The 462818-nt window shown below is 38.9% G+C and overlaps 5 protein-coding genes and 1 long non-coding RNA gene across 14 annotated transcripts; 3 read left to right on the top strand and 3 right to left on the bottom strand.

Moving 5' to 3' along the window:
• Positions 1-14710: 14710 nt before the first annotated feature.
• On the bottom strand, positions 14711-261204 carry LRP2 (LDL receptor related protein 2). Of its 2 annotated transcripts, XM_036995040.2 has the most exons (79): positions 260936-261204; positions 228843-228950; positions 226622-226741; positions 220001-220117; positions 200085-200195; positions 199648-199761; positions 198377-198493; positions 196856-197008; positions 195630-195749; positions 191147-191275; positions 189390-189559; positions 188159-188382; positions 186917-187123; positions 184526-184728; positions 182034-182174; positions 177813-178016; positions 168733-168925; positions 166241-166366; positions 165229-165359; positions 162341-162478; positions 161687-161968; positions 160296-160538; positions 159074-159193; positions 158854-158970; positions 156869-157246; positions 155475-155723; positions 154039-154250; positions 153057-153241; positions 145800-146028; positions 144672-144849; positions 140084-140212; positions 135131-135297; positions 134056-134199; positions 129690-129799; positions 127578-127755; positions 125275-125488; positions 123955-124194; positions 121509-121697; positions 118402-119322; positions 118059-118224; positions 117523-117681; positions 116080-116369; positions 114917-115120; positions 113751-113993; positions 109079-109204; positions 107608-107727; positions 104127-104258; positions 102509-102710; positions 84121-84416; positions 82552-83068; positions 79494-79646; positions 78812-78982; positions 75473-75696; positions 73951-74128; positions 66033-66229; positions 64630-64875; positions 63830-63958; positions 63456-63575; positions 62166-62282; positions 61315-61431; positions 60368-60505; positions 57960-58082; positions 55702-55830; positions 50147-50278; positions 48947-49078; positions 47054-47197; positions 45499-45664; positions 43445-43573; positions 41846-42066; positions 40904-41080; positions 32022-32141; positions 29725-29815; positions 28831-28898; positions 28527-28644; positions 27963-28092; positions 20626-20727; positions 19639-19746; positions 16461-16532; positions 14711-16278 (listed from the first exon to the last, which is right to left on the bottom strand). In XM_036995040.2, the coding sequence occupies exons 1-79, from the start codon at positions 261006-261008 to the stop codon at positions 16123-16125; spliced, it is 13947 nt and encodes a 4648-aa protein (XP_036850935.2). In that variant the 5' UTR covers positions 261009-261204; the 3' UTR covers positions 14711-16122. The 2 variants fall into 2 exon arrangements, with proteins under 2 accessions (XP_036850935.2, XP_073074833.1); XM_073218732.1 differs by lacking the exon at positions 16461-16532.
• A 44214-nt stretch (positions 261205-305418) lies between these two features.
• On the bottom strand, positions 305419-316713 carry LOC140845077 (uncharacterized). Its single transcript, XR_012123715.1, has 4 exons — positions 316288-316713; positions 311282-311472; positions 310686-310787; positions 305419-306644 (listed from the first exon to the last, which is right to left on the bottom strand). It is a non-coding gene; the product is annotated as an uncharacterized lncRNA (long non-coding RNA).
• BBS5 (Bardet-Biedl syndrome 5) lies at positions 316655-348958 on the top strand. Of its 4 annotated transcripts, none has more exons than XM_017660472.3 (12): positions 316670-316914; positions 319393-319475; positions 326118-326183; positions 326862-326911; positions 327043-327170; positions 330286-330421; positions 332777-332872; positions 334760-334822; positions 343771-343905; positions 347373-347456; positions 348385-348408; positions 348560-348958. In XM_017660472.3, exons 1-12 carry the CDS (start codon positions 316856-316858, stop codon positions 348659-348661), a joined length of 1026 nt encoding a protein of 341 aa, XP_017515961.1. In that variant the 5' UTR covers positions 316670-316855; the 3' UTR covers positions 348662-348958. The 4 variants fall into 4 exon arrangements, with proteins under 4 accessions (XP_073074831.1, XP_073074830.1, XP_017515961.1 ...); XM_073218731.1 differs by lacking the exon at positions 316670-316914 and adding an exon at positions 316953-317161; XM_073218730.1 differs by lacking the exon at positions 343771-343905 and having other exon boundaries at positions 316655-316914.
• A 16732-nt stretch (positions 348959-365690) lies between these two features.
• KLHL41 (kelch like family member 41) lies at positions 365691-387412 on the top strand. Its single transcript, XM_036995047.2, has 6 exons — positions 365691-366910; positions 370024-370181; positions 370305-370412; positions 381423-381608; positions 382441-382587; positions 387076-387412. Exons 1-6 carry the CDS (start codon positions 365801-365803, stop codon positions 387185-387187), a joined length of 1821 nt encoding a protein of 606 aa, XP_036850942.1. The 5' UTR covers positions 365691-365800; the 3' UTR covers positions 387188-387412.
• Positions 387413-388108: 696 nt separating this feature from the next.
• Positions 388109-453066, bottom strand: FASTKD1 (FAST kinase domains 1). Of its 5 annotated transcripts, XM_073218725.1 has the most exons (16): positions 452947-453050; positions 452433-452512; positions 449909-450422; positions 448359-448427; positions 421502-421627; positions 419222-419620; positions 417297-417407; positions 415807-415938; positions 413143-413629; positions 411963-412077; positions 406528-406656; positions 405838-405969; positions 405372-405485; positions 389657-389795; positions 388880-388994; positions 388109-388357 (listed from the first exon to the last, which is right to left on the bottom strand). In XM_073218725.1, the coding sequence occupies exons 3-16, from the start codon at positions 450241-450243 to the stop codon at positions 388262-388264; spliced, it is 2499 nt and encodes an 832-aa protein (XP_073074826.1). In that variant the 5' UTR covers positions 450244-450422; positions 452433-452512; positions 452947-453050; the 3' UTR covers positions 388109-388261. The 5 variants fall into 5 exon arrangements, with proteins under 5 accessions (XP_073074826.1, XP_036850922.1, XP_073074828.1 ...); XM_036995027.2 differs by lacking the exon at positions 452433-452512 and having other exon boundaries at positions 452947-453066; XM_073218727.1 differs by lacking the exons at positions 419222-419620; positions 452433-452512 and having other exon boundaries at positions 452947-453066.
• Positions 397867-400564, top strand: LOC118969654 (mitochondrial calcium uniporter regulator 1-like). Its single transcript, XM_037004152.2, has one exon. The coding sequence runs from the start codon at positions 399774-399776 to the stop codon at positions 400530-400532; it is 759 nt and encodes a 252-aa protein (XP_036860047.2). The 5' UTR covers positions 397867-399773; the 3' UTR covers positions 400533-400564.
• Positions 453067-462818: the final 9752 nt, after the last annotated feature.

Below are 462818 nucleotides of genomic sequence, written 5' to 3'. Positions count from 1 at the left end.
ACCACAGCAGCTCAGGAGACTGTCCCAGAGTCTGCTCCCAGGGTGCAGGTAATGGGCACAGGCCCTGGAGGAGGGCAAGGTGACCAACAAGCAGGAAGGGACTTTGATCTCCCAGCTGACACATGTGCAACCTGCCTGCAACCACTTCTATCACCATGAAAAGGCAGAATCTGGTCCAATCAAAAACCACTCAGACAACCACAGACAGAGGTCCTGATGAGATAGATATAACCAATCTTCCTGAAAAAGAATTCAAAATAAAAGTATGTTGATGGATGTGCAGAGAAATATTCAAGAGCTAAGGGATTAGTCAGGAGGGAGATAACAGAAATGAAACAATCGATAGAAGGGCTTAAGAGCAGAGTAGATGAGGTGCAAGAGACTGTTAATGGAATAGAAATCAGAGAGCAGGAACACAGAGAAGCTGAGGCAGAGAGAGATAAAAGGATCTCTGGGAATGAAAGAATATTAAGTGTGTGACCAATCCAAACAGAACAATATTTGCATTGTAGGGGTACCAGAAGAAGAAGAAGAGAGAGAGAAAGGGATAGAAAGTGCCTTTGAAGAAATAATTGCCGAAAACTTCCCCAAGCTAGGGAAGGAAGTAGTCTCTCTGACCATGGAAGCCCACAGATCTCCCAACACAAGACACTAAGGAGGTCAACACCAAGACATATAATAATTAAAATGGCAAAGATCTAAGACAAGGACAGAGTATTAAAGGCAGCAGAGACAGAAAAAAGAATACCTACAAAGGAAAACCCATCAGGCTATCATCAGACTTCTCAACAGAAACCTTACAGGCCAGAAAAAAATGGCATGATATATTTAATGCAATGAAACAAAAAGGCCTTAAACCAAGAATACTGTATCCAGCATGATTATCATTTAATTTGATGGAAGGACTGAACAATTTCCAGGCAAGCAAAAGTTGAGGGAATTTGCCTCCCACAAACCACCTCTACAGGGTGTTTTAAAGGGACTGTTCTAGATGGAAGCACTCCTAAGATTAAAAAGATGTCACTAGAGAAAATAAAATCACACCAAGAAAGCAGACCAGCCAAATACTAATTAAAGGCAAAAAATAAAATCAACTATCAGCAAAAACAGTCAAAGAAAAACAAAAGAGTACAGAATAAAACACCGAACATATAAAGAATGGAGGAGGAGGAATAAGAAGGGAGAGAAATCATCAGACTGTGTTTATAATAGCTTAATAAGAGAGGTTAGATGGTTAGATAGTAAAGAAGCTACCCTTGAACCTTTGGTAACTATGAATCCAAAGCCTGCAATTAAAATAAGTACATATCTATCAATAATCACCCTAAATGTAAATGGACTGAATGCACTGATCAAAAGACACCGAGTAATAGAATGGATAAAAAAGCAAGATCCATCTTTATGCTGCTAACAAGAGGCTCACCTCAAACCCAAAGACATACACAGACTAAAAGTGAAGGGAAAGAAAAGATATTTCATGCAAACAATGGGGAGAAAAAAGCAGGTGTTGCAGTACTTCTATCAGACCAAATAGACTTCAAATAAAGAAGGACATTACATAATGATAAAGGGGGCAGTCCAACAAGAGGATATAATCATTATAAATATATATGCACCAAACACAGGAGTACTGACATATGTGAAACAAATACTAACCGAATTAAAGGAGGAAATAGAATGCAATGCATTTATTTTAGGAGACTTCAACACACCACTCACTCCAAAGGACAGCTCAACCAGACAGAAAATAAGTAAGGACACAGAGGCACTGAAGAACCCACCACAACAGATAGACCTAACAGACATCTACAGAACTCTATACCCAGAAGCAACAGGATACAGATTCTTCTCAAGTGCACATGGAACATTTTCCATAATAGACCATATACTAGACCACAAAAAGAGCCTCAGTAAATTCAAAAAGATTAAAATTCTACCAACCAACTTCTCAGATAACAAAGGTATAAAACTATAAATAAATTGTACAAAGAAAACAAAAAGGCTCACAAACACATGGAGGCTTAACAACATGCTCCAAAATAATCAATGGATCAATGACCAAATTAAAATAGAGTTCAAGCAATGTATGGAGACAAATTACAACAATAGCAGAGAGCCCCAACTTCTGTGGGACATAGCGAAGGCAGTTCTAAGAGGAAAGTATATTGCAATCCAGGCATATTTAGAGAAGGAAGAACAATCTCAAATGAATAGACCAAAGCACAATTATTGATATTGGAAAAAGAAGAACAAGTGAGGCCAAAAGTCAGCAGAAAGAGGGACATAATAAAGATCAGAGAAGAAATAAATGACATTGAGAAGAATAAAACAATAGAAAAAAAATCAATGAAACCAAGAGCTGGTTCTTTGAGAAAATACACAAAATAGATAAACCCCTAGCCAGATGTATTAAGAGAAAAAGAGAATATACACACATCAACAGAATCAGAAATGAGAAAGGAAAATTCACGACAGACCCCACAGAAATACAAGGAGTTATGAGAAAATACAATGCAAATCTATATGCTAACAAACAGGAAAAACTAGCAGAAATGGACTTCCTAGAAAAATACAACCTTCCAAGACTGACCAAGGAAGAAGCACAAAATCTAAACAGACAAATTACCAGCAACAAAATTGAATCAGTAATGAAAAAACTACCCAAGAACAAAACTCCCAGGCCGGATGGATTCACCGCTGAATTTTAACAGACATATAGAGAAGACACAATACCCATTCTCCTTAAAGTTTTCCAAACAATAGAAGAGGAGGGAACACTTCCAAACTCATTCTATGAAGCCAGCATCACCCTAATACCAAAACCAGTCAAAGACACCACAAAAAAAGAAAACTACAGACCAATATCCCTGATGAACATAGATGCAAAAATACTCAACAAAATATTAACAAATGGAATTAAAAAATACATCAAGAGGATCATCCATCATGATCAAGCGGGATTCATCTCAGGGATGCAAGGATGGTACAACATTCGAAAATCCATCAACATCATCCATCACATCAACAAAAAGGACAAAATCCACATGATTATCACCACAGATGCTGAAAAAGCACTTGACAAAAGTCAACATCAGTTCATGATAAAAACTCAACAAAACGGGTATAGATGGCAAGTACCTCAACATAATAAGGGCCATATATGACAAACCCATAGCGAACATCATACTTAACAGTGAGAAGCTGAAAGCTTTTCCTCTGAGATCGGGAACAAGACAGGGATGCCCACTCTCCCCACTGTTATTCAACATAGTACTGGAGGTCCTAGCCATGGCAATCAAACTAAACAAAGAAATACAAGGCATTCAGATTGGTAAAGAAGAAGTCAAACTGTCACTGTTTGCAGATGACATGACATTGTGCATAAAATACCCTAAAGACTCCACTCCAAAACTACTAGAACTAATATCCGATTTCAGCAAAGTTGCAAGATACAAAATGAATATACAGAAATCTGTGGCTTTCCTATACACTAACAATGAACTAGCAGAAAGAGAAATCAGGGAAACAATTCCATTCATAATTGCATCAAAAAGGATAAAATGCCTAGGAATAAACCTAACCAGGGAAGTGAAAGACCTATACCCTGAAAAGTACAAGACATTCATGAGAGAAATTAAAGAGGACACTAAAAAATGAAAATTCATCCCATACTCATGGTTAGGAAGAATTGATGTTGTCAAAATGACCATCCTGTCTAAAGCAATCTACAGATTCAATGCAATCCCTATCAAAATACCAACAGCATTCTTCAATGAACTGGAACAAAGAGTTCTAAAATTCATATGGAAACAAAAATTACCCTGAATAGCCAAAGCAGTCCTGAGAAGGAAAAATAAAGCTGGGGGGATCTCACTTCCCATCTTTAAGCTCTACTACAAAGCCACAGAAATCAAGACAATTTGGTACTGGCACAAGAACAGACCCGCCGACCAGTGAAAGAGAATAGAGAATCTAGATATTAACCCAAACATATATGGCCAATTAATAGATGATAAAGGAGCCATGGATATACAATGGAGAAATGACAGCCCCTTCAACAGCTGGTGTTGGCAAAACTGGACAGCTACATGTAAGAGTATGAAACTGGATTGTTGTATAACCTCATACACAAAAGTAAACTCAAAATGGATCAAAGACCTGAATGTAAGTCATGAACCATAAAAGTCTTAGAAAAAAACATAGGCAAAAATCTCTTGGACATAAACATGACTGACTTCTTCATGAACATATCCCCCTGAGCAAGGGAAACAAAAGCAAAGATGAACAAGTGGGACTGTATCAAGCTGAAAAGCTTCTGTACAGCAAAGGACACCATCAATAGAACAAGAAGGCATCCTTCAGTATGGGAGAATATATTCATAAATGACAGATCCAATAAAGAATTGACATCTGAAATATATAAAGAGCTCACACACCTCAACAAACAAAAAGCAAATAATCCAGTTAAAAAATGGGCAGAGGATCTGAACAGACACTTCTCCAAAGAAGAAATTCAGATGGCCAACACTCACATGAAAAGATGCTCCACATCACTAGTCATCAGAGAAATGCAAATTAAAACCACAATAAGATATCACCTCACACCAGTAAGGATCGCCACCACCCAAAAGACAACCAACAACTAATGTTGGAGAGGATGTGGAGAAAGAGCCATCCTCCTACACTGCTGGTGGGAATGTAAATTAGCTCAACCATTGTGGAAAGCAGTATGGAGCTTCCTCAAAAAAACTCAAAATAGAAATACCATTTGACCCAGGAATTCCAGTCATAGAAATTTACCCTAAGAATGCAGCAGCCCAGTTAAAAAAAAACATATGCACCCCTATGTTTATCACAGCACTATTTACAATAGCCAAGAAATGGAAGCAACCTAAGTGTCCCTCAGTACATGAATGGATACAGAAGATGTGGTTCATATACACAATGGAATTATTATTCACCCATAAGAAGAAAACAAATCCTACCATTTAGAACAACATGGATGGAGCTAGAGGGTATTATGCTCAGTGAAATAAGCCAGGTGGTAAAAGTGTGAAAGTATGAAATGATCTCACTCATCTGTGGAGTATAAGAACAAAGAAAAATAACCGAAGGAACAAAACAGCAGCAGACTCACAGAACCCAAGAATGGACTAACAGTTACCAAAGTGAAAGGGACTGGTGAGGATGGTTGGGAAGGGAAGGATAAGGTGGGGGGAAAGGGCATTATGATTAGCAGACATAATGTAGTGGGTGGGGGGCATGGGGAGGGCTGTGCAACACAGAGAAGAAAAATAGTGACTCTACAGCATCTTACTACACTGATGGACAGTAACTGTAATGGGGTTTGTGGTGGGTCTTGATTGCTGGGAGCGAGCCTATGGACTTCTAAGCAATACTAGTTATGTAAGTCTTAAGACAACAGCAATCATTTCTGCAGTAAGGCAGAGTTGCTCTCCTAGCCAAATCAATATAGATCTTGCAGTCAGATTGCTAAGCAATGTTTCCTCCTCTGTTCTTTCCACTGGCCTTCTAACCCTGCCAAACTCCTGCTTCCCAAGAACACCCGCTGCCCGAGGGGAAAGCACCACCCTTAAACCTCCCTCCCAAGGGCCCCCACCCACAAGATGGCAAACTTCCTGCTTCTCTTCCGGGTCCTCGGTTCCCGCCCGCACCACCTGAAGCCCAATCACCTCTCTACACGTTCCCGCTGGCGCCAACTGAAGACCAATCACCTGTTTACATATATTTTCATCACAACCTATATAAATTGAGCCTGAAAAAAATAAAATTGGTCAGCTTGATCAGACATCCTGTCTTGCTGTCCGTTCTTTGTGTCTCTTGCCCCTTCATTCTCTCCTCCAGGTCGTCGACCCCCGTTGATAGTCCTGCAGATCGGGACACTTGATGATGAGGGGAGTCTAGTAACGATAATGATGCTCATGTAGTTGTAGATTAATGATACCAAAATTTTTTTAAAAGCTGAGGAACTTTTAAAAACACATTTCCTTTTTTTTTAAAAAAAACACCTTTTCTCTTCTCCTTAATCTAATATTAACAACCTTAATCAAAATCATGGCTGTGATGGATTGAAGGATCACTCTGGGCCAGGCAGTGGGCTGAGTTTGCACTGTGGACCCTCCCAACCAACCCTTCTATTTTAAAGAAGCAGCAGCTGAGGCAGAGACCAACAGCAGGAGGGTACCTGGCCCCTATGATGGAAGGGATTGTTGATAACTTGTCCTCCTGGCACGTGTGGATAAAGTGAAGGTTCCTGTGGCCAGGGATTGTCACTGGGCCCTGGCTGGCAAGCTCACTACACAGGTGTGGGCAATACATTGTTATTGACTCTATATAAAAAGTTCTGCCCAGAGCTCTGGGCAACATGGTGGCACGGCTGCAAGGCTGCAGGAAAGCAGAGCAGAAGCTGGAGTGGTGGCAACACCAAGAACAGAGACTGAGATGGCTGCAGGACTGAGAGGTCCAGAGGCAGAAACTGGATTGCTGCATGCAGACTCACTCTGAGTGGATGGCATTCTAGTGATTGACCTGCCACTATGGAGATAAAGTTGGGTACAAACCCTTTCACCCTAAGAACGTTCCATTGTCATTCTTTTGTCTCATTGAATCCATAGTGAACTTGCCCAGGGGTGAAACCCATTGGCAAGACAGCACGTGACTATCATTAAGGGATCTTAGTTATCAGAGGAACAAAATATGGGCCCTTCCTGGTCTGCATAAGCCAGGAACAGCATTCAGTGCTTGACGATAATGTTAGCTAAGTGGGACTTAATGATGTCTAATAAGAAAAAGCTCTGGATTCACTTCCAGGATGGAGAGCACAGAGCTGATGTGACTAAATATCCTCAGCACAGCTGGTAACTTTCAAGAGTTGTTTTTTAATCCCCACTTTATGGTGGCTGTGGCTAGGGTCATTGGTGATGTGAAGCAATGCTCTCCTTAGTTGACCTTCCTTTTTAGGGCAGTAGAGAGCTTTCATATTCAGACCAATCCAATCTCCTTTGAAGCTCCATTTGTGGCTACCATGTCCCCATCTCCATGCTCTTAAACCAAGCAGCATTTCATCTATCAACACTGTACTGCTTGCTATCCCCAAACACGGTATCCTTTCCTACCTACCTATTTTTGCTCATGCTCATGCTGTCTTTTCTGACATTCTTGAACTCCTTTGCTGGCAAAATTCAGCTTTCAAAGTCAAACCTGGAGATCCATGACAAGCACCAGTGGCTCCTCTGTGCTCCCACACTGCATTTCATCAGGTTTAGTTTCTTCTACTAGACTACAAGCTTCCTGGGAGGAGTGGCCGCAGCAGTGGGCTGAAGAGAACAAGCTCTAGAGACAAGCTGGGTCTAAATTCCAGCCCTTTCACTCACCATCTGTGTGGCTTTGGGAAAGGTGTTCAACCACTCTGTGTCTCATCTGTAAAATGGGGATAATATTACCTACCTCATAGGATTGTTATGAAGATGAAATGAGATAAAACACATAAAGCTCCAGAGCTGAACTTGGTATGTAAACATTCCAGGATCTATTATTATTTGTATCCCTGGTTCCTAGAACACAGGGGAGTATGAATATTGAAATGAATGCTATGGTAGTAATTTGAGATTATGTATTAATTGGAGAGGATGGCAAATACAATGAAGAATGTGGGCATCAAACAGGAAAGTTTCAAACAGATACAAGGATAGGACAGTACAATGAGCCCCGTGTACCCAATTCCTAGCTTCAACAACTTTTGGCTCACAGCCAGTCTTTTTGTACCTTTATCTTCTTGTCACCCTGTCCCCAATACACAACTGGATTACTTCAAAGCAAACTGTAGTTGTGAAGAAAGCCATTTTATGCTTTATGCTCTTAAAGCTTCCAAAAAGGAAACAAATAATTGCATATCATCCTCATTATGACTTGTACCTTGTGATGAATGCAGACAGGAAGGTTAAAGAGAGGCTGAGAGGTCAAGGGCAGCCAAGAGCTCTTTCTGGGACACTTAGGAAAGCTTGTGTGTCTCCATCTGGTTTCCTCAGAATACTCCCTCACCCCAGGACCTAACTAGTTCTTAGCCATCTTTGAGCCTGCCTGAGATATTCGGAATCAAAAATTGAAATTTGTAACACTTTCATTCACTATGGTGGCATGAGAGGTGTGACAGAGAACTCTTCCTAAAACCACATATAATACAAAAATATAGTGAATACAATTAATCCTAAAAGAGCAACAGGAAAGAAGGCTGCACCAGACTGCGTACACCTGGAGAAGAGAGCAGACCTCAAGAAACAGGGTAACATACCAAAGGCTTGATCCAGTGGGACCCAAGTCAATCCCCTACCAGACCTCACCAGTGGGAGGAAGAGAAATGGAGTGGGGAAGGGGTAAAAGTCTAGGACGGCTGAAGACCCAGCCCTGAAGATCTGCTTTGGGAACACAAACCTATACTGCATGGTGCTCTGGATATTGGTGGGGTTGGAAACCTAAGACAGGTGGAATACTTGGAGAGACTGAGATTGCAGCTATTTGTGGAGGACAGAGATCCATATCTGGCCAAACTGGGACAAAGGAAAGGTGAGCAGGCTGAGAGGCTTCCTAGCAGTGACAGGGCTGCTGAAGGTGCGGGGTTTGCACAGAGCTTGCTGTGTGGTGGAAGGGATAGGTGGACAAGGTTGTCAGGGTGTGCTCTGCCCAGCAGGTTGGGAACTTTTGCTCCATCCCCCTGGCAGGCTGCTCAGCTCCAAGGCCCCCCACTGTGATACACAGTGGATTTGCAAACTGGTAGTCTCTGCACTGGCGTCAGGCCAGCTGGAGGGAGACCCCACCTACCACAGCTGCAGATGCAAAACGCAAAGGCTTACACCTGTGTGCTTGGTCCACCATTTCTGACAGTGGAGACAGGCACTGCAGCAGGGAAGCAGTAAACAGCTCTTCCCTCCCAGGAACTAGCGCTGCTCCCCTACAATCCCCACATCACTCCAGGGGTTGAGCAGCACCAGAGACTAGAGCTTCTGGGCACTAGAGGGTGCCACATACAAATATGAAACATCAAAGGAACCTGGTTCATACAAAAATCTCAGAAACACTAGAAAAAGGGCCAAATGAAACTGAACACACCCATCTTCCTGAAAGAGAGTTCAAAATAAAAATAATAAACATGCCCGTGGAGGTACAGAAAAATATTCAAGAACTCAGGGAAGAATTTAGGATGGAGATTCAATCATTAAGAAATTCCATATCTGAAATGCAAAATACAATGGAGTGATTTAAAAGAAGATTAGATGTAGTAGAAGAGATGGTAAATGCAATAGAAATTATAGAAGAGAAATACAAAGAAGCTGAGGCACAGAGAGAAAAAAGGATCTCTAAGAATGAAAGAATATTGAGAGAACTGTGTGACCAATCCAAATGGAACAATATTCACTTTATAGGGGTACCAGAAGAAGAGAGAGGAAAACAGGATATAAAGTGTCATTGAGGAGGTAATTGCTGAAAGGCTCCCCAGCCTGGGGAAGGAGATAGTCTCTCAAGCCATGGAGGTACACAGATCTCCCAACACAAGGGACCCAAGGAAGACACCATGAAGATATATAATAATTAAAATGGCAAAGATCAAGGATAAGGACAGACTTTTAAAAGAAGCTAGAGAGAGAAAAAAGGTAACATACAAAGGAAAACCCATCAGGCTATCATCAGACTTCTCAGCAGAGACCTTACAGGCCAGAAGGGAGTGCATGATATATTTAATGCAATGAAACAGAAAGGTCTAGGACCAACAATACATTACCTGGCAAGATTATCATTTAAATTTGAAGGAGGGATTAAACAATTTTCAGATAAGCAAAAACCAAGAGAATTTACCTACCACAAACCACTTCTACAGTACATTTTGGAGGGACTCCTATAGTTGGAAGTATTCCAAGGTCAAACAGCTGTCACCAGGGGAAATAAAACTACTGCAAAGAAAGTAGAACAATTAATTATTAGGGAGATTCAAAATCAAATCAACTATCTCCAAAGTCAAATGAGGGATAGACAAAGAGTACAGAATATAATACTTAATATATAAACAACAGAGGAGGACGAAAATGGAGGAAAAAAAAGGGAAGCTTTAGGTTGTGTTTGTAACAGCATACTGAGTTAAAATAGACTGTTATATAGTAAGGAAGTTATCCTTGAACCTTTGGTAACCATGAATCTAAACCCTGAAATGGCAATAAGTACATACCTATTGATAATTACCCTAAATGTAAATGGTCTGAATGCACCAATAAAAGACACAGAGACACTGAATGGATAAAAAAACAAGACCCATCTATACACTGCCTACAAGAGACTCACTTGAAACCCAAAGACATACACAGACTAAAAGTAAAGGAATGGAAAAAGGTATTTCATGAAACTAAAAGGGAGCAAAAAGCAGCAGTTGCAGTATTTGGATCAGACAAAATAGACTTCAAAACAAAAAAGTAACAAGAGACAAAAAAGGACATTACATAATGATAAAGGGGTCAGTCCAACAAGAGGATATAACTATTATAAATATCTGCACCCAACACAGGATCACCTACATATGTGAAACAAATACTAACAGATTTAAAGGGGAAAATAGAATGCAATGCATTCATTTTTGGAGACTTCAACACACCACTCACACCAATGGACTGATCAACTAGACAGAAAATAAGTGAGGAGACAGAGCACTGAACAGCATATTAGAACAGATGGACCTAATGGACATCTACAGAACACTCCATCCAAAAGCAACAGGATACACATTCTTCTCAACTACACATGGAACATTTTCAAGAATAGATCATATACTAGGCCACAAAAAGAGCCTCAGTAAATTCAAACTGAAATTGTACCAACCAGCTTCTCAGACAACAAAGGTATGAAACTAGAAATAAATTACACACAAGAAAAACAAAAAAGTCCATAAACAAATGGAGGCTTAATAACATGCTCCTAAATAATGGATCAATGACAAAATAAAAACCAAGATAAAGCAATATATGGAGACAACTGACAACAATAATTTAACACTGCAAAATCTGTGAGATACAGGAAAGCCATGCAAAGAGGGAAGTGTATTGCAATACAGGCCTACCTCAGGAAAGAATAACAATTGCAAATGAACAGTCTAAAATCACAATTAACAAAACCAAAAAAAGAAGAACAACTGAGGCCCAAAGACAGTAGAAGGAGGGATATAATAAAGATTAGAGCAGAACTACATAAAATTGTGAAAAACAAAACAACAGAAAGAATCAATGAAAGCAGGAGCTGGTTCTTCAAGAAAATAAACAAAATAGATAAACCCCTAGACAGACTTATCAAGAAAAAAAGAGAGTCTACTCACATAAATAGAATGAGAAATGAGAAAGGAAAAATCACTACAGACACCACAGAAATACAAAGAATTATGAGAGAATACCATGAAAAATTATATGCTAACAAACTGGATAACCTAGAAGAAATGGACAACTTTCTAGAAAAATACAACCTTCCAAGGCTGACCCAGGAAGAAACAGAAAATTTGAATAGACCAATTACCAGCAAGGAAATTGAATTGGTAATCAAAAAAGTACCTAAGGACAAAACCCCTGGACCAGATGGTTTCAGTGCTGAATTTTATCAAACATTTAGTGAAGAACTAATACCCATTCTCCTTAAGTTTTCCAAAAAGTAGAAGAGAAGGGAATACTCCCAAACTCACTCTATGAGGCCAACATGACTCTAATACCAAAACTGGGCAAAGACACCACAAAAAGGAGAAAATTACAGACCAATATCCCTGATGAACATAGATGCAAAAATACTCCACAAAAAATTTGCATACCAAATTCAAAAATACGTAAAAAAGATAATCCATTTTTATCAAGTAGGATTTATTCCAGGGATGGAAAGATGGTACAACACTTGGAAATCCATCAACATCATCCACCACATAAACAAAAAGAAGGACAAAAACCACATGATCATCTCCAGAGTGCTGAAAAAGCATTCAGCAAAATTCAACATCAATTCATGATAAAAACTCTCAACAAAATGGGTATAGAGGTCAAGTACCTCAACATAATAAAGGCCGTATATGACACACCCACAGCCAACATTATACTTAACAGCAAGATGCTGAAAGCTTTTCCTTTAAGATCTGGAACAAGACAAGGGTGCGCACTCTCCCCATGTTTATTCAACATAGTTCTGGAGGTCCTAGCCACAGCAATCAGACAACACAAGAAATAAAAGGTATCCAGCCTGGCAAGGAAGAAGTTAAACTGTCCCTGTTTGCAGATGACATGATATTGTACATAAAAACCCTAAAAAATCTACTCCAAAACTACTAGATCTAATATCTCAATTCAGAAAAGTTGCAGGATACAAAATTAATACACAGAAATCTGTTGCTTTCCTATACACTAATGATGAAGTAGCAGAAAGAGAAATCAGGAAAACAATTCCATTGACAATTGCATCAAAAAGAATAAAATACCTAGGAACAAACCTAACCAAGGAAGTGAAAGACCTATACTCTGAAAACTACAAGACACTCATGAGAGAAATTAAAGAAGATACCAATAAATAGAAACACATCCCATGATCATGGATAGGAAGAATTGATATTGTCAAAAGAGCCACCCTACCAAAGCAATCTACAGATTCAGTGCAATCCCTATGAAAATACCAACAGCACTCTTCAATTAACTAGAGCAGATAGTTCTAAAATTCATATGGAACCACAAGAGACCCTGAATAGCCAAGGCATTTCTGAGAAGGATGAATAAAGCAGATGGAATTACTCTCCCTGACTTCAAGTTCTACTACAAAGCCACAGTAATCAAGAAATTTGGTACTGGCACAAGAACAGACCCACCAACCAGTGGAACAGAATAGAGAACCCACATATAAACCCAAGAATATATGGTCAATTAATATACAGTAAAGGAGCCATGGATATACAATGGGGAAATGACTATCTCTTCAACAACTGGTGTTGGCAAAACTGGACAGCTACATGCAAGAGAATGAAACTGGATTATTGTCTAACCCCATACACAAAAGTAAACTCAAAATGAATCAAAAACCTGAATGTAAGTCATGAAACCATAAAACTCTTAGAAGACAACATAGGCAAAAATCTCTTGAATATAAACATGAGCAACTTTTTCATGAATGCATCTCCTAAGGCAAGGGAAACAAAATAAAAAATTAACAAATGGGACTACATCATGCTGAAGAGCTTCTGTACAGCAAAGGACACCATCAGCAGAACAAAAAGGCATCCTACAGTATGGGAGAATATATTTATAGATGACAGATCCAACAAGGGGTTAATATCCAGAATATATTAAAAAAACTCACACACCTTAACACCCTAAAAGCAAATAACCCTATTAAAAAGTGGATGGAGGATATGAACAGACACTTCTCCAAAGAAGAAATTCAGATGGCCAACAGTCACATGAAAAGATGTTCCCCATTGCTAATTATCGGGAAATGCAAATTAAAACCACATTGTGGTATCATCTCACACCAGTTAGGATGGGCAACATAGAAGAGACTAGGAAGAACAAATGCTGTCGAGGATGCAGAGAAAGGGGAACCCTCCTATACTGCTGGTGGGAATGTAAACTAGTTCAACCATTGTGGAAAGCAGTATGGAGGTTCCTCAAAAAACTCAAAATAGAAATACCATTTGACCCAGGAATTCCACTCCTAGGAATTTACCCTAAGAATGTAGGATCCCAGTTTCAAAAAGACATATGCACCCCTATGTTTATTGCAGCACTTTTTACAATAGGCAAGAAATGGAAGCAACCTAATTGTCCATCAGTAGATGAATGGATACAGACGATGTGGTACATACACACAATGGAATATTATTCAGACATAAGAAAGAAAGAAATCCCATCATTTGCAACAACATGGATGGAGATAGAGGGTATTATGCTCAGTGAAATAAGCCAGGTGGAGAAAGACAAGTACCAAATAATTTCACTCTTCTGTCGAGCATAAAAATAAAGCAAAAACTGAAGGAATAAAACAGCAGCAGACTCACAGAATCCAAGAATGGACTAATAGTTCCCAAAGGGAAAAGGACTTGGGGGTGTGGGAAGGAAGGGAGACCAGGAATAAGGGACATTATGATTAGCATACATAATGTGGGGGCACACAGGGAAGGCAGTATAGCACAGAGAAGTAGTGACTCTATAGCATGTTACTACGCTGATGGACAATGACTGTAATGTGGTACATGGTGGGGACTTGATAATTGGGGGAATCTACTAACCACAATGTTGCCCATGTGATTTTATATTAATGATACCAAAATAGAAAAGAAATCCACAGTAAAATTAGTAGACCAATTAATTAACAAGCAAAAAAAATTGAAATTTGTCTTTTCTCAATTCAAGAAAAAACTAATCTAATGGATAGAATTCTTAATTGAAAGTTCTCCTCATACATATTTTCCTTAAACCCATGGTTCTGCCTCCATTTGTGTTCAGCTGAATGCTGGTAGAACACAGAGTAAGTGAATGAATGAATGAATGAATGAGGAAATAGTAAAAATAATAATAATAATAATAATAATTAATGGGAAATCCTGGAAACCGGTGACCAGTTTCTAACTCCAAGCTCTCTGCCCAGCAAAATACAACTGACTCAGGACACAGTTGTGCTAAGAGGCACACAGAAATCTGATAAAATATACATTTATTAGAAATTTCCAGCAGCATCATTTCCATTTGCTTTTCTAATCAAAGTACATTTGAAAGTAATTGTAATAAGCATTCAAAATATAAGCAACAAATATTTTGAGAACTCAGGAATAAAATAATCAGTAGTACATGTTTCATTCATCCATCCATCCATCCATCCATCCATCCATCTATCTATTCATTCATTGTTTAAAATGTGCCATATTAGCACAGAGAGCTGCGCATGCTACTTAGTATTGAAATTGTATATTCCTGCCCTGGCCTCCATTGTGGAAACTATACCTACTATGCAAGAGAAAAGCTAGGCTGTACAGTACATTCTGATACAAAGGTATGACTTAGCCAAAGGACCTTTAAAAAGGTTCAATAAGAACCATTTCCCTTTCTGCTCATGTTCAATTTAGGAAATAAATAGTTGTTATAATGATATTTTCACACACATCTAACCATTATCTGGTTAACCATTATTTGGTTTGCACCTTAATGAAGACACAGATTTGGTGTTAGGAACTGAGCTACTAAGCTCCAGTTTCCACTGTGGGTGGCCACCTGAGATGCCAAGCAATTGTGTAAAGTGCCCTATGGTGCATCATGTGAAAGAGTTCCTTCGATTAAATATGAACTCCTTGCAGGACATCTGCACTTAAGGACATGGGGTTTTCTCAGTGACATTACAAATAAAAATGTAGACTTGACAGCAAGTCAGATAACACATATGAAAGTGTTCTGGCTAGACAACACAAACATGCAGAAGGATAAAACTGAATTGCTTTTTCTACCCTCTGAATTACCTGAGGCATCTGCAGTCAAATCGAGATCCCTAAACAACACACAGTGTCCTCTAGCGATATGCCCATTAGTCAGGTCATTTTTATTATTGAACATTAATTAAGTGCAGATGTATTAAAAAATGGTCCCAAGAGTGGGCCCAGATTCCTTTCCTGGATAATTCTATAGGGAATATAAGTGGTGCCTCATCTGTAGACATGGCTAAAGGCCCCAGGTCACTTACTTTTCTCACTAGATCATTTACTGTAACAATCCCAACCAATTAAGCAGATATTTTTATTAGCAAAGTCACGATGTGATCATCTTTCTGAAACTTACAAATGCACAATATATTTAGTGTTATCTTCAGATAGCTTTGGTGCAAAGATATACATATAGTACATTGTGATAATTATTTGTAAAAATATGAGCCAGCAGAAGTAAAAAAAAAAAAAAAAAGACACAAGGCATAGTTTCCACAGACACTTTAAACTACAGGCAAACTGGGGACAAGTAGTTTTTTATAAAGTACTGAATGTTAACTTTTTTCCATCTGTTCGCAAAAAATTTATGTGCAAAAGTGTATTTCTAACTATTCCCTAAATAACTGGCATAGCTATACTTAAGGGTCTTCCCTAACAAGGTTTGCGGTGTCTTTGAAAGTATCCTCTGTTGCAGTATAGGATGGAGTTGGGTCTGCTTTTGTAGGAGTTTCAGCAGGAAGAGCAGGCAGTGAAGGAGGGGCCACAGCAGCACTTCCCTTTTGCTCACTCTCCGTCTAGGGCCACAAAGAAACATGAGTCAGCCATTTAATCTTGCAACATGATTGGGAACAGTTTCGTGTGAAGAAGATGAATCTCTGCGAGTTTGCTCAGAATAATCTGAGCATGTGCCCAATTTAGCCAAGCAAGTTACTGCTAAGAAAGAATGCCAGTGCTATGAAAAACTGTCAGAAATTACCCTTGCATAGATTGGATTTTCAAAGTTGGTAGTTTGTTTTGGTTTTCGTTTGAAGATATTCCATTTTGTTGCCTAAATGAAAAAGAGGAAAGAGGAAACTTTCAGCAATGGAATTTTTATGGCATTCTTCTCCTTGTCTAGGTTTTAAAATTTCTTCTTACTGGAAGAAAAAGTAATCTGGGCCCTGGGACCATGTGACCAGGCCCACGTGGCAAATTGAATTCCTCCTCCAACAGTCCCTGAACAGTAACTGAAACTCTGGGTTCTTCATCTAATAATCTCAAAACATTCCTTTGATTGACATTTATAGTTCACAGAATCTGTGCCCAGAGTATCTAGATGCTTTGACAGAGACAGGCAAGAGATTTCTTCAGAGGCTGCCTGAAAACTAAAAGAATAAGCCAGGTTGTAACTCTCACTTCCTAAAATGGTGTCCTGACCCTTGGTCAACTCAAGCATATCCCTGCTCTGGTCATCATTTCCTCCTGTAATCCTAATAACAATAGTGACAACAAAATAGCCAGTATTTGTGGAGAGTTACTATGTGTCAGGGACTAAGATTTTTACTAGTTCCTGATTTAATCTTCCCAAAATCAGAAGCACCAATGGTGCTCTAATCTCTACTTTACAGATAAAGAAATGGAGTCACAGTGTCATGATATAACTGAAGTGTAGGTAGAAGAGCAGGCCATGACTACAGACTCAGGGGCCCGCAAACCGAAGAACCCAAAGAGAAATCACCCTACACTGTGAGAGGCGGCCTCTGTCTTGCTGAAAAGTTGCCTGTGGTGGCTGTACCGGCCACAGCTCTGGCTGCCGGATGGAAGGAGACAGGGGACAGCCCACTCCAGGAGGAAGCCAAAGCAGCCTCTGTGTTTCATGGGTTGTCTCCTACTCTGTGCAAGTGGACGAGCGACATGTGAAGGAATGAGAGCACAGAACTAGAGGAGCAGCAGTAAAGGCCACTCACTTAACCTGCATTTAAGTGGGTAGCTTACTCTGTCTGTGGTCACCACCAAGGGGAAGGTGAAGACACTCAGGTCAGAGCCTGCCCAGGGGAGCTTATGTTTAAATGGAGAAGGCCAGGGCTCTTAAAATTGCTTTGGTATAGAATGGCTATTCTGAGTTATGCAGTTACTAACAAGAGAAATGGTGTTGATTTTCATTTTTATTACCTTGGGAAATCCAATGCATGTCAATGAGACTTTTGGGAAAACAGCAGAACTGAGTCTCAGGAGTTCATGTTCTTAACTTTGAGTACTTTGAGCAGATTAATTTAAGAAAAATAAATTTGTGAGCCTCTTTGGCATATTAATGTCAACTTAGGGTGACTCTAACCAAGTGCCTCTATTGCTTTATGCCACACTGGCTGTGATGTCAGTGCACCAGAAGATCCCTGGACACACCATGGAAGACAGACCTTAGAGGGGATCAGCCTCAACTGATTTTACAAAGCAAGACCCAGAAATAAAGTACTGCAAAGATGGAGATGAGAACAAGGGGGTCTGTCATTGGTGAAGATGTGCTCTCATTTGAAAGACTCAGGATCATTTTGTTTCTAACTTATGTGCAGGTCAGAAGTTGCAGCATCCCCATGACATGCACCATCCTGCTAGGGTTGGGAGAGAGTTCTGTCAGGGCAAGAGGATTGCTAGACTTTAAAGGAACTGATAATAAAATGTCAACAATATAAGAAATATGGCACTGCTTTGGGGTTGAGTCAGAATTGGGAACCAGAGAATTTAATATGTGACATTCAAGTGCTCTGGTGTCTGTAGACAATTAATCTTCAAAAATAATCCACTTTTTAATGTAGCTTAGAGAAAAAATATTCAGTCCCTTGAAAAATATGAAACTGAAAATTCCTAAGACAACGTGTTTGTTTGTGTTAGATGAAGGAATAGCAATGGAATATGAAAAAGTGTACATAGCAAAAGCTCTTCTCATTAGCATCAATTTAGTTCAACTTTTATTTTGACCCAAAGCAGAAGAGGAACCCAAGTTTGAGATGGTAAAAATCTAACATAACTTCAAGTTAACTTTGCAGACAGCAATTATGTTTATAATTATACAACTTGAGAAATAACAACTGGAGAAATTGTGAGATGTCTAAGTACCCTTATGAGACTTTTGTTTATATTATTTCACAGAAGAAGTCATATAACCTCAGAACTGAGACATTCTAGATCCTATTGTTCTCAACTGGTAATGGGGAAGGGAGAGGCGGTGGCAGCAGGAGAGGGAGAGATAGGAGGGGCGATTTCTGCGATCACAGTGTGTTAGGGGAGATGATACTGGCATTTCATGGACAAGGGCCAGGGATACTAAAATGTCCTGCAATGCAAAGGATAGTTTTGTATCACAAAGAACCATCCCATACAATATGACAATAATGCCCCACAATGAGAACATTAAGGACCCTGGGACCCAGAGATAAAATAATTCTGTTTGCCCAAAATCAAACAGCTAGATCTTAGCTGCATATGTGCTTATTAAAACTAGTACTATACTATCCATTAAAATAGAGTTTTATATCAAATTTGTTTTTTGAATTTCTCTCTGTAGACAAATAGTCTACAAATTTCAAAGGACATGAAGGCATAGTAGGGGAGCTCCATCTACTGATCTTTTTTTCTTTTAATGTATAGTATTAAAGAGCAAAAATTTTGGCTGGATGGTTAGATGGATGTGAACGGACAGATGAAGAGGGTATGAATCATTGCCATGTTGTGGTGATCATAGGTAACAGCAGGAGAGCTCAGAGCAACATCCATTACAAAGGGAACAAAGATGCACACCAGATGAACTGTCTCTCACATGGAAGGAGAGGGTTTTCTGTATGTGTCTTTGACACACTGAGCCCCTTATTCCTAGTAAGTCTTTCTCTGAGATTAAGTGCCTCTGGCCTGAAGAGGCTGGATCTACAAGTCTGTTGCCTTTCTCCTCCACATGTTTTCCCATGTCACAAGGAACATTATTCCCATCTCAATGTTAGAATGTGACTTTACTTGGTGGAATGTTTCTAAATTTACGGTTTTAAATTATACTTACTAACTGTCTACACATCTTGGGATCTGTGAGGATATGAGGACCTCCCTAGTTACCAAGGATTAATAAACCCAGAAATTCCAAAGTCCTTCCCGAATCCCATAGCTTCTCAGCCACCAGCCCCTTTTACCTGCATCCCATCAGCACTTGGGGAAGCCGGCTTTGTATCTGGAGCTAGCTCAGAAGGGTTTATGGGGCTTCCGTAGTTCTTGTTATCCACATTTCCCGATACAGTCACCTGTGCACATATTGATGGCCATTATTCAATTCTGAGAGAATTTTTGCTGTAAAGTTTATCAGCTCTTTCATTCTTTTTACCACCTTGCTCTCCCACAGACAAGGTCAAGCACAGTTTTTGTTGTATGTGACTAAGGCTGTGGTTCAGGACTAAACACCACTCCCATTGCCCCAAAATCAGAAGCACCAACCACAAAGTTATCTATCTTGTGCCTTAATTCTTAGAGGCAAATACACCCATCACTGGTCATACTCTTACTTAGTAGTAGCAGTTTTTATTGTGTTCTCTATGCCCCACTATTTCCACTGTTGACCATATTTTTAGATAAAAGATCTTCTGGTTGTATTTTGGCAGCCAAATCATAGAAGAACAGCATGAATTATTCCCAAACTCATTGATGAACTGAGAATCTCATCTTGGCAAATTTCAAATAAAATTAATAATTTCAGAGGACTGCTTAAAAGAGACTGGATTTTTGAAACAAGAGGAATAATGGAATTAATAATACCCATCTGGACATTCCTAGAACATTCATGTGATTCCAAGGTTCCCTCTTAAAGTGCAAATTACCATGAATATATAATTAATAAATTACAGAGTAGACATTCACTCCCTTTCCTATATTTTTATGTTTCCTGTTTCATTTCTCAAACTTGGATATGTGTTTATAAACATGACCTCATTTTATTTCAAGTGAATTGCCAGCAAAGCAGAGTTCTGACTGTTCTCAGGCCTCACACCCTGAGGTCAGTCCCATTGCGGCAAATGGTGAGGCTGAGGACTGGAGCCCCGTGCTTCCTTCCAGCTGAGGGGGGACGCACAGGGGCATCAGTCAGTCAGTCAGCAGCGCCTGGAAGAAAGGGCTGTGTGATCTCTCACCTGGGTTGGCTGAACTACTTTGACAGTACCATCCCCGGATGAATACATTGGGTTTTCAAATATTATGGGTTGCTTGCCCATCTCCATGGCAAAGTGTTCACTCTGATGGAGAAAAAAACAACAAAAGATCATACTATGCTGATCTCCTTCACACACAGAGGAAGGTGCCCCCCCACACCTGGAGGTATGCCTGCTGCTATACCACATTGATACAAAAGGAACCTGGGGGGTAGCCAGCTGAGACATAGGCCTCCATAACATACGGCATAAAGTCATCAACTCGAGACAATGGAAACATTCTTCCTATATCCGAGTTTTCTTTGGCTCCTTACTACAAACAACTTACTTGGGGGTTGAGTTTAGACCACAGAAAAAAGGATGGTGGAAGAAGAGCAAAGAAAAGAACAGGGAGAGGGAAATGAAGAAAGATTGGACAATACTGTCCTTCTAAGCAGGAGCAAAGGGGAAAGGTAGAATACTGAAAATGATTTTCCAATACTAATAGAGACTCATAACTAGGTAATAGATACTGTACTGGTCTGCTCATAAAGTATCTAATTGACTCTCACAGGAGATATTACTGTACCCATTTTATAGATGGTACAGTAGATCTAGCCTATTATCACACACTTAAAAGGTAACAGTTGTTAAGATTCAAGATAGCGGTATGAGAGGTGAGACAGAGAACTCCTTCCAAAAGCACAGATAGTGTGCAAATGTAGTTAATAGAACTCACCCTAAAACAGCAACAAGAAAGAAGGCTGAACTAGACTGCATACAGAACTCATGAACAGAGCAGACCTCAGGAAACAGGGTAACGTACCAAAGCCTTGCTCTGGAGGAATCCAGGCCCCACCCTCACCCCAGCTCACTGGCAGGAGGAAGAGAAATTGAGCGGGGAAGGAGGTGGAGGAAGCCCAGGACTGCTGAACACCTAGCCCTGGAGGTCTGCTTTGCGAGCAGAAACCTACATTGTGTGATGCTCTGGAGGATGGGGAGCTGGGACAGGCGGAGTGCTTGAGAGACAGATTGCAGCCATTTGTGGAGGAGGGCACCCACACCAGCCACTCTGGGACAAGGGAAAGGCAGGTGGTCTAAGAGGCTTCCTAGTGGTGAGAGGGTTGCTGAAGGGGTGGGATTTTCATGAAGGTTGCTGTGCTGGAGAAGGGATAGGGGGACAAGGTTGTCTGGGCACACTCTTCCCAGCTGGTTGGGAACTTTGAGGAGCTTCAGGCACTCCATCCCCATGGCTGGCTACTCAGCTCCGAGGCCCCCCGCTGTCATACACAGCCCGCCAAGCCTTTCTCCGGGCATGACAGCATGGCTTGCAAACCAGCAGTCACTTTGCAGGCATCAGGCAAGTCAGAGGGAGGCCCCACCTACAATAGCTGGAGACACAAAGCACAGAGGCATACACCTGTGTGCTCAGCCCACTGGCTCTGATAATGGAAACAGGCACCACACACAGGAATCAGGAAACAGATCTTTCCTCCTGCCAGACAACAGCTCCACTCCCCTAAGACCCCCAACCTCACTCTAGGGGATGAGCAGCTCCAGAGACTGGAGCTTCTGAGCAGTAGTGGGCACCACACAGAAATATAAAATGTCAAAAGAACATGGTTCACACCAAAATCTCACAAACCCCAGGAAAAGGGCCAGATGAAACTGAACTCACCCATGTTCCTGAAAGAGAGTTCAAAATAAAAATCATAAACAAGCTTATTGAGGTACAGAAAAATATTCAAGAACTCACAAATTTAAGATGGATATTCAATCATTAAGAAATTCCATACCTGAAATGAAACATATAATGGAGGGATTTAAAAGCAGATTAGATGTAGTAGAAGAGATGGTAAATGGAATAGAACTTATAGAAGAGGACTACAGAGTCATAGAGATAAAAAAGAATCTTTAAGAATGAAAGAATATTGAGAGAACTGTGTGACCAATCCACATGGAACAATATTCACATTATAGGGGTACCAGAAGAAGAAGAGAGAAGACAAGGGATAGAAAGTGTCATTGAGGAGGTAACTGCTGAAAAATTCCCCAATCTGGGGAAGAAGAAAGTCTCTCAAGCCGTGGAAGTGCACAGATCTCCCACCACAAGGGACCTAAGGAAGACAACATCAAGACATATAATAATTAAAATGGCAAACCTCAAGGATAAAGACAGACTTTTAAAAGCAGCTAGAGAGAGAAAAAAGATCACATACAAAGGAAAATCCATCAGGCTATCATCAGACTTCTCAACAGAAGCCTTACAGGCCAGAAGGGAGTGGCATGATATATTTAATGCAATGAAGCAGAAGGGCCTTGAACTAAGAATACTCTACCTGGCAATGTTATCATTTTAATTTGAAGGAGGGATTAAACAATTTTCAGATAAGCAAAAGCTGAGAGAATTTACCTCTCACAAAGCACCTCTACAGTGCATTTTGGAGGGACTGCTATAGATGGAAGTATTCCTAAGGCTAAATAGATGTCACCCAAGGGATAGACAAAGAGTACAGAATATGATTCATAACATATAAAGACTGGAGTAGGAAGAAAAAGGAGGAAAAGAAAAAGAATCTTTATGTTGTGTTTGTAATACCATAGGAAGTGAGTTAAATTAGACTGTTAGATAGTAAAGGAATTACCCTTGAACCTTTGGTAACCACGAATCTAAAGCCTGCAATGGCAATAAGTGCATACTTACATCGATAATCACCCTAAATATAAATGATCTGAATGAACCAATCAAAAGATATAGAGTCACTGAATGGATTAAAAAACAAGACCCATCCATATGCTGCCTACAAGAGACTTACTTGAAACCCAAGGACATACACAGACAGAAAGTAAAGGGATGGAAAAAGATATTTCATGCAAATAATAGGGAGAAAAGAGCAGGAGTTGCAGTACTTGTATCAGACAAAACAGATTTCAAAACAAAGAAAGTAACAAGAGACAAAGAAGGACATTACATAATAAAAAAGAGGTCAGTCCAACAAAAGCATATAACTATTGTAAATATCTATGCTCCCAACACACAATCACCTACATATGTGAAACAAATACTAACAGAATTAAAGGGGAAAATAGAATGCAATGCATTCATTTTAGGAGACTGCAACACACCACTCACTCTAAAAGATGGATCAATCAGACAGAAAATAAGTAAGGACACAGAGGCACTGAACAACATATTAGAACAGATGGACCTAATGGACATCTACAGAACACCCCATCCAAAAGCAACAGGATGCACATTCTTCTCAAATGCACATGAAACATTTTCAAGAATAGATCATATACTAGGCCACAAAAAGAACCTCAGTAAATTCAAGAAGATTGAAATTGTACCAACTAGCTTCTCAGATCACAAAGGTATGAAACTAGAAATGAATTACACAAAGAAAATGAAAAAGCTTACAAACACATTGAGGCTTAATAACATGCTCCTAAATAATCAATGGATCAATGAAAAAATAAAAACAGAGATCAAGCAATATACAGAGACAAATGACAACAATAATTCAACACCACAAAATCTGTGGGATGCAGTGCAGGTGGTGCTACAATGGAAAAATACTGCACTATAGGCCTACCTCAGGAAAGAAGAACAATCCCAAATGAGCAGTCTAAACTCACAATTAATGAAACTAGAAAAGGAAGGACAAATGAGGCCCAAAGTCAGTTGAAGGAGGGACATAATAAAGATTAAAGCAGAAATAAATAAAATGAGAAGAATAAAACAATAGAAAGAATCAATGAAAGCAGGAGCTGGTTCTTCAAGAAAATAAACAAAACAGATAAACCCCTAGACAGACTTATCAAGAAAAAAAGAGAGTCTACTCACATAAACAGAATCAGAAATGAGAAAGGAAAAAATCAGTATGGACACCAAAGAATTACAAAGAATTATGAGAGAATACTATGAAATATTACATGCTAACAAACTGGATAACCTAGAAGAAATGGACAACTTTCTAGAAAAATACAACCTTCCAAGGCTGACTCAGGAAGAAACAGAAAATCTGAATAGTCCAATTACCAGCAAGGAAATTGAATTGGTAATCAAAAAGTACCTGAGAACAAAACCCCTAGACCAGATGGTTTCACTGCTGAATTTTATCAAACATTTAGTGATGACCTAATACCCATCCTCCTTAAAGTTTTCCAAAAATTAGAAGAGAAGGGAATACTCCCAAACTCACTCTATGAGGCCAACAATATTCTAATACCAAAACCAGGCAAAGACACCACAAAAAGAGAAAATTACATACCATTATCCCGGATGAACATAGATGCAAAAATACTACACAAAATATTAGCAAACAGAATTCAAAAATACATCAAAAAGATCATTCATCACGATCAAGTGCGATTCATCACAGGGATGGTACAACATTCGAAAATCCATCAACATCACCAACTACATCAATAAAAAGAAAGACAAAAACCACATGATCATCTCCAGAGATGCTGAAAAAGCATTCAACAAAATTCAACATCCATTCATGATAAAAACTCCCAACAAAATGGGTATAGAGAGCAAGTACCTCAACATAACAAAGGCCATGACACACCCACAACCAATATCATACTTATCAGCGATAAGCTAAAAGCTTTTCCCTTAAGATCGGGAACAAGATAAGGATGCCCACTCTCCCCATTTTTATTCAACATAATTCTGGAGGTCCTAGCCATGGCAATCAGACAACACAAAGAAATAAAAGGCATCCAGATTGGTAAGGAAGAAGTCAAACTGTCACTGTTTGCAGATGACATGATATTGTACATAAAAATCCCTAAAGACTCCACTCCAAAACTACTAGATCTAATATCTCAGTTCAGTAAAGTAGCAGGATACAAAGTTAACACACAGAAATCTGTGGCATTCCTATACACTAATGATGAACTAGCAGAAAGAGAAATCAGGAAAACAATTCCATTCACAATTGCATCAAAAAGAATAAAATACCTAGGAATAAACCTAACCAAGGAAGTGAACGACTTTTACTCTGAAAATTACAAGACAGTCATGAGAGAAATTAAAGAAGATACCAATAAAAGGAAACACATCCCATGCTCATGGATAGGGAGAATTAATATTGTCAAAATGGCCATCCTGCCTAAAGCAATCTACAGATTCAATGCAATCCCTATCAAAATACCTACAGAATTCTTCAATGAACTAGAGCAAATAGTTCTAAAATTCATATGGAATGATAAAAGACCCCGGATTGCCAAAGCAATCCTGAGAAGGAAGAATAAAGTGGGGGAATTATGCTCCCTGACTTCAAGCTCTACTACAAAGCCACAGTAATCAAGACAATTTGGTACTTGCACAAGAACAGAGCTACAGACCAGTGGAACATACTAGAGAGCCCAGATATAAACCCAAACATATATAGTCAATTAATATGTGATAAAGGAGCCATGGACATACAATGGGGAAATGACAGCCTCTTCATCAGCTGGTGTTGGCAAAACTGGACAGCTACATGTAAGAGAATGGAACTGGATTATTGTCTAACCCCATGCACAAAAGTAAACTCAAAATGGATCAAAGACCTGAACAAAAGTAATGAAACCATAAAACTCTCAGAAAAAAACATAGGCAAAAATCTCCTGGACATAAACACAAGCAACTTCTTCATGAACATATCTCCCTGGGCAAGGGAATCAAAAGCAAAAATGAACAAGTGGGACTACATTAAACAAAACAGTTTCTGTACAGCAAAGGACACCATCAGTAGAACAAAAAGACATCCTACAGTATGGGAGAATATATCCATAAATAACATATCCAATAAGGGGTTGACATACAAATTATGTAAAGAGCTCACACACCTTAACAAAGAAAAAGCAAATAAGCCCATTAAAAAATGGGCAAAGGATCTGAACAGACACTTCTCCAAAGAAGAAATTCAGATAGCCAACAGTCACATGAAAAGATGCTCCACATCACTAATCATCAGAGAAATGCAAATTAAAACTACAGTGAGTTACCACTCCACACCAGTTAGGATGGCCACCATCCAAAAGACAAACAACAGCAAATGTTGGTGAGGATGTTGAGAAAGGGGAACCCTCCTACACTGCTGTTGGAAATGTAAATTAGTTCAACCACTGTGGAAGGCAGTATGGAGGTTCCTCAAAAAACTGAAAATAGAAATACCATTTGACCCAGGAATTCCACTCCTAGGAATTTATCCTAAGGATGCAGCAGCCCAGTTTGAAAAAGACAGATGCACCCCTATGTTTATTGCAGCACTATTCACAATAGCCAAGAAATGGAAGCAACCTAAATGTCCATCAGTACATGAATGGATATAGAGGATGTGGTACATATACACAATGGAATTATTATTCATCCATAAGAAGAAAACAAATCCTACAATTTGCAACACCATTGATGGAGCTAGAGGGTATTACACTCAGTGAAATAATCCAGGTGGAGAAAGACAAGTACCAAATGATTTCACTCATATGTGGAGTATAAGAACAAAGAAAAAACTCAAGGAACAAAACAGCAGCAGACTCACAGAACCCAAGAATGGACTAACAGTTACCAAAGGGAAAGGCACTTGGGAAGATGGGTGCGAAGGGAGGGATAAGGGGGAAAAAGGGGTATTACAATTAGCACACATAATGTGTGTGTGTGGGAGGGTGCACAGGGAAGGCAGTATAACACAGAGAAGACAAGTAATGATTGTATAGCATCTTACTACACTGATGGACAGTGACTGTAATGTGGTGTGTGGTGGGGTCTTGATAATAGGGGGAGTCTATTAACCATAAGGTTGCTCATGTAAATGTACATTAACAATACCAAAATAAAATAGATAAATAAAGAAAAATAAAGAAAAAGGTAACAGCTGTGATTTGAACTAACCACTGACTCTAAAATCCATGTTTATTCCATCATTATACATTGATGGGAAAATATGTGAGGCTAGGAAACATGTATTTCCTTATTCCTTACTTTAAACATACACAAAATCATCAAATAAAAACAGACTATCATGCTTTCTCTACCCCCTGTCCCAAAAATGTAATATTGTTTAATATTCCAATTAAGCTTAAGATATTTAGGATTATCATTCAACAATGCAGCTTCAAGCAGGGAAATACTTCAATTTTATTGAAATATTCTAGTGATATTTTTGGACACATCTGTGCAATAGAACTAATGTTTCCAAACTTTATACAGTGAAGACTTTATTATGAGAGGCATACTCTAATTCATTTCTCTCCAGATTAATTTTATTCTTTACAAAAGGTGTTTCTTTTATAAAACAGTAAAAATGACAAGCTTCAAATGGGCATTTGGAAAGCACACTCACCATTGCCATTGATCTGTCAAGAGTAGACTCAGGCCCAAACCCAGATACTCCAACATCCATGTTAACATCTGCCCCTGGTCTGAAGGTCACCCCATTTCCATTTTCTGAAGATTTGACAAGACTGCTTAAGCTGAAAAGAAGTAATTGAAACAGGGTCTTATTATTTTCTCAATAACCTTCAGCAATGGTACACTTTCCTCTGTATTGCTAAATACCACTTCACTGAAATGCTCAATTCCCATTCTGAATTTACCAACAAACATAGTAGTAAGTTCCCTGATCTACCTGGAAGTGTTAGAGCACATTCCTAAATGCCCACCAGTAGGCACAACCATCTGAACTATAAAATGTAATTTGCATTCAGGCTTCAAGGTAGCCCTCAGTTAAGAAGTTGTGCTTTGAAGTGACTGCTTTTCATTTGTGCACTACTTTATGCCTCTGCAGAATAGATAAACTACATATTGTACTTTTTTAAGTTAAAAAAAATAACCCAACTATGTTATTCATTCAATCACATCACACACACAGGCTTCTAAAATCAATATTCCACATATTGAAACTGACCTTGGTAGCTTGGGAAGAGAAGGCAAAACGGAGCCAGTTTTCCTGTAGTGGAAAAATCCTAATGCTGTCAAAGCTGCAGTTACGATGATCAGGATGGTTGTTAACAGCACAGCCACAGCTGTCACCAAGAGGGAAGAGGGAGCAGACTTATCAACACGTGGAGAAGGAATAGAGCCAAGAGACTTAGTGGCAGGAGCCTGGGGCAAGAACCACTAATTCTTCAAAGACTATTAAATAGAATATAAACAGCATCCAATTTAGGAGTATGAAGTATTTCCACGTTGCTCATATTCGTAAAACTTACTTGTTCCTGGAGGAATGCCTTCTGAAAGTCCTATTTCACAATAGTTTCCCATGTAGCCACCAGGGCACCTAAAAGTAAGAGAAGATTTTTTCACAAAATGTTGCCTTCTTAGGCTTCTGTTGCAATTTTATAAGCACAACTTGAGGTAGAAAGATGCTTGAGTAAATTACATGTTCAACAGAAAATGTATTCTGCATGACTTTTGTTTATTCTGTTGCTTATTTTAGGGGGCTTTATTTATTTTTATTTTGTTTATTTTGTTTATAACCACAAGATGATGAGCAGAAAGAATAGTAATCTGATTTTGGAAATTCACTTTCAACGGAGTAGCTGTTGCACCTACAGGGTCAGCCTTATTTAATAAAGCCTTTTGGTGTCTTCTCTAACCTATGGAATTCTTCCCTCAACAGTAAAAATGGAAACCAGATTGTGTTCTTTCCTTTGATATGCTTTAATTCAATACTTTTTGAAGACCTCTGTTTCTCTTGCTCTCTGTCAGAGCCTCTCTCTGCTCCTGAACACCTTGCACAGAAGCAGCTCTGCTGACTGCTGCTCTCCTGCAACCCAGTTGTGATTAACACCAGTAGGTGAGTAGGAAAACGTGGTTATCATTTCTCTAACTCCTCCCTCCTCAAAATATAGCCCACAGTCTTGTGGCATCTCCTAGGATCTTGATAGAAATATAGAATCCCTGTGAATTAGATGGACATTTGGTCCAGACTCCAGGTGATTCTTATGCACATGATAGTTGGTGAAGACTACTTTAGTTCTCTGTGGACTCCCCCACAGAGGGCATGCTGGTTAAGATGTGAAAATTAGTGAACTGGCAAGGTTCCTATACTTTTTCCCCATACAAGCAAGGTCTATAGCTCGGCCCTCAATATTCAGACTTACTTGCATTTGGGGAGGTCATTCTCATCAAAATAGCAAATTCCTCCGTACATACACCTGCATGGGGGGGGCATGATGACAGGACTTTCGATGGCTGCAGAAAGGGAGAACCATGCATGTGTTAGTCATACTCAGCAGAGCACACGTCCTGTGCAAACCTGCTTCCAGCCTAAGAGGATGGGGACAGGCAGGTGATCAGTCTCCCTATCAAAACACTACCCTCACCCTTAATCCAGATGAATTTCTTATCAATACTAAGGTCTTGGAGAGCAACATACACTTGGTGGAAAGAAAAGGGAAGTTTATAGTATTCCTCCACCCCAAAACAGTGGAGAGATACTAGACTCCAGAATGTACATTAATCGTTGAAAGAAACTAGTGGTAAAGGAAAGTCTCTTAGGATATTCATGTTCTCATTTGAAATTTTCAGAATTCCCCTCTGTGAGCCCAGCTAAAATTAAGAGTTCAACTTAGGCACAGCTTGAAACTTCAACTAAAAGTTCCAACTAAAAGATCAGCAACGCATCACTCAATAGACAGACACACAGATGCAGATACACAAATGCCTGGTAGACAGCTGGTCATCATGTTTCAGTCCTCCAGAACTGCCCTGGCTCTGGGTTCCTGCTCCAGCTTGGTCCCCAGGACGTCCCTGGATGTGCCTGCTGGGTCATTAGTGTTTCTATGTCTTATACCTAGAAGATGCTTGGTAAGTCTTTATTGCCTGTGTGTTTATTCACAGAGTTTGGTTACCCTTTTGGCTCGGTCCCTCACTTTGTGTCTCTACTCAAAGTTCACTCTATTAGAGAAGCCTTCCCTGAACTCTCTATCTAAAAAAAAAAAAATGTTTTAAGGCAACCCCACCCCCACCCATCTGCATCCCTCTTACCCGGCTTCAGTTTTCTCCTTTCACTTTTACCACCTGAAATTATACATTTATTGGGTTCCCTATTCATTGTCCTATTAGAATAAAAGCTCAACAAGAGCAGAGAAAGTCTATTTTGCTGACTTGTGTTACTGCCAGTAGTTGGTGTCCAGCATAGAATAGCTACTTTGGACACTATCAAATTAACTGACTAATGTACCAGACCAAGATCCCAATTGGAATGCCTACCATCATCCACATGCCTACTTTGGTTAAAGCTCTTTCAAACAAGAATCTTAATATAATCCACTTGACAAAAATGTAGTGAGGAAAGTGTTAGATGAGGTGACAACTTGGACAACACTTCTTCAATGCGAAATTGCAATACATGGCAGAATGATCCATCCACAGAATAAAGCAACTCTCAAAAGCTTGAAATCATAGTTTTGCTCAAAATATTCCTAAACATTGGAGTCTTTCCAATATTTCCCTGGTAGCATTGGGATAAGAATGGAAGTAGGGGAAGAGAGGCTGGGGAAGCAGTTTCTTTCTGCTTGAGTTCATTCTCTAAACAGGCCAACTTTTCAGCCTTGGTGGAAAAAAGAGCCCAAAATGTGGAGCCTTAGGTAACCACTTGCTCTCCCTGGTGGTAGTAGGTGGTTACACCTCTTCATTTCCCTTTCAGCTAAAGCTAGGGAGTAAGCGGTAAAACATGCTGCCAGTGAACTGCAGGATGATTCCTTAACGTTCTTATCACGCACCGGGTACTAGTTAGGGACACTAGTTAATCCCCACAAATAATTAAAAAGAGTCATTGAAGAAAGGGCTTGCCAAGCACAGATCATCCACCATACTTGGAACAAGAACTAAACCACCACTTACTTATTGTAGCCTCCATCTCTCAACAACATAAAGTACCTTTTAAAATGTGACTCTTTTCACTTGTCAAAACTTTGAAATTAGCACGTGAAGAATGCAGTGACCCTCCTCTGGCTCTCCCCTGTACATGGATAAGATGCCCCACTCAGGATCTGGGTTGTTCTTCTTGAGGAACTCCAGTTAAGGAACGGATTCTGGGGTGACAGTCACCCAGTATGATGTGGAGAAAGGGGGAGTAGGCTTACAGAAAACCTGCTCTGCAAAATGTCATTACAAAACAACACAACAGTAGGTATTGGGGAACTGGGTCTATATCTGCAGATCTTAGCAAATAATTCTCAGAAATGATTGGAATGCAAGTTCTGTTTGTTCCCTTAAGTCCCACTCAGGTCTGTTCTTATTCCCCACATTTCTCAGCCCTCCTTCTAGCCATCCCCACTCTATTCTACAAAGGACCAGCACACAGACCCCTGAAGAAGATGAAGCAAGCAGGGAGCCTGCTAATACAGGCGGAGGAGCTCTTCCAGCCCCATGGCTGCCCAGGCAGTGCTCCTACCTGCGTTACACTCAGTGCTGCTTCCCTCTATAAAGTTGGACCCTTGAGGACAGGCACAGGTGTATCCTCTCGGCCTCAGGAGGCAGAGATGGCTGCAGACATTCTTACAGCGGTTGGGCACTGGAAAGCAGATGATAACAGTGGTTAGGTTCTGGAAGGGAATGAATACCCAAACCAAGGATATGTCCATCCACTGAGGTGTGGCCCTGCTGGGTGACATTTGAACCCAGGAAGCATCCCAACACCCTTAAATGACGTGACACTTGGCCACTCACCCTCATTTACACAACCATCTCCTGGCACCCCACCATTCCGTCTGTGTGCTCTCCATTCCACTTCTGTACCACTCATGTGCTATAGGAGAAGTCTCTAGATTTTCCTCTGCCTGATTCCTAGGTGGCCTTCTCTACAGCGGCCAGATGGGGGTTACCATGTACACTGTACTCTCTACTACTGTCTTTAAAAACAATCAAGTATAAGAGCCTCAGAAGCATTTAGGACATAAGAGCTGAAGGGTCCCCACCAGTAAGATGGCAAACTTCCGGCTTCTCTTCGGGGTCCTCAGTTCCCGCCAGCACCACCTGAAGCCCAATCACCTCTCGCCCCCCTCCCAATCCCAGCACCTAGCCAACAGCCACCAGCCCCATAGAAGTGGCACCTCAATCAATTCATGCCCCCTCCTATATAACCCAGCACCTTTCCCTAATAAAACAGAACTCTCCGGTGAATTGCTGCTATGTGTCGCTCCTTTCCTTTCATTGGTGCCGAAACCCGGGAGACGGGACACCCCAACTGGGCCCCATCTTCCCCCCGACACCAGCAGCAGCTTGCCCTCGTCCTCTTTTTCCGGCGCTGGCTCATCACACTCACCACTCCTCTCTGGCCTTTAGGTAAGTTTTCCCCCCGGAGTGGGCCACTCTTCCCCGAGCTATCGCAGTGCCATTGACCGTGATCGTCTGGCAAGGCCCTAACGCTCGGGGATGAGGAGGGAACACTCCCCGCCTCAGGCCTTCATGGCTGCGTCGGACCCTCAGGCCCCTCCTCCAAAAGCCATAAATCCCCGCCTCAAGCCTTTACGGCTGCGGCGGACGCTCAGGCCCCTCCTCCGACAGTCAAACGCATTCACCATCCCTTCCATCAGTGCTGAAAGTTTTTAAGCAAAATTTCCCCGGGGTGGGCCACTCTTCCCTGAGCTATCGCAGTGCCATTGACCGTGATCGTCCGGCAAGGCCCTGACGCTCGGGGATGAGGAGGGAACGCTCCCCGCCTCAGGCCTTCATGGCTGCGGCGGACCCTCAGGCCCCTCCCCAAACAGCCATAAATCCCCGCCTCAAGCCTTTAGGGCTGCGGCGGACGCTCAGGCCCCTCCGACAGTCATAAATCCCTGCCTCAGGCCTTCACGGCTGTGGCAGACTCTCAGGCACCCCCCTCCAACAGCCACAAACAAGGTGACTCCTTTGTGGATGAGAACGCTCCCTTTTCCCCCCCTCCTCCTTCTGCTCCGTCCGCCGAAAACGCCTAGCGCTAGGTACCTCGTGACTCCGGCACTCTGCCTTCTTAGGGAAGTCTGGGTGACGACCCACACTTCCCAAGAAATTCCGACTCGTATACGAGTTTCCGCAGACCATCCAAGGATCATCAGGGACGCCCTTTGTCTCCTTGTGGTCTGCTTCCAGTCCGAGGATACCCGTTCGTCTTCCCCTGTTTGTCTCCTTCTCTGTCCTTTAGCCATGGGAGCCTCCTCATCCCTCCCTGAAAGTTCACCTCTTGAATGCCTGCTTAAGCATCTGGCTACCCTCTCCCTGATGCCTGATATAAAACCAAAACTTCTCTGTAAATATTGCTCCCAAGATTGGCCGACATACCCCCAAGACAATAAAAACCAATGGCCTGCAGGGGGAACTCTTGATCCTAACATCACTCGCAATCTTTTTAACTACTGCCAGCGCCTGAAAAAATGGAAGGAGATTCCCTATATCGAAGCTTTCTGCCTCCTCTCCCCGCCTCCTCCCAAGTTCTCTGAGCCTGCAAGCCACCGCCCCCGCAGAAGCCTCCTGTTCACTCCCTTCCCCTTCTTCTCCTACAACAGCCCTTCTCCCTTCCTCCCCAACCATCTCCTCCCCCATCTCACCTCCTCCACCTTCATTCCCTGCAGATTAAGCCTGAGCCTTTCAGCCCCTCTTTAACTAGGTCCCAGGGGCCTCCTCCGTCTTTGCCCTCATCACCTGTTTCTCCCCTGTTAGGGACCGCCTTTGTCTTCTCACATGTTTGTAGAGAGAATGGGAAAGCACCTCCCCCCATGTCTGAACGCAGCATGGGAAAGCACAAGCTAGAGAACAACCGGTGCAGTCCTTAGAAGTTATCTGTCCACAAAAACATATCTTGCCAAGACTCCTCACTCTGAAAATAGGGAGACCTTGAAGATGTGTAGAAACACCGCCCCTGCTTCTAGCTATGCCCTTCCCCCACTTGCCGATGTGGCAGGAATAGAAAACAATGCATTCCATAAGCAATTAACTGGAGCCCTGCTGTAGCTCAGTAGAGCATGGGACTCTTAACCTCAGAGTCATGAGTTCAAGCCCAACTAAAGCAGCAGAGGCAAGCAGCTGGGATGCTAGCTGGCGACATGTGGGTCCGATTCTATCTTTATTTTCTTTGCCCCCCTTCTGCACTTCAGGACCTGCTCGACTAGGCATGGCTAGACCGCGTCACTCCAGCACAGACTGAGCCAGAACCCTTCAGTCCCCCTCAGACTCAGTCCCGAGAGCCTCCCAAAATTATCGCCCCCCTCCGGGAGGTAGCAGGATCCGAAGGCATCGTGCGCGTTCACGTCCCTTTCTCCTTAAGAGATTTAGCCTAACTAGAGAAATGCCCAAGTTCCTTTTCCACTGATCCCATGACATACATCAGGGAGTTTCAATAGACCCTCCAGTCTTACAGCCTCACACATCATGACATTTTCATGCTCCTGGCCAATACCCTCCTCCCTGAAGAGCACAGACGAGTTTAGGACTTCGCCCAAATGCAGGCTACTGAAACCCACAGGACTGACCCCACCTATCCCCCTGGCCCCACTGCTGTCCCCGAACAAGACCCACACTGAAATTATAACACCGCCATGAGTCTCCGCTCTCGAGATATTTTTGCCTCCTGCTTAATAGCAGGTCTGAAAAAGGGCAGCTTGTAAAGTAGTCAATTTTCAAAAGCTCCAAGACATAATTCAAAAGAGAGATGAAATCCCCTCCGAGTTCTTAGACAGACTCACTCAAGCCCTATTACAGTATACCAGCCTGGACCCAGAAACACCTGAAGGAAGACATGTCCTTATGACATACTTCCTAGCTCAAGGTTACCCCGACATTAAAGCTAAACTCAAAAAGTTAGAACAGCGCCCCGCTACCCCACAGACTGAGATCCTAACAGTGGCCTTTAAAGTCTTCCATAAGCGGGAGGAGGAGAAAGAATGCCGTAAACAAAAGGCTGATCAGGCCAATTTCCAGATGTTGGCCCAGCTGATAAAACCACAACCTGGGCGCCCCTCTACAAACAAGCCCCCCCAAGAGCTTGTTTCAAGTGCAGAAAAGAGGGACATGGGTCAAGGGTGTGCCCCTCCCCCAGATCTCCTACCACCCCATGCCCCAGATGCCACAAAAAGGGCCACTGGGGGTCTGATTGCCCAACCACCCGAAGGGGAGGCTGGACGAACAACCCCCATCCTAAGCCCGCCGTAGTGGGGCTGGCAGAAGAAGATTGATGGGGCCCGGAGGCTTCTCGCCCGACCATTTCCATCACCAAACAGGAGCCCAGGGTTACTTTAACAGTAGACGGTCGCCCCATCTCCTTCCTCCTAGATACAGGAGCCACCTTCTCAGTCTTGTGAGAATACCGGGCCCCTACCACGCCAGCCATTACTCCTATATAGTCAGAGTAGGAGGTAAACGGATTTTCCCATTAAACCCCCCACCCACCCTTTTATGCACAATCCAAGACAATCCCATACCTTTCTCCCACTCCTTCCTGGTTATGCCCCAGTGTCCCATCCCTTTACTAGGACGAGACATCCTTTCCCTCCTCCACGTTTCCATAACTATATCCACTCCCACAGCCCCCAGTACTCCCTTTCTGATGGCCCTCATAGCCGACGACCCCCCTCTACCCAATGAAAGCTCCGGTTCTGCCCTCATACACCCTGTAAATCCCAAAGTTTGGGACATTACAAGCCCCTCCGTGGCCCTATGTCCCCCTGCCTCTATCAAATTATGTGACCCCTCTCAGTATATCTGTCAGGCCCAATACCCCCTAACCACTTCAGCCCTCATAGGCCTCCAACTCATCATTCAAGCAGACCCACTCACTCCCCATTTAATACCCCCATATTAGCTGTTAAAAAAACCAATGGATCTTTCCGCCTTGTCCAAGACCTTCGCCTCATCAACATAGCCATTGTCCCTATCCATCCCTTAGTTCCAAATCCATACAGCCTCAGCATCCCACTTCTCAGTCCTAGATCTCAAGGACTCATTTTTCTATCCCTCTAGACCCCTGCTCCCAAGATTTTTTCATCTTCACCTGGACGGACCCATACACAAGACATTCTGAACAACTCACCTGGACAGTTTTGCCACAAAGCTTCCGAGATAGTCCCCATATTTTTAGACAGGTCCTAGCTCAAGACCTCAAACAGTTTCATCATGATCACTCCAAGTCCACCTTATTATAATACATGGACAATCTTCTACTCTGCAGTCTCTCGTGGGAACAGTCTCAACTTGACACTGCCTCCCTACTTAACCTTCTAGCGTCCAGAAGTTACCGGGTATCCCCCATCAAAGCTCAAATCTCTTCCCCTCCTGTCACTTACCTCAGATTCCTTCTATCTCAACAAAGAAAGTCCATTACCTTAGACAGAAAATGGCTCCTCTCTGACCTGCCCATTCCCAAAACCAAGACAGAAATCCTTTCCTTTCTAGGCCCTTTCTAAGCCTGGCTAGATATTTTAAAACGTAGATCCCTAACTTCTCCCTGCTCCCTGTTGGCAAGACCCCTATATGACCTCAGCAAGAGCCCCCCCTAAAAAACCATTATCCTCCTCACCCCGACACTCCTTCATTAAGCTCCGTCAAGCCCTTGTAGAAGCCCCAGCTCTCTATCTTCCTGATTTGTCGAAGCCCTTCTCATTATACATTCATGAGAGGTCCAGTCACACTCTAAGAGTCCTAGGCCAATATTATGGCCCATCCTTTGCCCCAGTAGCTTCTCTCTTCAAGCAATTAGACCCCACAGTTCAGGGATGGGCCCCCTGCCTACGAGCATTAGCCGCTAGACAGCTCTTGCAGAAAGAAGCTCATAAACTGACATTCAGAGCGCCCCTTACCATTCTGTCCCCACATCACCTAAAAGATCTCTTAACCTACAAAAGTTTACAAAATCTCCCTCCCTCCAGACTCCTGACCTTACTGTCCTCTTTCCTCCAAAATCCTGTTCACCCCCTTTGCCATCCATACCCGAATCATGACTTTTTCCTCCTTTACTGCTCTCTTGCTTTTTTCCTCATTCCTATTGTCTTCCCCACCACCCCAGCCTCCTTTGTATGGCGATTCAAAGTCAGACAGAGTTACACGCAGCATCAAACAAAAGTTACTGCCCTCATTGCCACACCAGACTGCCCTCTGAAAAGCTGCTCTGAGCCTTTATACCTCCACTTTCCTCCCTCCACTGAAATGTTCACTAGCAGCTACCCTTATTCTCCCTACCTCTGCTTCCTCTATGACCAAAAACAAGCCTATTGCAGGTGATAGCCAGACACCTACAGGAGATGTCCCTACTGGTCTTGCGCCATTCACTACATGAGTAACTTCCAGTACCCACAGTATTACTCCTCCAACCGTTTCATGAAATATCCCAACGGCTCATTCTCCTTATCAATCCCAGATCCCTGGGACTCTCGATGGGCTGCCAGAGTCACAGCCTCAGTTTACTATGGGGGGGTCCTCAACCCCCCACGGTACCCTTCATATCTCTCAAAAGTATGTTCCCTCTCATTCCCAGATCTCTCAAGTTGCATTAGATATCAGACAATCCAAAAAAGTCATTATCCAAACTCTTGACGGCGCCTCTTCATCTTCTTATCCCCACCCCTCTTCCCATTTCTCCTACTCTTCATTACAGCTCATTCAGGACACCACCATCTTTCTCAACCACACCCTTAACACAGCCAATTGTTTCTTGTGCGCATCACTACAGCGCCCACTGCTGGCCGCCGTGCCCCTTAATATTTCCAACTACTCCTTCCATGCAGAAAGACAACCCCTCTGCCCCCTGGCAGACACACCCCTATGGGAACCAGAATACGCAGATAATCTCACCATCCACCACTGTGTAAGCCCAACTCTACCCCCTTCCAGCGCACTTCACTGCCTCTCTATCTACACCCCTACCTCCGGCTCTAAGACTTTTACGCAACCGGGACACTTCTTTTAGTGTAATAGCAGTCTTTTCAACTCACTGCCTCTCAACTCCGATACACCCTGCATTCTCATCACCCTAATCCCACAGTTAACACTTTACAGCATGGCAGAATTCCTTGAGCTCCAACCTCCCTTGCCCTCACGCATAAAAAGAGCTGCTTTCCTTCCCATCATGGTCAGTAGCTCTTTGATCACCTCAGCCATTGGGGCAGGGTTTTTGGGAGAAGCCTTGGGTCACTCTCTATAGGCAGTTAGAGATCTCAACGCCAAATTTGAGGGAGCCCTGACATCCACTGTTGATTCTCTAGCCTCTCTCCAAAGACAGGTCACTTTGCTAGCTAAAGTCACCCTTCAAAACCGGCGAGCCCTAGATCTGCTTACAGCCGAGAAGGGCGGCACCTGCGTCTTCCTCTGGGAAGAGTGCTGCTATTACATCAACGAATCTGGCATTGTAGAAACTGACATTACCAAACTCACCGACCTTGCCTCCAGTCTCCACTCTGCTTCCAATTCCAACCCATTCTCGTCAATACTAACAAACCCCCTCCTCACCTGGCTCTGGCCCATTGCAGGCCCCATAATAATCATTCTTCTTGCCTGTCTCTTCTTACCCTGTATAATAAAGTACATCAAATCCCAAGTCGGAAAAATCTCTAATCAAGCTTTCAACCAGCTTTTACTCAGGAACTACCAGCTTCTGGCCACAGAAGATCCCTCACCCTCACGTGACCTCCTCACTACATGCTGAGATGGACCCCTCTCTCCACTGGAAACTGTTCCTGGAAACAATAGCTGCAGACGCCTGGCTCCTGACACCCATATCCTCTTGGCCAACCTATGGTTACAGGGAACCTTCATTGATTTCCAAACCTGAAGAAGTCCACATCTACTCGTCCTTACTGTGGGGAGTCCTATCAACCCTTTCCTCCCAATCCTCAAGCCCTCACTCCCTTCTCCACCCCTGTTCAGCAGGAAGCAGCCAGAGAGAAAGCAACGTCCACAAACCCATGGAGGAGAAAGGGGGGAATGAAGGGTCCCCACCAGTAAGATGGCAAACTTCCGGCTTCTCTTCGGGGTCCTCAGTTCCCGCCAGCGCCACCTGAAGCCCAATCACCTCTCGCTCCCCTCCCAATCCCAGCACCTAGCCAACAGCCACCAGCCCCGTAGAAGTGACACCTCAATCAATTCATGCCCCCTCCTATATAACCCAGCACCTTTCCCTAATAAAGCAGAACTCTCCGGTGAATTGCTGCTATGTGTCGCTCCTTTCCTTTCAAGAGCTATTATATGACAGGGGTCTGGAATGTTCTGGAGAGGGCCTGGAGAATGACAATCATTACCAGCTACAAGGGAACTAGTCCCTAGAAAAGGCACTTGCTGCCAGTGTAATCTCCTGGGTGTTTCACTCTGAGTTCCAATTCACCAAGGCTGATTCAGGGTCTCAGAGAATCAGTGGGCTTGAGGGGACTCAGTGAACTCAGGCTCCACCTTTGCTCACATACAGGGATGGGAAGGGATGGAGTTTGTCAAAGGCCACTTAGCCACAGAATTCAACCTGGATCTAGGGATAGTGACCATTGGGCCAGAACAGAAAGACACTGAATGGAACTGAATTTAAAAATCACTTCTATGTTTAAAACTCACCTGCCAGTTATGTGACTTGGGCTAAATGAGTGGTTAAATCGCTCCTGCCCTCAGTTACCTTACATGTGAGATGAGAATAAAATTTCTTTCTACAGTTTTGAAGGTTAATTCAAGTAACAGATGTCTGGGTTAACACTGAAGAGAGAATCTGACAAATAGAACTTAATAAAAACCATTTCTTTTCCTCAGTTAAAATTTTCCCTTCCCTTTAACCTTATGTCACATGATGGGAAGGATGAATTAGAACATAGGTAACCTGATGAAGTAGGACCCAAAACTAAGAAAGTAAGAACGAGGGGAGGAGGTAGAAATACATATGACTGACAACTTTAAACCAAGGTTCATGTAGCTCAGCATAACTTGACTAGCCTGGCGTTGGAATTTAAAGAATGTAAGACTTAAGATGTCCACAAAGCCCATTTTGTGACTTGTTAAACCAACTCACACTTAGGGGTCTGATGCCTGCCAGATTCTGTGGCCTAGAAGTACATACTCACAACTCCAAACAGTGAAAACTGAACTATTTTTACTTCATATCTGTTAGTCCTGTGCATTTTATTTGACCTCCAATTTTATCTTTCTTTGGTCACAATGATTAAAACACACACACACACACACACACACACACACACACACACACACACAGACACCTTTCATACACTAAGAGATCAGCCTATTACAATCCACTACCATTTTCCAACAATATAGCCATTAATTTTAAATAAGGATTCCAAATAATAAGGATCATCTTATTCCAAGGTTGGTGATTACCTGATCGATCATATCTATGTTGATGAAAGATTCGAGCTTGAGTGAGCCAAGGATTCACTACCAGCATTTTCTCTTTCTCCTCTTGTCCAAATTTATCTTGCTTCCATATTTCTCCCTTATCTTTAGATATCCAGTATAACAAGCCTTCAAAGATGTCCAGACTATAAGGGCTCATTGCTGCTCACCCACAGGGAAAGAGCAAAACAAAACAAGGTTATTGAAAAGAAAATACCCCAACTGCACTTGTATGTTAGAGGTCATTCTGCTTGAATTAATCCCTAGTAAAATGCCTTGAAATTCCAGGAACATTCAGGCAGACTTTCTGTTCATGTGACCGTGAAAGTGTGCTATTCTGGTAAATCAAGATGACAGAAATTAAACTAGATTAATGCATACTGGCTACCACCAGTTACAGGGGACTTGCTTACTTTCAAGCTGCTGATTTTATTTCAGTTTTGGAAAACAATGTGAATGGCAGAGGTTTTATTTTTTTCCTTGAACATAAAACACCTCATATGTGCTGGATTGCTGGGGTTCTGCAGAATCTGGTTAAGACAATACAATGCTTCTCTCCTTCTAGATGTTTCCAACTGTGCATAATAAACAGTCTAGCACATTAAAAACTAATGTGCCTAGAAGTGGTTAGACATGGGTCATCATTGGTACACATGAATGTGCACCTCTATTAGGGCAACCTAACAGGAAACTTGGTTATTTCAGTATCTCCTCCTAAGAGTACTTTTTCTAAATTAAGTAGAAAGGACACACAGGACTTAACTATTGCTAATGGTTCATTTGCATTTAAATCAGCAGCTGCACTTGGGGGAGTGGTAACTAAAAAGCTATATAAACCATTTCCTGAGATCAGAGTTCCTTTTTCTGAAAATGGGCAAAAGGCTGGCAACGTATTATTTAATTATTAAATTCTAACTCATTTCTAACCTGCGTTTGCAACAATTCTCCTATCACTCCCATCATATTTTATGGTCTCAATAACGTTCTCCTTGTAGTCACTCCAGTACACTCGGTCATCGTTCAAATAATCAATAGAAAGGCTGGTTGGCCAACCAAGATCCTCATTAGCCAGGATGTTCCGATGCTGTCCATCCATCCAGGCAGACTCGATTTTAGGTTCTTTACCCCAGTCAGTCCAGTACATAAGCCTGTAACAGAAGGTTTCCTCATTATAAACATTAAATGTAGTGAGGCCTCTCCGCTAACATGGAGCACGGACTTCCAACAGGGAAATCAGCTGTTTCTCATAGGGGTCTGGATGCGGAGTGGTGCAGTTCTTACACTTCACTGCAGAAGACAGGGAGAGGAAAAGCAGAGCTGGTGCATCTGTGGTCTATCCTTCTGAAAACTGTACTTCCTCAGTAAAAATTGGCCAGCCCTAGTGGAGGATATATATTCAGACCCTTTAAAATATATAATTACAAAACTGTTCATTCTTCAAAAACTATTTATTGAATGTCTAATGTGTGAGCAGCACTACTCTGTTTACGATGTATCAGAAAAAACAAGGATTACTATTCTCTAGGAGCTTACATTGTAGCTCTTTTAAAATGGATTATTTTGCATCCAATTAAGTTGTAGAAAAATTGTGCAGACCTGGGATTGCACCACTTCAAATACCCAGAAAAGACCAAGCAGGCAAGATAAATGAGGGCGCAGAGCAACCAGAAACATCAGGTAATGGGGAAAGCAAGGCCCTATGTAAAATCTCCAGGGAATACTGAACCAAGGAAAGTGTATCTACCTAGTCAAACCAAAAATACAGATTTTGTTTTGAATGTTGTGGGTAAAACTGTAAGATTTCCAGAATATCTCGCCTGGCTTTAGTATATCTGCATATCAATAGGCGTTCAGAGGTGGAAAGCAGTACGGCTTTAGTGCATTTGCATCTTTCCTCAGGGGTGGAGAAGTTCATCTCCATATCAATGGGTGATTACCTGGGCAACAGAGGGCTATGTGTACCTGAGAGGTGAGGGGAGGGCCGGTGTGGTTGCTGCTTGAGCAGAGAAGAAAGATGGCCTGGGACTGCAGTTTGTGAGCAATAAACAGGTTTTAAATTTTATTTCTCCCTTTGACTGATTTTGGCTTTTAGAGGTATTTTGCCCCGGGATTACCTTTCCCTGGACTTACGAATGTGAAATATTAGCAACTAAGTAAAAATATCTTAACATTGTGTAATTCAAATCAAATATGTCTATGGGTCATATTCAGCCCATTAGCCATTATTTTGCAGCCTCCATTCTAAACTAATCAGGTATTGACCAAATATGAAATTCTATTGAGGAATGTGTAAATTTTAGACAAACTATGCTCTGGAAAAAAAATGTAGCCAGAGGCCTCCAGCCTGAAGCCTGTTTGGGCCTAAATGATCGGTGGGGTGTATTACATTTCTTGAAAAAAGTCATAGGTGCCCACCAAAAAGACCAAGGGCCTGGTCAGCACAATCAGGACAAATAACTAAAGGTGTAAGTTTTTGAAAATCCAGTGGAAAATATCTAGAATATTAAAGACTCTTTTAATACTTACCCTAGTTTGGGATTCACAACCACTGCAGCTGGTTGACCCAGTTGGGTGGAAATGAGCCACTTTCTGTACCTTCCATCAAGTTCAGCCACCTCTATCCGCTGACTCTTAGCGTCCGACCAGTAAATATGCCTGAATTTAGAGTTACAAAGTTAAACAACAGAAAAATCTATACTGGTCACTTCTTGGGAAGAGGTTTGAAGATGACTAGAAGTTCTGGCCAGTGAGACAGCTACACAGACATGGTGATTAAAGCAGTCTCCTCTCTTGAGGATGTCCCCATCTCTTCAGTCAACAAGACATCTTTGGAAGGTTACAAGTGGAAGAGTGAGGGATGGAGGGGACTCCTGCCTGATCTGCCAAAAAAGCTGAAGCAGCTAGGATCAGTAGTGATGGTGGGCCTGCCACTGACATTATCATGAGAATGTACTTCCAGGAAAAGTGGTGAGGTGCTGTGAGTCTGTGTCCTCCTCGGCCAGGAGCCCCACTGGCATCAGCTCCAAGGATGAGTGGAAATAGCCTTTTAAAACAAACTCAGCAAGGCCATCCTGCCTTTATTCCATTCCTAAGGCTGCAGGAGAAAGAGTTCTATCAGTTTCTAAGTTCACTCAATCATTAAGGCTGAAAAAGAGGCAAAACTTCAAGTAAGACAGATCTGTCACTGCACACTTATTTTAAGAAAGAAGTGCCAAAGTCTAAAGCTGCAAGTTTCTGACTTTTTGTGGCCTTGTTTCCTGACAGAAAATAGTGATATGAATTTCCTGTTAGCCTGCGGGCAAAGTGGGGACCTAATTATCTTCTTCAGAGATGCTCAAGTCTTCCAGGAGCATTAGGCAAATTTGTTAAAAGGTGGGCATTAATTTATACTGCAAATGACTCTCTGCTCTCCCAGAAGGCAGCAAGACCTTGAGCCTTCCCTCTCAAACATTTTCCCATTATTAGTTCATTTTCAAGGACATAAGGGATGCTAGGAATGCTTGAGCTCTGATTCTAATGTAATCACTTTCCCATAAATGTCACTCCAAAGCAAGGCTGTCCCTTGAAGGAGCTTACCAATTTTTCCACATCAGTTTGCATCTCATGCATCTATCTACCTGTTGCGACCCTTCAGGAACCAAAGCAACACATCCAAGGTCTTGATTCTTCTCTAGGCTTTATTGTTTAATCTCTCACGGCGGTTACAGCAGTTGTCGGGAAGCTCCTCTCTTTCCCGGCGGGCTCCCTTATATTCAGTCACTCAACCAATCCGGGACAGTATCATGTGTGACCTTTAAGTGGATAGGTGTCACGCGCCACTCTAAGCGGGCAGCACGAGCTGTGCACGGGTACGGAAGTCTGCTGGGCCAATCCCCAACAGGGAAGAGGGGAAAGGGTGGTGAGCAGGAAGCAGGCGCCATCTTTAGGGCATTGTCCAGCTAGAATGGGGCTCAGCCTCGGCCACAGGCCGGGCCCCCACATCTACCTAATGATAAAACTACTTAAGATTCATAGTTAGGGTTCATCCAAACTATCTGGCTCTGTTCCCTGGGATTCTAGAAGGTCTAAAAGAACAGAACAGAGCCAACACTTCAATTAACTTCAAACCCAAAGATTAAACGGGTTAGTCAAATTTCCTATCTGTTCAGACAACATAGCCTGCTAGAATCACAAGATGTGTATTTTTCATCCCCAAAATAATTATCACAGAGAAAAACATTTCACCTGAAGTGCTTCACTGGTAGAACTGTAAGTCTGTTTCAATTCTTCACAAAATAAACAATGCTGCCATACCAAAAGTTAATTTTGGAATGCACCACACTCTCCTAGGTAAAATGTAAAATCTTGACCTTGGTGCCTCCCCAAACCTTTTCATAGAACATAGCAAATGATATTTATATGACACACTGGGATAAGCAGGGTGATTGCTGGGGCTACAACAAGCCCAGGTGTCACCCAGCTAGCTGCACACCACTGAGTGTGCCCAGACGTAGACCAGCTGAGGTCATGTGCCACGGTGCGCAGCAGGGAGCTCTGGCCAAGGGACAAAACAAGCATGAGGGCCTTGTGGCTGGACTCACCTTCCGACCCAGTCAACTGCTAACCCATCTGGCTGAATTAGGTCTTTCAGGCCCAGGTTAACTTCTACCACGCGATTATTGCTGCCAGATTCAAAGTTGGGAATGTAGGCACGTTTGATAGCACCAAAATTAGAGCCATGCCCTAGCACAGAGTAATATATGACACCTACAGAGGAAAGAAGCACAAGTCAGTTTCACATGAATAACCAGTAAGGGAGGAACTAGGGACTAACAGCTGAAGTGCTGTTCATGAATTGACATCTCTATGCCCTCATTGTTCCTATAGTACTAATAATCCAGCTACACCAGTATGATCAAACTGTAAAACCTATCATATTTGAGCTATTAGCTACAAATGCTTCAATTGGTAAGATTCTATTAGAAGGCAACTAACTAAAATATATTTTAGCCGAGAGTCTATTTACTCTCATTAGGATCAAATTCTAGTTTCCAAAAACAGAATGTTGAGAATTTGAAATCATACTCAGTAACAGTGGAACTGAAGGAGCCATGTACATGAGAAGTTCTATTTTATGTACAAAATAAAGGATAGTAGAAGGCAAGCAATTTAAAAAGCATAGGAAGACTGTGAGTTTTAAGGCATACACTTTCCTAAGTTTATACTATAAAAAGCTTAACTAAGTGTGAAACACAATAATAAATCTTACACTGCATAGTTACTGATTTTTTGCAAAGCAAAGTTTGAAAGTTTGCAAAGCATTTTCATATTTATTATCTCATTTGACCTTGAGAACAACTCTCAGAAGTAGACAGATAGAATGAGATTACTGCACTTATCTTACAGATAAGAAATGGAGATACAGAGAATTGTTTGAATTATCTAAGGTCATTAAGCTAGTAGATGAGGGAGATAGGCATAGAAGAAAAGTTTCTGACTCTTGCCTCATTACCATTTCCCACACACCATGCAATGAGAGACTCAACAATAAGCGTTATTCACTTTTCATTCATTGAACTAAATGTCTTGAGCACCCACCATATACACTGTACTAGATGTTGGGTCAAGTGAAAGGCATATAAACATGAATTAGATTCAATCTCTGGTTCCCAAGGACACATGGTTAAGGGGTAGAGAGAAAATATGTGGATGACTAGCTATAACACAGAGAAACATGTGCTTTAACAAAAGCATATGTAAAATGCTACAGGCTCATGGGTGAGCAATCACAGAAACGTGCAGGTGGGTTATAGAAGGTGTCACAGAGGGGGTGACATTTGAACCAGGTCTTTGAAATTGGAGCAGAAAATTTCCAAGTGTACAATGGTAGCGAAAAACAGTCTCTGCACCAGCAAAGACAAGACAATATTAAACAACAGGATGTGAGGTGGTCCAGACAGGATAACCCGGAGACAGGAGTCAGGAGAGGTTGGGGGGTACCCAGGGCCACATGAAGGTGTCTAGAGCACACTGGCTAAAAGAAGCTTCCTCTTCCTCTCATGCAACAGTATTCACTCATTAAAAAATCAATTCCCCAAAATTCAACACCTTATAATTCAATTCATATCAATGACAGATGCCAAAGTTCATACTCACTGAGGCCTGTGCCCTCGGGATCCCAATCATAATCAACAGCCTGAATGTGTTCCTTGTTGTCAAGGTAATCTGAGAACTTCTCAGATGAGAGATTGTATTTTTGAATTCGCACATTTTCTGGCAGTAACAACACAGGAGGGTTACCTGTAAACAAATGAAGGGCTTCTTTATCTGTTTGACTTCTACTTGAAATTTTTTGTATATATAATAGGATATAAAATAGTAGGCATCCTCTCCCCTTTAAAAAAAAGATGAGTTTTTATAGAAATCTGACCATCTCTGCTAATCAATACAGCTGACTAGCCCACTGGGTTGTAAAATCTGTGACTGTGGACATTCTTGTCTCCATTGCAGGTAGAAGCTAACATTTCTCTTAGAGATATTATTAGTTCTTTATTCTTTGTCCTCAGTGTGTGATGGTTTAGAGCAAGGCAAGACTGAGGCCCCTAGGTAGCATCCTCTGTTCCACTGATTTTTTTTGCTTTCTTTACTGATAAGAAAGATTCTTTTCGTTATTCACAGACAAGATTGTAGACATTCAGTCAGTATCACAGAAGAAATACAATAGATACAGTCTTACTAAAAGTTTACCAGGGAGTCCTCATTCCTCACTCTTTACTGACAGACCTTACGATTTTTTTAAGCCGGTAATCAGTTCCATGACCCAATTTAGCTTGTAGCTAATGATAAAAAAGATGTTCTTGGTTTAAAAAAAATTTATTTTTTTTACCTAAAGCAGCCATTTCAATGGTGACTCATCCCAAGATGCACTGTCCAGATTTTTTAAAAATGTAATTGACTTGCATGTCAAATACAACTTCAGTAACTTCAGAAAATTCATCTCATACATTTCCTCTATCTTGACTTTGTTTTATATAACTATTCAAATTAATTTGTTACCTCCTTAGTTAAAAAATTTTATTATTTTTAGTTTGCTGCTTAATTACCAGACCAATTGTTCAAATGCCTTTGTCCTAGTTTTCATTCAGTGTCAAAAATGTTTAAAGGTTAAAATATTTAAGTATACTAGGCAAATGTATGACTTACAAGCCCAATTTGTATGAAGAAATTAAACAGCCATTTTTACCCTTAGTTTGCAAAATAAAATGACATTTTCTTATCAAGTTCCTTATCAATTCTCATGCAAACTTCAAATTCAAATCTGCAAGACTGTAAAGACCTAAATCCCTTACCTGGGATATGCTGATTAAGATCAGATCTCTGGAAATTTAGACTGTCATACTTTTGACTTACAGTCTCTCTCTTTTGTCATTTTTATCTAGTACTAACTATTGTTCTCTATCAAGCCTGATTTTCAGAATACTGAAACTTAACTTGAAGTGTAGAACTAATGACTGAAGTTCTGAATGAGCCAGATTCTTTCTGTGATCAGTAGTACATGATTAATAAAAAAAGGATTTTGTCAACAGTAGTATACTTGATTTTCCCCCAAGTGAATGTGACTGTTTTCTGTGACCCATCTTGGATTACAGAGCCTCAAACCTTAATCTCAGTGGAGTGGGAGCTGAAGAGCCTCCTTAATTTCCTTCAGTTGAACACCACCCTACAAGCAAGCTTTTTGTCTGAATCTTCTGGAAGGTGATTGATATCTTGCCCATTTTTTGAAGTTTTTATCAAGGAAGACAAGAAGCTAAATCCATAATAATAAGTAACACTCAACTCATGTTTTATTTCCTATGTATTTGTTGGAGGATTGTAGTTGTTTTAATCTGGCAGGGGAGGAAAGAGAAGACTGGATGGGTTTTGGAAGGCAAGTAGCTGGTGAATTTAAGTATAGGACTCCGAAAGTCTAATGTTTATTTTCTGGCACATTGTACTTCATCAGCATCTATTTCTCCAGGAGTCGATCAATCAGGACATGAGTCCATGTACCTTCAGCGGCACACCGTTCTCCATAGCGCTCACTCAAAGACCTGAAGCCTTCAGCACACAGACACTCATAACTTCCTTTGGTATTTAGGCAGTTTTGGGGACAAACCCCAAATTGTTCACATTCGTTGATGTCTGCAAACAAGACAAAACCAAATATGCATCATCTGCTCCCACCCATTCCTTAGAGACCCTGATTCTGTTTAAATCCATGTTCACAAGCAATGAGAACTGAGAAGAATGAAGATGAAAATAAGCAACACCATCAACGTTGGTGGGATGCTCACTAAGTTCCAAATGTGGTTTCACATGATTTTCATGCTTTTTCCCTCATTTAATCTTCCAAAATGACTCCATGAAATATGGACTATATAAACCTAAAGTCCCAAAGCTAGTAAGCAATGAAAACAAGGTCTGAACCAAAGCAGCTGGACTCTACACAAGAGCAGAACAACAGCACCTTTCCAGAAACAGCTGCTGTATTCCCTTCCACTAACTAGCTGCAGGGATGGGAGTCATTCATTTGGCTTTTCAATGGCTTCGTAAGCTTCAGTTTCCAAAAGAAACGGTTCAGATCATCTGAGTATGGCACATAATGAGTTAGAAATAGTAAATTCAAACAATAAAAGGCATTTAAAGTCGTACTCATCATTTACCATCTTGATAAGCTACCTTCCAACTCGATACCTAAGAACGCATTAATGTCCAGCATACGTAGTTGTGTAATAATAATAATAAATTTGACTCAAGATGCAAAAAGTAAGACTTGTGTTTGTTAAAAAAAAAAAAAATCTCACACACTGACGCAATAACCAGACATCATAAATTATATCAACTCCACAGACATTACTGAGGATGAGCTATCTGCCAGCAATCTGTTGGGTACTGGTAGGATAATATGAAAAAAAGGAACTGCCATCCTTGATTTTTTTTTCAAGACCCAAAAATTAATGAAGAAAATAGATCTTATCATACATCATCATTGGTTTTACATATCATGAATGTTCAGCTTACAACCTCATTCAGAGGTGATCACTACCCTCTAACAGTAAAATCATGTGTGCACCTCAGCATTCTAATGAGCTAGAACCATGACATTAATCCCACAAGGGGAACTGAACAGTGGTTTAGTAAAAGGGAATGAGTAGATAACCCAAAGGTTACAAGTTTTTCCTAGTAGGACATGGAGGAAATATACTCAACCATCACAGGAGTTTCTGTCATAAATATTGGCTTTGAACCCAGGTCTACAGGAGCAGATAAATCCTCCTTCACTTAATTGGGTACAGTTTTGTTCACAGAGATTCTCAGCACACGATCTTCCTTTTCCTGTATCTGAGAAACAAAATCTCAGCATTACAAATGAAACATATAAATGAGATAAACCACAAATGAACAAAGCTTGAAAAGGCTACCCATAACAACTATAGGACATCTTGAGATGGACCTTTTCCATAAATCTTGTAGAAGATCAGAGGCCTCTTTATTTGGGTATCTGGTAATAGCCTGAATGCCATTTACACAAATGTATGTAATGTTATGTTAGATCCTTGAGGCAATTTTCCCATCATACTCAGCACTGCCAGGTGCATCTTCAGAGCATCCAGTGATGGACTCCAGAGCTATGCAGTCAGGGGCTCTTTACTTTGTCACCATCTGCTCCACTATACTTAATCCTAATATATATATATATATATGATATATTATATATGTATATCATATATATTTGTAATATATATGAAATATATATATATAACTATTCACTACATGTAAGAATTAAAAATATATATAATATACAATCCTACTATATGTGTAATAAAGGACACTGATACAGATCAGAATGAAGTAAAAAATAGGAAGAAATTATGAAGTTATAAGAAGAATATAATTTGCCTAATATTGAGAAATATATACACAAATATGTCAAGTGTTGTCCAGGGTGCAGCAAAATGAATGCAGTTGTAAGTCATACAACTGCTTAGAACCAATAATTTTATCCTTCAGTTTTTGCTTTGTTCTTATACTCTACAGATGAGTGAAATCATTTGATACTTGTCTATCTCTGCCTGGCTTATTTCACTGAGCATAATAATACCCTCTAGCTCCATCCACGTTGTTGCAAATGGTAGGATTTGTTTTCTTCTTATGGCTGAATAATAGTTCCATTGTGTATATGTACCACATCTTCGGTATCCATTCATGTACTGATGGACACTTAGGTTGCTTCCATTTCTTGGCTATTGTAAATAGTACTGTGATAAACATAGGGGTGCATATATCTTTTTGAAACTCGGCTCCCGCATTCTTAGGGTAAATTCTTAGGAGTGGAATTCCTGGGTCAAATGGTATTTCTATTTTGAGTTTTTTGAGGAACCACCATACTGCTTTCCACAATAGTTGAACTAGTTTACATTCCCACCAGCAGTGTAGGAGGGTTCTTTCCCTTTCTCCACATCTTCGCCAGCATTTGTTGTTCCTATTCTTTTGGATGTTGGCCATCGTAACTGGTGTGAGGTGATATCTCATTGTGGTTTTAATTTGCATTTCTCTGATAATTGGCTAGGTGGACCATCTTTCATGTGCCTGTTAACCATATGAATTTCTTCTTTGAAGAACTGACTGGTCAGCTCCTCTGCCCATTTTTTAATTGGATTATTTGCGTTTTGCTTGTTGAGGTGCATGAGCTCTTTATATAATTTGGATGTCAACCCCTTATTGGATATGTCATTTATGAATATATTCTCCCATACTGTAGGATGTCTTTTTGTTCTACTGATGGTGTCCTTTGCTGTACAGAAGCTTTTAAGTTTGATATAGTCCCACTTGTTCATTTTTGCTTTTGTTTCCCTTGCCCGGGAGATATGTTCATGAAGAAGTTGCTTATGTTTATGTACAGGAGATTTCTGCCTATGTTTTTTTCCAAGAATTTTATGGTTTCATTACTTATGTTCAGGTCTTTGATCCATTTTGAGTTTACTTTTGTGTATGGGGTTAGACAATAATCCAGTTTCTTTCTCTTACATGTAGCTGTCCAGTTTTGCTAACACCAGCTGTTGAAGAGGCTGTCATTTCCCCATTGTATATCCATGGCTCCTTTATCATATATTAATTGACCACATATGCTTGCATTTATATCTGGCCTCTCTATTCTGTTCCACTGGTCTGTGGGTCTGTTCTTGTGCCAGTACCAAATTGTCTCGATTACTGTGGCTTTACAGGAGAGCTTGACGTCAAGGAACATAATTCCCCCCCACTTTATTCTTCCTTCTCAGGATTGCTTTGGCTATTCGGGGATTTTTTGTCATTCCATATGATTTTTAGAACTATTTGCTCTAGTTCACTGAAGAATGTTGGTATTTTCATAGGCATTGCATTGAATCTGTAGATTGCTTTATGCAGGATGGCCATTTTGACAATATTAATTCTTCCTAGCCAAGAGCATGGGATGAATTTCCATTTATTAGTGTCCTCTTTAATTTCTCTTAAGAGTATCTTGTAGTTTTCAGGGCATAGGTCTTTTCACTTCCTTGGTTAGGTTTATTCCTAGGTATTTTATTCTTTTTGATGCAACTGTGAATGGCATTGGTTTCCTGATTTCTCTTTCTGTTAGTTCATCATTAGTGTATAGGAATGCAACAGATTTCTGTGTATTCATTTTGTATCCTGCAATTTTGCTGAATTCAGATATTAGATCTAGTAGTTTAGGAGTGGATTTTTTAGGGTTTTTTATGTACAATATCATGTCATCTGCAAATAGGTACAGTTTAACTCTTTCCTTGCCAATCTGGATGCCTTTTATTTCTTTGTGTTGTCTCATTACCATGGCTCAGATCTCCAGAACTATGTTGAATAAAAGTGGGGAGAGTGGACATCCTTGTCTTGTTCCCGATATTAAGGGAAAAGCTTTCAACTTCTCGCTGTTCAGTATGATGTTGTCTGTGGGTTTATCATATATGGCCTTTACTAGCTTGAGGTACTTGCCCTCCATACCCATTTTGTTGAGAGTTTTTATCATGAATGGATGTTGAATTTTGTCGAATGCTTTTTCAGCATCTGTGGTGATGATCATGTGGTTTTTCCCCTTCCTTTTGTTGATATAGTGGATGATGTTGATGGATTTTCAAATGTTGTACTATCCTTGCATCCCTGGGATGAATCACACTTGATCATGATGGATGATCTTTTTGACTTTTTAAAAAAATTTGGTTTCCTAATATTTCATTGAGTATTTTTGCATCTATGTTCATCAGATATATTGGCCTATAATTTTCTTTTTTTTGTGGTGTCTTTGCCTGGTTTTGGTATTAGAGTGATGCCCGCCTCATAGAATGAGTTTGGGAGTATTCCCTCCTCTACTTTTAGAATACTTTAAGGAGAATGGGTATTAGGTCTTCACTAGATGTTTGATAAAATTCAGCAGTGAAACCATCTGGTCCAGGGATTTTGTTTTAGGTAATTTTTTTATTACCAATTCAATTTCATTGCTGGTAATTGGTCTATTTAGACTTTCTGTTTCTTCCTGGGTCAGCCTTGGAAAGTTGTATTTTTCTAGAAAGTTGTCCATTTCTTCTAGGTTATTCAGTTTGTTAGCATATAAATTTTCATAGTGTTCTCTCATAATTTTTTGTATTTCTGTGGTGTCCATAGTGATTTTTACCTTCTCATTTCTGATTCTGTTTATGTGTGTAGACTCTCTTATTTTCTTGATAAGTCTGGCTGGGGGTTTATCTGTTTTGCTTATTTTCTTGAAGAACCAGCTCCTGCTTTCATTGATTCTTTCTACTGTTTTATTCTTCTCAATTTTATTTATTTATGCTCTAATCTTTATTATGTCCCTCCTTCTGCTGACTTTGGGCCTCATTTGTTCTTCTTTTTCCAGTTTCAATAATTGTGAATTTAGACTATTCATTTAGGATTGTTCTTCCTTCCTGAGGTAGGCCTATATTGGAATATATTTGCCTCTTAGCATGGCCTTCGCTGTGTCCCACAGATTTTTGTGTTGTTGAATTATTGTTGTCATTTGTCTCTGTCTATTGCTTGATCTCTGTTTTTATTTTGTCATTGATCCATTGATTATTTAGGAGCATGTTATTAAGTGTCCATGTATTTGTGGGCTTTTTCATTTTCTTTGTGTAATTTAGTTCTAGTTTCATACTTTTGTGATCTGAGAAGCTGGTTAGTACAATTTCAATCTTTCTGAGGTTCTTTTTGTGGCCCAGTATATGATCTATTCTTGAAATGTTCCATGTGCACTTGAGAATAATGTTTATCCTGTTGCTTTTGGATGGAGTGTGTTCTGTAGATGTCTGTTAGGTCCATCTGTTCTCATCTGTTGTTCAGTGCTTCTGTCTCTTTACCTATTTTCTGTCTGGTTGATCTGTCCTTTGGAGTGAGTGGTGTGTTGAAGTCTCCTAAAATGAATGCATTGCATTCTATTTCCCCATTTAATTCTGTTACCATTTGTTTCACATATGTAGGTGATCCTGTGTTGGGTGCATAGATATTTATAATAGTTATATCCTCTGGTTGGACTGACCCTTTTATCATTATGTATGTGTTTTTCTTTTTAATATTTAATCAAGTCACTTCATTATGTAAAAAAAAAATTCAAGCCCCATGGGGAAATTATGTTAAATAAAGGCCAAATCAACTCATCATAGGTGGTTATTCATTCTCCTTTGTACCCCACAGAAGACAAAAGTTGCCAGGAAATCCTTGGATGACACAGAAAAAAATCAATTAAAGCCCTAGAACTTGAAGACACAGAGAGCTCACCAGGAAGACTAAGCCATAGACTCCTGGAGTTTGGAGAACTTTTTTTTCCTATGAAGAAACCAAGGCCCAGAGAGATCAGCACGTGCCCAAAAGTCAGAGAAACTAGAGGCCAGCTCTCCTGGTCAGCAGTCCCAGGACTGTTCACACTCTGGCTCTGCTATTCTGTGTGACCTCAAGCAAATCACTTAAGTGATCTGAGCTTTATTATACAGATGGATTTACTAACAACAATAACAGCAATAATGGGCTAACTTAGTGACAGATACTGTATGTAAAAGTATTTCAAAACAGCTATAAAGGACTACAAAGGTGTGAATTATTAATATTTCATTCCAACGTTTTCATTACAGTATAGAGCTAGAACCATGCCTTCATTGTGTTCATCATCCTGTTCCTACAAAAATCCCTCCAACTACTTTAAAAGTAAAAATAAAGGTTGCTTCCAAGATCCTCTGTGACATTCCCATCTTTATCAGCTACCCTTAGAAGCTTTTCCTCTAAATGCCAAGGATATCGCTTTTGGTTTATGCTGAAAAAAATGGGAAGACTAATAAACAAAGTATGTAGCTTTAAGGTGCTAACAAGCACCTAGTGAACTGGGAGCAGGATGTGCTCTGAAGTTAGGTAGATCCAGAGTTCAAATCCTAACTCAAACTCATAATGGCAGGAAGACGTGGCCAATTTACTTACCCTATAAGCCAATTTCCTCATTTTAAAAGAGAGGAGAGATTGAGAGAGGCAGAATAATACCTAACTCATAAGATTGTTACAAAGAGGATATGAGATAGAAGCCCCATGGGGTATTGAGCACAGTGTCTGGTTAGTGCTCAGTAACAGGTAGCTACAGGTTTGTCTGTAGTTCAGAGCAAGAACAAAGTAAGTTAAGGGGAAATATATGGTTATCATCTACTTTATGTTATTGTATATCTTCATTAGGTAAACCTGAGTTATTACAGTGAAGTATAAAATAAGCCTTTACTTACTGCAACCTGTTTCATCAAACTGGTTCCCACAGTCATCGACATCATCACATACAAGGTGCTGGGCAATGCAGTGTCCATTGCTACACTTAAATTCATCTTCTCTACAAGGTCTAGGGGTTGAAGGTGCACCTATAATTTAAGAACAAGTTGAAGTAAAAACTTTTTCTTGTGTGGAACAAGAGGAGAGTTTCCCTCTGTGGCAGAGACAGTATAGCTCACAAATTAGCCTATGCTTCCCAACATTTCCCAGTCTCTCTTGCAGTTAGGTTGAGACCATGTAATTAGTTCTGGCCAATGAACTATGAGATGGAGGTGTCACTTCTGGACTGAAGCAGTTTGAAGTCCAAGTGCCTGCTTTGGCAACCTCAGATGCCATATGTTCAGGTGGCCTACCTATGAGATAGGAAAGGGCCGTCCAACCTGCATCAGCCTTTACATGAGTGAGAAGTAGGTCTTTATAATGTCACACCACTGAGAGTTTGAAATTTGTTGATTGTAGCAGCTAGTATTAATGACCACAACAATATGTAAGTAGGGTACTTCCACTGACTTCATAGTCAGGAGACAAGCAGTGAGGAAAGTGACACGGGAGGCAGGAAAGATAGAGACCCATGTTGTGCTGATAAAGCGGTCACATTGGAAAAAGTGGAAGTCAAACACATGCCTACTGAACTTGTCAATCTAGGGCAAGAGGTTAGAAAACAGAATGTCACTCATGCACAGTGTTTGCCATTGCCTGAGCTTGGCAAGGTAGTGAAGGGGACAAGCTCAGGAAAGAACTGGCTGATTTATAAGTGGAAATGAAAGAAAATAAAGTCCATGAATTTGCAGTGTGGGAAACACTGACTGCATTTAGATCCCAAACACTAAGCTTAAACTTGTTTAAAAGGTTTTGAGACAGAAAGCCCTAGTAAGGCTTCCCAGCTGGATGAAATGGCAGCCCACCTGTGTTGCTAGTTTGCCTGAATGTGACTGACAGCTGAGACAGTGGCACGTGAAGGAGACACAGCAAGGAAATAAAGCTGATTCAAGAACTATGTCTCAAAAGGAACACTGTGAGGTTGTTATCTTTTAGAAATGACTGAAAACAAATAGATCAAAAGCCAGCTTGGTTTCTGAGAGAAATATATGATCAACTAAACCAAAATACTGTGAGTGAGATGCTAAATGACTCTTGGGCCTGAGACATTTTACAAGTAGGAAATGGCTGAGAAAGCTGTGCAGCCCCGAAGGAGAGCATATTCTCCTGTTCCATCCATTTGAGGAGGAAAACAGACATGGAAATACTCCCAAAGGGTGGAGGCAGAGACAGTGAGGAACAGTGGACAGAGGTGTTCTGCCTAAAGCAGAGTCACCACCTCATCAGTGAATCCCACTCCCCACCATAAGGCCTGCACAATGTAAAAGGGTATAGACCTGAACGCCACAATAGTTTCAAAGTCCTCCCTGACATACAGTCCCCTATGGGATGGGAGCTGGTGGTGAGCATTCTAAGCCTAGATCAATACAAATGGCGGAAAATAGAAAAATTAAGCATTTATCTAAATTTTCCCAGATAATATCCTTTTAGGAAAAACAGTAATTGGAATCAGGGGAAGTCATTTTCCTCACTTACTTTTTATCTCAGTAAATTAAACTGCCCAGAAAATTAATCAACTCTCCTCTTCAGTGGATAGATTTTAAAACATTCTCAAAATGGAAAAGCACAGATTTTTCTATATATGAAACATTATATCCAGACAGTTTGAAACTTCTGTCTTCAAATAATCCACCATTTTTCTCTTCTGGGAAATGAATGTTCATTTTAAAGGCAGTTATAGGTAAACTCCGTTAACACCAGCATATCTCACTTATGATCTTTTCAGCTGAGCAATGAGAAGTTCACACCCCTAGATTAATGATTAGTAACTCTAGGCTAAAAAGTGATCAAACCTCATAATTTGTGAAGTGTGGCTCAACTAGCATTTAGTGTTTATTTTCATTTTCATAAGAGAAAAGAGGAAAAAAAACCACATATTGAATATTTAAATAAAGATTAAAGAATTGAGGGGCTTGCCAAATATCCAGCTCAAATGGCATAGGAATGAGCACGGGACGGGTTGCATCTGAGGAAGGCATGTGTTTAAAGGGTGTTGTAAATAATCATGTCATCAGAGATCTGCAGTCGCAGGTACAGCTAGAGCTCAAGCCATAGTCACACAGGACATGCCGCACACAACTGGAGCCTAAGTTTCCCTTCTTCTCTGACTTTTGCTTACACAACTCTTCTTTCTCGTCAGTTCCGTCTCCACAGTCATCCACATGGTTACACAGCTCATGACTATAAATACAGCGATTGTTGTCACATCGGAAACGGTATGGTGAATCACAGCGAATGGTCACTGAGAGGAAAGATGGAAAAACAGAGTACAGACTAAGATAGACCATTAAATGTCAGTATCCAAAGGCCTCCCACGATAGTGCCAGGCTTGCTTCATTCATCCACTCATTTGTTCATTTAATTAACTAATCAACAAGTACATCATGAGTATCTAGGACAAAAATAGGCACTGTGCTAGTTACCAGAAACAATGCAGAACTAGAAAGACACAGTCTTTGTCCTTAAGGGACTTCCATTCCAGCAGAGAGACAGACTTCACAAATTAACTGTTCAGTCACAACTGTGATAACAGCCACAAGGGGAACAGTGTTGGGAAAGCATCTACTGGCGGGACCTGATATAGATCTGGGGGAGGCTGGTTCAGAAGAGGCTTCACAAGAGAAAATCCTGAGTCAGGAAGGAACACAGCAGGCATTTGGACCTGAATAATGGTCTCTGTGGCTGGAACACAGCACGAGGAGGGCAGTGATGGCCATGAGAGGGGGAGGCCAGCAAGACACAAACGGCCCCATCCTAACAGCCAGGAGGCCACTGCCTGCCTGAATCTCTGGAACATGAAGTTTTATACTGTGATGGACTTTCCTTCCTGAATTCTCTCACCTCTCATGTTTCACGTTCATATCTCACAATCAAACCCTGACTGATTTTGTTGTCCAGAGTCAGACCTCCAGCTGATGCTTGTGCGTTGTGAGGCACCCAAGCATAGAACCTGGGTCCCTTACTTGTTTGGTGCAAGGGCATAGTCTGCTATGCATGTACCAGCAACTCAGCTGACTCCACACATGTGTGCGTTCTTCTTCAGCACAGAGGACCTAGGTTTTCCTTCTGCCTTCACACCACACACAGGGAGCAAGAAGTTACAATGAGGTTGTTTGAGAGAAAAGTCAGATAGAAGAGCTGGTTCTTCCAAGTATTGTTAATAGAAATATTGCAGGCCAAGTGCAACGTCGTAAAACAACGTTGGTCACTTTAATGTGGCTGTGTCTCTGTCTCCCCAAAGTACAATTTTCTTAGTTATGGGCACTTTATGTTACAGATGGGAGCAGATTCCTAAGGATTTCTTTGAAAGAAACATAAGCTTAAGATAGATATTTTTCAAAATTTATTAAATTAAAAACAAAACATGATTAGTTACTAAAAAGAGGGGTCCAGAAAAATTGTTGGGATGCCACTGTGAAAAGATAATGCAGGCTAATTAAAGTTCTTTGAAGGGGAGGAAATACTCTGACATAGCATTCTCTAGAGACAAATCCCTAGACTAAAACTGAATAGCAATTAACCTAGGGAACAGAATGGAAGGAAAAATGTGAGCTTCCGAAGGGAACTGCAGCTGAGTTAGAGAGCGAGTTAATCAAGAACTCAGTGGGATTGTTTCTGGGACACCTTCTCCCATGTCACAGGCTTTCACCTACATGAAATTCTTACCCTTTGGCTGGTATCAGAATAACTTGGAGGGTTTGTTATTATCAATGAGAGATTGCTAGGTCCACTGCTAGAGATTCAGATCAGGTAGGTCTGGTCTGGGCCTATTGATTCGCACGTGCAGCAGCAATGGCCCTGAGAGCTACTACTAGAGGCTCCTCAGTAACTCAAAGCACATATCAAAATGATCAAAATAAACTCATTTTCATTCATTTTGTTTCAGTAGTTTTCAACCAGGGGACTAAGTTTAAGGTCAGGAGCTTATTAAACACACATTTCCCCAGGTCCCAACCTCAGATATTCTGTGCCACTAGTTCTAAGCCTGGGTGGGGCCAGGCGTGTGATTTTGAAACATCTCCCGCCAAGTGATTCTGATGTGTAGCAAGATTGTGATTCACTGGTTTAAAAAATACACGCCATACAACAATAGGGAATTAAATGGCCTTTAATTATGATGTAAAGCAAAGTGTTTTAAGGATGAACTAGTCTTGTGAAGCTCTGGGGGTTTGGAAGAGGTGCTTCAAGGGGCACCAAAAGGAAGATAGAACAGAAAATGTTAAATACCCACCACCCATACTCAGATCTGTCACTGTTTATGCACACTGTCTTTCCAGGGAAGATATCTTTTGAAGAAACTGTTTTCTAAGGCTGTAAGATGTTTAAAACAATGGATGCTTGCCCAACTTTTTCATGTTCCAAATAAAGAACAAGGCAGGAAGATCAAGTGAAATAACAGCAGGGCTGAGCATGTGTCCAGTCCTAAAAAGTTGTACAACTACCCTCCAGGATCACACGTTCCACATAAGAAGCATTGCTATTTTGCCAGACACCACCACTCCCAAGCACCCCATTTCTCTGCCTTACAGCACAGGTGACGTTCTTCATCAGATCCATCGCCACAGTCGTCATCACCATCACATATCCAAGATAACTGGATACAAATGTGATTTTTACATTCGAACATAGTAGCTGGGCAGTACGCACCATTGGGAAAGCGAGTGGCTGTTTGAGGGGAGGAAACATATTCAAATTATTAGAAAAAGTTACTAGTTTTGGAAAGCTAGCCTACATTCGTCCTGATGTCCTGTGACCATAACCAGCCTGCAATTCTGATGGAATGTTTCTTAAGGAGAGTTGTCAAGTTCCACTTTTCCATGACATGCATTATTCTGTGGATACCACTGGGCATTCTCTTTACAGGCAAGTGCAACTTATTAGTTTTGTGAGCATTGGCTCTACCCATCATCCATTTATGTAGTCTCTGAAACCAGATTTTAAGATGTGGCCACCACATTGTCAACAATATCCATAATGGATAATTAGCAACAATTAGTATTTATTCAAAGACTCATAAAGACTAAAATGTGAATGATCATATTGAATTTACAGTTTTGAATAACTTCTTCTGTCATCATGCAATTCAGAAAATGTTTAATGCTATAAATTCAGAATTTTCTAATACCCAATCCAGCTTCTCTATACTCATTTATTCATTGCTCAAACATTCTTTACCTGTAATGTTTTAATCCAATTAATGATTTATTTCAAAGCTGATAATGTATAAATATTTTTATTAGCATAGACACTTAATATATTCTCTATTTCAAATATTATTGAAATGCACTTGAATGCCTACTATGAACTATATGGATAAGGCGACTCAGAGCCCAGGTGAACTGATAATTATGCTGAACAGAAAATACCTACAGCCTTCTAATTTAAAAAGTGGTGGCTGATGGGAGTGGTGGGGTCTACACTGCCAAATCCCTGCAATTTCAGATAAGCAGTGCTACAGGTGTCTAGAAACTTACGACAAGTGGCTTCATCAGAGCTATCAAGGCAGTCGGCAGTCCCATCACAGGTCAGTTGCTCTGGCACACAGTGTCCACTCTCACACTGAAAATACCCAGGATGGCAGGTCTTCATCTCTGCAGAGAAAAGGCTCCTTGTCACTCTCAGACAGCGGTTAGGTCCACAGAGTGCAGAAGGTACTCCGTCACGTTCCTGTCCACACCATGGACTGGCTCACAAGAAACCCACACCTTGTGTTAGTGAGTGAATGAACTCTCAGAACTCACACCTTCCCCATGAAGGATATGGAGATGGAAGTACCTGTCTCTCTTCTATTAAAGAATCTCCAGCTTTGAAGCTTTTCCTCAGAAATCTGAATTCCCCAGCTTTTAATGTTTGCTGATTTTTCTCAGACCCAACCCTTATCAATAGAGAGCTATAAAAATTACTTGGGGTTTATGATTCCTATTCTAGTGCTTTGATCTCTACACCACAGAGCCCCAGCAGCAGACCCCTAAGGACTGCTGTTCTAGGGCATGGTAGAAAGACTCATGCTTTAATTTGCTTAGAAGGCCAGCACAGATTAAAGTCTGCTCCTAGGAAATGTTTAAATTAAAGTGAGATTTTTAAAAATCTCTTGCTATTTTCCCCTACTATTATTTATCTACATTTTCTGTATATTAAGTAGAAAGCGTAGAAAATATAAAACAGAAGGTACTGTATTATACTAAGGTTTATCTATTACATATATATTACACAAGAATTACTCTAAAAACCTTATTAATACACATTTGAAGTCTCTACTTCTGTCAGATGTGCTGCCCCTGCACTGTACGCTATGGTCAGCATCTCAAATAACTCTGACAGTTACCACAGTCCCGCTCATCTGAGTTGTCCCCACAGTCATTGGTTTGGTCACAGGTCCATTGAGAGGGAATGCAGCTCTGATCGTCACATCGAAACTCGCTCTCCGTGCACTCCCGGGGGGCTGAAAAGCAAAGCCCGTGGCCATCAGAGGGCACCAGAAATTGTACACAGGACAGGCTTATGAGTTGGCCAAAGTAACCTTGGTGTCCCAGGCTGTCCTGTGTCCCAAGTACTAGAGGTCAGCTTGAGCTGACTGTCCTTTCTCCAAAAATAGACCTCCCACCACTAGTTTAAGGATGTAAAGAGTAACCTCTACTAAGGGGTTTGTTCAAAGGTGATTTAATCTTAAAATGATTTTTGATTTCAAGAAATTCTAGATACTGTCCTATAAGATTCACATGAACATTCATATAAACAATAAAATGCCAGTTAGATCACCCTTTCTGTAAGAAGGTTTAGCCAGTTGATTTTTGCAGTTATAATCAGATTATCTCAATTATCTATGGCAAATGTGATCACTTCTTACTTACAGAAGGTGAATAAAGTTATAAGGTGTTTCATGTTTGTCCATCTGAAATTGACATATACCATGAGTCAATGATATATGTTCAGACCAGGGCCTCATTAAAGATGTTTTCAAAATTCATCCAGTTATTCAGGACTAACTCTCTAGTTTGATGTGATCCTGACCTTTGCCTTCCTTTCCTTGACCTCCCTGTCCAATTCCTTGTAGTCAGCCCCTTCACAGAAAGAAAAAGGAACTAAAAGCCTGACCTTAAAGCCATTTAGCCATGAACCCCCCTTAAAGAGTCAGCTGTACCAAGATACATGACAATCCAAACTACAAGTCCTCTCTCCTCTGTTATTAAGGCCATTGTGGGGCAAGAGCTTAAGATGCAGGGTCTTTGGGTTAGCACTTGTTCTTCTGGTACTTTGCTTAGTCCTGATTTTCTATTTCTATTCTATTTATCTTACTGTATTTGTCCTTTATCATAAGGACACCTCAAATTATTTTTGGAAAACAAGTTGGGTGTAAATAGATTAAACAGACAAAGGTATACTGGGGTAAACATCCTCCTCCCAAAGCTTGATTGATTATAAGCATCTCAGAAGGAAACATATGTATCTTTAGTCCAAGAAAAAGTAGAAATGTGCAAGTCAGCAGAAAGCAAGAGATGAGGTAGTTGTCTTCCTACCCTTTGAGGGTGAATGGCATAGACAGTTAAACTACGGACAAAGAGCAGATATCACAGGTCGGGTAGCACCTAAAGATGATGAAACTTCACACACTCACCACAGTTTTCCTCATCTGAGTGATCTCCACAATCATCATGCCCATCACACCTCCAGCGAAGAGGGATGCACAAGTGGTTATGACAGCGGAAGTGACCCACAGGTTTGCACGTCATCTCCTCTGCAAAGCACAGTCATTGCAAGGACTTCAGAAGCCAATGGTTAAGAAATGCCAGAGTAGTACTGGCTTCCTTATGAGAGTGGGAGAATGCAACAAAAGTGCTATGAAAATAGAACATGTTCTTGGAAGAATCAATAGGTTGTCCTTTTACAGAGGTAAACAAAAGATAACATGGGGAATCCACACTCATCTCCTAATAATGGCTCTTGGCACTTGAATTTCTTGTCCCTCCCCAACATCCCCGTGGCCCCTACCACAGCCTTGCTCATCACTGTTGTCCCTGCAGTCATCGCGGCGATTGCACACAGCCCACTGGGGGATGCAGCGGTAGTTAGTCCGGCAGCTAAACTCTGTGTGGTTGTCACAGCGATGGGCAGGGCTTGCTGCAGAGAGAGCAGGTAGCAAAGTCAGAACTAAAGTCACAGTCCTGCCAGGAAATAGCTCAAAAAGGCGCCTTTCCTTTCCATAGTTACATTTAGGACACAGTACTGGGATGAGTAACCATTACCATGTTACCAACTAAATTGACTCTGGCAACATGTGTCTGTTTTAGGTGTGAGCTGTTCACCAGGGGCAAAAATAGTCCAAACTTTTCTCACTATCTCAGTACTAGTTTGTGTCACACTATAATTTTGTGGAGCAGAAAGGACTGAGCTTGAAGTGAAAAATCCTGGTTGAAGTGCTGCCTCTGCTACTAATAGAAATTGTTATCATCCACTTAAGGTAAGCCTCAGTTTCCTCATCTGTAAGGAATTGTTAACACACACCTTCCCTACCTCACAATGTTTGTCTGAAGCTCAAAAGAGAAAGTGCTATATGCACAAATTGTAAGCAGAGTATAAAGAGGAGGAATCAGCCACTTCCCACCCAGGTTTGGCTCATTCCGCAAACCACACCACTTTTCTTTGCACCATGGTGCAGAGTGAGCATGGTGAGCCAGTAAGCAGTTTCTCATGGGGCTGCAGTAGGGAACCCTTGTCCTCTCTCAAGCCACACAGGTGTTCCTGTTGTTTCCTATTCCTGGTCAGGCCATGTCCCTCCCACAGGAACTCACTGCATTCATGGATGGGCTCATCCGAGTAGTCTCCACAGTCATTGTCCACATCACACTTCCAGTTCTGAGGGATGCAGTGGCCACTGGTGCACTTAAAATAACCTGGCTGGCAGACCCTGCTGGCACAGTGGGAACTGTCTTCATCTGAGTTATCCCCACAGTCATTCTCCGAGTCACACTGCCAGGCTTCTGGGATGCAGCGTTTATTGGCACATTGCCATTCATTGGACTCACATCGGTGATTCTCTGCAAGCAGGGGCATTGGGTTATCAGTTTGGAAGGCATCAGAAATGGAAGCTTCTAATTTAAGGTGATAGATCCTGGAAAACTAGATCATCATTTCTTTTTGGAAGACTTCCATCCTAATGCACATATTATCAAGCAGTAGTACTGTGTGGTCAGTTATTCCTATGGCCTGTACTGTCTCCTGAGTGTGACATATCTTGTCCTTGAATGCAGAATCAGGGAATAAATACTGAATCATTCACAGCCTATTCAATTTAAATTTAAATTGTCCTGTTCTGCTAATGGCCAATGTTTTTCAAATTCTGTGTTTGTTGCTGCGTTTAGTGTGATGGGTATTTTTTTTCTTTTTTGGCAGGGGAAGGCTTTTTAAAAAGTGAAATATAGATAGCACAACTGAGAAGAAAAAAACTAGTTGTTTAAAATGGGTCTGGTAAACCGTTATTTCACTCTCAATGTTAGTGAAACAGGCAAGGGACAGGGGGCAGCCCCTGTCCAGTAGGAGCAAGATAAGGGCCTGGGAAGGGCAAGCAGGGTGCTGACTAAGGACCTTGAGAATGTGAGAAATGGGAGACTTGCAGCTGAAACAGTGAGAATGGTAATAAAGAACCATTTTTACTAACTGTAAGTCCCATAGCTCACTAGGTAAAAACAGAAATGACCTTTAGTATGATTGGCTAAAATAGTTTCTCTCCCTAGTCAATGCAACAAGCATAAAACTCCTAGACCTGAGCTCAGAAATGGCAGCCTTGGTTCTCCCAGTGTATGCTTGGGAGTTCTGTGCCTTTACTTCTCTATGAATAAAAAAATAAAAAGCCTCTTTCTTGCTTGCCTACCTTGAGTGTTTGCGAAGTTCATTCTTCAACTCCATCAACAAGAACCCTGGCATCATTAGCTCTTAAAGAGGGTTCTATGCATGGCACATGGTAAAGAGCCACCAAAAGAGACAATTTACTGTCTACCTTAACCATGTACCTTGTACAAACCTTAAGGTTTCTTAAAAAAATCACAAAAAATAGATACAGGATGAACTCTGAGTTTTCTCCTAGGACTTTGGAGTTGTTTTTGGTTTATGACACTCAGAAAATCCCCACAGTATCAGGATTGTACACGATCAACTATACAAGTGTTCAAAGAAGACATAAAGCAATTCAACACACCACAAAGAACAGGGTCCTCATCAGACCCGTCAGGGCACTCTTGGTGAGCATCGCACAGGAAGTGTGGGCTGGTGCAGTTGCCATCCTTGCACTGGAACTGTCCTAAACGGCAGTAACGATATGGGCAAGTGTTGGGTTCATCAGAGCCATCTGAGCAGTCTCTCTGTCCATCACATTTCCACCAGATTGGAATACACCTGTGCAGAGTAAATACAGCACTTCTCTCAGCAAAGCACCAGGGATAAAACAGCAGGCAATGGCTCTCTGGAGAGAAGTTAAAATTGAATTCCAAGTAATAACATACATACTTGAGTTCCAGACCTAGGAAGTCATAGACCTAGAAGGTCAATTAAACCTGTTACTATGGTATATTTTCAGAGAAAAAACTACATGAGATAGAATAGGTTGGTTAAAATTCACATAGATGCTGAAAAAAAGTACTTTAGTACAATGATTAAATTCCTGCAACAACAAACAGTGGTGTGGGGGTTTAGAGCTGTGGTTCTGGTAGGAGGGATTGCTTGGGATTGACTAGCAGGAAAAAATCTAAGTACAAAAGACATTTGGGTATTAGGAAGCTAGAGGGCACTAACATTTGTTGAGAGAGGCTTTGTCATGATAGGCATATGCTAGATTCTTAATCTAAGATATTTTATTGAATCATCAAAATATCTGCCATTCACAAAAATCTCAATCATAATATAAGTTGGTCACAGGGATGGTAGTGCAGCATGGAGAACATCTTCCTATGTGGACAGATAGTAACTGCACTAGCTGGGGTGAGGATTTAAAAATGTGTATGACTGTTGAATCATTCTGTTGTATACTTGAAACCAATACTGTGTATCAACTATACTTCAATTCAAAAAATAATCTGCCATTGGATCTTCAATGCTATGATTGCATTAATACCTCCTCCCAATCTCACTCTCTGACTCAGTTCCCCTAACAGTCAATGACCTATGGCAACTGTTAGGGAAATGATCTGTGGCCATGTTCTCTTACAAATGCAAATGATCAAAAATGGATTAGATTGTGTAACCTGGTTCCTCTGACATAGTTAACTAAGGAGCTATGCCAGTATATGCACACACAAGACAAAGAAATTCTAGCACTCTTGAGGGCGATTTTACAGCATATGCTTACATACACTCTTGGCCCTGACACTTAGGACAATTTATTAGAAATAAAAAACACATAATTTTGGAGAGGATTAAAGATGGCAGCAAGAGAGGTGAGACAAAAACCTCCTTCCAAAACCACATATAATATGAAAATATAGCAGATACATCAAATCCTGAAAGAACAACAGAAAAGAAGGCTGTGGCAGACTGTCTACACCTGGGGAAACCAGCAGACCTAAAGGAAAAGGGTAAAGCACCAAAGCTATGATCCAGAGGGACCCAAGCCCTTCCCCCACCCCAGCTCACCGGAGAGAAGAAGAGAAGTGGAGCGGGAAGGGGGTGGAGGCCTAGGACTGCCAAACACCCAGCCCTGGAGATCTGCTCTGGGAGCACAAACCAACATTACACAGTGCTCTGGAGATTAGTGGGGTTGGAAAGCTAAAACAGAAGGAATACTTAGAGAGACTGAAATTCCAGCTGCTTATGGAAAATAAGGATCCACATCTGGCCACTCTGGGATAAAAGAAAGGCGGGGAGTCTGAAAGACTTCCTAATAGTGAGAGAGCTGCTAAAGGGGCAAGGTTAGCACAGAGCTTGCTGCTCAGGGACAAGGACAGGTGGACAAAATTGTCCAGGGGCATTCAGCCCCGCAGGTTGGGAAATTTCAGGAGCTTCAGGTTCTCCAACCACCTGGCTAGCAACACAGCTATGAGGCCCCCCACTGTGATACACAGCATGCTAAGCCTTCCTCCCAGTTGGGACCAGATCACAAACCAGCTGCCCCTGCCATTGTGCCAGGCTAGCCAGAGGTGTCCCTGCCTATGGCTGCTAAGTGCAAAAAATAGAGGCTTCTCCCTGCATGCTTGGCCCACTGGCCCTGGCAGTGGAGACAGGCACTGCAGTGGGGAAGCAGGAAAGAGCTTTTTCTTCCAAACAGGCACCAGGACCGCTCACCTGCAACCCCTGCCATCGTTCCAGGGGCAGAGCAGCTCCAGAAAGTAGAGCTTCTGGGCACTAGCAGGTGCCACATACAAATATGGAACATCAAAGGAACCTGATTCAAACAAAAATCCCACAAACACCAGAAACAGGACCAAGTGAAACTGAACTCATTAATCTTCTTGAATGAGATTTCAAAATAAAAATCATTAACATGCTCACAGAGATACAGAAAAATATTCAAGAACTATGAAGGAATTCAGGAATGAGATAAAAATGTTTAAGAATATAGTATCTGAAATGAAACATACAATGAGGGATTTAAAAGCAGATTAGTTGAAGTAGAGGAGACAGTAAATGAAATAGAAATTAGAAAACAAGCATACAAAGAAGCTGAGGTACAGAGAGAAAAATGGATATCTAGGAATAAAAGAACATTGAGAGAACTGTGTGATAAATCCAAATGGAACAATATTCACATTATAGGGGTACCAGAAGAAGAAGAGAGAAAAATGGATAGAAAGTGTCTTTGAAGAGATAATTGGTGAAAACGTCCCCAATCAGAGGAAGGACATATAGTCTCTCAGGCCATGGATATGCATGGATCTCCCAATACAAAGGACCCAAGGAAGACAACACCAACACATAAAATAATTAAAATTGCAAATATTAAGGATAAGGACAGACTATTAAAAGCAGCCAGAGAGAGAAATTAGATCACATACAAAGGAAAACCCATCAGTCTATCATCAGACTTCTCAACAGAAACCTTACAGGCCAGAAGGGAGTGGCATGATATATTTAATGCAATGAGGCAGAAGAGCCTTGAACCAAGAATACTCAACCTGGCAAGATTATTATTTAAATTTGAAGGAGGGATTAAACAATTTTCAGATAATCAAAAGCTGAGAGAATTTACCACCCACAAATCGTCTCTGCAGTGTATTTTGGAGGGACTGCTCTAGATGGAAGGGTTCCTAAGGCTTAATAGCTGTCACCAGAGGAAATAAAACCACAGTAAAGAAAGTAGAACAATTAATTACTAAGGAGATGCAAAATCAAATCAACTAACTCAAAGTTAGTCAAGGGATATACAGAGTATAGAACATGATACCTAATATATGAAGAATGGAGGAGGAAGTAAGGAGGGGGAAAAAAAGAACCTTTTGATTGTGTTTGTAACAGCATGCTGAGTTAAATTAGACTGTTACATAGTAAGGAAGCTACCCTTGAACCTTTGGTAACCACAAATATAAACCCTGCAATGGCGATAAGTACATACCTATTGAAAATCACCCTAAATGTAAATGGTCTAAATGCACCAATCAAAAGACATAGAGTCACTGAATGGATAAAAAAAACAAGACCCATATGTATGCTGCCTACAAGAGGGTCACTTCAAACCCAAAGACATACACAGACTAAAAGTGAAGGGATGGATATATTTCATGCAAATAATAGGGAGAGAAAAGCAGGAGTTATGTACATGTATCAGACAAAATAGACTTCAAAACAAAGAAAGTAACAAGAGATAAAGAAGATTATTATGTAATGATAAAGGGGTCAGTGCAACAAGAGGAAAGAACTGTTATAAATATCTATGCAACCAACACAGGAGCATCTACATATGTGAAACAAATACTACCAGAATTAAAGGGGGAAATCAAATGCAACACATTCATTTTAGGAGACATCAACACACCACTCACTCCAAAGGACAAATCATCCAGACAGAAAATAAGTAAGGAAACAGAGGCACTGAACAACACATTAGGACAAATGGACCTAACAGATACCTACAGAACACTCCACCCAAAAGCAACACATTCTTCTCAAGAGCACATGGAACATTTTGCAGAATGGATCACATACTAGGCCACAAAAAGAGCCTCAGTAATTTCAAAAACATTGAAATTGTACCAACCAATTTCTCAGATCACAAAGGTATGAAACCAGGGATAAATTAAACAAAGAAAACAAGAAAGCCCACAAACACATGGAGGCTTAACAACATGCTCCTAAATAATCAATGGATCAATGACCAAAGTAAAACAGATATCAAATAATGGAGAGAAATGACAAAAATAACTCAACAGTGCAAAATCTGTGGGATGCAGCAAAGGCTGTGCTAAGAGGGAACTATATTGCAATACAGGCCTACCTCAGGAAACAAGAACAATCCCATATGAAGAATCTAAACTCACAATTAACGAAACTAGGAAAAGAGAACAAATGAGGCCCAAAGTCAGTAGAAGGAGGGAAATAATAAAGATTAGAGCAGAAATATATAAATTGAGAAGAATAAAATAATAGAAAGAATCAATGAAAGCAAGAGCTGGTTCTTGGAGAAAATAAACAAAAAAGATAAACCCCTAGCCAGACTTATCAAGAAAAAAAGAGAGTCTACACACATAAACAGAATCATAACTGAGAAAGGAAAAATCACTATGGGCACCAGAGAAACACAAATTATTAGAGAATACTATGAAAAATTGTATGCTAACAAACTGAATAACCTAGAAGTCAACAACTTTCTAGAAAAATACAACCTTTCAAGGCTGAACCAGGAAGAAACAGAAAATCTGAACAGACCAATTACCAGCAATGAAATTGAATTGGTAATAAAAAAACTATCTGAACCAGATGGCTTTACTGTTGAATTTTATCAAACATTCAGAGAAGGCCTAATAGCCATCTTTCTTAAGGTTTTTCAAAAGTAGAAGAGGAGGCAATACTCCCAAACTCATTCTATGAGGTAGGCATCACTCTAATACCAAAACCAGGCAAAGACACCACAAAAAAAGAAAATTACAGACCAATATCCCTAATGGACATAAATGTAAAAATACCCAACAAAATATTAGCAAACGGAATTCAAAAATACTTCAAAAAGATCATCCATCATGATCAAGTAGGATTTATTCCAGGGATGCAAGGATGGTACAACACTAGAAAATCCATCAACATCATCCATGACATCAACAAAAAGAAGGACAAAAACCACATGATCATCTCCATAGATGCTGAAAAAGCATTCAACAAAATTCAACATCCATTCATGACAAAAAACTCTCAACAAAATATGAATAGCAGGCAAGTACCTCAACATAATAAAGGCCATTTATGACAAACCCACAGCGAGCATCATACTTAACAGAGAAGCTGAAAGCTTTTCCTTTAAGATCAGGAACAAGACGAGGATGCCCACTCTCCCACTTTTATTCAACATAGTTCTGGAGGTCCCAGCCACTGCAATCAAACATGTTTGAATTTTATCAAACATTTTTGTTTGGAATTGTACCAACCAGCTTCTCAGATCTCAAGGTATGAAACCAGAGATAAATTAAACAAAGAAAACAAGAAAGCCCACAAACACATGGAGGCTTAACAACAAGCTCCTAAATAATCAATGGATCAATGACCAAATTAAAACAGATATCAAATAATGGAGACAAATGACAACAATAACTCAACAGTGCAAACATCATAAAAGGCATCCAGATTGGTAATGAAGAAGTTAAACTGTTACTGTTTGCAGATGGCATGATATTGTACATAAAAATCCCTAAATAATCTACTCCAAAATTACTAGAACTAATAACTGAATTCAGCAAAGTTGCAGGATACAAAATTAATACACAGAAATTTGTTGCATTCTTATGTAATAAAGATGACCTAGTTAGTAGGAAGAGAAATCAGGAAAACAATTCCATTCACAATTGCATCAAAAAGATTAAAATACCTAGGAATAAACATAACCAAGGTAGTGAAAGACCTATATTCTGAAAACTAAAGACCCTCATGAGAGAAATTAAAGAAGATACCAATAAATGGAAACACATCCTGTGCTCATGGATAGGAAGAATTAATATTGTCAAAATGGTCATCCTGCCTAAAGCAATCTACAGATTCAATGCAATCCCTATCAAAATACCAAGGCATTCTTCAACGAACTAGAGCAAAAAGTTCTAAAATTCATATGGAACCACAAAAGATCCCGAGTAGCCAAAGCAATCCTGAGAAGGAAGAATAAAGCTGGGGGGATTACGCTCCCTGACTTCAAGCTCTCCTACAAAGCCACAGTAATCAAGACAATTTGGTACTGGCACAGGAACAGACCCATAGACCAATGGAACAGAATAGAGAGCCCAGATATAAACCCGAGCATATATGGTCAATTAATATATGATAAAAGAGCCATGGATATACAGTGGGGAAATGACAGCCTCTTTAATGACTGGTGTTGGCAAAACTGGACAGCTACATGTAAGAGAATGAAACTGGATTACTACCTAACTCCATATACAAAAGTTAACTCAAAATGGATAAAAGACCTGAATGTAAGTCATGAAACTGCAAAACTCTGAGATGAAAACTTAGACAAAAATCTCTTGAATATAAACATGAGCAACTTTTTTCCTGAATGCATCTCCTCAGGCAAGGGAAACAAAAGCAAAAATGAACAAATGGGACAACATCAAGCCAGAAAGCTTCTGTACAGCAAAGGACACCATCAGTAGGACAAAAAGGCATCCTACAGTACAGGAGAATATATTTGTAAATGACATATCTGACAAGGGGTTAACATCCAAAATATATAGAGAACTCATACACCTTAACACCCAAAAAGCAAATAACCCTATTAAAAAATGGGCAGATGATATGAACAGACAATTCCCCAAAGAAGAAATTCAGATGGCCAACAGGCAGATGAAAGATGCTCTACATTACTGATTATCAGGGAAATGCAAATTAAAACCACAGTGAGATATCACCTCACACCAGTTAGGATGGCCAACATCAAAAAGAACAGGAACAACAAATGCTGGCGAGGATGGAGAGAAAGGGGAACCCTCCTACACTGCTGGCACGAATGTAAATTAGTTCAACCTTTGTGGAAAGCCATATATAGATTCCTCAAAACACTAAAAATAGAAATACCATTTGACCCAGGAATTCTACTCCTAGGAATTTACCCAAAGGATACAGCAGCCCAGTTTGAAAAAGACAGATGCATCCTGTGTTTATTGCAGCACTATTTACAGTAACCAAGATATGGAAGCAACCTTAGTGTCCATCAGTAGATGAATGGATAAAGATGTGGTACATATACACGATGGAATATTATTCATCCATAAGAAGAAAACAAATCCTACCATTTGCAACAACATGGGTGGAGCTAGATGGTATTATGCTCAGAGAAATAAGCCAGGCAGAGAAAGACAAGTACCAAATGATTTCCCTCATTTGTAGAGTATAAAAATGAAGCAAAACTGAAGGAACAAACAGCATCAGACTCACACATTCCAAGAAGGGACTAATGGTTACCAAAGGGGACAGGTGGGGGAATGTAGGTGGGGAGGGAGGGAGAAAGGGATTGAGGGGTATTATGATTGGCACACATGGTGGGGTGTTACTGGGAAGACAGTGTAGCACAGAGAAGACAAATAGTGACTCTGTGGCATCTTACTGCACTGATGGCAGTAACTTCAATGGGATATGGGGGACTTGATAATACGGGTGAATGTAGTAACTATAATGTTTTTCATGTGAGACCTTGATAAGCATGTGTATCAATGATACCTTAATAAAAAAATTAAAATACATAGTTTGCTTCCTCACTACTGATATAAAAATGTGCATACACAGGCATAACCATGTGATTAACAAATTCCTTCTACTCATGGAAGAAATTATCTGAAGTTGGAGACCAAGAGTCTTCCTTACTTCCGAATGAACCACATTAATTAGCCAAAATTTTAGTTCATTAGAAAACTCCCAGCCCCTGGATCCTCAAAGTTCAATGAGTGTCCATGGGATGGAGAGGCAGTGCAGAGATGGGGAGAGGACCTTACTTTTCATTGTCAGCACACAGGAATTGGGTGCTGGAGCACATGGGCAGGCACTGGGTACTGTCACCCTGCTGGAGAGTAAAGAAGTTGTCTGGACACTCGCAGGTAAATCCATTTCCTCCTGCTTTGATGAGGCAGAGATGAGAACAGCCACCATTGTTGGCACCACAAGGATTGTTCACTAGTGAAAGAAGGAAGAAAATGTACGCTCATTCACCGAGAGTATCAAGCACAAATGAGCTCATTACCGACCTCATCAAACTCTCACCTCTCAGTAAGAAAAATCATTATCCTGGTTTCATGCTTTTTCCAAAAGGTCATAAATAGGACAGATAGTAGAACTGCATGAGCAACCCTGTGCTTTGAAATTGATTTATGTTCTGCCAGAAGCAAGGTGTAGCTGCTGGCGTTCTGAGCTAGGAAAGATGTGTTTCTCAAGGTCGAAGAGCAGGTGAGAAACAGCTTACATTCATGTGCCCAGAACCTAAGTTAAAGTTTTTTCCAGAAGACGCTATGCTCTCTTCACTCTAAGGATATAGACAACAGAAGTATGGCTAAGAATGAGGTGGATGGGTATCCTGAACAACATCTTTACTAATTTTCAGGGTCACCACCTGGAGGTGAAGATTAATTTACACATCTGTTAAAATAACTCAAAGAATATTAATTTCCAGAAAGAAATACCAAATATCTTCATTTTGCCAACCTCATTTTTCCTTTCTTCCAAGTTTATGTTTATCAAGGCACTGCAACAATGCAGGCCCACAAAATCCTTTCTCTCCCCAGTGTATATTCCAGACCTTTGCTAGATTTTCTATAAATCATACAATGGCTTTAAATGCATCAGGAATACAAGTTCATAAGCAAGTAAAACACACATTCCCTACTTATGAGGCACTGAAGTGTGTTGCTCTCAATATTACCTTATAGATGACAAGCATAACATGTATGTAATACTCAATACAATGTCATATGCAAATAGACATTTAAAAGGCGATGTTTTATAATTATTGTAATTTTCTTTTAAACATTTATTTCAAATCAATCATTTCTATAGATTGATCCTGTTATTAAGGAATGACTGTTAATCTCTTTGGTAATATAACTTACTATAGTTATATAAGGAAATATCCTTATTTTTTAAAGGTGTTTTCTTAAGTATTTGGGTCTGAAATGTCACAATAGTTTTATTATGTATTATCCAGTCCTCCCATCAATAAATGCAGTGAATGAGGCAACATAACAACTGTTACTCTTATAAAAAACAAAAACCCAGGCTGATCTTTAAGAATAGAGTAGGTGTTAAGAAAAAGAAGAGTTATAAGCAGCTTTTCCCAGGAATAAGGGAATAAATGTTTCCTCCAAAGATGTTCCATACCCTCAACTTTCAGCATCTGTCTAGGAGAAAAAATTAGCAAGCAACATCATTCCCTTTATAAATTATGATGCTTATTGCTTAAAGACACAAGAATGGCAGGCACAGAACCTAAAGTGACTGTGCCAAACTTCTGAACCACCTACTCACCGATTGGCTGCCGGTACGGATGATACACATGGATGTCAAATGGTTTATGTGTTATATTCACCAGAACAACCCTGTTTGATCCATCATATTTGTTTCCCTTTTCAACTGTCCTTGTATTCCAATCTGTCCAATAAATAGTGTCTTCAAAAATGGTGACAGCAAAGGGGTGAGGCAGTGTCCCATCATACACTGTGTGCCGGTGGTTGCCCTCCAAATCTGAGTACCTGGGGTAGAAGGAGACAGTCCCTCAATATAACTCTTCTCCTCTAATGCCTTTAAGGAGAGGTGAACTGACAAATTAATAAAATTCTACCTTGGGGAGGTAACTGAAGTTTAGAAAAGGCAATGCTTTAAACCATTACTAATTCTTGACCACAGCTGCTTTCCCGCACATACAGATGTTCTCCTGATGCAGCTGTTGCAGGCTTACAACCTATAACGTGGATGATCTCCATTCAGCATCCTTTTGATATCCTGGGGTAAACACCATTTTTTTCCCTAAGTCATTGAAAGAAATTTGAGGATAGCAAAATTAAGCTGGAATTTTGCCTTCTCACGAACATTTCAGTGGAGAAGCTACTCTAGGAGACAGCTGGTTTCTCAGTATAACCTGAGAGGAATATACTAGCTGAGTTAAATCTTAGGCCTGCAGGCTTAACTTTGCACACACTGGCAGCACACTTATTTACCATGCCTTGGTCACTATTAATGAACACTTTCCCAGATGAATAAAATTCCAGAGGAGGCTCTCTAATTTTAAAATGTTGAAGAACATCCACAGCCTAATTTCCAGGTCCTTCTAGTTCCAATATCTCACTCATTACTGAGTCTATGTCAAAATATTAACATTGCCATATTTTAAAATTTTAGAGCAGACCCTAAAACTGAAAAAGGAGGTAGAATAAGCTAGCAACTAAGAAACCTAATAATTCTAGCTATGCAATATTGAAAATATTTTCCAAAATAGCATGATTGGTGATAACTTATGGAAACCATAGGAAAACTTGAAGATGACCTTCTTAGTCTGGATGGGTAAGATTTCAGGTAAATGACCAGAATTTAGTCACCATCTGTTTCTTTAAAAAACTGTAGACCAGAAAGTAGTCTTGAGACCTTTTCTTTCAGTTCTTGCATGACCTCTGTAGAGATCTCAGATACTTCTATGAGTATTTTTTGTTGACTGCAGCACCATAGGCACAACTATAAGGATTTGTTGGCACATCCCAAGATGAACAAGAACTGGATTAGATGCTCTACAAAAATATATTGCTTTACATAGTCTATGAAATTTATTTCTGAACACAAACATTGCTACCCCTTGATCAAGAGTTGATCAAGTCAACAAGGACACATGAATATTAAAGGTTCATTCATTTCCAGATCATAGTGCCTTATTTGACTTTTAGAAAGTAACCCACTCTCTGAACTTTAGAATCTAGCTATACAAATAATCTACTATATTTTGACAGACAGTGAGCAGAATTTTAAGCAGCTAGGACATGCCTTTTTCTTCTACTACTCCTTAAAATACTACCTATGTGTATACTATTTCAGTTAAACTTACTAAGTATCAAGACCAAGAATAATCTGTAAAACCTAAAGGACAACAAAAAATAATGATAAAGTTGTGGAAGATTATTTGAACACCTTGATGTTTCTTCTAATTCAAAATGGGATTTTTATGGGAAGCTAACTAAGCTCTATGGTGTTCCTTCATGGTGTGAGAAGAGTCACAGGTGTCACCATCTGTATATTACATTAAAATGGCACAAATAAATCAGAATATTCTACTTACTCTGATGAAATTGATTTCTACCTTACAATGAATTAGTATCTGTTATGGTAAAGTCTACAAAAAGAACACTAAAGATTACCTTAATATATCAAATGAATTAGGGACAAGGAAGTATTCCCAAAGCTTCATATGTCAAAATCCTAATAATCAATTTTTCCAAAGTCTCCTTCCCTATGTACCCTAGACATATTTCCAAACTAAGATCACACAACATTGTGACTGTAGTTAATAATACTATATTATATATTTGAAAATTGCTAAGAGAGTAGGTCTTAAAAGTTAACACACAGAAAAATTTGTAACTGTGTAGTGATGTTAATTAGACATATTGTGGTGATAATTTTGCAATACATATGTATATCAAATCATTATGTTGTACTCTTGAAACTAACACAATGTTATATGTTAATTATGTCTCAACTTTTTTTTAGAGAGGAAAAAAGAAAAAAGCCCTAAGATCCTGAGGTAAGTCCAAGGTGCTGAGCTCATAACAGACATTGAGGAGTAGCAGAAGCTGATAGCATAGCCTGTAAGAACAATGTCGCATGCTCAGGCCAGGGGTGGCAAAGCTGGGGAGGATTCTTGGGAAATGTCCCAGTTCAATAAAAGTGAGTTCTAGGATTGATTAACTCCATCTGCAGTGAGCAGAGGAGGGGAGAGCATTAGCATGTGTCAGGTGTTTCTTCCTTCTGAGTGGCAGTTTCCCAAGGGAACAGGGGATTAGAGAACTTTGAAAATTTCTACACTGGCTTTGGGAGCAAAATTAATTTCACAGAATGAGAGAAAATTTAAAGGCTTTTAAAAGCTCTCTACTGAATTACTGACAATTCCATACTTCTGAAGGCAACAGGTGTGTACCTGGGTACTTATTCATAAATGTTTACCCATAAAGCATTACTATAGCTCAACTAGGCCCTAATTAGCAATGGCAAAAAATAAATACATACTGCCTGGTTAATAAAGTGTATTAGCTTCTTTACAATGAGTATTTCAACACACTTTTTAAAAATTATCCTATTAGGAAGATTTGAATGCATTATCATAATGAAAAAATGTTAATAGACTCTATTATTACTCAACACACTTCATTATACTCATCAATAAACACACAAAATTTTAGGGAAAGCCTTTTCAATACTTTTGCTCTATTTCTTTGTTCAAATGCTAAAATACATTATTCATATCTTTGGGAGGGGAGAGCAAAGTAAAGATATAGGGAAAATAAGAAGAGTTGAACAACAAACTGACAACCACAGGGGAGAGATTACTAGCTCCATTTTTCTGATGAAAAAAACAATAAGAAGTGAAAGCACCAGGACAAAAACCTGATCTGTATGGCTTCAAAGTTCATGCTCTTTCTACTGTGCCATACCACAGAGCACAGCGAATTGCCCAGAGGCAGTTTTAGTTACAGGTGACCTCAGAGTGACTTCTAACACAGAGGCAAGTTAGCAGCTGCCTGGGAATAATACACTGGCAATACAGGCCCTAGTGTTTGGAATAAACAGCCACCCAGTTTGTTTTATTATTTTCTATATACGTACTCAATGTAACCCAGGTGTGCATCTGTCCAGTAAAGTAGATCATTGGTGTAATCGATGGTGATGCCATTGGGCCACTCTAACTTGGTAGAGGTGACCACAGACTTATTAGTTCCATCCATGCCTACTCTTCCAATGTATGCTTTGTGAGTCCAATCTGTCCAGTAGACATAGCTGTGGGAACAAACACAGTGGGTCAGTCCCTGGAGCCAGAAGAAGTCAGTGACAAAAGGGCATAGCTCTTCTCCAGTTATAGAAGTAGAATACAGAGTCTCTCAAAAACAAAAGAGAACTAACAGAAAATAATCTAAAAGGTGACAATGTACAGCAAATACATAAGAATGAACATAATTATCTAGGGATGTCAGTGGATTTGACATGGAAAGGCCAGGAAAGGTGGAGTATTTTATTAACCATAATTTTCTTTGCATGCAGCCAAAAATGTGACTTGAAAAGTGAAATAATGTGTCATGGCAAAGAAAACAGAATAGCTGAGGAATATCATTGGAACAAGCCATGCTCTACCCATTATATTAACATTATACTAAACCATTTACCAGTTAGGAAAAGCAGAAGACAAGGCCCTGCAAGACATTGGCCTTGAGATGTCTACATGAGCAGCCTTTTGGGTAACAGGCAGAGGAAGGGCACGAAAGAAGAGCCTAAGATCACAGGAATACAATACCCATATTGAGGGTGAAGGGCAATTCCTCTGGGATTATCCAAGCAGAAAGTGTTGTTGGCATCCACACAGTGCTCGACCAACTTGCGGCGGTACCGACCATCGAGGTCAGAGACGGAGAGGCAGTTCAGAATGGCATCCACCCAATAGAGCTTCCTGGAATGGAAAGCCGGGAGTTACTGATACAACCATTTTGTGTGTGAAATGTGCATATTTAGTGACCCAATTTCTTATCCAAACTATCTTGGTGTCACACAGACAGCTGTTAGAAGGCACTTTTCCCCAGGCAAACAAAGGCAAGGGGGAACAAAACATTGACTTTTCTGCAGTGAGGCAACAGAAGATGCAAGAGTGTGAGCTACAATTCCCACTCTGAAGTGGTTGTCTCGTAGGGAATTCTGGGGCCACATCTCACACAGGAGTCTGGCTCTACTTTCTTCATGCAGCATGAGGCATCCCTCCCAGGCAATGCAAAGGCTTAGAGGAGCAGGAAAGTAGAAGTGAGAGCAATGAGTATCATGAACTATAGTTCAAATGGTAGAGTTGAGGAAGTAGACTTGTCTAAGTGTATCGTTGAGACTGCACAAAAGAACTCTGACTCATGACATCCTTAAGATCAAGAGAAACCTTAGCCCTCCATAGCCCTACAGGCTTGGCTGGCAAAATGCGCTTCTCATCTCTGTGCCATTTTCTGTAATAAAACCTAAGAAACTTCAGAAACTGATCAGAATCTGTTAGAAACTGCTATCTCAAGAATATTTCAGCTCTAAATATATTGCCATTCAATAGAATCCATGTATTTTCTATGAGGCAGGGGTTCTTAATGTGGAGTCCTTAATCTGACATGAGGGAAGCCTGGGTTTGGGAGTCTGGGAACCCTCTAAAATGGATGCAAAACTGTGCAAACATGTGTTGAGTACTTTTATCCAGCAAGAGGTTCACAGCTTTTACTAGACTTTTAAAGTACCTGTAGCTTTCCAAAGGATTCAATACCCCTAGAATTTCAATGTCTTTAGGATCTGAGTCAATTGAATTGGAAGGAGAATAATTCCTTTCAAAAAGCCCAAATGTCTCCTTGCAAGAAGGAAGCCCTGCTCCAACCACCCTGGGCATCAGAATACTTAACTGTTAGAACCATAGCATCCTTTTAGGCCTGAGGATGAGGGAATGGCCCTGCCAAAATGTACAAGCCCTACTGGCTAATTCAGTTGGATGAAGCCTGATGAATGAGTTAGCCACATGTTTGGATTCCATCACTGTAGAGGCTAAGAACAGTAATATATTATAATAGCAGCTATTTATGGAATCATTACTAAATGCCAGGCCAAGACTAAGGACATGTAAAACATTCTATCACTTAAGGTCACAACAACTCTAGAAGTAGATGCTATTTTCATGCCTGTTTTCCTACTATGGCTGCTGAAGCCTTGAGGTTGTAAAATTAGTAAATAGTAGAGTATGTGGAATTCAAGACTAGCTACACCTCAGGACACTTCACTGTTGAGCTTATGCCAACTGATTAATTTCTCTCCATTCCACATTCAAAAGATTTATCCTTTGAGCAGACTTTTCATGAGAATACAGAAGAGACATTCCATCACCACTACTGGAAAAATTAAGAGGCCTGACAGCTGGTGCAATATTCCAGTGTGCCTACAGATGCTGTTAAAAGCCAGTATATCAAGTTTAAGGCTTTGGAAACCAAACACTTGTGTTAGCAGTGGACATCTGTACTGATACTGGAAAATTGTTTCTGATTTCAATGCAGTTCATATCTTAGAAATGTCCCTTATAAACTTAAATACAGCTGGGCTCTATTCTTCCTCTGTGTTTAAAGCAACTTTTTACCTGGTTATGAACCTTCTTGAACATCTGAGAAAACACTTTGGCCCATGGGGTCATTTTACACCACCCTCACCCTAGACTTTCTGGCTCCATCTTCCTCACTACCACACATGTATGTAATTCTCTCTTCTGCTCATGAACATGCCTAGATGGAAAGAAAAGTAATGAAATTCAGAGGAAAATATCATCCTATCAGTTTTGGGAAGAGAGGGCTGAATGGCAATGTCTCAAAGTTAAAATAATATTTTGACCTGCATTGAAGTGAAGGAAGGGACAGGAGCAGAGTTGCGTTTAGTTCTGTTCTTGAAAATCACTAATTGTAGCTGAGGCACTATATATAAAATTCTTTTTCATATAGTCAATATTTTGTTGATTATTCAGAGGACATTAATTGAGCACTGATGGCAGGCCAGTTACTATTCAGGTAGAACTGAGAAGCAAACCCCAACCCCATTTTAGGATCTTTACCCTTAAAAAGGCCAAGATTTAAAGGAGGCTTCTGGAGGCCTGGGCTGACTGCAGCAATAATATTCACAGCTTAAGTGCCTGCACCTTTGTGTCTGTTAACCCCAAAGCCAACAACTTCACACTGCCAAGTATCTGACAGACCAATATTCAATACAGATGTTACAAAGGATGGTTGATCTGGTAAAGTTTAATTAAAATGTCATTGCCTAGCTTAAAGACCCTCAACTTCTGGAAGGAATTCCTCAAAAGAGTTTCAGGTTAGCCATCTTCTATTTCATGACCCACCCAGGCTGGGACTAACTAACGTAAGCAAGCCTGTGAGTTCCAGGAAAAGTAGGACTGTGTCTCACTTGTTTACCTCTAGACTCCTAGTGCCTGGCATAGCACCTGGCATGTGGGAGGTACTCAGTAGGCAGTTTTGAATGACTGACTGTACCACTGAATGCATGAACATTCATTCGCCCCTTAACATCCTCTCTAGTTAACTGAATGGTCAGCAGTAGCAAAGCTCCTTCCTCTCTTGTGGTGCCCCACCCCATAAAAATGTTTCCATAAAATCTTAAAATCACTAGATTTTAAGTTCTATGGTATCCCATTGGAGCAGGACAAAATGAGCAGAGGCATTAAATGTATCCACATATTAACCCAAGTTGAAAAGATCAATTCTCTATTAAAATGAAATCATGGTTAGGATACTGTTTTTTAAAAAACTTTTTAATTTTTAAAAAGCTCCTTAGTATTTTCTTACCTGGCAACCCAGTCTACAGCCAGACCTTCTGCAGCTGGTAGTTTGTGGTGTATGACTGTCTCCCTATTTGTGTTATTCAGAAACATTCTCTCAATGACTTTATTCTCTACATCAATCCAGTACAATCTCTTTTCTACTCGGTCAAAATCCAGTGCCACAGCATTGCCCAGTCCTTGCAAAATAAGGGAGTAAAAATGGCCATCTATAGTTAAGTTTCTCAAATAGTATCGGTTGCTAAAAATGAGGTAGGGCTCAATGTTACTGTTCTGCCGGCAGCTCTTTCCGTCTGGTTCTCGGATGTAGCCTCGGGCACACTTACAGATGTAGGAGCCTATTATGTTCTCACACTTCTGACTACAGACGAAAGGTGTCTCCTTGCATTCGTCAATATCATTACAAGTGCGCTTGTCAAACAGAAGCTTGAAACCAGGATAACAAGAACAATAGAAACTGGTGAGCGTGTCAGTGCAGTTTTGATCGCAGCCACTGAGGAAAGAGTCATTGCACTCATTAACACCTGTAGGTAAAAGACAGGTATTAGAGAACCTAAAATGTCAGCAATGGATCCACCATAATGGCCCAAAGTCAACCTTTTCACTGGACAGTCCCACTTCTTAATGGATCATACTAAAAGAAGACAGGCAGTAAGAAGTTCCTAAAAGCCATAGATTACTCAAAAGTCACTATTTTTCAGCTTCACCCCCAACATAATTCCTCAAGAGTGGTTTTAACAACTAATACAACTAACAAGCTTAAGTTTCACTTCTAATCCTATACCTACCAATCTTCCTTTAACCAATAATTCAAAAAGTAAAATGTCAGATGAGAAGAAAAACAACAGAAATAAAGATTCTGGCCAGCAGTATGCTGGGAATACAGGTATCTGTGGAAAAAAATGCTGCTCTGATTTGTGGCATCTTCCATTTCAGTGATGTGACTACCACTCACAACATGGCCAATTTCAGGGTTGCAGGGTGACATCACCGCACAGAGAGCTGGGTTGACATGATACATTTGGCTCTCTCAAGATGGGATGAGCACCCAGCACACCACTGGGTGTACCTCTGGCTGGTCCTGTGATGTAAGGCCACGCTCATCCAAAAATTGTCTATACAGGGGAAAAAAACATGCTCTTATTAATCTATCATTTTACAAATTCTTAATGGGTTTACTTGTGGGGTAGAGGTTAAAACTCTCCCCTTCAGCCACCTGAAGATGGAAATGAAGAAGAGGCCAGAAACCCTAGCAGAGGGGCATTTCAGGTGGATGCCGTGCCAGGGCTCAAAGGCCATCGACATCACCTGCTTCATTCAACAACGCTCTTATATGTGGTTAGCCTGAATTTGCTGATCTTCTGTTCTCTCTGATGACTGCCTGATGAATTAGTCTAAAAATATTTGTGTACTAGCCTTTTTTTTACTAAGAAACCCTTGCTTTTTGATAGACAAGCAATAGTAATATTCTGGTAATATTCTACTTAGAGGACAGACTAGAAAGTTCTGGTAAAGGGTTGCAAATCCACATTCAGTGTCTCCATTTTCCTTTTTCCAAGTCTTCTATTATACTCACCACATCCTTTTTCATCACTGTTGTCTGAACAGTCATCCAGGCGGTTGCAGACTTTCACCATCTCAGTGCAGTTACCATTGTCACACTTGAACTGATGAGGTGGGCACGTGGTTTCTGGGATGTGGCACAGGTGCTCCTGCTCATCTGAGTTATCTCTACAGTCATTTTCCCCATCACAGACATAGGCCTTATTAATGCAGAACCCATTCTGACAGGTAAACTGAGTCTCACTGCAGGTGGAGTATGAGCAGTTCCTCTCATCACTGTAGTCACCACAGTCATTGTACCGGTCACACCTGTGTTATGAGACCCAGACCACTCTTGGAGAAGTTGATAACAAGTCCCAGCTATCACCCATTTGGGGCTTTGCTTCTTCCTCTATCTACCTGAAATGCCAAGTTGACCAATAACAAGATCACCAATGTCCTTAGTCCACCCCCTGCAGAATCTTCATCTGCCCCACTAACCTGTAGTCGTAGAAGAACCTAATATTGAGCAATCTATACAACTTCTCAGGTTACTGCCATTTGGAAAAGTTGGTATAAAGCCATTAAAAATAATTGTATTCATTTTATCTGCAGTGGACAAGTAAATTAAATACAATTTTTATAATTTTGGTGCTCGTCAGCTCTATTCATCAGCTAATGAGAGAGCTTATGGACACAGGCAATATCCTAGTGTAGCCCACAAGATAGAAATGCCCATACCCAAATGAGAATTCATAGGGTGAGTGCTGTATATTATAAGTGATGAGATCATTAGGTGTGCCCTCCCAGAACACACATCTTCCAACTGGAGCAGCTTTTGTTCCTTCCATCTTTCATTATGATACTCCTGCCAACTACTAGGAGAATGAGTGGTTTTGGTGATGGGAAAGAGGGAAAACAGCATGGACTATTGGCAAAGGAAGAAGGCAGTACATAGCCCTACTTTGGGACCTAACATTTTCAGGCATCAAGAAGACAAATAATACAGTGTCCTGATTTCTGTGAGCCAGACTGGTCTTTCTTCTCTACATTATTCCCAGACCCCATTAAAGTTATGATTCCTGAAGGAGTTCCTGCTAAAAGGAACAAAACACATAATAAGTATAAAGGAATCTGGGATAAGGGTTGGCAAAGGTAATGTTTGACAAATGATGAAAGAAATTATGATGGAGGGCACAGGAGCTAGAGAGAGAGCTTTAGAAGATGTAAAGGTACCAAAGGTGAATGTCATCAGTTGTACATCTGATCTATAGGCAGTTCACTCATCAGCACTGCCGTCCACAGACCTGGGGCAATACCAATGTGGACTGTACCAAAATGTGTGCACATAACTGCAAAGAAAACTGGGATTGAGGCAACCTGGCTCAGGCCCACTTGGTCTCCTGGGAGCTATTTAACTCATTTCCAAATGACATGAGACATTAATACATTCCTTCCTCTAGTTCAGATTCAACCCTAGGGGGAGAAAAGTCAGTTAGGCAAGCAAATCACCAAGTTTCTTTATTATTTTGGTATCATTAATCTACAATTACATGAGGAACATTATGTTTACTAGACTCTCCCCATCAGCAAGTCACCCGCACATTTCATATCACAGTCACTGTTCATCAGTGTAGTAAGATGCTGCAGAATCACTACTTGTCTTCTCTGTGTTGCACAGCCCTTCCCATGCCCGCGCCCCCCAACATTATACATGCTAATCGCAATGCCCTTTATCTTTTCCCCCACCCTTATCCCTACCTTCCCACCCATCCTCCCCAGTCCCTTTCCCTTTGGTCACTGTTAGTCCATTCTTGGGTTCTGTGAGTCTGCTGCTGTTTTGTTCCTTCAGTTTTTCCTTTGTTCTTATATTCCACATATGAGTGAAATCATTTGGCACTTGTCTTTCTCCGCCTGGAACTACTTTCACTGAGCATAATACCCTCTAGCTCCATCCATGTTGTTGCAAATGGTATGATTTGTTTTCTTCTTATGGCTGAATAATATTCCATTGTGTATATGTACCACATCTTCCTTATCCATTCATCTACTGATGGACACTTAGGTTGCTTCCATTTCTTGGCTATTGTAAATAGTGCCATGATAAACATAGAGGTGCATATGTCTTTTTCAAACTGGGCTGCTGAGTTCTTAGGGTAAATTCCTAGAAGTGGGATTCCTGGGTCAAATGGTATTTCTATTTTGAGCTTTTTGAGGAACCTTCATACTGCTTTCCACAATGGTTGAACTAGTTTACATTCCCACCAGCCGTGTAGGAGGGGTCCCCTTTCTCCACAACCTCACCAACATTTGTTGTTGTTTGTCTTTTGGATGGTGGCGATCCTTACTGGTGTGAGGTGATATCTCATTGCGGTTTTAATTTGCATTTCTCTGATGACTAGTGATGTGGAGCATCTTTTCATGTGTCTGTTGGCCATCTGAATTTCTTCTTTAGAGAACTGTCTGTTCAGCTCCTCTGCCCAATTTTTAATTGGATTATTTGCTTTTTGTTTGTGGAAGTGCGTGAGTTCTTTATATATTTTGGATGTCAAGCCTTTATTGGATCTGTCATTTATGAATATATTCTCCCATACTGTAGGATGCCTTTTTGTTCTATTGGTGGTGTCCTTTGCTGTACAGAAGCTTTTCAACTTGATACAGTCCCACTTGATCATTTTTGATTTTGCTTTCCTTGCTTGGGGAGATATGTTCATGAAGAAGTCACTCGTGTTTATGTCCAAGAGATTTTTGCCTATGTTTTTTTCTAAGAGTTTTATGGTTTCATGACTTACATTCAGGTCTTTGATCCATTTTGAATTTACTTCTGTGTATGGGGTTAGACAATGATCCAGTTTCATTCTCTTACATGGAGCTGTCCAGTTTTGCCAACACCAGCTGTCGAAGAGGCTGTCATTTCCCCATTGTATGTCCATGGCTCCTTTATCATATATTAATTGACCATATATGCTTGGGTTAATATCTGGAATGTCTATTCTGTTCCACTGGTCTGTGGCTCTGTTCTTGTGCCAGTACCAAATTGTCTTGATTACTGTGGCTTTGTAGTAGAGCTCGAATTTGGGAAGCAAGATCCCCCCTGCTTTATTCTTCCTTCTCAGGATTGTTTTGGCCATTTGGGGTCTTTTGTGGTCCATTATGAATTTCAAAACTATTTGTTCCAGTTCATTGAAGAATGTTGTTGGTATTTTGATTGGAATTGCATTGAATCTGTAGATTGCTTTAGGCAGGATGGATATTTTGACAATATTAATTTTTCCTAACCAAGAGCATGGAATGAGTTTCCATTTTTTAGTGTCCTCTTTAATTTCTCTTAAGAGTGCCTGATAGTTTTCAGGGTATAGGTTTTTCACTTCCTTGATTAGGTTTATTCCTAGGTCTTTTATTCTTTTTGATGGAATTGTGAATGGAATTGTTTTCCTGATTTGTCTTTCTGTTAATTCATTGTTAGTGTATAGGAAAGCAAGAGATTTATGTGTATTAATTTTGTATCCTGCAACTTTGCTGAATTCAGATTTTAGTTCTAGTAGTTTTGGAATGGAGACTTCAGGGTATTTCATGTTCTTCTTTTTCCAGTTTCAATAATTGTGACTTTAGAATATTCGTTTGGGAATATTCTAACTTCTGTAGATAGGCCTGGGTTGCTATATACTTTCTTCTTAGAACTACTTTCACTGTGTCCCACAGAAATTGGGGCTTTGTACTGTTGGTATCATTTGTCTCCATATATTGCTTGATCTCTGTTTTAATTGCATCTCATCTGCAAATAGTGACAGTTTGACTTCCTCTTTACCAATCTTGATGCCTTGTATTTCTTTCTTTTGTCTGATTGCTGTGGCTAGGTCCTCCAGTACTATATTGAGTAATAGTGGGGTGAGTGGTCCCTGTCTCATTCCTGATCTTAGAGGAAAAGCTTTCAGCTTCTCGCTGTTAAGTATGATGTTGGCTGTGGGTTTGTCATATATGGCCTTTCTTATGTTGAGGTACTTGCCCTCTGTGCCCATTTTGTTTAGAGTTTTTATCATGAATGGATGTTGAATTTTGTCAAATGCTTTTTCAGTGTCTATGGAAATTATCATGTGGTTTCTGTCCTTCTTTTTGTTGATGTGGTGGATGATGTTGATGGATTTTCAAATGTTGTACGATCCTTGCATCCCTGAGATGAATCCCACCTGATCATGGTGCATGATCCTCTTGATGTATTTTTGAATTTGGTTTGCTAATATTTTGTTGAGCATTTTTGCATCTATGTTCATCAGGGATATTGGTCTGTAATTTTCTTTTTTGGTGGGGTCTTTGCCTGGTTTTAGTATTAGGATGATGCTGGCTTCATAGAATGAGTCTGGAAGTATTCCCTCTTCCTCTATTTTTTGGAAAACTTTAAGGAGAATTATGGTATTTAAGGGTATTATGTCTTCTCTATATGTCTGATAAAATTCAGCGGTAAATCCATCTGGCCCAGGGGTTTTGTTCTTGGGTAGTTTTATGATTACTGATTCAATTTCTTTGCTGGTAATTGGTCTGTTTAGATATTCTGTTTCTTCCTTGGTCAGTCTTGCAAGGTTGTATTTTTCTAGGACGTTGTCCATTTCTTCTAGGTTTTGCAGCTTGTTAGCATATATATTTTTTTTCATAGTATTCTCTAATAATTTTTTGTATTTCTGTGGGTTCCATCGTGATTTTTTCCTTTCTCATTTCTGATTCTGTTGATGTGTGTAGATTCGCTTTTTTTCATAATAAGTCTGGCTAGGTGCTTATCTATTTTGTGTATTTTCTCAAAGAACCAGCTCTTGATTTCATTAATTTTTTCTATTGTTTTATTGTTCTCAATTTTATTTATTTCTTCTCTGATCTTTATTATGTCCCTCCTTCTGCTGACTTTGGGCCTCTTTTGTTACTCTTTTTCCTATTTCAATAATTGTGACTTTAAACTATTCATTTGGAAAGTTCTTCCTTCTTTAGATAGGCCTGGATTACTATATACTTTCCTCTTAGAACTCCTTTCAGTGGATCCCACAGAAGTTGGGTCTTAATACTGTTGGTATCATTTGTCTCCATATATTGCTTGATCTCTGTTTTAATTTGGTCATTTATCCATTGATTATTCAGAAGCATGTTGTTAAGCCCCTCCATATGTTTGTGAGCCTTTTTTCTTTTCTTTGTACAATTTATATCTAGTTTCATGCCTTTGTGGTCTGAGAAGTTGGTTGGTAGAATTTCAATCTTTTTGAATTTACTGAGGCTCTTTTTGTGGCCTAGTATGTGGTCTATTATGGAATGTTCCATGTGCACTTGAGAAGAATGTGTATCCTGCTGCTTTTGGGTGTAGAGTTCTGTAGATGTCTGTTAAGTCCATCTGTTCTAGTGTGTTGTTCAGTGCCTCTGTGCCCTTACTTACTTTCTGTCTGGTGGATCTGTCCTTTGGAGTGAGTGGTGTGCTGACGTCTCCCAGAACGAATGCATTGCATTCTATTTCCTCCTTTAATTCTGTTAGTATTTGTTTCCCATATGTTGTTGCTCCTCTGTTGGGTGCTAATATTTTTATAATGGTTATATCCTCTTGTTGGACTGACCCCTTTATCATTATGTAATGTCGTTCTTTATCTCTTGTTACTTTCTTTGTTTTGAAGTCTATTTTGTTTGGTACCAGTACTGCTACACCTGCTTTTTTCTCCCTATTGTTTGCATGAAATATCTTTTTCCATCCCTTAACTTTTAGTCTTTGTATGTCTTTGGATTTGAGGTGATCTCTTGTAAGCAGCATATAGATGGATCTTGCTTTTTTATCCATCTGTTACTCTGTGCCTTTTGATTGGTGCATTCAGTCCATTTACATTTAGGGTGGTTATTGAAAGATATGGACTTTTTGCTATTGCAGGCTTTAGATTCATGGTTACCAAATGTTCAAGGGTATCTTCTTTACTATCTAACTGTCTAACTTAAGTCACTTATTAAGCTATTATAAGCACAATCTGATGTTTCTTTATTTATCTCCCTTCTTATTCCTCCTCTTCCATTCTTTATATGTTAGGTGTTTTATTCTGTGTTCTTTTGTGTTTCCTTTGACTGCTTTTGTGAGTACTTGATTTTATTATTTGCCTTTAGTTGGTATTTGTTAGGTCTGCTTTCTTTGCTGTGATTTTGCTTTCTCTGGTGACATCTATTTAGCCTTAGGAGTGCTTCCATCTAGAGCAGTCCCTCTAAAATACCCTGTAAAGGTGGTTTGTAGGAGGCAAATTCCCTCAATTTTTGCTTGTCTGGGAATTGTTTAATCCCTTCTTCATATTTAAATGATAATCATGCTGGAGACAATATTCTTTTTTCAAGGCCCTTTTGTTTCATTGCATTAAATAAATCATGCCATTCTCTTCTGGTCTGTAAGGTTCCTGTTGAGAAGTCTGATGATAGCCTGATGGGTTTTCCTTTGTACGTGACCTTTTTTCTCTCTCTGGCTGCTTTTAATACTCTGTCCTTATCTTTGATCTTTGCCATTTTAATTATTATGTGTCTTGGTGTTGTCCTCCTTGGGTCCCTTCTGTTGGGAGTTCTGTGGGCCTCCATGGTCTGAGAGATTATTTCCTCCCCCAGTTCGGGGAAGTTTTCAGCAATTATTTCTTTAAACACACTTCTGTCCCTTTTTCTCTCTCTTCTTCCTCTGGTACCCCTATAATGTGAATATTGTTCCATTTGGATTGGCCACACAGTTCCATTAATATTCTTTCATTCCTGGAGATCCTTTTATCTCTCTCTGTGTCAGCTTCTCTGTGTTCCTGTTCTCTGATTTCTATTCCATTAATGGCCTCTGACACCTCATCCAGTCTGCTCTAAAGTCCTTCCAGAGACTGTTTTATTTCTGTATTCTTCCTCCCAATTTTATCCCTTAACTCTTGCATATTTCTCTGCAGATCCATCAGCATGGTTATGACCTTTGTTTTGAATTCTTTTTAAGGGAGATGGGTTAAATCTAACTTCCCAGGCCCTCTCTCAGGGGTTTTCTGGGTAATTTTGGATTGGACCAAATTCTTCTGCCTTTTCATGGCAATAGCAGTGGCTGTAGGCAGGTAGTGCATGTGTCAGCTGGGAGAACAAAGCCCTTTCCTGCTTGCTGGTCACCTTGCCCTTCTCCGCTGCATGTGTCAGTGACCTGCACTCCTGGAGCAGCCTCCGCATTAATCCTCTAAGCTGCTGTGGGTGGGGTCGCCATCAGGGTAGCTCAGAGCCCTGTGGGGAGTGGCAGGTGTGCCAGGTGTGCTCTCCTGCAAGAGCGGTGCCCCTGGCAGGCAGCTGCGCACTGACAGCAGCCTTTGGGTCTTGCCCAGGCAGCTGTGCATGGGGAGGAGATTTGGGTGGCAGCTGGGGGCGTGGCTTCTCTGGGGCCGCTCATGCGGGTTGCTCCTGGGCTGCTCGGTTGGCCACCACCGCTGCCGGCTTGCACGGGCTGCTCCTGGGCCCCTCACTCAGCTGCTGCTGCCGCCGCAAGCTCACATGGGCCACTCCTGGGCCCTTCGCTTGGCCACCGCTGCTGCCACTGGCTCACGTGCTACTGGGCCTGTGTGTCGGGGTCCACGCTGGCTGGGGAAACAACTGCCTGGCTGGTTATCGCTGTGAGGGCCTGCAGAGCTGTGCTGCCACTGAAAGGGTTAGGTTGCCCGGAGTTCCCTGAGATTCCCAGCTGCTGGGATGAGTGTGCTGGGATGCTTCCATCCAGCTGTCAGGCCCCTGCCCCTTTAAAACTTTCAAAAAGCACTCGATTTTCTTTTGTCCCAGGGGAGCCAGTTGTAGGGACCTGCTTGCAGATTTTGCCCTTCTGTTTCTCTAATATCCAGCACACTATGCACTGTGTGTCTGTGCTCCTGGTGTGGATTACTAGAGCTGGTTGTTTAGCAGTCCTGGGCTCCCTCTCCCTCCCCACTCTGACTCATCTCTTCCTGCTGGGGAACTGGGGTGGGGGTGGTGCTCAGGTCCTGCCTGGCTGCAGCTTGTATCTTACCCCCTTCATGAGATGCTGAGTTCTTGCAGATGTAGATGTAGCCTGGCTATTGTCCTGTATCCACTGGTCTCTCTTTTAGGAATAGTTGCATATGTTGTATTTTCAAAAATATATATGTTTTGGGGAAGAGATTTCTGCTGCTTTACTCACGCCAACATCTTGGCTCCTCCTCTAGAAATCACCAGGTTTTTATAGACATAATTGCACATCAGTATTCCAGCAAGCTGCTCACAACTCAGTCTCACCCACGTTCTTCAGCAGCATCAGGGATGAGCAAAAAGAAAGAGCCCTTCAGGATACTGATCCCTGGACCACTGTGTGAGGACTGGGGGGCACATTCCGTGATACTGGCAAGAGGGCGCATAGGAGCCATGCCATAGCCTGGGGGCTGATGCCACTCCAGGCAAAGGGAACTGAAAGTTTTTCTGGACCTTATATAGCTCAGGTTTCCAGACAAAGAGTATTTTTTTTTCTGTTCTGCCATAGACTTCGGCAAAAACAATTCGGCAAGCTCAACAAAAATCAAAGAGGGAGAGAGAAAAGGAAAGGGAGTGGGTGGGAGGGAGGGAGGAGGGAGGAAGTAAGGAGGAAAGGAAGGAAGGGAAAGAGAAAAAGGTGAAGGAAATCAATAAAAGTCTGGTAGGGTAGGGGTGAGTCAGAGATGGGATCACTGCAAGAATGTAATTATGAAGGCAGAGCTCAGAAAGTTCAGAAAGAGAGTGATGAGATGACCTAGAGTCTGCTCAAATTGAAGATGAGATGTAATTCCATTCCCTATATGCCATGCCTAGGTTTTCAGAATATATCTAATGCTGATGGTATTTCCTGAACTCAGAAGAACCAACACAACATAATACAACTCCTGAGCAAGTAGGAAGAAAATAAAAGTTTTATTCTCTTCCACTCACAAATAATAAAAATCTACCAATCAAATCTGTATCAGTTAAATGCATGTCTAATGCAATTTGACTACAAATGGGGACAGTTCTGTCTCCTGAATGTCTTCAGAGTGTCCAACTACCACCCTCAGCAATGTCTTCTTGGGCTTCATTAGGAGATGAGTCATCCTACAAAAACACATTTTCTACATGACATTTATCTACCTTTTGAATCATGACCATTTTTGGTCATAATGCCAAGCACCTGCTCCTTTTGCAGCTTTAGAGACCATTAGTTAACTTTCTCTGGCTTCCTCAGGACCACACAGAGAGCAGAGCTCTGCACCACCCTGAACTCCAGCAGCACCTCAGGCCCTGTTGAGGGGCTGCTCAGCCCTATGCAAATGGTCCCAAGAGCTCTGATGCTCTGGTCTTGTGCTTGCATTGTCTATCTTTTTCATCTCCGTCCCTAGCAGGCTGTAAGCTGACAGTTCCTGTCATTCTCCATTTGCATGTTATGCCCTTTAACAATCCTTAGCACATGCAGTATCTCTTCTCAGCTCCACTTCTACATGTCCAAATCCTTAATACATATTTTCACTTCAGGAAGTCCCACTACATCAAACTCACCTCCCACCATGGGCAAACTGCTTTCTGGATTCCCCTGCTTTTGTTAATGCTCTTACTATTCTCCTAGTCCATCAGAATTGAAACCTGCATGTCCTTTTCATTTCCTATTTCCCTCTATATCCAAACTTTTTCTAAGTGGGGAAAATGAGAAGTTGGGGCTTTAAAAAAGTAGAAACCGGGGGGCGGAGCCAGGATGGCGGCGTGAGTAGAGCAGCGGAACTCTCCTCCCAAAACCACATAGAATTATGAAAATATAACAAAGACAACTCTTCCTAAAATAGAGACCAGAGGACACAGGACAACATACAGACCACATCCACACCTGTGAGAACCCAGCGCCTCGTGAAGGGGGTAAGATACAAGCCCCGGCTCAGAGGGACCTGAGCGCCCCTCCCCCCGGGTCCCGGCGGATGGAAAGAAACCGGAGCGGTTTTTTTTTCTTTTTTGGCAAGTGCTTTTTGGAAGCCTTAACGGGACAGGGACCCCAATACTAGGGAAACAGGGCAGCAAGACCGGTGAGCGGGTGCCTGAGACCGGAGCCTGAGGACAAAGAAAATCACACATTTTTTCCTTTTTTTTTCTTCCTCTTTCGTTGTTGCTGTTGTTGTCTTGGTTTGGAGAGTGCTTTTTGGAAGTCATAAAGGGGCAGGACAGGACACTTAGCCCAGAGGCAGAGAATCTGGGGATCTCTGGGCACTCTAACCCCCTGGGCAACAGGGAGCACAGAGGCCCATTATGGAGATAAATAGCCTCCCAGCCACTCCCCCTCCAACGGGGCTCCACTATTTTGGAGGAACAGCCCCAGCCAGGCCATGCCCACAGCAACAGCGGAGATAAACTTCAAACCAACCAGGCAGGTAGCCAAAGCCCTGTCTGCACACAGCTGCCAAGCATAAGCCACTAGAGGTCACTATTCTCCCAGGAGAGGAAAGCCACACACCAACAAGAAGGAAAGCTCTTCCAGCTGTCACTCGTACCAGCTCTGCAAAATATCTCTATCACAATGAAAAGGCAAAACTACAGGCCGACAAAGATCACAGAGACAACACCTGAGAACAAGACAGACCTAACCAGTCCTCCTGAAAAAGAATTCAAAATAAAAATCATGAACATGCTGACAGAGATGCAGAGAAAAATGCAAGAGCAATGGGATGAGATGCAGAGAAAAATGCAAGAGAAATGGGATGAAGTCCGGAGGGAGGAGATCACAGATGTCAGGAAGGAGATCACAGAAGTGAAATAATCCCTGGAAGGATTTATAAGCAGAATGGATAAGATGCAAGAGGCCATTGAAGGAATAGAAACCAGAGAACAGGAACATATAGATGCTGAAATAGAGAGAGATAAAAGGATCTCCAGGAACAAAACAACACTAAGAAAACTATGTGACCAATCCAAAAGGAATAATATTAGTATTATAGGGGTACCAGAAGAAGAAGAAAGAGGAAAAGGGACAGAAAGTCTCTTTGAAGAAATAATTGCTGAACACTTCCCCAAACTGGGGGAGGAAATAATTGAACAGACCACGGAAATACACAGAACCCCCAACAGAAAGGATACAAGGAGGACAACACCAAGACACATAATAATTAAAATGGCAAGGATCAAGGACAAGGAAAGAGTTTTAAAGGCAGCTAGAGAGAAAAAGGTCACCTATAAAGGAAAACCCATCAGGCTAACATCAGACTTCTCAACAGAAACCCTACAGGCCAGAAGAGAATGGCATGATATACTTAATGCAATGAAACAGAAGGGCCTTGAACCAAGGATACTGTATCCAGCACGACTATCATTTAAATATGATGGCGGGATTAAACAATTTCCAGACATGCAAAAGCTGAGGGAATTTGCTTCCCACAAACCACCTCTACAGGGCATCTTACAGGGACTGCTCTAGATGGGAGCACTCCTAAAAAGAGCACAGAACAAAACACACAACATATGAAGAATGGAGGAGGAGGAATAAGAAGGGAGAGAAGAAAAGAATCTCCAGACAGTGTATATAACAGCTCAATAAGCGAGCTAAGTTAGGCAGTAAGATACTAAAGAAGCTAACCTTGAACCTTTCGTAACCACGAATCTAAAGCCTGCAATGGCAATAAGTACATATCTCTCAATAGTCACCCTAAATGTAAATGGACTTAATGCACCAATCAAAAGACACAGAGTAATAGAATGGATAAAAAAGCAAGACCCATCTATATGCTGCTTACAAGAAACTCACCTTAAACCCAAAGACAAGCATAGACTAAAAGTCAAGGGATGGAAAAACATATTTCAGGCAAACAACAGTGAGAAGAAAGCAGGGGTTGCAGTACTTGTATCAGACAAAATAGACTTCAAAACAAACAAAGTAACAAGAGATAAAGAAGGATACTACATAATGATAAAGGGCTCAGTCCAACAAGAGGATATAACCATTCTAAATATAAATGCACCCAATACAGGAGCACCAGCATATGTGAAGCAAATACTAACAGAACTAAAGAGGGAAATAGACTGCAATGCATTCATTGTAGGAGACTTCAACACACCACTAACCCCAAAGGATAGATCCACCAGGCAGAAAATAAGTAAGGACAGACAGCACTGAACAACACACTAGAACAGATGGACCTAATAGACATCTATAGAACTCTACATCCAAAAGCAACAGGATATACATTCTTCTCAAGTGCACATGGAACATTCTCCACAATAGACCACATACTAGGTCACAAAAAGAGCCTCAGTAAATTCCAAAATATTGAAATTCTACCAACCAATTTTTCAGACCACAAAGGTATAAAACCAGAAATAAATTCTACAAAGAAAACAAAAAGGCTCACAAACACATGGAGGCTTAACAACATGCTACTAAATAATCAATGGATCAATAAACAAATCAAAATAGAGATCAAGGAATATATAGAAACAAATAACAACAACAACACTAAGCCCCAACTTCTCTGGGACGCAGCGAAAGCAGTCTTAAGAGGAAAGTATATAGCAATCCAGGCACACCTGAAGAAGGAAGAACAATCCCAAATGAATAGTCTAACATCACAATTATCGAAACTGGAAAAAGAAGAACAAATGAGGCCTAAAGTCAGCAGAAGGAGGGACATAATAAAGATCAGAGAAGAAATAAACAAAATTGAGAAGAATAAAACAATAGCAAAAATCAATGAAACCAAGAGCTAGTTCTTTGAGAAAATAAACAAAGTAGATAAGCCTCTAGCCAAACTTATTAAGAGAAAAAGAGAATCAACACAAATCAACATAATCAGAAATGAGAATGGAAAAATCACAACAGACTCCACAGAAATACAAAGAATTATTAAAGACTACTATGAAAACCTATACGCCAACAAGCTAGAAAACCTAGAAGAAATGGACAACTTCCTAGAAAAATACAACCTCCCAAGACTGACCAAGGAAGAAACACAAAAGTTAAACAAACCAATTACGAGCAAAGAAATTGAAACGGTAATCAAAAAACTACCCAAGAACAAAACCCCGGGGCCGGACGGATTTACCTCGGAATTTTATCAGACACACAGAGAAGACATAATACCCATTCTCCTTAAAGTGTTCCACAAAATAGAAGAAGAGGGAATACTCCCAAACTCATTCTATGAGGCCAACACCACCCTAATACCAAAACCAGGCAAAGACCCCACCAAAAAAGAAAATTACAGAACAATATCCCTGATGAATGTAGATGCAAAAATACTCAATAAAATATTAGCAAACAGAATTCAACAGTATATCAAAAGGATCATACACCATGACCAAGTGGGGTTCATCCCAGGGATGCAAGGATGGTACAACATTCGAAAATCCATCAACATCATCCACCACATCAACAAAAAGAAACACAAAAACCACATGATCATCTCCATAGATGCTGAAAAAGCATTTGACAAAATTCAACATCCATTCATGATAAAAACTCTCAGCAAAATGGGAATAGAGGGCAAGTACCTCAACATAATAAAGGCCATATATGATAAACCCACAGCCAGCATTATACTGAACAGCGAGAAGCTGAAAGCTTTTCCTCTGAGATCGGGAACCAGACAGGGATGCCCACTCTCCCCACTGTTATTTAACATAGTACTGGAGGTCCTAGCCACGGCAATCACACAAAACAAAGAAATACAAGGAATTCAGATTGGTAAAGAAGAAGTTAAACTGTCCCTATTTGCAGATTGTATGATACTGTACATAAAAAACCCTAAAGACTCCACTCCAAAACTACTAGAACTGATATCAGAATACAGCAAAGTTGCAGGATACAAAATTAACACATAGAAATCTGCAGCTTTCCTACACACTAACAATGAACCAGTAGAAAGAGAAATCAGGAAACCAATTCCATTTACCATTGCATCAGAAAGAATAAAATACCTAGGAATAAACCTAACCAAAGAAGTGAAATACTTACACTCTGAAAACTACAAGTCACACTTAAGAGAAATTAAAGGGGACACTAACAGATGGAAACTCATCCCCTGCTCATGGCTAGGAAGAATTAATATCGTCAAAATGGCCATTCTGCCTAAAGCAATATACAGATTTGATGCAATCCCTATCAAATTACCAGCAACATTCTTCAATGAATTGGAACAAATAATTCAAAAATTCATATGGAAACACCAAAGACCCCGAATAGACAACACAATCCTGAGAAGGAAGAATAAAGTGGGGGGATCTCGCTCCCCAACTTCAAGCTCTACTACAAAGCCACAGTAATCAAGACAATTTGGTACTGGCACAAGAACAGAGCCACAGACCAGTGGAACAGAATACAGACTCCAGAAATTAACCCAAACATATATGCTCAATTAATATTTGATAAAGGAGCCATGGACATACAATGGCAAAATGACAGTCTCTTCAACAGATGGTGCTGGCAAAACTGGACAGCTACATGTAGGACATTGAAACTGGACGTTTGTCTAACCCCATATACAAAGGTGAACTCAAAATGAATCAAAGACCTGAATGTAAGTCATGAAACCATTAAACTCTTGGAAAAAAACATAGGCAAAAACCTCTTAGACAGAAACATGAGTGACCTCTTCTTGAACATATCTCCCCAGGCAAGGAAAACAACAGCAAAAATGAGCAAGTGGGACTATATTAAGCTGAAAAGCTTCTGTACAGCAAAAGACACCATCAATAGAACAAAAAGGAATCCTTCAGTATGGGAGAATATATTTGAAAATGACAGATCCAATAAAGGCTTGATGTCCAGAATATATAAAGAGCTCACACGCCTCAACAAACAAAAAACAAATAACCCAATTAAAAAATGGGCAGAGGAACTGAACAGACAGTTCTCTAAAAAAGAAATACAGATGGCCAACAGACACATGAAAAGATGCTCCACATCGCTAATTATCAGAGAAATGCAAATTAAAACTACAATGAGGTATCACCTCACACCAGTAAGGATGGCTGCCATCCAAAAGACAAACAACAACAAATGTTGGCGAGGCTGTGGAGAAAGGGGAACCCTCCTACACTGCTGGTGGGAATGTAAATTAGTTCAACCATTGTGGAAAGCAGTATGGAGGTTCATCAAAATGCTCAAAACAGACCTACCATTTGACCCAGGAATTCCACTCCTAGGAATTTACCCTAAGAACGCAGCAATCAAGTTTGAGAAAGACAGATGCACCCCTATGTTTATCGCAGCACTATTTACAATAGCCAAGAATTGGAAACAACCTAAATGTCCATCAGTAGATGAATGGATAAAGAAGATGTGGTACATATACACAATGGAATACTACTCAGCCATAAGAAGAGGAAAAATCCTACCATTTGGAGCAACATGGATGGAGCTGGAGAGCATTATGCTCAGTGAAATAAGCCAAGCAGAGAAAGAGAAATACCAAATGATTTCACTCATCTGAGGAGTATAAGAACAAAGGAAAAACTGAAGGAACAAAACAGCAGTGGAATTACAGAACCCAAAAATGGACTAACAGGTACCAAAGGGAAAGGAACTGGGGAGGATGGGTGGGCAGGGAGGGATAAGGGGGGGAGAAGAAGGGGGGTATTAAGATTAGCATGCATGGGGGGAGGGAGAAAGGGGAGGGAGGACAAGTAGTGATTCTACATTTTGCTATGCTGATGGACAGTGACCGTACTGTGGTTTTTAGGGGGGACCTGATATAGGGGAGAGCATAGTAAACATAGTATTCTTCATGTAAGTGTAGATTAAAGATTAAAAAAAAAAGAAAGAAAAGGGGGATTACTCCTTGATAGGATAAAACAATTGGTAAATCAAAGCTTAACGCATGCTTTAAATATCCTTAATTTGATCACTTAAAGGGTGTCAGATGATCAGCTATGGAGGTACTCTTTTCTGATAATATTCCTTTCTCTTAATAAAAATAAAAATAAAAACAAAATATTTAAATAAATAAATAAATAATAAAAAATAAATTTAAAAAAAAAGCAGTTCCTGTGTGCTGACCTCCAATGACTTCTACACAGTGGTATAGAGGGCATGTCAAAGTGTGGGCAAAGGGTCTGTTTGTTTCTATGCAGAAGATCAAGGCCCAGCTTGGCTACCCAGAAAATGAACTAAGATACGATATGAGGAGGAGCTTCCGGCATCAGCACTCTCTGGAGGACTCATGCTGGGGGATGATCATCAAAAAGCCTCCACAGGGATCCGGGCAATGCTGCGGTTGTGGCTGCATCCACCCCAACGTTTCCTGGACTTGCCATTGGAATGAGGAGGGAGATGTCTAGGCTGGCATGTGCATACAGTGAGACAACAAATTTGACCGGATCTGTACTGTTGGAACTCAATCAGGAGTTGGGAGGGGTGCAAGTTGTAGTGCTCCAAAATCTTACGACTATAGACTATCTACGGTTAAAAGAACATATGGGATGTGAACAGATCCCAGAAATGGGCTGCTTTAATTTGTCTGATTTCTCTCAGACTGTTCAAGTACAGTTGGACAATATCCATCATATCATAGACTAATTTTCACAAATGCCTAGGGTGCCTAAATGGTTTTCTTGGCTTCACTGGAGATGGATGGTAATTATAGATTTGCTTTGTTTATGTCACTGTACTCCTATTATGTTAATATGTGTGCACAAGTTAGTTAGTAGTTTAAAACCTATACATACTTCAGGTACTCTACAAGAAGATATGTCAAAGAAATAATCAATCCTCCCATGTTTTCTTCCATATGCTACCTCTATAGCTTTTCTTCTTCCTTCCTAATTACAACCCTTAAATAGAATTTGTGCCTCATATCGAATTTACCAAGTAACATAATTCCTCCAGGTGGTAAAGATACCTCGAGACAAGTGCTGGGCATAGAAGCCACAGGGCATAAATTTGCAAAGAAGTAAAAAGCTAACCTTTTCAAACAATATGGCTTCTCTCTCACTTACCAACTGTACATTTCCCTGTATGGCCCCGGAAGATGACTGGTTAGCGAGAGACAGGTAAGATTCCTCAAGTTAGGAACAACCTAAGACAGGCACAGTCGCAGGGGGGCCATCAGGTGAGAAATTGGGAAACAACAGTGGTGAAGCTTAGAACCTCACCCCCCCCCCGTGTTGAGAGAAAGCTTCTGCATCCGTGGATGCTTTATTGCCCTTGTCTAGCTCAGATTAGCACATAGTCTACAGGCACACACCTGATCATCTACAATTGCTCTCTTACAACACTAAACTATGTTTTCTACCTTTATCTTGCATCTACCTACCACTTCAGCATTTTATTAAAAATAAAAATAATAATTAAAATAAAGGGAGAAATGTGGGATCCACATATAAATCAAGTATAAAAATCAAACGAATATTCATATCTGACTTGATTGTTTATAGTTCATAATGCATGATCAGAACCGAAAGTTTCTGTGATGCATGCCCTTGTACTGTTCACCATGTAAGAACTTATTCACTAGGTAAGAATTCATTCACCATGTAAGAACTTGTTCGTTATGCTTCAGAAGATTGGAGACTGATGAGAATTAGGCTTGAGATGGATTAATGATTGTGCATTGAGCATTGACCCCCCTATACAGAATTTTATTGTTGTTAACAACCATTTGATCAATAAATATGAGAGATGCTCTCTCAAAAAAAAAAAAGTAGAAACCTTTCGGAATGGCCCATTTGGAGAAAGTGGTAAGAATCAAACAGCAGAATATTATAGGAGAGGTCTCCCAAAATGGCAGCCTATGAGCTGAATCTCTTTGACCCACACAACGTTCTTAGAATTTCAAAATATGTTTCCAGTATTTAAAATCAGAATATTTCACACGATAACCTAGACTTCTAATTTCTCTCAAAAGAAGAGCACCCTTGCATGATGCTGAACAGCATCTACATCTCCTAGCTGGTGCACGCCCTCTCGGTTCACCTCGCTGGCCTGTCCCTCCTGTCCTGAGCCTAAGCGCCAAGCTCCTTCTATCAACGTGCTTGTACTGTTATTTTTCTTACAGCAGAGGGAAGGAAATGATATATTTCTTGTACCTATGCCCTTACTCCAGGTAAAAAACCAAGACGGTCACCTGCTTCAAGAAAGAATTTTCTTATATCAAGCCCACTTCATTCACCTCCCAGGCCTTCAGCACAAGGTCACATTATGCCTTTGGTGAGCTATAGGCACTTTTGTACCTTCATGGGACCCTTACTTCATAAAAATACTAAAAATCATGTTTCATTCCCACATTGGTATTAAAGGCAGATATATTCATATTAGATATTAAAATATTTTCTCTGATATAAACTTTTTCTTTTGATAAAAGAAATTTTAAAATTTCATAGGTCATTAAAAATACCATGGACCCTAAGCATTGTGGCCACCATGGCTAATGGATAGGTCAGCTCTGCCCCCATGGACATTTGAGGTTTGCTGGGAAATTGTTTGATTCTCAATTCACCTGTACCAGCGTGGGACACACAGTCCATTATTACAGGTGAAATCATTTTCAGAGCAAGATCTCCTGGTGCAATTTTGATACTCATCATAGCCATCGGCACAATCTGCATCACCATCACAGACCCAAGATTGGGGGATGCACCTCCTGGATGGAGGCGCGCTGTTTACACAGAAAAATTCCAAACTTGAGCAGGTGTGACTCTCTGAAAACAAAGGACACAAGATTCAGTAACCACCTGAGAGCTCATTCTAGCAGTTAAATTCATTCTGACAGTCATTTTTCCTGCTTATGTTACTTAACAGTCTGCACCTGAAAGAACATGAGAGTAAATCAGGTAGACAAATCACATTGCTGTAGTAACATTATATCATAATAAAAATACCTTCAAAAATTCCATTTTAATTGCTCTGGACCTTAGATTTTTCCAGAAATAAGAAATAAACATAATAAAACACCTCATTTACTTTTCCATAAAATTAATGTAATATATTTTTCTCTCAGAGCTTCAGAAAACTATTCCCATTTTGTTAATGAGATACCAAAAATGTCTTACATTTGGCATCATGTTTTAGTTTACACAGTGTAATCACACAAACAGAATGTGAGGAGGTATTGTTATGCCAATTCTACAGATGAGAAAAGTGAAGCTCAAAATAACCACATGGCTCCAAGTCACAGAAATTTCTAAAGACCTAGGGCTTCAAACCTAGGTCTTTTTTCTCCAAATGTAGCGCTTTTTCAACTATATTAAGGGACCACCCATGTAGAATCAGAGCATATAGGAGGGATGCATGTGAGCAAGAGTTGTCGGAAACCATGACACTGTTAGGAAAGAGATAAATGCTAATATATAATCATTAATGCCCACAGAATAAAAGAACAGGTATTGTCTTATCCAATCTCACTGTGGGTGAATAAAACACAAAAGGATAGAGTCTTGCTGATGGAAGGTGGGAGAAAAGTACATGCTATAGTACATGATTGTACAGCTGCCAAACACCCATTTCAGTGAAGAGAGTATATGTGGAGTTACTTATCTCTTTCCTGGACCACCACCAAAGTCAATGACATATGAGGTTAAAATCAAACACAAATATCAGGGAACCATTGTTTTTATTGCTCTACCATTGAAAAACTGTCTTCTAAGACATCTTAATTCAGGCTTCCATGCTCTGTTGGTCATGGAAAACAGTTCTCCCTGATCTGTCCCATAATCCACTTAAAAGGAATAGCCCTCCATCCATTCCCTCCCCCAGATGACAGCACTTAAAGAACAGGTGAAACTGGAGGCAAGTTGATCCTCATACTGTGAAGGATGCTACTACGTATGACCAAGTCCCCTTTATCTGCTCTAGAAGTGTAGGAAATTATTTCCACTAGAATTATTTCCACTACATGCAAGAGAAAGAAAGTAAATATTAAAATCATTTCTCATTTTAACACATTTAAGTGGATTATATCAAGCAATTCTACAGTACAAAAATAAAGGTAACATTCTATCAGTGTACATTCAATTAAAGAGGAATCTGCCTGACAATCATACTCTCCAAGACAGAAAAATACATCTCCTGTGTCCCCATGAATGTAAGTCTGCAGAGGAATGAACAGCCTCACTTACCACAGTGGTGCCTTTCATCCTCATCACTCATGTCCCCACAGTCATTATCACCATCACAGATCCATGCTTTTTGGATGCACCGCCCAGTGTCACACTGGAACTCATCACTTAAGCATTCTGGATCATGATACACTAAAAAAGATAAAAAGCACTTTCAGTGAAAAGAGTGGCTTGAAAGCCAAAAATCTTTAGAGAAGCTTGCTGTACTTTGGGCTGTGTAGAAAACTTGAAACAGAGCATTATCTACTTTTGTAAAGCTATGCTAAGTCCTCCAAGAAGACTCACACCAGTGACCAATGGTTTGAGATTAAAGTAGTTGATTGACAGTACAAAGCCCTAGTTGCTTTTTCTTATTAGGATGACATTTGGTATTCACTTACAGGTATGACAGAGAAAACAATTTTTCCCCAAGGGGATATAAATTACTTATTTCACATCCTTCCATTATTGAATCTACTTTTCACCCAAAAGCATTTTGTTTGCTGCAAACCATCCCCCCAGAATGCCTGACCCATTTCCCTTTCTCCATAGCACTGATCACCTGTCAACATATTCTACAATTTACTTATTTGTTTTATTTGTTGTCTCCCCTCACTAGAATATAAGCTCCATGTGGTCAGGGATCTTTGTGTTATTCACTAAGATATAGCCCCAAAGTACCTAAAACAAAAGTGTAGTTAATGAACTAAAGTGGTAAGTCCCCCTTATGCTTTAAGTTAGTCATCACTGACTCAAATTCTTTAATCATATCCCCACATGTCCTTATTCAACTAATCAAACTGTCATAGGCCCATGTCTTGCCAATGGGTTTCAGCCCCGGGCAAGTTTGCTATGGATTCACTGTGACCAAAGAAATCTACAGGAAAACGTTCTTGGGGTGAAAGGGTTTATTACCCAGCTTGTTCTCCGGTGGTAGGTCAAGCATTAGCAACTCCGCCTCCGCCCAGCGCACTGGGCCGAGCTCTCTATATAGTGCAATAATAGCTTATTGCATAAAGGTGTGGAAGCGGCAGCCCAGCAACAGGCCAGTTACATCATCAGGTGGTTTAAGTTCAGTGAGGATCCTGGCCATAGGAACCCCAGCTTCCCCACAGCACATAAACCCAGGGACCTCTCAAAATTGGCCTACGGCAAAAGTAAATTTAATTTGTATTTTTAATAGGTTAAAAATACAACACAATGACAACATTAAGTAGAAACAGGACTTTTCATAAGCTGGTAAGAAAGATGTTGTGGATAAAATGAGAGCTCCTCTGGCCAGGATTCTTACCTGGCCGTGGTTGACTAGCTCACTGCACACCTGTGGGCAATACATGGCTGTTGACTCTATAAAAAGAGCTCTACCCAGTGCTCTGGGTGCAACATGGTGGCAGGGCTGCAAGGCTGCAGGAGAGCAGAGCAGAGGCTGGAGTGGTGGCAGTGCGGAGGACAGAGGGGCCCAGAGGCAGAGGCTGACTTGCTGCATGCAGACTCACTCTGAGTGAACAGGATTTTAGTGACTGACCTGCCACCTGGAAATAAACTTGGGTATAAGCCTTTCACCCCAAGAACGTTTTGCTGTCAATTTCTTTGGTCACACTGACTCCACAGTGAACTTGCCCAGGGCTGAAACCCATTGGCAAGACACTAGCCTATAAGAATCTTCCCACATATGCACAAAGAGGTTTCTAAAAGGATGTGCAATTCAGCATTGTTTTTCACAGTGAAAAAAAACAACCTAAATGTCTATTAGGAAAGGGATAAAAACACATGGAACATCCATATTGTAGAGTAATATTCAGCATGTCAAAAGGATGAAGTGGATCTGTATCTGCTAACATGCTAACAAAACATTAAACTGAAAAGAGAGGGGAGGGCAAATTGCATGGTAATATCCCATTTGTGTTTTAAAAACTATATTAGCATATATAGTTTAAAGTAAGGAGAATTCACACTCACCCTTCACAGTGATTAGCTTTGGGCAATGAAGGGATTGGAGAAAGATGGAGAACTATTTGCTGGGAAATTGTTTGATCCTCAATTCACTTCCTTTTTTTTGGAAATTTAATTTTTTTGTTTATATCCCATGACTTCTTTAAAATAATACCTCTGCTTATTAAGAAAATATATTCATATATGGAATCTGTGTTTATTTTTATTTAAATATGACAGGCAGTTGGTACTAACTGCTACTGCTACTTTGGTTCCCATGGAGAAGTTTGGAAGTTATATTTATTCTTCATATATTTGAACCAATCATTCATATATCTAAATCAATGTCTAAGACTATCCTACTCACCTAACATTTATAAACATTTCCTTTACAGATGCTTAAAATTCTGTGTGCTCTTGCTTTCTGTAAGACTTTCAGTGTTGGGAAAAAGAATTTGGTAGAGTTTCAAATACCACTCTCAAACTATTAGGCACAGAATTGGAACCTGAGAGAAAATAGGAATAAAAAGTATTCTGAACTCAGCTGTAAAACTATGATAATTGTCCTAAGAAAATATCTCCCCAAATAAAAAGTTTCCTATATGATGATATTTAAGGCAGCAAAAGTTATAATAGAGGAAAAAAGTAAAACAAGCTAAATACTTAAAATAGAAATACTTACTGATAATATAGCCACTGAAATATCAGGCAGCCATTAAAAAGGAGTATGAAGCCTGTGACAAGGATCGGCAAACTTTCTCTTAATCAGACAGTAAGTATTTTAGGCCTAGAGAGGTCACATGTTCTCCACTGTACCTACTTGACAACTGCCATTGCAGCAAAGAAGAAGACATAGACAATATGCTGATGCATTCTAATAAAATTGTATTTATAAAGAAAGCCAGTTCATGACCATAGGTTACAGACTATTGACAAATAAAAAGGAAATATAGAAGATTATATCTTTATATGTTTGCAATTACATAAAATAGTGTGAATGGATACAGATGAGAAGTTGCAGTGGTTAATAGCAGCCTCTGGAAATACAAACAGGCACAACTGCCTCCAGGAATATATTCAGAGGGTCCCTGGAACATCTTGGGAAACTCAGATGGCCATGGGACCTTACCTTGTAAGCCAGCAACCAGACAGAACAGAAAGAGGATGTGTGCCTGTAAAATGCCCCTTCCCCACACACATGAGGGTTTCAATCACTTTTGGACCTTTCCCACAGACTCATGGACCAGAAATCAGTCAAATTCAGAAATTCCAGTTCACAGTCTATCAAAATTAATTGAGTTCTACAAGCTAGCGCCAGTACTTGGTACATCACCAACATAATCTCACTTCATCAGCATCAATCAGCAACCTCCATATCCTGACTGGCTTCCCACACATTACCTGCATGAACATGCTTTTAATGAATGTCTGCTAAGTGGTTTCAGCAGCTGAGAGTAAGAGCAAAGACTGCAAACATTCAGCAGCCACGACCACAGTCTACATTTGGAAGTAGAAGGAGGAGGTTTTCTAGCTGCATCATAAAGCTTTTCGGGCTTGCTTACTCTCTTACCACAAGTGTTAGGTTCATCAGAGCCATCATCACAATCTCTGTCTTGATCACAGTACCATCTTTCAGGAATACAGCGTCCAGATGTGCAGTGGAACTCACTGTCACTGCATGGTTGAGTGGCTAGAGGAAGGAAAGAAGATAAGATCCATGAGCAAAACACAACTGTCTTCTCAACAGTCTTAACAGTCTGCCTGTATCTCTTCGTTGGGTGATGGCTGCTGAGAAAGGAAGACTGGGGCATGCGGTATCTGCTTTTGTATAAGCTCTCCATGGGGAGGGAGAAGTATGGAGGAGAGAGAAGGCAGGCAATGCCTCTCCAGTTTTCGAGAATTGCTTTTCAGATACCAGAAATCCAAAAGTAAATTGTTTTTGTTAGAGATACTAAAGAACTGTAATTTTGATACATGAAGTCACAAATGACATAGAAGATTTGGATCTATTTTCTACTATAACATAAAATTTTTAAAAATCTGTTAAAACACTTAAAAGCAAAAGTGACAATATGACCAGATCTGAAATCACCCACACACCGGTTTTTTGTCAACCATGTTAAAACATGATTCTGGAGCATTAGCAAAGTTCTGCTCTTATCCTTGTTACACAGGACCTTACCTGGGTACGTGGCCCTGCCTATGTTCGAATATTGGTTCTTTTGCCATGTGACTTTAGGCAGGTCTGGTCAGATGTGTTTTCTAAATTATTATGTGGGCACCAACCAGAATCAAGTTCTATAACTTCTGGTGTACAAAGCTCCCTTGTTTTGGCTCATGACCCCTGGTGATTCACCTAGAAAAATTAGTAAGGAAGCAGAAACATGGCCTCCAATCTGTCTGCCCCTATCTGGGAACTGCATCCAGATTCTGCTTCCTCTTGCTGCTCTTAGCATGACTGTCTCTTGCTGTTGGACTGTAGCTGGGCCTAGTAACAATTACTAAATTCTTAAATTATGTATCAATTTATACTAACAGACTCAAGGTTATCAACCTTAAGAAAGGACTTTGAATTTTAGCTATAATACAGGACATTGATTGAACCAAGTTGCTAAATATGAAATAAACATTTCTGAAATCCAAACATATTAAAAAGATAGACAAATTTTTTAGTTACTAATAGTCCCTATAATCAAACTAAGACTAAATACAAGGGCTTGACATGCAAATTCTTCCTGGAGTTTCTGAAGGCAAAAGAAACTCTGGACTAAATGGCTCTACAGTATGTAGAATGTCAGGTATCAAAGCAGGTAGGTCTCTGGAAGAAATATTTGGTGTCAGGCCGCCCAGTCAGAGAACAGAGAAAAGGGGCTTCTTATGCTCCTCCAAACACAACCTAAAGTAACTCCTTACTGCATCTATATAGAAGGTCAATTTGAGATGACAAATTGGAATTAGCCCAAACCCCAAAACCATCTACCATTGTATTAGCTCAAGACCTAGGTCCCTAGAACCAAAGAAGAGAAGCAGGTTTGTCTTACAGCAGAAAATGGGGTTTTCATCGCTCGTATCTCCACAGTCATTGTCTCCATCACACAAGTAAAGACGATGAATACAAATATTTGTAGTCAGACATTTGATCTGTCCAGGGTGGCAAGTGCGATCAGCTTGAAAAAGATAACCAGATAAACATTTGGAACATATTGACCACATACATGTCATGAAGAATATCTACACTAACAGCAGAACTCAAACACCTGAAGAGAGCCATTTTCATAGTTAACACGGAGGCATGATCCATTTGTGTTACACCATAGGTACAATGGTAAAAAGAGGTATTTCCAGCTAATACTGTTGGTGGGGGGAAGAGCATGGAGAGGAGGGGAGGCTTGCTTTGTAGTTCAAATCATGTTTCTATTATTTAATAGCATCAACAAGAGTCCCAACTCCTAGTTAAATAAACTATAGCATACCCACACAGTGGAGTAATATGTAGCTGTAAAAAGGAATGAAAAAGGTCTCTCTTTCTAAGGAATGATGGTTTGATCTCTAGGATAGATTTTTAACAGTAACAAGGCACTATTCAAAACATCAGGTTATCTTTTGTGTAAGAAACATGATGCTGCTGCTGATGATTTGTGTGGACGTGTGTGTGTGTGTGTGTGTGTGTGTTTATAAGAGAGAGAGGGAGAGAGGGGTGCTTGTATTAAAAACATTATCAGTGAAAAGATAAACTAAAGAAAACTGTCACCCCTGTGGATAGATTGAGAATAGTATGGAGAGAGCAGGTGGAAACGACAAGGAAGAAAGACTTCATGAATGTACCTTGTCATATAATTTTTAACTATGAATCCAAATACATTATTTTGTAAAATTAAAAACAATGAAATAAAAATGGAAAAAAGAAGGCAACTCCTGAAATTTGGAAACAATAACAAATGAAGCTAACAGCAAATCAAAATAACAGAGAAGACAACTTAGCAGGGCTCTCACTGGCCTAAGATAGGACCACTGAGCACCAAAAAGAATAAATGACTTCACTGCATTGAAACTCATCAAATATGTAAAAATCCATGAGTTTACCATAATACTAAAAACAAAACAAAACAAAACAAAAACTTAGAACTCTTTGGTCACCAAGTTATTACTCTGAAGACTGACAAAGGAAAGGAACAAATCAAGTATTTATCCTGCAGAATGGTAGTCGAAGGTAACAAAAGTTGATAAGGGACATTTCTTCTTCATGGGGCTTCAGGGAAGGAATAATAGAATTTTAAAATGCTTATTTTATAACCCTCAAAGAAATAATGGATTTATGTAATAACCACCCATGAATGCTAAAGCCATTGGATGAAAGGTTAATGGGAAGTTCCTAAGGGAAGATTCAGGCTCACTTCCAAATCCACTAATTAATCATATCATCATTTAAAGTAGAACCACCAAATAATATGCGCCTCAGGATACAATACAATAGGAAATATACAGCTCCATCTATGAAGAATTTATACCCAAAGAATTGAACTTAATGCAATCAAACACCTAGGTATAAATTCCAATTAATAGAAAATAAGAGGGATAAAATAACAAATTAAATGGCTCAGTTATTAAATGACTCAGTTATGCAGCCATCCAGAATGTGGTGCATTCCACAGGACAATTGTGGCATTAAAAAAAAAGTGGGCACTGCTGTGGCATAAAAGAGATTAAAGAGTTCTAATCACCAAAATCAATGTGTAGACCTTGTCTGAATCCTAATTTGAAGGAGCAACTGTAAAATACATTTGGAGGATAAGTGAAAAAATATAGATTGAGTACTCAAGAATATTAAGGAATATCATTGATTTTGCTAACATTACAATGGCATGGTAGTTGTTTTTCAAAATGTCATTATTAGTAACATGTAAGTCTGGGAGTTGCTTTAAAATAATCAGAAAAAAGCTTGGGGGAGATGGATGAAATAGATTGACCATTTGTTGATAAATGTTGAAGCCAGGTAATGGCCATGTTATACTATTCTTTCTACTTTGGTGTATGTTTGAAATTTTCCATAAGAAAAAGTTCTTTTTAAAAAACACACCCAAGTAAATAGTGTGAAACTCTACCTACAAAAGCACTGGAGCATGTAGATACATCCAAATTGAAAACACTTGAATTTACACTCTGCTCTTTTGTTTTCCCAAGATGGTAAAATTCAAATCCCAGAAATCTTGAAAACATCAACTAGCTAAAAAGAAATTTACCAGAAAAACCAAAGAAACAAATAATTTCAGTCAGCACTATACTGTGTAGCTTTTTCCATAACAAACATTAACCACAACATATTTATGCAATAATTTTTGTCAGTAACTAATGGTAAGGCTTTAAAACAATAAAAAATTGTGTTCAGTGGATTTTTTTCATGCAAGTATTTATATTTTGAATGACAAATATAAAAAACAAAATAATTAAAATTAAATCAGTATAATAAGGCCAAGAAAAAGGGAGACACAACTACATTGACATGAAAGTTCTCATTGAACTTCAAATTTGGTTTCATGAATTGTTCTTTCTTGTTTAGATGTCTTTGCTGTTAATTCCACATATCAGATCTCTGTCATGTGAAAAATTAAAATAACGATTTAACAATTTCCAATTATTAATATTTATTTTGAGGAAAATGAACACAAATACTTAAATATAGATTTAGGGGATTCACACACTTTCTCCTATGTACAGATAAAAAGCAGAAGAGTAATGTAGCCTCTGGTTACTTTCAAACACTGAACAGTTTTAAAAACCAGTCCACTTTCCCCTTCAAAGATCTGAAAACAGAGCATGAACTCAACCCATATTTTTTTTCTACTTGCCTGACATCAACCATAGTGACTAAAGCTAAAGGTTGCTTTAAACTAATACTGTATTCCTCAAGTATTCTTAAACTAATACTGTATTCTTAAAGTATAAAGGAGATAGAGTTGGCATCCAGGCAAAAAGAAACACCCTATTGATCCCTGAAGAGACATTAAGAAAGCCGAAGATCACATAAGCAGTCTGTTTGGCAGTGGCGACAGTGCAAGGAAAAGCTATTATTAAACAGGACTTTGCCCACCAGGATACAGGAATCTGCTCACAGAATCTCATTTTGCTATTGCAATATTATTTTTGTTTTCCACAAATTGGATAATATGCATCGGTAAGACAAGCAACATTGCTCTTCAAACAAATAAATAGTGGGTAAAAGAACTGATAAGTGATTAGCAAAGTCAGATCTTTGGTCAAGGACATCACAATATATATAAATCACATAAGATTGCCAAAGTGCCTACAGGACCACTGGGCAAGTCTTTGGGGAAAATGCTATGAGAGTAGCTCTGTAAATGCATGTTACACCTTGGAAGCTCCTAATAATGTGGGGGTAAAAAACATGTGCATACACATGCATAATGCTTTATTATCATAATGTTCCAAATTCTAAAAAATACATGTTTTTTGACTGGCATAAGTTGTCTCTATGATACAAGTAAATTACCTGTTTTTCTAGCTTACAAATTTGGAAGAGCTTTTTTGTAGATTAAGAGTATGCACTGGAAAAAAGGATATATTATTTTCCAGGAACCATAATCATTAGAAGCTTTTGGAGGATAGAAGAGATTTTTGTAAATTGGTAATGTAGATCTCAGTAATTCTGAGAGTTTTAGTTCCTCCTTAACAGAAAATGTTGAATTTTTCCTCTCTAGTGAAAAGGTATGGACTAGAGACAATGACTCTTATTTAGGGCTTTGAATTAAACTTCTAAAATGGCTTTACAATCCAGTGAATGTCTGGGAAGTCCCTCTTCCATTCCCTCTCACTGTGTATAATAATGTCATTATTCTGAATAATGTTTTTTCTTTAACTTGCTTACTTAATTTCTGGTCTTAGAGAGGTACTGTGAGTTTCCCTTATGCCTACTGTGTCAAGGCAAGAGGAAATGTCTCAGAAAAGCCTTCCACTCTTGTTACTCAGAGACCAGCAGGAGGCATCATCTGGGAATGTCCTAGAAAATCAGAATATGGGTTACACCCCATCCTACTGAGTCAGACTCTGCATTTCAACAAAACTCCAACTGATGCAAACACAAAGTAAAGTTTAAGTAGCATTGCCTAAAAGCACATCCACTCTTCCCTTCCAGGGATTTTTCTCCCTGGCTGTTCTTCGATTTAGAAAGAAGTGTAGCATCTCTGTGAAACAGTGGCCCATTTTCAGACAGACATTAAGTAAAGGTAGTATTTTTTATTTATAGTAATCTACTTTTTATGTATATGACCTACTTCACTGTCTGAAGACATCCATTCAGGGTAGGGGGATTAGTTTTGTTATAGCTGGATTGTGAAGAAAGAGGGAAAGGAAGAGTTAATGTTCAGCCTACAACATCCAAAATAAATTTTTTAATTCTGCAAAAGATACGGTATTTTTGTTAAGTGAATTTTTAATCTGGCAGATATATATACTAAAGGTAAAATATTTAAGGTTAAAATTCAATGGTTGTATGGATCCATAAATTTAGATGATTCAAATATATTTGAGTTGTTTCTGAAAATCAAGTTGATTTAAACAAAAGTGAAGTTTATGTTTTAGATGAATACTTAGTTCTTTTTTTTTTCCAGAAAGCTTTTATCTTTACATAAAAATTCCATCTCCCATGATCTAAGACTTCAGACCCCAAAGCACAATAAATACTTAATGTGAACTTACGGCAGTTTTTCTCATCTGAAGTATTATTATCATGGCAGTTGTTTACACCGTCGCAGACAAGGTGAAGAGGGATGCACTTTCTGTTACCGCAGGTAAACTCCGCGGTGGCGTTGCACTCCCTGAACAGGCACCCTGCCTCGTCGCTACCATCAACACAGTCGTTATAGTGATCACAGCGGTAACGATACGGGATGCATCGCCCATCGGCACAGGTGAAGGCAGTCGACTGGCAGGTGTGAAGCGCTGAGAGGAGGAAAAAACACTTAAGAAATACTAACTAAAGCATCATCCTAATTTCTAAAAAGACACAGTCAAATGAAATGGATGCTTTGAGTTTACCAAAGCAAAAGCATCTGCAAAGCGGACTGCATGCGAGGTAAGATGACACCTTAAATCAGTCAGACTAAGTAAAATGTGTTGGATACATTTTTTAAGAAAATGAAGTATTTTAAACAAATGTCAAAGCCATTTCAATTCTCTAACATCTCTATGTAAAAGTTTATCTGCATCACAGAAAATCATGCAAATTCAATTTCTTTGGGGAAAATAAAACTCTTAGCCACTACATAGTCTACTAGAAAAAGATAACTTTTTTAGAACATCCTAAGAAAGTCTACTGTGTTTTACTCACCTATTCAAGTAGAAGCTGAATATTGGGAGTGATTTCAACGAAATTATTGAATTAATGATCCTTTTGCTATGAAAATTCATAAAGAGGTAACAGCACTTACTGCTATTCTTAGCTCCACGCTGAGCCATGCCTAACATGCTCCAAGCCCCATGCTGTTTTTTATATATTGTTTCTGTTATTGCTTACAAGAATCCTAGTGATAGCTCCATTTTACAGGTGAGATGTCTGAGGCTCAGAGAGGTTTCCTAACTTCCCCAGAGCTGTAGATTGAAAATGACATAGCCAGGGTTTTAATTCAGCACCAATGCTCTTAACCACGACCAAGGTACTTCCTAATAAAGCATCATGTACTCCAAGGAATGGATCAGCTCATATGAGACGTAACAGAAACGTGGTCTGGATTCTCAGAGTAAATGTTTCTCAGTTCTAACAGGATGCTGAGGCACAAATTGCAAACCTAATCGCACATGGGAGGATTCTGTACCAAACACTTGGCGTAAAGACGTCATCAGCTCCTAACAAAAGTCCGACTCACCACAGACAATTGTAAGCTCATCACTGCCATCACCACAGTCATCGTTATGGTCACACAGCAACTGCTCCGAGATGCAGTGCCCGCTGAAGCAGGTGAATTTGGAACTATCACACCGTGTTCCACTGTCCACAATGCAGTGCTTATTGTTGTTGGCCAGATACCAGTGGCCTGGATGGGGACACTGGCACTCAGCACCATTTGGACCTGAAGAAAGTAGGACCAGAAAAAGCAAAAAACTTGGGTAGCAGCCATGCATATTTTCTCCTCCATAACAGCAGTGGCAACAGCTTCTTTATTAAATTCATTATAAGATAAGCCATGGAAACTCTTCCCATCAACCTTTCAGCTATATTCTGACTTATTTTTCCATGAAGAACCACCACCAATTCTAAAAAATGTAGCTAATTCACCCTAATCTTATTTATTTATTTATTTACTTACTTATTTAATAATTTTTACTGAGGTATAGTTGACAACAATACTATATTCATTTCAGGTTTACAACATAGTGATTCAACATTTATATACATTATGAAATGCCAATCACACAGTAAGTGTAGTGACCATGTGTCACAATACAAAGTTATTACAATGTTATTGACTTTATTCCCTGTCCTGTACTTTTCATCCCTGTAATTTACTCTAGTCTTTAAAAACTACCTCTTGTCTATACTGAAAAAATAGAAATGATTCTTCTCAGCAAAATCTGCAAAGCAATGGTATCAAAAGATACATTTTCCTATAAATTAATGGTTCCTTACACAACAGATTATGAAACACATAATATCACACTCCAAAATATCATCAGAAATACTTCAAAGTATAAACAGTACCTCCTAAGTGGAAGAATGAAATCCTTTAGTAAGGAAGGTAAGTTCATTGATGGAATTTCTATTTAAGTCATCAAGTGTGGCAACCAAAGGCCCCCACCTTCCTTTCTGTTTTCAACAAGCTTGAATTTAAAATGCTTCCGTAAGAGGGCATAGTGAATGGAAATGAAACCTGTCAACGTCTCCCTCTTAGCATACAAACCCCGAAGTCAGTTTTCTGAATTGCCCTGAAACCAAGGGGAATGTGGATTTCTTCTCCCCTGTCAGTCTGGCCCACTGCCATCCTCATCATTATCACCCTACATGATTCTGTTTTCATGGGTGATGCCTTACCTGCTGTACAAATATGGCTGCATCCACCATTAAACTGATTGCAAGGATTGCTGCACTGCTGTTGCTGGTCCTTCACAACAACGCAGATACCCTTAGGCCGGGAGGAAAAACTTGGAGTCATTGCCATTTGACCTGACCCATCATATTTGTTAGCTCGGTAAATTTTTTTTGTGTACCAGTCAGTCCAGTAAATATACTGGTCATAGAGAGTCAAGTCAAATGGATGAAAGGTAGTGCTGACAATGACCTCACGCTCTGTGCCCATTAGAGTGCAGCGTTCAATCTTCTGCCTAAAATGAAGGTAAAAAAAAAAAAAAAGAGATGGAATCCAAAATAATGAGCTCCTCAATTAGCAGCCCAATGCCTGGGCCTAACCATTGCTTTACATAAGCTCCCTGCTTTATTTTTAAGTGCAGTATATGGCAGCAAGAAGTGTTTCTTCTGGTGGTGGAAAGTCTTAATTTGCTTGTCAGGCAATGCCCTATATAAATCATTGATTCCAAATATTAATATAACCTACAAGTAATCCTATGAAAAGGAGCAGGCTGACATGAGAAATAGAAGAACTATGTGAAATAACATATGTACTACCCAGGACACTGTGTTTAGCACATAGTAGTCACTCAGTAAAACGTGACTTACATATCTCTTCCCACTTCTTTAATAACTTTTTTGATTTGTCATTTACCTGGAGGGTATTTAACTAGAAAAATCCAAATTCAGACACAAAATACTGCTGCTTTGTTTCAAATGATAAAATGAAGAAAAGATGAGGTTGTGAGATATTCAATATCACAAGACCAAAATCATAAGAAAATAAGCAAGAAAAGTTCAGATTTCTGACATACAAATACCAGCCATAATAAATAAAATCATATCATCTCTTCGACTTCTCCATTAGGGTGATTGAAATGTGAGTAATTTGGGAGGTACTTGGTACTTGGAGAACTTATATATAAAATTAGAGATGACAAAAGTTTGTAGGAAAAATACTATGAATTTGGCTGAGAAGAAGCTAGATTAAGAAGAAAGAATCTATTTGAAAAGATGAGCAAAATGTTTTTACAAGACACTGAATGCTTAAAGCCCAGAGAAAGCATGATATCCATGTGCATTTAAAAGTCATTCATATTTTAAGGTAGTTTCATGAGGCCTGTAGATTATAAATTGATTAACAATTGTAATTATAGTTGGAAGTAATACTTCTGGGAAGACATGTTTAGATGCCTTTCAATTCATAATTATTCAGTCTCATGATCTAAATCCACCTTCACAGGTATATTCACCAAGCTAGAATATAGTTCCTAAGACTGTGATTCTACATTTTGGCCACGTCTATTTGGTTTATTATGTTTTCATCACATTAGACAAATCTCTCCTTTTTGGAAGTGGGAGGAAGAACTCTTCTTATCAACGCCCTCACGAACAACGAAAGACACATACATGCTGGCATCTGTCCAGTAGAGAAAGTCTTCCTGATGGTCCAGAGTGAGCCCACTGGGCCAGACCAGGCTGCCATTCACAATGGGTGCCCGGAAGTTTCCTCCCATTGTGGCTCTCTCAATTTTGGCATTAGTACTCCAATCGGTCCAGTACATGTACCTAGTCATCCAAAAGTAGACATACTTAATTCACCTCAAGGAACATCTTAATCCTTTTTACTTAAAAAAGAATGACAACGTTCTTTAACTGCAAGTTGACATTAATATGGCAAATAAAATCCTACTTCATTGCCATCCACACTTGCCCAGAAAGGATTTACTGAGTCAAAGCATGATTTCCTAGGATGCTCCCAAACTTTCTAGCAGCAATGAGAGTTCCTTCCTAAGTAAAATCACTCATGCTCTTTTACCCTTGAGCTATAGTGTTACAAGCCCATAAACTGTTGGCCTTCTATGAAAATAAGATGATTTCAGACTTCACACCCTCCAAAAATAAGCAAATAGAAATATGATTTAAAAAAATAAGACAAGGCATACCCTTGGCAAGGATCTAACACAATCGCTCTTGGGTTTGAAACATGAGCTAATACAGTGTGATCTGACCCATCCTCAGCCATGGAGTTAATTGTTTGGTTGATGAAGTCACTGTAATAAATTCTTCTATTGATCCAGTCAAAGGCAATGCCATCAGCAGCCCCTACAGCTGGACATACACCAACAAAACACACACATAAAAAGGCATTAGATTTCATGTGAAATCTTCATAAAAAAACAAAAAGGCATTAGAGACTCAATATGTATTTTAGAACCACTAAGTCTCCGTGTGTGTTGATTCCATTTTGTCTACTTCCAAGATAAGCTGCACCTGGATCACACTTACCTGAAACAATGACAGTGGTAGAACTCATCTCTGAATTCAGGTCGATGTAGGAAATCTGGCCATGTCCAGAGTCTAAAAGTTGTGTAAAGTAGATTCTGTTACCTATGCTCTCATAGTCCAGGGCCATGGCATATCTTTCCACACTTATCGCTTGGAAAGGTAGGGTATGGTCTTCAGGGTCCAAGTGCAAGCTTCTCAAGGAATTATCCAATGTAAAGATGAGGAAATTTTCTATCGAAATGGCACAGCTTTTTCCATCATCTTCCAGGGTCCCAAAGGCACAGCCGCATTTTGGGGTGTGTGATCTGGGCAGAGCAAAGCAGAGATGGGAGCATCCACCATTATTTTCCAAGCAAGGGTTGTCATCAACCTCTGCTGGTGACCGGGGCTGGGTATGCTGGTCAAAGATTGTCACATCTCTTAGCCAATTGATATTGTCCCGCATCACTCTTGGTGTCTCTGTGGTCCTTGGTTCCTTGCTAGCTTGGAAGATTTTTTTTAAATTCCTGTCTGCCCATATGATAGAATTTCCAAAAACAGTGATGGCATAAGGAGTTGGGTAACGACTGCCAAAACGTATCACTTCAGATTCCTTTCCCTCAATACGGATCCTTGCAATTAAATCTAAATAGTCATCAACCCAATAAACGTAACCACTGCTATAGTCCACTGCCAAGCTCCGTGGTGAGATAATGTACTCTGATACAAGCACAGTTCGATTGGTACAGTCAAGAAAAGAGCGTTCTATTTTGGGAGTTTGCCCATAGTCAGTCCAGAAGAGGTATCTGTTCTTAGGATCTACAACAATATCCCTGGGCATATCCTCTGTGACTTTAAGGAGAACACGACGGTAGGTGGTATTGATCCGCAGAACTTCTATCAGTGTTTCAGACACAAAAGCATTGGTAAAATAAAGATTTTCTGCAGGAAAACGAAACAACACGCTGATGAATGGAAACTAGAAGAAAAAACAGGACACTTTTTCAAATTCAGAACAAAATATGTACGGTTGAGGTTTGGATCACTATATGTTGTCTTTTCCAAGATGATAAATTTCTCAGTTTAGACTTAGAAATATAAATATTTACTGTTAAGAACTAAAGAGATTTCTTCAAATTTAAAGAAAATGTGCCATCTTCAGCTTCTAAAGCAGATTAAAATTCATAGCAAACTTCCTAACCCACTTTCAACTGTAAGATGTATTTTCCAGAATATCCTTCCTCTTCTACCTGAATGTTTAACCTAAATCTTCAAAGACTTTAAACACACATTAATATGGCATAATTTCTACTCCAACATGATGAAAAACACAAAGAGAGAGAGCCAGCAGCATCTCGGGTTGTTATCAATGTCACAAAATGTTTGTTACGCTTAGCATTAGCATGAGGTCTTTTCCTAGTCTTTTTAATTAATGTACATGTTTTCATCCTATGGGCCTTCTAAAGAAACCAGAACACAAGTCCATTTGCCTTTGGACATTACAAAACAATATAAATGCTGAAATAAAAGACCATGATGTGAAGATAGGATAATGACTAGAGAGTAATCCTTTATTGATACCATGTAGCCGAAAATTTGTTGAACTACCAAGACGGCCACCAAGGCACACTTCTTTATCCCTATACCTGACCTAAAACTGCTCTAGAGAAATTGAGACCTAGAAAAATTGAGCTCTAGAGAAACTGAGAGAAATTGCTCTAGAGAAAGTGAATTATGCTACTGATCTACTCTTTTCCTTACCTATTTCTAATTGTAATATGTATATTCCAGTCTTTTAACCCAGTGTTGCAAACTTTTTCTGTAAAGGGCCAGATAGTAGATATTTCAGGTTTTGCAGAGCATAGAGTTTTTTTCACAAGTTCTCAAGTTATAACATGAAAGCAGCCATAGATAATACATAAACAAATGGGCACAGATATATTCCAGTAAAACTTACAAAAATAAGCATGGTTAAAGGTACATATTTCCAGTTATAAGATAAATAAGTACCAGGGATGTAACGCATGACTAATTACACTGCTGGATCACATACAGTAAAGTGGCTAAGAAGTGACCCTAAGAGCTCACATCACAAGAAGAGAAAATTTTCTTTTTTTCTTCTTTCTTTTCTTTTTACTGTGTGTATATGAGATGATGGATGTCAGCTGAACCTATTGTGATAATCATTACATAATATATGTAAATCAACTTATACAGAGCTATATCCATATAATTATTTATCAATAAACAGAGGGAAAAAAACAGCCAGTAGGCTGCATTTGGCCCATAGGCCATAGGCTGCTGACCCTTGCCTTATCTACACCCTCAGAAATAAGGTAGTAAATTTGTCATCAGAGATTTAGGAACCCAATTAAAGGCCTATCTAACCATATTACCATACTTACTATTCACAATAAACTTTTATGATAGTACCTAGATTTTCATAATATATTTTAATATTTCTAAGTGACATCTATTTACCAAGTTTGATAATACACAATGATACCTATTTTTTTAATGGAATAATATTCTAAAAATTTTAATACATTTGTTTCCCAGTATATCATTTAAAATGAGTGGTAATTCAAATTTAAGTACATGAATCAATACAACTAAGCTAATGTACTATTGATCAGGCATTTCAATAAGACTATGATAAAGCGCCTGATGATCAAAAGGGTCCTTACACATCAACAAGAGGGAGCAGTCAGGAACATGGTGACTGAAATCGCTCAGCTTTAAAATAAATGATTGGAATTTCATGGCTAATATTATATATTAATATCCATTTCTCTTTGAAAATTTGGACATTTCTTATTTAGAAATTAGGTGCTAATCTAAGTATGGAAAACCGAAATCCAAATTATTTAAAATTTCTAGCCATTTTGACTACATTTCTTATTTTGTTAATAATAGAAGAAAAGGAGATCTCTTATGAATCTGTCCACTGAAATGCCTTATCATTTACTTGAGTGTATAGTATAGTCTAAAAGCACAATTCAATTTATTTTAAATAATCTCAGTGATTGTCTAGAAAAATAGGTCTGCGGCACGTAAAATGTTAGGCTAAACTTTCTAGCATAAAATAAGGTGAGAAAGAGATGCAAACACAAACACAGCTTACCTACCTGCTACCCAATCCACTGCAACACCCCGGACTCCATTTTGTCCAATCCCATATGTAACAATATTTGTAAAAGCAGACCCATCTGGTTTGATTCTACGAATTGAGTTACCAGATGGCACAGAGCTGCTAAAATCACACCAATAAATAAAGCCAGAAGATACATCAACATCCACATGCAGTACATTTCGTCCTGGAAGATTTAAGAAAAGAACATTAAACAATGCTCTAGCTAGAGTCACAACTTTTAAATGTTTACCCTTCTTCTCAAACCCTCTTTCCCAACCCCCTGCACTAACCTTACCATTACAAAATTAAACTTTCCCAGTTGCAATAAGCACACCTACCACCCAGATCTTGGTTTCTAAAAACCATTTCCCACAATAAGGAGCACTGGCTCTTGGGAGAAATGGCAAATTACTGGTGTAGGGAGGAAAGTTACACAGTAAGTCTGGAACATCTTATTATACCAAGAAGCAAGGAATCACCCAAACACCAATGGGATCACGTCAAAAAGAGTATTCTAAATGATTACAACATGTTGAATTTTTGAAAAATTAAAATTTGAGTCCCTGTGATAAATTTTTTTGAAAGATAAAATGGAAAAAAGGAGACCTCTCCTTCAGAGAAAAATGTTACTTAATAAATGTAGAAGGAATGATAGAAGAAGAAAATCACCATTTTGTAATCCCAATTAAATAATAATTAAAATAATCATTTTAGACAAGTTTCATCAATGGCCACTCAAGCCAATGTGTGAAAGGTGCTCGGGGACCAAGATATTCCCAGGATGCAAAAATGTGACCCCAAAATTTCACACAAACTACAAAGGGAGAAATAAACCCTTAAAAAGCAGAGATTTCATGAATACCACCTTAACCAAGTGATCAAACTTAAGTGTCACTAGGCAGGGGACAAGCCTTGTTCTTCCTAATGAGGTTCTGTCTCAAGTACACAGCTTCACCTATGAAGTATTCTTGCCAATTGGGTTCAGCTACAATCTAATCAAGCAATTAGACCTAACTTTTATTTCATGAGAAAAGCAGTGTTTAATTGAATGACAGGTTAAAGGATACATAAGGAGATAGACAAATCCTTAATGTGAGACACTAAAAGGCAATAGGACTCTCTCTTCAAAAAGTCACCGTCATAACAAAAAACTGCTGACAAGTACTACAGATTTAAAGAAACTTAAGGCACATTCCAAATACAATGCATGAATCTTGACTGGATCTAGGCTGGAACAAAGCAACAGCTACAAAAAAATATCCTGAGGCCAACTGGGGAAATATGAACATGAATATTAGATGATAATGCCCTGAGGAGCTGCATGTCAAAGTATGTAGGGATAAAAGTGTCATAATATCTGCAAAATATTTTCCAAAAGGTCATTAAAAAAGAGTGTATATGTATGTTTACACACACAAATACACAGAGAGAGACTGAAAGCTCAAATGTGGTAAAATGTTAACAACTGTCAACTCCAGGTTAAGGGTATAAAGATGTTCCTGTACCTTTCTTTCAACATTCCTGGATTAAAAATTTTTCAAAATGAAAACCTGGGAGAAAATTTTATCCATTTTATAATATCTGAACAAGATGGTAACTTAGATCACAACTTTTTAGGTATGGGAAAAACAAAGATGAGTCATGAGAAACGGGCCCTGGGCAGGAACACGTGTGGTGCTAGCAGCGCCTTGACTCCTTAGACCTTCACATGTCTATTTCTTCTCACCATTTCTCCCACCTCATTTCCTTCTTCCTTTTTCCTTCCCTCCCTACCTTCTATTTCTATTGTCAGCCCCTGACACATTTCTAGTGATGCTCTTCAACACCTAGTTCCTCCTGTGGTGACACACAGGGAGGGGCCTCCTGGTTCACTAGGAAGCACATGATCACTTACACATTCATAGTATCCAGGCATAAAGTGCTGCAAAGATAGTCATTAAGGAGCGACTAATACTAATATCTATATCAACTCATCAAAAATACATTAATAAATTGTGTTGCAGACTATTTCATTACTATCTAAGCAGAAGCATACCCTCTAAATCTCCATTAACTGTTCCTCTAAACACCAGCTCTGTAATACTTCTTGCAATCTTTTGCTATGTTCTGTATTGCTCTGGGCCTATCATTGTCAGTGTGCTCCATGGACCAGCAACATCAGATGTCCTGGAAACTCATCAGGAATGCAGATTTTCTAGTGCCACCCCAAACTACTAAATCAGAAAATCTGGGGATGGAGCCTAGATCTGTGCTTTAACAAGCCCCCCAGTTCTGATGCATACTGAAGTTTGAGAATTACACTCAAGGCTGAACCAATTTAGTTAAAGGGAAAGACAAGCTTCATTATGTACTGAATTCAAACATGAAAAATACTTTATGGTACCAAAGTTTTCAACATGGCCCGATGGAGTCAATTCTTACTTATACTGGAGCTGGCATACCTTGACCTGCCACTGGCACCATGGCATCTGAATGATCTGACAATTCCAAGCTAAAGCCTCTGATTGCAGACAGCATGGAAACAACAAGGAAGGAGTTATATGGAGAGCAGGTCAAATTATCATGATTGAGTTTAAATCCAGTGGCACAGGCGCATGAGAACAGTCCTCCTGGCACAGGCAGGCAGATCTGCTGACAGGCATTCACATTGTTGCTACAGCCATTTGAGGATTTGTCAGAGTCTAAATGAAATCAGAATTAGTTTGTAACTTTTGACCCACCTACCTGCCACTCCATCTAAAATTGTTTAAATTGGGTCACCAAATAACTCATTATAAAAATTAATTAACAAAATATGATACCTGAGATAACAGCCTAAAAACAATATTGGACAGACCAGAGCTTATACAATTAACATATAAAGGTATTAAAACAGGAACACAACTATTATATAATAATTAGAGAATGGGGCATCAATTGTCTTTCTTCATGAGTCATGCAAGAATTAGAATAATTAGGGAGGTCAGTATACAAATTCTAATTTTTTTTGCCTTCTTGACCTATGTACTGGGATTTACAATTATATCACTTTAATTACATTATCAACAATGTGTTGGGCATTTGATTTAATGCACATTAAATAAGAATACTTAAAGGTTTTTTTCACATGCAGTAAAAACAAATTCCAAGTGACAAACCTAGGTCAGCAAATTATTTAATAATGTTTAGTAAGAGATTAAAAGCTGTAAAATACATCAAAATTAGAAAAAAAAAGTCTAGATCATAATGCTAATTTAAAGGGGCAAATCAAAAGTTAGATTATCTCTGAAAAAATATGTTGAAAAGGCAATATCTAAGAGTATTCCTTTTAAGATTAAAACTTCTATCCCATTTACACTTTCCCAGCAGGTATCCAACAAGTATTTACTGAGCACTTTCAATGTGCCAGGAGTTATTCTAGCTACTGATTAGAAATCAAGAAATAAGACTTGTCCTTGAGACTTTCTAATGAGGAACACAGACAATAAAACAGATAGTATGTCAGGGACTGTTGTGAAGCAAAAGCAGAGTAAGGATTCAAAGTGATGGGAAAAGAATGGGAACAAACTTATCTAAAATCAATCTGGCCTTTCAGGTGCTAACTTATAGTCTTTGACACTTAGCCATGCTTAAGACATGGTTACCGTGGGTCATTTCAATTTGGACACATGTGTATAAACATGGGCCTGTGTGCGGGCATATATTTATGTATGTAAATGTGTAGATGTGTCAATATACATTGTACATCTGTGAATGTGTTTGTTTCAGTGACAAATACTTACTACGTCTGTAATAAACTCGAAGTCCCCTTAGGTTTGGGATATTATCTCTCAAGACCACTTTATTGGCCCCGGTGGCCTTGTCAACCCGTTCAATGGCCTCATAGTGTTCATCAGTGTAATAAAGGAAGGAACCATAGACGGCAATTCCCCAGGGGTGGGAAAGGCGGTTCACCAGGGCCATTCGACTTGTACCATCCACACTGCCACTTTCAATCTAAAAGATCAGAATTATCATTATGGGCTGATTCATGGTAAAATGAGAGAAGCATTTAAAAATAATATTCTCTTAATAGTAATTCCTCACATTTATGTAACACTCTATTCTTAACAGAGATTTTTCATATTTATTTTCTGATTTGACAGTCATAGCTACACAGAGCACAAGGTCGGGCAAATACCCATTATTTCACTGATAATGAAACTGTAGCTCAAGTAAGTCAATCCACTTTTTCTCATGGCATAATGAAGAAAAAGAGCTAAACCGCCTTAGTCCATGCATGTGATATTCTGGTTAAGGATATACATTTCATTTCAATGGTGGGCCATTGCACAGGAGTTGACTGGCCCTCCATTTAATATATTCACCAACAGTTTCTGCAATGGGGATAGAAAACATGCTCCATACAAGCACAGAAGATAGGCAAACTGAATGGAGCAGGGTAGTGCTGTTACATGAGGACAGGTAACAATCCTTAGTCAACAAGACTCTGACAAACTGGAAAAGAACTCCCAAGAATGATATCCTAATGGGAAATGACAAGCTGCTTGCTTCTAGAAGAAAAACAAAATGTAGACCTAGCTGGTTTGATTTCATTCCAGAAATTTGTGCCAACTGCCTCTTCTGCCAGAACCTGAGGTGAGGTCTGGCAAGAGAGAAAACAGGGTCTGGCTCAGTGCCTCACAGGACAAAGGAACCCAGTTACAAAGATCAATCAATGCCCTAGGAAATGGTGGAAGTTCAAGAAGGCTAGAGCATAAGGAGGAAAAGCTGGAAGGGCATGACCAGGAGTAGAACAGCTGACCAAGCTCAGCTCAAGTACTCAGAGCTAGTCATCTGGACCAGTGTTCTAGGCTGTCCAGTGATCAAACCAATTTGCTGTGGTTTTTGAAGACTACATGTCTCCATCATGAAAGCAGGGCTCAGCAGTGTGGGCCATGGCCTAGTCAAGGCTAGAGAGAAGTGGCTCTCGATAGTGAAGGTGGCAGAAAAAGGCTGGACCTGAGATAAGAAGCAGAGAACAAATCGCTAGGATTTTCTGACGATTAAATAAGGATATGGTTCTTAGAGTAAAGGTAAAAGATGAGGGTTCTAGCCTAGGAGAAAGGATGGAGAGTCACACCACTAGGAGGGCTAGAGCAGAGCTAGACACAGGAAGGGAGGGAGATGGGAATAGTTGTCTAGGACATGCTAAGTTGTATGCAGAAATCATAGCACATGGAAAGAGCTTCCTCATCATTACACACATGCAGCAAATTCTGCAAAGTGCTTTCACAAACATCTCTACTTCTTTTTAATCCTCAAAGTTGATCACCATTATAAGTACATATTAGAAGTGAAATTAGTACTTGTCAAACCAAATCTGCATCATGGAAAGCTTCTATACCAAAGACAGATCTGAAATCAAAACTGTTTAAAGAATAAGGAAGAAACTAACACATATTCAGTTCAACATCCTAAGCAATATTTTAATTGATCAGTAATTATTGAACACCTTCTACATGCCTAGTTCCAGTTCAGCTGCATAAGCACAACAGTGAAGATCAAATATTATTTCTGTGAATGAATGAAACTACATAGTTTCTGCTTCTTATTGCAGAATATAATACCCAACCTTGGTGTTTAAAATTGTCAATAAAGGGAGTTTTCACATATGCATCAACCACGTTAGGACATTAGAGAATTCTGTGTAGCTATGAGGGGATGCTGAGTTCATAAACTTGCTTGATATTTTTTGTTTTCTTGGTCTCTAAACTGGAGAGCCTAGAGAACTTTCAAATAAAAACACTGAAATCACTAAAATATGAAAGAAATGGCTCTTAAAGGACAAATAAGAAATGAGAAACGGAATTACTTTACGTTGAAGAAAAAAAAGGAGGGAAAAGGGTGATAAATATTACTCTATAAGGAAATATGTGCATACTATGATGAACTGGATTGCACTGAGAACAAGATTTGCTGGAGAGAAAATGGTATAAGAGACCAAGTGAGGTTGTTTAGTAACCACTGCCAGACAACTCAAAACAATCAGTATCAGCTACTCAAGTCAGCAGCGAAGACCAACAAGCTTAAGGAGCACTCGTACCACTCCCCTGCTGGTGACTGCCCAGTAGAGTTTCTGCTCCTCGATATCAAGGGTAATAAACTCCAGGTGTTCAAGGTTCCCAGTGAAGAGAGTTTCTGGAGATGTGCCATCCATGTTAGCACTTGCAATCTTAGCAGGAACGCCACTGTCAGTTCCTTGGTCTGACCAGTACAATTTCCTACAACCATGAAAAACACCAGCATTTAATGGAATAGAAAGTTTCATTAAATATTTAAATAAAAAATGTGCATTTCTTGTCTTCAAGGATGTGCACAATTCAATGGAGGAAGTCTTAAGTCTGAACCACTAATATCTTATTACATACAGTGTGGAGAAGTCCTTAACCAGTGCTCTATTGATATCTGTATATTTCCCTGCTATTATTGGGGTTGAGGCCATTTAGAATGTATTTAAAACAGGAGGCTAGAATTCTCCACTGGTGGGTGACCCTTCAGCTTGGTCAGGACCATGGTGCCTGAGGCCAAGCAAGCAGTGACCTGTAACTGAGAGAGAGCCTACGTCAGCAGTCAATCTCCTTCAGGGAGTCATGTACCACCTGATCCAGTGGGAAGGACACAGCTAATGTGAGACTTGTCAAATGACTCCCTATTCACCAGGCCTCTTGTTTAATTCTTCTCCAAACCATCCATCATTTACCACAAGACTAGTTACTTTCTTCTATGATGAAGTCTATGTCTGACTTCTATGATGAAAAATGCAATATGTACACCAGTCACCACACAGATGGGACAAATCCATGATAGATGAAATTTTAAAAAAATTTATGAAGAAACAAGAAATTTGTTTCTGTTTTCACTGAGGACAAAACTTTAGACTTGAATCCAAGTTTTCACTCCTTTCTATCTCACCTGCTGCTATAGTCTAAACTGAAAATCCTCTTACACTCTTTTCACACTGGTCCTCAAACCCTTTAACTCCAGTCAGCTTTGTTTCCACACCAATCCACTGTACCCGTCCTGTGAACCTCATCTTCAACTAACTCTAAACCCCCCTCCCTCTGAGTTCTCAAACTGAAATGCTCTGCTTCAATGGAACGCTCCCATTTCTTCCCCACTTTACTTCTCCTACTGAGCCTGTTCTTTGACTTTAAGACTTGCCTGAGCTCCGAAACCTCCAGTTCCTCTATGCCTAGACCTCATACATAACCATTTTAACAAAATTCTTTTTTATTCTCTCGGTTCCCCCCTTGTGACCAACTTGCTAATCATTAATGCTGAGTCCCCGCCATGGTTTTCTTTCTCCCTTTCCATTCCAGGCTCCCAGGAGTTTGCTGGACAAAGTCACAAAATTCTTATGAATTCTGAGTTAACTAAAAATTTAAGTTACTTAACTTCAGCTCAGAACTCACCCCTAGCTCACCCTTAGCTGAACGTCTTCTGCTAACTGGCCCCTCTGCTCCTGGCCTCTTCCACTCCAATCCTGACCAATCTTTCTGAAATACAGTCCTTGGTTCTCTCACCCCTTTCCTTCAAATTACCTGCTGGCTCCTTATTTCTCAGAAGAATAAAATACATCTCATTAGCATGACACTAAAGTCCTTCTGTGACTGATTCCTGAATTACCTTAGCTGCTGTACCTCACATCTGGTCAGCTGCCCCCTACTCTAAGCCTCCGGGTCAGGCCCTCTGCACAATTAAGCTAAGCACTGCCACACTCCTGCTCCTCTACTGCTTGGCCTCAAGGTGTGCTTCCCCCTTGGGAATCCATGCTCCACAAGTTGGAAGCCTTCTTGTCCTTCAGGTCTATTTCAAATGGTATCTACCCCTTTAAAGTTTCCCGCATTCCCTCAAAGTCAGAATTATTGGTCATTCTTATACTTTAATTTTAAATTGCCTGACATTCTTGCTTCTTTGGAATTAATTTTAAGTCCAGCATTATTACTTTGAAGAACAAAGAGTGAAACATGAATCGGAGCCTTCACATCACATATGACTCAAAGTTCTTTCTCGTTCTCACTGGGATCTATATTTTTCAAATGTCGGCCTGTGAAATCAGACAAGGTCCTAAGTTTGAAATCTTCTATTTCATCAGACAATAACATTAACAGACACGGTGCTGTGCGAATGACATGTGCCATTCATGAACTCTCACCCATGAACAGGATCAACAGTTACGCCAACTGGAAAACCAACTCCAACGGCAGTCCCATCATTGGTAATGAGTGTTTTTCTGTATCTGACATCTCCCTTTAGTGTCAAAACCTATAACATAAAGTCACTTATTAGAACTGAGTTTCATAAGGTGAAAACAAAGAAAGCTGAGATGAGGGAGAACTTGCACACACAACAAATTCTAAAACACTATTAGAGGAGAATGGGAGGATTTAGAGATTCAGATAATCCCTAATTGTATTTCAGGGCTATGAGGAAATCAGCTCAAAAGAAAATGAGAGTAAGAAAAGACAAATCACCTTCACAAATTCCTATTTTCAATTCAACTAAAGTTTCAGGAGAAAAAAATTATGTGGATAAAAGAAAGATTCAAACAGGTGAGCCTACAGAACCTCTGCCTGAGAGAAAGCACAAAAATGCCTTCAAACAAAGATAAAACTCCAAGAGTCAAATGGGAAACCCCAGCTCAGCTGCACGCCACCAACCAGGCCATGACACCCCAGGGCCCATCGCTGCGGTTAGAGTTGACCGGTTTGAATGCACTCGGAGGTACAGTGAATTCTTTGTCAAGTCAAAACACATGTTCAAACCCCTACCCTGCCAAACCGGACTATGTGACTGGAGGCAAGTGATTTCACCTCTCTGGACTTGGCTTCTTCATCAGCTAAATGTGGATAATGAGCGTGCCCTCTACAGAGAAGTGACAGGACCGTGAGGTAATCCATGAAAGGCCCTTAACACAGCACCAGGCACAACTGTGTTCAATAAATGTCTTCTATTTTTTTTAACAGTCCATTTATTGGGCACTTAACTGTACACCAGGCATTATCCTAAGTGTTCTTGGGTTTAACTCTCCCAATAATTCCATGAGATAGATACAGTTATTATACTCATATTACAGATGGTGTAAGAGAGGTTTAGGGGTTTTCCCAACGTGATCTATTTTTTAATTATTACTGTGGTGATTGTTATAACCAGTTTTAACAGAACTCTGAAACATCACAGAGAAACATGAATTACTGGACTAGATGCAGTTTTTCAAAGGAAGAGGCTATTTTAATATGCACTTGAGACAGTCTGAGAAGAGAGGCAACTAGAAAGAAATTAGAAAACGCCTGTTAATTTTCATGAAGGTTTTTCTATAAAGTTGCTTTTCAGTGCCAAGAGATTATTTGTGTCTGTTTCTGTTTCTGTTTCTGTTTCTACCTGCCCAGCTCTTCCTTTTTCTCTCCCTCCCTCCTTCTCTCTCTTTCTCTCAAGCTCACGCTCACACACACACACACACACACACACACACACACACACACACACACAATACATATTTTCTCCTTCTCTTTCTCCTGTCTGATATCTTTCTTTCCTACTTGGACTAAGATAATTTTTCTCTTTTCAGTTTGCCTCTTCCTACTACACTTTCTTTCCTTTTCCTAGGCCTAAGGATTTCTTCTGTTTAAAGGAAAGTTACTGAACCTGTTTTATAGAATATATCAAGTCCTTTCTCATATAGCCAATCTGTAGGCTTCACTTTCCTGCTACAAAATTGCTTTTAGTGAATGGGCACACAGCCACCCCTTAGTGAAAAACAATTTCTTCAATGTTTCTCTCTTCTTTTCAAGTTGGAATTAAATCTAACTCCTGTACTGGAAAGTATATTGTAAAGGTAAACAAGAATTGAGCACTATTCCTGTTTTCTCAAGCAAATCTTAACATTCAACTGGGAAAGTCACAGTTGGTATCACCAAAGGAGAAACCTGATTAAAAATACTAAAAGGGCAGTTTACATTTGGATCAGTGTTCTCATAGGTCCTTTATAGACGTTCTAAATATATTGATGATTAATAGGGCTCTACATTTACAGGATACCTTAGTGTTAAGGAGTACTTTTATTTACTGATCTATTAACCCTCCTTTACAGATTTGGAAGCAGAGGCTCAGAGAAGGTAAATAATTTGTCCAAAGTCAAACACCCTGTGAATGCAGGAACTACAGTGTTGTCCCCAGTCACAAAATGCATTTTCATATCTCAGAGTCTTTGTGCAATTTTCCTCCTCTGCTTGGGATGCCTTATGCCATTTGGCAGAATTTTATTGTTCATCCTTCAAGACTCAGCTCACAAGTAATTATTTATGAAAAGCCTAAAATTCCCTCTCCCCACACTTTTACCTTTGTCCCTAATCACAAGGCATTCCATATTCACTGCTCTTAAAACACTTGTCACACTCGAGCAAAGGTGTTTGTTTATATGTCCAGATCTCAGATGTGTGAGCTAACTTTAAAAATATTTTATTCTTCTTTGAATATCCAGGATTAACCAGGGACTGATCTGTAGAAGCATTTACTAGTATTTGTTGAATGAATGAATGAATGAATAAATGAGCAAGTAAGCCACACTCAAAGCCAGGTCTTTGGACTCCAAAGCAAATGATCTTTCCTCTGTACTTCACTGCACTGAGCAAAATCACAAACATTAAGTTCATATGATTACAGTGACCTTGCCAGTGTTCACATACGCACACACACACACACTCAGTTATTCTTCAGCTGGTGCCCTTTCATCAAACCTAACACTGATGGAGGAGATATGTCCTCCGCTTCTGGGAAAGTATCAGTCCAAAGGGAAGTCCCCCATTTACAGAGCAAGACAGAGTTGGAACATATTAACTGTCACCCAGAATCAAGACAGCTTTGAACCGAGTAGACTCTAGAAAGATGTGAGTTTGGAAAAAAAGGTTTTAGGCAGTAAGTGTTGCTTATACTTTGATGGGAGAATAATAATTTTAGTCGAGAGTATGAAAAATAACTTCTGTCACTGTCAAAGGAGATTAGAGCAGGCCGATCGCAGGAGCTGTGGTTTGTCACAAGCGAAGTTACAGTGCCACCTGGGAATCAGGGCAGAGAAGCTGTTTAATTAAACCAAGTTGTTAACTTCCATGGGCTCCAGGATCCTGTCTAAGAAAAAAAAAGGGTTTGAACCAGATGAGCCTCCAAAGTTCCCCTCATGTTAAGAGCTGATGATGACACCTGGCTTGAGATATGCCAGGTGTAAGGTTGGAGGCACTAGGGGGAGGAGTGAGCACATCGGACACTGATGACGTGCCAAAGCCCCCTGCTGATGCCCCCTCCCAACCTGAAAAATGTGCCTCAGGCGAGCCAATCCTCGCACCGCTGTAAATCAAAGCTCTGCCTCCCCCTACCTGCTTTAAAAACTTGCTGCGGGCCCTGCTGAGTGTGACTTCTCCGGCCTGTGATAGTCAGACCGGGGAACATCACCCAGGAATTTGAGTTCAAATAAACTACCTGGCCCTTTGTTGCCTCTCTTCGCCTGCTTATTTCGGCTAAAATTTATCTTACACCAGGAGCTAGTGTTTGCACATAGTGCAAATGTCCCCCTCGCTGTGCACGTTTTCTGTGCTCGCCCACCCTCAGGAATGCTGTGAGGATCAAAGATGGGGTTTGTGGAAGATCCTTGTGAGCTTAAATGCTGTTCTGACTATGGAATGAGCACTCCTCCAATTGAAATCAGCCACTTGGCTGCTGTGTGCCTTCCCCATCTTTGGTGTTTATCTTCCTGAATGCCCCAAGGAGAACCGGCTGGTGCCTCTCCCTGAGCAGTGGACCGTCACTCTGCATAAACCTAATCTCTGCCTTTTCACAAAACCCTCTGTTTGTCTTAAGAATTTTCACTTTTGAAATTATTATGAATTAATAATCTTTCACAGGTTTAACCTTCCCCAGTAGTGGAGGAAATCAATACTAGTCAAGTTACCTCTCATCTGCATCATGTGATTTCATACCTGCACCCCATCTACAATTTCTTCTGGGAATTAGAGTAAATGAACACTTGTCACAAAGAGGGTAGTATCAAAGGAATTAAAATCAAGTTTCTAATTTCTGTTTCTTTGTTACAAAAACTCCATTGAAGCCTTAGGAAGATTTCCATCTTAGAATAGAGGTAACCTATAAGTCTGATTTAAAACTAGAGCAGCATTGAAGACTTGATAAGAAAAGATAATGAAAATTCCCTCACTACTAAATCTTCCCCTTATGCTGAGTTCCTAACACTTCTTTATCTTTTTTTATATTTTTGTAAATTATCTAAAAATCATTTACATGAACAAGTTAGTGTTAATACTTAGGAGGAAACAAAATAGGGCAGAAGAAAGTCCCAATAATTCATTTTTTAGGTGGTTTTCCTCCTTAGCTTCAGAGACTTTGATAGTAAATACTAGAATCTCTTTCCTTTGCTTCCTGCTTTTAAAAAAATGTCAAAATCCCTATGACAGCATTTCCTGAGGATAGATTTTATATGAATCAGTGCTTGTATAACTAGTATTATGGAATCATACCTCAATGGACTGAGTTCCAGGATTAGTGTAATACAAGTTTTTTGATATCCAATCTAAGGACAGGCTCATAGAAGACCCCATACTAGACATAGGAACAAGCACTGTCCTGTTGGTGCCATCTGTCTTCACTCGGTGAATTTCACCCTGGAAAGAAAGAGAAGTCAGCTGCTTCAAGGCCACAGATTTAGCACTGGAAACACTTTCTTCACTGTAGCTCCTGCCAGCTGCTGTTTCTCTAACACTCCTTACACACCATACACCAGACAGGCCTACTGTGCATGATGCTAATACCAGCCACATTTTGAAAACACTGATTTTTCAATGTGTCATGGGAATACACAAAGGCTCGCCATTCAGGATACCTCTGATATTGGCTACAAAGATTTATTTCTTAACTACCAAAGGTCAAAGAGACATAAGAGTAACCCAAGTCCCAGGGGAGGACCAGGAGGCCAGGAGTATGTTTTACATGGAGTGACAAGCACCAAGCACAAAGATCTTTCCTCTCTTCCTGATTTGTATTCTCTTTGCCCCTTCCCCATTCTCAAGGGTTTCTTCTCTGAAGGGTGAGGAAAGGGGCCCTATGGAATGGAATTGAAGGAATGTTATTTTTATTCTAGAGGCAAAGATACTTAAAAAGGCTCCAGCAGCCACACCAATGCTTTTCTTGAATTCCCTTAGGGAAATTACTGCTTTTTTTCTTGAGTTATGATCATTTGTACATTAGTCTAATATCTTCTACTAACTTAAAGTCACTTAAGAGCAAGCTTTGTATCTGCTTCTTCTTGGCAGGTTGGAAGCAGCTAGTTCAGTGCAAGGCATACAGTAAACATTTAATAAATACTTGCTAAATGAATAAATAATTCCCAGTAGCTTAAATGTGTTTACTGTTTTTGCTCTGGATCAACCTCCCATCTACATCCCTCATTTAATCAAATAAATTCAGTAGTAAATTAATTTATTTCAGGACAATTTTCCCTTTATCAGCCCAGCAAATTTTGACCATATTAAGGCACCAGTGCAAGCAGGCTGTTCAAGAACAAGAAAAATACTTCAAATGTTATTCAAAACTTACTGGATTCTCAACCCAATAGATGAACTGCTCTGAGTCATCAAATTCAGCATCATAACCATTCAGTATTCCTACTATGGGGATCATTGCATCATTGGTCTCCACCTCAGGGTTAAGGGAGATTCCAAAAATTATACTGTGTCTTACAGCTATTAAGAAAGGCTGTTCATCTGTAAAAATAACAGAATATCAGTCAAAATTATATCCCACTACTCCAAGACATTTAGAGTAATGGAAGGCAGTGGATTGTTCCCATCTTTTGAGATAAAATGCCATAGCAGCACTGCAGCAATAAATGTGATAATGCATGGTAGATATTTCATCAGACTATCCAGGGCCTTCCATTGGGTTTCAGTGGGTTGCTGGGTCCCAGACCTCCAGCTCCACACACAATGCTTCTGGACTTTTCCAAAGCACATCAGTATGCACCTTACTCTTCATTAATTCCTTACTTACTGATAAACCATCCATGTTTGCTAAGTGTCATAGTCAAGAAGTTCTTCCATTTCTACACAAATTTTACTAATGCTGAATAACTCAGGGGAAGGAGAGTGGGATTTTGAAAAAAAAAACACAACAAAGTGAAGAAAACTTACAGACTATTCTTGGTGAATGGCAGTTTACTAGTTTTAGGTATGTTCATAAAATAAAACAACACTATAAAATGTTGCCTAGTGTTTATTAGAGAGTTTAATTAACAGATAGATCCAGTTTTTAATCCAACCAACTGGTTGACTAATATCTGTTTTCCACATTAGATTCTAACTTCCAAAAGGCAGTGACTATGTCTGATTTACTCACTGTTATGGCCCCAGAGCTGGCATATAATTACTTGCCTAATAAATATTTGCTAAATGAATGAATGACCACATAAACAAATCAATGGATGGATGCATAAGTGAATATGTAAGCAGTGTTTTATAAAGCAAATGTCTGTACATTACACCTTAAATATCAATGTAATATTTTATTCAAACTATCGGTTCACTTAGCCTTCTTAATAGATAATAAGAGGTCATTTTTCAAAGACAGTCTTTGAAGATAACCTTTATCCTAGCTTATCAAAAAAAACCTAAATTGATGACATTGAAGAGTGGGGTTTTACTTTATAATTCCTCTCTGAAAAATGAAAATCTTTGGAATGTGAGTTTTGTGTTATTAAGACACATATATAAGATATATCACATATTAAGATTAAAATATAAAATGATTAATCATTGCATAATTTTTATGGGCTAAAAATGATGTTTTCATTATTTTGATAATCTGAGAAATTTTTCATCTTCAGCAGGATTATTCTGACACCTTTTTCTTTACTTATTTTCAAATCTCACTAGCTTTTCCTTATTCTTGGCATTTCTATTACTGAGAAACAACAACCTAATACAAATTAAAGTAAATTTTGCAACTATGAATTCTTTATATTTTATGAAGTTCTGTAATATATAGCATTTAGTCTTTCACAACAAGCCTGCAAAGTTGTTTTCCACTGAGGCCAATGAGACTTGGAGGGACTATGTGACTTCTGCAGGAAACATGCAATAAGGGGCTGACTCACAGCTCCCCCTCTCTTGATTGCTTGACATTGCCTCTCTGAACAACTGCAGTAGCCATATCACCCCCATATTTTGAGACTTTGTGCCACACTGTATGCACTTGGCAAATACTATTTTACCTAATTCATCTCCCTGAAGCCTCACTACCCTGTTTGTTAGTTATATGCCCCCACCTCCCAACTTTTAAATGAGGTACAAAGAAATTAAGTAATTTAACCAAGATCACACAGCCAGGTCTCTTGGACTCCAGAACCTATGTTCTCAATGACTACTTTGCAAAAAGTACAGATCAGGCACTACTTACTGAATATCAAGCTACCACTCAATTCATCTGATTTAACTGCGATAATAAAAGAATGAAAGCTGTATTATGAGTTTCAGATGTGCCTTCAAATTATATTGAAATGATATTTAATTATTTACTGATTATATGTTGTAAATGCTCATTGTTTCAGTAAAAATAAGAAGTATTGTTCCCAATTTCACAAGGGAAATTTTAAATTTTACTTACTCAAAACTTGACACTGTTCTTTTTGCTTAGTTGGAGGAATTCCCAACTAAAAAACTGTTTAAGGCCTAAAAAACTTTGCATTTCTCATCTATCAAACAAGTCTTCCTCATTCCTTGGAGGAGCTCTTCCCTCAAGCACTGTCCAGCTCTCCTCTTCCTTTGGCCTTTGCTCCTCCCTGGGGGCATATCTCAGGCTGTTTATCTGATCACTGCTGGTGTGCTGAAGAACGCTTAGCACCATGAACCCCAGCAGGCAGTGCACCAGGGCCAGAGGACAGGTGCCATTTAATGTGGCACTGGCTGAACGTGTGGAAGCCAAAGTGAAGGCCAGGGCCAGAGCTGCGCTAGAAAGGAAGTGACCACAGAGACAGATGGCACAGGGAGGGTGCAGGAAAAGTATTCTGTAGGAAAGAATAAAGGGGTGATTTTAAGATGTTCTACACCTACGAAGGAGCAGATGGATAAAAGACATAGGGCAGGAGAAGGAGCAAAAGAGGATACTGAAGGGTTTGTCATTCGCTTAGCATTTATTGAGCACCACTATGTGCCATAAGCAACAAGCATATGTTGACCAATCAGGTGGAGGTTTTATCCTCACAGAATTTGGAATCAAGAGGGCAAAACAAGGTTATCATCCAGCCTTGATGATTCCGAATGAGAATGGCCAAGAAGGATTAGCACAGAAACACCTAGGTCAGGTGGAAATGAGTTCAGGAGGATGTGATATTTAAGCTGTCCTAGGTTAGTATGTCTCAGTCTTTCGAATTGAAATATCATTTCTTCATTTTTATTTTTCATGTTATGGTCCCTTAAGATTAGTGGTAGCAGAGCAGAGAAGTGAAAAGAACAGCCAAGAATGGGAAATTTATGCTGTAATCAAAGGGCAACATTTAACTGTTGGCCTAAACCTAGGACCTCCTTGAGGTGGACCCTGCACAAACTGACCAACACTTCAACCTTTCCAAGAACATGGGCAAGGAGAGTTTTCATATTTTGCACAAAATCACTAAAACAATGGTCTGTGTCCCTCAGACTGACTCGGAAACCTATTTGGAATTTGAGATTGTTTATTTTAGGGGTGATGGAGAGATATTTTGGTTGGAGTTTTGTTTGTTTGTTTATTTATTTTTGGCATAGTAGAGGACATATTTTCTAAAGAATTTCTAAAGTTTCTAAAAAATTGCATACAGATAAAGTTCTTACTTCAATATTTTATAACATAAAATTAGGAAAAAAATAGAAATATCCCATATTTCCCCTACCTAACTATAACCACTACTTGTATGTGTTGTCTTCCAGATTTTTTTAATGCATATTTTACATGGCTGATATAGACAGTATCTATTTTTTCACTTAAACCTTATCAGAAAAGCACTTCTAAACAAACTCTGGACTCTTAGTAAACACTGTTTGAGAGACTATTAAACATGTAAAGCAAGTAATATATTTTCATGTAAATGAGTCTTCTAAGCTTTTTGTTGAAACGATCTGTGACTTTTTTTTAGTTAACATATATTGACAATTGGTTACCCAACTGCTGTTCAGAAACACATTGGGAAATGCTGAAAAGGTTTCACCTCAGTAAAGTCAGCCCATGGAAAAACCACTGGTGGAATTATTTGTGAAACAACAGAGGGTACTATTTAGACTTAACATTTGTCAATCACTGTCAGAATGGTAATATTGATTACACCAATCCTCAATACACAGTTCCACAATCTGTGTGGTGAAAGAATGCTTTGTATCCAATATATCCATAACCCAGCTTAATCTTCTGGTGAAAGACTCTGAGGACACACTAAATTAAACACTGTCAACAAGGATTAGGTGCATAATAAGTTCATGAAGAAAAATGGCAAATGCCAATCCCTTTGTAAGCATTACAAATAATTAAAATCTCTCATCATGAAGGTATTATTGCAAAATATTACAGGCTAATGGAATTCTATTTTCAGTAAGCCTACATCTGCATAACCTGTAAACACCATAAATTTCCTGGATTCAGAATCTACTTTCCACTTGAAAAACAAATTTTCCACTGGATTAGGATTCTTTTCTCTTAATTTAAGAATTCTATCATTAAACACTTAATTTTAAATTGTCTACAGCCATTTTTATCAGTATCAAGACACATTCACTCCTCCTCACTGGGAAATTAAAGAAACTTGAATTTAGATTAACTTTTGATACTTTTAAACAAAGATGAAGGATTTTGTAATAGTTTATTGAACATCAAGTACATACACCAGAAGAAATTTCTTTTGTGGATTGACTACCTGTTTTCCTTCTTTTATTAATCCCTGAAGTATTTATTATAACACTCCACTACTCTTCTAATACTCTTCAATCAACCCAGTAAAACACCTAGGATTAGATGAAGATTAAATTGCTCAAATAATCACTTAAAATATTTCATACCAAGAAACTTTCCTTTTTAAGGTATCAGAGAGTCATAGTAAAGGTACTGAAATTGGAGTCAAAAGATGTAGGCTAGAACACTCATTATTGTTATATGAGATGAATATTGAATAAAAATGAGATAAGGAACCTGAAAAATGAAGTCATACACAAAGGTCAAGAATTTTTCTTCTTAAGGGCAGAATTTGAGACTTCCATTATTATAGCATGTCTAACTATAACCAGGCAAGAGAAAATGTGAGGTTTAAGAACTTTGAATCACATGCATACATAATATTAGCTCCATATGCAGACACTATATTATAACTGAGATGCTCAATTAAATCACCACATATAGCACACACTCCACCAAAGGCTGCTGAATCAAAGGGGCACAGCAAATATTTTATTAGCAAGTGGCTTAAAGCTCACAGTGCTTTGCACAAACTGTGGCAAAATCCACCGTCAGGGACACTTAAAGGGCATACTGTACCTCTTGAGCAAGTCACAGAGTCGTGAGAGAGACTCCACCCTGAAGGACAAGCACAGGAGCAACGCCCAGGGTTCTGTGTAGAAAGCAGGCATAGATGGCTGCAGGACGAAAAGGCACATGAGTTTGTGGCTGCAGTAAAAGGAGAAGAGAAGAGAAGAAAACACTGGTGAATGGAAAACTTCCCACATTAAGGTGCACAGAAAGAATGGATAAAGATGTCAGGTGTATAGACAATGGCGTATTAATGAACCACAAAAAGGAAGAAAAGCCTGCCATTTGCAACAGCATGGATGGGCCTTGAGGACACTTTGCTAAGTGAAATAAGTCAGGGAAAGAAAAATACTGTATGATTGCCCTTATATGTGAAATCTAAAAGAAAAACAAACTCACAGAGAGAACAGATAGGTGATTACCAGAAGCAACAGGTAGGAGGGTAGGTGAAATGGGTGAAAGTGAGACAAAAGGTACAAACTTCCATTTACAAGGTAAATAAGTCTTGGTGGTGTAATGTACAGCATGATGAATATAGCTAACAATATGTATTTTATATTTGAAAGGTGCTAAAAGAGTAAACCTTTAAAGTTATCATCATGCAAAAAAGCTTTTGTAACTAGTCATGGTAATGGATGTTCACTAAACTTACTGTAGTGATCATTTCACTACACACACACACATATATATATATAGCAAATCATTATGTTGTATACCTAAAACTAACACAATTGTTATATGTCAATTATTTCTCAATGTAAATAAATTTTTAAGCATAGACAAAGTCATGCTGTTATTGTCCACCCAGAGACCCCCAGAATTTGGAGACAGAAACACATTAACTCTGTTGGTTTGGGTTTTTTCACTGAGCTACTTTGCCCTTCCCTAGCATCATGCTTTCAGTCAGAAAATTCATGAGAAGCATAAAAGGAACAGGTGATTTGCCTAAGATCACAGATCACAGCAGTTTGTAATGGGATTACAAACAGCCATTGAATCCAGAGCTTAGCAATAGAAATATGATGCTAAATAATAGGTGTCTCCTTGCCTGACCTAAAAGACATCTTTTTACACCAAATGAAACCAAGGTGTGTGTTCCCTCTATGACCCTGACATTCACCCACAGTTGTCAAGTTTTACTTAGATAATAATCTTATCTTTTTCTATTGATGACATCTGTGTGTGTCTCTTGTTCTTGAAAAACAAAAAACAAAAAAAAAGGATCCTGTGTGCATCCAGGCTCACAGGATGCTGTCTAGATCTTATATGCTCTCAGCACATATGCCTTGTGAGAGTCATTAATGCATGCATTCACTCAAAAACTGTTAAGCCTCCACTATGTACCATTCTAAGCACTGGGAATACTGTAAACATGACACAGATATTTTAACAAAGGGAGACAGACCTAAACTCATAAACTGTCTGATTTCAGAAGTGAGAAGAAAAAGCAAAAGGATTATGAAAGAGGCAGGCTACTTTAGATAGAGTAATCAAGGGCCACCAGGAACTATTTGAAAAAATCCTCAATGACATGAAGGAGCAACTCTTACAGACATCTTCAAGCATAGGGAAGAGCTAATGCAAAAGTCCAGAAGGGGGAAATAGCCTGGTAGGCTTCTGCACCAAATATATCCAATGAGGTCCAACATGGCAAGAATAAGTGTGAGAAGAGATTAGGGAGATAAGATGGGGACAGGTCCTGAAGGGTCCATTGCAGGACTCTGAAGAGAGATTAAGTGACTTATTCCCTCTTCTCACCAGAAAGAATATTGCCAAGGCCAAATTTTTAAATCACCTAGCCACCCACACGACAAACTCTAGGATGACCTAGGGTGGCTGCAGCACAGCACTTACTGGGCAATGGCACAGAAGTAAATGAGTCCTAAAAGTAAGCTGCTTCATACCACAGAGTGGCAGCAATAAAAGACTCTGAGGAGCTGCCAAGTCTCTGCTGCCTTTGTCCTCAGGGACCTGAGACCTGTAGGAAAGCCACATAGGCTGCAGTCTGAACAAAATAGCATGAGTTCAGACCTGCTGCAGTTACATACAAGATTTGCATTTACCATGGTAAATAAAAGTAATGGTTAGTAAAGAGGAAAAGAAAATTTATTGCCCAAACAAATGGGTATCCAACAAATACCAAGGAATGAACCTAACTAAGGAAGTGAAAGACCTATACCCTGAAAACTACAAGACACTCATGAGAGAAATTAAAGAAGATACCAATAAATGGAAATACATCCCATGCTCATGGATAGGAAGAATTAATATTGTCAAAACATCCATCCTGGCTAAAGCTATCTACAGATTCAATGCGATCTCTATCAAGATACCAACAGCATTCTTCAACAAACTAGTGCAAATAGTTCTGAAATTCATATGGAACCATAAAAGACCCCAAATAGCCAAAGCAATCCTGAGAAGGAAGAATAAAGCTGGGGGGATTGTGCTCCCTGACTTCAAGTTCTACTACAAAGCCACAGTAATCAAGACAATTTGGTACTGGTGCAAGAACAGACCCATAGACCAATGGAACAGACTAGAGAGTCCAAATACAAACCCACACATGTATGGTCAATTAATGTATGACAAAGGAGCCATGGACATACAATGGGGAAATGACAGCCTCTTCAACAACTGGTGTTGGCTAAACTGTATGGCTACATATAAGAGAATGAAACTGGATTACTGTCTATCCCCATTACACAAAAATAAACATGAAATGGATCAAATACCTGAATTTAAGTCATGAAACCATAAAACTTAGAAGAAAACATAGGGGAAAATCTCTTGAATATAAACATGAGCAACTTTTTCCTGAACGCATCTCCTCAGGCAAGGGAAACAAAAGCAAAAATGAATAAATAGGACTACATCAATCTAAAAAGCTTCTGTACAGCAAATGACACTATCAGTAGAACAAAAAGGCATCCTACAATATGGGAGAATATATTTGTAAATGACAGATCCGACAAGAGGTTAACATCCAAAATGTATAAAGAACTCACAGGCCTCCACACCCAAAAAGCAAATAATCCTATTAAAAAATGGACAGAGGATATGAACAGACAATTCTCCAAAGAAGAAATTCAGATGTCCAACAGGCACATGAAAAGATGCTCCACATTGCTGATTATCAGTATATGCAAATTAAAACCACAGTGAGATATCACCTCACACCAGTTAGGATGGCCAACATCGAAAAGACTAAGAACAACAAATGCTGGTGAGGATGCAGAGAAAGGGGAACCCTCCTACACTGCTCATGGGAATGTAAACTAGTTCAACCATTGTGGAAAGCAATATGGAGGTTCCTCAAAAACTAAAAATAGAAATACCATTTGACCCAGGAATTCCACTCCTAGGAATTTATCCAAAGAAAACAAGCTCCAGATTCAAAATACACATGCACCCCTATGTTTATTGCAGCACTATTTACAATAGCCAAGATATGGAAGCAACCTAGTTGCCCATCAGTAGATGAATGGATAAAGAAGATGTGGTACATATACATAATGGAATACTATTCAGCCATAAGAAAGAAACAAATCCTACCAATCACAACAATATGGATGGAGCTAGAGGATATTATGCTCAGCGAAATAAGTCAGGCAGAGAAAAACAAGTACCAAATGATTTCACTCATTTGTGGAGTATAACAATGAAGCAAAACAAAAGGAACAAAACAGCAGCAGACTCACAGACGTCAAGAAGGGACTAGTGGTTACCAAAGGGGTGAGACGTGGGAGGGTGGTGGGGAGGGAGGGAGAAGGGGATTGAGGGGCATTATGATTAGTACACATGGTGTGGGGAGGGTTACGGGGAGAAAGTGTAGCACAGAGAAGGTAAGTGGAGTCTTACTATGCTGATGGACAGTGACTGCAATAGAGTATGGGAAGGACTCAATAATATGGGTGAATGTAGTGGCCACATTTTTTTCATGTGAAACCTTCATAAGAGTATATATCAATGATACCATAATAAAAAAAAAGAATATAGGGTAGTTAGGGTGGGGCTGGGAGATCTGATGGATCCCGGATCTCACATATTAATTAGACCTAACCAAGGTCTAATTAAAGTGACTATTTGTGGAAGAATTAAAAGATCAATACTAGCTGCTTGTTACATATATTCAAAGGAATACTATGAACCACTAAAATGATAAGACAGATCAATTAGTCAGGCATGGAAAGATCCCTGAAACATTTAGCTGAGAAAAATAAAAGGCAAGGTGCATAACTTGTAGGGAGGCTGTGATGTCATTTCTGCATGAAAATAACTTGTGTATTTTAATAAATGCATGTAAAGAAAAAATCTGGAGGAATATATACTGAACTGCTGGACTGATGATTTATGGAAGGTAAAAGATTTTCACTTGTAAATTGTAAATGTCTGTAACTTTAAAGTATTTTTGCAAAGAATATGTTTCTAGACAAAAAAAATACATTAAAAGCTTGTTAAAGATAAAAAAAAACATGGGTCTGCAACACTTTGCATTTAGCATTCCCAAGTGATATAATAAGTAGTTTTATTATATAAGGTGGATATAGTGTTTTCCAAGTGATTCCCAGGCAGCATGTCTCTCTGTATCACTTACAGTTTGGGTGTTTCACAGGATGAACTGCAACAATCCCAAGGGGCTGATGAACATTATATATTATGACTGACTGGTTTCCCCCGTGCCACTTGTTGGCTTGCATGACACGGTGAGTAGCATAGTCAGTCCAGTACATGGAATCCTCAAAGAGAGTCAGGGCATAGGGATGCCGCAGCATCTGTGATGCCAAAGAGAGCAACGTGACTTCACCCAAAAATAAAAACAAGGTGGACAAAGTAGAAAAGTGTGTCTGCTCAAGAAGCTGATTTCCTTTAGCATTTAATTATTTAATAAAAACATAGGGAAATTATTGCTCAAGAGGCAGACAAAAAATATACTGCTTAACCTATAAATATCCTTTCACATGTGTATATCATTTCATCTTCATTTTTACTCTGGTAATTACACTGAGCATCCATTTCAAAAATTGAAAAAAAAACTGAAGTGCAGAAAGTAAACTGACTTCTGGATCTAGTTACAAGTTCCCCATCCCTTACTCCCAAGCCTTAGCTCCCACCCTATTATCACCACTCCTGAGCCAGGGCTATTTCCTCCATCTTGTTCTGATGCTCACAGATCCACACAGACCTGACACAGCTTAGACGCATATTTCCTGAAGGTAGGAGGCCCTCTCAGAGTCTTCTCAAGTCACAGAATTATAACCAGTGACAGTCTACATAGATGTCAACAACAGCTCTTTGGTAAAATACATATTTTCTGTACTTTACCATTTAACTTGTGAAATAAAATTCACCAGAATTTCCTGAATAAAAATACAAAATACATAACAGGCTAGGATTTAATTAAGAAGCATAATTAAAGTATTAATTTTTGCCTAACACAGTTTTTACAGGTATTGAAGCAACAAATTAGCATCTACAAACCAACTAAATCACACTCACCATTAATCCTTCCCCTACATGGCACAATCTGACCATGAACAAGAGTAAAAATATTTAGTTCCTGTTAGTAGTAGAAGATGGATTGGCCCTCACTACTGCTATTTTCTGGATTAAGCTTATAATGTCTATGACCCAAAAATTAATTTCTTAGTTTTCTTGCTTTATATCTGCTTTCTACTAAGCCAATAGTGTGGATTCAGTTTAGTTTTCCCCATGTCCAACTTACCAAATCACTGGCTATCACCTGCCTCCGATGGTGTCCATCATAATTACACAAGTCTATGTAATCAAGGTAGGCATCCATAAAGTAAATCAGTCTGTTGGCATAGTCAATAGTTAAGCCATTGGGCCAGTAAATCTTGTCCTGGACAATGACAGTGCGCTCACTGCCATCCATGCTGGCTCGCTCGATATGAGGGTGACGGCCCCAGTCAGACCAGAACATCAGATGGTCACTGTGAAAACAAAGTAGTTACCAGTTGGAGGGGTCACATTTCAATATGCAAACTAACCATCATTTTAAATAATAGAACATCATCTTTGCGATCTGCTTAAAATAAATAATCTCCAGTTCAGAATATATGCCCAGAGCTTATTATTTCCTCTGTCACAAAGTAAAACTGTAATCATACTGCAATCACAGGCCATCTGAATGTTTTTATAATTTCACAAAACATGCAATACCTTAGGACAATGAAATGTCCCAATGCCAATTCATGATTTGTGTAATCCATAAATAATCTAGAAAAATCCATCTGTTCTTGTTTACCTGCCCTATCATTTTTGACTTAAGAGAGTCAATTTATTCATCATCAGACATTCAACATAAAGTTCTGGTGTGTAATACTTTACAATATCTAGAAAGTCTACATTGCATTGAACATAATTTGTCTAACACACCATTCTGCAGAAAATAACCTAAGTTAGAGAATTTAAATAAATTCAAATAAGGAAGTCCTCAAAGTTTCTAAGCATATAGAAGAATTTCTCTTTCTTCCCTTTAGGACCAGCAGGCAAAAATTTTCTTCCTCATGAGGTGGAGCCAAGATGGCGGTGTGAGTAGAGCAGTGGAAATCTCCTCCCAAAAACATACATACTTTTGAAAATACAACAAATACAACTCTTCCTAAAAGAGAGATCACTGGATACAGGACAACAGCCAGACCACATCCACACCTGCAAGAACCCAGCGCCTCATGAAGGGGGTAAGATACAAGCCACAGCCCGGAGGGACCAGAGTGCACCTCACCCCAGCTCCCAGCGGGAGGAGAGGAGTCGGAGCAGGGAGGGAGAGGGAGCCCAGGACTGCTGAACACCCAGCCCTAGCCATGTGCACCAGAGTGCAGACACACAGTGCATGTGTGGGGTGCTGGAAACTAGGGAAATGGGACAGTAAGACCTGTGAGCGGGTCCCCGCAGCTGTTCCTGGGGACAAAGAAAAGCAAGTGCTTTTTGAAAGTCTTAAAGGGACAGGGACCCCATGGCTGGACGGAAGCATCCTGGGACACTTAGCCCAGCAGCTGGGAATCTCGGGGAACTCTGGGAACCCTAACATCCTGGGCAGCAGCTCTAAGGCCCCTCACGATGATAAACAGCCCCCCATCCGTTCCCCCTCCAGCACGGCCGCACCATAGCAGAGCACCTGCCTGAGGCTGGCCACACCCATAGCAAGGGAGCTTCCTCCATACCGGCCGGGCAAGATACAGAGACCCAGTCTACAGGCAACTGCCCAACACAAGCTGCTAGGAGTCACCGTTGTCCCAGTAAAGAAAGGCCAGGAGCAAGTGGAAAGGGTCTTGGTTCTCCCAGCTGACAGATGAGCAAACAGCATACCACTGCATCTATCAACATGAAAAGACAGAAAAATTGGATCCAGACCAGACTACACCAGACATCTTCCACATCCTCCCCTGAGAGGGAATCTGGGGAGATAGATTTAGCCAATCTTCCTGATAAAGAATTCAAAACAAAAGTCATAACCATGCTGATGGACTTGAAGAGAAATATGCAAGAACTAAGGAGGGAGAATACAGAAATAAAACAATTTCTGGAAGGACTTCAAAGCAGAATGGAAGAGATGCAAGAGACCATTAATGGACTAGAAATCAGAGAACAGGAACACAGACAAGCTGATGCAGAGAGAGATAAAAGGATCTCCAGGAATAAGAATATTAATAGAACTGTGTAACCAATCAAAATGGAACAATATTCACATTATAGGAGTACCAGAGAAGAAGAGAGAGAAAAAGGGATACAAAGTATCTTTGAAGAAATAATTGCTGAGAACTTCCCTAAACTGGGGGAGAAAATGGCCTCTCAGACCACAGAAACACACAGAACTCCCATGACAAGGAACCCAAGGGTGGCAACACCAAGATACATAATAATTAAAATGGCAAAGATCAAAGACAAGGACAGAGTATTAAAGGCAGCCAGAGAGACAAAAACGGTCACCTACAAAGGAAAACCCATCAGGCTATCATCAGACTTCTCAACAGAAACCTTACAGGCCAGAAGAGAATGGCATGATATATTTAATGCAATGAAACAGAAGGGCCTTGAACCAAGAATACTGTATCCAGCACGATTATAATTTAAATATGAAGGAGGGATTAAACAATTCCAAGACAAGCAAAAGTTGAGGAAATTTGCCTTCCACAAACCACCTCTACAGGGTATCTTAGAGGGACTGCTCTAGATGGGAGCACTCCTAAAAAGAGCACAGAACAAAACACCCAACATATGAAGAATGCAGGAGGAGGAATAAGAAGGGAGAGAAATAAAGAATCATCAGACAGTGTTTATAATAGCTCAATAAGCGAGTTAAGTTACACAGTAAGATAGCAAAGAAGCTAACCTTGAACCTTTGGTAACCACAAACTTAAAGCCTGCAATGGCAATAAGTACATATCTTTCAATAATCACTCTAAATGTAAATGGACTGAATGCACCAATCAAAAGACACAGAGTAATAGATGGATAAAAAAGCAAGACCCATCTATATGCTGCTTACAAGAGACTCACCTCAAACCCAAAGACATGCACAGACTAAAAGTCAAGGGATGGAAAAAGATATTTCATGCAAACAACAGGGAGAAAAAAGCAGGTGTTGCAATACTAGTATCAGACAAAATAGATTTCAAAACAAAGAAAGTCACAGAGATAAAGAAGGACATTATATAATGATAAAGGGGTCAATCCAACAAGAGGATATAACCATTATAAATATATATCCAACACAGGAGAACCAACATATGTGAAACAAATACTAACAGAATTAAAGGAGGAAATAGAATGCAATGCATTCATTTGGGGAGACTTCAACACACCCCTCACTCCAAAGGACAGATCCACAAGACAGAAAATAAGTAAGGACACAGAGGCACTGAACAACACACTAGAAGAGATGGACCTAATAGACATCTATAGAACTCTACATCAAAAAGCAACAGGATACACATTCTTCTCAAGTCCACATGGAACATTCTCCAGAATAGACCACATACTAGGCCACAAAAAGAGCCTCAGTAAATTCAAAAAGATTGACATCCTACCAACCAACTTTTCAGACCACAAAGGTATAAAACTAGAAATAAATTGTACAAAGAAAACAAAAAGGCCCACAAACACATGGAGGCTTAACAACATGATTCTAAATAATCAATGGATCAACAACCAAATTAAAATGGAGATCCAGCAATATATGGAAACAAACGACAACAACAACACAAAGCCCCAACTTCTGTGGGACGCAGCAAAAGCAGTCTTAAGAGGAAAGTATATAGCAATCCAGGCATATTTAAAGAAGGAAGAACAATCCCAAATGAATAGTCTAACATCACAATTATGGAAATTGGAAAAAGGAGAACAAATGAGGCCTAAGGTCAGCAGAAGGAGGGACATAATAAAGATCAGAAAATAAATAAATAAAATTGAGCAGTATAAAACAATAGAAAAAATCAGTGAATCCAAGAGCTTGTTCTTTAAGAGAATAAACAAAATAGATTAGCCTCGGGCAAGACTTATTAAGAGAAAAAGAGGGTAAACACACATCAACAGAATCAGAAACAAGAAAGGAAAAATCACTATGGACCCCACAGAAATACAAGAAATTATTAGAGAATACTATGAAAACCTATATGCTAACAAGCTGGAAAACCTAGGAGAAATAGACAACTTCCTAGAAAAATACAACCTTCCAAGACTGACCCAGAAAGAAACAGAATATCTAAACAGACCACTCACTTACCAGCAACGAAATTGAAGCTGTAATAAAAAAACTACCAAAGAACAAAACCCCCAGGGCCAGATGGATTTACTCGGAATTTTATCAGATATACAGAGAAGACATAATACCCATTCTCCTTAAAGTTTTCCAAAAGATAGAAGAAGAGAGAATACTCCCAAACTCATTCTATGAAGCCAACATCACCCTAATACCAAAACCAGGCAAAGACCCCTCCAAAAAAGAAAACTACAGACCAATAACCCTGATGAATGTAGATGCAAAAATACTCAACAAAATATTAGCAAACTGAATTAAAAAATACATCAAATGGATCATACACCATGACCCATTGGGATTCATCCCAGGGATGCAAGGATGGTACAACATTTGAAAATCCATCAACATCATCCACCACATCAACAGAAAGGACAAAAACCACATGATCATCTCCATAGATGCTGAAAAAGCATTTGACAAAATTCAACATCCATTCATGATAAAAAATCTCAACAAAATGGGTATAGAGGGCAAGTACCTCAACATAATAAAGGCCATATATGAAAAACCCACAGCCAACATCATACTGAACGGTGAGAAGCTGAAAGCTTTTCCTCTGAGATCGGGAACAAGACAGGGATGCCCACTATCCCCACTGTTATTCAACAAAACGAAGAAATACAAGAAATCCAGATTGGTAAAGAAGAAGCTAAACTGTCACTATTTGGAGATGACATGATATTGTACATAAAAATCCCTAAAGACTCCACTCCAAAACTACTAGAACTTATATAGGAATTCAGCAAAGTTGCAGGATACAAAATTAATGCAGAGGTATCTGTAGCTTTCCTATACACTAACAATGAACTAATAGAAACAGAAATCAGGAAAACAATTCCATTCACAACTGCATCAAAAAGAATAAAATACTTAGGAATAAACCTGACCAAGGAAGTGAAAGACCTATACCCTGAAAACTATAAGACACTCTTAAGAGAAATCAAAGAGGTCACTAACAAATGGAAACTCATCCCATGCTCCTGCCTAGTTAGAATTAATATCATCAAAATGGCCATCCCGCCCAAAACAATATACAGATTCGATGCAATCCCTATCAAATTACCAACAGCATTCTTCAATGAACTGAAACAAATAGTTCAAAAATTCATATGGAAACACCAAAGACCCTGAATATCTAAAGCAATCCTGAGAAGGAAGAATAAAGTGGGGGTTGGGGGGGCGGGGATCTCAGTCCCCAACCTCAAGCTCTACTGCAAAGCCACAGTAATCAAGACAATTTGGTACTGGCACAAGAACAGAGCCACAGACCAATGGAACAGAATAGTGACTCCAAACATTATCCCAAACATATATGGTCAATTAATATTCGATAAAGGAGCCATGGACTTACAATGGGGAAATGACAGTCTCTTCAACAGATGATGCTGGCAAAACTGGACAGCTACATGTAAGAGAATGAAACTGGATCACTGTCTAAACCCATACACAAAAGTATATTCGAAATGGATCAAAGACTTGAACTTAAGTCACGAAACCATAAAACTCTTAGAAAAAAAACATAGGCAAAAATCTCTTAGACATAAACATGAGTGACCTCTTCTTGAACATATCTCCCCGGGCAAGGGAAACAAAAGCAAAGATGAACAAGCGGGACTATTTCAAGCTGAAAAGCTTCTGTACAGCAAAGGACACCATCAATAGAACAAAAAGGTACCCTACAGTATGGGAGAATATATTCATAAATGACAGATCCAATAAAGGCTTGACATCCAAAATATATAAAGAGCTCACATACCTCAACAAACAAAAAGCAAATAATCCAATTAAAAAATGGGCAGAAGAGTTGAATAGACAGTTCTCTGAACAAGAAATTCAGATGGCCAACAGACACATGAAAAGATGCTCCACATCGCTTGTCATCAAAGAAATGCAAATTAAAACCACAGTGAGATATCACCTCACACCAGTAAGGATGGCTACGATCCAAAAGACAAACAACAACAAATGTTGGCGAGGTTGTGGAGAAAGGGGAACCCTCCTACACTGATGGTGGGAATGTAAATTGATTCAACCATTGTGGAAAGTAGTATGGAGTTTCCTCAAAATGCTCAAAACAGAAATACCATTTGACCCAGGAATCCCACTTCTAGGAATTCACCCTAAGAACTCAGCAGCCCAGTTTGAAAAAGACAGATGCACCCCTATGTTTATTGCACCACTATTTACAATAGCCAAGAAATGGAAGCAACCTATCTGTCCATCAGTAGATGAATGGATAAAGAAGATGTGGTACATATACACAATAGAATATTATTCAGCCATCAGAGAAAAAAAATCCTACCATTTGCAACAACATGGACAGAGCTAGAGGGTATTATGCTCAGTGAAATAATCCAGGCAGAGAAAGACAAGTACCAAATGATTTCACTCATATGTGGAGTTTAAGAACAAAGAAAAACTGAAGGAACAAAACAGCAGCAGAATCACAGAATCCAAGAATGGACTAACAGTTACCAAAGGGAATGGGACTGGGGAGAATGGGTAGGAAGGGTGGGATAAGGAGGGGGAGAAGAAAGGGGGCATTATGATTAGCATGTATAGTGTTGTGGGGGGGTATGGGGAGGGCTGTACAACACAGAGAAGACAGGTGGTGATTATACAGCACCTTGCTATGCTGATGGTCAGTGACTGTAATGGGGTGTGTGTGGGGGACTTGGTGAGGCGGGGGTGCCTGGTAAACATAGTGTTCTTCATGTAATTGTAGATTAATGATCGCAAAAATAAAAATAAATAAAATAAATAAAAAATTTTCTTCCTCATATGACATAAAAGGGAGCTCTATTAAGCAACATGAAACTGGCAACAGGAAAGTCTGGCTTTTTTCGTGTGTAACCATGAGGTGTCAAAGTTGCAATAAACTGGCCCATCTATGTAATATTACTGTATTTTCATGAGAAACTTAATAATATAATTGTACTACAATCATTTCAATCGCCAGCTGATATAAATCAATGTGATCTTACAATAGAGTAAACAATCAACTGCTCTTGTGCACTTTATGAAGAAAACTATTCAGATAAAAGGATAGAGACAAGGTTGTTACCACTTTTATGGAGATGTTTAAACAAGGGATCATTCTAAATTCTGTGATATCCATATCAGCCATACCATGCTACTATTGTTTTTCCCTCATAACCATGTCAAGGCAACATCATTTAAAAAAAAAAAAAGTCTTACCTAATTCTAGGATCTAATGCTAGTCCTCTTGGATTTGTTACATTGACACTAATCAGCACAGTCCGGTACCTCCCATCCAGTTCAGAGACTTCAATTGTTTCCAGAGCATAGTCTGTCCAGTAAAGTTTGCGACCTACCCAATCTACTGCAATACTTTCAGTCATGGTGACACCACTGTCAACTATCTACAAATAAAAGTGAATAAACAGTGAATTCAAAAGGGAATAAATTAATGCAAACATGGAAGTTATATGAAAATCTATAATAAAGCATCTAACTTGTCCTATGATTGTGAGAATTAGAAAATTTTGTCTTTCCATGTAGCTAACCACCAAATCAATAGTAGAGTTTTCTAGGGAAAATATACAAGATTTAGTAGAATTGAACACTCTATGGCAACTTATTGTTGGATTAATGTGTGGCTTCATTTGCTTTTAAAGTTTTTGCAATTAAACAAAAGCTCTACACATTTGCTAAGTTGGCAACCCTATGAAACTTTATATTGTTCACATGCCAAAAGTAATGTCTTTATTGATTAAGTGCCAGCAATTACAAAATCAAGTTCTAAGGAGCAGAGGAAATATAACCATCAAGGATCATGAAGCTGAAACTTTGGGAGATGGATTGAGAAACATAACTAAATTAAATCTAAGAAAAAAACACCCTTAACTCCCTGCATTTTCCTCTGCTTTCATCCACAAGAAAAAAAGAAAATCACAAAAGGGACCTCAGAGACTTTGTGAAATCTCTGCATTATGGACCTGGAATCAAAAAACATGAATCTGCTTTCAGAGGCCACATTCTTATCTAAAACACCCATAAATGAGGAGTTATGAAAGTTCAGGCCTCTTGGGCATGATGTGGCCCAGAAGAGATGAGAGCTACCCAGGGTGAGATACGGCCTTTCTCACTGGTAAGTAATAGAAAATAGACCCAAGACAAGGAAACCAGGCAGGTCACAGGTCAGTAGAAATGTACTTACTACTTTGCTGTCTGTTCCATTTTGAAGCGCACTCCAGATTTTACCCTGAGTTCCATCAGACCAAAAGATGCGACCGCTGACAGAATCAAAGTCAATAGCTACGATGTGAGAACCATTCTGTATGAGTGATTGGACATTGTGACCCTGGGAAGTGATATTGTCAGCAACAATTTGGTTCCTGCTTGCCACAAGGAGCAGCAGACTTTCAGAAGCTGCCAAGTAGAAAATGCAAAAATGTCAATGATTCTGGGAGAAAACACAGTTAAAGTGTCTCTTTAATATTTGATTCAATACTTTTGGTAACAGAATGAAGATGTAATTCCAAACTTTAGAAATGGGAAAACACGAAAATCCCTCTAAGAATGCTTTTGACCACTTCATTCTTTACCTTAACAATTAGCTGATCTTGATGAGTATTTAAAATAAGCTTCTTCTGAAATAAGATTCTTCCTTGAATTATACTTCATTGTTTGTCTATATATCAATCTGGGGCAAACGATACCTGCACTCTTCCTCTTACTATAGTTACTTTTGTACCTTGCTTATTTTCCTTTCTGGGTTTAGGCTTCTTGATATCAGGAATCATATCTTAAATGTTTTTGTTTTCCCCACAACATTCAGCTGTGGCAGAGACCTCTAATCATCGCCCAGTATCCCTCTCCTCTTTTTCCTTTTTAGTGATAAATAATGCCATTTTTTAGAGTGGCATGCATGCACCCAGCTAAAGTCATCTCTCTGCTTCCATTTCAGTTTGGAGTGGCCATATGATTAGGTTCTGACCAACAGGATGTGAGTAGATATGATGTGTCAAATTCCAGGCCATATCCTTAAAAAGAAGCTACTTGTCCTCCACTTTCTCTTTCCTTTCCCCACCTTCTGAGAGAGGTCAAAGGCCTGAGCAGGAGCCACAGCATGGGGACTGCAAACCAGCATTACCCCCTGGATGGTCTACCATCCAGACTCCTACTTGAAAAAGAAAGAAACTGTCTGTTTTGTGCTAGATTCCTTTGTTTGGTCACTTTTAAAGTAGCTGAGTCAATATCTTAATTCATAATATAATTACTTTCATGTAGTAGAAATTCAATTAACATTGGTTGAACTGAATTACACATTACATAAAGATATCTAAATAAATCACAAGAATAATTTTTAAATAATATAAAAACCATTTTGATATTATTTTAAATAATAAAAAAATCATCTTCTACCTACAGATGTTTTATCATCTATTTTCCAAAAGATCTGTATCTGTGTTCACTCATTTAATCTTCACAAGCAACTGAGTTTTAAGGAGGCTACATAACCCATCCAGGATTCAAGTCCATACAGTTCCTAATCAAACATTGTCAAATGCCTACATGCAACACTTGATCTCAAGCTCTGAGGTGTGCTGTTAAGCTGGCTGGAGTTAGTTGATTTTCAAATTCAGTCCTTACCTGTAGCTTTGCAAGTCCTCTGGTCAGCGTCTAACATGTATTCTTTGTCACACCAGCACCGGAAAGAACCTCTCGTATTGTAACAGTGCTGGCTACAAAAGCCTGGAATGTCACATTCATCTATATCTTCACAGGTCTTAGAATCATTGGCAAGCAGGTATCCAAATGGACAGACACATTGAGCCCCAAAGGGCCCTTGAATACACTGGTGAGTACAACCAGCATTGGAATCTGAGCAGCTGTCCTGGTCTAGAATAAAGGGAGAGAATCACAAGGGGAAAAAGTCAGGAGTCTTTGCCTCTTTGGTTCTCCCTCTATTGTGATATTTGCCGCACAGTCTCATGCCACCTTCAACAAAGCACACAGGTAAGAACTAAGAGCAGAATTCACTTGGATGAGCTCTGCAGGTTTTTCAGTGTGTTCCCTAATGTACCTAAGGATTTTACTATCCACTTAGACAACTTTATTCACCACAACCCTTTATTATATCTCCATTCAGTGCAATATTTGGAAATATTGATGACATCAAGAAACACAACTGTCATTGATAAAATATGCAAAGAGTCCTTAATTACCTCTCACTTGCTTCCTGTCATTTTTCATAGAAATGGAAAATTGACATTTAAGAGCAAGGGCTGGAAAGTCTATGAAAGTGAATAAATGGAAGGGGAAAGGCAATCAGAACACAGATCCACCAACATGATTACTGTCGGGGCCAAAATGGCAACGCCCGAAGCTGGCAGGCCACATGCTGGGGATGCGAGTGCCCTCTATGTCCATGTGTGCTGTGACTTACTTATAAGAGCTGTGATGTGAAACATGCATTAGAAGGGGAAGTAAGTCAAAATAATTAGGACATTTTCAGCACAAACAAAATGAATATAAAATCATAAAAATTTAAAATACTTTGCAATCATACCTGGATGGGGTTCATCTGAAAGTGAGCATTGATTAAAGAGGAAAGAGAGAAAGGACAGTAATTAGGATTACATGCCAATCACAGGATTTTAATCACAGCAAACATAAATCCCTGGACTTCATTTGTTTTGTGGCAAGTTCTGATTAAAATTAGAAAATATTAAAGTTAGAAAAACTTATGAGCATATTACAAACAAAACCAAATTTAATTTGACAGTCTAATGGCCTCATTTAGTCTCATTTTTTTAATGATATAAAAAGAAGTAAAAACACAGAACCAAGTGCAAAGGATTTAATGAGAAATATATCCAGTGATGGTTAAATTCCAAGATGGTTACCCCCACACAGACTTAAACGCAAAGAGGAAATGAAATCCCTTCCTGCAAAACTACACAGTGACCAAGTCATTGGTAGAGCACAGCAGGCCACAGCTCAGAATGAATTTATGACCAGTACACTGTGGTCAGGAAACTTACTGCAAAATGGGGACTCATCTGTCCCATTGGGGCAGTCAGAGATGCCATCACACACTGCACTCAGATTCACACAGATGCTATAGCCGGGGCAATGCCATTGCCCACTGAGGCAGTAAAAGGGCTGAGTGGGACAGTCCTTCTCATCACTCATATCCATGCAGTCATTGTCCCCATCACAGAGCCACCCTCTGTGAATGCAGTTTCCATTGTCACAGAGGAAATGAGATGGAAGGCAGGTCCTGGGGCCACAGCCATGGTGCTCATCAGAACCAAGGATGCAGTCTGAGTGACCATCACACTCCCAGCTCCCCGGAATGCAGACACCATCTTCTTGACACTGAAATTCATCTGCATGGCACATACCAGGAGGCCTGGTTGCTAGGAAAAAAGCATGGGTAAAATGGGCTTGTGAATATAATTCATAATCCCTTTCACAGAATTCCAAAATTCAGAGGAAATGATTTTTGAATCAATGGTGGGTTTATAATAATGACTATAACAAATCTAATATTAAAATCTAAAATGACATCGGATCTTCTCCCATATTGTGGCACACAGAAATCTTTGTTATATGACTGATTAGTGGATCTGACAACTAAGATCAGGATGCACAATGCTTGAATAGAAAGTAAATCCCTGAGTCAAAAGAAAATTCTGTTTCCTATGTTTCTAATGCTCCTTCAATTATATATTAAATATTAAAATTTCTCTGTCTCTTTATGAAAGAATCACCAGAGTATTTCAACAGAGCTTATTTAAGCTATTAAGCTATGTTTACTTTGAATTCATGTGTTTAATATCATATATTTGGATATTATAGTTTTCCCTCAAATGAACTATATCCAATGAAAGCAGACACATTAAGTAAACAAAAGGTGACAATAAATCCTTAATTCTTTGCAAACTTTCTGCCATTCACTGACCAGTCCTTGAGAAGTAGGTAAGAACTGCTTTCCTACTTCACAGAAATAAACCCAAACTCCCTCAAAGGGAAGGCACAGCAAGTTAGTGTCAAGATCATCACAGAAGGAATCTCATATTTTCAATGTGAAACAGGAGATCAGTGATTAAGAATTTCTGGGTTTATAGAAGCCTCTAAAGTATGTAAGAATTTTGTTTACCTTCTCTTCTTTATCCTTAAATTTAAACACTTCTTAGAAAAGAAGTGATTAGGGAGGGCAATTAATGGAATGGTCCAAAATACTATTATTCAAACAATGACTGCCTCACTGACAATTTTTTACAAGTCTAAAATTCAGTTAACACAAAAAGTGGGCAATAACAAGTTCTGTTCATTACAGGTCTCTAGCCTATGGAGATTCTAGGTTCATCAGATTTACATTTCTTGAAGTCCTCCTTGAATCCTCTGACTAGACAGAATTTCTTTTCTCCAAACCTCCATAGAATTTTATCTGTATCATTCATAAGGCCCTTTTAACTGTCTACCTTGCTTTATCTCTTACTTTCTGTAATTTCTCTTTCCAGACTCTTGGACAAAGACCTGGGTAACAGCTTAGCAGATATTCAACAAATAAAAGCTGAAAAATGAAATGATTAGAACCAATATCATACACCACTTTATACCATATCTATACCATGATTTGACTTCTGATTGAGATTTAAGCCATTAAATATCTTTAGATATGGTAACCCTCAAAAATTCGAAAACCACACTAACTTGAGATGTCCAAAACTAATAGGGAGAACAAAAATATTCAAGAAATATTTAACCTACCTAAGAGACTACTTGAAAGTGTCCATTTGTACAATCACTTGATTCACAAATTACAAATCATTTAATAATGCCTATCCAACTTACTGTATGTTCACTACTGCATTCCTTTGACAATATGACAATACTTTGTAATTCAATCTATTTTCCCTCCAGTTTGTCTGAGTTAGAGAAAATCCATGGCGATATCTATCTAAACTGATAAAAATGAAATGATCCTTTTTCCTGAAATATGCTGACTATATGCACTTACGACAGTCTTTCTCATCAGAATGGTCATTACAGTCAAAAACACCATCACAATGATATGCGTCGCTAATACACTGATCTTCACTGGCACATTTGAATTGAGAAGCTGTACAATTAATTACTAAAAATAAAAGAGAAAAACATTAAAAATTAGCTCAAAGAGAAAATGACTAAGCATTGAGATTTTTTCCTAAACATTAATAAAAATAAAGCAATTAACTTACCACAATTATTCTCATCAGATCCATCAACACAGTCCTCATCCCCATCACAGACAAAAGATAGATCAATACATCGATGGTCAGGGCAGTGAAACTGACTAGGCAGGCATGTCTCTGTAAATGCTAATGTCATCCAAAAACAAAATAACAGTTTATTTCTTGTTCAGTGTGTACAAGAGCCAATCTGGACATGAGTTATCTCAGTTGTACTCTTGTTCAAAACTCCTTCAAATCAGCCACATTGCCAAAACCAGCCCAACAAAAGCACTCAAAGCTCAGAACAGTTTGTGGAAAAAGGAATACAAAGATGAGAGCATAGAGGCAGAAACTGATAATACACCTTGAAAAACAGACCACGCTTAGAAAGCGAGCATCCTGGGCCTCAGCTGATCTATATTCATGAACGCTGTTAAGACCATGACTCAACACCAAAGCTAAGCAATGGAGCCAATGAGGCAGCGTGGTCAGCATGACCCACAGGCCCAGCAGCAACAATGCATACAGATCATGACAAGTGGATTTAATCCAAAGCTTCAGCAGAACCTTGCTGGAGAGACATAGCCTTAAAGTCAGATGTGTTGGCTGCCCCAGCCACAACATGAAGCCATATTAAATATAAACTCTTAGAATGTGACAGCTAGTAGGGTCCTTAAAGCTCATGTGCTCCAGAAGGAAGATGACTTGGCCAAGCCATGAAATCAAAACTAGAACTTAGTCCAGGGAACTTTGCTTCACCTGAAGCTGTTCTTACAGACACGAAAACGAACAACTGGTAGGAATCAGAATCGTCGGCAAGAAGAAAAGCAGGTAGGCAAGATAAATGGAAATCTAAATGTGCTGGGCCTTTCTATTCTATTGCCTTTTTTTCTGTGCCAAATGAAAAAACAACAATAGCCAAATATGGATGTTTATATGATTTCAAAAAATTTTTTTAAATATCCAAATTGTTAGTTGAGGGATTTTTTTTTTTTTGCTTTCTATCTAGACGTTGGACATCAGAGACAGTCCTGATGTCTGTTCCATTGAACTCAATATTTAGGAGGAGGACTCTAAGCTTCCCACGTCTTTGCTCTTATAGTCTATTGATACAGAGATTGACAGATGGAATAGAAGTGGTTAAAATGAGATGAAAATTGTGTGAGACTTGGAGGGAAGTGTACAAAGCCTACTTGTTCAAATCAATTTACTAGGCTGACCAACCAAGAAAAATGAGTTCAAAACTTACTACAGTTCTTTTCATCAGAACCATCTTCACAATCATTATCTGTGTCACAGAGCCAGTTCTTTGGGATACACCGGTAATTATCACAAGTGAAGTAGGATGCAGAGCAGGAAGTGGGTGCTTGGGTGGGGCAGTTCTGCTCATCACTGCCATCCAAACAATCTTTGTGCTTGTCACAGTGCCAGCTGGCAGGGATGCACCCTCCTCCATGGCCACAGGTGAATGCTGAAGAGGCACAGGAATTATCTACAACAGAAACAAAGTGGTCATGAAGTCATTTGCTTTTATGGCCTTTTAAAGGCCCAATTCTTCTTCTATTTGAACGGGAGCATTATGACAAATAAGGAGAAATATGCAAGTCATTGCACTGGTATTACCACCATCATCATCATAATTAGCTGATATTTATTCAGCTTTTCTAAGTGCTTTGTTTTTTCTCTCTTAATCCCCATAAGAACAAAATGGGGTATATGTAATTATCTACATTTTACAGATGAGAAAACTGAGTGTGTGAGAGATTTAGGCATCTTCCCAAGATTCAAGTTCTAGTTGCTGTGACTGTAAGGCCCATCCTTTAATTCTAAGTTATACTACCTCCAATTACAATTTCAAACGCACTTTGCAGAAACGTTGCAAAAATCTTGAAAAAAATGCAAACTGATAAAATATTTCTGGTAAAAATTTGCACTTTTAAAAATGGGACATTCTAAATACAAAAAAGGAAGACAATTTTAGAAATTTCAGAAAAGTTCAAGTGGGCACTCTTATTTTCAGATCTATTACTCTTTTTTCAAAAAAGATTATTATTACTAGCAATCTCACTTTAAAAGAGATTTCTCAGATTTCAATTGTCCTCTATCTTTTTTATTAATTTTAATGGAGTAGTATTGTCTTCTGTAATATAGCATTTATTAGGACCCAAACTTTATAGACTGGATCACCACCAAAAGAATACTATAAAGGTTATATTCGATTCACTCTAAATTCATTTACTACAAAGTGAGAAAGAAATATGGCACTTGAGCTTTTCAAAAGCTATTATTTCATATATCTATTATGTGTTATTATTCTCTCAGATACTGAAAAAGCCTGTTTATTTTTTGGCTTTTTGAGGAGTTTGCTACTATGTAATGACTCTGCATTGATCCAAACAGCCAATGTCAGAAAGAAATTTTATTGCAGATAAAGCCAATCAATGCTAGAAGTCATTATAACATTATCTATGAATGATATATAGTATCTAGCTTCCTAAAAGCCTTGGGGTACACATTAAAAATCTGAAATTCTAAAAGATTTCTTTTCCCATAGAGATAACTGAGTGACTTTTTTTTTAAAGTACACCTCTCTTTGCTATATTCATCCCAGAAACCATTACCAATGTATAAGCTACTCACTGAATGTGCCACACTGATGCTCGTCGCTATTATCGTAACAGTCATTGATTCCATCACAGCGGTAGGAATAGGGCACACATCCACCACTGTCACAGGGAAAGGAAAGGGAGCCACATGGTTCCAGGGGCGGTTCGTTGGATGGGTCTTCCACACAAGTCAAGTGACTGGAAGTCAAACTCATTCCATAAGGGCAACCACACACCCGCTGGAAATTTGGCACTGGGAAGCAGAAGTGGCTGCAGTCACCGTTGGGGTGGGCCGGTCGGTCACAGTAGTTAGAACCTGGAAAAGCAATGCCCTGAGATAGTGAGCTGTGCACATTTCCATTAGGCTGATCACAGGTTTGGTTGATGAAAGAAAACAAACAGGAAAGAACGATTTTCAGACCCAACAGCTAAAAAGCAGCTTCCTCTTGGAAATCAACATTCTAAATATAACATTCAACTTAAATGCATAAAAGTGCTAAAATGTGTTTTTCTGGGCAACATTTTGAGGGTTAACAGAGTTGAACAGAGATTTTAAGTCTTATACTATTAAACTACCTGGAATATAAAACTATCAGGAGCTACAAGAAATAGTGAGTACTTAAAGAGAAAAGGAATCATCATATTAAATAAGTACATCCATGTAAAACAACTTGGCAATCTCACTCACCTGTCTGGGTGTTGGCATCATAGGATTTCACATTCATTACATTACTGATGCCACTTCGGAGAACTGTCCTATCTCCACCATCAGTTTTCCTGACTCGAAGGATAGCATCCAGCCTCCAGTCAGTAAGAAATACATAATCTAAGAAGAAACACCAGTGATTAGTATTGTTAGCACGGCTCACTTACAAGTATATCAGTTGGGAAATGCAATAGGTTTTTAATGCTTCTTGCAAATGTGAGAGGCTTCCTCATAAATATCTGTAATATATTTCAATAGTCATTATCTGTGACCTGTTACTCTAGAAATGACTTCTTCAGAATTCTAAATATTTAATGATACCGGGGTTCAGGTTCAGACAAGCATGTATGGAATATTGCATTTAATAGCAATTATTTTAGACTCCAGGGATAAAATAAAAATTTTTAGATTTCAGGATTATTCAATAAAGCATTAGATGGTGGTTCATAACACTCAGTTCTTATGCCAGCTAAAGTACCAATCTTCTGAGTGTTCTTAGGCAATACTTAACTGTGTGTGGGTTCATTTTCTAGTAAAATCAAGGAAATAAGACTAAATCGTCTCTCACCTTCCTTCCAAATCAAACATTCTTTATCCCATGTCCTAATGAAAATTAAAAAGTCCCAAAAAGGAAATTCCATTGTATGTCTAGTGATCAATGAAATTATCCACAGAAGTGTGCCTGCATGTACAACTGTAACAATGTTCCATGAAGCTCCAAGTAGTAAGACAGAGGCGATGTAAAAGATTTAAAAATCAAAATTAAATCATGTTCACTTTACATTAGCTACTGAAGCAGAGAAGTAAACATATTCATTTCAACAGAGTCTTTAAAAGAAAAAAATTGAATCAGTGGATTTTCTCTTTAACAATAGCTTAGGTAATTAAAAATTCCAATTAAGCAGAAAATGCCCAAAATGTTACAAATTTTATCATTAGACCTGTTTCCCTTATCTTTGGTTTAATCCATAACTAATCAGTCATTGGACTCACTAAATCTTATCTAGACTGCCTGGCAATCTCAATCTCACCACTCATGAAGGCATCTTTAAATTTAAGTAGATAAGGAAGTTAAATATTTATTTTTAAATAGATAAGGAGTTCAATAAACCTTTCATTCCTGTGTAGCACAGAGTCAAACAGTTCTAGCCTTTGATTAAAAAGATGCAGAATTTCCACAGTGTTGCTGAATTAAAGAATTTTCCACAGTAATTCACAAGGAAGGCAGGTTGGAAGAAACTATTATCATTATTGTTATTATCATTGCTTGGGGAATATTGTGTTCTCATGGGTTGGAACTCAAATTTTTTTCATACTGATGAAACCAAAAGGTACTGAAACTGCATTTTTATTCAATCCCGAAACATTCCAGCACAGAGCTCAGAAGATTTACCATTCTTACAATGTTCCTATGTGACAGCAAATAGCATGTGTCTGACACCATTAGTGAAAAGGGAGTGAATGCACGAAGGGTGGGGGGAAGGAATATTTATAATTAACTCATCTCATGAGAAATCTCACAGAAACATTTTCAAAATATTTTTAAACACCATGTACTCCTCCACAGAGAGCAGGATGAAACATGCAATGTATCTAGTATTCATTCCACACAATTTGTGTGTTGGAAAGTCCTTGATTTATAGCCAGTGTTTAGTGTTTTTAAGCACTGTGCTAATCACTCAGAGTAGGAGGTTTCAACCAGAGACAGAACTAGCAAATGGTAGGCCCTTTGATAGATCACAAAACAGCACCCCTCTAACTGGACTGATTATGGTTTGTCAAGCAGAACCTGGGTAGATTTTAGTCTCTCCTCACCCTTCTGGCTAGGCAATTTGTGCAGTGCATGAGCTATACAGAAATTCACAGAAACCTATTTACAAAACTGAACAAACTACCTGCTTCCTGGGGCCAAAAATACATTTTTTATTCCCAGAAACTCAACCCACAGCAGCCAGTCTATACTCAAGATTGAAGCTGAGAAAGGGAAACTGACACGCTGGTGTGATCATGGTTGCTGTCATTTCCCAGAATCCCATGCTCCCAGAAATCTTTAGCAGCATTAAATTATTTGGAAAGGATGATAAAAAAACAACTACATCTTGCTATTTATTCTTCATGAACCAAATCCCCAACATTGTCTCTAAAAAGCTTCACTGTCATTCAGCAAGTTTACAGTTGATGAATACCTGTAATAACTTTTCCAGAAGGATTCTGAGATTCTTGTAAACATCAGAGAACAATGAAATGCTGCAACAGTTACTACAAACAGCTCTTGCTGTGTTTTATTCTTGAAAATGATGAAGACAATTATTTACCATTTCCTTGTGTGATATTTATATAATAGAGTACTTGGAGTGTGAAATTGTGTAATACGTGTAATGTACAAAGTTCTATACCCATTTAAATTGTCAAAATTATTATGTAAAAGTGCCTCTAAAAAGTGAAATATTCAATCAAAAAATCAAATGTTTAACTGTGTGGCACAGAGTCAAACAGTTCTACCCTTTGATTAAAAAGATGCAGTACTTCCATGGTGTTGCTGAGTAAAAGAACTTTCCACAAGTAATTCACAAGGAAGGGCAGGTTGGAAGAAACATTATTATTATCATTATCATTATTGATATTATCATTACAAAGTGCTATGCCCATCTAAGTTGTCAATATTATTATGTACAACTGCCTTAAAAAAGTGAAATATTCAGTCAAAAAAACCAAATGTTTAATCTCCACATAACAGCACCACTTTAATTTCTTTGTATTCTAAAGTGACCAACTCTTCTGAAATCATGAGATTGCCAAATGAGGATGAATCTACTGTTAAAGTTTGCAAAGTATAAAACAATGCTCACTTTTATTGCTTCAAAACATACCTTGAAAGATAGTAAGTCCAAATGGATGTGTCATCTGCTGTATATGGCCCAGGGCTCTTCTATCTGAACCATCAAAGGTGCTGTGCTCAATTTTATCAAAAAGCGCATCTACCCAGTACAATCGTAAAGCACTAAAATCATAAAATACTTAGTTATCTGTTATCCAGAAACTAGCAAAGCAACCTTTACACTGAGAGCATTCAAAAACAGTAGTTCAGTTGACATACTTATTAAACAAAATTTTTAAAAACTAAATTATACTCATTAAAAATTTAATAGTTTTATGCCCCTGAGAAAGATAAATTTAATCTCATGAAGTGATTTTCAATTAACTGTCTTAGGAAAATTGAAATGTTATTGTAATCTATGAGTTAGGAATTTTTTCTCCTTATTAAGTCAACAAGTTAAGAAAAATATTGGTAGCAATATATGTCTAGAAGATTAAATACATTTCTTTTTTTCTCTCCTGTGAACAACTTTCACATTTCATTTATGTAAAATTATTAAACCTGTTACCTTTTTCTGTACTCCTATACAGATCATGAATTTCTTGAGAACCATATCTTATAGTTCTTCAAAAATTCTCCCAGAGTACATACAGCAACTTCACATTTGTTGATTAATTGGCACTACAGATCTCCTATCCTCAGGATGCCACCTGTTAAAATCACACATAACCTGCACTTCCTGAAATCCCTGTCTTATTTCTAAAGGGATTTAGGCCTTGCATCCCCCATACTGACCTTCCATAGGTCCTATCACTGGACTTCCTCTAGCAATTTCCCCAGGATACTCATGAATGCAATGATTTTTGTCCCAGCAGAAGTTGGCCAACTATATTTGTGTTCTTATATCAGTCATTCTGTATCCTTCTCCCATTGCCAATCAATGATGTAAAAATATCTGAAGGCAAGTAGTACCAGTTTCCCTACTCCATCATATTTCCACATCTTATTTCATATGTGTTCCATAGTAAGTGGGAACTCAGTAATTCAGGATGACCTCTACTTACTCCCAATCAATGGCTAATCCATTGGGCCATCCAAGAGTAGTGTTTACTATAGGCAAAAGGTTAGATCCATCACTCCATGCTCTCATAATTTTAGCAGGACGGAACCAATCGGTGAAGAATATATATCTAGAAAAGGAGGTAATAAATAAATTAAAGATGTGAACACTGAGACAAACTACATTACTCAGAGAGATTTAGCCCAAGCACAGATTTCCAGAGACTTGCTGCAACTGATATTGTTTTCTGTGTGTGCCACAGGGTTTATAAAGAAAGAAAAAAACTGCTTACTAAGCAGACTAAGTGTATAACCGATCTAGTTCTTAATTAAAAGTTCAGTTACCGTCATATAACCAAAGTCACAAATGTAAGTGGCATTAATATGGACAGCCAGACAAGAGAACCACTGTGCTACTCTGAGAACCTTAAAGGATTGTCACCAAGTAAATTCTTTAAAAAGACACAATTCAGGCTACAGTCTAAATACTCCATGTTGTTCAAAAGAAATACACTATGAGCCAGAAAACAGATTTTAATCCCTCTCTCTCTTCTGGATTAAACATCCAGGGTCCACTAGATCACCCTTTGATCATCTTCCACAAAGAACTGATAAACTTACAAGAAGGCATTTCATCCCTGATGCAGAATGCATCTAAATCAAGGTAACTATTAAACAATCTTACCCAAGGTGTCTTTTTTATTTTGAGGAGTGGCAAAAGATTAAATAAGAAAAGAAAAACTTTTCTCCTTCCTATGAACCTGAGGAACTAAAATTAAATTTTTCCAAAATGTAAGTTTCTGAAATGTGATTTCATATTATTTTAAATGAAGGAGTCACTAGGGAAGGATTTATCAGACTTTCAAAATCAGATACCAAAGATTTAGTTTAAGATAAAGTCTTAAGAAAATCACCTGTTTAACTTTCTATTAGGCAACAATATTTCTTATCAATAATGCCAGTTTTAAAATGTTGCTTACACTCAGATTCAAAAAAAAAATATTCACCTCTATGTTTATCACAGCACTATTTACAATAGCCAAGACATGGAAGCAACCTAAGTGTCCATCAGTAGACGAATGGATAAAGAAAAGGTGGTACACATACACAATGGAATATTACTCAGCCATAAGAAACAAATCCTACCATTTGCAACAACATGGATGGAGCTAGAGGGTATTATCCTCAGGGAAATAAGCCAGGCAGAAAAAGACAAGTACCAAATAATTTCCCTCATTTGTGGAGTATAACAATGAAGCAAAACTGAAAGAACAAAATAGCAGCAGATGCACAGACTCCACGAAGGGACTAGTGGTTACCAAAGGGGAGGGGTGGGGGAGGGTGGGTGGGAAGGGAGGGAGAAGGGGATTATGGGATATTGTGATTGGTGTACATGGTGTGTGTGAGGTCATGGGGAAGACAGTGTAGATCAGAGAAGACAAACAGGGACTCTGTGGCATCTTACTACACTGATGGACAGTGACTGCAATGGGGTATGAAGGGGACTCAATAATAAGGATGAATATAATAACCACATTGTTTTTCTTGTGAAATTATCATGAGTATCATAAGGTATCAATGATACCTTAATTTAAAAAATGTTGCTTACATTATTTCACAAGAAGAAAACTAAAATATAAAATAAACACTCTAGAGGCAGCATACAGAATTGTTAGACACACAGCCTTTGCAGTAGACAGAACTGGAATTGAACATTAACTGTTGCTTAATGTTTGTGGGTCTTTGGAAGTCAGTTTACCTCTCTGAGCCTCAGATTCATTATGTCTAAAAGAGGTATTATATATACCTCCATCACAAACTAGTTTTTAGATTAAAGTATAAAATATATATATATAAAACATTTATATATATATGCCATTCAAATATATATATATACATACACACATATATATATATATATACACATATATATGTGTATATATATATATATATATATATATAATACAACTACCTAGCTCAGACTTGTTCTAAACAAACATATTTGTATTAAATATATTTAAATATGAAAGGTAAAAAACCTAAAAGGAACAGTGAAAACTGCTCTGTCCTTACTGGTCTGACACCACCAATCATGGAATAGTCTCTGTGATTGCCAAGAGTTTTTATTCTGAAAACTACTAAATGATTAAGCAAACTTTGCTAAGGTCTACATCAATACATTGTAGCAAGGAAAGAATTTGAGCCTTTTCTGATAATTCCACTTCATATTCATTCCTTCCCTACTGAATTTGTTCAATATCTCATTGTTGAGTCCTCTGCAGTGTGGAAAAAACACACTTCTGTGAAGACTGGGAAGGCTAAAATTAAGGAGAAAGTTTTGTTAATGAAATTGATTACTTAAGCTTATGCTAAAAGGACAAATTGAAAGTGATTTCAATTTATATAGCTGAACTTGTCAAATCCATATGGCATCACTCTTCACTAGCTTTAATAGACATACAGGTTTAAGCCCTTAGGAAAACATGAACAAACTTACCCAGCAATAGGATGAACTACGATTGCTCGTGGATTATTTAAATTCTGGACTATTTCACGTCTCGATTTATCAACTAGCCTTATGACACTGACACTTTTGTAAGACGCATCCGTCCAATAAAGATTCTTTGAAATCCAATCAAAAGTCAAACTTTCAACACTTTGCACCCTGTCAGCTGTGAGAATTTCTCTTCCTGTAAATTAAAATATAGACATGGTTTAAACTAAGCATACTTTGTAAAACATATATTTTCCTACTGTATATTTAAATTTGTGTCAGAGTTAGGCCATATTTTAGTAATACATGTGGAATTCTTTTTAAAAAACACATAAAACTATTAATGGTTGAAGACACATGAAAAGATACTCCACATCACTTGTCATCAGAGAAATGCAAATTAAAACCACATGAGATATCACCTCACACCAGTAAGGATCGCCACCATCCAAAAGACAAACAACAACAAATGTTGGCAAGGTTGTGGAGAAAGGGGAACCCTCCTACACTGCTGGTGGGAATGTAAATTAGTTCAACCATTGTGGAAAGCAGTATGGAGGTTCCTCAAAAAGCTCAAAATAGAAATAGCATTTGACCCAGGAATCCCACTTCTAGGAATTTATCCTAAGAATGCAGCAGCCTAATTTGAAAAAGACAGATGCACCCCTATGTTTATCGCAGCACTATTTACAATAGCCAAGAAATGAAAGCAACCTAAGTGTCCAACAGTAGATGAATGGATAAAGAAGATGTGGTACATATACACAATGGACTATTATTCAGCCATAAGAAAACAAATCCTACCATTTGCAACAACATGGATGGCGCTAGAGGGTATTATGCTCAGTGAAATAAGCCAGGCAGAGAAAGACAAGTATCAAATGATTTCACTCATACATGGAGTATAAGAACAAAGAAAAACTGAAGGAACAAAACAGCAGCAGAATCACAGAACCCAAGAATGTACCAACAGTTACCAAAGGGAAAGGGACTGGGGAGGATGGGTGGGAAGGGAGGGAGAAGCAGGGGGAAGAAAAAAGGGGGCATTACGATTAGCATGTATAATGTGGGGGAAGGCACGGGGAGGGCTGTACAACACAGAGAAGACAAGTAGTGACTCTACAGCATCTTACTACACTGATGGACAGTGACTATAATGGGGTTTGTTGGGGGGACTTGGTGAATGGGCGAGTCTAGTAACCATAATGTTCCTCATGTAATTATAGATTAATGATACCAAAATAAATAATTTTTAAAAAAACTATTAATGGTTGAGCAAGAATAGGAGATAAACCTAGAATCTATCCATTTCCAAAAGTTTAGGTCTCAAAGAACAGATATGATTCTGGTAAGTAGAACCCAGACTGGCATGGCCTGGATTTCTTCTCTTGTTCAACCTTCCAGAAAAATTTCTCATTGCAGAACATCTGAAGAAGAGATACCTGAGCTCATGCACTCACGAACACCCCGCCACAGACAGGTCTGGGGAGCTGCCACCGCCAGGTGCGATGGGGCGTATCTTTGAGGCATGACTGCCCAACCTTCCCATCAACAGTATCACGGCCACAGCTGCCAAGTTTGGAAAAGACCAGCAAAGACACCAGAAAGGAAATCAAAACTGGGTACAGGAGAAAAAGACCATTTTCCTCTTTGTGAAACTTGTATGCTTTTTCCTCTTTTTCCTTTTTGCTACTAAAGAAAATATGAATCAGAATAAACAAATCACACCTCTTTCTTTTGAAGTAGGAAAATAATTCTGGTGCTTTTTCCACTCATTTATTCAGCAAATATAAAAAGAAAGTTCTCTATGTCTACACAACTTACTAGATTTAGTAAATGTAAACATTGCTAATAATATTCACAATAATAGCTCTTATTGAGCACTTACTATGAGTTGGGAACTTGATTTTTTACAGTGAATTCATCCATCCACAACAGCTCAATCAAGTGGGTATTACTGCATCCCTATTTTACAGATGAGAAAACTGACTCATAGAGAAGTAAAGCTTCTTGAAAAAAGTATGGACACTGCCTTCAAGATACTTATAATTAACTGGGAGAGAGAAGAGGAGACAATTAGGCCATGAGGTAAAAATAAGAGCATAAAGGGTGCTGTGATGGAGGTATGCACAGGATAGTATGAGAACACGTACTCTGAATGGAACATATGGCAAGGTGGAGGTATAGAGAGGTTTCCCAAAGGAGTTGGTGAATTGGGGGTTGCAGGAAAGCATGGACTTGGAAATGAGAGGGAGAGAGACTAAGAACTCCACATGTTCCAGAGCATGACTGAAGGTTAATATGTTAATAATAGACATTTCAAGAGGGAGAATTTTAGATAATGACCAGATTTCTAGGAAGAATAGTGGGAGGGAGGAAGATGAGTGGTTGTGCTGTTCCCCTAAGACAGCAGGTCTGTGAGAAACGGGAGTAAGGTGCCCATTTAGGTATATTAGTTTTGAGGGGATTGTGGGATATTCAAATTAGATATCCAAAAGGCAGTTGGCACAATGGGTCTGAACCTCAGAGAGCTTTATCATCACCTACAAGAAACCTTCCCTGACCTTTCCCTAATTCCCCAGTTAGGAGAATAAACATTCAGAAGATGCCCTACCACAAGTCTCTCCACACTAGTTTACAATAGCTACATAGGTGAGGATCAAAGACATGGAAGGTCAAAATTACATAAGTGAGGAAAAGAGGACCAACATTGAGTACTAGAGACCACAGTTATTTACAGGAGAGGCAAAGAAGAAAAGACCTCTAAGAAACACTGGAAAGAATGGCCAAGAAATAGACAGAAATCCTGGAGTGTGCTGTCATGAAAGAAAGCATTTTAGAAGTGCTAAAGATAAGGACTGAATGTTTAAAAAAAGTTGGAAAAGAGAAGGGATAATTAATGGAGTAAGTTCCCTGTGGGCTTCACTCAGCCAATCTTGACTTTAATTTTATTCCTGACAACTCATTTTCTTCATATATACTCACTGTTACTCAACCTTCTCACTCAAAAAACAACAATGTAATACATCTCAACAGAGCAGAGAGAGTTTAACCACTGACCATAAGAATATTTTAAAAGGTAACTTGCTCAGATGGGGCCTTGAAGCTGACAAAAGCATAATGAGAATTCCAGTGTGACAAAGCAGAAGGAAGCGAGCTGTGGAGGCACCTGCAGAGCACTTAGCCTGCAAGCGGCTCAGAAACCCAAGACTGCCTTTCTGTGAGAGCTACGATTGATTGGAGTTCTCCAAGGTCAGCGGACGTAATTCTAGTCCCCAGGAAAGATGAATTCTGGTTCAAAATAGCAGATTGACCACATGTGTTTATCTCCTCTTGCTTCCAGATTCTAATAAAATGATAATAAAAGAGCAGCAGATGAGAAATTTCCACAGTTTGGAAAAGAAACGGATTAGAGGGGTGGTAACTCACTAAATCAGAGGAGAAAGCTGTAAACTGCATGCCAGCAGAGGGGAGATCCACACCCACACACCCACAGCATATTCCCACTCAGAGGCACCAGGATCCACAGAAGGCAGTGGCAAGGAACTAAGGGCTTAGTTAAAAGCCAGCATCCCAAGCAATTAGACCCCCAGGTCCCTCTCAGACCCTGAGCATCTAGGCCACTTGCCTCCATCTACCTCCTAGAACAGATCAGAGATTTTCTTCTCTGGAGCCAAGGAAGCAGAGAGGTTGTAAACTCAGGATACAATACACAACAGAGGGTTGAGACAGACACAGAACTGGGCACAGGGGGATTATTAGAATACTGAACCAAGTGGTCCCAGCTCCCTGTCAAGAACAGAGAGCCAGCTACTCAAGCCTCCTCTCCACCCCAAGAAGAAGAATGGGCACATATATGAAGGAGAAATTGCCTATCTCCAGAGAAAATGTACTAATACTGACATCTGGAAGCTCCCCAACAGAGAGGCTGCTTCAGCACCTGAAGTTCACCAGCTGATGCAGCCCATCCATACATATAGATGTTTTGGCCAGTTTTTTATAACCCTGCCCTTAATATCAAACAAGGGTCACAGAAATCTGAAGAAAACAAGTTGAAAACAAGCTACGTTTATACCCTTAAACACTATCACTCTTATCTCCTCCCTCAACCCCTTGGTAACCATCATTTTGCAGTTTTTCCAGGTTTAACTTTTTTAGAGTCCATATATAAGTGTTTTCATGCATAACTGTCTTTCTCTGACTTATTTTGCTTGGCATAATGTGCTCAAGGTCCATCCATGTTGTTGCAAATGGGAGAATATCCTCATTTCTCATGGCTGAATAATATTCCATTGTGCAATATACCACACCTTTTTTATTCATTCACAGGCACTTGGGTTGCTTCCTTATCTCAGCTATTGTGAATAGTGCTGCAATAAACATGGGAGTACATATATCTCCTCAAAATTCTGTTTTCATTTCCTTTGGGTACATACCCAGAAGTGGAATTGCTGGATCTATTTTTAATTTTTTGAAGAACATTTTCTTCCAGAAGTTTTATGGCATCAGACATTTTTAAATCTTCGATCCATTTCAAGTTAATTTTATGAGTGATGTGAAACAGGGGTCCAATTTATTGTTGAGCATGTTTCTCCAATTTTCCCAGGATCATTTGTTGAAGAGACTATCCTTTTCCCATTCGTTATTCTTGGCTCCCTTTTCTAACATTAATTGACTATATATGCCAGGGTTTAATTCTGGGCTCTCTATTCTGTTCCACTGATTGATGTGTCTATTTTTGTGCCAGTTCCATACTGTTTTTATTGTTATAGATATAGTTTTAAGTTTGAAACTATTATGGCTTTAGTAGTATAGTTTGAAATCTGGAAGCCCAGTAACTCTGGCTTTGTTCTCCTTTCTCAGGATTGCTTTGGCTATTGAGGTTCTTTTGTAGTCCCACACAATTTTAGGATTGTTTCTCCTATTTCTGTGAAGAATAGCTTTGACAGTTTGATGAGGATTGCACTGAATCAGTAGATGGCTTTGAGTAGTCTGACCATTTTAACAATATTAATTTTTTCCATCCATGTACATGGGAATCTTTCCATTTGCTTGTGTCTTTGATTTCTTTCAGCAAAGTTTTGTAGTTTCCATTGTACGGATCTCTTATTTTCTTGGTTAAATTTGTTCCAAATTATTTTATTGGTTTTGATGCTATTGTGAATGGGATGGTTTTCTTTATTTTTTTATATGTCCTATTATTAATATAAAGGAATACAATTGATTTCTGTATGTTGCTTCCTTGGGTTGCAACAGCCTAAAATGTATCAGCCTAAAATTCTCTCAAGCTTAAGAGCTATGTAGTACTGTATTCTTAAAATATTAAAGATAAAAGATATCCTGCCTCTTTACTGAAATCATGAATTCAATAGTTTTTTGATTCTTTTGGATGTTCTACATACAGCATCATACTATCAGCAATTAATGACAGCTTTACTTCTTCCTTTCTGATTGTGAAGACTTTAACTCCTTTTTCTTGCCTGATTGCTCTAGCTAAGACTTCCATTACTATATATATATTGAAATAAGAGTGGAGATAACAGACATGCTTGCCTTGTTCCTGATTTTAGAAACACTTTCAATTTCTCCCACTGAGTATAATGTTAGCTATGGATTTGTTACATATGGCTTTTCTTATGTTGAGATATGTTCCATCAATACCCAGTCTGTTACAGGTGTTTATCATGAAAGCATGTTGTATTTTAACAAATGCTTTTTCTGCATCTATTGAGATGATCATATGATTTTTATCTTTCACTTTATTGATGTGATATATTATGTATTTGTATATATTTTTTATATATTATAAATATATATTATACATTTTTGACTTGAGTATGTTGAACCATCCTTTCATTACAGTGATAAGTTCTATGGTCATGGTATATAATCCTTTTAATGTGTTCTTGAATTCGGTTTGGTAATATTTTGTTGAGAATTTTTGCATCTATATTCCTCAGGGATATTGGCCTATAGTTTTCTTTCTTGTGGCATTCTTACCTGGTTTTGGTATCAAAGTAATGCTGGCCTCATAGAATGAATTTGGAAGCATTCTCTCCTCCTCAGTATTTTGGAAGAGTTTAAAGAGGATTGGTATGAATTCTTCTTTAAATGTTTAGTAGAATTCTCCAGTTAAGACATCTGTGTCTGGAGTTTTCTGTACTGGGAGTTGTTTTTTTTTTTCTGATTCAATTTCTTTACTTGTTATTGGTCTGCTAAGGTTTTCCATCCCTTCCTAATTCACTCTTGGTATATTGTACATTTCTAGAAATGTACCAGTTTCTTCTAAGTTATGTAATTTGTTGCCATATAATTGTTCATATTAGTTTCTTATGATTCTATGCATTTCTGTGGTATGGAGTATTAATTTTCTTTAGGTAATTCATATCTTCAGAGAAGAATTGATCATTTTTCTTTTTTCATTGAAATATAGTTGATATACAATATTATATTAGTTTCATGTATGCAACACAGTGATTTGACATATATTCATGATGAAATGCTCACCACAATAAGTATAGTTATCATCTGGTCACCATAAATAGCTATTATGATATTATTGAGTATACTCCCTATGCTGTACTTTTCATCCCTGTGACATTTATTTTATAATTGGAAGTTTGAAACTCTTTATCATCTTCTATTTCATCCATCCTTCCATCCCCCTCCCCTATGGCAACCACCAATTTGTTCTCTGTATTTGTGAGTCTATTTCTGTTTTGCTTGTTCTTTTTTTTTATTTTTAGATTCCACATGTAAGTGAAATTTGTCTTTCTCTTTCTGACTTATTTCACTTAGCATAATAACCTCTAGGTCCATCTATGTTCTCACAAACAGCAAGATTTCATTCTTTTTTATGGATAAGTTATATTCCATTGTATTACTTTTTACAATAGACAAAATATGGAAACAACTGAAGTGTCCATCAATAGATAAATGGGTAAAGATGTCACACATCTATACAGTGGCATAAAATACTGAATTTATGAAACAAGAACACATTTTATGAATAAAGGAATAATCAGAGAATAAAAAGGTACTATTCAATAGAAAGGGTGAAAACTAAAATGCCAAAAAAATCTCATAGGAAGTAAAATAAAATATTAAAGATAAAAGATAAGAAAAAAAGTAGATGATTAATCAAACATTTTACCATTAAGAGTTACAGAGAGATTAGAAAAAAACAGAGGCAAGAAAATTCTTCACACTAGAAAGACATAAATCTCAAGATTAAAGGGATACAAAAGGGTCCTAAAATCTTCCAAAAAGGAATGAAAATAAAATGTCAACAATAACAGTTCAAAAAAAGTCATATACAATAAAATGGCATTCCAAATGGCACTGGACTCTCAACTCTGCAAACTAGAAGAAGGTGGAGCAATTTCTTCAAATGTCTGGGATAAAATTACTTTCACCCTATAACTCTATACCCAGCCAGTCAAGATGGAAGGCAAAATAAAAACACTCTTGGACATTTAATAACTCAAAAAACATACCACTCTACTAATTCTTCTTAAGAAGCTTCTATATCATGTGTTTCAGCAGAGTGAGGAAATAAATCTTGAAAGAGAAATAAATGTCCTGTAGAAACAGAAGACCCAGCACAGGAATGGGGTGAAGAGAAGTGAGAAGACAAGAGCTGTGAACCAGATTCAAAGAGAAATGAACTGGGACAGGGGATAGAAGTTTACAGAGGGGAAAATACTTGAGATCATTTGCATTCAGTAGATAGATAGATAGATAGATAGATAGATAGATAGATAGATAGATAAAGCATTTGATAGATCTGTTGGAGCACTGAGGAAAATACGTGAAAGTTAAATAGAAAACTAAACAAATGAAGATAGGGAAATTGTTAACTCCAGTAAAAAATAAAAAATTGTTCAAGAAATATCATCACAGAATACTACTTGGCTTAGCAGAGAATATTAATATTTATACTATATTAATAATATAAACAGCTACTACCAACTCAATAAAAAATTACCATCTAGGTTTTAGGGAGAATCAGGGTAGGAATGTAAGAGAGCTAAATTCTCATCTATAACAAGGACGTAAATGTCTAAAATAACAAATCAAAAAAACAGAATTATAAGCAAAATATTTAGAAACATGGAGACAAATAATAGAAGAAACCCCTAAGAATGGCAGGCAATTTACTCTTGAAGAGCAAGTCTGGGTCGGGGACAGGATAGAACACGGTAATATGGCTTTTTACTAAAAACAACTATAATAATTGCTAACATTTACTGAATATTTACTATTTTCCAGTCATTACTAAAAGTGTTTTTCATGTATCAGCCTAAAATTCTCTCAAGCTTATGAGCTATGTAGTACTGTATTCTTAATCCTTTTTAACAGATCAGGAAAATAGGCATAAAGAAATTAAGTAAATTCCCCAAGATTACACCACTATGAAATGAAAGAAGGCAGGATTCAAAACCGGGCAGTGTAGCTCCTGAGCAGGTCCTTATCGCTGCTGTTATACTGGCTTTCAATTTTTTCAAATTGTCAGTTTCAACTCATTAGTTAGTTGTAAAATCAAAGTACCCCAACAGTAAAGTGTGACTGACTGTAATTTATCTTTCTGTGATGATTATGAAAATGTAACAGAATTCCATTCAATTAAAAACTTAATGTAAATCTGTATTTACATACAATTCATGCCTTTTTAAAGAATTACTATTATTCCAAGCCCAGCTTTAAGGTAGCCCAACATCCCTTAAAGAGAGGTCATCCCATTGCTTCAATCTTGCTTGCTTAAATATGAGGAACAGCCTCTAGTCAACTAACTCATACACCCGACTCTCCTTCTACAGAGTGTCTTCTCTATCTATGATAATATTTGTCATTGTTAGAATGCACCCTCATTTAGAACTTACCTTGAAAATAAAGGAAAAGTGTTTATTTCAAGATAATTCATAAGAAAAGCAATAGATTTCTTTTCTCCATCTAAAAGTATCTAACAAGCTTAGTAAAGGACCATGCTTAAGAAGTGAATGCAAAGGTTTACTGGGAGAATTATTAGTATTAATACTGAAAATGGATAACACATTCAAAAAAATTTGCAAAATCCATCTCACCTGTGCCATTGACATATTGTTTAAAGATTATGTGTTTTGATGTATCTGAATAAAAGATAGTGTTCTCCCAGGCATCAAAATCAATTCCAACAAAGAAAGAAGGCATTTCTGTCACTGGAAGTATGACATCTTCCTGAGTAGAGAGGTTGAATGGGATGCCACGAACAGCCACTTCGGATGAGAAGAGCAGGAACTGCCTGAGAGCTGTAGGAAGAAGTCCAGCGCCATCAGCCACAGCATTGCTCTCGCCCTCTCTGAATTAGAGAATTACTATGCCTCCACAAAGCACATTTTATTATTCTGAAATGTAATTTTGAATAAACATAAAAAGTAAATCTGTGGAAAACATAGTTGGAGATAATGGAAGAAAGAGAAGAAAAAGATAAGCTGTTATGAAGGCAATACAAATATTATAATCTTATTTCTTCCTCAGAAATTTATCCTTAAGATTTATTTTTATAAAACATGGTCCATATGTTTAATTTCTAAAGCATAATTTCTGAACTGCAGAGTAATTTCACCAAATTTTTGGGGCTAGATTGACTTTTATATAGAAACCTATACCAAAACTCCTATGGAATGTCTGCTACATTTATGTTAATACTTGTCATTGTTAGAATGCACCCTCATTTATAACTTACCTTAAAAATAAAGGAAACGTGTTCCTTCTAAGTTATTTCATAAGAAAAGCAATAGATTTCTTTTCCCCATCTAAAAGTATCTAACAAACTTAGTAAAGGACCATGCTTAAGGAGTGAATGCAAAGTTTTACTGGGAAAATTATCAGTATTAATATTGAAAAGAGACAAAACACGCAAAAAATGCAGTTTTTGAGATATTAAGACCAGTAAAAAAGAAGAATTAATAGCAACCAGGTAAACTATTTAGAGAGAAATAAAGGAGGGAAAGAAAGGAGATGGGAGGAATGGAGGAAATAGGAAAGAAGGAGCGATGGGAAAACAAAAGACGGCAGTGACAGCATGTCAGGGGGTCAGAGAGGTGAAGGAGGATGGCCAAGGCAAAAATAAAAATTGTAGAGGGAGTTTAAAAGCAAAATTATTAGACAATGTACTGCCAATATACAGTTAGAAACATGTGGTCTTTTAAATGTGGGTGATTTTTTGTCTGAGTTAGAAAAATAAAATTTACATACTAAGCCAGAGCAGCACCATCTGGGGAGCAAGAATTTGTTCAAGGTATTAAAAACGAGAGCTGTCAAGACAGGGATGTGCACTCTCCCCACTTCTTATTCAACATAGTACTGGAGGTCCTAGCCATGGCAATCAGACAATACAAAGAAATAAAAGGCATCCAGATTGGCAAGGAAGAAGTTAAACTGTCCCTATTTGCAGATGACATGATATTGTACATAAAGAACCCCAAAGAATCCACTCCAAAACTACTAGATCTAATATCTCAGTTCAGTAAAGTTGCAGGATACAAAATTAATCCACAGAAATCTGTGGCTTTCCTATACACAAACAATGAACCAGCAGAAAGAGAAATCAGGAAAACGATTCCATTCACAATTGCATCAAAAAGAATAAAATACCTAGGAATAAACCTAACCAAGGAAGTGAAAGACTTATACTCTGAAAACCACAAGACACTTGTGAGAGAAATTAAAGATACCAATAAATGGAAACACATCCTGTGCTCATGGATAGGAAGAATTAATATTGTCAAAATGGCCATCCTGCCTAAAGCAATCTACAGATTCAATGCAATCCCTATCAAAATATCAAAAACATTCTTCAACAAACTAGAGCACATAGTTCTAAAATTCATATGGAAACACAAAAGACCCTGAATGGCCAAAGCAATCCTGAGAAGGAGGAATAAAGAGTGGGGGGATTACACGCCCTGACTTCAAGCTATACTACAAAGCCACAGTAATCAAGACAATTTGGTATTGGCACAAGAACAGACCCATAGACCAATGGAATAGACTAAAGAGCCCAGATATAAACACAAGGATATATAGTCAATTAATATATGATAAAGGAGCCATGGATATACAAGGGGAAATGAGAGCCTCTTCAACAGCTGGTGTTGGCAAAACTGGACAGCTGCATATAAGAGAATGAAACTGGATTACTATCTTAACTCCATATACAAAAGTAAACTCAAAATGGATCAAAGACCTGAATATAAGTCATAAAACCATAAAACTGTTAGAAGAAAACATAGGCAAAAATCTCTTGAATATAAACATGAGCAACTTTTTCCTGAACGCATCTCCTCAGGCAAGGGAAACAAAATAAAAAATGAACAAATGGGACTACATCATATTAAAAAGCTTCTGTACAGCAAAGGACACTATCAGCAGAACAAAAAGGCATCTTACAGTATTGGAGAATATATTTATAAATGACAAATCTGACAAGGGATTAACATCCAAAATATATAAAGAACTCATTGCCTCAACACCCAAAAAGCAAATAACCCTATTAAAAAATGAGCAGAGGATATGAACAGACAATTCTCCAAAGAAGAAATTCAGATGGCCAACAGGCACATGAAAAGATACTCCACATGGATAATTATAAGGGAAATGCAAACTAAAACCACAATAAGATATCACCTCATGCCAGCTAGGATGGCCAACACAGAAAAGAATAGGAGTAACAAATGCTGGTGAGGATGCAGAGAAAGGGAAGCCCTCCTGCACTGCTGGTGGGAATGTAAAATAGTTCAACCATTGTGGAAAGCAGTATGGAGGTTCCTCAAAAAACTTTAAATAGAAATACCATTTGACCCAGGAATTCCACTCTTAGGAATTTACCCTAAGAATGCAGTTTCCCAGTCTCAAAAAGACATATGTACCCCTATGTATACTGTTGCACTATTTACAAAAGCCAAGAAATGGAAACAACCTAAATATCCATCAGTAGATGAATTGATAAAAAAGATGTGGTACATATACACAATTGAGTATTGTTCAGCTGTAAGAAGAAAACAAATCCTACCACTTGCAACAACATGGATGGAGCTAGAGGGTATTATGCTCAGTGAAATAAGCCAGGTGGAGAAAGACAAGTACCAAATGATTTCACTCATCTGTGGAGTATAAGAACAAAGCAAAAACTGAAGGAACAAAACAGCAGCAGGCTCACAGAACCCAAGAATGGACTAACAGCTGCCAAAGGGAAGGGATCCAGGGTCGGGGAAGGAGGGTGGATGGGAAGGGAGGGAGACAGTAAATAAGGGGCATTACAATTAGCACACATCATGTGGGGGGTGGCACAGGGAAGACAGTATAGCACAGAGAAGACAAGTAGTGATTCTATAGCATCTTACTACACTGATGGACAGTGACTGTAATGGGGTATGTGGTGGGGACTTGATTATGGGTGGAATCTAGTAACCACAGTGTTGTTCATGTAATTGCATATTAATGATACTAAAATAAAAAAAAATAAAAAGAGAGCTGTCAATCTTATGTACTTGTGTATCTTATAGGCCAGTAAATAAGGTACTAAGAGATGAACTTAACCTAACTTAGCCTTGGGTCAGAGCCCCAGTTCTCTTCAGGGTGACCCAGGTCCCCAGAGACTCATATGTAAGATGGGTGAGGGGTGGGGGGTGGCATGTGAAGAACTGCTTTAATGTTTGATTTATTGACATTTCTTTCCTCAGATTTATTTTGATGCACAACGAAGTTCCTGGCATATGCACCCCCCACCCCAAGCCTGGCACAGAATTTCACATAGAGTGGGCCTTCCATAAACATCCTGGTGGTGAAGGGTATGCCCTAGGGAATACCCACTTTTCTCTTCTGGGGGATTAATTTCTACACGTTCACTAGAGGTAGGTTCCATGTTAACTGATTATATAAAGTAACCCTGAAGTTCACAGATTAAAAAAAAAAAAAAAAAAAAGAGCTGTCAAAGTGAAAATATGAGAAACAAATATTGCAGGAGTACATTTCATCATCAGCGGAGGCCAAGGCAATCACCTGTTTATGTGTAGATGTATAGGCAACCAAAGAGGGAGAAACGAAGTGTCTGAGGTAAGAATGAAATCCAGAGCACAGAGTCAGGCATGAGGAAAAAAATCCTAGAAAATCACTGAAAAGTAAGGAACTAGAAGAGGAAATGACCACCCAATGCTTAGGAAAGCCCCTTCACGGTGAAGCAGCAGGACAGGGGCAGGCCCAGTCCAGGAGCAGTACATTCCCCCTGGCCGCCAGTCAGGCAGAGACAAGGGCCAGCTCATTACCGACGCAGTGGCGGCTGTCCACGTCCAGGTCAAAGCCAAGTCGGCATTTGCAGCGGTAACCCAGACCATCGTTATCTGTTCTGTGGCTGAGGATGCAGACCTGTTCACAGCCACCATTGTCATCTCCACATGGGTTGTTAACTGGAGGAAAGCACACACAGGATAAAATCTCAATAGAAATGTGGAATTATCCAAGACAGGTGAAACCGCTTTGAGCCTTCTAGGTGAAATTGAATAATGGCTTTGAAATTCCTTGAAGACATCAGTACCCATGGCTGCTATATATGTATATATCCAATTTAGCTGTACTGGCCTTCCAAATTTCAAACTGGTGGTGGTAAAACAGAAAAAAAAAAAAAAAACAGGATTCCCACAACTGGATAACTTGGGGATTCTTTTTCCCCAGTAATTATCTCAGACTCTGCTAGCTTCAGTGATTAGAAAAAGACTGTGCCCCCAATAAAAGATTTAGTGCAATTTTGACCATTCGCATGATGTGATGAACAACCATAATGCTGGATGCTTACTTTCTAAGTAAACCAACTTATGATAAATGACTCTGCTCACCCAGTTCCGCATCTGTCTCTGCGGCCTTACCACAGCACTCTTTCTTTCCACTCTGTATGTGTGTGTGTAGTAGTTTCTCATGTCCTTCTTTGAACCAACTTTGTCATTTTGCTGGTCCCCTCATTAATGAGTTAAGTAAATCTTGATATATCCTTACTGTATAATTACAGGAGTCCTTTATAATTAATAGAAAATTATACAATGACTGAGGCCTCCCTATGCTTCCTCATGAATATTCCATCTTGAGGTAGTCTACTGAGCTTCTGTTTACATATCGAGCTTCTGTTTACATCCTTAAGTAGAGATAATCACATCCAACTACCTGAGCTAAAGTACTCTCTCTCATCCATATAATAATATCCACTGGACAAAGTTTTGTAATCACTTAAGTTAAAAGATGAAACACGTAACGCATAAGTACCATATGACTGTTGGTTATGGTTCTTGACAAAATCTAAACCTTAGGTACTAAAGCATAGGAAGAATTCCTATTATGTATGAAAAATATAATAAAATAAAATAAATGACTCTAAGAGGTAAGTATCATTATCCCAATTTTACAGAAGAGGAAACCACAGCTCCAGAAGTTTAACAACTTGCCCAAGAGTATCAGCAGCTAAATAGCTAACTAAAATTCACATCCAGATCTGATCTAAGACCTTTCCTGTCTGCAACACAAACCAGTTTATACTTCCAAAAACCACTCTCAAAGCAGTGACATCTGGAGGCGTACTGTACACAAGGCTGTTACAGCTAAAAATGTTTTATTTTTTTATGATATTGTCTTCTTACCTTTCACTTAGTCTTTAAGATAAAGAATACTTTTACCCTATCAGGTGGGTTGATTTGGGGAGCCAACAGACAGACATTCTGAGGTGAATAAGAGAAATTACTTGAATGACAAAATTGGGTGATATTTTTGGTCAAGGGTGAGATGTGAATTTAGTAGCACGTGAACTGGCTATTCCAAGTAAAGATTTCAAAAAAGTTTTCAGATATATTGCACATTTCCAAGTAAAGTGTGGGTCTCCAGGGTGACCACACTGAAGGAAATCTGCCTGAATGTATCAGTTCCAGTGGGTGGTCGCTTTTTTCTTCTCAGTCAACCTAGTTAACTTACAGTCTTTCTGCATCCTGAAGTCAGACCCATTACTTTAAGAGTTTTAAAGTAAAATCTATCTTTCTCTGAATTACTGTTCACTGGTATTAAGCTTTCTACCAACACAGTCTAGTTTATTATATTTCTTTTTTTTTTGGTGCACAGGCAAATACAGAAAAGAGCCACATGCAGTCCAGGTAGTCATGTCAATTTAAAACCTTGAAACACAAACAAAACTTACTGTAAAATAACTGAAAACTAAACAGTGTCCCAATTGAAACATTTCTTTCCTTTGTAAGTGACCACCCCAAGAGACATCAAACCCACTTGGCCTATGACAGACCCAATGTAAAACAAATAAAAGGTGTCACACATATACAACACAACAGAGAAGAAAGAAAAAGGGACTCTGATGCTATCTAAAAAGAGCACTTCTTCTGCCTTCAGTTTCTTCAACTGTGACATTAGAGGGTCAAATCAGGAGATTTCTCTCAGTAGAATGAGGATAAGTATTTTGCTTTGGTTTGCTTGCTGATCTAACCCCACCATCTAGACAGGAACCGGCACCTAGCAAGTGCCAATATCTGTTAAATACATCTCTACATTCCCTGTAATTTGACATTTTAACTGTAAAATACATTAATTTTTCCAGAATGTCTATGATTTGCAGAGCCCATGTCAGAGGGTTTACTATCTAGATAACCCATCATATATTTGAAAACACCACCCAAATCTCATGAGAACCCTTATCATTAATCTCCATAACTAAGAAAACCTTTTTACCAAGGCCAGTGCCAAGGATGATTTCCATTATTCTGGGACATACCATAGGGCTGCCTGAGAGAATGATAAACAGCCACTCCAAAGGGCCTCAGGGAAGACTGGTAGTACACTTCTGGGCTGGTCTCCTTGAACTTGTTTGCCTTCATTACTGCCATCTTTGTCCAATCAGTAAAGAATATGTGATTTTCAAACAAGCTTATTCCAAAGGGATGAGGAATAAGTGAGCCTCCATGAATTACTGTCTTCCTGTTATAAAAGACATGTATTATTTTTTTTAAATTAAAAAAAGACATGTATTATATAACTTTTTTGTTTTGCTTTATTTTGATTAGATGTAGAATTAGTTCAAATAAATGCCTAAGAAGCTACCTAATTTAATGTTAAAAATACAGAATATATAGAAAAATAGATTTTAAGATACAGGCATATTTCCATCTACATATGATAGGAGAGCTTTCATATTATCTCTTGGAAAAGACCCTAGAAACTGAAATTCTAGTTCCAGTCCAACTTATTTTACATTTTTCTGAGAAATTACCATTTTCTCACCTGCTCTTCATTCTTTTAAGGTTACTCCACATATAAAAGGGCTAAGATATGAAGCAGCACTTTGAAACCATAAGAGTGTGACAAGCAATTGGAAGTCTGGTAGAAGATACCTTCAACACTTACTGCAAACTGCACCACTAACCACTTCTCAGGACAGCGAATGTTAGAGCTCAACCCACAGGAAGCATACAGACCTATTCCTGATGTCATTCTCAAGAGAACCAAAATCCGAGCTACCACTGTTATACTTCTATTGGATTAAATTGTCAGCTAATCATACCTGGGGAAGCACAAAGTCTCCAGAGCTGCTTAAAAAGAGGGAAACAAGTGAAAGGTGTGAGGACCGCAGAAGAAATCAACAGTTCTGCCAACACTACATTTACACAAACAGTTCAATTGGGCCAACATAGAGTGAGGTAGAAGATGGTTCATGGGGAAAACCTCTTGTATTTTTTTCTGTTAGCATAATAGAAAGATCTTAAAGAAAAATCCTACCAGCCCCTGAAAACTCATAAGCACAATAGAGCTCTAAGAAAAAACTTGAAGATACTATGGCTGAGAAACACACTAAAAGTAAAAAAAACAAATCTAAGAGGCAAGTTGATGCACACTTTGAAACACTCGACAATGACATGGTATGTTAAGATTAGAGAATGGTTTTCTTTTTCAGTTAGCAAATTCCAGAACCCTGAATGCCACCTACTAGCAAAATTAGAGGCAGTGACTTTATGATTTCAGCTTACTCATGAGCTTTAATGTCTCTTTGATGTTTCTTCATAGCCAAACCACTCAAATCTTTCTGAACATTCATTTTTACCCTTTATGTTCTATTTCAACCTTAGCACAAAAATATTTAGACTATACAACATAATGTTGAAACACCCATTGAAAAGAAAAAAAGGCAAGTTTTCAAATGTTTTATATGATTTGTTGGGTTGACTGGTATTTTTTTCATTACATTAATTCATATTTTCACTATGAAAAACAGCTTCAGAGATAAGAAGTCACTGTCTTAATAGTCAATCCCTTCATTTAACCAAGTAGAGATTGTTCTAAGAATATAAAATCCAGGGACAAACTGTGATACCATCCTTAGAAAATAGAGATAAAAGAGGAAAAAAGAAACTATAACATTCCTTTCATTGAGAAAACAATAAAATCAAGTCATTTGGAAAAATTAAATGGCCAGCTTATTTGCTGAATCCACAAAGAGTAATTTTTGTTTGTCAAAATTTGAAGACCATGTTTTAACCAATTTTTGAAAATACAAAAATGAAAGGATCTAAAATAAGTTAACAATTTAACTAACTTAGAGTTAGCTCTAATCAGGCTATGAAGACGGAGAAAAAAGAGTGTGCCATATTCTATATTCAAATATTGTGTTTAAGTACTTTTGAAGTGTATCAGGTAAAAACACAAGTCAGAATTTCTCTTTGAAATTTTAAATATATATATAAGGGCAGAATAAAATCCAACTAATTCACACCAGATAGTGTTAAATAAATGCTAAAATTTGTGTATTTACTGGGGGAAAATTAGCTAAAAGATAAAGATGATTTTTGGAAACAAACTGTAAGAGACCCAGAGAATAAACAGACTCGCGAGTTAATGAAAATAATGCCCGTCATCTGGGAGTGGGAAAGAGACTGGAGAGGAAAAATCAAATAACAAATATTCTAGATAATATTAAATGAATGTTATTATGGAATGCAAGAAAAGTGAATAAAACTCAGAGCATGTCACTTCATGCAAATGTCATCACAAAAGTCATTCAAGTTATAATATCAACCAACAAAGCAATATTTTAATTTTGGCCTTTCAGTATCCCTTTCCATAAATTTCATGTACTTTTGCCCAAAAAAGCTATAAAAAAAACACTTCTTACCTTTGAATTCCATCATAAGTTACAGTCTCAATGTAATTAAAACGGCAGTCAACCCAGTAAACACGCTTTGATACCATGTCGAGAGTTATCCCAGCGGGCCATCCCAGCTTTGTTTTTACCAACTCCTTACGGTTGGTGCCATCCATGAAAGCCCTTTCCACCTTAGGTTCCCCAGAAAGGCTCCTCCAATCTGAGAAAAATAAATAACTATAAAAGAAAAACAAAGTCAGTTATTTTACAAGTTTACCTGGAAAACATTTAGATTATGTGTTTGGATCAATGGACATTTCCTCCAGCTGATCAGAGAACAATAGGGGTACAAACAAGAGAGAAATAAAAAAGCATTAAAAATCAGAGGCTATGAGGGCCAATCAGGAGAGTCAACAACTCCAAACAGCAACTGTTAAAATGCTGAGATGACAGCCTAAAAATCCATAGCCACCTTCTTAATTTTCTCCCATGTTCCCCGGCTCTTTCACTTCTCCTTTTTACACTCAGGAAAACTTACAGATACATTTTAAAACAAGCTATCAAGCTATTTCCCTCCCTAATTCCCCATTCTAAAGCACAGTCTAGAGAACATATCCATCATTTTCATGAAAGGACAACTGATATCATCAAGTAGAAATGAATGATCACTGTTCACTAAACATTAAGTAGCCTTAAGTCTATTCAAGGGCCCTAAGACCCAGATGAAAAAACACGAGGAGAAAGCTAAGTTCCCTACAGCTGCTCTCAAGTGTGGAGATGAAGGAAATTTGAATTCATACCTAGAGAAAAGTAAGCATTATCAGTCTTTCTGGTTTGATACACACCAAACAATTGTAATGAGGTGTCAGCACTGTCATTTCAGGCCCAGCCTGTAACAAGTAAGCCCTAAAGGGAGAGCTCCAATCTTCTTTCCCCTCTTAATAATCTTTACAGCTAATTCATGTTAGTGATCATCTTAATAATGGTGAAACAAAAGTAATGCTTAGTTGTAACAGTAATTTTAGATTGAGTCAGAATACAAAGTCCAAAATTTCAGCCAGTCAAATGTAGCAAACACTAAATATAAAATTCATACCCAAAGACATCACGTATTTTTAGTACACCAGTTAGTGTACTCCTTTAAAGCATCTATGAATGCAGACATAAAATACATGTGGGTTCTAGAGTACAGAGCATAAAAGAAATTAAAATGAACCTTCAATTAATCCAGTGGATGTTTTATGTATAGGGGATGTTTTATGTATCACTTACCCAAGAGTTGGGTCCAGGGCAATTCCTCTAGGATGCCCTAAGTTTTCTGTTATAAGGATAACACGGTTGCTTCCATCCAAATTGACCACTTCTATGCGGTTGACCTTGGTCTCCACCAGATAAAGTTTATTATTAATCCAGTCCACAGCCAGATTTTCTGGATCATCAACAGAAACATTGAGAACTTCTTGGATATTTAAACCATTAATATCAACTGAAAAGACCTGAAAGAAAAATCAATATTTTTATACTTCCTAAGCATAACTAATTGTGGTGACCGTTTTCCTATATTCATTTAATGTATCTATCTATGTTGCACAAATCAGTCAACCTGACAAAAAAAAATTTCACCAGAGACTTGCTATTTTATTTTACATCATGGGTTACTGGGGGCAAAGGGTTTCTTTAAAAGTATGTGCAATGCAAATATAAAAAGCTGGGTTAAAAAAAAAGCCTGCATTTCTCATTCTCAGCTTTACTGGAAGTTTAAAGAATATGGATTTATTTGGTGGAGGAGGTGGTGGTGGTTTGTTCTGATTTTTAGCCGTAATCAAATCACAACTGCTAATAAAACAAATTCTCAATTTTTAGAAATTTTATGCAAGTTATCATTTAATTGAATTAGAACTATATTAATGGTACAAGGAAATGTAAGTAGAAATTAAATTCCATGACTCTTTAGTAGTCTCTAAAATTTGTCTTAAAAATCACCATTGCATTACTCAAAGTCAAAAATAAATCCATCACACTTTCCAAATAAGAGAGCATAATGAACTTTTGACTGTTAAACAAAATACTGTCAATATTTGTTACCCGATCCACAACTACAGTTCCATTTAGAAGATGGAGGTAAAATCTGATTTTTATCATCTAGGAAAGCAGAGTACTTTTTACATTTTAAATGACCAAGTTTCAAAATTGCTACCAAATATCTACCCAGTTTTGAAAGAATGTCTACTATTTCTTTTAATTAGGCTTTTGGACTCCTTTTTGAATAAAATTAAAAGTTGCTCAAGGCTAAACCATATAATAGACTGCTTTGTTTGATAGGTCATAAATGTAATAGTATAGCATGGAGAAGGTGCCAAGTAACATAAAATATCTCAAAGGCCTTTTTTGTTAGAAAACGAAGGAGTGTTCCTTCCTACTCCCCTAAAAACGAAAAGCTATCAACACTTTGTGCTTGGGGTTCTATCAGCTCCCAAGGTACACTCCTGAAATTCCTACTTACCTTATCTTGCACAGTGTCAGTCCAAAAGACTCTCTGTAGGCGATAGTGAAAGTCCACACCCACAGCCACTCCATGACTTTGAGACTCTACCAGCATCTCAAAGTTCCTTTCACCAATATCACCCATTAGCAAATCCTGGCCATTGGAGAAGATAATGGAGACCTGGTCAGCTAAATGTGAAGAAGGAAGCCATTATCACTCCAAGTGAACAAAGAAGACAGAGTAATTTACAACTGATGCTTTCTTCTTTTTCAAATATTTTCTTCTATGTTATCTTATGATTTTAAAGTAAGTTTCTACTCATTTTACAGATGGGCAAATTGAGACAAAGATGTTGAATGACATGTGCAAAATCACAGTAAATTAGGAACAGCCTGCCAAGAATTCAAGTGTCCTGACTGCTAGTCCAGCGCACTCTCAATGACACAGAGAGGAATAGCTCAGGCATTTTCAAGAAGCCTTAATGATACGAGCAGCTTACCCCATGTGAAACTTTAGGTTGTATGAAACACAGAACATGTTTTAAGGATTACTGAGAAATCACTATGAAAAATATGGCAATGATGGATCCAAACTTGCTTTACCTATATATTCATGGGCATGCAAAATGGCATATAAATAAGGCTTTTCACTGTAGTTTTGTTTATAATATCAAAGGATAAGAAATGATATAAAAGTCCATTAGTAGGGGACTAGTTAAATAAATTATGTACACCCAAAAAATGGAGTATTATGCCACTATTGAAGAAAGAATAATAATGAGATCTGTCTTGATATGCATTAGCAAGATGCAGAACTGTGTGTATAACTTTACTCCTATACATATAAAAACAGGGTTAATACCTATATTTCTGATCCTTTTTATTTATTTAACAATCTCTAGAATTGAAATAAACAGTGATTATGATGGGAAAGGGAAAGGGAAAACTGGGCAAAGGGGTACAGATTCGGGGGGGCATTTTACTATATATATTCTTTTTTTATATATATATCTTCCTATAAATTAAAAATTTTGAACATATGAATATATTATCCATTCAAAAACAAGTAATTGTTAAAAATCAGCTGTTCCAAAAAGTTAGTACACAGCAAATCAGGTATTTTTACACAAAAATAACTTGAATATGGAACCATTTATCCATCATGTGGGCAGATAAATGTAAGAAGGCCACCAAAGCCACTTCAAAGTTGAGAATGAAACAGTTGGAGAAAAGCAGCAAAATCAAAATCTTCTCATTCAGAAGTCCAAGGGAACAAAGCTGTTTTGGGGGGCCCATCTTTTTAAACAGATTGTCTCTTCAACTGATTCCAACAAAACACCCAGAGCAAAGGCATACACAGAAACTGTTACCCAAATTTAGCTTCCCTTTGAAACAGCCCTAAATTTTGCATAAGCAAAGCCAAAATTATTTCTATAGATATTTGTCAACCATATTTGTGGTAGGTAATTAAAATTAAATATCTATGTAATTCAATGTAGGCATAAAATTTATTCCACAAAATTAAATGTGGTGGATAACATAAGAACCCAAAGGGAACAAGCAACCAATTTAAAAAACTATTAATAATGGTCATCATTAATGCACAGATTGGCCCCTAATAATCAAAGTATAAAATTAATGTGGACCCAGTCTCCCAACAGCTGAAGCTCATTGTGCTATCCGCATAAAGGCTGACATTTGTCGTCTGCTATGGAAAGAGGATATTTGTCAGAAGTTTACTAATCAAAATATGACAAATGTCCTTAATTTACTCACAGGAAGTATTAGCTTTGCAGTGCTTCTGATGCTCCAAGACATACCCTTCTGCACAGTGGCACTGGTGATGGCCAGTTCGGTCTTCACATATCTGGTCACAAATTCCCCATATCTGGCAATCATCAAAATCTGCCATATGGGAAATGAATGTTTGTAATCATATTTACTAGCATTTCTGGAGCACGAACGGGCGAAAATCTTAGACATGCTGTAGAGAAATATGGTGCTGCCCTGTCTAAATAAGCATCCTCTGGAGGGAGGTACAACACATTCTGGGCATATAATAAAAAGGTAGGAATTTAGACCAGGCATCTTCATACTGGGGAAATTTCCAGAAAATTTAAACAGTTTTTCTAAAATCTGCTTGAATTCACAGTCCTGTGGTATTACATTTCATTTCTTAATATTGGCTTACAAAATATCTGAATTCTGGTATACATGCTCCCCTTTAAGACTGTGCTTTCCAATATGGTAGCCACTAGCCCTCTGTGGCCTCTTAAACTTATATTTAGATTAATTAAATGGAAATAAAATTAGTTATTGAATTTCTCAGTCACACTTGACACCTCCTCAATAGCTACATTTTATTAGTGGTTACCATACTAGAGAGCACAAGTACAGAACATTTCCATCACTGCAGAAAGTTCCATCAGACAGTGCTACATCAGAATAAAGAAAGATTTGTCTTTTATCCAGACCCTCTAGAAGATACAAAATTAGGACTGCAGTAAAGTATCTGGAAAGGTCTATTTATCCAGCTGCCTTTCCCCTGATGCCAAAAAACATAACCAAAATTAAATTATTTTTAAGACAGGAAAAGTATCTTCCCTTCTACTTAGTCATTAAGTTATTATTCATTTGTTTAATAAGTGTTTATTGAAAGCCAATTACATGATAGAGCTCTGCTCACCGTTATAGTAATCCAAGTTCCACTGTGCAAAAAAGAAATTCAACATAATTGAAGATACACAATACAATATGCTGAGGGTAGGGAGAGAAAAACAATATATAAAGAGCCTTTCTTAAAGGTTGTAAAGCCTGAAAGGTACAGAACTTGGCGTATCCTTGGTAGATTGGTGCCAAATATTTTGTTTTACCCTCCAAAGTCACATCCATGCTACACCCTCCTTCACCCTGCTCTCCTCCCTGGAGGACGACCTCCAAAGGCTGTAACCACAGGGTTTCCATGCCCTCAGGCTTCAGGAAATTCTCAAGTAAATCATAATTTCTGAAACCACTGTACTGTCAGGCCTAGAATACTCTGCACATCTAGGATCTGATGACCTTTGCAGCAAATGTCAGAGTGGTTAACTGGGTCCTGCTGAATGGCCACCATCTCATACTCCCAAGCTACAAAGCCCAAGAAAGTCCTGGGATCAAGCTAATGGTTCCAGTTTTCCCTCCAGATCAGATATAACAACAGAAGCCAACATATCTTTCTTTCCAAGGACTGCAACTAACCAATAAAAAATTAACCCAGTTTGGACACGACCAGGTAAAAGGACATGAGGGCATAAATAACAGGCCCACATCGATCTCCCTTCCTGTGCCCTTGCCTCAGTCCTGCGGAAGCACCACCTACAGCTTTGCTTCCATGGCAGTGAAAGTACAGGACGTTCACCCTCAGCCCCGAGAATGTCATGACCTCGTTTTGAATGCAAGACGGATGAGAAGGTGTGTCTGGAGTCACCCTGAGGTGTGAGCTCGGATGCCAACAGAAGGAGTCCAAAGAGAAGAAGACGTGCTAGGGATTTTTGAGTGCAAATGCCCTTCTTATCACCTGGACCACCAGTCCTTTAAAGGCTTGAATGAATGTATAAAATCACTCACTTGTACTGACTAAATAAGAATATATACTCCATTGTGGACAAAAATAAAGGCTAATAATTATTCATCATCAGCCAAACTGAAAACAAGAAAAATGAAAGAAGACTTAAGGCTTTTCATGAGAGTAACTTAAGCAGTGGAAGTTGTAAAGCACTGCTTTACAATACCCCTTCACCCACAACACCTTGATCTATTTCTCTTTCCTTTTTATTCTTTGTCCACTACTATCAACAAATATTGCTTTGAAAATAATTCAGAAGACTTTTTTAGCCAAGACCCCCTTGGACACCCTCTGATCCATCTGGCTGTGTGAAACCCCACAATGCTGAATGACCTTCCTGCCCTAACTGGGTACCACAATGTCATTGTGTCAACAAACAGCATGTCCTGTCGATCAGAAACGATAACCCCGGCAAACTGCTGCAGCATGCCTCAGAGGTTCCACAGCCAGGTCAGGATGACCATGGGCAGTTGAACGGTAGAAAGACACAAGATTTCAAGTCAGGATTATTCAATTTTATTCTTGATTACCACTGAGGCATTTACAGGAGAACCATGTCTAAGATGATAAATGGTGCATAGATTCCCAACACCTGAAGCCTCTGTAATGAGTCAGCCATGCAGAGGATTACAGCCATACAGAGAGATTTGTTGAACTGAAATGCTTGAAAGAGCAAACCAAAACAATTCCCCTAAAATCTCAACTGAAACAAGTGTAACTGGTTTCATAATGTCATATATTGAAACTAATGAGTTCTCTTTACAAAGACAGCAAACATATTCTTCTTTGAAATAAATCTGAATCTACTTTCAGAACTCAGGGGCCAAGGATACGTCTTGAATGACAGGGAAGGTCACAGAAAAGGTCTCTGCAGGTGGCAGGGAGCCTCCCATTCACAGAGGCCCCCAAATGTAGACTTTTAAACTTATCTTCAGATGAGGTTATCTGTACTGAAATCCCAGACATATACTAAAGGGACTGAAAGATGTTCTTTACAGAACTTATAACTAGTGCCCCAATATCAGACCATGCCACTTCCAAAGTGCTATGAACTAAGTGTGTTCTATAAATCCTAAAATTAATGTATGTGCAACATAATATAGGAAATTGCAATTTTAGGTAACAACATAGTTACTTAAGAGGAGCAATCAGATCATGAGCAAACTTTGGGGCATGGTCCTGATAATAGGAACCTAAAATTACCTATTTTGAATACTACAAGGACAGCCTCAATTGGATTGCTTTACCAGATATAAAATTCCTGCTTTTCTTGGCATTATCACAGGTAAATGAGTCCCATTATTATAGTTCCCATAACACTGAGGATCAGGCTTTCTCAAGAGTTCCATATTTAATTTGTAAAGCAGAGTTTACTTCTGCCATTAAAAGTTTTTCTAGCTATGAGTAGTTCATTGAGATCAATCCTATTTGGTAAAGTATAATTCAGCTGGAAGCCATAAGCTAAATAATTTCAGTAGGTTTATCCAAATTCAACATTTTTGGCTAAATATTAATATTTTAGAAATTATTTCAGCAGAAACACTTTTGTAAAAATATTTTCTATGAATGCCATATTTGTATTATCTAAAAAGCTCTGAAGACTCTCAAATTTTTAAGTAATACCCAAAGAACACAAATAATTTGGGAAAATTCTGAACCTTTTAGAAATCCTTTAGAAAGCTTTTATAATTCCACAGATGACTACCAAGCTTAATTCTAATGAGTTATTTTAGTTGCCTTCCAGGTGCCTTTTCCCAACAACAGTAAGAACAAGTTTTAAAACCTCGGTTGTCCCTTTCTGCTAATATGTTTGTTGTTCATATATCTAAAATCAGAACATTAAAAATTCATTACTTATACCCTAGAAAACTAAAAATTGATGATACTTGGCAAAGTGTAATTCTCCCATTATAAGACCCTGTTTCAATCACAGTGGGATGCAAAGCTGGCCCACATCAGAATCAAAACTTTCCCATTGGGAAAATCATTGTTATCATCCATGTAAGAGAGGTCTATCAAGTACTCGGTGCACTGTTGTCTAGCTCAATGCCAGCCACCAGTTGGAAGCAACATGAGAGTTTGTCCTTGAATGTTAGCTTCAAGAAGAGGTGAAAATCACTAGGACCAACAACCAGCACAGCATGAGCACTGACTGGCTGGTACGGCTGGCAGAGCAGTGACCCAGTGATCCTCGGCTGGGTCAGGTGGCCACTCTTTTGCTGCTGGATCCTAGGGAGGTTTAAGTGTCCTGGAGAAGGGGCCAGAGGAGCACAAGAGTGTACTTGATGGCTCAAGGCAGCAGCTACTGACCAACAGCGTGGAAGTATTTAAATATTTAACAACCAGTATGGCCATACCAACCCTGCTTCCAAATACTTAAAACGAAAACACAGAAAGAATTCTTCCAGCATCAAGTAGCTGATAAGTATCCATGCAGCTAATCAACTCACTTAAAACAGAACCACTCTTTTGCCTTGTGTACCTCATAAAAGCTTCTCAGGATTAAAACTTCAAATTCCCAGGTTTTCTGGGAGGTTTGTTGCTGTTCGTTATACAGGCCATCACTTCTAACTGAACCCCATGGTGTCTGAGGTCATAGAGCCCATGTGGTTCAAGACTGTGAGGAGAGGCCAAGCACCCCAACCTGTCACTTACCAACACATCTACGGGTATTATTTTGGTTGACGATGAAACCTGGGGGACAATAACACTCCCCTCCAGTTGGTGACATGTGGCATTTGTAGTCACAGCCCAAGAAAGGACAGAAAGTCACATCTAAACAGAGAAAAACACTTCATTAAATGAATGGTGACCTCTGGACAAAAGTGATGTACCCATGAAGAGCCAATTTCTCAAAAGTAAAACCTAAGGAAGCATGTAGGAGAAGCACAGAAAATCTGTCACCATTCAAGCCTTACTGCAAAATTATGCAATAACATTTTTAGTGTCATTCTCAGTCCAGTCACTAGCTTTAAGTGATGAATTTCAGGTGATGTTATTTTTTTTTGTTAATCTTTATATTCTAATTTTTGTACCATGACTCTGTCTTATTAATTTTTGAAGTATTTTTAAAAGGGCTCCCAAATGACATGGGGATGGGGGGAGAGGGTGGAAGCCATAGCAGTCTCTGTATACTTAAATATTACATGTATTTTCAGGAAAAAAAAGAACCTTAGGGTTACAGTTATGTGGCCACTTCTAGGCAATTACTAGACAATTTAGGAAGTATATTATTGATGAAATCAAGGTCATAAATTGTATTCCCTTACAGTTCAGCCGGCTGTCCCCAGAGTTGATGGATTGATGAAGAAAGAGAAAAAGGGGGAAAATCTAATTCAATATATATATCCCAGGAACCAGAAGCTTCTTTTTAATATAGCCAGACAAGGGTCTTTCCATAAGTATAAGCCAGAGAATTAAGTATCCAAAACACCTTTAGAGTCATCAAAACTGTAATTAAAACCATTCTGCCTGGCTGAAGGGTAAAAAAACGTCATAAATATTTTGAAACTCCTCCTGTCAAGAGATGGAATCTATTTCTTCAATCCACTGAATCTGGGCTTGGCAAACTAATTTGCTCTGACCAATAAGACACTTAGCAAAAATACATAGGCAGAGGCTTAAAAGAGTTTGTACACTAGGTTTTGCCCTTTCCACCACCACATAAACAACATGGACCAGCCTTTCACTGCAACACCCTGATATGTGAGGGAGTTGGTCTAGGCCAGTAGAACTACCTAGCCAACCCACAGAACTGAGAAATAATAAATATTTGTTTGTTTAAGCCACTAAACCTACAGATCATTTGTTGCACAAATGCCAAGTGTTACAGAGAAAAAAATCTTTATGTGAAAGCTACCCAGATAAATTTCCAAACTCACTACAATGTCGTCCTTCTGTGACACTGGTTTCATCTCCTCCTTCTAGACAATCTGCAATCCCATCACAAACTTTTATAATTGGGATGCATTCTCCAGACTTTGGACAAGCCCATTCATTTGGGTAACATTCATCAGTATGATGAGGATGGCTTTCTGTGGGGAAAAAAAGAGAAGCCACATGAGAGGTGGATACAGGTTTCTGTCAATCCACACTTAAGGCAGGTAGACAAGAGAAGTCTATAAATGACCTATATTTTATAATAACTCTACTACTGCCCTTTTATTGAGACTCTAAGGAGTGGCAAATAGAATTACTTAAATTCCACTCTTTCTTGGGGAAGTAGCCCCCAGCCTGGTCATCAGAATAAAAAGCAGACAAGGGCCCAATTATCAGGAAACTAGATGAATAACCACTAGGAGAAGATTCATTTTTTTAAATCATGTATTATGGAACTAGGGTTATCAAAGCAATGCTAGGACTTCTGAGTTTTTATTTTGTTTTGGTTTTTGTCTTTTGGGGTAGTTTAATTTGTTTTGTTTCTTTAGTGAAAAGTTAACAGAGTAAGAAAACTGAACCCCAAATATAGGAGTACTAGTTCCTGAAACACCAGAACATGAAACCAGTGGATGTTCCCAGAACAAGCACCACTCTTCGGGTATCTGAGGCTAGAACAGTGCAGGCATCTTGCTCTATGATGTGGGCATTAGTAGCTTCTGAACTGATGATAGCAGCAGAGTGAAGGGGAGGAAGATCTTTGGCAATTTCTTTCTCATAGAATCCTTCCCTCGGCTGCAGCCTCTCCTGAAACTACCAATCCCTAGCACCAGCTCACATGTTCCCCACATAACCATTCTTCCATTACTGGATGTCAGTGACTCATATGGAAATCAGAATTTCAAAACAAAACATAACTGAACTGTTACTGAGGCTGAAAATCATTTTTTAAAAATAAAAGTACATACAATAAAATAAATCCTAGTGTACAGCTTGATTAATTTCCACATGTACGTACACTCATGTAACCATCACCCAGATCAAGGTATCCAACATTCTCACTAATTATCCCTCCCTTCACCTACTTCAGCCATCCTCCCAACACCCTCCCCTACAGCAACCACTCTGTTTCTCTAAGACAAACCACACTTTCCCCTTTTTCCCTCCTTCCACTGCCTAATTCTTTTATATAGTAAATCTAGTTAAAATAAGCAGTCTTAAACGGAAAAAGTTAGCATGGGCTATAGACAGGGGAGAGACTGACCTACCTATCTTGCTTTAATGATAGGTGGGAGGGGATTATAATGTACATTATTTTTGTGTTCTGGGTCTTTTTAGGAAAAGCTCAGAGTCATCTCCTCCCTCTTCTACTAAGTCCCTTAAAACCCAACCAATCCCAAGACTCGCTTATCACACAGATAATATCCAACAAGGAGAGTAGGAAAAACAAGTTCTGGAAAGCACTTTAATAAAATGCTTCTCAATCGATCTCTCACATCTCTCACATCAATCAGTCTCCTTCTTACCACATCCGTCTTCATCTCCTTTATCTTCACAGTCATCCGCTCCATCACAAACCCAATTTTGATCAATGCAGTAGCCATTGGAGCATGTGAACTGGTTGCCTCTGCAAGTCGGATAGTCTGGAAGAAAACAACAGCTGCACTCTAAAGACACAGACCCCCTTGGGAAAAAGTGCTCCCCTTACTGCCTAAACTGAGCTCCTGGAAGCTGAAATCTCTATTTCAGTTTTGTCCTTAAGGACCTTGACAAAATGAAAAACAGGAGGAAGAGGAGGAGGAGGAGGACACAACAGAGGCTTCGGGTCCAGAAAATGAATGCAGGTGCCAGTCTGTCTCTCAGCATCACGAATCGTAGGCTGACCCAGAATAGAGAATGCAGATAGATAAAGAGGCCACAGGCCTGCCCACGCCCAGCATCCTCTGATGTCAACCACAGGCACTGCAACTGCCGTTTAGGACTGAACCATCCTGAACCGCCCGTTCTGTCATGGCACATTCTCTTTAATATGATCACTGAAAGGAGCCCAGGTCTAGAGAGGAAATCAGGCATGGCTTATAGAAAATTAGGATAATACTAAAAATATTCAACAACCTGTAAGGCATAGGTACCAACCAATTACAATGGGTGTGAAGAAAAGTCATACATTCTAGTAAATAAATGACCACAAAAAGCTGCCAACTTATTGGAATTAGTAAAACTCTCTCATGGAGACTTCAAACTACATATTCCAATAAAATGGGTCCAGAGGTGGCAACAGTAAGAGAGAGGTGGTTTGCACTGCACAACAGATAAGGAAAACAGGACTAGAGTGCAAATGTGGGGGCAACAAAAGCCATCTGCACACCAACGCATTCCTGACCATCAAATTTTAATGTGGTAAGAATCTCAAGTAAAGAGGAGTTAGGACCATTGCTATTAAGGACCTTTCTCTCACTTCCAAGCCCTTTCTCTCACCGTTATCTGGGTTATCAGACTGATTCTTGAGGGATGGGTAATTCGAGAATCTAGATACAATATGCTCTGTACCTAGCCTAAAGGAGGAATGCAAATTGTCCATCAGCAACCCTTCAACTCTACAGATCCTTGGGAGATAAATGAGCCCAGGTCCAGCAGCACTGCTGAGGTTCATGCTGTGGGCCCTAAATGACCTTCTGGCTGTGTCTGCCATCAGACATAGTGACCCTTTGATTTGAGAAGAGTGGTACATGGGCAGATGGAAAAAACAACCACATCAGCATTTCTAACAGGACCTAGCATAAAGAAATCACCGTACTGCAAGCAAGCTCATCACTGCTGTCATCACAGTCAGAGTCATGGTCGCAGACGTAGTCACGGGGGATGCACACCTCATCGTCACACTGAAACTCATTATGTGAGCAGTGCTTAGCTGGAACACAAAATTAAGAAGGAAAAACATAGAGAATTTCAATTCTACTGTAGCCATTTACTCTCAAGAGTATTCTGTTTTAAGTTTAAAAAGAGATTCTTATTATGCAGTAATGTGCTGTAAATGTTTAACAACCATTCTCCAGGAACATAAAGGCCTGACTCGTAGTGTTTGCATTTCCACTGTGTGAATACTCCCCACTATGGATCACTTCAAGCTGCCAACAGGAATCCACTGGATGAAAACTTGAGACAAGATGTCCATAATTGGCCAGTATGAACCAGTGTCAGCACACCACTGCACATCATATACATGTTACTTACTGCAGTTGGCTTCATCAGAAGAGTCTCTGCAATCAGTTTTCCCATCACATTTCTGAGTAGTGTTATAGCAGGCTCCACTGGCACAAGTAAGTTCTTCACATGTTGGATACTCTAGAAGAATGGAAACAGCACACAAACCTTAAATTAAGACATTCCTTCATCAAACATTTCCTGAGTGACTACTACATGCTAGACACTAAATGCTCAGTATGTATTGGTAAACAAAAGAAACATGGTCCCTGGTTTCATGGAGGTTACAGCTGATTAGGGGAAAACAGACATAAATCAAATAATGACACAAACAGTAAATTACAAACTGGGCTATGAGCTAACGTGGGAAGTACAGAGGGTTGCGAGTATGCATAGTAAGGTCGGGCGCCTGGGTCGGGGGTTGGGAGAATGGGAAGAAGGAATTTAATTTATTTCAAAATGGAACCTACTTTTAGTACAAATAACATCTCAGGAAAATAATGTACCACCACACATTCTTTGGGAAATGAAGGGCCATTTCTTTTGCTGGAGGGTTGTAAAAAGAAAACAGGTCTGAAGTCAGGAGACCTGGGACCTGGGGCACCACTCAGCAGTTTCTCTTCTCCAAGGAGCTCATCCTCTGTGTCACCACCTCCTTATCCATACATTTGGACGATTTACTTTACAGGGTAGAGGAACCACAAAAGACAACGTCCATGAAAACATAATGTGCTCTACAGCAGAAATAATTGTTAGCGCATAACGCACCTACAATCACCTCCTTGCTATTAACCAGATGCTTAACCCTAGTTTTCTCCGTCACAGCAAAAAAACCAGGATGTGCCTTGAAGGACTAACACGCTCTCAGGGCCCCACGACCACGCTTCCCCAGACCTGGAGCAGGCTCCTCTCCCGGCTCCTCATTGCGGCTCCCCGGGATTCTGGTGAGACACTTGGACGGACATCGGAGAGCCAGCTTTACTCATTGTAGAATCCCCAACCCTTAGTCACAGGAGCTCAGTCATTACTCCCCGTGCCGGAGAAGAGCTCAGTACTGCTGTTGAGTTATCACAGGCAGACTCTGTAGTTAAAAAGCTTTTATATGTATTTTAAACAGCTGCATTTTATGGTCTCTTAATACTCTCCTCACAACTATGCTATTTTTCTTGGTATGACTATTATTTTTCCTTAAAGTTCATATTCATAGTGATTATTAGATTATCTCTGGATTTCTTTTTAACTAAGGAAAAGGCAGGTCCAGGATCTCAAAGACCAGACAGCACAGCCCCACCTTGAGCCCCAATTTTGCATTTAGGAATCCGATTTAAGTTTACAGATATAGACAGATACCTCAAATGCCTCCTTGGATAGTCCCAAAGCCTCCTCCAAACAGGAGCAGTGCACAAAATTTTGTGCTGAAAGTATATTAAACTTGTCCATGTTTACAACTCACACTTTAAGAAATGGGCTCTCAAATTATCTTTTTTCATCGCTTCTGTAGTGAAGGAATATGCCCAAATATTCTTATCTCTAGAAGTTCAAAACTAGTCTATTAAGTGTCTTTAAGTACCTAAACTGCCGAAGTTACATATAGTCAGGCATATATTAAAATGGAAGGCATTTTTAAATAATTGATTAGAAACTTTGATTGTTCTGAAGTTTATTTTTTAATAGTCCAAGATCAGACTTAGAGTCATTGCCATCTTTTCATCACTGAGATGGTATGCACTACAAATGTGCCATCAAAGGGCCACACAACTCTGTTTTATTAATTCTCTCTTCAAGAGATACAAGAGGCCAGCTGACTCCAGTAAGCCATCCCCTTCCCCTGTGAGCCAGAGAGCTCCTAGAGTGAGTATGTTATCCAGACTTTGAAGAAAAGCACCAAGAGAAAAGTCTTAGAAAACCCAGCTATTTGCAATAGATAAGCTATGTGAGGAGGAAAATTTATTTGGGCTTAGACTGTGACTACCTCATTGAAAGCAGCAGTTGTAGATAAGAGGGATCAGGGACAAATATGCTGGGCAAATCTCTTGTTCTCCCCATCCTGCTTTTTCAGAACCTCATGCCATAAAACTAAGAAAGGAAGAACTAAAATAGTATCTACTGACATGACTAAAAGTTTACTAACATAGCTTATTCCCCACAACCAACAACCAGGCCAGCTTGATGTCATCAGGGAGAGTATTGGAATGGCCAGAGGTCAGCAGTTTAACATTCAGAATAAAGAATGAACAGCTTTCTTGTCCCTATCCATGCTGATATTGAGTCTCTCTCTCATTCAGCAGAGGACCTTCCTCAAACTCTGAACACATTCTGGTCTCTTCCGTGCATTGTTAACTGAAGGGGTATGTCCATAGGAAAGACTGCACAGAGCTACCTGATAGAAATACTTGGAAATCTATTTCCAAAAGTTTACCCCTCCTTGGAGACCCACAAAGGAGGAACTTTTTCCCATTGGAGAAAATCCATCATCATGTAGCTGAAATGTACTGCAGGTTCAGTTGTTCACACTGAGAAAGTAAAAAATGAGCACAGTCTACTTCCCTGAAAGACTTCTAGTGTTAAAGATATTAATTAATGAGTTTCAATCTATCCCAGGAAACAGGAAGTCACATGCTTTGAGACTGGAGGTATCTAAAATCTTCTTTTTTGGTTTATTTGCTTGGCAAGTCTGAATCTAACCTTGTAAACTTTTTCCCATTGGAGAAAATCCATCATGTAGCTGAAATGTACTACAGGATATTAAGTAAAGAGAAAGTGTATTAAAAGAGGAGACAATACACAAGAACACCAGAGAAACTCATCCTTCGAAGTTTTGTCTTATTGGAAAGATTGACAAGTAAATACTAACTAAGTCCCAAATCTCCAAAGTTTATCAGACACAAAAATGCAAGAACACACTTGCTCACACCACCTTTTCCTGCTCCCTTCCTTACTTTCTCCAAATTCCAGATGATACATATACAGGTTTATTCTTCCAAAATTGGGTGCTGCTCCCAAATATGCATATAATAATGCCTGAAGATTTTTTAAACATTTTCTCTGCTAATGATTTAGGTTAGAGCAAGAAATTTCCATGTTTTAGTTCTGTTTACATAATCAAGGAGGAAAATGTGATTGAGGACATCATAGACTTCACAGATTGGAAATCATTCACAGCAGAGGAAAATACAAATATTAGGCACTACTCTTCATTGTCTTGACAGGAAGCCTGTAAAAAATTCTATTCACAGAATTTGACAAAATGGCCATAAAGAACATAAAAAAGAAAACACATTGATAATAAATCAAAAGAAGGAATCTTAAAGGCAGATTACGAAATGTAAGTCTGCATTTAAAGAAAAACAAGAAGTTACTGATTGATATAAGTCCTGTCCAGACATCTGGGACTGTTCAAGGTCATAGAATCATCCTTTATAAATTACCCTACGTTATTCTATCCATGCAGGATAATCCAGGTAAGGTAATGATTTACCAGAAAAAGTTAACTAATTTGGTCACCAGTAGTTACTTCAAGTACTACCCACAAAGTTAAATAAGCAATAACAATAACAATCATCATAACAATAATAATTATTATTTTTGAACTCTATGCACCAGACCCTTGTCTAAGTACTCAATATGTATGAATTTATTTTATCCTTATAACAACCCTATGAAATAGATACTACTATTACTCCTATTTTATAGATTTTTTATTTTTTTTGTGTGTGTGTAAGTCAATTTTTAATTATTGAACTTTTTTTTTTTTTTGAGAGGGCATCTCTCATATTTATTGATCAAATGGTTGTTAACAACAATAAAATTCAGTATAGGGGGGTCAATGCTCAATGTACAATCATTAATCCATCTCAAGCCTAATTCTCGTCAGTCTCCAATCTTCTGAAGCATAAAGAACAAGTTCTTACATGGTGAATGAATTCTTACATAGTGAAAAAGTTCTTACATGGCGAACAGTACAAGGGCATTCATCACAGAAACTTTCGGTTTTGATCCCGCATTATGACCTATAAACAATCAGGTCAAATATGAATATTCATTTGATTTTTGTACTTGATTTATATGTTGATCCCACATTTCTCCCTCTATTATTATTATTTTTTTTATTTTTAATAAAATGCTGAAGTGGTAGGTAGATGCAAGATAAAGGTAGAAAACATAGTTTAGTGCTGTAAGAGGGCAAATGTAGATGATCAGATGATCAGGTGTGTGCCTATGGACTAAGTATTAATCCAGGCTAGACAAGGGCAGCAAGACATCCACGGATGCAGAAGATTTCTCTCAAAGCGGGGGGGTGAGGTTCTGAGCCTCACCTCTGTTGATCCCCAAATTCTCACCTGATGGCCCCCCTGCGACTGTGCCTGTCTTAGGTTGTTCCTCCCTTGAGGAATCTTACCCGTCTCTGGCTAACCAGTCATCTTCCGGGGCCATACAGGGAAATGTAAAGTTGGTAAGTGAGAGAGAAGCCATATTGTTTGAAAAGGTTAGCTTTTTACTTCTTTGAAGATTTATACCCTGTGGCTTCTATGCCCAGCACTTGTCTCGAGGTATCTTTACCACCTGGAGGAATTATGATACTCGGTAAATTCAATATGAGGCACGAATTCTATTTAAGGCTTGTAATTAGGAAGGAAGAAGAAAAGCTATAGATGTAGCATATGGAAGGAAACATGGGAGGATTGATTATTTCTTTGACATATCTTCTTGTGGAGTACCTTTCAGTATGTATAGGTTTTAAACTACTAACTAATTTGCACACACATATTAACATAATAGGAATACGGTGACATAAACAAAGCAAATCTATAATTACCAGCCATCTCCAGTGAAGCCAAGAAAACCATTTAGGCACCCTAGGCATTTGTGAAAATTTATCTATGATATGATGGATATTGTCCAACTGTACTTGAACCATCAGACAAATTAAAGCAGCCCATTTCTGGGATCTGTTCACATCCCATATGTTCTTTTAACCGTAGATAGTCTATAGTCATGAGATTTTGGAGTGCTACAACTTGCACCCCTCCCAACTCCTGGTTGAGTTCCAACAGTACAGATCCGGTCAAATTCGTTGTCTCACTGTATGCACATGCCAGCCTAGACATCTCCCTCCTCATTCCTATGGCAAGTCCAGGAGACGGTGGGCTGGATGCAGCCACAACCGCAGCATCATCCGGATCCCTGTGGAGGCTTTTTGATGATCATCACCCGGCACAAGTCCTCCAGAGAGTGCTGATGCCGGAAGCTCCTCCTAATATCGTATCTTAGTTCATTTTCTGGGTATCCAAGCTAGGCCTTGATCTTCTGCATAGAAACAAACAGACCCCTTGCCCACACTTTGACATGCCCTCTATACCACTGTGCAGAACTCACTGGAGGTCAGCACACAGGGAATGCTTTTCTTTCTTTTTTTTTTTATTAAGACAAAGTAATATTATCAGAAAAGAGTACCTCCATAACTGATCATCTGACACCCTTTAAGTGATCAACATTAAGGATATTTAAAGCATGCGTTGATCTTTGATTTACCAATAGTTTTATCCTATCAAGGAGTAATCCCCCTTTTCTTTCTTTCTTTCTTTTTTTTTTTTAATTTTTAATCTACACTTACATGAAGAATACTATGTTTACTATGCTCTCCCCTATATCAGGTCCCCCCTAAAAACCACATTACGGTCACTGTCCATCAGCCTAGCAAAATGTTGCAGAGTCACTACTTGTCCTCTCTGTGTTGTGCAGCCCACCCTCCCCTTTCTCCCTCCCCCTCATGCATGCTAATCTTAATACCCCCCTTTTTCTTCCCCCCGCCTTATCCCTCCCTGCCCACCCATCCTCCCCAGTTCCTTTCCCTTTGGTACCTGTTAGTCCATTTTTGGGTTCTGTAATTCCACTGCTGTTTTGTTCCTTCAGTTTTTCCTTTGTTCCTATACTCCTCAGATGAGTGAAATCATTTGGTATTTCTCTTTCTCCGCTTGGCTTATTTCACTGAGCATAATACTCTCCAGCTCCATCCATGTTGCTGCAAATGGTTGGATTTTTCCACTTCTTATGGCTGAGTAGTATTCCATTGTGTATATGTACCACATCTTCTTTATCCATTCATCTACCGATGGACATTTAGGTTGCTTCCAATTCTTGGCTATTGTAAATAGTGCTGCAATAAACATAGGGGTGCATCTGTCTTTCTCAAACTTGATTGCTGCGTTCTTAGGGTAAATTCCTAGGAGTGGAATTCCTGGGTCAAATGGTAGGTCTGTTTTGAGCATTTTGATGAACTTCCATACTGCTTTCCACAATGGTTGAACTAATTTACATTCCCACCAGCAGTGTAGGAGGGTTCCCCTTTCTCCACAGCCTCGCCAACATTTGTTGTTGTTTGTCTTTTGGATGGCAGCCATCCTTACTGGTGTGAGGTGATTCCTCATTGAGTTTTAATTTGCATTTCTCTGATAATTAGCAATGTGGAGCATCTTTTCATGTGTCTGTTGGCCATCTGTATTTCTTTTTTAGAGAACTGTCTGTTCAGTTCCTCTGCCCATTTTTTAATTGGGTTATTTGTTTTTTGTTTGTTGAGGCGTGTGAGCTCTTTATATATTCTGGACGTCAAGCCTTTATTGGATCTGTCATTTTCAAATATATTCTCCCATACTGTAGGGTTGGTTCCTTTTTGTTCTATTGATGGTGTCTTTCGCTGTACAGAAGCTTTTCAGCTTAATGTAGTCCCACTTGCTCATTTTTGCTGTTGTTTTCCTTGCCCGGGGAGACATGTTCAAGAAGAGGTCACTCATGTTTATGTCTAAGAGGTTTTTGCCTATGTTTTTTTCCAAGAGTTTAATGGTTACATGACTTACATTCAGGTCTTTGATCCATTTTGAGTTTACCTTTGTATATGGGGTTAGACAATGGTCCAGTTTCATTCTCCTACATGTAGCTGTCCAGTTTTGCCAGCACCATCTGTTGAAGAGACTGTCATTTTGCCATTGTATGTCCACGGCTCCTTTATCAAATATTAATTGACCATATATATGTTTGGGTTAATTTCTGGAGTCTCTAATCTGTTCCACTGGTCTGTGGCTCTGTTCTTGTGCCAGTACCAAGTTGTCTTGATTACTATGGCTTTGTAGTAGAGCTTGAAGTTGGGGAGTGAGATCCCCCCTACTTTATTCTTCTTTTTCAGGATTGCTTTGGCTATTCGGGGTCTTTGGTGTTTCCATATGAATTTTTGAATTATTTGTTCCAATTCATTGAAGAATGTTGCTGGTAATTTGAGAGGGATTGCATCAAATCTGTATATTGCTTTGGGCAGGATGGCCATTTTGACGATATTAATTCTTCCTAGCCATGAGCATGGGATGAGTTTCCATTTATTAGTGTCCCCTTTAATTTCTCTTAAGAGTGACTTGTAGTTTTCAGAGTATAAGTCTTTCACTTCTTTGGTTAGGTTTATTCCTAGGTATTTTATTCTTTTTGATGCAATGGTGAATGGAATTGTTTTCCTGATTTCTCTTTCTATGGATTCATTGTTAGTGTATAGGAAAGCTACAGATTTCTGTGTGTTAATTTTGTATCCTGCAACTTTGCTGTATTCCAATATCAGTTCTAGTAGTTTTGGAGTGGAGTCTTTAGGGTTTTTTATGTACAGTATCATATCATCTGCAAATAGTGACAGTTTAACTTCTTCTTTACCAATCTGGATTCCTTGTATTTCTTTGTTTTGTCTGATTGCCGTGCCTAGGACCTCCAGTGCTATGTTAAATAACAGTGGGGAGAGTGGGCATCGCTGTCTGGTTCCCGATCTCAGAGGAAAAGCTTTCAGCTTCTCGCTGTTCAGTATAATGCTGGCTGTGGGTTTATCATATATGGCCTTTATTATGTTGAGGTACTTGCCCTCTATTCCCATTTTCCTGAGAGTTTTTATCATGAATGGATGTTGAATTTTGTCAAATGCTTTTTCAGCATCTATGGAGATGATCATGTGGTTTTTGTCTTTCTTTTTGTTGATGTGGTGGATGATGTTGATGGATTTTCGAATGTTGTACCATCCTTGCATCCCTGGGATGAACCCCACTTGGTGATGGTGTATGATCCTTTTGATATACTGTTGAATTCTGTTTCCTAATATTTTGTTGAGTATTCTTGCATCTTGATTCATCAGGGATATTGGTCTGTAATTTTCTTTTTTGGTGGGGTCTTTGCCTGGTTTTGGTATTAGGGTGATGTTGGCTTCATAGAATGAGTTTGGGAGTATTCCCTCTTCTTCTATTTTGTGGAACACTTTAAGGAGAATGGGTATTATGTCTTCTCTGTGTGTCTGATAAAATTCCGAGGTAAATCCGTCCGGCCCCGGGGTTTTGTTCTTGGGTAGTTTTTTGATTACTGTTTCAATTTCTTTGCTCGTAATTGGTTTGTTTAACTTTTGTGTTTCTTCCTTGGTCGGTCTTGGGAGGTTGTATTTTTCTAGGAAGTTGTCCATTTCTTCTAGGTTTTCCAGCTTGTTGGCATACAGGTTTTCATAGTAGTCTTTAATAATTCTTTGTATTTCTGTTGAGTCTGTCGTGATTTTCCAATTCTCATTTCTGATTATGTTGATTTGTGTTGATTCTCTTTTTCTCTTAATAAGTTGGGCTAGAGGCTTATCTATTTTGTTTATTTTCTCGAAGAACCAGCTCTTGGTTTCGTTGATTTTTGCTATTGTTTTATTCTTCTCAATTTTGTTTATTTCTTCTCTGATCTTTATTATATCCCTCCTTCTGCTGACTTTAGGCCTCATTTGTTCTTCTTTTTCCAGTTTTGATATTTGTGATGTTAGACTATTCATTTGGGATTGTTCTTCCTTCTTCAAGTGTGCCTGGATTGCTATATACTTTCCTCTTAAGACTGCTTTCGCTGCGTCCCAGAGAAGTTGGGGCTTAGGGTTGTTGTTGTCATTTGTTTCTATATATTCCTTGATCTCTATTTTGATTTGTTCATTGATCCATTGATTATTTAGTAGCATGTTGTTAAGCCTCCATGTGTTTCTGAGCCTTTTTGTTTTCTTTGTGGAATTTATTTCTACTTTTATACCTTTGCGGTCTGAAAAATTGGATGGTAGAATTTCAATATTTTGGAATTTACTGAGGCTCTTTTTGTGAGCTAGTATGTGGTCTATTCTGGAGAATGTTCCATGTGCACTTGAGAAGAATGTATATCCTGTTGCTTTTGGATGTAGAGTTCTATAGATGTCTATTAGGACCATCTGTTCTAGTGTGTTGTTCAGTGCCTCTGTGTCCTTACTTATTTTCTGCCCGGTGAATCTATCCTTTGGGGTGAGTGGTGTGTTGAAGTCTCCTAAAATGAATGCATTGCAGTCTATTTCCCTCTTTAGTTCTGTTAGTATTTGCTTCACATATGCTGGTGCTCCTGTATTGGGTGCATATATATTTAGAATGGTTATATCCTCTTGTTGGACTGAGCCCTTTATCATTATGTAGTATCTTTCTTTATCTCTTGTTACTTTCTTTGTTTTGAAGTCTATTTTGTCTGATATTAGTACTGCAACCCATGCTTTCTTGTCACTGTTGTTTGCCTGAAATATGTTTTTCCATCCCTTGACTTTTAGTCTATGCTTGTCTTTGGGTTTAAGGTGAGTTTCTTGTAAGCAGCGTATAGATGGGTCTTGCTTTTTTATCCATTCTATTACTCTATGTCTTTTGATTGGTGCATTAAGTTCATTTACATTTAGGGTGACTATTGAGAGATATGTACTTATTGCCATTGCAGGCTTTAGATTCGTGGTTACCAAAGGTCCAAGGTTAGCTTCTTTAGTATCTTACTGCCTAACTTAGCTTGCTTATTGAGCTGTTATATACACTGTCTGGAGATTCTTTTCTTCTCTCCCTTCTTATTCCTCCTCCTCCATTCTTCATATGTTGTGTGTTTTGTTCTGTGCTCTTTTTAGGGGTGCTCCCATCTAGAGCAGTCTCTGTAGGATGCCCTGTAGAGGTGGTTTCTGGGAAGCAAATTCCCTCAGCTTTTGCTTGTCTGGGAATTGTTTAATCCCGCCATCATATTTAAATGATAGTCGTGCTGGATACAGTATCCTTGGTTCAAGGCCCTTCTGTTTCATTGTATTAAGTATATCATGCCATTCTCTTCTGGCCTGTAGGGTTTCTGTTGAGAAGTCTGATGTTAGCCTGATGGGTTTTTCTTTATAGGTGACCTTTTTCTCTCTAGCTGCCTTTAAAACTCTTTCCTTGTCCTTGATCCTTACCATTTTAATTACTATGTGTCTTGGTGTTGTCCTCCTTGGATCCTTTCTGTTGGGGGTTCTGTGTAATTCCATGGTCTGTTCAATTATTTCCTCCCCCAGTTTGGGGAAGTTTTCAGCAATTATTTCTTCAAAGAGACTTTCTATCCCTTTTCCTCTTTCTTCCTCTTCTGGTATCCCTATAATACGAGTATTACTCCTTCTGGCTTGGTCACATAGTTCTCTTAGTGTTGTTTCATGCCTGGAGATCCTTTTATCTCTCTCTATGTCAGCTTCTATACGTTCCTGTTCTCTGGCTTCTATTCCTTCAATGGCCTCTTGCATCTTATCCATTCTGCTTATAAATCCTTCCAGGGATTGTTTCACCTCTGTGATCTCCTTCCTGACATCTCTGATCTCCTTCCAGACTTCATCCCACTGCTCTTGCATTTTTCTCTGCATCTCATCCCATTGCTCTTGCATTTTTCTCTGCATCTCTTTCAGCATGTTCATGATTTTTATTTTGAATTCTTTTTCAGGAGGACTGGTTAGGTCTGTCTCCTTCTCATGTGTTGTTTCTGTGATCTTTGTCTGCCTGTAGTTTTGCCTTTTCATGGTGATAGAGATAGTTTGCAGAGCTGGTACAAGTGACCGCTGGAAGAGCTTCCCTTCTTGTTGGTTTGTGGCCTTCCTCTCCTGGGAGAATAGCAACCTCTAGTGGCTTGTGCTGGGCAGCTGTGTGCAGACAGGGCTTCTGCTTCCTGCCCAGTTGCTATGGGGTTTATCTCCGCTATTGCTGTGGGCGTGGCCTGGCTGGGGCTGCTCCTCCAAAATGGTGGAGCCCCATTGGAGGGGGAGCGGCCGGGAGGCTATTTATCTCCATAAGGGGCCTCTGTGCTCCCTGCTGCCCAGGGGGTTAGAGTGTCCAGAGAGCCCCAGATTCCCTGCCTCTGGTCTAAGTGACCTGTCCTGCCCCTTTAAGACTTCCAAAAAGCACTCTCTAAACCAAAACAACAATAGCAACAATGAGAGAGGGAACAGAAAAAAAAAAAAAAAAAAGGAAAAAACACGCGATTTTTTTTTGTCCTCAGGCGCCGTTCCCAGGCACCTGCTCACTGGTCCTGCTGCCCTGTCTCCCTAGCACCAGGGTCCCTGTCCCTTCAAGGCTTCCAAAAAGCACCTGCCCACTGGTCCCGCAGGGAAAAACGTGCGATATTCTTTGTCCTCAGGCGCCGGTCCCAGGCACCCACTCACCAGTCCCGCTGCCCTGCCTCCCTAGCACCAGGGTCCCTGTCCCTTTAAGGCTTCCAAAAAGCACTCGCCAAAAAAAAAAAAAACCGCTGCGGTTTCTTTCCACCCGCTGGGAGCCGGGGGGAGGGGCGCTCAGGTCCCGCCGGGCCGGGGCTTGTATCTTACCCCCTTCGCAAGGCGCTGGGTTCTTGCAGGTGTGGATGTGGTCTGGATGTTGTCCTGTGTCCTGTGGTCTCTATTTTAGGAAGATTTTTCTTTGTTATATTTTCATAGCTCTGTGTGTTTTTGGGAGGAGATTTCCACTGCTCTACTCACGCCGCCATCCTGGCTCTGCCTTAAAGATTTATTTTTTATGGATTTTATATATTATAGCTCTATGAGATACAGAGAGGTTAATTAATTTGAAAAAGGTCATACGACTGGTAAAATGAAGAGCCAGAATTCAAAATCAGGCAATCTGGCTCCACAACACATGTTCCTAACCACTATAATAGATACAGAGATACAGCTACTGCTTACAGGCTCCAGAGTAAGTGATAGGAAGAAGCATAAAACTGAAGGAGACAGAATGAAATTGAATGAAAGGAAAAGCAAATCTTAAAAAGATAGGACAAAAAGAAAGAGAAGAAATAACCCAAGGGGAAAAAAGGTTTTCTTTCTTCTTTTCAGTTTCCCATTCCACTTTGGAAAGCATGGAGAAGTGAAGCCAACTCTAGATTTCAGCAATTTATGGCATGTTCTACTGAAGGCTTCAATCTGTTATAATCTAGGAATTCCAGAAAACGCTTTGCTAGGAAACAGAGCTTTCCAGTAGCACCAGGACAAACAAGAGAGTCAATACCAAAAAAAAAACAGGCCACAGAGAGGCAGGGAATCCATCCCCTACCCCAGTCACATTCAAGTCCCTGAAGTGACCACCGCCACGGACAGACACCTGGGAATGAAGCAACATCCAAGAGGGCAACAGAGAGGCATTTCCTGACCCTTCCCAAAAATAATTTGAAATGGCTACACACATACTAAGATTTATATGGAATGGAAATAGCAATTCAGTACCTTGGAAAGAGAAAGCAAAGATAGTCATTCCATGGGCTAGTGGAATTGGACTAACATGTTTAGTATGAGTAGCTTTCAGGAAACTGAAGCCAAGAAGGGAAATAGATTGCATTATATAGTTTTCTTTAATTTGATCTCTTTGAGCTACGGGGTCATAAATCCCAAATTCCTATCTGGTCTTTATCTAAGGTGACCTGAACTTACACCTAAATTAGAAATGTGCCTGAGAAGCTGGCTCCAAAGGTTTTGGATCTACAGTACCTCTTTCTTCCCATACACAGAACTGCTGCCAAAACTGCAGAAGAGGTAGACTGACATAGTTATAAATTCTTAAATATAGTAAAAATTTCACATGAGCCCTAATATAGGAGTAACTGAGCAACAGATGGAAAATTGCACATCAAGTGCTCTAAGGGGTAGTGCAAAGAAGTAAGATGGCTTCTCATAGGTGGACAAATGTTTATAATGTGCACCAGGCTTAGTGGTATGTGCTCTATATTGAAGGAGTTAAGGGGCTTGTACATATTCATTCAGAGCCACACAGTATCTCAGTCCCATTCCTATCTCTTCCTTACAGTTATCCCCAGTGACTCATCTGAGCAAAACAAAGTCTAATTGAAGAGACAGGAAGACTAGCTGCACCCCAGAATTATAAAAGTGGCCACTTTGAAATCACTGCTAGACATAGTGTGGTTCAGTGCTCCTGCTAGGAGCCTGGCTCCAGGTAACTGAGTACTTACTTGTCAGCAAATCATCGCCGGGTGAGCATCAGTACTCCAGAAGCCAGTTATTCTACAGAGTGCTACCTTCCTCTTACTTAAAATTTTATTCTAGCCAATACATATTTATTGAAATCCACTTTCCTAGATTGTGCTAAGAACTAGATAAAGAAATAAAATTACAAGTGAAGTAGAAGTTCCCACAGCTTTTAAAAAAATATTTCATTCAGTGAATTGTTGGATACCTATAGGAGTGCCAGGTACTAGAGACAAAGTGACAGGCTTCATGACTCTGCTCTCATGGAATTCACATTTTATTTGGGAAAGTGGAAAGACAGACATTAAAATAAATGTCAAAAAGAAAAAAATGCTATGGAAATATAGCAGGCTACAATGATAAAGAGTGGCAGGAGCAGCTCTCTGATAAAATGATGCTTCAACAAGAGCCATTAGGTTTAGCAAAATGGAAGCCACTGGTGGCATTGACAAAAATGTTTTCAAGAGACTGACAGAGCTGAAGGACTATTTTCAGTGAGTTCAAGTAAGAAAGGAGAAGAAATGGAGACAGTGATTAAAGACAATTCTGGTAACTTTGTTCTAAAAGGGAGTAGAGAACCTAGGCAAGAGCTGAAAGGGACCTCAGGGTCTTTTAAGAGATCGGAGGTATTTACGGTGTGCTTGTATGATAAAGACCAAATAAGGATTTTTCTTTCCTCAAGGTTTCAGGGTTCTGAATCCTATCTCAACTGTAAGAAGACTAAAAAATTGCATCTGTGGTGAGATCTGTAAAACGGGGTAGGTCTCTGCTGCTTCCTCCTCCCTTCCAGCAGCGAGAGGACATTAAGAGCCAAGTCTGCCGGGCAGTTCAAACACGGAGCTGTGCTTGAAGAACAGCGTGTTCTTCACGAGCCCTCACAGTCCACAGAATGACCTAACCGCCCTCTCTATCCCACCCCCCGAGTTGTCCCCCTGGTTGGAGTTTCAGCAGTTAAGTATATAAAGGAAAATGTTTAAATTCTAAAGAACTGAAAGTCAACAGAAAGAAAACCTCAGGGACAAAGCAGCCCCAGTTGCAAGCTGACCAAGTCCCGCTGATCACCAGCAAGAAAGCCTTCATTGTGACAGGGGTTTTACCCTTTCCTTGGCATCTCTCAGTAAAAAAGAAAAGTACTGCAAACCAATGATCATTAGCAATAGTTTTGCACCAAAATCATTCTAATAAGGTACTTGATAAAAACAAAATAATCTGTTTACTTAACTGGGAAAAAAACATACTACTCTGGGGCAAATTAAAGTCACTGCAATATAATAAAGGAATGACCCATAAGTGCTAGCATTGTTCTGATTTTTATCTTAGACTGTCTGCATGAGTGGCTTTTTCTTGATGCTAATCCCATTAGAAGCCAAATGTACTACAGTTTTGAAGCCCTTTGTTCCTTAAAAAAATTAATTGACAACGCTTTAATAGCAGATGCCATTTTACAGATGGCCAGATTGGAGAGCAAAATAATTTAAGAAAAATGAGCTTTCACCTGTTTCACAGCTTTTAACAGAGAAATAGGAAAATATACATGCAGAAATAGTTCTCAAACAGTAGAATAACGAAAAATACCTTATGCATAGTGGAACACAGCAGACAAAAACCAAATACATAAGAACCTTTCATACTACACCAATTTTATTTCAAGGACAATCTTTTTATCAAGACCTTCGTGCCCTTGCCTCCCTCACTATCTCACCCGTTCTTCTCCCTCCCCTCCCAGCCTCCCTGAGAGAACTCTCACACACCATTCTTTGTTCTGTGAAAGGAATGCCTAGAAGAGACACAGGTGCTCTGTCCTGAAGCTCACATTTTGATTTTAGAAGCTTGACAGGGCAGTGACTATAACTTAGGTGTCTGAACCAACACACAGGACTATGATTACCTCAAATATTTGGGAAAAATAATTAAGTCCTTCTTTTGTTAGACTTTTTGGTGGACTTCTCTGGTTGGAGCTTTTCCAGCATTCATTACCATATTTAAGTGGTTTCTGGGTGCTTAATGTATTAAGACATGTTCCTACAGACAACCTTATCTTCGAGAAACAGAAAAATAAAAGTCACATTCATAGGCAGATTCTAAATTCTAAATTCTAATAAGTAATTATTACTATGTATCATGACTGCAGAAACAATAGAATAAAGTGTCATATCTCATGAAAATGGTATCTAGCCAAGCCTCACTTAATCCTTCATCATGTAGGAACATTCTAATTTAAAACAACTAATAAACAGCTACTATATAGCTGAAGTGACATTTAAAATAGCTAAGTATCTCTATGACAAAACAAATCTCAGCAATAATCATCAGTAGATGCTAACATCACAAAGAGACAGATATTAGGTGCCTCTTAATATAAATACATACCTTGTTATATGTAAATCGTGATATATACTGTTGTTTAATCAGACATCAGTCCAGTTAGATTAACAAAGTATCATTGCCCCTACACACACACACAGACACACAAATCCTTGCATCTGTTCAAGCCTCTAGACTAATGCTATTCTCAGCTGGACCAGGGGAGGGGAATTTTGCTCTTGTAGGACATTTGACATTTTTTTCTTTTGAAATTAGAACATTTTCTGGAGACATTTTGGTTGTCACAACTGAAAGGTGCTTCTGGCTTCTAATGGATAGAGGACAGGGATACTGTTTAGACATTCTGCAATACTCAAGACAGTTTTCTATAACAAAAAAGGATCTGGCCTCAAATATCATTAGTGCCAAAGTTGAAACCTTCCTATAGACTAGCTATCAACTTTTAGGAAATACAGGACACAGAACATGTTAAAGAACACCTGGGCATGCAATGAGCAAGACAAAGACTGTGAGAAATAAATTGCCAGGGGTAAGAAACAAGATTGGGAGGCAGATCTACAAATTGAAAGATAGCAATGAATCCCAACATACAGGTTTTATTTGGATTTTGATTTAAATTACAGCATAAAAAATAGTAACAAGTTGACAGGGATTTTAAAAGCTGACTGGATATCTGATTATTTGAAAGAACAGTTGTTAACTTTTAGGTGGGAGCATGATATTGTTATGTTTTAGTCCTTATATTTTTAGAGATAAATATTGAATTATTTTTAATTGAAGACAAAATTATATGATGTCTGAGAACTGCTTCAAAATGATGGGGAGAAGAATAAAGAGATATTGATAAGACAAAATTAGGTGTAAGTTGATAATTCATATAACTGAGTGATTAGGACAAAGGAGTTCATTATGCAGTTCATTCTGCTTTTGATTATGTTTAAAACCTTCCATACAATAATTTTTTTAAATAATAAAATAGCTAAGTAACCTTCAGGCAAAAATATTTTGTAAACTTCCATTACTAAAGAAAAGTATTCTTAGACCATGGGCGTGGGTTGAGACCTAGGTTAAAATCCTGGATCCTCCACACTTGCTTCTTGACAATCTTTAGAATCTCTGTAAAGTGGAGATGGTCATCACACTTAACCTAGAATAGTAATGTGAAAACTGCAGAAGATAGTGAATGTTGCCCAGGAAATGGCAGTTGCCTTTCCCATTTTCCACAGGAGCTCCAAACAAAGAAGGAAAATAAGATCAGACCATTTCTGCTTCTACACCAGCACCTTCTAAAGACTTTGGTCCAAGCCATTCGTTTCCTTCTTGTATGAATCTGTCTATGGACAGGAGACCAAAGCACTAAAAATTAAGTATAAAGATTCTTTTCTTAATTTCCTCTGATTTATCAGGGTTTTTTATTATACTCTTCTATAAATAACACATAGCAATAAATGAACAAGGTAGACAGAAATAAGAAAGGGTACCTCACTGTAAAACTCCCACACATATGTGAGATTCATTTTAGGGCCATGAATGCTGAAGGATTTGTGACTTAAAAGATTCCATAAACAATGAGCTATACATCTGGTTCTCTTTTCTTAACAAATCCTATTTCACTAATTACTTGTACTTAATAAAACAAACAAACAAAGAGTTGATTAAAAATAACTGCCCTTCCTTTCTGTCATTCCTTTCTATAAGAGCTGCTTGCATGCTCGCGCCCTGCCAGCTTTTTTCTGAAAAGGTCCGCTGGCAAAGTCATGAGGCCGTTGTAGTGGTGACTTTAGGCTTGGCTCCAGGGTGTTCACATAGAATAAATCCAAAGTCTCAGCCCTCTTTTTTTTCCCCTAAAATAGCCTTTCTTTCAGTCCCATTGCATTTGCAATAAAGCACCCATTTTTATCCACCTATAAAATAAGGATTAAAGAAGCAAACTATTGGCTTGTGGCACAGGCCTCTGGTTTTCTCTTAAATTTGCACAAGGACTTCCTCCTATGAAGTCCTTCATGAAGAACAGTCACCAAACTTGGAACCAGTAGATGGGTGAAGTCCTAACTCTACCACACTGTCCAACCTTGAACAAGCCACTCTACCCTCTGCATGTTTCTTTATTCATGAGGGAGTGTAATAATACCTAGTACTCACTGAAAATTCTAATAATAATAACAACTGGAATTTATATAATGCTTTAAAACTTATAAAAAACTGCAATACATGGTTTATCACTATTATTAATCAAAAATATTTTCTTCACTTGCCACAAAGAAGACCTATTGTTTACTTCAAAAGTACTAAAGGAGAGTCCTTGACTAACAGATTTGTAATTTTATGACATCCAGACACACACTACTACTTTTTAAATTCCAGTACTAAGTATAAATTACTGGTAAAATTTCCACAGCAAAATGAGACCCAAAAATTAGAGGCCATAATCTCTTTCAAAGGGAATATTTAACTCACTGAAATAAGCCAGGGACAGAAAGAGAAGTATCAAATGATTTCATTCATCTGTGGAGCATAAGAACAAAGCAAAACCTGAAGGAACAAAACAGCAGCATAATCACAGAACCCAAGAATGGACTAACAGTTACCAAAGGGAAATGGACTGGGGAGGATGGGTGGGAAGGGAGGAATAAGGGAGAAAAAGAGGCATTATGATTAGCACACATTATGGGGTGGGGAGAGCACACGGGGAAGGCAGTATAGCTCAAAGACAAGTAGTAATTCTATAGCGTCTTACTACGCTGATGGACAGTGACTGTAATGGGGTATGTGGTGGGGACTTGATAATGGGGGGAGTCTAGTAACCACAATGTTGCTCATGTAATTGTACATTAATGATAACAAAAAAAGTAATAATAATAATAAAAAAAGAGAGCATTTAAGTTGGAAATTACACCACAGCAGAACGGTACCAGGATCAGTGCCAGGAAATGGAAATACAAAGATAAAGGGCACAGACTCCTCTAAAAGAAAAAATACCATACAAGAGAAAAAAGCCCTGGAGGAGAAGTATTCTTATTTCTAAAGGTAATGGGATGACAGCATGGATGCAGTGTGAATCTGGGCCTGTCTGGGCCCAGATCTTTCCTTTCCACATTTACAATTTCTTCCATTAAGAGTATAGTTTGAACCGTACAGTGAATCAGAACAATCTGCAACCAGTTTACATCAGCTCTCACCCTAGACGGGGCACCATACTGGGAAGTGTTGCAAAATATACAGAAGATGGTTCTTTCATCAGGATGTATAAATTACACCATTCAGACTAAAGGAAGGAATTTAGGGACCATCCAAAAAATGAAAATTAAACCAAAATGATCAAACTATAGAGGAGATGTTGCACAGGAGAGCACACTAAAGCTGAAGTCTTTAGTTGGAAACAACAGTAACTAAGAAGTTAATGATCAAAGTTTCTAAGGTACACAAAATCTATACACCAATTATTGGAATACTGGAATACCAAAATAACTCCTTGAAGCTTGAAACATAAATTTAAGAGCAAAAGAAAGGAGGTAACTTTACTCAGCTCATAGTAAACTTATGAAATGCAGTATACCAAACATAATGTCGAGAAAAAAATGTATAAAAACTCAAAGTTCTGGATAAATTCAGATGATAGACTTCTTAGGGCTCTTAAGAGAAAATGTATGTCTGAGACTAAAGGCAGGTTAATGGGCCAAGGGACTGACACAGTAGAATGATTCCTATATTCCTCTATTAAAGCAACTCTATGTAAACCTCAAGAAAGGCAGATTACCCTTTATTTATTTGTAAGAAATATATCATTCACCATGATTGCACTCTCTTATTTTGGGTATGGTAATATTTAAACATTATTCATAGAATACTGCGATTTGTGGGCCTTATCTTGTAGCATGGTTACAAACTGATATAGTATGCTGCCATTATAGAGAAAGCCAATTGCAAAACATAACACTCTTCCAAAGGTGATCTGCAAAATATTGAGTCCATACAAGCAGGAAAATGAGACATTTGATTTAGAAACTCACCACAGTATTGTAGTAAAAGTTAAAATTGAACAAACTAGATTTTATACTCAATGTATTCAATAGCCTTTCCAAATTCTATGTCAATGTTACAAGTTTCTTACTTTAAAAATACAGAAACTTGATGTGCTGAGGCAGGATATCTTGCTAAAATAGACTATCAGAGAATCACCTCTAATCCACAGAAGAATCTGCCAAGGGATTTCAATAACAAGAGGCATATTGTAGGCATTTCTGTCCATCAACAAATCTAACAAACTGATTAAAATGCCAAAGGGACAAAGGTGAAACCAAATACAGAGCAAAGACTGGAGGGGACTCACGGCAGCCCCTCTCATCGGTGCCATCTGAGCAGTCTCTGACGTGGTCACACCGGTATTCATTTGGGATACATTCACCACTGGAGCATGTGATCTGCTTGCTTGAGCATGTTCTCCCAGCTGTGAAGGGGAAACAATATTACTTTATAATTACTGACAAACACAGACCAATCTACTGACATTTACCATCTGTGAATGTAGAAATTTGAAATCAAAGGCAGGTAGAGTATACTGAACACAAAGTTCATAGGGTCGCAAGGTAGAGAACCCAGTAACACCAAGATAGAGAGCTTACAATGCAAACACAAAGATATTATTATTAGGATGCTATCAAAATGCCCACAGAATCATATCAACATTCATGCAGGTTAGTGTAGACAATTATACCTGTCAACAGGTAACAAGAATATGATTGAAATACAATTGAATACAAATATAGATTGAAACTCATAAGGTAAAGAGGATGAATGAAGTAAGAATTTTGCAGATATAGATATTAATCAAGAATCAGTAAGGACTCCTCATTGAAATCCTTATTTAAACAAGGAAATATGCCAAAGGGTTAAGAGTAGCTATTTCTGAGAGGTAGGAGTGTGGATGATTTTACTTCTTTCTTTAGCGTTTTCCCTATTATATAAACTTGCTACATTGACATGTGTCAATTTTATAAACAGAAGGGCAAAAATTTAAACTAGTTAGTTTGTGTCCTAGGATGACTAGCACAGGTGGAAGCAAGGCAGCAGTAGATCAGCAAACCCATTTCTGGAAAAAATAGATGAAATCAAATGAATGATACCACAAGCATCAGGTGAACAACATTTAGCTGAGCCTGAGGCAATAGTTATCATGGGATTCTTCAACTGTCCAAATAAAAAGAGAAGCATGTGGGGGAAATGTGATCTGCTAAAAAATAATATAATCATCAAATGAAGAAAACAAGCTTTCCCCTGAATTTTTATATTTCCTATCCTATATAGTAAAGATACTTAGGTTCAGAAAAACTCAGTTTTCTCATAGGGATGTGACATCTAAACTTAAGAAGAAAGACCTTTCTAAAAGGCAAGTGCACAATGACAGCTTTAGAGTTATACTTGAAAATTCAAACACATCAATTACCATGTGATAACAAGATGTAAAAAATTAGACATAATTACTACACTTTTCAATGCGTAATTGATTATATCTTCCTTGTCATCTTGTTCTTTCTTTCTGTTTAACTAATAAAATGATTGTACCCTGCAATTCTTGAATAACAAATAAAATTTTTCCAGTCAGCCTATTTCTGAATTTGTATGATTTCTTCTAGGACTTTATATCTGTGACTTAAATGTTGCCTCTATTAACAGAGTTGGAATATACCAACTTTTCTGGAAGTCATTTAAATATCTGAATTCTGCCCATTGATAGATGCAATTTGATCTGAATAAGGATAAACAGACGAATACTTCCTCCTTAAAATCCTAATTTATTTAAGTATATATTGTTAATTAACATGTAAACTGAATGACCTCACTTTTATTATTGAAAAAGCAAGTCATGAGTCTTCTTAAACAAAATATGAAAAGAAACTAAGTGCCAGTATTACTTGAATTATATTTGGCTTTCTTCTTAAACTCAAGTCCAAGTCAGTTATACATTTTGTGCTTGACTTAAAAGGGTTTATGAGGGGGAATTAAAAGCTCATTCAAACATAGAAAAATAATAAATTAAAATTATGTTGTTTCATCAAACAATCTAATGCTGGGTTTCACTTTTTCCTGCATTAGATAAACATCCATTGAGGGCCTATTATTTGCCACAAAGTACACCATTAATGGGAATATAAAGATGAAGAAGATACTGTCCCTACTCTCAAAGAGCTCATAGTTTTCTGGGGAAGACTTTAAGCAATAATTAGAAAACAATGATGAATGTGGATTCTCAACAAAAAGCATCAGGGATGGGTGCCTAATTCATTCAAATGGAAGTGTGGACAGGGACAGCTACCTGGGTCTTAAAGGAAAAAGAAGGTCAAAAGGAAAGAGGGACTGTATAGCAATAAGAATTCAGACAGCATGCATGGCATGATGGCTGGGATTCAGCATAGCACCCAAGGAAACTGTGGGCACCGCTGTGGCCCTAAGTGGACATTTCAAGGCCGAAGTGGCAAGTGATAGATGTGAAAAAGTAAACACTGACCACATCTCAGAAGCCACTGCAAATTGTGTTAAGGAGGTGGAGCTATCTCCTTGAGATGAAGAGCTACCAAAGGGTTTCAGTTAGATCTTTCCAGCAATAGTGTCAGGTAGCATCTGAGGAGGCACAGGACTAGAGGCTGGGAAACCAGTCCAGTGGCTGCTTCAGTTGCCCAAATGAGAGAGGGTGGCAGTGATGGCATAAATGGGGAAGAAATGAACTTTAGAGTGTCAGACAGGAATTGATGGTTAAAGGTGGGCACTGAAAGAAAGGAAAGACTCAAGAATAACTTCCAAGTTCCTGGCTTGGGTGCCTATAGGATTGTGATATCCTTTTCATATTAATTGATTATCTCTTTACTGTAAAACATAGCCTTCTTTCTTTTTCATCTAATAAAATGTTTTATATGAAATAAATTTTGTGAAGTTCCAGGTTAACAAGGAAAACAGCCTCAATCTGCCTATTTCAGATAGTTAAAGATTGATTCTGCATTTTCTGCTAGTACCTTACAGTACGTTAACATTATTTCTATAATAAAGATAACATGTGTAGACCAGCAAATATAGAAGGTAAGCTGTTCAGGGGGAAGATGATTAATTGCACTTGGGAGAACTTGAGTTTGAGGCATCTTGGAGATGTCAGGCAGCTGAATATGCAAAGCTTAAGTGTGGGCAAGATACCTGGGTCCTAAGCATAAATCTGGGTATCATCAGGCCATACAAGGTTACTGAAATCATGAGAGTGGGCGAAATTATCCTGGGAAAGTATATAGATGAGAATTGTTGCTAAGGGCAGGGCTGTGAGCACCATCAATACTCAAAGGCTAGGTAAAAGAGGAAAACAAAATGGAATGAGCAAAGCAGTTAAGAAGAGAGCCAGGACAGGGAGGAGTCAGGGCAGCAAGGGCAGTAGTGTCATGACGGAGGGAGTGACTGCCAGAGCCGAGCGCAGCAGAAAGGTCCACCCAGCACAGTGAGGAAGGAAAAGTGCCCACTGCATTTGACAATCAGCAATCCTTTGATGACTTTAGTCAGCACAGTGGGGGCATATTCTGCCTGTGGTTAAAGGATGTCTAATAAAGAATTTTATATCATTAACAATGCAATAATTATTTCAAGAAATCCATACTCATTTAAAATGATGTGTGACACTGTTTATAAATTACTACTGCAAAGTTATGTCCAGTCTCTTTTCACCAGCAGTTGCCCACAGTAGTTCTCACCCCCTCTGTAAAATATTATTAGTAAGGGGTCACCCACCACATTGTATCACAATCTACAGCTCAGCTTTCTTCTTACTCTGTGTGAGAAGCAAAGGAAAACGGAATCAAAATGACATATGTGGGCCAAAGATAGATAATGCATCATTCATTCATTCATTCAGTTTCCATTTATCAGAACTGACCATTTGCTAGACAGAATACCAAGCCTCAGAGATGCAAGCTGAATAAAACAATAACTGCTCTCCAGAGACTTCACATCTAACCCCATCCTGTGCCCACTGAGCATTAACTATGTGCAGGTCACCAGCTCCTTCTCCTAGGACCTTTGAGAGGCTATTCAGAGAGTATCATAGCCCAGACAGATCTCCTAGAAACAAGGATTCCTTCCCATACCTTACCATGCCTGGCACTCCTCCCTCCTCCCTTTAGTTCTGCCCCACCATCCCATCTCCCTCTTGCAGATCTGCTCATTTCCTTTTGCCACTCCCTCTCAAACCCTGACATGTAACTGGACCCAGTTTAGATACGTCATTCTCCTGCTTGGCCACAACCAGCTCCTGTCCACACCTTCCTCAGTCCTGCCATACGTCACCATGATCCTCAGCAGCCCTGAATAGTTTGCTGGTTTCCCCTAAACCACTTTGTCCTGAGGATCATTGTCTCCTTGTTGCCAGCCAACCCCATGACCAACAATGACAATCCCTTACTGTTTAATTATGCAGTCTTCATCTTAGGTTTAAACCTAAGTTGAACCCTTGGTGTTTTGAGAATTTCTGTTCTCTTTCTCAGGAGACCCTTGGCATCTAGTGGCCTGACTGAAAAGATTTTACACTCAATGCTGGACTCACAAGTCTTGTGCTAAACTCCAATCTTTAATACATGCATCCAAGACCTAGTAAATGTGATAAACTCTCCATTGCTAATCATCTAGTGACTAAACAAGTTTCCACAGGAAGTATCCATCAAAAGCATCTTCTTTGGTCTTTGTGAACAATGACAGGATCTCGGCTAACATCTTGAAACCAGCACAGACTGATGGTAGACGTCCATGATTTGTTTGGTGTGCATGTAATGAATGGGGGCAGGCTGAAAGGGAAATGCCACACAGTGATCAAAGCCGCACTTGTCCAGAGGACAACTGGGGTCAAAACCCTGAGGTGGTTCATTACAGCCTGATATCTTCTTCCCAACTTCCATCTCAGTCCAATCTAGACTTACTAAAATGTTTTGGTTTGGGTTTTTTTTTTTCTGTTGGGGTGGGTACTGTCTTATTAAAAAAGACAGGAAAAGAGTATTGATGGTCTCTCTTCTACATGTTGAAAGCTGAATTACAGGGTTGCAAAATTCAGGTTTCCTGCAGCTTGCATGCAATCATAAAAAGTCAGTAGGCTAAAGATGGAAGAGCAGAAAAGTGGGAGAAAATCAAGTGATGCTATTCAGCTAGAAATTAATCGACACTGGGATAACCCTACACTTGAGCTTCTTATTGTGGAAGACAATAAATTTTCTTTTTGCTTAACGTTTTTGAGTTGTGTTTTCATTCCTTGCAAACAAATTTATCACCATTGTACAAGAATTATTGTTAATTATACAAATATCCTTAATAAAGCACAGATATGATACACATGAATAGACATATTTCTCACATCTTGCCATCTTATATTTACCCAAGATTACTCTCTTGTCCAAAATTATTTTCAAGTCTTTAAAACTCTCTTTTCCAATTTGAATTCCTGAAGAAATTTGAATATAAGGGTTCCTTACAGGTTACGGTCCTGACCCCCTCAGTGTCCAGGAGCACAGCAGTTGCCAATGTCCTCTTCATCACTACTAGTTTCTTTCTTATTGTAGCTCATGCTATGGTGGTCATAGAAGCAGACATTGAAATAACTGCCAACAATGTCTCCACCAGGCCAACCTAATAGATCCTATTCCACTCAAAGAGAGTTTAATACTGGGGCAGAAGGGGTGGAAGGTGTGAATTAAGAGTGCACTGCAAGAGCAAGAAAACTCATCCAACCGCTAACCACCCAAATGAAGACCCCACCTATAAATACCAACAAATGTTTTGTTTCTTTTTTGAGTATAACATGATCTGAATTGAATACTGGGAACCTATCCCATTTCTAAATTCTGGGGTTTTTTTTATAATTCTTCACACTATAATTCCCAGTTTCAGTATCATCCAACCCGTGAATGAGATTGCTGGCATAGGTTCCCTTTATCACTTAAGGCCCAACTCAGCATTTGTGAAGAATCATCCAACTAATGAGCTATTACCTCACACCAGTAAGGATGGCCAGCATTGAAAAGACTAAGAACAACAAATGCTGGCAAGGATGTGGAGAAAGGGGAATCCTCCTACACTGCTGGTGGGAATGTAAGCTAGTTCAACCATCGTGGAAAGCAGTATGGAGGTTCCTCAAAAAACTAAAAGTAGAAATACCATTTGACCCAGGAAATCCCACTCCTTGGAATTTACCCAAAGAATACAAGTTCTCAGATTCAAAAAGACATACGCACCCCTATGTTTATTGCAGCACTATTTACAATAGTCAAGAAATGGAAGCAACCTAAGTGTCCATCAGTAGATGAATGGATAAAGAAGATGTGGTACATATACAAAATGGAATACTATTCAGCCATAAGAAAGAAACAAATCCTACCATTTGCAACAACATGGATGGAGCTGGAGTATATTATGACCAGTGAAATAAACCAGGTGGAGAAAGACAAGAACCAAATGATTTTCCTCATTTGTGGAGTATAACAATGAAGCAAACTGAAGGAACAAAATAGCAGCAGATTCACAGACTCCAAAATGGACTAGCGGTTACCAAAGGGGAGGGGTGGGGTAGGGCGGGTGGGGAGGGAGTGAGAAGGGGACTGAGGGGTATTATGATTGGCACACATGGTGTGAGGGGTCACGGGGAAGACAGTGTAGCTCTGAGAAGACAAATTGTGAATCTGTGGCATTTTACTACACTGATGGACAGTGGCTGCAAGTGGGGACTTGATAATATGTGTGAATGTAGTGGCCACATTGTTTTTTCATGTGAAACCTTCATAAGAGTGTATATCAATAATACCTTAGTTTAAATAAATAAATAAAGACACTTCAGATATTTAAAAAAAGAAGAAGAATCACCAATTGTGTTTTGTATTTATAACAAGTTACACGTCAAGTATTCAAAGGGCCAAAACAAGATTCTTCTGTAAACACTTACGGCAATGCTGTTCATCTGAGCCATCCTCGCAATCCTGCTCTTCATCACAAGCCCAGAGGAGCGGGATGCACAACCCATCACTCTGACACTGGAATTCATTTGACTGGCAGGAAGCATGAGCTATAACAAACCAGAAAGGGGCTCAATATGCCAAACATCCACCCTATCATACAATAAGCAATGCTTATTTCAAAACAGTGCATGTCAACTCCTCCTCAATATATTTGATGGCAAACAGTAAACAATCCCAGAACACAGGGACTCTAATCAGCATCGACCATCAGATAATCTCAGCAATGGCATCACAACAAACTGATAATCCAAAGCAATGCATAAGCACAGAAATAAAACAAACAGCCCAAACATACATATATACAAAGTTATGACCCCAAAACAGTAATAAAAAAAATGAGTTATTATTAAATTATTTGAAATGTTTTGCAATAACTTATGATAAAGCATCATGATGATTTGGAAAACTCATGATATTGGGGAAAGAAAACCCAGATCCAAACAATTATTATTCCACAATTTACTTGTTTTAGAATCTTTGGCAGGTTGTCTGAGCCTCAGTATACATATCATAAAATGGTGACTATGCTTTATCTCATGATTTGCTACAAGAAATAAATAGTGCATGTGAAATGCCATGTAACAGCTGTTTTCATCATTAAGTAGACATTGAAATGTATCAAGTCTCTGAAGAGTTGTTGGTATAGTGCTTCATTTATTCCTCATCACAGAATATGCTGTTTTTGCCTTTCTGCTCCTACTGTTCAACCTAAAATAAATTTACTACGCCCAGAGGAGGCAAATAAGCAGCATATGGTCACTTCTTATCCTTGAGCAGCATGGGGATTAGGGGTGCTGACACACCCCTTTGGGCAGCTGAAAGCTTCTGACTCCTCAAACACTTAATACGAATAGCCTGCTGTTGATTTCATGGTAGTTTATGATAAAATAAGCTAGTATCTACATATATTTTATGCATTTGTGACATACCTAACTTTATCTTAATTTTCTCAATATTTCTAAACCAAACAGTTCATCTGTGAGTTTTTTCAAGTTTTTGCAAATCTCCAAAAAATTTTCCAATATATTTAATTGAAAAAATCCATATAAGTGGACTTTTCGCAATTCAAACCCATGTTGTTCAAGGGTCAACTGTACTCCCTTGCTCAAAGTTTGGTTCACAGTCTAGCAGCATCAACTGGGAGCTGGTAGAAATGCAGAATTTCAGGTCCCACCTCAAACCCTGAATCAAAACCTCCACTTTAACAAGTTCCCCAAGTGACCCATTTGTGCGTGAAAGTTTGAGAGGTTCTGTGACTACTACTGAGCTTTCTCTCATTTTCAAATGCATCATCATTCAAACAGTACATCAAAGTTTGTTCTGTTGTGTGGTAGGACAGCCAATAATTTATTAAAACTTTAATTTTTTCACCTGCTTTCTTCACTTTTGGATGATAAACCCTGTCTGTTCACCTATCAGAATGAATGAAATTGCCATAGTGTGATTGATCACCCACAGCAAGCTGGGAAAGCAACAGACACTAGGGTTGGGATTTGTGCACCAACTGGGAGGCCTTTAATAAATGACTTAACTTCTCTACACCTACTTCCTAATCTGAAACCTATCTCAGAATATTGTTAAAGAACTAAATGAAGAAATATATGTGAAAGTGATTTTATAATCAGTTAGATTTGGGGCTTACAGTATCATTGTCTTTTTAACTACAATTTTCTTTTAAACATAAAACCCCAATAGCCACTTTTATGATCTCTTTATGGTAATTCACACAAGTTACACTAGATACTTCATATAAAAATAGACTCCTCTTGAGTTACAAATCATAGTTGTTCAGATAACACTATTTTTTGCTTGTTCTTGTTGGTGCACAAAATTTCCAGAGTGAATAGTCTAAAATAGCCACTTAGAGGCTTCAGAAAACTGCTCACAAATTTGTTCCCATATTAAGGTCATGGGATAGGGTAAGGTAGAAACTGAGGTGAACTGAACCCCTTCCTCAAAAGGGACTAAAACAATTATTAATACCAGCAGTTCATTAGTTCCCTAATCAACCTCAGAGATCTCAAAAGACTTGAGCCAAGTCCTGAGTCTGTTCCTAAAGGCACAACTCTTTCTCGGTGTTATAGCTGAAATCACCATGGAGCATTGAATGTCACTCAGAATAGAATTGAGCCTGGCCCCCTCACTTACCGCAGCCACTTTCATCCGTGTCATCTAGACAGTCCCCAGTTCCATCACACCTCCAGGATGCAGGGATACAGTGTCCATTTCCACAGCGAAAATGCTCACTGCCACACCCTGCAATCCACAAGCAAGAAACAGCAAACTAGATTGAAAACTCAACCACACAGATATTTCACCAAAGAAATATAAATTTTTGATAAAAATGAAAAATCATTCAACTACATAACAATCAAAGGAATGTAAATTATTTATAAAAATAGGATAATGTTTTTATAATGAACACATTCTCTGTTACAGGGTCTGCAGGAAAAAGTTCATTTTCATACACAGCTAACTAGAGAGGGCCTTGATGTAAACCAATCTGGAAAGCAATTTGGCAACATGCATCTTGCTTTTTAGAAGTGTTTATTCATTAACTTAATACTTTTACTTCTAGGTATTTTTTTTCTAAGCAACTAACTAATCAGAGAATTAGACAAAGATTTATGTATGAAGATTTTAGCCTCAACATTATACATATAATAAAGGAAATCGTAAACCTCCTAGATGTTCAATAATAGGAAAAGGTTTCAATTATCTTATGTCTCGACATATTAGCAACTCATGTAAATGGTCATGAAGAACTTCTAAATGATTTGAAGAAATATGTATAATATAACACAACACAGACAAGGATGAGAAATTTTACCCATAACAGTGTCACATATATGGGGAAAAGGAGCATAGAAAAGGACCAGAATGCTAACGGTGGTTATCTCTGCTGATGACATCATGAGTAACTTTTCATATGCTTGACTCTGCTTTTTTCAGTTCCCCAGTTTCTGAAAGTGCCATTTTATCACTAAATGATGTGTAGCAATTTATGGTCCTTTATTCTTAGATTCAGACCAATATTTGGGCTTTTGTGTTTTAACTGATCTGTAAGATGACAGATCTTTAAGCTCACCTATGCAAACAAGTATTCTTTTTAAAGAAACAAACAAAACAACTTCTACAACCAACCAGAGTGAGCAAACTGGGCACCAGAGGCTGCCACGTTCCCAGGCAGCAGTTATATACGCCGAGAAATGCCAGAAAGAGAATGTGACTTAAGTTCATTCACTCAATCATTACATCCTGTGATTCTCCTGGGTGTCCCTAGAGGATTAAATTGGCAGTTTCCCCAAATATCTAACCAGTGACCTCCTCGTGCATTATATGTCAAACAGAAAAAAATTTTAAAAGAGAGCAGTCAACACCAGCCCAACTTGAAGAAAATTCAAAATTATTATTTCACAAACCCAAGGTGGTAGAAGAGCAATTTGTGGGGATGGAAGAATACAATTATTTTCCTCATGTATTTAAGCAATCATGCTGAATTACCCATTTCAATTTTTGACTAATTAACCCAAAACTAAGTAAACATATGGTTCAATAGCCTACTCCTAAAATAAATAAACAATGTGCTGTCCTTACTTTTGTAAATGCAGGCATATCAACAGCATAGCATAAACATAGTTAAGTGATCTATTTCTAGGGGATATGGGCTACTTTTTCATGGAATGTTCAAATCTGATTGTCTGGTAGTGACATCCTGATTTATAATGTATGCTGCAAATGGTCAGAAACTTCCTTTGGCTAAATGGTGGTACCGAGTGGTACAGGAATACGTACACCCGAATACTTTCTGTAGACTAATGTTTGATGGTGGTTGGTGGTGCAGGTCTGGGGTTGGTGGTGCAGGTCTCTTATCAACTACCTTTAAAACACAACAACCTCCCTTGCAAAACTGCCCCCTGAGGAATGTACAAATTCACTCTGGAATCCCAGAACTTCTCATTGGATTTTGTTCTACAAAGCAATATTTCCATGGGAGATTAGGGGCTTTGGAGGTTTAGCTATTAACACAACATATATTAAATCACTTTTATCAATTAGGTCTATTGTTAGTAATTCAACATACTACATCTGTAAGTTTAGTACATTTGTCTCGCTTAGCACCTAATGATTTCTGATTGAAAAATTATCATAATCTAAAGGTCAGTCTACTTATAAAGAGTTTCAAATTGCTATGGAAAAAAGAAAAGCATAAACTTTGAGTTTACAAAAGAAAAGTCTCAGAATATATTATTGCATGTTTTTAAAATATATCTAATTAGTGCTATTTCTTGAGTAACTTTTATTACAAGTCAAATATTGAGACTGTTTCTTGTTTTTGCTAAAATACAAAGTTAAACACATCATGAAAAGAACACAAAATAAACACCCAAAGATCATTCTTTAAAGCATTTCAAAGCCAATTCTTTAAAATCACACATATAAAAAATGAAATTGATAGGGAACATGTTGTGATTAAGTGAATCTAGTTCGTGTTTTTCACACCTGATTGCCCAAATACCATTATCTAAGTAATGTATCAAACCTGACTTAACTCAATTTACCAACAGATCCATAATAATTCATTTGTCAACTTCACCTTTTCAGTATTAACTTCCATGCCTGTTATAACTCCCAAATGACTATTGTTTGGAAATATCTCTCCAGAAAAAACAAACTGATGATCTCATTGCTGGGTGACCTCTTAGCAATCAACCAAAATGCTCACTTGTGTCAGAAGCCTGTCATTCTTCTATTATAAAGGGAATATGTGCTGTTTAAAACAGACTTCTGGTGGAAAGGTCTAGATCACGTCTGATAACAATCACAGGTGCCCCTTGATTTCAATTGGTCCATATGCACCTATCTCATTTTCTGAGTGTTTTGTTTTAAATAACTAGTGTTTACTTCACAACCCCTCCAAAGGTTTTTAGATATTATCTACACTTTCTTGTCCAATAATCTGAAGCCCAAGAAAGGGAAGGTGCATACACTGGAGCCAAACACAGAGTATATGGGGGAAAAAATCTAAGTAGAGCAAAATTTAAAACTTTTTTCAAAAACGTCCTCTAAACATCCATATTCAACCAATCCAATTTTAACAAAGAGGTAATTTTGCGAACAGTAATTTTCATACCTTTAAAATATTTTCCTTCAAATAAAAACCTAGAAGGTAAACATCATAATCCACACTGAAATAAAAACTTTTTGTTAAGAACCAGACAGCTATTGACAAGAAACTATTAGAACCAAACACTCTGCCTCCCCAACATTAACCCCTGCCTTGCCCAAGAATCAAAATAGATGGTGAAAAGATGAAAAAAATACTCATGTCTTACATGGCACACACCATTCTAAACAGTTTGCCAACTTTGTCATTTAATCCTCATAACAACCCTATGAGGTAGATGCATTATGAACATTCTATCAATATAGCAATTGAGGCATAAAACTATTCAGTAACCTGCCCAAGATCAAATACAAACACATGCAAAGCAAGGATTTGGAGCTGGCAGTTTTGGTGTCAGCCTCTGCTATATCACCACTGCTCTTTGTTCCCTCTCACCCTCTTCCCCCCCAAAAAATTCATGTCATCAAACTCAAGAATGAATATTACAAATTTTATTTTTTCCAAAGTTGCTATCAACATTAATCGAATTCATTTATTGGACCGGTGTGGAATCCATACCGCACCACATGCTCATATAATTCACTTAGAGAAAAAGAGTAGTCTGCTTAAGCAGCAAACATTGCACATAGAAACTCTTGGCCTTAGGAAAATTTGCAACAGTCTAAAGCAATACAGGAAAATGTAAGAAAGAGTTTCAATCCCGTCAAGAAAAATTATGTTAGATGTATAGTAATAAACTTGTTTTCCAACTTTAGAGAGCCCCAATTTGGAGAAAAACAAGAATAATCCAGTCTTTATAAATAGCTATATCCCAAGCTTCCTGGTCTAAGTGTAGGACTAAGAATAGGTTAAGATAAGGTATTAGAGTAACAGATAATGCCTAGACGAGGCAAGAAGTCATTTGTTTGTTTTTCCAGGATGGGGAACTACACTGAATTGAGAACATCATTTTTATATCCTCACAGCCTCGAGTACAGCGCTGAGCAGAGGTGGGATAGTCAGCACATATTCATCAGGTAATAAAGATTCCTCTTCGAAAAATTCAGTCTCTTTTTTACAAGTCAAATTGAGACTTTAAGTCGGAGTTTCCTATCTTAAATCCACAAAAAGAAAAATGAAATCCGGAATAATTTGAAATGAGAGGAATATCCAGAAAGTTTTTAAAAGAAAGAGAAAAATACTTTGTCATATTAGTGATTCATTCTTTTTTTTTTTTAAGTGAAGGTTATTTAAAGCAAAAAGGTGCACACTCAGAGAAGGGGGAGTGCAGGCTACCTCAGAGAAGAGGCGCCCCTAAGGTTTTAGGATCTGGGGTTTAATAGGCGGTTGAGGACTTTCAAAGGGTTGGGGGTGTGGACTTGCTAAGTGGTCCCGGAATGTTCATCATTGATGAGTCATTACATCTTTCTTTTTAGTAGTTTCCAGGTAATTCTCCAAACCAGCCCGAGGACCCGGCCAACTCGGCAGGTCCCCGCCGGCCCGCGCCCCTCACAGAGCCCAGTGCTGCCCCTCCATTCCGCTCTCCAGGTGCCTCCATACTTCACGGACACGTCCAGTTCGGCGGGCCTCCCGGAGGGTGACGTGCTGGCTCCGGGGCGAGCCTGGGGACGGCAGGCGCGGGGCTGGGGCGGGCGCGGGCGGGAGCCCCGCAGGGAGGGGCGCGGGGCGCCGGGGCGGGGCGCGGGCGGGCGGCACTCTGTTACCCTCTCTTCGTGAGAGTTATTTTTCCTTTCATGAATTCTCTTCTCAGAGAAGGGCAAGTCGTAATCAATGGGACATTGTCCAAAGTTAACAGAGTAAGGTAGTTTCTATGGCAAATCCTATTTTCCTGCTTAATCCTTTTAACACATGCTGGTCCTTCCAGACACTTGGTCTACCTGAAGAGGTCCATGTGGTCTTTTTAAAAATATGTAAAACATGTGATCTTTTTACTAGTTCCACCTTTCTTCACTGAACTGAAAGAAATAAATAAATTTAAGAGGCAATCCTTTATTCATTCAAAATTTTTACTTCATTTTTTCTGTGCTTTATTTTTATACTCTTGGTATACTTCTGAGGCTTATAAATTGAGTGATGGTTTACTACAATTCTCACACCTTATCCACACCAGGACCAGTCCTCCTTTGAAGATTTAGAGTCTCTTGCTTATTTCCCAGACTTTACACTCCAGCCACGACAGCCAAGGGAAACAAGTCACGCAGAAGCCCCTGCCCCGCCTGCTGCCGCTCGTGGAGGAGTCAAGGACCCGACCGCCGGGGCCGAAGCCCGGGCGCACAGCGGACCGCTCTGCGGACTCTCCTTCTGCGCTGCATTTTAGCTGCCTGGTCTTCATAACACGTTGCTGAATAGAGGGGCCAGAATTCTTTTTTATTTTAATCCAGTTTACAAGCCAGAGTTGACTACTTTTTCCAAATTACTGTTTCAAAGTCCTGATGTTTTGTTAGAGTAAAACGATATTAAGAGGACATTTCAAGAAGTCAAAGACTTGGAGGCAAACCCACAAAGCCAGCTGATGAGGGATCATGCACACTCTTAAGTGTGATAAGAAAAAAAAAGGACTAAAAGAATATGATCTCAGATTCACTAAGGCCACAACAAAATGCATATCCACTATGTACAAAACATTATTCTAGGGTCTGTGGAAGAAAAAACAAAGAAATACAAGGCATGGTCCTTTTTTTCATAAAGCCTACAAAAAAATTTATTAGGGGCAAAAGTTATTTATAAATCATGAATTAAATAGCCAAAACAACAATAGCTACCATTTATTGGGCACCTACTATGTGTCAGACAATATGTGAAGCTTTTTACACAGCCACTGGGTCCTCTTAGAAGTACATGAAGTGACTCTTATACTTACTTTAAAAAAGGGGAACTTTAATCTCAGGCACATTAATCAACTTCCCTCAGGGCCACAGAGGTAGCAGATGTCAAAATCTGATTCAAACCCCAGACCTGTGTGATTCCAGAGCCAACGCTCATTTTGTCATCCTACTTTCCACAAAACACATGACAGCTTTCATTTACCCAGCCAGAACTTACTGTTTTTCACAGTGTATCTTGCTTATCCCCACAGTCCCATGAGATGGAATGAATATCCTATTTCACAGATGAGGACACTGAGGACTGACAAAATCTCACAAATGGCAGGTGGTGGAGCGGGGACCCAGACCGAGGTGGTCTGACTCCAAAGCTGTGCCATATAACAGTAGGTTCCAAACAAGCAGCAAAGACAAAAATAACCAACTGGTCTCAGCTAGAAAAAAATTAATGCTGCAAGCTGGAGTGATCAGAGAAAACTCAAGAGGCAGAATAAGACTGCATCAGGCCTTTGTGGATGAGCAGGATTTACACGGGTGAAGAACAGACACCAGGTTTTGTGTAGGGCCCAAAATACTTGAGAAAAGCCCAGCACGGGTGAGGGCCTAAGGACCAGGCTTCTCTACCAAGTGCAGGAAATCTCTAGTAGAGTGGTGGACAGAGAGGTTAGGAGGCAGAAAATGTTAAAGGGTCTTGGATGCCAAGCATAAGAGTGACATGATCAAACGCGATGAGAATGAGAAAGCTTAGAGCTAACTAGTTCCAGTAACTGTGTCAAAACTAAAGGTCATTTTGGGTACATGCAAGCCTGGGCTGGCATACAGAATTTGGCCATGAGAAAGACTTTGTTCCCCAGAACCTTGCCCAGTGCTTGGTAGGTGATTCACCAAGAAGCTGTTAGCAGAGATGGTTTTCACCTTGCTGCCCCTCCAAGTGCCCCAGGCCTGAAGCAAAGCAACTCCACTTGCATGGCAAATGACCAACAATTACACAGGTGCCACCAAAGGTGTTGTAGGGTCCTTTCCCTACCATCCTCTCCAAGTTGAACGTGTCTGAGCATCCAGCCTACAGAATTCAGTGAGTCCTCCAGTCAGCTGATCTCAAAGACTGCTTAACCATTTCCTTAAACATTTTTGCGCTTTCTCAATGATCAAAAGCCAGCAGAAAAATGTGATGTATTATCAGAGTAGCCTTTCAATTCTGAGAAGTGGAAAATTAAGTTTCCGCCTTTCCTAACTGAGCTACTCTTCTCCATTTTCATTGAAACACTAGCTGTCTGGCTTTCTCCCCTTCCCCTAGTCCTATAAATCCCACTTACTTTTCATGGACTGCCTCCTGCCCTAGTACCAGGTTGTTAATCAGCACTGCAAAACATTATAATTAAAGCTACAACTCTCAGTAATGCCCATTGCCCAGCCACTGTGACAACAACAAGGGAAGAATAGCCACCCATACGTTCCCAAGTATCCCGTGAGAGTGGGGTGGCACTTCCAGCTGAGAACAACTTAGAAGGTCTAAGCAGCTTGGACATTCAGAACTCAAACTTCTTAACCCACATGAAAGAGACTGTTTAAGAAAACCCCTATAGCAAATTCTTCCCTTCTAAAGATAATCAAATTTCTTAAACAGCAATCCCACTCCCTCCCACCACCAATAAGAGGGCCTGGGATTGGGCAATATCATGCTGCAGCTGCTCGTACCAGCAACCTGAAATGAACTCCCCTGGGAGTGTGATAAAGAATCTAAGTTCCAAGGGGGCCTGCCTCACCCTGGAATGCTCCACTGGACATCCACAGGCATGCCCATTCAAGGGCAGAGGGAGAAATAACAAGCTGAAAATATGAAATCCTCAAGCAGTTCTTCATTAATGTAAAGGATCATTGCCCTGAAAAACAACGTCATAAACACACCTGCTTTATGGTGCAAAGTTTTCTTATCTGCATAATTATCAAAAGAAATAATAACTTCTCCAATGTTATTTGAAACACCCTGGCCACATACACTCACAAAAAATACTAACTGGTAATCAAGTAAGTGCCTAAAACATTCAAAAGAATCTCCAAGTTTTTACCAAGAACACTCAGCAATGAAAACTTCCTGCCAGCCAGTACCAGAACACTGAAATGGTATTTGTATTAGGCTTTTGTGTACTTGCCTGGATAATGCATGCAGTATATTCTCCAGCAGCTAAGTCGGTGAGCCTGGTGATTCCTGACAGTCACAGGCTTAATCATTTGTGGCTACTAATTAGATCTTGACTGTATCACACAAACACCTTACTGTATTACTTCTTCCTTACTCCGTATTCTTTTTAGTTCTTACCTGTCACAGCAGTTACACAAACAGCTTTAGATGTAGGAAAAGGGAGAGAAGAGACAGAGATAAATAGGAAGAAAAAGGGAGAGGCTGACAGGGAGAGGCAAAGAGACATTTAGGTTAATAATCAGTGTCCAGACACTAAATTTAATGAGACCTAGGGTCTCACACTCTAACCTCAATTTGATACAAAATGGTAACTCATTCTTACTTAGCTATGGCCCAAATCCAGACAGGAAGAGTATGTAATTGCTATGTGGGTTTATAAATCACAAATTTCATGCTAGAAAATAAATAATCTCTCATTATAAAGTGTCATTTTTCAGAAAGTAGAGGATTAATATATGTATATATACATATATATATTTACTCTGAAGCAACCAATGCTGGCACCTCAGTAAACAAGTCTGGCATCAGTTCTGGTCAGGAACACTGCTGCTCCTGGTGGGGCTCATCCCATCGTCACTTGCACAACACTGACCTTTATCAGTAGTTCTTTCTTTTGGAGACCAGCTCAGCTGCACACACATGCATGACTCAACCTCGATGATTTAGCTGTAGGCATGTATGATTTCTGCCAACACAGAATTTTCTTAAACTCTGAAGAAATACTGTGCAGCAAGAATTGAAAAAATTTCCACCAATAAGTTTTAAAGCCTATTCTTGGGCAATAAGCACTGATAATTAATCATCTGGTAAATTGAAGTCAACATTTTTAATAAAAATGTATTGTATCATTACTTTTTAAAAAACTGGTTTTCTGAATGTTTTACATGGTATTTTTGTATTTTTCCCCCTTCTAGTGGCAAGTTATACCTCAGAAAGGATTTTATGAGCAGAAATCTAAAATTCTCCCACCATATGACATATGAAAAAGAAAGAACAAAAGAATCAGATGAGATTAAGTGATCAAAAGAGGAGTGACAATAAAGTGGCAGGAACCTATTATGATTCTACAGTGAACGGAGCATTATTCTAAACCCTGAGCTTCTAAGTGCAGGAATAAATGTCTCAGTAATCCCAGCGCTTACAGCAGTACCTCCTAGTACCCAGATGAACCTCAGTAAATGAACAATATATGACGCATTGGCATATATGGGTGAAACCAAGTGGATTTCCAAAAGATGATAAACTCTTGAGATCTTGATGGTTTGTGGACTTATATAATGCATCCCGTTGTTTAGAGTTACTATTTCTTCCAATCTACTTAATAATTCAACAATCATCTATGTTGACCTGGCATGAGTCAAACCCAAATCCCTGGGATCCTATTTATATATTCAGGTCATTCTCTGCTAATTCCGTAAAGGATAGGAGCTCCATTTCATATAAAACATTACATTCCTACCCAGCACTATTCTGGAGTAGTCAGGACCCCATCACACACACACACACTACAATAGGACATCTGATTCCACAAATATAAATTTGTCATTTTTATTATAAGCAATTTACTAACAACGTAATAGTGATTTTAGTTTCCTTATACAGTGTCAAAGGTAAAGCTGATTTTGTTAATTTGGGAACCTACGAAATACAATCTATTATATTCACAAAGACTTTCGTGTCTGAATAATGCTAAATTTCCTGTGTATCCTCCACTATATTGATTTTAACAGGCTGAGCAAAAAGAACTTCAGAAACAGGCCTCACCAGCAGGTAATCTGTTCAAGCAGAAGTCTTTGACCCTGGCTCATTATGCCTGGGCTCAAACAGCATTTATAGGTCTCCAGATCACTTCCAGCCTCTGTAAGTGTCATCACTTTGTTTTATAATGTGATTGTGAGGATATGAAACAACTCAAAACTTGTTGACACAGAATCGACAATATGTATTGTCACTGACTAATACCCATGTGTAATGACATGGTATTTCGGTTTCTGACTGTATATGGTGGACTTACACTGCTCTAATACTAAAAGTAGCTGAAATAAAATTACAATTTGCAGTGATCGTCAGAAGAAGGAAGAAAAAAGTGGAGTGTATTTCCTGAGATTCTGCGTAATCTGTTTTTTAAGTACCATTAAGTAATAAGAGTAAAAAACCTGAAATTTATTATAAATATAAATGTTTAATCATGAATTAAAATAGAATCTTAGACCTTTAATGCTGAAAAAAGGTAATAGTTTCAGTAACAAACTATACTAGAAAATACATACAATAATCTCTACTGACACACAAGTAATTAAAACTATTGTTTATTGGAATTCTGTCTGTATTACACTTTTTAAAAAGGCATCACGAAAAAATAAACTGGTATTAGGGATTTGGTCAAAAATAGTTTTCAGTGACTGCCTCAATTCTGGAAATTGGGTATCTACAGTGACAATCCTGAATTAGACAATGAATGAATGAATGCAATGATATTCAGAATATGGGTCTTTAGTTATTCTAATAATCAAAGAATAATTTAATTAAATTTAGTAAAAATTCAGATTTTTTTCAATAACAGTTAAAATAAGATTCTAATGGGGAAAATACTGGATTAAGAGCCAAGAGACATGTGGGTTTCAACTCTTGCAAAAGCACTGATAGTTCCCCCATATCACTCTAAACTCTAAGTCTCATGAGGGCAGGAATTATGTTTTATTCATCCCTGAATCATCACTCAATAAATATTTGTTCTCCAAATAACTTAGCTTGATGAACATGAATTCAAACTCTCAGCTACACTCTTTCCTTACCTGCAAAATTTCTGACCCTCAAAATCAGACTCTGGTGAGGATTAAAGAGGCCCTTGTAAACCACTAGTACAATGCCCGAAGTACAGCACTCCCTCCAGGAAAGCAGGTTCCCTCCCAGGTACTCCCAACCCTCATCCAAAGCTAACATTTTAACAGTCTAAGAAATAAAATACTCAGTCATCAATACCTTTACTAAATAAGACCTGTTTGTTTCCCCGATATCTGAGAGAAGCTTCCAAAGCCTGCGCCACCTGCTGGCAGGAGGCCCCGTGCTGAGAGGGAGGAAGGAAGGCGGCTGGCCTGCCTCCTGCCCTTGAACAAAGCTTCCCAAGAACCAACCCCGTCGTACGCCACAGGTCAAGCTAAACCCAAGACCAAGACAGGAATAAAATATCCCACGGCCATGAATCTCAGCTTCCCTGGTGATGAAACACACTGACCTCACCACGCTCCTGAGGATTCTCCACCTGAAGGGGCAGAGGCTCCAAGCTCAATTCAATCCAACAAACATATGGTGCAATGCAGGCACACATTTATCTGCATGCTCTTAAGGAGACAGAATAACAACTGTACAGTATGTAAAGAGAACAAGCCCACAACAATTTGGCTGTCCTCGTGCAAACCAATACAACCATCCCATCTCCTGCCAGGAACTAAGTGAAGCCAGTTCTTCCCTGAGAAGGATTATATTCACTCTGTTTATTAAGAGCACTCAACACTTCACTGTTTGGTGGGTAAAGTTACAAAGAAGGAAAAGTAACTTAAACTTAAAAGGTTCTTCTCATAGTCCAGGAATGAGGCAATTAGGACCTTATTTGGTTAAGGATCCCACCTCTACTTCAGTTCCCCACCCTTGCCGAAAAGCTCTTTCCTTCTCCCTCCTTTGCATCCCCAAAACATGGCTTGAGTTTTCAAGGCTTTCACTCTGGACCCCCCAGATCTGCTCTCAGATGAACCATTCACAGCAAAGGTTATTTTTAGAGCCCTGCCCTAAATATTTGCATTATCAGCAGAAAATAGGAAATCCTCAAAGGAGTGAATTTTCTAATTGAGGCATTTGGAGCAATAGCTAATGCTCAAATACCTTCTTGGCCAGCTTGATGGGACAGGTCTTACGGAGATGCAGTATTTCATCAGGGCTCCTAATAGCAAATCACATAGGTAGTGATACATATACAAGGACATCTTTGTTGATGACAGAGGCCTCATCAGCAGGCCTCCATAAAAGCACAGGCCAGTTAAAATACAGTCAGAGGGTTTTCCAGGAGAATTTGGTGACATCTCTGGATCAGTGAATTTGTCTAAGATTATCTCAGCCTGAAGAAAAATGCCCTAAAGAAATATTGCAGAAACAGTGATTCCAAAAGCCTAAAGAGGATTAACTAATAAATGAACATGATTTATTGAAATACTGTAGTTTTGGTTCTTTTATAACTGCAATCCCTTACTCTACTATTTGTAATCGGAAGAACTCCTCCCACTGGAAACACAAGATCCACCAATTCCACCCAATGTGAAATATATGTATATATGTGCATGTATACACACACACATAAGGAAGCCCAGAGTTACAAAGCCTCTGATCAAGGAATGGACTTTATATACATTCCTAAAGTGCACTTTGAGGAATCCATACCAGTATGAGAGTCTCTATTTCCTTTCTTCCATTCAGCCCAGCATGTAGACATGCCAACAACTTTTCCAGAGAAGGTTAAGAGACAAAGTCTAAATAACCAGATAGCCTGTATGCTTGATACACTACTATAAAATTGGGGGAGGGAAGGGGAGAAAAGGAGAAGGGGGAAGGGAGGAACAACTGCTTAAAAGCCAAGTAACTTTCTAGAGGTAAGTTCCTGGAGTCCTACAGCCTCTGTTCAAACCCCAGCTCCACTTCATATTTAAGTACTACGCCTCAGTTTCCTCATCGAGACTGGGAATAACTAGAGCTCCAATTCATAAGGTGAGTGTGAAGATAGAATAAGGAGCATGAGCCTGGAACAAAAGTGTTCAACAAATGTCAACTCTTCTTACTATTTTTAAGCAAGTGTTTTCTGATTCTTTATACTCTGTACATTGTCTCCCTTTGAATTTCACAGGGCTTTTCTGTTTCAGATATAAGTGCTTATGCTTTAGCATATGTATATTCATAATCTGCAACCCAGTTTAAGAATCTTTTAAAGATAACCTAATTATAATAACTTTATCCCAAAAAAACTGATTTACTACAGAAATTTAAGTATTATCTTACTAAGTTATCACTTTCATTTTAAATAATATGCTTCTCAATGAAAACTTATTGTATCTGAGGTTCACAAGAGAAAAACATCTATACTCAAAATAAAACTAGTAAAACAGACTTTAATTCACTAAGATAGGCCAGTTTTCAAGCACACATCTATTCTACGCACTTTCAAAACTACCTCACTACTTAAACTAATATATTGCTAGCTTATTTCTGTGGTTGATAATACCTCTGTCTTTAAGACATTTCAATAATTACATTTCAGGGGTGTTTAAAATGTTTAGTAATAATAAAAGAAATTCATATTCAACTAAATAACATTAATCAGTTGCCTAAACACAGACATCTCAGTCCAAAGAAATTGACAGTGAAAATATTTACTGAGTTAAACAATCTGGAACTACTAAACCCTGAATTGTCCTCACTTCACTGTAAATGTGAAATTGATTTTGACTCGATGACATTCTGAAAAAGGCCAAGCATGAAGGAAACAGGGGCCACATACATATCAAAAAAGAAAAAGTTCTGATATTTTCAAAATGTAAACTGCTAACAGTATCACCACTACAACAACCATTAAGAAAAGGGATTCTGATACAAAAAGAAACCAAAGAACAAGCATTATTTCTAACCTCAAAATCAGAGACTCACAGATGCACATATATAGTACACATCTCTGCTATATAAGGTCAAAGTTTAAAAGAGATCTTAGAGTCAAATCCAACATTTTTTTGGTGCATGCTACTCACCTACAATCTCCTTCCCACTCCTTAGAATTATTAAAAATAGGCTTTCTTCTTCTTCCACATGATGGCTCTTTGAATATTTGAAGAGAGAGCTTCAAATTGTCCCCCTGATTCTTCTCCAAAAGAAACATCCCCAGTTTTTCCATAATTCCTCCCATAACATGGTTTCCAGTTCTCTCATCATCCCTGTTTCTCTCCTACAAATTCAGTTCAAACTGTCTGTGTCTCTCCCAAAATGTGGTCCTCAAAGCTGAACAAATGCCCAGTGTCACCTGACCATCTATTGCCAGGACCACAATAGCCTACCTCAGTATCTATTTCTGAAACCCAGTTTAAGAATCTTTTAAAGATAACCTAATTATAATTAGGTTACAGCCTACCTCAATATCTATTTCCCCTTCTTCTTCAGAAGCAGAATCCCAATTTTATTCAGGGGAACCATGTGTTCAGCTAAAAGGCTACATTTCCCAGACTTCAGCTAAATGTGGTCATGGGACCAAGTCTTGATCAGTGAGATGAAATGCAAGGAATAGTGCTGCATAGGACTTCAGGGAAGTCTCCTTTAAAGAGAGAAAGCACACCCTTCTTTTTCCTCCTCCATTCCCCCTACCTAGCATGGAGCAGAAATGGCTATGGCTATAGCAGCTGTTTTGGACGAGGTGACTTTAGGGATGGAAGCCACCAGCACAGTATGGTGGAGCAGGAAGGTAAATGCCTGAGTCTCTGATGATACCACAGAAGTACCAAACCAGCCTTCTACTGCTCGTTATGTAAGAGAGAAAGAACCATTTATCTTGCTCAAGTAATAAAATCCTCTCTGCAAAAGCAATCCCATCACCTCCCATAGGTGATGGAGTTGCTGTGCTACAACCCATGTAGTTCTTAACTTTCCACTAAATGAATATTTCTTGAGTTCCTGCTTACATATGGCTCCAAGTCAGACACAGGAGACCAGAAGATGCAGGCATAACTCTCAGTATCAGTGGTCCTTTTCTAAAAGGAGAGATAAAATACATATGTAAATAATTATCATTCAATAATTCATGGCATGATGACAAGCATTGTCAAGAGAGGTTCAGGTAACGTTCAGTGGAGATCAGGAGAGGCGCTGTGGAGGCAGGAGTACCGAGGCTACAACAAGCGGGTCTGAGCGGGGGGTATGTCTGGCAGAGGACACAAACGGAACTGGCACAGAGGCGAGAAAGGGCAAGGCAGGTCCAGGGAAGAGCCACATTTTCACCCTATGACACTGACTTCAAATTACAAAGATTGTTTTTGAAGCTGATTCCCTTTTATGTGAGGTAAAAACAAATTTGCAAGATCATGACACCTTCTAAAACCACTGAGTTAATTCAATACACCAGACATTTATGGAATGTCTATTTTGCCATCAAAGGACAGTTTCTCTCAATTCATTAAGATTTTCTCCCAATCTATAAATGTGATCAAACATGTTTCGTATTTTAAAAACCACTTGGAGGTGATACTGTGCCAATACTCTACTAAACTTGAAGAATTATTTTGAAGAGGTGTATTGTAAGATTTAATAAGCTAAAAGGACACAATTTAAATGTATTTCTCCTTTTCCTCCCATAATTTATTTTATTAAATTGAGTATGTGTTCAATAAAAACTACAGAATCAAGAGCGTAAAGCATGTGGAAAAGTAGAGTTTAGAGTCAAGCATACAAACCCCTCCTGCTCCGCCTCCATTCGCTCCGTTAGTCTGGATGCTGATGGTATTTACCTCCCAGGACTGCCAGAAGGACTAAATGCTACAGGCTGAGTGACCATGTCACAGGCATACAGTAAGCTCCAGTCAATCTTCCTTCTTGCTTCTCCATTCATCCCTAAGAGCCAAGATGGGCCCTCAACAGAGGCATTATTGGCATTTGGGCCTGGGCAATTCCTTGTAGTGTAGAACTGTCCTGTGTATTGCAGCTGGGTTAGCATCCCTGTCCTCTGCCCTCCAAATGCTAGCAGTGGTGCTCAGGCATTGTGATAACTGAAAAAAAATGTCCCTACATATTTCCAGATGCTCCCTAAGGGAGCTATACCAATAGCATTCAATGGGCTAAACCAAAGAAAACACCACACAACACGTCCAGACAGTAAATAAGCTAAAACTTTTTAAGACAAGAAGATTTAAAAAATTACCATTAAGTACTTATGAATGTATGTAACATACATGTACACTGAGAATACCTAATAGTCCCATATATAAAACGTGTCAACTTATAAAGCAAATAATGTAAATTATCAAAAAGAGTAACAAATAAAAGCTTCCTCTGCATCCCATGGTGCCTCTCTCCCCTTCTCACCACCTCCAGGTCCACAAGTTCAGTACGACCCTCAGCATCTGTCACACAGATAATTACTGTAAGCCTCTAACTGGTCAGATTGATGACCTGCTTCTCCTCATTGCAGCAAAGTATTATCTTTGTAAAATGGAAATCTGATCAGTGCACTTCCCAGCTTACCTTTCCTCAAAAGCACCAAACTTCTTAACTGAACATACAAAGCCTGCCACTCTCCCCAACTCCATCTCCTGCCAACACAGCTCAAACGGCAGATCTGTGTGCGCTTCCCTGGCACTTGGCTCCCCCGGCAGACTTCATTGCACCACTGCCTTTCCTCTGTTGCTCCAAGATCTCTAGTATAGCACCTCTCAGCATGTAGCATAATTGTTTATTGTATCTTATTCATCTCTATGTCTCCAGTTCTGGGCACAATAAGATCTCAGTAAATGTTGTGGAATAAATGCATTAAAGATAATATTCACTGTAATTATTAACCAAATCTAGGTTGGCTAATAGTTTTCTCACACCTTGAACTTCTCATGGGTCTTTTTCTAGTTTCATGAAGTAATAATGAACTATTATGTTTAAAAAAATCATTGATTGTGATTCTTACACATTCTGTCCAAAACCTCTCACAAAACCAAGTGTTCACCTTTGAATATACTCTTCCTTCTGGAAATGCTTCCTCTTGCTTGACCAGAAGACACACCTGACCTCTTCTTAGACCCATGGCTCTTGTTCTCAGAGCTACAAAGTCATCATCAGTAAACTCTGCACAAAACCAAGTTTATAGGAAGCATGTGCAAAACACCTGAAATGGAAACACTGGATCTATTCAGAAACCTGAAATTCTCTATAACATGACATTTTGGATCTGTGCTTTCAAGACCTCAGAGGTGAAGGACCAGACATTCTTGGGGGGAGAAAGGCAGATTGCAAGGCCTGTATTGGAATGCTTATTTGTCTGATAGATTCACCCCCTCTAAAAAGCTATATTTTCCCTCCAGCAAGTTCTATGAACAGAGAATTTGACAAGCAGTTCCTTTATTTCAAAAGACCACAGCATGGTAGCTGCTCTGCCCACTGGCCTAACCAAGAACTGGTCAACTATGAAAGATTTAGCACCAGGTCCCCTGCAGGGCCACGTGTTTACTGAATGCTCACCAGTGCCAAGGTATTGCATTCTCACAGTGTCCTTTAAATGTTCCCATGAACCTGTAGAAATTCTACTCTGTCCCATGACAGAGTAGAAATTACTAACATCCATTGTATAGAAGAGGAATCTGAAGTTCAGAGAGATCAAGTGGCCCAGGGATACACATCTGGAAAGTGACTGAGCTAAATCACCAAGCTCTAACACCAGGCAGTGTGCCAGCACCAGAAAGATTTGACCACAGGGCAACTATGTCCAGAATAGACCCTTGAGATTGAGAATCCTTGGGCAGGTGGAAAGGGAGTGGTCGGAGCATGGCCCGAGAGCTTCTATAGCAATAGAAAGAGCCCTAGATTTTGCTTAGAAGCCAGAGATTTTTAAATTTTTATCACTGACTTCAGCTCATTCCCACAATTTAGGCTGGCAGAGAGGGGATGAGATCAGGAGAAAATTTCTGTACCTTCAAGGAAACTATAGGAATTTTCTCTTTATGTATATAATGTGAGTTTAGCACAGAATTTTTACAAATATAAATATGTACTAATCCTTCAAGTTATTTGAGATGCCAAATATTTCTTCTTGAAGGAATCTAAAAACAACTACCGTATATCACCTGTCCTGCAATTCAAATCCTTTTGTGGATTGAGTGTTCAATGCCTTTCAGGAAATGCAATGGCATATCTGAGGGCAGGAAGATAGTTTTGTAATAATGTTCCAGCTCACATGTTTCACTGGAGGCCAAGACATAAAATCATGTAAGCAGCAAAAAGAATTTTTAATTATTAAAGATTCTAAAAAGTAACAACATTTTAGTTGTTTATTTTTATGGTATTTTTAAACTGTAATCAAGCTTTACAGACTAATGCAGTCACTATATCCCAATATTTTTATGAATTTCCTTCAAATACAACACCTAAGATATCCATTAAAGGTTACTTCAACTAAAAGTCAAATTCTGTTTGATTTTCTATCCCTCATTCAGATTTAACTTAGAAAAAGAATAAAAGACATTAAAAAACTTAATAGTAAAATCATATCCTAGAGCAAGTTGCATTATTATTTGCTACCTTCATTCTCCCTTAATGTGGCTATGTACACATGTACTTATTAAGCTTTTTCCCTAAATCATTCTTTCAAAATGTGCTGAGATGAAGGAGCAAAGGTATCCTTCAGCCTGACTTTCCTTGAAATCATACATTAAAAGTTACCCCCGGTGTGTTCCTCTCAAACCATAGCTGGCTTATGAGTTCTCATTTGTAAGAGTAAGGCTGGCAGAGAGGGGATGAGATCAGGAGAAAATTTCTAATTTGCCATCAATAAAATAAATCAGGAAATAGCCTTTAAACTTAAGAGTACAACTTAGTGATTTAGTCATTTATTTACAAAATTGATGGAAATTGTTAACAATGAGTTAATTGACTTAAGTCACCTGATTACCAGTTAATTAACACACTGACTTAATCTTCTTTGAAAACATCAACTAATCATTTCCCAGGTGTCAAGGGGTAAGTTGTTAAATAAAAAATAAACCTCTGTCCTCCTCTTCAAGGGGGATTTCTTCAGTGTGTTTTCTTTGCAGATTCCAATCCAGCAGCAAGACAAGTTTGGGGAAATTTTTTTCTTATACATCTGTACTGAACAAGCTGCCATCTTTCCAGAGTTTTTTTCTCCATTATAATAAAGGAAAAGGTGCCTTTCCAACCTTACCATATGCGCCATTTTGAATTACTTCAAAAATAAGCTAGGAACACTTCTTGAATAAAAATGAACACATGAAAAGCAATTGATATGGGAAAATGAGTTTTCAGAAAAAGAACTTTAAAATTTTATTTGGAGGGTGTGACTACAAAGGACCAGCATAAGTAAATGAGGGGGTCTGGGAACTGAACTGATCTAATCCTGATTATGGTGGTGGTTACACAAAGGTATACGTGTATCACAACTAAGAGAACACACATACAAAGTCAAGTTTAGTCTACGTTCATTTTTAAAAAGCACTTCATTAATGACAATATTCAAGCCTGCAACATGAGAACGATAAAATCTTGTTCCCTTTTCTATAGATAGAAAAAATTGAGACCAACCACTGGCTCCCCACCTCAGAAAGGGCCAGGGTTGGGGGCCAGAGGGATGTCCTAGGAAAACCAACACTGCTAGAGAAAATCATAAGGAATACAACCTATGTGTTTCATGTCGATCCAGCTCTCAATTAATAGAGCCACTGCTTCTCTGCAAGAAAAACAGAGCCAGTTGTCTTTGATCTATCAATGTACCAATGGTGCAAGAAAGCTCTCTAGGGGACCAAAGTCCCAGGTCACTGTGACAAATCACAATTAGGCCTCCTAAAGGGAAAAAGTGCTAGGGCCTTAATATAATGCCTCTCCTCTTCCTTTCACCTTCTCATTACTTCAGTCACAGCAAAATGCTTGAAAACTAAATCTGGATTACAGTGGGATTTTGTTGCACATATTTGCCATCCGCCAACAACTATTAAAGACCTCTTTGATTTCCTGTACAATATGCATCCTTCTGAGCATAAGTCCCACTTCACTCAAGTCCCATGTTTTCTCTCATCTGCACTACTGAGTTTAATCATTTACAGCAAGAAGCATCTAACTTTCACTGTCTTCCAGTTAGTACATTCAATTTTTAAACCATGCATTTTGTTTTTACCAGAATCTCTGTTTCTAAAGATTACTTAGCAAATTCTTTCAACACCCCATTGCACCAATTATTAAGGAAGTAGGTTTTTATGTGAGAGGTTAACTGGAAAAAAAAATCGATTTTGGTACATAAAAATTAACCATTTAGCAATTGACTTGGGAAATGTATGTATTTTACTGTGTTCATTTGTAAGTTCTTTTTTTACTACATGTTAACTAAGAAAAAAACAGGATTTCCTATCAATAGGCATCATTATGGTATACAAAAATTATACCTGCTATGTACTTTATACCTGCTATGTACTTTAAGTCTAAAAGCCCCCTCTCAGCCTCACCTAGACACAGTGACTCCCTGAGAAATGACTGACATCATCTCGTGGCTGTGTCATGTTCAGGGTCAACTTCTCCTTTTGTTCTAACAATCTTATTGCATCTGAGCTGACCACAGGGAGAAGAGCCATAGTACATGTAAGAAGTTCTACCTTTGACATCATTTTGACAGATTCACAGCAGAAATTCCCCATAAAGCCATTCTAAGAAAAAGCACAACCAATAATATCTTTTGTTTCCCAGAAAAGCTGATTCAGACAAAAAAAATCAAGCAATGAAGTTGGCTCCCTTTCAAAACCACCTCTCGCCTTCTGGTATCTTCTTCCCTTCTCTCATCTCCCCGAACTACGCTCTAGCAAACATCACTGTGTGTTACTATCTCAACTAACCCTACAGTGCAAACATTTCTGAACTTCAAGCAGAGTCTCAAGGGGAAGGAATACCTCACTCTACGGCACTTGCTGCAACTGCGGCAGAGCAGATGCCCGTGGCTGGCATGAGAGGACCGTGAGGGCCACAGGCCTTTCAGCACCCGCAGCTCAGGGGTGAGTGCCTCCCCTGTCCCTGCGGGAGCAGCCGCCTCGGAGAGTCATAGCTCTCACTTGGTTCTTCATTACTTTCTTCTAGGACTTTGAATAGAGAACTTCATAGGAATTTTGCCATCGGTATTAAACAACAACCTGTAAAGACCTGTAGAGCACTGCCATCCCTACCAGAAAGCTAGAAGAAAGCTCTCTGACTGGATAAGTTTATTTTGCATTAAAAGACATGTCATTATAGAGAAGAGGACATGCACAGGAAAAAGCCAGCAGGCAACAATCAATTGGTACCCAAAGAGTATAGATGGAAAACTAGGTTAAAATAGAAATGCACTCTTCTCAACAGTAAGCATTTCCAGACAGGCCAGTGTCACGGGGATCTCTCTATCCTTCACTGTACCCCGTTACATCATGCCTGAAGGTCTTGATCGACATGTACTGAGTGAATGAATGATTGTCAAAAGTAGCACAAAAATATCTAACGGTTGTGTTGCAAAAGCATCAGCCCTTGAAATGAGTTCACCTTAGCATAATACAAGTCATTAAATGAGGCTTTGTTTGTGCACAGAGGCACTATTTTCCACTTGCTCCTATGTATCCACAGTGAAAACATAAAAGAATAAGGTCTCTGGGCTCAAATCTTGGTTCTACCACTTAGTAAGTATATGGCTTTGGGAAAATTATATTGTTTGTCTTTGCCTGGGTCCTTTACCTATAAAATTCAGACTGTTAATGTAGAAGTAGGTGAACTAATACCTGTAAAACACTTAGGACAATGTTAGGCATGTAGAAAGTACTCCAAAAAGTTTAGCATAATTATTTAGCTCATTCCCTCTACTTCTCCACCCACACGTGCATATAACTAAAGTCATCCCTCTGCCTCTAACTTATTTGGTCATGGTTGTATATGGAGTCCACAAAAGAATAGGGTCTGAAATGAGAAAGGTTGTGCCCACATTTAAGGAACATCAAGGGAAAAGCTAAGGGATAAGCACCCATGGGTGTTTTACAGCAGTCTGGGGCCTTCTTTGGTTGGGCCCACTTTTCCTTCATTCATCAGGAGCAAGACCCATGAATGTCCTGAGTTGACACGTGATGTTCTTTCCACACAGTCCATGCCGCCTCTCTGAATTGCAAAACTACTCCCCGCTTCAAAAGCGGTCTTTTATCTAATCAAGGCTATTTTCACTATGCTGGGGTCTCAGACAGCTTTCTTTTGTGTTCTGTTTAAACACAGAATGACAATCCATTCACATAACATCTGAAAACTTTGGCTTATCTTTTTGTAAAAGCTACTGCATCAAATCTGTCCTAAAAATAGCAAAATGAACCATTCTGTCTATACAGTGGATTAGCACAGGGTAACCAAGTATCTGGGATGGAAGTTTAAAAGACTAATGCAGAATCAGCTACTCTCAAACACACTGAGAGTCATCAATAGCTAAGGGGCAACAAGGCAAGGAAAGGGAGGAGTCAAATGGGGAGAAAGAGCACTGCTCAGCCACTTGTTTTGACAGAGACAGCAACTTTCTCTTTTCTCCATCGGGTCCTTTATGGGGCCTCCAGGCATGCAGAAAGCACTCCAAAGGGGAATTAAAGGCTGGCAATACCAGGGACACGATGACAAGCTGAGGGTGGAGGGTGCCCCTTCTAAGCTATGGGGTCCATATGCTGTCTACCCATTCATTCAACTTAATATTTATTTACTTAGCCCTATTTTGTAGGGATAAAGCAATGAATAAAAGATTTAAAAAATCCTTGCCCTCATGGAATTTTAGGGAAGGAAGGGAGGACAAAAGTAAATAAATAAGCAAACAATTAAGCTACATTCATTACGTCAGGTCTTGCAGACCATTGTAAGGACTTGGTCTCTGACTCTATTAGATCGGAAGCCATGGAGGACCCAGAGGGGAACCATCTAGAGCCCCCTTCAAGGATTTCTACATGCACCCAGCAACTACGGGGTACACCTCAGTGTAGAAAGGCACCTTGCCCAAAGTCAAGCCCGCCCCAAGGCAGGCCACATGTAGCAACTGAGGAAGGCCATTTCAGCCTGACACTGAATTACAGGTGATAATGGCTGAGTTATGGGAGTTTGTGAAGTTCTCTTCTGATTACTTCTGTTTTCACATTTAAAAGAATCAACATTGTCTGAGCAGGTAGTTTTGGAAGTTTGAAGAAAAAGGAGAAGATATAAGGAAATAGGAGAGCAAATCATCGAGCCAGGTAGCAGGTCCTAAAACTGAGACTAGTTTCATCAATTTCATAAACTGAGACCAGTTAACATAGTTTTGTGTTTTTTCCTGCCATGTTTAGTTACAGTGATGCAGATATGGAGAATTAAGTTCTAACCAGGACTGTGTTTTGCAGAGCACAACAGAGCAAGATAAAGGGGCCAGACTGCTGAGGGTATGGGCAAGGAAGCGATGGGCCATAAAATATAAGCTGAGGAAGTAAATCAATGAAGGATCTGAGGGACAGTAGAAAGGTGGTAGGGTCAACAGACTGTAAGTCCCAGTGGGCCAACAAAGAGTTGGGCTTTGGATATAAAGGAAATGATCTATAAGGTTTCCTAATACTGCCATTCTAACCATGGAATAGATGGCTGCTCTAGATGCCAGTAAGCCCCGTCAGGGATGCTTTAAGGTGAATCCCTGACTTGGGTGAGAAAGGAGTAGAAGACTTTCAATAGCTGTTTAGCTCAAACAATCTAAGGTTCTTAGAGTGCACGGGAAGGCTTCAGGAATGTCCAGGGAAAGAACAAAGAATACAATTAAGACACAAGCAGTGGCTATAAGGAGGGATTGTTGTGTTGGCCAGGAGTGGGGACAGTACTTCATATCACCCTCAAATGTAAAAGAGTAGTTCTCCTTGTTACTGTAGCTACGTTTCAAAAGAAAATACAGGTTTAACAAAGCATGCTTAACTGCCCCAGAAGGAATTTGCTGTGGCAAGGTAGTTCATCTATAGTTACAAAACTAAAAAGTAAGAGAGGGTACCTAAATCAGTTCCCAAATTATCTGACTCTCAGAATTACCTGGAATCTCTTTGAAAAACAGTCCCCCATAATCCTGATTTACTAAGTATGGATTTTGGCCTAAGAATCTGTATCTTTTTTAAAGCCCCACCCAAGTGATTTTGATGATATGCCAAGTTTGGGGAGCTAGCTGACTTCTATCTAGGGCCCTTAGACATTATAGCATTCTGTAAGTTGCAGTGAAATACTGCTTTTGAGAAGATAACCAAAATCTTCTCAAAATTGAATTGCCCCTAGATATGATCAAGAAAACATGCAGCCCCTTTGCCCCTGCAGCTATAATATAACAATATGGGAAGCCAGAATGAGAACAAAGGTGAAACCTAGAGGGGAGTAGAATCAAGAAAAACACAAAGGGAGAAAACTGGTGCCCTGACTGCACCTCACCTGAACTCCACACTGCCTCAGAATTTTCTGCTCACATGAGCCAAAAAATACCCTTTACTGTTTAAGCCAGTCTGAGGTGGGTTTTTGGTTTCTTGTTTCTTCCAACAAAAAGTATCCTCCACAACCTTCCCCACATCAAAATCAAACCAGTGTGGAAATACATGCTAGACTTTTCTCTGTTAGTGAGATTAAATGTGGGAAAGACTGAGAGTTCATATAAAAGACTTCCGTTCTTAAATTCAACTTTATTTGAGGATTTCTCTATACAATAAATGATTTTGATTATTCAGCCTTTACTCAGAAAAGCTTCTCTTTTGTTAATGAGATTAAAAACCAAAGAATTAGGCCCAAGGTGACAAGAACATCTCTGATACTACAAGATAGGACATTTTTATGTAGGAATCCAAGATAGTTCAGCATAACAGAACTGTAACTACTCTCTTCTTCCTTTTTCCAGGTTTCCTCAACACCCATCAGACCCTCAAAAGTAGATATGTTGTTACTTAATGTGAATCAGTGAATGTACATCAGTGAATAAAGGCTTATTTTTCAAAGTTACTAAGAATCTTCGCATGTTCTTGGCTGATGGTACATAAACTTAAAGGAGACCTCGCGTATTGCTTACAAACTTGGATCTCAAGACCTGCACAATGAAAAAGCTATTGTATCCATGGTAACAGTGGCTTAACTTTTCAATGCACAGAATGGTAATTTTATTTCCTCCTTTCATTCATTTTTCCATGTTTCTAATATTCTTGAGGTTCAAGAGGGCTAATGACCAAAAGCACAGAGATTTCAACATGAAACCCACATTTCTAACCTGTCATTTTCTCAGAAAGACTTACTTATATTTCCTTGCATTGTGCTTTGGGACTCTTAGGTCAAAAGTACCTCAATATAGAAGTTAACCATCTTACTTTTGGAATGATACTATTTCCAGTTTGTCAGCACATACTATTAGAAATAAGACTTAAAGACCCACAAAATAGAGTGCCTATATTTGGCATTTTTTAATTACTTCAGTGAAATATGAAAGATACCTGCTCTATTATTTATGGAAGTCCCTAGGTTAAATGCTAAGGACTCACAGATTTGCACCACAGTGTATTCTGTCTCCATAGAAGCATCCTAATATGTTCTCAAACCTTTCTCTCTTCTTTCTCTCTACCTCATTCCCATAGCTGAGGCCTATTGCCTGGGAAAAGGGGCAAAGTCTTAGGAATATAAAGAAGGAAGCAGAATAAGTTGGAAAAGAAGAGAAGATCTGGAACTTAATGAAAACTGAAAACTGAAAATGTGCAATGAACTCAAGAGCTCCTGTATTCTGATCGCTCAGCTCATTTTCCAAAACTTTTCTGTTGGTCACAAAAGTCTGCTCCAAATAAGAATCCTTTAGAACTCAAAGAAACCTTCTAGAAGTCCTTCTTTCTGGTATTCTCTTTCTAATCTTGAAAGTTGAAAATGACCACATGAATACAGAGCATTAATGTCTTTTGCTTTAATGTTTCCTGTACTATTCTCCTCTTCAATTCATTGAGTTATCCCAGGATTGCCTACTCTTTTTAGCTTGATGTAGTCCCATGTGTGCATTTTTGTTTTTGTTTCTCTTGCCCAAGGAAATGTGTTCAGGAAAAAGTTGCTCATGTTTATATTCAAGAGATTTTTGCCTAAGTTTTCTTCTAAGAGTTTTATGGTTTCATAACTTACATTCAGGTATTTTATTCATTTTGAGTTTACTGTTGTATATGGAGTTAGACAATAATCCAGTTTCATTATCTTACATGTAGCTGTCCAGTTATGTCAACACCAGTTGTTGAAGAGGCTGTCATTTCCCCATTGTATGGCCATTGCTCCTTTATCATATATTAATTGGCCATATATGTGTGGGTTTATAACAGGGCTCTCTATTCTGTTCCATTGATCTATGAGTCTGTTCTTGTGCCAGTAAGAAATTGTTTTGATTACTGTGGCTTTGTAGTAGAGCTTGAAGGTAGGGAGCATAATCCCCCCCCCCCCACTTTGTTCTTCCTTCTCAGGATTGGTTTGGGTATTTAGGGTCTTTGTGGCTCCATATGAATTTTAGAACTATTTGCTGTAGTTCGTTGAAGGATGCTGTTGGTATTTTGATAAGGACTGCATTGAATATGTCGATTGCTTTCAGGATTGCCTACTCTTGAGAAATTTCTATAGCCCTTTCAAGTCTGTCTTCATAGGTAAAATGAAAATGCCATCAGTTACTTTTGACAAAGAGTTCTAGACACCTGCTGTGTTTGCAGTCCAGCTTCTGGCCAGCTCCTGGGAGCTTTACCCATTTCCCACTGCAGTCCATCCTTAGTCCATGACTTCAGGGACTGAGCACACAACCAGCCATAGCCACTGGCACACTTCATACAATGACTGGTTCTCCAGTGAGCTTATGATCTAAGCAGAGCCCCTGCAATGCAAATGAGACTTTTTCTGGGAATGATTTAAGACAAAAACTCTTGCTCTTTTCCAATGGACATGACATGAAAGAATGTGACTCCAGAAATGACTGACAGCCATTCTATAGCACCAGATGAAAACACATTTGAGAACAGTCATCTCAGTGCCAGAAGACAGAGAAACTATGTCTAAGATCACCGTGACTTAGATTGAGGCCTAATTCATAGTAGCTTCAACCAATTGAAATTATCAGTATCTGACTATTTAAGACCTAGAAAAATGGCAATCCCATATGGTTCAACTTAACAGATCTTTTCAATTATGTATTTCAATAAACTTCCTAGGCTTCAGGCAGTTTAATTTGGGTTTCTGTCATTTTCAAATGTAAGAGTCCAGACTAATATGTAAGGTTGTTGTAGCCACTAAAACAATATGTGAATATGCACAGATGCAAAGAGCCATTAATTAAAAAAAGAAAGAAAGAAAAGAGAATAGATGAAGGAAGGAAGGAAGGAAGGAAGGAAGGAAGGAAGGAAGGAAGGAAGGAAGGAAGGAAGGGAGAGAGGGAAGGAGGGAGGGGGGAAGGGAAAGAGAGAGAAAAAGATGCCAAGACACTACCTTTCCTCAAGTTTGGAAAAACTTAAATTCTTGAAGAGGATAATAATGATGGGTGAAAATATACATATGAGACATCATAATCTATAAAACATTTCATACTCAGTTCATTTAATTGGCATAACACCCTTATGAGGTAGATAGGTGCCCATTTTATAGATAAGAAAACTGATCCAGAATAGTTGAGTGTGTTGTGTTGAATTTCCCAGATAGTAAATGGCAGAGTCAGCCAAATCCTCTAACCCCCAACTCTCACTCTTCCCACCTCATCTCACAATTCTGAAATGGTCAAGAAATTGCTTGGGAAACATTTGCATGGACCCACTATGGAACATGAAGCATTAAAGTAATGTCTCTGACATGTCAAAACAACTACCAGTCTGATCATTTTTTAAAAGCAGCCAAAACTCTGAGGCTAACCCATGTCAAATCTTTCTAACTTTGGTGAGATCCTGACCAGGGTTATTAGAAACTAGTGGACTATCTCAGAATCTTGTACACAAGGTTGCAGTCCTTTTTAATTTTGAAACCTAGGTGCCTCTCTGTTCTTATCCTCCTCAATCTTTCTTTAGTATACTAAAGATATTACTGATTCACTAGCACACTGCAGACACTTAACACTAATAAATGTGTGGACTGTGCCACTGCAGTGACAATTTTTTTAGTTCCTAAAGAACATAAAGTTAATAGGATATAACCATTTGAGTTATATCAACAAAGGCTCCATCAAACTCATTTTCCCCATACTAGAATACAGCCTCACAATGAGTACCTTTCTTATTTGTTCTGTATCATGCAGTCAACCCTGAGAATCCCTCTCCTTTCAACAAACTTTTTAAGTACCTCTTCTTTCCGCATGCCTTGTTTTAGCTACTAGGACTTAACAGAAACCCCAAAGCAATGTTACAATGTGCTTCTAGTCACTCAGGAAATACATCTAGGTTCTCAATATCATTATTAATAAATGATGCTAAAAGATTTTTAATTAAACATTTTTTTAAACCTGTCAGTGTTTCTCAGAGTACCTGCCTAGAGAACATGAACAGTGATCAATCATGACCTAATAATTACCTTAAGTAACACTAAAACCTAGTCTTACTAAGGCTAAAAGCCTAGTCATGAAGCAGCCTGAACTATGAAACCAAGAGAGCTTCAGAAAAGATCTTCAGGAATGTGCTTTGATGGCCCAAGATTTTGAAGAATGAATACAGAGGTATGATCTTTGGGAGCTGGGCACTGACATTCTGGACCAAGCTGAAAACACATGACACATGGTTGTGTTAAGCTTTCATAGGAATTCTCTCAGACCGAGGACAGGTGACCCACCCAATTTTTTAAGATTCACCAAGGTCACCTTTTCATCACAGTTTGCCTCATCTTGTAAGTCAGGATCAACAGAAAAGGAATCTGGAAATCTCCTTAACCAACCAGGTTAGAGACATTTAGAGGACATGTATCTAAAAACAGTGAAATAGAAAGACAGGACTAGCAAACAGGTTCAGATCTTACCTCTCCTGCAGGCCACACACCCTTAGGCAAAGAAATCCACCATCTCCCTTTCATTTCTTTCAGTCCCCTCCTTCTCCCTCTGGGTTTAGTTACTCATCCATAAAGTAATGCAACTAGACCAGTTGATAACTAAGATTTCGTCCACCTGTAAAAAGTCTAAGTTTTTATTAAAACAGAACAGGCACTTGATTGAAGGGTGTTTAAGCAGAGCCCTGTAAAAACTGGGAAGGAAGAAGTTCAAGCAGAAAAAAAAAAGTCAATTGCTGTGAAATAAAGGCAGTAGTGAGATACCAGAGATGTGATGGAACCAAAATGCTGCATGTTTTGTTACTGGCCCCATGATCCTTTTAAACATATAAACTTCACAAAAAGATAGACTCATCACAAAACTTGATACTATTAAAGGCATAACCAAACTTTTATTGCATGAAAGAGTATCTTTGTTTAAGATCTACACCATCTTCTCAAAAACTTCAAATCACATCCTGGTGTCTGGGAATTCCTCAAAGAAATGTTAGTGAAAAATGGTTAGTAACTATCCTATGCGCATTTGGAAATTGGAAATATGAATAGTAAACAAAAGAATATGTTTTACTTTAAGTGTTGATCAATATAACAAAAATAGCTACTAGTTTATTATTATCTATTTGTCTTACATCATGCTAATAAGCACTTTTCTCTCTTTATGTTCTTAAAACACAATGGAATAGATTCCCTTGATATCCTATCAACTTTGCAGTTAAGCAATCTGAGTCATGCAAAGTTAAGTGACTTCCCCAAGGTCACACAACTAGAAAGCGGTAAAGCCACTGAAGGAACTGAGACAGAGTTCTGGCTCTCCCCAGTTTTTTTTCTTAAAGCTCTATACAAAATATGAAGAAAACAAATGATTTTTAGCTGCAGATATGCTTATTTTTTAAAGACTAACATAAAACACTCAGAGTTCTTTTCCAGTTTCTAATGATGCAATGTTTGCAGGAGGATCGTGTCTAAAATGTGGTACTAAAATACGGGCATCTACAAAATTATCATACTTTATTTCATCTGGTAAGTCAGAATCAATACAACAGGAATCTAGAAATCTCAATCTTCCTGGCTGAGGACATTGAGAGGACATCTATGTAAAAATGATCAAGTAAGAAAGACTGGGAGTAAGGACACTTGGGTTCAGGTGATAAAAACCTGAATAGGTTCTGAAAAAAATATCTGTAGTTATGGAGCAGCAGGTGGATTTTACCTTATAGCTAAGATTTGCAAAATACCCCTCAGCTTCTTTAGTAACCTTACACATGTACAGTAAAACTTAGGGAGCATGACTTTTTTTTTTTAACACAAAGGAAAAGAGAGAAACTGACAGAGAGCCACACACTATGGCAGTTGTTTTATAGCCTGTGGAGTCAGAATCTCCTGGATCTGCCTCTCAGCTCTGCGGCTTTCTGGCAGTAAGGCCACAGACAAGTCACTTCATTGCTCTGGGCCTCCATTACCCATCTGTAAAACAGGGAGAGTGAGAGTACTTACTTGGAAGGGGTATTAGAAAGTTTGAATGTCAATCAGTGTAAAAAACTTAGAGCAGGGCCTGCAACATACATGTGACATGTTATTACAACTACACATACTATTATTATATGTTACTATTATAGAATGTAAGATGGGTGAACATAAACTTCCAAGAACATAATTTGGTGACTAAACGATCAGTCCAGAACATCTGTTTTGCTTGTATGGGGACAACCTAGCTGTATCCCAGATGAATCCTGACAAGATTTCCTTTAGCTAGGCACTGACAGGCACATATACTGAATCCTATGGCTACATTTAGGTCATGAGACATAGATAACATAAGCACTGCGGCAAGCCCTCCACAATAACAGTAAGTCTGCTCTCTGTGTTACCAACACTGAGAAAAGGTGTTCAAAGGAAAATTATTAACAGTCTCCCCTTGCCTCCCCCCGACCCCTTCCAAAGATTTTCACAAGACCAGTGGGGTTTGCTGGCGTTTCAAACTTCTTCCCAGGAAGTCTGAAATGGGTGCTGCTAGGAGTTGATTCCCTCTAAGAAGCTTATGCTCAGAATTGAGGAAAGAAAGCAGATTAACCATTTGAATACATGCCACGGCCCATCCACAGCCTTCCCCTTTCTCCTCCATAAATGACAGCTTCTACATTCCCGTCCCGTCAATCCCAATAAATGATCCAGGGAAATCAATTTATTGCTTTGGCTAATCCTACAACAATAGGTGTTTCATTTTCATTGTGGGGCAATTAAGTTGTCCAACGGGAAGGAAGGAACAGGAGGAGAACAGGGGGGAGGGCTCTGCCATCCGCACAGACTAGACCTGCTGAGGCAGCAGCGTTTCTGGGTCTGTCCGGTGGTCCGTCGCACGCAGCTCCCTGCGGCTACCTAGCAACGCAAAGCCAGGGACAGAGACCTTCGACTCCCTGCCTCCTCCTCGGCCCATTCACCCCGGGGTTCTCCCTCCTTCTCTCTCGGTCTCCACCACACGCACACACTCTTCTCCCCTCCCCCCTTTCTCTCCTCCTCCCCTCTCCCTTTTCCTCTGTACTTGTCTTCTTTCCTCCCCTCTGTTTTTATTCTCCTCTTCCTTCTCTTTCTCTGTCACTTTAAAAGCATAGACTCTCCGACAACTTGAGAGAAGTTTAAAGCGCTTTATACCAGAAACTTTCCCCATTCGAGCCCTCGAAACTGGCCGCGCAGACGGGTCCCATTGATCAACACAAAAGCCCCCACCTCCCGGGTAGAAAGGAAAACCCTTCAAGAAAACGCTCCAGGGTGTCAGCCTCTCCCTTGGCCAATCCCCACCTCGCGGCCTTATCTTGGCTCCTAAACGGTCTGTAACGAGAAGCGCTCTCCTGGGAGTCACCGCGGGCCTAAGTTTAGTTGCGGAGGAGGGGTAGGAGGCCCCAGCGCGCAGCCGAGCGGGCGAACTGGTCTCTCCCGCCGCGCGCGGCAGGTGGAAGTCTGCGCGCGGAGCAGCGCCGAGGCACAGCTCGACCCAGAGAGAGTAAATCCGTGGGGGAAGCGGGCTGCCCACTGGCGGGTAGAACTTCATTCTCCGGCTTACAACTGCAGAGTGCTTTCCAGAGGGTGGGAACAAAGGCGGGGTCCCCGTGGGGTGCGCTGTCACCAAAACCGGTGGCGCTGCTTTACTCAAGTTTGCTGCACGGTTCCCGGGCGGGCGAAGCAGGGGCGCTCCCGCTTGCCCCTCTCTGGGCAACCCGAGCGCCCCAGGGGAGCCGCTCGAGCGCCGCCGCCCGCCCGCGGACTGGGCCCTGCCGCCTGAGGCAGCCCGGCGTTCTGCACGGGGCTCCGGCTGGCGAGCGCTTACCTTGACCAGCGGCCGGCGCCAGGCAGGCGGAGAAAGCCAGCAGCAGCGCGCACGCCGCCGCCACGCGCCGCATCCCCACCCCGTCCCGGCCCCCGGCCTCGCCGTTCCGACCCGGTCAGGTGGGCGCGCGTCTCACGGAGCAGGGGCAGCGCCTCCTCTCGCCAGCGCTCCTTTAGGCCCGCACCTCCTCGAGTTCGCGGCGGCAGAAAGGCGGACCCTGCGCGGGAGGCCTCGCGTTTTCTACCCGCGCCAGTCCCCACCTTCCAGACAGTGCATAAAGCCCTTTAGACCCGGCCGCCCCGGAACTAGCATGCGGGAATCCAGCAGGACAGGCCCCCTGCCGCCCGGCCCGCCCCGCACACTTCGCAGCCTCGGGGATCGGGAGGGGGAAAGAGAGGACTCCAACACTCGTGCGCACACTCAAACACTTACCCATAGCCTCACACACAGTCACACACACTCCTCGTCGTCACACCAACTGACAGTCTCTCTCCTCACACGCGTGCACACACACAGTCACACGCTCACACGCGTGCACCTACCTCACAGCCACACAAGCTTAACACGTGCACGCAAACCTCACAGTTATACACTCATTCATACGCGCGCACACGCCTCACACTCACATGGGAACACTCACACGCGGGCACGCTCTGCCCTAGTCTCTCGGCAGGATTTGCCTCCGCAAGGAGGTCGGCTAGGCGGTCCCCGGGGAAATCTGCCAGCCACACAGTCTTAGAGAAGGAAGAGGAGGAGAAGGAGGAAGGGCAGAGAAGGTGCCAAGAGCCTGCTGCAGCCACTGGTGACCTTCTCTGATCTGAAATCCTTTAACTCCCTCGAGCACCCTCGCTGCCCCCATAGAGTTGAGGCACTGTGGTGGGGTGCTGTGTGTTTTTACAGGTTTTGGAGCGGGGTGTGGATCAATGTTGGGGAAAGAGTTGGATCTTTGTTCAGCTTTTCTTAAGCACTACATATACAGGTTTCATGGCCCGGTCACTCTTCTTACAAATCTGTTCATTTTGGAGCAAAACTGAACAGAATGAACGTCTTCTCGATAGCATTGGTGCCCCTTTATACAAGGGAGAAAAGTAGGCGGTTCAGAGAATCCCGCAGCTCCCTGATTTGGGGCAGCGTTAGCCAGGCTGGCGGGGTACCAGCCCCCAAGTGCCTGCGAATGAAACTTACCCTCACCCGAGCATCCTCCTCAGCCGGTACTTGGCACCAGGGCATGCAGGGAAAAAGCAGGGCCGGTGTAACCTATTCTGGCCCTGGGAGCCCTACGTGAGCGGGGGCGTTTCCAGGCGTTTCCAGTCAACCCAGAATGTCCTGCCCCAGCCCCTGGAATAACTCGACAGCGGGGCCCCAGGATCTGGCTCCGGGTCCAAGAAGCCAGGCTTCCTTTCGCTCAGTGATCATGGAGGCGACAGCCCCGTACCCTCGCGGTTCCCGGGCAGGGTCCCGCCGCCCCGCACTCCCGGGGAGCGAGAACCTGACAGTCACTTCCACCACTTCTCCCGGAGCACGGACCTTTTGGGACTCAGGATCGCGTACCTTCCGTGGGCGTTAGTGGTTGGTGGAGTTTTGCTGGGAGACGGGAGAAGGCGAGATAGGTATTATTTTTGAAAGACAGCGGAATAAATACAGAGAGAAAACTTAAGAAGAGTACGGTTGTGAAAAAGGGCAGGAGAGATTTCGTGGCTTTCGAGATTTGTGGATTTGGAAATCCAGAGTTCTCCGTTCTGACCAAAGTCCCTGGAACGCTATTTGCCTCCCTGCGCCCACCGTGGAGCAGGCCGGACTGGGGACAGAGAGGCAGGCGGCTGAGAAGTGAGATGGACTGGGCGGGCGCGAGGGGGAAGTGGTGAGGGGGCGAGGAGCTGCGCTTCAGTCTCTGCCAGTGATTTATGCCGGTTCCAGGCGGTCGAGGCGATGGTACGAACCCGCGCCGGGGTCAGGCCGCTCCGACGCCCTGCCGGCCGCTCTGCACGGTCAGTGAGCGGCCAGCACTGCTGCGTTACAAAGACCGGCGGGCGCAGGGGAGGAGCGCGCCACGGTCCGCAGCAGGCGGAGATCGGCGTGCTCGGGAAGGGCCGGGTCGCCCCCAGTGCGCGCGCGGGCGCGGGGGCTGCGGGGACGCTGGCGCGAGTGAGAGGGCGTGCGGGCGTGTGTGCTCGGGTGTGTGCGCCCTTTCACCGTAGCAGCCGGGCTCCAAACATTCCTTTCTGCACCGAAGGGTTCTCCTCATTGTTGTCTTTGTGCTCCAGTGTGGCCAACTTACTGGAATTCCTAACGTGGTTGCACAGCAGGGCTCCAGCTGACCGGACGAGTCAACCGCAATTGTGTATGGGGCCGTCCCCGCCGTTAATCCCAGAATAACTCTGGAGACGGGGAAAAGAATGAAGAGGAGAGGAGGCGATAAAGGGTGGGGACTGGGGAAGAAGGATCGCTAACGGAGCACGGTCGATAATTCCCAACACCGTATTAGTAAACTCACATATCCACATTATTTTCCACTAGAAATTCCTCTTTTCTCAGTGCAATCCCATACTCGTGCTGCCTGAGGCATCTTTTGCAGCCTGCACCATGCGTCTATTTATCTCTGGTATCTATTCCTGAGAATGCTAGTTTCTAGAATTTGTAGTATTAAATCTAAGGAGCAGCATCTGGGAAAGCCCAGTTCAGTGCAGCTGTAATTTAAGCTAGCATTGTTTCTGTATATTGCAAAAGTATAATTCTTTATTTTCCACATTTCCCTATACATATATGTATATAGGACTTTACAGAGCAATTAACAAAAGAGAGGAGAAGGTGCTGAAAAGTGAAATTCATTTTAGTAAATTTATGTTAGTTGACTCCTTGTCTATATTATTGTATTTATGCATCACCAAATTGCTGGAAATATTTTCAAAGCATTTGTCCCTATCCTGAACCAACTTCTGCTTCCTGCTGTGGGCATGAAGTTGTAAAATCCAACTTCAATTTGCTATTAATCCAACCCAGATTTGCCTGCCTCCTGAGTGCCATAGAGCCAACTGCCCCCTGGACAGCTCCAATCCGATGTCCCTAAGACCTCAAACTCAATATAATGGAGCCTGAACCATAAACTTTCAGTGTTCCTTATCTCAGTAAGGGGCACCACCATCCTCCCTAAAGGCCAAGGTCAGAATTGTTATTCTTGACTCTTCCCTCTTCCCCAATCTTATATACAATCAATCATGAAATTCTGTTAACTCAAGTTCCTCAATCCATTCACTTCTCTCTTAAACCCCCCCACTTCTCTCAACCTCACTGCCAGTAGTCACCTACCTCTCTCACCTGAATTATGGCATGATCCTTATAATAGGCTCCTTGCTGTCAGTTTTGCTCCCTCCCATCCATCCATCTAGTTCCCATTCTGCAAGTAAATAATCCAAAGCGGTGTTTCCATCAGACTAGTGCTTTCAAACAAAGTTCATTAGCCATCAGAGGGTTATGAAATCAATTTAGTAGGTCAGACAAGCACTATTTTTAAGTGAAATAGAACAGAATAGAAACTAAAATAGCTTTTATGTGGAAAGGATATGTATTGTTTCACAAAACTCCTGTTTCAGATATGTATACTGTGTCACCTTGTAAAATATATTGCTTATACATCTCACTCAAAAGAGTTTAAGGTATTTCCCCACAAATTACTTATTAGTTAAAAAGCAAAAATAGTAAGAGAAGCAGAGAAAGCAGCAGATGTTTTAATAGGTTCTATTATTATTTCGGTATGGTAAGGTCAACAAATCAGATGACTGTCATTGGAAAGATGATTTATTATACTCACAGATCCCAAGAAAGGCAATAAAGGTCACACCACTAGGGGCCACATAGGGAACCACTGGAGTTGTTACTTGGCAGAGGAAAGGGGGAAATTGTGGGCAAGCACCTTTACTGTGATTTGTGGGAAAAGGAACAGGCAGACCTGGTGACCAGGCTTAAGTTTGTATTTGGTTTCTATTTGAAAAGCATTCCCTGGGATGAACTCCCAGAAGAAAGAGGCAATGAGGAAGATGCAAGGCCAAAGCAAGGGGACTCAGGCCTGTCACCAGGTCGTCCTGAACAAGGGGTATCCAGCATGTGAATACAGGGTGAGTGAAAGCATCAGGATTACAGAAGCTAGAGACGTGCTACATACAGCAGATATCACTTCCTCTCTGGCCCCTTCCCCTGAGGATCCAGACTTTATGGAATTGAGTTTAAATATCTAACAGCATTATTTCTTTATTTGCTAAATTAAAATCAGAAGCAAATTACATTGCTTGCATTACTATTTTGGTGGAATTATGGGAATTTGAAATTTTTGAATTGTAAATAATAAAGTTTCACTTTGTACATATAATTTGGGGGAAAAAGTACATGTTAAGAAATAAAAATTCATCCAATGTTACATAATTTCAAACCTACCCAGACAAATGCTTTGGCACCTGTGTTTATGACATTATCACATGGTTGTACCACTTCTGTTTGCAAGTAGAAATACCCACTATCCTTTGTTCGGAAGTACTTCAGATACGTGAGTTTTAAAATAACTATGCAAGGTTGAAATTACGTTATGTTTTCAGGCCTTGAGCATTCTAATAAAACATGACTTTCCCTATGCAGAATCCAAATTTAGCTCTCTAAACTTAGATAGGAAAATGGAGGCCTCCAAGGAACATAGCCAAGGTCACATAGCTACTGAGTGGTACTGCAGGAATTAAAACACACGTCATTCAGCTCCAGAGTCCATGACCTTCATGACTCAATTCTTATTCTTCCTGAATTCTACAAAACAGAAGTACCCTGTACTGTCCAAAGCATTTGGTCCTGTTCAATAGCTAAAGAACTCTTTTTCTTCCCTCTCTCTACTTTGGCTTCAAGTCAACACTGATTTTCTCATTACAACTGGTTTGGACATACGCTGGCCCAACTAACAGTGGTAAACACAGCAAGCTATCTCTAATATGCCACTGTCATCCTGTGAGCAAGTGGAGTTTGGATGTTAAGATGATGCTGAGGAAAAAGTTGCTTTCAGAAACTGTCCTCCTTTTGAAAAATACTTAGATTCTTGATTTTAAATTATATGATAAACCATGGGATACTTAAAAATATATATTGATTCAATGTTGGTGTAGGCATTTGAGATACAAAGAAAACTAAGACATGATCCTCCTATTCATGGATTTTACAATTTAAAAGTATAAGGGGAAGCATAGGGCACAGTGCAGTCCAAATATGAGCTTAGAAGTAACTTCACAGAAAATTGTACTTGCTATGTCTCCCAGAAAAAGAAGGTATAAAGTTGAAATTATGAATACTTTAAATTGTGTTTTAATATCCTATTAGTAAAATATTAGTGCAAAAGTAGTATCTTAACCAAAAGAATTAGAAATAGAGGCCCACCAAACATCATAAGCACATGGTACATAATAATTGGAAGGAATGTAACTATTTTAGTGCACATAATTGTTATTCAGAATAAAAGATATTATTTTAAAAATTGGTAAAAAAAAAAATACAGCAGATACCATGTGGAATGCTGACAAAAATACATAACCTGAATCTAGTCATGAGAAAGCATCAAATAATCCCAAACTGAAGAGAATTCTATGAAATAACCAAACTGTACTCTTCAAAAATAGCAAGGTCATCAAAGACAAAGAAAGCCTGAGGAACCTTTTAGAGCTATGACAAGAAAATGCAACACAGAGCCTTTGGCTAGATTTAGACTGGGGGAAGAAAATAGTTCTAAAGGACATCAGTGGGATAATCAGAGGCATTTCAATTTGGACTGTAGATTGGTTAACAGTATCCTATAATGTTAACTGTCTGACATTGATCAGGAAAAGAAATGTCCTTGTTCTTAAGAAATATAGACTGAATTACTTAGGGATCAGGAACAAGATTTTGCAATTTATTCTCAAATAAGTCAAAAACTGAGTGTGTATATTAGAAAGATAGCAAATGGGCAAAAGGTATGCAGGAGTTTCTGACACTATTCTTGCAACTTTTCTGTGAACTTGAGATCATATAAAAATAAAATGATTTTTTTTTAGTTTAAGAGACTTGCATTAAATCATAAATTCCACAAGGACAGTTCTCTTGTCTCCCAGTGTTGGCTCCTATTATTCCCTCTATCTGAACATTATTACCCCTCAATTCTTTCCTTCATGTGGTTCACTTCTATTCAACTTTTCAATCCCTTCTAAAATACCTCTTCTTCCAAGAAACCTTTCCAAACCCCCAATACTGAATTAGGAGGCCCTTCTATATGCCGTCATAGCTCTCTTTGTTTCCCGCAGCCCAGCTTCGGTCACACTTGTGTGCCCATGGCCTCTTCAAGGCTTTGCCCTCTGCAGCAGAATAATTTTTTGCAGACCATTTCAAACACTTGGTTATAACACTTCAACGGTTTTCCATTATTCCAGGAATAAAATTCCAAATTTTTAGCACAGTCTCCAGGCCTTTGCATGATCTGACCCCTGGCCATCACTTTAACCACATTTGACAGTCCAGCCGTACTGGTTTCCACTTGGTTCCTCAGACATAAAGAAATAGGCAAAGGTTTGTGGAGTTGCCTAAATTCCTGACTATGTTGCAGTTCTAGCTCCTAACCTAGTATATCCTTACAATAATCCTCCTTTTGCTTGAGAAAGCTTGAGTGGGTCTCTGCCCCTTGCTAAACCCAGTCAGACTGAAACATCAAAAAAGTGCTATAAAGCCATCATAAAGTATCTCCCCTTACCAGGCAGCCCCAGTATGCTTCTGATGTAATAACAACTGCAATCCATAAAGGAAAAACATTGTATTTATGACTGCTTTTTTTTTCACAACTTTGACTTGCCAGCCACAGGACTAGGTCCTGAGCCACAAGTGGCCACCTGTTCCTGGTGGGTAGCCTAGGTCAGGAAGCTACAGCAACTCCTAGAGAGACACCCATACAAGCAGCTAACTTCTCCAAACCAAAAGTGGAGACAACAGGTGTCATATAAAGGAATCCTCCTGATTTGTGAATATAGTCATAAGAAAAGTCTTGGCAGTTGCTTAAAGAAACAACAGGGATTCTAACAAGTCTCACTGATTGAAAACGTATTCAATAAACTTTGGACTTCTCTGAAAAATGTAGGACTTGAAGAAAATCGCAGGAAGCCCTAAGGCAAGGTTAATTGTAGTCCCTAAAGGCAGATATTGCTAAGGAGAAGTTAAAACTATGAAATACCCTGAGGATGCTTCCCTTACATAGTACACAAGATCTCTTCAGAATAAGCTGTATCTTGTAAGGCCTGATATGAGTGAAATGCCAGAAGCCATATGCAGAGTTCATGCTGTTTTGTTTCATTCATTCACTCATTCACTCACCAAGCATTTATTGAGGGCCTGCAATGTATCAGATCCAATGCTAAGTCAGGTAGCCTAAGGCAAGTCAGGTAGCGTAAGGCAAGCACAAATGTTCTCATCAGGCCAGTACCACAAACACCAGAGCCAAGAACCTGTGTGGGAGCGGAAGTCCTTCACAGTGCATGTTGAGGAAGACTGGGAATACAGGAAGCAGCAGCAGGGCCACAGTGGTCAGCCTCACTACTTGTAAATTCCTCTCTCTTAGGAGCAATTTCTGCAGGTAAAAGTCAGCAGATAATGACTCTAGAGGGCCAGACCAATACAATTGCATCAGTCCCAGAGTCCATCTCTTATCTTAGGGAGTGTGAAAGGTTGGAGAATGTATGTGATAAGGAGTAGTATATGCAGCAAGAAAAGGCCTGTTCAAAGTCAGGATCTCTACATGATCATTCAGGTGAAATTAATTAGGACAATTATCTCTGTATACCTCCATTACATGTAAATTCAGTCTTCAATGTCCAAAGGTTTCGAGACTTGCACCAGAATTCAACCAAGTCTCCAGAACCTAGCATTGGATCTGATCCATTGCAGGCCCTCAATAAATGCTTGATGAGTGAATGAGTGAATGAGTGAAACAAAACAGCATGAACTCTGCATATGGCTTCTGGCATTTCACTCATATCAGGCCTTACAAGATACAGCTTATTCTGAAGAGATCTTGAGATCTTGTGTACTATGTACGGGAAGCATCCTCAGGGTATTTCATAGTTTTAACTTCTCCTTAGCAATATCTGCCTTTAGGGACTACAATTAACCTTACAATCAGAGTTTTCAAAGGAACAGTATTCCTCTAATGTCCTTTGGGAACATTTAGCAATATTCAGAACACTTTTTGGTTGTTGCAAGGGTGGGGGAGGATTCTTCTGTCATCTAGTAGGGAGAGTTCAGGGATGCGGCCAAACATCCTGCAATGAGCAGGACAACCCCCCACAACAAAGGGAGAATTATCTGCTGTCAAATTTCCCTAGATTAGGATGGAGAAACCCTGACATAGAGCAAGCAAATTGTTTGTGAAAACAAAATCTTTAAGTTGGATTTTTGACCTTTAGATAAAGAAGAAAACCACAAAATACATTTTAAAAACCACTTCTGCTAATTTCATCTGCTTAATAACTGGGCAACCTAGTGGGCAAAGTGAAGGGCCCCCACCAGTAAAATGGCGAACTTCCGGCTTCTCTTGTCGTGGGGGGTCCTCGGTTCCCGCCCGCACCACCTGAAGCCCAATCACCTCTCGCCCCCCTCCCAATCCCAGCACCTAGCCAATAGCCACCAGCCCCGTAGAAGTGACACCTCAATCAGCTCATGCCCCTTCCTATATAACCCAGCACCTTTCCCTAATAAAGAGAATTTCTCCGGTGAATTGCTGCTGTGTGTCGCTCCTTTCCTTTCACAAAGGACTATAATTCTATACAGATCAGAGGCCAGTCAAGAGAAACAGACATTAAGATGGGGTATGCAGAGAACAATTTCAAAATGGAGAAAATGCATATTGATTCTTATGCTTCAATTATGTTTAACTAAATGCAAACTAAACAAGAAAACTATTTCTTTCCCCTCTTCTCTCTGGTTGACTAACTGCTATTTTTTCCTCAGGCATCAACTTAAATATTTCCTCCTTTGTGGTCTCTTCCTCCTCTCCCAGACAGCAGGTTTCTTTTCTATAATCCCACCCCTCCAAACACTTACCTTCATTAGGATTTTCACCACATGGTATCAGTCTTTGGTTACATTCATATCACCTCCAATAAACTTTGTATTCCTCAGTCTTCTTTTTAAAATAAACTTTAAATTGTAGAATAGATTTACATGAAAGTTGCAAAGGTAGTACAGAAAGCTGCCATATATCCAAGACCTATTTTAGAATATTAACTCACATTAGTAGGGTACCTCTGTAACAATCAATGAGCCATTTTGATATGTCATGATGAACTAAAGCCCACACGTCATCAGATTTCCTGTTTCACCTGGTGTCCCTTTGCGTTCCAGGCCCCCACCCAGGCCCCACGTCACACTCAGTCCTCATGACTCCTTGCTGTGACAGTCTCTCAGACATGGCTCTGTTTTGGGCGGGCTCTGGCGGCTCTGAGAAGTAATGGTCAGGTGTTTTGTATGATGCCCTTCAACTGTGACCTGTAAGAAGCTGTTTTCATGATTAGCCTGGGGTTATGAGTGCTGGGGGCAAGAGGTAAAGGGCCATTCTTCTCAGATCTCCTCACCTACTATCAACATGATTTATCATGTTGATGTTAATCTTGATCACCTGGCTGAAGGAGTGTTTGTCCAGTTTCTCCATAGTAATCACTCCACCTCCCTCTTTTCATTCTGTATACTTTAGAAGGAAATCATTATGCACAGCCCATACTCAAGGAGTGGGGAGTTTCATACTCCACCACCTTGAGAGTAAAGTGAGAGAATTCGGCATAGATTTACCTCTTCACCCTTATCTATTTATTTATTTATTTACTCAACAATTTATTTATATCAATACAAATTATGCATATTTATTTTGTAGTTTGGGTTATAATTCAACACTGCATTATGTTATTGCTCAAATCGTCCAAGCTTCAGCCGTCTGCAGCTTCTTCAGATGGCTGTGTGTCCCTCTGGCATGCCCCCACCATTGTTGTGGGGCTGGGCTCTGTTTGTCATGTTGAGCACCTACCTCCTTTCTGTCACTACAAGGTGCTCCAGGCTCATCTTGTATATTCCCTGCCCAGGCCCTAGAATCAGTCAAGATCTTTTAATTTTTTGTTTTACAAAGAATGAAAACAGTAACTAAAATTTGCTGAATAGTCACCATGTACCAGATCTGAGCTAAGAAACTTACAACTTACATGCATATGATCACTTATGACATCAAGCAAAGTTCCAGCTAACTGGCATGCAACTACTAACACATCTTGTTTTTAACAAATTGCCTGAGGAAACTATTTTCATTACATTTTATTTTTATAATCTTACGATAGGAAAGCCTGGCCAAGTAAGGCATAAGCCTACAATCCAGAATGGAAAGGATTGATAGTTTTGTCTATTTAAAAATCTAATGATTTTGTAAGGCAAAAAATACAATAAACAATTTTGAAAGAAAATTAGAAAATGGTTTATACAGCTATAACCAAAAATCTAATATAGAAAAGTTCTTAAAAAGTCATAAAAAATTGAGTACCCTACCAGAAAAAATGACCTGTGAACATAATAACTAACATTTATGTAATGCTTACTATGTGCTACATACGGTTCAAAGTGCTTTATGAATATCAACTTATTTAATTCTCACAGCAACCCTATGAAGTAGGCACTACAATTAATCTTATTTTACAATAAGAAAACTAAGCCCAGAGAAGTTAAGTGATTTCACCAAAGTCACACAGCTAGTAGCAAACCTGGAATTTGAACCCAATCTGATTAGCTCCAAAATATCTAAGCTTGCACTTTGGCTGGAAGCAAAGCCCCCCAAAACAGAGACTTGAGTGCATGTAATTTATTTGAGAAGTAACTCCGGGGAGCAATATTGAGGCACCAGACAGGGTGAGCAGAGAAGGAGGAGGGTTGCTCTATCAATGTCACCACCATGTTATCTGGCACTTAGTTATCCCAGGACCTTCTCAGAATTATCCACCTTGGATCTACAACAATATTTACCCATCAGTTTCCATCCCTTATTCGTTAAGAGTCATCATCAGGGACATTACCTTCCCAGTAAGCTGGGGTGTGCATGTGCACTTACAGAGCCCCAGAGAGTCTACAGGAATGGAGATGCTCCAGGGCAGAAAGTAAACGATATGCCACATGCACCTGAAGCATGAAGATTTCAGTATAAGGTGGGTTGAAGCTTGTATGAGGAGTGACCAGGCAGTTGTCATACATTAATGCTCTGTGGTATACTTACTGGGTCCCTTGGTGGAATCATTCTACCTGGGAATAGGGAACTCTAATCCAACACAGCCTAAATTACACTCTTGTGAGCAAATCCTTGAGGTGATGATGAGAGGCACCAATCTTTCTTCCACTCCTGGTGACAGAGCATCATATCAGATATATCTGCCACATACTGCATCCTTGAAGACAGCACCCCAATACCACCATTTTGTCCTTGATCTATTAATTTAAATGAAAATTTAATGGGTCACTGCATTGTACTCTTAGGGTGGCTCCTTCTGGGTTGTGAGGTATACAAATATCCCTTGACTTGCAATGGTTTTACATCTTGATAAACCCATCATAAGTCAAAAATGCATTTTAATACCTCTAACCTACCAAACATCAAAACATTAAACATTATTTGTATCTTCATAAAAATGTTTCAGAAACCAGTTTGAAAATTTACATGTATTATATGTGCTGTTCTGTTAAGCTGCATGTGTGTGTGTGTGTGTGGAGAGAGAGAGAGAGAGAGAGAGAGAGAGAGAGAGAGAGAGAGAGATGCATGAGATCAAGAATAAATTAAATTCTACTCTGAAAAAATGGTCACTGAAGCAGTACAGGTCTTCAGCTCCAAATGGTGGGATTTGAAATCATCTTTTTTTAACTTTCCTATATTGTTTAAATTACCTATAAGGAACTCATGTTAACTTTAAAATTTATTTGATTACATATCTTACTCTTTATAGCATAAGAACATTTAAGGAATTCCCTAAACTCACCAACAAGCTGCCAACACAGTCAAAACCCAAAGTCATATATAACAACTGCTAAACTGGGGTTCTTACTCTGTTCTTACTGGAGTTTTTTGTTTGGTTGATTGGTTTGAGGGCTTGTTTGTTGGTTTTCTGGCATAACAGAAAATGCTCAGAAATTGACTTTGCAGTGACTCTTAAGGAAGCTGAAATAAGCAATTCCCCTAACGTCCCTGATTGGCATTTTATGACCCCATGGATCTTCTTTTAGGAAGATGCACAGGATTAACATTTTCTTCTTGAGATAATATCCTCTATTTTCCAGTTTTTTCTCATTTTCTGTCAGCCATAAGACCCTTTCATTTGATTGAATCCATCCTAGGTTGAAAAACTGAGCATCTTAATGGAGGGAAAGGGAATGAATATTAATTCTTTTTCTCACTGTCTAACAGATTGACACTAGTCTTCAGCAATAGTGAATGTAAAAATGTGAATGGCAAAAATATGGGTTCTCAGTTTAGTTCTCAGCAGGCTACAGCTGATCTTGGCATCGGAACCCTTTTTCCTCTTCACCTATTTTATGGCCAATAAACGGCAGCCCTTGTGTCTTGCCTCCATAATTCATAGCAATAGGGAATGATGCTCACCAAGTGCCCTCATCAGCATGATCTGGCTCGTGACACTTCAGAAACATATTTCTAACCTGGAGAACTGAGACTGAATTGGTGATGTCAGAATGAGCAAAGAATCTGAAGTTTTCAGTAAGTTTGCTCAGGTGTTACATCTTTCATTTTACCTGTGTATACATTTTTTTATATTCTTCCTGTGGTATAATTTATTTCTTTCAGAAAAAAACACTTGAAAAGACTTTCATAAGGCACAAAGTTTTTTCACAGAATACATAAATAAATCTTGAAGGTAAGCCATGAAGGACTTTTCAGGTGGTTAAAACAGCTTTGCATTTAGCCTGTGTACATTTACCAAAAACCTATGTGCCAGGCATTGAGGTTAGAGATGAATAAAATTTTAACTCTTTTTTCTGAGAAATTTATGGTCTAATAAGGCAATCCAGCCTGGTAAATATTATAATCAATCTATTTACAGGTGTTATAGAAGCACAAAGGAGGGTTCACTAACTCTCCTTTGGGAGGGAAAAATAGGGTTGGAGAATAAAATTATCTAAGCTGAATATTGCAATTCATAAGGCTAACAATAAGAAAGAAGGTATAGAATAATAATCCTTTATTAGTTCTTTATAGTTCTCAACAACGTTATGTGATAGGTATTTTTTATCTACCTGGGACCACCATAACATGTATTATTTATATTCAAGTTCTTGTTTTAGGTATGTTTTTGGATACATAGTCTCCCTCAAAAAAAAATGTTTTCATTGATAACAGTACCTACTAGAGACATACAAGACTGTAAAAAGTTAGGAATCTTACACATTGGTAGCTCTGACAGAGGGTAATCTAGAAATATCCTAAATGTTTATACACTAGGCATAATAGATGAAAATTTATCTATCCATTAAAGAATATTAAAACATTGGAAAACTTTAAGAATCCTAAAGCAAGAATTTTATATATTATGATCGTTTTAGCTTCTAGCTAAATCTGGTAGATTTCCTTAGAGCTAGAAAAAACAAAATGTATTGAATAAAATGGACAAATTCCTAAGACACATAGACTATCAAAACTGACTCAATGAGAAAGACTATCTGAACATACCTATAACAAGTAAGGAAATTGAATCTGTAATCAAAAACTTCTCAACCAAAAAATAAACCAGAACCAGATGACTTCACTTGTGAATTCTACCAAACATTTAAAGGCCCTTTATGTGGCAACAGAATTACAAGGGGTCGACTCTGCTTATGTAAAGGTGCATGAGCAAAACCCATCATGTTTTTTTTATTTCTCCAAACTTCCTTGTAGCTGAAAGAATAAAATAATAAATGAAATGGTCATAAACTGCTCATGTTTTCTGATATTTTTCAATGATGCAGATATATCTCTTTTTTTATCTCACATTAATTCCTCAAGTAACATTGACTTGGCATTGGAAGGTTTTATGACAAGCATTGTCTAAGACAGACACAAAGTTGTCTTACATGTGGCTGTTGCTTTCCAGGGACTTACAATCTTGAAGAGAGTTAAAACTTCAGGCCAAATCTACCAGGTGCCTGTTTTTGTAGAGCCCACAAGCTAAGGATAGTTTTAGCAATTTATATAGTTAAAAAAACAAAATGAAAATAATATTTCATGATGTGAGAAGTATGTGAAATTCAAATGTCAGCATACAAAATCAACTTTTATAAGTACACAGCTATATTATTCATTTGTATACTGCCTATGGCTGTTTTCACACTGTGTAACAGCAGAGCTGAGCCATGACAGAGACCATAGAGCCCTCTCAACCTAAAACATTTACTATCCGGCTATTTGCAGAAAAAGATTGCCAGCCCTGATCTAGAAGGTGAAGTGAAAGCATATGGAAATCAGCAAATATAGGAAGGATAGGGGAGGTGTCATGTGAGTGGCAGCCACGCAGCACTGGGTTGGGGAATGCTGCAAAGGAGAGCAGGATGATCAAAGAAGGATCATGAAAGAAGCAGCTTACAGACTGGTCTGTGAAGAATAGCAAGGATTTCAATAAGTGACAATCCAGAAAAGAGAATTCTAAACAGAGTTTGTACAGATAAAGGAGAAGGAATAATATAAGCCAGAAAAGGCTTTGGAGATAAGACACGCCACATCTATCATCAAAAGGAATTATTGGGAGAAAAGAATTGAAGAGCTTAGTGGTTGCTCCTTCTTTATTACATGCTACAAATCACTAATAATCACAAACATCAAATTTTAAATATACTTAGCACTCTCATCTGAAATTCAGTGCATTGTAACAACTATTAAAAGCAAAGTGTGCTACAAAGTTGTGTAATCTGAGAAACAGATACTCTTGTATTGGACTAATCAGTAGTCACATTATTGGTGATTTGAATAAAACAGACATGAACCTGTATGATTTCATTCTTCAGCTGTGTCATTCTACCTAAAAAATGCCCCAGCATTTTATAAGTGTGTTTTAATACGTGAAGTCTACATTTGCACGTCTGATGGCTTAAAAGGCAGTTAATAAAAATATGCTAGTCCCCAGAAATCCTATATGACTGTCAAAGCAGATGAGCTGTGTCAGTAATCCAAAGATCCTGAGCCCCCTGGATTGATAATCACTAAGTACTCAATTTTTTACCCCTTCACCAAGATGTTAGGAATCTTAGTTAGGAATCTTCCGAGAAAATCATCTCTTAGGGAAAAGCAAAGTTCCAACCTTTGGACCTTGAGATGATTAAAGTAACTGTTTTACTTGAGAAACCATGGGGGAGGTTAGAAAAGGACATGTTAAGCTCTTGCTGCGCCTCTGTACACATTCAAAGATTCAAAGTGTAAAGGGCTTCATGGCCAAGCTCGGCTGGCAGCACTTCACAGGGGATCCTTGCAGGCCTTACAGAAAGATAGTATTTTCAGCAAGTTTCCCCAGATCCTCCCAGTAACAAAGCAATGAGCTTATCACAGGTAACCATCAAAATTAAGAGCTACATAGCCTGAGTTCAAATCCCAGCTCTACTCAGTTATTATTATTAATGGGTCCAATCTATGAGTCCTCTAGAAAGTCAAGATATCCACTCTTCTCCTATCAAGAAGATCTCAGTCTTTCCCAGGACCCATTCTATTAGTTGCCTCATATATTTCGCCATATAGTATAAACTTCCATTTCAGTGAATCTTTTCTTGCCACCATTCATCAGACCTCATGGAGATGTTAATAACCTCAACCTAAGAAAAGGCCTGACCTTTTAATTTGCAAGGAGGATGGACAGACTAGAGCTCTATTATTAGAGGTATCTTATCTATTACTGGATAGTCCAGCTGGAGATCATCTGAACTGTATTATATTTACAGCTGAGGTCCCCACAGCTGAGAAAGGGACCATAGATACCCTTAGATCTATCCCCAAGGATCTCTAAGCTCTTGTTGACTAAAGATATTCCTTTGGTTCAAGAGTTAGGCATGTGACTATTAGGATAACAGGCAATGACAAAGCCACTAACATTTAGCACTCAAAGAATCTCATGAAAAACAAGCTATAGGGTCAGGGGAGTAGGAGGTTATTGAAGAATTATTAGTGAGAAGTCTATTATTTCAAAGGAGCTTCATTAAAGATTGAAGTTTTTTGTCTTTTCTTATCAAAGACCTGATATAGTGTCTCATTTCAAACCTCTAGTAAAGGTGTAAATTTTTTTTGACTTATGAAATGTCAAGACCTACTGGGGTCAATGGATAATTTCTGATGAAAAGAGGGGCTCCAGAAAGCAGCCTTATTTACTTTGCACCAGATGGATTATAAATACTTAATTTACATCTTTTGGGCTGCTATAAATTCATCAACAAAAAGAAAAAGAATGTTATATTCCCTTTTTCATTCAAAAAATTTGTCATGTTTTTGTGCTTGAGTTTGGGTTCCTTTGCCCTTGGAGAGAAATAAGAGTGGTTCAAGTGTTTCCTAAACTTTCTTTTGGGAAGACTCAGCCCATGCAAGAAAATGATATTAAGGATTCTATGCTTCTAAGGAAGGAGAGAGTTTGCTTGGACTTCCAGCTGTATTGTTGGATCCCTGCAAGACTGAGAGAAGAAAAGGATGAAGTTCTGTGAAGAAGGAGACTCCACTAGCTTCCTCACAGTACACTGGATGTTGAAGGAGGTGGCTGACCATGAGGATCCCTATGGAGGACAAGAGCCTTGGGAATAGCAATGGGACTTTCCATGCCCAAGTCTGCAGAAATGAGAAAAGACCTCAGTGTAGCATATCTCTGTGGCCTACCTGGAGCCAAAGTGAAGGACTACAGCATGGCAGTAGTAGGAGTGGACTGAGAGTGGTGACCACTAGTTCACAGATCCCGCCCTCCCCATCCTGTCCATAAGGTCAGGGTTCTTGTCAAGTCAAAAGCAGGTGAGTGATTTATATTGAATTATTTATTGACTTTGGCAATCAGGAATTCAGAAATAGATTTGATATTATTTCAAATAGCAAAACAATATGACAAGTAGTTATGGAAAAACTCTTACTTGTTATAGATTCCTTTACTCATTCATAAAATGGGAATACTAACATCCATTTCTGAGGTTATTGGTATGAGCAAATGAGACGTACCATGTAAAGTAGGAAGTGTACTTCAAATAGTTTCATACTATTATAGATACCCTTAGACATGTTTAGCATGGACTTTCCACCCCTTTCTGGAGTGTTGACTCACCATTTACCCCAACATCATCTCTTTATCCTTTGTACTTAAATAAGTGAAAATTCAGTTCATTGAAGCCCACAAGAGCAGTTCTATGAATGTCAGGAACAGAAGATTGGTATGACAGACACTGACCGATGGCCAGGCTCTCATCTTTTGAGAGCTACCTCCCCCACCACACCAACACCCAATGTTAACATAAGGCCATTGATCAGAAGCTCATGTTGATGTTCAGGCTCCACTCCAGACCAATCAAACAGCCTCTGGGAGCACAGCCTGGGCATTGCTAATTTTTAAACCTCTCAAGGGATTCTAATGTGCAACCAGATGGAGAACCTTGACCTTGGGAATTCTATTGTTGAGACAATATTAATAATTGTACAGACCCATGTAAACAGGATGACTAAAATGAGGGTTTTTAGGAAGTTAGATTTTTCAGTCAATTATTGTAAGATTCTTTCTGGCCTTATTGTAAGTTTTGCTTGTAAAATATATACCTATGAAAGGTTTTTCTAGGTCAAATCTATTTTCCAAGTCCAGGAAAACTGATTTAACCCTTTTCTGCACATGCACAAAAAAAAAAGGATTCTTAATCCTTCCCTGTGGGTTTTTTTTCCCTAAACATTTCTCTTATTAGCTACTCTAGGAATGATTTTTGAAGTTCGTGACTTTTAAGCATAACCATTGTGAATGCAGAAGTCTAGCCAAATAATGTAGGAAGTTTTATTCAGCCTGAAAGCCACCTATGTGACTCTCTTGGAAGAATTATATTGAAAGGGAAATGATTTAAAATTCTGACTTGATGATTAAGAGGGGTAATCAGATTGGATAGGTAATATTTAGATAAGTGTCTAAATTTTGCAAATGTACCACCCTTCTCAGAATTTTAGTAAATGTTCTATAATCAATATTTTAAAAGCAGCAAAGGGATTTCTAGGTTAACAAAACTTTTTATACTGGGAATAATCATTCTCTAATACTTCTCGAAACAATGCTATAAGGGAGATGTTATTAGCACCACATACAGATGAGGAAGCAGCTTAAGAATATTTAATCAATTTGTCCCAAGTTCCAAGACCAAGGATATGGCAGATCAGGATTAGAGCCCATACCTATCTGAACCAAAGTCTAGACTGAACTATGAAGCTTTAGGGTCATTCTAGCTTTCTGAGCTGCACCAAAAATATTTTGCTCCTTTCAAAGTACTATTTAACCCAACCCAATTCTGCTTCAAATAGCAGTTTCAACTCAAAGGCCTACAGAGCCCAGGCTGATAACACAAATGAGTTTATATGGGTCATATTTAAGAAAAAACCCACACTGTTCTACAGTGTATAATTTGGCTACTGTTCAGCTTCAGCCAATTGTTGTCCTGGGAGAAGCTAGTCCTAGTGTTACTAGCCCCTAATTCTGTAACAGAAGCCGGAAATTTGGATTTTTGTGAAAACTCCCCAATTTTCAGATGTTGGCAATAAACTTACTTGTTTCTAAAAGAAAACTTACAAGGGACAACACTGAGCAGGTTAAATTAGGTGAGCCACAGTTTGGGGAGAAAAGGCAAATTCATTCAATAATATCTTTTGATTTCTGATAGATAATAGTTTAAATCAACTAAATTGGTACAAGTAAATGACTGTAAAGACAATACAGTAAGAGAAAGGAATAATGCCCACAAGTCCATGGTAGGATAAAAAACAGCACATTAATTAAACAATCTCACATATATACCATGAAAATAGCCTTTTGTGATCTTAAATCAGGATTTATTTCTTGATGACAAAGGTAAGGATATAAAAATGCTGTGTACCAGTTACTGAAAATACAGACATTATAGGAAATTTATACATATCTCCTTTGACAAATTCACTGGAGTAATTTTAAGCTAAATCAAAATCAGCCAATTCCTTTATGGCAAAAGCTCCCTTATCTGCAGCCAGCTAAGGAGGCACTATCAGGTTTGGAGATAGATTTTTGTTTTCCCCGAGGAATGACAACCTAAATGAAAAGCCCACAGGTTGAATTACAGCAAAAAGAAAAAAATTCTTATTTTCTAAAATCTCTCTTTAACTCTGACTCTCAGATCTCTAAACTAGAGATAGGGCTGGAATGTGGATGCAGACGGGAGTAGTACTGCCGAGATCTTTTCAATGGATGTGCTTTTAAGCACACCATTTTTTTAAAAAGTTTCCCAATACCACTCAATGGAAAAAAACATTCATTTCATCTCTAAGCCTCAAAATAAGCACTGAGCCAATGCTTATGTCTCCATCTCATGCACACCAGCCACTCACATTAGTATGTATTTAAAACTAGTATTTTCATTTGTCTCTTTGTTTTTGTTTTCTCCTCTCAGCTACCTAAATTTTTTTAATAGAAGCTGTGTTTGGAGCTTTGCAATTTAAATTGTTATAGATGCTTCATTGCACTTGTAAAGACATGTAATATGTACCAAAATAATAAATGTACTTTCAAATAATATGTACTGAAAGACTGAAAGATCAAAAGAGTGGAAGTGCAGAACAAAATGAGTCTCAGAAACCCATTTTGTCTTTGAGTTAATGTCTCATACAATGATTTCATTCTCAAGTTAAAGAACAATCACACCCCTTCTGTCTAAATGCAACTTTGAAAGTCATTATTCTGTGTAATCCCCAACTTGGAGTTTGATACAAAATGAGGAGACCATAAGTGGGATTGCTGAACCATATGGCAAACTAAATGGCAAAAATTTTGTAAAATCTGAATTCTAAACAGAACTAAGTCAAAATGTTGGCTCTTTGAACTTCTGTTTTTATTTACTCATAGGTGTCTTTGGTAGGTCTTGAGTAGCACAGAGCTGAGACCATGCAGTTTCTGCGCACTTTAAATAGAAAAACCAAACAGTATGCTAAGTGAAACGAGCCAGTCTTACTCTAATACTGCATGGAATAATTTATATGTGGAATCTGAAAAAACAAAGCAAAAAAATATTTGAAGCTCACAGGAACAGAGAGTAAAGTGGTTGCCAGGGGCTGGAGGCATAGGGGAAGTAGAGGTTGGTAAAAAAGTACAAACTGTCACTTGTAACATGAGTAAGCTCTGAGTATCTAATGATCCAATGTACATAACATGATCACTTTAGTTGCTAATACTGTATTATACAATTGAAATTTGCTGAAAGAGTTTAATGTATGTTCTCTCACATACAAAAAAAAAAGATGGTAAATATGTGAGGTGATGGATGTGTTATTTAACTGGATGAGGAAATACTTTCACAATGTACATGTATACCAAATCATTACACTGTGCAGTTTAAATATCAGACAGTTTTATTGGTCAATTATGCCTCGGTAAAGCTGAAAAAAATAGAGAACAAAAGGCAGTGATTGATTATATGAACCAAATTAAAATGTTTGACAAGGGTCTTGCCATTTATGAATGTTGGATGCCATGTTAAGAAGAACACTGCTTTGCTAAAATTGACATTTTTTTAAATGAATATTTTTATTTCAATCAGAAAAGGGAAAGTAAAATTGAAGGAATTTGCACTACACTTGAAAAGAATTTCTTTGCAACTCTTGTAGCAAAGAAAAAGAGCAGCTTTATGTGTGAAGTTGTCATATCAAAAAAAAGTAGTTAATGAATAGGATTACAGAACCTGAGACAACTACCATTATATTTCTGTAAAGCTGATAGTTGCTTTAAATATAAAATGACCCAGGTTTTCTATAATTAACTTAGATTTTAAAAACCTATAAAACTACAAGAGCTGCACTTGCTCTGGGGTGCCTATAAGGATGCCATATTTTCCATGCTAAAGCCTTAATTAAAACTTTTAAGTGTGAAAATCATGGCAAAAGATCAAAGAATGAGAAATAGGTGGCAGGTTGAGTCAGTTCTACATCAATAGCATTCAGCCTCCTCCTCCTGCTATTTCTTGATAAAAAAACATTAATTCCCACTCCTTTCTGTGCTAACATTCATTTCAAGAAAAAATGCTTGGATCTGCCTTTCACATGCCCTTCACACTGAGCAGAGCAGAAGCAGAAGTGTAGAAATATGCTAAACAACTGAAATAACTCTGCTGGACTCATGCTTGTGCATCTGTCACCTCCACCCATGTGCAATGTCCTTGCAAGGCCCAGAGGAGGAATTATCCCTTTACTGCCTGGGGTAGAAAGATCAGATAAGGGCACATAAAAAGGTTATGGAGTAACCAAACAGAGACAAGCATTTCTAGCCCTGGGCTCATGGCAATAATCAGAAATGTATAAGCCCCTGTATTTTTTCCATACAGTTTGGTCAAAAGATGCCCATGGGGTAGATTTTTATCTGTGACATTTCTTAAATAAACTGTGTTATTTTGAAGAAACTGGACTTCAGGAGCAAATTAAAGGACAAAGGTGGAGGATTAAATATGACCTTTCTAAAATGTGAATCTCTGCCCTACCACTATTTGTTTCAGTTCATACTTTAATGTGGGAAAACATAGCACTTCAAGGTCTTAAATAGAGATGACATCTAGCCAATCTATATCCTTCTAAGTGAACTTTTTAAAGAGTAAAATACATATCAATAATTTGTAAAATACAAATCATTACATATACAATTAGATACATATTATATGTATGTATATATGTTTGTAGATACACAAATATATACAGTTAGATGAATTTTTCACAAATTAATCTTTGTAGTCAGATCAAGAAACACAGTATCACCAACATTCCAGAAGTGCCCCTCCTGACCCTTTCGGTCACTCACTCCCCGCAAGATTGACCACTGTTCTGGCTTCTCTCCGCAGTGGCTCATTTAGGAAGCATATCTTTAATGCAGCTGAACTGTGTCTCCTGAGTACACACCAGATAAAAACTGCAGATATTTATTGAGCCAACCTTGCTATCCCAGGCATTCATTGTTTGACTACTCTGGTACACTGAGTTCTACACAGTAAATATCATTTTGGAAAAAAAGACCAAGGTTTAGTCCTTGCTCTGCCACTGATTAGCTGTGAGATCTAAAGGAAGTAACTTCTCCATTCTGGCCCTTTAATTCCTCTTTGTAAAATAACTACATTTAACTAGTAAAAGTACAAGGTCTCTTCTGAAAGGAATATTCATCAGAATGGAAATATTAAGGATATACTTTCAATTTTATACAATATATTAATATATACTATATATTAAAATACAATATTCATATTCATAAATATTCAGTGCATATTAATGTAAATTACATTGACTACATATATAATTATATATAAATATGTAATTCAATTGTACATATACTTTATAATCACATATATAAAAACAGATAGATTTATAAAATAGTGAGCCTATTTACCTTCCTTCAAAGACAAGTATTTATTACAGCACCATGGTATCATACATGCAGTAATAAGAGCATATCTGGAATCCCTGACTTCACACTGTTTCCAGTCTTACTTTAACATAAGCAAAGATATTAAAGAGTGATTAATAGTGGAGAAAAGGAACCATGGAACTAAATACACATGGGTCAGTCATTAGGTGACGTTTCCTCCCAAAGGGACACAGAATTCAAGGAAAAATAAAGGAGCTCTGTATAGAATTCCAAAGCAGAAAAAGTTTATCTGTGGTGTCCCGAGCCTTGACAACAACCTTTGCTTCTCTCCAACCCAGGGGGAACCCTTTCTCTTCTCCAAAGCGCTCAGTTTCCTTATTTCTCCCTATCAGAACCTGTTATTAAGATCAGTTTATTCTCACTGACCTGTAAATGGTTGCCAAGGCTGAATGTTCTCTCTCACAGAAGTTTTTACTAAGACGTTTTGATTTTAAGGAGTGAATTTCTAGTTACAGAATTTTGCATATTAGAGAGTCAGGTGGGCAGGACCCTTTTTTAAAAAGAAACAACTATATCATCCTATTTGGGTAACTACTAAAGCAACCTTCTCTCCTAATGCTAGTGGCCACTATTTATTGAAGGCTTACAATGGACCAACATTGTGTCAAGCTCTGTATGTACATCATCTCATTTATTTCCCCAGATGGTACCATTATTATCATTTTTATTTTGCAGATGAAGAAACTGTCAGTATCTACCCCAAGGGCACACAGAAATGGCACTAAGTCCTATATGCCTACCTGAAAGGCCAGTCTGACCCTGGGTTTGGCAGCAGTTACCAGTCAAAGACAAAAGCAAAAACTAGAGGCTAAAGTTCCACCAGAGCAGTTCCAGGAAAGGAACTCGCTCTTCGGGATCATTGGTAGTGAAGGCAGGACAGGCAAGAAAACAGCTGCCTATTTTTGTGTTGCTGGCACCACTCACCCTCAGCCTTTCTGCTGAACCCTAAGCTGCATCAATGTTTTCAAGGACCTAAGTTAAATAGCAGGAAGGTTCTAAAGGTACAGAAGTGCTGCTCCAGAAGCCTGCAGATCAACTTGCAGGGCTGCCCTGACTTAGAGGCATTCCCAGCCAAGGCTTCAGTACAAGCTTCTGAGGCCAATGCGAGCTTCAGCAACAAATCAAAGGCAGTCTCTAAGCACCCTAAGAGGGCATAAAACATCCAACACTCCCCTCTGAATACAAGCACCTGACCGTGTCTCCTAATTCTTAGTAGACAATGCCGCAGAGTCACTCCAAAGTGCCTGTTTTCTTTGTAGAATTACAAAACCCTGAGGATTTTCAAAGGGCCATTTACCAAGCAAGGGTTCTAAGTACCGTGCTGAGAACAGGAACACAGCCTGGTAGCAGGTACCACCAGCACTTAACTAATGATCCCAAAGAATATGAAGCAATACCTTAAAAGTGCCCAAAATCAAATGAATTCAAAACCCAGGTACAGCTTCCCACAGCACTTAGGACAGGAGGGGATGTTGAAACCCAATAGCAGAGCACATCAACTCCAGAAGTAAATCACTGGCTCCCTGCTGAAGCTCTAGCTCAACACATGATGATTGCTTTGGTTTTAGAAAGATTACTGGCATTTGTTCAGAATGGTTTCAGTGTCAGTCCGACATAATGGGAGGGTAAATCTGGAGCCACAGCACCCATAATCATGATAAGAGATTTATTTAGAGCAGCTCTGTTTATAGGATGACAGATTTAATTCTTAAAGTACTAAATTCAGAAAAATGAAAATATGCCTAATCCAGTTCAGTAGCTCAGAAATGAATGAAATAGAGCTGTATTGTTTTAGAGTTTTTAAATGTTATTTGCAAATATCCAGCTTAACATAATTTTATGAGCCCTTACAATGCTGTGGTGTGTCTTGAGGGCCATGATATGGCTGTGGTGTGGCTTAAGTGGGCCATCAGCTTCTTAGAAGATTTATCAGGGACTGTAAGATAAACAGAAGTTAGATATTTAGGACTCTTGAAACAGTTTAAAAGGAGGAGGAGGAGGAGAAGGGAAATCAAAGACTTGCAGACCATCAGAGGTGAGGACATCCAGCTCCTCTGCGTTCCATTTCCTCTGACCTGGATTGGCATGTCTTACCAAATTCTTGCCTTTAGTGCCACTTTAAAAATCCTAAGAGATGAGAACATCAAAGCCCTATTTATTATATTTTTTAAAGGGATGGTCTTAATTCAGAATGAGACAGAACTATATTGACGGATATGAAGCAATTTCTAAGATACGTTATTAAATGTAAAAAAATAAAGTTTCAGAATAACATATTTACTGTGCCATATGTGTATAAAAAAGGTAGGAGATATGTACACATAAATGCTTGTGTATAGATTAGAGGATATCTAGATTCTAGGATACATTAGAAAGAGGTAAAGATAAGGAGATTATGGAACTGAGATGTCCCCCTACACTGTACATTTTTCATTTTACCTTTTTCCTAACCAAAGAAGGTAATCATGAAATAAAATACACCATTTCACTAAGGCAGTTATATTTCCCAGAACAATATTTGATCTAAGGGACAGAGTACCCATTTGATTTTATGCAGAGTACTGCACAGAAATAAAGGCAACCAAGGGTGTCTTACACAGAGAGTCAAGATAACCCCAAGATTTTACAAGCGTAAACCTCATTTAAATTAGTCCATCTTTATTAAAGCTGTTTCTTTTCCTGCAATTTTTTACTTTTTTTCCTCCCCAGATTTTCTAAAGACTAAAATCTTCATGGTAGTGAAAGAGAAATCACAGACTTTAAAAGAAAATGTGTTCTTGTGCTATTTATTGAATACAATTGCTCTGCAGCTCTCTGGGAAAAGAATTTTTAAAAAAAACTGAAGTCATTTAAGATTTCCCGTCCCCTAACTACTTGCGAATATGGATCAAGATTGACACCCAGTGGCCAAATTTAATAGGTCTTTTTCCCACTGAAATTCTCTGTAATTAGCTATTTTCTGAAATTTCCCTTCTTCAGTTTCAATTGAAAATACTATTGAAATCTATGACTTGTTCACTGAAATGAATTGTATCTTATAAAGCCAGATTAAATTAGTAAATCTTGTTTCATACATAATTACTAGATATATTTCTGTATCTTCTTTGTTTGCATTTTTTAGATAACATTAAAATGCAATTTGCCTTTGGTTAACAAAAGAAATGTATTTACTTTCTAGTAGAAACTAATGGGACAAATTGGAAATAAGTAACAAACCATATTAGACAACAGGATAATTTAAATCCCTAACTTTCCTACATCAAATAGTAAAATTGCCTATTTCCAATAAGTAAGTTCCTTGTAATAATCAACCATTCAATAATTTTAACTTTAGTCTTGAGGATAATTGTTCATAAAATATGCTATTTAGGGATCCTGTGACTGTTGAATTTTACCTCTATTTAAAGAGAAACGGGAAAAAATATTAAAAGTATAATTTTGTAGAACAATCTCCTATGTGAATGCTAATTTAAATTGGCATTTAATTTAAATTGGTGTTCAAACACTACTTTGGAAGTTTTCTGATAAAGTTTCATCACAAAACCTTATTTTTTTAGAATCCATTTTAATTGTAGGTTAAAATGGATTCTAATCTTATTGTAGAATCTAATTTTATTTTAGAATCCATTTTAATAGATTTGCATCCATTTCTAAAGAAGAGAAAGAAAAACACCTTGATTTTTTGAAGTTAACATTTTAGCAAATACATCTGACATGTTTAACACAGATTACCAAGCAAGAAAGTTTTGAAATGTAAGAGTCAGAAAGATCAAAGTCCAAATTCTGCTGGGTAATCTTGGGCAAGTGCCACCATTTTACTAAATTTCAATCCTTTTCTCCATCCATAAAACGAAGCTATTCATCCTGCCGTGCAGGGCCATTGTGGGGATTAAATGAGATACTGTTTAAAATGTTTATCACGGTACCCAACACATAAATATATGAACAGTAGATATTATTACTACCAGAATATCAAGAAAAGCAAGGTTACAAAAGTCAAACCCACATGAAGCAGACATCTCTTGTTTTTTTTTTTAAGATTGATGACTTTGATATCATAGCTAAAAATTCAACATGACAAGGTATGGTACCAGCTATCCACTCTCAGCTCCAAATTCATCCTTAATTGTCTGCTGTGAAATAATGAATATGGACTCTGTAAATATTTCTTCTTTGTCACCTGAAAGATGTTAAGCTTTGCTAGTAGAGTGCTGAAGAGACCCTGGAGGAGAAAAAAGGGCTTCTTTTGCCATTTCTGGGATGCTCGCTTAGACAGGCTCCTGCAGTGTGCATGGCTTAGCAGCACCAACGCATGTCTTCTTGAATCAATTTTCCAGTACCTGCTTTGACATAGGAAAACAGTAGCCCCAGATAATGTAATGTATAAGTAATCCAAAGACAAAAAAATCCAAATAAAATCATTTACAACTGGGTTTCTATCAAACAATATTTTTATGGCCTATTTACGTTCACAGTCTTTTTTTATTAAAAATTAAGATCAGATTGAAAACCAAGCTTCTCTAATTTCCTTTCAGGAGAAAAGCAAGTGTAGTGCATACCTCATAAAACTCATAAATGAAGTATGCAAATTAATTTATTTGTGAGTTACATAAACATACTATTACACTACTTATGTACATTATAATATATGCCCCCAAAATAGAAATTTTTATAATATGAGATAGATATAAATCAAAGTGGAGACATTCTTTCCTATCCCCCAGTGGAGTATGTTGCACGTGCCTGAGGAGGACACCCCCCAACTCAGGAAACTGTTACACTTACAGTTCCCTGACTTCTTACCAGTAAGGGAGGAAGACACAAACTGGTGATCTGGTCCCACTCCTGCATTAAACATTGCTCTTTCATTTGTGGCTGGTGTGGGCTCCACAACAATCATCATCTCCTTGAGCCTTAGGGGCATCTCCTACCAAAAGAGGGTGATAACGCCTATAAATGATACTGTCCCAAAAACACAATGCTTGCAGCACAGTATCATTATTCCTTAGAGCTGAAAGAAGCTGTCAAAGGTCACTTGGAACACTGAGACTAGCAGGACGGTGTCCTGTATTTTTAAGTCTGGAAGACTTGCCAAAAGCTAGCCAAAAAATCCAGAGCTATCCTGTCCTTTTTACTGTGCCATTGACTACCTCAATAAGTGCATTTGTCAGGCAAGGTTTCCCTGGAACTCGGAATTTAAATTCTGCCACAAAATATCCCATAAATTTTATTCCATGTGTAATCTAGATAGAGGTACAATTAAAAGTTATCCATATATTGGTATTATATGACTTTAAAAACTACCACATGTCACAGAGGAAAATATGTCTTATTTCCAGCACCAAAAATCCCTTCACTACATTTTATTTTTAAAATCTAAAAGCTCTGTCCTAGAAGAAATGTTACCTAGATTCTAGTCCCAACTGTGACATGGACAAGTCACTTTATGACACTTTACCTTATTTTCATCATTTATTTATCACCATTTATCATTTTCATCATGTATTTAATGGAAATGATAATTAGTAGTCACACTTGTTGCAAGGATAGCATATAATAATGTAGGTTAGTGAAAGGATTGTATGAAAAATTTATTGCTAGTGTCTTCTCTTCCCACAACAGTAAAATTGCAGTGCACACACATTTGTGAGAATTCAGTATACCCCCAAACCAAAAGATCTGGTTTCTTTAGTAATGAGAACAAAGACCAGCCCACTAGGCCACAGGTAAGACCTACCAACAAAAAGCACTGACATTTCTCCCCTCTCTGGTCACCCTTTTTGTCCTCTGCCCCCTTAGGGGCAGCTTCAGTCCTGGACCCATGCTGAGCCATTCCTTATCTGCAGCCACAGGCCCTCCGGGGTACAGACACAATGTCCAGTTTGCTAGAGACGAGCCTTGCAAACCCAGGCTCACATAGCCAGGTCACAGCATTTCCTACTCAGTCTCTCCCTGACAGTCATGTCAGTCCTTGAAACTGAACATCTGCCTTGGCTCACCATTTGGAGCTCTCATCCTTTATTAGGACTAGTTTGGTCTTAACCAATTAAGAATAAATGCCATGTTGTGGAACTACAATTGTGCTGGATATTTTACATATAGTATTTCCAATCTGCACAACAACCCATGAACTAGTGATTATTATTTCACTTCACAGTTATAGAAACTGAGACTCAGTTTAAATAATTTGCTGAAGTCACACAACTAGGAAGGGGAAGTGCCTGGACAACCATTTATTTTGGTCTAGCTCCAAATCACAGGTTCTTTCTAAAATATTCACAGTCCTGATTCCCGTCCTAGTTCCTGAGTAATTTACTGCTAGATTCTGGAACCAGGAACCTCAAGGCTGGCATACCACACAGTCTCCTGCCTCTAGGTTTACCCACTAAGTGGAGCACATATTGAAGCCCAGAGAAGCATTCTCCAACATGCATATGTGCCTCAATTAACTAAGTGCCTGACAAGCTCATATTGCTAAGCCCTTTAGAGCCAGGATATTTTATCACATGGCCTTCCCTCCTGCACACTTCATTTCTCTCTTAACTCAATCCCAGCTTCCTTCTGTTTCAGGGCTAGCCCTGACATTGCAACATGCTTCACTTCTGAGCTGGACTTCATTTTAACACTATGTAGCACCTTCTTATCTCCCTAGAATGATGACATAAAGCACTGAAAAATTATTCACTACATTGGAAAATACCATATTTCATTTGAATGGATAATTGTGATTCACCATTAAGGGGAAAAAAAACACAGAAAACATACAGGTTTTTCTTTGAAATATAAAAAAGTCATTTAAATTGAAAGTATATGTGAATATCAAGAAAGCAAAAATCATTTTAATCTCTATAGATACAAAGAGATCAGAGTGGGATAGTGCACCTCTCCCTTTTTAAAACACAGGGACATTGACATAAAGCCTCAACAGAGGGCAATAAGCTACATGAGATTTTAATGAGCTCACCCTAATCCTCTAAGTTCAGTGAAATGGAAAACACACTACAATCACATTTTTATAGCATTTGAAAAATATTTAGAAAGCATGAATTGACTATGATGTTCTAGTTAGTAAGCTTTGCAGATCTTGTAGAATGGGAATGATGCTATATATTTGCTACAGGTCACTTTACTGTAGACCTAAAGCCCAGATTTAAGAGAATTCCAAAGAGAGGAAGAGCCAAGATGGCAGCATGAGTAGGGCAGCAGAAATCTCCTCCCAAAACCATACATGTTTTTGAAAATATAACAAATACAACTATTCCTAAAAGAGAGAGCAGAAGATACAGGACAATAGCCAGACTACATCTACACCTACACCTGCAAGAACCCAGCACCTCATGAAGGGGGTAAGATACAAGCCGCGGCCCAGCGGGACTGAGCGCTCCTCACCCCAGCTCCCAGCGGGAGGAGAGGAGTCAGAGCGGGGAGGGAGAGGGAGCCCAGGACTGCTAAATACCCAGCCCTAGCCATCTGCACTGGGAGCACAGACACATAGTGCGTGGGGTGCTAGATACTAGGGAAACAGGACAGTAAGACCTGTGAGCGGGTCCCCGCAGCCAGTGCCCCTGGGACAAAGAAAAGCGAGTGTTTTTGGAAAGTCTTAAAGGGACAGGGACCCCACAGCTGGACAGAAGCATCCCAGCACACTCAGCTCAGCAGCTGGGAATCCTGGGGAACTCCAGGCACCCTAACCCCCTGGGAGGCAGCGCAGCTCTGAGGCCCCTCATGGCAATAAACGGCCTTCCACCCGTTCCCCTTCCACCATGGCCCCACCATAGCAGAGCAGCAGCCTGAGGCCAGCCACACCCACAGAAACTGTGGAGGTTACTCCACAGTGGCCAGATAAGAATCAGAGACCCTGTCTGTGTGCAGCTGCCCAGCACAAGCTGCTAAGGGTCGCCATTCTCCCAGGAGAGGCAGGACACAAACTAGCAAGAAAGGACGTTCTCTCAGACAACACATGTGCGAGCTCCGCATAACTACCTCTATCACCATGAAAAGGCAGAAGAATTTGATCAAGACCAGACTAACAGAGACAACCCCTGAGAAGGAGCTTGGGGAGACAGACCTAAACAATCTTCCTGAAAAAGAATTCAAAATAAAGGTCATAACCATGCTGATGGAGCTGCAGAGAAATATGCAAGAGCTAACGGACATAGTAGGGACAGAGACTATAGAAATAAAACAATCTCTGGAAGGACTTAGAAGCAGAATGGACAAGATGCAAGAGGCCATTAATGGAATAGAAACCAGAGAAGAAGAATGCAGAGAAGCTGCCACAGAGAGAGATAAAAGGATCTCTAGAAATGAAATGATATTAAGAGAACTGTGTGACCAATCCAAAAGGAGCAATATCCGCATAATAGGGGTACCAGTAGAAGAAGAGAGAGAAAAAGGGATACAAAGTGTATTTGAAGAAATAATTGCTAAAAACTTCCCAAAACTGGGGGAGGAAATAGTCGCCCAGATCATGGAAGCACACACAACTCCCAACAGAAGGGACCCAAGGAGGACAACACCAAGACACATAATAATTAAAATGGCAAAGATCAAGGACAAGGACAGAGTTTTAAAGGCAGCTAGAGAGAGAAAAAAGGTTACCTACAAAGGAAAACCCATCAGGCTATCATCACACTTCTCAACAGAAACCTTACAGGCCAGAAGAGAAAGGTATGATATATTTAATGCAATGAAACAAAAGGGCCTTGAACCAAGATTACTGTATCAAGCATGATTATCATTTAAATATGAAGGAAGGATTAAACAATTTCCAGACAAGCAAAAGTGGAGGGAATTTGCCTCCCACAAACAACCTCTACAGGGTATTTTAGAGGGACTGCTCTAGATGGGAGCACTCCTAAGACTAAATAGATGTGACAGGAGAAAATAAAATCACACCAAAGAAAGCTGACCAACCAAATACTAACTAAAGGCAAAAAATAAAATCAACCACCCACAAAAGCAGTCAAAGGAAACACAAAGGAGCACAGAATAAAACTCCCAACATATAAAGAATGGAGGAGGAGGAAAAAGAATGGAGAGAAATAAAGAATCATCAGACAGTGTTTATAATAGCTCAATAAGTGAGTTAAGTTACACAGTAAGATAGTAAAGAAGCTAACCTTGAACCTTCAGTAACCACAAATCTAAAGCCTGCAATGGCAATAAGTACATATCTTTCAATAATCACCCTAAATGTAAATAGACTGAATGGACCAATCAAAAGACAACAAGTAATAGAATGGATAAAAAAGCAAGACCCATCTATACACTGCTTACAAGAGACTCACCTCAAACCCAAAGACATGCACAGACAAAAAATCAAGGGATGGAAAAAGATATTTCATGCAAGCAATAGGGAGAAAAAAGCAGGTGTTGCAGTACTGGTATCACACAAAACAGCCTTCAAAACAAAGAAAGTAACAAGAGATAAAGAAGGACATTACATAATGATAAAGGGGTCAGTTCAACAAGAAGATATAACCATTTTAAACATATATGCACCAAATACAGGAGGACCAGCTTATGTGAAACAAATACTAACAGAATTAAAGGAGGAAATAGAATGCAATGCATTCATTTTAGGAGACTTCAACACGCCACTCACTCCAAAGGATAGATCCACCAAACAGAAAATAAGTAAGGACACAGAGGCACTGCACAACACACTAGAACAGATGGACCTAATAGACATCTATAGAACCCTACATCCAAAAGCAACAGTATACACATTCTTCTCAAGGGCACATGGAACATTCTCCAGAATAGACCACATACTAGGCCACAAAAAGAGCCTCAGTAAATTCAAAAAGATTGACATCCTACCAACCAACTTTTCAGAGCACAAAGGTATAAAACTAGAAATAAATTGTAAAAAGGAGGCAGAAAGGCTCACAAACATATAGGGGCTTAACAACATGCTTCTAAATAATCAATGGATCAATGAACAAATTAAAATAGAGATCAAGCACTACGCGGAAATGAATGACAACAACAACACAAAGCCCCAACTTCTGTGGGACGCAGTGAAAGCAGTTCTAAGAGGAAAGTATACAGCAATCCAGGCATATTTAAAGAAGAAAGAACAATCCCAAATGAATAGTCTAAAGTCAAAATTATCGAAATTGGAAAAAGAAGAACAAATGAGGCCTAAAGTCAGTAGAAGGAGGGACATAATAAAGATCAGAGAAGAAATAAATAAAATTGAGAACAATAAAACAATGGAAAAAAATCAATGAAACCAAGAGCTGGTTCTTTGAGAAAATAAACAAAATAGATAAGCCTCTGGCCAGACTTATTAAGAGAAAAGGAAAATCAACACACATCAACAGAATCAGAAACAAGTAAGGAAAAATTATGACAGACCCCACAGAAGTACAAAGAATTATTAGAAAATACTATGAAAACCTATATGCTAACAAGCTGGAAAACCTAGAAGAAATGGACAAATTCCCAGAAAAATACAACCTTCCAAGACTGACCAAGGAAGAAACAGAAAATTGAAACAGACCAATTACCAGCAACGAAATTGAAGCGGTAATCAAAAAACTACCCAAGAGCAAAACCTCCAGGACAGATGGATTTACCTCAGAATTTTATCAGACATACAGAGAAGAAATAATACCCATTCTCTTTAAAGTTTTCCAAAAAATAGAAGAGGAGGGAATACTCCCAAACTCATTCTATGAAGCCAACATCACCCTAATACCAAAACCAGGCAAAGACCCCAACAAAAAAGAAAATTACAGACCAATATCCCTGATGAATGTAGATGCAAAAATACTCAACAAAATATTAGCAAACTGAATTAAAAAATTCATCAAAAGGATCATACACCATGACGCATTGGGATTCATCCCAGGGATGCAAGGATGTTACATCATTTGAAAATCCATCAACATCACCCACCACATAAACATAAAGTAGGACAAAAACCACATCATCATCTCCAAAGATGCTGAAAAAGCATTTGACAAAATTCAACATCCATTCATGATAAAAACTCTCAACAAAATGGGTATAGAGGGCAAGTACCTCAACATAATAAAGGCCATATGTGAAAAAACCCACAGCCAACATCATACTGAACAGTGGGAAGCTGAAAGCTTTTCCTCTGAGATCGGGAACAAGACAGGGATGCCCACTCTCCCCACTGTTATTCAACATTATACTGGAGGTCCTAGCCGCGACAATTAGACAAAACAAAGAAATACAAGGAATCTAGATTGGTAAAGAAGAAGTTAAACTGTCACTATTTGCAGATGACATGATATTGTACATAAAAAACACTGAAGACTCCACTTCAAAACTACTAGAACTAATATCGGAATTCAGCAAACTTGCAGTATGCAAAATTAACACAAGATTAAGATATCTGTGGCTTTCCTATACACTAACAATAAACTAATAGAAAGAGAAATCAGGAAAACAACTCCATTCAGAATAGCATCAAAAAGAATTAACTACCTAGGAATAAACCTAACCAAGGAAGTGAAAGACCTATACCCTGAAAACTACAGAACACTCTTAAGAGAAATTAAAGGGGACACTAACAAATGGAAACTCACCCCATGCTCTTGGCTAGGAAGAATTAATATCGTCAAAATGGCCATCCTGCCCAAAGCAATATACAGATTTGATGCAATCCCTATCAAATTACCAGCAACATTCTTCAATGAACTGGAACAAATAATTCAAAAATTCCTAAGGAAACACCAAAGACCCCGATAGCCAAAACATTCCTGAGAAGGAAGAATAAAACGGGGGGGATCTCGCTCCCCAACTTCAAGCTCTACTACAAAGCCACAGTAATCAAGAAATTTTGGTACTGGCACAAGAACAGAGCCACAGACCAGTGGAACAAAATAGAGATGCCAGACATTAACCAAAACATATATGGTCAATTAATATATGATAAAGGAGTCATGGACATACAATGGGGAAATGACAGCCACTTCAACAGATGGTGCTGGCAAAACTGAACAGCTACATGTAAGAGAATGAAACTGGATCATTGTCTAACCCCATACACAAAAGTCAATTCAAAATGGATTGAAGCCCTGAATGTAAGTCATAAAACCATAAAACTCTTAGAAAAAAAACATAGGCCAAATTCTCTTGTACATAAACATGAGCGACTTCTTCATGAACATATCTCCCTGGGCAAGGAAACAAAAGCAAAAATGAACAAGTGGGACTACATCAAGCTGAAAAGCTTCTTTCTGTACAGCAAAGGACACCATCAATAGAACAAAAAGGCAGCTTACAGTATAGGAGAATATATTGATAAATGACAGATCTGATAAAGGGTTGACATCCAAAATATATAAAGAGCTCATGCACCTCAACAAACAAAAAGCAAATAATCCAGTTAAAAAATGCACAGAGGAGCTGAACAGACAGTTCTCCAAAGAAGAAATTCAGATAGCCAACAGACACATGAAAAGATGCTCCACATCGCTTGTCATCAGAGAAATGCAAGTTAAAACCACAATGAGATATCACCTCACACCAGTAAGGATCACCACCACCCAAAAGACAAACAACAGCAAATGTTGGCAAGGTTGTGGAGAAAGGGGAACCCTCCTACAGTGCTGGTGGGAATGTAAATTAGTTCCACCATTGTGGAAAGCAGCGTATGGAGGTTCCTCAAAAAAGCTCAAAATAGAAATACCATTTAACCCAGGAATCCCACTTCTAGGAATTTACCCTAAGAATGCAGCAGCCCAGTTTGAAAAAAGACAGATGCACCCCTATGTTTATTGCAGCACTATTTACAATAGCCAAGAAATGGAAGCAACCTAAGTGTCCAACAGTAGATGAATGGATAAAGAAGATGTGGTACATATACACAATGTAATATTATTCAGCCATAAGAAGAAAACAAATCCTACCATTTGCATCATGGATGGAGCTAGAGGGTATTATGCTCAGTGAAATAAGCCAGGTGGATAAAGACAGGTACCAAATAATTTCACTCATCTGTGGAGTATAAGAACAAAGAAAAACTGAAGGAACAAAACAGCAGGAGAATCCCAGAACCCAAAAATGGACTAACAGTTACCAAAGGGAAAGGGACTGGGGAGGATGGGTGGGAAAGGAGGGACAAAGGGGGGAAGAAGAAAAGGGGCATTATGATTAGCATGTATAATGTGTGGGGGTTGCATAGGGGGGCTGTGCAACACAGAGAAGACAAGTAGTGATTCTACAGCATCTTACTACACTGATGGACAGTGACTGTAATGGGGTATGTCAGAGGGACTTGGTGAAGAGGTGAGCCTAGTAAACACAATGTTCTTCATATAATTGTAGATTAATGATACCAAAAAAAATACCACAGAAATGACAACTACATGTAGTACACAATTGTAGATTGGGGAAAATTTGTTATAAAGGATAGGCATTAGAACAGTCAGCAAAATGTGAGTATGGATGATGTATCAGACAATAATAACCATCAATGTTAAAGTAAACTTCCCAAATTTGATAATTAAAAAAAAGGAAAGAAAAAGAAAAGAAATACCCTGCGCTTCTCATTCCCTGGTGAACAAAACTATCTCCAAAGTTGGAGTTTTAGCTATGATTTCACATGTGTACATTTAGGAATCAATTTAGCAAAAATGTAAATCAACAGCAGAAGGTAGGCAAAGGGCTCTGGCAATGGCTTCAACTCCTCGATTAAAAAATAAAATGTGAACGTGTTTATACAAGGCAACTCCAAGACCTGCACTTAGTGGGCTTCCCGCACACTGCCATGGCTCTAGGTGGCACTCCTTGCTCCGAGCTGGCATGGTGATTCCGCTGCCTTTGGGATGGAGTGGAAGCCTTCAGGGGACATCCAAAGCTGTGGTCCCAGCCTTCTTTGTCCCTGCACCCCTGGAGTGGGCTCACTTGGCAGCTGCTGTGGACAGTCCCCTGGCCCTCACTATGGTTCAGGCTGTGGCCGCCCTGCAGTGCTCCTCCCATCCTGGCACAGCCCCTTCCATCCTGCAGGCCCTAGTCAAACACCAACGCTCAGAATGGAGTTTGCGCAGATTAAATGAATGCTGTCCTGGAAGAGCCAGCATGGCGCTCTGCCCTGCTCCCCCTAGGTTGTGACAAGGTGCTCCGAGGATGTCTTGGAAATGAGCAGCAGGCCTGGAACATTCTTTATTCACTTACTGGTCTCCACATCAGTGCCCCTCCCAAGAGACTGACCTGAGTTCTCCTTTGCCTGCTTTGCCCATCAAAGGACCATCCATGGGGGGCAGTGCTGCAGGCCTCTAGAAGGCTGCCCGGTGAACAAGGTGGGCCCTCCAGGGCAGGAACCCCTAGGAACATGCCCAGCCCCAGAATTTGATGCTGAAGAAAAGGACACAGCAGGTCACCATCAGCACTTCTAATTCTGATGTTTCTTTAAAAACAGAAAAGTTCCCATTAATAAAAACAGAATTCCCCACCCTGAACCAGCCAAATATAACAGGTTAGCCACTAACAGAATACAAAGACATAGTGAGACCACAGATGCCATCCCGCAGCAGGGGCGTCAGGCCCTGGTTGGAACACAGCAGTGACACAGGACAGCCGGAAAGGTGCAGTGCAGCAAGGCTGAGTGGTCACCCTACAAATGACCCACCGAGGTGCCAAGAGAATCTTTAAATCTGTGATGTCAGGATACAGCCACACAGGGGAACGACAGAATTGAGGCTTGCTGTGCCAGGGTTTGGTTTAAAAAGAAATACAACCTCAAAGATGCCAATGTTCAGGACTCCTGTCAGTAGAGTGGTCAGAAAGAGCCAACTCTGTCCCCCCAGGCTGTGTGAACATTGAGCCCTGGGACCCTATGGTGCACTGTGGGGCCCCCAAGCTGCCGGACTGCAGGCTGCCAGAACAGGTCACATGGGAAGGACACCATGGTCTGATCTGGACAGGGCCACCTGGTTCCCCACATTGCCAGGGCCATATCCACTCTTCCCAAACTTGCAGTTTGACCCATGATGGTATCCCAAGGGCAGCCCTCAAGGAGGGAAGAAGCTGACATCCCGCTCAGATGCTGCTGGACATCTGTGTACAGGCAGGTGGGCCATGCACCCAAGGCATCCCAGCACCTGTGCACAGGGCTGCAGTCGCCACCTGCCCAGTCTCCGGGAGGTGCACACACCCCCGTGCAGGGACATGCCAGCTACTGCCCTGCTTGTGGATGAGAAAACTGGAGACCAGGGCAGGGGTTCTGCCCAACACGGAAAACCAGGTCTTCTGGTGGCTTTCTGCCTTCAGGCATCAAGCTGAACCCCTAGGTGAGAGGACTATGGCCCCAGAAGCACTGAGCTCATGAGATGTCTGTGGAAGTCAGTCCTTACACGTCACGAGCCATAGATGGCATGGTCCTGGTGCAAAGCAGGAGGGACAGAGTCAGCTCCATGCCCAGCTCAAGCACCCATGCTGCCTGTCAGGTCTTTCTGGCCCACTGGACCTACGTGGGGGCCCAGCTGGGTAGCAGCATGCTGGACTGGTCATTTGTACACACGGCACCCGGGGGCCTACAGCAGGCCTGCTCCTGAGGGCTTGGCTCCACCTCCCAAAGGGAAGGGCCAGCAGTGGGAGCTGCTGGCACCTGAGACGGCCTGGAGGGAGGCAGGCTGACCTTCCATGGTGCTGCTCTCCAGGCTGGCTCGGGGACACGGCGGTCACTCAGGACGTACTGGCTGACTGCAGCTGCCTCCACTTGGGAAAATGCCATGGAGCCACAGAAACAAAAGCCTGCTTGTGTAGCCTCTCTGAACAGATCCATCAGGGGAGCCAGACTCTGAGAGCCAGGGCAGCCCCCGCAGCAGGTGTAAAGTCAGAGCACTGGGAAGGCTTGTTTCTGCTTCCTAGCAGTTGGGATGGAGCTGGGACAGGCAGGGCCCCAGGAGGGGCTGCTTGTGGACTGCGGGCAGGGGAGCCACCAGGGGTCGTGGTATCTGTCTTACTTGTCTATTTCCAGGTTTCAAACTTGGGGCTTTGTCTGAAAAAACTAGACATCAGCTTCAAAACTGGATGCAGAGTGGGCCAGAGGGCAGCATCAGACACAGGCCAGGCCCAGTGTGTTGTCCCTGGCCCGCCTGCCTGCCCAGGGGAGGTGTCCAGGTTCTCCTGTGACAAGGAAGGGTAGGATGTACAAAGTCAGGAGCCCAAGAGCATGTGAATGACCAAGTCTAGCCCAGAAATGGCCCTGTTCTACATCCCCGGCAGTGCACTGCAGTGGGAACTCCGAGATGGTCCCACTGCCGGTGAGCTGCTCAGAGGTCCCCTAGAAACAGGATTCGGCTCTCTCCTGAGCTGGGGCCAGTGTCATTTTTTTTCTCCTATAAACTACCCTGAAGGTGGCTGTTGAAGAGCTTTCCTCTCTTCTGGAGGTTTGGGGAGAGATCTACCCTGAGTCGTTAAGGCAAAGAGACATAAGCCCTGGGTGTTAGTTTTCACCACCAAGCACGTACAGCTTCACTGCGTCCATGACAATGAGAACCAGGACGACCAAGCACAGGTCTGGGGTCCAGTGCTACTCTGCAGCCCACGCAGTGCAGCTCTGCTGGCTCTCAGGACCCTGCTGCTGAGACAGTGCTGGCTCCTGGGGTCCTGCCTGGGGACACGACTTGCCCCTCCGAGGCACATAATGTGCAGAGGGTGCAGAGGAAAACTCTTCTCCAACTTTCCCCCTGCCCATCTCTCTAAAAAATAGTCATTTTGGTGACATCATCCTGACCCAAAATTTAAGTTGCAAAAATAATACAAATAAACAAAGGTGGGAAGGGAAGGGCCCCGAATGGCAGGAAGTCCACGGTGGGTCATCCCCGGCTGCTTCTCAGCTCAACACAAGGAAGTATTGATGGGAGCTCGACTTCGGTCTAAATTCTTACCAGTTTTCACAGAGGCCCTGGCACCTGGCCTAGTGTCAGGACAGCACAGGGCACTCAGTTGAGCTGCCTGGAGGTGGGGCCTGGAGTCGCTTTTTAGGAGGTGAGTTGTTTCCACATGACCATTGTGAACTTTCTTTCTGGCAGCTTCCTGGCACTACTTGCTTAAGTCTCCTGGGGCATCCCTTCATGAGATTCCTGGGGCAGAAACCTTCATGAGTTTCTGGCAAAGGATGGTCGTAGAAACTAACAGGAGAGCCAGCGAGTCAGCCCTGTGTCACCAGGCCTTCTCATGTTGTCAAAGCATCCAGAAACCCAGAACTCTACATGAATCCTCACCCCGTGGGCACGTGCACACAGGCCTGGTTAGAAGCAGGATGCACCGCTCGTCTGTCTTGACTATAAGCCACTGGGGGTGCGGCTGAGGGACTCAGCAATGGGCAGCCCCTGGCTCCCCCCAACCCCCCCTCCCCAGAATGTTCAGGAGTCCCACCACTGGAGGACTGGGAGAGGCCCTTCCTGAGGGCCCACCCTGGGCCTACGGACAGTGGGCAACTGGGACTGGCTGTGAGCACACCCCCCAACCAGGTGACAGTGCATACCTGCAATCCTGCAGATGGGCTGCAGCAGGGGGTCGTGGGCAATGGGCCAGGGGACACCGGTCACCCCAAGCACCCATTCTGGAGGGCTAGCTTTGGAAGGAGGGCTGTGTGCTCAGACAATAAAGGGAGTCTGTGGCACAGGCAAAACTCTGACAAGTGACAGCTTCCTTATTACCAGGCAGTTGCTGATCAGAACTTGAGGATGGTCATCAGGGATTTTAAAGGCCATCCAGGGTGGGCAATCAGGGTGCAGGCCCACAGCCACCAGTGACTTCTCCCATTAATCACAGTCCCTGCACAGGGTCCCAAACTTGGCGTCTATGTCGATTCTGTGACCATAGAGTAGAGATGCTGTTTCTCTCCCTGTCTAAGCCAATTGGCTGTGTTTAAGTTGGCAACAAATGGTGGGATTTTGTTACTTGGGAAAAGCAGCCTGGTTTTCTGGAATCCCTTGTTCTGAGATGAGCTGGTGCCAAGCTGAGCATCTTTTGCCTACAATACATGGCCGGACGTCACCACCAGACACAAACAATACCCAGTCCCAGGGTCGGTGTTATAAGTGCCTGTTGCCCAGCTCTCCTGCTGCTGGCCCCTCAGCCGGCGCCCGAGCGCTGCCCTCCCAGCTGCTCCCAGCTACTCTGCTGTGGGGCAAGGACAGGCTGCGGGGGACACTCACAGATGCCCTGGAGGCCACTTGGGCTTTTTTTCCCACCAGACTCCTAAGAAGTAGACTGGCAGGCTGCTGAGGATTATGGCAAAGCCAATGCCACGCTCGACAGGAGTCTTCCAGAAGAAGACGGTGATCAGGGACAGGCAGGCCAGCAGGAAGAACACAGGGAGGGCCAGGTTCACCAGGGACAGGGGCGGAGTGGTGTGCGTCACCCAAGCTGGTGCCAGCTGCTGGTCACCCTGCCCTCGCCTCCCACCCGCCCACGGCCTGGGGCCCAGCCACGCCACCAGCTCCATGCCCACTCCCCCTCCCTGCCCCAGGCTGTCAAGCATTACCCGGGGCTGACCTAAACCACTTTTCTCTGCGCCTGGGGCTTGACAGCTGACACCCCCACCCCATCCTGGTTCTCTGCTTTCCCTCACTCTGCACACAGTGCTGGGGATAATTACCCAAGATGCAGAAGCCCTGAGGAGTGGACAGAAATAACCAGGTTGGTCTCTCCAGACTTCCCAAGGTCAGGGAAAATTGGCCTCACTGGGTCCCACATCACAGGGTGGAAACCCCTGGCTGGCACCCCACCCTTGGTCACCCAGAGGAGCAGGAGTGGTGCTTCTGGGAGGACCGTGGCTGACCGCTAATAATCCAAGGGCACCATGTTCTCAGAGAGCCCTTTGTGGACAGGCTGAACCATATTCTGCATGGCCATTGGCAGGCAGGTCCACCCACAGGGCTTAAGGCAGAGAAGCCAGAGAGATATCCCCAGCCTGGCCCAGCTCCAGACATGCCTTCCAGCTTTTGCATGCACTGAGCCTTCTGCAAGGCAGGCTTGCCTGTACCTGGGGTCTGCTGTCTGCACACTGGCAAGACACCCCAGGAGATAAAGGCAGGCTTGAGCGCTACCAGGTCAAACCAGACTGCATGCCCTCTTCTGCCCAGCCCCACAGGGATACAGCATGCCACTGGCCCCGGCTGACAGGGGACAGAGCCTCCCCAGGCAGGAGTAAGGTGGTCCAGGGCACTGAGAACCCCTCATCACCCACAGTAGAAACCCTCCCAGGCAGAGCAGCAGTGCCCTGATGGCCTCTGTGGGACTGCTGGGTGTGGGGCTGGGGAGAAGGCCTGTGAATAGGTACAGACATGCCACCAGGAACTGGATGGGAACAAGCTGCTGGCCAGCAGCCACCATGGGCTCTGCCCCGTGATGTGCCAGGACCTCACCAGCAGGAGAGTGACCTCCATCAGTGGCCCCTTGGAGAGATGTGGTCACTCCTAGGCAGCTGTCTCCACTACTGAGTTGATGGGGATAAAGAGTATACCTCCAGGCCAGCCTCATCCAGCACCCCCACTTCCTCCAGGGCTGCTGAGGCCAGGGTGGGTGCAGCGGGCAGCCTAGCCCAATGATGCCTCACTAGTCAGGCACAGACAGTCCCAGCTATGCCCCACCCAGAGGGCACATGACCCCTCACCTGCACTCACATGCCTCTGCCAGTCAGGCCCTCCCCTGCTTGCCCAGGGTCCACAGGCTTCCTGAGCACAGCCCCTCCCCTCAGGGGATTATATGCCTGAGGAGGGCAGGGACATGGGGCCTGCTTTGTCTAGTGGGAAGCCCCAGCACCTGGAAGCATGCTCTTAACCCTCAAGATGTTGCCAACATCATCTACTGGCTTAATGACTCCCCACATCTAGTTTGGAGGCAGGCTTACACATCTACAGTTGTCAGTCATAACCAGACTGCTGGAGAAGGTACCCTGACAGTGGTTTACCAGGGGGATGGAGTCTAGAGGGGAGGGTCGCTTGCTGGGACACGAGCCGGCAGGTCGGGCCAGAGCTGTGTGGGTGCTGGCTCCTCCAGGGCATGACCCTGCAGGGCCCCAGTGGCCGGGCCTCACCCTGATGGGTCATGGCAGCTCAGGCCTCCTGTAGTGCAGCCACAGCATCCCAATGATGGCCATGGCCACACAAAGCCAGTTGAAGAAGCTGAAGAAGTTGATGACAGGAAAAACATCTCTCCATCATTGAGACAGAGGTGTAGAGCAGGGTCATGATGCACTGCAAGCAGAGCAGCAGGCAGGGGAACCCTGGTGAGCCGCTGTGCAAAACTCTGCCTCGGGGCTAACAACACCTGCTCGTTCTTGCTTCACAGGTAGGCCTGATCTGAGCAATATATGAGTTCTTAGGAAGCAAAGGCAGGTGCAAGTGGAAAAATAGTGAAGATGCCCAAGGGTGGAAAGGCAGCTGCAGGGCGACCTGTGAGGGTGACGAGGGGAACCTGCCTGAACCCACCCCGGGTCACTGGCTGAGCCAAGGGACACATGAAACCGCACACAAGTTTCAATCTGAGAGTGAACTGTGCAGTGTTTTGTAACATGTCCAAGAATTATCTGATGCTTCTCCCTGTGGACTTGGACCTAATTTTCCTCCCTCCACTGGGCTTTAATTACTGAACTCCTTGTAACTCCAGGTAAAGGAAATCCTGGGAAAAATACCTAGCTGAAACTGAAATCAGTCTAAGGGAGTGTTGATAAAATGAGAGTTCCTGTGGCCAGGATTCTCACCTGGCCCTGGTTGACAAGATCACTACACACCTGTGGGCAATACATTGCTATTGACTCTATATAAGGAGCTCCGCCCAGTGCTCAGGGCAACTCCGTGGCAGGGCTCCAAGGCTGCAGAAGAGCAGAGCAGAGGCTGGAGTGGTGACAGCGCCGAGGACAGAGGCCCAGAGGATGGCTGTGCGGGATGACTGTGTGGACAGAGAGGCCCAGAGAACGGCTGTGTGGGCAGAGGGGCCCAGAGGCAGAGACTGGCCTGCTGCATGCAGACTTGCTCTGAGTGAATGGGATTTTAGTGACTGACCTGCCACCGTGGAATAAATTTGGGTATAACCCTTTTACCCCAAGAACATTTTACTGTCATTTTCTTTGGTCACATTGAATCCATAGCGAACTTGCTGGGGGCTGAAACCCACTGGCAGGACAGGGAGAAATAAAGTTTAAAACATATTTATAACTTACAAACAGCGGTCCAGGGCCATCTCCTTCCTGTGCTGGCAGAAGCAAGCAAATCCTCCCCCAACCTCTCAGGTTCAGATAAGCCTTAGGTTGCCCAGGGCTTAGATACCCATTGATACGGAGATGAACTACTTCTCTCTACCCCTTAAGAACACCTGTTGATATGGAAATGCACTAAAGCCAGGTGAGAGATTCTGGAAATACTGCAATTTTACCCACACTCCTGATGAAAAGGAGACAGAATAATGGGTCGCTTCCTCCTGGCTGTGCCCAGTGGGCCCACCAGCTGCTGTGTGGTGAGTGCTCTAGCAGCAGTTAGTAGGAGCCTGGATCCTGAGGGGCTGAGCCTCCCACCTGTGGCTGAGGAAGTGGATCCTCCAGTTGCCGCAAGCCTTCAGATGACATGGCAGTCCCACCCATCATCCCAGTCACCCCCTCACAAGGGACCCTGGACCAGGGTCACCCCACTCAGCTGTCCTGGGCTCCTGAGTCACAGAAACTGAGACTAGCAATGCTTCCTGTTTAGGCCACTAAGTTTAGGAGTGATTGTTACACAGAAATACAGGATGAATAAAGTTGTGCGTGCTGGTGATGCCGGGGTTCTTGTTTGCGGAGTCAAAGAATGAACTTAGCAAACAGTCAAGGCAGGAGAACCAGGGCGAGGCTTTTATTTAGAGATACAGTGAGAGAATAGAGCTCCCAGCTTACACCAGGAGGGGACAAGAGAGCCCGGGGTGGTGCGTTATCTAGGAGATTTATAGGCAGTTGAGGATTTGGGGGAACTGAGGGCTTAGTGTGTGGACTTGTTAAAAGTGGCCTTACGATGTTTGTCCTTGATGAGATATTAAACCCCTTTTAGCATGCTACAGTGAATCTTACACATGACTACAAACAATTAGCATAGTAAAAACATGGGTTAGTTTCCTTTATCTGGGGAGTATCAACTGATCTCACTGAAAAGTGACTCTAGAGCTTAATGTTTAACACAGAGTTTTGGTAGGGGGTTTCCTTGCATGTAGTTACATTGCTCTGACTGTAAATATCTTGCCTTGCTTTTACCAGAGGCCCTCACCCTATTCTAACTACACCCACGGTCCCTGTCTCATTCCCCCCTCTCTACAGATGGAGACCCTAGCTGCTGCTAGGGAAAGGGGGCGATGACCGCTCTGGCCGCTTCATGCTGAGAAGGGGTGCAGTAAAGGGTGCAGTTAGGTCTCCATCAGTGGTCAGCTGAGAGGGCCTTAGAAGATGGGCACTTCTATTCCAGGTTCCATTTCTATTATTATTTGCAGTTTTGTGGCTTCTAGGCAAGATAGAACAAATTGTGTTATTAGGTTATGTAGCAACATCTGGAGTTGGATTTTCCATTCTGGAAGGACAAACCTGATGAGATTAAGAATGCATGGTTGAATATGAGAACTAGAAATAGTAAAACTTTAACTGAAATAATGGGAGAAAACTAACACATCTGGAAAATCATAGCCAGATATTTTGGGGAAACTAGAATTCTGGATCGAGTTTACATCTTAATGACTAGTATTAGGATTTAGTACAGATAAGACTGCATTATTGAAACAATACTTTTCTCTAAAATCACCCTCATCTTTATTAGAAGTAACCAGGTTAAGAAAATAATTAACACTTGGCTTAATTATTTGCATAAGTACAGCAAGAAGAGCAATTGATTACATAGGCTCTTTTAAATGTGCTTTGCTGGAACTTTTTGTAAGGCATTTCAGATTGAACTTTAAAGGCCTCTTGAGGTCAAACAGCCAAGCCAGACTTGCCATCAGGTTTTGCCTGCAGTACCTGTAGATTTGGGTGAATTCTTCTCTTCTCAGGTCTCCAAGACTTTCTGAGGTTCCTGCATCTGCCAGGAAGTGACCTTCTTTACTCACCTGGTAAGGCTGCTGGGAACCCTGTAAGCAAGGTACCACGCCAGTTCTTCCAAGGGGCTTTGTTGGCTTTATAAAGTTAACCTTAGTTTTAAAGCTGTTTATATCTGAGTTTATGCACGTGTCTCTCAGGTATGACATTCCAGTCAAAGCCTTGGTAATATAACCTGTGTTTTTAATTGGTCCTCTTACAAGGAAAGCAGATTCTTATTGAACTTATGAAAAATAAACATACTGCCATGAAATATAAAAATAGTCACAGTGAGTTTTTAAATTGTGGAGAGATCAGGTAGAGAGAAAGATGAAGTTTCAATTCTGCTTATAAAGATAGTCATTTACTAAACTGTTGTCAGCTTAAGAGAAAAAGCTTAAAACACTGTATCAGCAACATTTGAAACAAAAAGCCACAAAATCATCTTCCTTAGTTTACTTAATCCTATGTAACCAATACCTGTCCTGCTGAAATCTAGTTCTTTACTAGTTTAGGAGTAATAAAACGGTGACTATAAATGATAAAAGACTTACAAATGACCATGGTTAAAGATCTGATGAGAGCTTACTATAAGACAGTTGACATAAGGAAATTTGGATATTTCTGTAACACAAAACATTTAGTAACAAAGTTTAGCATCATTCCCTTTGACAGTGCTTTACAGGTAATTAAGCAGGTAATTATATATCAGATAAATAAGCCAAATTAGCCAACTACTTTCCCCAATGAGGAAAAGTTCCTCTGACATGTTCCAGGGGCCCTCTGGAAAATATCAGAGTTAACTAGAGGTAAAAAGCACCTTTTTGAATTTGATTTTGGTAAGTTGTCAGAAGAAAGTTTATTTGGCAGTTGCTTAAATAGGATTATAGGTTGCCATGAAGCAGTACTTATCCATTTAACCAGAATGACAAAAAAATACCTCAAAGGCAAAAATAGAAGGTTACAATTGTTAGCAAAGTTTAGCTTTTAGTCCTTTTAATATTAAGATCTCATTTTCTTAAATATTCAGACAACTCATTGAGTCTTTAAGCATGAGTAACTGCTTTGATAAAACAATTAGAAAACCATTTGGTAATCTTTCAACATTAAAAGCAGACTAACAGTTTAATAAAACTTTGTCCTTTTAACTGAAAACAAAATTCTAATTTGCTGTGTACTTGATATAGAGACTCATTTGCTTTAATTTTATATAGCAGTTTTTCCAAACTTTCTACAACTTTTACATTCAGAGTTCTCCCTCTTTAAATAAACAGCTGTACTTTAGAACAGTTATTTTTTTTATCAAAAGACACACTCTTTAGCATGCAGAAATGTTTTCCTTATTACTTTAAGTAGTTTTAATTAGAACTTAAAACCATTAGGAATCTTAATTTTCAGTGAACACTGAAAAGTAGGCTATTGTAAACTGTTACACTAGCATTCTTTAGATTGACAAATTTATGAATACATTTTATAATTTCTGGAACCATGTGCTTTACAGCACAATCTCACTAAGCACAAAATATGTCTACTTAACTTAGCAAAACTTTAAGGTTTTAGGTTACTACAAAAATTATCAGGCTGTTTACAGGTTATACACACTGTAACCCACAATTATTATTAGGATGTTCACTCGCTACACTTAGTTTACTCATTCCTAACAACTCTGCTAGATTACTTACAAAACCTTTACTGAACATTAGACAAATGTCTAAACATTTTATTCTTGAAAGACTTAATAGATAACATCAATTTAAATGACTTTAGGTAAATTTAGGCAGCTGATAACCATAAGGACATGTCGGTTTCAGTTCAACTTAAATTAGCATTAATGCTTAATATTTTCTATTAGAATTTTCTGGAAGTTTTAGAATGCCCAATTTTCACAAGTGCTTATCTTAAAATAAATTTTTAGTACCACCCAGAGGTAGAAAAAATTTTCATTTGCACACTTAGACACACAAACATACAGATTGAGATGTAATGACAACAGTTAGCAACACTTATCATAAAAGAACATATACACAGATAAACTGATACAAAGATTTGAGTTACTGATATCCAATTGCCTTCTTTCCTTTTAGCGTATTTGACTAAAAGTATCTCAGTTTTCAAGAATGCACTCTATGGGCGAGCAGTTTACCTAAGTGGGTTAAGGTTTAAATGGCCCCAGACTAACAGGGCCGATGAAGGCTCTGAACTGATAGGGACTGTGTGTGTGCAGGTGGCTGGAAATGAAATGCAAGTACAATTCTAGCTCCAGTCATCGAAAGCCAGGCTGTATTGTAAAAGATAAATTTCTTCTCTTTCAGGGAGTTTAGTTTAAAAACTGCCCATTTTTGAGGATAATGATGAACCCAGTAAGGAAAACAGATTTCCACCAAAATAATTTAGAAAACTAGTTCCATACTGTAGTAGTTCACAAGACTTTTGACTATTTTCTTTGCTTGCATTAAAATAAATCTGGCTTCCATAAGAAAGAAACAAATCCTACCATTTGCAACAACATGGATGGAGCTGGAGGACATTATGCTCAGCGAAATAAGCCAGGCAGAGAAGGACAAATGCCAAATGATTTCCCTCATTTGTGAAGTATAACAATGAAGCAAAACTGAAGGAACAAAATGGCAGCAGACTCAGAGACTCCAAGAATGAACTAGTGGTTACCAAAGGGGAGGGGTGTGGGAGGGCGGGAGAAGGGGACTGAGGGGTATTATGTTTAGTACACATGGTGTGGGGGATCACAGGGAGAACAGTGTATAACAAAGAAGGGACACAGTGTATCTCTGGCAACTTGCTGCACTGATGGACAGTGACTGCATTGGGGTATGGGTGGCAACTTGACAATATGGGTAAATGTAGTAACCACATTGTTTTCTCATGTGAAACCTTCATAAGAGTGTATGTCAATCATACCTTAATAAAAAATTTTAAAAATAAATAAATAAACTTGGCTGCCTAACTTTATAATACTGTATATATCTCTCAGGGGCCAAGCCTCTCCATTAGAGAGTTTGTATTGAGGCCAGGCTTCTGTGCAGAAGATAAGACACTTTTTCAGGGTCTAGGATTAAAATTGCTTCCAGTTCTTTAGAATGCATGCCAGAGGTGTGTCTGGCTCTAAACTTGCCTTGATTCCCCTCTTGCCTTCCCACTCAGCAAGAGTCGCCTCGGAGCTCTGGATTTAGTGGGACCTTACCACTGTGCTCCTACTTTATGCCTTTTGGGAGTTTTCCTAGTTTTCTCTGCACTAGCTTTAGTCATTCCTTGAGTGCTCCCTTCCTGTCCAAAAAGTGCAGGGACTGTGTGACTTCTTGCTGCCAGAACCTTGGTCAGAGTTACAAACCTGTTTTGCTTCCCTGGGGGCTGCAGAAAAGGAAATGCTCCGCCCCAGGATGACTGCCTCTAAGGAAGGGAGATCAATAGCCATTTACATGTTGGTCTCAGGTTTCAGCTTGCTTACTTTACAGACTTCATTTACATTACACAGGAGAAAGTGGCACAGGCCTAGGAGGACTGCTTTGAATGCGGAGCAGAACTTTTTCCAAGGCCAGAGGTTATTCAGAGGCTGCCAGGGACACTTATGGGGGAGGGTCTATACTCTCAAACACCAGTTTCTGTCACTGCCTGGGAATTATCTTTCTAGTCACCCACTGTAAGAAATCTGATCCATGAGACAAGAGGTCAGGTGTCATCTGCGACTCTTGCATAGGCAGCAGCCTAGCCAGAGGTTCACTCAGCACCATTGGATCAATTGGCCGGAGCCGAGATCCAAGGACCACTGTCTTCTAGTCTGGTCTGCCCTTGGAGTCCGCAGATTAGGAGAGGAAAGTAGGAAATCAGCTCAGCCACTCCCCGACATTCCCGCCCATTGGGAGGTAGGAGATCAAGGAGCAGCAGATACTGAGAACCCTTTCACCCAAGACTTAAGACTGGTAGCTGATGCTAATCATCTTTTAAGTGGCTAACAGGTGCCCAGACACATTTTATGAAATAAACAGTACAGCATTAAGTCAGGAATAAGAGTGAAGCATAGATCTCCTACCTTGCGGTGGTGAGCATCGGGTTTGGTGAAATTGAATGAAGTTAGGAGAGAGTCAGGAATGCCCCCTTCCTCACTGAGGCCAGGGCAGCCTGAAGAAGCAGGCTGGAAGTCAGGGAGACAGAGAGACACTCCTCATTGTAAGATAAATTTTAACTGAAATAAGCAGGCAATGAGAGGCAACAAAGGGCCAGGCAGTTTATTTGGGCACAATTCCTGGGTGATGTTCCCCGGTCTGGCTATCACAGGCCAGGGAAGTCACACTCAGCAGGGCAGGCAGCGAGTTTTTAAAGAAAGTAGGGGGAGGCAGAGCTTAGATTTACAGCTGTGCGAGGATTGGCTGGCCTGAGGCACATTTTTAAGGTTGGGAGGGGGCAGCAGTTGGGGGCTTTGGCACGTCATTAGTGTCCAGTGTGCTCACTCCTCCCTCCAGTGCCTCCAGCCTTACATTCCAGCCTTTTGGTCATAATGGGTGATGACTCGATCTGGCTGACAAGAAATGTCATGGTGGGGGGTGGGGGTGGGGGGCGGTTTCTTAGCATGTAGTTATATTGCTCTGACTGCAAATATCCTGCCTTGCTTTCTCTAGAGGCTCTCACCTTATTCTGTGTAAACCTATGGTCTCTGTCTCATTCTCTCTTTTACAGATAGAGAGACCTTAGCTGCTGCTAGAGAACGGGGGCAACGACTGCTCTGGCTGCTTCAGGCTGAGAGGGGGTGCAGTATGGGGTGCAGTTAGGTCTCCATCACTGGTCAGTTGAGAAGGCCTCGGAAGGTTGGCGCTTCTATTCTGGAAGGACAAACTTGATGAGATTAAGAATGCATGGCTGAATATAAGAACTAGAAATATGAAGAGTTTAATTGAGAAAAATAGCCAGGTATCATGGGGAAACTAGAATTCTGGATCGAGTTTACATCTTAATGACTAGTATTAGGATTTAGTACAGATAAGACTGCATTATTGAAACAATACTTTTCTCTAAAATCACCCTCATCTTTATTAGAAGTAACCAGGTTAAGAAAATAATTAACACTTGGCTTAATTATTTGCATAAGTACAGCAAGAAGAGCAATTGATTACATAGGCTCTTTTAAATGTGCTTTGCTGGAACTTTTTGTAAGGCATTTCAGATTGAACTTTAAAGGCCTCTTGAGGTCAAACAGCCAAGCCAGACTTGCCATCAGGTTTTGCCTGCAGTACCTGTAGATTTGGGTGAATTCTTCTCTTCTCAGGTCTCCAAGACTTTCTGAGGTTCCTGCATCTGCCAGGAAGTGACCTTCTTTACTCACCTGGTAAGGCTGCTGGGAACCCTGTAAGCAAGGTACCACGCCAGTTCTTCCAAGGGGCTTTGTTGGCTTTATAAAGTTAACCTTAGTTTTAAAGCTGTTTATATCTGAGTTTATGCACGTGTCTCTCAGGAATGACATTCCAATCTAAGCCTTGGTAGTATAACCTGTGTTTTTAACTGGTTGTCTTACAAGGAAAGCAGGTTCTTATTGAACTTATGAAAAATAAACATACTGCCATGAAATATAAAAATAGTCACTGAGAGTTTTTAAATCCTGGAGGGATCAGGTAGAGAGAAAGATAAATGTTTCAATTCTGCTTATAAAGACAGTTATTTACTAAACTGTTGTCAGCTTAAGAGAAAAAGCTTAAAGCACTTTATCAGCAAGATTTGAAACAAAAAGACACAAAATTATTTTCTTTAGCTTACTTAAATATTTTATGAAACTAATATTTGTTCTGAAATCTAGTTCTTTACTCACTTAGGAGTAATAAAACAGTGGCTGTAAATGACAAAAGACTTATAAATGACAATGGTTAAAGATCAGATAAGAGCTTACTATAAGACAGTTGACATAAGGAAATTTGAATATTTTTATAACAAAACATTCAGTAACAATGTTTAGTATCATTTCTGTGACAGTGCTTTCTAGGTAATTAAGCAGGTAATTATATATCAGATAAATAAGCCAAATTAGCCAAATACTTTCTCCAATGAGAAAAAATTCCTCTGATATGTTCCAGGGGCCCTCTGGAACATATCAGTTAACTAGAGGTAAAAGCACCTTTTTGCATTTTTTTTTTTGTTGCACTTGCTAAAATAGAATTATAGGTTGCCATGAAGCAATACTTATCTATTTAACCAGAATAACAAAATACCTCAAAGGCAAATAAAGAAGGTTACACAGTTGTTAGCACAGTTTAGCTTTTAGTCTTTTAAACATTAAGATTTCATTTTCTTAAATATTCAGACAACTCATTGAGACTTTAAGCATGAAACTGCTTTGATAAAACAATTAGAGAACCCTTTGCAATCTTTCAATATTAAGAGCAGACTAACAGTTAAGAAAACTTTGTCTTTTTAAGAAAGTCTTTTTAACTGAAAACAAAATTTTAATTTTTCTGTGTACTTGATATCGAGACTCTTTTGCTTTAATTTTATATAGCATGACCATATCAATTCTTCTACAAACTTTCTATAACTTTCTTTTTTACATTCAGTGTTCTCCTTCTTTAAATAAATATCTGTACTTTAGAACAATTATCTTTTTGTACCCTCAACAAAACGAATTTCCATTCTTTATACTTTCTCTTATTAAAACACATCTTTTTTTTAGCAAGTAGAGATGTTTTCTTCTTTAAGTAGCTTTAATTGGACTTTAAAACTATTAGGAACTTTAATTTTCAGCGAACACTGAGAAGTAGGCTATTGTAAATGTTTAACATTCTTTAGATTGACAAATTTATGAACACATTTCATAATTTCTGTAACCATGAGCTTTACAGCACAATCTCTCACTAAGCACAAAGTATATCTTTTTAACTTAGCAAAACTTTAAGGTTTTAGGTTACCACAAAGATTCCCACAATTATTAAGGTGTTCATTTGCCACACTTACTTAGTTCACTTATTCTTAACAACTATGCTAGGTTACTTACAAAACCTTTACTGAACATTAGACAAAGTCAAGCCTCTAAGCATTTTATTCTTGAAAGATTTAGCAGATAACCTCAACTTAACTGACTTTAGGTAAACTTAGGCAGCTGATAACCATAGGGACATGTCCATTTCAGTTCAACTTAAATTAGCATTAATGCTTAATATTTTCTGGGAGTTTGAGAATGCCCAATCTTCACAAGTGCTTGTTTTTAAATCAATTTTTATTAATACCATCCGGAGATAGGAAAATATTTTTCATTTACACACCTAGACACACAAACACACAAACTGAGACACAACGGCCACAGTCAGCAACACCCTCTACATAAAAACAGACAAACTGACACAAAAACTTGAACTACCGATATTCAACTGCTTTTCTCTCTTTAGCTTCTTGTCCATAGCTTCTGGAACCAGAGGGCGGGAAAAGCGTGTTCTGGTGGGGGAAGAGGACGGTGAAGGCAGAAGGAGAGGGGGACGGGGTGGTGCAGCCACCGGAAGAGGAGAGCAGGACAGCGGCATGGTTGAGAACGAAAGATGTAGCTACAATTTTGAATGGACCAGGTGTAACGGAGTTAGGAAGGGAAACAAACTGGGGAAACTGAGGGACTCACTGGAAAATGGTCCACACAGCAGAGAGGCTGAGGTTCTGGGTCAGAGGAGGGGGCAGGGTTGCTGATGGCCAGTCGGGGCCCCGGGCTCATGCTCCTTCCCGGATTTTGGCACCAAATGTAAAATAAATTTTAACCAAAATAAGCAGGCGATGAGAGGCAACAAAGGGCCAGGCAGTTTATTTTAGCGCAATTCCTGGGTGATATTCTCCCACCTGGCTATCACAGGCTGGGGAAGTCACACTCAGCAGGGCAGGCAGTGAGTTTTTAAAGAAGGTAGGGGGAGGCAGAGCTTAGATTTACAGTGGCACGAGGATTGGCTCGCCTGAGGCACATTTTTCAGGTTGGGAGGGGGCAGCAGCCGGGGGCTTTGGCACATCATCAGTGTCCGAGGTGCTCACTCCTCCCTCCGGTGCCTCCAGCCTTACACTCACATATACCCAGTTGGGCTGTTGGGGTCTGATTCCAGACACGCGGGCCTTTGAGAAGCCGCTGAAGTGCAGCCTCAGCCTAGACTCTCGCAGGTGCCCACAGCCTTACTCAGTCCCTCGCATCTGAGGAGATGCCTCTGAAGGGGAATCCTGGCGTCCACTCAGGTGACTTCCTGGCTCCCAAGGGAGATGGGGGATCCACTGAGGGAGACACAGGGGAACCTGTCGCTCGAGACTGATAACTGTAGCTGGGCTAGTTCCATTTAAGTGGAACACTCACACATTCCAGGCCAAGTTGCTCCTGGCCTTTAGACCTTTAACTGATCTCACTGAAAATGTCTATACTCCTAGTCTATTATCTTCACCCTAGAGAATTAGTGTACTAATTCTTTGCATTATGCTGAACCTTGACTTTGCATAATGCTGAACACAGAGTTTCGACAGGGACATTACATTGTTACATTGCTTTGACTGTAAATATCTCACCTTGCTTTTTCCGGAGGCCCTCACCCTACTCTGTCTAACCCCATGGTCCCTGTCTCACAAGCATGGTTCACCTGGGCTTCCTGCTTAAGGCCACACCAGGCTGCAATCCAGAAATTTCCTAGCACTGAGGTCTCCTCAGTAGAGATCTGCTCAGAAGATCTGCTTCCAAGTCCATTTCAGACTGTTAGCGGATTTCAGTTCCGTGCACCTTTGTGACTGAGGCTGCAGCCCTGAAGTCTGTATCATAGCAGCTGGCTTCTTCAGAGCAAGCAGGAAAGTCTCTTTTTCTCCAGTCAGTAAAAACCAAATCTTATATAACATAATCATCATGGGGATGATATTCCATCTCTTTTACATCTCATTATCTTTACCATATGCTATTAGCTAAAAGCAAGTCACAGTTTCTGCCCACACCCAAGGAGGGGAAATTTCACAAGGGCATGAGTCATTGGGGGCCTTGTCTCCCTTACCCTCTTCAACCTGAAAAAATTCATTGCCTTTTTACATTAGCACCTGTAGTGTTTGGCAGTCCGACACATCCGGGCTCTAGGTAATTAAAAGTTTCAGTTATCGAACTTTTGATCTCAGTACACCTTTATACTTTTAAAAACATTATTGAGGACCTGAAAGAGCTTTTGTTTATATGGGTTATGTCTCTTGATATTTACTGAGACATTTAAAAATTCATTTTTGATTCATTAAACAGTAACAAAGACTCATTATATATAAACATTTTTAAAAAACACTTTCCAAAAAAATTTGTGAGAAGAGTAACATTGATTTATATTTTTGCAAATCTTTTTAATATCTGACTTACTGGAAGATAGGTGGATTCTCATAATGGCTTTTACATTCAATTACATATTATATGACTTTTGGAAAATTTCACTATGCACTTAATGAATAAATGAGAGTTAAAAAGAGTTAAAATATCTTCATATTATTATGAATACAGTTTGACCTTATGAGTACCCTGAAAGGATCTTGAGGATTCCCAGGGATCTCTAGATCACAGTTTGAAAACCCCTGATTTAAAGAACTGTGAGGAGTTGAAGGAACGAAGGCACTATGGTTCATTGAAAAAGTACTTTTGAATGTCTACTCTGTGCTAGGCACTGTTCAAAACGAACCTGGTAGGCAGGGCCTGTCCTGGGGATGCCCCCAGGACAGCATCAGTGGCATTTGAGCTGAGACTTAGGGGGCGGGCCACGTAGAGATCTGGGGAAACTGAGTTCCAGACCGAGGAAGGCGGCCTCCCGCAGACTCTGAGCCGACGGGAAGGTAGGGGAGGGAGAGGGAGAGGCAGGCAGGTCGCAGGAGGTGGCAGGGCCAGGAGAGAGGCGGACGGCGAGGAATTCAGGTTTCGGTCTTAATTTCTTGACGGTGTAGAGTAAAAGGGGGAATGGGTGCAATGGCTTACGAATGTGTGTTTGGAAGCCAGGAAGGCCTATCAGAGGCCAAGCCCCCGCTCCCGGTCCGGGCCAGCTGGGCTCCTCTGAACCGCGGACCCCTCCCTCCAGCCTCCAGTCCGCTTACGGACGCGACGGGAACAGGGAGAGCGCACGCCCAACTCTAGGAAACTTGGGTCTCGGCGGCCGCCGTAAACCCCGTGACGGAGGTGGCCCGTTGCCTGAGAGCCAGGAGACGCCGCTCGGCCTCCCCCGCGACGGAGAGTCGGGACTGCGCGGCACCGTTACCATGTCCGTGCTGGATGCGCTGTGGGAGGACCGAGACGTCCGCTTCGACGTGTCTTCGCAGTGAGTTGCCGGGATTCCTCAGGGACCGACAGCCTTCAGAGGGCGCCGCTGGGCAATTGTAGGGCCCGCGGGCGGAGCCTGTGCCCGGACAGCGCGGGGCTCGCGAGGCTGGGGGCCAGTCGCGCCTCTTCCCAGCGCTTGGGTCCCCGCCAGGCCGGCGCCGCGTCCCGAACGCGTGGATCTCGCAGTGTGTGTTCCGCGCGGTCCCTCGCCCTGGCCTGGCCCGGGCGCGCGGTCAGAACGCCGGGTAAACACCGCAGGGACCGCCCAGGCCATCCGAGGCAGTTGGAGAGCCAGTTTCCTGTGGTGGAAGGAACGGAGGCCAGGCAGTCCGAAACCAGGGGTCTAAAACGATCTGGAATAGCGACACACGTGGTGGGCCCTTAGCCTTCACGTTTCTAAGCTTGAGCCTCTTCGTCTGTAAAACACGGAAGATCGGGAGTCTGCGAACTCCAAAATTCCTAATGACGCAGAGTTTATTTCCGTGATAAGCCGCCATCTCAGTAGTCATCTGAATCACTAGGAAGAAGTGGCTGCTCTTTTGGAGCCTCTCAAACAGAAACCCTGTTTTTGGAAAATGTCATGCTTTAAAGAATAATAATTAGGATCCTCTTAGCCAAATGTCGGTGTGGGGGAATCCCATTGGGATGCTAAGTATTGGAATAGTAAAGCTTGAGTTAACAGGATGGAGCTTCTAAGCCACTTCTTACAGATTCCTTAACAGGAACAGAAGTTTGTTGGATAGAAAATGATTTATTAATCTCCCAGGCTTAGTTGTGGCTAGATATCTTATACTAGCATGGTCTTAGATCCCTCATGTTGTGAGGGAAGGGAATTTTAAACTTTTAAGCTAGTTACATATTCCACACGTTCCATGGCTTTTTCTCTTATTCTTGGAGGGTTCTTAATCCAAGCAGAGGTCCATTTCATAAGCATTTTCGATTTATTAGACATTTATCAAATGCGTACTATTTACTGGTCACCGTGCTGATAGCTAGAGATATCAGGATAAGAAAAATATTCAACACAGCCGTCAAGGTCAGCAAACCGCTTTTCCTCCGGTTGGCAAAGCCCTCCCAGCCCCCTCCTCCCCTCCTCCAGGCTCCTCTTTTGCCCTGCACATGCCGAAATGCCACATAGCAAAATAATATAAATTGTTCCCTTGCTTGTGCTCAAGGCTCAGACCTTGGGAGATGGCTATCCTCCGGGCCCACCAGTGTAAAATAAACCTCAAAACTCCAAGACCTCCAAGTGCCGCATAGTTCTTCGTCAGTGATCCAGTCCAGGTTTTGCAGTATTTTTCGTAACACTGATAGCTAGAGATACCAGGAATAGGAACTTATTATCCTCCCCATCTCCATTCTAGTGCAAGAGACACACCCAGACAATTAACTTTAAAACTGTAAATACCATTCTGAAAAATAAAATGAACAAAAAACTGGGGACCATAAAAACAGAGTAGTTCATTTTGCCTACAGAAGGCCCCAAAGCAGAAATAATGTTAGAGTTGAGCCCTTAAGAATGGGTAGGGTCTTGTCAGAGTAGACAGACAAAATGAGAGTAGTACAGAGGAAACCAACCAAACAAACATTAGAAGCAGAGTCTCGGAATAATAAACTTCATTGGCTTGAAGGCAGGATCTGGCAGGTAGAGAACGGAGGTACAAATAGAAAGGTAGATTAGCCAGATTGTTCAGCTGAGGATTTTGGACTTTAGGTAGTGGAATGACGTGAAAGGCTTAAGCAGGGAAGTGATATGATCATATCTGTATTTTTACTAGGTAAAATTGAGTTGGCTCAATGGAGAATATATTAGAAGGCTCTACCACATATTCTGTTTTTTTGTTTTGATACCTCAGAATGTGTTCTATTAGTCAGCAAACTATTCTTCATTCTTTATTTCCTTTTGTCTCCTGTGTCTAGTTGTTTATCAAGAAGTCCTGACAGTGCTTTGCTTTAACCTGTCCTTCCATGACTGACCTCCTTTCCCTCTACTCAGAAACCTATGGATCTCCACTCTCCGTGGGATAAGGCCCTTACCTATCTGAATGGCATTCAAGGTTCCCAATAGTCTGGTTCCTCCTTACTGTATTTCTCATTACCTTTCAGCATGGACTGTCTTCCCCAGGCAATCCAGTTTTCTGACATTTCCTTTTTTCTTAGTTCTGTTCTTTGATCATGGACACTCCTCTGTCTGTCTTATTTTGCAGCTCCTACCTCTCCATCTAGTTCTGAGTTCTGTATATGTTCCTGGTCACTCCAGGCCCCACTTGTTTCCAGATTCTTAAAGTTCTTGGAGACCTCATTTTCAAAATGCATGAGCATTTGGTACTGTATCACTTGTATTGTTGGCAGTTTTATATGCATATGTCTCTTCTCTCCCTAACTAGATTAGTATAGGTTGAAGCTTACAACTCTCTCTAAGGCATAAATAATAATTTTATTTAATATAAAATTAAAACTTTTATGTTTGTTTTAGACAAATGAAAACAAGACCTGGAGAAGTTCTTATTGATTGTTTAGATTCAATTGAAGACACCAAAGGAAATAATGGGGATAGAGGTGAGTATATTTTCTAATATATTTCTGGCTTTATTTACAAATGTTAAATCATGTTAGCTGGAGAATGAGATATGAAACTACATTATATGCGAATTTAATTGTAAGAGTGGGAGATTTAAATCTACATAAGACTTCTCAGATTGAACCAGAAGAAAGGGTAGGTATTGAACCTGTAGCCAGATAATCAGTTTCTGTGTCAGAACTGTAAGTCCTGGTGCTGACATCCACTTTATCAAATATAACTTTTAAAACTCTAGAAGCCCTCTTTGCAAGGGGCTCACTTTTGGATCTGCCTCCCCACAAAAAGAATATGTGTAGAGTAATGGCAGGTCATAGCTGTGTTACCTCTTAAGAAATCCAAGAGTAATGCACAGTCCCTTAAGGCTGATACCTAGAGATGGACATATGGAGAGCAAATTTGGTGCTGTGTTATGAAGTCTATCTGTAGGTTAAGCAGTGGAAAACCTGTGCAATGTCTCTGAATGTCACTGAGAAGCAGCCAGGTCTGGACACTAGAGTCCCTCCCAAACCAAATTTCCCCAAGTCTGGAACTTTAAAAAGTCCAGGCTGTATACATCAGCTCTACATGAAGCCAGTATGCAGCAATCAGCAGGATTTATAGGCATCACTACTGTACTTCAATGAAAAAAATAGGGGATGCATAGACAGCTTAGTGTGTTGGAAATGGTTTTTTAGGGGAGGGAGGTTTAGGAGGGTAGGACATAAATCTCTTATTCAAAAGAAGAGTAAGTGGGGAAAAGGAGCAGACCCCATTCAAGTTAAAAGGATCAGAAAATCCTAGAAATGGAGCAGTAACCCTTACTTAGCAGAACAGATGAAGATTAGTAAGTCCCGGAGATGGAATAGTCTCTCTTGGCTCACTGCAGCCTTTCAAGTAAGTAGTCACTTGCTCTCTGACTTTCTTCTGGTCGACTTTGGGGTGGTGTATAAGCAGCAGGCTCATTTGTGGGCCTTTCTTCTCTGGTGAAGGACAGGTGAGGGAAACCTGTCATCACCACTAGCTACAGGCTGATTCTGTCAATGGCTAGGGCCCATCCTTAAAGGAATGCTTAGATCACATTTCTGAAATGTTTCCTAATGTCAGCCAACCCCAGGTGAGAGTAAGATAAGATCTAGCAGCAAACAAGTCTTTTTAGGGGAGAAGAGATTTTTAGGGGAAAGGAGTTTGTGCCTTTGAGAGTAGAATATTGTCTAGATGGCCACATCTTGACAAAACATGAATTAGCCTGAGGAAGCCAAGAGAAAGTTTGGTTGTTCTCATATGAATTGGCAGGAGCTCTTCTCCCTGTTATGTGCATGAACTATCTTTTTCCATCCCTTCACTTTTCGTCTGTGTATGTCTTTGGATCTGAAATGAGTCTCTTGTAGGCAGCATATAGATGGGTCTTGTTTTTTATCCAGTCTGTTCCCCTGTGTCTTTTGATTGGTGAATTCAGTCTATTTACATTTAAGATGATTATTGATAAATATGTACTTACTGCCATTTTATTAATTGTTTTCTGCTTGTTTTTATATCTCCTCTCTGTTCCTTTTTTCCTCTTTTTTCCTGCTGATAGCCTGATGGGGTTTCTTTTACTTCTTCTGTTACTATATGATAGATTTCTTTAATGTTGTAGTTAGATTTTCTTTCTCTCTCTTTTTTTTTTCCTCTGGTTTATCTATTATAGGCTTTAGATTTGTGGTTGCCAAAGGTTCAAGGATAACTTCGCTACTATGTAATAGTCTATCTTAAATTGGTAATTATTTCAAACACAGTCTAGAGGTACTTCCTCCTCCCCTTCCTCCTCCACACTTTTTGTATTAGGTGTCATATTCTGCACTTTTTATGTATCACTTGACTGATTTTGTGAGTAGTTGATTTAATTTCATATTTGCTTAGTAATTAATTGGTCTACTACCTGTGGGTTTATTTTCACTGGTGAAAGCTGTTTAGCCTTAGAACATTTCTGAGTAGAGTATTCTTGGTTGGAGGTCCTTCTGTTTTATTACATTAAATATATCATGCCTTTCCCTTCTGGCTTGTAAGGTTTCTGCTGAGAAGTCTGCTGAAAGCCTGATGGGGTTTCTTTTATAAGTGGTCTTTTTTCTCTCCCTGTCTGCTTTCAGTTCTCTCTCCTTGTCCTTGATCTCTGCCATTTTAATTATTATATGTCTTCATGTTGTCTTCCTGGAGTTCTTTTTGTTAGGGGCTCTCTGTACTTCCATGACCCAAGTGTCTGTTTCCTTCCCCAGATTGGAGACATTTTCAACAATTATTTTCTCAAATACACTTTCTATCCCTTTGTCTCCCTCTTCTCCTTCTGGTACCCCTATTATGCAAATATTTTTCCATTTGGATTGGTTACACAGTTCTCTTCTTATCATTCTTTCATTCCTAGAGATCCTTTTTTCTTTCTGTTTTTTGGGTTCATTGTTTTCTTGCTCTCTAATTTCTAAATCATTTACAACTTCTTCAACCTATGAAAGTCTACTATTAAATCCTTCCATTGTATGTTTATTTCAGGTACTGTATTCTTCAGCTCTGAGTGGCTCTCTTGTGGGTCTTCTGTCTGTTTGTTGAGGTCCTCCCTGAGATCCTGAAAATTTTTTTAGAGATCCGTGAGCATGTTTATGACTTTTTTAACTTTGAAATCTTTATCAGAAAGTTTGGTGATTTCAGTTTCATTCAGCCCTCTTTCTGGTGCTTTGTCTTGTAGTTTTGTGTGGAACAAATTCTTCTGCCTCATTTTTTCAGTGTTTCCTGTGGAGTAATAGCTTTCTGGAAGAGGTGCCCACTAGTGCCCAGAAGCTCAAGACACTTCACTTTCCAGTGCTGGAAACTCAGCTGTTAGCATGCAGTGGACAGGGCACCTTTCTGTCTGGCTTGTAGTGATCTGATTTCAGGTGGGCTGTTTGCTTTGGCCGTGCATTTGTAATCAGTGCAGAAGTCTGTCCTGGAGTTGTTTTGGGTGGGGCCGCTCTCTGCCTGGGCTGCAGCAGTGTGAGGGCTGCAGGGTTAATGGGGTGTGCAGGCTGTTGTGTGTTTCTGCCCAGGCCTGTTATACGGGATCCTGCACCCCTTGGGAAGAAGGAGCTCCTCGGGTTGGCTCCTGCAGGCAATTCCTTGGCTGGGTTGAAAGAGGACCAAGAAAGCTGGGAGGGTCTCCATCTCCCTATCTGGCAGCAAAGTCTGACAGCATTGCCAGGCCATGTGGGCTGTCTGCAGGCTGTGCGCTGCAGGGAGGAGTCTCGGGGCTGTATTGCCATTGGGGGGATTGAGCATTTGGGGCTCCCAAGAGTTCCCATCCTGTTAGGCTAAGAGCAGGCTGGGGAGATGTTGTTCACCTGCCTTTTCTCCTGAGCAAAGAGCTCCATGTAACCCTTGCCCCTCTGGTGTCCCTCCCACTGCTGGGAAGTCTTTCGAACTGCCTGCTTTGCTTTTGTCTCCAGGGGCCAGTAGAGCATGCCTGTTCTCCACAAGCAGTTGGAATCTTAGCCCTCCAAGTGTTCCGCCTGTCTTTGTTGTCCACCCCACTGATCACCAGAGCACCATGTAATGTAATGTGGGCTCCTGCTCCTGGAGCAGATCTCCAGGACCAGGTGTTTAACAGTCCTGTGCTTCTGTCCCCTCCCCACTTCGTTCCTCCTCCTGCTTGTGGCCTGGGGTTGGGGGAGGGCTTGCATCCCGCCATGTCTCAGCTTTCCCACTTTGCCTTTTTCTGTGAGGTCTTCTCTTCTTCCCTACATGTAGGTAGTCCTGCAGTCTTCAGGTAATTTTCAGGTTTAGTTGTTTGCTATATTTTTGTGTGGTATGTGTTTTTGAGAGGAGGTTTCTGCCTTCCATTCTTACTCTGCCATCTTTTTCCCAGAATCCAGATTGGCAGGAACTCTTAGGTGACAGTCCATCCATCAGTCCAAGCAGTCTATGGGTAATAGAAATTTTCCAATTCATGAAGTACTCATTGAGTGCAGAATCCTATACCAGCATTTTGGAGTAGGGAGGGAAAAACACTTCCCTGGTTAGATATCTCCATCATAATGCCTGAAATCTCACTACTAATAAAAATAACTGTGTGTGCTCACACTTCAGAAACAATTCATCAGAAAATGGAATTTTACAGGAGTGTGCAGAACTTCTGGTTAATAAGGTAGAGAAGATACCCCTGCTTTCCATCAGTTTGAGAATGACTAAGTTAAGGCATTGCCAAGTTCAGGACACCCAATGTTAAAACTATAAATACCCCCAAAAGAATACCACATTTCATCCATTTCAACTGTAAGTGCCCTGACATGGAATTATCAAGATTAGCTTTGCACAGTGAGGCTATATAAGAATGATACAGCTATATGTCAGTGTTTGGGAGATTAGGAGATGGTAAGGACAGTGATATTTTGGTGTTTGAGAGGACAGAGAAAAGTCCATGCCTGAAACCGTAGACTAGTAACTCTCAGGCGGTGTCTTCCAGCAGAAAGGAGATGACATAAGAAGGCTAGGAACTTTCAGGAGAGGCACCAAGAACAGAAAAGCAGGAAAACAGAGCTGGGCGGTTTTATAAGGCAAAAACTCTTCCCACCCCATGATTTTTTCTGTCATCTTCTAATAGAAAAACAAAGAATCAATGGACGTTCTGGGCTTATAGCCAAGTTGTAGAGACACAGTGTTACTTATATGAAATGGCATAAGGAAAACATAAGTCAATATATCTATAATAACAAAATCAAGTCATAAAAATAAGTTTGTAAAGAATTAAAATATTGAAAAATAATAGAAGTTAACATTTTAAATGTTTACTATTTGCCAGTCACTGTTCTCAATCTTTTATAGAATGTGTGTAATCTCATTTAATAACAAAGATAATGAAACAAAAAATGCAGTAGACCTACTCCATATATGACCTTTGCTATTATCTTTTTTTTTCCAACAAGGAAACTGAGGAAGAGGAAGGTTAATTAACTTTTCCAAGATCACATAGCTACAAGTGATGAACCAAACTGCCTACATTGCCTTCTGAATTTCTAGGATCATGTTATTCTTTTCTCAAAAAATTTCAGATCTCTCCAGTCCCAATTCTAAACCCTATCCCAACTATACTGCCTCCATTGCTAACAGATCTAAGTCTGAATTTCTTGGTCTAGCATTGAATAACTTCTGATTTGTGCACAAACTACCTTTCTTGCCTGTTCCACTGTCTTCCAGTCATCCCTTTGAGTCCACCCTTTTCCCCTTCCGTAGGAAGACTGGAGAGAGACTACATCAAAGGGTTCCCTGTGTGCTCTACCTTCTGGCTGGAAGAGCCATGGCAGAAGGTCCAAGGGAGGCGGGAGGGTGAGGCCTGGGTATTTATTCCCTGGTTCTTTCCTCTCAAAGCATTCAGCTCTACAGACTCATTCCTCCCAAATTTGGTTAATTGCCTCCTATCCTTCTCCCATTGGGCTGGTGGAGTAGGAGGTCTGCTGCACTCACTCAGCGGTTCCTGACGTCCTATCTGTGCCTTTGTAGTAAGTTCTTTTGTAAATAAATGTCATTTATTCTAATTTGAGTGTACCATCTGTTTTTTATTTGATCCCAGCTGATAGATGCAATGTTTACTCTTCTGTGATCTTGTGTGGACCTTACATATAACCATGCTGTGTTACTTATTTTTGTAAAACATATCATGTAATGTTCCAGTTTCTCTTGAGAATACCTTCCTTTATTTTTGGAACCTCCCACCCCATTTCACTGCAGCATTCAAACAGACTTAGCTTCTTTAATTTTGGGTATTCTAGAGGTTTTTTATGGAGGAAGAATTATGATCTGGCCTTAGGTTACATAAGAGAATACTAAGGTTTGTTTGTTGAAATTTTGTGTTAAGCAGAGTTAAGTGAGTTTTATTATTTCAGGATACCTCAAAGCTGTCCTAATATGCTGATTGCATTATAAATCTCTAAGACACATAATTTACCATGTGAAGATTACTTGACCTTTTTTTTTTCTTCTTGCAGTATCTGTAGGGCTACTATTCCACACACTTTGAGAAATGAAGTTATCCAACAGTGTATTTCACTGTAATAATATCAATCTGAGGCTAACAATGAAAAGCATAAAGCCTTAAACAGACTTCAACCTGGCCATAACTTCATGTGAGAAAAGAAAAAAAGGTATATAAGTATATGGTTCATTTAAATGAAGACTGTTAAAGAGAGCCACCCACATGTTAGAGTGTATATGTGAGATTCTTTGAGAAGTGTGATTTCACTGAGGCTTTGTAATTATACAATTCCATACTCATTCCCAGTTGTACACATAAGACCTGCCAGGACCTTCAGAGTAGCTTCTACCAAAACAAAAACAAAAACAAAAAAAGAAACAGAACAATGTGCAATTTCCTCTATCAGTTTGAGTCAAACCAGGCTGTGTTGACAGTGAATACCTGTGCCCTTCTATAACTCTTAGATTCTGTTTCTCTGGGATTCTGAATGATACATTGTATGCCTTACATAGGATAAATATGTGCAATAAATACTTTAAATTAATAAGTATATTTAAAACATCTGTGGTATTTACTGATACTGGGCCAGAAGTTCTATATCTTCCTCATTCTGTACTGCCAAAATGGGTCCCTTAGTTATAGTAATGAATTTTTTTCTGCTTGCTTTTAGGTAGACTCTTAGTAACAAATTTAAGAATTATCTGGCACTCTTTGGCATTACCCAGAGTCAATCTTTGTAAGTATCTTTGTTAGGTAACACTAAAGGAAAAATACTTTGTCAAGTAAACTTATACAGTGGCTTTTGATACCAAAAAGCTATTCCGTGAAATATGTGGGAGACTTAAATTGATAAAAACTTAAGAAATCCTAAACTAACCACAGACTGCATCATTATGCAAAAGAAATATTTTTCATTCTGTGCATTTTGTCTCTTGGACATAATATGAGATGGTGCTTTTACAGTGAATGATTTTTGTTTTTATTTTTGCTTATCTTGAAACTTGCTATTACCTGTTTCAGGTAATCCCAAAGAAGAGAGATCTGAAGTCTAATAAAAGTACAGCCTTTTATTTTGTTAAATGTTGTTTCACTTATTTTGAAAGACTATTTTAGGTTATCTAGCTAGACTTTTTCTCTTGATGTAGTGGTGCTAAGATATGCAGTAGATAATCCTGTATAGGCTTTAGAGAAGCAAACTTCCTTTTTCCCCATGTTGTAGATGTTTTAGTTTTGTTCAAAGAGGCAGAATTAACTTTCCTGTTCTTTTACTTATACAGCTGAAGTTTGTAATTATTTCATAAAAATTTTTAGTTCTATTTTTATATATATATTTAAAACTACTAAAAATTCTGTATAGATTTTTTCCTCAGTTTATTGTATCATATTCTTTAAATTCTTTGCTTTTGAATTTTAGCCATCGGTTACAACTGCATATTGAATATTACAACAAGGACTGCTAACTCTGTAAGTCTGAAAAATCTTACTGAAATGTATATAGAGAAGAAATATTGGATATTTGAGGTTGAGGTTTGTTTTCACTGTAAATGAGAAATTGCTTTTAAAACCTGAACTTTTAAATAAATTTGTCCTTACAGAAATTACGAGGCCAAACTGAAGCTCTTTATATACTAACAAAATGTAACAGTACTCGTTTTGAGTTTATATTTACAAATTTGGTTCCCGGAAGTCCTAGACTCTTTACTTCTGTGATTGCAGTACACAGGTATGGCAGTATTTACATATTATTGAATATTTTTAAGGTAATTCTATATATGAAAGTTTAGAGGATAAAGCTTAGAGGTGTGCTATCTTCCTCCAAGCTCTGTTGCAAAATCCTGTATTTATATATGAATATTAGATATAGAGAACACATTGTATTTATAAAACCCATAAGACTACTGAAAATTCATAAAAATTTCTACTGAAGATTCTATATAATTAACTAGTTATGGTAGTTACAGTGAAATAGAGAATCCTTTCAATGAAGATAACCAAGTTGGATAACTCAATAAATGAATTAAAAAATTATTTTTCTAGCAATAGAAGGCATGTTTAAGTGTTTTCCCCAAAGAGTTTTTCTTTTATATTTGCTAAATGCATCTCTTTTCACTACCTCAGCTTTTTTTTAACCAGCCCTAAGTACTATGATCTTTTTAAAAACTTGGCTAAGATGACAGGCAAAAAATACATACATACAAACTTATACACACACACACATGCACATACATGTATATAATACATTTATACCAAGGTTTTAATTTGCATTTTCCTTATTACTATAATGTTGAAATTTTTCTTTTCTTTGGCTATGTATAGTTTTCTATTATAAATTTCTTAATTATGCCCCTGTCATATGTTGAAAATTTATTTTTTACTTTCCTAGTTTGTTAATTGATTTTGAATTTTGTTGATCATTTTTTAAATCTACATATAATGGTTTAATTTTTTTCAGTTATAATTCACATAACATAAATGGTAAATTTTAAAGTTTATAGTTTAGTATATTCACAAGGTCGTGCAACTGTTACCAATACCCAATTCCAGAACATTTCATAACCCCAAAAGGAAACCCTTATAGCTGTCACTCCCCATTTCTTCCTCCTCATAGCTCCTGACACCACTGATTTACTTACCAGTCTCTTACCTATTCTGGACATTTCATATAAATGGAGTAATACAATATAGTGGCCTTTTATTTCTGACTTATTTCAATTATATAATGTTTTTGAGGTCCTTCCAAGTTCCAACATGTATCAATACTTCATTCCTTTTTATAGCTGAATAATATTTCACTGTGTATGGACACGTATTTTGTTAATCCTTTCATCAGTTGATAGACATTTGGGTTGATTTAACTTTCTGGTTATTATGAATAATGCTGCCGTGAGCATTTATATACAAGTTTTGTCTAAGACATATTTTTCAGTTCTTTTGGTCATGTACCTAAACCTTAATTCTTTATTACTTTACTGATAAAAGTAATAGGAAATGGGGTATGAAGAAAGCATAGAAGCTGCTTTTCTTTAGTAGTATAAAAATGTTATAAATGTTCCACCAAAATAATATACAGTATAAATAGTTCACCACTTTTTCCTCTGGTTAAATATTAATGATTACAGCACTAAAGGAAATTAGGATTTACAGGCAAATGCTTGAATCCTGCTCTTCAACAATTTATATATTACAAGGTTAGTTAAAGTAAAAATCAAAAGTTTAACAATGAATATTATGATTCATATAAATGACTTCTGAAGTTATTAAGCCTAAGAAAACTCTTTAGTTTTATTAAATGGGTAATACATTAGCCTTTATTTTTGTAAAGTAAAATTAGAAGTGACCAAAAGTTATAGTAAAGTTAATCAAAACTAATAATCAATACATAATTTTCATCTGTATTTATCAACAGGGGGACCTGAAGAGAAAGAAAACAAAGCTATAGGGATTTTTTTTATATCATTAACATACTATTACATGAGCAACATTGTGGTTACTAGATTCCCCCCATTATCAAGTCCCCACCACATACCCATTACAGTCACTGTCCATCAGCATAGTAAGATGCTATAGAATCACTACTTGTCTTCTCTGTGCTCCACTGCCTTCCCCGTGCCCCCCCTTCTCTACATTATGTGTGCTAATCGTAATGCCCCTTATTCCCCTCCTCCCTCCTTTGCCACCCGCCACCCCCAGTCCCTTTCCTTTTGGCAACTGTTAGTCCATTCTTGGGTTCTGTGAGTCTGCTGCTGTTTTGTTCCTTCAGTTTTTGCTTTGTTCTTATGCTCCACAGATGAGTGAAATCATTTGGTACTTGTCTTTCTCCACCTGGCTTATTTCACTGAGTATAATACCCTCTAGCTCTATCCATGTTGTTGCAAATGGTAGGATCTGTTTTCCTCTTATGGCTGAATAAATACTCCATTGTGTATATGTACCACATCTTCTCTATCCATTCATCTAATGGACACTTAGGTTGCTTCCATTTCTTGGCTATTGTAAATAGTGCTGCGATAAACATAGGGGTACATATGTCTTTTTGAGACTGGGAAACTGCATTCTTAGGGTAAATTCCTAGGAGTAGAATTCCTGGGTCCAATGGTATTTCTATTTTGAGTTTTTTGAGGAACCTACATACTGCTTTGCATAATGGTTGAACTAGTTTACATTCCCACGAGCAGTGTAGGAGGGTTCCCCTTTCTCCGCATCCTCGCCAGCATTTGTTGTTCCTGTCCTTTTCTGTGTTGGCCTTCCTAACTGGCATGAGGTGATACTCATTGTGGTTTTAATTTGCATTTCCCTGATAATTAGTGATGTGGAAAAGCCATAGGAATTTTACACACACACAGATATACACACCCTTGTCCTGGGGTTCTCTTTGGAGTTGGCACAGATTCATTTTCTATACAGAGGTAGATGTAGCGTAATGTTTTCAGGTTGCAGGAAGAAAAATAATAGGACTCCTATTGACATAAAAAGCATAATGGTGCCTTTACTAAAACAAAGAAATGAAAGGAAGCATTTTGATAGAATAGTTTCTATGTCTGTTATACACAAGCAATGTTTCCTTTCATTTGTGTTGAATGATACATGTTACCTTAGAAATTAAACATCTAAAAATGGGCTGCTGAGATAATATGTGTAAATACTACACTAAAATGACAAAGTTGACAAAAGACTGTAATCACCAAAACATTGGAAAGAAAATTATTTTAGTTATTATAATAACTTTTAAGTGATGTATGTAAGTACTAATAACTGTATATTTTAGTAGATAAATAAGCATAACCTAAGAAAACCACATTTTCATTTTGGGTTAGTCTTTTGTTTATTCTTTTTCACAGAGCATATGAAACTTCTAAAATGTATCGTGATTTTAAATTGAGAAGTGCACTAATTCAAAATAAGCAACTAAAATTATTACCACAAGAACATGTATATGATAAAATCAATGGAGTATGGAATTTATCCAGTGATCAGGTATTGTGCAACTAATGACCTTTTGGGGCAGTGCTTTGGTAATCATTTTGTATATTCATTTAATTCTGTTGAAATTAGCATTATAGTATTATAGCTCTTTATATAAAATATTACTCTGATTTTTGTATTGTTATGATTTTGTGCTATTTTTAGCAACATTTCTTCTACATAGAATTTAGAGCTTGAATAGACCTTAAAGATTATTTAATTCAGTCCCTATCCATTAGATGAAAATCTCAGGACCCAAGGAAGTTACCTCAGACATCTAGTTCGTCCCAGAGCTATGCTCTTCCCTATAGACCATGCTACACTCATCTTAATAACTTATGCTGATGGAGGAGAGCTATGGGTGGACAGTCACAGAGGCTTTTTAATCTGGTCTTTATGGAATTAGATATATAACCGATTTGATGACTCCTACATCCATTACTGGTAACTTTTCATTTGCTTTTGAAATTATGGCCTTTGAAACATATAAGCAACTAATAGTTGAACTGAGTCACACATCAATTTCTAGAGAAAAATTTCTTTTACTAAGAGTAGTTTCCAGCCTTTGAGTGTGTTACAACCTAGATTTGACTGGTAGCCACTGTATTAAGTCTATAGCATGTGAATGAAGAGCTTTTTGCTAAACACTGATTCATATACTTAAATTGTAAATAAACTTTGCTCATTTGACAAGTTGTAGATTTAAACTATGATAAAGATTTTATAGGCTATAGACAGCTCCCCATCTGAATAACTCCTCAACAGGAATCAACAAACTGTTTTCTGTAAAGGGCCAGATGGTAAATATTTTAGGCTTTCTAGGCCATGCAATTACTGTCAGAATTTCTCAGTCCTGCCATTGTTAGTATGAAACAAGTCATAGACAATAAGTAAACAAGTGAGCCATGACTGTTTCAATAAAACTTTATTACAGACACTGAAATTTGAATTTCAACATGATCGTGTGTCATGAAATATTATTATTTTGACCTTTTTTCCAACCATTTAAAAATCTAAAAATCATTCTTACATTGTAGGCCATACAAAGTGAGGCAGCAGGCCAGATCTGGCCCACAGACCATAGTTCACTAGCCCCATGGCTTAAATGTCACTTTCTGAAAGCTTCCTTCTGCGTGCTCCTTATGCAGCCTGTACCTAATCACCACTCCAGATTATTATTACCCTAAAATACAGAGCTTGTGTATGCCCCCTTGTGATTGTAGATCTTATGGTGGTAGGGGTGAAGTTACTTTGTTCATAGTTAGAGCCTTACCAGCTAGCACAACACTTGGCATTTTAAATGAAGTAATTAAAATGTTCCAGGATTATCAGAAATATCATTTTATTGAAAATAGGGGTTATTATCAACCTAACTTACGTTTGTTGAAAAACAATAAAGCAAACAAAATATGCCCCATTATTTTAAAAAGTCTTGGAGTTATGCAAGTTCTTTCCTAAAATAGGAAAAAATGACATAAAAAATTATTGCTTATGAAGTTAGACTTGGTAAAATTTAATGGGACTTGGGCCAGGAATAACGGGGGCTAAAATTTTTTGTATAACAATTTCTTGCAAGATGAGTGGAGAAGGGAAGTATATATACTTGTATGTATGTTTATTAATTTAATCATAATTTGAAATAGTCTTTTCTGATGCTTTAAACTTGCCATCCCAAAAGAGGGATTTCTAGGTTTGGAGTTTTTGATTTAATGTTTTATGGCCAATCTCAAAGAATAAAATAAAGAAAATTCCACCAGGTGAATATGGTAGGGAGGAGGTGGAAGTAGAGCTAGAAAATGATAGATAAATGGTAGAGGTGATAATTTTGGTACCATGTTATTAGGCATTAAAAATTTTTTAAGACCACTTAGCTATCATGGTGGGATAATTCTGAGTAGATGTCCAGGGGCCATGTAACTGGGAAACAGTTTAGATTTATAGTCAGTGTTAACCATGAAATACTCTGTGGATTGATGGGAATTATCATACATGTCTTGTTCTGTCTCTTCCTGCAACTCGTTTGTCTCAACTTATCTCAGGTTTTGAACAGTGGTCATAATAAGATCTAACACTTGTAGAATATTTACTATCCACTGGACACTAAGGGCTTTATTTTCGTGGGTTATTTTTATCATATCTCCATACAATGCACCAAGAAGAAATTTGCCCATGGTCAGCCAATTGTTAAGTGCTGACAGTGTAATGACTAGAATCTTAACTCCAGAGTGCAGGCTTTTAGTTGTCCAGTTGTACTGCCATCTGCTATTCTCTGCTGCTGTGATAATCAGAATTATTCTGGTGTTTAGAAAATAAAGAGTAAGTATGCCAACAAATGATTGTTGATGTATCTCTCATTCTGTTTTGAAGGGAAATTTAGGAAGTTTTTTTATTACCAATGTGAGAATTGTGTGGCATGCAAATATGAATGGCAGCTTTAACGTCAGTATACCATATCTACAAATTGTAAGTGTGTGCATTTTAGTGACCTTATTTTAATGTAGAATAAATAATTTCTGTTCAGTAGTTAATAGGACTTTAAGGATTAGATGAATTCTCTCCCTTTTTTATGTGGCAGCATTTAGCACTTTAGCTGAGCGCAAACTTCTAAAATTTGATAATTTACTGTTTCAACATAGGAAAGACCCAGTGTATTTACATATAAGGAAAACAGCAACATTATTAATTTACTATTAGGAGAGAAATATACTGGATTGTAAAATTTTAAGTGGTTAGCATACAGATTAAGGTGTCTCTTTCTGAGATTCCATTCAAAGGGCTCTAGCTACTAAATTTTCCATAATCTTCCCAAGAGGCGGGTTTATAGTGGTTCCTTTAATGGCCTTGGCACGCACCGACCCATACACTTTGTTTTATGTTCAGAAGCAACATGTAATATACTGGATTCATACTACAGATTTAGTGAAAGGAATCAAGATGGTTTTTAGTGAAAGCAGTTTTAGCTTAAACTCAGTTAAAGCTGTTAATCCAGAATAAGAACTAACTATATCTGATACTGTTTGTTTTAAGAGTAGATAAAGATGGTTCTTTGTACTCCACTCCTGCTGCTGTGATAAGTATGTGATTCTGTGAAACAAATGGTAAACTCCAATAAACTGAAAATTTTCATTTTATCTAAAGAAACTACTTTTTACATTTTATCTAAAGAAACTACTTATATATTTGAAACCAATGTAAGATTGTATATCAACTATACTTCAATAAAAAAAAGAAACTATATGACTAGTGCAAATTAGACTGAATATAAAAATTATTAAAATTTTATAAAGGTTTTCTTTACAGAAAAATTCTGTAAAAATCCTATATTAATCATTAATCACCCTTACTACAGGATATAAGTTCTCTTCAGACTAAACCATTTCATTAATAAATATTGATAGATACAATATATGTGTTATTTAGAAAATACCATTTTTAAAAATGCCTATCTTTTGCTAAGTTGTTTGATTTCTGAGTTACTTTAAAATATCTGATCATCCTTTTGCCAAATATTGATCACCTACTCTGTGCTATGTGCTAGGGATAAAATCATGATAATCATGAATCAGTACATAGTTGTATCAAGGAGCTTTCAGTCGGCTTGGAGAAAAACAACACATCAAACTGAAAATCATGAAATTTGATAGGAAGAAAATTATTTTTGGTCATCTAGAGAAATGTAATGACTTATAATCATGGCTGGGAGTGTGTGACAGAGTCTGCATACACGATAAATTGGTATTTGTATTGTTCATTGCTGTTTTTTATTGCATTTACATGTGTTAATTGCTTGCCTGACCTAATTTCTATTATACTGAATAATTACTGAGCAGTAAACAACCTTGTGCTTTCTGTTTTTCAAGTAGGATAATTTTTGTTATTTAAGAATACAGTTGCCAAATAGAGCCTTTGGAATGAATTCAGCCTGGCTAAAAAGAGTTTGCAATCTGATGTCATCACAGTCTCTCCCTGCAGCAGTCGTACTTGTGCAACTTTTAAAAATGAACCCAGCCTTAGGAGCCACAAAAGACACTGGCTCACCATAACTAAAAGACTCTTGGCCTTTGGTTTAAAATATTCAGATAAGTTGTGGACTCCTTGAAAGTGGGGGAAAATTGAGCCAGAGAATTTTGTGCGTACTTCAGAGATGAATTCTTTATATGGCCTTACAAATTTGCTGCCCATTTCCACTACAAAAATTGTCATTTACTTGATCTCTGTGGGAGTGTAATGAAGAAAAGGAGAATTCTGTTCTTTAATAGTTACTGTATAGAAGTTGAGAACTTGTGTTAAAGAGTTGCTACACAGATAACAGGTAATAAAAACTTAACATTTTCTTTTCATTCTATCTAGCGTTCAATAAAGGTTAGAGAGTCAAAATTTGGTCTAGCTCTTGTCATTGAAAGCTCCCAGCAGGTAAGATAGTTTACATTCTATTAATCTTTAATACATTTGTAAAATTGTATGAGTTTATATTTTTAGTTTTATTTATATAAAAACAGTCTACATTCAGAATGAATATTAGCTGTAACATGAAGTTATATGAAGAGTTTGAAGTCATACAGTAATTGTTCCCATAGGAAGAATCCTACTTATGTTTCTTTGTTGGACAGATATAATCATTATTATCATGATTATAATTTTTTTTAAGTTTTTATATCTTTTTGTTGTTGTTGTTATCATTAATGTACAATTACATGAACAACATTGTGGTTACAGACTCCCTGTATTATCAAGTCCCCACCACATACCCCTTTACAGTCACTGTCCATCAGCGTAGTAAGATACTAGAGAATCACTACTTGTCTTCTCTGTGTTATACTGCCTTCCCCGTGCACCCCCCCTACATTATACATGCTAATCGTAATGAACCCTTTTTCTCCCTTATCCATCCATTCCCACCCATCCTTCCAGGTCCCTTTCCCTTTGGTAACTGTTAGTCCATTCTGCGGTTCTGTGAGTCTGCTGCTGTTTTGTTCCTTCAGTTTTTGCTTTGTTCTTATACTCCATGTGGAAGGTTCACATGAGTGAAATCATGTGACACATGTCTTTCTCCACCTAGCTTATTTCAGTGAGCATAATACCCTCTAGCTCCATCCATGTTGTTGCAAATGGAGGATTTGTTTTCTTTTTATGGCTGAATAATATTCCATTGTGTATATGTACCATATCTTCTTTATCCATTCATCTACTAATGGGCACTTAGGTTGTTTCCATTTCTTGGCTATTGTAAATAGTGCTGCAATAAACTAGGGGTGCATATGTCTTTTTCAAACTGGACTCCTGCATTTTAGGGTAAATTTCTAGGAGTGGAATTCCTTGGTCAAATGGTATTTCTACTTTGAGTTTTTTGAGGAACCTCCATACTTCTTTCCGTAATAGTTAAACTAATTTACTTTCCACCAGTAGTGTAGAAGGGCTTCCCTTTCTCCACATGCTCACCAACATTTGTTGTTGTCTTTTGGATTGTGGCCATCCTTACTGGTGTGAGGTGATATCTCATTGTGGTTTTAATTTGCATATATCTGATGACTAGGGATATGGAACATCTTTTCATGTGCCTCATGGCCATCTGAATTTCATCTTTGGACAAGTGTTCAGCTCCTCTGCCCATTTTTTAATTGGCTTATTTGCTTTTTGTTTGTTGAGGTGTGTGAATTCTTTGTTTAATTTGGATGTCAACCCCTTATTGGATATGTCATCTATGAATATATTCACCCATACTGTAGGCTGCCTTTTTGTTCTACTGATGGTGTCCTTTGCAGTACAGAAGCTTTTCAGTTTGATACAGTCCCACTTGTTCATTTTTGCTTTTGTTTCCCTTGCCTGCAGAGATGCATTCATGAAGAAGTTTCTCATGTTTATGTCGAAGAGAGTGTTGCCTATGTTTTTTTCTAAAAGTTTTATGGCTTCATGACTTACATTCAGTTCTTTGATCCATTTTGCATTTACTTTTGTGTATGGGGTTAGACAATGATCCAGTTTCATTCTCTTACATGTAGCTGTCCAGTTTTGCCAACACTGACTGTTAAAGAGGCTCTCATTTCCCCATTGCATGGCTCTTTTATCATATATTAATTGACCATATATGCTTGGGTTTATATCTGGACTCTCTAGTCTGTTCCATTGATCTATGGGTCTGTTCTTTTGCAAGTACCAAATTGTCTTGATTACTGTGACTTTGTAGTAGAGCTTGAAGTGAGGGAGCATAATTCCCCCTGCTTTATTTTTCCTTCTCAGGATTGCTTTGGCTATTCAGGGTCTTTGTGGTTCCATATGAATTTTAGAACTATTTGCTCTAGTTCACTGAAGAATGCTGTTGCTATTTTGATAGGGATTGCATTGAATCTGTAGATTGCTTTAAGCAGGATGGCCATTTTGACAATATTAATTCTCCCTATCCATGAGCACGGGATGTGTTTCCTTTTATTGGTATCTTCTTTAATTTCTTTCATGAGTGTCTTGTAGTTTTCAGAGTATAAGTCTTTCCCTTCCTCGGTTAGGTTTATTCCTAGGTCTTTTATTCCTTTTGATGCAATTATGAATGGAATTGTTTTCCTGATTTCTCTCTCTGCTAGTTCATTGTTAGTGTATAGGAATATCACAGATTTCTGTGTATTAATTTTGTATCCCACAACTTTGCTGAGTTCAGATATTAGATCTAGTAGTTCTGGAGTGGATTCTTTAGGGTTTTTTCTGTACAATATCATGTCATGTGCAAACAGGGACAGTTTGACTTCTCCCTTGCTAATCTGGATGCCTTTTATTTCTTGTGTTGTCTGATTGCTGTGGCTAGGACCTCCAGTACTATGTTGAATAAAACTGGGGAGAGTGGGCATCCTTGTCTTGTTCCCGATCTTAAAGGAAAAGCTTTCAGCTTCTTGCTGTTCAGTATAATGTTGGCTGTGTGTTTGTCATATATGGCCTTTATTACGTTGAGGTACTTGCCCCCTATACCCATTTTGTTGAGATTTTTTATCATGAATGGATGTTGAATTTCGTCAACTGCTTTTTCAGCATCTATTGATATGATCATGTGGTTTTTCTCCTTCTCTTTGTTGATGTAGTGGATGATGTTAATGGATTTTAGAATGTTGTACCATCCTTGCATCCCTGGGATGAATCCCACTTGACCATGATGGATGATCTTTTTGATATATTTTTGAATTCGGTTTGCTAATATTTTGTTGAATATTTTTGCATCTATGTTCATCAGGTATATTGGTCTGTAATTTTCTTTTATTGTGGTGTCTTTGCCTGGTTTTGGTATTAGAGTGATGCTGGCTTCATAGAATGAGTTTGGAAGTATTCCCGTCTCTTCTATTTTTTGGAAAACTTTAAGGAGAATGGGTATTAGGTCTTCACTAAATGTTTGATAAAATTCAGTAGTGAAAACATCTAACATAGGAGTTTCTTTCTGTGAAAGTTTTTTGATTACCAGTTCAATTTCTTTGCTGGTAATTGGTCTATTCAGATTTTCTATTACTTCCTGGGTCAACTTTGGAAGGTTGTATTTTTCTAGAAAGTTGTCCATTTCCTCTAGCTTATCCACTTTGTTACCATATAATTTTTCATAGTATTCTCTCATAATTCTTTGTATTTCTGTGGTGTCCGTAGTGATTTTTCCTTTCTCATTTCTGATTCTGTTTATGTGTGTAGACTCTCTTTTTTTCTTGATAAGTCTGGCTAGGGGTTTATCTGTTTTGTTTATTTTCTCGAAGAACCAGCTCCTGCTTTCATTGATTTTTTCTGTTGTTTTATTCTTCTCAATTTTATTTATTTCTGCTTTAATCTTTTTTATGTCCCACCTTCTGCTGACTTTGGGCCTCATTTGTTCTTCTTTTTCTCCTTTCATTAATTGTGAGTTTAGACTGTTCATTTGGGATAGTTCTTCTTTCCTGAGGTAGGCCTGTATTGCAATATACTTCCCTCTTAGCATGTCTTTCTCTGCGTCCACAGATTTTGTGGTGTTGACTTATTGTTGTCATTTGTCTCTATATATTGCTTGATCTCTGTTTTTATTTGGTCATTGATTCATTGGTTATTTACAAGTATGTTGTGAAGCCTACATGTGTTTGTGGGATTTTTCATTTTCTTTGCGTAATTTATTTCTAGTTTCATACCTTTGTGATCTGAGAAGCTGGTTGGTACAATTTTAATCTTTTGTAATTTACTGAGGTTCTTTTTGTGGCCTAGTATATGATCTATTCTTGAAAATGTTCCATGTGCACTTAAGAATGTGTATCCTGTTGCTTTTGGATGGAGTGTTCTGTTGATGTCCGTTAGGTCCATCTCTTCTAATACGTTGTTCAGTGCCTCTGTCTCTTTACTTATTTTCTGTCTGGTTGATCTGTCCTTTGGAGTGAGTGGTGTGTTGAAGTCTCCTAAAATGAATGGATTGAATTTGATTTCCCCCTTTAATTCTGTTAGTATTTGTTTCACATACATAGGTGATCCTGTGTTGGGTGCCTAGATATTTATAATAGTTATATCCTCTTCGTGGACTGACCCTGTTATCATTATGTAATGTCCTACTTTGTCTCTTTTACTTTCTTTGTTTTGAAGTCAATTTTGTCTGATACATGTACTGTGACTCCTGCTTTTTCTCCCTGTTCGTTGCATGAAATATCTTTTTCCATCCCTTTACTTTCTTTCAGTCTGTGTATGTCTTTGGGTTTGAAGTGAGTCTCTTGTAGGCAGCATATAGATGGGTCGTATTTGTTTATCCATTCAGTGACTCTATGTCTTTTGATTGGTGCATTCATACTATTTACATTTAAGGGGATTATCAATAGGTATGTACTTTTTGCCATTGCAAGCTTAGATACGTGGTTACCAAAGGTTCAAGGGTAATTCTCTTACTGTCTAACAGTCTAATTTAACTCACTTCATGTGCTATTACAAATACAACCTAAAGGTTCTTTTTCCTCCTTTTTCTTCCTCCTCCATTCTTTGTACATTATGAATCATATTCTTTACTCTTTGTCTATCCCTTGGGTGACATCTATTTAGCCTTAGGAATACTTCCATCTATAGCAGTCCCTCCAAAATGTACTGTAGAGGTGGTTTGTGGGAGGTAAATTCTCTCAGCTTTTGCTTATCTGAAAATTGTTTAATTCGTTCTTCAAAGTTAAATGAAAACCTTGCCGGATAGAGTATTCTTGGTTCAAGGCCCTTCTGCTTCATTGCATTAAATATACCATTCCACTTCCTTCTGGCCTGTAAGGTTTCTGTTGAGAAATCTGATGATAGCCTGATGGGTTTTCCTTTGCATATGATCTTTTTTCTCCCTCTAGTTGCTTTTAAAAGTCTGTCTTTATCCTTGATTTTTGCCATTTTAATTATTATATGTCTTGATGTTGTCTTTCTTGGGTTCCTTGTGTTGGAAGATATGTGCACCTCCATGGTCTGAGAGACTATTTCCTCCCCCAGATTGGGGAAGTTTTCAGCAATTACCTCCTCAATGACACTTTCTACCTCTTTTTCTCCCTCTTCTTCTTCTTCTGGTACCCCTGTAATGCAAATATTCTTCCTTTTGGATTGGTCACACAGTTCTCTCAATATTCTTTCATTCTTAGAGATTCTTTTTTCTCTCTGTACCTCAGCTTCTTTTTATTCCTCTTCTCTAATTTATATCCCATTTACCATCTCTTCTGCTACATCTCATCTGCTTTTAAATCCCTCCATTGTATGTTTCATTTCAGATATGGAATTTCTTAATGATTGAATCTTCATCTTAAATTCGTTTCTCAGTACTTGAATATTTTTCTGTACCTCCATAAGCATGTTTATGGTTTTTATTTTGAACTCTCTTTGAGGAAGATTGGTGAGTTCAGTTTCATTTGGCCCTTTTTCTCGGTTTTGTGAGATTTTGGTCTGAACCTGGTTCTTTTGACATTTTGTATTTCTGTGTGGTGCCCTCTAGTGCCCAGCTGAGTGAGGTTGGGGGTCATAGGGGAGCGGAGCTGGTGCCTAGGGGCAGGGAAGATCTGTTCCCTGATTCCTATCTGTGGTGCCTGTCTCCAATATAAGAGCCAGTGGACCGAGCACTGAGGTGTAAGCCTCTGTGCTTGGCGTCTCTAGCTGTTGTAGGTGGGACCTCCCTCTGGCTGGCCTGATGCCAGTGCAGTGACTGCTGGTGTGCGAGCTGGTGCTATCAGGCCAGGAGGAAGGCTCGGCAGGCTGCATGTCACTTGGAGGTGAGCAGCCAGCCAGGGGGATGGAGCAGCTAAAACTCCTCAGAGTTCCCAACCTGCCAGGCAGAGCGCGCTCAGAGAACCTTGTCCAGGTCTCCCTTCTCCCGTGCAGCAAGCTCCGTGCAAACCGCCCCTTCAGCCCTCTCATTGCTAGGAAGCCTCTCAGCCCACCTGCCTTTCCTTTGTCCCAGAGCGGCTGGATGTGGATCCCATCTTCCCCAAACGGCTGGAATCTCAGTCTCTCAAGCACTCCGCCTGTCCCAGCTCCCCAACCTCCAGAGCACCACACAATATAGGTTTCTGCTTGCAAAGCAGGCCTCCAGGGCTAGGTGTCAGCAGTCCCAGGCTTCCACCCCCTCCCTGCTCTGTTTCTCTTCCTTCCACCAGTGAGCTGGGGTCGGGGAAGGGCTTGGGTCCCGCTGGATCAAAGCTTTGGTACATTACCCTATTTTGTGAGGTCTTCTGTGTTCCTGAGGTCTGTATGCAGTCTGGTTCAGCCTTCTTTCCTGTTGCTGTTTTTGGGTTAGTTGTATTAATTAACTATATTTTTATAGTGTTTGTGGTTTTAGGAGGAGTTCTCTGTCTCACCTCTCACACCGCCATCTTGAATTCCATGATTATAATTTTTAATAGAGTCAAGTTACTGTACTTTTTATGTATTATCTCATTCTTTACACAATCCTGTGATACAGTTACTATTTTTTCCCCATTCTACAGTCAAGGAAACTGAGGGTTAGATAAGTTAGGAACGTTGCCCATGGTTTCACTATTAGTCAGAGATGGGGCTAGAATTTGATTCCAGATCTGACTGATTCACAAGTCTGTTGTTGAGAAACACAGATCTATATATATATATATATATATATATACACACACACACACACACACCCTATTTGAGATTGTGTATTCTCATATGCAGATTATACTGTATCTAATTATAAACTCCATTATGCCAGGTTTCTACAGAAATACATTTAAATAAAACATTTACTTTTTTATACAATCACTTCTTTTCTAAATTCTCAATTTAAACATGACTGTCTGTTCATTCCTTTTTCCTGACCTTTAGATTAGTAGCTTCCATTTATTGAGTGGTTACTATGTTCCAGAAACTGTACCAAATGTCATATATATTTTATTTTATTTTATATAATAACTTTATAAGCATGTTACAGTTAGAAAATTGAGGCTTGTAAAGATTAAGGAAAGTATATTTCCCAGCATCATACAGCTAGTTTGTTGTAAAACCAGAATTTGAACCCAAAAGTATATGCTCTCACCTAGTACAGTATGCTCCTTAGTATATTTTTAAATTCATTTTATTATCATTAATCTACAATTACATGAAGAACATTATGGTTACTAGACTTCCCCTTTCACCAAGTCCCCCCCCACAAACCCCATTACAGTCACTGTCCATCAGTGTAGTAAGATGCTGTAGACCCACTACTTGTCTTCTCTGTGTTGCACATCCCTCCCTATGCACCCCCCCACATTATACATGCTAATCATAAGACGCCCTTTTTTTTTCCCTGCCCTTATCCCTCCCTTCCCACCCCTCCTGCCCAGTCCCTTTCCCTTTGGTAACTGTTAGTCCATTCTTAGGTTCTGTGATTCTTCTGCTGTTTTGTTCCTTCAGTTTTTCTTTGTTCTTATACTCCACATATGAAGTGAAATCATTTCGTACTTGTCTTTCTCCACCTGGCGTATTTCACTGAGTATAATACCCTCTAGCTCCATCCATGTTGTTGCAAATGGTAGGATTTGTTTTCTTCTTATGGCTGAATAATATTCCACTGTGTATATGTGCCACATCATCTTTATCCATTGATCTATTGATGGACACTTAGGTTGTTTCTATTTATTGGTTATTGTAAATAGTGCTGCAATAAACATAGGGGTGCATCTGTCTTTTTCAAACCAGGCTGCTGCATTCTTAGGGTAAATTCCTAGAAGTGGAATTCCTGGGTCAAATGACATTTCTATTTGAGCTTTTTGAGGAACCTCTGTACTGCTTTCCACAATGGTTGAACTAATTTGCATTCCCACCAGAAGTGTAGGAGGGTTCCCCTTTCTCCACAACCTTGCCAACATTTGTTGTTTGTCTTTTGGATGGTGGCAATCCTTACTGGTGTGAGGTGATATCTCATTGTGGTTTTAATTTGCATTTCTCTGATGACAAGCGATGTGGAGCATCTTTTCATGTGTCTGTTGGCCATCTGAATTTCTTCTTTGGAAAACTGTCTGTTCAGCTTCTCTGCCCATTTTTTAATTGGATTGTTTGCTTTTTGTTTGTTGAGGTGCGTGAGCTCTTTATATATTTTGGATGTCAACCCTTTATCGGCTCTGTCATTTATGAATATATTCTCCTATACTGTAGGGTACCTTTTTGTTCTATTGATGGTGTCCTTTGCTGTACACAAGCTTTATAGTTTGATATAGTCCCACTTGTTCATTTTTGCTTTTGTTTCCCTTGCCCAGGGAGATATGTTCATGAAGAAGTCGCTCATGTTTATGTACAAGAGATTTTGGCCTATGTTTTTTTCTAAGAGTTTTATGGTTTCATGACTTACATTCAGGTCTTTGATCCATTTCAAATTTACTTTTGTGTATGGGGTTAGACAGTGATCCAGTTTCATTCTCTACTCCTTAATATTTTTAACATTCTTCCCTAACAGTCTCACAGTCAAGTTTCTCAAGTCTTCAAGGAGATAGTCTCAGATAGGCATTCCATGTCTTCTTTTTATAATATAGTGTATTTTCAAGGTGTAGCCCAAGAAAAGCTTAGCTCCTTTGGCCTTCATAATCTCGTGTATGTTTTTTTAATATTGAAATAATCAGCTTTGATCTTTACACATGAAATGATATGATATCTGGATACGCTTCAAAATAATCTTGAGTGAGTGAGAGAAGGAGATTTGGGGGAGGGAAAGGTTCCAGATCCAGCAGAGTTGGCCGTGAGTCGTTACTTGTTGAAGCTGGATGATGACTACATGGATACTGAGTATACTTCCCTATTTTTGTGTATGCTTGGCATATAAATAGTAAATTTTAAAAATTAGCTTATTTATTGTCCTCTGGAATAAGGACATTAGAGCAATAGTTTATTGAGTACTGGAAATACCATTCTTCAGGCTTGTTTTTTGTTTTTTCATTATTTATTCATAGAGTGGAGGGTATGTCCTTGGCTTTAAAATAGATCCTGTGGAAAAACTACAAGAATCAGTTAAGGAAATCAATTCACTTCACAAAGTCTATTCTACCAGTCCTATATTTGGAGTAGATTACAAGATGGAAGAAAAGGTAATTTGCTCAGTATGTGAAATACAGTTTGCTGAATTACTTTGATATAATCTATAAATATTCAGATATAAACACTTTATAATTTAAGTTTAATTATGCTTAAAATTATGAATATACAGACTGCTCACTAACTCATGCTGACCTCTTGTCTTCTCCCTGCTGCCTCATCTATTCCTGCCCTTCTAGGTGAGCAGCCTATCCAGGGAAGTCTCCAAGTGCAAAGCTTCTCTGATGTAGACAAATTCAAGTCTCTCATTCTGTCACCTTCATTTTTCTTCTACTTCAGCCTCCCCTTAGCATTTGGACAAATCTTATATGCCTCATGGACACCATTCTCTTCCCCCAGTGCCTTGCAATATAGCAACTCCAGGAGTCTGCTCCATCAGTAGGGTCTATGCCCATTCCTGTTGATCAATATCTCTGCCCTACCAGCTATGAAATATCTTTAATCTCACACCCACATGTCTGCTCTCTGCCTTCTTCATGATTTCTGGTTTCTCCTCCAGTTTGTGCTCCCAGTTACACCATCTCTCTTTTGGCTTTTCTCTTCAGCCTCTCCAGTTGGGGCCCTTGTCATCTGTCTGTCCCTGGTGTCTTCACCAGCCACTGCATTCAGACAGCCTCACCATGCTCTATCAGTGGTACCCTTACCAAAGGTGCTGTCCCTGGTGCCCTTGCTGACCATTCTTACCTGAGGTCTCTTCTGCTGGTGTCCCTCCTGTGCATGCTATTGCTGGTGCCCTTGCTGTCCATTTTTTCAGCAGTGTCCTGCCAGTACTCAGCATGTCAAGGCATATCACATATATTCTCTCTGTCTGTTCTGCTCTTGGACTACAGCCTGTGACCTGACAAGATCAGGAATAGAGCTGAGCAGTTAAGTACAGATTCACACACTCTGACTGCACCAAGCTCTGTCACCTGGTACTGCTCCTTATACTTAATTTTTTTATCTCCCTGTCAAATTCCTTTACCTTTCCATCTGAAACTTCTCTCTGGGTTGCTGTCATGCATGCATTCTATATATTTCATCTCCTTAACTATCTTTTCTGTTTTTTTCCCAACCTGCGTTTCCTTCAACATTCTCCCTTTGACTCTACTTTCTTTGTATATTCCTCAGTAATATCACCCTTCCTTCAGTTTCTTCAACTAGTATTTCTGTAAATCTTTCTTTCTGATAGTGACACACTTTTTTGGCTTAATCATGGTTCCAAATATTCTGGAATATCTTCACATATGTGAATATTCCAAATAACATAAATTGAATTTCTCATTTAATGGTTTATCTTAATAATATATTTAAGTAAATAATGATCCAAGTCAGTAAGGTACACTAGAGTTTAGTTAAGCATTTGAACTTGACACACAAAAAATTCCACCATTTTTCTCAGAAGTACCATCCTGCTGATTTATCTGTTTATTATTTTATTTTTAGCATTGTCAAAGTCATCTGTGCTCAAAATCTTGGAGTTTTCCTTTTCTATTTTTCTGATTATCCGTGTTACAAATTTAGTCAGTCCTACCAGCCTCCTCTCTGTTGCTGTCCTTCCTTTTCGCTCATGGTGCAGTTACTGCCATTGCTTTTGCCTGCAGAATGATGTAGAACAAGCATGATCCTTGGAACCTGACAAACCCGACTTCATTTATCAATGACCCTAGGAAAATTTGAGTTTCAGTTTTCTCATCACAAAATGAAAATAATATCTCACAAAGTTATTAATCATTATTAATCATTCTGTAAAATGCCTGGTATGTGGGAAACACTCAGGTTAGTTCTCTTTTCCCCTTCTTTGGCCCCCAGTACAGAATAGCCAGCCATAACAGCTCACTCTTGTCACCTGTGAGTCCCTACCACAGGCTACCCCTGACTAGCCATCTAAAGCAGCAGCTGCCACCATTGTTTTGTCCCTTGCTTGCTTGATTGCTTTACTTGTGGTAACACTAATCAGTCTCCCCTATTATAAATCATCTCTGTGAAGTCAGAGATTTTTGTCTGCACTGTATCTCCAGCAATCTAAACTAGCAATAATAGGCTCTCAGTAAATATTCATAGCTGTTGAATGACTGTGTTGAACACCTACTTTTTGCCATTCGCTGCTCTAGAATTTTATATGCATCATCTCATTTAATCCTCCCAACAATACTGTGAAGTATATCATTATTATTATTATGCTTATCTCACAGTTGAGGCTGAGGGTCAGATAGGTTAAATTATTTGTACACAGTCATACAGGTCTGAACATGACAAACACTGAGGCTATTCTCAGATTAGGGGATCAGGTCAATATTGTCAAACAATATCCTTCCATCCTCAATACTACCTCACCTATAAATAAAGTTGGGCTGGTATTAAGGGATTTCAGTAGAAGCCAGTCTGCATTTTCTGCAGTGTCTGATTGTGCGGACTGTGCACTGCCTAATGCTAGAGAACCTTGTTCACATAGACTTTAATGTGACTGATGCTTGCTGAGGTGGTTCAGCACAATAGCCCTGCTTAGCTCCATCTGTCTCATGGGTCTCCTGTAATCTGACTCTACCAGATAATTCATCATTCTTCCGCCACATCCTGAGTTTTCTCACCTTTGCTGATGGTGATCTCTTCTGCTAGAAATACTCTTTCCTCTAATTCTACCGATGAAAATCATCCTCATCCTAAAAGGCCTAGTTCACATGCCAACCTTTTCTTCATGAAAGTTTCTGGGATTCACAAACCAGAAGTTGCTCTGTCTCCAACTCTTTTACTATAATAGATACTGCATTTGGTATAGCTACTATGCATTGGTTGAACCATATGATATTATTAATATTGGATCTTTTTTTACTAACAAAAATGGTAATTTCAAATGGCTCAACCTAACAGTTATTTGTAATTGTGCTTTATCCTTTGCTCTACTCCCACTAGATCACAGACTTTTTGTGGGTAGGGCCAAGGATTCTAAACCCTTGATAGTACTAGCAAAGTGCCTAATACACCAGATACTCAAATGTTTGGGGAAAAAAATGAATTTATAAATTAATCAACCTATATTTTATTCTGTTTTACCTCTAGAATATTCCATACGAATCTCAGTTCTTTTCACAAATTCTATTTAATAAACTATTTTGAGGAAAATTGAGACTTTGCTATTATACAAAACTTAGGTTTTTAACTATGTAAAGAAAATCAGATAAAGTCCAGTGAGAGGTTTTCTTTAAGGATAACTCTAAGTGTCATATGAAGAATCTGTAAATTTGTCATTTTAATCCTTTTGATGCTATTGACTTCAGATTTAAAAGCTTAGGTTTAACTGACTCATTATCAAGTTAGTTTTAGTAGAATGTAAATATGCAGTGATATTTTATAAGACTTGAGTAGTTTGTAATTGTGTTATTCTTTTCCAAATATTTATAATTCTCACAGCATATTTTACTAAAATTATTTGTTTGATTATTATTATCTCTGATGCATTTTAACATCTACTGATTTTCAGCCACAGCCCCTTGAAGCTTTGACAGTTGAACAAATTCAAGATGATGTAGAAATAGATTCTGATGATCATACAGATGCTTTTGTGGTGAGTATCACAAAGAAGAGCTACTAAATTTCTTGTGATTGTTTTTTTATCTCAGTCATGTTGAATTAAATACTTGTTTAATTAGTGATGAACCACAGAACTTGAATCTTTTGAGAGTATCTTAAACAGGATTGGAGAGTAATTTTTTTTTTAAGTCATGGATTTTTTATGTGTGTGAAAATACTTTTGAATCACCTAACTGGGAAATTATTTGAGAACACAGTTATTAAGAGGATTTCAGGTCTGTGAAGTTTTTTCATATCTTGGAATAATAGGGCATGTTAAATATAGTTTAATATAAAATCTATACTTCCCATAATTAATCTGTATGAGATGGACTTCCATTCAATTTATAGATATATTATCTTTAAAAAGGTATTTGAATAAACTTTACTGTTTCTAAATTTATATTATTTAATAGCCACAATAATAATAATGCTTTCTATATATTTTGATCTGTGAATCTGATCAACATACTCCTCTAAGAAAAAATGTCTCTAAATAAAAGTGTGAAAATAGTGTAAAATATTTAATTACAAACTACTACGTCAAACTATATGGATTTGCTGACACACTGAAGCACTGATTATTTTGTTATGTAAACATCTTCTAAATCAAAAGTAGGGATAATATTTTATAGCTTATTTTTATCTCCTTTCAAAATAACAATGCCAACTGTACACTAATTACAAAGCATACTTTTTAGAGCTTAAGCAGAGATCTTGTAACCATTAATGATCATTAATAGAAAAAGAGAATTCTGCTACCAGCACTGTAAAAATAGGTGGGAAAACCATTAGACACACAGTAACAGAACATAAAATACATTTAGTTACAGAATTGTTCTATAAATTAATTACCTATTCCTTAGCCCACTGAACTATATTATATGTTGAGTATGTGAAATATAATTTTCTTTGTCTTATAGGCTTATTTTGCTGATGGTAATAAGGTAAGGACAATTTACCTATAGTATATGGGGAAAAAAACTTTCTATATTCCAACATTTAGTATTCACAAACTTAAGTGTAACCTATTTTCTGTTTTTTTCTCTTCCTTTCCCACCTTCTGATTCCCATAACATCCTCTTATCTCCCAAAAAGCAACAAGATCGTGAACCTGTATTTTCAGAAGAATTGGGGCTTGCAATAGAGAAATTGAAGGATGGATTCACCCTACAGGGACTTTGGGAAGTAATGAGTTAATCTTGATCTGAATTTCATTTAAAGATAAGCTAAGATTAAAGATACCTACTCACCTTCTATGAGCCATGGAATGATTTTTATGATTACAGAAAAAGCCTTTAAGAATGAGTTTTTTAATGATTAAGGAAAACCCATTTATCTTAGATTTTACTGACAGTTTTCCAAAAATTGTACGTTAAGATTGTAACCAAAATGTGTTTATGTATCTGGTTTGTAAATATGTTTATTTTGTACCCAATATATGGCTATTAAATGACTGTATCATACTTGGTTTAATAAAGAATTTATGCAGCACTATTTAATGTTTTGAAAGTATGCTTTAAAAGAGTAAGACTATACTAAAAAGTAATCAAAATACTGTTTTAATTATAAAAATCTGGTTAAAATATATAATCACATAGCTCAAACTGTAAGCCAACTTGAACATAAATTATGACCCTTAAACTTGCCACATTTAGGTGATCATTTCTGTAAAAACTAAAAATTTTAAGTAACTCTAGATATAGCAAACCCTATGTAATGTTTGGGCCCTATTTTGTAAATAATTTCAATATTTTGGCAAGAATTTATTTTGTAAGGAAATATTTTTAATTACTTTGTAAATAAATAGTTCATGTATTGGTTTTCTCCTCATTTGTATTCTTTAAAACTTTCAAGCTTTCGAAAATAGGGTACTATTTTTTCATATCTTGGGTAGGTAAGATTTGTTGACTTCTCTGGCGTTAAGTCTTTTGCCACAGCTTCAGTGTAAAGAAACATTGTAAGGAACCTTTTTCAAATCATTCCTATTAGCCAAAGGAGCCCTGTTTCTCTAGAAGGAAAGGAGTAAGTGTGTAGAGACATTCAAAATAAGAAACTGGGGGATTAAAGATGGTGGCATGAGAGGTGAGACAGAAACTTCCTCCCAAAACCATATAAATGTGAAAATATAGTTAATACAACTAATCCTGAAAGACCAACAGGAAAAAAGCTGTGCCAAACTGCATACGCCTGGAGAAAAGAACAGACCTCACATAACAGGGCACTAACACCGCTCACCTGCAGCCCACACCATCCCTCTGGGGACTGAGCAGCTCCAGAGAGGAGAGCTTCTGGGCACTAGAGGGCGCCACAGACAAATATGAAACATCAAAGGAACCTGGTTCAAACACCAGAAAGAGGTCCAATAGAAACTGAACTACTCAATCTTCCTGAAGAGATTTAAAAATAAAAATCATAAACAATATCAAGAAGGTACAGAAAAATATTGAAAAATTCAGGAATGAGACTCTATCGTTAAAGAATACAGTGTCTAAAATGAAACATACAATGGAGGGATTTAAAAGCATATTAAGTAGAGGAGACAGTAAATAAAATAGAAATTAGAGAAGCAGAATACACAGAAGCTGAGGCACAGAGAGAAAAAAAGGATCTCTAGGAATCAATGAATATTGAGAGAACTGTGTGACCAATCCAAAAGGAACAATATTCAAATTATAGGGGTACCAAAAGAAGAAGAAAGAAAAAGGGCTAGAAAGTGTCTTCAAGGAGGTAATTGCTGAGAACTTCCCCAATCTGGGGAAGGAAATAGTCTCTCAGGCCAAGGAGGAGCACAGGTCTCCCAACACAAGGAACCCAAGGAAGACAACACCAAGACATAATAATAATTAAAATGGCAAAGATCAAGGATAAAGACAGACTTTTAAAAGCAGCTAGAAAGAGAAAAAAGATCACATATGAAGGAAAACCTATCAGGCTATCATTGGACTTCCCAACAGAAACCTTACAGGCCAGAAGGCAGTGGCATGTTATATTTAACGTAATGAAGCAGAAGGGCCTCCAACCAAGAATACTCTACCCGGTAAGATTAACATTTAAATTTGAAGGAAGGATTAAACAACTTCCAGATTAGCAAAGGCTGAGAGAATTTACCTCCCACAAACCATCTCTACAGTGTATTTTGGAGGGACTGGTATAGATGGAAGTGCTCCTAAGGTTTAATAGCTGTCACCAGAGGAAATAAAACCACAGTAAAGAAAGTAGAACAATTACTAAGCAGATGCAAAATCAAATCAACTACTCCCAAAGTCAGTCAAGGGATAAAGTACAGAATATGACATACATAAAGAATGGAGGAGGAAGAAAGAAAAAAAAAGAACCTTTAGATTCTGTTTGTAATACCGTACTGAGTTAAATTAGACTGTTAGATAATAAAGAAATTATCCTTGAACTATTGGTACCCATGAATCTAAAGCCTACAATGGCAATAAGTACATACCTATCAATAATCACCCTAAATGTAAATAGCCAGAATGTATCAATAAAAATACATAGAGTCAATGAAAGGATAAAAAACAAGACTCACCAATATGCTGCCTACAAGAGGCTCACTTTAAACTCAAAGACATACACAGACTAAAAGTGAAGGGATGGAAAAAGATATTTCATGCAACTAACAGAGAAAAAAGCAGGAGTTGCAGTACATGTATCAGACAAAATAGATTTCCAAACAAAGAAAATAATGAGACTAGGGCATTACATAATGGCGAAGGGGTCAGTCCAACAAGAGGACATAAGTATTATAACTATGCACCCAACACAGGAGCACCTACATATGTGAAACAAATATCAAAGAATTGAAGGGGGAAATAGAATGTAAGGCATTCATTTTAGAAGACTTCAACATACCACTCACCCTAAAGGACAGATAATCCAGACAGAAAATAAGGAGATAGGCACTGAACAACACATTAGAATGGATGGACCTAACAGACAAGTATAGAACATTTCACCCAAAAGCAGCAGGATACACATTCTTCTCAAGTGTACATGGGATGTTTTCCAGAATAGATCACATACTAGGCCACAAAAAGAGACTCACGAAATTCAAAAATGAAATTGTACCAGCCAGCTTCTCAGACACCAAAGGTATTACACAAAGAACATGAAAAAGGCCCACAAACACATGGAGGCTTAACAATATGCTCCTAATCAATGGATCAATGACCAAATAAGAACAGAGATCAAGCAATATATGGAGACACATGACAACAATAATTCAACACAGCAAATTCTGTGGGACACAGTGAAGGCTGTGTTAAGAAGAAAGTATATTGCAGTAAAGGCATATTTCAGGAAAGAAGAACAATTCCATATGAACAGTCTAAACCCACAATTACCGAAACTAGAAAAAGAATAACAAATGAGGCCCAAAGTCAGTAGAAGGAGGGACATAATAAAGATTAGAGCAGAAATTAATAAAATTAAGAAGAATAACACAATAGAATCAAGAAAAGCTGGAGCTTGTTTTTCCAAAAAATAAAAATATAAACCATAGCAGACTTATCAAGAAAAAAAGTCTACACACATAAACAGAATCAGAAATGAGAAAGGAAAAAAATCACTATGGACACCACAGAAATACAAAGAATTATTAGAGAATACTATGAAAAATTATATGGTAAACTGGATAACCTAGAAGAAAAGGACAACTTCCTAGAAAAATACAACCTTCCAAGGCTGACCCAGGAAGAAACAGAAAATCTGAACAGACCAATTAACAGCAACACATTGAATTGATAATCAAAAAACTACCTAAAAACAAAACTACTGGACCAGATAGCTTCACTGATGAATTTTATCAAAAACTTAGTGAAGACCTAATACCCGTCCTCCTTAGTTTTGCAAAAAGTAGAAGAGGAGGGAATACTCTCAAACTCATTCTATGAGGCCCACATAACTCTAATACCAAAACAAGGCAAAGGCACCACAAAAAAAGAAAATTACAAACCAATACCCCTGATGAACATAGATGCAAAAATTCTAAAAAATATTAGCAAACTGAATTCAAAAATACATCAAAAAGATCATCCATCATGATCAAGTAGCATTTATTCCAGGGATGCAAAATGGTAGAATATTCAAAGATCCATCATCATCCACCACATCAACAAAAAGGACAAAAACCACATGATCATCTCTATAGATGCTGAAAAAGCATTCGACAAAATTCAACATCCATTCATGATAAAAACTGTCAACAAAATGGGTATAAAGGGCAAGTACCTAACCATAATAAAGGTCATATTTGACAAACCCACAGTCTACATCATACTGAACGGTGAGAACCTGGAAGCTTTTCCTTTAAGATTGGAAACAAAACAAAGATGCGGACTCTCCCCACTTTTATTCAACACAGTACTAGAAGTCCTAGCCATGGCAGTCAGACAACACAAAGAAATAAAAGGCATCCAGATCGGTAAGGAAGAAGTAAAGCTGTCACTGTTTGCAGATGACATGATATAATACATAGAAAACCCTAAAGAATCCACCCTAAAGAACTAGAACTAATATTTGAATTCAGCAAAGTTGCAGGATACAAAATTAACACAGAAATCTGTTGCATTCCTATACACTAATAATGAACTGGCAGAGAAATCAGTAAAGCAAATCCATTCACAATTGCATCAAAAAGAATAAAATACCTAGGAATAAACCTAACCAAGGAAGGGAAAGACCTCTACCCTGAAAAAGGCAAGACACTCATGAGAGATATTTAAAGAAGATACCAATAAATGGAAATACATCCCATGCTCATGGATAGGAAGAATTAATACTGTTAAAATGGTCATCCTGCCTAAAGCAACCTACAGTTTCAAAGCAATCCCTATCGAAATACCAACAGCACTCTTCAATGAACTAGAGCAAATAGTGCTAAAATTCATATAGAAACACACACAAAAAAAACAAATAGCCAAAGCAATCCTGAGAATGAAGAATAAAGCGGGGATAATTATGCTTCCCGATTTCAAGCCCTACTACAAAGCCGCTGTAAGCGAGACAATTTGTTACTGGCACAAGACCAGACCCATAGACCAATGGAACAGACTAGAGAGCCCTGATATAAACCCAACCATATATGGTCAATTAATATATGATAAAGGAGCCATGGACATACAATGGGGAAATGACAGCCTCTTCAACAACTGGTGTTGGCAAAACTGGACAGCTACATGTAAGAGAATGAAACTGGATTATTGTCTAACCCTATACACGAAAGTAAACTCAAAGTGGATCAAAGACCTGAATGTAAGTCATGAAACCATAAAACTCTTAGAAAAAAAATAGGCAAAATTCTCTTGGACATAAACATGGGCAACTTCTTCATGAACATATCTCCCCAGGCAAGGGAAACAAAAGCAAAAATGTACAAGTGGGACTATAAACAAACTGAAAAGCTTCTGTACAGCAAAGGACACCATCAGTAGAACAAAAGGACATCCTACAGTATGGGTGAATATATTCATAAATGACATAACCAATAAGGGGTTGACATCCAAATTATATAAAGAGCTCATACACCTCAACAAACAAAAAACAAGCCAATTAAAAAATGGGCAGAGGAGCTGAACAGACACAGACACTTCTCCAAAGAAGAAATTCACATGTCCAACAGGCACATGAAAAGATGCTCCACATCACTAATCATCAGAGAAATGCAAATAAAATCCACAATAAGATATCAACTCACACCTGTAAGGATGGCCACAATCCAAAAGACAAACAAAAACAAATGGTGGAGAGGATATAGGGAAAGGGGAAGCCTCCTACAGTGCTGGTGGAAAGGTAAATTAGTTCAACCATTGTGCAAAGCACTATGGAGGTTCCTCAAAAAACTCAAAGTAGAAATAACATTTGACCAAGGAATTCCACTCCTAGGAATTTAAGAATGCAGGAGCCCAGTTTGAAAAAGACATATGTACCCCTATGTTTATCGCAGCACTATTCACAATAGCCAAGAAATGAAAGCAACTTAAGTGTCCATCAGTAGATGAATGGATAAAGAAGAAGTGGTACATATACACAATGGAATATATTCAGCCATAAGAAGAAAACAAATCCTTCCATTTGCAACAACATGGATGGAGCTAGAGGGTATTATGCTCTGTGAAATAAGCCAGGCAGAGAAAGACAAGTACCAAATGATTTCACTCATGTGTGGAGTGTAAGAACAAAGAAAAAACTGAAGTAACAAAACAGCAGCAGACTCACAGAACCCAAGAATGGACTAACAGTTACCAAAGGGAAAGGGACTGGGAATGATGAGTGGGAAGGGAGGGATAAGGGGAAAAAAGAGGTATTAAGATTAGCACACATAATGTAGGTGGGGGGACATGGGGAAGGTAGTATAACACAGAGAAGACAAGTAGTGATTCTATAGCATCTTAGTACACTGATGGACAGTGACTGTAATGGGGTATGTGGTGGGAACTTGATAATAGGGGGAGTCTAGTAGCCATAATGTTCCTCGTGTAGTTGTACATTAATGATACAGAAAAAAAAACCTCTTAGAAGAAAACATACGCAAAAATGTCTTGAATATAAACATTGGCAACTTTTTTCTGAATGCATCTCCTTGGGCAAGGGAAACAAAATAAAAAATAAACAAATGGGACTACATCATGGTAAAAAGCTTCGGTAAAGCAAAGGACACTATCAGCAGTACATAAATGCATCCTACAGTATGGGAGAATATATTTGTAAATGACATATCCGACAAAGGGTTAGCATCCAAATACATAAAGAACTCACACCTCTAAACACCCGAAAAGAAAATTACCCTATTAAAAAAATGAGTGGAGGATATGAACAGACACCTCCCCCAAGAAGAAATTCAGATGCTCCACATCGCTAATTATCAGGGAAATGCAAATTAAAACCAAGACGAGATACCACCTCACACCAATTAGGATGGCCAACATCGAAAAGACTAGGAACAAGAAATGCTGGTGAGGATGCAGAGAAAGGGGAAGCCTCCTACACTGCTGGTGGGAATGTAAACTTGTTCAACCATTGTGGAAAGCAATATGGAGGTTTCTCAAAAAATTCAAAATAGAGGGGCGGAGCCAGGATGGCGGCGTGAGTAGAGCAGTGGAAATCTCCTCCCAAAAACATATAGAGCTATGTAAATATAACAAAGAAAACTCTTCCTAAAATAGAGACCAGAGGACACAGGACCACATCCAGAACACATTCACACCTGCAAGAAACCAGCGCCTTGAGAAGGGGGGATCCACCACTTTGGAGGAGCAGCCCCAGCCAGGCCAAGCCCACAGCAACAGCAGAGGTAAACTCCATAGCAAACGGGCAGGTAGCAGAAGCCCTGTCTGTGCACAGCTGACAAGCATAAGCCACTAGAGGTCACTATTCTCCCAGGAGAGGAAGGCCACAAACCAACAAGAAGGGAAGCTCTTCCAGCGGTCACTCGTACCAGCTCTACAAACTATCTCTATTACCATGAAAAGGCAAAACTACAGGCCGACAAAGATCACAGAGACAACACCTGAGAAGGAGACAGACCTAACCAGTGCTCCTGAAAAAGAATTCAAAATAAAAATCATGAACATGCTGACAGAGATGCAGAGAAAAATGCAAGAGCAATGGGATGAGATGCAGAGAAAAATGCAAGAGCAATGGGATGAAGTCCTGGGGGGAGATCACAGATGTCAGGAAGGAGATCACAGAAGTGAAACAATCCCTGGAAGGATTTATAAGCAGAATGGATAAGATGCAAGAGGTCATTGAAGGAATAGAAGCCAGAGAACAGGAATGCATACAAGCTGACATAGTGAGAGATAAAAGGATCTCCAGGAATGAAACAACACTAAGAGAAATATGTGACCAAGCCAAAAGGAATACTATTCATATTATAGGTGTACCAGAATAAGAAGAAAGAGGAAAAGGGATAGAAAGTCTCTTTGAAGAAATAATTGCTGAAAAAGTCCCCAAACTGGGGGAGGAAATAATCAAACAGACCATGGAATTACACAGAACCCCCAACAGAAAGGATCCAAGGAGGACAACACCAAGACACATAGTAATTAAAATGGCAAGGATCAAGGACAAAGAGAGAGTTTTAAAGGCAGCTAGAGAGAAAAAGGTCACCTATAAAGGAAAACCCATCAGACTAACATCAGACTTCTCGAAAGAAACCCTACAGGCCAGAAGAGAATGGCATGATATACTTAATGCAATGAAACAGAAGGGCCTTGAACCAAGGATACTGTATCCAGCACGACTATCATTTAAATATGATGGCAGGATTAAACAATTCCCAGACAAGCAAAAGCTGAGGGAATTTGCCTCCCACAAACCACCTCTACAGGGCATCCTACAGGGACTGCTCTAGATGGGAGCACTCCTAAAAAGAGCACAGAACAAAATACACAACATATGAAGAATGGAGGAGGAGGAATAAAAAGGGAGAGAAGAAAAGAATCTCCAGACAGTGTATATAACAGCTCAATAAGTGAGCTAAGTTAGGCAGTAAGATACTAAAGAAGCTAACCTTGAACCTTTGGTAACCACGAATCTAAAGCCTGCAATGGCAATAAGTACATGTCTCTCAATAGTCACCCTAAATGTAAATGGACTTAATGCACCAATCAAAAGACATAGAGTAATAGAATGGATAAAAAAGCAAGACCCATCTATATGCTGCTTACAAGAAACTCACCTTAAACCCAAAGATAAGCATAGACTAAAAGTCAAGGGATGGAAAAACATATTTCAGGCAAACAACAGTGAGAAGAAAGCAGGGGTTGCAGTACTAATATCAGTCAAAATAGACTTCAAAACAAAGAAAGTAACAAGAGATAAAGAAGGCCACTACATAATGATAAAGGGCTCAGTCCAACAAGAGGATATAACCATTCTAAATATATATGCACCCAATACAGGAGCACCAGCATATGTGAAGCAAATACTAACAGAACTAAAGAGGGAAATAGACTGCAATGCATTCATTGTAGGAGACTTCAACACACCACTCACCCCAAAGGATAGATCCACCGGGCAGAAAATAAGTAAAGACACACAGGCACTGGACAACACACTAGAACAGATGGACCTAATAGACATCTATAGAACTCTACATCTAAAAGCAACAGGATATACATTCTTCTCAAGTGCACATGGAACATTCTCCAGAATAGACCACATACTAGCTCACAAAAAGAGCCTCAGTAAATTCCAAAATATTGAAATTCTACCAACCAATTTTTCAGACCACAAAGGTATAAAAGTAGAAATAAATTCTACAAAGAAAACAAAAAGGCTCACAAACACATGGAGACTTAACAACATGCTACTAAATAATCAATGGATCAATGAACAAATCAAAATAGAGATCAAGGAATATATAGAAACAAATGACAACAACAACACTAAGCCCCAACTTCTGTGGGATGCAGCGAAAGCAGTCTTAAGAGGAAAGTATATAGCAATCCAGGCACACTTGAAGAAGGAAGAACAATACCAAATGAATAGTCTAACATCACAATTATCAAAACTGGATAAAGAAGAACAAATGAGGCCTAAAGTCAGCAGAATGAGGGACATAATAAGGATCAGAGAAGAAATAAACAAAATTGAGAAGAATAAAACAATAGGAAAAATCAATGAAACCAAGAGCTGGTTCTTTGAGAAAATAAACAAAATAGATAAGCCTCTATCCAAACTTATTAAGAGAAAAAGAATCAACACAAATCAACATAATCAGAAATGAGAAAGGAAAAATCACGACAGACTCCACAGAAATACAAAGAATTATTAAAGACTACTATGAAAACCTATATGCCAACAAGCTGGAAAACCTAGAAGAAATGGACAACTTCCTAGAAAAATACAACCTCCCAAGACTGACCAAGGAAGAAACACAAAAGTTAAACAAACCAATTACGAGCAAAGAAATTGAAACAGTAATCAAAAAACTACCCAAGAACAAAACCCCAGGGCCGGACGGATTTACCTCAGAATTTTATCAGACACACAGAGAAGACATAATACCCATTCTCCTTAAAGTGTTCCAAAAAATAGAAGAAGAGGGAATACTCCCAAACTCACTATATGAAGCCAACATCACCCTAATACCAAAACCAGGCAAAGACCCCAACAAAAAAAAAATTAAAGACCAATATCCCTGATGGATGTAGATGCAAAAATACTCAATAAAATATTAGCAAACAGAATTCAACAGTATATCAAAAGTATCATACACCATGACCAAGTGGGATTCATCCCAGGGATGCAAGGATGGTACAACATTCGAGAATCCATCAACATCATCCACCACATCAACAAAAAGAAAGACAAAAACCACATGATCATCTCCATAGATGCTGAAAAAGCATTTGACAAAATTCAACATCCATTCATGATAAAAACTCTCAGCAAAATGGGAATAGAGGGCAAGTACCTCAACATAATAAAGGCCATATATGATAAACCCACAGCCAGCATTATACTGAACAGCGAGAATCTGAAAGCATTTCCTCTGAGATCGGGAACCAGACAGGGATGCCCACTCTCCCCACTGTTATTTAACATAGTACTGGAGGTCCTAGCCACGGCAATCAGACAAAACAAAGAAATACAAGGAATCCAGATTGGTAAAGAAGAAGTTAAACTGTCACTATTTGCAGATGATATGATACTGTACATAAAAAACCCTAAAGACTCCACTCCAAAACTACTAGAACTGATATCGGAATACAGCAAAGTTGCAGGATACAAAATTAACACACAGAAATCTGTAGCTTTCCTATACACTAACAATGAATCAATAGAAAGAGAAATCAGGAAAACAATTCCATTCACCATTGCATCAAAAAGAATAAAATACCTAGGAATAAACCTAACCAAAGAAGTGAAAGACTTATACTCTGAAAACTACAAGTCACTCTTAAGAGAAATTAAAGGGGACACTAATAAATGGAAACTCATCCCATGCTCATGGCTAGGAAGAATTAATATCGTCAAAATGGCCATCCTGCCCAAAGCAATATACAGATTTGATGCAATCCCTCTCAAATTACCAGCAACATTCTTCAATGAATTGGAACAAATAATTCAAAAATTCATATGAAAACTCCAAAGACCCGGAATAGCCAAAGCAATCCTGAAAAAGAAGAATAAAGTAGGGGGGATCTCACTCCCCAACTTCAAGCTCTACTACAAAGCCATAGTAATCAAGACAATTTGGTACTGGCACAAGAACAGACCCACAGACCAGTGGAACAGATTAGAGACTCCAGACATTAACCCAAACATATATGGTCAATTAATATTTGATAAAGGAGCCATGGACATACAATGGCAAAATGACAGTCTCTTCAACAGATGGTGCTGGCAAAACTGGACAGCTACATGTAGGAGAATGAAACTGGACCATTGTCTAACCCCATATACAAAGGTAAACTCAAAATGGATCAAAGACCTGAATGTAAGTCATGAAACCATTAAACTCTTGGAAAAAAACATAGGCAAAAACCTCTTAGACATAAACATGAGTGACCTCTTCTTGAACATGTCTCCCCGGGCAAGGAAAACAACAGCAAAAATGAGCAAGTGGGACTACATTAAGCTGAAAAGTTTCTGTACAGCGAAAGACACCATCAATAGAACAAAAAGGAACCAACCCTACAGTATGGGAGAATATATTTGAAAATGACAGATCCGATAAAGGCTTGACGTCCAGAATATATAAAGAGCTCACACGCCTCAACAAACAAAAAACAAATAACCCAATTAAAAAATGGGCAGAGAAACTGAACAGACAGTTCTCTAAAAAAGAAATACAGATGGCCAACAGACACATGAAAAGATGCTCCACATCGCTAATTATCAGAGAAATGCAAATTAAAACTACAATGAGGTATCACCTCACACCAGTAAGGATAGCTGCCATCCAAAAGACAAACAACAACAAATGTTGGCGAGGCTGTGGAGAAAGCGAAACCCTCCTACACGCTGGTGGGAATGTAAATTAGTTCAACCATTGTGAAAAACAGTTTGGAGGTTCATCAAAATGCTCAAAACAGACCTACCATTTGACCCAGGAATTCCACTCCTAGGAATTTACCCTAAGAATGCAGCAATCAAGTTTGAGAAAGACAGATGCACCCCTATGTTTATCGCAGCACTATTTACAATAGCCAAGAATTGGAAGCAACCTAAATGTCCATCGGTAGATGAATGGATAAAGAGAATGTGGTACATATACACAATGGAATACTACTCAGCCATAAGAAGTGGAAAAATCCAACCATTTGCAGCAACATGGATGGAGCTGGAGAGTATTACACTCAGTGAAATAAGCCAAGCGGAGAAAGAGAAATACCAAATGATTTCACTCATCTGACGAGTATAAGAACAAAGGAAAAACTGAAGGAATAAAACAGCAGCGGAATTACAGAACCCAAAAATGGACTAACAGGTACCAAAGGGAAAGGAACTGGGGAGGATGGGTGGGCAGGGAGGGATAAGGGGGGGAAGAAGAAGGGGGTATTAAGATTAACATGCATGGGGGGGAGGGAGAAAGGGGAGGGTGGACTGCACAACACAGAGAGGACAAGTAGTGATTCTACAACATTTTGCTAAGCTGATGGACAGTAACCGTAATGTGGTTGTTAGGGGGGACCTGATATAGGGGAGAGCATAGTAAACATAGTATTCTTCATGTAAGTGTAGATTAAAGATTAAAAAAAAAAAAAGAAAGAAAGAAAAGGGGGATTACTCCTTGATAGGATAAAACTATTGGTAAATCAAAGATCAACGCATGCTTTAAATATCCTTAATGTTGATCACTTAAAGGGTGTCAGATGATCAGCTATGGAGGTACTCTTTTCTGATAATATTCCTTTCTCTTAATAAAAAAAAAAAAAGCAGTCCCTGTGTGCTGACCTCCAATGAGTTCTGCACAGTGGTATAGAGGGTATGTCAAAGTGTGGGCAAAGGGTCTGTTTGTTTCTATGCAGAAGATCAAGGCCTAGCTTGGATACCCAGAAAATGAACTAAGATACGATATGAGGAGGAGCTTCCAGCATCAGCACTCTCTGGAGGACTTGTGCCAGGGGGATGATCAACAAAAAGCCTCCACAGGGATCTGGGCGATGCTGCGGTTGTGGCTGCATCCACCCCACCGTTTCCTGGACTTGCCATTGGAATGGAGAGGGAGATGTCTAGGCTGGCATGTGCATACAGTGAGACAACGAATTTGACCGGATCTGTACTGTTGGAACTCACCCAGGAGTTGGGAGGGGTGTAAGTTGTAGCACTCCAAAATCTTATGACTATAGACTATCTATGGTTAAAAGAACATATGGGATGTGAACAGATCCCAGAAATGGGCTGCTTTAATTTGTCTGATTTCTCTCAGACTGTTCAAGTATAGTTGGACAATATCCATCATATCATAGACAAATTTTCACAAATGCCTAGGGTGCCTAAATGGTTTTCTTGGCTTCACTGGAGATGGATGGTAAATATAGATTTGCTTTGTTTATGTCACCGTATTCCTATTATGTTAATATGTGTGTGCAAATTAGTAGTTTAAAACCTATACATACTTAAGGTACTCTACAAGAAGATATGTCAAAGAAATAATCAATCCTCCCATGTTTTCTTCCATATGCTACCTCTATAGCTTTTCTTCTTCCTTCCTAATTACAACCCTTAAATAGAATTCGTGCCTCATATCGAATTTACCGAGTATCATAATTCCTCCAGGTGGTAAAGATACCTCGAGACAAGTGCTGGGCATAGAAGCCACAGGGCATAAATCTGCAAAGAAGTAAAAAGCTAACCTTTTCAAACAATATGGCTTCTCTCTCCCTTACCAACTTTACATTTCCCTGTATGGCCCCGGAAGATGACTGGTTAGCCAGAGACGGGTAAGATTCCTCAAGGGAGGAACAACCTAAGACAGGCACAGTCGCAGGGGGGCCATCAGGTGAGAAAGTGGGGATCAACAGAGGTGAGGCTCAGAACCTCACCCCCCCTGCTTTGAGAGAAATCTTCTGCGTCCGTGGATGTTTTGCTGCCCTTGTCTAGCTTGGATTAATACTTAGTCCATAGGCACACCCCTGATCATCTACATTTGCCCTCTTACAGCACTAAATTATGTTTTCTACCTTTATCTTGCATCTACCTACCACTTCAGCATTTTATTAAAAATAATAATAATAATAATAATAAAGGGAGAAATGTGGGATCCACATATAAATCAATTATAAAAATCAAACGAATATTCATATTTGACCTAATTGTTTATAGTTCATAATGCGTGATCAAAACCGAAAGTTTCTGTGATGAATGCCCTTGCACTGTTCACCATGTAAGAATTTTTTCACTATGTAAGAATTCGTTCACCATGTAAGAACTTGTTCGTTATGCTGCAGAAGATTGGAGACTGACGAGAATTAGGCTTGTGATGGATTAATGATTGTGCATTGAGCATTGACCCCCCTATACAGAATTTTATTGTTGTTAACAACCATTTGATCAATAAATATGAGAGATGCCCTCTCAAAAAAAAAAAAAACTCAAAATAGAAATACCATTTGACCCAGGAATTCCACTCCTAGGAATTTACCCTAAGAATGCAGGAGCCCAGTTTGAAAAAGACAGATGCACCCCTATGTTTATTGCAGCACTATTTATAATAGCCAAGAAATGGAAGCAACCTAAGTGTCCATCAGTAGATGAATGGATAAAGAAGAGGTGGTACATATACACGAAGTCACAATAGTATTCCATTGTGAATAGTATTCAGCCATAAGAGAAAAGAAATCCTACCATTTGCAATAATATGGATAGAGCTAGAGTGTATTATGCTTGCTGAAATAAGCCAGGTGGAGAAAGACAGGTATCAAATGATTTCACTCATTTGTGGAGTAAAGCGATGAAGCAAAACTGAAGGAACAAAACAGCAGCAGACTCACAGACTCCAAGAAGGGACTCACTGTTACCAAAGGGGAAGGGTGTGGGAGGGGGTGAGAGGGAGGGAGAGGGGAATTGAGGGGCATTATGATTGGAACACATGGTGGTGGGGTCATGGGGAAGACAATGTAGCACAGAGAAGACAAGCAGTGACTCTGTGGCAGCTTACTACACTGATGGACAGTGACTTCAGTGGGGTATGGGGGGGACTTGATGTGGGTGAACGTAGTAACCACATTTTTCATGTGAAACCTTCATAAGTGTATATCAATGATACATTAATAAAAATAATAAATAAAAAATAATATCTTGATAAAATTGTCCCCCTTTTCCAGATGAGGAAGCAGAGAAATTATTCATATAGTGAGGGAGACACAAGTAAAAGAATAAATAAATAAATAAAATAAGGTGCATCTGTATGTACAACCTTAAACAGTATAACCAAGTGCTAACCTGAGTTTAATAAAAATCAATGAACAAAAGGTATAAAGTGGTTTCTTTATTTGGGAAAGGATTTGTACATTTTTTTAGGGACGGATTTATGATAACATATTAAAGTAAAATAAGAAAGAAATTCATACAGGTTATAAAATGCTGCCAGGAATATTCTTTAAAGTTTCTCAAGCAAAAAACTCTTCACCTTTACAAAAACTGCCAACTAGTAAAGAAGAATCTCAAAAGTCTTATGGTGTTTGCCTCTGACTCATTAATCTTTTCAAATGTTAGGTGTTCCATGTAGAGAGAAGTGAGTCATATTTATTGTTTAAACAAGGGAGCAGTTGTTGGTTTTTTCTGGTGTGTTAAAACCTTTAGTGGCATCTATAAATGGAAGAAGAGTCAATGAGCTATTCTTTCAGCTGTTGCTTTAGCAGCTGACAGTATTGAGTTCACCATGATGTAAAATAGAAAAATCTTTACTCATAGAGACCTTGAAGTTTAAAAATACATAATTCCCTGGTTGGGGCTATTCATTCATTCAGCAAATATTTATGGAGCACACATGTGCTCTAGGGCTATAGCATTGAACAAAACAAACCAAAAAAAATCCCTGTTTTCATGGAGCTTAAGTTCTTTGGAGCATGTTTAAGAATAACCAACCTTTGAAATTACAGTATTTCTACAACCCCACTGAATTCAGAAAATGTAACAGTATGAGAGATTTATGTGTCATCTGTATATAAACAAAGGATCAATTTTCTTTCAAATCATGCCTTCTGCAATACATAATATGTTCTGCAATAAACAACTCAAATTATGATTTCAGTTATTTTTTTCCCTTGGATAAGGCCTGTTTTCCAAAATGTAAAGGTAATATATTACTTTATTCCTGATTTTGCTATGATATGTTGATAACATTGTTCTCATGGAGTTATATCTGTTCTATTTTTAACTTTATTTAATGAAAGATCACCTTCAGCACTTAAAATCATAGAATATCTTTAGTTGATCATATGTATCTCTGTTTTTCTTTCTGTAGTGTTGACTTCTAACTTTCTATATTTTTTTGGTCTTGATTTGTTTTAGACTTTTACCTTTATTTTACTTGTTTTATTATTATTATTGTTTCCTTTGTCAAATCCTTTATAAAGCAAGGCAGGATATAAATAAACTAAATTTAATCTTGTGTCCTCTTTCCTGAATATAAATAACATTATATTTAATTCAATACTAACAGTTTTTCCACTTAAGAATAAAGATAATTTAGAAAGTCTTAGAAAATTAGCAGTTTATCTGCATTTATTGTTTCAATTATGATGGGGGGACTGTTATTTGAAAGGTTATTTTTATAATTATAGTACATAAGTAGAAATCTTTAAGTTTCCTACTCCTAAAACTGATTATCCCATGTTTTAAGTAGAAATAAAAATGTGTGTGTAACAGTTATTGGAAAGGGATCTTGCTTATGAGCATTCATATGAACTCACCTCATATTCTTGGCCTTTGCATCATTATTTCAGCCAGCTAAATAGCTTGCTTGCCTCTAGACCATTTTTAGTGGACTGATTCATTTTTATGATTCGGTTTTCTGTTAGTTCAATAAACACTTTAAACCTTCCTTTATTAGAGCATCTTCTAATGCTGTATATATTTTAAAGCTTTCTACTTCATTTAAATCTTTTGTTTCTTAGTTGTTTCCTTAGTGATTAAAAGTTCCAGTTGTTCCTTTCAATCTGTAACAGCTGCAAGAACAACTCTTCTGTCCAAACTAGCTCTTGTAAATTCCCGTTGTTAGAGTTGGTGTCTATATTTAACTGGTGGAATTAAATTGCAAAGGCCTCAGGCCGGGCAAAGCACACCGACCTGCCTCTTTACAGCTAGACCTGTGTGCTGTGAGGAGCTAAGGCCTTCAGTGTCCCCCTCCTTACGCAGGTCACTCACAAAATGGATTCCCAGCGGGAACTCACAGAGGAACTGCGGCTTTACCAATCTACTCTTCTTCAGGATGGTCTAAAAGATCTCCTGGATGAGAAAAAATTCATCGACTGCACCCTAAAAGCTGGTGACAAAAGTCTTCCTTGCCACAGACTGATTCTGTCAGCATGTAGTCCTTACTTCCGTGAGTATTTTTTATCTGAAATTGATGAGGAGAAAAAAAAGGAGGTAGTATTAGATAATGTGGATCCTGTTGTGCTGGATTTAATCATCAAGTACCTTTACTCTGCCAGTATTGATCTCAATGATGGAAATGTGCAAGATATTTTTGCATTGGCCAGCCGCTTTCAGATCCCCTCAGTGTTCACTGTCTGCGTTTCTTACCTTCAGAAAAGACTTGCTCCTGGTAACTGTCTAGCCATCCTAAGATTAGGACTTCTTCTTGACTGCCCACGACTTGCCATCTCTGCCCGTGAATTTGTCTCTGACCGCTTTGTACAAATTTGTAAGGAAGAGGACTTTATGCAACTGTCACCACAGGAACTGATCTCAGTCATTTCAAATGATGGCCTAAATGTAGAAAAGGAAGAAGCAGTATTTGAGGCAGTGATGAAATGGGTGCAAACAGACAGAGAAAACAGGGTTAAAAACCTTAGCGAAGTATTTGACTGTATCCGTTTTCGCCTTATGACAGAAAAATATTTTAAAGATCATGTTGAGAAAGATGATATAATTAAAAGCAACCCAGAACTCCAGAAAAAAATCAAAGTTCTCAAAGATGCTTTTGCAGGCAAACTCCCTGAACCTAGCAGAAATGCAGAAAAGGCTGGGTCTGGTGAGTTGAATGGTGATGTTGGGGATGAAGATTTACTTCCTGGTTACCTGAATGACATTCCCAGGCATGGAATGTTTGTCAAAGACCTCATCCTCTTGGTTAATGACACTGCTGCAGTCGCTTACGATCCCACAGAAAATGAGTGCTACCTTACCGCACTGGCAGAGCAGATTCCCAGAAATCATTCCAGCATTGTTACCCGACAAAATCAGGTCTACGTGGTAGGAGGACTATATGTGGACGAAGAAAATAAGGATCAACCTCTACAGTCCTACTTCTTTCAGGTGAGAAAGGCTATTGTTAAATGAATAGAGACATAAGGGAAGAGCTATTACCCTCCAGTTAGCTGATTTGTGAATTATTCAGGCTGCTGTATTTTATTCTACTTGATGGCTGATTCCAGTCTCTTGCACTGTCACTATACTTAGAGTGCTGACAGAAATATTTAGCTCAGTTAATTTAACTGCTTGTTAATATTTAATAAAAGGTTTCGTGAAGAAGGAAGTCCTAATTAATGTGTAAGTGATGATTCAAGATTTTCTTTATACTGATGATTCAAGTTTCCTTGAACTGATTTGAAGTTCTTAGGACAAGCATTTCATCTCTTATTTATGGTTACTACCTAAAATGTAATTTCGTTGCAAAAGAAAAGGATCTGTACATAATTTATACACTTCGGATTGCTCTTCCAGGAAAAACTGTCTAAACAAGTGTCATTAGTTTGAATTGACTAAATATATTTAGAAACTTTTGTGATAATTTTTAATTTATGACAAATGATCACATTTAATTGGATCGAAGTGGTATTTAGGCTTTATTGAAATTTAATCTGTTTTGTGAAACTGCAGAAGTTTCCAAGAAAAATGCTCCTAAACTAACAGACTCTTTGTTGTTTGTTTGAAGGCACTTTGTTTCGTATTACCAACACATTATGAAGGAATCAGCGGTTTAACTTTCATCTTTTATAATGTCAATACCAGGACTTTGTAGTTTACAGCTAGCTCCAAGGAGTTTGTTTAGTTCATAGCTATCTGGGGTTTTATGGGCACTTGAGTTGGAAAAGCCAAAGATAAGTGTAGAATGTCACAGCACAGTCACTGTGTGCAAAGTGAGGGACATACAGTAAATTCACATAGGGTGCATTCAGCTTTTTCTAAACTTGAAAAATGTAATACATGTTGATGATGTTAATTTTCAAAGTTCCATTGAAGAATGTTAAATACAAAATACATAAATAAAGCAGAATCTATAATCATAAGTACCTGAATTCAGGCCAGAAAATTTCCTAAGCCCTAACTTTAAATTCAGGTAGTCAGAAAGGGCAAATTCAATTGAAAAGACAGTAATTATATCTTGGAGGTAAAAACTACATCAAAACACAGATAGACAGATATATAGAAATCATAGATCCGAGGAATACTTATAGAATTATCTGTATTCTCTTATATTTATACTTATATTTAGACTTATACTACCCTTACTTTTATTAACATAGGCTCTCATTTCTGGTTCAAGAAACCTGCCTGATATTCTTTATAGCTACAAAAAGAGTTATGGAGAGTTGAAAGGGTCAACTCCCTGCCATGGTCCATGTCTTGCTCCTTTTAAAAGGCACAAATAATGGAGCAAGATGCCAGGGTAAAAACACCTGACCTGTAAGGGTTATGACTCACAAGAAAATATATGTATGAGAATTTCAGGTTTTATATTTTTTGACTTGGTCACATATATTTAAAATGTATTAAGTTAGGAATATAACCTTGGGTTGTATACTCAATAGATTATAAGGATTTTTTTACCTAGGTAAGAGAGGGGTTTTTTTTCATAACTTTCAACAGTTTATCTTAAAGTAATCTAGGTCCAAACCCTGATTTTAAGGATGTGGAAAATGGAGCCAGAGAGGTTAAACAGCTGGACAGCTCATCTATTAAAAAGCCTGAAAGATGGTCTACTGTAATATGAGGATATAGGTAGTACTGTACAGTGTGGGCAGTAAACCCTCCAGTTTGAGATTAGGATGGTGGTTGTCCCAATTTTCTTAAAAAACTGTGTTTATATACCTTGCATTGATTATCAGTTTTTAAACTGTGTGAGCTTGGGAAATTATTTAATCTTTCTGTGCCTCAGTTTCCTCATCTGTAAAATAGAGATAATAAATGTGCCTATTTTGGAGGACTAAATGAGATTACCTAAGTAAAGCATTTAGTATGAAGCCTAGTATAAAGTCAAAATAACATAAATGTTCATTATTATTGTTAGTATACTAAACACTACTTTCTTGATAAAAGGATTTTTTTCAAAAGTGAAAACATGGGTGATAAAAATCTAAATGTTGAAAATAGTGAACACAAAGGTAACAACGGACATGTGGGGATTAAACTACTCATTTTACCTAGTCTTAATTAGTGCTTTGCTTTAACCAGGATTGCCAGACCAGCTATAGATAGACTTCCAAAGGGACCCCTCCCTGTACCATAGCTTTTAATTCTGCATATATTCTTGGTATCCAATTATTCTTGGGTTTGTTTCCTTTTCTTTTGCTACATACAAGTAGCACTAGAGAGAACAACAAATCTGTGACTGTACTCTCTCCAAAAGCAGTTTCTTGTACCTTGGTGTCCTAAAAGGCTAAGTGGGAAAAATCTTAAAATTACCAATAGTAAGTGCTAAAACTGATGCCAGTCATACCAGAATCACCTGCCCCAGACCAGGGGCACTTGAAAGGCTATCTTCAGCTTGCAGAAGTGGCAGTCACCAAAATGAGCAAAATTATTTCCTAATATAAATTAAAAAGAGAGAGAAAGATATTTTAATTATCTCCCAACAAAGGCTAGGAGGTTATAGCTGTAATACCTGCCTATACCAGAAATAATAAAGTGAAACATAGAGAACCTGTAAAATATTGAAGGAAAGAAAAAAGGTATTGCCGAATGCCCCAGTTGTCTGTGGGCTGAGTGACAGGCGCCAGCTTGGGGAGTGTGTTAAATATAGCATCAAGGGTCACTCACATACTGTGACCTCCCCCTACAAAGACAATCTTTTCTCCGTGTCCTAAAGTATTATAATTCCTTGTTTAAACCAGAACAAGGAAGGCAACATGGGAAGAGAATTTGACAAGAAACCTCACAGTTCTAACCTCTAATGGCTCTATTTTGTTCTCTCCTTTCTTGAAGTCCTGCGGATTTTGGTACTTTTAGCTATTTTGGTAAGTCAAGTAGATTTTCTCATTTTTCTTGGTAACTGAGAGGTAAAATATGATACTTTGGATTGTAGTTTTATTTTACTTTTGAGAGCTTTCACTACCTCAACTCACACAACACATAAAGTGTAATTTTTGGACACCTGTAACTTTTTTTTCTAATCAGCTCCACAATTTCTCATATATTGTTTTTTCCAGCTTGATAACATAGCATCTGAGTGGGTTGGACTTCCACCTCTGCCTTCGGCCAGGTGTCTCTTCGGTCTGGGAGAGGTAGATGACAAAATCTATGTAGTTGCAGGCAAAGACCTTCAAACAGAGGCTTCATTGGATTCAGTATTATGCTATGATCCTGTGTAAGTTGGCATGATTTTCCTGTTTGCTAAGCATTCAGATATATGAATACCTAGAACATACTCTTATTTTTAGAATCTGGAATTTACTGAAAGCATATAAATTCTATCATCTTCTCATTTTAGGGCTGCAAAATGGAATGAAGTTAAAAAACTTCCCATCAAAGTCTACGGCCATAGTGTGACTTCACATAAGGGGACGATATATTGTCTAGGAGGAAAGACAGATGACAAGTAAGTACTCTGAAATCTCCTTATGATTTATATCCAAATGATTTTTTTACTACAAAGATGTCTTTTTCTTTTCTTTTGAATCTACATACTGAAATGGGACCTGGTTCTCACACAAAATATTTTGTAAGTAAAATTTTAAAATAAAAACTTTAAAAGTTATTGGAGGATATTTTAAATGACTCTGAAGGAAAACTATATAAAATTTAAAAGTTGCTAAAGTAAATTTGTAGATGCCCTGCATATTGCTAGGAGTAAGTGTAATACTTCCATACAAGCATTCTTACAGTGGAAAAGTAGCATTTAGGAGCATACTCAAATCCCTTATTTGACTAATTTATAATTATATTTCACTACATTAAAGCCAATGGGCTTTCTTATTCATTTAGCTGTAAGTAGATAAAATTAAGTAGAGCTCTTTAATGTAGTATTTAAAATATAACTCCTAAAACAATAGTGCAGAAAGATGGCAGTATGAGAGGTGAGACAGTGGCTTCATCCTAAAACTGCATATAATATGAAAATATAATTAATACAACTAATCCTGAAAGAGCAACAGGAAAGAGGGCTCTGCCAAACTTTATACACCTGGAGAAAAGAATAAACATCACAGAACAGGGTAATGTACCAAAGCTGTGGCCCAGAGAGACCCAAGCCCTTCCCCCACCCCAGCTCACTGGCTGGAGGAAGAGAAATGGAGCAGGGAGGGAGTGGAAGGCCTGGGACTGCTGAATACCTAACTCCAGAGATCTGCTCTGGGACCACAAACCTACATTTCATGGTGCTTTCATGGTACTCTTGTGATTAGGGGTTGGAAAGCTAAGACAGGCAGAATACCTGGAGATTCCAGGTGCTTGTGGAAAGCAGGGATCCATATCCAGACGCTCTGGGACAAAAGTAAGGTGGGAAGTCTGAGAGACTTCTTAACAACAAGAGAGCTGATAAAGGGGCCAGGATTTCACAGAGCTTACTGCTCAGGAGAAAGGACAGGTAGACAAAACTGTCCGGGTGCACTCTGCCCGGCAGGTTGGGAGCTTTCATGATCTTCAGGCCCTCCAGCTCCATGGCTGCCTACACAGCTCCAAGGCCCCCTGCTGCTGTGATACACAGCCCCCTGCACCTTTCTCCGGGCCAGCCCCACCTGGCTTGGAAACCAGAAAACCCTACCCTGATGTAGGCCAGCCAGAGGGAAGCCCTGTCTACAGCAACTACAAATGCAAAGCACTGAGGCTTATACCTGTGTACTTGGCCCACTGGTTCTGTCAGTGGAGGCAAGCAGGGAAGCAGGAAACAGTTCTTTCCTCCCCCCAGAAACCAATACCACTCCCCTGCAAGTCCTGACATTGCTTCAGAGGCTGAGCAGCTCCAGAGAGTAGAACATCTGGGCACTAGAGAGTGACATATACAAATATGAAACACCAAAAACAACTGGTTCAGTGTAAAATTATGAATATAACACCTGGGAAAGACACAAATGAAATCGACCTCATCAATCTAACTGAAAGGGATTTCAAAATAAAAATAACATGCTCATGGAGGTACAGAAAAATATCCAAGAACTCAGGAATGAATTCTGGTCGGAGATCCAATTGCTGAAGAGCACAATGGAGGGTATTAAAAGCAGGTTGGATACAGTGGAGGAGATGATAAATGAAATAGAAACTAGAGAAGAGGAATACAAAGAAGCGGAGGCACAGAGACAAGAAAAGATTTCTAAGAATGAAAGAGCATTGAGAGAACTGTGTGACCAATCTAAAGTGAACAATATTCGTATTATAGGGGTATCAGAAGAAGAAGAGAGAGAAAAAGGGATAGAAAGTGTCTTTGAGGAGGTAATTGCTAAAAACTTCCCCAATCTGGGGAAGGAGATAGTCTCTCAGGCCATAGAGATCCACAGATCTCCCAACACAAGGGACCCAAAGAGGACAACACCAAGACATATAGTATGTAAAATGGCAAAGATCAAGGATAAGGACAGACTATTAAAAGCAGGCAGAGAGAGAAATAAGATCACATACAAAGGAAAGCCCATCAGGATATCATCAGACTTCTCAGCAGAAACGTTACAGGCCAGAAGGTATGATGTATTTAATGCAATGAAGCAGAAGGGCCTCTAACCAGGAATACTTTATCCAGCAAGGTTATCATTTAAATTTGAAGGAGGGATTAAACAATTTCCAGATAAGCAAAAGCTGACAAAATTTACCTCCCAGGAACTGTTTCTACAGTGTATTTTGGAGGGACTGCTATAGATGGAAGTGTTCCTAAGGTTTAATAGCTGTCACTAGAGATAATAAAACCATGGTAAAGAAAGTAAAACAGTTCATTACTAAGCAAATGCAAAATTAAATCAACTATCCCCAAAGTCAATCAAGGGATAGACAAAAAGTACAGAATATGATACCTACTATAGAAAGAATGGAGGAGGAAGAAAAAGGATGAGAATAAAAAGAACATTTAGATTATGTTTCTAATAGTATATTAAATGAGTTGTTAGATTCTTAGGTAGTAAAGAAGTTAACCTTGAACCTTTGTACCCACAAATCTAAAGACTGCATTGGCAATAAGTACATACCTTTTGATAATCACCTATTTATATGTAAATAGACTGAATGCACCAAGCAAAAGACATAGAGTCACTGAATGGCTGAAAAAATAAGACCCATCAATATGCTGCCTACAAGAGACTCACTTTAAACACAAAGACATACACAGATTAAGAGTGAGGGATGGAAAAAGATATCTCATGCAGGTAATAGGGACAAAAAAATGGAGTTGCAATACTTATATCAGACAAAATAGACTTCAAAACAAAGAAAGTCACAAGAGACAAATAAGGACATTACATAATGATTAAGGGGCCAATCCAACAAGAAGATATAACCATTATAAATATCTAAAAACCCCACATAGGAACACTGACATATGTAAAACAAAACTAACAGAATTAAAAGGGGAAATGGAATGCAATGCATTCATTCTAGGAGATTTCAAAACTCCACTCACTCTGAAGGACAGATCTACCAGGCAAAAAATAAGTAAGGAGACAAGGGCACTAAACAACACATTAGAATAGATGGACCTAACAGACATTTACAGAATTCTACACCCAAAAGAAGCAGAATACACATTCTTCTCAAGTGCACATGGAACATTTTCAAGAACAGATTATATACTAGGCCACAAAAACAGCCTCAGTAAATTCAAAAAGATTGAAATTGTATCAACCACCTTCTCTGACCACAAAGGTATAAAACTAGAAATAAATTACACAAAGAAAATGAAAAATCTCATAAACACATGGAGGCTTCACAACATGCTCCTAAATAACCAATGGATCAATGACCAAATAAAAACAGAGATCAAGCAATATATGGAGACAAATGACAAGAATAAGTCAACACTGCCAAATCTGTGGGATGCAACGAAGGCTGTGCTAAGAGGAAAGTATATTACAATACAGGCCTACATCAGAAAAGAAGAACAATCCCATATGAACACTCTAAACTCAAAATTAACGAAACTAGAGAAAGAATAACAAATGAGGCCAAAGTCAGTAGGAGGGTCACAATAAAGATTAGAGCAGAAATAAATAAAATTGAGAAGAATAAAACAACAGAAAGAATTAATGAAAGCAGAAGCTGATTCCTCGAGAAAATAAACATAATAGATAAACCCCTAGCCAGACTTATCAAGAAAAAAAGAGAGTATACACACATAAACAGAATCAGAAATGGAAAAAGAAAAATCACTATGGACACCACAGAAATACAAAGAATTATTAGAGAATACTATGAAAAATTATATGCCAACAAACTGGATAACCTAGAAGAAATCAACAACTTTCTAGAAAATACAACCTTCCAAGGCTGACCAAGAAAGAAACAGAAAATCTGAACAGACCAATTTACCAGCAACAAAATTGAACTGGTAATCAAGAAACTTCCTAAGAACAAAACCCCTGCAGGACGAGATGGTTTCACTGATGAATTTTATCAAACATTTAGTGAAGACCTATTACCCATTTTCCTTAAAGTTTTCCAAAGAGTAGAGAAAGGGAATACTCCCAAGCTTATTCTATGAGGCCAGCATCACTCTAATACCAAAACAAGGCAGATACCACAAAATAAGAAAATTACAGACCAATATCCCTGATGAACATAGATACAAAAATACTCAATAAAATACTAGCAAACTGAATTCAAAAATACATAAAAAAGATCAACCATCATGTTCAAGTATGATTTATTCCAGGGATGCAAGAATGGTAGAACATTAAAAAATCTATCAACATCATCCACCACATCAACAAAATGAAGGACAAAAACTACATAATCATCTCCATAGATGCTAAAAAAGCATTCGACAAAATTCAACATCCAGTCATGACAAACATCTCTCAACAAAATGGTTATAGGGAGCAAGTACCTCAACATAATAAAGGCCATATATGACAAACCCACAGCCAACATTATACTTAAGAACAAAAAGCTGAAAGTTTTTCCTTTAAGATCAGGAACAAGACAGGGATGCCCACTCTCCACACTTCTATTCAACATAGTTCTGGAGGTCCTAGCCATGGTAATCAGACAATATAAAGAAATCAAAGGCATCCAGATAGGCAAGGAAGAAGCTAAACTGTCCCTGTTTGCAGATGACATGATATTCTACATAAAAAACCCTAAGGAATTCGCTCCAAAACTACTAGAATATCTGAATTCAGCAAAGTTGCAGGACACAAAATTAATACACAGAAATCTGTTGCATTCCTATATACTAACAAGCAGAGAGAGAAATCAAGAAAACAATTCCATTCACAGTTGCCTCAGAAAGAATAAAATACCTAGGAATAAACCTAACCAAGGAAGTGAAAGACCTATACTCTTAAAACTACAAGACACTCATGAAGGAAATTAAAGAAGATACCAATAAATGGTGACACACCCCTTGCTCATGGGTAGGAAGAATTAATATTGTCAAAATGGCCATCCTGTCTAAAGCAATCTACAGATTCAATGAAATTCCTATCAAAATACCAACAGCATTCTTCAATGAACTAGAGCAAATCATTCTAAAATTCATATGGAACCACAAAAGACTCCAAATAGCCAAAGCAATCATGAGAAAGAAGAATAAAGCTGGGGTGATTATGCTCCCCAATTCAAGCTCTACTACAAAGCCACAGTAATCAAGACAATTTGGCACTGGCACAATAGAGCCATAGACCAATGGAACAGACTAGAGAGCCCTGGTATAAACCCAACCATATATGGTCAATTAATATATGATAAAGGAGCCATGGACATACAATGGGGAACTGACAGCCTCTTCAACAACTGGTGTTGGCAAAAATGGACAGCTACATGCAAGAGAATGAAACTGAGTTATTGTTTAACCACAAACACAAAAGTAAACTCAAAATGGATCAAAGATCTGAATGTAAGTTGTGAAACCATAAAACTCTTAGAAGAAAACATAGGCAAAAATCTCCTGAATATAAGCACGAGCTACTTCTTACTGAACACATATCCTTGGGCAAGGGAAACAAAAGCAAAAATAAACACATGGGACTACATCAAACTAAAAAGTTTCTGTTCAGCAAAGGACACCATCAACACAACAAAAAGGCATCCTACAGTATGGGAGAATATATTTGTAAATGACACATCTGACAATGGGTTAGCATCCAAAATACATAAAGAACTCACATGCCTCAACACCCAAAAAGCATATAACCAATTAAAACATGGGCAGAGTATATGAACAGACACATCTCCAAAGAAGAAGTTCAGATGGCCAACAGACAAATGAAAAGATGCCCCACATCACTAATCATCAGGGAAATGCAAATTAAAACTACAATGAGATATCACCTCACACCGGTAAGGATGGCCAGCATTGAAATGACTAAGAACAACAAATGCTGGCAAGGATGTGGAGAAAGGGGCACCCTCCTACACTGCTGGTGGGATTGTAAGCTAGTTCAACTATTGTGGAAAGCAATATGGAGGTTCCTCAAAAATCTAAAAATAGAAATACCATTTGACCTGGGATTCCCACTCCTTGGAATTTACCCAAAGAATATAACTTCTCAGACTCTAACAAACATATGCACCCCTATATTTATTGCAGCATTATTTACAATAGCCAAGAAATGGAAGCAACCTAAGTATGCATCAGTAGATGAATGGATAAAGAAGATGTGGTACCTCTACACAGTGGAATATTATTCAGCCATAAGAAAGAAACAAATCCTACCATTTGCAATAACATGGATGGAGTTGAAGGATATTATGCTCAGTGAAATAAGCCAGGCAGAGAAAGACAAGTGCCAAATGATTTCCCTCATTTGTGGAGTATAACAACGAAGCAAAACTAAAGGAACAAAAGAGCAGCAGACTCAGAGACTCCAAGAAGGGACTAGTGGTTACCAAAGGGAAAGGGTGTGGGAGTGCGAGTCAGGAGAGAGGGAGAAGGGGACTGAGGGGTATTATGTTTAGTACACATGGTGTATGTGGGGTCATGGGCAAAACAGTGTAGCACAGAGAAGGCTAATAGTGACTCTGTGGCATCTTACTACACTGATGAACAGTGACTGCATTGGGGTATGGGTGGGGACTTGATAATCTGGGTGAATGTAGTAACCACATTGTTTTTTTTTCATGTGAAACCTTCATAAGAGTGTATGTCAATTATACCTGAATAAAAAAATTGTTGCTCCAGAAAAATAATATTGCATAAAAATGTCATGGGTTTGTACTTTACATTCATAGGAAAGAATTTAGATGGGTGATTTTGAAATTGAAATGCATGGTGAGTGAAAAGAGGGCAATATTTCATTCATTTACTCCTGGACAGAGGTGATACTCAAAATATTTAACAACAAGTCACAAGCAGGCGCTGATGAGGTAGGATATGTTTACCTGGTATACCTAGTAAGATCCAGTCTCCTGTTGGAGAAACAGGAGGACATGTCACACACCCTGATTTCAAGGCACTTCTCCAAGGATGGGTAAGTAGAAAAAAGATCTTATAACTTGAAGGGACAAGTGAGTTCAGAGTGCTCCAGAAGCCAGTCACTTAAGCCAGTAGCCTGTCCAGTGAAATGAAGGTTTGCAGCTTTAATAGTGAGAATTAAATTCCTGCCCCTGAAAACACTGCCAAATTTGTCTTGTCATCATTTTCCCAGGTTGTCTGATTAACAGAGATGTCCAATCCTGGAAGGGTAGCCAGAATTAAGAGTTATTATAATAGCAAAGCAGGAAAGGAGAATAAAATGTAGAAAGGTACTAGAAGAAAATAACTCTAAATACTGGGGTTAGCAATTAATGTTTATTATTCAATTAAAATGACAAAAAGCACAGAAATGTGATTTAAAAAAGCAATGGGAATCTAAAAAAAAACAACAAATGAACAAACAGAAAGAGACTCAGAGGAAACAAACTGTTGGTTACCAGAATGGGGAGGCATTGGAGGATGGGTGAAATAGGTGAAAGGGAGTAAAAGGTACAAACCTGAAGCCAAAAATAAGTCATGGGGATGTACAGGCAAAGAGAATATATATAGTCAATAATATAGTAATAACATCATATGAGAACAGACGGTCTTACTGTGGGGATCATATCATAACATATAAAAATTTCAAATCACTATGATGTACAGCTGAAACTAATAGGATATGTATGTTATGTCAATTATACTTCAATAAAAAATGACAAGTATTTTTAAAAAGCAATGGGTATTTATATCTATCCATATTCAATGATAACATGTTTTAAATTTTTGATACCCTCCTTAATCCCAGCAATTTCCATCAAATAAATATTCAAAGGCAGGCCATACTATTAACCCACTCAGTGCAAAATCTTATTTGGGGCATTTTTTCCGAGTAAATGGAATGGAAAATCTGTATTAAGCAGTGCTCTGACTTTGGAAGCATAGTGATCCTGCCAAATGATTTAAGTTGTTTCCTTCAAGTAGTATTAGTAACTAGGAAATTGATATATCAGTAAAAAGCATACAGATCTTCTTAGTAAGAATATATTAATACTGAGAATATGATTAACCAAGATAACATTGCTGGACAAATGCCAAAGCTGAGAGCTTTGAAATGTGTCATTATCTATAAGTAAGCACGGAATTGCATTAGTTATCACCACTGGATTTGAAGAACATGATTTTGCATCATGCTCTTTACAAGAAGTTTTAAAGTAATACTTATAGTCAATAATTAGAGGAAATGCTTCTACTCCAGAAATCTGGTCTTTTACAAAACTAAAAAGAAAAATTGTCCTCACAAAAAGTTGAGGTTTTTATTTGCTTTCTGGCTTCACCAAAAATATACAGTTAATCAATTATTATTTGGAATTCTGAACTCCCATCAACAAATTACTGCTAACTTTCAGGAACCATAAAGAATATACTAAGAATAATAAATCAGATGAGTCCAGATTTTTCTGATAGCATTTAGCATTTGTCATAAAACTATTCTCATTACTCACCAGCTCATATGACTAGTTGTCTAAACTATAGTCCGATTTCTTAAAATGCATTGGTATATTAGTGGTAGACTAAAATTAAATGATCCATCATATTACAGTTAAATTTAAATTAGGTATATTCACACCTAATTTTTTTGGTATCATTAATACACACTTACATGAACAACACTGTGTTTACTAGATTCCCCCCATTATATAAAGTCCCCACCACATATCCCATTACAGTTGCTGTCCATCAGCATAGTAAGATGCCATAGAATTACTACTTGTCTTCTCTGTGCTATACTGCCTTCCCTGTGCCCCCCCCATTACATTATGTATGCTAATCGTAATGCCCCTTATTCCCTCTTATCCCTCCCTTCCCACCCATCCTCCTCAGTCCCTTTCTTTTTGGTAACTGTTAGTCCATTCTTGGGTTCTATGAGTCTGCTGCTGTTTTGTTCCTTCAGTTTTTGCTTCGTTCTTATACTACACAGATGAGTGACATTATTTGATACTTGTCTGTCTCTGTCTGGCTTATTTTACTGAGCATAATACCCTCTAGCTCCATCCATTTTGTTGCAAATGGTAGGATTTGTTTTCTTCTTATGGTTGAATAATACTCCATTGTGTATATGCACCACATCTTCTTTATCCATTCATCTACTGATGGACACTTAGGTTATTTCAATTTCTTGGCTATTGTAAATAGTGTTGTGATAAACATAGGGGTACATATGTCTTTTTAAAACAGCACTCCTACATTCTTAGGGTAAATTCCTAAGAGTGGAATTCCTGGGTCAAATGGTATTTCTATTTTTAGTTTTTTGAGGAACTACCATACTGCTTTCCACAAAGGTTGAACTAATTTACATTCCCACTAGCAGTGTAGAAGGGTTCCCCTTTCCCCTCATCCTCGCCAACATTTGTTGTTGTTTGTCTTTTGGATGCTAGCCATCCTAACTGGTGTGAGGTGATATCTCATTGTGGTTTTGATCTGCATTTCTCTGATGATTAGCGATGTGGAGCATCTTTTCCTGTGCCTGTTGGCCATCTGAATATCTTCTTTGGAGAAGTGTTTGTTCAGATCCTCTGCCCATTCTTTAATTGGATTATTTGCTTTTTGTTTCTTCAGGTGCATGAGCTCTTTGTATATTTTGGATGTCAACTCCTTATCGGATCTGTCATTTATGAATATATTCTCCCATACTGTAGGATGCCTTTTTGTTCTATTGATGGTATCCTTTCCTGTACAGAAGCCTTTTTTAAATATATTCTCACTTGTTCATTTTTTATTTTGTTTCCCTTGCCTATGCACATATGTTCAGTAAGAAGTTGCTCATGTTTATATTCATGAGAGTTTTGCCTATGTTTTCTTCTAAGAGTTCTATGGTTTCATGACTTACATCCAGATCTTTGATCCATTTCGAGTTTACTTTTGTGTATGGAATTAGAGAGTAATCCAGTTTTATTCTCTTACATGTAGCTGTCCATTTTTGCCAACACCAGCTATTGAAGAGGCTGTCATTTCCCACTGTACATCCATGGCTCCTTTATCATATATTAATTGATCATATATGCTTGGGTTAGTATCTGGACTCTCTATTCTGTTCCACTGGTCTATGGGTCTATTCTTGTGCCAGTACCAAATTGTCTTGATTATTGTGGCTTTGTAATAGAGCTTGAAGTTGGGAAGCAGGATCCCTCCTGCTTTATAAATGATTTCACTTATCTGTGGAGTATAAGAACAAAGCAAAAACTGAAGGAACAAAACACCAGCAGACTCACAGAACCCATGAATGGACTAACAGTTACCAAAGCGAAAGGGATTGGGGAGGATGGGTGGGAAGGTAGGATAAGGGGGAATAAGGGGCATTATTATTAGCACATATGATCTAGGCCGTGGGGATATGGGGAAGGCAGTATAACACATAGAAGACAAGTAGTGATTCAATAGCATCTTACTACACTGATGGACGGTGACTATAATGGGGTATGTGGTTGGGGACTCGATAATAGGGGGAGTCTAGTAACCATAATGTTCATGCAATTGCACATTAATGATAGCAAAAGAAAAAAGAAAAAGAAGAACACTTTGGAGTGTAAATATTTGTTGAATGGCTAAGTGAATGAAATGCATGACAGAGGAAGACCAACTACATGCCTAACTAGGGCCAAAGCAAAATTATTCCTAAGAAGATGGTGATGGATAACCATTAGACTGAATATACTGTTAGAAAAGTTTTTCAACAAATCATTTATGAGCATATGCAAAAGTTCTGTTTCAGTCTTACAGGACAAAACATTTCTGGTAAGTCATTTCAAAAATTCATTTTTACTAGGGACATTTTATAAGAATAATAGATGGTTAGAAATCATTATTAGACTAGATTTAAAAAATACAAGAATACTTTTTGAGTATTCTGGTCCTCTGCTGTACTACATATTTCACATGAGAAGCAAAGCTAAGTGAAATTCTTTCTTTCAAAAACAGGATTCTTAAGGGAGCACTTTTTATCTTTTATGTTTCCAGAAAGTGTACAAACAGGATGTTTATCTACAATCCCAAAAAGGGAGACTGGAAAGATCTGGCACCAATGAAAACCCCTCGTTCCATGTTTGGAGTAGCAGTCCATAAAGGCAAAATTGTGATTGCAGGAGGTGTCACGGAAGATGGCCTTTCAGCTTCAGTTGAAGCTTTTGACCTCACAACCAATAAGTGAGTTGCTATATCTTACTACAGCATAGGAATCATATACTTAATTTTTAACTTTGGATCAAAATTAAGCTTTCTAATTAGGACCTTGGGAGAAGAGTGCAGAGAGGCAAGAATTAAAGAGAAAATATCTTCATCTGGATTTCTTTTGCTGTTACTGGGTGTTACAACATTTCAATGCATAACTTTTTAATGAATTATGTGTCTTTATTATTTGGAACACATGACCCTCAACAATGCCAGAGTAATAAAGAGCTACCCAATGACTAACTCATTCTAGACTCTTGATACTTCCAACTAATTTGATTGATTTTATCTTTAGTTGTCCTTTTTCACATGGCTGTTAATATTAAAAAGTTCCCTTAAATCCTCTATTTAAAAAAATGAAGTACAAATTATTAAAAGAGAAATTTTCCAACCCTAGTTTCTAAACAAGGATAATATAAGGATAATCATATGACTTCATTGCAAAAGATTTGGGGATGTGATGAGGAAATGATGGAGATCAGTTTAAAAATTTGTGTTAGCATTCAAATGAAATTCAACACAGTAGGCCCTAAAACGGCCAAGCCCCAGTTTATGGCAGAACAATTTGTTAACCACTGCCAAAGGTGCTGAGGAAGTATTGTAGGATTGACATATTGAGGACTTTCTATCTAATCTGGCTATATTTTTCAAATAAAGGAATGTCTACATATTTTGTAGTAGCAAACATTATCATCTAATACTGGATGTCTATGCTACTTGAATTTTTAAATTATAATAGCCTATAATTGTTTAGTAAATGCATTTGGCATTTAAGTTTTACATGAACTATATTTTGAATTATTTTTAGATGGGAAGTAATGACTGAATTTCCCCAAGAAAGAAGTTCCATCAGTTTGGTCAGCCTGGCTGGATCCCTATATGCCATTGGCGGTTTTGCAATGATTCAACTGGAGTCCAAAGAGTTTGCACCCACTGAAGTCAATGACATATGGAAGTAAGTTTTCACTCCAATTTTCTGAATAAAATATTACATCAAGTAACTGATAAAAAATTTTGAAATAGTAAGCCAGACTTTCTCAGCCTGCATTCTTGGTAGTAGACTAAATACTCTTTGAACCTAATTGAACTTTTGTACTTACTTGATCAAGTACTGCTTCTAATTAGCTTTGAACTTGAAAAAGAACTTATCTAAGCCTGTTTCTTAATCAGTAAAATGAGAGGTGGAACTGTTGATCTTTCAAGCTCCCTTCCACCTCTAAAAGTATAATGCTCTAAGCATCCAGTAGAGCAAAAGCTACTTTCAAACCACTTACCTATCAGAGAGTACTTTATTTCTTATGAAAAAAAGAGTTCTGAATAACCATTTAACCCCTTGAGTTTCCCACGAATTAAGTAATCCTATTTTGAATCTAATTTAAATAGTTTTCCAATTTTTAAAAGGTCCTTCAAGTATGACACTTGCAATTGTTACTAAACTGAACTGTTTTACAGTTAGTCTTAAAATGAATGTAGTATTTAAAAAGAATGGGGGAGTGGATTTTACCATAGTTCCTAATGCAGCGAATGTCAGAAGGAGACCAGGGTATATCCAGGAAGTCTTGGGAGCAGACATGTAAGTTGTGTCAGGGTGAGTCATATAGTCAGGACAGGCTGTGCAGTGTGTGGATGCCTGGTCAAAATTAGGACACCGCACATGTCTGCCAAATGCTGCCTGTTGCCTTTAGCCCAGGCGTTGAGCTTGTTGACGTAAGTTTGTAAGAGGTAGATGTCAGTTGCTTGAGGTGAGCCTAAGTTCATACTGCACACTCATCCAGAAACTGCCAAACTTAGGCTTTCCCTCTCAGCTTAAAGGCCAACCCCCACTCCGAAGGCCGGAATGCTTTTACCTGGCCAGTCAGATCATCCAGAACTTAGGTACTCAAAGTATGGTCCGTGGACCAGCAGTATTGGCATCTCCCGGGTGCTTCTTTGAAATGCAGAACCCCGAGCGCACCCCACAGCTACTCAATCAGAATCTTCATTTCAACAGATTTCCAGGTGACCTACCTGCACTAAAGTTATAGGTCCAGCTTTGGAAGAGTGGTCAGTAAAGGTGTACCACTAAGCATGAGAGAGAAAAGTGGCTATTATTGGTTCTGTATCAGAACCAGCCCATGTCTTATTCCCAGCTTATGAACTGGAAGGCTGAAAGGCCAGTAGCTTAAACAAACAATTATTTTGTGTATCAGACATAATTTCCGTATCTTGTAATAGTAAGTAGTTGCATAGAGGGCAAGAAAAAAGTAGTTATAGAAGAAAGTTAACCTCTGTCTTGCCAATGGGTTTCAGCCCCAGACAAGGTCACTATGGATTCAGTGAGACTGAAAAAATGACAGTGGAATGTTTTTGGGGTGAAAGGGTTATACCCAACTTTATTCCCACGGTGGCAGGTCAATCACTAAAATCCCATCCACTCAGAGTAAGTCTGCGTGCAGCAAGCCGGTCTCTGCTCTCCCGCAGCCGTCACCCAGAGCACTGGGTGGAGCTCTTTATATAGAGTCAGTAACAACATACTGCCCACATGTATGTAGTGAGCCAGCTGACCAGGGCCAGACGAGAATCCTGGCCACAGGAGCCCTCACTTTCTCCAGTCTCCTCCCAAAAAAGAAAGAGGAAAAGAAAGAGCCTGGAAATTTCCAGGGAGAAAAAAGGCTAGACTTAGCAAGAGGGTAAAATGGGTAAAGGATGGAAGTAGTGTAAAAAGAAAAAAAAGGGATGAAATGATGGAGGGCTGGAAAGGTTAGGGTGTTTGGAAAACAGGAATAGGTATCTGTGAAGAGGCAGTGATTCTCAACCATGGCTATACCTTAAAATCACCTACGATGTTTTTAAAATGCACCAGTGCTTGGGCCTTAATGCAGACCAATTCGATCTTCTGGAAGTAAGGCCTGGGTATCACTATTTCCTAAAACCTTCCCAGGAGATTCTAATGTGCAGCCAATTGAGAAACGCTGATGTTAAGGGTGGTGCTGTCAGTCAGCTGAGCCCCGCGTGAGCCACTTGGTTCCTGATGGTGGTCAGAAAGCCAAAGCACTTCAGCAATAGAAGCTGTAGGCAGCAAAAGAGGTGCAGCATGTTCTGCTCGAAGTAGCCCTTTTATTGCTGAAAGAGGGATTCTCTGTATCAATTATTTTACAATTAGGGCAGTGGTTCCCAAATTTGCTTGCTCATTGGAATCACCTAGGGAACTTAAGCAAGTATTGATGCCTCGGTCCCACCTCCTTTGATTGTGATTTAGCTGGTCTGATAAGTGGTCTAGGCTTTCAAACTTTCAAAAGATCCTAATGATTCTAATGTGCAGACAAGCTTGGGATGGGGAAAAAAGGGAGGCATATATAACGATCTACTTGACTATGAAAGTTTAAACTTAAGTATTGGTGTTTTCCATTTGGGTAATAAAATCTTAATCAGTAATTCTCAAACTTTGCTGCATATTAGGATCACTTCAAGAACTTAAAAAAATCCTCATGCCCAGGCTGTACTTCATACCAGTCAAACAACTCTCTGGGGGTGAGACCCAGGCATCAATATTTTTAGTATTTCCAGGTGGCTCCAATGTGCAAGTCATGTTTGACAACCAGTCATAGGCAGCACCAAGGTACTTAGATATGCAAATTCTTGGACCTCGCCTCAGACCTACTAAGGCCCAGCGATCTGTGTTCCAGCAGGCCTGCAGGTGACTCTTGGGTATGTGCTGGAGCTGAGTGCCACTGATCTGGAGAAAGGTGGCTGTCCCCTTACCACTTTCTCTACTCACACAGCAGAGATAAAAATAAGAGATGAAAACTATGAGTATTCTACATTCTACAATATAGACCTTCTTACTGTGATGTGTAAAAAAATTTCCATTCTTGTATTTTTTTCTTGAAATCCATCAGCCCATTATTTAGGATTGGTCAAGCTTAAAGTAAAAATGTCACTGCCAAGAGACATGCTTTTAAGCCTCATTTAATGTCGACCTCCTATTGCTTAAATGCAGTTGCTTTTTTATTAGGTGTCTTGCCTCAGGCAAGTTATTGGTGTTTCAGCCCCAGGCAAGTTCACTATGGATTCAATGTGACCAAAGAAATGACAGAAGGTTCTAGGGTGAAAGGGTTATACCCAACTTTATTCCCACAGTGGCAGGTCATTCACTAGAATCCCGTCCACTCAGAGTGAGTCTGCATGCAGCAAGCGGTCTCTGCCTCTAGGCCCCTCAGCCCACACAGCCATCCCAGTCTCTGTCCTTGGCATTGCCACCACTCCAGCCCTTACTCTGCTCTCTTGCAGCCTTGCAGCTGTGTCACCGTGCTGCAAAGAGCACTGGGCGGAGATAGAGTCAATAACAATGTATCGCCCACACGTGTGTAGTGAGCTAGCCAGCCGGGGCCAGGTGAGAATCCTGGCCATAGGAACCTTCACTTTATTCACACTCTTATTAGTGGTAAAATATTTTTTGTCTACATTCTTTACATAAAAATTACTTGGTGTACAGCACCAATTAAATTTGGACCATTGATGAAATTGTCAACACCTATCTCACAGAGGTATCAGCTAATTTTAAAAATTATTTTAAATCTCATTCATTCATCATAGAACCATTTGGAGTATTTCCTGTGTGCCAAGTGTTTATAGCTTCAGAAAGAGGGAAAACACTAAGATGAATAAGAAATATTATTTGCCCTCCAATACCTTTGAGCTTGGTGAGGACATAAACATAGGGAAAAAACTAAAGAATGATAATTGCCATTGGAGATAATGTGAGAAATGAGTAGAATGCAAGGAACTCTGCCTGAGGGAGGCAAGAAAGGTTTCCAGTGAGAAGGCAGTGCTGAGGTTCTCATGCGGAGTGCATGCCAGGCACCGAAGAAGAGAGGCATTTATCTTTCAGAGTTATTCAAGTTGTCTGTGTCTCTATGACCCTGAGTATTCAGAAAGGATGACTACCTTACATAAAGTGCAGTTTAAGAACACACAGGGCAATAAAGAGGAAGGAGGACAGATTCTTAGGGAGTAACCACTAGTGCCCTGCTGGGCAGCAGTGTGTAGGAACAACTGGTACGGTCAGGCGACTAGCAGTCCCTGCTCCTCCCAGTTCTTACTCTTAAGGTGGAATCTGCTGACTTTGACTCACAGACACCCACCATCTATATTGCCCAAAGATGAATGATTAATTGCATAACTGTCTTACTCCTTATGTCTGGATAGTCTTTAATTCCCAGAGAAGGCTTAATCATCTAAGCATCCAGATTAAACATCAAGGCAGTAGTTCAGACATATGCTCATTCACGGAATTCATATTTGGAGAGGAATCCAAGTGTTAGTCTGCCAGTCATATGCATGGTCCTCTGGGTAAGAGCCAGTAGGGTTTTCTTAAAGATCCACATTTGCATATTTAACACAGGGAAACCTATAGAATTATCTACTTAAAAACTGCTTATTGATTACTTTTTTTCTCCATCAGGTATGAAGACGATAAAAAAGAATGGGCTGGGATGTTGAAGGAAATACGTTATGCTTCAGGAGCTAGTTGCCTGGCAACACGTTTAAACCTGTTCAAACTGTCTAAACTATAACCGAGAAGGTAAAAAAACAGAATAGAATAGGAGGTGGTTTGTTTAAAAAATAGGGCTTTAATTTATTCTGTCTTTTAAAAGCCTACACGGAGATTCATGCAGAAATTATTCACTAAAGTATTGTCCAAAAGATTAAAAGTGGTTATCAAAAAGTTATTGAGTCTTCAATATAATGATCAGAGTTTAAAACCATTTTTTAATAAAAATTAAATGTTGGACAGATTATTTCCTTTGTTATCACTCAATTTATTGTAAAGGAGGTTCCTAATATAAATTGTTTACTAATGCTTTCATTTGCATTGTTAGAGTATCTTTACACTCATTTTCTATTAATAATGAAGTTGGAGGATGAAATACATACATCTATGTTATTTTAAATGTTCAAAATATCAAATATCAAAAACCCTTCCCTCGTGCTTTGAGATATGACAAGAATCTTGTGCATTATGTTGAAGAGTGATGTCAAAACAGAACTTTGGAACTGCTATTTAAGGTCTAAAATAAATCAGTCTCATTTGAAGAGGAAAAGTCTCTAAGTAAAAGTGATCAAATTCAAGTAGTCCCTCTTTTTTCTCCATTCTCTTTGTGACACTGGCATATTGTTTGTGATTTAAGTCAAATTTTTATATTTTTAAATTTAAAACCAGTAAATCAGTCTTCAAAACCATAATATATCCTATCCCCCATTCTGAATTTCTCTCCATAGCATTTAATATCATCTAAAGTAAAATATACTTTATTCATTTATTTTGACTAACACCCATGGCAGATATGTTATAGTCACTGCTGTGTCCCCAAGCATCTAAAACAATTCCTGGCACATAGTATGGACTTAAAGAATAAACTGCAGTTTCTTAAAAGCCACACATCTTTTCTGTTAAGAATTTTAAACAATTTCCCAATCAGATACTAGACGAAGTATTCCATTATAAAATGTCTATTTATTTTAATAGGTATGTAATTTACCTTAAAATGAGTCAGTTCTATGCTATTATTTTTTAATTGAGTCAGGCCACTTAAAATTAAGTTCATATGTGCCACACCATGATAGCTAATTTTAAATAAAAACTAAAATCATGATTTGCTTTCTCCAAATACACGGTCTCTCAGGTAGTCAATCCGAGCACCCTTTGTTGACAGTGCCATAGAGTTCCATTCAAAATGAGGGATCTGTAAAACAAACAATGTAGTTTGAATGGAGGTTTTAAAGCAACATCATGGAAGACTTATGTACTGACATGAGCGGGAGGAGCCTTGTGAAATTGGTTTCTATGAGCACAGCCTCTGGACCATTTTTGGAAGCCAGGTGGGCCCTTCTTCCAGCCAAAGTCCACAAGACCTATTTCTGCCTTGCAGCCCCTGTCATTCTCCTGTTCCTATAATACCAACAATGGACATTTTTTCCCCTACATACCTTTCCTATATTCATATACTACCCTTTATCTCTTATAATTCTATTCATCTCCACAGTGCCTCGCTCTCGTAAGGTAAACATAAAAATCAACAGATCTTCTAGACAATTATTTTTATTTATTATTCTTAAAAAAATGGAGACCTATTCTGTTTCAGAGATATTTTAATGTAACTTTTAATATTTAAAAACATAATTCTAGAACTTTCATATTAAAAGGAAACATGTATGAATAATGACTCTGGGTTTTTTAGAAGCTTAATTACATGAATACTTCGTACCTGAATTACACGATAGCCCAAAATTTCCAAATGTCGTTTTTTTGTAGCAGATTTTCCTTTTAAGTGAGGGATGTTTCTACAGAAAGCTTTTGAATCCAAAAATTCCAAAGCAATCCTATAGAAGATTTTTAAAAATACTTACTTCTGAAATCAAAAAATGAGAAACTGAATATCACAAGCCTTTCAGGAATAAGATTGTATCTTTATAAACTAACAAAAGCCCAATGAATATAAATAAATATATCAAGTTATTTTTCTATTTATATTAGTAATATCTGACAAGTAAATCTATTCATTGGAATTTACACCAAATTATAGTATCTCCATGCTTTCATCCATTTGTTTCTTTGTCCAATATATATTTATTATGCACCTACTGTATGTAAGGCACTGTGAAGGATAAAGAGATAATGAGACATAACTTATAGTCTAACAGAGAACATAATATGACACACGGTATCTTAATGCAGTGTAAGAAGTGGCTAAGTGCTATCAAATAAATAGAGAGATATGGGAGCTCCAAAGAAGATATTATTTACTTCCACTGAGCACAATTACAAGGTTAGCACTAATTTAGTTCCATCACTAGGCTTTGGACAGCAAAGGACAGATATTAAGGCAGAAGGGATAGGAAAAGGAAGATACAGAGGCAGAATGCCTGAGATACATGAGCAGATTCTACTACAATCCTCAATAACTACCTGAGTTCATTTAATCATTAATGTTAATACATCTTAATGTTCAATTAACAAAATCTGAAACTAAGAAATAGGTTACCTTTCAGCTCCTGGTGGCAGACTTAATCCAACTATTTGTGTATTTGATTCCCTGTGCACTTCTGGCAGTATTCCTGAAGTTCTAAAATGGCTTCCATAAGGAAGAGGTTTTTTTCTTTTATCCAAGATACACTCAAAATCTATAAGAATGTACAGGAATCAACAGTATTGATTAGTGAATTCTTAAAGGTAAAAGTTTGACATATATTTTAAATATATGTACGTGTATACAGACATGTATACATGTATGTCTACACACACACACACACACACACACACACACACACACACACAAGAATGATGTACCTCCCTAATTATTCAATTTATTTTATAAGATCTTGTCCAATGGTCTCTTTGAAAGTCAAACAATAAAAATCAATCAGCAAAAAAGATGCTAGCGTGAGAGGTGAGACAGAGGCCTCTTCCCCAAACCACATATAATATGAAAATATAGTTAATACAACTAATCCTGAAAAAGCAATAGGAGAGAAGGCTGCGCCAGTCTTCATACACCTGGAGAAAAGAACACACTTCACAGAACAGGGCAAAATACCAAAGCTATGATCTGGTGACCCAAGCCCTTCCCCCACCCCAGTTCACCAGTGGGAGGAAGAGAAATGGAGCAGGGAGGCAGGTGGAGGCCTAGGACTGCTGAACACCCAGGCCTGGTGATCTGTTTTGGGAGCACAAACCTACACTGCATGGTGCTCTGGAGATTAGAAGGGTTGGAAAGCTAATACAGGCAGAATACCTGGAGAGACTGAGATTCTAGCCGCTTGCAGAAAGCAGGGATCCACATCCGGCTGCTCGGGTACAAAAGAAAGGTGTGCAGTCTGAGAGACTTCCTAACAGCAAGAAGGCTGTTAAAGGGGCAAGGAGCTTGCTGCTCATGAGAAAGGACAGGTGGACAAAATTGAATTTGGGAATGAGATTCAATTGTTAAAGAATACAGAATCTGATGAAACATACAATGGAGGGATTTAAAAGCAGATTAGGTATAATAGAGGAGGCAGTAAATGGAATATGAATTGGAGAAGAGGAATACAAAGAAGCTGAGGCACAAATAAAAAAAGGATCTCTTGGAATTAAAGAATATTGAGAGAACTGTGTGACTAATCCAAATGGAACAATATTCACATTATAGGAGTACCAGAAGAAGAAGAAGAGAGAGAAAAAAGATAGCAAGTGTCTTTGAGGAGGTAATTGCTGAAAACTTCCCCAATCTGGAGAAAGAGATAGACTCTCAGGATATGGAAGTGCACAATCTCCCAACAAAACGGACACAAGGAAGACAACCAAGACATATAATAATTAAAATGACAAAGATCAAGGATAAGGACAGACTTTTAAAAGAGAGAGGAAAAAGATCACATACAAAGGAAACCCATCAGGCTATCATCAGGCTTCTCAGCAGAAATCTTATAGGCCAGAAGGGAGTGGGAGGATATATTTAATGCAATGAAGCAGAAGGGCCTCCAACCAAGAATACACAACCTGGCAAGGTTATCATTTAAATTTGAAGCAGGGATTAAACCATTTGCAGAAAAGCAATAGCTGAGAGAATTTACCTCCCACAAACTGCTTCTACAGTGTATTTTGGAGGGACTGCTATAGATGGAAGTGTTCCTAAAAATAAACAACTGTAACCAGAGGAAATAAAACCACAGTAAAAAAAGTAGAATAATTAATCACTAAGCAGATGCAAACTCAAATCAACTACCCCCAAACTCAGTCAAGGGATAGAAAAAGAATACAGAATATGATACCAAATATACAAAAAATGAAGGAGGAAGAAAGAGGAGGGAAAAAATCCATTTAGATTGATTTTGTAATAGCATACTAAGTGAGTTATATTAGACTGTTAGATAGTAAGTAAATTACCCTTGAACCTTTAGTAATCATGAATCTAAAGTCTACAATGGCAACAAGTACAAACCTATCAATAATCACCCTAAATGTAAATGGTCTGAAAGCACCAATCAAAAGACACAGAGTCACGGAATGGATAAAAAAAAGACCCATCAATATGCTGCCTACAGGAGACTCACTTTAAACCCAAAGACACACACACAATAAAAGTGAAGGGATGGAAGATAATACAGGGAGAAAAAGCAGAAGTTGCAGTACTTGTTCTCACACAAAATAGACTTCAAAACAAGGAAAGTAACAAAAGACAAAGAAGGACACTGCATAATGATAAAGGAGTCAGTCCAACAAGAGGATATAACCATTATAAATATCACCCAACACAGGATCACCTACATATGTGAAACAAATACTAAAGGGGGAAATAGAATGCAATGCAAAGCATTCATTTTAGGAGACTTCAACACAGCACACACTCCAAAGGACACATCAACCAGACAGAAAATAAGTAAGAACACAAAGGCACTGAACAACACATTAGAACAGATGGACGTAGTGGACATCTACAGAACACTCCACCAAAAGCAGCAGGATACACATTCTTCTCAAGTTCACATGGAACACTTTGCAGAATAGGTCATATAGTAGGCCACAAAAAGAGACTCATTAAATTCAAAAAGACTGAAATTGTACCAACCAGCTTCTCAGATAACAAACATAAGAAACTAGAATTAAATTATGCAAAGGCAACAAAAAAGCCCACAAACATATGGAGATGTAACAACATGCTTCTAAATAATCAATGGATCAATGACCAAATAAAAACAGAGATCAAGCAATATATGGAGGCAAATGACAACAGTAATTCAACACTGTAGTATCAGTGGGACGCAGTGAAGGCCATGTTAAGAGGGAAGTATACTGCAATACAGGCCTACCTCAGGGAAGAAGAACAATGCCATACGAACCAACCAAACTCACAATTAACAAAACTAAAGAAGAAAAAATGAAGCCCAAAGTCAATAGGAGGGACATAATAAAGATTAGAGAAGAAATAAATAAAACTGAAAAGAATAAAACAACAGAAAGAATCAATGAAAGCAGGAGCTGGTTCTTCTATAAAATAAACAAAAGAGATAAACCCCTAGCCAGACTTAGCTAGAAAAAAAGAGTCTAAATACATAAACAGCATCAGAAATGAGGAAGGAAAAAAATCACTATTGACACCACAGAAATACAAAGAATTATTAAAGACTATGAAAAATTATATGTTAACAAACTGGACAACCTAGAAGAAACAGACAACTTTCTAGAAAAATACAACCTTCCAAGGCTGATCCAGGAAGAAACAGAAATCTGAACTGATCAATTACCAGCAATGAAATTCAACTACTAATCAAAAAACTACCTAAGAACAAAACCCCTGGACCAGATGACTTCATGATTGATTTTTTATCAAACACTTAGTGAAGAATTAATACCCACCATCTTCAAAGTTTTCCAAAAAGTAGAAGAGGAAGGAATACCTCCAAACTTATTCTATGAGGCCACCATCACTCTAATACCAAAACCAGACAATGACACCACAAAAAAAGAAAATTACAGACCAGTATCCCTGATGAACATAGATGCAAAAATACTCAAAAAAATATTAGCAAATCAAATTAAAAAATACATCAAAAAGATCATCCAGCATGATCAAGTGGGATTCATCCCAGGGAAGCAAGGATGGTACAACATTCATAAATCCATAAACATCATCCACCACATCAACAAAAAAGACAAAAAGCACATGATCATCTCCACAGACGCCAAAAAAGCATTTGACAAATTCAACATCCATTCATGATAAAAACTTTCAACAAAAAGGGTACAGAGGGCAAGTACCACAACATAATAAAGGGCATATATGACAAACCCACAGCCAACATCATACTTAAAAGTGAGAAGCTGAAAGCTTTTCCTTTAAGATCAGGAACAAGACAAGGATGCCCATTCTCCCTTCTTTTATTCAACATAGTTCTGGAGGTCCTATCAACAGCAATCAGACAACACAAAGAAATAAAAGGCATCCAGATTGGTAAAGAAGAAGTTAAACTGTCACTGTTTGTAGATGACATGATATTGTACATAAAAAACCCTAGAGGATACACTTCAAAACTACTAGATCTAAAATCTCAACTCAGCAAAGTTGCAGGAAACAAAGTTAACACACAGAAATCTGTGATATTCCTATACACTAACAATGAGCTATCAGAAAGGAGAATAAGGAAAACAAAACAATTCCATTTACAACTGCATCAGAAAGAATAAAACACCTAAGAATAAACCTAACAAAGGAAGTGAAAGACCTATACCTGCAAACTACAAGACATTCATGAGAGAAATTAAAGAAGATACCAATAAAAGGAAATACATCCCGTGCTCATGGAAAGGAAGAAATATTGTTAAAATGGCCATCCTGCTAAAAGCAATCTACAGATTCAATGCAATCCCTATCAAAATACCAACAGCATTCTTCAACAAACTAGAGCAAATAGGTCTCAAATTCATATGGAACCACAAAAGACCTCGAATAGTCAAGCAATCCTGAGAAGGAAGAATAAAGAAAGTAGGGGGATTATGCTACCCAACTTAAAGCTCTACTATGAAGCCACAGTAATCAAGACAATTTGGACTGGCACAAGAACCAATCCATAGATCAATGGAACAGAAGAGAGATCCCAGGTATAAACCCAAGCATAAAGGAGCCATAGCTATATAATGGAGAAATGACAGCCTCTTCAACAACTGGTGTTGGCTAAAATGGACAGCTATACGCAAGAGAATGAAACTGGATTGTCTAACCCCATACACAAAAGTAAACTCAAAATGGATCAAACACTTGAATGTAAGTCATGAAACCATAAAACTCTTAGAAGAAAATATAGGCACAAATCTCTTCAACATAAACATGAGCAACTTTTTCATAAATGCACCTCCTTGGGCAAGGGAAACAAAAGCAAAAATGAACAAAAGGGACTACATCCAGCCAATAAGCTTCTGTACAGCAAAGGACACCATCAGCAGAACAAAAGAGGTGCTTTAGTATGGGAGAATATATCTGTAAATGACATATCCAACAAGGAGTTAACATCCAAAATATATATGCCTCAACACCCAAAAAGAAAATAACCTAATTAAAAATGGGCAGAGGATAGGAACAGATACTTGTCCAAAGAAGAAATTCAGATGGCCAACAGGCACATGAAAAGATGCTCCACATCACTAATTATCAGGAAAATGAAAATTAAGACTACAATGAGATATCACCTCACGCCAGTTAGGATAGCCAACATAGAAAATACTAGGAACAACAAATGCTGACAAGGATGCAGAGAAAGGGGAACCCTCCTAAACTGCTGGTGGGAATGAAAATTAGTCCAACCATGTGGAAAGCAATATGGAGGTTCCTCCAAAAAACTATAGAAATACCAATTGACCCAGGAATTTCACTCATGGGAATTTACCCAAGGAAAAGAAATTCTCAGATTCAAAATGACATATGCCCCCTAGGTTTACTGCAGCACTATTTACAATAGGCAACATTTGGAAGCAACCTAAGTGTCCATCAGTAAATGAATGGATAAAGAAGATGTCGTGCATATACCCAATGGAATACTGTTTATCCATAAGAAGGAAACAAACCATACCATTTGCAACAACATGGATGGAGCTAGTGGGTATTATGCTCAGCAAAATAAGTCAAGCAGAGAAAGACAAATACCAAATGATTTCCCTCATTTTGTGGAGTTTAATAGTGAAAGAAAACTCTGAAGGCACAGAACAACATCAGACTCACAGACTCCAAGAAGGGACTAGTGGTTACCAAAGGGGAGGGGTGGGACATAGGGAGAAGGGGATTAAGGGGCATTATGATCAGTACACATGGCGTGGGGGATCATGGGGAAGACAGTGTAGCACAGAGAGGACAGGTAGTGACTCTGTGGCATCTTACTACACTGATGGACAATGACTGCAGTGGGGTATGGTGGGGGCAGGGATCGATACTATGGGTGAATGTAGTAACTACATTTTTTTGTTATCCCTTCATAAGAGCGTTTATCAATGATACCTTAAAAAATCAAACAGCAAGTATTATTAAACTATACTTACAGTTGGGCTATTTTTAGCACTGCGGAGGCAAAATCACTTTATAAAGAATTTTATTTTAATCCCTTTAACTTTCTTGGTAACATCAGGAGGAAACTAAACCCCCTCATCTGAAAACTAGTAAAGACAAAGATTCAAGTATGTATCTTGTCTTTCCTGTATGAATTGTACATAAGGGTAATTAAACCATTGATATGGGAAAGTTCTTTTTAGAGGGTAATTAAACCATTGATATGGGAAAGTTCTTTTTAGACAAACGCAGAAGAAACGACAGATGTAGAAAATCACTATTTTACTACCCATAATGAGTGATGATTAGGCAATAATTTTAATGGCTGATAAAATCAGCATGTGAAAACCTGAGAGAACTTTCTAGTCGATAAGCTGATGGCATAAAAACCAGTGATAAATCTTAATAAAAGACACCTAGCATTGTGTGTCTTCTGATATGATGCAATTAAGAAGTACATATTACCTACAAAATAGTCTGGCCAAAAATAAAAATAAAAACTTACCTGAATCTAATCAAGTAACCAGACATAACTGTTCTTTTATGGGAAAAAAGGGATGCAGGGCTTGTTAAATGACATGACAGAGTTGCAAATGGGAAACTCCAGAATGTTAAAAAAATTAATAAATAAATTATAAGGAGAAAAGAGAAAAAGGTAGAAAAGATATAACAACTAAATGGAATGTTTAAATCCCAATTTTAACAATAGTAAAATAAAACAGACAGTTGAGACCTTTGAACATTGACAAACTACGTGACATTAAATTATTATGAGTGGTTGTAGTGGTGATGATGGTACTGAGATTACTTACATATTCTTTTATACATTCTAAAATGATTTGCATGAAAATGATTATCTATGATTTCCTTAAAAAGGATCAGGTGGAACTCTGCTGAATGAGTGTTGATAACTGTTGATGCTGAATGAGGATTCATTACTATATTTTCTCTATTTTTATATAGGTTTGAAAAATTTCCATAATAATCATATTAGTATTGAAATCAAGAAAAAAAAGTGAAAAAAGCAACTGAATGAAAAGGATGAAATAGTAGGTACTTTTTAAATTTTGGTAACATTAATGTACAATTACATGAGCAACATTATGGTTACTAGACTCCCCCCATTACCAAGTCCCTGCCACATACCCCATTACAGTCACTGTCCATCAGTGTAGTTAGATGCTATAGAATCACTGTCTTCTCTATATTATACTGCCTTCCCTGTGTCCCCCACCGCTACATTATATGTGCTAATCGTAATGACCTTTCCCCCCCCTTATCCCTCCCTTTCCACCCATCCTCCCCAGTCCCTTTCCCTTTGGTAACTGTTAGTCCATTCTTGGGTTCTGTGAGTCTGCTGCTGTTTTGTTCCTTCAGTTTTTACAACGTTCTTATACTCCACAGATGAGTGAAATCACTTGATATTTGTCTTTCTCCACCTGGCTTATTTCACTGAGCATAATACCCTATAGTTCCATCCATGTTGCTGCAAATGGTAGGATTTGTTTCTTTCTAATGGCTGAATAATATTCCATTGTGTATATGTACCACTTCTTCTTTATCCATTCATCTACTGATGGACACTTAGATTGCTTCCATTTCTTGGCTATTGTGAATAGTGCTACAATAAACATAGGGGTGCATATGTCTTTTTCAAACTGGGCTGCTGCATTCTTAGAGTAAATTCTGAGGAGTGGAATTTCTGGGTCAAATGGTATTTCTATTTTTAGTTTTCTGAGGAACCTCCATACTGCTTTCCAAAGTGGTTGAACTTATTTACATTTTCACCAGCAGTATAGGAGGGTTCCCCTTTCTCCACATCCTTGCCAACATTTGTTGTTGTTTGTCTTTTGGGTGGTGGCGATCCTTACTGGTGTGAGGTGATATCTCATTGTGGTTTTAATTTACATTTCTCTGATGACTAGTGATGTGGAGCATCTTTTCATATGCCTGTTGGCCACCTGAATTTCTTCTTTGGAGAAGTGTCTGTTCAGATCATCTACCCATTCTTTACTTGGATTATTTGCTTTTGGTTTTTTGAGGTGTGCAAGCTCTTTATATATTTTGGATGTCAACCCTTTATCGGATATGTCGTTTATTCTCCCATACTCGAGGATGCCTTTTTGTTCTATTGATGGTGTCCTTTGCTGTACAGAAGCTTTTCAGCTTGATACAGTCCCACTTGCTCATTTTTGCTTTTGTTTCCCTTGCCCAAGGAGATATGTTCATGAAGAACTTGCTCATGTTTATATCGAAGAGATTTTTGCCTATATTTTTTTCTAAGAGTTTTATGGTTTCATGACTTATATTCAGATATTTGATCCATTTTGAGTTTACTTTTGTGTATGGGGTTAGACAATGATCCAGTTTCATTCTCTTGCAATTTTGCCAACACCAGCTGTTGAAGAGGCTGTCATATCCCCATTGTATATCCATAGCTCCTTTATCATATATTAATTGACCATACATGTTTGGGTTAATATCTGGACTCCCTATTCTGTTCCACTGGTCTGTGGGTCTGTTCTTGTGCCAGTACCAAATAGTCTTGATTACTGTCATTTGTAGTAGAGCTTGAAGTCAGGGAGCGAGATCCCTCCCACTTTATTCTTCCTTCTCAGTACTGCTTTGGTTATTTGGAGTCTTTGGTGGTCCCATATGAATTTTAGAACTATTTGTTCCAGTTCGTTGAAAAATGCTGTAGGTACTTTGATAGGGATTGCATTGAATCTGTAGATTGCTTTAGGCAGGATGGCCATTTTGCCAATATTAATTCTTCCTAGCCAAGAGCATGGGATGAATTTCCATTTATTAGTGTCCTCATTAATTTCTCTTAATAGTGTCTTGTAATTTTCAGGGTATAGGTCTTTCACTCCCTTGATTAGGTTTATTCTGTGGTATTTTATTATTTTTGATGCAATTTTGAATGGAATTGTTTTCCTGATTTCTCTTTCTGCTACTTCATCATTAGTGTATAGGAATGCAACAGCTTTCTGTGTATTAATTTTGTATCCTGCAAATTTGCTGAATTCAGGTATTAGTTCTAGTAGTTTAGGAGTGGATTTTTAGGGTTTTTTATGTATAATATCATGTCATCTGCAAATAGTAAGTTTGATTTCTTCATTACCAATCTGGATGCCTTTTATTTTTATTTTGTCTGATTGCTGTGGCTAGGATCCCCAGCACTACGTTGAATGTAAGTGGGGAGTCTAGGCATCCCTGCCTTGTTCCCGATCTTAGGTGAAAAGCTTTCACCTTCTCGTTTTTAAGTATGATGTTGGCTGTGGGTTTGTCATATATGGTCTTTATTATGTTAAGATACTTGTCCTCTATATCCATTCTGTTGAGAGTTTTTATCATGAATGGATCTTGAATTTTGTCAAATCGTTTTTCAGCATCGATGGAGATGATCATGTGGTTTTTGTCCTTTTTGTTGATGTGGTGGATGATGTTCATAGATTTTTGTATGCTGTACCATCCTTACATCCCTTAGATGAATCCTACCTGATCATGGTGTATGATCCTCTTGATGTATTTTTGACTTCAGTTTGCTAATATTTTGTTGCGTATTTCTGCATCTATATTCATCAGGGATATTGGTCAGTAGTTTTCTTTTTCTGTGGGGACTTTGGTTTTGGTATTAGAGTGATGCTGGCCTTATAGAATGAGTTTGGAAGTATTCCCTCCTCTTCTATTTTTTGGAAAACTTTAAGGAGAATGGCTATTATGTCTTCTCTATATGTCTGATAAAATTCAGCAGTGTATCCATCTGGCCCGGGGATTTCATTCTTGGGTAGTTTTTTTATTACCGATTCAATCTCTTTGCTGGTAATTGGTCTATTTAGGTTTTCTGTTTCTTCCTTGGTCAGTCTTGGAAGGTTGTATTTTTCTAGAAAGTTGTCCATTTCTTCTAGGTTATCCAGCTTGTTAGAATATAGATTTTCATAGTATTCTCTAATAATTCTTTGTATTTCTGTGGTGTCCATAGTGATTTTTCCTTTCCCATTTCTGATTCTGTTTCTGTGTGTAGATTCTCTTTTTCTCTTAAAAAGTCTGGCTAGGGCTCTGCTGCCCCAGCCCAGTGCAGCGGTACATGGAGCTGCCCGCTGGGGCTGGTCCCAGGCGTCACCTGTGCTGCCGGCATACCCTGCCCAAACCGCAGCCTAATGGCCACCTTTGCTTCCTCAAGGAGATAAGCCTCTCTGCTGGGAACCTGCAGCTGGAGTACAAAGCAAGAGATTTCACCTCTTCTGGGAGTAGGAAGCTCTACTTTGACACTCATGCCTTAGTGTGTTTACTCAAAGAAAATGGGTTTACCACTCAACAAGCAGAAATCATTGCATCTGCGTTGGTCAAGACCGTAGAGGCCAACATGGACATCGTCTACAAAGACATGGTCACCAAGACACAGCAGGAGATCACTCTTCAGCAAATAATGTCTCAGACTGCTAATGTGAAAAAAGATATGATTATTTTGGAGAAGAGTGAATTTTCAGCCCTTAGAGCAGAAAATAAGAAAATAAAGCTTGAACTACATCAGGTAAAACAACAAGTAATGGATGAAATGATCAAAGTCCGAACTGATACCAAATTAGACTTCAATCTAGAAAAGAGTAGAGTGAAATTGTATTCATTGAATGAAAGGAAGCTGCTGGAAATAAAGACAGAAATGGTGGCATTTCATGCCCAGCAAGATCGTGGTGTCACCCAGACAGACAGGAAAATAGACACGGAGGTCGCTGGCCTTAAAACTATGCTCGAGTCACACAAGCTTGACAATATTAAATATTTAGCAGGGTCTGTGTTTACATGCCTAACAGTAGCTCTGGGATTTTATCGCCTATGGATGTAATAAATTCTCTTTTTAAAGAGCAAAAAAAAAAAGTCTGGCTAGGGGTTATCTATTTTGTTTATTTTCTCAATGAACCAGCTCTTGGTTTCATTGATTTTTTTCTATTGTTTAATTCTTCTCAGTTTTATTTATTTCTTCTCTGATCTTATATTATGTCCCTCTTTCTGCTGAATTTAGGCCTTGTTCTTTTTTCCAGTTTCAATAATTGTGATATTATACTATTGATTTGGGATTGTTCTGTCTTCTCTAAATAGGCGTGGATTGCTATATACTTTCGTCTTAGAACTGCCTTCACTGCATCCCACAGAAGTTGGGGCACTGTGCTGTTGTTGTCATTTGTCTCCATATATTGCTTCATCTGTTTTAATTTGGTCATTGATCCATTGATTATATAAGAGCATGTTGTTAAGCCTCCATGTGTTTGTGAGCCTTTTGTTTTCTCTGTACAATTTATTTCTAGTTTTATACCCTTGTGATCTGAGAAGTTGGTTGCTAGAATTTCAATCTTTTTTAATTTACTGAGGCTCTTTTTGTGGCCTCATATGTGGTCTATTCTGAAAAATGTTCCATGTGCAGTTGAGAAGAACGTGTATCCTGCTGCTTTTGGGTGTAGAATTCTGTAAATGTCTGTTAGGTACATGTGTTCTAGTGTGTTGTTCAGTGCCTCTGTGTCCTTACTTATCTTCTGTCTGGCTGAGCTGTCCTTTGGAGTGAGTGGTGTATTGAATGCATTGCATTCTTTTCCTCCTTTAATCCTGTATTTGTTTCACATATGCTGGTGCTCCTGTATTGGGTGCATAGATATTTATAATGGTTATGTCCTCTTGTTGAATTGCCCCCTTTATCATTATGTAATGTCCTACTTTATCTCTTGCTACTTTCTTTGTTTTGAAGTCTATTTCGTTTGATACAAGTACTGCAGTACCTGCTTTTTTCCCTACTGTTTGCATGTAATATCTTTTTCCATCCCTTCACTTTTAGTCTGTGCATGTCTTTGGGTTTGAGGTGAGTCTCTTGTGAGCAGCATATAGATGGGTCTTGCTTTTTTATACATTCTATTACTCTGTGTCTTTTGATTGGTGCATTCAGTCTGTTTATATTTAGGGTGATTATCGATAGATGTGTACATACTGCCGTTGCAGGTTTGGATTCGTGGTTACCAAAGGTTCAGGAGTAGCTTCTTTACTATCAAAGCATCTAACTTTAACTCACTTATTACGCTATTATAAATACAGTCTGATGATTCTTTATTTCTCTCCCTTCTTATTCTTCCTCCTCCAATCATTATATGTTAGGTGTTTTATTCTTTACCCTTTTGTGTTTCCCTTGACTGCTTTTGTGGATATCTGATTTTATTTTTTGACTTTAGTTAGTATTTGGTTGATCTGCTGTGGTTTTGTTTTCTCTGGTGACATTTATTTAGCCTTAGGAGTACTTCCGTCTAGATCAGTCCCTTTAAAATACCCTGTAGAGGTGGTATTTGTGAGGTAAATTCCCTAAACTTTTGCTTATCTGGAAATTGTTTAATCCCCCCTTCAAATTTCAATGATAATCTTGCTGGATAGAGTATTCTTGGTTCAAGGCACTTCTGTTTCATTGCATTAAATATATCATGACATTCTCTTCTGGCCTGTAAGGTTTCTGTTGAGAAGTCTGATGGCCTGATGGCTTTTCCTTTGTAGGTGATCTTTTTTCTCTCTCTGGTGCCTTTAATATCTTGTTCTTGTCTTTGATCTTTGCCATTTTAATTATTATATGTCTTGGTATTGTCCTCCTTGGGTCCCTTGTGTTGGGAGATCTGTGGTCTTCATGGTCTGAGAGAATATTTCCTTCCCCAGCTTGGGGAATTTTTCAGCAATTATTTCTTCAAAGACACTTTCTATCCCTTTTTCTCTCTCTTCTTCTGGTACCCCTATAATGTGAATATTGTTCCATTTGGATTGTTCTCACAGTTCTCTTAAGATTTTTTCATTCCTAGAGATCCTTTTATCTCTCTGCCTCAGCTTCTCTGTATTCCTGTTCTGATTTCTATTCCATTAATAGTCTCTTGCACCTCATCAAGTCTGCTTTTAAGTCCTTCAATTGATTGTTTCATTTCTGTTATCTCCCTCCGGACTTCATCCCTTAGCTCCTGCACATTTCTGTGCAGCTCCATCAACATGGTTATGACTTTTATTTTGAATTATTTTTGAGGAATATTGGTTACATCTATATCACCAGGCCTCTCTCGCATTGTTTGAGTGATTTTGGACTGGACCAGTTCTTCTACCTTTTCATGGTGGTAGAAGTGTTCACCAGCAAGTGGCACATGTGTCAGCTGGGAGAACAAAGTCTCTTCCTGCTTGCTGGTTGACTTTTCTCTGCTGCCTGTGCCGGTTACCCATACACAGGGACCAGTCTCTGGATTAATCCCGAGCTGCTGTGGGCAGGGCAGCCCTCAGGATGGCCTAGTGCACTGCTGGGGATTGCAGGCACATAGCATGTGCTCTCCTGCAGAAATGGCACCCCATCATACCTTCCAGACTTTGCCCCAGCTTCCTCTGTCTGTGCAGGGCAGCTCTGTCCTGGCGGCTGCCTCTGGGTCTAGCCCAGTTAGCTTCACGCTAGGAGAACACTCTGTGTGGTTGCTGTGGGTGGGGCTGCTCCCTGGCAGGTCTGCAACGGTGGGGGGTCAGTCGGTTTGCCTGCAGTGCAGGTGAGAGGTAATGAACAGAAGGCTGCTTATCACTGTGAGGGGCTTTGGAGCTGTGTTGCCACTCAGGGGGTTAGGGCACCTGAAGTTCCTTAAGATTCCCAGCTTGCTGGGCTGGGTGTGCTGGGATTTTGTCCCCCTGTTAAACCCTTGTACCTTTAAGACTTTTAAAGTGCCTGCTTTTCTTTTGTACCAGGGGAGCCGGCTGTGGGGACACACTCACAGTCTCCATCTTGGATTTACTTTTCTGTTTCTCTAATATCCAGTACACCATGCAATGTGTGTCTGTGTTCCCAGTGTAGATTACTAGAGCTGGTTATTTAGCAGTCCTCTGCTTCCACTCCCTCCCCACTCTGATTCTCTCCTGCCGGTGAGCTGGGGTCAGGGAGTGATTGGGTCCCACTGGGTCACAGCTTTCTATCTTACCCTTTTGGTGAGATGTTGAGTTCTTGCAGATGCAGATGTATCCTGGCTGTTGTACTGTATCTTCTGGTCTTTCTTTTAGGAATAGTTGTATTTGCTGTATTTTCAAAATATATATGGTTTTGGGAGGAGATTTCCACCACTCTACTCATGCTGCCATCTTCACAGGCTCCCAGAAATAGTAGGTTTAACTATTTACTTTTTACATATAAGGGAAACTGGAGCACTGAAGCATCCTCAAGTTAATTATCAAATATGAAATATAGTTATCTCATTAAAAGAACTAATTCTGGAGCTAAATGCCTAGATCAAATCCTGGCTCTGCTATTTGCCAACTATTCAACTTTGGGCAAGCAGTAGTATCTCTGGGTCTCAGTTTCTTTATCCATAAAATAAAAATACTTTATGTACCTTGTAGGGACATAAGTTTATTATATATAAGACAAAACAACCTTAAGCAAAACAACCTTAAGGTTTGATTAAATAAACTACAGCATACTCATTCAATGAAATTATGCAGTCATCAAAAATAATGTATATTCGCTGGGATAGAAAAATAGTCACAATATAAAAACAAAGTTACAAACACTATAGAATAAGCCATTTTTGTTATAAACAAGTCAGTAAGAAGTAGAAAAACAGACAACAAAAATAAACAATAGTTGTATCACAGTGATTTTTTCTTTTGTTATCTGTTTTTTCTATAACATGTATCGTAATTTTTCAAGTGAGTTTTTTTAATACGTTAAGAAATGTCTAAAATCCAGTTATTAATCATCTTATTTGTTTCACGGCCCTATATGTCACTGTCTCTCATAAATAACAATGCTTTAAAAGAATTTTTAAGGAAGAATACAAAACTAAGATGTATCTGAAAGACAGAATACAGTGGGATTACCAACTTTGTTATTTTTAATATAGTTTAAAACAGTATTTGGTTTTTGGCAACCACTTATATTATTGGTTTATATGAAGCTTTAAATCCTTTAGAATATCCTATATATAATGCAGATATTTTCTAAATTGAAATTTAGAAAGTTTGTTAATCCTCTTAAAATGTATCTTTTCATTTAAAGCCCACCACTTAAATTTAGCTATTTTTAAAAAATCTTACTACACTGATTGACAGTGTCTGTAATGGGGTATGTGGGGGGGACTTGATAATAGGGCAAGTGTAGTAACCATAATATTGCTCAAGTAACTGTACCTTAACAATACCGAAAGAAAAAAAAAATCTTATATTGTCATCCAACATATCTGCTAGACTACCAGCTTTATATCATTCACAACAAAATTAGAATGCCTTCTACAGCTAAACCACTGAAACAAAGTTACCCAGGTTAGAGTTAAGCATACACCTATGGAAATCTTTGTCCAGGTTGATAACCTAACTTAGTTTTGAGATGAACTTAAAACAATGAAATTGTGATGTCATTTCCTTGATTTTAGGGTTCTTAGTGGATAGGAATCTTGAAGATCCTCAAAGGTTCAGTGAATCTGAATCTGGGTTTTACTTAGAATTAATGAAAGACTAACCTTAAAAATTTTTTGAATTACATCAAAATGTTGATGGTAATCAAAGCTGCACCATGGAAACCTGGGATTCACTGTACTGTTCTTTGTACTTTAGTCTATTTGGAAATTTTCATAACTTGAAAAAGATAAAAAAAACTTCTTTAGAATTCCAATCAATGAGATGACTCTATTTAAATTAGTGGTCTTACCTATTTTGTGGTAATAAGGCGTAAGAACTGAGGTTTTTACACAATTGATTCCTCCTAGTATCTCTGTTAACATTTTATAAATCTCCTGTTGTGCTCCATTCATGCTGCCAATATCTTTATGAAAATAAAAATAATTAGTTCACTTAATCAGTTTTTCAATAAATCATCCCAATTCTACAAACTGAAAAATAAAGATTGATATTTTCAACAAGAACTTCAGTGTAACACCAAAAGCAATGACACTAAATTCAGTACAAGTTGTTTGCACTCTACCAAAAGAGGTTTAGTACCCTAAAGATTAAATGATTCTATAACACAATCTCACCTACAAAATGGTTTCATTAAACAGGTCATAGCACTCTTGGGAATTCTGGTGTCATTATTAAGCTTAAAATAACATGAACATACTGCCTAATAAGTTACTTTGGGATTAAACTTTGCTATCTGACCCAAAGAAAACTCAGACCTTTACTATACTGTTGTTGACAGAAGCGGTCATGAAACCATGGAATCTGATACTCAGGGCATTCCAAGCAGACTGCTCTATTTAACTCCATGAGACGGAATTGGACCCGTGTATTTAGAGATGAACAGACAACTGAAATCAAAAACAAAATATTAATAGATTTTGGCAGCTTGGACCTAACAAAGACAATTCATTTTTCACATTCACTTATCCCTATTATTTACTGACACTTTATTTCTCATATTATAAGTCATTTCATTAGCAGACATATGCTTTATATTTTTAAATTACTACATTGAGAGGCATGATTAGGAGCAATTCCTATACTGTTTCGCTATGAATGTTAAAACTACATATTGAAAAATGTTATCTAAGAATTTTCATTGCCCTAATATTCCACATTTAGAAATCTATCCTAAGGAAACAATGAGATCAATGATTCATGCATAATACACCAAAACATTAAAAGAGGTAGTTTCACTTGATTATGAAGTAATCATTATGAGATTATGAGTAATCTTTAACTGTCTAGTTTCCTCTGTTTTCCAGATTTTCTACAATAAGCAGGAAACACTTTTATAAACATGACTAACATTTATATGCTTCAGTATAGAGCTGAAACTTGGATATAAAGTGCACTTGGATAAAAAGTGCTCTGATAATTTAATAAACGAAAATGTATATACATACATTCAAGTTGAGAATCCATTTTGGCTAAGAATTTGATGTTAAAAATTGTCTTTAGCAGATCTTCTGGAAAATATTCAAGCGTGGCCAAAGAAAAACCAAGAAACACCAACATGAGAGGATCCAATATACCTAAAACAAAATTAAGATTTAAAAAAAAACTATATGTAAAGCTGCCTCACATACACATAAACACATATTTTATTCCCAGTAAAAACGGGTCTCTAAAAAATATACAAATACAGCCTTGACAAAATGAATCTATACTGTTACAAAGTAGGATAATGGTGAAGTAATTTACCTTTGGGTCGGGGTAGAGTAGGAAAGGAGAGAAGGGTGCTGTGGAATAGGATCTAGGTACTGATGCCTTGGGTGACTCAAATTGTATAAATTCATACTAATTGCTGATATGTTAATGTTTCTTTATTATACTTCAATAAAAGTTGTTAAAATTGCCTTTTAAAAAGAAAACTCAAAACAAAAAAAGATGTGATCCCAGTTTCTATGTGTTGATGATAATAATGTAATAGTGCTCAGAATGTTAGGTATCATCCTAAGAACTTTATATATGTTAACTAATTTAAATCTCACTTCAGTATACAGTAGGAATGATTCTGATCTCTGCTTTGTACTTAAGTATACAGAGGTACAGAGAAACTAACTGATTTGCCTGAAGCCACACAAGTAGCTAGTGGAGGGTGAGATTTAACCTGGGGAGTCCAGGTCTGGAGCCTGGACCACTATATTGTACTGCTCTCTAATCTCCAGGCTGAGTGAGACACACATGCAGCTCAGGCTCCACTAGCACCTCCTCCGTTACCTTTCGCTCAGCAGAATAGCACATGTCTCAGGGTATAAGGCTTGAAGTTATTTGGCTGATCTGCCTTACCCACGAGACATTTCTGATGAGAGGGAGCTGATCCCTACTGGCAGAAATACTCTTACAAAGGAAAAAAATGTTAAATCTTTTCTTTTGGATTTTTTATCCAATAAATCAACTCATAAAAGAGGTTAATTGTGACCTCTGACAGCAAAATTAATTTGTCAAAACTAATATTTATTCAAAATTGTTATTCCATTACTTAAAATTTTACTTGCAAATGTCGCCAAGAACTTTCCAAATACTTGTAAGTCTTAAAAAAATCAGAGCTGTACTTCTAAACCTTTCTTCTACTTTATCTTATCCCTTCTTCTCCTATATTCTATTTTTTTTTTCTTAAGGATGTACTTTCATTTCCTTCTGGCTAACACATGACTGAACAACTTGAAATGCACACTCTTTTTTTTAGCATTTTTTTAATTGAGCTTTTTTGGTATCATTAATATACAATCACATGATTGTGGTTCCTAAATTTCTCCCCATTATCAAGTCCCCACCACATACCCATTACAGTCACTATCTAGCTCCATCCATGTTGTTGCAAATGGTAGGATTTGTTTTCTCGTTATGGCTGAATATTCCATTGTGTACAGGTACCACATCTTCTTTATCCATTCATCTACTGATGGACACATAGGTTGCTTCCATTTCTTGGCTACTGTAAATAGTGCTGCGATAAACACGGGTACATATGTCTTTGTCAAACTGGGCTCCTGCATTCTTAGGGTAAATTCCTAAGAGTGGAATTCTTGAGTCAAATGGTATTTCTATTTTTAGTGTTTTGAGGAACCTCCACATTGCTTTACACAGTGGTTGAATGAGTTTACATTCCCACCAGCAGTGTAGGAGGGTTCCCTTTTCTCCATATCCTTGTCAACATTTGGTGTTGTCTGTCTTTTGGATGGTGGCTATCCTAACTGGTGTGAGGTAATATCTCATTGTGGTTTTAATTTGCATTTCCCTGGTAATTAGCAATGTGGAGTATCTTTTCATGTGCTTGTTAGCCATCTGAATTTCTTCTTTGGAGAAGTGTTTGTTCATATCTTCCACTCATTTTTTAATAGGGTTATTTGGTTTTTGGGTGTTGAGACATGTGAGTTCTTTATATATTTTGGATGTTACCCAGTTGTTGAATATGTCATTTACAAACATATTCTCCCATACTGTAGGGTGCCTTCTTGTTCTTCTGATGGTGTCCTTTGCTGTACAGCTTTTTAGCATGCTGTAGTCTCATTTGTTCATTTTTTATTTTGTTTCCCTTGTCTGAGGAGATGCATGCAGGAAAAAGTTGCTCACGTTTATAGTCAAGAGTTTTGCCTATGTTTTCTTCTAAGAGTTTTATGGTTTCATGACTTACATACAGGTCTTTGATCCATTTTGAGTTTACTTTTGTGTATGGGGTTAGACAATAGTCCAGTTTCGTTCTCTTTCATGTAGCTTTCCAGTTTTGCCAACACCAGTTGTTGAAGAGGCTGTCATTTCCCTATTGCATATCCATGGCTCCTTTATTGTATATTAATAGGCCATATATGGTTGGGTTTATATCAGGACTCTCTAGTCTGTTCCATTGGTCTATGGGTCTGTTCTTGTGCCAGGACCAAATAGTCTTGATTATTGTGGCTTTGTAGTAGAGCTTGAAGTCAGGAAGTGTAATCCCCGTGTTATTCTTCCTCTCAGGATTGCTTTGGCTATTAGGGGTCTTTTGTGGTTCCATATGAATTTTAGAATGATTTTCTCTAGTTCATTGAAGAACGCTGTTGGTATTTTGATAGGAATTGCTTTGAATCTGTAGATTGCTTTAGGCAGGATGGCCATTTTGACAATATTGATGCTTCCTATCCATGAGCATGGGATGTGTTTCCTTTTATTGGTATCTTCTTCCTCTCACGAGTATCTTGAAGTTTTCAGAGTATTAGTCTTTCACTTCCTTTGTTAGGTTTATTCCTCAGCGTTTTATTCTTTTTGATGCAATTGTGAATGGAGTTGTTTTCCTGATTTGTCTTTCTGCTAGTTCGTTAGTGTATAGGAATGCAACAGATTTCTGTGTATTAATTTTGTATCCTGCAACTTTGCTGAGTTCAGATATTAGATCTAATAGTTTTGGAGCAGATTCTTTAGGGTTTTTTATGTATAATATCATGTTATCTGAAGTACAAACTCTTAATTCTCAGTTTCAAATTCTTCTTTCTTCACATCGTTGTTAATAAAAAGGGGTGTATATGAATGCCACACATGTATAGATCGACACACAAGTAATGTAACACGTCACAGCAGCTCCTTTGTCTCATCCATTAGCAGACACAGTGGTATCAGACACGGTCAGACTCTATACAGCCAGCAGATCCCACAAGAATCTAGCAAAGTCCATGAGCACAATGCTGACATAATTAATGTATTCACACTGGTCTCCCACCAGCCTAACTAGAAATATCCAGGTCTAGAGAACATACTCTAATATTGAGCCTAACATCTTAGACTAGACATGGAAGCTCTCAGAAAGGATCTGCTGCTGGTGAATAATAGGATGCACCTTACTGTCCAGGCACTGCCAAAAGCTCTGAGGAAACTAGTCGCCGGTTGTCTCTCCAACCTCATCTCCTATCAGCTATGTCTCCCTCATTCCATTTCTGCCACACTGGATGTCAACAGAAATGAACATGTTGTCACCTAAGGGCCTTTTGTACTCACTTTTCTTTGTTCTGTGATTCTCATTCCCAGAAAGAGAATTGACAGGGATCATTCCTCCATTTCAACCAGTTTGTGGTAAGATGACATCATCAGAGAGGTGGTCCCAGACCCCATTATGTAAAGTAGCACTGCATCTCGCCCACACCGCTAAGCTCCATCCTATACACATTCTTGAAAACTTAGCATCACCTGATCTTACGTATTTGTGTACTCTTTATGCCAATGTCTCCCTACTGGAAAAAATACTCTATGATGGTAAGGTCTGTTTTCTTTTCTCCTGTTATCTCCAGTGACTGGAAGACTGACAATAGGTACTTGGTGAATGTTGACTGAAAAGGCAGTAACTTAACCGAGCCAGGTAATTCACATCTAAAACTTCCACAATTATTACTGACAAGTAAAAGATGTGGGCCTGAAAAGAGAAGCCCCACAAATCCCTACTCCTTGAAGGTCAAACAGTCCCAAATATAATTCTGGAACCAAAATAAAATTGAAAAGGAAAAAAAAGTAACTTCCTTCCTCTGCTATCCTCACATACTGCTTCTGCCAAGACCAATAGCAGGAAGGGTATTTCTGTTCTACTCGTTTCCAGTACTGAAACACTACTTAGAGACACATAGTAATTAGCACAAGAACTGCAACTTTGCCAACAATTAACAAACATCTACTCAGGCCATGAGAAATATTTTCTTTCTTTAAAAGAAAGCACAAACTATTAAAATTTACAGAAACCATCCAGTATTGTGTGTCTCTAGATGCGATAGGAACAAGTTAGACAGCACATTACCGGAATCTGATCAAAGCTCTATACTTAACTTGTAGTTTATTAGAAATACAAGAGATGGAGAAGCAAGTTAAAAGAAGGCAATCAGACAAATCTGTAGTGTGGTATAATGTACAAAAAAATGGATTATCTATTTTATTAAAAATAAATAGCAAGAAAAAAAAGGGAGAAAGTAACATAAAAAAATCAACATTGGTTCCTTTAAAAAAAAGTTACAAAATACAATTTGATGATAATTGGGAGCATCTGATTATGGACCATGTGGGTAGAAGATATTTGTTCATTTTCTTAAACGTGACATTGGTATTGTGCTTATATAAGAGAATGTCCTTATAACCTGACATTTTTAGGGCTGATACTTCATCATACACACATAAACACACACAGCAAATGTGGCAAAACATTAATCATTATTCAAAACCTAGATTGGAATATATAGTATACAGATGTATATTCTTCATTCAATTTTTCTGTGTATTTGAAAACCCTGGTAACAAAAAGTTAAAAAACAAACCTTTTCCCCAAGTCAATGTCAAGGAAAACAAAAACACCAGACAATATTCTAGACTATAAGACACTAAAGGGATACAACATAACAGAATGAGTGAAACTTGGTTGGATTCTGTGTCCAACAGAATGAGGGAAATTTAAGCATGGACTGTGGATTATTAGGGTATTATTAATTTTCTCGGGTGTGATGCCAGCATTGTGGTAACATAGGTTACTGTTCTAAGGAGGTGTATACCCAAGCAATTAGGGGTGAAGGGCCTACAAGCTCCTTTGAAATAGCTCAGAAAAAAATAAGACAGCAAGAGAGACAAACAGTAAAGCAAAATATTATAAAACGTTAACAGTAACTGAATTCACCCAGTAAGTACATAGGTGCTCCTTACTTGACTCGTTCCATTTTTCCTGTAAGTTTGACATGTTTCATAACAAAAGTTTCAAAAATGGATACAACCTTTTTTTTAAGGTGTAGAACTCATGGCTATTATGATTATCCTTTAATCAAGAGAGAGGTCTCCCAGCATGGCAGCAATATTCTCTAACCCACTCATTCAGTGTATCACCAAACAATATACCTACTTAAGTAAGAATGAAGGTATTGGATGCATGTTCCAAAAAATTTATCCCTTTGAGAAGGATCATAGTTCAAGGTGCTAAATGGAAGAATAATAGCAGAGATTGCAAAAGGATGAATCTGTATAAACAGAATAAAAAATAGAATAGTTTAAACTTCAGTAAAACAAAATTTTAACCTAATTATTATTTCAGGTAGAAATCTTTTTCTAATATGCCAATAGTTAAATGATCATGCCTATAGTTAAATGATAAATGTACTACTGCTGATACTTTTTTTCCACCCTGCTATAACCAATTTAACCCCACCACTAATTTCTAGGAACTCCTAATGTTAATATAAAGAAAATCAATCTGATAATCTAAAACTTAATTTTTTTAGATATAAAATCCTGTTCTAAAAGTCACTAGTCATTAAAGTGAATAGGAATTAGTATCAGTAATTTCCATATCAGTGTATTTAATAAACTCATCACATAATGTAATTAAGGAAGTTTCTCAGTTTACAACCATCAGAATTTATTTTTCTTTCACTTGTTCATTTTTAATTTCATTATTCACTCATTCATCTAAAACATAATGATTGCCAGGCAATATGCTAAGTAAATAAGACTAGTTTGTGAGAAATACTGTCTCTTAAATAAAAGCCTTCTTCTGATACAGATTTTAAGTAAGCTACTTCTCACATAATCCAAAGGCAGCATTTTACAAGGAAATTCCAGGAATAAATCTGTAAAACACACTGACAAGTTAAGAATACTAAAGCCATTGGATACCTCTTATTTTTCTTTTTTCACACTTACCTCACACTTTTGAATGTAGTTGTTTTTAAATAGTAAAAGCAGTATCACAGGATTATAGAAAATAAGAAAAAAAGGAAAACAAAAAATCATTCATACTCTACTATCCTAATACAATTAGTATTAAGTATTTTTTTCTAGTCAATGAATTTTGACTATTGATCTTAACACTATTGTAATAAACAAAACCATGGCTGCTAATCTCCCCAAATCTAAACTGCTGGAGGAGGAGGCTTTAGGGGAGGAACAAGAAATTGCTGAACATAAAGTAGAGCTTAATTTTTAAACTTCAAATTCCAACCAATTTCTCGGAGTACTTATGACAAACATTTATGCTCTACAAGTTGACAGCTATATAAAACTAATGTATGACATTCAACTTTCACCTTTTCAATCTGTTGAACAACCACTGAGGCTATCTTATCAAGTAGCGAAGTACTGAGGTAGTTAGTTCTAGACACAAAAGATGCAATCCCTGCAACATTTATGTAATTAATTTCATCCATCAAACGATGTAAAGTAGCAACTGTCTCTTCAAGAAGTGACTCAGCAAACCAGTCTCCCTTTAAAGATTTAAGTTCCTGACATAAAAGATTCAAATTGTTGCATTTTTGTAGTCTCTGATGACCATAGTGATCTAATCTTTGAAGTAGTTTCAGTTGTTTCACAGTAGTACTATCCAGATACATGTGATCACTCTGAATCCATCGTAAAACAGATGTGGCCAAACCATTCAGGTCACTTAGGTCACAATGTGGTGAAACTGCTTCAATTTGAGATATCCCCACTTCATCTAGGTGAGGAGATGGAAGCATGGAAATGGCACAGACCAGGATGGAAATCTCACTGGGTATGACACTAGTTTTCAGATAACTATAAAGGAAGGGGGAGAAAGTGAAAAGAACAAAATCAATACATCAGCAACAAAATACACATAGTTATTAAATTAAACATAGAATTACTTTAATAGATGTGGTAAGCTTAAAATATAAGTTGGATAAATTCAATGGTAGGGCCATAAAGGGTTGCTAAGGGAAGCCTAAGATGTTCTAAGACACAGCCCAAATTTTTTTATGCAAAAATAAAACCCCAACAAACAAAATATCAGTGTCAGAACAATGTTTTCAATGTAGCTAGAAACAGAATTTGGGCTGAATCTCTGATATGACCTGTCAGGCCCTGCCATACAGTGATCACTCAGTTAACATGGATTCTTCTCTCACCTCTGCTATATAGGAAGTTTAACCTCAGAAACAAAACAAAACAAAAAAGCAAGAAACAGAAAACAGAACATACAGTTGGCCCCATTCCCTACTCCTTCTTTCCTAAAGCCCTATGGTAACAGTTCCACCCCCAAGGTTAAGGGTCCCACCACCAGGACAGCAGTTGCTAAAATCCAAATAAAAAATTGTGAACTTTTAAACAATATTTTGGTTTAGAAATACTAGAAAAGAAAATCAGATCTACATTTAAACAGTTACATTTTGAAATATTAAGTTAGCATATTAAACTAATCATAATCAATTCAAGCAAGGGTGCACTGATACAAGCATTCTCATTCACTATGAGTAAACTTAAAAGGTTCTTGTAACCTTTCTGGAAAATAATTTAGCAATATGGCATAAGAACTCTAAAAGTAATTATATCATTCGACATGGTCAATTCCTGTCTAGGAAACTAGCCTATGAAAATAACATAAAATGTAGGAAAAGATTTGTTATATTATATTATTTATTATATTTTTAATGAAACTAAAATTTGAACACAATCTAAGTACCCAATGAGGGTAACACTTAAGTGAATCATGGTGGAATCATATGATGGATAATATCCAGTCATTAAAAGGATTTACAAATAGTTGTAAATGATGTGGGAAAATGCTGATAAATGGAGAAATTAAAGAGTACAAAATTGTATGTTCATGATTCTCAACTTGAAAGAAAAAAATTATACATATACATGCATAAATACAAACCACAAATTAATAAACCAAATTGTTGACTGTGGATGAATGGGTTTATGAATTTTTCTTAACATTTTTTCCTATTTTCCAAAATTCTCAAAATTATTTTTATGAAATATTTGTCTGACACAAAATACATACTCAATTAGTACTAAATGAATATTTTATGCTTATAACCACAAAAAATGAATACACCATTTTGTATAAAGGAAATCCCCAAAAAGCTGTATCTGTTTGCAGAACTGACCCCGAGATATAACTCTCAATATTTTCCAATTTTGTGGTACTTGTCTAAAAATAAACCCCCTAACGGACACAATCTCTCCAACCTTCACTTGATATTTTTCCTTGCATCACTTCCTCAAATTCCAAAACCTGCATGTGTGTGTGTGTTTACTTAGAATACCACCACAAACACAAACACACAAATACAACTAAAATTAGAAAATAAAAGTATACCAAATGTGGGCAGGAACATGGAGCAATAGGAATGTTCACATTTCGTTGGTGGAAATATAAACTGGTACAAACACTTTAGAAAAACATTTAGTAGGATCTACTGAAGATGATAAGTATAACCTATGAGCCAACAATTACATTACTTGGTAAGTATCCACAGAAATGCATACATGTGTTTACTAAAAGATATGCAGAAGGATATTCTTAACAGTACCACTTGTAACAGCCAAAACTGGAAATAAATCAAATGCCCACCCATTTGGATCAAAAATCCTGTTATAGTCTTACAAGAGAATACTAAATATAAGTGATCTCAAATGGACTTTTACCTTCCTCAGCAGCTCTAATCTTTTCATAGTTATTCTATTCCTCCAAGAAAGGAGAATGTCTTGGCTTTTACTGTTACTCACTCCCTAGGGAGCTCATCACTCTATTGGCTTCATTTCAAAATATACCAGGCATGAGCAGAATAGGCATGGGGCACTGGGGAAATAAGCGTCTTAACATTTTAAATAATAAGTTGCCCAATTCTTTCTCCAAAAGTTAGAACAATTCTGTGCATAACTGAACAAACTAATATTGAGGGCAGATTATAAAAACTAAACAAACCCTCCTATTTTAACCTTACCTAAGCAGTAATTCTCTAAGCTTTACAAAAAGCTCTTTACGGTGAAAATGTAGAAAAACCAATCCTCGAGTTATCTTCAATAACTCTACTGGTTTATAGTTATCCAAATGTTTAAGCAGAACTGAAGCAATTCTAAAAAGAATGAAAAACATGTATGATAACCAGTTTTTTCATTTATTTATTAAACATTTACTGAGGAGCTCTTTCATGACAAAGACATGCTCTACGCTGCCAAAACAGCAACAAATGAGATAAAGTTTACTGTTTTTAAAGAACTGTTTCAAAAGGGCAATAGAAATGTGAACAGTTAAAAAGAATAGCGCTATCAATGAAGTGTGAATGAAATAATGTTTAATTAATAGTAAAAGAAAGAAAAGCATTTAGTTTTACTTCCTAAGTAAAAATATCTCATGGAAGAGCCATCAAATTTCACATCTACCCCCAAAAAAATCTTTACCAAGAGTTACTAACAATTAGCAAAACTAATTTATTTTCTTGAATAAATCCACTGGCCCTCTAATGGCGATGCTTAAAATCAATGGGAAATAACTAAGAGGAAGTAAGTTGGAAGAAATGGAGAGGAATATTTTTAAATTATTTACCAGTTCCTTTCATATCTAATCATTTAATGTTAGAATTGTTCACTACTCCTATATAATGTAAAAAATCTTAAAAGGAACATATAATAGATAATGAAAAATTAAGTATATGAAATTTGAACTATGTATTTTTTTCTTCTTAGATCTCAAGTTAACAAAAAATGCCAATATGTCAGTATGTTTCAAGGTAACAACTGTGGTGTGTGAAAGGAAGGAGCGACACACAGCAGCAATTCACCTGAGAATTCTGCTTTATTAGGGAAAGGTGCTGGGTTATATAGGAAGGGGCATGAGGTGATTGTGGTGTTACTTCTACGGGGCTGGTGGCTATTGGCTAGGTGCTGGGATTGGGAGGGGGGCGAGAGGTGATTGGGCTTCAGGTGGCGCCAGCAGGAACCGAGGACCCGGAAGAGAAGCAGGAAGTTCGCCATTTTACTGGTGGGGGCCCTTCAGTGTGAAACAATTCAACTTCACATAGATGTTAACTACTATGCAGAAACTTATCCTTTTGAGAAGTCAGTTTCTGCTGTTTCCTCTCCACTTTCCTAGATTACGATAGTCTGCTTGAGAATGACACTGATAGCAAATGAAATGAAAAATGCTATAAACAATTTAACAATCTCTATTTTGAAAAACAAACTATATAGATACTAAACAATGCGTTGTGTGAATGACACTGATAGCAAATGAAATGAAAAGTGCTATAAACAATTTAACAATCTCTATTTTGAAAAACAAACTATATAGATAATAAACAATGCATTGTGTCAATAACTTATTTCTTCATACCCAACAACCAGATTATAGAATATATAATGTGTCCTCAAAAAAAACCCCAGCTATGTGTGAATGATAACTAAACTTAACACCATGAATTTCAGGAAAGGCTACTTTTCAATCAGACGTGAACTTCTGCTTTCCATCTCTTCCATTGCTCCCAATACTTGCAGGGCTTGCTGGCTGGTCAGTTCATCTGACATCAGTAATATAGCTGATTTAAGTCTAGAAGGAAAGAACAATATTTTTATGATGAAGAACTGATGATGAGCTTATAAAAAGCTTTTTAAAAAGAAAGTTCTTAGGTAATGAATACAAGAGAAATAATATAAACAAAAAGTGAATCCCATATATAATTCCAACTTTCTCCATACATAATTGAGGATAATATAGTATTGAATAAAGAAAAATATATTACTTTCTTCAAAGCATTTAAAGCCTTGGCACAATAAAATCTTCAGCTACCTCTTACAAAACATAGAGAAAATGTTCTTATTTTAAAATAAAGTAAGGTTACAATGGTTGTAAGACACAATGATTCAGTGAAATTATTCAGTAGTACAAAGGTAAAAAGCTAACAACTGACATTCTAACAATACCCAAATTTTAAAAATTGAGTAAGATCTCATCAAGAAGCCAACATAGCTGCATACAAAGAGAAATCTTATATATTAAATACTTGCTGTAACACTATAAACTGAAAGTTTACAATGATCCCTTTTAAAACTATCCAAAGCAGCCCAATAATAAAGTATCTAAATATAAACTGAGCCTTTCAGAGTAATTTAGAAAATAGGCCCAAAACATGCAATCTGCAGAGAGCAGGATAAACTAATTTTCTATTCATACTAGGTAGCTCTACACCATCCTCGCTACCAACCTTATCAAACATTTCAAATCCAGCTTCTCCTCAAAGCTTTTCCCAACTACTTAACGTCTTCATTTTTCTCTCATTTGTCTCCCCATAGCACTTACTATCTATACCACTAATTTGAGTACTTATTCGTAAATAATATTGCAGTGTTGTGGTATTTACATATTTCAATTACATATTTCTGTTCTCCCAATTGGAATAGAAATTCCTTGAAGGCAGGAACCCAGTTAAATTAAACTCTCGTATTGCTTTAGCATATGAGATTTTAATAGCACTGGATCACCAAAAAAAAAAAACAAATGATTCCAATAAAAGCTTTTTGAATAATCACCTTGTTCCCAACTTACTACACTCCTAAAATGTGCCCTTTAATTTCCTCATTTAATTCAAAGGACTCCTAAACATAAAACTCTCCATGAAGGTTTTGCTAGCAGAGTAATGATGTACATACCTCTATTACACAGCTCCTGGAACCTGTTAAATTCTTACAAGAACCTGTTATATTCTGCTTAAATGAATCTATTAATCATATTTATTTGCTCATAGCTACTCATTGTGTATTAAATAAGGAAAAATATATTGTTTTATATTCCAAATATTTCTATCTATATTAATATCTGGCAAAAATTTAAAGAAAAAATTTAAAGGATAGAGGACAGGCCAAATTCATTCAAACCCGACATGGAAACATGTATCAGTGCACACAGTACATCCCTTTGATGATAAATGTGAAGACTAGTATAGTATAGTAGTCTATACTATAGTATATAGTGAAGTATATAGATATAGTGAAGACTACTATAATTCTGAATATTCCACACCCCATACTGGAGGTGAGGGAGTCTTATACCTCTATGTAAAGCCAGTCACATGGCTAGGGAGGGAGAATAAGAGAATTTGAATGGTGTTCTCTGCAGTGTTCTCCCTCATCCTTTTCTGTGTTGGCCATCACCAAGGGGTTATTGGCCCTCTTTCAGAACCCAGCAGAGACGCGGTTTGAGATGTAAATTAAAGTAACAGAAAGAATCAAGAGCAGAACATAAGAGATTATTCTCCCTTCCACAGATGCACGGAATAATTTGTGTGCCTTCCAGAACTGCAAGGAGATCTAAGATTAAAAGCACCACATAGTCTCAGTAGAAAAAGCATTTTTAGCTGAACTTACTGCTTTTTTTCTTCAGGCCCTGCCATGGGTCCCAGTGCTACAAACAATTTTACAAAGCTAGCAGGGTGATCAAATAGAGGAATCATTTCAGTTAGTCTCTTTTTAGCTATTATAATAAAGCCAAAACTATGAAACTGTAGAGAATTGTATAGACAAAGTATTTTACTGATGGACTCCAAATCAAGGTGGTTCACGTTTCTTAAAAACATTTCATTGCACTTTTCTAATAGTGGATAATAACTACATTTAATATTTCGAAGAAATTGTACTATTCTTTTTGCAACGTCGACCTGGGAAGAATCTATAGTATCAAAAAGTTGTTCTGTTTTGCTCACTAATTGTTCTTGAAAATGTTGTGATATTAAAGAAGATATGTTGACCATCAAAACAGACAAGGACCTGGAAATGGAAAAAGATACAAAGATTTTTTACATTATATAGGAGTAGTGAACAATTCTAACATTAAATGATTAGATATGAAAGGAACTGGTAAAAATATAATGGGTTTTATGCCAAATTTTTCCTTTAAATATTACTGGGGCCTGAACTCAGATATCCTAGTAATTAAACAACTTTAGACAAAAAAGCATTGAAACTGTATTTTTTATTGAGTATGTATAGTATCTCTTTCTATAGATTAACTGTTTTAAAGGAAATATTTCAGTGACATTTACTTATAAATCATTTTGGACCAACAATCCATGAATGCAACATTAAAAGTCTCATTTTAATTTTTGGAAGTAGACTTTGCTTTGCTACTCCTTTCTCTGTGTGCCTGTAATTTACAAATAAAAATCTTGGCAAAATTCTCTCACTAATGAATGATTTCATATTTTTTAATGTTTCATGATAGACTGATATTAATAAACAACAGTAAGACAATACCAAACATGAGATACCATTTAATATTTCTGCACTCAGTAAATACTTCTAAGGAACATCAGTCATTCTCTAGGCACTGAGAAAGATACCAAACTTACAAAGGTGTGGTCACTGCTTTCAAAAGTCAGTTCTTACATTATACAAAGATCAGGAAACTACAAATATGAGAATGTACTTATAATGAATAGGGAATGCAAAATGGAAAAGACATTGAACAAACACTTGGGGATGATAATAAGAATCTACACAAGATACAAAAATATAAAACTATTTCAAACATTAGCATAGTGGGACTGTTTGTATTTTTTTTCCAAATTTCAATTAGTAACCTAACATTACTATTTAGTCTAACCACAGAATCCCCTGGAATGACTTTTTAAATTTTGTATGTATTTGTAATTTCAGTTTTGAGTGGAAAATGTCCAAAGACTTCATTAGATTCTCAAAGGGATCTATAAGAAATTTTTAAAGTTAAAAAAATTTAATGATTTTTATTGTCTCAGCATTTACAAGCTAATTTAGTGTACACACGTGTGTGAAAATATTTACCATTTTAAACCTGTTTAAATCTACAGTAAGTGGTATTAAGTACATTCACATTGTTATGCAACCATCACCACCATCTACCTGTAGAACTTTACCATCTTCTCAGAGTAAAACTCCTTACCCATTAAACAATAACTCCCCATTCTTCCCTTCCCCCAGCCCCTGGCAATAACCATTCTACTTTCTGTTTCTATGAATAAGACTATTCTAGACACCTCACATAAGCGGAAACACATAATATCTGTCCCTTGTATCTAAGTTATTTCAGTTACCATAGTATCGTTAAGGTTCACCTGTGATGTAGCCTGTTTCAGAATTCCTTCCTTTTTAAGGCTGAATAATATTCCATTAGGTGTATATACCACATTTTGACTGTCCATTCATCTGTCAATGGACATTTAGGTTTGTTTCCACATTTTGTCTATTGTGACAAATGTTGCTATGAACACTGGTGTTTATGTTACAGACTGAATTATGTCCCCTCAAAAATTCATTATGTTAAAGCCCAAGCTCCAGACTATATTCTGAGATAGGACCTTCTGGGAGGTCATTAGGGTCATTAATTATTAAATGAGGTGATAAAAGTGGCAGGCAAAATTGTTAGCTTACAAGTTAAGTAAAATCTCCAAAATTTCAAGACCTCAATAATATTGTGCTATGCTTTATATACTTTAATCTCTAACTCCCACAGCAACATTGCAAAGTAGATACTACCATCCCTGTTGCATAGATGAGAATAACGTACTTCCAAAAGATCAAAGTCACATAGTTACAAAGTGGCAACTCTAACTGTGAGTACATCCAAAACCCAGAATCGTTCCAGTACAACACAAGGACCCCAAATAAATTTACCTCAAGTCCTGTATGGTATCCAAGTTCCTTTTTACAATATCAGCGATTTTTCCCATTAATGGACTGAAATATAAATGTTGATGTGCTAGGCAAGAGGAAAATTTTGACAGCACATTAATATCAAACCTATTAAAGGAAATACACAAAGGAGATCATTACTCTTTACCTTCAGTTAAAACATACTATAGTTATAAAATGAAAAGCAATCAAAAGTACTAATACATTACTAACAGAAATGAAATTTTTCTAAAATGTTGATCATTATTATTAAAGCAACCCATGCTAACAGTTAAAAAGTCAGATCCTATTGGAAGAGCTTTAAAAAGAGAAAAACACTCAAATTAATTTGAACCATTACTAATTTTCTGAGGTGACAGTTGTATAAAACAAACAGTAGTTGTAGTAACAACTAAGCAATGAAAAACTTCATAATTTTCCTAAAGGAAAAATGACCCAATTAAAAAAAAAATTAAATGGCAAGATGAAAGAAAGGAAAGGAGAGAACTGGCATAGATCTTCAAACACTCTGAACTCATTAAAACAAGAATAAGGGCATTCAGAGCAGTACAATATGTAATAGCAAAAAACTGCAAATAATTCAAATGTCCATGAACAGTACAATGGCTATCACAGAATACCACACAGCAATGAAAAAGAACTACTCAATCATGCAAAACTTAGAGGAATCTTTGAAACATACTGAGAAAACGAAATTTATGACATTCTATTTCTACAAAACCAAAACTAATTTATGGTGTGACAAGTCAAAATAATGATTACTCTTCCAGGGAGGGCATGACTGGACAAAACATGTAGAGAATTTCTGGTGAATTAGTGATGTTCTATTTCTTTATCTTGGTGCTATTACACAGAAGTGATCAAGCTGTACACTATTAGTGTAATTTCATGTGATATACTTCAAACATGTTTACTTACAAAAAAACTTGAGATAAAGCAACCAAATGCAATGTGTGAACCTTGTTTAGACAGTGATTTAATAAACAAAATCAAGGAAATTTGAATTTTCATGAGTACAATAATGGCATTGTTATTGTATGCATTTTTTTGGTATAATTGATATACAATTACATGAGAAACATCGTGGTTACTAGATCCCCCCCATTATCAAGTCCCCACCACATACACCATTACAGTCACTGTACATCAGGGTAGTAAAATGCTATAGAGTCCCTACTTGTATTCTCTACGCTATACTGCCTTCCCTGTGCGCTCCCCCACCCACATTATGTGTGCTAATTGTAATGCCCCTTATTCCCTTTCTCCTTCCCTTCCACCCATCCCCACCCCCAGTCCCTTTCCCTTTGGCAACTGTTAGTCCTTCCTTGGGTTGCGTCAGTCGGCTGCAGTTTTGTTCCTTCAGTTTTTGCTTTGTTCTTATGCTCTACAGATGAGTGAAACCATTTAGTACTTGTCTTTCTCCGCCTGGCTTATGTCACTGAGCATAATAACCTCTAGCTCAATCCATGTTGTTGCAATTAGTATGATTTGTTTTCTTCTTATGGCTGAATGATATTCCACTGTGTACAGATACAACATCTTCTTTATCCATTCATCTACTGATGCATACTTAGGTTGCTTCCATTTCTTGGCTGTTGTAAATGGTGCTGTGATAAACATAGGGGTGCATATGTCTTTTTGAAACTGGGCTCCTGCATTCTTAGGGTAAATTCCTAGGAGTGGAATTCCTGGTTCAAATGGTATTTCTATTTTTAGTGTTTTGAGGAACCTCCATACTGCTTTCCACAATAGTTGAACTAGTTTACATTCCCACTAGCAGTGTAGGAGGGTTCCCCTTTCTCTGCATCCTCACCAGCATTTGTTGTTCCTAGTCATTTTGATGTAGGCCATTCTAACAGGTGTGAGGTGATATCTCATTGTGGTTTTAATTTGCATTTCTCAGATGACTAGTGATGTGGAGCATCTTTTCATGTGTCTGTTGGCCATCTGAATTTCTTCTTTGGAGAACTGTCTGTTCATACCTTCTGCCCATTTTTTAATAGGGTTATTTGCATATTGGGTGTTGAGGTGTATGAGTTCTTTATATATTTTGGATGTTAACCACTTGTTGGATATGTCATTTACAAATATATTCTCCTATACTGTAGGATGCCTTTCTGTTCTTCTGATAGTGTCCTTTACTGTACAGAAGCTTTTTAGCATGGTGTAGTCCCATTTGTTCATTTTTGCTTTTCTTTCCCTTGCCCGAGATGTGTTCAGGAAAAAGTTGCCCATGTTTACATTCAAGAGATTTTTCCCTTTGTTTTCTTCTATGAGTTTTATGGTTTCATGACTTACATTCAGGTCTTCAATCTATTTTGAGTTTACTTTTGTGTATGTGGTTAGACAATAATCCAGTTTCATTCTCTTGCATGTAGCTGTCCAGTTTTCCCAACACCAGGTGTTGAAGAGATTGTCATTTCCCCACTGTATATCCATGACTCCTATATTGTATATCAATTGACCATATATGGTTGGGTTTATATCTGAGCTCTCTAGTCTGTTCCACTGGTCAATGGGTCTGTTCTTGTGCCAGTAACAAATTACCAAATTGTCTTGTTTACTGTGGCTTTGAAGTAGAGCTTGAAGTCAGGGAGCGTAATCTGCCCCCAACCCCCCACTTTATTCTTCCTACTCAGGATTGCTAGGGCTATTCAGGGTCTTTTGTGGTTCCAAATGAATTTTAGAACTATTTGCTCTAGTTTGTTAAAGTTGCTGTTGTATTTTGCTAGGAATTGCATTGAATCTGTGGATGGCTTTAGGCGGGATGGCCATTTTGACAATATTAATTCCTCCTATCAATGAGCATGGGATGTGTTTCCGTTTATTGGTATCTTCTTTAATTGCTCTCGTGAGTGTCTTGTAGTTTTCAGAGTATTGGTCTTTAACTTCCTTTGTTAGGTTTATTCCTAGGTATTTTATTCATTTTGATGCAATTGTGAATGGAATTGTTCCCCTGATATCTCTTTCTACTAGTTCATTGTTAGTGTACAGGAATGGAACAGATTTCTGTGTATTAATTTTGTATCCCACAACTTTTCTCATTTCAGATATTAGATCTAGTAATTTTAGAGTGGATTCATCAGAGTTTTTATGTACAATATCATGTCATCTGCAAACAGGGACAGTTTAACTTCTTCCTTGCCAATCTGGATGCCTTTTATTTCTTTGTGTTCTCTGTTTGCCATGGCTAGGACCTCCAGAAATATGTTGAATAAAAGTGGGGAGAGTGGGCATCCTTGCCTTCTTTCCAATCTTTAAAGGAAAAGCTTTTGGCTTCTCCCTGTTAAGTTAGATATTGGCTGTGTGTTTGTCATATATGGTCTTTATTATGTTGAGGTACTTGCCCTCTACACCCATTCTGTTGAGTTTTTATCATGAATGGATGTTGAATTTTGTTGAATGCTTTTTCAGCATCTATGGAGATGATCAGGTGGTTTTGTCTTTCTTTTTGTTGATGTGGTAGATGATGTTGATGGATTTCCTAATATTGTACCATCCTTACATTCATGGAATAAATTCTACTTGATCACAATGGATGATCTTTTTGATGTATTTTTGAACTCAGTTTGCTAATATTTTGTTGATTATTTTTGCATCTATATTCATCAGGGATACTGGTCTGTAATTTTCTTTTTTTGTGGTGTCTTTGCCTGGTTTTGGTATTACAGTGATGTTGGTCTCATAGAATGAGTTTCTGAGTATTCCCACCTTTTTTTTAGGTGATTCCCACCTACTTTTAGGAAAACTTTGAGGAGGGTGGGTATTAGGTTTTCACTAAATATTTTATAAAATTCAGCAGTGAAACCATCTGGTCTAGGGATTTTGTTCTTAGGAAGTTTTCTGATTACCAAGTCAACTTCCTTCCTGGTAATTGGCCTATTCAGATTTTCTCTTTCTTCCTGGGTAAGCCTTGGAAGGTTTTATTTTTCTAGAAAGTTGTCCATTTCTACTAGGTTTCCAGTTTTTTAGCATACAGATTTTCATAGTATTCTCTCATAATTCCCTGAATTTCTGTGGCGTACATAGTGATTTTTCCTTTCTCATTTCTGATTCTCTTTATGTGTGTAGACTCTTTTTTCTTGATGAGTCTGGCTAGGGGATTATCTATTTGGTTTATTTTCCTGAAGAACCAGCTCCTGCTTTCATCGACTCTTTCAATTGTTTTATTCTTCTTGATTTTCTTTCTGCTCTAATCTTTATTACGTCCCTCCTTCTACTGACTTTGGGCCTCATTTGTTCCTCTTTTTAACAGTTCCATAAATTGTGAGTTTAGAATGGTCTTTTGGGATTGTTCTTCTTTTGTGACATAGGCCTATATTGCCATATAATTCCCTATTAGCACAGCCATCACTGCGTCCCACAGATTTTGCAGTGTTAACTTATTTTTGTCATTTGTCTCCATATATTGCTTGATCTCTCTTTTTAGTTGGTCAGTGATCCACTGATTATTTAGGAGGATGTTATTAAACCTCCATGTGTTTGTGGGCTTTTTCATTTTCTTTGTGTAATTGATTTCTAGTTTCATACCTTTGTGATCTGAGAAGCTGGTTGATACAATTTCAAACATTTTGAGTTTACTCAGGCTCTTTTTGTGGCCTAGTATATGATCTGTTCTTGAAAATGTCCCATGTGCACTTGAGAAAATGTGTATCCTGCTGCTTCTGGATGACGTGTTCTGTACATGTCCGTTACATCCATCTTTTCTAATATGTTGTTCAGTGCCTCTGTTGCTTTACTTATTTTCTGTCTGATAGATCTGGCCTTTGGAGTGAGTGGTGTATTGAAGTCTCCTAAAATGAATGCATTGCATTCTATTTCCCCTTTAATTTTGTTAGTATTTGTATCACATATGTAGGTGATCCTGTGTTGGGTGCATAGATTTTTATAATAGTTATATCCTCTTGTTGGACTGACCCTTTTATCATTATGTAACGTCCTTCTTTGTTCCTTGTTATTTTCTTTGTTTTGAAGTCTATTTTGTCTGATACAAGTAATGCAACTCCTGCTTTTTTTCTCCTTATTAATTGCATGAAATACCTTTTTCCATCCCTTCACTTTTAGTCTGTGTATGTCTTTGGGTTTAAAGTGAGTCTCTTGTAGGCAGCATATAGATGGCTCATGTTTTTTTATCCATTCAGTGACTCTATGTCTTTTGATTGGTGCATTCAGACCATTTACATTTAGGGTGATTATTGATATGTACTTATTGCCATTGCAGGCTTTAGATTCATGGTTACCAAAGGTTCAAGAGTAATTCCCATACTATCTAACAGTCTAATTTAACTCACTTAGTATGCTTTACCAACACAACCTAAATAGTTTTTTTTTTTCTTCCTTTTTCTTCCTCCTCCATTCTTTATATATTAGGTATCCTACTCTGTACTCTTTGTCTATCCCTTGACTGACTTGGGGATAGCTGATTTGATTTTGCTTAGTAATTAATTGTTCTATTCTGCTGTGGCTTTATTTCCTCTGGTGATAGCCATTTAGCCTAAGGAATACTTCCATCTATAGCAGTCCTTCCAAAATGCACTGTAGAGGTGGTCTGTGAGAGGTAAATTATCTCAGCTATTATCTGAAAATTGTTTAATCCCTCCTTCAAATTTAAATGATAACCTTACCAGGTAAGAGTTTTCTTGGTTCAAGGCCTTTGTTTTCATTGCATTAAATACATCATGCCAATCCCTTATGACCTGTAATTTTTCTGTTGAGAAATATGATAGCCTGATAGGTTTTCCTTAGTATGTTATCATTTTTCTCTCTCTAGCTGCTTTTAAAAGTCTGTCCTTATCCTTGAACTTTGCCATTTTAATTATTATATGTCTTGGTGTTGTCTTCCTTGGGTCCCTTGTGGTGGGAGATATGTGCACTTCCATAGCCTGAGAGACCATCTCCTTTCCCAGATTGGGGATGTTTTCAGCAATTACCTCCTCAATGACACTTTATATCCCCTTATCTCTCTTCCTCTTCTGGTACCCCTATAATGTGAACATTGTTCCATTTGGTTACACAGTTCTCTCAATATTCTTACATTCTTAGAGATCCTTTTTTCTCTCTGTGCCTCAGCTTCTTTGTATTCCTCTTCTCTAATTTCTATTCCATTTATCGTCTCTTCTACTACATCTAAACTGCTTTAAATCCTTCCATTGTATATTGTATTTCAGTTATGGAATTTCTTAATGATGGAATCTCTGTCCTAAATTCGCTCCTGAATTCTTGAATATTTTTCTGTACATCCATAAGCACGTTTACAATTTTTATTTTAAACTCTCTATCAGGAAGATCAGTGAGTTCAGTTTCATTTGGACCTTTTTCTGTGGTTTGTGAGATTTCTGTCTAAGTACATTCCTGTGACATTTCACATTTCGATGTGGCGCCCTCTAGTGCCCTGAAGTGCTAGTCTCTGGATTTGCTCAGTCCCTGGAGTGAGGTTGGGGCTTGCAGGGGAGTGGCACTGGTGCCTAGGGGAAGGAAACAGCTGTTTCCTGCTTCCTGGTTGCAGTGCCTGTGTGCAGTGTCAGATCCAGTGGTACGAGCACACAGGTATAAGCCTCTGTGCTTTGCGTCTGTAGCTGTCATAGGCAAGGCCTCCCTCTGACTGGCCTATGGCAAATGCAGTGACTGCCAGTTTGCAAGCTGGTACCAGCAGGCCAGGAGGAATGTGCATCAGGTGCATATCACAGTGGGGGTCCTCAGAACTGAGTAGGCGGCCAGGATGATGGAGCACCTGAAGATCCTCAAAGTTCCCAACCTGCTGGGCAGAGTGCACCCAGACAACCTTGTCCACCTATACCTTCTCCTGCGCAATCCCCACCCCTTCGGCAGCCCTCTCCCTGCTAGAAATCATCTCAGATTGCCTGCCTTTCCATTGGCCCAGAGCAGCCAGATGTGGAACCCTGTCCTCCACAAACAGCTGGAATCTCAGTCTCTCAAGTATTCCACTGTCTTAGCTTTCCTACACCACTAATCTCCAAAGCACCATGCAATGTAGGTTTGTGTTCCAAAGCAGATCTCCAGGACTCGGTGTTCAGTAGTCCTAGGGTAGCCTAGCAGAGGTGGGAGAAGGGCTTGGGTCTCACTGGATCAAGGCTTTGGTACGTTACCCTGTTTCTGAGGTCTGCTCAGTTCTCCAGGTGTATGCAGTTTGGTGAAGACTTCTTTCCTTTTCCTTTTAGGATTAGTTGTATTAACTATATTTTGGGAGGAGTTCTCTGTCTCACCATTCACACCACCACTGTGAATTGATTCATTTGTATTTTTTTAAAAGAGAGCAGGCTCAGAAATACATACTGAGGTATTTACAGATGATACAATAAAACACATCGAACTTCACTGTGGGGGAGGGAGGGAATGGGAGATAATCTAGATAAAGGAGACTGTTCTAGGTTGGTAACTGTTGAATCTGGATCATGGAGACATGGGAGTGTATTATACTAGTCTATTTCTGTGAATATTTAAAATTTCCAACAATAAAAATTCTTAATTTAAAATTTTATTTTCAAATATATGCTAACTATCCTTGCTATATGATCCATTATTTACTGCTTATCCATAATAATCTATCCTATTCGACTGATTACAAATTATATTTATATGAATTCATAAATCTTTTTGCAAAATCGATTAGTAGCTATTGTAACATCATTAGCCACAGAGACTATAAAAATAAGAAATTAATGCTAACTTTATGACATTCTCAGAAATTCTACATATGGAACACAAAAGAGTGATTTAATTTTTGTAACAATATTATAAAAAATTGAAGTACAAGGGGGGATGGAGCCCAGATGGCAGCATGAGTAGAGCAGTGGAAATCTCCTCTGAAAACCACACATATCTATGAAAATATAACAAAGACAACTCTTCCTAGAATAAAGACCAGAGGACACAGGACAACACCCAGACCACATCCACACCTGCGAGAACCCAGCGCCTCGCAAAGGGGGTAAGATACAAGCACCGGCCTGGCGGGAGCCGAGTACCCCTCCCCTAAGCTCCCGGCGGGAGGGGAGGAGTCGGAGCGGAGAGGGAGAGGGAGCCCAGGACTGCTAAAACCCAGCCCCAGCCATCAGAAGCAGAGTGCAGACACAGTGCATGCATGGGGTCCTGGATACTAGGGAAACAGGACAGCAAGACCAGTGAGCAGGTACAAGAGGCCGGCGCCGGAGTACAAAAGAAAAGTGAGCGGCCATTTTTATTTTTTGCTGTTGTGTTGTTTTGGTGAGTGCATTTTGGAAGTCTTAAAGGGACAGGGACCCCAATACTAGGGAAACAGGGCAGCAAGACCGGCAGGCGGGTATCAGAGGAGGGCACCAGAGAACAAAAGAAAAGCTAGCGGCCATTTTGTTGTTGTTGTTGTTGTTGTTGTTGTTGTTGTTATGGTGAGTGCTTTTTGGAAGACTTAAAGGGACAGGGACCCCAATACTAGGGAAACAGGGCAGCAAGACTGGTGAGCGGGTGTCTGAGGCTGGTGCCGGAGAATAAAGAAAAACGAGCGGCCATTTTTTTGTTGTTGTTGTTGTCATTTTGTTTTGGTGGGTGCTTTTTGGAAGTCTTAAAGGGGCACGGGAGACACGTAGTCCAGAGGCAGGAAATTCGGGGATCTCTGGGCACTCTAATCCCCTGCGCAGAAGGGAGCATGGAGGCCCCTTATGGGGATAAATAGCCTCCCAGCCGCTCCCCTTCCAACGCGACTCCACCATTTTTGAGCAGCAGCCGGAGCCAGGCCAACGCCCACAGCAACAGAGAAGAGATAATCTCCATAGCAGCTGGGCAGGACGCAGAAGTCCTGTGCGCACACAGCTACCCAGCACAAGCCACTAGAGGTCGCTTTTCTCCAAGGAGAGGAAGGCCACAAACCAACAAGAAGGGAAGTTCTTCCAGCCGTCACACATCGCAGCTCTGCAAACTATTTCTATCACCATGAAAAGACAAAATTACAGGCAAACCAAGATCACAGAGACACCAGAGAAGGAGACAGACCTAACTAGTCTTCCTGACAAAGAATTCAAAACAAAAATCATAAACATGCTGACAGAGATGCAGAGAAATATGTAAGAGAAATGGGATGAAGTCCAGAGGGAGATCACAGATGCCAGGAAGGAGATTACAGAAGTGAAACAAACTCTGGAAGGATTTATAAGCAGAATGGATAAGATGCAAGAGGCCATTGATGGAATAGAAACCAGAGAACAGGAACGCATACAAGCTGACATAGAGAGAGAAAAAAAGATCTCCAGGAATGAAACAATATTAAGAGAACTGTGTGACCAACCCAAAAGGAATAATATTTGTATTATAGGGGTAGCAGAAGAAGAAGAGAGAGGAAAAGGGTGGAAAGTATCTTGGAAGAAATAATTGCTGAAAACTTCCCCAAAATGGGGGAGGAAATAATCGAACAGACAACGGAAATACACAAAACCCCCAAAAGAAAGGATCCAAGGAGGACAACACCAAGACATATACTAATTAAAATGGCAAAGATCAAGGACAAAGAGAGAGTTTTAAAGGAAGCTAGAGAGAAAAAGGTCACCTATAAAGGAAAACCCATCAGGATAACATCAGACTTCTCGACAGAAACCCTACAGGCCAGAAGAGAATGGCATGATATACTTAATGCAATGAAACAGAAGGGCCTTGAACCAAGGATACTGTATCCAGCACGACTATCATTTAAATATGATGGCAGGATTAAACAATTCCCAGACAAGCAAAAGCTGAGGGAATTTGCTTCCCACAAACCACCTCTACAGGGCATCCTACAGGGACTGCTCGAGATGGGAGCACCCCTAAAAAGAGCACAGAACAAAACACACAACATATGAAGAATGGAGGAGGAGAAATAAGAAGGGAGAGAAGAAAAGAATCTCCAGACAGTGTATATAACAGCTCAATAAGCGAGCTAAGTTAGGCAGTGAGATACTAAAGAAGCTAACCTTGAACCTTTCGTAACCACGAATCTAAAGCCTGCAATGGCAATAAGTACATATCTCTCAATAGTCACCCTAAATGTAAATGGACTTAATGCACCAATCAAAAGACATAGAGTAATAGAATGGATAAAAAAGCAAGACCCATCTATATGCTGCTTACAAGAAACTCACCTTAAACCCAAAGATAAGCATAGCCTAAAAGTCAAGGGATGGAAAAACATATTTCAGGCAAACAACAGTGAGAAGAAAGCAGGGGTTGCAGTACTAATATCAGACAAAATAGACTTCAAAACAAAGAAAGTAACAAGAGATAAAGAAGGATACTACATAATGATAAAGGGCTCAGTCCAACAAGAGGGTATAACCATTCTAAATATATATGCACCCAATACAGGAGCACCAGCATATGTGAAGCAAATACTAACAGAAATAAAGAGGGAAATAGACTGCAATGCATTCATTTTAGGAGACTTCAACACACCACCAACCCCAAAGGATAGATCCACCGGGCAGAAAATAAGTAAGGACATGAAGGCATTGAACAACACACTAGAACAGATGGACCTAATAGACATCTATAGAACTCTGCATCCAAAAGAAACAGGATACACATTCTTCTCAAGTGCACATGGAACATTCTCAAGAAGAGACCACATACTAGCTCACAAAAAGAGCCTCACTGAATTCCAAAAGACTGAAATTCTACCAACCAACTTTTCAGACCACAAAGGTATAAAACTAGAAATAAATTCTACAAAGAAAACAAAAAAACTCACAAACACATGGAGACTTAACAACATGCTCCTAAATAATCAATGGATCAATGAACAAATCAAAATAGAGATCAAGGAATATATGGAAACAAATGACAACAACAACACAAAGCCCCAACTTCTGTGGGACGCAGCGAAAGCAGTCTTAAGAGGAAAGTATATAGCAATCCAGGCACACTTGAAGAAGGAAGAACAATCCCAAATGAATAGTCTAAGATCACAATTATTAAAACTGGAAAAAGAAGAACAAATGAGGCCTAAAGTCAGTAGAAGGAGGGAAATAATAAAGATCAGAGAAGAAATTTAAAAAATTGAGAAGAATAACACAATAGAAAAAAATCAATGAAACCAAGAGCTGGTTCTTTGAGAAAATAAACAAAATAGATAAGCCTCTAGCCAAACTTATTAAGAGAAAAAGAGAATCAACACACATGAACAGAATCAGAAATGAGAATGGAAAAATCACGACAGACTCCACAGAAATACAAAGAATTATTAAAGACTACTATGAAAACCTATATGCCAACAAGCTGGAAAACCTAGAAGAAATGGACAACTTCCTAGAAAAATACAACCTCCCAAGACTGACCAAGAAAGAAACACAAAAGTTAAACAAACCAATTACGAGCAAAGAAATTGAAACGGTAATCAAAAAACTACCCAAGAACAAAACCCCCGGGCCAGACAAATTTATATTGGAATTTTATCAGACACACAGAGAAGACATAATACCCATTCTCCTTAAAGTGTTCCAAAAATAGAAGAGGAGGGAATATTCCCAAACTCATTCTATGAAGCCAACATCACCCTAATACCAAAACCAGGCAAAGACCCCAACAAAAAAGAAAATTACAGACCAATATCCCTGATGAATGTAGATGCAAAAATACTCAATAAAATATTAGCAAACCGAATTCAAAAATATATCAAAAGGATCATACACCATGACCAAGTGGGATTCATCCCAGGGATGCAAGGATGGTACAACATTCGAAAATCCATCAACATCATATACCAAATCAACAAAAAGGATAAAAACCACATGATCATCTCCATAGATGCTGAAAAAGCATTTGACAAAATTCAACATCCATTCATGATAAAAACTCTCAGTAAAATTGGAATAGAGGGCAAGTACCTCAACATAATAAAGGCCATATATGATAAACCCACAGCCAGCATTATACTGAACAGCGAGAAGCTGAAAGCATTTCCTCTGAGATCGGGAACCAGACAGGGATGCCCACTCTCCCCACTGTTATTTAACATAGTACTGGAGGTCCTAGCCACAGCAATCAGACAAAACAAAGAAATACAAGGAATCCAGATTGGTAAAGAAGAAGTTAAACTGTCACTATTTGCAGATGATATGATACTGTACATAAAAAACCCTAAAGACTCCACTCCAAAACTACTAGAACTGATATCGGAATACAGCAAAGTTGCAGGATACAAAATTATCACACAGAAATCTGTAGCTTTCCTATACACTAACAACGAATCAATAGAAACAGAAATCAGGAAAACAATTCCATTCACCATTGCATCAAAAAGAATAAAATACCTAGGAATAAACCTAACCAAAGAAGTGAATGACCTTTACCCTGAAAACTACAAGACACTCTTAAGAGAAATTAAAGGGGACACTAACAAATGGAAACTCATCCCATGTTCTTGGCTAGGAAGAATTAATATAATCAAAATGGCCATCCTGCCCAAAGCAATATACAGATTTGATGCAATCCCTATGAAATTACCAGGAACATTCTTCAAAGAACTGGAATAAATAGTTCAAAAATTCATATGGAAACAACAAAGACCCCGAATAGCCAAAGCAATCCTGAGAGGGAACAATTAAGTGAGGGGGAACTCACCCCCATCTTCAAGCTCTACTGCAAAACCATAGTAATCAAGACAATTTAGTACTGGCACAAGAACAGAGCCACAGACCAGTGGAACAGATTAGAGATTCCAGACATTAACACAAACATATATGGTCAATTAATATTTGATAAAGGAGCGATGGACATACACTGGGGAAATGACAGTCTATTCAACAGATGGTGCTGGCAAAACTGGACAGCTACATGTAAGAGAATGAAAGTGGACCACTGTGTAACCCCATACATAAAAGTAAATTTGAAATGGATCAAAGACCTGAATGTAAGTCATGAAACCATTAAACTCTTGGAAAAAAACATAGGCAAAAACCTCTTAGACATAAACATGAGTGACCACTTCCACTCCCTGGGCAAGGAAAACAAAAGCAAAAATGAACAACTGGGACTATATTAAGCTGAAAAGCTTCTGTACAGCAAAAGACACCATCAATAGAACAAAAAGGAACCTTACAGTATGGGAGAATATATTTGTAAATGACAGATCTGATAAAGGCTTGACATCCAAAATATATAAAGAGCTCACCCACCTCAACAAACAAACAAAAAATAATCCAATTAAAAAATGGGCAGAGGAACTGAACAGTTCTCCAAAACAGAAATTCAGATGGCCAACAGACACATGAAAAGATGCTCCATATCGCTAATTATCATAGAAATGCAAATTAAAACCACAATGAGATATCGCGTCACACCAGTAAGGATGGCTACCATCCAAAAGACAAACAACAACAAATGTTGGCAAGGATGTGGAGAAGGGGGAACCCTCCTACACTGCTGGTGGGAATGTAAATTAGTTCAACCATTGTGGAAAGCAGTATGGACGTTCCTCAAAATGCTCAAAATAGACTTACCATTTGACCCAGGAATTCCACTTCTAGGAATTTACCCTAAGGATGCAGCACTCCAGTTTGAAAAAGACAGATGCACCCCTATGTTTATCGCAGCACGATTTACAATAGCCAAGAAATGGAAGCAACCTAAGTGTCCATCAGTAGATGAATGGATAAAGAATATGTGGTACATATACACAATGGAATATTATTCAGTCATAAGAAGAAAACAAATCCTACCATTTGCAACAACATGGATGGAGCTAGAGGGTATTGTGCTCAGTGAAATAAGCCAAGCGGAGAAAGAGAAATACCAAATGATTTCACTCATCTGTGGAGTATAAGAACAAAGGAAAAACTGAAGGAACAAAACAGCAGCAGAATCACAGAATCCAAGAATGGACTACCAGGTACCAAAGGGAAAGGGACAGGGGAGGATGGGTGGGTAGGGAGGAATAAGGGGGGAGGGGGAGAAAGGGGGTGTTATTATTAATATGCATAATGTGTGGGGTGGGAGAAAGGGGATGGCTGTGCAACATAGAGAAGACAAGTAGTGATTCTACAACATTTTGCTATGCTGATGGACAGTGACTGTAAAGGGTTTTACAGGGGCGGACCTGGTATAGGGGAGAGCCTAGTAAATGTAATATTCTTCTTGTAATTGTAGATTAATGATAACAAAAAAAAAAAGAGGAAGGGGGACTACTCCCTGATAGGATAAAACTAACTGCAAATCAACAATTAATGCATGCTTTACATATCCTTAATTTTGATCTTTTAAAGGGTGTCAGATGATCAGCTATGGAAGTACATTTTTCTGATAATATTCCTTTCTCATAAAAAAAAAAAGTAGTTCCTGTGTGGTGATCTCCAATAGGTTCTTCACTATGGTATAAAGGTCATATCAAAGTGTGGGCAAAGGGTTTGTTTGTGTTTATACAGAGGATCAAAGCCTAATTTGGCTACACAGAAAACGAATTAAGATACCATATGAAGAACTTCCAACATCAACATCCTCTGGAAGAGTCATTCCAGAAGATGATCATCAAAAAAGTTCAACAAAGATCCTGGCACTGCTGCAGTTGTAGCTGCAGTCATCCCTCTGGTTCCTGGACTTGCCATTGGAATGAAGAAAGAGATATCTAAGCTGGCCTGTGCATACAGTAAAACAACAAATTTGACTGAATCTATACTGTCGGAACTCAACCAAGAATTAGGAGAAGTGCAAGCTGTAGTGCTCCAAAATCGTGCGACTATAGACTATCAACTGTTAAAAGAATACACGGGATGTGAACAGTTCGCAGGAATGTGTTGTTTTAATTTGTCTGATTTTTCTCAAACTATTCAAATTCAGTTAGACAATATCCATCATATCATTGATAAGTTTTCACAAATATCTAGGGTATCTAACTGGTTTTCTTGGTTTCACTGGATATGGCTGGTAATTCTAGGTCTGCTTTGGTTATGTAGCTGTATTCCTATTATGTTAATGTATGTGTGCAATTTAATTAGTAGTTTAAAACCTATACATGCTTATGTTACTCTACGAAAAGATATGTCAAAGAAATAATCAATCTTCCCATGTTTTCTTCTGTCTGCTACTTCTATAGCTTTTCTTCTTCCTTCCTAATTACAACCCTTTAGAAGAATTAGTGCCTCATATCGAAAATTACTGAGTATCACAATTCGTCCAAGTGGTAAAGATACCTCAAGACAAATGCTGGGCATAGAAGCCACAGGGCATAAATCTGCAAAGAAGTAAAAAGCTAACCTTTACAAACAATATGGCTTCTCTCTCACTTACCAACTTTACATTTCCCTGTATGGCCTTGGAAGATGACTGGTTAGCCAGAGACGGGTAAGATTCCTCAAGGGAGGAACAACCTAAGACAGGCACAGTTGCAGGGGGGCCATCAGGTGAGAAATTGGGTACCAACAGAGGTGAGGCTTAGAACCTCACCCCCCCATTTTGAGAGAAATCTTCTGCATCCGTGGATGTTTTGTTGCCCTTGTCTATCTTGGATTAATACTTAGTCTATAGGCACAGACCTGATCATCTACATTTGCCCTCTTAGAGCACTAAATTATGTTTTCTACCTTTATCTTGCATCTACTTACCAATTCAGCATTTTATTAAAAAAAATAATAATAATAAGGGAGAAATGTGGGATTCACATATAAATCAAGTATAAAAATCAAACGAAGAATCATACCTGACTTGATTGTTTATAGTTCATGACGCGTGATCAAAACCGAAAGTTTCTGTGATATGACTGCCCTTGCACTGTTCACCATGTAAGAACTTATTCACTATGTAAGACCTTGTTCACCATGTAAGAACTTGTTTATTATGCTTCAGAAGATTGGAGACTGTTGAGATATAGGCTTGGGGTTGATTAACGACTGTGCATTGAGTCCCCTATACAGAATTTTATTGTTGTTAACAACCATTTGATCAATAAATATGAGAGATGCCCTCTCTAAAAAAAATAAAAAATAAAAAAAATTAAGTGTTTTCATTTTCTTTGAATAATACCCAGAAGTGGAACATCTGGATTATACAGTTCTACTTTTAGTTTTTTGAGAAACCTCCATACTCTTTTCCACAAGGGCTGTACCAACTTATTCCCACCCATAGTGCATTTGGGTTCCCTTTTCTCCACATCGTTACCAACACTTCTCATTTCTCTTTTTTCATAATGCCAATTCTGACAGGTGTGAGATGACATCTCATGGTTTTGGTTTGCATTTCCCTGATGGTTAGTCATGGTGAGCATCTTTTTATATGCTTATTGGCTCTTTGTAATTCTTTATAGAAATGTGGGATTATTTTTCTTAACTTATCCTTCTGACAGTTCATTATTGGTGTTAGGTTAAAAAAAAACAATCTTTTTGTTGTATAGACTTTGTATTCTGTAACTTTACTAAATTCACATATTAGTTCTAACAGTTTGTCAGTGAGGTCTTTACAGTTTTCTGTATATAAAACCATGTCATATGTAATTAGTGACAGCTTTACTTTGTTCTTTCCAATTTGGATGCCTTTCATTTCTTTTTTTTTTTTTTGCCAAATTGTTCAGGTTAGGACTATACTGAATAAAAGTGGTATGATTTGGCATCCCTGTCTTTCTCCTAACTTAAGGGAAAAGGTTTCAGTTTCTTACTGCTGAGTATGATGTTATTACCTCTGGGTTTGTCATATATGGCCAATATTTTCTTGTTGAAGTTTTAGTCCTTCTATACCCACTTTGTTGAGGTTTCAATCATAAATAGATGTTGAATTTTGTTAACTTTTCTGCATCTTTGAGATGGTGATCATGATTTCTATTATTCATTCTGTCACTGTGATGTATCACTGATTGAACTGTCATTGATTTGTGGATGTTGAGCTATCCTTGCAACCCTTGAATAAATCCCACTTGATTATGGGATATAATCTTTCTAATGTATTATTGAGTTCAGTTTGCTAATATTTTGTAAAGGATTTTTTCATCTGTGTTCTTCAGGGATATAGGCCTGTAATTTTTTTATGGTGCCTTTGTCCGGTTTTGTTATTGGACTAATAGTGTCCTCATAAAATGAGTCTAGAAGCGAGGGGGAGGAGCAAAGATGGCAGCATGAGCAGGACAGCAGAAATCTCCTCCCAAAAACATATATATTTTTGAAAATACAACAAATACAACTATTCCTAAAAGAGAGACCAGAAGATAGAGGACAACAGCAAGGCTACATCTATAACTGCAAGAACCCAGTGCTTCATGAAGAGGGTAAGATACAAGTCGCGGCTTGGCAGGACCCAAGCGACATCCTTACTCCAGCTCTCCAGCAGGAGGAGAGGAGTCAGAGCAGGGAGGGAGAGGGAGCCCAGGACCGCTAAATACCCAGGCCTAGTCATCTGCACTGGGAGCACAGACATACAGTACGTGGTGTGCTGGATACTAGGGAAATGAGACAGTAAAATCTGCAAGCAGGTTCCCACAGCTGGGGCCCCAGGGACAAAAGAAAAGCAAGTGCTTTTTGAAAGTCTTAAAGGGACTGGAGCCTCACAGCTGGATGGGAGCGTCTGGGCACACTCTACCTGGCAGCTGGGAATCCCGGGGAACACCAGGCACCCTAGTTTCCTGGGCAGCAGTGTAGCTCTGAGGCTCCTCACAGCGATAAACAGCATCCCGCCTGTTCCCCCTCCGGCGTGGCCCAACCATACCAGAGCAGCAGTCTGAAAGTGGCCATGATCACAGCAACTGCACGAAGCTTACTCCACAGCGGCCCGGGCAAGAATCAGAGACCCTGTCTGTGTGCAGCTGCCGAGTACAAGCGGCTAGGGGTCACCGTTCTCCCAGGAAAGGAAGGCCATGAGCAAGTGGAAAGGGACGTGGTTCTCCCAGCTGGCACACACGGTCAACTGCCCATGACTACCTCTATCGCCATGAAAAGGCAGAAGAATTTGATACAGACAAGAATAACCCAGACATCCTCCCCTGAGAGGGAAACTGGGGAGATGCATTTAACCAATCATCCTGAAAAGAATTTAAAATAAAAGCCATAACCATGCTGATGGACTTTCAGAGAAATATGCAAGAGCTAAGGAAGGAGAATACAGAAATAAAACAATCTCTGGAAGGACTTAAAAGTAGAATGGACGAGATGCAAGAGGCCATTGATGGAATAGAAATCAGAGAACAGGAATACAGAGAAGCTAAAGCAGAGAGAGATAAAAGGATCTCCAGGAATGAAGGAAAATTAAGAGAACTGTGTGACCAATTGAAATGGAAGAACATCTGCATTAAAGGGGTACCAGAAGAAGAAGAGAGAGAAAAAGGAATAGAAAGTCTTTGAAGAAATAACTGCTGAAAACTTCCCCAAACTGGGGGAGGAAATCGTTGCTCAGACCACGGAAGCACACAGAACTCCCAACAGAAGGGACCGAAGGAGGACAATACCAAGACACATATTTAAAATGGCAAAGATCAAAGACAAGGACAGAGTATTAAAGGCAGCCAGAGAGAGAAAAAAGGTCACCTACAAAGGGAAACCCATCAGGTTATCATCAGACTTCTCAACAGAAACGTTACAGTCCAGAAGAGAATGGCGTGATATATTTAACGCAATCAAACAGAAGGGCCTTGAACCAAGGATACTGTATCCAGCACGATTATCATTTAAATACGAAGGAGGCTTTAAACAATTCCCAGACAAGCAAAAGTTGAGGGAATTTGCCTCACACAAACCACCTCTACAGGGTATTCTAGAGGGACTGCGCTAGATGGAAGCACTCCTAAGGCTAAATAGATGTCACCAGAGAAAATAAAATCACAGCAAAGAAAGCAGACCAACCAAATACGAACTAAAGGCAAAAAATAAAATGAACTACCCACAAAAGCAGTCAAAGGAAATACAAAAGAGCACACTTAATATATAAAGAATGGAGGAGGAGGAATAAGAAGGGAAAGGAATAATCATCAGACAGTGTTTATAATAGCTCAATAAGTGAGTTAAGTTAGACAGTAAGATACTAAAGAGGCTAACCGTGAACCTTTGGTAATCGCAAATCTAAAGCCTGCAATGACAATAGGTACATATCTTTTAATAATCACACTAAATGTAAACACACTGAATGCACCAATCAAAAGACACAGAGTAATAGAATGAATAAAAGAGCAAGACCCATCTATATGCTGCTTACAGGAGACTCACCTAGAACCCAAGGACATGCACAGACAAAAAGTCAAGGGATGGAAAAAGATATTTCATGCAAACAACAAGGAAAAAAAAGAAGGTGTTTGCAGTACTAGTATCAGACAAAATAGACTTCAAAACAAAGAGTCACAAGAGATAAAGAAGGACATTATATACTGATAAAGGGGTCAATCTAACAAGAGGATATAACTATTATGAATATATATGCACCCAACACAGGAGCACCAACATAAGTGAAACAAATACCAACAGAATTAAAGGAGAAAATAGAATGCAATGCATTCATTCTAGGAGACTTCAACACACTACTCACTCCAAAGGACAGATCCACCAGACAGAAAATAAGTAAGGACACAGAGGCACTGAACAATACACTAGAACAGATGGACATAATAGACATCTACAGAACTGTACACCCAAAAGCAAAAGGATATACATTCTTCTCAAGTGCGCATGGAACATTCTCCAGAATAGACCACATACTAGGCCACAAAAAGAGACTCAGTAAATTCAAAAAGACTGAAATTCTACCAAGCAACTTCTCAGAACACAAAGGTACAAAACTAGAAATAAAGTGTACAAAGAAAGCAAAAAGGCTCACAAACACATGTAGGCTTAACAACATGCTCCTAAATAACCAATGGATCAATGACCAAATTAAAATGGAGATCCAGCAATATATGGAAACAAATGACAACAACAACACAAAGCCCCAACTTCTGTGGGACACAGCGAAAGCAGTCTTTAGAGGAAAGTATATAGCAATCCAGGCATATTTAAAGAAGGAAGAACAAACCCAAATGAATAGTATAAAGACACAATTATTGAAATTGGAAAAAGAAGAATAAATGACACCTAAAGTCAGCAGAAGACAGACATAATAAAGATCAGAGAAGAAATAAACAAAATTGACAACAATAAAACAATAGAAAAAACCAATGAAACCAAGAGCTGGTTCTTTGAGAAAATAAACAAAATACATAAGCCCATAGCCAGACTTATAAAAAGAAAAAGAGAATCTACACACATCAACAGAATCAGAAATGAGAAGGGAAAAATCACGACAGACCCCACAGAAATACAAAGAATTATTAGAGAATACTACAAAAAACTACATGCTAAGAAGCTGGAAAACTTAGAAGAAATGGACAACTTCCTAGAAAAATACAACCTTCTAAGACTGACCAAGGAAGAAATAGAAAATCTAAACAGACCAATTACCAGGAACGAAATTGAACTGGTAATCAAGAAAGTACCCAATAGCAAAACTCCCAGGCCGGATGGATTTACCGTGGAGTTTTATCAGACATACAGAGAAGACATAATACCATTCTTCTTAAAGTTTTCCAAAAAAAGAAGAGGGAATACTTCCAGACTCATTCTATGAAGCCAGCATCACCCTAATACCAAAACCAGGCAAAGACCCCACCAGAAAAGAAAATTACAGACCAATATCCCTGATGAACAAAGATGAAAAAATACTCAACAAAATATTAGCAAACCAAATTCAAAAATACTTCGAGAGGATCATACACTATGATCAAGTGGGATTCATCTCAGGGATGCAACAATGGTACAACATTCGAAAATCCATCAACATCATTTCCACCACATAAACAAAAAGAAGTATAAAAATCACATGGTCATCTCCATAGATGCTGAAAAAGCTTTTGACAAAATTCAACATCCATTCATGATAAAAACTCTCAGCAAAATGGGTACAGAGGGCAAGTACCTCAACATAATAAAGGCCATAAATGAAAAACCCACAGCCAACATCATACTGAACAGTGAAAAGCTGAAAGCTTTGTATCAAAGATCGGAAACAAGACAGGGATGCCCACTATTCCCACTGTTATTCAACACAGTACTGGAGGTCCTAGCCACGGCAATTAGACAAAACAAAGAAATACAAGGAATCCAGATTGGTAAAGAAGAAATTAAACTGTCACTATTTGCAGATGACATGATATTGTACATAAAAAACTCTAAAGACTCCACTCCAAAACTACTGGAAATAGTATTGGAATTCAGCAAAGTTGTAGGATACAAAATTAATACACAGAAATCTGTGGCTTTCCTATACACTAACAATGAACTAATAGAAAGAGAAACCAGGAAAAGAATTCCATTCACAATTGCATCAAAAAGAATAAAATACCTAGAAATAATCCTAACCAAGGAAGTGAAAGACTTATACCCCAAAAAATACAAGACATTCTTAAGAGAAATTAAAGAGGACACTAACAAATGGAAACTCATCCCATGCTCTTAGCTAGGAAGAATTAATATTGTCAAAATGGCCATCCTGTCCAAAGCAATCTGCAGATTCAATGCAATTCCTATCAAATTATCAACAGTATTCTTCAATGACCTGGAACAAACAGTTCTAAAATTCATATGGAACTACCAACGACCCCAAACAGCCAAAGCAATCCTGAGAAGGAACAACAAAGAGGAGGGATCTCGCTCCCCAACTTCAAGCTGTACTACAAAGCCACAGTAATCAAGACAATTTGGTACTGGCACAAGAACAGAGCCACTGACCAGTGGAACAAAATAGAGTCTCCAGACATTAATCCAAACATATATGGTCAATTAATACATGATAAAGGAGCCATGGACATGCAGTGGAGAAATGACAGCCTCTTCAACGGCTGGTGTTGGCAAAACTGGATAGCTACATTTAAGGGAATGAAACTGGATCACTGTCTAACCCCATACACAAAAGTAAATTCAAAATGGATCAAAGACCTGAAGGTAAGCCATGAAACCATAAAACTCTTAGAAAAAAACATAGGCAAAAATCTCTTGGAGATAAACATGAGCGACTTCTTCATGAACATATCTCTCCGGGGAAGGGAAACAAATGCAAAAATGAACAACTGGGACTGTATCAAGCTGAAAAGCTTCTGTACAGCAAAGGACACCTTCAACAGAAAAGGTATCCTACCGTATGGAAGAATATATTCATAAATGACAGATCCGATAAAGGGTTGACATCTAAAATATATAAAGAGTTCACGCACGTCGACAAATAAAAAGTGAACAAGGCAATTAAAAAATGGGCTGAGGAGCTGAACAGACAGTTCTCCAAAGAAGAAATTTAGATGGCCAACAGACACATGAAAAGATACTACACATCACTAGTTATCAGAGAAATGCAAATTCAAACCCCAATGCGATATTACCTCACACCAGTAAGGATCGCCACCATCCAAAGGACAAACAACAAATGTTGGTGAGGATGTAGAGAAAGGAGAACCCTCCTACACTGCTGGTGGGAATGTAAATTAGTTCAACCACTGTGGAAAGCAGTATGGAGGTTCCTCAAAAAGCTCAAAATAGAAATACCATTTGACCCAGGAATCCCACTTCTAGGAATTTACCCTAAGAATGCAGGAACCCAATTTGAAAAAGACAGATGCACCCCTATGTTTATCGCAGCACTATTTACAATAGCCAAGAAATGGAAGCAACCTAAGTGTCTATCAGTAGATGAGTGGATAAAGAAGATGTGGTACATATATACAATGGAATATTATTCTGCCATAAGAAGAAAACAAATCCTACCATTTGCAACAACATGGATGGAGCTAGAGGGTATTATGCTCAGTGAAATAGCCAGGCGGAGAAAGACAAGTACCAAATGATTTCACTCATCTGTGGAGCATAAGAACAAAGCAAAACTGAAGGAACAAAACAGCAGCAGACTCACAGAACCCAAGAATGGACTAACAGTTGCCAAAGGGAAAGGGACTGGGGAGGATGGGTGGGAAGGGAAGGACAGGGTGGGGGAAGAAAAGGGGCCTTACGATTAGTATGTGTAATGTGGGGGGTGGGCACAGGGAGGATTTTGCAACACAGAGAAGACAAGTAGTGATTTTACAGCATCTTACTACGCTGATGGACAGTGACTAATGGGGTATGTGGCAGGGATTTGGTGAAGGGGGGAGTCTAGTAAACATAATGTTCCTCACGTAATTGTAAATTAATGATACAAAAAAAAATGAGTCTGGAAGCATTCCGTCCTCTTCAATTTTTTGGATCGAATAATTTGAGGATAGGTATTAACTCTTCTTCAAATATTGGTAAAATTCACAGGTGTAGCCATATCTGGAATTTTTGTTGGGAGGCTTTTTAATCATTGAATTAATCTCTCTGCTAGTAATCAGTATCAGATTTTTCTAATTCTTCATGATTCAGTCTTAGAAGAATGTTTCTAGGATTTCATTCATTTCTTCCTTGTTATCCATTAGTTGACATAGAATTGTTCATAGTAGTCACTACTGATCGTTTGTATTACTTTTGTGGCAGTTTTAACTTCCCTTCTTCCATTTCTGATATTTGAGCCCTCTTTCTGAGTTTAGCTAAAGGTTTACTTTAGTTTCACTGGTCTTTTCTATTGCCTTTTCAATCTCTATTTCATTTATTTCCACTCTGACCTTTATTATTTCCTTCCTTCTACTAACCTTGGGTTTCATTTGTTCTTTTTCTGATTCAGTATAGATTAAGATTTTTCATTTCTCTTGAAGTAGGCCTGTATCACTATGAAGTTCCCTCTTAGAAATGCTTTTGCTAAATCCCAGAGATTTTAGAAAGTTGTATTTTGAGTTGTCTCAAGGTATGTTATTTCTCCTTTGACTTCTTAATTGACCCATCAGTTGTTCAGCAGCATGTTGTTAAATTTCCACATATCTGAGTTTTTTCCAGTTTTCTTTTTGTGACTGATTTCTAGCTTCACACCATTGTGTTCTTGATATTATTTCAATTGTCTTAATTTTCACTGACACTTGTTTTGTGGCCTAACATGTATCTGTCTCAGAGAGGAGAAATGTACACATGAAAAGAATGTATATTCTGCTGCTTTGAGTGGTATGTTCTGTATCTATGTATTAAGTTCAGCTGGCCTAATGTGTCATTTAAGGTCAATGTTTCCTTATTGATTTCTGTTTGGATAATCTAGCTATTTATGTATATGGTGTATTAAAGTCCCCTATCATTAGTATATTGCTATCAATCTCTCCCTTTAGGTCTGTTAATATTTGCTGATATATTCTGGGGCTCCTATGTTGAGTGCCTAAATATTTACAATCATATATTCTTGATGGATTGATCCCTTTACCATTATATAAAGCCCACTTTGTATTTTATTAGTCTGTTTTGAAGTCTATACCTACTCTAGCTTTGTTTTGGTCTCCATTTGTATGAAACATTTTTTGTCTATCCCTTCAATTCCAGCTGTTTTCTTACATACGAAGTTGAGTCTCTTGTATTGGCATATAGATGGGTCTTCTTTTTTATCCATTCATCCACTCTACATCTTTTGACTGGAGAATGTAGTTCATTTACACTTAGGGTAATTATAGATTGTATGCACTTAATGCCATTTTGTTCATTGTTTTCTAGCTGTTTCGTAGTCTCTCTCTGTTCTTTTCTTCTTCTCTTGTGGCTTAATGCCTTTCTTTAGCATTATGTCCATTCTCATTACCTTTTATGTTGTCTACTATAGGTTTTTGTTTTGTGGTTACCATAAGGATTATATATATCAGCCTATGTGTATACCAATCTATTTTAAATTAAATGAACATATTCTAAAACTACATTTTTACTCCTTCCCATACTTTGTTTTAGATGTCACATTTTACATCCTTTTATTTTGTGTATCCCTTAGTTATTGTAGTTATAATTATTTTTACTACTTTTGTATTTTAACCTTCATGCTAGTTTTATGCTTAGTCCATTACCTTTACTATACATTTACTTTTACCAGTGAGATTTTTTACTTTCATGTTTTCTTCTAATTAGTGGCCTTTATTTTCAGCTTAAGTCTCTTCAACATCTTTTGTAAGACTAGTTTAGTAGTGGTGAACCCCTTTAGTTTTTGCTTCTCTGGAAAACTTTTTCTTTCTCCTTCCATTCTGATGATAACCTTGCCAGGTAGAGTATTTTTAGAGTTTTTTGCTTCCAGCACTTTGAATATATCTTGCTACTTCCTTCTGGTCTGCAAAGTTTCTGCTGAAAAATATGCTGATAGTCTTTTGGGTGGTTTCCCTTATACATAACAAGTTGTTTTTCACTTGCTATTTTAATATTATCTCTTTAACTTCTGACATTTAATTATAATGTGTCTTGGTGTGGATCTCTTTAGGTTCATCTTATATGGAACTCTCTGGGCTTTCTGGGCCTGGATTTCCTTCCCCAAGTTAGGAAAGTTTTTCAGCCATTAATTCTTCAAATAAGTTTTCTATCATTTTCTCTCTCTCCTCCTTCTGGGACCCCTATTATACAAATGTTTTTCTGCTTGATGTTGTCTCATAGATCCTGTAAGCTATCTTCACTTAAAATTTTTGTTTTCTTTCTGCTACTCTGTTTCAGGGAGCTCCACTCCTGTCTTTCAGGTCACTGAGATCCTTTCTTCTGCTTCATTCACTGTGCTTGAATGTCTCCAATGTATTTTTCTGTTTAGCTATTGTACTCTTCAGCTCCGTGACTTCTGTTTGGTACTTTCTTGTATTTTCTATCTCTTGGTTGAAGTTCTCTCCGTGTTCATCCATTTTTCTCCTGAGATCTGTTACGATTATTACTTTCAATTCTTTTTCAGGTAAATTACCTATCTCTGTTTCATTAGGGTTTCACTGGAGTTTTACCTTGTTCTTTTGTTTAGAACATATTCTTCTGTTTCCTCATTTTGCCTGACTTTCTGTTTCTTTCTGTGTATCTTGCAAAACAGCTACCCACTTTTGAAAGACTGGTCAAAGGAGGACCAGGGATGTTTCAGCTGGCTGTCTATGCAGTGCCCTGGGGGTAGTAGCTTGCCAAGAACTGTCTCTGATTGTTTCAGTCCCATGGCCCAGAAGTGCAAGCCCCCCTGGTCACCAAAGCCAGGCATTCCAAGAGGTATCTCACGTGTGGATTGCATGCACCCACCACCTTTGGCAGGGCTGCAGGGGAGGTCTGGGCTGAGGCAAGCCCACCTGCTAGTTTTGGTAGGGTAGGGCCATGGGGAAGCACCATCCTGGAAAAGCCAGCCTGCCAGATTTGTGGGGGCAGGGTTGGACCAGGGTGAGTCATCACCAGGTTTAGCAGGGCAAGCAATACTAGCAAGGTAGAGAGTAAAAATGGTACCATCAGCACCACCATCCCCTGTTCCAAGGTCCCCTGTCCTTCCAACAGGTGCTTTCAGCTTAGTCAATGAATCTCCTTCACATATAATCTAGGTGCTTTTCAACCTGCTGCTTTTGTGCTTTAAGAGCAGAGTCTGTTCCTTACAGTCCTTTGGGTCCATTGGACATTAAGTCCATTGGTTTTCAAGCTAGACATCTCTGTCTCTTGTCTCTCTGGTGTGGGTCCCATGGGTTGGGGTGCCTGATATGGATGCAAACACCCCACCCCTCCAGGATACACTCTGTATTTGTGAAATCCCTCCTATGGACTGATGCAGCACATGTGGGGTTCTTGGCAAGATAGTGTTTCTGCCTCTCCTACCCACCTAGATGTGGGCTTTTCATCACTTGTTGTGGAGAACCTGTTCAGCTAGTCGTCAGATCTTTTCAGAGAGAATTATTCTATATGGAGCTGTTGATCTGGTGTGCCTATGAGAAGCAAGCTCAGGGCCTTCCCATTCTTTCACTACAAGATTTCACTGTACTAACCCTGAAAAGGATAACCCTGATTTTAGATGAGGAACACAAAGTACTTGCCTTTCCAGTCTTCTCCATGCTTCTGCAACTAGTGCTTCAACTAGTGGGTCACAAGCCTCAATAGCAAACCTCAATAAAATTAAGAGAAAATAATTATCCATACATAAACATTTCAAAATTATTAAAAACACACATACAGTGAGAATTACAGTACAAAAGTAAACCTCAAGTTAATATACTCTTATACAGTCAACCTTATTTCTGGTCCATTGCCATTTCATCATTCTGATTTCTTCACACAATCTAATAAATATTTACACTTTATCCCATGCCTCCCATCCTTTTATTCATTATAATGCCCTCTACTGAACAATGAAAATGGGTCCAAAGCATTTTTATAGTTCTTAATACATACTGTACCACCAGCAGCAAATAAGAGTTCCTCTTCTAACATACCTTCACTAACAATGGCTATTTTACATAATTATTTAAGCTACATATACTATATATTTTATGTTTAAAAATCTTTTTAAGCAATTTCTACACAATGTTAAGGCTATAATATTTTGTCTCCTAAAAGTCAAAGACTTTCAGGTTAAGTCATGAAGTAAAATCAAACTACTCGCCATTTTAAAAACTTACACACAAAATTATATTTTACTCTTGAAATCCCTTCATTACTAAAATATGACTTAGGAGAAAAATACAGAAATGCAGTGTTTAGGCAAATCATCACCAAGCAGCATTTTTTCATCTGTGCCTGACAGATATTATTAGTCTTTTGAGGTGTTCAAAACAATGTTTTGTAGTTAAGTAAGTTTGGAAACTGCCCTCACTTAGAGATTCACAATACACATTAACATCTCTGAAGAGTCCTGCAATAAAGACCTAAGTTTTATCTGAGTCAGCATTTTCTAAACTAACATGACCACTGATAAAGCAAAATTGGTATCTTGTCCATTATCATTGCATACTCTTTTTAGGTACCTCAGAGAAAAAACTATGCAATCTGAAAAAGACCACAAAAAAGGTAAGTCACTCTTTTTTCAGTCTGACACCAATCCCCAAAATAAGTAAAGCCTTATGCCCCTTTCCTGTATATGCTGACTGCCTACAAAAGCAACTGTATCTCTGCTTTGTACAATGCTGACATCTATCTTAAATAGCTCCCTAAGGTTGCACAATCATGTGAGAAAACTGCTGCTTTTCCACCAATGGGACAAATAAACAGACAATTGTAATTTTTGTGTGCTTCTCTATGTACTTGCTGAATCCTTTACTTAGGGAATCCAGTTCTTCTGTAGGCTGAATTCCCTTGCAAACAATGTAAAATGTCTATTCAAATTCTTTCCCAGCAAAATTGAGAAATGATTAACAAATAAAAATTATATATATTTAGGTTGTACAATGCCCTACTTTTTATATACATATACATTGTGAAATGATTGACACAGAGAATATATTCTAAAGATCTTAAAAATAGTAAATGATCAGGGAAACTATTTACAAAAAAATCCCACAACCCACGGTTTTTATTTTAAAGAGATTTTTAGATAATTAAAATATAAAAATACAATCATTTCTACAAAATCTAAAAGTACATTGCTTACCGTTGTGTGATGTACAACACATTCACTAGGGTACCATCATTCATGAATTTCATTTTACTTGTTGTTAAATTGTGAAGAGTAAGAAACTGGGGATGGTCTCTGATACATTCAACATATTTTAACAAGTTGGTTTTCCTCTTTCGAAACTGCCAAAGTATATTAAATGCATATTCCACTTGCTTCTCTGAAAGTATGGCTTTGTTTTTTTCAATAAGATCAAAGACTTGCTCTTCATCTGTACACTTATTCATCTGGCTAATTAATGGTTCGCAACTGAAAGGTCGAAATTTAAACACTCTCCAGGAAAATGGACAAATAGCTCTTAGGCGAAGCATGTTTGTAAACAATGAGTCTAGAAAAAATGTATTTTTTCATTTACATCACAAATTTTCTTTGGTAAAACCATTTGCAACTAGTAGTCAGGTGAAATATGCTGGTAAAAAAATAACTGTTTTTCCTTCATGTATTTTGCTTCCATTATGATGACTCCAAATCTCATTCCAATATGCAGCTTCTGTGAAAGGATTGGTTTAACATGACTTTGCTTATATTGTTAATATCAAATTAATTACAAAATACAAATTTAAATAACAAGTTTTTATGCATTAACTAGAGACTTTATTCTTAATATGACCCAGATGGTAGGATCTGCTCCAAAACTTAATGCCCCAGGAAAAGGGGCTCCTTTCTGCACTCCACTTAAAAAGAATGTTTGCTAGTTTTCAGATTTGACCATAAAAGCAGAAAGGAAAAAGAAATCCCAAACTGAGTACTGTCTTTCCAATAAAAGAGTAAAATTGCTTGCAATAAGAAAATATATAATCTTCAAAGTTTCTACAAAGAGTAGCCATTAATTAAGAGCTATAATTGTTGAAAAAATTATTTTTCTGAATTATAGTCTCTGGCATATTTGCTTTCAGGATAATTTCTTGTCCCTTTCTCTTCATACTCTAAAAGAACAAACAATTTAATCACTACCTTAGTGTTTAACCAATGAGATGAGTAAAGCTCTAATCAGGTAATATGAAGAAATCAAACAATGTATCAAGATATGGTGAAGCAACATAAGAACCAAAGATAAGTATGAGAAAGAATTGTTTTAAAAACATTATATATGTTTATACTTCTGTGTGAGAAACAATGATTAGAAAAGCTAGGACTAAAATCATATCTAACACTTCTGCACCTTTTTAGAAAAGAATCTTAAAATACATTATCCCAATAAATTCTCTCAACCTGCGAAGCAGATAATTCACTTGCATTTTACAGATAAGAAAAGCTAGGTTCAGAAGGTTAAAAAAACTATTCTAGTACTAATGAAGCTAGGATAACCAACCAGTTCTTTTGACTCTCAAATCGAACAAGCCTTACTATAACAAACCAACACCTAATGATTGCCTCAGACTCTTCTCTAAGGCTATGCCATGCTGTCCATTAAAGAGAAAAAATGATGAGAGAATAGTAGCTTTTGTGGCAATGGGTATTGCATCCTCATCCAAGCCGACCGGGGTCACACACATACACAAAAAGCCCTGCACAAATTTAAAGGTATCGTTAAGATTCTCCTGAGTACCCACAATTTAAAGGAAAGCAGCTCAGTGGTTAGAATACCAAGGTGCCACTGTGTTGTACGCTGGGAACCAACATAAGATTGTGTATCAACGATAATTCGATTATAAAAAATGGATAATACCAAGGTGTTAAATCCCCTGCTCTGTCTCAGCTGACTGACCCTGGAAAGTCGCTTAACGAAAGGTGGAGCCTTGGTACTGACACAGGGACCATGGGTGTAGTCAGAGTAGGTTGAGGGCCTCCAGAAAAGGCAAGGCAGGATATTTGCAGTCAGAGCAATGTAACTCCATGTATGGAAACCCCCTACTAAAACTCTGTGAAACATTCAGCTCTAGAGTCATTCTTCAGTGAGATCAGTTAATATACCCCAGATAAAGAAGAGCAGCACATGTTTTTATTATGCTAATCATTAATAATCATGTGTAAGATTCACTTTAACATGCTAAAAGGCCCAGGCCTATGTGCTGTCCTTCCTCCTTCAAATCTGATGAAGTGATTTTGCAAACTTGGGCAAACTTATTTAGTATGCAGGCCCAGCCATAAACAACACAGTAAAAGGCAAGTGGGATTCCACCTTAAAGATAAAATTGCATTTTAATACCCAAGAAGTTAAGATGTTAGAAATTCTTAACTTACTCTTTAGCAAACAATACCTCAGCCCTCCTTGGGAGCTGGGCAGGTGGCCTTGTTTCATATGCCCCCAGACCAAGATGCTGGTATTTCAGGGAGAAATCAGAGGTGAAAGTTGCTCTTGTTAAGTTAATTCTAAATATTCACGTACTACCTAACCAGTCCACACCCCTAAGCTTTCACATTTTCAAAAATCCTCAACTGCCTATAAAACCCCTAGACAACGCACCACCCCAGACTCTCTTGACCCCTCCTGATGTGAGCCGGGAGCTCTGTCCTTTCACTTTATCTCTAAATAAAAGCCTGTACCTTGCTCTCCTACCTTGAATGTTTGTGAAGCCCATTCTTCGGCTTCGTGAACAAGAACTCCGGCATCAGTACTATAAATGAGACAGGAACCAGCTGTGAACAGATACAGTGGAGTTTAAACAGCGACGGCCTCTGCCACTGACGGACATGCTCCGCGCCGGTACACTAGACGAATGACTGGGTCTCAGGGTCCACGGCTAGGAGTGGGCTCAGTGCTGCCCACGTCCGCCGCGCTTGACAAAAACGCAATACTCGGAAGGAGTACCTTAGTTTCTCAGTCGAACCCTGAACACCCGGCTGAACACGTGCCGTTTGTAAAAAGAAAACCTGCTACCAGCTACCCGACCCTGATTTGGGGTCAAAGTCACCCCTCAACGCCCTGCTACTTTTCCGGTGGATCTCGGGATAGGATGGTTATGATAGCTCGGATGTCAAGACTATTCCTGGGCCCTAACAAGTGCCCCGACGGCATCACCCATCCTTCCCTCATATCCCAGAGCTTTTAGCTTTTCTTCGAGATACATCACCTTTCGTCGCGGGCGTCAGTCCCAATACAGGAAAAAGACGACAGGACCCTGCGAGCACGCAGAAAAGCACGCACTGCGCGCCCCTGGGATGTCGCGGAAATGGCGAAAGCTTAACACAGCATATGCGTCTAACGGAATTCTGGGTATTGTAGTCCCTCACCGGGAGAGAGGCGGGGGCGGGCAGGTTTTTAAACTCTTCTAGTTCCTTTAGGTCAACTATGTGAGGTTTTCTTCCATTCTGTGGAAGACTGATATTTTTATAATATGCAATAAAAATGAATATTTAAAAAGTAAACATGGAAAAGACACGTGTGGAGTTTTTTTTTACAATATTCAACGTATATGAAATAACTGTCAAATGGCTATAAAAGTATCTTAAGTCTTACTCCCAATTTCTGCACTTTTATCACAGCGAGCAGGGGCCAGTCCTTAGCCCGCACTTTTCTTTTTAAACAACCTCATTGATAAATAATTTACACACCATAGAATTCACCCATTTACAGTGTACAATTCCATGCATTCATAAGATACATATTTACATAGAAATAACATGAGAACAATATTAAGGTAATCATTTAAATCTACACCCATAAAATTATATTAGCTGAAGAATTTACACCATGAAGAAGCATCTTTTTTTTTTTCCTTTTTTTTTTTGAGAGGGCATCTCTCATATTTATTGATCAAATGGTTGTTAACAACAATAAAATTCAGTATAGGGGGGTCAATGCTCAATGTACAATCATTAATCCATCTCAAGCCTAACTCTCGTCAGTCTCCAATCTTCTGAAGCATAACGAACAAGTTCTTACATGGTGAACGAATTCTTACATAGTGAATAAATTCTTACATGGTGAACAGTACAAGGGCATTCACACAGAAACTTTCAGTTTTGATCACGCATTATGAACTATAAACAATCAGGTCAAATATGAATTTTCGTTTGATTTTTATACTTGATTTATATGTTGATCCCACATTTCTCCCTTTATTATTATTATTATTTTTATTTTTAATAAAATGCTGAAGTGGTAGGTAGATGCAAGATAAAGGTAGAAAACATAGTTTAGTGTTGTAGGAGAGCAATTGTAGATGATCAGGTGTGTGCCTGTAGACTATGTGTTAATCCAAGCTAGAAAAGGGCAATAAACCATCCATGCATGCAGAAGATTTCTCTTAAAGCAGGGGGGATGAGGTTCTGAGCCTCACCTCTGTTGATCCCCAATTTCTCACCTGATGGCCCCCCTGTGACTGTGCCTGTCTTAGGTTGTTCCTCCCTTGAGGAATCTTACCCGTCTCTGGCTAACCAGTCATCTTCCGGGCCATACAGGGAAATGTAAAGTTGGTAAGTGAGAGAGAAGCCATATTGTTTGAAAAGGTTAGCTTTTTACTTCTTTGCAGACTTATGCCCTGTGGCTTCTATGCCCAGCACTTCTCTCGAGGTATCTTTACCACCTGGAGGAATTATGATGCTCGGTAAATTCGATATGAGGCACGAATTCTATTTAAAGGTTGTAATTAGGAAGGAAGAAGAAAAGCTATAGAGGTAGCATATGGAAGAAAACATGGGAGGATTGATTATTTCTTTGACATATCTTCTTGTAGAGTACCTTAAGTATGTATAGGTTTTAAACTACTAATTTGCACACATATATTAACATAATAGGAATACGGTGACATAAACAAAGCAAATCTATAATTACCATCCATCTCCAGTGAAGCCAAGAAAACCATTTAGGCACCCTAGGCATTTGTGAAAATTTGTCTATGATATGATGGATATTGTCCAACTGTACTTGAACAGTCTGAGAGAAATCAGACAAATTAAAGCAGCCCATTTCTGGGTTCTGTTCACCTCCCATATGTCCTTTTTTTTTTTTATTTTCTTGAGAGGGCATTTCTCATATTTATTGATCAAATGGTTGTTAACAACAATAAAATTCAGTATAGGGGGGTCAACGCTCAATGTACAATCATTAATCCATCTCAAGCCTAATTCTCATCAGTCTCCAATCTTCTGAAGCATAACAAACAAGTTCTTACATGGTGAACGAATTCTTACACAGTGAATAAATTCTTACATGGTGAACAGTACAAGGGCATTCATCACAGAAACTTTCGGTTTGATCATCCATTATGACCTATAAACAATCAGGTCAAATATGAATATTCATTTGATTTTTGTACTTGATTTATATGTTGATCCCACATTTCTCCTATTATTATTATTATTTTTATTTTTAATAAAATGCTGAAGTGGTAGGTAGATGCAAGATAAAGGTAGAAAACATAGTTTAGTGCTGTAAGAGGGCAAATGTAGATGATCAGATGATCAGGTGTGTGCCTATGGACTAAGTATTAATCCAGGCTAGACAAGGGCAGCAAGACATCCACGGATGCAGAAGATTTCTCTCAAATCAGGGGGGGTGAGGTTCTGAGCCTCACCTCTGTTGATCCCCAATTTCTCACCTGATGGCCCCCCTGCGACAGTGCCTGTCTTAGATTGTTCCTCCCTTGAGGAATCTTACCCGTCTCTGGCTAACCAGTCATTTTCCGGGGCCATACAGGGAAATGTAAAGTTGGTAAGTGAGAGAGAAGCCATATTGTTTGAAAAGGTTAGCTTTTTACTTCTTTGCAGATTTATGCCCTGTGGCTTCTATGCCCAGCACTTGTCTCGAGGTATCTTTACCACCTGGAGGAATTATGATACTCGGTAAATTCGATATGAGGCACGAATTCTATTTAAGGGTTGTAATTAGGAAGGAAGAAGAAAAGCTATAGAGGTAGCATATGGAAGAAAACATGGGAGGATTGATTATTTCTTTGACATATCTTCTTGTAGAGTACCTTAAGTATGTATAGGTTTTAAACTACTAATTTGCACACACATATTAACATAATAGGAATACAGTGACATAAACAAAGCAAATCTATATTTACCATCCATCTCCAGTGAAGCCAAGAAAACCATTTAGGCACCCTAGGCATTTGTGAAAATTTGTCTATGATATGATGGATATTGTCCAACTATACTTGAACAGTCTGAGAGAAATCAGACAAATTAAAGCAGCCCATTTCTGGGATCTGTTCACATCCCATATGTTCTTTTAACCATAGATAGTCTATAGTCATGAGATTTTGGAGTGCTAGAACTTGCACCCCTCCCAACTCCTGGTTGAGTTCCAACAGTACAGACCCGGTCAAATTCATTGTCTCACTGTATGCACATGCCAGCCTAGACATCTCCCTTCTCATTCCTATGGCAAGTCCAGGAGACGGTGGGCTGAAAGCAGCCACAACCGCAGCATCGTCCGGATCCCTGTGGAGGCTTTTTGATGATCATCCCCCGGCACAAGTCCTCCAGAGAGTGCTGATGCCGGAAGCTCCTCCTCATATCGTATCTTAGTTCATTTTCTGGGTATCCAAGCTAGGCCTTGATCTTCTGCATAGAAACAAACAGACCCTTTGCCCACACTTTGACATGCCCTCTATACCACTGTGCAGAACTCATTGAAGGTCAGCACACAATAACTGCTTTTTTTTTTTTTTAATTAAGACAAAGGAATATTATCAGAAAAAAGTACCTCCATAGCTGATCATCTGACACCCTTTAAGTGATCAACATTAAGGATATTTAAAGCATGCGTTGATCTTTGATTTACCAATAGTTTTATCCTATCAAGGAGTAATCCCCCTTTTCTTTCTTTTCTTTTTTTTTTTTTTTAATTTTTAATCTACACTTACTTGAAGAATACTATGTTTACTATGCTCTCCCCTATATCAGGTCCCCCCTAACAACCACATTACGGTTACTGTCCATCAGCTTAGCAACATGTTGTAGAGTCACTACTTGTCCTCTCTGTGTTGTGCAGCCCACCCTCCCCTTTCTCCCTCACCCCCATGCATGCTAATCTTAATACCCCCCATCTTCTTCCCCCCTCTTATCCCTCCCTGCCCACCCATCCTCCCTAGTTCCTTTCCCTTTGGTACCTGTTAGTCCATTTTTGGGTTCTGTAATTCCACTGCTGTTTTGTTCCTTCAGTTTTTACTTTGTTCCTATACTCCTCAGATGAGTGAAATCATTTGGTATTTCTCTTTCTCCGCTTGGCTTATTTCACTGAGCATAATACTCTCCAGCTCCATCCATGTTGCTGCAAATGGTTGGATTTTTCCACTTCTTATGGCTGAGTAGTATTCCATTGTGTATATGTACCACATTTTCTTTATCCATTCATCTATCAATGGACATTTACGTTGCTTCCAATTCTTGGCTATTGTAAATAGTGCTGCGATAAACATAGGAGTGCATCTGTCTTTCTCAAACTTGATTGCTGCGTTCTTAGGGTAAATTCCTAGGACTGGAATTCCTGGGTCAAATGGTAGGTCTGTTTTGAGCATTTTGATGCACCTCCATACTGCTTTCCACAATGGTTGAACTAATTTACGTTCCCACCAGCAGTGTAGGAGGGTTCCCCTTTCTCCACAGCCTCGCCAACATTTGTTGTTTGTCTTTTGGATGGCAGCTATCCTTACTGGTGTAAGGTGATACCTCATTGTAGTTTTAATTTGCATTTCTCTGATAATTAGCGATGTGGAGCATCTTTTCATGTGTCTCTTGGCCATCTGTATTTCTTTTTTGGAGAACTGTCTGTTCAGTTCCTCTGCCCATTTTTTAAGTGGGTTATTTGTTTTTTGTTTGTTGAGGTGTGTGAGCTCTTTATATATTCTGGACGTCAAGCCTTTATCGGATCTGTCATTTTCAAATATATTCTCCCATACTGTAGGGTTCCTTTTTGTTCTATTGATGGTGTCTTTCGCTGTACAGAAGCTTTTCAGCGTAATGTAGTCCCACTTGCTCATTTTTGCTGTTGTTTTCCTTGCCCGGGGAGATATGTTCAAGAAGAGATCACTCATGTTTATGTCTAAGAGGTTTTTGCCTATGTTTATTTCCAAGAGTTTAATGGTTTCATGACTTACATTCAGGTCTTTGATCCATTTTGAGTTTACCTTTGTATATGGGGTTAGACAATGGTCCAGTTTCATTCTCCTACATGTAGCTGTCCAGTTTTGCCAGCACCATCTGTTGAAGAGACTGTCATTTTGCCATTGTATGTCCATGGCTCCTTTATCAAATATTAATTGACCATATATGTTTGGGTTAATTTCTGGGGTCTCTAATCTGTTCCACTGGTCTGTGGCTCTGTTCTTGTGCCAGTACCAAATTGTCTTGATTACTATGGCTTTGTAGTAGAGCTTGAAGTTGGGGAGTGAGATCCCCCCTACTTTATTCTTCTTTTTCAGGATTGCTTTGGCTATTCCGGGTCTTTGGTGTTTCCATATGAATTTTTGAATTATTTGTTCCAATTCATTGAAGAATGTTGCTGGTAATTTGAGAGGGATTGCATCAAATCTGTATATTGCTTTGGGCAGGATGGCCATTTTGACGATATTAATTCTTCCTAGCCATGAGCATGGGATGAGTTTCCATTTATTAGTGTCCCCTTTAATTTCTCTTAAGAGTGACTTGTAGTTTTCAGAGTATAAGTCTTTCACTTCTTTGGTTAGGTTTATTCCTAGGTATTTTATTCTTTTTGATGCAATGGTGAATGGAATTGTTTTCCTGATTTCTCTTTCTATTGATTCGTTGTTAGTGTATAGGAAAGCTACAGATTTCTGTGTGATAATTTTGTATCCTGCAACTTTGCTGTATTCCGATATCAGTTCTAGTAGTTTTGGAGTGGAGTCTTTAGGGTTTTTTATGTACAGTATCATATCATCTGCAAATAGTGACAGTTTAACTTCTTCTTTACCAATCTGGATTCCTTGTATTTCTTTGTTTTGTCTGATTGCCGTGGCTAGGACCTCCAGTACTATGTTAAATAACAGTGGGGAGAGTGGGCATCCCTGTTTGGTTCCCGATCTCAGAGGAAATGCTTTCAGCTTCTCGCTGTTCAGTATAATGCTGGCTGTGGGTTTATCATATATGGCCTTTATTATGTTGAGGTACTTGCCCTCTATTCCAATTTTGCTGAGAGTTTTTATCATGAATGGATGTTGAATTTTGTCAAATGCTTTTTCAGCATCTATGGAGATGATCGTGTGGTTTTTGTCTTTCTTTTTGTTGATGTGGTGGATGATGTTGATGGATTTTCGAATGTTGTACCATCCTTGCATCCCTGGGATGAACCCCATTTGGTCATGGTGTATGATCCTTTTGATATACTGTTGAATTCTGTTTGCTAATATTTTATTGAGTATTTTTGCATCTACATTCATCAGGGATATTGGTCTGTAATTTTCTTTTTTGTTGGGGTCTTTGCCTGGTTTTGGTATTAGGGTGGTGTTGGCCTCATAGAATGAGTTTGGGAGTATTCCCTCTTCTTCTATTTTGTGGAACACTTTAAGGAGAATGGGTATTATGTCTTCTCTGTGTGTGTGATGAAATTCCGAGGTAAATCCGTCCGGCCCCGGGGTTTTGTTCTTGGGTAGTTTTTTGATTACTGTTTCAATTTCTTTGCTTGTTATTGGTTTGTTTAACTTTTGTGTTTCTTCCTTGGTCAGTCTTGGGAGGTTGTATTTTTCTAGGAAGTTGTCCATTTCTTCTAGGTTTTCCAGCTTGTTGGCATATAGGTTTTCATAGTAGTCTTTAATAATTCTTTGTATTTCTGTGGAGTCTGTCGTGATTTTTACATTCTCATTTCTGATTATGTTGATTTGTGTTGACTCTCTTTTTCTCTTAATAAGTTGGGCTAGAGGCTTATCTATTTTGTTTATTTTCTCAAAGAACCAGCTCTTGGTTTCATTGATTTTTGCTATTGTTTTATTCTTCTCAATTTTATTTCTTCTCTGATCTTTATTATGTCCCTCCTTCTGCTGACTTTAGGCCTCATTTGTTCTTTTTCCAGTTTTAATAATTGTGATGTTAGACTATTCATTTGGGATTGTTCTTTCTTCTTCAAGTGTGCCTGGATTGCTATATACTTTCCTCTTAAGACTGCTTTCGCTGCATCCCACAGAAGTTGGGGCTTAGTGTTGTTGTTGTCATTTGTTTCTATATATTCCTTGATCTCTATTTTGATTTGTTCATTGATCCATTGATTATTTAGTAGCATGTTTTTAAGCCTCCATGTGTTTGTGAGCCTTTTTGTTTTCTTTGTAGAATTTATTTCTACTTTCATACCTTTGTGGTCTGAAAAATTGGTTGCTAGAATTTCAATATTTTGGAATTTACTGAGGCTCTTTTTGTGAGCTAGTTATGTGGTCTATTCTGGAGAATGTTCCATGTGCACTTGAGAAGAATGTATATCCTGTTGTTTTTGGATGTAGAGTTCTATAGATGTCTATTAGGTCCATCTGTTCTAGTGTGTTGTTCAGTGCCTGTGTGTCTTTACTTATTTTCTGCCCGGTGGATCTATCCTTTGGGGTGAGTGGTGTGTTGAAGTCTCCTACAATGAATGCATTGCAGTCTATTTCCCTCTTTATTTCTGTTAGTATTTGCTTCACATATGCTGGTGCTCCTGTATTGGGTGCATATATATTTAGAATGGTTATACCCTCTTGTTGGACTGAGCCCTTTATCATTATGTAGTATCCTTCTTTATCTCTTGTTACTTTCTTTGTTTTGAAGTCTATTTTGTCTGATATTAGTACTGCAACCCCTGCTTTCTTCTCACTGTTGTTTGCCTGAAATATGTTTTTCCATCCCTTGACTTTTAGGCTATGCTTATCTTTGGGTTTAAGGTGAGTTTCTTGTAAGCAGCATATAGATGGGTCTTGCTTTTTTATCCATTCTATTACTCTATGTCTTTTGATTGGTGCATTAAGTCCATTTACATTTAGGGTGACTATTGAGAGATATGTACTTATTGCCATTGCAGGCTTTAGATTCGTGGTTACAAAAGGTTCAAGGTTAGCTTCTTTAGTATCTCACTGCCTAACTTAGCTCGCTTATTGAGCTGTTATATACACTGTCTGGAGATTCTTTTCTTCTCTCCCTTCTTATTTCTCCTCCTCCATTCTTCATATGTTGTGTGTTTTGTTCTGTGCTCTTTTTAGGGGTGCTCCCATCTCGAGCAGTCCCTGTAGGATGCCCTGTAGAGGTGGTTTGTGGGAAGCAAATTCCCTCAGCTTTTGCTTGTCTGGGAATTGTTTAATCCTGCCATCATATTTAAATGATAGTCGTGCTGGATACAGTATCCTTGGTTCAAGGCCCTTCTGTTTCATTGCATTAAGTATATCATGCCATTCTCTTCTGGCCTGTAGGGTTTCTGTCGAGAAGTCTGATGTTAGCCTGATGGGTTTTCCTTTATAGGTGACCTTTTTCTCTCTAGCTGCCTTTAAAACTCTTTCCTTGTCCTTGATCTTGCCATTTTAATTACTATGTGTCTTGGTGTTGTCCTCCTTGGATCCTTTCTGTTGGGAGTTCTGTGTAATTTCATGGTGTGTTTGATTATTTCCTCCCCCAGTTTGGGGAAGTTTTCAGCAATTATTTCTTCAAAGAGACTTTCTATCCCTTTTCCTCTTTCTTCCTCTTCTGGTATCCCTATAATACGAATATTATTCCTTTTGTATTGGTCACATATTTCTCTTAGTGTTGTTTCATTCCTGGAGATCCTTTTATCTCTCTCTATGTCAGCTTCTATACGTTCCTGTTCTCTGGCTTCTATTCCTTCAATGGCCTCTTGCATCTTATCCATTCTGCTTATAAATCCTTCCATGGATTGTTTCACTTCTGTGATCTCCTTCCTGACATCTGTGATCTCCTTCCGGACTTCATCCCACTGCTCTTGCATTTTTCTCTGCATCTCATCCCACTGCTCTTGCATTTTTCTCTGCATCTCATCCCATTGCTCTTGCATTTTTCTCTGCATCTCCGTCAGCATGTTCATGACTTTTATTTTGAATTCTTTTTCAGGAGGACTGGTTAGGTCTGTCTCCCTTTCAGGTGTTGTCTCTGTGATCTTTGTCTGCCTGTAGTTTTGCCTTTTCATGGTGATAGAGATAGTTTGCAGATCTGGTACAAGTGACCGCTGGAAGAGCTTCCCTTCTTGTTGGTTTGTGGCCTTCTCCTGGGAGAATAGCGACCTCTAGTGGCTTGTGCTGGGCAGCTGTGTGCAGACAGGGCTTCTGCTTCCTGCCCAGTTGCTTTGGGGTTTATCTCCGCTGTTGCTGTGGGCTTGGCCTGGCTGGGGCTGTTCCTCCAAAATGGTGGAGCCCCGTTCGAGGGGGAGCGGCCGGGAGGCTATTTATCTCCGTAAGGGGCCTCTGTGCTCCCTGCTGCCCAGGGGATTAGAGTGCCCAGAGATCCCCAGATTCCCTGCCTCTGGTCTAAGTGACCTGTCCTGCCCCTTTAAGACTTCCAAAAAGCACTCCCCTTCGCAAGGCGCTGGGTTCTTGCAGGTGTGGATGTGGTCTGGATGTTGTCCTGTGTCCTGTGGTCTCTATTTTAGGAAGATTTTCCTTTGGTATATTTTCATAGCTCCATGTGTTTTTGGGAGGAGATTTCCACTGCTCTACTCACGCCGCCATCCTGGCTCCGCCCCAGAAGCATCTTTTATAAGGGCTAACAATGGTTAACAAAGGGTGGCTCTTAATTTCCTCTTAGTAAATGTCAAAGCCCTTCTGCCAAAAACCACCAGAAGTCTGCAGTTGATACTATTACTTGTTACAGCCTGGGAAAACACACACTGTAGGGAATCATTGGACAGCTCAGTAAGACAGTATTAGAAAGAACCTTTTATAGGATTTGTGCATTGGTTGGCTAATTTCAGAGAAGGTCTAAGGAAGAAGTTTGTTCTATGTTGCGTGCTGTCAGGAAGCAGGGTAATTCTATGATTGGGGATCTTAATAAATCTTAACTAGAGGAAAGGCAG

Source organism: Manis javanica, chromosome 12 (assembly GCF_040802235.1).
Source record: "Manis javanica isolate MJ-LG chromosome 12, MJ_LKY, whole genome shotgun sequence".
NCBI lineage: Eukaryota > Metazoa > Chordata > Mammalia > Pholidota > Manidae > Manis > Manis javanica.
This window is presented reverse-complemented; position numbering and strand designations above follow the sequence as displayed.

What these genes read in the sequence shown, in the direction of transcription:
- LRP2 (XM_036995040.2), bottom strand. Translation starts at nt 261,008, where the DNA reads ATGCGGCGCGTGGCGGCGGCGTGCGCGCTGCTGCTGGCTTTCTCCGCC. An exon ending in GGCGCCGGCCGCTGGTCAAG is followed by an intron (nt 228,951 to 260,935) that starts GTAAGCGCTCGC and finishes TGTGGATTGCAG; the next exon opens with GGTGTGGCAGTGAGCATTTT. An exon ending in GGTGCCAGTGGCAGGTCAAG is followed by an intron (nt 121,698 to 123,954) that starts GTATGCCAGCTC and finishes TAAATCTTCCAG; the next exon opens with GACGAAATGTACTGCATGTG.
- BBS5 (XM_017660472.3), top strand. Translation starts at nt 316,856, where the DNA reads ATGTCCGTGCTGGATGCGCTGTGGGAGGACCGAGACGTCCGCTTCGAC. An exon ending in TCTGTGATTGCAGTACACAG is followed by an intron (nt 327,171 to 330,285) that starts GTATGGCAGTAT and finishes TCTTTTTCACAG; the next exon opens with AGCATATGAAACTTCTAAAA. An exon ending in TCATTGAAAGCTCCCAGCAG is followed by an intron (nt 334,823 to 343,770) that starts GTAAGATAGTTT and finishes ATTTATTCATAG; the next exon opens with AGTGGAGGGTATGTCCTTGG.
- KLHL41 (XM_036995047.2), top strand. Translation starts at nt 365,801, where the DNA reads ATGGATTCCCAGCGGGAACTCACAGAGGAACTGCGGCTTTACCAATCT. An exon ending in GTATTATGCTATGATCCTGT is followed by an intron (nt 370,182 to 370,304) that starts GTAAGTTGGCAT and finishes TTCTCATTTTAG; the next exon opens with GGCTGCAAAATGGAATGAAG. An exon ending in GGAGGAAAGACAGATGACAA is followed by an intron (nt 370,413 to 381,422) that starts GTAAGTACTCTG and finishes TTATGTTTCCAG; the next exon opens with AAAGTGTACAAACAGGATGT.
- LOC118969654 (XM_037004152.2), top strand. Translation starts at nt 399,774, where the DNA reads ATGGAGCTGCCCGCTGGGGCTGGTCCCAGGCGTCACCTGTGCTGCCGG.
- FASTKD1 (XM_036995027.2), bottom strand. Translation starts at nt 450,243, where the DNA reads ATGCTTCGCCTAAGAGCTATTTGTCCATTTTCCTGGAGAGTGTTTAAA. An exon ending in GGGCCTGAAGAAAAAAAGCA is followed by an intron (nt 417,408 to 419,221) that starts GTAAGTTCAGCT and finishes CTTTCCTTCTAG; the next exon opens with ACTTAAATCAGCTATATTAC. An exon ending in GCCTTATTACCACAAAATAG is followed by an intron (nt 389,796 to 405,371) that starts GTAAGACCACTA and finishes ACATTCTTATAG; the next exon opens with ATTTTGAGTGTATCTTGGAT.